This window comes from Kogia breviceps, chromosome X, assembly GCF_026419965.1.
Source record: "Kogia breviceps isolate mKogBre1 chromosome X, mKogBre1 haplotype 1, whole genome shotgun sequence".
Taxonomy (NCBI): domain Eukaryota; kingdom Metazoa; phylum Chordata; class Mammalia; order Artiodactyla; family Physeteridae; genus Kogia; species Kogia breviceps.
Genome location: NC_081330.1, coordinates 80,344,566 through 80,921,281, shown reverse-complemented (window position 1 = coordinate 80,921,281; position 576,716 = coordinate 80,344,566). Strand labels below are relative to the sequence as shown.

Sequence of the window (576,716 nt, the reverse complement as noted above, 5' to 3'; positions counted from 1 at the left end):
TTTTATCTTTTGCCCTACCCAGGTACGTGGGGAGTTTCTTGCCTTTTGGGAGGTCTGAGGTCTTCTGCCAGCGTTCAGTGGGTGTTCTATAGGAGCAGTTCCACATGTAGATGTATTTCTGATGTATCTGTGAGGAGGAAGGTGATCTCTGCATCTTACTCTTCTGCCATCTTCTCTTTTCCCCTATTAATTTCTTCTATGTTGTCCATTTATTGCCATATAATTGTAGCAATCCTTTGTTGTGATCCTTTATATTTCTGGGGTGTTTGTTGTAACTTCTCCCTTTCATTTCTGATTTTATTTATTTTGGTCCTCTTTCTTTTTCTTTCAATGAGTCTGGCTAAAATTTTTTCACTTTTCTTTATCTTTTCAAAGAACCAGCTCTTAGCTTCTTTGATCCTTTCTGTTGGGTTTTATTTTGCCTCTATTTTATTTATTTCTACTCTGATCTTTATTATTTCTTTCTTGCTACTAACTTTGTGTTTTGTTTGTGCTTCTTTTTCTAGTTCCATTAGGTATAAGCTTAGGTTGTTAAATTGGAAATTTTTTCCGGTTTCCTGAGATAGGCTTGTATCACTATAAACTTCCCTCTTAGTTTGGCTTTTGGTGCATCCCATAGAGTTTAGATCATTGTCTTTTTGTTTTCATTTGTCTCTAGGTATTTTTTGATTTCCTCTTTAATAACTTCAGTGACTCATTGGTTTTTTTGGTATCATATTGTTTACCCTCCATGTATTTGTGTTCTTTGCAGTTTTCCTCTTGTAGTTGAATTCTAGTCTCATAGCATTGTGGTCAAAAAGATTTTCTCTCTTTAGGTCTGTCAGTATTTGCTTTATGTATTTAGGTGCTCCTATGTTGACTCCATATATATTTACAATAGTTATATCTACTGCTTGGATTGATCCTTTATTATTATATAATGTTCACCTATGTCTCTTGTTTCAGTCTTTTTTGTAAAAGTTATTTGGTCTGAGTATTGCTACTCCAGCTTTCTTTTCATTTTCATTTGCATGTAATACCTTTTGTCATTTCCTCACTTTCACTCTGTGTGTGTTTATAGCTGAAGTGAAACTCTTGTGGGTAGCTTATATATGGTATTGCTGTTATATCCACACAGTCAATCTGTCTTTTGATTGGAGCATTTAGTCCATTTACATTTAAAGTAATTATTGATAAGTATGAACTTATTGACATTTTGTTGTTTCCTCATTTTTATGGAGTCTTTCTTTATTCTTTTCTTCTTTTGCCCTCTTGTGATTTGATGACTATCTTTAATATTATGTCTGAACTGCTTTCTCTTTTGTGTGTTGGATCCATTGTAGATTTTTGTTTGTGGTTAATATTAGGTTGTTTTATATAGCAATCAACATATATGTGATTATTTTAAGTTGCTGATCTCTTAATTTTGAACTCATTTTAACGACTGTACTCCCCACACCAAACGTTTACTGTTTTTGGCATCATAGTTTACATCATTTTGTTTTGTGTAGCCCTTTACTTATTTCAAATATAGACGATTTTACTACTTTTGTCTTCTAAGCTTCCTAATTGCTTATAATTGGTCAATTTACTAACTTTACTGTGTATTTGCCTTTATCCATGAGATTTTTCCTTTTGTCATTTTCATATTTCTGGTTTGGGCCTTTTCTGCTTAGAAAGGTCCCTTTAACATTTCTTGTAAAGCTGTATTCACGGTGCTGAATTCTTTTCGCTTTTTCTTGTCTGTAAAAATTTTGATCCTTCCTTCAAATCCTAATGATAGTCTTGCTGGTAGAGTACTCTTGATGTAAGCTTTTCTCTTTCATTACTTTAAATATATTATGCCACTCCCATCTGCCCTGCAGGGTTTCTGCTAAAAAGTCAGTTAATTGTTTTATGGGAGTTCCCTTATACATAACATGCTGCTTTTCCTTTGTTGCTTTTAATATTCTCTATCTTTAATTTTGCCTTTTTAATTTCAGTGTGTCTTGGCATGGTCCTCTTTACATTGATCCTGTTTAAAACTCTATGCTTCCTTGGATATGTTTCCTTTCCCAGCTTAGGGAGGTTTTCAGCTATTATCTCTTCAAATATGTTCTCTGGCCCTTTATCTCTCCCTTCTTCTGAGACCCCTATAATGTGAATATTAATACATTTGATATAGTGTAAGAGGTTTCTTAAACTTTTCTTATATTTTAATACTTTTTATTTCTGTTCAGCTTCAGTGATATCCACTACTCTGTCTTCCAGTTCACTGATTCATTCCTCTGTATCATCTAATCTACTATTCATTCCTTCTAGTATATTTTTATTTCAGTTATTGCATTCTTCAGTTCTGTTTGGTTCATCTTTATATTTTCTTTTTGTTAAACTTCTCATCATATTTATCTATTCTTCTCTCAAGTTCTTCAAGCATCTTTTTGATCATTACCTTGAACTCTTTATTGGGTACGTTGTTTATCTTCATTTCACTTAGCTCTTCTTCTGGGGTTTTATCTTGTTCCTTTGTTTGGAACATATTCTTTTGTCACCTCATTTTGCCTAATTCCCTGTTTTTATGTCTATATATATGGTTGGATATTTACTTTTTTTGATTTTGGAGAAGTGGTCTTATTCAGGAGGCATCATATCCATCCCATAAGCTCACTAGCCTCACAACATCAGAGCTATATGCTCTAGAGGTACCGTATATGGGCTGTGTGGGTCTTTCTCTCATGACAAGCTAATATAGGTGATCTAGTATTTGTGGCTGTCCAGTTGGTTGCCAGACCCTGCTTTGTGTAGAGACTGCTGGCAAGTAGTGGGTGCAATGGCTGACAAAGCAAGTAGCTGCACAGACCTGAGAGATCCTTGGTCTAGTGCTGGCCCATTTGGGGGCGGGTCCAAGTCTTGGGGTGGCTGATTGTGGGCCTATGTGTCCTGGATCTAGTTGACTTGTTGGTGGGTGGGACTTGTTCCTGAAATGACTGTCTGTGGGGTTTGCAGTGTTCCAGAGTTGGTTTTGGACTGCTGATGAGTGGGACCAGAGGCCTGGGTGGCTGGATGAAGGGCCAAAGGTGTCTCAGAGCTATTGTTGACCTGCTAGTGGACAAGGCTACGTCTTGGGGCTCTCTGGGGCTAGTGACAGCTCACTGGTAAAGCCAAGTCCTGAAGTCTATAGCTGCAGGGCCCTGGGAGTTCTGGAGTTGGTGTCTGCCTGCTGGTGGGCAGAGCCAAGTCTCAGGGTTTCTGGCTGCACGGCTCTGGGTGTCCCAGAACCCGTTTCAGCCCACTGGTGATTGAGGCCTAGGCTCAGAGGGTCCTAGGGCTATTTTCTGTCCACTGTTTGGCAGAGCTAGGTCCTGGGGTCTCTGGCTATAGTGGTCCAGGTGTCCTGGGGCTAGTGCTGATGCATTGTTTGTCTGGGCCTGGGCCTGGTCACTCTGGTGGGTGCAACCAAGTTGTGGGGCAACTGGGGGCTCAGGGGATCCTAAGGCATCTGACCTGCTGGTGGGTGGGTTTGTGTCCACACTTGGTTAGCTCCTTGATCTGAGGCGTCCCATTACTGGTTCTGACAGGTTGGTGAGCAGGGGAAGTGACTGACTCTAATAAGCTAGAGAGGTGATTTCAAAATGGCGCTTGCCAACCCCAGAATCCTCATGGTAGAATGAGCTCCCCAAAATGGCACTGCCAGAATTTATGTCCCCAGAGTGAACTCCAGTTGCTTCCTGCCACTCTGGGAGGCCCTCCAAGATCAGCAGGTGGATCTGATCCAGGCGCTTTCAAATGACTGCCACTGGCCTGTGTCTTGGAACATGTGAGATTTTGTGGGGGCCTTTTAGTGTGGAGTTTCTATTTTCTACAGCCCTTTGGCTCTCCCAAAAGTAAGCTGCACTGGCCTTCAAAGCCAATGTTCTGGAGGCTTGTCTTCCCAGTGCAGGACCACTGGGGTGGGGAGCCTGATGTAGCAGGGGACAACTTGCTCCTTGGGGAGAATCTCTACAGTTGTAATTATCCTCCAGTTTGTGGGTCTTGAGTATACTACATCTCCACCCCTCATTGCTGTCTCACTGTGGTTCCTTCTTCATATTTTTAGTTTTAGAAGATCTTTCTTGTTTGTTTTCAGGTCTTTCTCATCAATAGTTAATGATGTAACTATTATTGTAGTAAATGGCTGTAAATGGTTGTAATTTTGGTGTGCCCTTGGGAAGAGGTGAGCTCAGGGTCTTCGTACTCTATCATCTTTGCCACTCCAAGCTTACTTATTCTTTTCCTGGCTGCATTGAGTCTACTGATAAGCCCATCTAAGGCATTCTTCATTTCTATTAAAGCATTTTATTATATGTAGCATTAAATTTTTATTCTTTCTCAGCGGTTCCATCTCTGTGCTTACATTACCCATCTATTCTTATTGTTCTCCACTTTTTCCTTTGAAGTCTTTAACGTATTAATCATGATGATTTTAAATTCCCCATCTGATAATTCCAATATCTGTGTCATATGTGATTGGTTTGAAGCTTGCTTTGCCTCTAAAACAAGCTTCAAACCAGTGTTTTATCATGTGTTTTGGGCTTCCCTGGTGGCGCAATGGTTGAAGAGTCCGCCTGCCGATGCAGGGGACGCGGGTTTGTGACCCAGTCCGTGAAGATCCCACATGCCGCGGAGCGGCTGGGCCCGTGAGCCATGGCCGTTGAGCCTGCGCGTCCAGAGCCTGTGCTCCACAACGGGAGAGGCCACAACAGTGAGAGGCCCGCATACCACAAAAAAAAAAAAAAAAAAAATCATGCGTTTTAACATGCCTTGAAATTTTTTCTAGAAAGATGCGCATGGTGTATCAGGCCCTTAGCATGAGGATTTATGTTAATCTGGATATCAGTTTTACTGTGTTTAATATCTGTTGTAGCTATAAGGTACAAACAAGCTTCAAATTCTTTTAGTGACCTTGTTTTTATCTACCCTCTTAGCTTTGGGGCTTCCCTATGAAGAGGTAAAAAAGAATCTGGATTTTATAGGTATTCAGCAGTAAGCCACTGTAACTACAAGTTTTGCGAGCCACCATGGTATGGTGGTAGGTTTTGGAGGAGAGGGAGTTTTGTTAATCTTCCAATAATTCTCAGTTTTTTAGTGGATCTGTGTCTCAGGGCTGAGACCTTCACAAATATTTCTGTTCCTCCTCCAGTGGTATAGATTTCCCCTCCAGCCCTCTACTCCCTTTCCTGTCTGCAGCATTCTCAATCTATTTCCTTGAAGCCTTGTCACTATGCTGATTATGCCCTCCCCCCACCTTTTGTGAGACAGAAAGGCTCATAGAGTTCCTTACTTCACCTGGGATAGGATTGCAGAATTGTGCTATGACAAGTAAGCTTTTGTATGGAGATGGCTCTGAGCATGTTTTGTAATAGTTATTTTCCCCTCCTCCTTCCAGTGGAAGAGGAAATATTTCTGGGATCCTCAGAATGAGAACCTATGGAGTTTCTGGAAGGAATTCTCACAAAAGTGTAGAGCCACACCTAAGACAGTAGTCCCCAGGAGTTTCTCTCTCTCTCAAGCTAGTCTGTACTCAGCCTTTAGCAATTTATCAAAATTAGCATTTAATGTTCCAACCAGTTATGGTTCCAGTTGTTTCTTCTCCAGGTAAACAGATATCACTTGGTCTCTGTATCTCTCTGGATATTTTAAGCTGGCAGTTTTTCTGTGACCTCAGTTCTCTGATGAGTCCAACAGAAGTTGATGATTTTCTGTTTGCCCCGTTTTATCTTGTTTTAAGAATGAGAGTGATGGTTTCAAGTTCTTTACACATCAAACATGAAACCAGAAGCCCCTATTTTAATTTTTTTAAGTAAAAAACTTAATGTAGGATTTTGGGAGGAAAATAGATATAGAAAAGTCTAAAGAAGAATTTAAAAATCACCCAGAATCTTAATATTGACCATGTTAATACTTTGGGTTTTTTTCCTTTTACTCTTCTTTCCTTGTATACACATGTGTATATGCATACACAAATACAAATATGTGTGTGTGTGTTTGAGCTAACACTAATTAGTTCAGCTTATGCCTTCATCAATTTGATTGCCAATAATTAACCTCTCTTAGATGTGGACCCCAGATTTTTTGAGTGTTTCCCAGGGTGACTTGCTACATAAGAGGGACAGGCCAGTTTGGTTCTACCCCATGGTTTTATCTTATTTCCACATTGCTGTCTCTGCTCTCAAGAACTCTCATGATACTACAGCTCCATGGGCCCACCTGTCTTCTATTCTGTCCTTTGAGGGAATGCACCTTGTCCTCTCCTTATCTGATTGAGCTTCAGCATGAAGCAAACCTTTTCCTGATTCACCACAGTATGAATTGAGACCAAGTTCTAATTTTTAAAGAAATTTAGAATACTGAAATTTGGGAGATCATTGAAAGGAAGTTGAACCTAAAGAATAAACAATGTCTTCATTGCCTGCCCCAGGATTGACCCCTTCTCAGGACTGCCAATAGAAATGCTTGTTTCCTTTAGAGAAAGCTTCCTTCCATCCACAGAGGTGTGATCTGATTTTATGATCCAAAGCAGATAATCACACTATAGACAACATTTCAGTTCTCAAAGTCTTAAATAAAATCCGTAAGACACAAACAGGCAAGTCCAAGTGTAGTAGAGCTGATATCAGTTCAAGTCTATTTCAATCTCTTTATATTAATAACTCCTCCCACCCAGGGATTTCCCTAGCCATCCAGTGGCTGGGACTCCACACTCCCAATGTAGGGGGCATGGGTTTGATCCTTGGGAGGGGAGCTAGTATCCTGCATGCCACACAGCACGACCAAAAAAAAAAAAAAAACTCCCCCATAAAACTCTTTGGGTCCAGTCTCACCCAGACTCAACTTTCGGAACGTGTGTGTATACATACACACACATATATTTGCAATAAAGTAAGGGAAGGGGGTATGCCACCAAGCTTACCATTAAGACTCTTGTAGTTGCTATGACAGCACTTTTTAAAAGAGGTTCTATGCTTCCTGGCAGCCAGGGTAAAAGAGAATCCAGGGTGTGTTAGAGAAATATCACTATCAGTAAGAAGAAAAATTCCAGCTCTTCTGGGGAAACACTTTTTTGGGGGCTCTGAATAATATAAGACATTGTTCACATGTGACTTGATAGATGATGTCAAGTTTTTCTGTTTTTTTAAATCTGTAATCACTTCATCCCACTTGATTTCACACTGTATGCTAGGCACAAACAAGACTGGTCTTCTGTCAGTCCAGAGACTAATGGAAGGAAAAAGAAACACTGGAAGTTACTTTCAACATTTCTAAAACTAAAATAAATTTGTATACTTATACATGATAAGATCACACAAAGTAAAATATCAAGTTTATTTGCTTTTGTCTAGTTGGTAGCACTGTGACCAGTACTTGAACAATTGTCTATTATTTAATAAAATGGGAAAATTAACTATACTTAATAAATTCCCTTTGTGTAGTAGTCATTTGGACATAGGGCACAGAGGGGGAAATAAAAACTACAAGAATATCCTTGATGTGGAAAATGTTAGGAATTACTAGGCTGGCCCATACATCTTGAGAATGTGACAGGATCTATAATTATCTCCTTCTATCTTAACACTTTCTACCCTGTCCTACTTCTTTAACTAGGCCTTCTTTGAAGGGCCCATTTCATGGGACTTGAGAAGGCTGCAGATTCCTCTAATTCATTTTAGTGGGTGTCCATTGGAGGCCAGAGTAGTCAAGGTTTCACTGGCAGTGACTCCAAATTCTCTTCACTTTCTCTTGGAAATTCCCATACGAATCCTCTCCTGGAGTTGTCTGTCTCTAGTCAGTCTTCAAAATGTTCTGGGACCCTTAACCAGGACCCCACATTTTAGCTACCTGTCATTTGAGGTTCTTTGGATGGTGAATGGTAACTCCAATTCATGGGAAAAAGTGTGCCTGCAGCACTGATAAAGATGGCTTCTAAGGCAGAATCTGGACTTGGAGAGAAAAGAAAATCATGTTTACTGATGATACCTGGAGGGAAGTATGCCGCAGCTTTCCCACACAGATTCAGAGCCCTTGAAAGTCTGACCCCAGCCTACCCTCTGACCTCTTCTCTTGCTATTTTCTTTCCCTGAAATACTCTGTGTAAGCTCCTGACCTCATGCATCCTACATTCCTACCCCATCAAGCATCTTTGCCCCTACCCCATACACTAATCTCCTTGCCTGGAATTCCTGCCCACTCTTCTCTTGCCAAACTGCTTCTGCTCATTCTTCAATATTTAGCTCAAATTTCTCCTTCAGGAAGCCTTCCCTGACTTTTGCAGGCATCAGAGTATAATGATTAAGAACAGAGATTCCAGAGCCCAACTTCCTGGGCTTCCTACCACTTACTAGTTATGTGACAATGGATAATCTATTTAAATTATCTGTGCCTCAGTTTTCTTAACTGTAAAATGAGAAAAAATGAGAACGGTGATAATTAGATTACTATTCTTACAGAAATCTTGTGAAGTTTAAATGAACAGTTCATATCAAGTGCTCAATAAATATTAACTGATTATTCCTTGTTCTCTGCTCTACTGCAGTACCAAGCTCTGGCATCTGTGACTTCTCAGAGTTCATTGCAATGAAGAGATGAATGGAATGACTCTTGGCCTAACAAATAGATTTCATCTTGAATTGTAACTACCACAAATCTTTAGTGTCTTTCCAAAGTGGTATATTGAGGACCGGGCAGTAAAGTCTGGGCTTGGGAAGAAAATATGATTGATTACTGATGTCTGCCATGAGGTATAGAACTGGGGAGTATCAATGGGTATGTTCCTAAGAAATTGAATCCTGCCATTGAATTTAATCCAAACTAATTAAAAGTGTAATCTGTGCCCCATGACCCTTCTAATTAGAAAATGTAATTATCTCAAGTGGGTAAAAGTTAAGACTGGGTCTAACAGGATCACACTCTAAGATAACCAGGGGGTGTTTGTTGTATCCTTACACATTTTACAGTTTTATCATTCTAAGAAGTAGTTTGACAGCAGAAATGATTCCTAACCAAGCAGCTATCTACCCAGGTTCTGTTGCTAACTTGCTATGTGACCTTGAAAAACCGCCTCATCTATTTCTGTAAATCAGACTTCTTATATGCACAATGCATAGATTAGGTGATAATCATCTCTCTAAGGGCCTCCATTTCTCCATCTTCAAATATCATATAGTGCTTCTAAAGTTCTAATATTTATTCTGAGCTTGTCATTTTGGTTTGCTGCCACTAACCACTAGGTGGCAGTGGTATCACAATCATCAGTGCACCTTAGTGTTATCCTTGCTGACTCCTTGCTGTTCCTTATTGATGCTGAGGAGCTTGCCATTTTTGGTAGCATTATTTTAAAATGCATGGGTTCCCACAATAGAGGTACACTAATTCTCAGTTTTCTTTCGATATGTTTGGGCTGATTTCAATAGTTATATTGGCAGAACCTCTACAGGTAAAATGTGGGCTTGTTGCCCGAAACACTGAGAGGAGGGAGTCCTCAGCACATTTCCATAGACAACAAACTCAATTCTGCCAAAAGCCATGCACTTTAACCACAACTACATTCTTCCAAATGGGACACTGACATCCTCTGAGTGCATATCATCTAGGGGCCCTGATACTCATCTGAATCCAATAGACATGAACCAGTGGCAGCAGGAACTCTGGCTTAAGAATTAGGCAACCAATGAGTGGTATATTTGTGGGGCCAAGCAGGTATCTTATCTTCAACCCACCCAAGTAGCAGAATCAGGGAGCAGTATACTAATTCCCCTATCAGAATGATATAGGTAGGCTGAGCAGGGAGCTCATCTTCTATGCTCAATCCAGAGAAAGCAGACAGAGCTCCAATTCCCTGGCCTGGGTGGGCTGAACCTCCACCCCTACCCAGCAGAAATAAGACTTACCACGGTGGTATGGAACAGTCTACGTGGTTCTAGATTCCTCCCCTCCCCTGAGTAAGTGGACCCAGCAGAGAACTGAGTGTCCCCCACCACCTGCAGCAATGAAAGTAGAGAAACGGTTTGAGTCAGGGTTAATAAGCACTCCATTCCCACTACTACATTTTCCCCTAGAGGAAGGCCTTGTGGGGATTTGGAATATTTATCATCACTGGCAGCAATACTGAACAAGATTGCCTGTATTGGGTTTAACCAGAAATCCACTCCCCACTGTTGGGTGAGAGTAAAGCCTAGTAAGGAGTATAATTGCCACCCTCATCCAGGGGCAATGAGACTAAATAATGTGACACAAAGCAGGGCTAGTTGGCACTCCAGTTACCCTGCACACTTAGGAATGATTAGAGTTCAACAGGGAGTTGAGTCTCCACCCCCATTTAGCATCAAAGAGGTGAAATAAGGTGGAGGGAGGCAAGGCTAGTGGGCCCTATGCTTCTCTCCCAATTCCTGGGATCATTGGACCTCAGTGGAGAGCTGAGCTAATGACCCCAACCTGCAGCAATACGGTGGTACTAGTTGGTCTTCTGCTTCCCACCTCCCTGATGTCAGTGGGCCTCAGTAGGAAAACTTCCAAACCAATTGGAGGCAATGAGGCAATTCAAGTCAGTGCTCTGCTTTCATTGACAGGTATCAGCAGGGCCAAAAAATCGAAGAACTCTAAACCCGCCCATCTTTGGCAAGGCAGTGTGAGTCAGCAGTCTCCATTTGCTGAGATAGTGTCAGTAGGGGCCAAAAGGGAGTTGACCATACACTTCCACACAAAACTGTGCATTACTCAACAGGAAAAATGATTGCTTAAAAAAAGATTAAATAAGATGCAGAGTCTTATAACATAATACGCAAAATATCTAGAATACAGAAAAGAAATTACTCAATATACCAAGAATCAGTTTTCTCACAACTGAATGAATAAGTACATTCAGTACACACCAATACTGAGATAACTGAGATATTGGAGTATCTGAAAGACATTTTAAAGTAACAATCATAAAAATAGTTCAGCAAGGGATTACAATCTTGAAACTAATGAAGCTATAGAAACTATCTCCCCCAAATGGAGGACTTAAAAAAAACCAAAACGATATTATAGACCTGAAAAATTTAATAAGCAAAAAACAACACACTAGGTAGACTCTAACATTTATGTCATCAGAGTCCCAGAAGAACAGAAGAAAGGATGGGGCTAGAAAGTTTATAAAATAATAATGGCTGATATTTTTTCTAAATTTGGTGAAAGGTGTAATACTACAGATGAAAGTACTTGAATGAAAGAACTTGAATGAACCTCAAACAATTCAAAGCTATCCATGCCAAGATACATCATAATCACACTTCAGAAAACTAAAGACAGGAATAATATCAGCAAGATGTCACAGTAGGAAGCCCTGGACCCTTCTTCTACCCATGGACACACAAATTCAACAATACATGGACTAATTCCCTTTGTGAGAAATTCAGACACTGGATAAAAGGCTCTTGCATCCAAGATGATCATAAAACCAGCTGCATCAACAATTTGTGGTACTTTTTCACTATCTTCCTTCCCTGTGACACAGTGCCACATGATTGGGAGGAAAATTCCAGCTCTCAGCTCCTTCCTGGGGAGAGAAGAAGACTGAACCATGTGTCCAATATTCTGACTTTCTAAGGGGCTACCTGAGGGACTGGTTTCTGTCTTGCCTGCACCTGAGCACTGAAAGAAAGGGCCACACGTTGGGAGCCAATGAAAACAAAAGTGACAGTTTAAACTAGTATACACTCACTGGCCAGAGCCACTCCCTCTCCTTAGCAGAAAACAAGTGGGCACAAACATTTAAATACAAGCTTTCCCTGGGGAAGAACAAAGATGAAGGGTCCGTTCACTGTTCTGATTTTTTTTTTTTTTTTGGCAGGGATGCCTAAGAGACTGTTTCTGTATCACCTGTCTCAGAGTGTTGATGAGACCTGGCATACTCTAAATTCCTGGGGACCACTAAAAACAGAGACAATGGTTTTAACTAGTACACACTGCCAGAGCCTTTCATCTGACTCAGTGCAACATAACAGAAAATTCATAGCCCCCAGCTTCTCCCTGAGAAGATAAAGAGAAGACTGAAACGTATGTCCAATGTTCACACTTTTTGAGGAACTGCTCAGGTTCCTGTTTTGTATGTCTCAGAGCAAATGTGTCTCACAGCATATCACTTGCATTCTAGGGAAAAATCCCACTTGATTGTGGTTTATGTTCCTTTCAATGTGCTGTTGAATTTGGTTTGTCTAGTATTTTATGATGCTTTTTGCATCTACCGTAATAAGAAATATTGGCCTGCTGTTTACTTGTGGAGACTGTGGATTTGGTAATGAAGTAAAGTTGGTTTTATCAAATTAGTTTGGAAGTATTCCTTTCTCTTCAATTTTTTTAAGGGTTCTAGAAGTGTTGGTGTTAATTCTTCATTAAATAGTAGAATTCATCAGTGAAGCCATGTGGATCTGGGCTTTTCTTTGTTGGGAGGTTATTGATCACTAATTTAATCCCCTTACTCACTAAATGGCTGCTAAGATTTTCTGTTACTTCATGATTCAGTCTTGCTAAGTTGTAAGTTGGTTCTCCAAAGTAGACATACAGATTGCCAACAAACACATGAAAGAATGCTCAACATCATTAATCATTAGAGAAATGCAAATCAAAACTACAATTAGATATCATCTCACACTTGTCAGAATGGCCATAATCAAAAAATCTAGAAACAATAAATGCTGGAGAGGGTGAGGAGAAAAGGGAAAACTCTTGTACTGCTGGTGGGAATGTAAATTGATACAGCCACTATGGAGAACAGTATGGAGGCTCCTTAAAAAATTACAGGGCTTCCCTGGTGGCGCAGTGGTTGAGAGTCCACCTGCCAATGCAGGGGACATGGGTTCGTGCCCTGGTGCGGGAAGATCCCACATGCTGTGGAGTGGCTGGGCCCATGAGCCATGGCCGCTGAGCCTGCGCATCCGGAGCCTGTGTTCCACAATGGGAGAGGCCACAACAGTGAGAGGCCCATGTACCATAAAACAAACAAATGAACAAACAAACAAACAACTACAAATAGAACTACCATACGACCCAGCAATCCCACTACTGGGAATATACCTTGAGAGAACCATAATTCAAGTAGAGTCATGTACCAAAATTTTCACTGCAGCTCTATTTGCAATAGCCAGGACATTGAATCAACCTAAGTGTCCATCATCAGATGAATGGATAAAGAAGATGTGGCACATATATACAATGGAATATTACTCAGCCATAAAAAGAAACGAAACTGAGTTATTTGTAGTGAGGTGGATGGACTTAGAGTCTGTCATACAGAGTGAAGTAAGTCAGAAAGAGAAAAACAAATACTGTATGCTAACATATATATATGAAATCTAAGGGGAAAAAAAGGTCATGAAGAACCTAGGGATAAGACAGGAATGGAGATGCAGACCTACTAGTGAATGGACTTGAGGATGTGAGGAGGGGGAAGGGTAGGCTGTGACAAAGTGAGAGAGTGGCTTGGACATATATACACTACCAAACGTAGAATAGATAGCTAGATAGCAGCCGCATAGCATGGGGAGATCAGCTTGGTGCTTTGTGACCACGTAGAGGAGTGGGATGGGGGGGTGGAAGGGAGGGAAACGCAAGAGGGAAGACATATGGGAACATGTGTATATGTGTAACTGATTCACTTTGTTATAAAGCAGAAACTAACACACAATTGTAAAACAATTATACTCCAATAAAGATGTTAAAAAGGAAAAAAAAAGAAAATCAATCAATATGATACACCCCAATAAAATATAAAATATAAAAATTACATGATAATCTCAATATATGCAGAAAAAGCATTTGAAAAAATTAAAACCTTTCATGACAGAAGCATTCAACAAACTAAGAATAGTAGTTTACTCAATATGATAAAGGACATATATAAAAAGCACATAATTGACATCAGACTCAACAAAGAAAAAGTGAAAGATTCTCCTCTAAGATCAAAAACAACTCAAGGGTGCCCATCCTCTCAACTTCTATTCGATACCTACACTGGATCATGATGTCATTATTATATACATAGAAAACTCTAAAGACTACACACACACACACACACACACACACACACACACACACACTGAAACTGTTAGAACTAATACAGGAACTCAGTAAAGCTGCAGGTTCTAAAACAATATATAAAAATCAGGTGTGCTTGTATACAGTAATAACAAAAAATCCCAAAAGGAAATTAATTAAAAAATTACACTTAGGGCTTTCCTCATGGTGCAGTGGTTGGGAATCCGCCTGCCAATGCAGGGGATGCGGGTTCATGCCCCAGTCTGGGAAGATCCCACATGCTGTGGAGCGGCTGGGCCTGTGGGCTATGGCCTCTGAGCCTGCGCATCCAGAGCCTGTGCTCTGCAACAGGAGAGGCCACAGCAGTGAGAGGCCCACGTACCACACACACACACACACAAAATACACTTATAAAAACATCAAAAAGAATAAAAAACTTAAGAGTAAACTTAACCAAAGAGGCAAGAAACTTGTATACTGAAAACTACAAAATGTTGATGAAAGAAATTAAAGAAGACATAAATAAATGGAAAGACATCCCACGTTTATGAATACATAAATTGTATTGTTATGGAATACATAATAATATTGTTAAAATATCCATACTACTGAAAGCATTCTACAGATTCAATGTCATCTGTTATAAAAATCCCAAAGGTATTTTTTTTACAAAAAGAGAAAAACTAATTCTAAAATTAATATGGAACCTAAAAGTACCCCAAATAGTCAAAACAATCTTAAGAAACAAACAAAGAAAGAGTAATGTCACAAAAATGGCAACATAGGTTGTTCCTGACTTTGCCCCCATCCTCACAAGAACACTGACTAACAACTATTAATGGACAAGACACCACTATGAAAATCTTAGAACATTGGGGTGAGGCTAAATCACAACCCCACATCACAAAGATGAAGACAGACTCCATTAGAAGGGTGAGAGGGATGGCTACACAGTGATCACAGCACCCCTCACCCAGGTTGTTACAGCACAACACTGAGAACCCCCCACCAGCCCATGATTTCTCTAATTGGAAAAATAGCAAGATGGGCATACAGTTCCAATAACATTGTGTATTGCTTCTCAGAAGATCTTCTCTGGTCTCACCTAATGGGCATCACAGGGGAATCTGCAGGGTTTATTACTGGGAATCAGATTATGATGGAGAAGGGGGGTGGGGCTTACAGCAATCAGTGCTTGGATCTTGGCAGACCGAGTTACCACTTGCAGCAGTGCCCAGGTAGAAATCCCAAACAGTGGCTGAGTTCATCTACAGAGCCAATATGGTAGTGCAGTGTGATCAGGGAACTCAGCAGAGCATAGATCTGAGATCCCAAAGAAATTTGCTAGTATTGGAGCCTAGTCTCCACTCTGCACAGGCAGGGGAGCTAACTTATAACTCTTCCCACTGCTGCGTGTGGCTCCTGGTCCTGTCAGACTAGGAAGCCTGGTCAGAACACCTGGGGAGCTACTTAACCCAGGAGCACTCAAGCAGAGAGCTAAGTCAGTAGTGCTGCCTGTTTCTGGAGCAAAGCCAGTGGCCTTGCTACTGAGTTTTGCTAGCCTTGTAGCTGAGTTTTGCTAGCCTTGTAGCTGATCCTGCTGCTTTGTTCAGGCAGGGAACCTAAGTGTAACTTAGGTTACACTAAGTGTAACCTAAGTTACACTGTAAGTGTAACTCCTGGCGTCTACCAACAAGGAAGCATGGCCTAAGCATGTGAGAAGTTGCTTGGCTCAGCAACACTTGAGTGAAGAGCCTTGGCAGTGGCTCTGCCCATTGTCAGAACAAAGCCAGTGACCTCAACTAGCCAGGGAGCTTAGCATGCCCTTCTCCCTGATTTGGTACCCAAACAAAAAGACTTCCTAGCACTGGAACTTATTTTCCAGGGTCAAATGGACAGGGAAACTAATTTATAGTTTCACTCAAAGCTGCATACATCCTCCAGTCCAATCTGACCAGGAAATGCAACCAGAGTTCCCAGGAATCTGCATAGCCTGTCTTGTTACAGTGGCACTTAAGCATAGAACCCAGCTTGTGACCCTGACCTTTGCATATCTAGGACAGTAGCCCATCAGTCCAAGGAATTTATGCATACTGTCTAATTTGATCCCCAAACAAGACCCTAGTTGGACTTGGGGCCTGTATGTTGGCCCCACCCCAGCTGAGAAACTAATTCATAGTCCTGCCCACTGTTGAATACAGCCTTCAACCCTCCTGACCAGGTAACCTAATCAGAGCATATAGGAAGCTGCATTGCCCATCCAATAGCCCCACATATAGTGGCACTTTGGCAGAGAGCACAACTCTCTGCTCTCTGCATCTGCAGAGCAAGACCAGTGACCCCGTCTGGTCAGAGAATTCAGTGATCAGTCCTGCCTGATTCAGGTTCCCAAACAATTGGCTGTGGTGACCTTGGGTTTGTTCTGCTGCCCCACCTAGGCAGGGAAGTTAATTCATAGCCCCATCTACTGATAAGTATACTACCTAGTCCACCCATCTAGAAAGCCTGACCAGAGAATCCAGGAAACCATGCAGCTCATTCTACAGTTTCACTTGGGAAGGAAACCAAGCCACCAGCCCTATCCAACTGTTCTCAGTAAGCAGCACCCACTCAACTCAGAGCTCAGGCAGTGGCCTAGCCTAAAATTAGGCACTGACACCAAGCTACACCTGCTCAAGGACACTATCACTTGACAGGTCCAGAATCCCAAACTGTGCTGACAGGTAAAAAACTGTTTCTGTCAAAGTGAACTTCTAAAGTCTGTAAGTGGAGACCACTTTCTCAAATGCATGTACTCCAATGTAAAAAATCAAGAATAAAAAAAATCAGGCAAACATGACATCACCAAAGGAAACTAATAAATATCCAATAACTGACCCAAAAGAAAGGGAGATCTGTCACACAAAGAATTCAAAATAATCTTCTTAAATAAGTTTAGAAAACTACAAGAACATGCAGACAATGACACAAAATTAGGGAAACACTGCATGACAAGCCAGATGTCAGACAAATAAATAGAAACAATCAAAAAGAACCAAACAGAAATCCAAGAGCTGAAGAGACAATGACTGAAATGAAGAATTCAATAGAGAACTTCAACAGCAGATTTGACTGTGAGAAAGAAAGAATCAGTGATCTAGAAAATAGAGTATCTGAAATTATCCTAAGGAGCAAAGAGAAAAGAATGAAAAAGAGTGAAGATAGCCTACAGGACTTAGAGAACAATATCAAAATAAACAATATCCATATTATGGGAATACCAAAAGGAAAAGAGAAAGGGACAGAAAGTATATTTAAAGAAATAATGAGTGAAACTTTCCCAAGCCTTGGGAAAGAAATGGATGTCCAGATCCATGAAGCCCAATGGGCCAAAAATAGGTTGAACACAAATAGGGCTGCAGCAAGACATATCATAATTCAATTGTCAAAGGTCAAAGACAAAGAAAGAATTTGAAAACAGCAAGAGAAAAACACCATATCACATACAAGAGAAACTCACAGGACTATGAGTAGCTTTCTCAACAGAAATATTTCAGGCCAGGAAAAAATGGGATGATATATTCAAAATATTAAAGGCAAAGACTCAATCAAGAGTACTGTGCCCTGCAAAGATACCTTCAGAAATGAAGGAAAAACTAATTTTTTAACAAACAAAAGCTGAGAGAATTCCTCACCACTAGGCCTGCTTTATAAGAAATGCTAAAGGAATTCTTCAAGTGAAAGTAAAAGGACACTAATCAACATTGTAAAAATATATGAAGGTAATGTAAAACTCACAGATGATGGGAGATATATATATATATATATATATATATATATATATATATATATATATATATATATATATTCAAAGTCAGATTATCTAATGTGGTAATGGTGCATTATTCACTTCCAACTCTAGTTTAAAATGAAAAAAAGTATTAAAAATACCATGACTACCATGACTACAATGATTTGTTACATGATAATCCTTATAAAGTATATGTAAATTGTAACATAACTGACCTAAAAAGTGTGAGAGAGGAGAAGAAAAATTGTAAAGTCTAGGAATGCTATCAAAGTTAAGTTGTTCTCACTTTAAAATTGGGTGTTATTACTTTAAGATATCTTATGTGAGCCTCATGTTAACCACAAAGGAAAAACTGGTAGTGGTTACACAAAGGAACATGATAAAGAAGTCAAAGCATACTGATACAAAAGCTCATAAAATCATAGAAAATGACAGCAGGATAAGAAGCAAAGAACAATGGATCTACAAAACAGTCAGAAAATAAATATTATAAAGACCCTACTAAGTCCTTACCTATCAAGAACTATTTTAAGGGGACATGGAGTAAATTCTCCAACAAAAAAATAAAGTGACTGAATGAATAAAAACATCAGACAATATCCTGCCTAAAAGATTAAATTTAGTTTTAAAGACACACTGCTGACTGAGAGTAAAGGAGCAGAAAAATATATTTCAAGCAAATGGTAACCCCCCAAAAAGCGTAGGTAACTATTTTTGTATTAGACAAACTAAAGTTTAAGATAAAAATGGTAAAAAGAGGCAAATAAGATCATTACATAATGATACAAGGATCAATTCATCAAGAAGGTATAACAATTGTAAGTATTTATGCACCCAACATCAGAACATCTAAATAAATATAGCAGAAACTAACAGAGCTTAAAGGAGAAATTCAAAGCAATACGATAACAGTTGGAGAATTTAATATCCCACTATTAACAATGGGTAGACGGGTAGATCATCCATACAGAGAATCAGTAAGGAAAAATTAGATTTAAACAAAGATATAGAGCAAATGGCTCTAACAGACATATAGAGAACATTCTATCCAACAAAAACAGATTACACATTTTTCTCAAGTGTATACGGACCATTTTCTGGGATAGATATTATTTTATTTATTTATTTATTTATTTATTTATTTATTTATTTATTTATTTATTTATTTTTGCACAACACATATTCGGGTGAACTTTATTTATAACCAACCAACTTCTTTGAGAGATATTAAAATTACCAATTACTGCATTGACTTATTGCTTTGACTCCCCTCTACCTGTCTAATATTCCAGCTATTAGTTGGTTTAAGGCAAAGGATGGATATACATTACATTTTCCAATGCTGATTTTAATTGAATAGTGGTTTTATTTATTTATTTATTTAAACATCTTTATTGGAGTATAACTGTTTTACAATAGTGTGTTAGTTTTTCCTTTACAACAAAGTGACTCAGTTATACATATACATATGTTCCCATATCTCTTCCTTCTTGCATCACCCTCTCTCCCACCCTCCCTATCCCAACCCTCTAGGTGGTCACAAAGCACAGAGGAGATCTCCCTGTGCTATGTGGCAGCTTCCCACTAGCTATTTAATTTACATTTGATAGTGTATATATGTCCCTGCCACTCTCTCACTTTGTCACAGCTTACCCTTCCCCCTCCCCTTATCCTCAAGTCAATGCTCTAGTAAGTCTGTGTTTTCTTCTCGTCCTACCACTAATCTCTTCATGACATTTTTTCCCCCTTAGAGTCCATATATATGTGTTAGCATACGATATTTGTTTTTCTCCTTCTGACTTACTTCACTCTGTATGACAGACTCCAGATCCATCCACCTCATTATAAATAACTCAGTTTCATTTCTTTTTATGGTTGAGTAATAGTCCATTGTATATATGTGCCACATCTTCTTTATCCATTCATCTGTTGATGGACACTTAGGTTGCTTCCATGTCCTGGCTATCGTAAATAGAGCTGCAATGAACATTTTGGTACATAACTCTTTTTGAATTATGGTTTTCTCAGGGTATATACCCACTAGTGGGATTGCTGGGTCGTATGGTAGTTCTATTTGTAGTTTTTTAAGGAACCCCCATACTGTTCTCCATAGTGGCTGTATCAATTTACATTCCCACCAGCAGTGCAAGAGGGTTCCATTTTCTCCACACCCTCTCCAGGATTTATTGCTTCTAGAGTTTTTGATGATGGCCAATCTGACCGGTGTGAGATGATATCTCATTGTAGTTTTGATTTGCATTTCTCTAATGATTAATGATGTTGAGCATTCTTTCATGTGTTTGTTAGCAATCTGTATATCTTCTTTGGAGAAATGTCTATTTAGGTCTTCTGCCCATTTTTGGATTGGGTTGTTTGTTTTTTTGTTATTGAGCTGCATGAGTTGCTTATAAATTTTGGAGATTAATCCTTTGTCAGTTGCTTCATTTGCAAATATTTTCTCCCATTCTGAGGGTTGTCTTTTGGTCTTGTTTATGGTATCCTTTGCTGTGCAAAAGCTTTTAAGTTTCATTAGGTCCTATTTGTTTATTTTTGTTTTTATTTCCATTTCTCTAGGAGAGGGGTCAAAAAGGATCTTGCTGTGATTTATGTCATAGAGTGTTCTGCCTATGTTTTCCTCTAAGAGGTTGAGAGTGTCTGGCCTTACATTTAGGTCTTTAATCCATTTTGAGTTTATTTTTGTGTATGGTGTTAGGGAGTGTTCTAGTTTCATACTTGTACAGGTAGCTGTCCAGTTTTCCCAGCACCACTTATTGAAGAGGCTGTCTTTTCTCCACTGTATATCCTTCCCTCCTTTATCAAAGATAAGGTGACCATATGTGTGTGGGTTTATATCTGGGCTTTCTATCCTGTTCCATTGATCTATATTTCTGTTTTTGTGCCAGTACCATACTGTCTTGATTATTGCGGCCTCGTAGTATAGTCTGAAGTCAGGGAGCCTGATTCCTCCAGCTCCATTTTTCGTTCTCAAGATTGCTTTGGCTATTCGGGGTCTTTTATGTTTCCATACAAATTGTGAAATTTTTTGTTCTAGGTCTGTAAAAAATGCCAGTGGTAATTTGATCGGGATAGCATTGAATCTGTAGATTGCTTTGGGTAGTAGAGTCATTTTCACAGTGTTGATTCTTCTAATCAAAAAACATGGTATATTTCTCCACCTATATGTATAATCTTTAATTTCTCTCATCACTGTCTTATAGTTTTCTGCATACAAGTCTTTTGTCTCCTTAGGTAGGATTATTCCTAGATATTTTATTCTTTTTGTTGCAATGGTAAATGGGAGTGTTTTCTTAATTTCACTCTCAGATTTTTCATCATTAGTGTATAAGAATGCCAGAGATTTCTGTGCATTAATTTTGTATCCTGCAACTTTACCAAATTCATTGATTAGCTCAAGTAGTTTTCTGGTAGCATCCTTAGGATTCTCTATGTATAGTATCATGTCATCTGCAAACAGTGACAGTTTTACTTCTTCTTTTCCTATTTGCATTCCTTTTATTTCTTTTTCTTCTCTGATGACTGTGGCTAGAACTTCCAAAACTATGTTGAATAAGAGTGGTGAGAGTGGGCAACCTTGTCTTGTTCCTGATCTTAGTGGAAATGGTTTCAGTTTTTCCCCATTGAGAATGATGCTAGCTGTGGGTTTGTCATATATGGCCTTTATTATGTTGCAGAAAGTTTCCTGTATGCCTACTTTCTGTAGGGTTTTTGTCATAAATGGGTGTTGAATTTTGTCAAAAGATTTCTCTGCATCTATTGAGATGATCATATGGATTTTCTCCTTCAGTTTGTTGATATGGTGTATCACGTTGATTGATTTGCATATATTGAAGAATCCTTGCATTCCTGGAATAAACCCCACTTGATCATGGTGTATGATGCTTTTAATGTGCTGTTGGATTCTGTTTGCTAGTATTTTATTGAGGATTTTTGCGTCTATGTTCATCAGTGATATTGGCCTGTAGTTTTCTTTCTTTGTGATGTCTTTGACTGGTTTTTGTATCAGGGTTATGGTGGCCTCGTAGAATGATTTTGGGAGTGCTCCTCCCTCTGCTATCTTTTGGAAGACTTTGAGAAGGATAGGTGTAGCTCTTCTCTAAATGTTTGATAGAATTCGCCTGTGAAGCCATCTTGTCCTGGGCTTTTGTTTGTTGGAAGATTTTGAATCACAGTTTCAATTTCAGTGCTTGTGATTGGTCTGTTCATATTTTCTATTTCTTCCTGGTTCAGTCTCGGCATCTTGTGCATTTCTAAGAATTTTTCCATTTCTTCCAGGTTGTCCATTTTATTGGCATAGAGTTGCTTGTAGTTATCTCTAATAATCTTTTGTATTTCTGCAGAGTCAGTTGTTACATCTCCTTTTTCATTTCTAATTCTATTGATTTGAGTCTTTTCCCTTTTATTCTTGATGAGTCTGGCTAATGGTTTATCAATTTTATTTATCTTCTCAAAAAACCAGCTTTTAGTTTTATTGATCTTTGCTATTGTTTCCTTCATTTCTTTTTCATTTATTTCTGATCTGATCTTTATGATTTCTTTCCTTCTGCTAAATTTGAGGTTTTTTTGTTCTTCTTTCTCTAATTGCTTTAAGTGCAAAGTTAGGTTGTTTATTCAAGATGTTTCCTGTTTCTTAAGGTATGATTGTATTTCTATAAACTTGCCTCTTAGAACTGCTTTCGCTGTATCCCATAGGTTTTGGGTCGTCTTGTCTCCATTGTCATTTGTTTCTAAATATTTTTTGATTTCCTCTTTGATTTCTTCAGTGATCACTTCGTTATTAAGTAGTGTATGGTTTAGCCTCCATGTGTTTGTATTTTTTACAGATCTTTTCCTGTAATTGATATCTAGTCTCATAGCATTGTGGTCAGAAAAGGTACTTGATAAGATTTCAATTTTCTTAAATTTTCCAAAGCGAGATTTGTGACCCAATATATGATCGATCCTGGAGAATGTTCCATGAGCACTTGAGAAAAATGTGTATTCTGTTGTTTTTGGATGGAATGTCCTATAAATATCAAGTAAATCCATCTTGTATTATGTATCATTTAAAGCATGTGTTTCCTTATTTATTTTCATTTTGGATGATCTGTCCATTGGTGAAAGTTGGGTGTTAAATTCCCCTACTATAATTGTGTTACTGTTGATTTCCCCTTTTAAGGCTGTTAGTATTTGCCTTATGTATTGAGGTGCTCCTATGTTGGGTGCATAAATATTTACAATTGTTATATCTTCTTCATGGATCGATCCGTTGATCATTAGGTAGTGTCCTTTGTCTCTTGTAATAGTTTTTATTTTAAAGTCTATTTTGTCTGATATGAGAATTACCTCTCCAGCTTTCTTCTGATTTTCATTTGCATGGAATATCTTTTTCCATCCCCTCACTTTCAGTCTGTATGTGTCCCTAGGTCTGAAGTGAGTCTCTTGTAGACTGCATATATATGGGTCTTGTTTTTGTATCCATTCAGCCAGTCTGTGTCTTTTGGTGGGAGCATTTAATCCATTTACATTTGAGGTAATTATCCATATGTATGTTCCTATTACCATTTACTTAATTGTTTTGGGTTGTTCTTGTAGGTCTTTTCCTTCTCTTGTATTTCTTGCCTAGAGAAGTTCCTTTAGGATTTGTTGTAGAGCTGGTTTGGTGGTGCTGAACTCTCTCATCTTTTGCCTGTCTGTAAAGGTTTTAATTTCTCCATCAAATCTGAATGAGATCCTTGCTGGGTAGAGTAATCTTGGTTGTAGGTTTTTTTCCTTCATCACTTTCAACATGTCCTGCCACTCCCTTCTGGCTTGTAGAGTTTCTGCTCAAAGATCAGATGTTAACCTTATGGGAATTCCCTTGTGTGTTATTTGTTGTTTTTCCCTTGCTGCTTTTAATATATTTTCTTTGTATTTAATTTTTGACAGTTTGATTATTATGTGTCTTGGCGTGTTTCTCTTTGGGTTTATCCTGTATGGGCCTCTCTGTGCTTCCTGGACTTGATTGACTATTTCCTTTCCTATATTAGGGACGTTTTCAATTATAATCTCTTCCAATATTTTCACAGTCCCTTTCTTTTTCTCTTCTTCTTCTGGGACCCCTAGAATTCGAATGTTGGTGCGTTTAATGTTGTCCCAGATGTCTCTGTGACTGTTCTCAGTTCTTTTCATTATTTTTTCTTTCTTCTGCTCTGTGGTAGTTATTTCCACTATTTTATTTCCCATGTCACTTATCCGTCCTTCTGCCTCAGTTATTCTGCTATTGATCCCATCTAGAGTATTTTTCCTTTCATTTATTGTGTTGCTCATCATTGCTTACTTCCTCTTTATTTCTTCTAGATCCTTGTTAACTGTTTCTTGCAATTTGTCTATTCTATTTCCAAGATTTTGAATCATCTTTACTATCATTATTCTGAATTCTTTTTTCAGGTAGACTGCCTATTTCCTCTTCATTTGTTATGTCTGGTGTGTTTTTATCTTGCTCGTTCATCTGCTATTTGGTTTTCTGTCTTCTCATTTCGCTTCTCTTACTGTGTTTGGGGTCTCCTTTTTTGCAGGCTGCAGGTTCGTAGTTCCCTTTGTTTTTGGTGACTGTCCCCAGTGGCTAAGTTTGGTTCAGTGGTTTGAGTAGGTTCCCTGATTGGGGCGAGTAGTGCCTCTGTTCTGGTGGATGAGGCTGGATCTTGTCTTTCTTGTGGGCAGGTCCACATCTGGTGGTGTGTATCGGGATGTTGGTAACCTTATTATGATTTTAGGCAGCCTCTCTGCTAATGGATGTGGCTGTAGATCTCTCTTGCTCTTTTTTGGGGATAGGGTGTCCAGCACTGTTCGTTGCTGGTCCTTGAGTGAAGCTGTGTCTTGGTGTTGATATGGAGATCTCTGGGAGATTTTCACCGTTTGATATTGCGAGGAGCTGGGAGGTGTCTTGTGGACTAGTGTCTTGAGGTTGGTTCTCCCACCTCGGAGACACAGCCCTGGTGCCTGGCTGGGGTGCCAAGAGCCTTTAATCCACATGGCTCAAAGTAAAAGGGAGAAAAAATAGAAAGGAAAGAAAAGGAAGGAAGGAAGGAAGGAGGGTAGGAGGTAAGGAAGGAAGAAATGAAGGAAGGAAGAAAGGAAGGAAGGAAGGTGGAGAGGAAGAAAGGGAGGAAGGAGGAGAGGCAGGGAGGAAGGAAGGGAGGAAAGGGAGGAAGGAAGGAAGAAAGGAGGGAAGGAGGGAATAAAGGAAGGAAGAAAGAAAGGGAGAAGACAAAATAAAGTAACATAAATTATAGTTATTAAAATAAAAAATAATTATTAAGTAGAAAAATTTCTATTAAAGAAAAATTGGTCTGTCTAACCCTAGGACAAATGGTGAAAGCAAAGCTATACAGACAAAATCTCACACAGCAGCACACACATACACACTCACAAAAAGAAAAAAAGGGAAAAATAATAGTATATCTTGCTCCCAAAGTCCACCTCCTCAACTTGGGATAATTCGTTGTCTATTCAGGTTTTGCACAGATGCAGGGCACTTCAAGTTGATTGTGGAGCTTTAATCCACCGCTTCTGAGGCTGCTGGGAGAGACCTCCCCCTCTCCTCTTTATTCGCACAGCTCCTGGTGTTCAGCTTTGGACTTGGCCCTGCCTCTGCGTGTAGGTCGTCTGAGGGCATCTGCCCTTCACTCAGACAGGACGGGGCTAAAGGAGCAGTTGATTCAGGGGCTCCGGCTCACTCAGGCTGGGGGGAGGGAGTGGAACAGGTGCGGGTCGAGTCTGCGGCGGCAGAGGCTGACGTGACGCTGCACAGGCCCAAGGTGCACCACGTGTTCTCCCAGGGAAGCTGTCCCTGAATCATGGGACCCCGGCAGTGGCGGGCTGCATGGGCTCCCAGGAGGGTCGGTGTGGAGAGTGACCTGTGCTCACACACAGGCCTCTTGGTGGTGGCAGCAACAACCTTAGCGTCCCACACCCATCTCTACTGTCCGTGCCGACAGCCATGGCTCGTGCCCTTTTCTGGAGCTCCTTTTTGCGGTGCTCTTAATCCCCTCTGCTTGCGCCCGAGGAAGCAAAGTGGCAAGAAAAAGTCTCTTGTCTCTTTGGCAGCTCCGCGCCCATTTCTGGGACTCCTTTAAGCGGTGCGCTTAATCCCCTCTCCTTGTGCCCAGGAAGCAAAGAGGGAAGAAAAGTTCTCTTGCCTCTTTGGCAGCTCCAGACTTCAACCAGACTCCCTCCCGGCCAGCCGTGGCACACTACACCTTCAGGCTGTTTTCACTCTGCCAACTCCAGACCTTTCCCTGGGATCCGACTGAAGCCCAAGCCTCAGCTCCCGGCCCCTGCCCACTCCGGCGGGGCAGCAGACAAGCCTCTCGGGCTGGTGAGTGCGGGTTGGCACCGATCCTCTGCGGGAATCTCTCCACTTTGCCCTCCGCACCCTGTGGCTGAGCTGTCCTCCATGGCTTCGGAGCTTCCCCCTCCGCCACCCGCAGTCTCTGCCCTTGAAGGGGCTTCTAGTGTGTGGGAGTCTTTCCTCCTTCACAGCTCCCTCTCCCTGGTGTAGGTCCCGTCCCTATTCTTTTTCTCTGTTTATTCTTTTTTCTTTTGCCCTACCCAGGTATGTGGGGAGTTTCTTGCCTTTTGGGAGGTCTGAGGTCTTCTGCCAGCGTTCGGTGGATGTTCTATAGGAGAAATTCCACATGTAGATGTATTTCTGATGTCTCTGTGAGGAGGAAGGAGATCTCCACGTCTTACTCTTCCACCATCTTTAAGCCATCTTGATAGGTATTATTTTAGGCCAGAAAACAAGTCTTAGCAAATTCAAGAGGACGAAAATTATAGCAGGTATCTTTTCTGACCACAATCGTATGACGCTAGAAATCAATAACAGGAAGAAAACAAAAACTCCTGGATATGTGGAAATTGAAAGACACTCTTCTGAACAACCAATGGGTTAAGGACGAAATTAAAGGGGAGATTTCAAAAGCATCTGAGACAAATAAAAATGGAAAGAAAACATACCAAGACTTATTTGATGCATTAAAAGCAGTTTTAAGAGGAAAATTGTAACATCAATAAGATGTTATGGAAAAACCCAAAAAATTTTTGGCCAACCCAATATAAACACATACACCAAGAAAACAGAAAGATCTAAAATAAAAATCCTAACTGTACATATTAATAAACTAAACTAAACAAAACAAGCTAAGCCCAAATTTACCAGAAGAAAGAAAATAATAAAGATTAGATCAAAATAAAGGAAATAGAGAACAGGAAAAAAAAAGATAAGATTAACCAAACAAAGAATTTACCTTTTCTCCAAAGAAGATATACAGATTGCCAACAAACACATGAAAGAATGCTCAACATCATTAATCATTAGAGAAATGCAAATCAAAACTACAATGAGATATCATCTCACGCCAGTCAGAATGGCCATCATCAAAAAAGGTACAAACAATAAATGCTGGAGAGGGCGTGGAGAAAAGGGAACACTCTTGCACTGTTGGTGGGAATGTAAATTGATACAGCCACTATGGAGAACAGTATGGAGGTTCCTTAAAAGACTAAAAATAGAACTACCATACGACCCAGCAATCCCACTACTGGGCATATATCCTGAGAAAGCCGTAATTCAAATGGAGTCATGTAGCAAAATGTTCATTGCAACTCTATTTACAATAGCCAGGACATGGAAGCAACCTAAGTGTCAATTGACAGATGAATGGATAAAGATGTGGCACATATATACAATGGAATATTACTCAGTCATAAAAGGAAACGAAATTGAGTTATTTGTAGTGAGGTGGATGGAACTGGAGTCTGTCATACAGGGTGAAGTAAGTCAGAAGGAGAAAAACAAATAACATATGCTAACACATATATATGGAATCTAAGAAAAAAAATGTCATGAAGAGGCCTAGGGGTAGAATGGGAATAAAACACAGACTTACTAGAGCATGGAGTTGAGGATATGGGGAGCGGGAATGGTAAGCTGTGATGAAGTGAGACAGTGGCATGGACATATATACACTACTACCTAGGGTGGATAGCTAGTGGGAAACAGCCACATGGCAGAGGGAGATCAGCTGGGTGGTTTGTGACCGCCTGGAGGGGTGGGATAGGGAGGGTGGGAGGGAGGGAGACATAAGAGGGAAGAGGCATGAGAACATATGTATATGTATAGCTGATTCACTTTGTTGTAAAGCAGAAACTAACACACCATTGTAAAGCAATTATACTCCAATAAATATGTTTTAAAAAGTTTACCTTTGAAATGGTAAAAAGAGGCAAACCTTGAGCTAGACTAATGAAAGAAAAAAGAGAGCCCAAAATAACAAAATTATAAATAAAAGATGAGCTATTAAACTGATACCACAGAAATACAAAATATCAAAAATGGCTACTGTGAACAACTTTACACCAAGGAACTAGACAGCCTAGAAGAAATGGAAACTTCTTAAAAATATACACACTATCCAGATTTGATCAGGAAGAAACAGAAAAACCAAAATGATCATTAATAGTAAGGAAATTAAATCAGTAATCAAAAACATCTTAACAAAGAAACTTTACTACCAGGTGGTTTCCCTCTTTAATTTTATCAAAACTTTAAAGAATTAACACTATCCTTCTCAAACACTTCCAAAAAATCGTGGAGGAGCGAACACTTCCAAACTCACTTTATAAGGCCAGCATTACCCTGATACCAAAGTCAGATAAGGACACTATAAGAAAAGAAAACTATAGGCCAACATCCCTGATGAATATAGATGCAAAAATTCTCAAATATCAGCTAGCAAATCAAATTCAGCAGCACATTCAATGGATCATTCACCAAGATCAAGTGGCATTCACCCCTGGGATGCAATGATGGCTAATATATAGGTAATCAATACATAATACATAGGGTAGTCATAATTACAATACATCACATTGATAGAATAAAATAAAAATCATATGATCATCTCAAAAGACACATAAAAACCATTACCAACATTTAACATCATTTCATGATAAAATTGCTAACAAATTATGTCTAGAAGAAACATTCCTCAACATAATAAATGCTATATAGGAGAAGCCCACAGCTAACAGATTTAATGGTGAAAAGTTGAAAGATTTTCCTCTAATATTAGAGACAAGACAATGGTACCCATTATCACCAGTCTTATGTAACATAGTGCTGAAAGTCCTAGCCAGAGAAATCAGGTAAGAAAAACAAATTGTATCCAAATTGGAAGAGAAGAGGTAAAACTGTCACTGTTTGCAGATGACATTATTTTATGTACTGCATAAAAAATCCTGAAGAGGCTGCCTCTGCCGTCTCCAGCCCACCTCCTCCCAGGGTCCCAGAGATGATTGTCCTTGAGTTCCCTCTTCCTCTATTCCCCCTCGCCTGCATCTGGCCCCCACCATGTGCCCTGTGCACCTGCTCACCTTTCACATGGGGTGGGGTGCTGCAGGCCACTCCAGGAGGCTCTGCTGCTGTGGCTGCTCTCTGCCCCTTCCAGGGCACTGGATCAGGTGGCCACCATTGCAGGAAGCTGGACAGTGGGGTGGAGGTACTTCCAGGTGGGTCCCTGCCTCCCATTCCTGCCACTATGGGTGGGAGGTGGCTGCAGCTGCACTCACTACACTGCCTGCTGGTAAGCGTGGCCATTGCAACACCTGAGGGCTGGGTGGGTTGGGAGCAGTTGAGGTCTGTCCCCACAGACCACCCCACCCCTGGGAGAAGGTTGGTCTTCAGAGGGCAGAACCCAGCCCATCCCTTGTGATTGTCGAACTTGGCTCTACCCACTGAGGAAAGGCATCCCTCTAGCAATGTGGTTGGAAGTCTGCTTCATCCTGAACTTTGCAGCCTCTTGAGGGATTTGTACACACTCCCTTCTTAGCAGGGTGGTCTCAGGTAGAAAAATTTCTCTATGTGTATATTGTATATGCTCCTGCCTACCTCATCTCCAACTACATAACCCCCTCGCTCACCTCTCTGTCTTTCTCTCTGTTCCTACAACACGGAGGCTCAATCCACTTCAGGACTTTGAGTTGGTGTTCCCTCGGGCTGGAACACTTCCTCCAGATTTCTTTTAACTCATAGATGTTCAATGCATATTTCAGGTCCCTTCTCAAAGGTTGACATCTGAGGCTTCATAGATCACTCTATCCAAAGGTGCACCCTTGTACCACCCTCTGTCTTTTCCTGCTTACATTTCTTCATGACATTTATCACTTCCATACTTTATTTGTCTGTCCTCTGCCACCAAGAATGTTTGATCCTTAAAGGCAGATACCATAACTTTTGATCTTGCTCTATCCAAAGAACCTGTGCCTGGCACAAAGCAGTGCTTGATACTCTATTAAATCATATCAAGGAACTATAGTGAGCATGCAGGAAAATAAAGGCCCAACAGCAATTGATGGAGATAAGTACTTACTTTGGGTTGATAGTTTCATTGACAACCTCACCATTTATCAGCTGTGAAAAAGCTGAGCTAAATGTCCTTCCTTCTCTATAATTTGAAGATTATATTCCAAGAATACCAAATACAGTGGTAGGAGCCATTTTAACTGGAGCTCTTCTGCAATCGTCCAGTAGTGCTTCATTGTCTTTTTTTTTTTTTTACCTTGTGTTTGAATCTTTTTTTCAGGCAAATGGATATGTACCTCCTTTTATTTTGCTAATAAAAGTTATTAAATGGTTAAAAAATGCTGAAGGATGCACCAAAAATGTTAGATCTAATCAATGAATTCAGTAACGTTGCAAGAGCAGCACACAAAAGTCAGTAGCATTTTTACAAACTAACAACAAAGGATCTGCAAAAGAAATAAAGAAAATGATCCTATTTGTAATGGCATCAAAACAATAAGTACTTAGGAATAAATTTAACCAAGATCTCTACCCTTAAAATTAGAAGATATTGATGAAAGAAATTTACAAAGACAGAAATAATTGGAAAGATATCTCATGTTCATAGATTGGATGAACTGATATTGTCAAAATGTCCAAACTGGGCTTCCCTGGTGGCGCAGTGGTTGAGAATCCGCCTGCCGATGCAGGGGATACGGGTTCGTGCCCCGGTCCGGGAAGATCCCACATGCGGCAGAGCGGCTGGGCCCGTGAGCCGTGGCCGCTGAGCCTGTGCGTCCGGAGCCTGCGCTCTGCAACGGGAGAGGCCACAACAGTGAGAGGCCCGCGTACCACAAAAAAAAAAAAAAAAAAAAAAAAAAGTCCAAACTATTCAAATGTAACCCTTATCAAGATTCCAATGACATTTTTATAGAAGTAGAAAAACATTCTGAAATTTGCATGGAACTACAAAAGTTCACATATAGCCAAAGCAATTCTTAGAAATATTAGAAAGAGGAAATAGGCATCTGCTGTTAAATGGGTATAAATTTTCAGTTATGCAAGATGTTATAACAAAAATACCTTAGACTGGGTGGCTTAAACAAAAAACATTTATTCCTCATAGTTCTGGAGGCTGGGAAGTCTAAGATGAAAATGGCAGCAGATGCCTGATGAGCCTGCTTTCTGATTCATAGATGGCCTTCTTCTCTCTGTTTCCTCACATGGTGGAAAAGGAGAGAGACATCTCTGGGGTATTGTATAAGAGCACTAATCGCATTCTTGAGGGCTCCACTCTCATGATCTCCACTCTCAAAGCCCACTTCCAAATATCATGGTATTGGGAGTTAAGATTTTAACATATAAATTATGGGGGGACAGAAATATTCAGTCCATAATATTCTGTCACTATTCGGACATCAAAATAATGTCTTTATCACCTGCAAAATATATTCATTGTATTCCAGCAGTTCCAAAAGTCTTCACTCAATCCAACATTAACTCTAAAATATAAGTCCAAAATCTCATCTAAATATCATCTAAATAAGAAATGGGTGAGACTCAAGGTATGATTTATCCTGAAGCAAATTCTCTCTAGCTGTGAACCTGTGAAACCAAACAACTTATGTCTTTCCAAAATACAATGTTGGGACATGAAAGAGAACAGGAGAGAAGAAAAGGTACCAAGTAAGTCCAAAACTTAACAGGAAAAACAACCTTAAACATTCAGGTTCAACAATAATTCTAGTTGGGCTCTACTGCATTAAGTAAAAAAGAAGAGCAAAATAAAAAGAAAGTAAAAGGAAGAAAGGAAATAAGGATAAGAGCAGAAATCAATAAAATGGGAAATAGGAAAACAATAGAGTAAAAGCAATTAAACAAAAAGGTGTTTTAAAAAATATGTTTTATTGAAGCATTGTTGATTTACAGTATTATATTAGTTTCAGGTGTACAACATAGTGATTCAATATTTTTATAGATTATACTTCATTTTAAGTTATAAAATATTGGCTATATTCCCTGGGCTGTACAATATATCCTTGTAGTTTATTTCTTTTATACATAGTATTCTACCTCTTAATCCCTTACCCCTATTTTGCCCCTCCTCCTTCATTCTCCCCACTGTTAAGCACTAGTTGATTCTATCTCTAAGACTGTTTCTGTTTTCTTATATTCATTCATTTTAGTTTTTAGATTCCATGTATAAGTGACAACATGAAGTATATGTCTTCTCTGACTTATTTCACTAATCCTAATAATATCCAGGTCCATCCATGTTGTTGCAAATGACACAATTTTATTCTTTTATATGATTGAATAATAATCCATTGTATATGTATATATATATATATATACATATATGTAAAACTACAAATATACATATATGTACATGCAGAGGTGTGCATGTAAAATGGGTGAAATCTGAATAAGGTCTGAATTGTACCAATGTCCATTTCCTGACTTTGAATCTGTCCTATAGTTATGCAAGATGTTAACATTGTGGGGTGCTGAGTGAAGGGTGCATGGGATCTTTTTTATTTTTATTTTTTAAACATCTTTATTTGAGTATAACTGTTTTACAATAGTGTGTTAGTTTCTCCTTTACAACAAAGTGAATCAGCTATACATACAAATATGTTCCCACATCTCCTCCCTCTTGCATCACCCTCCCTCCCACCCTCCCTATCCCACCCCTCCAGGTGGTCACAAAGCACAGAGGTGAACTCCCTGTGCTATGCAGCAGCTTCCCACTAGCTATCTAATTTACATTTGGTAGTGTGTATATGTCTGCATGGGATCTTCCTGTAAATTTTTAGCAACTTCTTGTTAACCTATAATTATTTCACAATAAACTGCTAAAATACACAAATGTATAATATAGAGATATATATATTTTTTTACAAAATTCAACATTTATTCACTATAAAAACTTGCAAAAATTAACAATAGAATGGAAGTTTCTCAACCTGATAAAAGGCAGTTACAAGTGATCAGGCTACAGCTAACACCATATTTAAAGATAAAAGACTGAATGATTTCCCCCATTGATGGGTAATAGGGTAAGGACACTTTCTTTCACCATATCTATGCAATGTTCTGCTAAAGCATAAACAGGCAAGAAAAAGAGACAAAAGTTGTCGGTCATCAACCTAGACAATTCTAAATAATCTACCAAAATAACGGGAATTAAGAATTGATTTTAGCAAGGACATAGGATACAAGGTAAATATACACAACTGTATTTCTATATATTAGCAATAAACAACTGGAAGTTGAAATTTTATTTATTTTTTAATGTTTTATTGTATTGGAGTATAGTTGATTTACAATGTTGTGTTAGTTTCAGTTGTACAGCAAAGTGATTCAGTTATACATGTACATATATTAATTCTTTTTTGGATTCTTTTCTTATATAGGTTATCACAGAATATTGAGTAGAGTTCCCTGTGCTATACAGTAAGATCTTATTGTTTATCTATCATATATAGTAATGTATGTGTGTTAATCCCAGGCTTCTGATTTATCCCACCCCCTCACATTTCTGCTTTGGTAACCATAAGTTTGTTTTCAATAACTGTAATACCATTTCTGTTTTGTAAATAAGTTTATCTATTTCTTTTATTTTTCTTTTTTAAATTGGATTCCACATATGGGTGATATCATATGATATTTGTTTTTCTCTGTCTGACTTACTTCACCTAGTATGATAATTTCCAGGTCCATCCATGTGGCTGCAAATGGTATTATTTAGTTCTTATTAATGGCATGAGGAACATTCCATTGTATATATGTACCACATCTTTTTTTATTCAATACCTCTATTGGAGTATAATTGCTCTACAATGGTGTGTTAGCTTCTGTTGTATAACAAAATGAATCAGGCATACATATATTCATATCCCCATATCCCTTCCCTCTTGTGTCTCCCTCCCACACTCCCTATCCCACCCCTCTAGGTGGTCACAAAGCACCGAGCTGATCTCCCTGTGCTATGCAGCTGCTTCCCACCAGCCATCCATTCTACATTTGGTAGTGTATATATGTTCTTTATCCATTCCTCTGTCAAAGGACATGTAGGTTGCTTCCATGTCTTGGCTACAGTAAATAGTGCTGCAATGAACATTGGGGTGCATGTATCTTTAAAAACCTGTATTTTTCCCTGACCATATGCCCAGTAGTGGGATTTATGGATCATATGGTAGTTCTATTTTTAGTTTTTTAAATGAACCTCCATACTGTTCTCCATAGTGGTTGTACTAATTTACATTCCTACCAACAGTGTAGGAGGGTTCCCTTTTCTCCAAACTCTCTCCAGCGTTTATTGTTTGTAGAATTTTTGACGATGGCCATTCTGACTGGTGTGAGGTGATATCTCCTTGTAGTTTTCATTTGTATTTCACTAATAATTAACAATGTTGAGCATCATTTCGTGTGCCTCTTGGCGATTTTTGTCTTCTCTGGAGAAAAGTCTATTTAGACTTTTGGCCCATTTTTTGATTGGGTAGTTTGTTGCATGAAATGTTTGTATATTTTAGAGATTAATCCCTTGTTGGTCACTTCACTTGCAAATATTTTCTCCCATTCTGTGGGTTGTCTTTTCATTTTGTTTATGGTTTCTTTGATGTGCAGAAGCTTTTAAATTTAATTAGGTTCCATTTGTTGATTTAGTTTTTATTTTCATTATTCTAGGAGGTAGATCAAAAAGATCTTTCTGTGATTTATGTCAGAGAGTGTTCTGCATATGTTTTGCTCTAAGAATTTTATAGTGTCGGGCCTTACATTTGAGACTTTGATCCATATCGAGTTTATATTTTGTATGGTGTTGGAGAGTGTTCTAAATTAATTCTTTTAAATATAGCTGTCCAGTTTTGCCAGGAACACTTATTGAACAGACTGTCTTTCTCCATTGAATATTCTTGCCTCCTTTGTCATAGATTAATTGACCACAGTGTGAGAATTTATTTCTGGGAGGTCTATCCTGTTCCATTGATCTATTTTTCTATTTTTGTTTCAGTACCATACTGTTTTGATGATTGTAGCTTTGTAGTACAGTCTGAAGTCAGGGAGTCTGATTCTTCCACCTTCTTTTTCCTTTCTCAGAATTGTCTGACTATTCGAGGTCTTTGTGTTTCCATATAAATTTGGGAATTTGTGTTCTATTTCTGTGAACAATGCCACTGGTAATTTGACAGGGGTTGCATTGAATCTGTAGATTTCCTTGAGTAGTATAGTCATTTTGACAATATTGATTCTTCCAATCCAAGAACATGGTATATCTTTCCATCTGTTTGTGTCACCTCCGATTTCTTTCATCAGCATCTTACAGTTTTCAGAATAGAGATCTTTTGTCGCCTTAGGTAGGTTTATTTCTATTTTATTCTTTTTGATGTGATGGTAAATTGGATTGTTTCCTTAATTTCTCTTTCTTATCTTTCATTGTTAGTGTTTAAGAATGAAAGATATTTCTGTGTGTTAATTTTGTATACTACAACCACAACTTTACTGAATTAATTGATGAATTCTAGTAATTTTCTGCAGCATCTTCAGGATTTTCTATGTATAGTATCATGTCATCTGAAAACAGTGACAGTTTTACTTCTTCTCCAATCTGAATTCTTTCCACCTCTTTTTCTTCTCTGAATGCATAGCTAGAACATGCAAAACTATGTTGAATAAAAATGTTGACAATGGACATCCTTGCCTTGTTCCTGATATTAGAGAGAATGCTTTCAGCTTTTCACCATTGAGAATGATGTTAGTTGTGGGTTTGTAATATGTGACCTTTATTATGTTGAGATAAGTTACCTCTATTCCCACTTTCTGGAGAGCTTTTCTCATAAATCACTGTTGAATACTCTCATGTGCTTTTTCTGCATCTACTGAGATGATCATATGGTATTTATTCTTCAGTTTGTTAATGTGGTGTATCACAATGATTGATTTGTAGATATTGAAGAAATCTTGCATCACTGGGATAAATCCCACCTGATCATGGTGTAAGATCCTATCAATATATTGTTGGATTTGGATTCCTTTTATTTTGTTGAGGATTTTTGTGTCTAGGTTTGTTGGTGATATTGGCCTCTAATTGTATTTTTTTGTGGTACATTTGTCTGGTTTTGGTGTAGGGGTGGTGGTGGCCTGATAGAATGTGCTTGGGAGTGTTCCCAACTCTGCAATTTTTAGGAAGAGTTTGAAATGGATAGGTGTTAACTCTTCTGTGAATGTTTGATAGAATTTGCCTATAAAGCCATCTGGTCCTGTACTTGTTTGTTGGAAGTATTTTAATCACAGTTTCAACTTCAGTACTTGTGATTTGTCTGCTCATATTTTCTATTTCTTCCTGTTTAAGCCTTGGAAGGTTGTGCTTTTCTAAGAATTTGTCCATTTCTTCTAGTTTGTCCACTTAAAGCATAGAGTTGCTTGTAATAATCTCTTATGTTCCTTTGTATTTCTGTGGTATCAGTTCTAACTTCTTTCTCATATCTAATTTTATTAATTTGAGCCTTCTCCCTTTTTTTCTTGGTGAGTCTGGCTAAAGGTTTATCAACTTTGTTTATCTTTTCAAAGAACCCAGGTTTAGTTTCATTAATCTTTTATTTTGTTTTCTTCATCTTCATTTCATTTATTTATACTCTGATCTTTATGATTTCCTTCTTTCTACTAACTTTGGGTTTTGTTTGTTCTTCTTTCTCTAGTTGCTTTAGGTGTAAGGTTAGGTTGTTTATTTGAGATTCTTCTTGTTTCCTGAGGTAAGATTGTATTGCTATAAACTTCCCTCTTAGAACTGCTTTTGCTGCATCACATAGGTTTTGGATCATCATTTTTTCATTGTCATTTGTCTCTAGGTAGTTTTTGATTTTCTCTTTGATTTCTTCAGTGATCCATTGGCTGTTTATAGACATATTGTTTAGTGTCTACGTGTTTGTGTTTATTACAGTTTTTTTTTTCTCCTGAAATTGATTTCTGTTCTTATAGTGTTGTGATTGGAAAAGAAGTTTGATATAATGTCAATTTTGTAAAATTTACTGAGATTGTTGTGACCTATCCTGGAGAATGTTCCATGTGCACTCAAAAAGAAAATGTATTCTGCTTTTTTCTAATGGAAAGTTTTATACATATCAATTAAGTCTACCTAGTCTGATGTGCCATCTAAGGCCTGTGTTTCCTTATTGACTTTTTGTCTGGGTGATGTGTCCATTGATGTAAGTGAAGTGTTAAAGTTCCCCAGTATTATTTTGTTACTGTGGATTTCTGCCTTTGTGGTTATTAGCATTTGGCTTATATAATGAGGTGCTCTTATGGTGGGTTAAATATATTTACAATTGTTATATCTTCTTCTTGGATTGATTCTGTGATCATTATATTGTGTCCTTTGTCTCTTGTAGCAGTCTTTACTTTAAAGTTTATTTTGTCTGATATGAGTACTGCTACTTTAGCTTTCTTATAATTTCTATTTTCATGGAATAGCTTTTTCCATCCCCTCATTTTCAGTCTGTATGTGTCCCTAGATCTAAAGTGGATCTCTTGTTGACAGCATACATATGGGTCTCGTTTTTGCATCCATTCAGCTAGTCTGTGTGTTTTGGTTGGAGCATTTAATTCTCTTACTTTTAAGGTAATTATTGATATATATGTCCTTATTGCCATGTTGTTAATTGTTTTGGATTTGTTTTTGTAGGTCTTTTTTCTTCCCTTCCTCTTTTGTTCACTTCTCTTTTGATTTGATGACTATCATTAGTGTTGTGTTTGTTTGGATTACTTTTTCTTTTTTGTGTGTGTATCTATTGTAGGTTTTTTGGTTTTTGGTTCCCATGAGGTTTTGTATAGCAGTCTATATATATACAAGGTAGTTTCAAGTTGCTGATCTCAATTTCCGAGGCATTTACAATATCCTTCATTTGTACTCTCCTCACAATTGCTTGTTTTTGTATCATAATTTTGTGTGCATGATTTACTATCTTTACTTTATGTTTGCCTTTACTGGTGAGCTTTCCCATTCATATTTTCTTCTTTATAATTGAGTCCTTTTCTTGTCAGCCTAGAGAATTTCCTTTAGCATTTGCTGTAAAGCTGGTTTCATGGTGCTAAATTACCCTAGGTTTTGCTCATCTGTATAGCCTTTGATTTTTCCATCAAATCTAAAGGAGAGCCTTGCTGAGTACAGTATTCTTGGTTGTAGGTATTTTCCTTTATCACTTTAAAAATATTGTGCTACTCCTTGCTGACCTGCAGAATATCTGCTGAGAAACCAGATGATAACATTATGGGGATTCCCTTGTATGTTATTTGTTGCTTTTCCCTTTTTACCTTTAATATTTTCTTTGTTTTTAATTTTTGTCAGTTTGGCTAATATGAGTCTTGGCATGTTCCTCCTTGGCTTTATCTTATATGGGATTCTCTGTGCTTCCTGGACTTTAGTGAGTGTTTCCTTTCCCATGTAAGGGAATTTTGCAACTCTCTAATCTAACAAATTTCTAATCTCTTCAAATATTTTCTCAGGCCTTTTCCCTCTCTCTTATGCTTCTGGGACTCCTATAATATGAATGTTGGTGTGTTTAATGTTGTACCATATGTCTCTGAGACTGTCATTACTTTTCATTCTTTTTTTCTTTATTCTGTTTTGTGGCAGAGATTTCCACCATGCTTTCAACTCACTTATCCGTTCTTCTGCCTCATTTATTCTGCTCTTGATTCCTTCTAGTTTTTCATTTCAGTTATTGTATTGTTCATTTATCTTTTTTGTTCTTTAAATCTTTTAGCTCCTTGTAAAATATGTCTTGTATCTTCTCAATCTGTGCCTCCATTCTTATTCCAAAACCTTGGCTCACCTTTACTTTAGAATTTATAATAAATTCTCTTTCAGGGAGATTGCCTGTCACCTCTACACTTAGTTGTTGTTGTGTGTTTTTATCCTGTTGTTTCATTTGGAATGTATTTCTCTGCCTTCTCATTTTGCCTTAGTTTCTGCATTTGTGGTCACCTTTTAGCAGGCTGCAGCATCTTAGCTCCTCTTGTTTCTGGTGTCTGCCTCCTGGTGGGTGAGGTTGGTCCAGGGGCTTTTGTAGGCTTCCTGGTGGGAGTGACTGGTGCTCGCCCTATGGAGGGTTGAGCTACGTTTTGTCCCTCTGCTAGGCAGGGCCGTGTCAAGGGGTACGTTTTGCAGTGTACATGAACTTATTATGACTTAAGGCAGACTGTCTGCTGATGGGTGGCACTGTGTTCCTGCCTTGCTGGTTGCATGTCCTAAGGCATTCCTGCATTGGAGCTTTCAGGCCGTTTGGTTGTCCTGGGTCTTGGTGCCAAGTTTGGGATCTGGGAGAGCTAATGCCATTTAATATTCCTGGGGCTGGGAATTCCCTAGCAGTCCAGCAGCCAGGATTCAGTGTTCCCATTGCAGGGGCCCAGATTCAACCCACAGCTGGGTAACCAAGATCCCACAAGCCATACAGCACAGCAAGAGAAAAGAAGAAAAAAGGAAGGAAAAAAGAAAAAAAAAAAACCAAAAACCAAATCAAACAGTAAAAACAAAACAAAGAAAAAAAAAAAAACAACCTAAAAACCAAAACAAACCACAAAAACCAAACGAACAGTCCTTCCTCCTCAAAGAGACATCAGAAATACATCTACATGTGGAACTTCTCCTATAGAACACTCACCGAATGCTGGCAGAAGACCTCAGACCTCCCAAAAGGCAAGAAACTCCCCACATACCTGGGTAGGGCAAAAGGAAAAAGAATAAGCAGAGACAAAGAATAGGGATGGGACCTACACCAGTGGGAGGGAGCTGTGAAGGAGGAAAGACTCCCACACACTAGAAGACCCTTCACGGGTGGAGACTGTGGGTGGCGGAGGGGGAAGCTCTGGAGCCGTGGAGGACAGTGCAGCCACAGGGTGCAGAGGGCAAAGCCCAGAGATTCCCACAGAGGATAGGTGCCGACCGGCACTCACCAGCCCGAGAGGCTTGTATGCTCCCCCGCCGGAGTGGGCAGGGGCTGGGAGCTGAGGCTTGGGCTTCAGTCGGATCCCAGGGAAAGGTCTGGAGTTGGCAGAGTGAAAACAGTCTGAAGGTGTAGTGTGCCACGGCTGGCCAGGAGGGAGTCCGGTTGAAGTCTGGAGCTGCCGAAGAGGCAAGAGAACTTTTCTTCCCTCTTTGCTTCCTGGGCACAAGGAGAGGGGATTAAGCGCGCCGCTTAAAGGAGCCCCAGAAATGGGCGTGGAGCTGCCAAAGAGACAAGAGACTTTTTCTTGCCTCTTTGCTTACTCTGGCGCGAGGAGAGGGGATTAAGAGCACAGCGTAAAGGAGCTCCAGAAACGGGCACCAGCTGCGGCTGTCGGCACGGACAGTAGAGACGGGTGTGGGATGCTAAGGTTGATTCTGCCGCCACCAAGAGGCCTATGTGTGAGCACAGGTCACTCTCCACACCAGCCCTTCCGGGAGCCTGTGCAGCCCTCCACTGCTGGGGTCCCGGGATTCAGGGACAGCTTCCCCAGGAGAACGCGTGGCGCACCTTGGGCCTGTGCAGCATCCCGTCGGCCTCGGCCACCGTGGACTTGCCCCGCACCCGTGCCACTACTTCCCCCAGCCTGAGTGAGCCGGAGCCCCCGAATCAACTGCTCCTTTAACCTCGTCCTGTCTGAGCGAAGGGCAGACGCCCTTGGATGACCTACACACAGAGGCGGGGCCAAGTCCAAAGCTAAACCCCAGGAGCTGTGCGAAAAAAGAGGAGAGAGGCAGGTCTCTCCCAGCAGCCTCCGAAGCACGGATTAAAGCTACACAATCAAGTTGAAGTCCCCTGCATCTGTGAAAAACCTGAATAGACAACGAATCATCCCAAGTTGAGGAGGTGGACTTTGGGAGCAAGATATACTATTATTTTCCCCTTTTTTTCTTTTTGTGAGGGTGTATGTGTGTGCTGCTGTGTGAGATTTTGTCTGTATAGCTTTGCTTTCACCATTTGTCCTAGGGTTAGACCAGCCCATTTTTCTGTGTTTTATAAATAGAAATTTTTCTTCTTAATAATTATTTTTTAATAACTATACTTTATCCTACATTATTTTGTCTTCTCCCTTTCTTTCTTCCTTTCTTCCCTCCGTCCCTCCTTTCTTCCTGCCTTCCTCGCTTCTTTCCTCCCTTCCTTCCTCCCTTCCTCTCTTTCTTCCTCTCGACCTGCCTTCCTTCCTTTCTTCCTTCCTTCATTTCTTCCCTCCTTTCTTCCTTCCCTCCCTCCCTCCTTCCTTCCTTCCTTCCTTTTCTTTCCTTTCTATTTTTTCTCCCTTTTATTTTGAGCTGTGTGGATTAAAGGCTCTTGGCGCCCCAGCCAGGCACCAGGGCTGTGTCTCTGAGGTGGGAGAACCAACCTCAAGACACTAGTCCACAAGACACCTCCCAGACCTCCCAGAGATCTCCATCACAACACCAAGACCCATCTTCACTCAAGGACCAGCAACGAACAGTGCTGGACACCCTATGCCCAACAAAGAGCAAGACCGGTCTACAGCACCGTCCATTAGCAGAGAGGCTGCCGAAAATCATAATAAGGCGACCAACATCCCGATACACACCACCAGATGTGGACCTGCCCACAAGAAAGACAAGATCCAGTCTCATCCACCAGAACAGAGGCACTAGTCCCCACAACCAGGAAACCTACTCAACCCACTGAACCAACGTTAGCCAATGGGGACAGCCACCAAAAACAAAGGGAACTACGAACCTGCAGCCTGCAAAAAGGAGACCCCAAACACAGTAAGATAAGCAAAATGAGAAGAAAGAAAAACACACAGCAGATGAAGGAGCAAGATAAAAACACACCAGACCTAACAAATGAAGAGGAAATAGGCAGTCTACCTGAAAAGAATTCAAAATAATGATAGTAAAGATGATTCAAAATCTTGGAAATAGAACAAACAAATTGCAAGAAACAGTTAACAAGGACCTAGAGGAAATAAATAGGAAGCAAGCAGCGATGAGCAACACAATAAATGAAATGAAAAATACTCTAGATGGGATCAATAGCAGAATAACTGAGGCCGAAGGACGGATAAGTGACCTGGAAGATAAAAGAGTGGAAATAACTACCACAGAGCAGAAGAAAGAAAAAAGAATGAAAAGAACTGAGGACAGTCCCAGAGACCTCTGGGACAACATTAAACGTACTAACATTCGAATTATAGGGGTCCCAGAAGAAGAAGAGAAAAAGAAAGGGACTGAGAAAATATTTGAAGAGATTATAGTTGAAAACTTCCCTAATATAGGAAAGGAAATAGTCAATCAAGTCCAGGAAGCACAGAGAGTCCCATACAGGATAAACCCAAGGAGAAACATGCCAAGACACTTAATAATCAAACTGTCAAAAATTAAATACAAATAAAACATATTAAAAGCAGCAAGGGAAAAATAACAAATAACACACAAGGGAATTCCCATAAGGTTAACATCTGATCTTTCAGCAGAAACTCTACAAGCCAGAAGGGAGTGGCAGGACATGTTTAAAGTGATGAAGGAAAAAAACCTACAACCAAGATTACTCTATCCAGCAAGGATCTCATTCAGATTTGATGGAGAAATTAAAACCTTTACAGACAAGCAAAAGCTGAGAGAGTTCAGCACCACCAAACCAGCTTTACAGGAAATGCTAAAGGAACTTCTCTAGGCAAGAAACACAAGAGAAGGAAAAGACCTAGAAGAACAACCCAAAACAATTAAGTAAATGGTAATAGGAACATACATATGGATAATTACCTCAAATGTAAATGGATTAAATGCTCCCACCAAAAGACACAGACTGGCTGAATGGATGCAAAAACAAGACCTATATATATGCTCTCAACAAGAGACCCACTTCACACCTAGGGACACATACAGACTGAAAGTGAGGGGATGGAAAAAGATATTCCATGCAAATGGAAATCAGAAGAAAGCTGGAGTAGCAATTCTCATATCAGACAAAATAGACTTTAAAATAAAGTATATTTCAAGAGACAAAGAAGGACACTACATAATGATCAAGAGATCGATCCAGGAAGAAGATATAACAATTGTAAATATTTATGCATCCAACATAGGAGCACCTCAATATATAAGGCAAATACTAACAGCCTTAAAAGGGGAAATCGACAATAACACAATTATAGTAGGGGATGTTAACACCCCACTTTCACCAATGGACAGATCATCCAAAATGAAAATAAATAAGAAAACACAAGCTTTAAATGATACATCACACAACATGGATTTACTTCATATTTATAGGACATTCCATCCAAAAATAACAGAATACACACTTTCCTCAAGTGCTCTTTGGACATTCTCCAGGATGGATCATATATTGGGTCACAAATCTAGCCTTGGCAAATTTAAGAAAGTTGAAATCGTATCAAGTGTATTTTCTGACCACAACACTATGAGACTAGATATCAAGTACAGGAAAAGATCTGTAAAAAATACAAACACATGGAGGCTAAAGAATACACTACTTAATAACGAAGTAATCACTGAAGAAATCAAAGAGGAAACTTAAAAATACTTAGAAACAAATGATAATGGAGACACGACGACCCAAAACCTATGGGATGCAGCAAAAGCAGTCCTAAGAGGCAAGTTTATAGCAATACAATCATACCTTAAGAAACAGGAAACACCTTGAATAAACAACCTACCTTTGCACTTAAAGCAATTAGAGAAAGAAGAACAAAAAACCCCCCAAATTTAGCAGAAGGAAAGAAATCATAAAGATCAGATCAGAAATAAATGAAAAAGAAATGAAGGAAACAATAGCAAAGATCAATAAAACTAAAAACTGGTTCTTTGAGAAGATAAATAAAATTGATAAACCATTAACCAGACTCATCAAGGAAAAAAGGGAGAAGACTCAAATCAATAGAATTAGAAATGAAAAAGGAGAAGTAACAACTGACACTGCAGAAATACAAGAGATTATTAGAGATTACTACAAGCAACTATATGCCAATAAAAAGGATAACCTGGAAGAAATGGACAAGTTCTTAGAAATGCACAACCTGCCAAGAGTGAACCAAGAAGAAACAGAAAATATGAACAGACCAATCACAAGCACTGAAATTGAAACTGTGATTCAAAATCTTCCAACAAACAAAAGCCCAGGACCAGATGGCATCACAGGCGAATTCTATCAAACATTTAGAGAAGAGCTAACACCTACCTTCTCAAACTCTTCCAAAAGATAGCAGAGGGAGGAACACTCCCAAACTCATTCTATGAGGCCACCATCACCCTGATACCAAAACCAGACAAAGACGTCACAAAGAAAGAAAACTACAGGCCAATATCACTGATGAACATAGATGTAAAAATCTTCAACAAAATACTAGCAAAAAGAATCCAACAGCACATTAAAAGGATCATAAACCATGATCAAGTGGTGTTTATTCCAGGAATGCAAGGATTCTTCAATATACGCAAATTAATCAAAGTGATACACCATATCAACAAACTGAAGGAAAAAAATCCATGTGATCATCTCAATAGATGCAGAGAAAGCTTTTGACAAAATTCAACACCCATTTATGACAAAAACCCTACAGAAAGTAGGCATACAGGGAACTTTCCTCAACATAAAAAAGGCCATGTATGACAAACCCACAGCTAGCATCGTTCTCAATGGTGAAAAACTGAAACCATTTCCACTAAGACTAGTAACAAGACAAGCTTGCCCACTCTCACCAATCTTATTCAACATAGTTTTGGAAGTTCTAGCCACAGCAATCAGAGAAGAAAAAGAAATAGAAGGAATGCAAATAGGAAAAGAAGAAGTAAAACTGTCACTGTTTGCAGATGACATGATACTATACATAGAGAATCCTAAGGATGCTATCAGAAAACTACTAGAGCTAATCAATGAATTTGGTAAAGTTGCAGGATACAAAATTAATGCACAGAAATCTCTGCCATTCTTATACACTAATGATGAAAAATCTGAGAGTGAAATTAAGAAAGCACTCCCATTTACCATTGCAACAAAAAGAATAAAATATCTAGGAATAAACCTACCTAAGGAGACAAAAGACTTGTATGCAGAAAACTATAAGACACTGATGAAAGAAATTAAAGATGATACAAATAGGTGGAGAAATATACCATGTTCTTTGATTGGAATAATCAATATTGTGAAAATGACTCTACTACCCAAAGCAATCTACAGATTCAATGCTATCCCTATCAAATTACCACTGGCATTTTTTACAGAACTAGAACAAAAAATTTCACAATTCGTATGGAAACACAAAAGACCCCGAATAGCCAAAGCAATCTTGAGAACGAAAAATGGAGTTGGGGGAATCAGGCTCCCTGAATTCAGACTATACTACAAGGCTACAGTAATCAAGACAGCATGGTACTGGCACAAAAACAGAAATATAGATCAATGGAACAGGATAGAAAGCCCAGAGATAAACCCACACACATATGGTCACCTTATCTTTGATAAAGGAGGGAAGGATATACAGTGGAGAAAAGACAGCCTCTTCAATAAGTGGTGCTGGGAAAACTGGACAGCTACATGTACAAGTATGAAATTAGAACACTCTCTAACACCACACACGAAAATAAACTGAAAATGGGTTAAAGACCTAAATGTAAGGCCAGACACTCTCAAACTCTTAGAGGAAAACATAGGCAGAACACTCTATGACATAAATCACAGCAAGATCCTTTTTGACCCCTCTCCTAGAGAAATGGAAATAAAAACAACAATAAACAAATGGGACCTAATGAAACTTAAAACCTTTTGCACAGCAAAGGATACCATAAACAAGACCAAAAGACAACCCTCAGAATGGGAGAAAATATTTGCAAATGAAGCAACTGACAAAGGATTAATCTCCAAAATTTATAAGCAACTCATGCAGCTCAATAACAAAAAAACAAACAACCCAATCCAAAAACGGGCAGAAGAACTAAATAGACATTTTTCCAAAGAAGATATACAGATCGCCAGATTACCAACAAACATATGAAAGAATGCTCAACATCACTAATCATTAGAGAAATACAAATCAAAACTACAATGAGGTATCACCTCACACCAGTCAGAATGGCCATCATCAAAGAATCCCCAAACAAAAAATGCTGGAGAGAGTGTGGAGAAAAGGGAACCCTCTTGCACTGTTGGTGGGAATGTAAATTGATACTGCCACTATGGAGAACAGTATGGAGGTTCCTTAAAAAACTACAAGTAGAACTACCATACGACCCTGCAATCCCACTACTGGGCATATACCCTGAGAAAACCATAATTCAGAAAGACTCATGTACCAAAATGTTCATTGCAGCTCTATTTACGATAGCCAGGACATGGAAGCAACCTAAGTGTCCATCAACAGATGAATGGATAAAGAAGATGTGGCACATATATACAATGGAATATTACTCAGCCATAAAATGCAATGGAACTGAGTTATTTATAATGAGTTGGATAGACCTGGAGTCTGTCATACAGAGTGAAGTAAGTCAGAAGGAGAAAAACAAATACCGTATGCTAACACATATATATGGACTCTAAGGAAAAAATAAATGTCATGAAGAGATTCGTGGTAGGACGGGAATAAAACACAGACTTACTAGAGCATAGACTTGAGGATATTGGGAGGGGGAATGGTAAGCTGTGACGAAGTGAGAGAGTGGCAGGGACATATATACACTATCAAATGTAAAATAGATAGCTAGTGGGAAGCTACTGCATAGCACAGGGAGATCACCTCTGTGCTTTGTGTCCACATAGAGGGGTGGGATAGGGAGAGTGGGAGAGAGGGTGATGCAAGAAGGAAGAGATATGGGAACATATGTATATGTATAACTGATTCACTTTGTTGTAAAGGAAAAACTAATACACTATTGTAAAACAGTTATACTCCAATAAAGATGTTTAAAAATAAAACCAAACTAACAAAACAAGAAATAAAACAAAAAACAAACAAAAAATCATATAAAAAATAAAATAAATAAAAATTAAAAATATATAAAGAAAAAAATTTTAATAAAAAATAACGTAATAAAACAACAGTAACAACAATGAAAATTCCCTGGGGTCTCTTCTATCTGTGTTCCTGCCTCCATGGTAAGCTACAGCCAATCCCTGTCTCCCTGGGAGACCCTCCAATAACTCTAACTAGGTCTCTGGACCTTCTGTGGGCACTCTGGGGGCAGCTCAGACTCTGATCTGGCCCAACTCCTCTATGTACATGCCTGAAAAGTCCACTGCTGCTAAAGCTAGACCTGTGTCAGTTGCTGGAGCACTCATTTCCCATTCAAAAGTTCTACAGGCGATGAGTTTACCAAGACAGTCGTGGGAGTTTATTCTATGGTTGTGCAGCTGCAAGGCAAAGTTTCAGTTGTTTTTTAGTTGTACAGTCCCTGTTGCTCAGCTTTGGTTTCATCCTCACCTCTGCATGTTTGCCCCCTGCCCAGGTAAGGGAAGGCAAAGTGACTGACTGGGGCATGCATGCTCACTTATATGGGAGGGGCAGGAGGCAGCAATGACTGTGGTGCAAGCTAGCTCCAGTGGGAGCCCCTCCTAGTGCCTGTGGAGTCAAGGGATTGTGTGTGGGAAGAGGCTGTGATGGCAGCCCTGGCCTTCACTTGTCACTCAACAATGGTGCCTCTCTTCTATGGTAGTCCGAGCTTCTTCCAGGAGCATTCCCAGTTGTGGAGCTCCTCACACCATCCCCTTGGTCTGTCTCTGCACAGCCAACAGCAGTCTTCCCCGTGGATCTGCTCTCCAAATCACACGTTCCAGCACCCAGCCCCTGTCAGAACTGGAAGACACCCATCTCAGGCTGCGAAGTGCAGGGTTGTGGCTCAAAGCATCTAAGTCTCATTCTGTCCTGCCTGTCACAGACCAGTTGCTGCACTTTCCTCTCATAGACCTCCAGGCTCCCCTTCTATCTCAGCTGATCTCCACACCAGTGAGGGGCTTAGTCAGGTACAGGAACCTCTTCTCTCCTTCAACTTCACCTCCCAGGGGTGTGAGCCCCATCCCATTTCCTCTTTTCTTTTTCTTTCTTTTGTCTCTTTCATCCTACCCAGTTATGTGGGAAGTTTTCTTGTCCTTTTAGGTGTCCTCTGCTAGCTTTCAGCAGGTGCTCTGTGCAAATTGTTCCACTTGCATATCTATTCTTTATGTACTTGTGGGGAGAGTTTAAACTCCAGGTCCTCATAGTCTGCATCTTGACCCCTCCTTCCAGTCAACTAATTCTTAACAAGGGTGCCAAACAAGGGAAAAACTCTCTCTTCAATAAATGGTGTTGGTAAAACTGGATATCCATATGCAAAAAAATTGAAATTGGGGCTCTATTATTTTACAACTCACAAATATTAACTAAAATGGATAAAATACTTAAATATAAGATCTAAAATCATAAAACTCCTAGAAGAAAACTTATGAAAATATATCTTTTTTGTATATCTTGACAATGATTTCCTTTTTTAATAAACAAACAAACAGAAAAATAAATAAATAAATTAGATTTTGGCTGCATTGGGTCTTCTTTGCTGTGTGCATTCTTTCTCTAGTTGTGGCAAATGGGGGCTACTCTTTGTTGTGGTGCATGGACTCCCATTGCAGAAGCTTCTCTTGTTGTGGAGCACAGGCTCTAGGTGCCTGGGCTTCAGTAGTTGTACTCACAGCCTCTAGAGCACAGGCTCAGTGTTGTGGCACACAGTCCCATGGTATGTGGGATCTTCCTTGGTCAGGGATATAACCTGTGTTCCCTGGATTGGCAGGCAGATTCTTAACCACTGCACCACCAGGGTAATCCCGGCAATGATTTCTTGATAACACATCAGAAGCACAGGCAAAACAACAACAACAACAAAAAATTAAAAGATGAAACTACATGAAGCTAAAGTGCCTCTGAGCAGCAAAGGAAACACCCAAATAAATTGAAAATGCAACCTACAGAATGGGAGAAAATATTCACAAACTACATATCTAATAAAGGATTAATATTTAAATATATAAATAATTCTACAACTCAATAGAACAGAAGCAAAAATCCCATTAAAAATGAGCAAAAACAAAAATGATCAAATGACCTGAATAGACACTTTTCCAAAGAAGACATTAAAATGACCAATAAGTATATGAAGATTTTCAACATCTCTAGTCATCAGGGAAATGAAAATCAAAACCAAAATGTAATATCTGTTAGGATGGTTATTATCAAAAATACAAGATATAACAAATGTTGGTGAGAATATGGAGGAAATGAAACCCATATACACTGTTGTTGAGAATGTAAAATGGTACACCATTATGGAAAACAATATGGTAGTTCCTCAAAAAATTATTAATCGAATTACCTTATGATCCAGCAATCCCACTCCTGAGTATATGTCCAAAGAAATTGAAATCAGTATCTCAAACAGATATCTGAACACACATCTTCATTGCAGGATTATTCACAGTATCTAAAATATGGAAACAACCTAACTGTTCTTCAACAGATGAATGCATAAAGAAAATGAGATACACAAATCCACACACAGAGGAATATTAATCAGTCATGGAAAGGAAGGAAATATGGAAATACTGCTCTTTGCAACAACATGAATGAATCTGGTGGGCATTATGCTAAATAAAGTAAACCAGAAAGAGAAAGACAAATACTGTATGCTTTCACTTACATATGGAATCTAAAAAGAAAAACAAAAACAAAAAAACAAGAAACAATCTTGGTCTGTAATTTTCTTTTCTTGCTTTCATAGAAACAGAGAATAATATGGTGGTTGCCAGATGCTGGGGAGAGGGAATCATGTGGTTGTGTAAGGAAAAGAGAGCAAATTTTAATTTACAAAAGAATATATTCTGAAGATCTAATATACAACATAGTTGATAATACAATATTGATACCTGAAAATGGTTGAGAGTAGAACTTGAATTCCCTCTCTTTCTCTTTGTCTCTCTCTCTCTCACACACACACACAGACACACACACACACAAGTTACCAATGTTAACAATGTGATGTAATGGATGTGTTAATTATCTTGATCTTGGTAATTATTGTACAATGTATATGCATTTGATTTCTATTCAATCATCACATTGTACACTTTAAATATACACAATGATATTTGCCAATTATTCCTAAATAAAGTTAAAAATAAATAAATAAAAAACAGAGAATAACAAGTGTTGGTGAGAATGTGGAGAAATAAAAACATTTGTGTACTCTTGGTGAGAATGTAAAATGGTACAGTCACTGTTGAAAACAATATGTAACTTTCTCAAAAAATTAAAAAGAGAATTATTATATAATCCAACAATTTCACTTCTGAGTATAAACTCAAAAGAATTGAAAGCAGGGTCTCAAAGTGTTATTTCTGCATTTATGTTCTTAACAGCATTATTTACAATAGCTAAAATGTAGAAGCATCCCAACTGTACACTGACAGATGAATGCATAAGGAAAATGTGGTATATTATTCAGCCTTAAAAGGAAGGAAAGTCTGCAATATGCTACAACATGGTGAAATGTTGCAGTTGTTATGCTAAGTGAAATAAGTCAATCACAGAAAAACAAAGACTATATGATTCCAATCTAAGAGGTACTTAGAGTAGTTGATATTATAGAGATAAAGTAGAATGTTGGTTGACAGAAAATGGGGGAAAGAGGTAATGGGGAGTTATTTTTTATTGGGGAGTTATTTAATGGGTATTGAATTTTACAAAATTAAAAGAGTTATGACTGTGGATGGTTGTGATGTCTGCACAATATGATGAATGTACTGACTACCACTGAAATATACACTTAAAAATGGTTGAAGTGGCAAATTTTATGTTATGTTTATCTTACCACAGTTAAAAAATATTTTTAGAAAGTAATACATAGTAATCAAGGGAAACATTAAATGTACAAAAGTATATACTTATACTGTTGTGAATTAGAAGAACTATTTCAGTGATATCATGTGTTTGTGCTCTTTTCTGTGAAGAACTGGCACAAACTACATGCATACAAGCCAGGACCTGAGGCTTAGTGTTACTTGACTTAACTTAATGTAACTAACCTGAGGCTTAGTGTTCCAACCTTTCCATCCAGGGACATACTGGAGACAAACTGTTTTCCTAGTGATCAGAATTCGGCCTTTCCAACCCTGATCCATCTGGCCTTCTGTAAAGTTAAATCATTCCTTATGATTTTTTCTTGTTTTCTCTCCAGGGATCCTTCCATTATAATCATTGAATAATACAAGTCCCCTCTTTGTGAAAGGAAAATATGGAGTCAGTAATGTGTTCCTATAAAATGGAAATCAATGTATTAATCAGAACCTATGAAGCAAATCACATAGAAGCAAATGTACATTGTTTATTCAGCTACTGTGTGTAAAATCTTCAAGGAAAGCCAATAAGGAAGCTGAGGGTTGTTGGTGGTGGGATGAAATTGGGATATTGGGATTGACACATATACACTAATATGTATAAAATAGATAACTAATAAGAACTTGCTGTATAAAAAAATAAAATAAAATTCAAAAAAAAAAAAGCTGAAATTACAACTGAGTGCTAAACAGAAAATAAAACCAGTAAGGGATAAAAAGTTATGTTGTGGAACATGGTATTTATAGAATGATCAAGAAAGCCCTATGAGAAGTTGAGGTATTTCTGTGTAACTCTTAAAGTGTAATACTTTGTGTCAGACACTGCCTAGCTGTTTCCAAATCAGTTTTTTTCCTTAGGCACAGAACTACACTGCATTTTCCATCCTCCTTTGATGTTGGGTGTGGCTGCATACTGAGTTCTCATAAATGCACTACTAGAGGCAAGATTCACCAGACTATTAACATGTAAACGTCGATGTTCTTTAAAACTCCTGGTTAGCTGGAAAGATGAGGTCCAAGTACAATTTTGAAAGTTAATAATTCAAAAAGAGTCATGTACCACAAAGTTCATTACAGCTTTATTTATAATAGCCAGGATATGGAAGCAATCTAAGTGTCCATCAACAGATGAATGGATACAGAAGATGTGGCACATATATACAATGGAATATTACTCAGCCATAAAGAGAAACGAAACTGAGTTATTTGTAGTGAAGTGCATGGACCTAGAGTCTGTCAAACAGAGTGAAGTAAGTCAGAAAGAGAAAAACAAATACCATATGTTAACACATATATTTGAAATCTAAAAAAGAAAGGTCATGAAGAACCTAGGGGCAAGACGGGAATAAAGGCACAGACCTACTAGAGAATGGACTTTAGGATATGGGGAGGGGGAAGGGTAAGCTGGGAAAAAGTGAGAGAGTGGCATGGACAATATACACTACCAAGCATAAAATAGATACCTAGTGGGAAGCAGCTACATAGCAAAGGGAGACCAGCTCGGTGCTTTGTGACCACTTACAAGGGTGGGATAGGGAGGGTGGGAGGGAGGGATATGCAAGAGGGAAGGGATATGGGGGTATATGTATATGTATAACTGATTCACTTTGTTATACACAAGAAACTAACATACCATTGTAAAGCAATTATACTCCAATAAAGATGTAAAAAAAAAGTTGGGAGACGTGGACTGGAGGGACACGGAGCAGGGCTGTGCTTCCTGAACCCTCTCGACCCCTTCCTGCCTCCCCACCCTCCTTGCAGGCAATGAGAGTGACTACGAGCCTAACGGGGCAGAGTGGTACAGCTGCATGGGGCTGAGCTGCAGGGAGTGCCAGGGTACAGTGCCACCCATAGTGAGGGGCTACAACACCAGTGACCGTTACTACAAAGGACGTTTCGATGGCAACATCACCTTGATGGCAGGTAATGTTCCAAGAGTTTCACGAAGACTACCTCATTTCACACAAACAAAAACAACCACACCACAAGTTGTGTGGATTAAAGGCTCTTGGTACTCCAGCCAGGCGTCAGGGCTGTGTCTCTGAGGTGGGAGAAACAACTTCAGGACACTGGTCCACAAGAGACCTCCCAGCTCCACGTAATATCAAAGGGCAAAAGTCTCCCAGAGATTTGAATCTCAACACTAAGACCCAGCTTCTTTCAACGACCAGCAAGCTACAGTGCTGGACACCCTATGCCAACAAATAGCAAGACAGGACGACAGCCTCATCCATTAGCAGAGAGGATGCCTAAAATCATAATAAGACTACAGACACCCCAAAACACAGCACCAGACATGGACCTGCCCACCGGAAAGACAAGATCCAGCCTCATCTACCAGAACACAGGCACTAGTCCCATCAAGCAGGAAACCTACTCAACCCACTGAACCAAACTTAGCCACTGCAGACAGACACAAAAAACAATGGGAACTACGAACCTGCAACCTGCAAAAAGGAGACCCCACACACAGTAAGATAAGCAAAATGAAAAGACAGAAAAACACACAGCAGATGAAAGAGCAAGGAAATAGGCAGTCTACCTGAAAAAGAATTCAGAATGATGATAGTAAAGATGCAAGAAACTTTTTACAAGTACCTAGAAGAACTACAGAGGAAGCAAGCAACAATGAACAACACAAAAAATGAAATTAAAAATACTCTAGATGGGATCAATAGCAGAATAACTGAGGCAGAAGAACATATAAGTGACCTGGAAAATAAAACAGTGGAAATAACTACTGCAGAGCAGAATAAAGAAAAAAGAATGAAAAGAAATGAGGACAGTCTCAGAGACATCTGGGACAACATTAAATGCAACAACACTCGAATTCTAGGGGTCCCAGAGGAAGAAGAGAAAAAGAAAGGGTCTGAGAAAATATTTGAAGAGATTATAGTTGAAAACTACCCTAATATGGGAAAGGAAATAGTTAATCAAGTCCAGAAAGCACAGAGAGTCCCATACAGGATAAATCCAAGGAGAAATGCGCCAAGACACATAGTAGTCAAACTATCAAAAATTAAATATAAAGAAAACATATTAAAAGCAGCAAGGGAAAAACAACAAATAGCACCCAAGGGAATCCCCATAAGGTTAACATCTGACCTTTGAGCAGAAACTCTGCAAACCAGAAGGGAGTGGTAAGACATATTTAAAGTGATGAAGGAGAAAAACCTACAACCAAGATTACACTACACAGCAAGGATTTCATTCAGATTTCATGGAGAAATTAAAACCTTTACAGACAAGCAAAAGCTGAGAGAGTTCAGCACCACCAAACCAGCTTTACAACAAATGCTAAAGGAACTTCTCTAGGCAAGAAACACAAGAGAAGGAAAAGACATACAAGAACAAACTCAAACAATCAAGTAAATGGTAATAGTAACATCCATATCAGTAATTACCTTAAATGTAAATGGATTAAATGCTCCCACCAAAAGACACAGACTGGCTGAATGGATACAAAAACAAGACCCATATATATGCTGTCTACAAGAGACCCACTTCAGACTTTGGGACATATACAGACTGAAAGTGAGGGGATGGAAAAAGATATCGCATGAAAATGGAATTCAGAAGAAAGCCAGAGTAACAATTCTCATATCAGACAAAATGGAGTTTAAAATAAAGACTATTACAACATACAAAGAAGGACACTACATAATGATCAAGGGATTGATCCATGAAGAAGATATAACAATTTTAAATATTTATGCACCTAATATAGGAGCACCTCAATACACAAGACAAATACTAACAGCCATAAAAAGAGAAATCGACAGTAACTCAATCATAGTAGGGGACTTTAACACCCCACTGTCACCAATGGACAGATCATCCAAAATGAAGATAAATAGGGAAACACAAGTTTTAAATGATACATTAAACAAGATGGACTTAATTGATATTTATCAGACATTCCATCCAAAAACAACAGAATACACATTTTTCTCAAGCACTCATGGAACATTCTCCAGGATAGATCATATATTGGGTCACAAATCTAGTCTTGGTAAATTTTTAAAAAACGAAATCATATCAAGTACCTTTTCCGACCACAACACTATGAGACTAGATATCAATTACAGGAAAATATCTTTAAAAAGTACAAACACATGGAGGCTAAACAATACACTACTTAATAACGAAGTGAACACTGAAGAAATCAAAGAGGAAATCAAAAAATATGAGAAACAAATGACAATGGAAACACGATGACCCAAAACCTATGAGATACATCCAAAGCAGTTCTAAGAGGGCGGTTTATAGCAATGCAATCCTACCTCAAGAAACAGGAAACATCTCTAATAAACAATCTAAACTTGAACCAAAAGCAATTAGAGAAAGAAGAACCAAACAAAACCAAAATTAGTAGAAGGAAAGAAATCATAATGATCAGATCAGAAATAAATGAAAAAAAATGAAGGAAACGATAGCACAGAACAATAAAACTAAAAGCTTTTTTTTGAGAAGATAAACAAAATTGATTAACCATTAGCCAGACTCTTTCAGAAAAAAAGGGAAAAGACTCAAATCGATACAATTAGAAATGAAAAAGGAGAAGTAACAATGGATACTGCAGAAATACAAAAGATTATTAGAGATTACTACAAGCAACTCTATGCCAATAACATGGACAACCTGGAAGAAATGGACAAATTCTTAGAAATGCACAACCTGCCGAGACTGAACCAGGAAGAAATAGAAAATATGAACAGACCAATCACAAGCACTGAAATTGAAACTGTGAATAAAAATCTTCCAACAAACAAAGGCCCAGGGCCATATGGCCTCACAGGTGAATTCTATCAAACATTGAAAGAAGAGCTCACACCTATCCTTCTCAAACTCTTCCAAAAGATAGCAGAGGGAGGAACACACCCAAACTCACTCTATGAGGCCACCATCGCCCTGATACCAAAACCAGACAAAGATGTCACAAAGAAAGAAAACTACAGGCCAGTATCTCTGATGAACATAGATGCAAAAATCCTCAACAAAATACTAGCAAACAGAATCCAAGATCACATTAATGGGATCATACAACATGACCAAGTGGGGTTTAATCCAGGAATGCAAGGATTCTTCGATATATGTAAATCAATCAACGTGATACACCATATCAACAAACTGAAGGAGAAAAACAATAGGATCATCTCAATAGATGCAGAGAAAGCTTTTGACAAATTTCAACATCCATTTTTGATAAAAACCTTGCAGAAAGTAGGCATAGAGGGAACTTTCCTCAACATAATAAAGGCCATATATGACAAAGCCACAGCCAACATCATCCTCAATGGTGAAAAACTGAAACCATTTCCACTAAGATCAGGAACAAGACAAGGTTTCCCAACTCTCACCACTCTTATTCAACATAGTTTTGGAAGTTCTACACACAGAAATCAGAGAAGAAAAAGAAATAAAAGGAATCCAAATCAGAAAAGAAAAAGTAAAGCTGTCACTGTTTGCAGATGACATGATACTATACATAGAGAATCCTATAGATGCTATCAGAATAGTACTAGAGCTAATCAATGAATTTGGTAAACTAGCAGGATACAAAATTAATGCACAGAAATCTTGGCATTCTTATACACTAATGATGAAAAATCTGAGAGTGAAATTAAGAAAACACTCCCATCTACCACTGGAACAAAAAGAATAAAATACCTAGGAATAAACCTCCCTATGGAGACAAAAGACCTGTATGCAGAAAATTATGACACTCATGAAAGAAATTAAAGATAATACAACTAGATGGAGAGATATACCATGTTCTTGGATTGGAAGAATCAACATTGTGAATATGACTTTACTACCTAAAGCAATCTAAGATTCAATGCAATCCTTATCAAACTACCACTGGCATTTTTTACAGAAATAGAAGAAAAATTTTCACAATTTGTATGGAAACATAAAAGACCCTGAATAGCCAAAGCAATCTTGAGAATGAAAACTTGAGCTGGAAGAAACAGGCTCCCTGTCTTGAGAGTATACTACAAAGATACAGTAATCAAGGCAGTATGGTACTGGCAGAAAAACAGAAATATAGATCAATGGAACAGGATAGAAAGCCCAGAGATAAACCCACACACATATGGTCACCTTATCTTTGATAAAGGAGGCAAGAATATACAGTGGAGAAAATACAGCCTCTTCAGTAGGTGGTGCTGAGAAAACTAAACAGGTACATATAAAATTATGAAATTAGAACACTCTGTAACACCATACACAAAAAATAAACTCAAAATGGGTTAAAGACCTAAATGTAAGGCCAGAAACTATCAAACTCTATAGGAAATCATAGGCAGAACACTCTATGAAATAAATCAGAGGAAGATCCTTTTTGACCCACTTCCTACAGAAATGGAATTGAAAAAAAAATAAACAAATGGGACCTAATGAAACTTAAACGCTTTTGCACAGCAAAGGATACCATAATCAAGACCAAAAGAGAACCCTCAGAATGGGAGAAAATAGTTGCAAATGAAGCAACTGACAAAGGATTAATCTCCAAATTTTATAAGCAACTCATGCAGCTCAATAACAAAAATACAAACAACCCAATACAAAAATGGGCAGAAGACCTAAACAGACATTTCTCCAAAGAAGGTATACACATTGCCAATAAATACATGAAAGGATGCTCAACATCACTAATAATTTGAGAAATGCAAATCAAAATTACAGTGAGGTATCAACTCATACCAGTCAGAATGGCCATCATCAAAAAATCTAGAAACAATAAATGCTGCAGAGAGTGTGGCAAATAGGGAACCTTCTTGTACTGTTGGTGGGAATATAAACTGATACAGCCACTATGTAGAACAGCATGGAGGTTCCTTAAAAAACTAAAAATAGAAATACCATATGACCCTGCAATCCCACTACTGGGCATATACCCTGAGGAAACCATAATTCAAAAAGAGTCATGTCCCAGTATGTTCATAGCAGCTCTATTTACTATAGCCAGCACATGGAAGCAACCTTAGTGTCCATCAACAGATGAATGGATAAAGAAGATGTGGCACATATATACAATGTAATAATACTTAGTCATAAAAAGGAAGGAAATTGAGTTATTTGTAGTACAGTGGGTGGACCTGGAGTCTGTCATACAGAGTGAAGGAAGTCAAAAGGAGAAAATCAAATAGTGTATGCTTACACATATGTATGGAGTATAAGAAAAAAATGTCATGAAGAGCCTTGGGGTAGGAGGCAAATAAAACACAGACCTACTAGTGCATGGACTTGAGGATATGGTGAGGGGGAATGGTAAGTTGTGATGAAGTGAGAGAGTGGCATGGACATTTATACACTTCCAAACGTAGGGTGGATAGCTAGTGGGGAGCAGCTGCAGGGAGATCTGCTGGGTTGTTTGTGACCACCTAGAGTGGTGGTATAGAGAGTGTACGAGGGAGGGAGACACAAGAGGGAAGAGATATGGCAACATATGTATATGTATAACTGATTCACTTTGTTGTAAAGCAGAAACTAACACACCATTGTAAAGCAATTATACTCCAATAAAGATGTTAAAAAATAGAGGGAAAAAAGTCATTCATTGAATATAATAGAGCTTCTGAGAGAGTTTTTTAGTAAATGTTGTGTGGATCAAAGCCACCCACTACTGACAATGAAGAACATCTGCATTTGGCTCTACCATGAATGAGAAATAAACATTTATGGTAGTAATCCATAGAAATGTTAAGGTTTATTTGTGACAGCCCTATCAAGGAAATCAAGATTTATGAGGAAAGTTTTAGAAGATTGTGAAAGAACGTATGTAGTGTCAGAAGTAGAGGTTGTTCAAAAATTGTACTTATTTTTAATCACTTCATACACTACCAAATATAAAATAGATAGCTAGTGGGAAGCAGCTGCATATCACAGGGAGATCAGCTAGGTGCTTAGTGACCACCTAGAGAGGCGGGATAGGGATGGTGGGAGGGAGGGAGACCAAAGAGCAAAGACATATGGAACATATGTATATGTATAACTGATTCACTTTGTTATAAAGCAGAAATTAACACATCATTTTAAAGCAGTTATATTCCAATAAGGAAGTTTAAAAAAAGACATAGACTGGTTGAATTGTTATAAAAATAAGACCTGTATATATGCTGTCTACGAGAGACCCACTTCATACCAAGGGACACATACAGAATGAAAATGAAGGGACCAAAAAAGCTATTTTGTGGAAATGGAAATCAAAAGAAAGCTGGAGTATCAATGACAATATCAGACCAAATAAATTTTCAAATAAAGACTGTTCAAGAGAGAAAGAAGGACACTACATAATGATCAAGAGATCCATCCAAGAAGGAGATGTAACAATTGTAAATATACATGACCCCAATATAGGAGCACCTCAATACATAAGGGAAGAACTAGCAGTCATAAAGGGAGAAACTGATAGTAACACAATAATACTGGGGGATTTAATACCCAACTTTCATCAATGAACAGATCATCCAGACAGAAAATTGACAATGAAACATAGGCCTTAAAAGACACATTAGATCAGATGAACTTTATTGATGTTTATAGAACATTGCATCTGAAAAGCAGCAGTAAACACATTCTTCTCAAGTGCAGATGGAACATTCTCCAGGCTTGATCACCTGCTGGGAAACAATGTGAACCTTGGTAACTTTAAAAAATTTGAAATCATATGAAGTATCTTTTCTAACCACAAGACTATGAGATTAGAAATCAACTACAAGAAAAATTTTTTTTTAAAACTTGGAGGCTAAACAATGTGCTACTAACCAACCAGTGGATCACTGAAGAAATCAAAAAGGAAATTAAAAAAATACCTAGAGAGAAATGACAAGGAAACTGTGATGATCCAAAACCTATGGGACCTGGCAACAGTAGTTCTAAGAGGGAAGTTTGTAGCAATACAATCTTACCTCAGGAAAAAAGAAAAATCACAAATAAACACCTTAACCTTAAACTTAGAGCAACTAAAGAAAGAAGAACAAACAAAACCCAAAGTTAACAGAAGGAAAGAAATCATAAATGTCAGAGCAGAAATAAATGAAATAGAAATGAAGAAAACAATAGAAAAGATCAATGAAACTAAAAGCTGATTCTTTGAAAAGATAAACAAAATTGACGAACTTTTAGGAGACACATCAAAAAAAGAGCAAGAAGGCTCAGATTAATAAAATTATAAGTGAAATAAGAGAAGTTACAACAGACACCACAGAAATACAAAGGATCATAAAAGGCTTATACAAGCAATTATATGGCAATAAAAAGGACAACCTGGAAGAAATGGACAAGTTCTTAAAAAGGTACAACCTTCCAAGACTGCACCAAGAGGAAATAGAAAGTAAGAAAAGACTGATCACTAATCACTGAAATTGAAACTGATTTCAAAACTCCCAACAAACAAAAGTCCAGAAGCTGATGGATTCACAGGCGAATTCTATCAAACACTTAGAATTAACACTTATCCTTCTGAAACTACACCAAACAACTGCAGAGTAGGGAATACTCCCAAACTCATTCTATGAGTCCACCTTCATGCTGACACCAAAACCAGACAGAGATACAAAAAAGAAAAGAAAAGAAAAGAAAATTACAGGTCAGTTTCACTCATAAGTATAGATGCAAAAATCCTCAACAAAATACCAGCAATCCAAATCCAACAATACATTAACAGGATCATACACCATGATCAAGTGAGATTTATCCCAGGGATGCAAGGATTCTTCAATATCTTCAAATCAATTGTTTTGATTCACCAGATCTGCAAATTGAAGAATAAACACTATATGGTCATCTCAATAGACACAGAAAAAGCTTCTGACAGAATTCAACACCCATTTATGATAAAAAATTATCCAGAATGTGGGCAGAGATAGAATATAACTCAAAACAATAAAGGCCATATATGACAAACCTACAGCTAACTTCATACTCAATGGTGAAAAGCTGAAAGCATTTCCTCTAAGATCAAGAACAAGACAAGGATGTCCAATCTCACCACTTTTATTCAACATAGTTTTGAAACTCCTAGCCACAGCAACCAGAGAAGAAAAAGAAATAAAATAAATCCAAAATGGAAAAGATGAAATAAAACTGTCACTGTTTGCAGATGACATGATACTATGTATAGAAAATCCTAAAGATGCTACTAGAAAACTACTAGAGCTCATCATTGAATTTGGTAAATTTGCAGGATACAAAATTAATACACAGAAATCTATTGCATTTCTATACACTAAAAACAAAAGATCATAAATAGAAATTAAAGATACAATCTCATTTACCATTGCATCAAAAAGAATATAATACCTAGGAATATACCTACCTACGGAGACAAAAGCCTGTACTCTGAAAACTATAGTACTTTGATGAAAGTAATCAAAGATGACTCAAACAGATGAAAAGATATACCATGTTCTTGGATTGGAAGAATCAATATTGTCAAAATGGCTATACTACCCAAGACAATCTACAGATTCAATGGAATCTCTATCAAATTACCAATGTCATTTTTCACAGAACAAGAACAAACAATCTTAAAATCTGTAGGGTGACATGAAACAGCCTGAATAGCCAAAGCAATCTTGAGAAAGAAAAACAGAGCTGGAAGAATCAGCCTCCCTGACTTCAGACTATACAACAAAGCTACAGTCATCAAAACAGTATGTACTGGTACAACATGATAGAAAGCCCAGAAATAAACGCATGCACCTGTGGCTAATTAATCTATGACAAAGGATGCAAGACTAATAAATGGAGGAAAGACAGTCTCTTCAATAAATGGTGCTGAGAAAACTGGACAGCTACATGGGAAAAAATGAAATTAGAACATTCTTTAACACCATACACAAAAATAAACTGAAAATGGATTAAAGACCTAAATACAAGATCAGATAGTATAAAAAACTTAGAGGAAAACATAGGAAGAACACTATTTGACATAAATCACCGCAATATCTTTTTGATCTGTCTCCCAGAGTAATGGAAATATAAATAAAAATAAAAATAATCAAATTGGACCTAAATAAACTCGAAAGCTTTTGCACAGCCAAGGAAACCATAAACAAAATGAAAAAACAATTCACAGAATGGGAGAAACTATTTGCAAATGATGTGACTGACAAAGCATTGTTCTCCAAAATTTACAAATAGCTCATGCACCTCAATTCAAAAAAACAAACAATGAAATCATAAAATGGGCAGAAGACCTAAAGAGGCATTTCTCCAAAGAAGACATACAGATGGCTAAGAGGCACATGATAAGATGCTAGACATCACTAATTATTAGAAAAATGCAAATCAAAAGTACAAGATGTAACCTCACACAGGTCAGAATGGCCATCAACAAAAAATCTACGTACAATAAATTCTGGAGAGTGTGTGTAGAATTTACATTCCACTGCTGGTGGGAAGGTAAATTGGTACAACCATTACAGAAGACAGGATGAAGGTTCCTTAAAAAAACAAAAATAGAGCTACCATGTGATCCAGCAATTCCACTCTTGGGCATATATCTGGAGAAAAATATGTTTTGAAAGGATACATACACCCCAACGTTCACTGAAGCACTGTTTACAATAGCAAAGACAGTGGTAGGAACCTAAATGTCCATTGACAGATAAATGGATCAAAAAGATGTGGTACATATATACAATGGAATATTACTTAGCCATTAAAAAGAATGAAAGTATGTCATTTTCAGCAACATGAATGGACCTGAAGATTATCATACTAAGTGAAATAAGTCAGACAGAGAAAGACAAATATATGATATCACTTATATGTGGAATCTAAAAAAATGATACAAATGAACTTATTTACAAAATAGAAACAGACTCACAGACTTAAGAGAATGAACTTATGACTACCAGGGGGAAGGGTGGGAGTGAGAGATAGATTGGGAGCTTGGGATTGACATGTACACACTGCTATATTTAAAATAAAATTCCTTTTCCTGAAAAAAATTACCCCCCAAAATGAATAAAGTAATTATCAATAGGTATGTACTTATTGCCATTTTAATCCTTATTTTTCAGTTGTAGTTTGTAGCTCTTTGTTCATTTCTTCTTTCTTTTTTTCCTTCTGTGGTTTTATGATTTTATTTTGTAGTATGCTTGTGTTCTTTTCTTTTTGTTTTTTGTGAATCTATTGTATGTTTTAGATTTGTTGTTACCATGGAGTTCATGTATGTTGACCTGTAATCTACTTGCTTTAGATTGATAGTCATTTAACTTTAAACTCATTCTGAAATATCTATATTTTATACTTCCTTCCCCCATATTTTGTGATTTTGATGTCCTCTTTTACATCTTCATGTCTATTATTTTATTATTTATTGTTTTAATCACTTTTATAACTTTTTAATCTACATACTGGTTTATTTAAGTGATCTTCAATTATATATTTGCATTAAGACTATACTTTCAGGGATAATTTCTATAGCTTGTTACTATATATTTGACTTTTCTATTGTGATTTTTCCCTTTCCTATAGATTCTTGCTTCTTTTCTATTTAGAGAAGGCTCTTCAATATTTCTTTTAGGGTAGGTTTAGTATTGCTGAATTATTTTAAATGTTGCTTGTCTGAGAAATTATTTATCTTTTCCTCTATTCTAAATGATAATCTTGCTGGATAGAGTACCCCAGGTTGCAGATTTTTCCCTTTCAGGACTTTGGATATATCACGTCATTCCCTTCTGGTATGCAAAGTTTCTGCAGAGAAATCAGCTGATAGCCTTATGAGGGTTCCCTTGTAAATGATTCTTTTTGTTTCTTTCTTGCTGCCTTTATCATCCTCTCTTTATCTTTAATTTTTGCCATTTTAATTATATGTCTTCACATCAGTCTGTTTGGGTTTATCTTGTTTGGGACACTGTGCTTCCTGTACCAGGATATTTGTTTCCTTCTTTAGGTTTGGGATGTTTTCAGCCAAAATGTCTTCAAATACATTTCCTATCCCCTTCTCTCTCTCTTCTCCTTCTGGGTCCCCTATTATACATAGATTACAACCTTTTATATTATCCTATAGATCTCATATGTTGCCTTCATTTGTTTTCATTTGTCTTTCTTCCTGTTGTTCAGTTTGGGTAATTTTTATTATTCTATCTGCAAGATGACTTATTTGTTCTTCTGTGTCATTTACTTGACTATTCATTTCTTCTAGATTGCTTTTTTTCTCAGAAATTGAATTATCTATTTTTGATTGGTTCTTCTTTATATTTTCTAGTTCCTTGTTACAATGATCTGTGTTTATTTTCATAATATTTTTTAATTCAGTTAGTAATCTTACTAATTCTTTTTTATACTCAAGGTCTGATAAACTGGTGAGCTCAATTTTATTATTTGTTTTTTCAAATGTTTCCTCTTGCTCTTTTAATTGGGAGTAATTCCCATGCCTTTTCCTCTTACTTAACTTTCTCTGTCTCAATGAATTTAGGAGACAGTTATCTATTGTAGTCTTGAAGGCATGTTTTTATGTGGTAGCACCACTGTGTAGACTCTGTGTGTCCAATGTCTTTGATGTGAAGGATGATTTTGAAACGGATGCCAGCCTCAGCTTTGATCAGGGTGAACTAGCATTTATCACCTTGTATAGGGGCTGTCATTGGTGTTGGGGGGTCTAAAGCCTGGGTAGGGTGTGAAGGGGAATTTTTTTCTCTGTTCCAGCTGTCTGTTGCCACCCTGTCAAGGGTGGGGTCGTCTCCTCAGTTGTTAGAGTTGAAGCCCAGAGGGTCAGGCTTGACCAGGGTCCATTCCCTTTGTGTGTGTTACCTTCCCCAAAATGGGTATTGCTGAAGAAAGTAAGGCCCATGTGCTCTCAGAGGGCTGATGTGTCATCTATATAGGCATCTGTGGCTCTCCTGAGACATAGTCCAAGTTCACGACCCTTTCCCTGTTGTATTTGTTCCAGATTTAGTGAAAGGCTTTGGCATGGAGTGGGCAGGACTAGAGCACTTGCTAGACTGGGGCTGGGGATAAGAGTGTTGTAAGTAAAGCAATTGAAGTGGCTACACAACTGTCAGAAATCTGGGTTTCCTCTGTGGCATTCTTCTCCCAGGACCTGTTGGCCCCATACCCATGCTAAGCTGTGGTGTGGAGTGGGCAGGGCCAAGGTGGGAGAGGAACCTCAGCATGCTCCTGCAGGGCTGCCTGAGTGAGCGCTGAAAATGTCCACTGTTGCCCTACCTGGGCCACACCTTAGAACCCCAGGACTGTCTCTGCTTAGCCAGATCAAGTCTTCTCCTGTGGCCTGTATACCCCAGATCCAGCAGTAAGCTGCTGTGTGGAGTTAGTGGGGCTGGAGTCTTCACTGTCTTTGGAATGTGGAGTGTGGCTAGGCAGCAGCCACCAATGCCAAGCTCTCTCTGCCCTGTTTATGTCAAGCCAACAAGCACCAACTCCTAGTGAGTTGAGTAGAATCTAGTCTTTTCCAGACCTTTTCTCTGTCCCAGCAGTTCCCCAAGTAGCTAATGGGGTTTGTTTCCTCTGTGCAGGAACCCAGGACAGAGATACCCATCCTGCGATTCAACCTGCTCACTCCCCAGGATGAGGGCTTACCTGTGCAGACTTTCTCTTCCTTTCAGTTCCTCTCAAAGTTTGGGGTCCCAAACTTATGCCTTTTTTCTATCATATCTCCTTATGTTGACATATTCCTTGCAGCTTTTGTTGTATAGGAGTTCTTCTGCCAGTTTCCAATTAGTTTTCCATGAGAATTGTTCCACATGTAGATGTGTTTTTGATATGTTTGATGGGGGAGGTGAGCTCTACATCCTCCTACTCTGCTATCTTTATTTCCCCTCCTTCTTGTTATTTCTAAGCCACCAAACTGTTCATGGCCACTAAATCTGAGGAATTCACAACCTCATTGGTAGAAATGTGCATTTCTCTTTCCAGTCAAAGCTTAATATCTTTTTGCAAGCCCAGGGAGATAAAGGAGTTGTTTCTATTTGACTTGGGAAGATATTTTGTTTTTCTATGTTTAACATTGACATGCTTTTCCTACTTTGATCTACACTTGGGTATGTCAGCTACTCTGGGACTCCAACTCCCAGTACACAAGATACTATCCAGGCACTTGAATGCATGAAGATCTGTAACTCTGGGATTTTTCTAAAGGTTGAATCATTATGACCCCTCTGGAAGACTCCTTTCTGTTCTACACACCCTCCTGAAGCCCGTCATACTTCAGCTATTTTAACACAGGTATTCCAAAACGAATTGAGATGGAGTAAAATGCACAGGGATTTTATTTGGGGCAATGCACATGTGAGGAAAAATGAGGAAGAGCTGTGTAAAGCCTGAAAAGCTGTCATACTACAATATGTCTGACTGCAGGTAAAGGAGAAAACTAGAAAAGATTGGTTGAAAGCATCTTCAATTGCTTGACTAAGAAAAGTTCAGCAAATCTGTTGGTGAGTCCTCAATTCAATTACTATACTAGGTTACAATGCAGTAACAAACAACCACAAAACTTCAATGAATTTTGTTAAATATTTTAATTTTAGAGTAAATTTAGGCCTACAACAAAGTTGAGAGGAAGGTAGAGAGATTTTCCACGTACACCCAGGCCTCACACATGCTTAATCTCTCCCATTATCAATGTAACTCACAAGAATGGTACATTTCTTTTACCTAGGATGAGCTAAAATTGACACAACATGACCCTAACTCCATAGTTTACTTTAGGGTTAATTCTTGATGTTGTATTTTCTATGGGTTTGATAAATGTACAGTGACATCCATCCATCCTTATTATATCATTCACAGTATTGTCCCTGCGTTAAAAATCCTCTCTGCTATGACTACTAATTTCTCCACACCCATCCACCCTTGGAAAACACTGATATTTTTTCCTCTATAATTTTGCCTATTAAACTGTATCATACATTTGGAATATTACTGTATATAGCCTTTGTAGATTGGCTTTTTCTACTTATTAACATGAATGTAAGGTCTCTCCACGTCTCTTCATGACTTCATATCTCATTTCTTTTTAGTTTTGAATAACATTTCATTGTCTAGATCAACCACAATTTATTTATCCATTTACCTACTGAAGGACATCTTGGATACTTCCAAGTTTTAGCAATTATAAAAGAAGCTGCCATGAACATCTGTGTGGAGGTTTTTGTGTGGACATAAGTTTTCAATTCCTGTGAGTAAATACCAAGGAGCACATTGTTGGATTGTATGGGAAGAGTGTTTTTAGTTTTGTAAGAAACTGTCACACTCTTTCAAAGAGGCTGTACCATTTTTCTATTACCACCAGCAATGTGCAAGAGTTCCTGTTGCACCACAAACTGACCAGAAATGGATGTTGTTAGTGTTCCAGATTTTGACCATTTTAATAAGTGTGTAGTCGTATCTCACTGTTGTTGTTTTTTTTTTTTTTTTGCGGTACGCAGGCCTCTCACTGTTGTGGCCTCTCCCGTTGCGGAGCACAGGCTCCGGACGCGCAGGCTCAGCGGCCATGGCTCACGGGCTTAGTTGCTCCGCGGCATGTGGGATCTTCCCGGACCAGGGCACGAACCCGTGTCTCCTGCATCGGCAGGCGGATTCTCAACCACTGCGCCACCAGGGAAGCCCTCACTGTTGTTTTAATTTGCATTTTCCTGATAACACATGATGTGGACTATTTTTTAATATGGTTACTTGTCATCTTTATATCTTCTGTGGTGAGGTTTCAGGAACTTTTGCTTTTTTGTGAATTAGGTAGTTTGTTTCATTATTGTTGAATTTTAAAAGTTCTTTGTATAATTTAAATAACAGTCAATTATCAAATGTGTCTTTGGCCAATGTTTTCTCAGGATCTATGGCTTCTTTTCTAATCTCTTGATGTTATATTTCACATAACAGAGGATTTTAATTTTAAGAATGTCCAGATTAACACATTTCTTTCAAGGTGTATGGTGTTTTATCTAAAAAGATATTACCAGAGGAGTTTCAAAATGGTGGAAGAGTAAGACGTATAAATCACCTTCCTCCCCATAAATACATCAGAAATACATCTACATGTGGAACAACTGCTACAGAACACCTACTAAAGGCTGGCAGAAGACCTCAGACCTCCCAAAAGGCAAGAAACTCCCCACATAACTGGGTAGGGCAAAAGAGAAAAGAAAAAACAGAGACAAAATAATAGGGATGGGACCTGCACCAGTGGGAGGGAGCTATGAAGGAGGAAAGGTTTCCACACACTAGGAAGGCCATTTGCAAGTGGAGACTGCAGTGGGGGAGAAGCTTTGGAGCCATGGGGGAGAGTGCAGGAACAAGGGTGTGGAGGGGAAAGCAGAGAGATTCCTGCACAGAGAATTGGTGCCAACCTGCACTCACCAGCCTGAGATACTTGTCTGTTCACCTGCCAGGACAAACGGGGGCGGGGAGCTGAGGATTTGGCTTCAGACTTCAGATCCCAGGGAGATGACTGGGGTTGGCTGCATGAACACAGCCTGAAGGGGGTTAGTGCACCACAGCTATTGGGGAGGGAGTCCAGAAAAATGTCTGGAGCTGCTGAAGAGGCAAGAGACATTTTCTTGCCTATTTGTTTCCTGGTGTGTGAAGAGAGGGGAATAAGAGCACCCCTTAAAGGAGCTCCAGAGATGGGCACAAAGCACGGTTATAAATGTGGACACCAGAGATGGGCATGGACTGCTAAGGCTGCTGCTGTAGCCACCAAGAAGCCTGTGTGCAAGCACATGTCACTATCCACATCTCCCTTCCTAGGAACCTGTGCAGCCCGCCACTGCCAGCGTCCCGTGATCCAGGGACAACTATCCTGGGAGAACACATACTACTGTGCCTCAGGCTGGTGCAACGTCACATTGCCCTCTGCCACCACAGGCTAACCCCGCAATCCACACCCCTCCCACTCCCTGACCTGAGTGAGTCAGAGCACCCAAATCAGCCACTCCTTTACTCCCGTCCTGTCTGAGTTAAGAACAGGCATGCTCAGGTGATCTACATGCAGAGGCAGGGCCAAATCCAAAGGTGAACCACAAGAGCTGTGTGAACAGGAAGAGAAAGGGAAATTTCCCCAAGCAGCCTCAGGAGCAGTGGAGTAAATGTCCACGATTAACTTGATGTACACTACATCTGTGGAATACATGAATAGACAATGATTCATCCCAAATTGAGGAGGTGGACTTTGGGAGCAATGATATATATATATTTTTTTCTCCTTTTCTCTTCTTGTAAGTGTGTATATATATGCTTCTGTGTATGATTTTGTCTTTATAGCTTGGCTTTTACCATTTTTTCTAGAGTTCTCTCTGTCAGGTGTTTTTTTGTTTGTAATTTTTATATAGTTTTTAGGGCTTGTTATGACTGGTGGATTGGTTTTTTTCATTTGCTTTCTCACTTTCTTTATTTTCCTTTTTAGTGCCTTAAAATTATTTTAATAATTATTTTTAATGTTTTATTTTATTAACTTTATTTAACTTTATTTTATCTTCATCTTTCTTTCTTTCATTTTTTCTGCCTTTTATTCTGAGCTGTGAGGATGACAGGCTCTTGGTGTTACAGCCAAGTTCAGGACATTGGTTCACAAGAGACCTCTCAGCTCCATGTAATATCAAACAGTGAAAATCTCAGAGACATCTCCATCTCAACATCAAGGTCCAGCTCCATTCAACAATCAGCAGGCTACAGTGCTGGACACCATACGCCAAACAACTAGTAAGACAGGAACACAACAGCACCCATTAGCAGAGAGGCTGTCCAAAATTATAATAAGGCCACAGACACCAAAAAAAAACACCACCGGATGTGGACATGCCAACAGAGAGAAATGACCCATCCTTATCGACCAGAACACAGAAACTAGTCCCCTCCACCAAGAAGCCTAGACCACCCACTGAGCTAACTTCAGCGACTGGGGACATGCACCAAAACAACGAGAACTACGAACCTGCAACTGGTGGAAAGGAGACCCCAAACACAATAAGTTAAGCAAAATAAGAAGAGAGAGAAACATGCAGCAGATGAAAGAACCAGGCAAAAACCCACCAGACCTAACAAATGAAGAGGAAAAAAGCAGTGTACCTGAAAAAGAATTCAGAATAATGATAGTAAAGATGATTCAAAATCTTGGAAATAGAATGGAGAAAATACAAGAAACTTTTAACAAGGACCTAGAAGAACTAAAGAGCAAACAACGAGTAATGAACAAGACAATAAATGAAATTAAAAATTCTTTAGAAGGGATCAATAGCAGAATAACTGAGGCAGAAGAATGGATAAGTGACCTGGAAGACAAAATAGTGGAAATAACTAGTGCAGAGCAGAATAAAGAAAAAAGAATGAAAAGAATTGAGGACACTCTCAGAGATGACTGGAACAATATTAAATGCACCAACATTCGAATTATAGGGGTACAAGAAGAAGAGAAAAAGAAAGGGACTGAAAAATATTTGAAGAGATTATAGGTGAAAACTTCTCTAATTTGGGAAAGGAAATAGTTAATCAAGTCCAGGAAGCACAGAGAGTCCCATACAGGATAAATCCAAGGAGAAACATGCCAAAACACATATTAATCAATTTATCAAAAAATAAATACAAAGAAAAAATATTAAAAGTAGCAAGGTAGGAAAAACAAATAACACACAAAGGAATCCCCATAAGGTTAACATCTGATCTTTCAGCAGAAACTCTGCAAGCCAGAAGTTAGTGGCAGGACATATTTAAAGTGATGAAGGAGGAAAAACCTACAACCAAGATTACTCTACCCACTAAGGATCTCATTCAGATTAGATGGAGAAATTAAAACCTTTACAGACAAGCAAAAGCTAGGAGAATTCAGCAACACGAAACCAGCGTTACAACAAATGCTAAAGGAACTTCTCTAGGCAGGAAACACAGAAGAGGAAAAGACCTACAATAACAAACCAAAAACAACTAAGAAAATGGTAATAGGAACATACATATCAATAATTACCTTAAATGTAAATGGATAGAATGCTCCAACCAAAAGACATAGACTGGCTGAATTTACATGGAAGAAAACCCATATACATGCTGTCTACAAGAGACCCACTTCAGACCTAGGGACACATAAAGACTGAAAGTGAGGGGGTGGAAAAAGTGATTCCATGCAAAAGGAAATCAGAAGAAAGCTGGAGTAGCAATTCTCATATCAGACAAAATAGACTTTAAATCAAAGACTATTACAAGAGACAAAGAAGGACACTAAATGATGATCAATGGATCAATCCAAGAAGAAGATATAACAATTGAAAATATTTATGCACCCAACATAGAACACCTCAATACATAATGTAATTAATAACACCCATAAAAGGGGAAATGGACAGTAACACAATCATAGTAGGGGACGTTGACACCCCATGTTCACCAATGGACAGATCATCAAAAATGAAAATAAATAAGGAAACACAAGCTTTAAATGATACATTAAATGAGATGGACTTAATTGATAGCTATAGGACATTCCGTCCAAAAACAACAGAATACAAATCCTTCTCAAGTGCTCATGGAACATTCTCCAGGATAGACCATATCTTGGTTCACAAATCAAGGCTTGGAAATTTGACAAAATTGAAATTGTATCAAGTATCTTTTCCAATTACAATGCTATGAGGCCAGATATCAATTACAGAAGAAAGTCTGGAAAAAATACAAACACATGGAGGGTAAACAATACACTACTTAATAACCAAGAGATCACTGAATAAATCAAGGAGGAAATAAAAAATAGCTAGAAACAAAAGATAATGGAAATATGACAACCCAAAATCTATGGGATGCAGCAAAAGCAGTTCTAAGAGGGAAGTTTTTAACAATACAACCCTACCTTAAGAAACAAGAAACATCTCAAATTAACAACCTAACCTTACACGTAAAGCAATTAGAGAAAGAAGAACAAATGAAAACCCAAAGTTAGCAGAAGGAAAGAAATCATAAAGATCAGATCAGAAAAAAAGGAAAAATAAATGAAGGAAATGATAGCAAAGATCAATAGAACTAAAAGCTGGTTTTTGAGAAGATAAACAAAATTGATAAACCATTAACCAGACTCATCAATATAAAGAGAAGACTCAAATCAATAGAATTCAAAATGAAAAAGGAGAAGTAACAACTGACACTGCAGAAATACACAGGATCATGAGAGATTACTACAAGCAACTGTATGCTAATAAAATGGACAAACTGGAATAAATGGACAAATTCTTAGAAATGCACAACTTTCTGAGACTGAACCAGGAAGAAAGAGACAATATGAACAGACCAATCACAAGCACTGAAATTGAAACTGTGTTTAAAAATCTTCCAACAAACAATAGCACAGGGCCAGATGGCTTCACAGGTGAATTCTTTCAAACATTTAGAGAAGAGGTAACACCTATACTTCTGAAAAACTTCCAAAATATAGCAGAGGGAGGAACACTCCCAAACTCATTCTATGGGGCCACTACCATTCTGATACCAAAGCCAGACAAAGATGTCACAAAGAAAGAAAACTATAGGCAAATATCACTGATGATATAGATGCAAAAATCCTCAACAAAATACTAGCAAACAGAATCCAACAGCACATTAAAAGGACCATACACCATGATCAAGTGGGTTTTATCCCAGGAATGCAAGGATTCTTCAATATACTGAAATAATCAATATGATAGATCATATTAAGAAATTGAAGGAGAAAAACCATATGATCCTCTCAATAGATGCAGAGAAACTTTCAACAAAATTCATAACACAAAATTATGAAAAAAAAAAACCCTTCAGAAAGTAGGCAAAGAGGGAATTTACCTCAACATAGTAAAGGGCATTTATGACAAACCCACACCTAACATCATCCTCAATGGTGAAAAATTGAAACCATTTCCACTAAGATCAGGAAAAAGACAAGGTTGCCCACTCTCACCACTATTATTCAACATCATTTTGGAAGTTTTAGCTACAGCAATCAGAGAAGAAAAAGAAATAAAAGGTATCAATATTGGAAAAGAATTAAAGCTGTCACTGTTTGCAGATGACATGATACTATATATAGAGAATCCTAAAGATGCTATCAGAAAACTGCTAGAGCTAGTCAATGAATTTGGTAAAGTAGCAGGATGCAAAATTAATGCACAGAAATCTTTTGCATTCCTATACTCTAGTAACAAAAAATCTGAAAGTGAAATTAAGAAAACACTCTATTTACATTGCAACAAAAAGAATAAAGTATCTAGGAATAAACCTACCTAAGGAGACAAAAGACCTGTATGCAGAAAATTATAAGACACTGATGAAAGAAATTAAAGATTATACAAACAGATGGAGAGATAAACCATATTCTTGGATTGGAAGAATTAACATTGTGAAAATGACTATACTACCCAAAGCAATCTACAGATTCAATGAATCCCTATCAAACTACCACTGGCATTTTTCATAGAACTTCAACCAATAATTTCACAATTTGTATGGAAACACAAAAGACCCCGAATAGCCAAAGGAATCTTGAGAAAGAAAAACAGAGCTGGAGGATTCAGGCTCCCTGACTTCAGTCTATACTACAAAACTACAGTAATCAAGACAGTATTGTACTGGCACAAATACAGAAATATAGATCAATGGAAGAGGATAGAAAGCTCAGAGATAAACCCACGTACATATGGCACCTTACCTTTGATAAAGGAGGCAAGAATACACAGTGCAGAAAAGACAGCCTCTTCAATAAGTGGTGTTGGGAAAACTTGAGAGTTACATGTAAAAGAGTGAAATTGGAACACTCCCTAACACCATACATAAAAATAAACTCAACACGGATTAGAGACCTTAATATAAGGCCAGACACTCTTAAACTCTTAGAGGAAACATAGGCAGATTATTCTATGACATAAATCACAGCAAGATCCTTTTGGACCCACCGCCTAGAGAAATGGAAATAAAAACAAAAAGAAACAAATGGGACATAATGAAATTTAAAAACTTTTGCACATCAAGGAAACCATAAAGAAGACGAAAATACAACCTTCAGAATGAGAGAAAATATTTGCAAATGAAGAAACTGACAAAAGATTAATCTCCAAAATTTACAAGCAGCTCATGCAGCTCAATAAGAAAAGAACAAACAACTCAATCCAAAAATGGGCAGAAGACCTAAATAGACATTTCTTCAAAGAAGATATACAGTTTGCCAACAAACACATGAAAGAATGCTCAACATCATTAATCATTAGAGAAATGCAAACCAAAACTACAATGAGATATCATCTCACCCCCGTCAGAATGACCATCATCAAAAAATCTAGAAACAATAAATCCTGGAGAGGGTGTGGAGAAAATAAATAGTCTTGCACTGTTCGTGAGAATATAAGTTGATACAGCCACTATGGATAACTGTATGAAGGTGTCTTAGTAAAGTAAAAATAGACCTACCACATGACCCAGCAATCCCACTACCGGGCATATATCCTAAGAAAACCATAATTCAAAAAGAGTCTTGTACCACAATGTTCATTGCAGCTCTATTTACAATAGCCAGCACATGGAAACCACCTACGTGTCCATCAACAGATGAATGGATAAAGAAGATGTGGCACATATGTACAATGGAATGTTACTCAGCCGTAAAAAAAACGAAATTGAGTTACTTGTAATGAGGTAGATTGACCTATCGTCTGTCATACAGAGTGATGTAAGTCAAAAAGAGAAAATCAAATACCATATGCTAACATATATATATGGAATCTAAGAAACAAAGAAAAAAAATGGTTATGAAGTACCTAGGGGTAAGTTGGGAGTAAAGATGCAGACCTACTAGAGAATGGACTTGAGGATACTGGGAGGGGGAAAGTTAAGCTGGGACATAGTGAGAGACTAGCATGGACATATATACACTACCAAATGTAAAATAGATAGCTAGTGGGAAGCAGCCACATAGCACAGGGAGATTAGCTCGGTGCTTTGTGACCACCTAGAGGGGTGGGGTAGGGAGGGTGGGAGGGAGGTAGATGCCAGAGGGAAGGTATATGGGAACATATGTATATGTATAACTGATTCACTTTTTTCTAAAGCAGAAACTAACACACCATTGTAAGCAATTATTCTCCAATAAAGATGTTAAAAATAATTAAGTTAAAAAGATATTACCATACCCAAAGTTATCTAGGTTTTTCCTTATATTATTTTCCATGGCTTTTATATTTTGTATTTTACATTTAAGCCTGTGATCCATATTTAGTTAGTTTTTGTGAAGTGTATAATGACTTTGTCTACATTCATTTTTTTTTGCATGTGGATGTCCAGGTTTTCCAGCACCATTTGTTGAAAAGGCTATCTTCACTCTATTGTATTCCCTTTGCTCCTTTGTTAAGATCAGTTGGCTATATTTATTACAATCTATTTCTGGACTCTCTGTTCTATTCCATTGATCTATTTGTTTGGGGTTTTTTTGTTTGTTTGTTTTGTTTTTTGCCAATATCACACAGTGTTGGTTACTATAAATTTAAGATAACATTTGAAGTTGGGAGTGTCAGTCGTTCAGCTTTGTTCTTCTCAATATTATTTTGAATATTCTGGGGCTTTTGCTTCTCCATATAAATTTTAGTGTGAGTTTGTTGATATCCACAAACTAACGAGCTGGGGTTTTGTTAGAATTGTGTTGAATCTACAGGTCAAGTTGGGAAGAACTCACATCTTAACATTATTGAGTCTTCCTATTCATGAATAAAAAATATGTCAATATATTATGCCTTGATATCATTCATCAGAGTTTTATAGTAGTCCTCATATCTATATGATAAATATTTATTAAATTTTTATATAAGTATTTTAATTTTTGTGGTGATATTGTTTTTAATTTCAAATTCCACTTGTTGGTGGAGTTATGTAAACTTCATGGTGGCAGAAGACAAGGCACGATTTTGTACCTCTCCTCAGTAACAAGAATTTGACATTCAACTTTGAAAGAAACTGTCTTTGTGGAAGCTGTTTAATCCAGAACTATATGCCAATTCACCCAGCAGGAATACACAGGCATGTACTGGGTAATAAGAAGACAGACCTCAGATCTGGCTGTGGATCCTCCCATGTCCTGTGAACCAGCTCCTGCCCAACTTGGCTGTGGCCTAGTAGCTCCTGTATAACACTTTCACAATCACTCACAGTTGAGAGAGCTTTTGTGGAAGTCCAGATTTCCAGAGAAGATGTTCAACACACCATTGGAGTAAAAAATTAGTTTGGAAGCAAGGGAGTGCATAAACAGAAGAGCTTGACATTACATGCATAACTTCTCACTCAAGGTTGCAAAGCTTTGTGCCAAGAGAGTTTTCTCAGTACACGATATCTCCCATAGGTTAATGGGAGAACATATGAGTGAGCAATCAGCTTCCCCAGTTTTACTGGATGATTCTGAAGGGGCTCATTTCTCTCTTTCCCCATGCAGAGTACTAAATCATGAGCTACATGATTGGGGGAATTGGAAAAGAATGGAAGAGAAGCTGAAAGGACTCTCAGAAGACAGTAAAGGGATACAGATACTAATAACTATATTGCAGCCTCCAATAAGTAGCTCATACACAAGCTGCTGGGAATGCATCAACTTTGGATTTCCCTAACTGGAACATGGGCTTGCCCAGCACTACGTATCTCCATATGTCTTTCTCTCTCTGTCTGTCTCTCCATCTCTCTTACTCTCTCTCTCTCACACAAACACAAACACAGCGACCTGCTCTTTGTTCAGGCTTCACAGAAGGTAGTGAGCTGCACAGGAAGGTGACACAAATCTATGAGCCAGAAAGAGATCACAACTTGAACCTTAGTGTCATCTTTGGAAAAATAATGACAGACTATTTGTACTGGCCTGGTGTGTTGCAGCATTGAGAGAAGGCATGCAAGCTTAAGAATTCTACCACAAGAAGTAGAAAGAAGCGTAGAACAGGTGTACCCATAGAAGGTCTGACATAGACTCAAAATTCCTGGAATGGCTGAAAGAAGGTATTTATCTCCCAAAAGCAGTAAGTAAAGGTTGGAAGAGGTGACTGCTACTTTAAATGTAAGCACAACACAAAACTTCAAGGAACATGAATAATCAAGGAAATATGACCACCAGAGGAACACAATGATCTTCCAGTAAGTGAACACTAAATATGGAGATCTGTGATATACCCAATAAAGAATTCAAAGTAATTGTTTAAAGAAGTTCAGAGAACTAGAAGAAAACAAAGAAATACAGTTCAATTAAATCAGGAAAAAATGCACAAACAATGAGAATTTTAACAGAAAGATGGATCTTAAAAGAATCAAGAATAAATTCCAGAGATGAAAAATTAAATTAATAAAATGAAAAACATAATACAGAGTATCAACAGCAGAATTAATCAAGAAGTAGAAAGACTCTGTAAGATGGAAGACAAAAACTTTCAAATTATCCAGATGAGAATGAAAAAAAAATGAATGAAAACAAGTAATAAAAGCCTATGTGATTTATGGGATACTATTTACCAAAAAAAATACATATTAATGGAGTTTTAGAATTAGAAAAGAATAATGGGACAGAAAGCTTATTTAAGGAACTGCTGACTGAGAATTTTCCAAATCTAAGGAGAGATTTTATTATCCAAGTTCATGAAGCTCAGCGGTCATAAAACAAAATCAACTTAAAAGATTCTCTCCAAGACACATTATAATTAAACTGTCAAAAATCAAAGACAGAATTTTAAGATCAGCACAAGAAAAAAAAAGCTTATAACTTACAAGGGAACTCCCACAAATCTGTCAAAAGATATCTCAGTGGAAAGATTACAGGCTAAGAGAGAGATGTTGTATTTAAAGAGCTAAAAGAAGAAAACTGTCAACCAAGAATATTTTCCCTAGCAAAGATACTGTATAGAAATAAAGGAGAGATAAATACTTTCAAGACAAAGAAAAGATGAGCGAATTCATCATCACCAGTCTGGCCTCACAAGAAATGCTGGAAGGAGTTCTTCAATCTGAAATGAAAGGATGCAAGTTATTAACATGAAAACATATGAAACTATGCAACACACTGCTAAAGTAAGTATATAATCAAATTCAGAATACTTTAATCCTGTAATATAGTTATTGGTTAATAACTTAATTATAGCATAAAGGTCAAATAATAAGAGTATTGAAAATAACTATAGCTATAATAATTTGATAACAAATACACGATATAAAAATATGTAATATCTTTTTGAAGAAACATCACCAAAATGGTGATATAGTTTATCCTTAACTTCTTTCTCCCTCACCAAAAGAATAAATAACAATTATTCGAGAACAAGGTACCATTGAGAGGGTCCTGGAACATGGGAGTGAGGCTGAAGGACCACCTTTACACCACAGAGACCATGACAGACTGTATTAGAAGCGTAAAAGCAGCAGCTACACATTGATCACATTGTTGTCCCCCAGGCCAGTGTAGCATCACACAAAGAGGTCTCCCTGAGCCTCCAGTGCCTCCAATAAGAAAAGAAAATCCAGGAGGGTCAACCAGCCCCCAGCCCAACACTGTGGGTCAGTTTCTGGGAGCTGCTACTCAGATCTTGTAATCTCTTGCCATGGGGATTGCAAGGGAATCTGCAGGGCTCAACCACTTAGAATATGACTATGACATAGAAGGGGGGGAGCTTGAAACAACCAACACATGGATCTTGGCAGACCAAGTTCATACCTGCAATGCCTAAGTAGAAATCACAACCAGCAGTTTGCTCATCTGTATAATCAAGTTGGGGAGCACTCTGACCAGGGAATCCAGGACTGAGCAGATCTGCCTAATTTAGATCCTCAAATAAAGAGTTTTGCAGACCTAGGGCCTGAATTGCATACACCTAAGCAAGGAGCTGAATCACAGCCCCACCTGCTTTAGAGAGTGTCTTTCCACCCCATCTGACCATAAGAGATGATGAAAACTCCAGGAAACAGTGCAGCCCAAGGGCACTCATCCTAAAAGTTGGGTAGGCAGAGCTGATCACCCCCAGGGCAAAGCCAGTACCAGGTGTGGAACATTCTTGTGCTAGGCACAGTCAAGGTGATTAATTCATAACCAAGGCTGAGAGCAGCCCCTGTCCCCTTCCAACTGTGGAGCCTGTTTGAGAAATTGAGAGTAGCGTGGAGTAGTACCTCCCACTCCTGCCCAGGCAAGGGAGCAGAGGCATGGCCCCATCACTGTGAAGAGTATTTTCTGACCCCATCTTTACAAAAGGGCTGGAGGTGACTCCTGGAAGCTCTGCAACCCAGTGACAATCAAGCCTAGAGGCAAGTAGGCAGAGCCAGTAGTTTCCAGAACAAAGCCAGGGCCCTGATTGGTCATGAAACCTTGGTTGTGGATCAGCTTGAGTTAAAACAATGATAAAACAACAACATCAAACAAACAAAAAAACCTTTAACAGCTTTAGAGTTCCTTCTCCCACTGAGCCTGGGCAGGGAATCTAATTTTTAGCCCTGCTTATTGTTGATTAAAGCCTTCAGCCACTCTAACCAGGTAACCTAACCAGAGCACACAGGAAACTCCATAACTCATTCAACAGCCCTTCACGGAGAATCACTTTAACAGAGAGTTTAGGTCATGGCTTCCCACATCTGCAGAGCAAAAACAGTGGTCTCACCTGACCAGGAAATTCACTGCACACTATGGTCTGAATTAGGGTCCCAAACAATGAGCTGGGCAGGCCTTTGGTCCCATCCTGATGCCCTGCAAGGACAAGGAAGCCAATTCATAGACCCATCAACTACAGAATATAGTACCCAGACCCACCTCATTTTAAGCCTGACCAGAGAATAAAGGCAATTGCAGAGCCTACCCTGCAGCCTCACTTGGATAGGGAAGAAAGTGAGCAGTTTTATCTCACTGTACTAAGCCATTGGCACACCCCAATCCCCATCCTCAGAGCTTGAGCTCTTGCCTCTCCCCAAAATAAACCATAATAACAGGTCCCACTTGTCCAACAGACACACCCAGAAATTTAAACTGAGCTGAATGTTGAAGAAATGTTTCTACAAAGCAAACCTGCAAAGTCTGGAAGGGGAGTCAATTACTCAAATGCACAGAAAACAAGGTAAAAAATCAAAGATCATAAAAAATCAGGTAAATATTCAACAAACAAAACTAATAAGGCTCCAATAACTAATCCTAAAGGAATGGAGATCTATGACTTGTCAGACAAAGATTTCATAATAATCCTCTTAAGGAAGTTTTATGAACTACAAGAAAATATAGGACACGCTAGCTAAAATTAGGAAAACGATGCATGAAAGAAATGCACAGTTCAACAGGAAATAGCAACTATCAAATAAGAAAAAAGAATCCTAAAGCTGAAAAACAACATAAATAAACTGAAGAATAAACTCTCAATAGAGAGTTTCAAAGTAGAGATGATCATGCAAAAGAAAGAATCAGTGACCTGGAGGATAAGATATTGAAAATAAGCCAGTCAGAGGAACAAAGAGAAAAAAGATTGAAAAGAGTGAAATAAAACCTACAGGAATTATAGAAAAAGTAAAATAAATAATATTTACATTATGGGATTTCCAGAAGGAAAAGAGAAGAAGAAAAAGTATATTTGAATCAATAATGGCTGAAACTTTTTAAACCCGGGAGAAAAATGTACTTATTGATACATGAGTCCAAAATATCCCCAAATAGGTTGTACCTGAATAGTACTAAACTGAGATACATTATAATTAAATTGTGAAAAGTAAAAGACAAAGAAAGCATTTTTTTGCAGTACGTGGGCCTCTCACTGTTGTGGTCTCTCCCATTGCAGAGCACAGGCTCCGGACATGCAGGCTCAGCAGCCATGACTCACTGGCCTAGCCGCTCCATGGCATGTGGGATCTTCCTGGACTGGGACACAAACCTGTGTCCCCTGCATCAGCAGGTGGACTCCCAACCACTCTGCCACCAGGGAAGCCCCAAGGAAGAATTTTAATAGCAGCAAGATAAAAGAGAGATTGCAAACAAGGGAATGCCAATTAAACAATTGGCGCATTTTTCAACAGAAACATTTCAGGCTAGGAGAGAATAAGATTACATACTAAAAATATTGAAAGAAAATAACTTTCAACCAAGAATTATATACCCAGGGAAGCTGTTCTTCAGAAATAAAGGAGGAATAAAGACTTTCCTAAACAAAGGCTTAAGGGGTTCATTACCACCAGACCTGCCTTATATGAAATATTAAAGGGAGTTATTTGAGTGGGAGGAAAGAACACTAATTAATATCATAAAAATGTAGTGTAAATCTCACTGGTAAAGGTAAATATATAGTCATAGTTAGATTCTGCAATATGGTAATAGCAGTGCATAACTCACTTACAACTCTAGTTTAAAAGTTTAAAAATGAGTGTAGTAAAAATAACCATTAAAAACAATAATTTATTATTAGTTATCCAATTTAAAAAACATGTAAATTTTAACATCAATAACATAAAACATGGGAAGGAGGAGAAGTAAAAGTGTAAATTATACATATTTTATTGAAATTAAGTTGTTTTCAGCTTAAAATAGGACGTTACTATTGTAAGATATTTTATGTAAGTCTCATGGTAACCACAAGGGAAAATCCTGTAGTAATTATGCAAAAGAATTTGACAGAGAAGTCAAAGCATATTGATATCAAAATGGCATCAAAACACATCAAAAAAGGCAGCAGGATATGAAACAAGGAACAAAAGATCTACAACACAACCAGAAGAAAATTAACAACATGGTAATAGTAGTCCTTAACTGTCAGTAATTGCTTTAAATGTAAACAGATTAACTTTTTAATTAAACACAAAGAATGGCTAAATGGATTAAAAGAATATCCAACAGCTTATAAGAAACTGATTTTCACCTTAAAGACACACATGGACTGAGAGTACAGAGATGAAAAGACAAATGTCAGGCAAAAAGTAACCAAAAAAAGCAACAGTAGCTATACTTATATCAGACAAAATAGTCTTTAAATTAAAAATGATAAAAGAGACAAAGTCATTACATAATGATAAAGAGGTCAATATATCCAGAAAAAATGATTGTAAATATTTATGTGCCCAATATTGAAGCACCTAAATATATAAAGCAAAAACTGACAGACAAAAACAAGAAATAAACAGTTATACAATAATGGAGATTTTAATACCCTACTATCAGCAATGGATAGATCATCCAGAGAATCAATAAGTAAAAAGTAGATTTCAACAATGATATAGACCAAATAGACCTAAAACACATTAACAGGACAACCTATTCAAAAACATCAGAATACACATTTTTCTCAAGAGAACAAAGAACATTTTCAAGAATAGACTATATGTTAGATCCCAGAACAAGTCTTAGAAAATGCAAGAAGACTGAAATCATTTCAAGTGTCTTCTCAAACCACAGTGGCATGAAACAAGGAATTAATAACAAGAGGAAAACTGAAAAATTCACAGAAAATGGAAATTAAAGAAAACTCTCCTGAACAACCAATGGATCAAAGAAGAAATTAAAGGGGGAATTTAAATTTGGGGAGACAAATAAGAATAGGAAAAGAACATAACAGAACTTGTGGCATGCAGCAAAAGCAGTTCTAAGAAGGAAGTTCATAGCAATAAACACCTACACTAAGAAGCTAGAAAGTTCCCAGATAAAAAATGTAGCACTATCCTTTAAGTAACTGGAAAAAGAAGAACACACTGAATGCAAAGTTAGCAGAATAAAGAAAATAAATGTTAGAGCAGAAATGAAAGAAACAGAGAACAGAAAAACAATAGAAAAGATTAACAAAACAGATTTTGTTCTTTGAAAAGATAAAATTAACAAGACTTTAGCTAGAATACCAAGGAAAAAATAGAAAATGAATCAAATAAACATAATTATAAATGAAAAAGGATACTTTGTAACTAATAACACAGAAATTCAAAAGCTACATTACAACTAATACCACAGAAATTCAAAGGCTCACAAACAGCTACTATCAATAACTATATGCAGACAAACTGGACAACCTAGAAGAAATGGAAAAACTCTTAAAAACATACAACTTGCCAAGAATGAATCAGGAAGAAATACAGAAGCTGAATAGATCAATTACTAGTTAAGAGATAGAACCAGTAATTAGGATTTTCCAATAAAATCATCCCAGAACCAGATGGCTTCACTGGTGAATTTACCAAACACTTAAAGAAGAATTAACTTCAATCCTTCACAAACTCTTCCCAAAAAAAGTTCAAGAGGAAAAGAAACTTCCAAACTCATTTTACAAGGTCAGCATTATTCTATTACCAAAACCAGACAAGGACACTAATAGAAAAGAAAACTACTAGTCAATATCCCTGATGAATATAAATGTAAACAATTTCAATAAAATACTAGCAAACCAAATTCAACAGTGCAGTAAAAGAATCATACACTATGATCAAATGGGATTTATCCCTACAATGCAAGGATAGTTCAACATAGGCAAATCAATGTGATGTATTGATGTGATGCATCATATTAATAAAATGAAAGAGAAAATTGCATGATCATCTCAGTAGATGGAGAAAAAAAGCATTTGACAAAATTCAACACCCATTCATAAAAAAAAAAAAAAAACTCTTAGCAAATTAGGCATAGAAGGAGCATCTCAACACAGTAAAGGGTGTTTATGACAAGGCAACAGCTAACATTATACCCAATGGTAAAAGGTTGAAACCTTTTCCTCTAAGATCGGGAACAATAAAAAGATGCCCACTCTTACCACTCCTACTTAACAGAATATTATAAGTCTTAGGTAGGGCAATTAGGCAAGAAAAAAAATAATAAAAGATATCAAAATTAAAAAGGGGAAAATTCTTCAATAAGTACTGCTGGGAAAACTGAACAGCTACATGTAAAACAATGAAATTAGAACACTTCCTAACATCGTAAACAAAAATAAATGGAAAACGGATTAAAGACCTAAATGTAAGGCCAGCCACTATAAAACTCTTAGAGGAAAACATAGGTAGAACATTCTATGACATAAATCACAGCAAGATCCTTTTTGACCCACCTCCTAGAGTAATGGAAATAAAAACAAAAATAAACAAATGGGACCTAATGAAAATTAAAAGATTTTGCCCAGCAAAGAAAACCATGAACAAGACGAAAAGACAACCCTCAGAATGGTAGAAAATATTTGCTAGCTAAGCAACTGACAAAGAATTAATCTCTTAAATATGCAAGCAGCTCAATATCAAAAAAAGAAGAAAAAACCCAAACAGTCCCAAAATGGGTGGAAGACCTAAATAGACATTTCTACAAAGAAGACATATGGATTGCCAACAAACACATATTCTCAACATCACTAATCATTAGAGAACTGCAAATCAAACCACAATGAGGTATCACTTCACACCAGTCAGAATGGCCATAATAAAAAAAATATAGAAATAATAAATGCTGGAAAGGGTTTGAAGTAAAGGGAACCCTCTTGCACTGTTGATGGGAATGTAAATTGATGCAGCCACTATGGGGAACAGTATGGAGGTTCCTTAAAAATCTAAAAATAGAACTACCATATGACCCAGTAATCCCACTACTGTGCATATACCCTGAGAAACCCATAATTCAAAAAGATACATGTATCACAATGTTTATTGCTGCACTATTTACAATAGCCCGGACATGGAAGCAACCTAAATGTCCATTGACAGATAAATGGATAAAGAATATGTGGCAGATATATACAATGGAATACTACTCAGCCATAAAAAGAAACGAAATTGAGTTATTTGTAGTGAGGTGGATGGACCTAGAGTCTCATACAAAGTGAAGTAAGTCAGAAAGAGAAAAACAAATACCATATGCTAACACATATATATGGAATCTAAAAAGGTTCTGATGAACCTAGGGGCAGGACAGGAATAAAGCCGCAGATGTAGAATATGGACATGAGGGAAGAGGGAGGGGGAAGGGTAAGCTGAGACAAAGTGAGAGAGTAGCATAGACATATATACACTACCAAATGTAAATTGGATGGCTAGTGGGAAGTGGATGCAAAGCACAGGGAGATCACCTTTATGCTTTTGGGTGACATAGAGGGGTGGGATGGGGAGAATGGCAGGACAACTCAAATGGAGGGCACATGAGGATACTTGTATAAATATAGCTGATTCACTTTGATATACAGCAGAAACTAACACAACATTGTAAAGCAATTTTACTCCAATGAAGATGTTAAAAAATAAAGAAAGAAAAAGGAGGAATTAAAATAATCTCTTTTCAGAGTACATGATTTTACATACAGAAAATTCTAAAGACTGAAACAGAACACTGTTACATTTAATCAATGAGTTCAGTAATTTGCAGGACATAAAATTAACATACAAAAATGAGTATCATTTCTATACAATAACAAAGAATTTTCTAAAAAAGAAGTAAATAAATTGATCCCATTTACAGTAGCATCATAAACAATAAAATGCTTATGAATAAATTTAACCAAAGAGGTCAAAAATCTGTACTATGAAAACTGTAAGACATTGATTTAAAAAATTCAAAGACCAAAAAAATGGAAAGGTATCACATGTTAATGGATTGGAAAATTGATATTATTAAATGTCAGTAATTCCAAAAGTCATCCACAGATTCAATGTAATCCCTATCAAGTTTCCAATGGTACTTTTTATAGAAGTAGAAATAGCACTCTTAAAATTCATATAAAAGAGATCAATCAAGATGGTGGAGTAGGAGGACATGCACATCACCTCCCTCACAAACATTTCAAAAATACATCTACGTGTGGAACAATTCTCACTGACAACTAACTGGAGTCTGGCAGAAAGACTCATGTACAACCAGTGCTGTAAGAGAGATTCAAACAGAATTGTGTAGGAATTAAAAAGAAGTGATTAGGTTGTTACTTGTGACACTAGGGGTGGACTCAGAGGAAAAGGGAGATTACATGGGTTTAGATAAGCCTTGGGGAGTGAGCAGTTTGAGTCACATATTGGGTTCCGCAAGTCCTGGAGTCAGACACAAGGAAGACAAGATCCCTTGGTTGGTTGGAGGGCTGCTGAGACTAACAGGAGGGCTGTAGGTAGCCTGGAATCCGCTCGTGAAGAGTGAGCATGTGCTGCTTTGCTCCTGAGGCAAGGCAGTTAGGGCAAACTGAGGACTGCTCCAGTGGTTGCCAGATTTCCTGCAACCACCCCAGTGAACACCCCAGCCCGAGCCAAGCAAGCACACTTGCCCCACTTACTTCAGGTCACAGATCCACACTTGACCAAGGACTACCATCACAAGGGAGACACCTTGGCTGTAGGATGCAGAACAGGGGCAACTTGGATCCAGTTTAGCATCTGTGTAGGATGGGACAGCTGTTGATGGTGTTTACTCAGGCAGCAGATCAGAAGCATCCCCAGTCCTTGACAAGAGATGTTCTACCACAGCCCATGTACCAGTACATGTCAAGAACCCACACAGGCCCTGCCTGTCCTGTGGAATTGCACCACAACAGGGCAGTGCCTGAAAAGAATTGGTCTTCTGTGAGGGACAAAAGAGAGTTGGACCCAAGGGTGCAACAGAGCAAGGTGAGGGTAGCCATTGCTGGTCTTGCACCAGCAGTGCATCAGGGGAAGCTAGACCTCTGAATGCAACTGGCCTGCAGCAGCTCACACACTGTCATGAACCAATAGGTCATGGAAGGCCCTCTTGCCCCAGCTCTGCTTCCCTCTGGAGCAAAGGTCCTGGTGCTGGGAGAGAGGAGAGCACTAACTTAAAGGGAACAGAGAGAGCTCAGACTGAAGCCAGAAGTTTTCTACTTCAGTAACTTGGGATTCAAACAATGCCCCAATAGGCAGTGATGGCCACTGGTGCTAGACCTAGCCGCTCCATCTCTGACCCTAAATCCTACCAAACTGAGCTAGAAAATACAAAAAGAATCCAGTAAGAAATGAAGAATACAATACCTGAAATAAAAAACCTAATAGAAATAATTAAGAGCAGACTAAGTGATACAGAAGAATGCATAAGTGATCTGGAAGATAGAATAATGGAATTCACTAATCATAACAGGAAAAAAGTGAGAACAGTTTAAGAGATGTCTGGGAGAACATCAAGTGTACTAACATTCACCCTGTAGGGGTCCCAGAAGGAGAAGAGAGAGAGAGAAAGCAGTCAAAACTGTATTTGATAAAATTATGGCTGAAAATTTCCCCAAACTGATGGAGGAAACAGATATCCAGGCACAGGAAGAAAAGACAGTCCCAAATGAGAAGAAACCAAAGAGATTCACACCAACACATATCATAATTAAAATGGCAAAGGGTAAGGATAAGAGAGAATTTTAAAGGCAAGAAGAGAAAAGCAAAGAGTTATATACAAGGAATCTTCATAAAGCTATCAAAGGATATTTCTGCAAAAATGTTGCAGGTCAGATGGGAGCAGCATGATATATTCAATGTGGTGAACGGTAAAAACTGGCAACCAGGGTGCTGTACTCCTTGAAACTAACACACTATTGTAAAACAGTTATACTCAAATAAAGATGTTAAAAAAATATCTTTTAGAAGTAAAGGACTAATAACTTCTCAGAAAAGCAAAAACTAAGAGTTAATTAATACTAAACATAACCTACTGATCATTGAAACAGAAAATCAAAAAGGCAACAGTGGTCTTAAATGACACAAAAAAAGTAGTTGGATTTAATAAATATCTATAAGATATTCCATCCCGAGAAGATGACAGAAGAGTAAGACATGGAGATCACCTTCCTCCCCACAGATACATCAGAAATACATCTACACGTGGAAATGCTCCGATACAACACCCACTGAACACCGGCAGAAGACCTCAGACCTCCCAAAAGGCACGAAACTCCCCACGTACCTGGGTAGGGCAAAAGAAAAAAGAATAAAAAGAGACAAAAGATTAGGGACGGGACCTGCACCAGTGGGAGGGAGCTGTGAAGGAGGAAAGGTTTCCACACACTAGAAGCTGCTTCACAGGTGAAGACTGTGGGTGGCAGAGGGTGAAGCTTCAGAGCCATGGAGGAGAGTGCAGTAACAGGGTGCAGAGGGCAAAGTGGAGAGATTCCCACAGAGGATCCGTGCCGACCAGCACTCACCAGCCCAAGAGGCTTGTCTGCTCACCTGCCGGGACGGGCGGGGGCTGGGAGCTGAGGCTAGGACTTCAGGTCGACGGGAGAGGACTGAGGTTGGCTGCGTGAACACAGACTGAAGGGGTTAGTGCACCACGGCTAGTCAGGAGGGAGTCCTGGAGAAGTCTGGAGCTGCTAAAAAGGCAAGAGACTTTTTCTTCTCTCTTTGCTTCCTGGTGCATGAGGAGAGGGGATTAAGCGCGCCCCTTAAAGGAGCTCAAAGATGGACGCAGAGCTGCCAAAGAGACAAGAGACTTTTTCTTGCCTCTTTGTTTCCTGGTGCATGAGGAGAGGAGATTAAATGTGCCACTTAAAGGAGCTCCAGAAACGGATGAGAGCAATGGCTAACAGCGTGGACACCAGAGACGGGAATGAGACGCTAAGGCTGCTGCTGCTGCCACCAAGAAGCCTGTATGCGAGCGCAGGTCATTCTCCACACCTCCTCTTCTGGGAGCCTGTGCAGCCCGCCACTGCCACGGTCCTGGGATCCAGTGACAACTTCCATGGGAGAACGCACAGTGCACCTCAGGCTGGTGCAACGTCACGCTGGACTCGGCTGCCTCAGGCTCACCCTGCACCCATACCCCTCCCTCCCGTAGGACTCAGTGAGCCAGAGCCCCAAATCAGCTGTTCCTTTAACCCCATCCTGTCTGAGCAAAGAACCGATGCCTTCAGGTGACCTACATCCAAAGGCGGGGCCAAATACAAAGCTGAACACCGGGAGCTGTGCGAAAAAGAAGAGAAAGGGAAATTTCTCCCCGCAGCATCAGAAGCAGCGGGTTAAAGCTCCACAATCAACTTGATGTACACTGCATCTGTGGAATACCTGAATAAACAATGAATCATCCCAAATTGAGGAGGTGGACTTTGGGGGAAATATATATTATTTCCCCCCTTTATCTCTTTCTGTGTGTGTGTATGTTTCTGTATGAGACTTTGTCTGTAGAGCTTTGCTTTCACCATTTGTCCTAGAGTTCTCAATGTCCTTTTATTTTTTTTACTTTAAAAATTTTTCTTCTTAATAGTTATTTTTTATTTTAATAACTTTATTTTATTTTATCCTACTTTATTTTATTCTTTCCTTTTTTCTATTTATTCTCCCTTTCATTTTGAGCCGTGTGGATTAAAGGCTCTTGGTGCTCCAGCCAGGCAGCAGGGCAGTGCCTCTGAGGTGGGAAAAACATTTACAGGACACTGGTCCACAAGAGACCTCCCAGCTACACGTAATATCAAATGGCGAAAATCTCCCAGAGATCTCCATCTCAAAACCAAGACCCAGCTTCACTCAACGATGAGCAAGCTACAGTGCTAGACACCCTATGCCAAACAATTAGCAAGACAGGAACACAACTCTATCAATTAGCAGAGAGGCTGCCGAAAATCATAATAAAGTAACAGACACTCCAAAACACACCACCAGACGTGGACCTACCTACCAGAAAGACAAGATCGAGCCTCATCCACCAGAACACAGGCACTAGTCCCCTCAACAAGGAAACCTACCAACCAACTGAAGCAAACTTAGCCACTGGGGACAGACACCAAAAAAAAACGGGAACTACGAACCTGCAGCCTGCAAAAAGGAGACCCCAAACACAGTGAGATAAGCAAAATGAAAAGACAGAAAAACACACAGCAGATGAAGGAGCTAGGTAAAAACCCACCAGACCTAACAAATGAAGAGGAAATAGTCAGTTTACCTGAAAAATAATTCAAAATAATGATAGTAAAAATGATCCAAATTCTTGGAAATAGAAGAGACAAAATGCAAGGAACATTTAACAAGGACCTAGAAGAACTAAAGAGGAAGGAAGCAATGACAAACAACACAATAAATATAATTTAAAATACTGTAGATGAGATCAATAGCAGAATAACTGAGGCAGAAGAATGGATAAGTAACCTGGAAGATAAAATAGTGGCAATAACTACTGCAGAGCAGAATAAAGAAAGAAGAATGAAAAGAAGTGAGGACAGTTTCAGAGACCTATGGGACAACACTAAATGCACCAACATTCAAATTATAGGGATCCCAGAAGAAGAACGGAAAAAGAAAGGGACTGAGAAAATATTTGAAGAGATTATAGTTGAAAATTTCCCTAATATGGGAAAGGAGATAGACAAGTCCACAAAGCACAGAGAGTCACATACAGGATAAATCCAAGGAGAAACATGCCAAGAAACATATTAATCAAATTATCAGAAATTAAATACAAAGAAAACATATTAAAAGCAGCAAGGGAAAAACAACAAATAACTCACAAGGGAATCCCACTACAGTAAACAGATAATCTTTCAACAGAATCTTTGCAAGTCAGAAGGGAGTGGCAGGACATATTTAAAGTGATGAAGGAGAACAACGTACAACCAAGATTACTCTACACAGCAAGGATTTCATTCAAAGTTGATGGAGAAATTAAAATTTTTATAGACAAGCAAAAGCTGAGAGAGTTCAGCACCACCAAACCAGCTTTAAAACAAATGCTAAAGGAACTTTTCTAGGAAAGAAATACAAGAGAAGGAAAAGACCTACAAGAAGAAACCCAAAATAAGTAAATGGTAATAGGAACATACATATCAGTAATTATCTTAAATGTAAATGGATTAAATGCTCACACTAAAAGACACAGACTGGCTGAATGGATACAAAAACAAGACCCATATATATGGAGTCTACAAGAGACCAACTTCTGACCTAAGCACATACAGACTGAAAGTGAGGGGATGGAAAAAGATATTCCATGCAAATGGAAATCAGAAGAAAGCTGGAGTAGCAATTTTCATATCAGACAAAATAGACCTTAAAATCAAGACTATTATAAGAGACAAAGAAGGACACTGCATAATGATCAAGGGATCGATCAATGAAGAAGATATAACAATTGTAAATATTTATGCACCCAACAAAGGAGCACCTCAATATATAAGGCAAATACTAACAGCCATAAAAGGGGAAATCGACAGTAACACAATCATAGGGGACTTTAACACCCCACTGTCCCCAATGGACAGATCATCCAAAATGAAAATAAATAAGGAAACACAAGCTTTAAATGATACATTATACAAGATGGATTTACTTGATATTTATAGGACATTCCACCCCAGAACAACAGAATACACATTTTTCTCAAGTGCTCATGGAACATTCTCCAGGATAGATCATATCTTGGGTCACAAATCTAGCCTTGGCAAATTTAAGAAAATTGAAATCGTATCAAGTATCTTTTCTGACCACAATGCTATGAGACTAGATATCAATTACAAGAAAAGATCTGTACAAAATACAAACACATGGAGGCTAAACAATACACTACTTAATAATGAAGTGATCACTGAAGAAATCAAAGACAAAATCAAAAAGTACTTAGAAACAAATGACAATGGAGACACTATGACCCAAAACCTATGGGATACAGCAAAAGCAGTTCTAAGAGGGAAGTTTATAGCAATACAATCATACCTTAAGAAACAGGAAACATCTTGAAAAAACAACCTAAGTTTGCACTTAAATCAATTAGAGAAGGAAGAACAAAAAAACCCCAAATTTAGCAGAAGGAAAGAAATCATAAAGATCAGATCAGAAATAAGGGGAAAAGAAATGAGGGAAAAAATAGCAAAGATCAATAAAAGTAAAAGCTGGTTCTTTGAGAAGATAAATGAAATTGATAAACCACTAGCCAGACTAATCAAGAAAAAAAGGGAGAAGACTCAAATCAATAGAATTAGAAATGAAAAAGGAGATGTAACAACAGACACTGCAGAAATACAAAAGATTATTAGAGATAACTACAAGCAACTCTATGCCAATAAAATGGACAACCTGGAAGAAATGGACAAACAGTTAGAAATGCACAAGCTGCTGAGACTGCACCAGGAAGAAATAGAAAATATGAACAGACAAATCACAAGCACAGAAATTGAAACTGTGACTAAAAATCTTCCAAAAAGAAAAGCCCAGGACCAGATGGCTTCACAGGTGAATTCTATAAAACATTTAGAGAAGTGCTAACACCGATCCTTCTCAAAGTCTTCCAAAAGATAGTAGAGGGAGGAACACTCCCAAACTCATTCTATGAGGTCACCATCACCCTGATACCAAAACCAGACAAAGAAGTCAAAAAGAAAGAAAACTACAGGCCAATATCACTGATGAACAGAGATGCAAAAATCCTCAACAAACCACTAGCAAACAGAATCCTACAGCACATTAAGAGGATCATACACCATGATCAAGTTGGGTTTATTCAAGGAATGCAAGGATTCTTCAATATATGCAAATCAATCAACGTGATACACCATATCAACAAACTGAAGGAGAAAAACCATATGATCATCTCAATAGATGCAGAGAAAGCTTTTGACAAAATTCAACACTCATTTATGATAAAAATCCTGCAGAAAGTAGGCATAGAGGGAACTTTCCTCAACATAATAAAGGCCATATATGACAAACCCACAGCCAGCATTGTTCTCAATGGTGAAAAACTGAAACCATTTCCACTAAGATCAGGAACAAGACAAGGTTGCCCACTCTCACCAATCTTATTCAACATAGTCTTGGAAGTTCTAGCCACAGCAATCAGAGAAAATAAAGAAATAAAAGGAATCCAAATAGGAAAAGAAGAAGTAAAGCTGTCACTGTTTGCAGATGACATGATACTATACATAGAGAATCCTAAAGGCTCTACCAGAAATCTCCTAGAGCTAATCAATGAATTTGGTAAAGTAGCATGATACAAAATTAATGCACAGAAATCTCTGGCATTCTTATACACTAATGATGAAAAATCTGAGAGTGAAATTAAGAAAACACTCCCATTTACCATTGCAACAAAAAGAATAAAATATCTAGGAATAAACCTACCTAAGGAGACAAAAGACTTGTATGCAGAAAACTATAAGACACTGATGAAAGAACTTAAAGATGATACAAATAGGTGGAGAGATATACCATGTTCTTGGATTGGAAGAATCAACATTGTGAAAATGACTCTACTACCCAAAGCAATCTACAGATTGAATGCAGTCCCTATCAAATTACCACTGGCATTTTTTTACAGAACTAGAACAAAAAATTTCACAATTTGTATGGAAACATAAAAGACCCCGAATAGCCAAAGCAATCTTGAGAACAAAAAATGGAGTTGGAGGAATCAGGCTCGCTGACTTCAGACTATACTACAAGGCCACAGTAATCAAGACAGTATGGTAGTGGCACAAAAGCAGAAATATAGATCAATGGAACAGGATAGAAAGCCCAGAGATAAACCCACACACATATGGTCACCTTATCTTTGATAAAGGAGGGAAGGATATACAGTGGAGAAATGACAGCCTCTTCAATAAGTGGTGCTGGGAAAACTGGACAGCTACCTGTAAAAGTATGAAATTAGAACACTCCATAACACCACACACAAAAATAAACTCAAAATGTTTGAAAGACCTAAATGTAAGGCCCGACACTATCAAACTCTTAGAGGAAAACATAGGCAGAACACTTTATGATATAAATCACAGCAAGATCCTTTTTGACCCATCTCCTAGAGAAATGGAAATAAAAACAAAAATAAACAAATGGTGTCTAATGAAACTAAAAATCTTTTGCACAGCAAAGGATACCATAAACAAGACCAAAAGACAACCCTCAGAATGGGAGAAAATATTTGCAAATGCAGCAACTGAGAAAGGATTAATCTCCAAAATTTATAAGCAACTCATGCAGCTCAATAACAAAAAAACAAACAACCCAATCCAAAAATGGGCAGAAGAACTAAATAGACATTTCTCCAAAGAAGATGTACAGATTGCCAACAAACACATGAAAGAATGCTCAACATCATTAATCATTAGAGAAATGCAAATCAAAACTACAATGATATATCATCTCACACCAGTCAGATTGGCCATCATCATAAACTCTAGAAACAATAAATGCTGGAGAGGGTGTGGAGAAAAGGGAACACTCTTGCACTGCTGGTGGGAATGTAAGTTGATACAGCCACTATGGAGAACAGTATGGAGGTTCCTTGAAAAACTGCAAATAGAACTACCATATGACCCCACAATCCCACTACTAGGCATATACCCTGAGAAAACCATAATTCAAAACGAGTCATGTACCAAAATGTTTATTGTAGCTCTATTTATGATAGCCAGGACATGGAAGCAACCTAGGTGTCCATCAACAGATGAATGGATAAAGAAGATGTGGCACATATATACAATGGAATATTACTCAGTCATAAAAAAAATGAAACTGGGTTATTTGTAATGAGTTGGATAGACCTGGAGTCTGTTATACAGAGTGAAGTGAGTCAGAAGGAGAAAAACAAATACTGTATGCTAACACATATATATGGAATCTAAGAAAAAAAAAATGTCATGAAGAGATTAGTGGTAGGACAGGAATAAAACACAGACCTACTAGAGCATGGACTTGAGGATATGGGGAGGGGGAAGGGTAAGCTGTGACGATGTGAGAGAGTGGCAGGGACATATACACACTACCAAATGTAAATTAGATAGCTAGTGGGAAGCTGCCGAATAGCACAGGGAGTTCACCTCTGTGCTTTGTGACCACCTAGAGGGGTGGGATAGGGAGGGTGGGAGGGAAGGTCATGCAAGAGGGAAGAGATATGGGAACATATGTATATGTATAACTGATTCACTTTGTTTTAGAGGAGAAACTAACACACTATTGTAAAGCAGTTATACTCAAATAAACATGTTTAAAAAATAAAAAAAGAAAAAAGAAAATAAAACTATTACAAGAGATAAAGAAGGACACTACATAATGATCAAGGGATAGATCACTGAAAAAGATATAACAATTGTAAATATTTATGCACCCAGAATAGGAGCACCTCAATACATAAGGCAAGTACTAACAGCCGTAGAAGGGGAAATTGACAGTAACATAATCATAGTAGGGTACTTTAACACACCACTTTCACCAATGGAAATATCATCCAAAATGAAAATAAATAAGGAAACACAAGTTTAAATTGATACATTAAAGAAGATGGACTTAATTAATATTTATAGGACATTCCATCCAAAAACAACAGCATACACATTTTTCTCAAGGGCTCATAGAACATTCTCCAGGATAAATCATAGTTTGAGTCACAAATCTACCCTTGGTAAGTTTAAGAAAATTGTAATTGTATCAAGTATCTTTTCGACCACAACACTATGAGACTAGATATCAATTACAGGAAAAGATCAGTAAAAAATACAAACACATGGAGGCTAAACAATACTCTACATAATAACGAAGTGATCACTGAAGGAATGAAAGAGGAATTCAGAAAATACCTAGAAACAAATGACAATGGAGACATGATTACCCAAAACCTATGGGATGCAGCAAAAGCCATTCTAAGAGGGAAGATTATACCAATACAATCCTACCTTAAGGAACAGGAAACATCTCGAATAAACAACCTAACATTGTACCTAAAGCAATTATAGAAAGAAGAACAAAAAAATCCCAAATTTAGCAGAAGGAAAGAAATCATAAAGACCAGATCAGAAATAAATGAAAAATAAATGAAGGAAATGATAGCAAAGATCAATAAAACTAAAAGGTGTTTCCTTGAGAAGACAAACAAAATTGATACACGATGAGCCAGACTCATCAAAAAAAAAAGGGAGAAGACTCAAATCAATAGAATTAGAAAGGAAAAAGGAGAGGTATAACCACAGACACTGCAGAAATACAAAAGATTATGAGAGATTACTACTAGCAACTCTATGCCAATAAAATGGACAATCTGGAAGAAATGGACAAATTTTTAGAAAATCACAACCTGCTGAGACTGAACCAGGAAGAAATAGAAAATATGAACAGACCAATCACAAGCACTGAAATTGAAACTGTGATTAAAAATCTTCCAACAAACAAAAACCCAGAACCAGAAGCCTTCACAGGCAAATTCTTTCAAACATTTAGAGAAGTACTAACACCTATCTTTCTCAAACTTTTCCAAAAAATAGCAGAGGGAGGAACACTCCCAAACTCATTCTATGCGGCCACCATCACCCTGATATGCAAAGCAGACGTAGACGTCACAAAGAAGGAAAACTACAGGCCAATATCACTGATGAAAACAGATGCAAAAAGCCTCAACAAAATACTTGCAAACAGAATCCAACAGCACATTAAGAGGATCATACACCATGATCAAGTGGGGTTTATTCCAGGAATGCAAGGATTGTTCAATATATGCAAATCAATCAACGTGATATACCATATCAACAAACTGAAGGAGAAAAACCATATGGTCATCTCACTGGATGCAGAGAAAGCTTTTGACAAAATTCAAACCCATTTATGATAAAAAAACCTTGCAGAATGTAGGCATAGAGGGAACTTTCCTCAACATAATAAAGGCCATATATGACAAACACATAGCCAACATTGTCCTCAACGGTGAAAAACTGAAACCATTTCCACTAAGATCAGGAACAAGACAAGGTTGCCTACTCTCACCACTATTATTCAACATCATTTTGGAAGTTCTAACCAGAGTATTAAGAGATAAAAAAGAAATAAAAAAATCCAAATCAGAAAAGAAGAAGTAAAGCTGTCAGTGTTTGGAGATGACATGATACTATACTAGAAAATCCTAAAGGTGCTACCAGAAATCTCCAAGAGCTAATCAATGAATTGGGTAAAGTAGCAGGATACACAATTAATTCACAGAAATCTCTGGCATTCTTATACAATAAAGATGAAAAATCTGAGAGTGAAATTAAGAAAACACTCCCATTTACCATTGCAACAAATAAAGTAAAATATCAAGGAATAAACCTACCTAAGGAGATAAAAGACCTGTATGCAGAAAACTATAAGACACTGATGAAAGAAATTAAAGATGATACAAATACTTTGAGAGATATACCATGTTCTTAGATTGGAGCAATCAACATTGTGAAAATGACTCTAGTACCCAAAGCAATCTACAGATTCAGTGCAATCCCTATTAAACTACCACTGGCATTTTTTACAGAACTACAGCAAAAAATTTCAATTTGTATGGAAACACAAAAGACCCTGAATAGCTAAAGCAATCTTCAGAATGAAAAATGGAGCTGGAGCAATCCAGCTCCCTGACTTCAGACTATTCTACAAAGCTACAATAATCAAGACAGTATGTTACTGGCACAAAAAGAGAAATATAGATCACTGGAACAGGTTAGAAAGCCCAGCGATAAACCCACACACATGGTCACCTTATCTTTGATAAAGGAGGCAATAATATACAGTGTAGAAAGACAACCTCTTCAATAAGAGGTGATGGGAAAACTGGTCAGGTAAATGTAAAAGTATGAAATTAGAGCACTCCCTATCACCATACTCAAAAATAAACTCAAAATGGGTTAAAGACCTAAATGTAAGGCCAGACACTCTCAAGCTCTTAGAGGAAAACATAGGCAGAACACTCTATGACAGAAATCACAGCAAGATCCTTTTTGACCCACCTCCTAGACAAATGGAAATAAAAACAAAAATAAACAAATAGGACCTAATGAAACTTAAAAGATTTTGCACAGCAAAAGACACCATAACAAGATGAAAAGACAATCCTCACAATGGGAGAAAATATTTGCAAATGAAGCAACTGACAAAGGATTAATCTCCAAAATTTATAAGCAACACATGAAGTTCAATAACAAAAAAAACAAACAACCCAATCCAAAAATGGTCAGAAGACCTAAATAGACATTTCCCCAAAGAAGATATACAGATTGTCAACAAACACATGAAAGAATACTCAACATCATTAATCATGAGAGAAATGCAAATCAAAACTACAATGAGATATCATCTCACACTGGTCAGAATGGCCATCATCAAAAAAGCTAGAAACAATAAATGCTGGAGAGGGTGTGGGGAAAAGGGAACACTCTTTCACTGTTGGTAGGAGTTTAAATTGATACAGATGCTGTGGAGAACAGCATGGAGTTTCCTTAAGAAACTACAAATTGAACTACCATATGACCCAGCAATCCCACTACTGGGCATATACCCTGAGAAAACCATAATTCAAAAAGAGTCATGTACCAAAATGTTCATTGCAGCTCTATTTTCCATAGCCAGGACATGGAATCAACCTAAGTGTCCATCAACAGATGAATGGATAAACAAGATGTGACACATATATACAATGGAATATTACTCAGCCATAAAAAGAAACAAAACTGAGTTATTTGTGATGAGGTGCATGGACTTTGTCCTACAGAGTGACATAAGTCAGAAGGAGAAAAACAAATACCATATACTAACACATATATATGGAGTCTATGAAAAAAGTGTCATGAAGAGAGTAGGGGTAGGATGGCAATAAAACACAGACCTACTAGAGCATGGCCTTGAGGATATGGAGAAGGGGAAGTGTATACTGCTATGAAGTGAGAGGGTGGCATGGACATATATACACTATGAAACATAGGGTGGATAGTTAGTGGGAAGCAGTCGCATGGCACAGGGAGATCAGCTAGGTGGTTTGTGACCACCTAGAGGGGTGGGATAAGGAGGGTGGGAGGGAGGGAGATGCAAGAGATATGGGAACATATGTATATGTATAACTGATTCAGTTTGTTGTAAAGCAGAAACTAACACACCATTGTAAAGCAATTATACTCCAATAAAGATGTTAAAAAAAAAGACCTTCTCCAAAGTTAATTATATTAAAACTCTCAAAAGTCAATGACAAAGAAAAAATTTTACAGGAAACTGGGGTGAAATGGTAGGCTACAAAGAATCCTCATTAGGCTATAAGTTGATTTCTTGAGCATCGGCAGGGGTGACTCTTCCTGCAGCAATGTGATTTTGAGAAGGCAGCTTGCGTGGGTGAGGCATTTAGGTTCGTGACGTTCCCACTCTCGTTGGGTGTGGTAACCAGTCCTTGAAGGCAAATTTGTTCAGGTTGTACCCCGTTCCGAACAACTAAGCACTCTATGGCTTTGGGCAACTCAGGTAGCATGAATCTCATCAGCACAGAGAGAAAAAGTGTGTACTTTGCAAACTATTAAATATTCTTGAAAGAAATTGAAGAAGACACGTAAAAATGGAAAGATATGTTGTGCTAAAGGATTGGAAGAATTTACACTTTCAAAATGCCCATATTACCTAAAGCAATTTACAGCTTCAATGTAATCCCTATGAAATTCCAAATGACATTTTTTTACAACATAGAACAAAAAATCCTAAAATTTGTATGGAATTTCAAAAGATCCCAAATAGCCAAAACAATCCTGAGGGGGAAAAAGAACAAAATTGGAGATATCACAGGTGCTGATTTCAAACTATACTACAATGTTATAGTAATCAAAACCACACTGTAATGTCAGAAAAACAGACAGGTATATCAATGTTAAAAATTCGAGAACCGAGAAATAAACCTACACCTATATGGACAATTAAATCTAGACAAAGGAGCAAAGAATATACAATGGAGAAAGAATGGTCTCTTTTATAAATGGTGTCTGGAAAACTGGGGAGACTCATGAAAAATGATGAAACTAGACAACTATCTCACATCATACAAACAAATCAACTCAAAATTGTTTGAAGACTTGAATGTAATGCCTTTAACTATAAAACTCCTAGAAGAAAACATAGGTGGTATGCTCTTTGACATTTACTTTAGCAATGTCTTTCTGTATATGTCTCCTCAGGCAAGGGAAACAGAATCAAAATTTTAAAATAGGACTACATCAAACTAAAATCATCCAGTGCAACAAAGGGAACTATTAAGAAAGTGAAAAGACAACCTACTGAATAAGAAAATATATTTGCAAATTATATATATGATAAGAGGTTAATATCCAAACTATATAAAGAACTCATAACTCAACAACAAAAAATAAACAGCCTGGTTTAAAAATGGGCAAAGGAGATGAATAAACATTTTTTTCAAAGAAAACATACAGCATATTTCATGTGCTAAAAGGCACATGAAATATAACACCAATTAGAGAAATGCAAATCAAAATAACAGTGAGATATCTTGTTAAGCATGTTAGATTTGTGATTACCAAAAAGACAAGAAATAACAGGTGTGGAGAAATTGGATTCCTCAAAAATTATTAGTGGGAATGTAAATTGTGCAGCTGCTGTGTAAAACAGTATAGAAGTTCCACAAAAATTCAGAAAAGAACTACCACATGATTCAGCTATTCTACTTCTAGGTATTTATCTGAAGAATACATAAACAATCATTTGAAAAGACATATTCGGGCTTCCCTGGTGGCGCAGTGGTTGAGAATCCACCTGCCGATGCAGGGGACATGGGTTCATGCCCCGGTCTGGGAAGATCCCACATGCCGCGGAGCAGCTGGGCGCATGAGCCATGGCCACTGGGCCTGTGCATCTGGAGCCTGTGCTCCGCAATGGGAGAGGCCACAACAGTGAGAGGCCCATGTACCACAAAAGAAAAAAAAAAAAAAAGAAGACATATTCATTTATATATTCATTGCAGCATTATTTACAATAGCCAAGATATGGAAACAACCTTAGAACAATAGCAGCCATTTTCAGATGAATAGATGAAGAAGATGTGGTATGTATATCTATCTATCCATCTATCTATCTATCTATCTATCTATCTATCTATCTATCTATCTATCCACATATTCACATACAATGTGATACTACTCAGCCATTAAAAGATGAAATCTTGCCATTTGCAACCATGTGGATGGACCTTGAGGGTATTAAGCTAAGTGAAATAAGTCAGACAAAGATAAATACGGTTTGATTTCCCTGATATGTGAAATATAAAAAACAAGAAAACAAAGAAACAAAATAAGTGAACAAACCAAACCAAGGAAAAACACACATGTAGCTATACATAACCACATAGTGGTTACCAGAAGGGATGAGGGGAGTGAAAAACAGGTAAAGACAGTCAACCGTATGTTCACAGATAAAAACTAAATACTGGGGGTGACCACACTGCAGCATATACAGAAGTTGAAATATAATGTTGTACACAGAAAACTTATATAATGTTATAAATCAATATTACCTCATAAGGCAAAGTCAAGAGAATGAGACAATAAGACAGACTAGGAGAAGATATTTGAAAAAGATATATCTGATAATAGACTGTTACCCCAATTCTCAAAATTCAACAGTAAGAAAACAAACAATCCAATATAAATGGGCCAAAATCCTTATCAGACCCTCACTAAAGAAGATATACAGATGGCCAATAAGAATATAAAGGATGTTTGACATAACATCATCATTAAAATGCAAATTAAAATGGGAATGGGATAGCACTAAACACATATTAGAATGGCCAAAATCTGGAACACTGACATCAAACGTTTTGAGGATGTGGAGAAACAGGAAATTTCATTCATAGCTGCTGAAATACAAAATTGTATATTCATATTGGAATACAGTTTGGAAATTTCTTACAAAAGTAAAAATATGCTTAACATACAATACAGACTAACAAATGCTAAGCAGCATAACATTTTTTAGTTGATTTACAATATTGTGTTAGTTTCAGGTGGAAAGCAAAGTGATTCAGTTATACACATGCATATATCCATCCTTTTTCAGATTATTTTCCCATATAGCTTATTACAGAATACTGAGTAGAGTTCCCTGTGCTATACAGTAGGTCCATGTTGATTATTTATTTTATATATAGTACTGCATATATGTTAATCCAAAACTCCTAATTTATCCCTCTCCCCAAGTTTATCTTTTGTAAAGACAAGATTGTTTTCTAAGTATATGAGTATATTACAGTTTTGTAAATGGATTGATTTGTATCATTTTTTCACATTACACATATAAATGATATCATTAAGATATTTGTCTTTCTCTCTCTGAATTACTTCACTTACTATAATAATCTCCAGGCCCATCCATGTTGCTGCAAATGGCATTATTTCATTCTTTATTATGTCTGAGTAACATTCCACTGTATATATATGTATATACCATATCTTCGTTACCCATTCTTCTGTCAATGGACATTTAAGTTGCTTCCATGCCCTGGCTATAGTAAACAGTGCTGCAATGAACATCGGGGTGCATGTATCTCTTTGAGTTATGGTTTTTTTATGAATATATGCCCAGAAGTGGGTGTGCTGGACCATATGGTAGTTTTATTTTTAGGTTTTGAAGGAACCTCCATACTGTTCTCCATAGTGGCTGTACCAATTTACATTTTCACCAACAGTGTAGGAGAGTTTCCTCTTCTCCACACCCTCTCCAGCATTCATGTCTGTAGACTTTTTCAAAATGCACTTTATTTAACATCTTTATTGGAGTATAATTGCTTTAAAATGGTGTGTTAGTTTTTGCTTTATAACAAAGTGAATCAGTTATACATATACATATGTTCCCATATCTCTTCCCTCTTGTGTCACCCTCCCTCCCACCCTCCCTATCCCACCCTCCCTATCTCACCCCTCTAGGTAGTCACAAAGCACATGGACATATATACACTACCAAATATAAAATAGATAGCTAGTATGTTTGTAGACTTTGATAATCGCCATTCCAACCTGCATGAGGTATTACCTAAATGCAGTTTTGGTTTGCATTTCTCTAATAATTAATGTTATTGAGCATAATTTCATGTGCATATTGGCTATCTGTATGTCTTCCTTGGAGAAATGTGTATTTTATTTTATTGTATTATTTTTTTAACAATTTTACTGGAGTTTAATTGCTTTACAATGTTGTGTTAGTTTCTGCTGTATAACAAAGTGTACCTATATGAATACATGTAACCTCATATCCCCTCCCTGTTGCAACTCCCTCCCACCCTCCCTATCCCACCCCTCTGTGTGGTCAAAAACCACTGAGCTGATCTCCCTGTGCTATGCAGCTGATTCCCACTAGCTTTCTATTTTACGTTTGGTACTGTATATATGTCCATGCTACTCTCTTACTTCATGTCAGCTTCCCTTTTCCCGATACCTCAATTCCAATCTCTACATCTGCATCTTTATTCCTGTCCTGCACCTAGGTTCATCAGAACCATTTTTTGAGATTACACACACACACACACACACACACACACACACACACACACACACACACACACACACATATGTATATATATATATATATATATATATATATATATATATATATATGTTAGCATATGGTATTTGTGTTTTTCTTTCTGACTTACTTCACTCTGTATGACAGATTCTGGGTCCATCCACCTCCCTACAAATAATTCAATTTCATTTCCTTTATGGCTGGGTAATATTCCACTATACATATGTGCCACATCTTCTTTATCCATTCATCTGTCGATGGGCATTTATGTTGCTTCCATATCCTGGTTACTGTAAATAGTGTTGCAATGAAGATTATGGTACATGTTTGGTTTTGAATTATGGTTTTCTCAGGGTGCATGCCCAGGAGATGGATTCCTGGGTCAGATGGTAGTTCTACTTTTTTATTTTTTGGTACGCGGGCCTTTCACTGTTGTGGCCTCTCCCATTGTGGAGCACAGGCTCCAGATGCACACGCTCAGCTGCCATGGCTCGCAGGACTAGCAGCTCCACGGCATGTGGGATCTTCCTAGACTAGGACACAAACCCGTGTACCCTGCATCAGCAGGAAGACTCTGAACCACTGTGCCATCAGGGAAACACGGTAGTTCTATTTTTAGAGTTTTAAGGAACCTCCATACTGTTCTCCATAGTGGCTGTATCAATTTACATTCCCACCAAGAGTGCCAGAGGGTATCCTTTTTTACACATGCTCTCCAGCATTTATTTTAGTAGATTTTTAGATGATGGCCATTCTGACTGCTGTGAGGTGACACCTCATTGTGGTTTTGATTTGCATTTCTCTAATGATGAGTGATGTTGAGCATTCTTTCATGCGTTTGTTGGCAATCCATATATATTGTCAGGACCAATGTCTATGAGGCCCTCTGCCCATTTTTTGGATTGGGATTTTTTTTGCTTTGGAGCTGCATGAGTTGTTTGAATATTTTGGAGATTAATCCTTTGTCAGTTGCTTCGTTTGCAAATATTTTCTCCCATTCTGAACGTTGTCTTTTGGTCTTGTTTATGGTATCCTTTGCTGTGCAAAAGCTTTTTAGTTTTATTAGGTCCCATTTGTTTATTTTTGGTTTTATTTCCATTTCTATAGGAGGTGGGTCAGAAAGGAACTTGTGGTGATTTATGTCATAGAGAGCTCTGCCTATGTTTTCCTCTAAGAGTTTTATAGTCTCTGGCCTTACATTTATGTCTTTAATCCATTTTGAGTTTTTTTAACGTTTTTATTGGTGTATAATTTTTTACAATGATGTGTTAGTTTCTGCTTTATAACAGTGAATCAGTTATACATATACATATATCCCCATATCTCTTCCCTTTATCATCATCCACCCTCCCACTCTCCCTATCCAACCCTTCTAGCTGGTCACAAAGGACCGAGCTGATCTCCCTATACTATATGACTGCTTCCCACTCGCTATCTAGTTTATATCTGAGAGTGTCTATATGTCCATATATACATGACCACTCTCTCATGTTGTCTCAGCTTACCCTTCCCTCTCCCCATGTCCTCAAGTCCACTCTCTAGTAGGTCTGCATCTTTATTCCCATCCTGCCCCTAGGTTTTTCATGACCATTTTTTTTTCTTTTTTAAATTCCATATAAATGTGTTAGCATATGGTATTTGTTTTTCTCTTTCTTACTTACTTAACTCTATTACAGACTCTAGGTCCATCCACCTCACTACAAATAACTCAATTTTGTTTCTTTTTATGGCTCAGTAATATTCCATTGTATATATGTGCTGCATCTTCCTTATTCATTCCTCTGTTGATAGACAATTAGGTTGCTTCCATGTACTGGCTATAGTAAATAGAGCTGCAATGAACATTTTGGTACATGACTCTTTTTGAATTATGGTTTTCTCAGGGTATATGCCCAGTAGTGGGATGGCTGGGTCATATGGTAGTTCTATTTTTAGATTTATAAGGAACCTCCATACTGTTTTCCATAGTAGCAGTATCAATTTACATTCCCACCAACAGTGTATGAGTGTTCCCTTTTTTCCGCACCCTCTCTAGCATTTATTATTTGTAGATTTTTTTCATGATGGCCATTCTGACTGGTGTGAGGTGATATCTCATTGTACTTTTGATTTGCATTTCTCTAATCATTAATCATACTGACCATTCTTTCATGTGTTTGTTTGAAATCTGGATATCTTTTTTGGAGAAATGTCTATTTAGGTCTTCTGCCCATTTTTGGATTGGGTTGTTTGTTTTCTTGATATGGAGCTGCATGAGCTGCTTGTAAATTTTGGAGATTAATCCTTTGCAGTTGCTTCATTTGCAAATATTTTCTCCCATTCTGAGGGTTGTATTTTCGTCTTGTTAATAGTTTCCTTTGCTGTGCAAAAGCTTTGAAGTTTCATTAGGTCTCATTTGTTTATTTTTGGTTTTATTTCCATTTCTCTAGGAGGTGGGTAAAAAAGGATCTTGCTGTGATTTATATCATAGAGTGTTCTGACTATGTTTTCCTCTAAGAGTTTGATAGTGTCTGGCCATACATTTAGGTCTCTTATCCATTTTGAGTTTATTTTTGTGTATGGTGTTAGGGAGTGTTTTATTTCATTCTTTTACAAGTAGCTGTCCAGTTTTCCCAGCACCACTTATTGAACAGGCTGTCTTTTCTCCATTGTACAGTCTTGCCTCCTTTATCAAAGATACGGTGACCATATATGTGTGGGCTTATCTCTGGGCATTCTATCCTTTTCCATTGATCTATATTTCTGTTTTTGTGCCAGTACCATACTGTCTTGATTACTGTAGCTTTGTAGTATAGTCTGAGGTCCAGGAGCCTGATTCCTCCAACTCCATTTTTCGTTCTCAAGATTGCTTTGGCTATTCGGGGTCATTTGTGTTTCCATACGAATTGTGAAATTTTTTGTTCTATTACTGTGCAAAATGCCAGTGATAGTTTGACAAGGATTGCACTGAATCTTTAGTTACCTTTGGATAGTATAGTCGTGTTCACTATGTTGATTCTTCCAGTCCAAGAACATGGCATATCTCTCTAACCTTTTGTATCATATTTAATTTCTTTCATCAATGTCTTATAATTTTCTGCATACAGGTCTTTTGTCTCCTTAGGTAGATTTATTCCTAGGTATTTTATTACTTTTGTTGCAATGATAACTGTGAGAGTTTTCTTACCTTCACTTTCAGATTTTCACCATTAGTGTATAGGGATGTAAGAGGTTTCTGTGCATTAGTGTTGTGTCCTGCTACTTTACCAGATTCATTGATTAGCTCCAGCAGTTTTCTGTTAGCATTTTTAGGATTCTCTATGTATAATATCATGTCACCTGCAAACAGTGACAGCTTTACTTCTTCTTTTCTAATTTCAGTTCCTTTAATTACCTTTTCTTCTGTGATTGTTGTGGCTAAAATTTCCAAAGCTATGTTGAATAATAGTGATGAGAGTGGGCAACATTGTCTTGTTCCTGATCTTAGTGGAAATGGTTTCAGTTTTTCATGATTGAGGATGATGTTGGCTGTGGGTTTGCCATATATGGCCATTATATGTTGAGGTAAGTTTCCTCTGTGCCTGCTCTCTGGAGGGTTTTTATCATAAATGGGTGTTGAATTTTGTCAAAAGTTTTCTCTGCATCTATTTCAATGAACATATGTTTTTTCTCCTTCAATTTGATAATATAGTGTATTTCATTGATTGATTTGCATATATTGAAGAATCCTTGCATTCCTGGGATAAACCCCAATTGATCATGGTGTATGATCCTTTTAATGTGCTGTCGGATTCTGTTTGCTAGCATTTTATTGAGGATTTTTGCATCTATGTTTATCAGTGATATTGGTCTGTAGTTTTCCTTTTTTGTGACATCTTTGTCTGGTTTTGGTATCAGGGTGATGGTGGCCTATAGAATGAGTTTTGGAGTGTTCCTTCCTCTGCTATATTTTGGAAGAATTTGAGAAGACTAGGTGTTAGCTCTTCTCTGAATGTTTGATAGAATTCACCTGTGCAGCCTTCTGGTCCTGGGCTTTTGTTTGTTGGAAGAATTGTAATCACAGTTTCAGTTTCAGTGCCTATGATTGGTCTGTTCATATTTTCTATATCCCTCGTGCAGCCTCAGAATGTTGTGTATTTCTAAGAATTTTTCCATTTCATCCAGGTTGTCCATTTTATTGGCATAGAGTTCCTTGTATTAATCTCTCCTGATCCTTTGTATTTCTGCAGTGCCAGTTGTTACTTCCCCTTTTTCATTTGTAATTCTGTTGATTTGAGTCATTTCCCTTTTTTCTTGATGAGTCTGGCTAATGGTTTATAAATTTTATCTTCTCCAAGAACCAGCATTTAGTTTTATTGATGTTTGCTATTGCTTCCTTCATTTTTTTTTCATTTATTTCTGATGTGATCTTTATGATTTTTTTCCCTCTGCTAACTTTGGGTTTTTTTGTCTTTCTTTCTCTAATTGCTTTAGGTGTAAGTTTTGTTTGTTTATTTGAGATGTTTCTTGTTTCTTAAGGTAGGATTTTATTGCTGTAAACTTCTCTCTTAGAACTGCTTTTGCTGCAACCCATAGGTTTTGGGGCATAGTGTTTTCATTGTCATTTGTTTCTACGTATTTTTTATTTCCTGTTTGATTTCTTCAGTGATCTCTTGGTTATTAAGTAGTGTATTGTTTAGCCTCCGTGTGTTTGTATTTTTTACAGATTTATTCCTGTATTTGACACCTAATCTCAAAGTGTTGTAGTCTGAAAAGATACTTGATATGATTTCAATTTTCTTAAATTTTCCAAGGCTTCACTAGTGACCCACGATAGGATCTATCCAGGACAACATTCCGTGAGCAGTTTAGAAGAAAGTGTATTCTGCTGTTTTTGCATGGAATTTCCTTTAAACATCAATTAAGTCCAGCTTGTTTAATGTATTTTTTAAAGCTTGTGTTCCTTATTTATTTTCATTTTGGGTGATCTGTCTATTGGTGAAAGTGGGGTGTTAAAGTCCCCTACTATGTTTGTGTTACTGTTGATTTCCCCTTTTAAAGCTCTTAGTATTTGCATTATGTGTTGATGTGATCCTATGTTGGGTGCATAAATATTTACAATTGCTATACCTTCTTCATGGATTGATCCTTTAATCATGATTTAGTGTCCTTCTTTGTCTCTTGTTATAGTCTTTGCTTTAAACTCTATTTTGTCTGATATGAGAATTGCTACTCCAGCTTTCTTTTGATTTCCATTTGCATGGAATATCATTTATATCCCCTCACTTTCAGTCTATATATGTCCATCGGTCTGAAGTGAGTCTCTTGTAGACAGCATATATGCGGGTCTTGTTTCGGTATCCCTTCAGCCAGTGTGTCTTTTGGTTGGAGCATTTAATCCATTTGCATTTAAGGGAATTATCGTTATATATGTTCCTATTACCATTTTCTTAGTTGTTTTGGGTTTATTATTGTAGGCCTTTTCTTTCTCTTGTGTTTCCTGCACAGAGAAGTTCCTTTAGCATTTGTTGTAAATCTGGTGTGGTGATGCTGAACTCTCTCAGCTTTTGCTTGTCTGTAAAGGTTTTAATTTCTCCATCAAATCTGAATGAGATCCTTGCTGGCTTGAGTAATCTTGGTTGTAGGTTTTTCTTCTTCATCGCTTTAAATATGTCCTGCTACTGCCTTCTGGCTTGCCAAGTTTCTGCTAATAAATCAGCTGTTAACCTTATGGGGATTCCCTTATTTGTTATTTGGGTTTTTTTCCCATGCTGCTTTTAATATTTTTTCTTTTTATTTAATTTTTGATAGTTTGACTAATATGTGTCTTGGAGTATTTCTCCTTTGATTTATCCTGTATGGGACACTCTGTGCTTCCTGCACTTGGTAAACTATTTCGTTACCAATATTAGGGAAGTTTTCAGCTATAATCTCTTCAAATATTTTCTCAGTCCCTCTCTTTTTCTCTTCTTCTTCTGTGACCCCCATGATTTGAATGTCAGTGCGTTCAACATTGTCCCAGTTTTCTCTGAATCAGTCCTCAATTCTTTTCATTCTTTTTTCTTTATTCTGCTCTGCAGTAATTATTTCCACTATTTTATCTTCCAGGTCACTTATCCGTTCTTCTTCCCCAGTATTCTGCTATTGATCCCTTCTAGAGAATATTTAATTTCATTTATTGTGTTGTTCATGATTGTTTTGTTTGCTGTTTAGTTCTTCTAGGTCTTTGTTAAACGTTTCTTGTATTTTCTGTATTCTATTTCCAAGATTTTGGATCATGTTTATTATCATTATTTTGAATTCTTTTTCATGTAGACTGCCTATTTCCCCTTCATTTGTTAAGTCTGGTGGGTTTTTACCTTGCTCCTTCAACTGCTGTGTGTTTTTCTGTCTTCTCCTTTTGCTTAACTTACTGTGTTTGTGGTTTCCCCTTTGCAGGCTACAAGTTCATAATTCTCATTGTTTTTTGTGTCTGCCCCCTGTGGCTAAAGTTGGTTCAGTGGATCATGTATGTTTCCTGGTGGAGGGGAGTAGTTCCTGTGTTCTGGTGTATGAGGCTGGACTTTGTCTTTCTGGTTGGCAGGTCCACATATGGTGGTGTGTTTTGGGGTGTCTGTGACCTTTTTATGATTTTAGGCAGCCTCTATGCTAATGGGTGGTGTTGCGTTCCTGTCTTGCTAGTGGTTTGGCATAGGTTGTCCAGCATTGTAAATTGCTGCTCATTCAGTGGAGCTGGGTCTTGGCATTGAGATGGAGATCTATGGGAGATATTCACCATTTGTTATTACGTGGAACTCTGAGGTCTCTGGTGGACCAATATCCTGAACTTGGCTCTCCCACCACAGAGGAACAGCACTGATGTCTGCCTGGAGCACCAAGAGCCTGTCATCCACACTGCTCAGAATAAAAGGGACAAAAAGAAAGAAGGAAAGATTAAGATAAAATTAAATTAAAAATTTCTTAAAATAAAAAATGAAAAAAACTTTATTGCAAAAAAGTTTATTGAAAAAGAGTTTAAAGTTTAATAGTTTATTGAAAGAAACTTTTAAAGTAATTAAAAAGAAAGAATGAAGGAATGAACAACCAAACCAAAAATGAAATCCACCAATCATAACAAGCCATAAAAACTATACTAAACAGCAAACAAACAGAAAAGATAACACAAAAACAGACAGACAGAACCCTAAGACAAATGGTAAAAGCAAAGCCATACAGATGAAATCTCACACAGAATCATACACATACAAAATCACAAAAAGAGAAAAGGGGACAAAATATATATATATATTGTTGCTCCCAAAGTCCACTTCCTCAATTTGGGATGATTCATTGTCTATTCATGTATTCCACAGATGCAGGGTACATCAAGTTGACTGTGGAGATTTAATTCACTGCTCCTGAGCCCTCTGGGAGAGATTTCCCGTTCTCTTCTTTTTTCACACAGTTCCTAGGATTCAGCTTTGTCTTTGGTCCTGCATCTGTGTGTAGGTCTCTTGAGGGCATGTGTTCTCCACTTAGACAGAAAGGGGTTAAAGGAGAAGCTGCTTTGGGGGCTGTGGTTCACTCAGGCCAGGGGGAGTGAGGGGTATGGAGTGCAGGGCGAGTCTGTCACTGCAGAGGCTGGCGTGACATTACACCAGCCTGAGGCATGCCCTGTGTTATCCTGGGGAAGTTGTCCCTGGATCACGTGACTCTGGCAGTGGTACGCTGCACAGGCTCCTGGGAGGGGAAGTATGAATAGTGACCTGTGTTTACACACAGGCTTCTTGGTGGCTGCAGCAGCAGCCTTAGCATCTCATGCCCATCTCTGGGGTCCACACTGATAGCCGTGTCATGCACCCATCTCTGGAGTTCCTTTACGCAGCACTCTTAATCCCCTCTCCTCACACACCAGGAATCAAAGAGGCAAGGAAAAGTCTCTTGCCTCTTCAGCAGTTCCGGACCTTTTCCTGGACTCCCTCCCAGCTAGCTGTGGAGCACTAACCCTATTCAGACTGTGTTCACACAACTAAATACAGTCCTCTCCTTTGAATCTGACTGAAGGCAGAATCTCAGCTCCCAGCCTCCACCCGTCCAGGTGGGTGGGCAGACAAACCTCTTAGGCTGGTGAGTGCTCGTTTTTACCCATCCTCTGTGCAGGAATCTCTCTACTTTGCCCACTGCACTTCTGTTGCTGAACTCTCTTCCATGGCTCCGAAGCTTCCCCCCTTTGCCTCCCGCAGTCTGTATCCTTGAAGGGGTTTCCTAGCGTGTGGAAAGCTTTCCTCCTTCACAGCTCCCTCCTGTTGATGCATGTCCCTTCCCTATTCTGTTATCTCTGTTTTTTTCTATTTTCTTTTGCCCTACAAATGTACATGGGGAGTTTCTTGCCTTTGGGGAGGTGTGAGGTTTTCTGCCAGCATTCAGTAGGTGTTCTGTAGGAGTTGTTCCACATGTAGATGTATTTCTGATGTATTTGTGCAGAGGAAGGTGATCTCCATGTCTTACTGTTCCACCATCTTGAAGCTACTTTCCTGAGTTTATTTTTGTGTGTGGTGTTAGGGAGTGTTCTAATTTCATTCTTTTACATGTAGCTGTTCAGTTTTCCCGGCACCATTATTGAAGAGGCTGTCTTTTTTCCATTGTATATTTTGGCCTCCTTTATCAAACATAAGGTGTGTGGGTTTATCTCTGGGCTTTCTGTCCTGTTCCATTGATCTATATTTCTGTTTTTGTAAAAGTACAATACTGTTGTGATTACTGTAGCTTTGTAGTATAGTCTGAAGTCAGGGAGCCTGATTCCTCATTCTCCATTTTTCTTTCTCAAGATTGCTTTGGTTATTTGGGGTCTTTTGTGGTTCCATAGAAATTGCAAAATTTTTTGTTCTATTTCTGTGAAATATGTCATTGGTAGTTTGATAGGTATTGCACTGAATCTTTAGATTGCTTTGAGTAGTATTGTAATTTTCACAATGTTGGTTTTTTTTTTCAGTCTAAGAACATGGTATATCTCTCCATCTGTTTGTGTCATCTTTAATTGCTATTGTCAGTGTCTTATAGTTTTCTGCATACAGGGCTTTTTTCTCCTTAGGTAGGATTATTCCTTGGTGTTTTATTCTTTTCATTGCAATGGTAAATGGGAGTGTTTCCTTAATTTCTCTTTCAGGATTTTCATCATTGTTGTATAGGAATGCAGGTGATTTCTGTGCATTAATTTTGTATCCTCAACTTTACCAATTCAATGATTAGCTCTAGTAGTTTTCTGGTGACATCTTTAGGATTCTCTATGCATAGTATAATGCCATCTGCAACCAGTGACAGTTTTACTTCTTCTTTTGTGATTTGGATTCATTTTATTTCTTTTTCTTCTCTGATGGCCATGCCAAAAACTTCTAAAACTATGTTGAATAATAGTGGTGAGAGTGGGCAACCTTGTCTTGCTACTGATCTTAGAGGAAATGGTTTCAGTTTTTCACCTTTGAGAATGATGTTGGCTTAGGGTTTTTCATATATGGTCTTTATTATGTTGAGTTAGGTTCCCTCTATGTATACTTTCTGAAGTGTTTTTAATTATAAGTTGGTGTTGAATTTTGAGAAAAGCTTTTTCTGCATCTGTTAAGATTATCATATGGTTTTTACCCTTAAATTTGTTCATATGGTGTATCACTTTATTTGGTAGAATCCTTACATTCCTGGGATAAACCACACTTGATCATGGTGTATTATCCTTTCAATGTGCCATTGGATTCTGTTTTCTAGTATTTTGTTGAGGATTTTTGCATCTATGTTCATCAGTGATATTGACCTGTAATTTTCTTTCTTTGCAACAACTTTGTCTGGTTTTCGTGTCAGGGTCATGGTGGCTTCCTAGAATGAGTTTGGGAGTGTTCCTCCCTCTGCTATATTTTGGAAGAGTTTGAGAAGGAGAGGTGTTAACTCTTCTCTAAATGATTGATAGAATTCACCTGAGAAGCAATATGGTCCTGGGTTTTTGTTTGTTGGAAGATTTAAAACCACAGTTTCATTTTCAGTGCTTGCGATTGTTCTGTTCTCATTTTCTATTTCTTCCTGGTTCAATCTTGGAAGGTTTTACTTTTCTAAGAATTTGTCCATTTCTTCCAGGTTGTCCATTTTATTGGCATATAGTTGCTTGTAGTTATCTCTCATAATCCAGTGTATTTCTGCAGTGTGAGTTGTTACTTCTTTTTCATTTCTGATTCTGTTGATATGAGTCTTCTCCCTGTTTTTCTTATGAATCTGGCTAATGGTTTATCAATTTAGTTTATCTTCTCAAAGAACAAGCTTTTAGTTTTATTGATATTTGCTATTGTTTCCTTCATTTCTTTTTTCATTTATTTTTATCTGATCTTTATGATTTCTTTTGTTTTGCTAACTTTGGGTATTTTTTTTCTTCTTTCTCTAATTTTCTAGGTGTAAGGTTAGGTTGTTTATTTGAAATTTCTTTTGTTTCTTGAGGTAGGATTGTATTGGTATAAACGTCCCTATTAGAAATGCTTTTGCTGCATACCATAGGTTTTGGGTTGTCATGTTTTCTTTGTCATTTTTTTCTAGGTATTTTTTTATTTCTTCAGTGATGTCTTGGTTAATTAGGAATGTATTGTTTAGCCTCTATGTGTTTGTATTTTTATAGTTTTTTTTTCCTTATAACTGATATCTAGTTTCATATCACTATAGTCAGAAAATATACTTGATATTGCTTCAATTTATTAAATTTACCGAGGTTTGACTTGTGACAAAAGACATGATCTATCCTAGAGAATATTCCATGAGCACTTGAGAAGAAAGTGTATTTTGTTATTTTTGGGTGGAATGTCCTATTTTTTTAATAAGTGTATCTATTTCATTTACATATTTTTGGCTGCAATGGGTCTTCATTGTTGCATGTGGTCTTTGTCTAGTTGTGGCTAGTGGGGGCAACTCTTCTTTGTGGTGTACCAGCTTCTCATTGTGTTGGTTTCTCTTGTTGCAAAGCAAAGCCTCTAGGCACACAAGCTTCAGTAGTTTTGGTACATGGGCTCAGTAGCTGTGGCTCATGGGCTCTAGAATGCTGGCTCAGTAGTTGTTGCTCAAGGGATTAGTTGGTCCATGGCATGTGGGATCTTGCTGGACAAGGGCCTGAACCTGTTTCCCCTGCATAAGCATGTGGATTCTTAACCACTGTTCACCAGTGAAGCCTGGAATGTCCTATAAATATCAATTAAGGTCATCTGGTCTAAGGTGTCATTTAAAGTTTGTGTTTCCTTATTTATTTTCAATTTGCATGATCTGTCCATTGGTGAAAGTAGGTGTTAAAATCTGCTACAATTATTGTCTTACTGTTGATTTCCCCTTTTATGGCTGTTAGCATTAGCCTTATGTTTTGAGTTGTTCCTATGTTGGGTTCATAAATATTTACAATTACTGTATCTTCTTCTTGGATTTATCCCTTAATTTTTATGTAGTTTCCTTCCTTGTCTCTTGTGATAGTTTTTTTTTTTTGTATAACAACTTTATTGGAGTGTACTTGCTTTACTACAGTGTGTTAGTTTCTGCTTTATAACAAAGTGAATTAGCTACACATATACATATACCCCCATATCTCCTTCGTCTTGCATTTCCTTCCCTCCTCCCTATCCCACCTCTCTCAGTGGTCACAAAGCACGGAGCTGATCTCCCTGTGCTATGTGGCTGCTTCCCAATAGCTATCTATTTTACATTTGGTAGTGTATATATGTCCATGCCACTCTCTCACTTAGTCTCAGCTTATACTTTCCCCTCTCCATGTCCTCAAGTCCATTCTCTATGTCAGTGTCTTCATTCCTGTACTGCCCCTAGGTTCTTCAGAAACTTTTCTTTTCTTTTAGATTCCATATATATTTGTTAGCATATGGTATTTGTTTTTCTCTCTCTGACTTACTTCACTATGTATGAGAGACTCTAGGTCCATCCTGTAATAGTCTTTATTTTAAAGACTTTTTTTTCTGATATGAGTATTCCTACTCCAGGTTTCTTTTGATTTCCATTTGCACGGAATATGTTTTTCCATCCCCTCCCTTTCAGTCTTGCTAGGTCTGAAGTTGGTCTCCTTTAGACAGCATATATACAGGTCTTGCTTTTGTACCCATTCAGCAAGTCTGTGTCATTTTGTTGGAGCATTTAATCCATTTACATTTAAGGTAATTATTGATATGTATGTTACTATTTCCATTTTCTTAATTGTTTTTGGTTTGTTATTGTAGGTGTTTTCCTTCTCTTGTGTTTCCCACCTAGAGAAGTTAGTTTAGCATTTGTTGTAAAGATGGTTTGGTGGGGCTGAATTTTCTTAAATTTTGCTTGTCTGTAAAGGTTTTAATTTGACTGTAAAATCTGAATGAGATCCTTGCTGTGTAGAGTAATCTTGGTTGTAAGTTTTTCCCTTTCATCACTTTAAATATGTCCTGTCACTCCCTCTGGCTTGCAGAGTTTCTGCTGAAAGATCAGCTGTTAACCTTATGGGGATTCCCTTGTATGTTATTTGTTGATTTACCCTTGTTGCTTTTAATATTTTTTCTGTGCATTTAATTTTAGATAGTTTGATTAATATGTGTCTTGGTGTTTTTCTCCTTGGGTTTATCCTGCATGGGACTCTCTGCACTTCTTGGACTTGATTGACTATTTCCTTTGCCCTGTTGGGGAAGTTTTCAAGTATAATCTCTTCAGATATTTTATCAGACCATTTCTTTTTCTCTTCTTCTGGGATGCCTATAATTTGAATGTTGGTCCACTTAATGTTGTCTCAGAGGTCTCTGAACTGTCTTCATTTTTTTTCATTCTTTTTTCTTTAGTCTGCTATGCTGCATTTTCCAACATTATATCTTACAGCTCTCCTGTCTGGTCTTCTGCTTCAGTTATTCTGCTGTTGAGTCCTTCTAGTGTATCTTTCATTGAAGTTATTTTGTTTTTCATCTCTGATATCTGTCCTTTACTTCTTCTAGGTCCTTTTAAAACATTTCTTGTATCTTCTCAGTCCATGCCTCCATTGTGTTTCCTACATATTGTATCATCTTTACTATCATTACTCTTAATTCTTTTTTAGGTAATTTACCTATATCTTCTTCATTTATTTGGTCTTGTGAGTTTTTATCTTGCTACTTTGTCTGGAAGATATTTCTCCGTCTCTAATTTTGTCTAATTTCCAGTATTTGTGGTCTCCTTTCCCTAGAATGCAGAATATTAGTTCCTCTTGCTTCTGTTCTCTGCCACCAGTGGTGAGGTCGGTCCAGTGGCTTGCATTGCCTTCTTGATGGGAGGGACTTGTTCCTGTGTTCTGATGGGTGGAGCTGAGCCTTTTCCCTCTGATGAGTAGGCTCATGTCAGCTGTTGTGTTTTAGGCTGTGTGTGAACTTAGTATGACTGTAGGTAGTCTGTGTGCTATTGGGTGGGTTTGTGTTCCTGTCTTCTTTGTTGTTTGGTGTGAGCTGTCCTGTGCTGGGAGCTGCAGGTAGTTGGGTGGAGCTTGGTCTTGAATTCAGATAGAGGTCTCTGTGAGAGCTCTCAGCAATTAATATTCTCTGGGATTTCTCTAGTGTTTCAACATGCTGGAAGCAGTGCTCCCACCCCTGTGGCTCAGGCCTGACTTCTGGTCAGGGAGCCAAGATACCACAAGTTGTTCATCATGTCAGTAAGGTGGATTAAGAAAAATTAAAACTTAAGACTAACAAAACCCCAGACAAACTAAAATCAAATAAACAATAACAGAAACAAGGAAACACATACATACACAAAAGAAACAAAAACAGAAACAAATAAAACACAAAGCTAGAGAACAACCAGACAAACAAAAGAAGTCATGAATGAAATCTAATAATTAAAAAGAAAACTAAGAAAAACACAAAATGAAAAAACAATACCAAAGCAGAGTGCCAACTGAAGGATGAAGCAAAGAAACAAAAAACAACTGACAAAAATGATTTAGAAAAAGAAAAAGGGGAAAGAATACAGAAGAATGGAAAAGCATCGTAGAAATAGAAATATAAAAAATATAAATAATAACAAATATATTAAAGAAAAAGAAAAAAAACAAAACCCTAGACAAATGGTAAAAACAAAATCAAAGCAACTATAACAGAAACCAGGAAACACACATACACACAGAAAAGAAACAAATACAGAACCAAATAAAACAAAAAGCAAGAGAACAACCAAACAGAAGAACCCCAAAACAAAATCAAGCAATTAGAGTCAAAACTAAGGAAAACACAAAACCTAAAACCAAATGCGAAGCAGTGTGCCAACTGAAGAATAAAGTAAAGAAACCGATAAAAATTATTTTTAAAAAAGGGGGGAGGAAAGCACAGAACAACAGAAAAGAAAAGTAGAAATGGAAATATTAAAAAATATATTAAAATATATTAAAGAAAATGAAGAAGAAAAATAAGGGAATGGAGCACAGAACAATGCAGAAGCAAAGTAAAAATAGAAATACATAATAAAAATTTAAAAATACAAAATGTGTTATAAAACAAGAAGATACCAAAAAACTAAAAAGAAAATACTAAAACAGCAAAAAAACCCCCAAAAACCTGAACCAACAACAGAATGAATCAAAACATAATAAAAATAATAGTAATAATTGTTTCCTTGTGGTCTCAGCTGTAAGTGTCCTTGCACACACCATGAGCCACACCACCACTCTGCCTCTCCAAGAGGCCCTCCTCTGCCTCTGGCTTGTTGTCTGGTCCTGCTGTGGGCTCTGTGGGGACCACTCAGACTCTTGCATATGCTTGCCCCCAAAGTCCACGGCTGCCAGAGCTAGACCATTTTCATTTTCATTTGTGAGAGCACTCATTGTCTACTCAGATATTCCATAGATGCAAGGTCTAACTAGCTCACTGCAGGGATTTAATCTGAAGCTGTGCAGGTGTTGGAAAGCTTTTCAATCCTTTTCCTTAGTCACCCCATCCTTGGGGTGCTTTCTCCCAAAGTCCAATACCTGCATGTGCTTACCCCCAAAGACCACAGCTACCAGAGCTAGATCTTTTTCATTTGTGAGAACACTCACTGTCTACTCAGATATTCCATAGATGCAGGGTCTACATAGCTGATTGCAGGGACATAATCTGCAACTTGTGCAGATGATGGAAATATTTTTGATCCTCTTCCTTAGTCTCCCCATCCCTGGGGCTCAACTTTGATTTTGTCCCCACCTCTGTGTGTGGTCCATCCATATGAGTCTTGTCCTGAGGCTGACTGGAACTTTTGGGTATGTCCCAGTGAAGAAAGGATGCAGAGCTGGTATGACTTCTTGGATTGCAGGACCCTCAGTGGTACCACATGCACAAGGAAGCCAGGGCCACAAGCACAAGAGATATGGCCCTAGTGAGGACCTTTTCTGTTGCCTGAAGTAAGGTGTATGAGGGCCAGCCCTGAGAACACTTTTTCTATTGTCAGTCAGCAGGTGCTGACGTGTGGGAAGAGAAAGGCTAAAACAGTGGCTCCTCTCCCTGTGTGTGACTCAGCAGTAGTGCCCTGCTTCCATGGCAGTCTGGTCTTCCTCTGTAGGCATTCCCTGCTGCAGATTTCCTCCTTCCAGCCCCTTCATTCCATCTCCCCACAGCCTCCAGCAGTTCTCACCCTGGGCCTGTTCTCCAGTCCCCACTCTCCAGCTCCCAGCCCCCTTGCACAGCTGTGAACACATGTCCCAGTCCAGGGCATGTAGGACCACAGTATGGACCATCTGTGTAGTTCTCACTCTGTCCCGTCTGTCACAGATCGATTTCTTCACCCTCTACTGACAGCTTCAAATGTATCCCTTCTGTCCCAATCGATTTCCCCATTGGAGAGGGGCTTTCCCCATCAGAGAGGTGGTTTCCCCTGATTCAGGAATTTCTCCTCTGCTTCAGCTCCCTGGCCCTGAGGTGCATGTCCCATCCCACCACCTCTCTTCCTCCCTTTCCCTTCTTTCCTTCATCCTACCTAGTTATGCAGGGATCTTTATAGTCCTTTCCAGTGTCCAAGGTCTTCTGCCAGTGTTCACCTGGTGTTCAGTGAGAATTGTTGCATCTATAGATGTATGTCTGATGCATCCATGGAGAGAGATGAACTCCACATCCTTCTACTTCTCCACCATCTTGGGATGTCTATCTTTCATTTTAGCTTGAAGCATTCCTTTTAGCATTCCTTATAAGGCAATTTTAGTGATGATGAACTCCCTCATATTATTTTTTTCCTCTAAAAATTTCTGTATTTTTTCTTTGTTTCTATAGGACAGCTTTGTCAGGTAAAGTATTCTTTGTTGGGATCTTTTTTTTTTCTTTCAGCACTTTGAATATATCATGTAAGTATCTCCTGGCTTGTAGGTTTCTAGTGAGAAATTCCTTGATCCTTATGGGGATTCCCTTGTAAATTACAAGATTTTTTCCCCTGATCCTTTTAAGATTCTCTTCATTTCTTTGATTTTTGATAGTTTTATTATAGTTTGTCTTGGAGAGAATCTCCTTAAGTTTTATTGTTTGGAGACCTATGAGCCTCATGAACTTGGATAACCAAATATCTTCCCATACTTGGGAAATTCTCAGCCATTATTTATTTAAATAATCTTTCTTGAGATGATTTAAAGATGGCAGAAGAGTAAGACACGGAGATCTCCTTCCTCATCACAGAGACATCAGATATACATCTACACGTGGAACTTCTCATATAGAACACCCACCGAACGCTGGCAGAAGACCTCAGATCTCCCAAAAGGCAAGAAACTCTCCACGTACCTGGGTAGGGCAAAAGAAAAAAGAATAAACAGAGACAAAGAATAGGGATGGGACCTACACCAGTGGGAGGGAGTTGTGAAGGAGGAAAGATTCCCACACACTAGAAACCCCTTCGCGGGCAGAGACTGCGGGTGGCGGAGGAGGAAGCTCCAGAGCCATGGAGGAGAGTGCAGCCACAGGGTGCGGAGGGCAAAGAGGAGATATTCCCGCAGAGGATCAGTGCCAACCGGCACTCACCAGCCCGAGATGCTTGTCTGCTCCCCCGCCGGAGTGGGCGGGGGCCGGGAGCTGAGGCTCGGGCTTCAGTCGGATCCCAGGGAAAGGTCTGGAGTTGGCAGAGTGAAAACAACCTGAAGGGGTTAGTGCACCACAGCTAGCCGGGAGGGAGTCCAGGAGAAGTCTGGAGCTGCTGCAGAGGGAAGAGACCTTTTCTTCCCTCTTTGCCTCCTGGTGCGTGAGGAGAGGGGTTTAATCGCACTGCTTAAAGTAGCTCCAGAAACGGGTGCAGAGCTACCAAAGAGACAAGAGACTTTTTCTTACCTCTTTGCTTCCTGGGCGTGAGGAGAGGGGATTAAGAGCACCACATAAAGGAGCTCCAGAAATGGGCGCTAGCTGCAGCTGTCAGCATGGACAGTAGAGACGGGTGTGGGATGCTAAGGTTGCTGCTGCTGCCACCAAGAGGCCTGTGTGTGAACACAGGTCACTCGCCACACCGGCCCACCTGGGAGTCCATGCAGCCCGCCACTGCCAGGGACCCAGGATCCAGGACAACTTTCCCAGGAGAATGCACAGCACGCCTTGGGCCAGTGCAGCGTCACGTTGGCCTCTGCCACTGTGGACTCTCCCCACACCCATGGCACTCTGTCCCCCCAGCCTGAGTGAGCCAGACCCCCAAATCAACTGCTCCTTTAACCCCGTCATGTCTGAGTGAAGGGCAGATGTCCTTGGACGACCTACATGCAGAGGCGGGGCCAAGTCCATAGCTGAACCCCAGGAGCTGTGTGAACAAAGAGGAGGGGGGTATCTCCCAGCAGCCTCAGAAGCGGCAGATTAAAGCTCCGCAATCAACTTGAAGTGCCCTGCATCTGTGGAAAACCTGAATAGACAACGAATCATCCCAAGTTGAGGAGATGTACTTTGGGAGCAAGATATACTATTATTTCCCCCTTTTTTTTCTTTTTGTGAGCGTGTATGTGTGTGCTGCTGTGTGAGATTTTGTCTGTATAGCTTTGCTTTCACCATTTGTTCTAGGGTTAGACCAACCCGTTTTTCTGTTTTTTTTAATAGAAATTTTTCTTCTTAATAATTATTTTTTAATAACTATACTTTATGCTACTTTATTTTGTCTTCTCCTTTTCTTTCTTTCTTTTTCTTCCTTCCTATCTTCCCTCCTTTCTTCCTTCCTTCCTCCCTTCTTTCCTCCTTCCTTCCTCCCTTCCTCTCTTCCTTCTGCCTTTTCTTCCTCTCCTCCTTCCTTCCTTCCTTTCTTGCTTTCTTGCTTTCTTCCTTCCTTCATTTCTTACTTCCTTCATTTCTTCAGAATAACTGAGGCAGAAGGACGGACAAGTGACCTGAAAGATAAAATAGTGGAAATAACTACTGCAGAGCAGAAGAAAGAAAAAAGAATGAAAAGAACTGAGGACAGTCTCAGAGACCTCTGGGACAACATTAAATGCACCAACATTCGAATTATAGGGGTCCCAGAAAAAGAAGAGGAAAAGAAAGGGACTGAGAAAATATTTGAAGAGATTATAGTTGAAAACTTCCCTAATATAGGAAAGGAAATAGTCAATCAAGTCCAGGAAGCACAGAGAGTCCCATACAGGATACACTCAAGGATAAACATGCCAAGACACATAAAAAGAAAACTGTCAAAAATTAAATACAAAGAAAACGTATTAAAAGCAGCAAGGGAAAAACAACAAATAACACACAAGGGAATCCCCATAAGATTAACATCTGATCTTTCAGCAGAAACTCTACAAGCCAGAAGGGAGTGGCAGGACATATTTAAAGTGATGAAGGAAAAAACCTACAACCAAGATTACTCTATCCAGCAAGGATCTCATTCAGATTTTATGGAGAAATTAAAATCTTTACAGACAAGCAAAAGCTGAGAGAGTTCAGCACCACCAAACCAGCTCTACAACAAATGCTAAAGGAACTTCTCTAAACAAGAAACACAACAGAAGGAAAACACCTAGAAGAACAACCCGAAACAATTAAGTAAATGGTAATAGGAACATACATATCAATAATTACCTTAAATGTAAATGGATTAAATGCTCCCACCAAAAGACACAGACTGGCTGAATGGATACAAAAACAAGATCCATATATATGCTGTCTACAAGAGACCCACTTCAAACCTAGGGATACATAGAGACTGAAAGTAAGGGGATGGAAAAAGATATTCCATGCAAATGGAAATCAGAAGAAAGCTGGAGTAGCAATTCTCATGTCAGACAAAATGGACTTTAAAATAAAAACTATTATAAGACACAAAGGACACTACATAATGATCAAGGGATCGATCCATGAAGAAGATAACAATTGTAAATATTTATGTACCCAACATAGGAGCACCTCAATACATAAGACAAATACTAACAGCCTTAAAAGGGGAAATCGACAGTAACACAATCATAGTAGGGGACTTTAACTACCCCCTTTCACCAATGGACAGATCATCCAAAATGAAAATAAATAAGGAAACACAAGCTTCAAATGATACATTACACAAGATGGACTTAATTGATATTTATAGGACATTCCATCCAAAAACAACAGAATACACATTTTTCTCAAGTGCTCATGAAATATTCTCCAGGATAGATCATATATGGGGTCACAAATCTAGCCTTGGCAAATTTAAGAAAATTGAAATCGTATCAAGTATCTTTTCTGACCACAACGCTATGAGACTAGATATCAATTACAGGAAAAGATCTGTAAAAAATACAAACACATGGTGCCTAAACAATACACTACTTAATAACAAAGTGATCACTGAAGAAATTAAAGAAGAAATCAAAAAATACTTAGAAACAAATGACAATGGAGACATGATGACTCAAAACCTATGGGATACAGCAAAAGCAGTTCTAAGAGTCAAGTTTATAGAAATACAATCATACCTTAAGAAACAGGAAACATCTCGAATAAACAACCTAACTTTGCACTTAAAGCAATTAGAGAAAGAAGAACAAAAAACCCCCCAAATTTAGCAGAAGGAAAGAAATCATAAAGATCAGATCAGAAATAAATGAAAAAGAAATGAAGGAAACAATAGCAAAGATCAATAAAACTAAAAGCTGGTTCTTTGAGAAGATAAATAAAATTGATAAACCATTAGCCAGACTCATCAAGAATAAAAGGGAGAAGACTCAAATCAATAGAATTAGAAAACGAAAAAGGAGAAATAACAACTGACACTGCAGAAATACAAAAGATTATTAGAGATTACTACAAGCAACTCTATGCCAATAAAATGGACAACCTGGAAGAAATGGACAAATTCTTAGAAATGCACAACTGCCGAGACTGAACCAGGAAGAAATAGAAAATATGAACAGACCAATCACAAGCACTGAAATTGAAACTGTGATTCAAAATCTTCCAACAAACAAAAGCACTGGACCAGATGGCATCACAGGCGAATTCTATCAAACATTTAGAAAAGAGCTAACACCGATCCTTCTCAAACTCTTCCAAAAGATAGCAGAGGGAGGAACACTGCCAAACTCATTCTATGAGGCCAACATCACCCTGATACCAAAACCAGACAAAGACGTCACAAAGAAAGAAAACTACAGGCCAATATCACTGATGAACATAGATGTAAAAATCTTCAACAAAATACTAGCAAACAGAATCCCATAGCACATTAAAAGGATCATACACCATGATCAAATGGGGTTTATTCAAGGAATGCAAGGATTCTTCAATATATGCAAATCAATCAAAGTGATACACCATATCAACAAACTGAAGGAGAAAAACCATATGATCTTCTCAATAGATGCAGAGAAAGCTTTTGACAAAATTCAACACTCATTTATGATAAAAAACCCTACAGAAAGTAGGCATACAAGGAACTTTCCTCAGCATAATAAAGGCCATATATGACAAACACAAAGCCAGCATCGTTCTCAATGGTGAAAAACTGAAACCATTTCCACTGAGATGAGGAACAAGACAGGGTTGCCCACTCTCACCACTCTTATTCAACATAGTTTTGGAAGTTCTAGCCACAGCAATCAGAGAAGAAAAAGAAATAAAAGGAATCCAAATAGGAAAAGAAGAAGTAAAGCTGTCACTGTTTGCAGATGACATGATACTATACATAGAGAATCCTAAGGATGCTACCAGAAAACTACTAGAGCTAATCAATGAATTTGATAAAGTTGCAGGATACGAAATTAATGCACAGAAATCTCTGGCATTCTTATACACTAATGATGAAAAATCTGAGAGTGAAATTAAGAAAACACTCCCATTTACCATTGCAACAAAAAGAATAAAATATCTAGGAATAAACCTACCTAAGGAGACCAAAGACTTGTATGCAGAAAACTGTAAGACGCTGATGAAAGAAATTAAAGATGATACAAATAGGTGGAGAAATATACTATGTTCTTGGATTGGAAGAATCAACATTGTGAAAATGCCTCTAGTACCCAAAGCAATCTACAGATTCAATGCTATCCCTATCAAATTACCGCTGGCATTTTTTACAGAACTAGAAGAAAACATTTCACAATTTTTATGGAAACAAAAAAGACCCCAAATAGCCAAAGCAATCTTGAGAACGAAAAATGGAGCTGTAGGAATCAGGCTCCCTGACTTCAGACTATACTACAAGGCCACAGTAATCAAGACAGTATGGTACTGGAACAAAAATAGAAATATAGATCAATGGAACAGGATAGAAAGCCCAGAGATAAACCTACACACATATGGTCACCTTATCTTTGATAAAGGAGGGAAGGATAAATTATGAGCCAAGGAAGATCTCTCTTGGCCCTAATCTGTGTCACCATGTGGGAGAGGTGATGCAAGTAGTGAATCTGTTTCTCTCACCTATTTCAATGCATCAAAACTCATATTTTTCTGGTCCAGATGTGTTCTGGAACTTCTTGGAAACATGTACTTTCACAAAGTTTCTCTCATCTGTGGGTGACTAAGTCAGTATTTTCCACGGGCACCTGAACTTTGGGTGAGAGGAGCTGTAGCAATTTCACATGCCACTGCAGGCTCCACAGCCAGAACCAAGTTTTGTCTGCCCATTACTCTACATGTGGGTGGGCAAGATTCCTCCTTGATCACTTGGTATGTGGTGGTGGGCTCCACAGATCCTTCAAAGGCACATATATCTGTGGATGGATACCAAATTTTTGTTGTTGAGAGGAGGGACAAAAATGAGGGACATCTTATACTACAATGATTCTGACATCACTTAAGGTGTGTCTTATGGCCAAGAATGTGATCTATTTTAGCAAATGTTCCATGTGAACTTGAGAATAATGTGTATGCTGTTATTTTTAGATGAAGTAGTCTATAGATGTCCATTATATATAGTTGAGTGATGATGTCATTGAGTACAACTATGCCCTTATTGATATTATGCCTGATGGATGTGTAGTATGCTATTAAATTCTCTAAGTATGATAGTGGATTCATCTAGGTCTCCTTACAGTTCTATCAATTATTGCATCATGCATTTTGATGCTCTCCTTTGGGGTGCATACATAATAAGGATTGATATGTCTTTTTGAAGAATTTATCCCATATTATTATGATATGTCCTTCTTTATCCTTGATACATTTCCTTGCATTGAAGTTGGTTCTGTCTAAAATTAATAATGCTAATTTTGCTAGCATCTGATTAGTGTTAGCATAATATACTTATTGCTATTTATTTATTTTTAATCTATATGTGTCTTTACATTTAAAGTAAGTTTATTGTAGAAAATATATACTTGGAACTAGATTTTTGACCCACCTGGACAATCTCTGTCATTTAATTGGTGTATTTATTTATTTATTTTTAATTTTTATTGAGATATAATTGTCATATAACATTATATTAATTTCAGTTATACAACATAATGATAACTAGATAATACATCTAACTAACAGCAATCACCAGGAGAACTTTCAAGATGGTGGAGGAGTAAGACATGTAGATCACCTTCTCCCCACAGATACATCAGAAATATATTTACTTGTGGAACAACTCCTACAGAACACCTACTGAACGCTGGCAGGAGACCTCAGACTTCCTAGAAGGAAAGGAAATCTCAACATAACTGGAAAGGGTAAAAGAAAAAAGGAAAAAAAAGAGAGACAAAGGAATTGAGATGGGATGTGTGCCTCTGGGATAGAGCTGTCAAGGAGGAAAATTATCCACACAGTAAGTAACCCTCTTACTGGTGGGGACAGGGCAGACTCATAAGAGAGCACAGCAGCAGGGGTGTGGAGGGAAAAGCAGAGAGAATCCCACACAGAGGATTGGAACGATGTCAATCAACACTCCCCAGCCTGAGTCGCTTGTCTGCCCACTGGAGCAGGTGGGGCTGGGTGCTGAGGCTCGGGCTTCAGAGGTCATCCCACAGAGAGAGGACTGGGGTTGGCTGTGTGAAGAAGGCCTGGGCGAAGGGGTGGTGTGCCATAGCTGACAGAGTCTGGGAAGAGGCCTGGGCCTGCTGGAGTGTCAAGGGACCATTGTTGAGGGATGCACGAGGTAAAGGGCAAGTCTGCCATAGAAGCCTCTTTCTCTGTGTGCTCACAGGTAGCAGGGTGATACCTGCACAAGCTCTGGGGATAGGCACGAGACATGGCTGCTATCTTGAACATGAGAGGTGGGCACAGATGGCTACCACTTCTGCCACTGCAACCAAGGGAGTGGCTCACTGCCTCCAGTGAGCAAATGCAGGTCACTGCACACAACTTCCCAGGAGCCTGTGCAGCCCACCACTGCCAAGGGTCACACCACACGATCTGGGGCCAACTTCCCCAGGAGAGCACCTGGTGCACCTCAGAAAGTTGCAAATTCCTGCTGGCCTCTGTCACTGCAAGCATTCCTTGCACATCCCAGTTGTGACTGCAGTATCCCTTCCTCTCCCCAGCGTGAGTGAGCAAGTGAGCCCTAATCAGCTGTTACTTTCTGCCCCTCTTTCCTGGGTTGGAAACAGATGCCTGAAGGTAGCCCAATCACAAAGTTGGGGCCAAAATCAAAGCTGAACTCCAGTGGTGGTGCTACCAAAGAAGAGGAAGGGACATCTTTCCATGCAGCGACAGGAACAGCAGATTAAACCCCGACAATCAACTTCGTAAACACTGCATCTGTAGAAAATCTGAATAGACAATGTGTTCTCACAATTGAGGCTGTGAACTTTGGGGACTGTGGACTGTGTGGACTTTGGAGGAAAGTACACACAGGAATAAGGCCAGGTCACAGAAGGAGCTGGCCATACAGTGCCACAGCAGGTCCAGGGACCTACCTAGAAGTGTTGGAGGACTTCTGGGGTTGGCAGAGATTGGCTGTGGCTCACTGTGTGGGCAAGGACACGGACAGCTGAGGCCCAAGGAAAATATTAGTAGTAGTATTTTTGGTTTCATTTTGTTCTATTGTTCATTTTTTCATTATTCTTTTAATTTTTATTTATTTTTATTTAATTTTTATACTTATTTTAACATAATTTTTATTTTTTTCTATTTCTTATTTTTAAACATCTTTATTGGAGTATAATTGCTTTACAATGTTTTGTTAATTGCTGGTATATGACAAAGTGAACCAGATATACATATACATATATCCACCCCCATGCCACCCCATGCCACCTCTCTCTTGTGCCTCCTTCCCACCCTCCTTATCCCACCCCTCTAGGTGGTCACAAAGCACAGACCTGATCTCTCTGTGCTATGCAGCTGTTTCCCACTAGCTATCTATTTTATATTTGGCAGTGTATATATGTCCATGCTACTCTCTTTTGTCCCAGCTTATACTTCCCCTCTCCTGGGTCCTCAAGTCCATTCTCTACATCTGCATCTTTATTCCTGTCCGGCTCCGGGCTCATCAGAACCATATTTTTTAGTTTCCATATATATGTGTTAGTATATGGTTTTGTTTTTCTCTTTCTGACTTACTTCACTCTGTATGACAGATTCTAGGTCCATCGACTTCAATACAAATAACTCAATTTCATTTCTTTTTACAGCTGAGTAATATTCCATTGTATATATGTGCCATATTTTCTTTATGCATTGCTCTGGCAATGGACATTTAGGTTGTTTCCATGTCCTGGCTATTGTAAAGAGTGCTGCCTTGAAAATTATAGTACATGTCTTATTGAATTTTGGTTTTCTCAAGGTATATGCCCAGTAATGGGATTGCTGGATCATATGGTAGTTCTATTTTTAGGTTTTTAAAGAACCTCCATACTGTTCTTCATAGGGGCTATATTAATTTACATTCCCACCAACAGTGCCAGAGGGTTCCCTTTCTCCACATCCTCTCCAGCATTTATTGTTTGTAGATTTTTTGATGAAGATCATTCTGACCAGAGTGAGGTGATACCTCATTGTGGTTTTGATTTGCATTTCTCTAATGATTAGTGATGTTGAGCATCCTTTCATGTTTTTGTTGGCAATCTGTATATATTCTTTGGCAAAATGTCTATTTAGGTCTACATTTTTGTTGTATTGTGTTTTTTCCTTGTTTTAGTTTTTTTCTCCTTAGTTTTACTTTTTAAAATCTTCTTAAACTATATTTTCTATTTTTACTTTACTTTTCTGGTATTTTGTGTTTTCCTCTTTCTTTTGTTTTTATCTTTTGTTTGATCATTATTGTGTGTTTGTTTTATGCTTTCTTTGCCTTTTTTTAGTTTGCTTTCTGCCTTTGTTTTGGGGGATTTTTTTGTTGTTAGTTTAGTTTTCAGTGTTTGTTTTCATTTTGGGGTATGTTTATTTGTTTGCTCTCTTTTTTGTCGTTTCTCTTTGTGTGTGTGTTACTTTTTTGTTTTTTTCTCTTTGGTTTTGCTTTTACTATTCATCTTGGGGCTTTGCTTGTCTGTTCGTTTCCTTTTATTTCTCCCTTTTTCTTCTGTGCCATGTGGCTTGCAGGGTCTTGGTGCTCTGGCCAGGGGTTGAATCTGAGCCTCTGAGGTGGGAGAGCCAATTACAGGACGTTTGACCTCCAGAGAATTCCCAGCCTCAGAGAATATTAATCAGTGAGACCACTCACAGAGGTCTCCAACTCAATACCAAGTCCTGGCTCCATCAAATGGCCAGCAAGCCCCAGTTCTGGACATCTCATAGCAAACAAATAGCAAGACAGGAAAACAACCCCACCCATTAGCAGACAGGTTGCCTCAAGTGATAATAAGCTCACAGAAACCTCAAAACACACCATCAGATGCCCTGCCCATCAGAGGGAGAAGATCCAGGTCCACCCACGGCAAAACAGGAGCCAGCACCCCCATCAGGAAGCATAAACAAGTCACAGGACCAACCTCACCCACTGGGGGCAGACACCAGTAGTAAGAGGAACTATGATTCTGCAGCCTATGGAAATGAGACCCCAAACACAGTAGGTTAAAAAAAAGAGAAAACAGTGAAATATGCTGCAGATGAAGGAACAAAGTAAAAACCCACAAGGTGAAGTAAATGAAGAGGAAATATGCTGTCTACCTGAAAAAGAATTCACAGTAATGATAGTAAAGATAAACCAAAATCTTGGAAAAAGAATGGAGGAAATACAAGACACGTTTAACAAGGACATAGAAGAACTAAAAACAAACAGTGATGAACAACACAATAACTCAAATTACAAATACTCTAGAAGGACTCAATAATAGCAGAATAACTGAAGCAGATGAATGGATAAGTGAGCTGGAAGATAGAAATAACTAAATAACTACCACAAAGCAGAATAAAGAAAAAAAGAATAAAAGAATTGAGAACAGTCTCAGAGACCTCTGGGACAACATTAAACCCACCAACATTCGAATTATGGGGTCCCAGAAGAAGAAGAGAAAGAGAAAGGGTCTGAGAAAATACATGAAGAGATTGTAGTTGGAAACTTCCCTAACAAGGGAAAGGAAATAGTCAGTTAAGAACAGGAAGCACAGAGAGTCCCATTCAGGATAAATCCAAGGAAAAACATGCCAAGACACATATTAATCAAACTATCAAAAATTTAATTCACAGGAAAAATATTAAAACAGCAAGGGAAAATCAACAAATAACATACAAGGGAATACCCATAAGGTTATCAGCTGATTTTTCAGCAGAAATTCTGCAGGACAGAAGCTAGTGGCAGGATATATTTAAAGTGATGAAAGGGAAAATCTACAAACAAGATTGCTGTACCGAACAAAGATCTCATTCAGATCAGACAGATAAATCAAAAGCTTTACAGACAAGCAAAAGTTAAGAGAATTCAGCACCAACAAACAAGCTCTACAACAAGTGCTAAAGGAACTTCTCTACATATTAAACACAAGAGAAGAAAAAGTACTACAAAAACAAACCCAAAACAATTAAAAAAATGGTAATAGGAACACATATATTGATAATTACATTAAATGTGAATGGATTAAATGCTACAACCAAATGACACAGACTGGCTGAATGGATACAAAAGCCAGACCCATATATATGCTGTCTACAAGAGACCCACTTCAGACCTAGGGACACATACAGACTGAAAGTGAAGGGATGGAAAAAGATATTCCATGCAAATGGAAATCTGAAGAAAGCTGGAGTAGCAATACTCATAAGAGATGAAATAGGCTTTAAGACTATTGCAAGAAAATAAATAAATAAATAAAATAAATAAAAAAGAAAAAAGAAAAAAAAGACTATTGCAAGAGACAAGGAAGGACACTACATAATGATCAAGGGATCAATCAAAGAAGAAGCTATCACAAATATAAATATATATGCACCCAACATAGGAGCACCACAATACATAAGGCAAATGCTAACAGTTATAAAAAGGGGAAATAGACAGAAACACAGTAATTTCTGGGGAGTTTAACACCTCACTTACACCAATGGACTGACCATCCAGACAGAAAATTAATAAGGAAACACAGCTTTAAATGACACAATAGACCAGATAGATTTAATTGATATTTATAGAACATTCCATCTGAAAACAGCAGCATACACTTTCTTATCAAATGCAAACATAATGCTCTCCAGGACAGATCACATCTTGGCTCACAAATCAAGACTTGGTAAGTTTAAGAAAATTGAAAAGTATCAAGCATCTATTCTTCCCACAATGCTATGGGGTTAGAAATAAATTACAGAAAAAACTGTAAAAAACAAACACTTGGAGGCTAAACAATATGTTTTTAAACAACCAATGCATAACTGAAGATATAAAAGAGGAAATCAAAAAATACCTAGGGACAAATGTCGATGAATACACGATGACCCAAAACCTATGGGATGTAGCAAAAGCAGTTCTAAGAGGGAAATTTATATAATAAACTCTTACCTCATGAAATGAGAGGTACCTCAAATAAACTACTTAATCTTACACCTAAAGCAACTAGAGAAAGAAGAATAGAGAATCCTAAAGTTAGTAGAATAAAGAAATTATAAAGATCATAGCAGAAATAAATGAAATAGAAACAAAGAAAACAATAGCAAGGATCAACAAAACTGAAAGATGGTTCTTTGAAAAGATAAACAAAATTGATAAAATTTTAGCCAGACTCATTATAAAAAAGAGGGAGAGTACTCAAATTAATGACATTAGAAATGAAAAAAGAGAAGTTAAATGGTCACTGCAGAAATGCAAATGTCCTAAGAGACTACAAAAGCAACTATATGCCAATAAAATGGAAAATCTGGAAGAAATTGACAAATTCTTAGAAAGGTATAACATTCCAAGACTGAACCATGAAGATATAGAATATATGAACAGACCAATCACAAGTACTGGAATTGAAACGGTGTTGAAAAAATCTTCCAACAGACAAAAGTCCAGGACCTGATGGTTTCAGTGATGAATTCTATCAAACATTTAGAGAAGAGCTGACCTATCCTTCTCAAACTCTTCCAAAAAATTGCAGGGGAAGGAGCACGCCCATACTCATTCTATGTGGCCACCATCACCCTGATACCAAAAGCAGATAAAGATATCACAAAAAAGATTTACATACCAATATGAATGATGAATATAAATGTAACTATCCTAAACAGAATAATAGCAAACTGAATCCAGCAACAAGTTAAAAGGATCATATACAATGATCAAGTGTGATTTATCCCAGTGATGCAAGGATTCTTCAATATATGAAAATCAATCAATGTGATACACCACATTCACAAACTGAGGATTTAAAACAATATGATTGTGTCAATAGATGCCAAAAATCTTTTGACAAAATCCAACACCCATTTATGATAAAAATGCTCCAGAATGTGGGCATAGAGGGAAACTACCTCAACATAATAAAGGCCATATATGACAAACTTGCAGCAAACATCATTCTCAATGGTGAAAAAGTAAAAGCATTTCCTCTAAGATCAGAAACAAGAAAAGGATGTCCACTCTCACCACTATTATTTAATATAGTTTTGGAAGTCCTAACTGTGGCAATCAGAGAAGAAAAAGAGATCAAAGGAATCCAAATTGGAAAAGAAGAAGTAAAACTGTGACTCTTTGCAGATGACAAGTTACCATACATAGAAAATCCTAAAGATACCACCAGAAAACGAGTAGAGCTAATCAATGAATTTGGTAAAGTTGCAGGATACAAAATTAATAAACAGAAATCTCTTGCATTCCTATACACGAACAATGAAAGATCAGAAAGAGCAATTAAGGTAACAATCCCATTCACCATTGCAACAAAAAGAATAAAATACTTAGGAATAAACCTACCTGAGTAGGTAAAAGTCCTGTACTCAGAAAACTATAAAACACTGTTGAAATAAATCAAACATGACACAAACAGATGGACAGATATTACCATGTTGTTGGATTGGAAGAATCAATATTGCAAAAATTACTTTACTACCCAAAGTAATCTACATATTCAGTGCCATCTCTATCAAATTACCAACGGCATTTTTCATAGAACTAGAACAAAAAATCTTAAAATTTGTATTGAGACACCAAAGACCCAGAATAGCCTAAGCAATCTTGAGAATATAAAACAGAGCTGGAGAAATCAGGCTCTGTGACTTCAGAGTATATTCCAAAGCTACAGTAAACAAGTCAGTATGGTAATGGAATAAAAACAGAAATATAGATCAATGGAACAGGATAGAAAGATCAGAGATAAACCTACACACCTATGGTCAACTAATCTATGACAAAGAGGCAATAGTAAACAATGGAGAAAAGACTGCATCTTCAATAAGTGGTGCTGGGAAAACTGGACAGCTACATGTAAAAGAATGAAATTAGAACACTCACTAACTCTGTTCACAAAATCAACTCAAAATGGATTAAAGACCTAAATGTAAGAACAGACTTTATAAAACTCTTAGAGGAAAACATAGGAAGAACACTCTTTGACATAAATCACAGCAAGATCTTTTTTGACCCACCTCCTAGAGAAACGGAAATAAAAAAACAAATTAAAAAAATGGAACATAATGAAACTTAAAACTTAAAACTTGAAACTTTTGAACAGCAAAGGAAACCATAAACAAGATGAAAAGAAAACCAAATGGGAGAAAATATTTGCAAATGAAGCAACTGACAAAGAATTAATCTCCAAAATATACAAACAGCTCATGCAGCTCAGTATCAAAAAAAGTAACAACACAATCCAAAAATGGGCAGAAGACCTAAATAGACACTTCTGCAAAGAAGACATACAGATGTCCAAGAGGCACATGAAAAGATGGCGGAAGAGTAAGATGCGGAGATCAACTTCCTCCTCACAGACACATCAGAAATACATCTACACGTGGAACTGCTCCTATAGAACACCCACTGAACGCTGGCAGAAGCCCTCAGAACTACCAAAAGGCAAGAAACACCCCACGTACCTGGGTAGGGCAAAAGAAAAAAGAAAAACAGAGACAAAAGAATAGGGACGGGACCTGCACCAGTGGGAGGGAGCTGTGAAGGAGTGTGTTCCCACACACTAGAAGCCCCTTCATGGGTGGAGACTGCGGGTGGCAGAGGGGGGAGGCTTTGGAGCCATGGAGGAGAGTGCAGCAACAGGGAGCGGAGGGCAGAGCAGAGAGATTCCCGCAAAGGGTCAGTGCCAACCGGCACTCACCAGCCCGAGAGGTTTGTCTGCTCACCTGCAGGGAAGGGCGGGGGTAGGGAGCTGAGGCTGGGCTTCCGGTTGGATCCCAAGGAGAGGACAGGTGTTGGCAGCGTGAAAACAGCATGAAGGGGTTAGTGCACCACGGCTAGCTGGGAGGGAGTCCCGGAGAAGTCTGGAGCTGCCAAAGAGGCAAGAGACCTTTTCTTGTCTCTTTGTTTCCTGGTACACGAAGAGAGGGGTTTAAGCGTGCCTCTTAAATGAGCTCCAGAAATGGGCATGGAGCTGCCAAAGAGACAAGAGACTTTTTCTTGCCTCTTTGTTTCCTGGTGCAAGAGGAGAGGGGATTAAGCACACCATGTAAAGGAGCTCCAGAAATGGGTGTGAGCTGTGGCTGTTGGTGCAGATACCAGAGACAGGCGTGGGACATTGGGCTGCTGCTGCCGCCACCAAGAGGCCTGTGTGTGGGAGCCTGTGCAGCCCGCCATTGCCGGGGTCCCAGGATCCGGGGACAGCTTCCCTGAGAGAACGCGCGACATGCCTGGGGCTGGTGCAACATCATGCCGGCCTCTGCCGCCACAGGCTCACCCTGCATCCGTGCCCCTCCATTCACCCAGCCTGAGCCAGAGCCCCTGAATCAGCTGCTCCTTTAACCCCATCCTGTCTGAGCAAAGAGCAGACACCCTCAGACGACCTACATGCAGAGGCGGGGCCAAGTCCAAAGCTGAACCCCAGGAGCTGTGCAAACAAAGAGGAGAGGGGGAGATCTCTCCCAGCAGCCTCAGAAGCAGCGGATTAAAGCTCCACAATCAAGTTGAAGGGCCCTGCATCTGTGGAATACCTGAATAGACAGTGAATCATCCCATGTTGAGGAGGTGGACTTTGGGAACAAGATATATTACTATTTTCCCCCTTTTCTCTTTTTGTGAGTGTGCATGTGTGTGCTGCTGTGTGAGATTTTGTCTGCATAGCTTTGCTTTCATCATTTGTCCTAGGGTTCTGACCGACCCTTTTTTTAAATAAAATTTTTCTTCTTAATAAGTAATTTTCTTTTAAAAACGTTATTTTATCCTACTTTATTTTATCTTCTTCCTTCCTTCCTTCCCTTCTTCCTCCCTTTCTTCCCTCCTTCCTTCTTCCTTTTCTTCCTCCCTTCCTTCCTCCCTTTCTTCCTTCCTTTCTTCTCCCTTCCTTCCTCCCTTCTGTCATCCCTTTCTTCCTCCCTCCCTTCCTTCCTTCTTTCCTTCCTTCCTCTCTTCCTTCCTTTCTTCCTCCCTTTCTTACCTCTTTCCTTCCTCCTTTTCTTCCTTCCTTCCTTCCTCCCTTTCTTCCTCCCTTCCTTCCTTTCTTCTTTCCTCCCTTTCTTCCTCTCTTCCTTCCTTTCTTTCCTTTCTATTTTTTCTCCCTTTTATTTTGAGCCATGTGGATTAAAGGCTCTTGGCACTCTACCCAGGCATCAGGGTTGTCTCTCTGAGGTGGGAGAACTAGCTTCAGGACACTGGTCCACAAGAGACCTCACAGCTCAATGTAATATCAAATGGAGAAAATTTCCCAGAGATCTCCATCTCAACACCAAGACCCAGCTTCACTCACCGACAAGCAACGTATAGTGCTGGACACCCTATGCTGAACAAATAGCAAGACAAGACTACTGCCCCATCCATTAGCAGACAGCCTGCCTAAAATCATAATAAGGCTACTGACATCCCCAAACACACCACCAGATGTGGAGCTGCAAACCAGAAAGACAAGATCCAGGTTCATCCACCAGAACATAGGCACTAGTTCCCCCAACCAGGAAACCTACACAACACACTGAACCAACCTTAGCCACTGGGGATAGTCACCAAAAACAAAGGGAACTACGAACCTGCAGCCTGCACAAAGGAGACCCCAAACACAGTAAGCAAAATGAAAAGACAGAAAAACACACAGCAGATGAAGGAGCAAGGTAAAACCACACCAGACCTAACAAATGAAGAGGAAATAGGCAGTCTACCTGAAAAACAATTCAGAATAATGACAGTAAAGATGATCCAAAATCTTGGAAATACAACAGACAAATTGCAAGAAACAGTTAAGAAGGACCTAGAAGAAATAAAGAGGAAGCAAGCAATGATGAGCAACACAAAAAATGAAATTAAAAATACTCTAGATGGGATCAATAGCAGAATAACTGAGGCAGAAGAATGGATAATAGACCTGAAAGATAAAATAGTAGAAATACCTACTGCAGAGCAGAAGAAAGAAAAAAGAATGAAAAGAATGGAGGACAGTGTCAGAGACATCTGGGACAACATTAAACACACCAACATTTGACTTATAGGTGTCCCAGAAGAAGAAGAGGAAAAGAAAGGGACTGAGAAAATATTTGAAGAGATTACAGTTGAAAAGTTCCCTAATATAGGAAAGGAAATAGTCAATCAAGTCCAGGAAGCACAGAGAGTCCCATAGAGGATAAATCCAAGGAGAAACATGCCAAGACACATATTAATCAAACTGTCAAAAATTAAATACAAAGAAAACATATTACAAGCAGCAAGGGAAAAACAACAAATAACACACAAGGGAATCCCCATAAGGTTAACATCTGATCTTTCAGCAGAAACTCTGCAAGCCAGAAGGGAGTGACACGACATATTGAAAGTGATGCAGGAGAAAAACCTACAACCAAGATTAATCTATCCAGCAAGGATCTCATTCAGATTTGATGGAGAAATTAAAGCATTTACAGACAAGCAAAAGTGAGAGAGTTCAGCACCACCAAACCAGCTTTACAACAAATACTAAAGGAACTTCTCTAGGCAAGAAACACAAGAGAAGGAAAAGGCCTACAAGAACAAACACAAAACAATTAAGTAAATGGTAATAGGAACATACATATCAATAATTACCTCAAATGTAAATGGATTAAATGCTCCCACCAAAAGACACAGACTGGCTGAATGGATACAAAAACAAGACCCATATATATGCTGACTATAAGAGAACCACTTCAAACCTAGGGATACATACAGACTGAAAGTAAAGGGATGGAAAAAGATATTCCATTCAAATGGAAATCAGAAGAAAGCTGGAGTAGCAATTCTCATGTCAGACAAAATGGACTTTAAAATAAAAACTATTACAAGAGACAAAGGCCACTACATAATGATCAAGGGATTGATCCATGAAGAAGATATAACAATTGTAAATATTTATGTACCCAACATAGGAGCACCTCAATACATAAGACAAATACTAACAGCCTTAAAAGGGGAAATCGACAGTAACACAATCATAGTAGGGGACTTTAACTCCCCCCTTTCACCAATGGACAGATCATCCCAAATGAAAATAAATAAGGAAACATAAGGTTTAAATAATATATTACACAAGATGGACTTAATTTATATTTTAAGACATTCCATCCAAAAACAACAGAATACACATTTTTCTCACGTGCTCATGGAACATTCTCCAGGATAGATCATATCTTGGGTCACAAATCTAGCATTGGCAAATTTAAGAAAATTGAAATCATATCAAGTATCTTTTCTGACCACAACGCTATGAGACTAGATATCAATTACAGGAAAAGATCTGTAAAAATACACACACAAGGAGGCTAAAGAGTACACTACTTAATAACGAAACAATCACTGAAGAAATCAAAGAGGAAATCAAAAAATACTTAGAAACAAATGACATTGGAGACACGATGATCCAAAACCTATGGGATGCAGCAAAAGCCATTCTAAGGGGGAAGTTTATAGCAAAACAATCCTACCTTAAGAAACAGGAAACATCTTGAACAAACAACCTAACTTTGCACCTAAAGCAATTAGAGAAAGAAGATCAAAAAAACCCCATATTTAGCAGAAGGAAAGAAATCATAAAGATCAGATCAGAAATAAATGAAAAAGAAATGAAGGAAACAATAGCAAAGATCAATACAACTAAAAGCTGATTATTTGAGAAAACAAATAAAATTGATAAATCATTACCCAGACTCATCAAGAAAAAAAGGGAGAAGACTCAAATCAATAGAATTAGAAATGAAAAAGGAGATGTAACAAGAGACACTGCAGAAATACAAAACATTATTAGAGATTACTAGAAGCAACTCTATGCCAATAAAATGGACAACCTGGAAGAAGTGGAAAAATTCTTAGAAAAGCACAAGCTGCCGAGACTGAACCAGGAAGAAATAGAAAATATGAACAGACCAATCACAAGCACTGAAATTGAAACTGTGATTCAAAATCTTCCAACAAACAAAAGCCCAGGGCTAGATGGCTTCACAGGTGAATTCTATCAAACATTGAGAGAAGAGCTAACACCTATCCTTCTCAAACTCTTCCAAAAGATAGCAGAGGGAGGAACACTCCCAAACTCATTCTATGAGGCCATCATCACCCTGATACCAAAACCAGACAAAGATGTCACCAAGAAAGAAAACTACAGGGCAGTATCGCTGATGAACATAGTTGCAAAAATCCTCAACAAAATACTAGCAAACAGAATCCAACAGCACATTTAAAGGATCATACACCACAATCAAGTGGGGATTATCCCAGGAATGCAAGGATTCTTCAATATACGGAAATCAATCAGTGTGAAACACCATAACAACAAACTGAAGGAGAAAAACCATATGATCATCTCAATAGATGCAGAGAAATCTTTTGAAAATATTCAACACCCATTTATGATAAAAACTCTGCAGAAAGTAGGCCTAGAGGGAACTTTCCTCAAAATAATAAAGACCATATATAAAAAACCCACGGCCAGCATCGTTCTCAAAGATGAAAAACTGAAACCATTTCCACTAAGATCAGGAACAAGACAATGTTGCCCACTCTCACCACTCTTATTCAACATAGTTTTGGAAGTTCTAGCCACAGCAACCAGAGAAGAAAAAAAGTATAATGAATTCAAATCAGAAAAGAAGACGTAAAGCTGTCACTGTTTGCAGATGACATCATACTATACATAGAGAATCCTAAGCATGCTACCAGAAAACTACTAGAGCTAATCAATGAATTTGGTTAAGTAGCAGGATACTAAATTAATGCACAGAAGTCTCTGGCATTCTTATATACTAATGATGACAAATCTGAGAGTGAAATTAAGAAAACACCCCCATTTACCATAGCAACAAAAAGAATAAAATATCTAGGAATAAACCTCCCTAAGGAGAGAAAAGACCTGTATGCAGAAAATTATAAACACTGATGAAAGAAATTAAAGATCATACAACTAGATGGAGAGATATACCATGTTCTTGGATTGGAAGAATCAACATTGTGAAAATGACTCTACTACTCTAAGAAATCTATACAGATTCAATGCAATCTGTATCAAACTACCCCTGGCATTTTTACGGAACTATACAAAAAAATTTCACAATTTGTATTAAAACACAGAAGACCCCGAATAGCCAAAGCAATCTTGAGAATGAAAAAAGGAACTGGAGGAATCAGGCTCCCTGACTTCAGATTATACTGCAAAGCTACAGTAATCAAGACAGTATGGTACTATTACAAAAACAGAAATATAGATCAATGGAACAGGATAGAAAGCCCAGAGACAAACCAACACACATATGGTCACCTTATCTTTGATAAAAGAGGGAAGAATATACAGTGGGAAAAAGACAGCCTCTTCAATAAGTGGTGCTGGGAAAACTGGACAGGTACATGTAAAAGTATGAAATTAGAACACTCCCTAGCACCATACACAAAAATAAAGTCAAAATGCGTTAAAGACCTACATGTAAGGCCAGACACTATCAAACTCTTAGTGGAAAGCATAGGCAGAACACTCTATGACATAAATCACAGCAAGATGCTTTTTGACCCACCTTCTAGAAAAATGGAAATAAAAATAAACAAATGGGACCTAATGAAACTTAAAAGCTTTTGCACAGCAAAGGATACCTTAAACAAGACCAAAAGACAACCCTCAGAATGGGAGAAAATAGTTGCCAATGAAGCAACTGACAAAGGATTAATATCCAAAATTTATAAGCAACTCATGCAGCTCAATAACAAAAAACAAAAAACCCAACCCAGAATTGGGCAGAAGAACTAAATAGACATTTCTCCAAGGAAGATATACAGATTGCCAACAAACAAATGAAAGGATGCTCAACATCATTAATCATTAGAGAAATGCAAATCAAAACTGCAATGAGATATCATCTCACACCGATCAGAGTGGCCATCATCAAAAACTCTAGAAACAGTGAATGCTGGAGAGGGTATGGTGAAAAGGGAACCCTCTTGCACTGCTGGTGGGAATGTAAATTGATACAGCCACTATGGAGAACAGAATGGAGGTTCCTTAAAAAACTACAAATAGAACTACCATACGACCCCTCAATCCCACTACTGGGCATATACCCCGAGAAAACCATAATTCAAAAAGAGTCATGTACCGGGCTTCCCTGGTGGCGTAGTGGTTGAGAATCCGCCTGCCGATGCAGGAGACACAGGTTCGTGCCCCGGTCTGGGAAGATCCCACATGCCGTGGAGCAGCTGGGCCCATGAGCCATGGCTGCTGAGCCTGCGCATCCGGAGCCCGTGCTCTGCAATGGGAGAGGCCACAGCAGTGAGAGGCCCGCGTACCACAAAAAAATATATATAAATTAATTAAAAAAATAAAGAGTCATGTACCAAAAAGTTCATTGCAGCTCTATTTACAATAGCCAGGACATGGAATCGACCTAAGTGTCCATCAACAGATGAATGGATAAAGAAGATGTAGCACATATATACAATGAAATATTACTCAGCCATAAAGAGAAATGAAACTGAGTTATTTGTAATGAGTTGGATAGACCTGGAGTCTGTCATACAGAGTGAAGTAAGTCAGAAGGAGAAAAACAAATACCATATGCTAACACATATATATAGAATCTAAGAAAAAAATGTCATGAAGAGACTAGGGGTAGTATGGGAATAAAACACAGACCTACTAGAGCATGGACTTGAGGATATCGGGAGGGGGAAGGGTAAGCTGTGACGAACTGAGAGAGTGGCATGGACATATATACACTACCAAATGTAAAATAGATAGCTAGTGTGAAGCAGCTGCATAGTACATGGAGATCAGCTCAGTGCTTTCTGACCACCTAGAGTGGTAGCATAGGGAGGGTGGGAGGGAGGGATATGCAAGAGGGAAGAGATATGGGAACATATTTATATGTATAATTGATTCAGTTTGTTGTAAAACAGAAAATAACACACCACTATAAAACAGTTATAGTCCAATAAAGATGTTAAAAAAAGAATAGATGCACAACATTATTAATTATTAGAGAAATGCAAATTCAAACTACAGTGAGGTATCATTTCATACCAGTCAAAATGGCCATCATCAAAAAAATCTAGATAAATGCTGGAGGGGGTGTGGAGAAAATGGAACCCTGTTGCACTGTTGGTAGGAATGCAAATTGATACAGTCACTATGGAGAACAGTATGGAAATTCCTTAAAAACTAAAAATAGAATTACCACATAATCCAGCAACCCCACTCCTCAGCATATACCAAGAAATCCATAATTCGAAAAGACACATGGATCCCTATGTTCATCGCAGCCATATTTACAATAGATGGGTCATGGAAGCAATCTAAATGCCCATTGACACATGAATGGATAAAGAAGATGTGGTACGTGTATGCTATGGAATATTACTCAGCCAGAAAAAGCGGATTAAATTTGGTTATTTGTAGAGACATGGATGGACCTAGAGGCTGTCATACAGAGTAAAGTAAGTCAGAAAGAGAAAAACCAATACCGTATATTAACGCATATGTGTGGAATCTAGATTAATGGTACAGATGAACTGCTTTTCAAGGCAGAAATAGAGACATAGTTGTAGAGAACAAAAGTATGGACACCAAGGTGGGAAAAGGAGGTGGGTTGAACTGGGAGATTGGAATTGATGTATATACACTAATATGTATAAAGTAGATATCTAATGTGAACCTGCTGTATAGCACAGGGAACTGTACTTTGCTATACAGCAGAAACTAACACAACCTTGTAAAACAATTATATCCAATTTAAAAAAAAACATACTTAGTAAAAAATTTTGCCATGTGTTTTAAAACTGATCAAACTTGTGCACCTACTTATGAAACTATAGAGTCAAAATAAAAAAGGTAATGTATATTGAATACATCTGTTAAATATTTGGTGTAATAATTTTATGGATGTATTTTTTAAACTCTCTCTGGAGAAATTTATGTTTTTATATTTCATTTTTCTATTGGAGAATAGTTATTTATAATGTTATATTAATTTCAGGTGTATAGTTTAGTAATTCAATATTTTTATGGATTATACTCCATTTAAAGTTGTTCTAAAATATTGGTTATATTTTCTGTGCTTTACATTACATACTTGTTTCTTACTTCTTTTATACCTAGTGGTTTTTATCTCTTAATCACCTTCCCTTTTCTTGCAATTCTCCCCACCCCATTCTCCACTGGTAACCACTAGTTTGTTTTCTGTATGTATGAGTCTGTTTCTGTTTTGTTATATTTATTCTTTTGTTTTATTTTTTAGATTCCACATATAAGTGAAAACATACAGTATTTGACTTTCTCTGTCTGAATTACTTAACAAGCATAAAAACTCCCAGGTCCATCCATGTTGTTGCAAATAACAAAAGTTCATTCATTTTTATGGCTGAGTAAATTTCCATTATATATATATCACATCTTATTTATCCATTTATCTGTTGAGGGACACAGGGTGCTTTCATAACTTGACTATTGCAAATAATGCTACTATGGACATTGGAGTACATATATCTTGTCAAATTAGTGTTTTTGTTTTCTTTGGATATATATGCAGGAATGAAATTGTGGTATCATATGGTAGTTATGTTTTTCACTTTTTGAGGAATATCCACACCATTTCTATGGTGTCTGTACGAATTTTCAACCCACCACCACTGAACTAGGGTTCCCTTTTCTCTACATCATTTCCAACATTTCTTATCTGTGATCTTTTTGAAAATAGCCATTGTGACCAATGTGAGGTGATATCTCATTGTGGTTTTGATTTTCATTACCCTGGTAATTAAAGATGTTGAACATATTTTAATATGGCTGTTAGCCATCTGTATGTGTTCTTTGGAAAATATCTATTCAGGTCTCCTGTCCCTTTTTTAACTGGGTTTTTCAGTTTTTTGATATTGAGCTGTATGAGCTGTTTAAATATCTTTGTTATTAAGCAATTATTGTTCACATAATTTGCAAATATTTTCTTCTATTCCATAGGTTGGCTTTTTGTTTGCTCAGTGATTTCCTTTGCTGTGAAAAACCTTTTAAGTTTAATTAGGTCCCATTTGATTAATTTTCCTTTTGTTTCTCTTGCCTGAGGAGAAAGATCCAAAAAAATATTGCTAAGACATGTCAAAAAGTGTACTGACTGTATTTTATTCTAGGAGTATTATGGTTTCTGGTCTTACATTTAGGTCTTTAATCCATTTTGAATTTATTTTTGTATATGGTGAGAGAAATTTTTCTAATGTTATTATTTTACATGTAGTTGTTCAGTTTTTCCAGCACAACTTATTGAAGAAACTGTCTTTGCCCATTGTATATTCCTGTCTCCTTTGTTGTAGATTAATTGACCATATGCACGTGGGTTTTTTTTTTTTTCTGGGCTGTCTATCCTGTTCCATTGATCCGTATGTCTTTTTTTTGCAAGTAACATAGTGTTTTGATTACTGCAGATTTATGGTATAGTATGAAGTCAGGGACTGTGATGCCTCCAGCTTCGTTTTTTTCCTCTAGACTGCTTGGCTATTCATGATCTTTTGTAGTTCCATATAAATTTTAGGATTATTTGTTCTAGTTCTATGAAAAATGTCATGGGTGTTTTGATAGGGATTTATTAATATGTAAATTGTTTTGCAAGTATGTACATTTTAACAATATTAACTCTTCCAATCCATGAACACAAAATATCTTTCCATTTTTCTGTATCATCAGTTTCTTTCATCAGTGTCTTATAGATTTGAGAATATAGGTCTTACACCTCTTTTGTTAAGTTTATTCCTAGGTATAATATTCTTATTGATATGATTGTAAATGGGATTTTTTCCTGTGCTTTCTCTTTATGATAGTTCATTATTAATGCACAGAAAAGCAACAGAGTTCTGTATATTAATCTTCTATCCTTCCACTTTAGTGAATTCATGGACCAGTTCTATTAGAGTTTTGGTGGAAACTCTAAGGTTTTCTATATATAGGATCATGTCATCTGTAAACATAACAGTTAACATATTCCATCCAATTCTGATACTTTTCATTTTTTTTCTTGTATGAATGCTGTAGCTAGGACTTCCAATACTATATTAAATGGAAGTGGCGAGAGTGGGCATCTTTGTCTTGTTTCTGATTTTAGAGGAATAGTTTTCAGGTTTTCACCATTGAGTATGATGTTAGTTGTGGTTTGGGATAAGTGACCTTTATTATGCTGAGATATAGTCTCTATACTAACTTTGTTGAGAGTTTTATCATGAACAGGTGTTTGATTTTGTTAAAAGCTCTTTCTGCATCTACTGAGATGAGCATGTGATTCTTATCCTTTATTTTGTTAATGTGATATATCACAATTATTGAATTGTAGGTATTGAGCAATCCTTGCATCCCTGGAATAAATCTCACTTGGTCATGGTGTATGATCCTTTTTATATATTATTGAATTTGGTTTGCTAATATTTTGTTTAAGATGTTTGCATCTATATTCATCAGGGATATTGGCCTGTAATTTTCTTGCTTTGTAGTGTCTGTCTGATTTTGGTATCAGAGTAAGTGTGGACTCATAGGATGAATTTGGGAGTGTTCCCTCCTCTTCAATTTCTTGGAATATTTTGAGAAGTATAGAAATCTGCTCTTCTTAATATGTTTGGTAGAATTCACCTGTGAATCTATCTAGTCTTGGACTTTTGTTTTTTGGGAGTTTTTATATTGCTGATTCAATTGCAGTAGCAGTAATTGGTCTGCCCAGACTGTCTATTACTTCCTTATTCACTATTGGAAGATTGTTTGTTTCTAGATGTGCATCCATTTCTCCTAGGTTGTCCAATTTGTCAGCATTTAACTGTTCATAGTATTCTCTTGTGATTGTTTGTATTTCTGTGATATTGTCTATAATTTCTCTTATTTCATTTCTTATTTTGTTTATTTCAGCCCTTTCTCTTATTTTCTTAATGACCACAGTTAAAGCTTATCAATAATGTTTATTTTTTTAAAGATACTGATCTTTGGTTTCATTGATCTTTTCTATTTTTGTAAGGTCTCTATTTTGTTTATTTTCCCTCTCATATTTATTAATTCTATCCTTCTGCTGAACATGATCTTTGTTTGTTTTTCCTTTTCTCATTCCTTTAATTGGTAGTTTTGGTTGCTTGAGATTTTTCTTGTTTCTTGAGGTAGGCCTGCCTCACTACAAACTTCCCTCTTAGAAGTATTTTTGCTATGTCACATAGATTTTGGAAAGTTGCACTTTTATTTTCATTGGCCCCAAGTTATTTTCTGATTTCCTCTATGATTTCTTTGTTGACCTATTGGTTGGTTAGTAGCATGCTGTTTGTTCTCCACGTTTATTTTTTTTCCCCATTTTTCTTCCTGTAATTTATTTCTAGTTTTATTCCATTGTGGTTGGAAAAAATGCTTGATATAATTTTTATGCCCTTAAATTTGTTGAGACTTGTTCTTTTTGGACTAGCATATAATCTGTCCTGGAAAATGTTCCATTTTAACTTGAAAAGAGTGTGTTTTCTGCTGTTTTTGAATGCAATGTCCTGTAGCTATCTATTACGTCCAACTGGTTGATTGTGTCATTTAAGACCATTGTTGCCTTATTCATTTTCTGTCTGGATGATCTGTCCTTTGATGTCAGTGAGGTGTTAAAGTTTCCTACTATTATTGTATTATTGTCAATTTCTCCCTTTATGTCTGTTAATATTTTCTTCATATATTTCTGTTCTCCTATAGTAGGCACATACATGTTGATGAATGTTATAGCCACTTCTTGTATTGAATCCTTTATTATTACATAATGTCCTTTGTTTTTTGTTATAGGCTTTCTTTTCAATGCTACTTTGCACTTTTTCAGCTCCATTTGCATTGAATATCATTTTCTGTTCCCTCACTTTCAGTCTGTCTGTATCTTTAGATCTGAATTACATCTCTTGTAGACAACATATGGATGGATCATCCATCCATATGTTGCCTACAAGAGACATATGGTCATCCACCCTAGGTGGTTGGGCATTTTGTTCATTCATATTTAATGCAGTTATTGATATGTATGTACTTATTGCCCTTTTGTTATTTGTTTTCTGGGTGTTTTTGTAGTTCTTTTCTTCTTTTAATCTATCCCTTTGTGGTTTGATTATTTTCTTTAGTGTTATGTTTGTGTTCCTTTCTCTCTAGTATTTGTATATCTGTTGTAGGTTTTTGATTTGTGGTTACCATAAAGTTCATATATGTTGACCTAAAGCTATATCTACTCTTTTAAATTTATAGTCATTTAAGTTCAAACACATTCTAAAAGTTCTATGTTTTTTACTGCCCCCTAACTTTTGTGGGTTTTATGTTATACTTTACATCTTTATGTCTACCCGTTAAGTGTTTATTTTAGTTATAGTTGCTTTTACAATTTTTGTCTTTTAACCTTCATATGATCTTATTTAAGTGGTTGATTCACAACCTTTTCTATGTATTTGCTTTCACCTGTGGGATTTTTGCTACAATTTTGCCTGTAATTTCTTATTGTTTGTTGTAGCACTTTTCACTTAAAGAAGACCCTTTAACACTTCCTGTAAGGTTGCTTTAGTATGGATGAACTCTTAAGTTTTTCTAGACTGAGTTTTTTTTTTTTTTTTTAATGTCTCCTTCAATTCTGAATGATAATCTTGCTGGATAGAGTATCTTAAGTTTTAGTTTTTTCCCTTTCAGTGCTTTAAATAAAACACGCCAGTTCCTCTTGGCTTGCAAATCTTCTGCTGAAAAATCAGCTGATAACCTTATGGGTTTTTTTCTTGTATGTGAGTTTTTTTTTTCTCTTGCTGTCTTTAAAATTCTCTGTTTAACTTTTGCCATTTTTTAATGATATATCTTGGTGTGGGTCTCTTTGGGTTCATCTTGTTTACAACTTTCTGTGCTTCCTATTTCTGGATATCTGTTTCCTTCTTCAGGTTCAGGAAGTTTTTAGCCATAATTTCTTCAAACACATTTTCTACTCTTTTCTCCTTCTCTTCTCCTTCTGGGACCCCTATAGTGCAATGTTAGTATGCTTGATATTGTCCCAGTTTTCCTAAAACTATTCTATTTTTTTTAAAAAGAATATTTGTTTTCTTTTTTTTGCTGTTCAGATTGTGTGATTTACTTCATTGTACCTTCCAGATCACTTATGCTTTCTTGTTTATCACCTAATCTGCTGCTATCAATCTGGGGTATTTTTTCTTTTCAGTTATTGTATTCTTCAGCTCTGACTAGTTCTTTTTTATATTTTCTAGATCTTTGTTAAAATTCTCACTGAGATTATCTATTATTTTCCCTAGTTCAGTTGGCATTCTTACTACTATTGCTTTGAACTCTTTATCAGTCAACTTATTTATTTCTGTTTTATTAGGGTTTTTTTCTTTTTCAGTTCTTTTCTTGTCCCTTAACTTGAAACATATTTCTTTGTCTTCTCATTTTGTTTAATTTTCTCTATCTCTATGAAGTTAAGTGAAACAGTTACCTATCCATCCCACTCTTGAATATGTCCTTGTGTAGAAGCATCACTATGCAGTCTGCATGTAAGCATGGGCCATGTCTTCCTCAAGGGTGTGTTGGCAGACACTGTCTTAGTAGGAAGAAGCACTGGAGATGCAGGTGCTAGTGCCAGAGCCAGATGCAAACCAATCTTTTTTCTATGCTAATTAGCCATCATCCCCACCCCCCATCAGGAGTGTGGTCTTGTTCCATGGGGCTGGAGTAAGAGCCTTAAGGCATTTTGGTTTCTCCTGGATGAATGGCAATCTTCTCTTTATTTTGTGATATTGCTGAGGCCAGAGGGCTTGCAGCTGCACCTGTGCTGGTTTCACTTTTTTCCAGGTGTTTGCACCTTGGTTAGAGACTGGGTCAGGGCTGGAGAGGTTGTTGTTATTTCACTGAGCTGACCCCTCCTTCTCCCATATGTACACAGGGATGTGTGCTCTTAATATGGAAGTCCCCAACCTGGATCTAGTCTCACTCCTTTCTGAGAGTGTGCAGGGTTGTGTGATCTGGCAGTTGTGGTCTCCTCCCTTTAGCTAGCCTCACTCCCTTCCAAGTGTGTGCACCAATGTAAGTGCTGGCAATGGTTGCTTCCACCCTAGTCAGGGTCCAAGCCAGCTACATTTCATCCATATGTGCACTGTCTCATTGGCAATGGAAGCCACTGCCTTAGTGGGGAGCAGCACCAGAGCAAGAGGGCCTGGAGCAGGAGGCTGGTGCAATCAGAGGGGCTGTGCTGGGTGGTCCTGGCAGGCTAGCCAGAGCCTCAGGCAGTTTTCAATTTGCTGCCCCCATGTTATGGCTGAGAGTAAGCAAGTCTGTGTGTTAATTCTTTCAGGGTGGAAGTTAACTTTCTTACAGACCTCTGGTAAGCCCCATTGGTTTTCACACCAGCTAAGGGGGCTCATCTTTCTCATCAACACATCTCAGGGCTGAGGTGCCTGATATGTGGCTTGAACCTCTTGCTCTCCAGGGAGAATCCCTAAGCCTGTGATATCCTCCTCCTCTTCTGTGTCCTCTGTGAGGAGTGTAGGTCCTGACAAGAATGCTTCTTCACCCTTCCCATCAGACTCCATGTGGATCTTTCATTATAGCCTTGGTTGTAGAAGAGCTGGTCTGCTAGTTCCCAGGTTGACTTCAGTGAGAGTTGTTCTACATCTAGTTGCATTTTTGATGTATTCATGAGGGAGGTGAGCCCAGCATTATCCTACTCTGCCATCTTGATCTCTTCATTGGTGTACTTAAATGATTGATGTTCAAAAAGGTTATTGATATAGTTTGATTAATTCTTTAATATTCTTTACTGTTTTCTAATTGTTGCTTTTATAGTTTGAACCTATGTTGGTTTTCCCCTCTTTTTCTTCATCTTATTGTTTTAAACTGATCATTTTATATGATTCCATTTTTCTACTTTCTTAGTGAATAAGTCATACTTATTTTTTAACTTTTCTTAGTGATTGCCATAGAGTTTGCATTATACATTACACCTAATCCAAGTTTAATTTCAAATAACACTATTACCACCTCATGGGTAGTATGTGTACCTTACAACATCAAAATAAATCTAATTCCTCCCTCTTATTCCTTGTATCATTGCTGTCATTTGTTTCAGTTATTATAAACATGCACAAGAACACATAATCAAATATAGTTATTTTTTTCAACAAACTGCTTCTGTTAGATCAATTAAGAGTAAGAAAAGTAAAATTTTTATTTTACCTTCACTTATTCCTTCTTTCATTCCTTTCTCTACTTCATGTAGATCCAAGTTTCTGACCTATATATATTTTTTCTTCTCTCTAAAGAACTTATTTTAACATTATTTTGCAAGTCATCTCTACTGGCAACAAATTCCCTCAATTTTTTATAGTCTGAAAAAGTCTTTATTTCTCCTTCACTTTTGAAGGATAATGCCTCAGTGTAGAGAATTCTAGGCTGACAGTTTCTTATTTTGTCTCTCTCAAGACTAAATATTTCTCTTCATTCTCTTTTTGCTTCTATAGACTCAGAATTTGGATGTGATTCTGACCTTTTTCATTTATAGTTGAAGTGTTTTTCCTGTAGCTTCTTTCAGGATTTTTCTTTTTCTTGATTTTCTGTGATTTCAAAATGGTATGGCTCGGTGCAGTTTTGTGGCATTTATCCTAATTGGTGTCCTCTGAGCTTCCTGAGTCTGTAATTTGGTGTCTGATTTTAAGGAATTTTTCAGTCATTATTGTTTCAAATATTTCTTCTGTTTCTTCTCTTTCTGATATTCCCATTACACGAATGTTACAATTTTTTTTAGTTTTCCCATAGTCCTAAATGTTCTTTTCTTTTCAGTCTTTGTTCTCTTTGCTTTTCAGTTTTTGAGGATTCTATTGCATTATCTTCTACCTCAGAGATCCTTTCTTCAGTTGTATCCAGTCTACTAGTGATCTCATCAAAGTCATTCTTCATTATTGTTCCAGTGTTTTATTTATTTATTTTTAAACTCTAGCATGTCTGTTTTGGTTCTGTCTTAGGATTTTCATCTCTCTGCTTACATTTACTATCTACTCTTACATGCAGTATACTTTACCACTAGCACTGAGCATATTTATCATTGTTTTAAATTCCCAGACTAATTCCAACATTCCTACTATGTCCTGTCCTGATGCTTTTGCGTGTGTGTTTGTGGGGGAGAGATGTTTGCCTTGGTACATCTTATAATTTTTTCATTAATAGCCAGACTTGTTGTACTGGGTAAAAATAATGGGTAAAATGTAAATAGGCCTTTAGTAAAGTGGTGTGCGGTGTGGGGATAGGGAAAATATTCTGTAGTCCTAAAATTACATATTAGTTTTTTAGTGAGCCTATGCCTATGCTTTTAGAATGTTAAATTCACAAATGTTTCTCAGGTTTTTAATTTCCCCTTAGTTGGGTGAGAATGGCTTAGAATGGGCTGGAATTGGGCATTTTCCTTCTTTCATGTGGAAAGCTAGATTCAGCTATAGTTGGGTATTTCCCTTCTCCCAGGTCAGTTAGGTTCTGATATTACCCCAGCAGGTTAGGTTCTCATTAACTAATTTGCTCTGGTGGCAGGCTTTTTTTTAGAAGAACAGATTGTTCTGGCATATTTCAAAATGATTCATTTTCCCTGTCCCCTACTATAAGCAAGATTATATTTTTCTCAAATATTTACTGTTAGAACTTTGTTGAGTTCCTGGAGTTAAATCTCACAGTATTATAAAGGACCCCATCTGATTTTGTCCCAATTGAGTTTTCAATTTTCAGAGTTTTCCACACTGAGCTTCCATCAATTCATCAATTACAGTTCAGGTAATTTGTTCCCAAGTGGATTCTGCTCATGAGTCTCTGCTCAGGCAAATCAGGACTCCCTGTATTTGCCTCCAGTGTTGGGTACAGCAGTCTGCCCAGTGCTCTCCCATTCTAATAGATCCAAGAAGAGCTGTTGATTTTTCAGTGTGTTCAGCTTTTTACTTGTTGATAGGATAGAGTGGTGATCTCTAAGCTACTTATATGAGGAACTGGGATCAGAAGTTTGATATGTTGACTCCCCCCCCAGCTTTCTGTACAAATAAAATTTGTACAGATCAAGATGGTGACATAGTTTCCCTCATGGGAAGATCAACTAGCAACTATCCATAGAAAAGGCACCAGAGTGAAAAGCCTGGAACCCAGGGGTGAGGCTAAAGCAACCCCTGGACCACAGAGACTGAGAAGGACTGCTTTGGAAGGGTAAGAGTGGTGGCTACACTCTGACCACATCACCTCTCCCCAACCCTAGGCCAGCACAGAGTCATACCAAGAGGGCCCTACTGAGCCTATGATTTCTCCAGTGGGAAATAAAGAGCCCAAAGTGGACATAGAGCTTTCCCAGCATTGTGGGTCACTTCCTAGGAAGCCCACTCATGTCTAACCTTATGGGGTGGCAGTAAAAATTTCAGGGCTTGACCACTGTAGATCAGATTGTGACAGAGAAGTGAGTGGAGCTAACAGCAACCACCCTTTGCATGTTGGCAGCCATGTCCCGTGGATACTGCTGGTTACACAGTCAGGTCTGCATTTGGTAGGTCTGTTACCAAGGGTGTTTATGGGTTTGGCTTCCACTGGGTCCCTGATTGTCCCCCTGGTGTGTCTCTAGGTAGTCAGGCCTTCCTTAGGACTACAGTAGAGCATGGCTAGAGATGAGTCACAGGATTACTTCAGGAATGACAGTCAGTCCAAGGTCAGAGGGATGTGTTACCAGGGACACAGAAGAACATCTATTCTCATGGGTCCTTTAGCAGAAGGGGCTGATGGCAGGTCCAATGGAAAAAGCAGACTGGAGCCAAGTCTACAGGAGGATAGAGAATTTCACATTTGTAATGACCCATTGTTTTTCCACCTCTGCACTTGTTGAGATGGCCAAAAGTTACCCAGAGCAGTGCTCAACTTTAACATTCACATGAATCTCCTGAGTGAGATTCATGTTAATATGCAGGTTCTGATTCAGTAGGTCTTGAGATGATCCTTGAGATTCTGCATTTCTAACAATCTTCCAGATGATACTGATGCTGCTGGTCCAGAGATCACCCTTTTATTAACAAGATTCTAGGACAATGACCTTGGGACCTGACCCTGATATTTAGAGGCTTCTCTATTAAATGCCCCCAAAGAGGTCCTTAGTAGCTACAACCTGGAGGTGGCTACAGGAACCACTCATTATTCACCCAATGGGGCATTGGCACACCAACAGCCTTATAGCCCCTTATTGTGCCTAGATCCTGTTGGAATTTGAGAGAAAGGTGAGCTCTGTAGGGCAGATCAGTCTAACCATTTTCCAGGAAGGTCTCACTTCACCCACATTGGTTTCCCCATATCTCAGCTTTGTATGTTTTGTCCATCAATCCAATCCCATATGCCTACTATCTTCCAAAAATTCCTCAAACTTCCTGGTTTGTTCTTTGTACCCTTCCTGGTTGTCCAGCACTGCTTATAGACTATTTTAAATTTTACACTGTTTTTGTCATTTCAGTGAGATCTGTGGAGGGTAGGCGAGAAGAATGTATGGGCTCAGTTTGTCATCTCAGAGCAGAAGTCCTAATTTTGATTTCATAGTAATTGAAGCCTCTTCTCCCACCTGCTATTTGAGGCCTGATTTCTTCCAATAGAATTTCATTCCTTTGTTAAAATGTGACTAGTTCCCGTTCTGAGCCATTTTCAGGAAAAAACAAAAACAAAAAAAAACCTGAGAGCAGATACAAATGGAGAAGGTTAAAGGAGAAAGCCAATTCCCTTCAGAAAAATCAACTCAGAATCTTTAATTACAGGCCTTGTCAAGGAAATGGCTGCTTACGAAGTGGCCCTAATCTACCCCCCGCCCCCATTTTACTTTACTTTCAGGGCATGTTTATTTCAATTCCCATTGTCATCACCATACCTGACCTCTGGGTGACATTGATTCTCCTTGGAAGCTCTGATCCAAGCGTAGACAAATTCCTATGCCTTGGTTTCCTCAGTAAGTAGTAGTATCAATAACAATAACAGTAATGATAACAACAGTTGCTCTTCTTTACCCTTCTTATATGCCAGGTACTGTGCTAGGAACTTCGGTTGAATTCTCTAATTAATTCCTCTTAGTTATCCTGGAAGGTGGCTAAGATTATTATCTCAATTTTGATGAAACTAAGGTACCAAGAAGTTAAGTAACCTACTCAGGTAGGAACAGGCACAGCCAGAGTTAGAACCCAGGTCTCTGTGACCCCAGAGTCACAAACGTAATCATTTTGCTAAACTGAATATTAATATATCCCAGCTCAACTGCATGTAAATGTATTACCATTAGCTCTTGGATTCCCACTTGACGGGCTGACATCCTCCCCAGTGACTGAGGGCAACCAAACCCTCTACCTCCAGGAATAGAGGATCTGTGACTCTAAGATAAATAGTGGAAGGACCCAATTTTCCAAATGGTTTCAACACAAATACTAGACATACCTGATAAAAATGTATCAACCTAAAAAATATAGACATGATGTGGGACTTTGTGGATAACAATCCTCTATTTTACATTCAATCAGCAGATTTATATACTTTGTTATTCTTAAAAGTCCATCTTTTGCTTCCAAACAAGTAAAAAGCATATTAAAGAAACCCATAGTTCACAGGTTACTAACTCAGCACTCAATCTGTTGTGTTCACTGCTTTGTAAATTAACCATGACACTAAAATCTCTTTATGCACTGGTTGAATCACTTTTATTTAATATGAGAGCAGTAGGTTCTTCAGAAAAAAATACCTCCACTTATCAAAATGTGGTATTCTTCCAAAGGAAGTGAATATCATGTTCAAGGCATCTGTTTTCTTCACAAAACAAAACATTTTGAGGGAACTGTTTTTCCCATAGTGACAACATGAAATTTGAATAACTTCATCAAAGCAGGACTTCTCCTGATCAGCTAACCTCAAACCACTCAGAGAAGGCCATGATGAGTTTTCACAATGGACCCACATTTCCATATATTTGACTTTGCCTTGTGTGAACAATCAGAGCATCTGAGGTGAATGCATAGATCACATGAACCAGTAAACAAACTTTGCAACGTGAATGTTATTCTCACACTGAAAAACTTAGCACTTTTTTGGTTTTTGTTTTGTTCTTGCAGTTTTGCAAGGAAATGAGATGAAGTAACTGTAATAGGAAAATAATTCATGATATATAACTGCCATATTTTTGACAGAAATCTGCCAAATATTCTTTACCTTAAAAGGATACTGTAAAATGCCATAATCATTTTTTACATTGACTTAATTAGAAAAGACCAAATGTATACATAAAGGATAATGCATGGATGCATCAATTTGTTTTCTGAACAGAAAGTTTAGGCAGCCCTTTATCCACCCTTACATCTCTCCAGGGGACAAACCTAGTGAGGTGGTACTATGGACACCTGCTGGCAAGGAAGACAACAGAGGGTTGATGGAGAGAAGGCTGGAAGCCAGGCAGAGGAAAGAGGATGGTCACTGTCATTTATTTGAGAAAATTCTTTCATATAGGCATGGGGTTGGGGGCAGTGGAATGGGTTTCTCCTTGAGGCAAATTTGGAGAGCTTTGTTGTGGAATTCTTGAATAGCATGGGAGAAGGAAAGTGTTGCATTAAGGCCCCCTTCCTTTTATCTGTAACAGCTTTATTGTGATATAATTCACATAACATAAATTTCAACCTTTAAAAAGTATACAATTCAGTGCTTTTTAGTATATTCACAGAATTATGTAATCACTAACACAATCAGTTTTAGATAATTTTTATTACCCCAAAAGAAATCCATTAGCAGTCACTCCTGTCTACTTCCCAGCCCTTGGCAACCAGTAATTCACTCTCTGTCTCTATGGGTTTGCTTATTTTTGACATTTCATATAAATGGAACCATAAAAAAGCCTTTTGAGTCTGGCTTCTTTCACATAGCATAATGTTTCATCCACTGTAGTATCAGTATCAGTATCATCAGTATTTCATTTCTTTTTATGGTAGAATAATATTCTGTTATAGAAATATAACACATTTTGTTTATATACCCATCAACTGATGGACATTTGGTTATTTCCACCTTTGGCAATTATGGATAAAGCTGCTATGAATATTTATGTACAAGTTTTTTTTATGTACAAGTTTTTGGGTAGACATGTTTTCATTTCTTTTGGGTATATTGCTAGGAATGGAATTGATGTTGATATGGTAACTGCATGTCAAATTTTTGAGAAACTGTAAGGCCCCACTTTTAACAATTTGAGTGTTTACTATGTCTTAGGCATTGTGGTAAGTAATTTCCATTTAGCTGTAAACTGATTTACTCCTAATAACAATTCTGCAAAGTAATTATTAGCTACTCTTATTCCCATATGACAGGTGAGGAAAATGAGGCTCAGAGAGGGCATGTCATCTGCTTATGGTCTCACAGCTAGGAAGTGGATGATGGAGCTGGGATTCAAACTCAGGCAGTTTGGCTCCAGAGTTTTTGGAGGAGGAGATGGCCAGACAGAAAAAAAACAATTCTTGCTCTGAAAAAAACCGATGATTTCAGATTAGCATATTTGTTTTATAGCAGAGGTTTGGAATTTGGCTTTCACTGACGAATCTTTTTAGTTTAACCAAGTGGCTAAAAGTGCAAACCCTACAGCCAGATGGCTTGGACTTGAGTCCAAACTCTGTCACTCACTACTTGTATGACTTTGGACAATTTACTTAACCAATATGTGTCTCAGTTACCTCATATGCAAAATGGTTAAATAATAGTATTTTTCTTATAGGGCTATTGTGAAGATTAAATTGATTTAATATATGTAATACACTTAGAATAGGGCTTGTGTATATGGTAAGTGCTCAGTAAATCTTAATGAAATATGGACCAGCATTTCCAAACTTTTTTGATCCTGTACACCATCAGTAAAACATTTCTGAGCACAACTTCCCAATATTGGTATATTTATTATAAGCATGTGCTACTGACAATCCATTTTAATTATTGGGACAGATTAAGTTCCTTCTTATTTTTTAAATAATAGAGAAGTTTTAATAATTTTCTTCTATCTTCCTCATGGATGATATTGTGTCCTTTACTCTGACCATGTGCCCTGTCCCAGATGGGGTACCCAGGTCTGGAGTGAGAGAAGAACTGACTTATCCCAGGTTTTTTTTTAAATATTGCTATGATACAGGTTTTCTGGACCTGTGTCTCTACCTATGTGGGTAAGGGAAGGGATAGGAGCAGGCAAGATGAAGAAGGAACTTCTAAGGGTTACAAGAATGAGCTCTTTCTATTAGGAGTTTCCTCAGGGGGAAGGGGAGTGTCTGGTTACCTATAAAGCAATGAGTGGTTTCCATTTTATGGACAAGTACACCCTACCAAGTAAACGGAATGACCTCAATCTCTCTGGGAAGGTATAAAATTCAGGTGAGTACTTGCTGTGTTGGACTCCTTTTAGTCCTCAGAACTGAGGACAGCAGAAGAGGCCACTAAAGACACCCTGTCTCAGCTATGTTGGGCTTCTGGTCTCAGTGAGTGCAGAGGACATGCTGAACCCAAAAAGAACAGAGTGAAACTTTCAAGATTCCTCTGGACCATTCTGCCTCTCCTTTCAGGGAAAAGGGAGCTGGACAGGGATTTAGCAGAATTTGAGTCACACCCCTCTTTCAGTTTAGAGAAGTGGAAACTATGATCCTGGAAAACCTCCTTCCCTCTTTCCCTTCTCTGAACCTCACAGTGATTTAGTGTAATAATAATAATAATAATAATAATAATAATAATAATAAACAGCCTTCATTTTATTGAGCTACTACTGTTGTATTTGCTTTACATGTATTAACTTATTTTATCATCATAACAAATTCCTATGGGCATCAGACATGCTTTGGCCTCAAGTGACATCAAACTTATCTAACTGTAATCTAATTCAATTGGCGTTTCTTTTCTTCACATAATAACAATCCAGAGGTAGGTGGTTGCTGAATATTTCTGTAATTTACTAATGTCATCAGGGACCCAGTCTCTTATCTTTTTTTGCTGCCATCCTTAGTATGTATAGATCTTTAGCCTCATGCTTGTTACTTACTTCATGGTCACAGATGGCCACCCTATCTCAAGGTATCACATCTGCATTCAAAATAGGGAAAAAAGAGGTGTTGGTGCCAGCTGTATATCATCTCTTTATCAGGAGACAAAAGATTTATCAGAAACCAGCCCCCTACCGGCAGACTTTCTCTAACATTTCCTTAGTTAGGTGTTGGTCACATGGCTACCTTTTGCTGCAGGAGAAGCTGGAAAAATAAATATTTAACTGAGCACATTGTTACCTCAAAATTGGGGTTTGAGTTGCAAATAAGAAAGGATAAATGGATACTAGAAAGGCAATCAACAATTTTTCAGTAATATATAAGTACTATTAGAATCCCTATTTTACAGATAGGGAAACTAAGGCATGGAGTAGTTAAGTAACTACCCAAGGTCACACAGCCAACGAACAGTAGAGCTATGATTTGAACGCAGGCAGTCTGGCTCCATACCGGTGTTTCTGGAACATTCTTTGTGACAACCTACCTTTAATATTGACAACCTACCTTTAATATTTAATACCTTTAATATTGCATCCCAGTATACATACCTTTCAAATTCAAAACACTTACATACATTTTCTATCTACAATACTCCTATTCTATTCTATTCTATTCTATTCTATTCTATTCTATTCTATTCTATTCTATTCCATTCTATTATTTCATTTTTTAAAATGCTGGTCATGTTCAACTAAACTGATTTCTTGACCTGCAATTTGAAAATAATTTTACTTCATTGCTCTTCCAACACCACCATTTCCCTAATGGGATTTCTGGGGTACCAAGAAAAACTTCCTCATGCTATGTCACTCTCTCAAGTCCTGCCTGAAGTGCCACCATTTCTTTTTTTCCCCTAGATATTTGTCTCTTACTGAGTCTGATGCAAGAAGGAGATGCTTTGAGGGTTCCTGTTTTATACAGCCAGACACAATTCCTAACTCATAAAATCACCAATGCTTCAGTGAGAATGGTAGCACTTCACATGATACACAGTGCGCACTAATTCATGTGTATTAGCTGAATCTCCCCAAGAAGCATATCCCCTGATATGAGGAGATTAGGGAAGTGATGCAGGGAGGTGAAGGCAGCAAATATGGGGTGTGTTATTAAACCAGCTGCTACAGTGGGCAACTGAAGCTTAATCCCAGGGGAAACTCTGGGGAAAAGTGTCAAATAAAATTTTCAATTATCATCCCTGAGGAGCAAGGGAACCAAGACATTTATACCCTTCCCCCATCAGTCATTGGTTAAGGGCTATTCCCAGGGCAGGGAAGACAGTAATTCCCAGGTAATTCTGGCCTTCTATATTCTGGACAAAGTGGGCTCCATCAGCCTGAGGGCAGCCTTCCAACAAAGACACAGGTGCTGGATATTGAAAGTCAGGTTGATGTGTAAGGAAATGGTAAGGGACATGGATGGAACACCAACAGCATCTGCTACAACATGTTAGCTTGCATCCTTATCAATATTATCCTCAGTTCTAATATATTCAACAGTTCTTGAGTGTCTGATCTATTGCCATGTTGCTGCAGTAATGGATGACACGGCGCTGTAAGAACCTCAGGTGGGGCAAGTCTGAGTTTTAAGCCCAGCTCATGTGCTAACTCTGTGACCCTGATCAATAAAATAGGGAAAATATTTATACCTACCCCTTAGGATTATGGTGAGAACCTATCACAAAGCTTAGCATATTAGCAAGTGCTCTATAAGTGCTAGCTAGTATTTATTAATAATGAAAAGGATTTTCAGTTGATCATGTTGTTTAACCTATGAAATGGGGACAGTACATATACCTATAGGTATGGGGTTGGAAATAAGTGTGGACTGCCTTAGCTAAGGCTGAACAGGAGACACAGAGCATGGAATCTGGTGACCAGGAAGCTGGACTGCTAGGAGGTGTCTCGCTGAAGCTATACTTGTGGTTGGTTTGCTACCAGAGCTTGGAAGCTCTCATCTCCCTCCCTAGGAATACATACTTACAAAGGAATCTGTACTTGAGTATGATTTACCACTCCATAAGTACCATGCAGATAGGAACACTATGTAATTTGTTCACCTCTGGCATGCAAGTAAATATTTGTTGGATTAATAAACAAATGAATACAATGTTATATACAGAGACTCTGACCTCATCTACCAGGATTTTAGTTGTGCTATTCCCTCCACTTGGCATACCCTCTATTCCTCTTCCAGTCCCTGCCCCATGCCTTTTGCACGTGTGTGTAGTAAAGAATTTATCCTAGCCCAAAGACAGGTCTGACCTTTGCCCTCAGCTTCTGGGATGTAAGCTCTTAGCCCTTGAAATGTCATGTCTGATAGGAGTATTGTTGTTTGCCTGGGGGCCTTGCGTCAACTGATAGTCTAACAATGTTATTTAGGCTAGGATTTTTGGCCACATCAACAATGTGATTTAGGGTGGGGGCTCTGAGTTACCTGGTATCAGCTCATCTTCTGAGAAGACTGGAGACAGGGATCAGCCAGAGGGGCAGTGATGGAGCCCCAACAAAATCTTTAGAAGCTTGGTGTGCTGTCCTGGTTGGCAATACTCCATGAATATTGTCACATATTTATGCTGAAAAGTAACATTGTCTTGACTCCACAGGGATAGGAAAACTGAAGCTCCCTGTTTGGTACTTTCTTATACTCTGCCCTGTGAGTCTTGCTGGTGGATTATCGAAGCTAAGTGTGTTATTTGGGAACCCTGGACTTTCAGTTGGTGTCAGAAGGGAGGGTTGTCTTGTGTGAACTGTTCCCCTTAACTTCACAATTGCTCTAACCTTAACATGGTAGAAATTTCCCTGTCTTTCTGAGACTTAGTTCAAACATTTCCTTCTTTGGTAGAGATTTCTAATGTTCATCCATCTAGTTATCCTGCCCTCTGAGTTCATAGGACTTTTAGTTTTGTTCCCTTGAAGTTGGATGAAGCCATGTGATCAGTTCTGGCTAGAGAATTTAACTGTGAGAAACAACCTAGGGCTCTCTTTCCAGCTGTGGTGATTATGGAAATATGTCTTGAGATGGAGGTGTAGTAAGGCAGAAGCAGCCCAGATCGTGTACTATCACATGGGTGATAGCTGCCCCAGAGAGTCACCTGGACTCGCAGCAGGATTTGTATGAGCAAGAAATAAACTCTTGTATGTTAAGGCCATTAAGATTTGGGGAAATATCTGTTACTGTTGCACAACTAAACTTATCCTGACTGCAAAGATCTTCCTCAATCACATGTAACCACTCCACTTTTTGCATGCTTCCAGGCCCATATCCATCCTTATTATGGTCCATGCTTATATGCTCTCACTAAATTCTGAGTGACTGTAGATATTTTATTTTAGTCATCTTGATAATTCTTGTGTACCTGGCCCAGATTACATATTCAGGATATGCAAGTTGAATCTAATTCAGCTGGTTGACAGCATGGTTGTTGTGGAGATGGACATAAACTTGCCTAAAAATCTGCTTTAAATGATGCACTGGTGAGCTAAACAGAAGTAATAGAGGCTTCTGAAGAACACAGGGCCACTCTATGGCCATGTACCATTCCTTTTTTCCTCTTCCCCAACTATATGAGAAAACAGTGTCCATGTGACACTCATGGCCTACTGGATAAGTAAGTCACAGTTCACGAGAGAAATGAGAGAGATGGAATCAGAATAGAGTGCTTCCAGGGAACATGAATTTTACCTCCCAACACCCCCTCTAACTGTGTTACAAACCCAGATGGTCTAATCTACCTATGGCCAGGCTGAACTGTTGCCCTACAGGTGGTTGGACTTGGTGGAATGCTGAGGTGTCATTTTGTTATCTTGGGCCTGGTAGGTAAAGGCCCATGCAAGCAAGATCTACCTTACCAGTCCCGTATCCTATTCAGGACAGAAGTCTCTGGGAGCCAGGGGTAAGCAGGTCATCATAAATAAGGAAATCACAAAGCTCCAAAAATTAAGTGGGCCAAGCAGCAGAGTGGTGGTTTCTGTGACTGAAACACTGAAGTAAGCCAAATCTCACAGCAGAGACCTTAGGCCTCCTCCTCCTTGCTCCTGGTACTAGAGACAAAAGGACCTATGGTTGTAGTCACCTGTTGGAAGCCTAGATTAGAAAACTTAAGATACAGGGCTCTCAAGGAGATTATAGAGTGACACATTCATGTGCTAGTACCAACCCATTCCATATTCTTGCTCCAAAACCCCCTCAACCCATGCTGCACCCAGGAACTCTCTGAGAGAAAGCAACTCTGAGATCAATTTGAAGGAGATTGGGAGACAGTTGAAGAATAAGCATTTTATTAGGGTCAGTGTTTATTTCTTCTGGAGAAAGGCAGGTTAAGTAGTATCAGAACATACAAACTATTGTGTCTCTAATGGGCAGCATAAGACACCACATGGGAGCCTGTGGGCAGCAAGGAGCATGTATGTGCAGGAGACACCATGATGAAAGAAACAGTATGGTCACTCCATCCACTTTGGGGGACGGATAAATAATATGTCTACCTCTGAGGAGACAGGATGGAAACATTAGGAAAGAACTGGAGGTGGGGGATTCCTAAATGATATGGATTCTGGTTAGGTCCAAATAGCAGCTTTTAATCTCATGTGAGAATACACAGGGCAGGTACTGGACTTATAGCTGCAAGGAAAAGGAGCAAGGTCAGGAATGGGCCTTCAAGTCCTGTGAAAGAGCCAAGTGACATAAAGGACAGTCCCATCCATGAAGACATTTGAAGCACCCCTGATTACATGATCAAACTTGATTCTTGTGACCCACTCTTCCAGAAAAGACATGGAAGGCCACAGACAGACCATGGCAAGCCTGGTAATAGAACAGCAGGGCTGGCAGGCCAAGACTAGGCTGGTGTAAGCTGCCCCTGCCAGGCAAATTCCCTTTATTTCGCAATTGGCAAAACACACACACAAACACACACACAAAATGGCATGAGAGCTATGCCTGGAGGTGTCTTTTTACTTCTTTTATTGAACTCCATAAATATTTTCATAAGGCTTTGTGTCATTACAACATCATATTTTTGTTAAACATTTTTTTAAACACACAACTTTGACACTTGTTTGACAGGGTCAAACAATCAGATAGAAGAAATGAAATAATAAATTGGCAAGTGCAGAGCAGCAGGGGTAATCAAAATCACTGTTGCCCATCCATCCACCCCAGCCCACCCCATCCCCAAAGCACTAAAAGATCACTACTTGGCTTCACACTAGAATTGTTAGAACTCTCTTGTTGCTGTCCTTATAAATCCTTTAGAGATATACACATATAAGGGATGAGAGGGAGAGAGAGAAAGAGGAGGTGGATTTCTGGGTTAGGACCATCCCACAAGAGGGCCCATAGAATATATTACCAAAGCATTTTTGAGCAAATCCAGGCCTCATTGAGTTGAGGAAAGGGGATCTCTGGGCCATGCAGAAACAGAGATTTACAGAGTTCTTGGGGATAGCATTACTGTGGGAACACAGAATAGGCTTGGATCCTGAGCCCAGGTAATGGGGTTCCCCTTGGGGCTCTTGGCCACTGGTCTGCTTTTCTAACATAGACTGGGGGAATATTCCAAGCAATGGTGAACAGATTTCTTGTCGTTTTCATAAGTTATTGGCATCTGATGAGGCCAGTGGGTTGGATGGATGAGAGGTGGGTGGAAAGAGGTGATAATCCCTGATCCTGGAGCTCTGGGCACAGTCCCAGGGGAGTAGGAAGTGGGAGTGTGGGGCAACTTATCCAAGAGAAGTTGTAGGTCCAGGGACCTGTCCATGCAGCCCCTCTTGGTGTGCCCCAAGGCCCTGGAGAAACAAGTCAAGGCCAAGCCTAGTGGGAAGGAATTGAAAGTAGGAAAATAATGTACACTCAAGGGAGGCCTACACAGCCAGACATTGTTTGCCAGGAAAGCCATTTTAGCTTAGGCACTGGATACCAGGTTCCTTGTCAAGTGGGCTTAAGTAGCTGGGTCAGGTGCTGAGCAGTTGTGGCCAGTCCCGAGCCCTGGCCCTCTGCCCAGCTCACACTTATCCTTGGCTTACTCCTCAAGTCTCATTTGGGTTTGGTGGAATGGGAGCTTAAACAGCTTGTAATTTAATTCCCATAGAGGAAAAATTCCAAGGCTTGGCAGGGCCTGGTCTGGGTCAGGAGGCATAAGAGCAGCAATCAAGTCAGCTATGCTGTGTCCCATGCAGCCATGGCTGCTGCTCATTAAGCTGATGTCCTTTCATGATGAAGTCTTCTCCCACAGGGTCCAGGATAGACTCACAATCTCCAGATTCCTCACTAGGATGGCTCTCCATAGTAGGGCCCATCCTTACTCCTTTGTACTACTCCATTCTCCTTGCTGTTCAAGGCCTATCTACCTGAGGGGCTATGTGGAGAGGAGGAATAGGGAGTACCCATTGGGAGTCTGTCTCTTTGTGTGGAAAGTTAGTTTTTCCTAAGTGTAAAGCCTACCAAATATGAGCCTGAGGGTAGCATCTCTGCCTCAGATCCTTTCTCCACAGGGAAAAGTCCCCTAGGCTCCTCACTTGCTTACTTCACATGTTGTGGGATGGGAGAATGTTGGATACAGGGCAGTCTTTGAGTGCCAGAAGTGCTTTAACTATGCTCATACCAGCAACCCTCCTGTGCAGGGGAGAGCAGGAGAAAGAAGGAAGACAGGAAGAGGGGAAGGAAGGAGCCATGGAATATTATCCATGCAATCGGCTAACAATGGGGGAAGTTTCACATACGTTAGGTACTGTAAGTACATATCTTGGGCTGAGGTTGTCTCTTTCCATGCCCATCTTTGTTCTTTCCTATAAGAGGTTACTATCAGCCTTTGATTCTGTCCATGTCAATAATTTGAATACAGTTGATGATCTTGGTCAGGTGGGCTCTGTCTTGATCTCTCACAGACTCCAGCAATGCTGCCTAAACAATCTGCCAATGGGAAGCAGGTACAACCAGGCCCCTGATTGCAGTGGGGAGTCCTACTCTAAACCTACTTGGTATTGGAGGCAGTTGAATCCCTCCTCCAGGAGGCAGAGTCTCAGCCTCTTCTAGTTCAGATTTTTTAGGTTAGGGGAGGGACAAGCCAAGAAGAAACACCATAACCAAAGTGGCATGAAGAAGAGAAAAACTGACCCAAACTAAACCCCAGATACAAAACTGGCATGACCCAGCAGTGCTGCAACATGGAAACCCCCAGTGCTAGCAGAAGAAATAGCCCAAATGCAGAATGCTCCCTGAACAGAAGTCCTCTCCAGCATCATTACTCTGACATTCCCTTGCTTCTGTTTAGTTTCGAACCCTCTACAACACCTAAAACACAGTGAAAGCAATAGAAATATTGAGCAGTTATGTCACAGGGCACAACAGAGCATGTCCAGACTGGCATGACTGAGGACAGAAGATGCAGGGAAAAGGCTATTTGGGGCAACTGCAGGGCTGCAGAAACATTCGCAGATGATCAGTTGAGGGAGCGGAGGAAGGGGATCCTCCCTTTACCCAGTGAAAAGTAAAAGGAAAAAAGGAAATTCAAAACTCCCAAACTCCACCACATCAAATTAAATTCAAAAGTCATCAGCATCAGTATCATCAGGAAACTAAAAAACAATACAAACACATCTATGTTAATAATGACAAGTCAATGAATCAATCACAGGAGAGCAAAAAGATTATCTCAACAAGAAAAGGAACAAATAGAAATGTCATTTTCTGAAAGTAAAGGGGAGGGGGACAGGGTAAGAATGGAAAACTTTTTAAGAAGGGATCATGTGGTTGGAATTCATTGGTACTTCTTCCTACCAATTACAGATTTTACTTTCCCCAAACAACAGAAAACATTTTTGGTCCTTCTGCGTGTGTGTGTGTGTGTGTGTGTGTGTGTGTGTGTGTGTGTACACTCAAGGTCCTGTGTGCGTGTGTGCATGTGTGTGTGTATGCCTGTGTGTGTGTATGTATATATATATATATATATGTATATATATATATATATATATATATATATATATATAAATTTCAACAGTGCTTCTCCGAAAAAAGGTCCATCTATAAATATAATTATATTTACTTTATTTTAAAATTATCTGCCTCCCTGTTGGTATTATTTTTTGAAGGGGGTTAACCTGCTGAAGTTTTGCCAGAATGGTGACTGGCTGCGCTTGGGTTCGGTGAACTCAAAGACCTGCGACTGAGCGATGCCATCAGGGACCAGGTACTGGCCCTGGTTTAACGGGTCCTGCGGTGGTGGGTAGGAAGGAGGAACTGAGCGAGCAGAGGTGACACCTAGAGTAGATGGAAGATCAAAGGGAAATGGTATAAATTAAGTAGCAAGGGGCTTCTCAAAGCACCTAGTGCCCACTTTTAATCCTTATCTCCATTCAGAACAGAATAGGCTGAGGCACACAGCATATGATTCAGAATGCAAGGATGATCTCTCTGCTGCTCCCAAATACTTTTCTCATCTGTTGGTCAGTGTCTGAAATTTCAACATTATAGCTTCTCTGTTTGCCTTTGTTTGACGACTTGACCCCATTACCCTGTAAGTAGTATCATATTAAGCCATCATATAACATGTTAAGACATTCACACTTAGGTGGGAAGGAACCACTTCTTTTCTAACAGCCAGTATTTTGTTGTTTTGTTTTCGTTCTTCTTATTGTTTTCCAGTTTTATTGAGATGTAACTGACAATATTGTGTAAGTGTAAGGTATGCAATGTGATGATTCATTATACATATATATTGTGAAATAATTACAATATGGTTAGTTAGCACATCCATCACCTCACACAATTACCTTAAGTATACAATATTGTTAACTATATTAACCATACTGTAAATTATATTTCCAAAACTATTTCATCATATAACTAGGAGTTTGTGCCCTTTGACCAACATCACCCCACTTTCCCCAACCCCAACCCCTGGCAACCAGCAATCTCCTTTCTGTTTCTATAATTTTGTCTTTTTCAGATTGCATATATAAATGACATATTGTATTTATATTTTTTGTCTGACATTTCACACAGCATAACTCCCTAAAGACCATCCATATATCCATAAATGGCATGATTTCCTTTTTAATGGTTGAATAGTATTCCACAGTGGGTATATGTGTGTGTGTGTGTGTGTGTGTGTGTGTGTGTGTGTGTGTGTGTGTATCTTTATTGGGTGTCTGGTTTATAAAAAGGTTCTCCCATTGCATAGGTAGCCTTTTCATTTTGTTGATTGTCTTTTGCTGTGCAGAAGCTTTCTAGTTTGATGTAGTCCCACTTGCTTATTTTTGTTTCTCTGGCTTGTGCTTTAGGTGTCATATTAAAAAACTCATTGCCAAGATGAATGTTGAGGAGTATTTTCCCTGTTTTCTTCTAGGAGTTTTATAGGTGTGGGTCTTACATTTAAGTCTTTAATCCGTTTTGAGTTAATTTTTGTGAGTGGTGTAATATAGGGGTCCAATACAGTCCTTTGCATGTAAACATCCAATTTTCCCAATACCATTAATAAAAGAGACTATCTTTCACCCACTGAATATTCTTGGCCTCCTGACAAATATTACTTGATCATAAGTGTGGGTTTATAATTGGGCTCTTGATTCTGTTCCATTGATCTATATGCTGTTTTTTATGCTAGCACCATACTTTTTTGATTACTATAGCTTTGTAATATAGTTTGAAATTGGGATGTATAATTGCCCCAGCTTTGTTCTTCTTTAACAGAATTGCTTTGGTAAATTGGGATCTTATGTAGTTCCATATGAATTTTAGGAGTGTTTTCTCTCCTTCTATCAAACATGCCATGGAATTTGAGATAAGGATTACAGCAAATATACAGATGGTTTTGTATAGTAAGGACATTTTCACAATATTAATTCTTATCATCCATGAATATGGGATATCTTTCCATTTATTTGTGTCTTCTTCAATTTCTTTCATAAATGTCTAATAGATTTCAATGCGCAGATCTTTAACCTTCTTGGCTAAACCTATTCCAAAGTATTTTACTATTTTGTGCTATTGCAAAGGGGATTGTGTCCTTAATTTATCTTTTGGATGTTTGTTGTTAGTGAAACACAACTGATTTCTGTACAGTGATTTTGTATCCTGAAACATTACTGAATTCCTTTATTATTCTAATATTATTTCTTGGGATAGTCTTTAGAGTTTTCTATGTATGAAATCATATCATCTGTAAACAGAGACAGTTTGACTTCTCCCTTTCTGACTTTAATTGATTTTATTGCCTGACTGCTCTGGCTAGGACTTCAAGAGCTATGCTGAATAGGAGTGGTGAGGTTTGGAATCCTTGTCTTATTCCTGAACTTAGAGAAAAAGCTTTCAAACATTCACCTCTGAGTATTATGTTATTAGTGGTGAGCTTGTCATAAAAGGCATTGATTATATTGATATATGTTCTTTGTATACTCAATTTATTGAGTATTCTTTGTATACCCAATTGATTGAGAATTTTTATCATGAAAGATGTTGAATTTTGTAAAATGTTTTTCTGCATCTATTGAGGTGATCAAGTGATTTTTATCTTTCATTCTATAAATGTGGTGTGTCACATTTATTGATTTGCATATGTAGACCATGCTTGCATCCTAGAGATGAATCTCACTTGATGATGATGCATGATCCTTTTATGTGCTGTTGAATTTGGTTTGCTATTATTTTGTTGAGAATTTTTTACATCTATATTCATCAAGGATATCTAGTAGCATCTTTATCCAGCTTTGGTATTGGGGTAATGCTAGCCTCATAGAATGAGTTTGAGAGTGTTCCTTTTAGGTTTTTGACTAGTTTGAGAAGGACTGGTGTTAATTGTTTTATAAATGTTTCATGGAATTCACCAGTGAAACCATCTATCTGTTCCTGGGCTTTTCTTTGTTGGGAGGTTTGACTACTGATTCAACCTTCTGACTTGTTATTTGTCTGCTCAGATTTTGTATTTTCCCTAATTTGAGACATAATAGACATACTACATTGTATAAGATTAAGGTGTACAAGATAATGATTTGATATATGTATATACTGCAAAAAGATAAGCACATTAAGATCACTTAACATCCATTACTTCACATAGTTACACGTTTTTTCTTTTGATGAGAATTTTTACGATCTACTCTCTTAGCAACTTTCAAATATACAATACAGTTTTGCTAACTTTAGTCTTCATGCTGTAGGTTACTTCCTCAACCTAATTTATTTTATAACTGAAAGTTTGTACCTTTTGACCACATTCACCTAATTTCCCCTACCCAACACCCCTCGTGGGTGGCAAACACCAATCTCTTCTGTTTCTACAAGTTCAATTTTATTAGATTCCCCATGTACATGATATCATACAGTATTTGTCTTTCTTTGTCTGAATTATTTCATTTAGCATAATGCCTTCCAGGTTAGTCCATGATGTGGAAAAGACAAGATTTCCTTCTTTCTACAGCTGAATAATATTCCATTGTGTGTGTGTGTGTGTGTGTGTGTGTGTGTGTGTGTGTGTGTTTGTATATATTTATTTTATCCATTTATCTGTCAAAGGACACTTAGGTTGTTTCTATGTCTTGGCTATTATGAATAATGCAGTAACAAATATGGGGTACAAATATCTCTTCAAGATAGTTATTTCTTTTCTTTAGATATATACCCAGAACTGGAATTGAATTATATGGTAGCTCTATTTTTAATTTTTTTATGAACCTCCATACTGTTTTCCATAGCAGCTATACCAACATACATTCCCACCAACAGTATAAAAGGGTCTCTTTTCTCTACATCCTTCCCAGCACTTGCCAGAACTTGTCTTTTGATAACAGCCTTTCTGAAAGGTGTGAGGTAATATCTCACTGTGATTATGATTTGCATTTCCTGATGATTAATGATGCTGAGGTACTTTTCGTGTACCTGTTGGCTGTTGGAATATTTTCTTTGGAAAATGTCTACTTAGGTCTTTTGCTTATTTTTAAAATTTTTTATTGGAATATAGTTGATTTACAATATTGTGTTAGTTTCTGCTGTATAGCAAAGTGAATCAGTTAAACATATACATATATCTGCTCTTTTCCCATAAAGGTCATTACAGAGTATTGAGCAGAGTTCCCTGTACTATACAGTAGATTCTTATTAGTTATTTTATATATAGTAGTGTGTATATGTCAATCCCAATCTCCCAATTTATCCCTCTCTCCCTTTCCACTTTGGTAACCATACGTTTGTTTTCCATATCTGTGACTCTATTTTTGTTTTGTAAATAAGTTCATTTGTACCATTTTTTAAATTACACATATAAGCAATACCATATGATATATGACTTACTCTGTCTGACTTACTTCACTCAGTATGACAATCACTAGGTCCATCCATGTAGCTGCAAATAGCATTATTTTGTTCTTTTTTATGGCTGAGTAATATCCCATTGTATATATGTACCACATCTTCTTTATCCATTCATCCATTGATGAACATTTAGGTTACTTCCATGTCCTGGCTATTGTAAATAGCACTGCGATGAACATTGGGGTGAATGTTTCTTTTTTTTAACATCTTTATTGGAGTATAACTGCTTTACAATGGTGTGTTAGTTTCAGCTTTATAACAAAGTGAATCAGCTATATGTAAACATATATCCCCATATCTCCTCCCTCTTTCATCTCCCCCCCACCTCCCTACTAACAAATGTAAAATAGATAGCTAGTGGGAAGCAGCTGAATAGCACAGGGAGATCAGCTCGGTGCTTCATGTACCTTTTTTTGTGTGTGGTATGCGGGCCTCTCACCGTTGCGGCCTCTCCTGTTGCAGAACACAGGCTCTGGACACGCAGGCCCAGTGGCCATGGCTCATGGGCCCAGCCGCTCCATGGCATGTGGGATCCTCCCAGACCAGGGCACGACCCCACGTCCCCTGCATCAGCAGGCGGACTCTCAACAACTGCACCACCAGGGAAGCCCCTGCTTCATGTATCTTTTTGATTTATGGTTTTCTCTGGATATATGCCAAGGAGAGGGATTGCTGGATCATATGGTAGCTCTATTTTTAGTTTTTTAAAGAACATCCATACTGTTCTCCATAGTGGCTGTACCAATTTACATTCCTATCAACAGTGTGGGAGGGTTCCCTTTACTCCACACCCTCTCCAGCATTTGTTTTTAGACTTTATGATGATGGCCATTCTGACTGGTCTGTGTTGATACCTCATTGTAGTTCTGATTTGCATTTTTCTAATAATTAGCAATGTTGAGCATCTTTTCATGTGATTTTGGCCATCTATATGTCTTCTTTGGAGGAATATCTATTAGATCTTCTGCCCACTTTTTGATTGGGTTGTTTGTTTATTTTTATTTGTTTGATATTGAGCTGCATGAGCTGTTTGTATATTTGGAGATTAATCCCTTGTCAGTTGCTTCGTTTGCAAATATTTTCTCCCATTCTGTGGGTTGTCTTTTTTTATGGTTTCCCTTGCTGTGCAAAAGCTTTTAAGTTTAATTAGGCCCCATTTGTTTATTTTTGTTTTTATTTTTAGTACTCTAGGAGGTGGATCCAAAAAGATATTGCTGGAACTTATGTCAAAGAATGTTGTGCCTATGTTTTCCTCAAAGAGTTTTATAGTATCTGTTCTTACATTTAGGTCATCAATCCACTTTGAGTTTATTTTTGTGTGTGGTGTTAGAGAATGTCCTAGTTTCATTCTTGTACATGTAGCTGTCCAGTTTTCCCAGCACCATTCATTGAAGAGACTGTCTTTTGTCCACTGTATTTCCTTGCCTCCTTTGTCATAGATTAATTGACCATAGGTGCATGGGTTTATTACTGGGTTTTCTATTCTCTTCCACTGACCTATATTTCTGGTTTTGTGCCACTACCATACATTTTTGGAAATGATTTTTTAAATTTTTGTTTTATATTGGAGTTGATTAACATTTTTGTGTTAGTTTCGGGTGTACAGCAGAGTGATTCAGTTATACACACAGATGTATCTATTTTTTTTCAGATTCATTTCCCATTTAGGTTATTGCAGAGTATTGATCAGATTTCTCTGAGCTATATAGTAGGTCTTTTTGATAACTGTAGCTTTGTAGTATAGTCTGAAGTCAGGAAGCCTGATACATCCAGCTCCATTTTTCTTTCTCAGGATTACTTTGGCTATACAGAGTCTTTTGTTTCCATATAAATTAAAAATATATATTGTTCTAGTTCTGTGAAAAATGCTATTGGTAATTTAATAGGGATTGCATTGAATCTGTAGATTGCCTTGGGTAGTATAGTCATTTTGACGGTATTGATTCTTCCAAACCAAGAACATGGTATATCTTTCCATCTGTGTCACCTTCAATTTCTTTCATCAGAGTCTTATAGTTTTCAGAGTACAGGTCTTTTGCCTCATTAGGTAGGTTTATTCCTAGGTATTTTATTCTTTTTGATGTGATGGTAAATGGGATTGTTTCCTTATTTTCTTTCTGATTTTTGCTGTTAGTGTATACAAATACAAGTGATTTCTGAGTGTTAATTTTGTATCCTGCAATTTTACCAAATTCATTGATATGCTCTAGTAGTTCTCTGGTAAAATCTTCAGGATCATCAATTTATAGTACCATGTCATCTGCAAACAGTGACAGTTTTACCTCTTTTCTAGTTTGGATCCTGCTCATTTATTCTTCTTCTCTGGTTGCTGTGGCTAGGACTTCCAGAACTTGAATAAAAGTGGCAAGAGTGGACATCCTTTTCTTCTTCCTGATCTTAGAGGAAATGCTTTCAGCTTTTTACCACTGAGTGTGATGTTAGCTGTGGGTTTGTTGTATATGGCCTTTACTATGTTGAGGTAGGTTCCATCTATGCCCACCTTCTGGACAGCTTTTATCATAAATGGGTGTTGGAATTGTAAAAAGCCTTTTCTGCATCTATTGAGATAATCATATATTTTTATACTTTTTAATTTGTTAATGTGGTATAGCACAGTGACTAATTTGGGGATGAAAAATCCTTGTATCCCTGGGATAAACCCCACTTGATTGTAGTGTTTGATCCTTTTAATGTATTGTTGGATTTGGTTTGTTAGTATTTTGTTGAGGATTTTTCCATCTATGTTCTTTAGTGATATTGGCCGGTAATTTTCTTTTTTTGTGGTATCTGTGTCTGGTTTTGGTATTAGGGTGATGGTGGCCTCATAGAATGAGTTAGGGAGTGTCCCCCCTGCTATATTTTGGATGAGTTTGAGAAGGATAGGGGTTAACTCTTCTCTAAATGTTTGAAAGAATTTGCCTGTGAAGCCATCTGATGCTGGACTTTTGTTTGTGTGAAGTTTTTAAAATAAGTTTCAATTTCAGTACTTGTGATTTCTCTATTCATATTTTCTATTTCTTCCTGGTTCAGTCTTGGGAGATTTTACCTTTCTAAGGATTTGTCCATTTCTTCTAGGTTGTCCATTTTATTGGCATATAGTTGCTTGTAGTAGTCTCTTATGATCCTTTGTATTTCTGTGTTGTCTGATGTAACTTCTTTTTCATTTCTAATTTTAGTGATCTGAGCCCTAACTCTTTTTATCTTGATGGGGCTGGCTTAAAGTTTATCAATGTTGTTTATCTTTTCAAAGAACCAGCTCTTAGTTTCACTGTCTTTTCCCTTGTTTTCGTCATGTCTATTTCATTTGTTTCTGTTCTGATGTTTATTATTTCTTTCCTTGTACTAAGTTTGGGTTTTGTTTGTTCTTATTTCTCTAGTTGCCTATGGTGTAAGTTTTTGTTGTTTATGTGTGATTTTTCTTGGTTCCTGAGGTAAGACTGCATTGCTACAAACTTCACTCTTAGAACTGCTTTTGCTGTGTCCCATAAGTTCTGGATCATCGTGTTTTCATTTTCATCTGTCTCTAGGTATTTTTGAATTTCCTCTTTGATTTCTTCAGTGATCCATTTGTTGTTCAGTAACATATTGTTAGCCTCCACATGTTTGTGTTTTTTGCAGTTTTTTTTTTCATGTAGTTGATTCCTAATCTCAACATTGCAGTTGGAGTGCTGGCTTGATATAGTGTCAATTTTCTTAAATATAATGAGGCTTACTGTATTGTAAACCATGTTATCTGTCCTGGAAAATGTTCTATGTGCACTTGAGAAGAATGTGCATCTTCTCCTTCCAAATGGAATATTCTATATATATCAATTAAGTCCATTTGTCTAATGTGTCATTTAAGCTTTTGTTTCCTTATTGATTTTCTGTCTGAATGATCTGACAATTGATGAAAATGGGGTGTTAAAGTGCCCCAATATTATTGTGTTACTGTCAATTTCTCATTTTATGGCTGTAAGAATTTGCCTTATATATTTAGGTGCTCCTATTTGGGTGCAAAAATATTTACAATTGTTATATCTTCTTCTTGGATTGATGCTTTGCTCATTATGTGGTGTCCTTCTTTGTCTCTTGTAACAATCATTATTTCAAAGTCTAATTTGTCTGATATGAGTATCACTACTGCAGCTTTCTTTGTTTTTTTTTTTTTTTTCCGTGGTACGCGGGCCTCTCAGCACTGTGGCCTCTCCCGTCGCGGAGCACAGGCTCTGGACGCGCAGGCTCAGCGGCCACGGCTCACGGGCCCAGCTGCTCCGCGGCACGTGGGATGCTCCTGGACCGGGGCACGAACCCGTGTCCCCTGCATTGGCAGGCGGACTCTCAACCACTGCGCCAACAGGGAAGCCCAACTGCAGCTTTCTTTTGACTTCCATTTGCATGGAATAACTTTTTCCATCCCCTCAATTTCAGTCTGTGTGTGTCTCTAGATTTGATGTGGGTCTCTTGTAGACAGCATATATGTGTCTTTTTATTTTAATTCAGATATTGTTGTTTTACAGTGTCATGTTAGTGTCTACTGCAGAGCGAAGTGAAGTAGAGTTCCCTTTGCTATACAGCAGGTACTTGAGAGCTTTCTATTTTATACATATTAGTGTATATATGTCAATCCTATTCTCCAAATCATGCAACCCCCATCCCCGCTTGGTGTGCATACATTTGTTCTCTACATCTGTGTCTCTATTTCTTCCTTGCAAACTGGTTCATCTGTACTATTTTTCTAGATTCCACATATATGTCTTAAGATACGATATTTGTTTTCCTCTTTCTGATGTACTTCACTCTGTATGACAGTCTCTAGGTCCATCCATGTCTCTACAAATGACCCAATTTTGTTCCTTTTTATGGCTGAGTAATATTCCATTGTATGTATATATGTGTATATATGTATATATATATATATATATATATATATATACCACATCTTCTTCATTTTTGAATCAATTCAGCCAGTCTATGGCTTTTTGTTTGAGCATTTAATCCATTTACATTTAAGATAATTATTGATCTGTATGTTCTTATTGCTATTTTGTTCATTGTTAGTTGTTTGTTAGTTGGATTAGTTTCTGTAGTTCTTTTTTATTCCCTTTCCTTTTTGTTCTCTTCTCTTGTGATTTGATGACTATCTCTAGTGTTGTGTTTGGATCACTTTTTCATTTTTTGTGTGTTTGTATCTGTTCTAGATTTTTGCTTTCCGCTTACCATGAGGTTTTGATATAGCAGACTACATATATACAAGGTTTTCTAAAGTTGCTGGTATCTTAATTTCAAATGGATTTCCAATATACTGCATTTGTATGCTCCTCTTCTCACTATTGCTGTTTTTGTTATCATATTTTGTGTGGATGCTTGCCTACCTTTACTGTGTGTTTGCCTTTACTGTTGCACTTTCCCATTCATAATTTTCTTGTTTCTAGTTGTGGTCTTTTCTTTTCCATCTAGAGAATTTCCCTTAGCATTCGTTGTACAGCTGGTTCAGTGGTGGTGAATTTTCTTAGCTTTTGTTTGTAAAGCATTTGCTTTTTCCATGGAATCTGTATGAGAGCCTTGCTGGGTAGAGTATTCTTGGTTGTGTTTTTTCCCTTTAATGGCTTTAGATATATCGTGCCATTCCCTTTGGGGCTGCAGAGCTACTGCTGAGCAATCAGCTGATAACTTTATGGAAATTCCTTGTGTGTTATTTGTTGCTTTCCTTTGTTGCTTTTAATATTTTCTCTGCCTAATTTTTTGTCAGTTTGCTTAATATGTACCTCAGTATGTTCCTCCTTGGGTTTATCCTGCATGGGACTCTCTGCACTTCCTGGTCTTGAGTGGGTATTTCCTTTCCCATGTTAGGGAAGTTTTTGGCTATTACCTCTTTAAATATTTTCTCAAGCCCTTTCTCTCTCTCTTCTCCTTCTGGTACCCCTATAATGCAAATTCTGTGCATTTAATGTTGTCCCAGAAGTCTCTGAGACTGTCCTCATTTCTTTTCATTCTTTGTTCTTTATTCTGTTTTGCAGCAGCAATTTCCCCCAATCTGTCTTCCAGTTCACTTATTCGTTCTTCTGTCTCACTTTTTCTCTTGATTCCTTCTAATGCATTTTTCATTGCAGTTATTGTATTGTTTAATCTTTGTTTGTTCTTTAAAGCTTCTAGTGCTTTATTAAACATGTCTTGTATCCTATTGGTCTGTGTTCCATTCTTTTTCTGACATCTTGAATCATCTTTACTGTCATTACTCTGGATTCTTTTTCAGATAGGTTGCATATCTCCACTTCACTTAGCTTTTCTTCTGGGGTTTTATCTTGTTCTTTCATCTGGAACATATTTCTCTGCCATCTCATTTTGTCTAGATTTCTGTCTTTGTGGTCTCCGTTCCTCACATTGCAGGATTGTAGTTTTTCTTGCTTCTGGTGTCTGTACCTTGCTGGGTGAGGTGGGTCCAGTGGCTTATACAGGCTTCCTGGTGGGAGAGACTGGTGTCTGCCCACTGGTGGGTGGAGCTAGATCTTGCCCCTCTGGGGGTAAGGCCACGGCAAGAGGTGTGTTTATAGGTGGTTGTTGGCTCAGGATGACCTTAGGCAGCCTGTCTGCTGATGGGTGGGGCTGTGTTCCCACCATGTTCATTGTTTGGTCTGAAGCATCTAAGTGCTGGATCCTACAGGCTGTTGTCCAGGTCTTGGTGTCAATATGATGACCTCTGGGAGAGCTCATGCTGATAAATATTCCTTGGAGCCCCCACCACCAGTGTCCTTGTCCCCACAGTGACCCACAGCCGACCCCTGCCTCCATAGGATACTCTCCAAGACCTGCAGATAGGTCTGGCCCAGGATCCTATGGGGTCACTGCTTTGCCCTGGGTCCCAGTGCACGTGAAACCTTGTGTGCTCCCTCCAAGGGTGTAGTCTGTTTTCCCCAGTCCTGTGGAACTCCTAGACTCAAGCCCACTGGCCTTCAAAGCCAAATGCTTTGTGGGCTCCTCTTCCCATTGTCAGACCCCCAGGCTGGGGAGACTGACGTGGGGCTCAGAACTCTCACTCCTGTAGGAGAACCTCTGTGATATAATTTTCCAGTTTGTGGGCTGCCCACTTGGTGGGTATAGGATTTGATTATATTGCAGAAGCACCCCTCCTACCATCTCATTGTGGCTTCCTCTTTGTCTTTGGGTGTAGAGTACATATTTTGGTAGGTTGGGGTCTTTTTTGTCAATGGTTGTTCAGCAGTTAGTCTTGATTTTGTTGTTTTGGTGAGAGGAGATAAGCTCAAGTCCTTCTACTCTGCCATCTTGTCTCCTGTCCCTGTCACACTTTCTTCTTCATGTTTTCGTGTTACTAATTAGCATCCTTTCATTTCAGCTTGAAGAACTTTCAGCATTTATTGTAAGACAAGTCTAGTGGTGATTAACTCTTTCAGCATTGTTTTTTTTTTTTGGTCTGGGAAATACTTTTTCTCTCCTTTATTTCTGAAGACAACTTTTCTGGGTACAGCATTCTTGGTTGGGTGTTATTTTCTTTCAGTACTTTGAATATATCATTCCACTCTCTCCTTGCCTACTAGGTTTCTGTTGAGAAATCTGCTGATAGCCTTATGCAGGTTCCCATGCATATGAGAATCATTTTTCTCTTGCTGCTTTTAACCTTCTCTTTTTGTCTTTGATTTTAGACAGCTTTATTATAATGTATCTTAGAGAAGACCATTTTGGGTTGAATTGTTTGGATACCAGTGAGCCACATGAACTTAGATATCCAAATATGTACCCAGAATCAGGAAGTTCTAGTCATTATTTGTTTAAATGATCTTTCTTCCCCTTTCTCCCTCTCTTCTCCTTCTGGGACTCCAATATTTTGTAGATTGTTAATCTTAATTTTATCCTACAAGTCACACAGGCATACTTCACTCTTTTTCATTCCATTTTTTTCCCTACTCTGACTAGTCAATTTCAAATGACCTTTCTTTGACTTCACAGATACTTTCTGCTGGCTTATCAGGTCTGCTATTGAAGCTCTCTATTGCATTTTTCATTTCATACATTGTATTCTTCAGCTCTATAATTTGTTTGGTTCTTTTTATGATTTCTACTCTGTTAAATTTCTTATTTTGTTCATGGTGTTTTCCTGATTTTGTTGAATTGTTTCTCTTGTAGCTCATTGAGCTTCCTTAAAACAATGATTTTCAATTGTTTATCATGCAAATCACAGATCTCCTGGTCTTTGTGTGCCAGCTTCTGGAAATTATTGCGTCACATTGGTGATGTCATGTTTCCTGGATTTTTCATATTCCTTCTAGTCTTGTGTTGCTGTCACCTCCTCCAGTTTTTATTGACTGGCCTCTTCTATACATCCAATCATAGATTATTTGGTCTGGAACTTCTCCACTGGACTCCCAGACTTTTACAAAAACACTCTCATCTATTGGTGAAAATCTGTGTTCTTTAGGAAGATGACAGTATAAAAATATTTTGTCATTTTGATGATGTTGTCAGTTTTCAAAGGTGGTAAGTGTCAAAAATACAAGGGTTCCAGAGGCCAAACAATTATATGTAGATATTAAGGAGGGAGTTTGGGGAGTGCTCATTTTAATTTTTTAATTAAGCTTTTTATTTTGAGATCATTGTAGATTCACATGCAGTTGTAAGAGAATATATAGAGATAAAACTTGCACCCTTTACTCAATTTCTCCAATGATAACATTTTGCAAAACTATATTACAGTATTACAGCTAGGATATTAACATTGTTACAGGATACAGTCAAGAGACAGAACATTTCTATCATCACAAGGATTACTCGTGTTACTCTTTTATAACCATACTCACTTCTTTCCTTTCCCTACTCCCTCCTTAACCCCTGGCAACCACTAATATGTTCCCTATTTCCAAATTATATCATCTGAAGAATGTTATATAAATGGAGTTATGCCAAATGTAACCTTTGGGTATTGGCTTTTCTCAATCAGCATGAATCCTTAGAAATTCTCCCAAGTTGGTTATGTACCAATAGTTGGATCCTTTTTATTGATGTGTTATATTCCATGGTATAGATGTACCAGAATCTGCTTAATTATACCCATTGAAAGACGTCTGTTGTTTCTAAGTTTGGGCTATTATGAAAAAGCTGCTATGGGTATTTGTTTAGAAGCTTGTAAGTGACAATAAGTTTTTGTTTCTCTGGGATAAATGCCCAGATGTGTCACTGCTGGGGCATTTGGTAGTTGTATGTTTTATGTCTTAAGAAACTACCAAACTATTACATAAAATAGTGGCTGTACTGTTTTACATTCTCACCAGCAAGGAACGAATGATTCTGTTTCCATGCACCATAGCCAACATTTGGTATTTTCACAATGTTTTTCCATTTTAGCCTTTGTAATAGATATGTAATTATATCTCATTGTGGTTTTAATTTGCATATTTCCAATGATTAATGATGTTAAACATCTTTTCATGTGTGTAACTGATATCCATATATCCTCTTCAGTGAATTATCTATCTTTTGCCCATTTTTTAATTGGACCATGTAGTTTAGTTTGTTTGTTTGTTTTTACTATTGAGTTTTTAAAAATATTTATTTACTTATTTATTTTTGGCTGTGTTTGGTCTTCGCTTCTGTGAGAGGGCTTTCTCTAGTTGCGGTGAGTGGGGGCCACTTTTCATCATGGTGCACGGGCCTCTCACTGTCATGGTCTCTCTTGTTGTGGAGCACAAGCTCCAGACGCGCAGGCTCAGTAGTTGTGGCTCACGGGCCTAGTTGATCCGTGACATGTGGGATCTTCCCAGACCAGGGCTCAAACCCGTGTTCTCTGCACTGGCATACAGATTCTCAACCACTGCACCACCAGGGAAGCCCTCACTGTTGAGTTTTGAGAGTTCTTTATATATTCTAGATACCAATGTTTTTTCAGATGCATGGTTTGCAAATATCTTCCCTAGCCTGTAGCTTGTTTTTTCATCCTCTTTACATGGTCTTTCATGGGGAAAATTTTTCTATTTTGATGAGGTTAATTTTATCAATTTTTTATTTTATAATTCAAGCTTTTGGTGTCAGTTCTATGAACTTCTTTGCCTAGACTTAAATCCTGATGATTTTCTCCTACTGTTTTCTAAAAGTTTTGCAGCTTTAAATTTAAGCTCATTATCTATTTTGAGTTAATTTTTATAGGGTGTGAAATTAGGTTGAGATTATTTTTACTTTTGGCCTGTGGAAGCCCAATTGCTTCAGTGCCATTTGTTTAAAAGGTATTCTTCTTCCACTGAATTGCTTTTGTACCTTTGTGAAAAATCAGTTGGGCATATTTGTGTAGGTCTGTTTTTGGTTTCTCTATTCTGTTCCATTGATCTAACATGTCTATCCCTCTACCAACACCAAACTGTCTTGGTTATTGTAGCTATATAATTAGTTTTGAAATCAGGGTACACTTATTATTCAAACTTTATTCTATTTCAAGTTTATTTTAGTTATTCTGGGGTACTCATTTGATTTTGAGCTGGCCCTAAAGCCTCTGGAGATGGGGACTGTACTCATGGCTCTAGGGAGCTCCATGATGACAAACTGAAATGGGTTGATGGACCAGGAATTAGCAACCAATTCCCAAGAAGTTATATATCAATTCTTAAAAACAATGCAGTGTAAAAAGGCAAATGTAAAGTGAAAAGGCCTCCCTTGGAGCTAGGCTCTGTCCTCTTTGCTTTGCTTCCAGCCAGGCTTCCCCTCCTCCAGAAGAGTAGACTGAGTTAATAAGGTCCCATGACATTACAGATTGTGTTGGAATCTGTATTAAATCTGAATTAGAGAAATCCTAACAACAATGCTCCCCATCACTTCCAGCAAGGGGTTATTGGAAGGATTAATAAATCTGGCTTTCTCAGGTCTCTGAGAGAACTCCCTTCTTGCTCTTCCTATGTATATGATAAAACTATTGAACTACTAAGCTGTACAATCACTTCTACATGTGTAGTGCCCTTGAGTCTCAAAATATATCAGTCACCACAGCCCTGGACTACAAGAGCCTTGAAAACTCAAAATAGAAATAAGGGAATCAATTTTTAGGAATTCTGTAACATTTGAGACTAGATAAGTTTCTTTGAAGACTTCAGGATTGCTATTAAACATGGAAAGCTGTTTAGGTGAACCATTGTTTAAATATTGGGAGACAAGAGAGGACCTGCAAGGGATAGCCTTAAGACAAGGCAGAGAAGGAACCTGACAAAAAGGTTTGGTATGAGTGAGTAGGACTGTTTTTTAGTTCGTTGCTTTGTGCATGTTCCTCTGCTTTATGGTTTCTCAGTGAAAAGATAAGTCAGTCTCAGATAGACTTGAGGGAACTTGGGCTGAGGTAAAGGAACACCATCCCATCATGAAGGTCAGTGTGGTAGGGACAGTGGAGGAATTCAGAGTGAGAGAAGCTCAGGAGGTGAGAGCCTCCAGGAGGTGGAGGTGAGAGCCTCCAGGAGGCAGAGGTGGGCCACTAGGACAGTAACCCCTGTGTAGCATGAGGACTGTCCAGGTGGCTGGGGCTCATATCTCTAAGGAAGAGGCACATTCTCTCAAAGGATTATCTTATTCATACAGATCACAGACTTATTGTTATTAACTCCAGATTACTTTCTAACTTTCTAAACTGTCAGGTTTTCATCCCTAAGAAGTTAGAAGTGGTTGCCTTTAATTCCCTATCTAAAGCAAATTATATTTTCATGATGAGGGAAAGTGCCAATGAGGGCTTCCCAAGAGTAAGAAACAACAAACAGTTAGAAGGAAGGCCATGTCTAGCCAGAGGCCCAAGCTAGGTGCACTCCTCAATTGGAAATCAGATCTTCACAGGCACTCAGCCTCCTCAATGAAAAGGAATCTCATTAGGAATAATTAAGGGTGCTTTATGTAGCTGCTAGAATTTCAGGCAACTTGAATCTGATCATTTTATATGGTGACTCATTCTGAACCAAAGAGCCTTTTAAAAGAGCACAAGGAGGACCTAGGGAAAGTGAAGTCTCATTAAGACTGCCTACCCTGGGGACAATGATAGTGGCTGTCAGTAATAGAAAGAGCTGTCAGTAACTGAGGCAAGACAAAAAAGTAAACTGCTCTTTCCCATCATGGAGGATCATCAGAACCCTGAGATGGAGAGGAGAGAGCAGAGGACTTGGAGTCAAGCTGACTTAAATTCAGAGTCACTTTATCCCAAAGATCCTCAATTTCTTCATCTGGAAAATGGGGCTAATAATGCCTACCTTTTCAGGGGTACCATAAAAATGAAATGAAGGAACTTATATAAAATGACTGGTACTGAATAGGTTCTCAAAAAAAAGAAGGGAAAGTTCCTACCTTTTGTTCATTTAAGCACTTTAATGTTTTCTAGTTCAGGAAAACAAGAAAATAAAGCTTCATTTCATATTCAAATTGATCCCCAAGGTATTTTTCTGTTTTTAAATACCTTATGGTTCAAAAAGAGAATAACTATCTGAATCTTCTGTCTAGGTTCAGTTTGAAGTTGTTCATTCTGATTTGGGGTTCCTGATTTTGCAAATGCTCCCAAACCAATGAAAGAATTGTTATGCACATATCCCTAATATATTTATACATATTAATAAATTCTACAAATTTACTATTGTCCAACTGTTTCTAAATTGTTAGTAAAGTTTAGTTTCTCTCTTTTATTTAAGTGAAAATAAAGGAAACAGAGGTTCTATTTTTTACCTGTACCCAATACGCTATCTTTGGACATGACTGCCTTAAATTATTCACTCCTAAGCCTTAAGTCTTTTAAGACCATTTGCCAACTGTCATCAGGGACACCTGGGTATCTGGACATTTCCCACCACCCCAAGTGAACTTCAGCATGGAAACAAGCCTAGGAATATGCAAGCATATAGCCTATGTCTTCACAGTCTCACAACGAGAGTGGGTGAGGTCAGGGAAGTTGTAGTTAAAGGCAGTTTTACCTTTTTGTTTCGGGACTTTTCTCACAGTCATTGCAGCCTGCCTCTTCTGATTTTCAGAAATTTCAAAGCCTATAACATAAAAATACATGACTTTGTTATTAGAAACATAGACCTTTCTTAAATGTGTAAATTAGTGCAACTTTTCTGGAAGAGTAATTTTGCCAAGATATATCAAAAGTCTTGGAAAGCAAATAAAGGAAAGTGGTCAGAAACTTGGACAAAGACTTACAACAATGCATTCAATGTATAGAGGGGCAAAAAAGTGAGATCATGAGTTAAGAGGCTGTTAAATGGAGAATGGTTGAATAAAATATGGTGTAAAGTGAAAAATTATTTCACAACCAAAAGCAAAAACACAAAGGAAAGAAAAAAAATGAGTCAAAGATAAGTGATCACAACAGAAAATGTATATAGACTTAACGAAACTTTCAGAAGGAGAAAAAAAATTGAATGGCAAAAAGTAATTAATGAAATAACCAAAATGTCTGTGCAAGTTCTTTGCGAATTTTTTCATTGAGTTACTTAGTTTTTGGCTAATTGAGTTGTAGAAGTTCCTTATATATTATAGAAATTATCAGATATATGGTTTGCAAATATTTTCTCCCTTTTAATAGCTTGCCTTTTTGTTCTGTTGTTTCTTTCTTTTGCTGTGCATAAGCTTTTTCATTGTATGTAGTCCCACTTGCCTATTTTTTCTTTGCTGTCCATGTTTTTGGTGTCATATCCAAGAAATAATTACCAAAGACCAATGTCAAGAATTATTTCTCCAATGTTTTCTTCTAGGATTTTTACAGTCTCCAGTCATATGTTTAAGTCTTCAGTTCACTTTGAACTAATGTTCATGTATGGTATAAGGTAGGAGTTCAATTTCATTTTTTTTTGCATGTGGATATCCAGTTTTCACAACACCATCCATTGAAGAAACTATCCTTTCCCAATTGTGTATTCTTGGGACCCTTGTTGAAGATATGTTGAATATATATGTGTAGGTTTAATTCTGAGTTCCCTATCCTATTCCATTGGTGTATATATCTGTCTTTATGCCAGCACCATACTGTTTTAATTACTGTAGCTTTGTAATATATTTAGAATCAGGAATTGTGATGTCTCCAGCTTTGTTCTTCTCTCTCATGGGTGTATTGTGGATCCCCGTGAATTTTAGGATTGCCCTTTTTTTTTTCTGTTTCTGTATAAACTGTCATTGGAGTTTTAATAGGATCACATTGAGTCTATAGATGGCTTTCAGTAAAATGGATATTTAATCAATGTTGTCTTCTGTTCCATGAACACAGAATGTCTATTGTGTCTTCTTTAATTTCTTTCAGCAATATTTTGTAGTTTTCCGTGTACCAGTCTTTTACCTCCTTGGTTAAGTTTATTCCCTAAGTATTGTATTATTTCTGATGCAATTGTAAACGGGATTGTTTGCCTAATTTCCTTTTCAGAGAGTTTGTCATTAGTGTATAGAAACACAACTTCTTTTTTTGTGTTGACTTTGTATCCTACTAATTTACTGAATTCATTTATTAGATGTAAGAGATTTTTGTGGAGTCTTTAGGGCTTTCTATACATAAGATGATGTCATCTGCAAACAGGAATAATTTTATTTCTTCCTTCCTGATTTGGAGGCATTAATTAATTAATTAAGCCTAACTGCTCTAGCTAGGACTTCCACTACTATGTTGACTAGAAGTGTTGAAAGTGGGCATCCTTCTTGTTCCTGATCTTAGAGAAAAAGCTCTCAGTTTTCCCCCCTTAACTATGATGTTAGCTGTGAGCCTTCCATACATGGCCTTTATTATGTTGAGGTAAATTCTTTCTATACCTTGATAGTTTTTATCATAAAAGGGTGTTGAATTTTGTCAAATGATTTTTCTGCATCTATAAAGATGATCGTGTGATTTTTTTCCTTCATTTTGTTAGTGTGGTGTATCACATTAATTGATTTACATACGTTGAACAATCCTTGTATCCCAGGGATAAATCCCACTTGGTCATGGTGTATGATCCTTTTATTGTACTGTTGAATTTTTTTACTAGTGTTTTATTGAGGATTTTCCCATGTATTTCGTTAGGGATATTGGCCTGCAGTTTACTTTTCTTGTAGTGGAAGGCTTAATGTTTTTAAATGCTCATTTGGACCCAAAGTAATCTACAGATTTAATGCAATCCAATCAAAACCCCAATGGTATGTTTTAAAGAAACAGAAAAATCAATTCTAGAATTCATGTGAAAACACAAAAGACCCATAATAGCTAAAGCAATCTTGAGGGAGAAGAACAAAGCTGGAAGCATCACACGTCTTATTTCAAAATATACTATGAAGCCATAGTAATTAAAACAGTATGGTGCTGGCATAAAGACAGACATATTGACCAATTGAACAGGAGAGAGAGCCCAGAAGAAACCCACACATATACAGTCAACATATCTTTGACAAGGCTGCCAAGAGTACACAATGGGGAAAAGATAGTTTCCTCAACAAATGGTTCTGTGGAAACTGGATATTCACATGCAAAGGAATGAAATTGAACTTCTACCTTACACCATACATGAAAAGCAATGCAAAGTGGACTGAAGACTTAAATGTATGACTTGAAACTGTAAAACTCCTAGAAGAAAAGAGGGAAAAATCTTCTTGACAATGATGTCTTGGATATGACACCAAAAGCATAGGCAACAAAGAAAAAGTAGACAAATAGGACTACATCAAACTAAAATGTTTCAGCACAGCAAAGGAAAGAAACAACAGATTAAAAAGGCAATCTGGAATGGAAGAAAATATTTGCAAACCATATATCCAATAAGGGGTTAATTTCCAAAATATATAAGAAACTTCTATACTCAATAGCAAAAAAACCAAATAACTTGATTAAAAATAAGGGGCAAAGGACTTGCATAGACATGTCCTCAAAGAAGTCATATAAATGGCCAACAGGTATATAAAAGGACATCACTAATCATCAGGGAAATGTAAATCTAAACCATAATAAAATATCACCTCACTCCTGTTTAGAGAGCTATTATCAAAGAAACAAAAGATAATAAGTATTGGTAGGAATATGGAAAAACTGGAACCACAGTAAACTGTTGGGAATTAAAATGATTTAGTCATTATGGAAAACATTATGAAGGTTCCTCATAAAATTAAAAATAGAACTACCATATGATCCAGTAATCCCACTTCTTGGTATATATCCAAAATAACTGAAATCAGGATCTTGAAGAGATATCAGTACTCTTAGCTTCACTGCAGCATTATTCCCAATAGCCATGATATGGAAACAATCTAAATGTCTGAGGATGGATAAAAGGATAAAGAAAATGTGGTATATATTTTTGTACACACACACACACACACAGGAATATTATTCAGCCCTAAAAAGGAAGGGAATTCTGCCATATGTGACAGCATGGATGAATCTGGAGGACATTTGCTAATTAAAATAATGCTGTCACAGAAGGACAAACCTTGTATTTGTATGAATATGAGGTATCTAAACTAGTCAAACTCATAGATACAGAGAGCAGGATGGTGATTCTAGAGGCTGGAAGGAGGGAAAAATAGGGAGCTGCTTTTCTATAGCTATAAAGTTCCATTTACACAAGATATGAATAAGTCCTAGAGACTTGTTGTACAATAATGACCCTATGGCTAACATTACTATATAGTGCCCTTAAAAATTTGTGAAAAGTATAGAGCTCATGGTAAGTGTTTTTGCCACTTAAAATAAACAAGAAAGGCTGAGGTCTCCCCCAAGAGAAGAAATTTTGCCTCACAGCTTCAGACTTACAAGCCCTATAGATGACAGCTTTGGCTTATGCCCATGAGTTCAAGCCTGCCCATGATCTTTGATTCCTGACTGTGCCTGGAGTTGCTTAGCCAGGCTTCATAATCACATAAGGCAATTCCTTATAATAAATCTCTTAATAATAATACATCTCCTATTGGTTATGCTTCTCTTGTTGAACCCTGACTGATACAAGGAGTTATACGAGATTCTGTATTCTTCAACTGGAGAGTTACTTATGATAAATTATGTTTGAAAAAGCAAGTTACAGAGTAATATGTATAGTATAATATAATTTTTCTAAATAAAAATAGTCTTATATGTATATATGTTTATATGAGCTTAAGATTAGTACAGAAAGAGGCACACCTAATTAATATTGATTATCTCACACAGCTTAGGAGCAACAGAGAAGGGAAAAGAATGCTAAATTTTATTACATTTCCATATGTGTTTAAACATTTATTATCTCCATGTATTTATTTTTTAATTAAAAAATAATAAAAAACATAAAAATTATGATAAATCCATATGACAGCCATAAAATAATGATTAAAATAGTAAATGATTTAGAGAAATGCTAATGACATAATTTTTAGTGAAAAATAAGGACATAAAATTATATCTATCCATCAAGAAGTGGCAGAAGTTGAAGGAGCCAGATATAAAGATTCAGCCACCCTAGGTTTTTTTTTTTTTAGACACATAGAAAAAAATGATGGGAAGGAAATATATCAAAATGTTTACAAAAGTTTTCTCTGGGTAGTATGTTCATGTGTGATTTTTAGTTTCTTTCTTGTATTTTTTGTGTTTCTTTCCCCAAAATTGCTTATAATGAAAATGATTTACTGTTATAATCAGACCAAAAAACTTAATATTTTTAAAAAGATGGGGCTTCCCTGGTGGCACAGTAGTTGAGAGTCCACCTGCCTATGCAGGAGACGCGGGTTCGTGTCCCGGTCCAGGAAGATCCCACATGCCGTGGAGCGGCTGGGCCTGTGAGCCATGGCCACTGAGCCTGCGCGTCCGGAGCCTATGCTCCACAACAGGAGAAGCCACAAGAGTGAGAGGCCCGTGTATAAAAAAAAAAAAAAAAAAAAAAAAAAAAAAAAAAAAAAAGAAAAGAAAAGTATTTTGGTCTCTAACATGTGCTAACTCTCGTGGTAAGTGCTGGTAAGTGCTGGGAGGTATAATGAACAACACAAACATATTCTATGTTCTATTTAGGAATGGGTGCAGAGAACATTGCACAGGTAACTGAAAAACTACAAGTCTAATAAGTGCTATGTGTGGACATACACTTAGTCTCAGTAGTGGGTGTGGATTAAAAAGAAGATGAACATAAGCTGTCAGGAAGTAATTTCTGGAAGCTTTTCTATTGTGTGGGAACGAGAGGGAATGGTATGAATCTTCAAGTTGATCTAGGGTTTGCAAAAAGCACACTAAGGCAATTCCTCTAATAGCACTAACAACCTAGGCAAGGTGAGAGGTTGCTGGTGCCTGCCATTGGGAGAAGCAGCCAGTAGCATTTCTGTAGTGATTCCATATTATGTCCCAAAGCAGTGCCCATAGGCTGAAAGCAAATTGACTCCAATGGGACTTAAAGTGAATTATCAATATGCACTCTACCCTAAACCTGAGAAAACTAGGATAAGACTAAGCAGTGTCTTTCTGATTATCCTTCCTTGCCTCTGGACCATTTCAATCATTAACACTTCAGATAGGAGAATACATTTGCACCAGGACTCAAATGGTAGGTCCATTTTTCTAGAAGCAGTTTCTACCAACTTGAATATACAGGTGTTTTAAGGTATAATTCTCCACCCTTATAAGTGAGTCAAAAACAGAAACTCTTGTGTCTTCTCATGAAATTTCAAAGCCTGGCTGTTTGGTGTTTTTATGCCAGAAAGGCAGGACCATGAGTAAGAGACCAGATAGTACTTTGTAAACCACAAAGCTAAAGCCTAAATCCCACAGTTGGAAAGCAGCGTAAAAAGTATCTCTACCAGCTATATTCCCTTTGGAAAGGAAAACAACTTATTTCAAGCCAAAGAGTATAGTTTAGTATGATTCCAAATCATGCAAGTGGTCATGGTTTTAGACACTGTTATATTTTCTATAATTTACTTTAAAATACTTTCATAAAGAGTACATGATATATACATGCACATTAATTTTAATCTATACTCTAGGGGCATTTAGTTAACATCTAAAATGCCCTAATCAGGAATATACACTCAGGAGGAGCAGTTCAGTCACCTTAATGCAGGAGGCCTAATTAGCCTAATACATGTTAAAAATGAATTTTCACTGATAAAAAATGAATGTTGTGCAAGATGTGCCCTGGTCACAAAAGTCTTACAGGCACTTTAGCCCTCACAAGAACTAGGTATAAAAATCCAGTGAACCCTACAGCCTATACATACACTTCAGAAGGAAGCCTGAAGTTTAAGATTGAAAATGGGTACTATATTTTGGCCCTTGTCAGAGGATTTTTTCACTAGACTCTGACTAGGAACTTAGCTGAATCCTATATGTTACCAAATCTTCCTCGACTAACCTAACCTTTTCACAGAAGATGCTGTTATGTATCTAAGGACAGAGTTGGGACTTCATTGAAATTACAGAACAGGCTCTATGACTGCTTTTGTGTTTGTTTGCTAATAAATTTTTGTATATTTGGGAGAATCGAGTCTGAGGTTTTATTTCAGTGTAATAATAGTATCTAGTAATGAGAAAGTAGGGGAGACTAACCTCTATCACTTAACTCTGACTAATAGAAACTATTGGTATCTACCAAAAATAACCTAATAATAGTGGACCACCAATGTGGATTAGGTTAGTTTGCAATAAACATCTCTCTGCCTCTGAAAAAATGAAAACTAATTTAACTCACTATGTTCTTCATAGCCATATTCTTCTTTCTCCTCTCAGGTCACTTACCGATTTTTTCATCTTCCTGTACCATTTTCCTCTCTTCTCTGAAAGCCCTGAGCCAGCGTATCTTCTCCTCCAACTTCTTGGCAAAGAATAGGTGTATCTCCTCAGTTTCCTTGTTATGAAGCTTGAAGGCATTTTTCATGCTGACATTGAAGTCATCATCTCTGCCATCTTCAATGTCAACTACCTCATATTTATCCATATCAATGCGGCCTTTGTAGTACAGGATGTCTCTCCGGATCAGGTCCTAGGTAGGAAGAAAGAGAAGGCTTTTTGTTGAAGTTATGTGGAGAGTGGGTATCAGGAGACTTGGCACATGGGCATAGCAGGATGCTAACATTGCCATTGTTCTGGAGTATCAATGAGGGGTGGTTTGGTCTAAATTTGGGCAGGTTAGTTTAGTGTATGACACTAATAGTTGGTTAACTAGATGCTCTTAGAGAAATTCTCTGGCCTACATCCATAGACTTTTTCTCAGACCTCAGCCTCAATCCAAGTATGTGTTTGCAAGACTGCTGATGGGAAGTAGGAAGCAGTAAGCAACACAAGCACAGTTAGCAAGGGATTTTCCTCTTCCAAAATATTTGCAAGCCTTCCATAAGTATGAAATGAACTAGTTGGTTGCCTGCAGTATACTCAGGAATTCAAGCAAGCCAATGAGACTTGCATATCAGAGGGGAGATGAGTGATAATAGTAGCTAGGTGGCCACAGGCTGCTGGCCAGGAAAGATTACTTAGGGAAGGTTGAACATTTAGCACTCTGGGGAGTTTTGGAGAATGCCTAGTCTAGCAGGAGAAATGGGGGAAAAGTGAATAAAGAGTTTCATATATTGACATGGATAAATCTCACAAATCTTATTCTGTGAGAAAAATAAAAGTTGTACTTGGATACAAATAGTATATTTCCTATCTGTTATGATTTTGTTTTGTTCTTGGGTACACAGAATTGAATCCCAATTCTCATTCCATGAGACACTCATCATTACTCAATGCATAGTGCTCTTATTTCTCTATTTGTTTACTTACTTACTTACTTTTAATGATGTATTAAGTTTTGGTGAACCTACTGCTCATTCCAAAAGCTACGATGCCAAGGCAACCTCCATATTGAATCACATGCTCATCATTCCCCTGGTTTCTTTTCTATATAGTTTTATCTCATCTATATCTATTCCATTTATATAAGGTTTAAAAACATACAAAACAAGGCCATCTAATATTTAGTGATACATACATATGTACAATAATTATGTAAAAATATACAACAATGATACATGCCAAATTCAAGAGAGTACAGAGAGGAGAATGGGGACAAGCGAGAAAGAAGGGAAAGGAAGGGAAGAAAAGAGGGAGAGGAGAAAGACTGTATTTGTAATGATTTATTTCTTAAGTTGGATAGTAAGTGCTCATTATATTGTTTTTATATCTTTTTGAATATCAAGAATTTCATAAGTTAAAAAAAGAAAAACAGAGGGGTGGATGAAATGACCTGTGGGTCTGTGGAATGTAAGGTCTGATAATAACTGTTTCACAATGGTCTTTCAGCCCCTCCTCTCAGCACTGCCCTCAGCCTCCCTTGAGAGCACACCAACTGCTGCATGTGATGTGCCTGAGTCTGTCTAAGGAGGGCCCCAGTGAGCCCTGCTCTGACAGATATCTTCTACTAGTAGCAGGGGCCCTTTCTGGCCAACTCTCCCTCCTCTCTGCTTATATTTGGCCTTCTAGACTATCTGATAGAGTCAGAAATGTTCATTAATTTTTATTACCATTACATGGTCTGGTTAAACTATTCCCATTTTACTGAATTGTCTGACATGCCTCACAGTTCGCAGCTGCAGGCTACCTGCAAAGGATTTGCCTTTGGCCACTCACATTCCCAGTCCTAACTCTTCACACTGCATGGTAAACTGGGCTTTTCTGTAGGGCTGGGGAAGGCTGTCTTTAAGGATTCCCAGAATAGCTCTATCAATCTCAAAGCCCCAGGCTGAGAAATACAGGTGTTGATAAATTGCTTTGCAAAAAATAACAATCATGGTGTTCTTCTTCCTTCCATAGTGATTATGCATATAAATAGGCTTTCGAGTACAGATGGGTTCTGATGTGTTGGGTAACCTTGGCATCAAGTTTATAGGAGAGAGATAGGTCTGCTGTACGGAGTGGGACAATGTAGCTCCAAGCTTGTTTCAGAGCCTGGATTCCTTTCACCATGCTCAAAGTGGAAAAGCTCAGTCCTGCCAAAAGGATGTGGTGGTGCCCATGCACTGACTTCCATAATCCCCAGGAACACTTTGTGAAACATATGCATAAAAAGTAGGCCCTGTCAGGCTAATCTAACTACAAAAACAGAACAAGCTGAGGAGAATGGATCAATGTAATCTACTTTGTTCTTATAAAGTCTTGAAACCTGCCTTACAATACATAATACAAATACACACAGACCTGGACCACACTGCTAATAGATGGGTGTCCACCTGGCTAGAACATGGGCAGGCTCAACCTCCCTCTATTTCTAACTTCAGCCTGCAGCTTCCTTTCCCTCTGAGTTGGTATATCACAATCATCGTTAACCTTCAAAATCTTTACTAGTTTCCAAAAATGGAAAGAATGTATATGATCTTGGAGCTAAATTTAAAGCATCAACTGAACCTCCTATTGTTTCTTTAGGTATTTATCAATAATAAGGAAAGAGAGAGAATTCTGTCTTTGTGGCACGGGAGCAGGGCTAGAGAGATGTGTCATTAAAATTCTCCATTTGCCTGCTCTTTCTGGCTCCCCAGAGCATTGAATGTGAGTTTTCAGGCAACAGATTACTCATAAAGCCAAGTGTAGGAATGTGATAGGAATGATTAAGAATGACCCACTGTTCAGAAAATCCAACCAGAAAGGGTAGCTAAGGCCACCAAGCAGCATGGAATGGTGGAAATAACATGAGTTAGAGCCTAAAGTTCTGAGTTTGAATCCTAGCTGCTTAACCTACTAGCTATGTTGTACTGGGCAAATGAATTAACCTCACTGAGCCTCGATTTCCTCAACTATAAAACTAGGAGAGTCATTCTCACCTTGTGAAATTGTTGTAAAGCTCAAATCTAAACTTGCAGTTTCCAGGTCATGAGGCCAGCCTTGTCTGATAAACATGGTGCTGAGCTTTCTTTCTTCTAGATCAGTGTTTCATAGCTCTTTAAAACTCCTTTTGATAAATCTAAAAATCCCACTGCCTCCTTTAATTCATTTAAACTTTCAAAATAAGTTAAATATTGTGACTGAAAAAAAACAAAGCAAAAGTAATTCTGAATATTTTAAATTTACATAGCTACCCCACTGTCTCTGGAAATTCCATATACCCTTTCAGGATAGGGGTGGTGGTAGTGGTGGGTGGCAAATACTGTTTGCCACTCACTCACCAAAATCACAGATCTATACTTAGGTTTACACTAATATCCCCTCCCTGCCCCCAAAGAAGCCTCCTATTCCAATCCTTCCAGACTTCAAGATCAAAATCATACATTCTTCTTCCTCAAAGCAGCCTTCCCTGATTGCACCATCCAGCTCAAGTTACTATGGTTTTCCTTTTCTGAATGCTAGCACTGACTATGAAGACCCTTATACAATTGGCACTCAGTTACCACACTAGTGAATTTGCATTAGTTCTGTTTTAAAGCTTTTAATTTTGTCTGTCCATTCAGGCTGTGCCCAGCACTGAGCCTTCCTTGGTCTTTCCTCACTTAGGAGTTATCCAGGGAAGGACAGCTGATAAAGCCTCGGAGGTTTTTCTGCTCAGCTTCTACACATAACAAGGGGGCAAAGCCCTCCTGTGCCCTAGTTAGCTGTGGTACTATTGGGACCGGAATACCCACATGCCAATTGTTAATGGTGGCCTGAGTGCTTTCAAAGGGACATGGTGAATAGGTGCTCACCACAGATGCTATTTGGGTCATCACAAGTTCTCTGCCTAAATGGGATTGTTTCTAATAGGATGGCAGACTTCCTCCTATTCCTTTCCACTCATCCAAGTTGGAGGACATTAAGGGAGCTAGTGCTTCTCTAGTAGGGCCCTGGAAGTCTGCAGCCAAGCACTCTTGCCCTGGCCCTGGCCCTAGCCATAGCCCCAGCAAGGAGCCCACCCCCATCCCTCACATTACATGACTGAAACAGCTGAGAGCTGTTTGAATTTGGCCTCACTGGGTATTCATGGGGTTTAATAAAACACTGCAGGACATTTTGTACAAATGACAGATGCTACAATCTGGAGAATGCAACTCTTCAGGATTACAGCCTGCCTCACTTGCTTGTCAGTAAGGTTCTCCTTAGCTCTTTAGAGGGGGCTCTGGCTACTCATCCCTAGCCTGACAACCTGTTTTTATCTCAGATACTAGGGAAGGCAAATGGTGCTGGGACTGGATTTGTCTTTATCATTATTGTATTCCAGCATTTATAGTACATATTTAATAATAACAAAATAATAACAACAACAATGAACACTTAACCAACATACATTATGCGCCAGACACTATTCTAAATGCTTTGCATTTCCCCCCAGCTTTACTGAGGTATAATTGACAAAATTGTATATATTTAAGGAGTAATATGTGATGTTTTGATATATGTATGCATTATGAAATTATCACCACAATCAAGCTAATTAACATATCTATCATCTCACATAGTTACCTTTTTTGTGTGATGAGAACACTTCAGATCTATTTTCTTAGGAAATTTCAATTATACAATACAGTGTTGCTAACTATAGTCACCATTTGTACATTAGCTCTCCATAAGTTATTTGTCCTACATAACTGAATGTTTTTACCCTTTGACCAACATCTCCCCATTTCTCCCACCCCCATGAGTCCCTGAAAACCACCATTCTACTCTCTACCTTTATGAGTTGCCCTGTTTTAGATTCCATACATAAGTGAGATAATATGGTATTTGTCTTTCTCTGTCTTATTTTACTTAGCATAGTGTCCTCCAGGTTCATCCATGTTGTTGGATATGGCAGGCTTCCCTTAGTTTTTAATGCTGAATAGTATTACACTATGTGTGTGTGTGTATGACGTTTTCTTTATGTGTTCATCCCTTGGCAGCTACACTTTGCATTTATTAATTTAAATCATCCTGACAACAATCTTACAAGTTAGGTACTAGTATAACCCCATTTTATGAGGAACTGTGGACATAGAGCAGTTAAGAAACTTGCCAAGGAATAAAAGCTGCCATTTATGGCACTGTTGGGCTTTGAGACTAGGCTATCTGACTCTAAAAATCTGCTTGTTTTAACCACCGCATATACTGCCTCCCAATAAAAATGTGCTGAATGAATGATTAGTAACACTGCATATACAGTAATCAATGGCTAATATTTATTAAGCATTTACTGTGTGCCAGGCACTGCAACTGTATTGTCTCATTTACCCCTCACAACCTCCCTTCCATGTAGATACTATTATGGTTCCCATTTTGCAAATGAGGGGATAATAAAAGGCACAGAGAATTTGTCCAAGGTCACACAACTGATGGGAAAAAGGAAATTGGTGGCCTCTTGTCTGGCCCTAGAACCCATGTTCTTGACATTATATTTTACTGCTTCCCACTACTTCAGGTGATTCTCCTCAAAGCCTCCTGAGATGAATTCTGTCATCAGCCTGATTCGTCACTGATAAAAATAAGGAGTTAAAGAACTGGTCCAAGGTTAGACAAATTAGTAAGAGACAGTAGAGTCTAGGACTCAGGTGTTCTGGTTTTAAACCCACTGGTTTTAAAGCAGAAATCTTCTTTCTGCTCTATTCTGTCTCTGATGCTACTGTTGCATTCCTGAGTTGTCCCAAATGGCTCATTCTCCAAGTCTGGCCCTTTAGTGCATGAAGAAATGGTCCAAATGCATAAAGTTCCATGAATAGAAGAAATCCTCTCTCCAGCATCTTTATACTCTGTTTAGTTCTGATTCTCCCAGAATATGGTGAAAGTGACATAAATACTGAGCAGTTATGACACAGAGAACAACAGAGCATGTCCAGACTGGCACAATTGATGATAAATGGGGAAAAGGCTGTTAGGGGCAACTTCAGGGTTGTAGGAATATTGGCGGATGATTGATTGAAGAGAGGTAAAGGGGGCTCTCCTCTCTTCCCCAGTAAAAAGTGAAAGGGAAGAAATGAAAAAAAAATAAATTCTCCAAAGCAACAAAGTAATTTTCAATATAATCATCTCAGGAGGAAAATAACAAAATATATTATTAACCAAAATAGCAGGGCAATAAGATGCAGGGGCGCAGAGACATTAAGGACACCATAAAGGACAAGAATAAAGAGAAAAAAGAGTCTTATCATATTTTTCAAAAGAAAAGTGACAAACAAAGAGGAAAACAGCAAAAATTAAAGAAGGGATCACATAATTAGAAGCTACTGGTGTCATTTCACACCTACTATAATGGCCACTTAAAAAGTATCTTCATATATATATTCACACACATACATGCACACTCTGAAACAAGCTACAAGTTCTTCAAGCTGTTCTAAGTGGTGCATGCAATCCCAACTTCCAATGTGCCAAATGGGGAAGTTTTTGCTTAACTTACTGGGAATTAAAAGAATCTTAAGACTGGATGAGAACTTAGTAACTAGGCCAAGTGATCCCAGGGATCAGATGGGTCTATCAATCTCTCTTATATTATTTCTGGCAGGAAATCATCTAGTACATTTAGGGGTAATCTAGTGACAGAGACCTCACTATCCTACAAGGCTGCTTAGTTCTTTATCGGGGTGGGAGAAGACTAAGTTTAACAAGTACCCACTAGGTGTCAGGCCCTCTGTAAGTCATTTTACATGCATTGACTTCATTTAATCTTCACGAAAATACTGTAGAGTAGTTATTATCTTCATTTTACAGATGATAAAGTTAAGGTGGAGAAAGTGAAGTCATTTGCTTGAAATCACGTAGTTAGTGAGCACTGGAACTAATGGGCCCAAAAGTGTCTGAACATAAATTTTATGCTTTTTCTACCATTCCACATTGCATCTATCTGCAAGGAAACAGGGAAAATCTGAAGTGCCAGGCTGCTGAAATCCTGATATCCTCTGTCTAGTGCAACCCTCTCATCAACTAGTCTAGTTACTGGCAAGATAGAAGCTGAATTTTATGCGACATGACCTGCTCTTAGGAAACCAATGGAGACTCCCTGTCACTGTACCTCCTTTTAAATGTTCACAACTCTTTAATAATCTATTATAGGAGGGACTGTCAAGATGGCAGAGGAGTAAGACGTGGAGATCACCTTCCTTCCCACAAATACATCAAAAATACATCTACATGTGGAACAATTCCTACAGAACACCTACTGAATGCTGGCAAAAGATCTCAGACTTCCCCAAAGGCAAGGAACTCCCAAAGTACCAGGGAAGGGCAAAAGAAAAAAACAGATACAAAATAATAGGGATGGGACCTGCACCTCTGGGAAGGAGCTTGAAGGAGGAAAAGTTTCCACACACTAGGAAGTCTCTTCACTGGCTGATATGGGAGGTGAGTGGGGGAAACTTCAGAGCCATGAAGGAGAGTGCAGCAACAGGGGTGCAGAGGGCAAAGCGGAGAGATTCCCGCACGGAAGATCGATGCTGACCAGCACTCACCAGCCTGAGAGGCTTGTCTACTCACCAGCCAGGGTGGGTGGGGGCTGGGAGCTGAGGCTTGGGCTTCAGAGGTCAGACCCCAGAGAGAGGACTGGGGTTGCTGCGTGAACACAACCTGAAGGGGGCTGGTGCTCCACAACTAGCCAGGAGGGAGTCTGGGAAAAAGTCTGGAACTGCCTAAGATGCAAGGGAACATTGTTTCAGGGTGAGCAAAGAGAGGGGATTCAGAGCACCGCCTAAACCAGCTCCAGAGATGGGTGCAAGCCATGGCTATCAGCTAGGACACCAGAGATGGGCATGAAATGCTAAGGCTGCTGCTGCAGCCACCAAGAAACCTGTGTGCAAGCACAGATCACTATCCACACTTCCCCTCCAGGGAGCCTGGGCAGCCCACTACTGCCAGGGTTCCGGGATCCAGAGAAAACTTCCCTGGGGTAACAAACAGTGTACATCAGGCTGTTGCCATGTCACACCAACCTCTGATGCCGCAGGCTTGCCCTGCATTACGTACCCCTCCCTCCCCTGGCCTGAGTGAGCCACAGCTCCCTAATAAGCTGCTACTTTAACCCCGTCCTGGCTGGGTGGGGAACAGACGCCCTCAGGTGACCTATGTGCAGAGGTGGGGCCAAATCCAGAGCTGAACGCCAGGAGCTGTGCAAACAAAGAAGAGAAAGGGAAATCTACCCCAGCAGCCTCAGGAGCAGCAGATTAAATCTCCACAATCACCTTCATGTACCCTGCAACTGTGGAATACCTGAATAGACAATGAATCATCCAAAAATTGAGGTGGTGGACTTTGGGAGCAACTGTAGAATTGGGGTTTGCTTTCTGCATCTAATTTGTTTCTGGTTTTATGTTTATTTTAGGTTAGTATTTAGATCTAATTATCATTGGTAGATTTGTTTATTGATTTGGTTGCTCTCTTCCTTTTTTTGTATATATATATTTTCCTTTTTCTCTTTTTCTGAGTGTGTATGTGGATGCTTCTTTGTGTGATTTGTCTGTATAGCTTTGCTTTTACCATTTGTCCTAGGGTTCTGTCTGTTGGTTTAAAAATTTTTTTGAATAGTTTTTAGTGCTTGTTATCATTGATAGATTTGTTTTTTGGTTTGCTTGTTCTCTTCTTTCTTCTTTTATATTACTTTTTTAAAATAATATTTTTATTTTAATGACTATATTTTATTTTCTTTCTTTCTTTCTTTCTTCTTTTTTCTCCCTTTCCTTCTGAGCCGAGTGGCTGACAGGGTCTTGGTGCTCGGGCTGGGTGTCAGGCCTGAGCCTCTGAGGTGGGAGAGCTGGGTTCAGGACATTGGCCCACCAGAGAACTTCCAGCCCCATGTAATATTAAAAAGTGAAAGTTTTCACAGAGATCTCCATCTTAACACTAAGACCCAGCTCCACTCAACAACCAGCAATTTGCAGTGCTGGACACTCTATGCCAAACAACTAGCAAGACAGGAACACAACCCCACTCATTAGCAGAGGGGATGCCTAAAATCATAATAAGGTCACAGACATCAAAAAACACACCACCGGACATGGTCCTGCCCACCAAAAAGACAAGATCAAGTCTCACCCACCACAAGACAGGAGCCAGTCCCCTCCACCAGGAATCCTACACAACCCACTCAACCAACCTTACTCACTGAGGGCAGACACCAAAAACAACAGGAACTACGAAACTGCAGCCTGCCAAAAAGAGACCCCAAACACAGTAAGTTAAGCAAAATGAGAAGACAGAGAAATACACAGCAGACGAGGGAGCAAGGTAAAAACCCACCAGACCAAAAAAATGAAGAGGAAATAGGCAGTCTACCTGAAAAAAATTCAGAGTAATGATAGTAAAGATGACCCAAAAGTTTGAAAATAGAATGGAGAAAATACAAGAAACGTTTAACAAGAACCTAGAAGAACTAAAGAGCAAACAAAAAATGATGAACAACACAATAAATGAAATTAAAAATCCTCTAGAAGGAATGAATAGCAGAATAATTGAGGTAGAAGAAAGGATAAGTGACCTGGAAGATAAAAGAGTGGAAATAACTACTGCAGAGCAGAATAAAGAAAAAAGAATGAAAACAATTGAGGACAGTTTCAGAGACCTCTGGGACAACATTATCACACCAACTTTTGTATTACAGGGGTCTCAGAAGAAGAAGAGAAAAAGAACAGGATTGAGAAAATATTTGAAGAGATTATAGTTGAAAACTTCCCTAATATAGGAAAGAAAATAGTCAATCAAGTCCAGAAAGTGCATAGAGTCCCATACAGGATAAATCCAAAAAGAAACACGGCAAGACACATATTAATCAAACTATCAAAAATTAAATACAAAGAAAATATATTAAAAGCAGCAAGGGAAAAACAACAAATAACATACAAGGAAACCCCCATAATGTTAACAGCTGATCATTCAGCAGAAACTCTGCAAGCCAGAAGGGAGTGGCAGGACATATTTAATAAAGTGATGAAATGGAAAAACTTACAATCAAGATTACTCTACCCACCAAGGATCTCATTCAGATTTGATGGAGAAATTAAAAACTTTACAGAGAGGCAAAAGGGAAGACAATTCTGCACCACCAAACCAGCTTTCCAAAAATGCTAAAGGAACTTCTCTAGGAAGGAAACACAAGAGAAGGAAGAGACCTACAATAACAAAACCAAAACAATTAAGGAAATGGTAATAAGAAGATACATATCGATAACTACCTTAAATGTAAAAGGAGTAAATGTTCCAAGGAAAAGACAGAAAGTGGATGAATGGATACAAAAATAAGAACTGTATATATGCTGTCTACAAGACACTCATTTCATACCTAGGGACACATACAGACTGAAAGTGAGGGGATGGAAAAAATATTCCATGCAAATGCAAATCAAAACAAAGCTGAAGTAGCAATTCTCATATAAGACAAAATAGACTTTAAAATGAAGGCTATTAAAAGAAACAAAGGACACTACATAATGATCAAGAGATTAATCCAAGAAGATATAACAATTGTAAATACCTATGCAGCAAACATAGGAGCACCTCAATGCATAAGGCAAATGCTAACAGCCTTTAAAACAGAAACCGACAGTAACACAATTATAGTGGGGGACTTTAACACCCCACTTTCACCAATGGACAGATCATCCAAAAGGAAAATAAATAAGGAAACACAGCTTTAAATGATACATTAAAGAAGATGGACTTAATTGATATTTATAGGACATTCCATCCAAAAACAACAAAATAAACTTAATTCTCAAGTGCTCATGGAACATTCTCCTGGATACATCATATCGTGGGTCACAAATCAAGCCTTGATAAATTTCAGAATATTGAAATCATATCAAGTATCTTTTCCAACCACAACACTATGAGACTAGATATCAATTACAGGAAAAAAATCTGTAAAAAATACAAAGACATGGAGGCTAAACAATACACTACTAAATAACCAAGAGATCACTGAAGAAAGCAAAAAATACTTAGAAAGAAATGAAATGACAATGATAACATGATGCCCCAAAACCTTTGGGATGCAGCAAAAGCAGTTCGAAGAGGGAAGTTTATAGCAATATAATCCTATAACAAGGAACAAGAAAAAAATCCTCAACAAAACACAAGCAAACAGAATCCAACAGCACATTAAAGGGACCATACGCCATGATCAATGGGGTTCATCACAGGAATGCAAGGATTCTTCAATATATGCAAAGCAATCAGTGTTATACACAATACTTTAAAAACTGAAGGATAAAAACCATATGATCATCTCAATAGATGCAGAAAAAAGCTTTTCAGAAAATTCTTCTGCCCATTTATGATAAAAGCCCTCCAGAAAGTAGGCATAAAGGGAACTTACCTCAAAATAATAAAGGCCATATATGACAAACCCACAGCCAGCATCAATCTCAATGGTAAAAAACTGAAACCATTTCCACTAAGATCAGGAACAAGACAAGGTTGCCCACTCTTACCATTATTATGCAACATAGTATTGGAAGTTTTAGCCACAGCAATCAGTGAAAAAAAAAGAAATAAAAGGAATCCAAATCAGAAAAGAAGAACTAAAACTGTCACTGTTTGCAGATGACATGATACTATACATAGAGAAGCCTAAAGATGCTACCAGAAAACTACTAGAGCTAGCCAGTGAATTTGGTAAAGTAGCAGGATATAATACAAATGTACAGTAATCACTTGCATTCCTATACACTAATGATGAAAAATCTGAAAGGGAAATTAAGGAAACACTCTCATTTCCCACTGCAACAAAAAGAATAAAATACCTAGGAATAAGCCTACCTAAGGAGATAAAAGACCTGTATGCAGAAAACTATAAGACACTGATGAAATAAATTAAAAATGATACAAACAGATGGAGAGATATACCGTGTTCTTGGATTTGAAGAATCAAAATTGTGAAAACAACTATACTACCCAAAGCAATCTACAGCTTCAATGCAATCCCTATCAAACTACCACTGGCATATTTTACAGAAGTAGAACAAAAAATTTCACAATTTGTATGGAAACATAAAAGACCCCGAATAGCCAAAGCAATCTTGAGAAAGGAAAACAGTGCTGGAAGAATCAGCCTCCTTTGTTTCAGACTATATTATAAAGCTACACTAATTAAGATAGTATGGTACTGGCACAAATACAGAAATATAGATCAATGGAACATGATAGAAAGCCCAGAGATAAACCCACACACATATGGTCACCTTATCTTTGATAAAGAAGGCAAGAATATACAATTGAGAAAAGACAGCCTCTACAATAAGGTGTTCTGGGAAAACTGGACAGCTACATGTAAAATAATGGAATTCAAACACTCCCTAACAACATACACAAAAATAAACACTAAATGGATTAAAGACCCAAATGTAAGAGCAGACACTATAAAACTCTTAGAGGAAAACATAGGCAGAACACTCTATGACATAAATCACAGCAACATCCTTTTTGACCCACTTCCTTAAGAAATATAAATAAAAATAAACAAATGGGACCTAATGAATCTTAAAAGCTTTTGCACAGCAAAGAAAACCATAAACAAGACCAAAAGACAACCCTCAGAATGGGAGAAAATACTTGCAAATAAGCAACTGACAAAGGATTAACCTCCAAAATATACAAGCTGCTCATGCATCTCAATATCAAAAAACAACCCAATTCAAAAATGGGCAGAAGACCTAAATAGACATTTCTCCGAAGAAGATATACACGTTGCCAACAAACATATGAAAGGATGCTCAACATCGCTAATCGTTAGAGAAATGCAAATCAAACATACAGTGAGATACCACCTCACAGCAGTCAGAATGGCCATCATCAAAAAATCTACAAAGAATAAATGCTAGAGAGGGTGTGGAGAAAAGGCAACCCTCTTGCACTGTTGGTAGGAATGTAAATTGATACAACCACTATGGAGAACAGTATGGAGGTTCCTTAAAAAACTGAAAATACTATTACCATATGACTCAGCTATCCCACTACTGGGCATATACCCTGAGAAAACCATAATTCAAAAACAGTCATGTAGTACAATGCTCATTTCAGCACTATTTACAATAGTCAGGACATGGAAGCAACATAAGTGTCCATCGACAGATGAATGGATAAAGAAGATGTGGCCCATATATACAATGGCATATTACTCACCAATAGAAAGAAACAAAATTGAGTTATTTGCAGTGAGGTGGATGGACTTAGAGACTGTCACACAGAGTGAAGTAACTCAGAAAGAGGCAAACAAATACCATAGGCTAACACATATATGTGGAATAAAAACAATTTGGTTCTGAAGAACCTAGGGGCAGGACAGGAATAAAGATGCAGACATAGAGAATGGAATTAAGGACACAGGGAGTGGGAAGGGTAAGTTGGGATGAAGTGAGAGAGTAGCATTGACATATATACACTACCAAATGTAAAATAGATAGCTAGTGGGAAGCGGCTGCATTGCACAGGGAGATCAGCTCGGTGTTTTGTGTCCCCCTAGAAGGGTGGGATAGGGAGGGTGGGAGGGAGACACAAGAAGGAGGGCATATGGGGAGATATGTGTACATATAGCTGATTCACTTTGTTATACAGCAGAAACTAACACACCATTGTAAAGCAATTATACTCCAATAAAGATGTTAAAAGAATCTATTATAGAATTCTGACAAGCTCAATTGCAATAATGACATAGAGGTTACTAATGAAGAATTTGGAGTCAGCTTGCCTGGATGAAATTCCTGGCTCTATCATTCACTGGATATAATATCACCTTGGGCAAGTTATATAACTTCTCTGTACCTCACTTTACATATATTTAAAATGGGAAAAATAATAGTACCTACGTCATGGGTTTGTTGTGAGGATTAAATTGAGTTAATGAATGTAAAGTCCTTAGAACAGAATCATAGAGGTGCACAATAAGTGTTGATTCATTATTATTTTATTGTCAATCTGTATTTTCTAGAACCTTTTATATTTTGAAAACTGGTACATTTTCCCATCTATAGTGTTGTCATAGATCTCCTGTAACTCATGACTCTGTTGAGTTTACCTACAGCAATTCTGCTGGGGACATCTGAGTATTATTTCATTGCCCAGTGATGTATATATTTTTAAATTACATTACACCTAAATTTCATTAGTCTACAAGCTCTAAGAAGGCAGAGCTGGCTGGCACAGAGCAGGGGTTCAATAATTATAGCATGAAAGACTGAATTCAGAGCACTGAAGTGCTTTCTTACAACCTCAGATACCTTAGTTTTAAATTCCCCCTCAACAGGTTTATGCTTTTTCCCTTGACAGAGAAGTTTTAAGTTCCTGTGTTAATAGTAAATTATTTGTCCCTAGAAGGGAGTTGTCAGACTATCACTTCTTCTTTCTTCTTTTTTTGAAAAGATATTTTTAAATCATTGATATTGTCTTAGAATCTTTAAAAACTAACTTTGACTCATTGTAAGATTCATGAAACTAATCTTTGTCACCCCTATTAAATATCGTATACATATAAAATATTACATATGAATACCTATCCACTTGCTACAAGCCCATGTTTCCTTCTCCTTTTTAAATATGAACTCATCAGAAAGCTTTATGTAGCCACACTTGATTACGTAGCTTTCTTGTCCCCTTTCTTCCCTGTAAAAAGGATTACTGTGCTTTGGGGCCTCCTTTTTTTTTGCGGTACGCAGGCCTCTCACTGTTGTGGCCTCTCTCGTTGCGAAGCACAGGCTCCGGATGCACAGGCTCAGCAGCCATGGCTCACGGGCCTAGCCACTCCGTGGCACGTGGGATCTTCCCGGACCGGGGCACGAACCCGTGTCCCCTGCATCGGCAGGCGGACTCTCAACCACTGCACCACCAGGGAAGCCCTGGGGCCTCTTTTATAACTCTGTGCCTGAGGTGAGTGCCTTACTTGCCCAGCTCTAATCCTGGCCCTTTTCCTTTGTAGATTTCCTTTGCCAAAGATTCTTCATCTCCAGGAAGCTTTCTCCATTTCTTCCAGATCTACCTCAAGAGGAAAGGCTTTTATAGCAATGGCAAGAGGTCCCTCGACCACCCAGCAGACCAAAGACCTTGTCTCTTTCTATACCTTATTTTGGCGCCATGGTCATTTCTCAAAAGTTTACTCCCTATTGCTGAATAGAAAGGCCTATTGCAGGTACCAAAAAGAAATCCTCAACCATAGCCTCAACACAAACACCAGATATAGTTTTAATAGGCTTTGAAAAATCAAACTGTAGCTGCTCATGCTCTGAGAAACCAGAGTCAAGAAGGCCCAGGTATGTGGATAGCTTTTTTTTCTGGAAGGGGGGGCCATGGTTCTTGCTAGAATAAGAAGGCTCCCATTGGAAGAAAGCTATGCTAGCTTCAAGGTTTCTCTTGTTTTTGTCATCCTTGTTGCCTGCTACCCCCATCCTGCCAGCTTGGCTGACTTGGCTTCTGGTTTCTCATTAATCACTGGCTTCTACTAGCCTGGAGCTGACTCTCATTCCATTTTAGCTTTCTGCTGTACCCTGGCTCCTAAACTTGGCTCACTGTCCATGTTGTTTCTTCCCTTTATTTCTAGCCTTTGCCTCACTATTGTGTGTTCTGGCTCCTGGCCCTGTCTCCTATAGCTACTGCTTTGCAAAGCTGAGTTTCACATTTTCCTTAAAGTAATCTCAGCCTTGGCTGACAGATGCTTAAATTAACAGGGTGTGAGTGGTGGGCAACGCTAAAATAAACCAGCTTCCTAATCTCTTTTCTGTGTCTCTCTACAACTGGTTGTTCTGAGTGTAAACATGGCTCAGTGGGAAGAATGAGCACATGCCTGTTGGTGACATGACTGATATGCTGAGAATTCCCTTGGCTACGTAAGTTAACCCTCAAAAATCCTGCCTCCTGATTTGATGGAAGTCTAAGGAAGAGTTGGGGGTAGATAATAAGAGGGCTGGTTGTTTGTCCAAGTTCCAGATTCATAAAAGTTCTCTCTTCCTTGGTCTGGGCCAGGTCCAAACCAAGGCAGTAATTTTCTCCATTAACTAGCCAGCTATCAGTTCCAGAGCTGGCACTTAAAAGCTTATTCCCAAACATTGAGGCAATTTGACTTGAAACTCAATTTGTTCCCTCAATCCACTGTAAAAGGCAAATAGCCAGAGATTTAATGCAAGATGTGGCATACACAGAGAACAAGGGGCTTAAAAACAAATGTGTGGTTCCTGTTCCGGGCTGGAAAAGATGACAGTGTTTAACCTGGTGCTTTATGATTTAGTATTCCCTTTCAGAAGTATTTGCTACTTGGTGAGGAAGAAAACAAAGGGACTGGATTATGGAGAAAGAACCAAGGGTAGGATGGTGAATTTTAAAAGTCACTTTAAGCATTCTTTTGTTTTCCCCTCCTCTTTTACTTTCCCTGGTCCCAAATTCTTCCCAGCCAGTCCCTGGAGCTAAAAGTGATCTGAACTCCCTATCCTAAGGGAGGAGGTGGAGGAAACAGTATCCCATCAGGAGGAATCGGGCTGAGAACATATGCCATCCTCCTACCTGCCAAGGAGAAGATACCAAGAAACAAACACTCATGCTGAGTTAATCACAAGAGCAAGACCTTTTCTCAAATGGATTACAGAGAAGGGAGGGTAAAGAAGAGCACAGTTGAGAGTTATAGGGATGTGACACAACTTGTATAGGAAATGGGTAGGGGAACAGGGAAAATTCCTGTATTACAAAGGTAAGGTACCTTACCTGTAAGAGTAAAGTAGGAGGTCCCTTGTTGGTTCCTAGGGCAGTAAGGGGCCAGATGGTCAAAGCCATTAGAGTAGAAATGGGGGGAGATGCTCAGGGAAGCCACTTACTCACCAACTGGGATAGAAATATTTCAATATTTTTCGCAACTGGTGCAAATCAGCAGGCTATCAGCTCTGGGTCGAAAAGAGTGAGAAAGATCGCCATGAAGGGCAGGAGGGAAAAGTGTATAAAAGATACCAACACAAACTTTACCAATTTCAGAATTTCACTGCCCATAAACCAGCCCTGCTTGTGATATTCATGCCATACCAGTGATCCTGATATGGAATTTCTGCCAATATCTTATCTTGTTTATGCCCAGCAGGGTTAGCCCACTTGGTTGGGAACTGGGGATGATGGAGAGGAAGGGTCTGGTGCCCCCTGGGGTGCCCATCTCCCTCAGGAAAGAAAGGGGTGGGGTTACCTTCTTGCAGAGGACCATCTGGTGGTCAAACAGGAAGAAGACCCGCTGCTGGTTGCGGCCATAGGGCTGGTAGATCCACGCCATCTCCCCAGTGTAGATCAGCTCCGAGCTCCTGTCTAGGATGTCCTCGCCCTGAGAAGGACATGTGATAGTGAGAGGCAGCCAGGCAGGAGGTATGGCCCCTTCACTTGCCTGGAGGCACCTAGAGCTGGGCATAGACTGGGACATGAGGAGGACAGAAAGGGCCTGGTGAGGAAGAAAGGATGGAGGGAGGGACCTCTGGGAATCCCTGAAAGGCTCCATGAGCTATTAAAGACACATACTCTTGTTTACTCTGAGGCCAAATGAGCCCCACCACCCAGGACTGCTATAGTCTTTTGCCAGTAGCTCTCTGGCCCTAGAGGCACCAGCTGCCATGAGGTGTCTGTCTGTCTCTCTCTTATTTTCCCTCTCTCTTTTTCTCTAAATCTCCCTTTCTGCCCCAATCTTTCATCCTAGTTCTAGACTTTTAGTCTCTTTCCTGTACCTGAAGAGTAAAGCCTGAGCAGGTACTAGAAGTCTCTGCTTCCCAAACAAGTAAAACAAGACAGGGAAGGACAAGAAGGAGATGATGTTTAAAGGAGAGAAAGAGAATCCATTCACCCTCTTAAAATTGTTTTTCCTTCCTTTCTCAGTTCATTAAAATCTACTGATTAAACAGGAAATTTCATCACCTTGGTCTGTTATCCAGAAAGCTTGAATAACTTGCTTATCTTTCTTGCTATGTAGAATCAGACATACACCAAAAACACCTAACACCTAGCTAATTCTATTCTACAGAGTTTCCAAGGGCTTTTTATTTATGGGAACTCTGATATGTGGGGGTGTATGTCAGATGTCAAGCCAGAGTTGGCCCTGTTCTTGAGGAGCTTACATCTCAGCAGAGGAGTCTAAAATATGTGTGCTCAGAACTCATGGAATGCAAGGCAAACAATGGGGACAAAAAGAGGTGGCCCCCTGACTCAGGAGAATTAATACTTATTGAGCACCTACAGGGATCAGACATTGTGCTACATACTTTCACTCTGTCTCTTCTGAGCATCACAGAAGCCCAGGGAGGTAGATAGTCTTGCTGTCATCTTTATAGTCTGAGGTACAAAGAGGTCAAGTGATCAGCCACAGTCACCCAGCTAGTTAGATCCACAATCCAACCACAAGTCTGCAGCTCCAGAGAGCGTGCTCACTTTTGCCACTATGTTATACTGACTCTAGGCCAAAAAGTCACTGGAGGGTCAGTCGTTTCCTCTCTCTGGGTCTCAGTTTTCCAGCTGTTAAGTGAGGTATGTGAGGATGATCTCTAAGGTCTTATCCCTGATACTCTAATGCTAAGATCTCAGCCTTGTAATGAAAAGCTTCAAGTCAAATTTAGAGATGGGGTTTCCCGCATCTCCCCAGAAACAATCAGAGGTAAACAGTCTAGGCAGGGCAGTGGCCCAAAGAGAAGGGTAGCAGGAAATCGTATTCTTGAGCATATCACCTTTTTTTTTTTTTCAGTCTAAGGGATGGGAAGAAAAAGGGTAGCACAATGGAAATATTTTCTAATAATACAAACTCAAAAGGAAAGCTCAACTTGAGGACACAGGGAGGGGGAAGGGTAAGCTGGTATGAAGTGAGAGAGTGGCATGGACATATATACACCACCAAATGTAAAATAGCTAGAGGGAAGCAGTCACATAGCACAGGGAGATAAGCTCGGTGCGTTGTGACCACCTAGAGGGGAGGGATAGGGAGGGTGGAGGGAGACGCAAGAGGGAGGAGATATGGGGATATATGTATATGTATAGCTGATTCACTTTGTTATAAAGCAGAAACTAACACACCACTGTAAAGCAATTACACTCCAATAAAGATGTTTTTTTTTTTTAAAAAAAAAGAAAGCTCAGAGATACTAGTGTGACTCCAGACTACACCTCAGGGGTTCCCTGGAACTTTGGTAAACACTCCTCCTTGAGGGGCCCATATACTAGCACAGAACCTCTGGAGGCCCAGGACTAGGAGAAGAATCCCTCAGAGTGAGGGTCATGCAGGGTTTTCCTGTTGGAGGGATGGGAAGCTGAACGTGGTACCAGTCAGTCATGCCCCACCTTGAGGCAGGCCAGGAAGATGTACTACAGTCCATTTTGAATATGCATGAAGTGAAAGAACACTATAAAAGGGGCCAATGCTATACAGAGATGGCCAGGATGACTTTTAAAGGCACAACTTGCCAAGCTGAGAATGATCAGACCAGGAGGACTACTCAGTGGCATCTGGTCTACACACTGTACCAGCTAGGAGCAATGCAATTCTATTAATTCTGTTTTAAGTACTTGCCATAAATACCACATGGTGCCACTCTACCAAGAAAAAAAACTTGAAAAAATACACCTCTAGGGCTTCCCTGGTGGTGCAGTGGTTGAGAGTGCACCTGCCGATGCAAGGGACACGGGTTCATGCCCTGGTCTGGGAAGATCCCACATGCCGCGTAGTGGTTAAGCCTGTGAGCCATGGCCGCTGAGCTTGCGTGTCTGGAGCCTGTGCTCCACAAGGGGAGAGGCCACAACAGTGACAGGCCCGTGTACCACAAAACAACAACAACAACAACAACAAAACACCTCTATGCTCACCAAGCTGATTGTTGTCAGTTAACTCATCTTCTCTGTTCCTCAGTTTCCTCATCTTTAAAATGATGATAATAACATTAACAACCTCATTTGGCTGTTGTAAGGATTATATAAGTTAACATATATAAAGTGTTTTCAAAAGTACACATCACACTATAAGCTCCATATAGTGGTAGTTATTACCTTGATTATTACTGTGTACCCTAAATCCTGTGCCACACATTCCTATTAATACTCACAACCCAATAAGGGATGTAGTGTTATTTGTTCCCAAACCAGTGTCAGAGAAATTGGAAGTAATATGCCACAAGTGCCAGAATCCAGGAGAGAGTTGCTCAAAAGTCCATGCTCTAAACCATCAAACCACAGCAAAATAATGATCCCTTAATGGAACAAGCAGCTGCCTTGGAAGATTTCTAAGGTAAGAACCTGAAAGACTTCAGTTCTGGGCCCAGTGCTGCCGCCAACTCACTTCCTTCAGAAGTAGCTTAATCACAATCTGTTTCCTCATTTAGACAATGGGGTTAATACAAAGGTTCCTATTTGGCTCAAATCACATGGCTGCTTGAGAACACCAAATAAGCTCATGTAAGGGAGAGGGACCTCTCAGAGTTTAGAGCAATCAGACTTTGCTCTCTCTGCCCCACTGCACTACACAGTCCTTTGCCTTGACCCCTCAAGTGCAATATCTTCCCACATGCCTCTCCTCCACATGCCTTCTGTTCTGTTCCATTCTTCCAGAATATTGCTCACACTGTTTCCTCTGCCTGGAACATATTTGCACTCACTGGATAGCCAAGGCTACACCTCATTCATTTCAATATCCCAATGCCCAGCACATCATTCTAATTATAGGCTGATTATCTGATGTGGGGTTGTGCCCTGAGCACATCAAGGGAGAGGACAAGGGAAATGCTATCCCTCTCAGAGTTTATATTCAATTCTGCCTGCTAGGAGGAAAGCAGGGAAATAAAAAATCCATCCCTCCACATTTGATCTCCTGGTCCAAAGAATATGCCTCATCAAGCCATTTAGCTTTAAAAAGATGTTTTTGCTGCCGCCATCACATTGGGCTTTTGTGTTTCTTCCAACTTCTTTGGATTCAAACGTCCAATGGTAAACTGAAACATGCTATTGAGTATTATACAACCAGGCTATGGGGGAGGGGTGCTATGAGGAGGAAATCACAACCACACACAACCAACTTCTCAAATATGAGCTGCAAACTTGGGATCCTGGAAAAATCTCCAAAAAAAAAAAAGATATAAAAGAAGCTGTCAGTGATACAGCTACATGTAAAAGAATGAAATTAGAACACTTCCTAACACCATACACAAAAATAAACTCAAAATGGATTAAAGACCTAAATGTAAGGCCAGACCCTATAAAACTCTTAGAGGAAAACATAGGCAGAACACTCTATGACATAAATCACAGCAAGACCCTTTTTGACCCACCTCCTACAGAAATGGAAATAAAACCAAAAATAAACAAATGGGATCTAATGAAATTTAAAAGCTTTTGCACAGCAAAGGATACCATAAACAAGACGAAAAGACAACCCTCAGAATGGGAGAAAATACTTGCAAATGAAGCAACTGACAAAGGATCATTCTCCAAAACTTACAAGCAGCTCATGCAATACAATATCAAAAAAACAAACAACCCAATCCAAAAATGGGCAGAAGACCTAAAGAGACGTCTCTCCAAAGAAGATATACAGATTGCCAACAAACACATGAAAGAATGCTCAACATCACTAATCATTACAGAAATGCAAATCAAAAATACAATGAGGTATCACCTCACATCAGTCAGAATGGCCATCATCAAAAAATCTACAAACAATAAATGCTGGAAAGGGTGTGGAGAAAAGGGAACCCTCTTGCACTGTTGGTGGGAATGTAAATTGATACAGCCACTATGGAGAACAGTATGGAGGTTCCTTAAAAAACTAAAAATAGGGGCTTCCCTGGTGGCGCAGTGGTTGAGCGTCCACCTGCCGATCCAGGGGATGCGGGTTCGTGTCCCAGTTGGGGAAGATCCCACATGCCGTGGAGCGGCTGGGCTCGTGAGCCATGGCTGCTGAGCCTGCGCATCCGGAACCTGTGCCCCGCAATGGGAGAGGCCACAACAGTGAGAGGCCCACATACCGCAAAAAAAAAAAAAAATGTAAAAACTAAAAAGAGAACTACCATATGACACAGCAATCCCCCGACTCGGCATATATCCTGAGAAAACCATAATTCCAAAAGAGTCACGTACCACAATGTTCACTGCAGCACTATTTACAATAGCCAAGACATGGAAGCAACCTAAGTGTCCATCAACAGATGAATGGATGAAGAAGATGTGGCACATGTATACAATGGAATATTAATCAGCCATAAGAAGAAATGAAATTGAGATATTTGTAGTGAGGTGGATGGATCTAGAGTCTGTCATACAGAGTGAAGTAAGTCATAAAGAGAAAAATAAATTCCATATGCTAACACATATATATGAAATCTAAAAAAAAAAAAAAAAAAACCAAAATAGTTCTGATGAACCTAGGGGCAGGACAGAAATAAAGAAGCAGATGTAGAGAATGGACTTGAGGACATAGGGAGGGTGAAGAGTAAGCTGGGACAAAGTGAGACAGTAGCACTAACATATATACACTACCAAATATAAAATAGATAGCTAGTTGGAAGCAGCTGCAACACACAGGGAGATCAGCTCGGTGCTTTGTGACCACCTAGAAGGGAGGTATAGAGAGTGTGGGAGGGAGGTACAAGAGGCTGAGGATATGTGGATATACATATTCATATAGCTGATTCACTTTGTTATAAACAGAAACTAACACACCATTGTAAAGCAATTATACTCCAATAAATTTGTTAAAAAAATCTTGCAAAAATAAAAAATAAAGAAAAATTAAAGAATGGGGAAAAAAAAGAAGCTGTCAGGGATATGTTCCTTCCCCTTCCCTTCAAGTGGATCTAATGCATGTGAAGGGTAGAAAAGTGATAGCATAACCAAACATCAGCATCAAAGAAATTAGAAATTTCCTAGAAACTGCAATTTGTGAGAACAGGTTCTTCTTCCTCATGCTCCCCTAAGCTGATTGAAGGTACTTATTATTATTTAGAGGTATAGGTGATACTTTCACTCATCCACTGATTTTTTAGAAGCCCTAGTGGGTAGAGCAGAGCAGGGGGGACTCCATAAACTCTACTACACATAGGCTGGCAGGGAGCAAGGATGGAAACTGGAGGTGGGCAAATAAGTCCAAAATGTTCACTGAATAAGCTAAGGGCCGGTCAGGTGTGAATATAATACAAGATCTCCTGCTCTCTAGCAAAATGCTCTGATTTACTGAGCAGGCACCAATTGCTGGTGTGCTACCAACTCTCCACCCTCTTTCTTAATTCCTCTTCAAGGGAGATTAAGTTCTGAAGGTTTCTTCTATGATACTTGTTTTCATTTTAACGTAATTTATATTTTAAAACATCTTTATTGGAGTATAATTCCTTTACAATGGTGTGTTAGCTTCTGCTGTATAACAAAGTGAATCAGCTATATATATATATCCCCATATCTCCTCCCTCTTGCATCTGGCTCCTGCCCTCCCTATCCTACCCCTCTAGGTGTTCACAAAGCACCGAACTCATCTCCCTGTGCTGCTTCCCACTACCTATCTACTTTACATTTGGTAGTGTATATATGTCAATGCCACTCTCTCACTTCATCCCAGCTTACCTGTCCCCCTCCCCGTGTCCTCAGTCCATTTTTTACGTCTGCATCTTTATTCCTGCCCTGTCTCTAGGTTTCTCAGAACAACCGTTCTTCTTTTCTTTTGGTTTCCATACATATGTGTTAGCATACGGTATTTGTTTTTCTCTTTCTGACTTACTTCACTCTGTATGACAGACTCTAGGTCCATCCACCTCACTACAAATATCTCAATTTCGTTACTTTTTATGGCTGAGTAATATTCCATTGTATATATGTCCCATATCTTCTTTATCCATTCATCTATTGATGGACACTTAGGTTGCTTCCATGTCCTAACTATTGTAAATAGAGCTGCAATAAACATTGTGGTACATGACTTTTCTGGAATTATGATTTTCTTAGGGTATATGTCAAGTAGTGGGATTCCTGTGTCATAAGGTAGTTCTCTTTATAGTTTTTTAAGGAACCTCCATACTGTTCTCCATAGTGGCTGTATCAATTTACATTCCCACCAACAGTGCAAGAGGGTTCCCTTTTCTCCACACCCTCTCCAGCATTTATTGTTTGTAGATTTTTTGATGATGGCCATTCTGACTGATGTGAGGTGATACCTCATTGTAGTTTTGATTTGTATTTCTGTAATGATTAGTGATGTTGAGCATTCTTTCATGTGTTTGTTGGCAATCTGTATATCTACTTTGCAGAAATGTCTATTTAGGTCTTCTGCCCATTCTTGGATTGGGTTGTTTGTTTTTTTTGATATTGAGCTGCATGTAAAATTTGGAGGTTAATTCTTTGTCAGTTACTTCATTTGCAAATATTTTCTCCCATTCTGAGGGTTGTCTTTTTGTTTTGTTTACCACTTCCTTTGATGTGAAAAAGCTTTTAAGTTTCATTAGGTCCCATTAGTTTATTTTTCTTTTTATTCCCATTTCTCTAGGAGGTGGGTCAAAAAGGGTCTTGCTGTGGTTTATGTCATAGAGTGTTCTGCCTATGTTTTCCTCTAAGAGTTTTATAGTGTCTGCTCTTACATTTAGGTCTTTAATCTATTTTGAATTTATTTTTGTGTATGGGGTTAGGGAGTGTTGTAATTTCATTCTTTTAAATGTAGCTGTCCAGTTTTCCCAGCACCATTTATTTAAGAGGCTGTCTTTTCTCCACTGTACATTCTTGCCTCCCTTATCAAAAATAAGTTGACCATAGGTGCATGGGCTTACCTCTGGCTTTCTATCCTGTTCTATTGATCTATATTTCTCTTTTTGTGCCAGAACTGTGCTGTCTTGATTAGTGTAGCTTTGTAGTATTGTCTGAAGTCAGGGAGCCTGATCCCTCCAGATCTGTTTTTCTTTCTCAAGATTGCTTTGGCTATTCAGGGTCTTTTGTGTTTCCAAACAAAATCAGAATTTTTTGTCCTACTTCTGTGAAAAGTTCCACTGGTAGTTTCATAGGGATTGTATTGAATCTGTAGATTTCTTTGGATAGTATAGTCATTTTCACAATATTGATTATTCCAATCCAAGAATATGGTGTATCTCTCCATCTGTTTGTATCATCTTTAATTTATTTCATTATTGTCTTATAGTTTTCTGCATACAAGTCTTCCATCTCCTTAGGTAGGTTTATACTTGGGTATTTATTACTTTTGATACTATGGTAATTGGGAGTGTTTCATCAATTTTTCTTTCAGATTTTTCATCATTAGTGTATAGGAATGCAAGAGATTTTTGTGCATTAATTTTGTATCCTGCTACTTTACCAAATTCATTGATTAGCTCTAGTAGTTTTCTGGTAGTATCTTTAGGATTCTGTATGTATAGTATCATGTCATCTGCAAACAGTGACAGCTTTACTTCTTTTCCAATTTGAATTCCTTTTATTTGTTTTTCTTCTGATTGCTGTGGCTAGAACTTCCAAAACTATGTTGAAAAACAGTGGTGAGTGTGGAAAAGCTTGTCTTGTTCCTGATCTTAGAGAAAATGGTTTCAGTGTTTCACCACTGAGAATGATGTTGGCTGTGGGTTTGTCATATATGGCCTTTATTATGTTGAGGTAAGTTCCCTATATGCCTACTTTCTGGAAGGTTTTATCATAAATAGGTGTTGAATTTTGTGAAAAGCTTTTTCTGCATCTATTGAGATGATAATATGGTTTTTCTCCTTCAAATTGTTAATAAGGTTTATCACATTGATTGATTAGAGTATATTGAAGAATCCTTGCATTCCTGGGATAATCCCCACTTGATCATGGTGTATGATCTTTTTAATATGCTGTTGGATTCCGTTTGCTAGTATTTTGTTGAGAATTTTTGCATATATATTCATCAGTGATATTGGCGTGAATTTTTTTTTTCTTTTTGACATTTTTGTCTCATTTTGGTATCTGTGACTTTGGGAGTGTTCCTCCGTCTGCTATATTTTGGAAGAATTGACAAGGATAGGTGTTACCTGTTCTCTAAATGTGTGATAGAATTTGCCTGTGAAGCCCTCTGGTCCTGGGCTTTTGTTTGTTGGAAATTTTTAAATCACCACCTCAACTTCAGTGCTCGTGATTGGTCTGTTCATATTTTCTTTGTCTTCCTGGTTCAGTCTCAGAAGGTTGTGTGTTTCTAAGAATTTGTCCATTTGTCCATTTCTTCCAGGTTGTCCATTTTATTGGCATTTAGTGGCCTGTAGTAATCTCTCATGATCCTTTGTATTTCTGCAGTGTCAGTTGTTACTTCTATTTTTTCATTTGTAATTCTGTTGAATTGAGTCTTCTACCTTTTTTTCTTGATGAGTCTGGCTAATGGATTATCAATTTTGTTTATTTTCTCAAAGAACCAGCTTTTAGTTTTACTGATATTTGCTATCATTTCCTTCATTTCTTCATTTATTTCTGACCTGATCTTTATTATTTCTTTCCTTCTGGTATCTTTGGTTTTTTGTTTGTTTGTTTTTTCCTCTATTTGCTTTATGTGTAAGGTTAGGTTGTTTATTTGAGATGTTTCTTGTTTCTTGAGGTCGGACTGTATTGCTATAAACTTCCCTCTTAGAACTGCTTTTGCTGCATCCCAAAAGTTCTGAGTTATTGTGTTTTCATTGTCATTTGTTTCTAGGTATTTTTTGATATCGTCTTTGATTTCTTCAGTGATCTCTTGGTTATTTAGTAGTGTATTGTTTAGCCTCCATGTGTTTGTATTTTTATAGGTTTTTTTCCCCTGTAATTGATATCTAGTCTCATCGCATTGTGGTTGGAAAAGATATGTGATACAATTTCAGTTTTCTTAACTTATCAAGGCTTGATTTGTGACCCATGATATGATCTATCCTGGAGAATGTTCCATGGGCTCTTGATAAGAAAGTGTATTCTGTTGTTTTTCATTGGAATGTCCTATAAATATCAGTTAAGTTCATCTTGTTTAGTGTATTATTTAAAGTTTATGTTTCCCTATTAATTTTCATTTTGGATTATATGTCCATTGGTGAAAGTGGGGTGTTAAAGTCCCCTACTATGATTGTGTTACTGTCGATTTCTGGTTTTATGGCTGTTAGCATTTGCCTTATGTATTGAGGTGCTCCTATGTTGGGTGCATCAATATTTACAGTTGTTATATCTTCTTTTTGGAATGATCCCTTGATCATTATGTAGTGTCCTTCTTTGTTTCTTGTAATAGTCTTTATTTTAAAGTCTATTTTGTCTGATATGAGAATTGCTACTCCAGCTTTCTTTTGATTTCCATTTACATGGAATATTTTTTTCCATTCTCTCACTTATTGTCTGTATGGGTCCCTAGGTCTGACATGGGTCTCCTGTAGACAGTGTATATATTGGTCTTATTTTTGTACCCATTCAGCCAGTCTATGTCTTTTGTTTGGAGCATTTAATGCATTTACATTTAAGGTAGTTATCGATATATATGTTCCTAATAACATTTTCTTAATTGTTTGGGGTTTTTTATTGTATTTTTTCCCTTCTCTTGTGTTTCCTGCCTAGAGAATTTCCTTCAGCATTTGTTGTACATCTGGTTTGCTGATTCTGAATTCTCTTGAGTTTTGCTTGTCTGTAAAGTTTTTACTTTCTCCTTCAAATCTGAGTGATATCCTTGCTGTGTAATCTTGGTTGTAGGTATTTCCCTTTCATCACTTTAAATATGTCCTGCCACTCCCTTCTGGCTTGCAGAGTTTCTGCTGAAAGATCAGCTGTTAACTTTATGGGGATTCCCTTGTATGTTATTTGTTGCTTTTGCCTTGCTGCTTTTAATATTTTTCCCTGTATTTAATTTTTGATAGTTTGATTAATATGTGTGTTGGCATGTTTCTCCTTGAATTTATCCTGTATCAGACTCTATGTGCTTCCTGGACATGATTATTTCCTTTCCCATATTAGGGAAGTTTTCAACTATAATCTCTTCAAAATTTTTCTTAGTCCTGTTCTTTTTCTCTTCTTCTGTGACTCCTATAATTCGAATGTTGGTGTGGTAATGTTGTCCTAGAAGTCTCTGAGACTGTCCTCAATTCTTTCCATTCTTTTTTCTTTATTCTGCTCTGCAGTAGTTATTTCCACTCTTTCACCTTCCAGGTCACTTATCCATTCTTCTGCCTCAGTTATTCTGCTACTGATTCCTTCTAGAGAATTTTTTATTTTATTTATTGTGTTGCTCATCATTGTTTGCTCTTCAGTTCTTCTAGGTTCTTGTAAAACATTTCTTGTATTTTCTCCATTCTTTTTCCAAGATTTTGGATCACCTTTACTATCATTATTCTGAATTCTTTTTCAGGTAGACTGCCTATTTCCTCTTCATTTGTTTGGTCTGGTGGGTTATTACCTTGTTCCTTCATCTGCTGTGTTTTACCCTGTCTTTTCATTTTGCTTAACTTACTGTGTTTGGGGTCTACTTTTCACAGGCTGCAGGTTCGTAGTTCCCACTGTTTTTGTTGTCTGTGCCCAGTGCCTAAGGTTGGTTCAGTGGATTTTTTTTTTTTTTTTTTTTTTTTTGCGATATGCGGGCCTCTCACTGTTGTGTCCTCTCCCATTGCGGAGCACAGGCTCTGGACACACAGGCTCAGTGGCCATGGCTCACGGGCCCAGCCACTCCACGGCATGTGGGATCTTCCCAGACTGGGGCACAAACCCTTGTCCCCTGCATCGGCAGGTGGACTCTCAACCACTACGCCACCAGGGATGCCCGGTTCAGTGGATTGTTTAGGCTTTCTGGTAAGGGTCTGGTGCCTGTGTTCTGGTGGATGAGATTGGATCTTGTCTTTTGGTGGGCGGGACAATGTCCAGTGGTGTGTTTTGGGGTGTTTTTACCTTATCATGATTTTAGGCAGCCTCTTTGCTATTGGGGGTTGTGTTCCTGTCTTGCTAGTAGTTTGGCATAGGTTGTCCAGCACTGTAGCTTGCTGGTCTTTGAGTAGTGCTGGGTCTTAGCACTGGATGGAGATCTCTGGGAGAGCTTTCACTGTTTGATATTATGTGGAGCTAGGAGGTCTCTGGTGGACCATTGTCCTGAACTCAGCTCTCCCTCCTCAGAGGCACGGGAATGACATGTGGCCAGAGTACCTAGACTCTTTCAGCCACATGGATAGAAGAAAAGGGAGAAAGAAAGAAAGAAAGAAAGAAAGAAAGAAAGAAAGAAAGAAAGAAAGAAAGAAAGAAAGAAAGAAGAAAGAAAGAAAGAAAGAAAGAAAGAAAGAAAGGAAGGAAGGAACGAAGGAACGAAGGAACGAAGGAAGAAACTAAAAAGAAAGAGAGAGAGAGAGGGAGGGAGGGAGGGAGGGAGGAAGGAAGGAAGGAGAGAAAGAAAGAGAGAAAGAAAGAAAGAAAGAAAGAAAGAGAAAAATAAAATAAAGTTACTAAAATAAAAAGTTTTAAAAATTATTAAAACATAACAAAATTGAAAAGTAATTTAAAAAAATGGACAGACAGAACCCTGGGGAAAATGGTAAAAGCAAAGCTATACAGACAAATCACACAAAGAAGCATACACATACACACTCACAAAAAGAGAAAAAGAAAAAATATAGATATTTATATATATTAAAAAAAAGAGAGCAACCAAATCAATAAAAAAATCTACCAGTGGTAATAAACTTTTAATACTAAACTAAGATAAACATAAAACCAGACACAAATTAGATGTAGAAAGCAAACCCCAAGTTTGAAGTTGCTTCCAAAGTCCACCGCTTCAATTTTGGGCTGATTTGTTGTCTATTCAGGTATTCCAGATATGCAGGGTATATCAAGATGATTGTCAATATTTAATCCACTGCTCCTGAGGCTGCTGGGAGAAATTGCCCTTTCTCTTATTTGTTTGCACTGCTCCTGGGGTTCAGCTAAGGATTTGGCCCTGACTCTGTGTGTATGTTGCCTGAGGGCATCTGTTCTTCACTCAGACAGGAAGGGGTTAAAGTAGCAGTTGATAAGGGGGCTCTGGCTCACTCAGCCCAGCGGGGGAGGGAGGGGTATGGAATTCAGGGCAACTCTGCAGCAGCAGAGGCTGGTGTGATGTTGCAACAGCCTGAGGCACACCATGTGTTCTCCCGTGGATGTTGTCCCTGGATCACGGGACACAGGCAGTGGTGGGCTGCACAGTCTCCTGGGAGGGGTTGTGTGGATAGTGACCTGTGCTTGCACACAGGTTTCTTGGTGGTTGCAGCAGCAGCCTTAGCATTTCATGCCCATCTCTGGTGTCCATGCTGATAGGTGTGGCTCACACCCAGCTCTGGAGTTCGATTAGGCAGTGCTCTGAATCCTCTCTCCTCGTGCACCCTGAAACAATGGTCTCTTGCCTCTTAGGCAGTCCCATACTTTTTCCTGGACTCCCTCCTTACTAGCTGTGCTGCACTAGCCCCCTTCAGGCTGTGTTCATGCAGCCAACCCCAGTCCTCTCCCTGGATCTGACCTCTGAATCTGGAGCCTCAGCTCCCAGCCCCCACCCGCCCTGGCCAGTGATCAGACAAGCCTCTCAGGCTGGTGCGTGCTGGTTGGCACTGATCCTCTGTGTGGGAATCTCTCCACTTTGCTCTCTGTACCCTTGTTTCCGTGTTCTCCTTCATGGCTCCAAAGCTTCCCCCACCACCCCCCGTCTCTGCCAGTGAAGGGGTTTCCTAGTTTGTGGAAACATTTCCTCCTTCACTCCTCTGTCCCAGAGGTGCAGGTCCCATCCCTATTCTATTGTCTCTGTTTTTTTCTTTTATCTTCTGCCCTACCCAGGTACGTGGGGAATTTCTTGACTTTTGGTAAGTCTGAGGTCTTCTGCTAACGTTCAGTAGGTGTTCTGTAGGAGTTGTTTCACATGTAGACGTATTTCAGATGTATTTGTGGGGAGGAAGATGATCTCCATGTCTTACTCCTCTGCCATCTTGAAGGTCTCCTGACTCTTCTTTTTCATTTGACAAATCAAACTGAAATTATTATGTAGATGCTTTTGATACCCACCCTGTTTATTCAAACATGTGGAGGAGGCAAGGGAGTGGCAGAGAGAGCAAAGCACTGCTTCATTGTGTTGATTTGCAAGGCTTGTTCACAGCAGCACCCACCAAGCTGGCAGGACTTCTTTCTGCATGTTCAACTGCTTGGGTAGGTGATACATAGAAAAAACCTATACCAGGGAACCAGTGAGGTTGAGCTACCCAAGCCAATAGCCAACCAGCCATGGAATGGACATATCCTATTGCTTTCTGCAGGAGGCTTCCCAGCACTCATCTACCTTTAGCCTTACCGGGATTTGGACTTCCCCCCAAGGCTGCCTTACTCTCTTGCTTAAATATGGACACTTTACTGCAGAAACAAGTCCCTGCAACATCATAAAGGGAAGAAACTGGGCTGCAGGAAGCAGAAGGCTGGAAGAGTATGTGTCGCAGCAGTGAAAAGAACACCCTCCCCAGGGAATCTGGAGACTAGATTCAAGTTTTAGTTTTGTCATTGACTTGCTGTTTGGCCTCAGTCAGGAATAGGCTTCTCAGACTTCCACCATCATTATAAGGTTTGCATGTGTGCACGTGTGTGTGTGCACACACATGTGCATAAGCATGGCCAGAGTTGTTCTTTGGGGAGTTCCCTAAGAGATCTAGTGACTCTGACATTTTAGAAATATTTAAGACTAGATATGGCACACTTGATTGAAACTTTGGTCCTGGCCTCCGAAATGTACCCATCAGGCCTTGCTAAAGAAAATGCTTCATAGAGGGCAAACCCTCTGAATCTGGTAAGTTCCACAGTGACCTCAGAGTCTGAAAAGTTAACCACAAGGAATTTTTCTTCTTACTAACTTAAATAAAGAAGGACTTTGTCAAGCAGGGTTGTGTGGGCTTTGATGAGATTAGAGGACCAGTCAATCATGCTAACAAAGGAGGCAGAGAGTAACTGCCTCCTATCTGACAGACTTTCCTTTGTTTCCCACCCCCCAACTATAGACAAAAACAAATAAAATTCCTTCTGAGATGCTGAGTCTTTAAATCATAGTTCAGTGCTTTCAAGTTTGGTGTTAGTGAAGCTCCCTGAACAGGCCAAAGAAATTCAAGCTATTCTTGGTCTCCCATGGCCCCAGCTGCAGACACTGGAGGCCCAGAGCTCATGGAGGAATTAGAAGGTCTTCCAGGTATTGGGAAGGGGAAAAATGTTTCAGGAAATAGAAAGACAATTGCTGCTGTGAACGCCCTATTATAGAGAATCCCAGCAGGGGTAGAGAAAGAGGTCTGCTAACCAGCCACAGTTTCAGAGTGCCTGAGAATTAGTGATCTTGGTAGAGGTCATTTGATCCAGCCCTCTGATCAGGAAATTAGCCAAAGCAAACCAGACACAGGGGAAGGAGAATCCGTGATTTCCTAATAAGTCTGGGCCAATGCTGGCTTCTTATTATGAGCAAGAAGATCTCTTTATATAGATTCCTTCCTCTCCTTGCATCTCAAAGAATCACTGCTCTTTTCTACTCTGTATGGGGACATTATCCTTCAAATGAGACTCAAAAATATGCCAGCTGCTCAGAACTGTGGACATTTCCAGCCATGTACATTAAAGAGGAACAGAAGTAGCAGCAGAATAAAGGAAAGATGACTTTTTCTGGACATTGGTTAAGTAACTGTAAGGCTGTTTAATTCCCTTGGAATGTGCTGAACTGTATGAGAAGTTAGAGGGCTACTAGCCCTCAAATTACAAGAAATTATACCTGTGTGGAGGCCAGAGGAATGGGGAGCTGACTCAACTTCTACACTATGATCATGAAGTGTAAGATTGCCACCTCCTCCCTGGTAGCATGTCCTGCCTCTCCTATATTGGTTACATTAGCTGTTGACTGTCAGATTTCATAACTTGGGTCTGAAAGATAAATGTGAAATGTCATTACTCCTGGTTCTCTTGATGGGCACAAGAGAGAAACAATAAATAGTGTACTTAACACACAGGTACCTGTGAGGCCTTAAAGTTCACAGCTCTGTTTCTGTTTAACAGACACCTCAGGAACTTCAACAGGACAGTGGCATAAGAGGTAAAATCTCCATTTATTTGTTAGGCTGTGTATATCCTCTGCAAGTTAGCATCTCAGAAGACAAGGCTTTAGTGAAGGTTTTCTGAGTTCAGAGAAGTCGTGGCCATTTCCAATAGAATGGAAGGCTCAGGGATTATTTTTATAAGCAGATAATTAAAAAACAGAATTTGGCCTGTCATTGGGCAGGGATGATGGTTGTGGCCTGAAGAGTGCAGGCTTGGATAGAACTAGTAGATATGTCAGGGTGAGGTGATCTCACCAAGAGGAAAAGAAGAAGTATGTTGGCTGGCCTGCATCAGAGAATCAACCTTGCACTCTGTGTCTAGGAGTGAATTAGTACCTATTACTCCTTATCCAAGTGTTCATCTGGTGGTGATAAAATTCCAGGACTTGAAAGAGCTTTGAAAGGCTACTGAGTCAACCCAATTATTTCTTAGCAACACCCAAATAGATGAATCTTTCCTTTCCTAATGAAATATTGCAACCGAGATTTCTCCAACCTTCTTAGAAAGCTATTCAAGTACACAACACCTCTCATTAGCAGGAAGTTTTGCCTTGGCTCTAATCTAAATCCTTTCTGATGCTCTTCAAATAGAATTACTCTTTGCTCATCTTTGGCTAAGATGTGAGGTTCTGGCTAAGGTATTCAGACTCTCCAATGTCCCTGTTAGTAAGGGTCCTACCTCCCAGTCTAGGACAGAGGCCTGCCACTGGGCAATCTTGTCAATATTCTCCAAGCGCCGCTTGCGTTCATTGATCTGCTGAGTCACATTTCTCATGACAGCCAGAGCAGCTGCCACATACCTGTAGTCACTGTGAAGACATAAAATTACAAGTTGGATGAGTCAATGTGCCATTGAACCAATGTGCTGGGTGCCAACACTAACATCCATTCTCCTCTTCCTACTTAGCAAGAGAGCCCTGATTTTAGATGGAATCCATGCCACATGGTGCAAAAGACTACATTTTCTGTCCTTCGTTACAGTAAGAGGTGACTGATATCATCAAGTTCTGTCCAGTGATATGTAAATAGAAATGTTGGGTAGAACTTTTGAAAAACCACCTTTAAGGAAAACAGCATGGCCTTCTTTGGTCCTTACTTAATCCTGTTGCTTAAGAATATTTAGATGTGATGGCTGAAGTTCTAGCAACCATCTTAGACCATAAGGACAAGGTCCATACTCCTAAGGATAGGATAAGAGAAAACTGGAAGCAGTCTCTGATAATCATGGAGCCAGCAAGGCAGCCATAGACTGCTTACCTGCAGGCTTTTATTCCATGAAAGAGAAACAGACTAATCTTCGTTATGCCATTATTTTTGTACCTATGATACAACCAGCCAAGGACGAAGAAGGGAGCTTCACATATGGCATGGTCCAGAGAATTTCACCATCTCTTCTAGCACCTATTTCTAGGGAACTCTGTCCAAAGTCACTGTAAAATAACATCTAAACTTTCCTCCTATACAATATAGAGATAGGATGTAGCATTGTGGTTAAGAACAGAGACTGGAGCCAGACTCCTTGGACACAACCCCTAGTTTAGTCACTGACTAGTGGTGTGGCCTTTGACAAGTCTCATTCACTCTCTCAATGACTTGGTTTCCTCATCTGTAAAATGGGGAGAATTACAGTAGAATTTGCTGAAGTTTTAATAATCCATGAAAACTGTTTTATTCTTGGTTCACAGCAAATGTTAGCAGTATTATTAATACAAAACAAACATTCCTCTAGTATAGACATTATATGGGTTGTCTCTCAAAACCTCTAACTCCAGAAGTACAATCCTAGGCTCCATTTTCCTGGTACTTTGGATGGCCCACTTGTTGAAGGTTATACCACCCTGCCCAGTTTTCTCTGTTTGTCTGATCTAATTTCCAGTCATATGGCTCCTGTGAAAAGAAGATTGAAAGTTAGATCCCAGACATTTGGTGGAATTACAATAAGTTGAGAAGGCAGGAGGATGAGTTACAGTTCAGTCTTAACAAACTTTTCCTTAGAGAAGCTGAACATGCTTTGTGGTCACTAACCTGCTCACTGTCCCAGCACCAATTTGAAAGAAGAGAAGAGAAAAAGAAGAGCTGGGCAACTGTCTTTTTCTTCCCTAATACACTGAGGTGTGGGGTGGTGCACCAAATATAGGAAGAGAAGAAAGGGATTTCTAACTGCTAGGGCAGATGAGACACAGCACCTCCTCTTAGCTGGCCTCCCTTGCTCCAGTCTGTTCTCTGCACACCTGCCAGATCATAGTCTTCAAATGTTACTACATTTTATCACCTACAGTGACAGGATACTCACTACAAATCCTAACTAGTCTATTCTGTCTCAAGACAACTCTGTTAACACACACACACACACACCAAAACCTCTTTATCCTGAGCCTTAATGAATGTTAGCTGTTTTCAGTTTTTCTTGTGGATCTCACTTCTGACTCATACTGAACTTATGATCAACTAATACTTCTTACATTTCTTTAAAATATGCTGTCTAGAAGCTGTATGTCTCTCAGTCTGTCCTTGAATTGTTGATTTCTTAGACCCAACTACAGAATATTACATTTGTTTCTGTTACATTTCATCCTTTTTCAGTTACTTGCTCCAACCTGTGGGGGAGTTATTGTGCTCTGTAAAACTGTCAAAGTTTTTCCCTGGCAAGACTATATGAGCTTGCCATTTAGAAGCAAGGTAGGGTAATGACAGAAGGGGTGGTTGCAGTGCAGAAGTTGCTGATGTAAATAAGCACCCCTGTTCTTTAGGTCCTTTTTCTGTCTCCCATGCTATTCCTCCCTGATTTGAGAGCATCAGGAAAATGACTTAAGCCACTTTCTAGGAGGTAAAGCATAGAGTTACACTGTCCAATATGGTAGCCACTAGCCACATTTAATTAAAATTAAATAAAAATTTAAAATTTAGTTCTTTAGTTGCATCAGCTACATTTCTCAGTACTCAATAGCCATATGTGGCCAGTGTCTACTATATTAAACCACACAGATATGGAACATTTACATCACTGTACAAAGTCCTATTGGACAGTGCTGGCATGAGAATGCTTATTACCTCTGTCTGACCCCATGTACTACTTAGCCATGAATTTATCACTACCACTGTGCCATACTGTCAGTCAACCTTTGCCATTTTTAGCTGGCTGCCTTTATCACGATGGTTAGAGGGGGGTATGTCACCATCTCTAACCTTCCCCACTAGCTTTAGGAGTGGGTGAGAGAAAAAATTAAATAGCTGTGGTCCAGCCTGAACCCTGCTCAGAGCCCTCAGGCTTCCAGATGAGGTCTGAGCCCAGCACCCTAGTGAGGAGACTGACTGAATCAAGATTATCTTGTTCCAGACAGGTCAGCTAACCTCCATCTTGTACAGAGTCTTTCTTCTTATCAGCTTAAACAAGGTTGGGTGGGGGGGGTGGGGACTTGTCACCCGTCTGTAAACAAAAGTAGTATTATTCTCCATTTACCACTCTCTATCCACCTAATCTTCTCCCTCGGGAACTACTCTGCCTGCCTGCATTTCAGACCTACCTATCTGAACACCTATCGACCTAAGTCTTCAACCTGGCAGTAGCCTCTAATTGCCTTCAAACCCAAGCTACTTTAACATGCATCACAGGATCTATCACCTTGATACAGCTTCCTGATGCCTGCAAGAAGGAGTGGCCTATGTCCTGGGGATAGTGCTAGGCCCAATGGGTCACCCCAAATGAGGACAGGGATTGATGTAGCCCACCACTGCCTGAGCCATTCTCTCATCACCCCTGAGCCTGGGGGTGGAAGGAGAGGGGACCAGAGACCCAGAGGGTAAGAAGGACTTGAGGCAGGGGTTCCACTCACAAGGTGAAGGTGCACAGGAATGGGATATCCCAGGGAGATATGCTATCTTGTTGGCTCCCACTAAACCCAAAAGGCCCTGGGGTTGCTTTGGTCTAAAAGATAAACATAGTTTTTGGCTGTGCTTTAAAATTGGTCCTTGCAGGGCTCTTAAAAGCATTTACGCAAATACATAATTTACCTAGTTAATATCATCAGTCCACAAGTATGATTTTTAGAGCAGACACTCAGGAGTAGGTGGGAGATGAGCTGTGATAGAAAAACATTTGAGAATCACTCTTTAAATATACTGGTTGTAAAACCACTGGTCTGAAAGCAGCTCCACTGAGATTTAGGTACAATAGTGGCTGCTTCTGGTCACTTAGCACCTTGAAATATTCCCGTGGAGGTCATTTAGATTCATTACAACATGGGATGGCAGAACTAGAAAAGGCCTTCCAGACTGGCTAGTACAATGGCTCACAAATCTTCCTCGGCATGAAAATCACCTGGAGGGCTCTTTAAAAAGTTAGGTCCCCAGACCACTGTCCATACTTTGTGTCCCTGCTTTGCCACAGACTTGCTGTTTGTCATTTTCCCTTTCTGGGACTCAGTCTGTCTATCCATAGAATGAGTAAGTCTGACTAGAAGACCTTCCTCTAAGGCCCTTTCCATTTTAGGTGCCATAAATGTTTTCCATTTTTATTTTTAAAATATTAAGATATTTTAGTTGGGGTTCTTTAATATCCTATTAGCTCTCACAAATTTTCTCCTTAGAAAACTTGGGACTCAGTTTTGGCAATGGGCTATATTAAATCTTTTAAGTGAGATTTAGTCACCTCCAAATTTCTTGTCTAATTAGTACTCCCACTATCCCCCAGCTAGTAAACAGACTCAGGGAGAAGGGAACAGAGTCCTCCTTTGCAAGGTCCTTCTATACCTGCCTCGCTCACAGCCAACAGAGCAAGGAAGGCAGTTACCACTGGTGGTGTTACTCACACAAAGGGAGAGTCCACTGCTACAACATTTGGTTTCAAATCTGAAATCTGTCCAGGGCTTCAGACCACTGAAGCACATAACCCATGATATGCTAAAGAACAACATCAGGGCTTCCCTGGTGGTGCAGTGGTTGAGAATCCGCCTGCCGATGCAGGGGACACGGGTTCGTGCCCCAGTCCAGGAAGATCCCACATGCCGCGGAGCGGCTTGGCCCGTGAGCCATGGCTGCTGAGCCTGCGCATCTAGAGCCTGTGCTCCACAACGGGAGAGGCCACAACAGTGAGAGGTCCACGTACCACACACACACAAAAAACACAACAACATCAACTTAAAAATGAACCTAGGGATTGGCCTAGAAGCTTGACATAAACAAAACCAACCAACGTATACCGATGGCCTTATGCAACTAGGTCTGGAAGTCAGCTCCAAAGAAACCAGGCAGCAGAGCCAAATGAAAGTAGGAAGCAGGCCTGATTAAAATCAGGCAGAAACTAAGGGAAATTGGGCAAAGGCCTTCTTTATTCTTATAGTGATCAATCAGGAAGAGAGCTGAGAGCTTGGCCAATAAACCTACGGTCACAGATTTAATATCAATTAAAAGCAGGCTATAAATAGGCTTGGGGCTCTAGGTCATGAAGCAAAGCACATGAAAAAATAGGGGATGGTTCACTGTAGACCATTCCCATTGTTGGAGATGACTCCCAGCATATATCTTACTAATAGAGGGTTAGGAGTATCATTTCCATTCAGAGAAAGATAAGCTCCTTGGTCCTTTTTCGGTTGGTTTTCTTGAAAATACTGAAACACTTTGAAAAAACTTCTGGGGAAGTCTCAAGACTATTTTCCCCCAGTAACGCTGTGTGTCTAAGGGGAAGGTACAGTTGGGATGAGGCAGAGGAGGGTGTAAAAGACTAAAGAAGACCAGGGGTGTAGCCTTTCAGAAGAAATCTAAGGTCAGTGCAAGTTGGGCAGTCTATTACCAGGATATTTGAGTCTACTGAGTGGAGTAGAATAAACAGTTGATTCACTTGGCTGAACTCAGGACTATAAGCTCCCTGAAGGCAGTGTCTAAGTGGTACAATAACAATGAACACTGATTTTGTGTATATATTGATTTATAAGTTTATAAACAACTCATAAGCATTGTCTCACTTTATATACACAACAGTCTTCAGAGGTAAGCAAGAATATGTCATCATCCCATTGTGTATGCAAGCTAACAGAAACTCAGAAAAGGCAAAAGGACATACATTCTCAATAAGGATTAACATGTAGAGGAGGCTCTCTCCTTCACTCCTGCCTCCCTCAATCCCTTACCTATGGTCCTGGGCAGTATACTTGAGGAGCTCAGCCAACTGTAAGGGATACTTGCAGATCTTCTGCACTGGTGTCAAAAGGAAACCATCAATAGCAATGTCGATCATCTGCTGCAAGAGGCGACAGGCCTCAAAAAAGTGCTGGTAGCGGCTGTCCTTCATCAGTTTGGAGAGCTCCATACAGGCGTCCAGGTGGTTGTTACAGTACTCAGAGTATATCCAGAATCCATCTTGCTGTGAGCAGAGGAAAGATAGAGAGAAAGGGAAAGGCTACTGAGGACTCCAAAAGAAGTTCTGGAGAAATGGGAAAACAGACCCTCTAATTATGTAGAAATATAAAAATGATAATGTCAATCTTTCCTACATTGATTCATAATTTAATAATAAAAAATTCTTTGGGAATTAGACAAACTGTAAAAATTCATATATAAAAGTAAATAAAAGAGACCTTCAAGATGGTGGAGGGGTAAGACATGGAGATCGCCTTCCTCCACACAAATACATCAAAAATACATCTACATGTGGAACAACTCCTACAGAACACCTACTGAATGCTGGCAGAAGAGCTCAGACACTTTCCAAAATGCAAAAAAAATCCCCATGTACTTGGGCAGGGCAAAAGAAAAAAATTTTAAAAAAAACAGAGACAAGAGAATAAGGATGGGACCTGCACCTCTGGGAGGGAGTTGTGAAGGAGGATAAGTTTGCACACATTAGGAAGCCCCTTCACTAGTGGGAACAGGTGGGGGAGAAGCTTCAGAGCCATGGAGGAGAGTGCAGGAACAGGGGTGCAGAGGGGAAAGTGGAGAGATTCCCGCACAGAGGATCGGTGCCAACCAGCACTCACCAGCCTAAGATGCTTGTCTGCTCACTCATTGGGGTGGGTGGGAGCTGAGAGCTGAGGCTCAGGCTTCATAGGTCAGACCTCAGGGAAAGGACTGGGGTTGGCTGTGTGAAGACAGACTAAAGTGGACTAGTGCACCACAGCTAGCCAGGAGGGAGTCTGGGAAAATGTCTGGACTGGCTGGAGAGGCAAGAGACCATTGTTTTGGGGTGCACGAAGAGAGGGGATTCCTGCTCCTTGTTCCCACAGAGGGCAGAGCACCACCTAAATGAGCTCCAGAGACAGGAGTGAGACATAGCTACCATATCAGACCACAGAGATGGGCATGGACTGTTAATGCTGCCACCACTGCCACCAAGAATCCTGTGTACAAGTGCAGGTCACTACCCACACCCCCGTGGAAGCCTGTGCAGCAAACCATGGCAAGGGTACCATGATCCAGGGACAACTTCCCCAGTAGAACACACAGTGCACCTCAGGCTGTTGTAATGTCATGTCAGCCTCTGGTGCTGCAGGCTCACACCACATTCTAATTCTGACTACTGTATTCTTCCCTCTCCCTGGCTGGAGTGAGCAACAGAGCCCTAATCAGCTGCTGCTTGAACCGACTCCTGTCTGAGTGGGGAACAGACACCTGAGGGTGGCCTACATGCAGAGGCAGGGCCAAAACCAAAGCTGAACCCTAGGAGCTGTGTGAACAAAGAAGAGAAAGGGAAATTTCTCCATGCAGCCTCAGGAGCAGTAGATTATATCCCCACAATCAACTTGATAAAACCCTGCATCTGTGGAGTACCTGAATAGATAACAAATGTTCCCAAAATTGAGGTGGTAGACTTTGGGAGAAACAGTAGACTTGGGGTTTGCTTTCTAAGTCTGATTTGTTTTTGATTTTATGTTTCTCTTAGTTTAGTTTTAAGTGCTTGTTATCACTGGTGGATTTGTTTATTGGTTTGGTTGCTCCCTTCCTTTATTTTAAAATTTTGAAATATTTTTATTTTTAATGGTTTTTTCCTTTTTTCTCTTTTTGTGAATGCATGTGTGTATGGATCTTTGTATGATTTGGTATCTTTAGATTTGATATAATTTGTGCTAGGATTCTGTCTGGTAGTTTTGTTTTTTCTGTTTTTGTTGTTTTTGTTTCTTTGGTTGTTTGTTTTTTATGAGTGTGTGTGTGTGTGTGTGTGTGTGTGTGTGTGTGTGCACGTGGGTATGTTTCTTTATCTGATTTTGTCTGTTTAGTTTTGTTTTTACCATTTGGTTTGGGGTTCTATCTGTTCATTGTTTTTTTTTCCTTCCTTTCCTTCCAAGCTGTGTGGCTGGCATGATTTTGGTGCTCCAGCCAGGTGTTGGACATGAGCCTCTGAGGTGGGAGAGCCAAGTCCAGGACATTGGACCACCAGAGACCTTGTGGCCCCATGTAATATCAATCAGCAAGAGCTCTCCCAGAAACTTCATCTCAACACTAAGATCCGTTCCACCCAATGGCCAGAAGCTCTGGTGCTGGATGCCCCATGGCAAACAACTTGCAAGACAGGAACAGAAACCCACCAATTAGCAGAGAGGCTGCCTAAAGTCATACTAAGTTAACAGACACCACAAAACACCCCACCAGATATGGCCCTGCACACCAGAAGAACAAGATTGATCACCACCAACCAGAACAAATGCACCAGTCCCATCCACCAGGAAGCCTACATAAGCAAATAAACCAATCTCACACACTGGGGGCATAAAACAAAAATAATGGGAACTACAAATCTGAGGAAAAGGAGACCCAGAACACAGTAAGTTAAACAAAATGAGAAGACAGAGAAATATGAAGCAGATGAAGGAGCAAGGCAAAAACCCAGCAGAACAAACAAATGAAGAGGAAATAGGCAGTCTACCTGAAAAACAATTCAGAGTAATGATAGTAAAGATGATCCAAAATCTCAGAAATAGAATAGAGAAAATATAAGAAATGTTTAACAAGAATCTAGAAGAACTCAAGAGCAAACAAACAGTGATGAAGAACACAATAAATGAAATGAAAAATAGAAGGAAACAACAGCAGAATAACTGAGGCAGAAGAATGGATAAGTGAGCTGGAAGACAGAATAGTGCAAATACCTGTGGCAGAGCAGAATAAAGAAAAAAGAATGAAAAGACACTTCTGGGTCAACATTAAATGCAACAAAATTCAAATTATAGGGGTCCCAGAAGAAGAACACAAAAAGAAAGTGTCTGAGAAAATATCTAAAGAGACTATAGTCGAAACTTCCCTAACATGGGAAAGGAAATTGTCAATCAAGTCCAGGAAGAGCAGAGAGTCCCATACAGGATAAATCCAAGAAAAATGGCAAGACACATATTAAGGAAACAATCAAAAATTAAATACAAACCAAAACTATTAAAAGCAGCAAGGGAAAAGCAAAAAATAACATACAAGGAAATCCCCATAAACATAACAGCTGATCTTTCAGCAGAAATTCTGCAAGCCAGAAGGGAGTGGCAGGACATATTAAAAGTGATGAAAGGGAAAAACCTACAAGCAAGATTACTCTACCCAGCAAGGATCTCATTCAGATTTGACGGTGAAATTAAAACCTTTACAGACTAGCAAAACTTAAGAGAATTCAGCACAATCAAACCAGCTTTACAAAAGATGCTAAAGCAACTTCTCTAGGAAGGAAACACAAGAGAAGGAAAAGACCTACAAAAAATAATTAAGAAAGTGGTAATAGGAACATACATATTGATAATTACCTTAAATGTAAGTGGATTAAATGCTCCAACCAAAGGACACAAAATGGCTGAATGGATACAAAAACAAGACCCATGTATATGCTGTCTACAAGCAACCCACTTCAGACCTAGGGACACATACAGACTGAAAGTGAGGGGATGGAAAGAGGTATTCCATGCAAATGGAAATCAAAGGAAATCTGGAGCACCAAAACTCGTATCAGACAAAATAGACTTTAAAATAAAGACTATGGGCTTCCCTGGTGGCGCAGTGGTTGAGAGTCCGCCTGCCAGTGCAGGGGATGAGGGTTTGTGCCCTGGTCTAGGAAGATCCCACATGCCATGGAGAGGCTGGAGCCATGGCCGCTGAGCCTGCGCATCTGGAGCCTGTGCTCCACAACAGTGAGAGGACCACATAGCGCAAATAAATAAATAAATAAATAAAATAAAGACTATTACATGAGACAAAGATGGACACTACATAATGATCAAGGGATCAATACAAGAGAAGATATAACAAGTGTAAATATTTATGCACCCAACATAGGAGCATCTCAATAATTAAGTCAAATGATAACAGCCATAAAAGGGGAAATCAACAGTAACACAATCATAGTGGGGACTTTAACACCCCACTTTCACAAATGGACAGATCATCCAAAATTAAAAGAAATAAGGAAACACAAGCTTTATATGATACATTAAACAAGATGGAATTAATTGATATTTAGAGAACATTCCACCCAAAAAGAACAGAATACACTTTCTTTTCAAGTGCTCATGGAACATTCTCCAGGATAGATCATATCTTGGGACACAAATAAAGCCTTGGTAAATTTAAGAAAATTGAAATTGTATCAAGTATCTTTTCCAACCACAGTGCTATGAGACTAGATATCAATTACAGTGAAAACACTATGAAAAATACAAATACAGGAAATAACCAAAATAACCAAGAGATCACTGAAGAAATCAAAGAAGAAATCAAAAAATACCTAGAAACAAATGACAATGAAAACACATTGACCCAAAAGTTACAGGATGCAGCAAAAGCAGTTTTAAGAGGGAAGTTTACAGCAATAAAATCTTACCTGAAGAAAAAAGAAAAATCTCAAATAAACAACCTAACTTTACACCTAAAGCAATTAGAGAAAGAAGAAGAACAATGAAAAAAAGTTAGCAGAAGGAAAGAAATCATATAGATCACATGAGAAATAAATGAAAAGGAAATGAAGAAAACTACTGTTTCAATATATGCAAATCAATCAATGTGATACACCATATTAACAAATTAAAGGATAAAAATCAAATATCAATAAAACTAAAAGCTGGTTCTGTGAGAAAATAAAATTGACATACCATTAGCCAGACTCATCAAGAAAAAAAGAAAGGACAAGACTCAAAGCACCAAATTAGAAATGAAAAAGAAGTAACAACTGACACTGTAGAAATAAAAATGATCATGAGAGACTACTACAAACAACTATATGCAAATAAAATACACAACCTGGAAGAAATGGAAAAATTCTTAGAAAAGTACAACCTTCCAAGACTGAACTAGGAAGAAATAAAAAACATGAAAAGACTAATCACAAGCACTACAAATCAATTTGTGATTAATAATCTATCAACAAACAAAAGCATAGGGCCAAATGGCTTCACAGGTGAATTCTATCAAACATATAGAGAAGAATTAACATCTATTCTTCTCAAACTCTCCCAAAATATAGCAGAGGGAAGAACACTCCCACACCCATTCAATAGGGCACCATCACTCTGATACCAAAACTGGAAAAAGATGTCACAAAAAAAGAAAACTACAGGCCAATATCACTGATGAACATAGATGCAAAAATACACCACAAAATACTAGCAAACAGAATCCAACAGCACATTGAAAGGATCATACACCAGGATCAAGTAGGGTTTATCCCAGGAATGCATGGATTCTTCAATATATGCAAATGAATCAATGTTATACACCATATTAACAAATTGAAAATAAAAACCATGTGATAATCTCAGTAGATGCAGAAAAGTCTTTGACAAATATCAACACCCATTTATGATAAAAATTCTCCAGAAAGTAAGCATAGAGGGAACCTACCTCAAAATAATAAAGCCATATATGACAAAACCACAGCAAACATCGTTCTCAATGGTGAAAAACTGAAAACATTTCCTCTAAGATCGGAACAAGACAAGGTTGCCCACTCTCACCACTATTATTCAACATAGGTTTGGAAGTTTGAGGCATGGCAATCAGAGAAGAAAAAGAAATAAAAGGAACCCAAAATGGAAAAGAAGAAGTAAAACTGTCACTGTCTGCAGATGCCACAATACTATACATAGAGCATCTTAAAGATGCTACTAGAAAACTACTAGAGCTAATCAATGAATTTGGTAAAGCAGCATAATACAAAATTAATTCCCAGAAGTCTCTTGCATTCCTATATACTATGATGAAAAAATTGAAAGAGAAATTGAGGAAACACTCCCATTTACCATTGCATCAAAAAGAATAAAATACTTAGCAATAAACCTAAGGAGACAAAAGACCTGTATGCAGAAAAGTATAAGACACTGGTGAAAGAAATTGAAGATGATACAAACAGATGGAGAGATATACCATGTTCTTGGATTAGAAGAATCCACATTGTGAAAATGACTGTACAACACAAAGCAATCTACAGAGTCAATGTAATCCTTAAACTACCAATGGCATTTTTCACAAAAGTAGAACAAAAACATTCTCAATTTGTATGGAAAAACAAAAGATCCTGAATAGCCAAAGGAATCTTGAGAAAGAACAATGAAGCTGGAGGAATCAGGCTCCCTGACTTCAGACTATACTACAAGGCTATAGTAATCAAGACAGTATAGTACTGGCACAAATACAGAAATATAGATCAAAGGAACAGGATAGAAAGCCAGAGATAAACCCATGCACCTATGGTCATCCTATTTTTGATAAAGGAGGCAAGAATATACAGTGGAGAAAAGACAGCCTCTTCAGTAAGTGGTGCTGGGAAAACTGGACAGCTACATGTAAAACAATGAAATTAGAGCACTCCCCAACACCAGACACAAAAATAAATTCAAAATGTATTAAAGATCTATATGTAAGGCCAGACACTATAAAACTCTTAGAGGAAAACATAAGCAGAACACTCTATGACACAAATCACAGCAAGATCTTTTTGACCCACCTCCTAGAGAAATGTAAATAACAACAAAAATAAACAAATGGGAACTAATGAAACTTAGAAGCTTTTGCACAGCAAAGGAAAACATAAACAAGACGAAAAGACATCCCTCAGAATGGGAGAAAATATTTACAAATGAAGCAACTGACAAAGGATTAATCTCCAAAATTTACAAGCAGCTCATGCAGCTCAATATCAAAAAAACAAACAACCCAATCACAAAATGGGCAGAAGAGCTAAATAGACATTTCTCCAAAGAAATATACAGATTGCCAACAAACACATGAATGAATGCTCAACATCACTAATCATCACAGAAATGGAAATCAAAACTACAATGAGGTATCACCTCACAGCAGTCAGAATGGCCATGATCAAAAAATCTACAAACAATAAATGCTGGAGAGGATGTGGAGAAAAGGAAGTCTCTTGTACTGTTGGTGGGAATGTGAATTGATACAGCCAGTATGGAGAACTGTATGGAAGTTCCATAAGAAACTAAAAATAGAACTACCATGTGACCCAGCAATCCCATTACTGGGCATATACCCTGAGAAAAACATAATTCAAAAAGATTCATGCAGCACAATGTGCATTGCAGCTCTATTTACAATACCCAGGACATGGAAGCAACCTAAGTGTCCATCAACAGATGAATGGATACAGAAGATGTGGCACATATATACAATGGAATATTACTCAGCCATAAAAAGAAAGAAAATTGTGTTATTTGTAGTGAGGTGGATGGACCTGGAGTCTGTCATACAGTTAAGTAAGTCAGAAAGAGAAAAACAAATGCCATATGTTAACACATATATTTGGAATCTAAAAGAAAACAAAAACAATGGTCATGAAGAACCTAGGGACAGAACGGGAATAAAGACGCAGACCTACTAGATAATGGACTTGAGGATACGGGTAGGGGATGGGTAAGCTGGGACAATGTGAGAGGATGGCATGGACATACATACACTAACAAATGTAAAACTGATAGGTATTGGGACGCAGCCGCATAGCATAAGAAGATCTGCTTGGTACTTTGTGATCACCTAGTGGAGTGGGATAGGGAGGGAGGGAGACAGAAGAGGGAAGAGATATGGGGTTATATGTATATGTATAGCTGATTCACTTTGTTATACAGCAGAAACTAACACAACATTGTAAAGCAATTATACTCCAATAAAGATGTTTTTAAAAAATTTCTACAAACCACAAATGCTGGAGAGGGGGTGGAGAAAAGGGAACCCTACTGAACTATTGGTGGGAATGTAAATTGATACAGGTCCTATGGAAACCAGTATGGAGGTTCCTTAAAAAACTTAAAATAGACCTACCATATGACCCAGCAATCCTACTACTGGACATATACCCTGAGAAAACCATAATTCAAAAAGAGACATGTAACACAATGTTTATTGCAGCATTATTTACAACTGCCAGGACATGAAAGCAACCTAAGTGTCCATCAACAGATGAATAGATAAAGAAGATGAGGCACATATACACAATGGAATATTAGCCATTAAAAGAAACAAAATTTAATTATTTGTAGTGAGGTGGATGGACCTAAGGTCTGTCATACAGAGTGAAGTATGTCAGAAAGTGAAAAACAAATACTGTGCTCTAACACATATATATGGAATCTAAAGGAAAAAAAAAATGGTTCTAATGAACCTAGGGGCAGGACAGGAATAAAGATGCCGACATAGAGAATGAACTTGATGATACATGGTGGGGAATGTTCATCTGGGACGAAGTGAGAGTGTAGCAATGACATATATACACTACCAAAAGCAAAACAGATAGCTAGTGGGAAGCAGCTGCATAGCACAGGGAGATCAGCTCAGTGCTTTGTGACCATCTAGAAGGGTGGGATAGGGAGGGTGGGAGGGAGGCTCAAGAAGGAGGTGATATGGTGATATATGTATACATATAACTGATTAACTTTGTTATACAGCAGAAACTAACACACCATTGTAAAGCAATTATACTCCAATAAAGATGTTTTAAAAAATAAATATATAAGTAGGAATAGCTGGTAAATTCTCTAAAAGAAGGGTAATGAGAGGAGACTGGCCCTGAAAATAGTAAAACACACAGTGGCAAAAAAATTCTGGCACTGGATCATAAAAAGTGATAGGTCAGTGATTCTATTTCTGGTAGCAGCAGACTAAATAGTTTTAGATAAATCTTACCACTGAGAATAGTTAGAAAAGATTGAAAAATATAATAAATTTCTGTTTGAATCACATCATACAGAGCCTAAAACTGTCTCCATAGAATATTCCTTAGGAAATACACTTTGGACTATTCAGGGGTAAAGATTAGTGATGTATGCAAGTTAAACACAAATGGCTGAGGAAAAAACATATACGTGTATGTATGTGTATGTGTGTGTGTGTGTGTGTGTGTGTGTGAGTGTGTGTGTACATGTAGAGAGATGGGAGGAGGGGTTAGGAGAGGGTGAGCACATTCAAATGATCCATCAAAATCAGTAGAATGTTTTTGTTTTTTTAATTGGGGTATAGTTGTTTCACAATGTTCTGTTAGTTTCTACTGCACAGCAAAGTGGAGTTTCCTGTGCTATACAGAAAGTTCTCATTAGTTATCTATTTTATACATATCAGTATATATATGTTAATCCCAATTTCCCAATTCATCCCACCACCACCTTTCCCCCGCTTTCTCCCCTTGGTATCCATATGTTCGTTCTCTACATTTGTGTCTCTATTTCTGCCTTGCTAACCGGTTCATATGTACCATTTTTCTAGATTCCACATATATGTGTTAATATACGGTATTTGTTTTTCCGTTTCTGACTTACTTCACTCTGTATGACAGTCTCTAGGTCCATCCACGTCTCTACAAATGACCCAATTTCCTTCCTTTTTATGGCGAGTAATATTCCGTTGTATATATGTACCACATCTTCTTTATCCGTTTGTCTGTTGATGGTCATTTAGGTTGCTTCCATGACCTGGCTATTGTAAATAGTGCTGCAAGGAACATTGGGGTGCATGTGTCTTTTTGAATTATTTTCTCAGGGTATATGCCCAGTTGTGGGATTGCTGGGTCATATGGTATCAAAAAAACAAACAATCCAATCAAAAGATGGGCAGAAGACTTAAATAGACATTTCTCCAAAGAAGACATACATATGGCTAAGAGGCACATGAAAGGATGCTCAATATCACTAATTATTAGAGAAATGCAAATCAAAACTACAATAAGTTATCACCTCACACCGTTTAGAATGGGCATCATCAGAAAATCTACCATAAATGCTGGAGAGTGTATGGAGAAAAGGGAACCCTCTTGCACTGTTGGTGGGAATGTAAATTGATACAGCCACTATGGAGAACAGTACGGAGGTTCTTTAAAAAACTAAAAAATAGAATGTTAATATTAGGTGAATCTGGGTAAATGGTATACAGACATCCTTCATTTAATTGCACTTCACTTTACTGCACTTCACAGACACTGTGTTTTTTACAAGTTGAAGGTTGGGACTATCCTGGTTGAGCAAGTCTATTGGCGCCATTCTTCCAACAGCATTTGCTCACGTCATGTCTCTGTGCCACATTTTGGTAATTCTTGGAATGTTTCAAACTTTTTCACTATTACTATATTTGTTATGGTAATCTGTGATCAATGATCTTTGATGTTAATGTTGTAATTGTTTGAGGGTGATACAAAACTCACCCAGCTAAGAAGGTGAATGCAATGTATAAATGTTGTGTATTCTGATGGCTCCACTGTTCCTCCATCTCTCTCCTACTCCTTGGGGCTCACTATTACCTGAGACACAACAATATTGAAGTTAAGCCAATTAATAACATTACAATGGCCTTGTGTTCAAGTGAGAGGAAGCGACACGTCTCACACTTTAAATCAAAAGCTAGAATAATTAAACTTAGTGAGGAAGGTATGACAAAAGCTGAGATAGGCTGAAAGCTAGGCCTCTTGTGCCAAACAGCCAAGCTGTGAAGGCAAGGGAAAAGTTCTTGAAGGAAATTAAAAGTGCTACTCCAGTGAACACACGAATGATAAGAAAGCGAAACAGCCTTATTGTTGATATGGAGAAAGTTTTAGTTGTCTGGATTTAAGATCAAACCAGCCACAATATTCCCCTAAGCCAAAGCCAAATCCAGAACAAGAATCTAACTCTCTTCAATTCTACAAAGGCTGAAAGAGGTGAGGAAGCTGCAGAGAAAAGAATGAAGCTAGCAGAGGTTGGTTCATGAAGTCTAAGGAATGAAGCCATCTCCATAACATAAAAGTGCAAGGTGAAGCAGCAAGTCCTAATGTAGAAGCTGCAGCAAGTTATCTAGAAGATCTAGCTAAGATAGTAAAGGAAGGTGGCTACACTAAACAACAGATTTTCAGTGTAGACAAAACAGCCTTCTATAGAAAGAAGATGCCCTCTAGGATGTCCACAGCTAGAGAGGAAAAGTCAGTGACTGGCTTCAAAGCTTAAAGGGGCAGGCTAACTCTTTTGTTAGGAGCTAATGCAGCTGGTTGATTTTAAGTTGAAGCTAGTGCTCATTTACCATTCCGAAAATCCTGAGGCCTTTGAGAAATATGTTAAATCTACTCTGCCTGTGTTCTATAGATGGAGGTCCCCTGTTGAGACTTACTGCTCAGAAAAAAATTCTTTGCAAAATATTACTGCTCACTGACAATTCACCTGGTCACCCAATAGCTCTGATGGAGATGTACAATGAGATTAATGTTGTTTTCATGCCTGCTAACACAGCCTATGGATCAAAGAGTAATTTTGACCTTTAAGTCTTATGGTTAAGAAATACATTTTTAAGGCTATAGCTTCCATAGACAGTGATTCCTCTGATGGATCTAGACAAAGCAAATTGAAAACCTTCTGGGAAGGATTCACCATTCTAGGTGCCATTAAAAACATTTGTGACTCATGGGAAGAGGTCAAAATACCAATGTTAAACAGGAGTTCAGAAGAATTTGATTCCAACCCTAATGGATGACTTTGAAAAGTTCAAGATTTCAGTGGAGGAAGTAATTGCAGATGTAGTGGAAATAGCAAGAGAAATAGAATTAGGAATGGAGGCTGAAGATGTGACTGAATTGCTGTAATCTCATGATAAAACTTTAATGGATGAGAAGTTGCTTCCTACAGACGAGCAAAGAAAGTGGTTTCTGAAGATGGAATCAACTTCTGGTGAAGATGCTGTGAAGATAGTTGAAATGACAACAAAAAATTTAGAATATTACATAAACAGTTGCTAAAACAGTGGCAGGGTTTGAGAGAATTTCCATTTTGAAAGAAATTCTGCTGTGGGTAAAGTACTGTCAAACAGCAGTGCATGCTACAGAGAAATCATTCATGAAAGGAAAAATCAATTGACAGCAAACTTCATTGTTTTATTTTAAGAAATTTCCACAGCTACTCCAACCTTCAGCAACCAACACCCTGATCAGCAGCTATCAACATCGAGGCAAGACCCTCCACCAGCAAAAATATTATGACTTGCTGAAGGCTCAGAAGGTGGTTAGCATTTTTCAGCAACAAAGTATTTTTAAGTAAGGCATATATATTGTTTTTTTAGACATAATGCCTTGCACACTTAATAGAAAACAGCATAATGTAAACACAACTTTTATATGCACTGGGAAACCAAAAATTTGCGTGGTTCACTTTATTGTGGTGGTCTGGAACCAAACCTACATGTCTGAGGTATGCCTGTATTGGTACCCTTTTTACTGTACTTATTTTTTTAGCTTTTCTGTAAGTTTGAAATTATTTCCAAGTTCTACAAAAGTCTCTACAATTTTTGTATACATTGTTCAGTACTCATTCAAAAATAACCTGGTGCATGAGAATATAAGACATGAGCAAAACCTAAGAGAAATAATAGAAAATAGAAATTGGTAGACCACAAATATCAAGATGGAGTTATTACACATGGATTTTTAAAAAGCTATTATTAAAATAAAACTAAATAGGCAAGCCATACACATCAAAAGAAATCAGAAAAACACATACCTAATAAAGAACTTGCATCAATGTATAAAAAATACTATAACTTAATAATAAAAAGACAAGTAACCTAATTTTTAAAATCACGCAAAATAGTACACTAAAAGGGTGATACACCATGATTAGGAGGGACTTATCCCAATCCAATTCACCATGTTAACAGATTAAAGGAGAAAAACCATATGATTATTTCAATAATTTCAATAAGCATTTGAAAAAATACATTTATGATAAAAGCCATCAGCAAACCAGGATTAGAAAGAAACGTTCCCAATGCAATAGAGTGATTATGAAAAACTTAAAGTTAATATCATTCTTAATAGTAAATGCTGAATTTTTGTCCCTAAAAATCAGGTACAAAACAAAAGATGCCTGCTCTTACCACTTCTAGTTAACACTGTACTGAAGGTCTTGACTAGTCCAATAAGACAAGAAAAGTAAATAGGAGTCATACAGATTGAAAAAGAAGAAATAAAACTGCCTTTATTTAGAAATGACATGATTGTATATGTATACAATCCTAAGGAATCTAAAAAAAAAAAAACTAGACCCAATTAGTGAATTCAATAATATGTCAGGATTCAAAGTCAATACAGTTGGCCCTCCATATTGCCAGGTTCTGCATCTGTGGATTCAACCAACTGCAGATGGAAAATATTCAGAAAAAAAATCTAAAAAATTCCAAAAGGCAAAACTTTGTTTTGCATGCTAGTAACAATTTATAAAGCATTTACATTTTATTTACATTGTATTAAGTATAATAAGTAATCTAGAGATGATTTAAAGTATATGGGATGGGCTTCCCTGGTGGCGCAGTGGTTGAGAGTCCGCCTGCCAATGCAGGGGACACGGGTTCGTGCCCCGGTCTGGGAAGATCCCACATGCTGCGGAGCGGCTGGGCCCGTGAGCCTTGGCCGCTGAGCCTGTGTGTCCGGAGCCTGTGCTCCACAACGGGAGAGGCCACAACAGTGAGAGGCCCGCATACCGCAAAAAAAAAAAAGAGTTGCATTTCTATATCATAGCAACAAACTATAGGAAATTGAAATAAAAATACAATTTATAAAGCAGCAAAAAATTAATTACTTAGAAATTAATTTTTAAAAATAAGATCAAGACCTATACAAGTGAAAACTAGAAACAATGCCAGGAGATTTAATGTAATCCTAATCAAAATGCTGGAAGAGTTCTTTTGTTGTTGTTGTTGTCCTTGCGTTTTGGTAGAATTAAGCAAGCTGATTCTTCCCACCCTCCCAGTTTTATCCAGAAATAATTCACAAACATCACTGTATAAGTTTAAGTTGTACAGCAAGATGGCTTGCTTTACATATATTGTGAAATGATTACCACAATGTTTATTTAACTTCCATCATCTCATATAGATAAAATAAAGAGAACAAAATTGTCCTTGTGATAAATTTATATAGAAATACAAATCACCTAAAATAGCCAAAATTGTTTTGAAAAAGAATGAATTTGAAGGACTTTACCTGCTTTCAAGACTTGCTATGAAGCTACATTATTCAAGACAGTGAGACAAAAAAATTGTAACTATGTATGGTAATAGATGTTAACTAGATTTACTGTGGTGATCATTTCACAATAGATATAAATATTAAATTATTATGTTGTACACCTGAAACTGATATAATACTATATGACAATTATATCTCAAAACAAGAAGAAAACACAGTGTGTTATTACTATATAAATAGTCACATACATCACTGGAACAGAATAGTGCTCTCAAGAATAGAACTACACATACATGATCAATTGATTTTTGACAAAGATGCCCAGGTAACTCAATGGGGGAAATTAATAGTTTTTTCAACAAAGGTGCTGGAACAACTGAATATCCATATGGAAGCAAATTAACATTGAACCTTATTTTGCAACATATATAAAAAGTACCTCAAAAATGATCATAGCCTAAATATAAGAAATAAAACTACATAATTTCTATAAGAAAACAGGAGAAAAGCTTTGTGACTTTGACTTAGGCAAAGATTTCTTAAATAAGAAACAAAAAACATGAACCATGAAAAAGTAATAAATTGAATTTCAACAAAATTAAAAGTTTATGCTTTTCAAAGACAATGTTAAGAAAATGAAAGACTAAGCCACGACTGAGAAAACTTTTGAAAATCACATATATGACCAAGGACTTGCAAACAGAATACAGAAATAACGCTTGGAACTAAATAGTAAGAAAACAGACAACCCACATGGGCAAAAGACAAGGACACTTCACCAAAGGTTTTATACAGATGGCAAATAAGCACATGAAAAAATGCTCAATACCATTAGCCATTAGGGAAATGCAAATTAAAACCACAATGAAATGCCACTACACATCTATTAGAATGCCTAAAATTAAAAATACTGATAATACCACATGCTGATAACCATGTGGAACAACTGCAACCCTTATATGTTAGAAGTGAGAATGCAAAATGATACAGTCACTATGGAAAACAGTTTGGCAGTATCTTATAAAATTAAACAAATACGTACAATGCAAGCCAGTAATCCCACATATGGAAACAACCTAGTAAACAACCCAAATGTCCTGGAATGAACTGGTGAATGAGTGGTATATCCACACAATGGAATTATCGCTAAGCAATAAAAAGAACCAACTACTAATACATGTAAAAATATGGATGGATATCAAATAAATTAAGTGAAAGAAGCTAAACAAAATATCACTATTGCATTATTCCATTTATATGACATTCTAGAAAAAGCAAAATTATGGTGACAGAATGCAGATTGGTGTTTGCCAAGGGCGAGGGTGAGAGCAAAGACTGACAACAAAGGGAGAATATTAGAACTTGATGAAGTGATAGAGATGCTCCATATCTTGATTACGGTGGTAGTTACACAACTATATGCACTTGTTAAAACCCATAGAAGTAGACATTTGGTGAATTTTATTGTTTGTAAAATATATCTAAACAAAGATGATAAAGAATGAAATCCTAAAAAAAAATAAGTCCTAGAACTGAATTAAAAGAGGGTAAACAATCTAATATTTTTTAAAAGGCCAACTAATACATAAAGAAGGATAATACACCATGATTAGGTAGGGTTTATCCCAGCAATACAATGTTCATTTAACATATGAAAATTATTCAAACCAAATTCACCACATTAACAGATTACAGTGTAAAAGCATATGATCATTTCAATAGATTAGTGGTTCTTTTTTGTCCCTCGGTACAGTTGACAATGTCTGGAGACATTTTTGGTTGTCACAACTAGGAGGGTACTACTGGCCTCCAGTAGATAGAGACTAGGAATGCTGTTAAATACCCTACAATGCACACGGTAGACTCCAATATAGAATCACTATTCTATATTCTACTTTTCCAGCTCAAGACTATATTTATGATATTTACACACAATGCTATCAGGTACATACAACTAGTCTCTTGTTCCTTGCTATATAATACCTTACAGTAAGCATCCCCCATATGTTTCTCATTCATACCCTGGTGATAAATACCTAAGTTGCTTCTAACTGCACTCCACACACACAACACTGTCATGCAATCAACAGCCTTGTAAATGTTTCCTCATGGACCTCTATGAGAATTTCTCTGGGATATAGATTCATGAATGGAACCCAAGATCATACACATGCTTAACTTTGATAAATACTACCCAGGTGCTTTCTGGAATGGCCGAACCAGTTTAATACTGTGCAAAAAAGAGTTAACATATCAGGCCTGAGACTGCTATCCCTAAAAAGTCCTGCTTGAAAGGTTGGCCCTTGGCTGGTGTCTTGGAACTTGGATCTCAAGAGATTTTTCACCATTCCCTGACAATAGTGACTCACTGTGCCTAAACTATTTGTATGAACAATGTGGTTTATGAAGAATACTTGCTTTCCTTCTGGGCATCTGGAATTTTGGTACATGCTAGGCAGAGGGAGCCTTCATGACCAGCCACCCATAGAAATCTTGGGCACTGAGTCCCTAATAATTTTCCCTGGTAGACAACATTTCAAAAGTGTTGTCACAACTCATTGCAAAGGGAATTAAGTGCATCCTTTGTGACTCCACTGGGAGAGGACTCTTGGAAACTTACACTTGGTTTCCTTCACACATTGCCCCATGTGCCTTTTCCTTTTGTTGATTTTGTTTTGTATCCTTTAGTTGTATTAAATCACAACCATGAGTATGACTATATGCTGAGTCCCAGGACTTATAGCAAATCACTGAACATACGGGTGGCCTTAGGGCTATTCCCCCACTACACATTCCCATAGTCAAAGCAGGAGAATTTGCAAGAAAACGTACTCTTAGTTGCACACTTTCATGTGTCATTTGAATTTTATACCATGTGCATGTATTATCTCTTTAAAAATAAATACTTTATAAAACAGGGGAGAAGAGTTGTCAAAACAACTAGGTCACCTGTGAATAAGACACAAAGGATATTAGAGAACCACAGAGGTATAAAGTGGGACCTTCTTAAATCCATGTGAGGAAGCCCAAAGATGATAAGGAACTTACCCAAAGTTACCCAGACAATCATTACAGACAGGACTCACATCCTCACTTCCCTGTTTCCTAGTGTTCCTTCCTCTAAATCATGTGGCCCCTTTTCCTAAACTTGTCACTTCCCCTACCCTAGTGTCCTCCCTTAAATGCCTTGCAGGGGTCCAGTTTCATGCTGACCATGGTCTCTCCTATTTCTCAGATTCCTGGAATATATGAATATGTTCAGAGTCCCTCCCAAAACACTCCATCCCATGGAAACTGAGCCCCATAGAAACAGAGAAGAGAAGTTGAAGAAAAATCCTACTGATAATTATCTAGAAGGAGAGAAAAAAGGCGGGGGGAACAGTAAAGGAGAGTCCTTGGACAAATCACAGTACCTTCCTAAGTCCTCATACTCTAGCAAGGGGATGAACATCAGGGTCAGAGAGGAATTCATCCCCTACCATGGGACAAAGCAACTGAGCAGAACCAAATAGCTCAGAGACTCCTTCCATGGCTTCCAAACATCTCTCAACAACTCCCCCCCAAAGGGGAAGATGCTTACGTGCTCCAGGAAGCAGGGTCCTATCTCGCTGAGGTGGGGGTCATCATTGTTGTACTGTTTCTCCAGGTCTCTTACGAAGCCCATCTGAAACCTGTAGATGTCTTCAATGTTCCCAAAGATCACCTTCAGTTGCTCATCACTGAACATGTCCCTTCTCTTCCGGCATTGCTTCAGGTAGCCCTGCAGACAAAGCAAAAGCCAAGGTTGAGGATGCCCTTCACTCCCTGAGGGCTTTACCACTTCCTGAGCATTTGGGAGCCTTATTTCAGTTCCATGAAGTAGACAGGGAATAACCATTTCCACTTTTCATACAAGAAAATAGGGGTTTAAAGAAGGAAGTCACACCACCAGTGAATAATTAGGAAAGATGGATCTCAAGCAAAGGTCTTCAGAATGCAGACTCCAGAGCATAGAGCCTTTTATGATAAGGATCCGCAAAAGTCATAGGACCCTTTCTCAGCATCTGGTTAAGCACAAACACTTTCACTTGCTTTAGTAGTGAGTTATTGGTTTAGCTGGATTGATTCACAACTCTAATGTTCTATTTCTTATAGGACCAACCCAAAAGGTCTGGTAGGAAAACTTCCCCAAAGGGAACAGGAATTGACAAAACCAAACCATTTTTTAAAGTGGGTGTCTTAGCCATCTAAGGTAGCTGGCTAGGAGAGATAGTTTGGATGAGCTTAGCCAGCAAGCTCACAAGTGGCCAGGCATGGTGTTTTTAACAGGGTAAGTATTTAGGACACATTTGTGAATAAATGGATGAATTAATACAGCTAGCCATTGATGAAGGAAGAATCAATGAAAGAGATTCTTGGTCTGATAAGAGAGCACCAAGATAACACAATCAGACTCAGGACACATTGTAAGTCAGGGCAAAAGAAACCAAACACAGTTTTCCATTCTAAAACTACTGGTGTAGATTTTTAACTAATGGCCACTGTCCTCATTAGAAATCATTAGCATGTGAAAATGTTCTGGTGAGAATGAATTATGGTTACTTGCTTTCATCTAAAAGCTAAATGTGATTATTATAACACTTGTTGAGCCCCTAATGAGGAGCATTTATGGTGAATGACTTATCACTTTTGGCCCTAACTCCATTTTGTCTCCTCTAACACAGCTTGCAGTTAAGTCATTTAGGTATACTACAGGAAGATCCTCATCCCTGGCTTCAATGCCCTTTACCAACACCTACCAAAATCTCACTTACCTTAGCTCTTCTTACCCTCCAATTCAGCCATTAATGAGTGTATTTGAAACAGTTTGCAAATTAATAATTTGTGCCAATAATGTGTTGACATTTATTTACACTACTATTTATTGTAGTTTTGATTCGCATCTCTCTAATGATTAGTGATGTTGAGCATTATTTCATGTGTTTGTTGGCAATCTGTATATCTTCTTTGGAGAAATCTCTATTTAGGACTTCTGCCCATTTTTGGATTGGGTTGTTTTGTTTTGTTTTGTTTTGATATTGAGTTGCATGAGCTGCCTGTAAATTTTGGAGGTTAATCTTTTGTCAGTTGTTTCATTTGCAAATATCTTCTCCCATTCTGAGGGTTGTATTTTCATCTTGTTTCTGGTTTCCTTTGTTGTGCAAATCTTTTAAGTTTCATTAGGTCCCATTTGTTTATTTTTGTTTTTATTTCCGTTTCTCTAGCAGGTGGGTCAAAAAGGTTCTTGCTGTGATTTATGTCATAAAGTGTTCCACCTATGTTTTGCTCTAAGACTTTTATAGTGTCTGGCCTTACATTCAGGTCTTTAATCCATTTTGAGTTCATTTTTCTGTATGGTGTTAGGGAGTGTTCGAATTTCATTCTGTTACATGTAGCTGTCCAGTTTTCTAAGCACCACTTACTGAAGAGGCTGTCTTTTCTCCACTGTATATTCTTGAATCCTTTATCAAAAATAAGGTGACCATAGTTGCATGAGTTAATCTCTGGGCTTTCTATCCTGTTCCACTGATCTATGTAGCTGTTTTTTTCTGCCAACACCATACTGTCTTGTTTACTGTATCTTTGTAGTCCAGGAGCCTGATTCCTCCAGCTCCATTTGTCTTTCTCAAGATTGCTTTGGCTATGTGGGGTCTTCTGTGTTTCCATATAAATTGTGAAATTTTTTGTTCTAGTTCTGTGAGAAATGTCATTGGTACTTTGATAGAGATTGCACTGAATCTGTAGATTGCTTTGCATAGTATAGTCATTTTCACAAGGTTGATTCTTCCAATCCAAGAACATGGTATATCTCTCCATCTGTTGGTGTCATCTGTCATTTCTTGCATCAGTGTCTTATATTTTTCTGCATACAGGTGTTTTGTCTCCTTAGGTAGGTTTATTCCTAGGTATTTTATTATTTTTGTTGCAATGATATATGGGATTGTTTCCTTAACTTCTCTTTCAGATTTTTAATCATTAGTGTATAGGAATGCAAGGGATTTCTGTGCATTAATTTTGTATCCTGCTACATTACCAAGTTCATTGATTAACTCTAGTAGTTTTCTGATAGCATCTTCAGGATTCTCTCTATATAGTATCATGTCATCTGCAAAGAGTGACAGCTTTACTTCTTCTTTTCTGATTTGGATTCCTTTTATTTCTTATTCTTCTCTAACTGCTGTGGGTAAAACTTCCAGAACTATGTTGAATAATAGTGGTGAGAGTGGACAACCTTGTCTTGTTCCTAATTTTAGTGGAAATGGTTTCAGTTTTCACCATTGAGAATTAAGTTGGCTGTGGGTTTGTCATATACAGCCTTTATTAGGTTGAGATAAGTTCCCTCTATGCCTACTTTCTGGAGAATTTTTATCATAAATCGGTGTTGAATTTTGTTGAAATCTTTTTCTGCATCTATTAAGATGACCATATGGTTTTCCTCCTTCAGTTTGTTAATATGGTTTGTCACACTGATTGATTTGCATATATTGAAGAATCCTTGCATGCCTGGGATAAACCCAACTTGATCATATTGTATGATCCTTTTAATGTGCTGTTGGATTCGGTTTGCTAGTATTTTGTTGAGGATTTTTGAATCTATGTTCATCACTGATATTAGACTGTAGTTTTCTTTCTTTGTGACATCTTTCTCTGGTTTTGGTATTAGGGTGATGCTGGCCTCATAGAATTAGTTTGGGAGTGGTCCTCCCTCTGTTTTACTTTGGAAGAGTTTGAGAAGGATACGTATTAGCTCTTCTCTAAATGTTTGAATAGATTTTGCCTGTGAAGCCATCTGGTCCTGGGCTTTTGTATGTTGGAAGATTTTTAATCACAGTCTAAATTTCAGTGCTTGTGATATGTCTGTTTATATTTTCGATTTCTTCCTTGTTCAGTCTCAGAAGGTTGTGCTTTTCTACAAAATTGTCCATTTCTTTCAGGTTGTCCATTTTATTGGCATATGGTTGCTTGTAGTAGTCTCTCATGATCCTTTGTATTTCTGCAGTGTCAGTTGTTACTTCTCCATTTTCATTTCTAATTCTATTGATTTGCATCTTTTTCCTTTTTTTCTTGATGACTCTGGATAATGGTTTATCAATTTTGTTTATCTTCTCAAAGAACCATCTTTGGGTTTTATTGATCTTTGCTACTGTTTCCTTCATTTCTTTTTCATTTATTTCTGATCGGATCTTTATGATTTCTTTCCTTCTGCTAACTTTGGGGTGTTTTTTTTTTGTTCTTCTTTCTCTAATTGCTTTAGGTATAATGGTAGGTTGTTTATTTGAGATACTTCTTGTTTCTTGAGGTAGGATTGTATGGCTATAAACTTCCCTCTTAGAACTTCTTTTGCTGCATCCCGTAGGTTTAGGGGCCTCGTGTTTTCATTGCCATTTGTTTTTAGGTATTTTTAAATTTCCTCTTTAATTTCTTCAGTGATCTCTTGGTTATTCAGTAGTGTATTGTTTAGCCTCCATGTATTTGCAGATTTTTTTTCCTGTAATTGATATCTAGTCTCATAGTGTTGTGCTCTAAATAGATACTTGATATGATTTCAATTTTTGTAAATGTACCAAGGCTTAATTTGTGAACCAAGATATGATCTATCCTGCAGAATGTTCCATGAGCACGTGAGAAGAAAGTGTATTCTGTTGTTGTTGGATGGAATGTCCTATAAATTTCAATTAAGTCCATCTTGTTTAATGAATCATTTATAGTTTGTGTTTCCTTATTTGTTTTCACTTGTATCATCTGTCCATTGGTGAAAGTCTGGTGTTAAAGTCCCCTACTATGATTGTGTTACTGTTGATTTCCCCTTTTATGGTTGTTAGCATTTGCCATATGTATTGAGGTGCTCCTATTTTGGGGTCCATCAATATTTACAGTTGTTATATCTTCCTCTTGGATTCATCCCTTGATAATTATGTAGTGTTCTTCTTAGTCTCTTGTAATAGTATTTATTTTAAAGCCTATTTTGTCTGATATGAGTATTGCTACACCAGCTTTCTTTTGATTTCCATTTGCATGGAATATATTTTTCCATCCCCTCACTTTCAGTATGTATGTGTCCCTAGGTCTGAAGTGGCTCTCTTGTAGACAGTATATATACAGCTCTTGTTTTTGTATTCATTCAGCCAGTCTATATCTTTTGGTTGGAAAATTTAATCCATTTACATTTAAGGTAGCTGTTGATATGTATGTTCCTATTACCATTTTCTTAACTGCTTTGGGTTTGTTATTGTAGGCCTTTTCTTTCTCTTGTGTTTCCTGCCTAGAGAAGTTCCTTTAGCATTTGTTGTAAACTGGTTTGGTGGTGTTGAATTCTCTTAGTCTTTAAAGGTTTTAATTTCTTTGTCAAATCTGAATGAGATCCTTGGTGGGTAGAGTAATCTTGTTCGTAGCTTTTTCCCTTTCATCATTTTAAATATGTCCTGCCACTCCCTTCTGGCTTGCAGAGTTTCTGCTGAAAGGTCATCTCTTAGCCTTATGGGGATTCCCTTGTATGTTATTTGTTTTTTTCCCTTGCTGCTTTTAATATGTTTTCTTTGTATTTAATTTTTGACAGTTTGATTAATATGTGTCTTGGTGTGTTTCTCCTTGGATTTATCCTGTATGGGACTCTCTGTGCTTCCTGGACTTGATTAACTATTTCCTTTCCCATATTAAGGAAGTTTTCAACCATAATCTCTTCAGATATTTTCTCAGTCCATTTCTCTTTCTCTTCTTCTTCTGGGACCACTGTAATACGAATGTTGTTGTATTTAATGTTGTCCCAGAGGTCTCTAAGCCTGTCAATTCATTTCATTCATTTTTCTTTATTTTGCTCTGCAGTAGTTATTTCCACTATTTTATCTTCCAAGTCACTTATCCATTCTTCTGCCTCAGTTATTCTACTATTGCTTCCTTAGAGAATTTTTAATTTCATTTATTGTGTTGTTCATCATTGTTTGTTTGCTGTTTAGTTCTTCTAGGTCCTTGTTAAACATTTCTTGTAGTTCTTCCATTCTATTTCCAAGATTTTGGATATCTTTACTGTCACTATTCTGAATTCTTTTTCAGGCAGACTGTCTATTTCATTTTCATTAGTTTGGTCTGATGGGTTTTTACCTTGCTGCTTCATCTGCTGTGTGTTTGTCTGTCTTCTCATTTTGCTTAACTTACTGTGTTTGGTGTCTCCTTTTCACAGGCTGCATGTTCGCAGTTCCTGTTGTTTTGGTGTCTGCCCCCAGTGGCTATGGTTGGTTCAGTGGGTAGTGTAGGCTTACTGGTGGAGGGCACTAGTGTCTGTGTTCTGGTGGATGAGGCTGGATCTTGTCTTTCTGTTGGGCAGGTCCACTTCTGGTGGTGTGTTTTGGGGTATCTGTCACCTTTTATGATTTTAGGCAGCCTCTCTGCTAATGGGTGGGGTTGTGTTCCTGTCTTGCTAGTTGTGTGGCATAGGGTGTGCAGCAGTGTAGCTTGCTGGTTGTTGAGTGGAGCTGTGTCTTAGCATTGAGATGGATATCTCTGGGAGAGCTTTCACCATTTGATATTACATGTATCTGTGAGGTCTCTGGTAGACCAATGTCCTGAACTCAGCTCTCTCACCTCAGAGGTACAGGCCTGACACCTGGCCGGAGCACTAAGACCCTGTCAACCACACAGCTCAGAAGAAAAGGGAGAAAAAAGAAAGAAAGAAAAAAATAAAATGAAATGTTACCACAATAAAAAATAAAAAGTAATTAAAAAAGAAGGAAAGAGAGCAACAAAACCAAAAATCACATCCAGTAATGATAATAAGTGCTAAAAACTATACTAAAAAAAGCAGACAGACAGAAACCTAGGCCAAAGGTTAAAAGCAAAGCTATACAGACAAAATCACATAAAGAAGCATATACATACATACTCACAAAAAGAGAAAAAGGAACTATATATATATATATATATATATATTTAAAAAAGGAGGAAGAGAACAACCAAATCAATAAAGAAATCTACCAATGATAATAAGTATAAATACTAAACTAAGATAAACCTAAAGTCAGGAACAAATTAGATGCAGAAAGCAATCCCCAAGTCTACAGTTGCTCCCAAAGGCTACTGCCTCAATTTTAGATTTATTCATTGTGTATTCAGGTATTCCAGAGATGCAGGGTACATCAAGTTGATTGTAGAGATTTAAACCACTGCTCCTGAGGCTGCTGCGAGAAATATCCCTTTCTGTTCTTTGTTCACACAGCTCCTGGGGTGCAGCTTTGGATTTGGCCCTGCCTCTGCATGTAGGTTGCCTGAGGATATCTGTTCTTTGCTCAGACAGGAAGGGGTTAAAGTAGTAGCTTATTAGGGAGCTGTGGCTCACTCAAGCTGGGCAGAGGGAGGGGTACATAATGTGGGGCTAGCCTGCAGCAGCAGAGGCCTGTGTGACATTGCAACAGCTTGAGGTGTGCCGTGTGTTATCCATGGGAAGTTGTCCCTGGATCACAGGACCCTGGCAATGGTGGGCTGCACATGTTCCTTCCTGGGAGGGGAGTTGTGGATAGTGACCTTTGCTGGCACACAGGCTTTTTGGTGGCTGCAGCAGCAGCCTCAGCATTTCATGCCCATCTCTGGTGTCTGTACTGATAGCCGTGGCTTGCACCCATCTTTGGGAGCTCATTTAGGTAGTGCTCTGAATCCCCTCTCCTTGTGCTTCCCAAAACAATGTTCTCTTGCCTCTTAGGCAGTTCCAGACCTTTTCCTGTACTCCCATCAGTCTAGCTGTGGTGCACTAGCCCCCTTCAGGCTGTGTTCATGCAGCCAACCCCAGTCCTCTCCCTGGCATCTGACCTCAGAAGCCTGAGCCTCAGCTCCCAGCCCCCACCAGCTCCAGTGCGTGAGCAGACAAGCCTCTTTGGTTGGTGAGTGCTGGTCAGCACCCATCCTCTTTTCGGGAATCTCTCCGCTTTGCCCTCTGCACCCTTGTTGCTGCTCTCTCCTCTGTGGCTCTAAAACTTCCCCCCAGCACCCCCTGTCTCCACCAGTGAAGGGGCTTCCTAGTGTGTGGAAATTGTTCCTCCTTCACAGCTCCCTCCAACAGGTGCAGGTCCTGTCCTATTCTTTTGTCTCTGTTTTTTCTTTTGCCCTACCCAGGTACGTGGGGAGTTTCTTGCCTTTTGGGAAGTCTGAGGTCTTCTGCCAGCATTCAGTAGGTGTTCTGTAGGAGTTGTTCCACATGTGGATGTATTTCTGATGTATTTGTGGGGAGGAAGGTGATCTCCATGTGTTATTCCTCCATATGAAGGTCTCCCCCAAAGGGCATATAAGTTAAGATGAGTTGGCAGTGGAATATGACTGCCAAAAAATATCTAATGCCATTTTAAGTTAGGGATGAAAAAGAAGCAGATTGAGAAGGTGGAATGAGAGAAGTCATAGGAAGGTAATCACACCACTGCAGGAGAGCACCATTCAATTCTGAGCCCTGTTTTCAGAGCAACATGGAGTAAAGGATACAGAGACAGTGGGAAGTAGGCAGGGTAAAGAGATCCCTGAAAAGCAATACCATGAAGAATGGTAGAAGGAACCAGGGCTGTTTGTCCTTGAGAAGAGAAGACTCAGAAGACCTCTGAAGGCCCGTCACAGGGCAGAGGGAGCAGAAGGGGTCTATAGATCTTACTGTTAAGCATGCTTAAAATGCCCTTTAACTCCATCTGCAAGGTAAAAGAGAATAGGGTGATATGGCAGTGGGTGTGAACTGATTGAACAGAGGTAGTTTCTCAGAGCCTCACCTCTCCTAGGAGTAAAGTGGGCATGAATGTGAAGGCATTACAGTGGGCGTTATCAAATCAATCACAAACGGCATGAATTAGCCCTGGTCTTGCCATGGTAATAGGCAAAGAAGGTTGACTATTTATTTCACTGTGTTTTGAAACCCACAAGGGTTGATTTAAGTCTAGATCTAATGCATTGGCCAAAATGTGCCTTCGGTTTTTAAGTAAAAATAAAAGACACATTTTTCATTTTCCCCAAGAACTTTATTGAACAATGTATTCACCCTTTTTGTTCCACTACCATCTGCCATTTTTCAGCAACCTCATAATTCTATCTTCCCAAATCTTTTTATCTTTTTGAGCAAAGAACTGTTCCAGGTGCCTCTTACAGTCTTCCAGGGAATTGAAATTTTTTCCATTAAGAGAATTTTGTAAAGACCAAAACAAATGGAAATCCAAAGGTGTAATGTCTGGTGAATTTGGCAGATGAATCAGAACTTCCCAGCCAAGCAGTAACAGGTTTTTGCCTGGTCATCAAAGAAACAAGAGGTCTTGCATTATCCTGATAGAAGATTATGAGTTTTCTGTTGACTAATTCTGGATGCTTTTTGTCGAGTGCTGCTTTCAGTTGGTCTAACGAGGAGCAGTCCTTGTTGGAATTAATCGTTTGGCTTTCTGGAAGGAGCTCATAATAGAGAACTCCCTTTTAATCCCACCATATACACAACATCACCTTCTTTGGATGAAGACCAACCTTTGGTGTGGTTGGTGGTGGTTCATTTCACTTGCCCCACAATCTCTTCCATTCCACATTATTGTACAGTATCCACTTTTCATTGCCTGTCACAATTTGTTTTAAAAATGGAACGTTTTCATTATGTTTAAGTAGAGAATCACAAGCAGAAATACGGTCAAGAAGTTTTTTTTCACTTAACTTATGTGGAACCCAAACATCAAAGCGATTAACATAACCAAGCTGGTACAAATGATTTTCAACGCTTGATTTGTATATTTTGAGTATGTCGGCTATCTCCCACGTGGTATAACATTGATTATTCTCAATTAATGTCTCAATTTGATCACTATTAACTTCAACTGGTCCACCTGACCATGGAGCATCATCCAGCAAGAAATCTCCAGCACAAAATTTCGCAAACCATTTTTGACACATTCGATCTGTCACAGCACCTTTTTCATACACTGCAAAACTATTTTTTGTGTGTTTCAGTTGCGTTTTTACCTTTCTTGGAATAAAAAAGCATACTATGTCGAAAATGTTGCTTTTTTTCTTCCATCTTCAATATTAAAATGGCCACACAAAAATTCACCAGTTTTGATCTCTTTTTTAAAATGCACACTGCATTTGAAACAAAATTGTTTCAAATGATGTTAAAGACAACTAAGTGCTACTAGAGCCATCTTATGGATAAAACGAGCTAACCTTTTGCCCAAACCAATAGAATTAGTGCCTTGATATGGGATACAAATTGACCCCATGACCTCCAGGGAAGATTCCAAAGACCACGAGGAAATAAGATGGATCAAAGAACCTCTGGATCACCTAGGGTTTGAAAAACACTTTAGGGAAAGGCCCTTGCCCTTGCAAGTCTGGACCTCAGTGTCTCCATCTCTAAAATGCATATAGAAGAAAAGACTTCCAGGGCCCCATTCAGCTTTGACTATCTACAGATATCATGTACTGTTTTGCCTGGAAGCCTAAGACCTGACAGGAGACCTGATAAATGTCTTGAAAATAATTTTAATAAAATTAGGGAATGATGACCATCATTGTCCTGTTCACAGCTGTATCTCTAGAGTTTAACATAGTACCTGGCATATAGTTGCTGCTAAATAGATATATGTTGAATAACTGCAAAATGACTAGCTCTTCTCATGCTAATGATGACAAAAGGTAAGTTAGAAGCAGAATGCTTAAATTGTTAGTTTTCTTTTCTTCTTCTGTTCAGGATGTCTTTTTCTCAAATTAAACAAAACCATTAAAAAATAAGAGGATAGGGGCTTCCTTGGTGGCGCAGTGGTTGGGAGTCTGCCTGCCGATGCAGGGGACAAGGGTTCAAGCCCTGGTCTGGGAGGATCCCACATGCTGCGGAGCAACTGGGCCCGTGAGTCACAACTACTGAGCCTGCGCATCTGGAGCCTATGCTCCGCAACAAGAGAGGCCGCAACAGTGAGAGGCCTGCGCACTGCAATGAAGAGTAGCCCCCGCTCACCACAACTAGAGAAAGCCCGCACACAGCAATGAAGACCCAACGCAGCCAAAAATAAATAAATAAAATAAAAGAAATTTATTTAAAAAATAAGAGGATGACAGGAAGAAGACTATTTGCAACTTGGAAAACTGACAAGGGATTAATATCTGGAATATACAAGGAACTCCTATAAGTCAGCAAGAAAAATATGAGAAACTATGGGAAAATGGGCAAAGGATGGCAACAGGGCCTTGAGTGTCCAGGTGGTATGGATAGGTAGGGCCTAGAGCAGCCAGAAATCCCTTGGCTGGTCACTTCAGGCCAATGAGTTGCCTCATCCTTTTACTTTAGTATGCTATACAAATATTACTGTTTTATACAATGTATTATTTTCTATGTATACAACAAGATGTAAAGACCATTGGAAATCATCAGGATAGGCAATTAACAGAAAGAAAAAAAACAGTAAGTTTGAAAACTCCAGGCTTAAACACATCAAATGCAAATGTCTTGAAGCTATAGCATGATAAACTCTATTAGACATAGGAAGAATTTCTTGATGGTGAAGGGTATAAGACACTAATATGAATGACTGAGGAAAGCGAGTTCCAGCTTTTCTGGAGGCATTTGAGGACAGAATTTATTTCACAGATATGAGACGACTGAGATGATCTTCCTCAGAGAGGCAGATGAGGCAACTTTATAAGGAATATTTAGCTTTGCTTGCCCTGTGTCTCAGTCTCCCTGATCATAATATGATTTCTAAGATTACAAGAAGTAATACCACCAATCATTGGTCAAGGTGACCTAGAACTAAGCCAATACTCTTTTATCCCACTGTCTGGATTTAGAAAGAAGAATGTCATCTTTTCAGAGAACTCATTAAAAATATATTTTCTTTTACTGGTTTCACTGAATAACTTTGATAAAAATAACTCTATTTCCTACTTCCTCATTTGTAAAATGAAGGTATTGTAACTTAAATGTGAGGCACTTTCTGCTCCCAGGAGTAATTAATAAATGAATGAATGAATAAATAAATAAATATTTTCTAATAGATAGTGACTTTTTTCTATACTAAATTCAGTATTAAGTGATCTCCCTTAACCTACAGAAAGAGTAGATTATGCCTTGTTAACACATTCATGCCTGAGTAAGACATGCCTCCATGGATATCAAGGAGGAAATGGCAAAACATGCAGAAGTAACATGGATCACTACCACAGCATTCTCTAGTGAGAGCATACCTAGACCTCACAGAATCAGAGAAAGTAAGAGCGAGACAACACTTAAAGAGCAACTCTACCAACCTGCTAATTTTAGAGTTGGGGAACAAGGTCCAGGATGGAAAAGATTCACCTGATGTTCCTCAGTCAGTTGTGACTAAGGTGGGACCTGAACCTGGGACTCTCAATTCTGGTTTTGATATTCTTCTTGTAAATCATATTGTTCCTCATAGCTTTTGGTTTAGGTGACACAACCCTGAGCTAAAATACTGTCTTCTGGCCCATTTAGACACAGCTTTCTCTACCCTTCTTTTGCTCTAGCTAAACGTTCCTTTGACAGCTGTGGTTGAAGGATGACAAAGAGATACTTCCCATTCCAATTTAAACCCTTAGCTTCAGCATCAAGAATAATAAAGAGATATGGAACTCACAGATCACCAGCAAAAGCTTTGCTTAGGTTGGCTGGATTAGGCAATTCCTCAAAGCAGGGTCATAGCACTCCCTCTTTTGGAAGGATAAATACTTGCATTGCTGTTCTGAGCCCATGCCCTGTAGGAACATGCCAAGATGTTTGGGAGTTGGGAACAAAATCCTTCTAACATTAAGACTCCCACTGGACCAGTGCCTGAGAACTCTGGGAAAGTAATTTTGCCTCTTAGACACTCAGTCTTTTGATCTAGAAAATAGGAATAACAATTAACAACCTATTTCCTGTCTGAAAATCAAATGGCATAAGATGTGAATGTACTTTGCCAAAATAGTTCATGCACGTGAGCACTTATATTTAATTCCAACTTTCAAAAGTACTTATTGAGCATCTACCATCTGCCAAACACTGTGCTAGATGTTCAGGATGTATCAGTAAATCAATAAAAAAAACGCTTTCCCTCATGGAATTTACTTTCTAGTAGGGGAGAAGGGCAATAAACAAAACATAGAAGCAAAATATATAATAAGTCAGAAAGCAGTAAGTGTAATGGAGAAAAATAAAACGAGATAGTACATGGTTACAATTTTAAATAGAATAGTCAGGGAAGGTCTCAAGGAGATGATATTTGAGTGAAGCCTTGAAGGAGGTGAGAAATGGAGCCACATAGACATCTGAAGGAAGAGTGCTTTAGGCAGAAGGGAAAGCCAGTGGAAAGCCTATGAGGGGAGAGTATGTCAGGCCTTTTTAAGGAACAGCAATTAGGCCATTGTGGCTAAAGTAGTGAGAGCATGTGGGAAAAGAGCAAGAGATGAAGTCACAGAGGTAAGGAAGGGTTGATCACACAGGGCTTTGTAAGTAATAATGAGAAAATTGGCTTTTACTCAGGAATGAAAGGTGAATCATTGGAAAGTTTTAAGCAGAGGAGTGATATGAACGACTTAGGTATTGACATCATCCCTTGGCTACCGGGTAAAGAACAGACTGTACTAACTTGTATTATAGACCCTATGACATTATAAGATAGCTGTCATTTAAAAAAAAATTTATTGGGGTATAGTTGATTTACAATGTTTTGTTAGTTTCAGGTGTACAGCAAAGTGAATCTGTTATACATATACATATATCCACTCTTTTTCAGCTTCTTTTCCCATATAGGCCATTACAGAGTATTGAGTAGAGTTTCCTGTGCTATACAGTAGGTCCTCATTAGTTACCTATTCTATTAGTAGTGTGTATGTGTCAATCCCAATCTTCCAATTTATCCATCCCCTGACTTACCCTGCAGTAACCATAAATGTATTTTATACACCTGTAATTCTATTTCTATTTTGTAGATAAGTTCATTTGTGGCGTTTTTTAAGATTCCACATACAAGTGATATCATATGATGTTTGTCTTTATCTGTCTGGTTTACTTCACTCAGTATGACAATCTCTAGGTCCATCCATTTTGCTGTGAATGGCATTATTTCTTTTTTTATGGCTGAGTAATATTCCATTTATATATGTACCACATCTTCTTTATCCATTCCTCTGTTGATGGACATTTAGGTTGCTTCCATGTCCTGCTATTATAAATAGTGTAAGATAGCTATCATTTTACAGCAGTGCTCCTCAAACTTTAATATGTATTGTAAGTCAAATGTGAACCTTGTTAAAATGTAGATTTGAACTCAGGTCTGGAGTGGAATTAAAGATTCTGCATTTCTAACCAGCTCCCAGGTGATTCAGATGCTGTTGATCTAGGATAGAACAGTTTGAGGGTAGGAGCTATGTCTAAGGCCTAGCATGGAGCAGAACTCCACTAAATGTTTGCAGAATGAATGACACATCAGTGGTTTGATGTCCAATGCCATGTAACACATTCAAGAGGGTAATTTAAAAATATATCAACCATTTGTATGAAGGTAGGAGGAAGAGAAAAGATAAAAGAGAGACAATGATGGATAGGTAAATAGATGAAAAGGGAAGGAAGGAAAGGAAAACTACATTTTCCCAAATACTTACAATATCAGATTTACTTCATTTCCTCAATAAAGTTAAGAGGTTGGTAAAATGAAGCCTACTGGACAAATCATAAAATCAAAGGTTAGAGGAGTTAAGAGGCACCTTCAAGGCCACAGGGTTAATTAGTGACTAAGTTAAGATGTGAAAGCCAGCACTCCATTTCCACAGAGCCCTTGTTCTTTCTACCCTACCTTATTGCCTTGAGGAAGGGGGAGAAGATAACCTTTAACCTTCCTGGAAGGGGTGAAAAAATGAATTTAGGTGAAGAAAGTTAAGGTCCAAATCCTTGGTCTTGATCTTTTCAGAGCTGCACTGTCCGATGTGGCTGCTATTAGTCACATGTGGCTATTTAAATTAAAATGAAATAAAATTTAAAATTCCATTTCTCAGTCATACTAGCCACATCTCAAGTGCTCAACAGCTGCAGATATCTGCCCAGTGGCTACTGTAATGGAGACTGTAGATACAGAACATTTTCATCACCGCAGGAAGTCCTATTAGGCAGCACTGCTCTAAAGAAACAAGAACTTTGAAAAATGCCAGAGCTATACCATTGATTACAGAGTGGGCCCTGGACCTAATAAGTAGGGCTGGAGGACAGAAAGTAGGACCTGATCTCTCATCTGGAAGAAAGGGGTTAAAAATATTCAAGGTAGAGTTTTCACTGGGTCAAGCATAACACTATAGAATGTGTGTGTGTGTGTGTGTGTGTGTGTGTGTGTGTGTGTGTGTGTGTGTGTGTGTGAGGAGAGAGAGAGAGAGAGAGAGAGAGAGAGATAAATCCTTCTAAAAACATTCTTTTCTCTATCTCTCATTGGTTTTCTCATACTGTTTAGTAAAAGGTCCTTTGAAAATGCCAACTTGTCTCTGCTGGACTCAAGGCAGTGTGAGAAAAAAAAGGTTCTCATCCTCACTCAGGTCAGAAAAATGGCAGGGATGGAGTTAGACAATGTGGAGCCACAGTCCCTGGAGGGCAGAGTGGCATAGTGGAAGACAAGTATTACCAGGGATACTTGCAAAACATAGAGATTTCCATGTTTTATCCCAGGCTGAGAATTCACAACTTTGCGTGGGGGATCGGTTCAAAGAGGGCTGGAATCTGCATGTTTACCAAGCTATTCCAGGGACTTTGGTGCACATTCAAATTTATAAACCACTGGCTTGGCAGGAAATGTGTTTTGCTGTAATGAAGTCAGGCCCTTACATGGGGTGGCAACAAGTGGATCAGAAAACAAGAGGATAGGGATAGAGATTCCAGCAGAGGGGACAGAGGGAGGCAGAGAGAGAGAAGGTGGGGGAGAGCGAATATGAATATGAAAGTTAGACAGACAGGTAGATAGCAAAAAGGGGAGAGATAAACAGAGAGACTGAGAAACCCCAAGGGAGGAGTCTAACCCACTGAACAGAATCTAGGAGGTCAATCAAGCCGTGTTTCCTAATATCTTGGTATTTTCACAGGTATGGCCCAGGAAGGTTGTCATTTCTTCATGGAAGTGCCCTCTACCCCACCCTGAGTGCCCTCACATGCACCATCATAGCTGGGCCTACCTCACAAATGTCCTTTAGGTGCTTGATGTAATGACGCTCAGTGCTCATGATCTCATTGATTACGTTGGCTCGCATCTGGTCCCGGTTTTGGAGTGGCCGGCCCAGACAAAGGCAGTCTGAGTTGGGGTCCAGGTGCCCATTCTGAACGTCACTGGGCCCTTCCTCCACCCCATCCTCCTGGTTCACCCAGAGCTGTAGAGGCAGGCAGAAGAAGAATAACAGGTCAGCTTCCTTCTTTGAGACGTTTTCAGCCAAATAGAAAAAGGACAATCTAAATTCTTCAGGTATTCAGAGAACCTTCAATCAGAGCTCTCTTAAACTGAATGCCTGGCCTGGCTCTAGGGTGACTTGCTGGTCCTAGGCATGAGTCTATTCCTCTCTAGGCCTATGGTGACCTACCCATAAAATGGACAGTGGGGAAGAGTAGGACTAAATCATCTCTAAGAGTCTTCCTGGCTAGGAAGGTTTCAGAGGAGAAAAGAGTTATGGCAAGCAGAACTCATTCATGCTGGAGCATATCTAGGCAACATAGCTGTGTCAAAAAATATATATTAAATTATACATCTTGGGAGGAGAGGCATCCAAGATAGTGACATAGGAAGATCCTTAGCTCACCTCCTACCATAGACACACCAAATCTACACCTATATAGAGAGCAATTATTGAGGGCTGATCGAACAGCCATTGCACATAAAAGGACCAGATAGAAATGGATAGTAAAGATGGAGACATGGTACATGTGGGAACCACACCTCTGTAGTAGCAATTTGCAGTAGGGATAGATATTGCTGAGGGGCATAGGCACAGACTCACCTACCTTGGGAAACAGGAAAAACACAAAAACCAGCAGGTTAAAGAGCAGACTCACAGACTTAGAAAACAAACTTATGGTTACCGGGGGCAAGCGTTGGGGAGAGGGATAGATTGGGAGTTTGGGATTGACATGTACACAATGCTATAATTAAAATAGATAACCAACAAGGACCTACTGTATAGCACAGGGAACTCTGCTCAATATTCTGTAATAACTTAAATGGGAAAAGAATTTGATAAAGAATAGATACATGTTTATGTATAACTCAATCACTTTGCTGTATACCCAAAACTAATGCAACATTGTTAATCAACTATACTCTAACATAAAATAAAAATTAAATAAAAATTAAATAAAGAGCACCTAGACTGTACAGTAATGAAAATCCATTTACTAACACTAGAACTTCTGCCAAATGGGAAAATAACTGCTGGAACCTCAAGGGGCAGTGCAACTAAGGAACACAAACAGAAATCTTTCTGTGCAGCTGCACAAGCTGCAGATTAAATCCCCGACATCAGCTTGGTAAATCCTGTGTCTGTGGAATAACTGAATGGATGAGTGGTCCCACAACAGAGACTGGTCTAGCCTTCCTAGGAGTGGACTATGGGGGCAAGTAAATGTGGGAGTCGGGCCAGGTCAGAGTGTGAGCTGGCCCCATGGTGCCCACAGCAGGTCCAGAGACCCAACGATAGGTATTGGAGGGCCTCCAGGGGAGGTGGAGATTGGCTCTGGCTCACTGTGGGAGCAAGGACACTGACAAAGGAGGGTCCAGGAAAATATGCTTATTACTATTATTATTTTTTGTTTGTTTCATTTTATTCAGTTGGTGGTGGTGGTCTTGCATTTATTATTTTTTCTTTTATTTTTAATTTTAATTAAATTTTTAAAGATATATACTTAATTTTCTATTTTTAATTTACTTTTTTGTTGTGTTAGTTTTTTTCTTGTGTTCTTTGTTTTTTATTTTATTTATTTATTTTTTTGATTGTTTTATGTGTATATTTTGTTTTTTTGCATTATTTGTTTGCTCTATATTTTTGTTTTATTTTTAATTTTTTGTTTATGTTAGTCTAGTCCTTACTGACTGTTCTCATATTTAAATTCTTTTGTTTCTTTGTTCTATTGGTATTTCTTTTCCTTGTTTTCTTTATCTGTGTGTGTGTTGTGCTGTTGTTGCTCTGCTGTAGGTTCGTGGTAGTTTTAGCTATTTTTTTAAACATCTTCATTGGAGTATAATTGCCTTACAATGTTGTATTAGTTTCTACTGTATAACAAAGTGAATCAGCTATATGCATACATATATCCCCATATACCCTCCCTCTTGCATCTCTCTCTGATACTCCCTATCCCACCACTCTAGGTGGTCACAAATCACAGAGTGAATCTCCCTGTGCTATGTGGCAGCTTCCCAATAGCTATCAATTTTACATTTCGTAGCATGTATATGTCAGTGCTACCCTCTCACTTCATCCCAGCTTACCCTTCCGACTCCCTGTGTCCTCAAATCCATTCTCTGTGTCTGCGTCTTTATTCCTGTCTTGCCCTAAGTTCATCAGAATCATATTTTTATATCCATATATATGTGTTAGCATATGGTATTTGTCTTTCTCTTTCTGACTTACTTCACTCTGTATGACAGACTCTAGGTCCATCCACCTCACTGCAAATAACTAAATTTCATTTCTTTTTATGGCACAGTAATATTCCATTGTATATATGTGCCATATCTTCTTTATCCATTCATCTGTTGATGGACACTTAGGTTGCTTCCATGTCCTGGCTACAGTAGATAGAGCTACAGTGAACATTGTGGTACATGACTCTTTTGAATTATGTTTTTCTCAGGATATATGCCCAGTACTGGGATTGCTGGGTCGTATGGTAGTTCTATTTTTAGTTTTTAAAGGAACCTCCATACTGTTCTCCATAGTCACTGTATCAATTTACATTCCCACCAACAGTGCAAGAGGGTTCCCTTTTCTCCACACTCTCTCCAGCATTTTTTGTTTGGGGATTCTTTGATGATGGTCATTCTGACTGGTGTGAGGTGATACCTCATTGTAGTTTTGATTTGCATTTCTCTAATGATTAGTGATGTTGACCATTCTTTCATATGTTTGTTGGTAATCTGGCAATCTGTATATCTTCTTTGGAGAAATGTCTATTTAGTTCTTCTGCCAATTTTTGGATTGGGTTGTTTGTTTTTTTGTTATTGAGCTGCATGAGTTGCTTATAAATTTTGGAGATTAATCCTTTGTCTGTTGCTTCATTTGCAAATATTTTCTCCCATTCTGAGGGTTGTCTTTTGGTCTTGTTTATGGTATCCTTTGCTGTGCAAAAGCTTTTAAGTTTCATTAGATCCCATTTGTTTATTTTTGTTTTTATTTCCATTTTTCTAGGAGATGGGTCAAAAAGGATCTTGCTGTGATTTATGTCATAGAGTGTTCTGCCTATGTTTTCCTCTAAGAGTTTGATAGTGTCTAGCCTTACATTTAGCTCTTTAATCTACTTTGAGTTTATTTTTGTGTATGGTGTTATGAAGTGTTCTAATTTCATTCTTTGTTTATTTTAACATCTTTATTGGAGTATAATTGCTTTACAATGGTGTGTTAGTTTCTGCTTTATAAAAAAGTGAATCAGTTATACATATACATGTGTTCCCATATCTCTTCCCTCTTGTGTGTCCCTCCCTCCCACCCTCCCTTACATGTAGTTCTCCAGTTTTCCCAGGGCCACTTAATGAAGGGGCTGTCTTTTTTACATCGTAGATTCTTTCCTCCTTTATCAAAGATAAGGTGACCATATATTTGTGGGTTTACCTCTGGGCTTTCTACCCTGTTCCATTGATCTATATTTCTATTTTTTGTGCCAGTACCATACTGTCTTGATTACCGTAGCTTTGTAGTATAGTCTGAAGTCAGGGAGCCTGATTCCTCCAGCTCCATTTTTCTTTCTCAAGATCGCTTTGGTTATTCGGAGTCTTTTGTGTTTCCATACAAATTGTAAAATTTTGGGTCCTAGTTCTGTGAAAAATATCCCTCGTAGTTTGATAGGGATTGCATTGAATCTGTAGATTGCTTTAGGTAGTATAGTCATTTTCACAATGTTGATTCTTCCAATGCAACAATATGGTATATCTCTCCATCTGTTTGTATCATCTTTAATATCTTTCATCTGTTTCTTACAGTTTTCTTCATATAGGTCATTTGTTTACTTAGGTAGGTTTATTCCTAGGTATTTTATTCTTTTTGTTGCAGTGGTAAATTGGAGTGTTTTCTTAATTTCTCTTTCAGATTTTTTGTCGTTACTGTATAGGAATGCAAGAGACTTCTGTGCATTAATTTTGTATCCTGCTACTTTAACAAATTCATTGATTAGTTCTAGTAGTTTTCTGGTAGCATCCTTAATATTCTCTAGGTATAGTATCATGTCATCTGCAAACAGTGACAGTTTTACTTCTTTTACAATTTGGATTCATTTTATTCCTTTTTCTTCTCTGATGGTGGTGTCTAAAACGTCAAAAACTATGGTGAATAATAGAGGTGAGAGTGGGCAACCTTGTCTTGTTCCTGATCTTAGGGGAAATTCTTTCAATTTTTCACCATTGAGAAAGATGTTTGCTGTGGGTTTGTCATATATAGCCTTTATTATGTTGAGGAGGTTCCCTCTATGCCCACATTCTGGAGAGTTTTTATCATAAGTGGGTGTTGAATATTGTTGGAAGCTATTTCTACATTTATTGATATTATCACATGAATTTATCTTTCAATTTGTTAATGTGCTGAATCACAATGATTGATTTGCTTATATTGAAGAATCCTTCTATTCCTGGGATAAACGTCACTTGATCCTGCTTTGTGATCATTTTAATGTGCTGTTGGATTCTGTTTGCTAGTATTGTGTTGAGGATTTCTGAATCTATGTTCATCAGTGATATTGGCCTATAGTTTTCTTTTTTTGTGACATATTTGTCTGGTTTTGGTATCAGGGTGATGACAGCCTCATAAAATGAGGTTGGGAGGGTTCCTCCCTCTTCTATATTTTACAAGAGTTTGAGAAGCATAGGTGTTGGCTCTTCTCTAAATATTCGATAGAATTCACCTGTGAGGCCATCTGGCCTTGGGCTTCTGTTTTTTGGAATATTTTTACTCAGTTTCAATTTCAGTGCTTGTGATTGGTGTGTTCATATTTTCCAATTTTCCTGGTTCAGTCTTGGAAGGTATTAGTTTTCTAAGAATTTTTCCATTTATTCCAGGTTTTTCATTTTATTGCATATAGTTGCTTGCAATAATCTCATGATCCTTTGTATTTCTGCAGTGTCAGTTGTTCCTTGATTTTCATTTCTAATTCTGTTGATTTGAGTCTTCTTTTTTTGTGTGTGATGAGTCTGGCTATAGGTTTATGAATTCTCTTTTCCCAAAGAATCAGCTTTACTTTTATTGATTTTTGCTATTCTTCCCTTCATTTCTTTTTATTTCTGATCTGATCTTTATGATTTCTTTCCTTCTGCAAACTTTGTTTTTGCATTTTTGTTCCTCTTTCTCTAATTGCTTTAGGTGTAAGGTTAGGTTGTTTATTTGAGATTTTTCTTGTTTCTTGAGCTGAGATTTTATTTCTATAAACTTCCCTATAGAACTGTTTTGCTATATCCTGCAGGTTTTCAGTCATCGTGTTTTCATTGTCATTTGTTTCTGGGCATGTGTTGATTTCCTCTTTGATTTCCTCAATGATCTCTTGGTTATTTAGTAGTGTATTTTTAGCCTCCATGTGTTTGTAATTTTTACAGTTTTTTTTTCCTGCAGTTAATATCTAGTCTCATAGCATTGTGGTCCGTAAACATACTTGATACAAATTCAAATTTTCTTAAATATACCAAGACTTGATTTGTGACCCAAGATATGATCTATCCTGGAGAATATTCCATGAGCACTTGACACGAAAGTGTATTCTGTAGTTTTTGGATGGAATGTCCTATAAATATCAACTAAGTCCATCTGGTCTAACGTGTCATTTAAAGTTTTTGTTTCCTTATTTATTTTCATTGTGGATGATCTGTCCATTGGTGAAAGTGGGGTTAAACTGCACCACTATTTTTCAGTTAATGTTGATTTCCCCTTTTTTGGCTGTTAGCATTTGCCCTATGTATTGAAGTACTCCTATGTTGAGTGCATAAATATTTACAATAGTTATATCTTCTTCTTGGATTGACCCCTTGATCATTATGCAGTGTCCTTCTTTGTCTATTTAATAGTATTTATTTTAAAGTCTATTTTGTCTGATATGAGTATTGGTACCCCAGCTTTGTTTTGATTTCTATTTGCATGGAATAACTTTTTCCATCCCCTCACTCTCAGTCTCTATATTTCCCTAGGTCTGAAGTTGGTCTCTTGTAGACAGCATATATATGGGTCTTGTTTTTGTATCCATTCAGCCAGTCTAAATCTTTTCATTGGAGCATTTAATCCATTCACATTAAAGGTAATTATCAATATGTATGCTTCTATTACCATTTTCTTAATTGGTTTGGGTTTGTTTCTGTAGGTCTTTTCCTTCTCTTGTGTTTCCTGCCTAGAAAAGTTCCTTGAGCATTTGTTGTAAAGTTGGTTTGGTGATGATGAATTATCTTAGCTTTTGCTTGTCTGTAAAGGTTTTAATTTCTCCATCGAATATGAATGCAATCCTTGCTGGGTAATCTTGGTTGTGGGTTTTTCACTTTCACCACTTTAAATATGTCTTGCCACTCCCCTATGGCTTGCGGAGTTTCTCCTGAAAGATCAGCTGTTTCCCTTAAGGGGATCCTCTTGTATGTTATTTGTTGCTTTTCCCTTTCCACTTTTAATATGTTTTCTTTGTATTTAAATTTTGATAGTTTGATTAATATGTGTCTTGGCATGTTTCTTCATTGATTTATCATGTATGGGACTCTGTGCTTCCTGGGCGTGACTGATTATTTCCTTTCCCATGTTAGGGAAGTTTTTGACTATAATCCCTCCAAATATTTTCTCAGACCCTTTTTTTTTCTCTTTGTCTTCTGAGACCCCTATCATTTGAATGTTGGTGCATTTAATGTTGTCCCAGCCATCTCTGAGACTGTCCTCAATTCTTTTATCTTTATTCTTCTCTGTGGCAGTATTTCCATTATTTTATCTTCCTGGTCTCTCATCCATTCTTCTGCTCAATTATTCTGCTATTGATTCCCTCTAGAATATGTTTAATTTCATTTATTCTGTTGTTCATCATTGTTTTCTCTTCAGTTCTTCTAGGTCCTTCTTAAACATTTCTTGTATTTTCTTAATTCTATTTCTGAGATTTTGGATCATTTTTACTATCATTACTGTGAATACTTTTTTAGGTAGACTGCTTATTTCCTCTTCATTTGTTTGTTTTCATGGGTTTTTACCTTGGTGCTTCAACTGCTGCATATTTCTCATTTTATTTAACTCACTGTGTTTGGTGACTCCACTCCACAGGCTGTAGGTTCGTACCTCCTGTAATTTTTGCTGTCTGCCCTAGTGGGTGAGAGTGGTTCAGTGGCTTGTGTAGGCTTTCTCATTAAGGGGACTTTTGCCTGTTTTCTCATGGTTTGGGCTGGATTTCTTTCTTCTGGTAGGCCGGGCTGCATCCAGGGGTGTGTCTTTGGGTGTCTGTGAACTTAGTATGACTCTAGGCAGCCTCTCTGCTAATGGGTGGGGTTGTGTTCCTGTCTTGCTAGTTGTCTGACATGGGGTGTCCAGCACTGGAGCTTATTGGCCATTGGGTGGAGCTGGATCTTAGTATTGAGACAGAGAACTCTGAGAGAGCCCTCGCCAAGTGGTATTACATGGGGCCAGGAGGTTTCTGGTAGTCCAATGACCTGGACTCTGCTCCCCACCTCGCAGGTTCAGGCCCGACACCCAGCTGGGGCACCAAGACCCTGCCAGCCACAGGGCTCAGGAGAAAAGGAAGAAAAACAAACAGAGATATAACCCCAAACCACATAATAATAGCCATACTAAACAGAAAAAATTCACACAAAGAAACATAAACCCATGGAATAGCTTCAAGATTGTGGAAGACTAAGACGTGGAAATCACCTTCCTCCCCACAAATACATCAGAAATAAATTTCCATGTGGAATAACTCCTACAGAACACCTACTGAACACTGGCACAAGTCCTCAGACTTTGAAAATGCAAGAAACTCCTCACGTACCTGGGTAGGGGAAAAGAAAAAAGAAAAAAACAGACACAAAAGAATATGGATGGGACCAGCAACTCTGGGAAGGAGCTTGAAGGAGGAAAGGTTTCCACACACTAGGAAGCCCCTTCACTGGCTGAGAATGGGGGTGGGCGGTGGGAGGGGAACATTGGTGCCACGGAGGAGAGCTCAGCAACAGGGGTGAAGAGGGTAAATTGGAAAGATTCCTGAACAAAGGATACCTGGCGACCTGCACTCACAAGCCTAAGAGGCTTCTCTGCTCACCTGCCAGGGTGGGTGGGGGATGGGAGCTGAGGCTTAGGCCTTGGAGGTCAGACCCCTGGGAGAGGACTGGGGTTGGCTGCGTGAATACAGCCTGAAGGGGGCTGGTGCACCACAGTAGGCCAGGAGGTTGTCTGGGGAAAACTACTGAACTGCCAAAGATGCAAGGGACCATTGTTTTGGAGGGTGTGAGGAGAGGATTCAGAGCACCACCTAAACCAGCTACAGAGTCAGGCACATACCACAGCTATAAGTGTGTACACCAGAGATGCGCATGAAATGATAAGGCTGCTGCTGCAGCCACCAAGAAGCCTGTGTGCAAGCACAGGTCACTATCAACAGTTCCCCTTCCAGGAGCCTGTGCAGCCCACCACTGCCAGAGTCCCATGATCCAGGGACGATTTTCCCAGAAGAGCACAGAGTGTGCATCATCCTGAGAGCCTCTGATGCCACAGGCTTCTACCGAATTTCGTACCCCTCCATCCCATGGCCTGAGAGAGCCAGACCCCCTAATCAGCTACTATTTTAAACCCGTCCAATCTGTGTGGGTAACAGGTGCCTCAGTTGACCTGCGTGCAGAGGTTGGACCAAATCCAAAGCTGAAACCCAGGAGCTGTGCTAACAAAGAAGAGAAAGGGAAATCTACCCCAGCAGCTGTTGGATCAGTGGATTAAAACTCCACAATCACCTTGATGTACCCTGCATCTGTGAAATAACTGAACAGATGACGAATCATCCAAAATTGAGGCGGTGGACATTGGAAGCAACTGTAGACTTGAGGTTTGCTTTCTCCATCTAATTTGTTTCTGGCTTTATGTTTATTTTAGTTTAGTATTTGGAGTTTATTATCACTGGTAGACTGGTTTATTTATTTGCTTTCTCAATTCCTTTTTTAAAAAATATATATTTTTTTCTTTTTTCTATTTTGGGAGTGTGTAGGTGTATGCTTCTTCATGTGATTTTTTCTGTATAGCTTTGCTTTTACTACTTCTCCTAGGTTCTGTCTGAAGTTTTCTTTACTTTTTTACATATTTTAGCACTTGTTATCATTGGTGGATTTGTTTCTTCATTTCGTTGTTGTCTTCTTTCTTTCTTTTTAAAAATATTTTTTATTTTAATAAGTATTTTACTTGTTTCTTTCTTTCTTTCCTTTTCTTTCCTTTTTTCTCACTTTACCTCTGAGCCATGTGGCTGACAGGGTATTGGTGATCTGGCCGGGTATCAGGCCTGTGCCTCTGAGGTGGGACAGCCGAGTTCAGGACACTGGTCCACCAGAGACCTCCCAGTTCCACATAATACCAAACAGTGAAAGCTCTCCCAGAGATATCCATCTCAATGCTAAGACCCCACTCCACTCAATAACCAGCAAGCTACAGGGCTGGACACCCTATGCCACACAACTACCAAGCAGGTACACAACCCCACCCATTAGCACAGAAGCTACCTAAAATCATAATAAGGTCAGAGACACCAAAACACAACACCGGATGTCCTACCCACGAGAAAGACAAGATCCAGCCTCATCTACCAGAACACAGGCACCAGGCCCCTCCAACAGGAAGCCTACTTAACACACTGAAGCAACCTTAGCAACTTCAGGAAGACACCAAAAACAACGGTGATTATGAACCTGCAGCCTGCAAAAAGGAGACCCCAAAAACAGTAAGTTAAGGAAAATGAGAAGCCAGAGGAACACATAGCAGATGAAGGACCAAAGTAAAAACCCATCAGACAAAACAAATGAAGGGAAAATAGTCAGTCTACCTGAAAAATAATTCAGGGTAATCATCATAAAAATTGTCCAAAATCTTGGAAATAGAATGGTGAAAAGACAAGAAATGTTTAATGAGAATCTAGAAGAAATAAAGACCAAATAAGTCTGTAAAACACAATACAAGAAAATTAAAATACACTAGAAAGAATCAATAGCAGAATAACTGAGGCAGAAGAATGGATAAGTGACACTGAAGATAAATAGTAGAAATATATATGGCAGAGAAGAATTTAAAAAAAGAATGAAAAGAATTGAGGACAGTCTCAGAGACCCCGGGACAACATAAAATGCACCAACCAGCGAATTATAGGGGTCCCAGAGGAAGAAGAGGAAAAGAAAGGGACTGAGAAAATATTGGAAGATATTATAGTTGAAAACTTCCCTAATATTGGAAGAAAATAATTAATCAAGTGCAGGAAGCATAAAGAGTCCCATACAGGATAAATTCAAGAAGAAACACGCCAAGACACATATTAATTAAAGTATCAAAAATTAAATACAAAGAAAAAATATGAAAAGCAGCAAGGGAAAAACAACAAATAACATACAAGGGAATTCCCATAAGGTTAACAGCTGACCTGTCAGCAAAATCTCTGCAAGCCAGAAGGGAGTGGCAGGACATATTTAAAGTGATGAAATGGAAAAACATACAACAATGATTACTCTATCCACCAAGTATCTCATTCAGATTCGATGGAGAAATTAAAATATTTACAAACAAGCAAAAGCTAAGAGAACCCAGCATCACCAAACCAGCTTTACAATAATTGCTAAAGGAACTTCTGTAGGCAGGAAACACAAGAGAAAGAAAAGACCTACAATAACAAACCCAAAACAGTTAAGAAAATGGTAACAGGAACAATCATATTGATGACTACCTTAAATGTAAATAGCTGAAATGCTCCAACAAAAAGACACAGACTGGCTGAATGGATACAAAAACAACACCTGTATATATGCTGTCTATAAGAGACCCTCTTCCGACCTAGGGACACATACATACTGAAACTGAGTGGATGGAAAAAGATATTCCATGCAAATGGAAATCAGAAGAAAGCTGGAGTAGCAACTCTCATATCAGACAAAGTAGACTTTAAAATAAAGTATATTTCAAGAGACAAAGAAGGACACTACATAATGATCAAGAGATCAATCCAAGAAGAAGATATAACAATTGTAAATATACATGCACCCAATATAGGAACACCTGAATACATAAGGCAATTGTTAACAACCAAAGAGGGGAAATGGACAGTAACACAATCATAGTAGGGGATTTTAACACCCCACTTTCACCAATGGACAGATCATCCATAATGAAAATAAATAAGGAAATACAAGCTTTAAATGTTACATTAAACATGATGGAATTAAGTGATATTTATAGGGCATTCCTTCCACAAAAACCAGAATACACTTTCTCCTCAAGTGCTCATGGAACATTCTGCAGGATAGATCATATCTTGGGTCACAAAACAAGCCGTGGTAAATTTTTAAAATACTGAAATCTTATCCAGTATCTTTTCTGACCACAATGCTACGAAACTCTATATCAATTACAGGAAAAAAAACCCTGTAAAACATACAAATACATGGAGGCTAAACAATACACTACTTAATACCCAAGAGATCACTGAAGAAATCAAAGAGGAAATAAAAAAAAATACATAGAAACAAATGACAATGAAAAGACAATGACCCAAAACCTATGGGACACAGCAAAAGAAGTTCTAAGAGGGATGTTTATAGCAATACAATCCTAACTCAGGAAACAAGAAACATCTCAAATAAATAAACTAAATGTCACCTAAAGCAATTAGAGAAAGCAGAACAAGAAAACCCCAAAGTTAGCAGAAGGAAAGAAATCATAAAGATCAGATGAGAAAGAAATGAAGGGAACAATAGCTAAGATCAATAAAACAAAAACCTTGTTCTTTGAGAAGATAAACAAAATTAATAAACCATTGCCCAGATTCAAGAAAAAAGGTAAAAGACTCAAATCAACAGATTTACAAATGAAAAAGGAGAAGTAACAACTGACACTGCAGAAATACGAAAGATCATGAGGGATTACAGCAAGCAACCATGTGCTAATAAAATGGACAAGTTGGAAGAAATGAACAATTTCTTAGAAAAGCACAACCTTCTGAGACTGAATCAGGAAGAAATAGAAAATATAAACAGACCAATCAGAAGCACTGAAATTGAGACTTTGATTAAAAATCTTCCAGCAAATAAAAGTCCAGGACAAGATGGCATCACAGGCAAATTCTATCAAACATTTAGAGAAGAGCTAACACCTATCCTTCTCAAACTCTTGCAAAATATAGCAGAGGGAGGAACACTCCCAAACTCATTCTGCAAGGCCGTCATCACCCTGATGCCAAAACCAAAGATGTCACAAAGAAAGAAAACTACAGGCCAGTATTACTGATGAAAACAGATGCAAAAATCGTCAAAAAAATATTAGCAAAAAGAATTCAACAGCATATTAAAAGGATCATTATACCATGATCAAGTGGGGTTTATTCCAGGAATGCAAGGATTCTTCAATATACGCAAATCAATCAACGTGATACACCATATCAACAAACTGAAGGAGAAAAACCATATGATCATCTCAATAGATGCAGAGAAAACTTTTGACAAAATTCAACACCCATTTATGATTAAAACCCTGCAGAAAGTAGGCATAGAGGGAACTTTCCTCAACATAATAAAGGCCATATATGAAAAACCCACAGCCAGCATTGTTCTCAGTGGTGAAAAACTGAAACCACTTCCACTAAGATCAGGAACAATACAAGGCTGCCTACACTCACCACTCTTATTCAACATAGTTTTGGAATTTCTAGCCACAGCAATCAGAGAAGAAAAAGAAATAAAAGGAATCCAAATTGGAAAAGAAAAATAAAGCTGTCACTGTTTGCAGATGACATGATACTATACATAGAGAATCCTAAAGATGCTACCAGAAAACTACTAGAGCTAATCAATGAATTTCATAAAGTAGCAAGATACAAAATTAATGCATAGAAATCTCTTGCATTCCTATACACTAAGGATGAAAAATCTGAAATTGAAATTAAGAAAACACTCCCATTTACCATCACAACAAAAAGAATAAAATATCCAGGAATAAACCTACCAAAGGAGACAAATGACCTGTATGCAGAAAACTATAAGACAGTGTTGAAAGAACTTAAAGAAGATACAAAAGATAGGGAGATATACCATGTTCTTGGATTGGAATAATCAACATTGTGACATGACTATACTACTTAAAGCAACCTACAGATTCAATGTAATCCATATGAAACGACTAATGGCATTTTTCACAGAACTAGAACAAAAAAATTTACAATTTGCATGGAAACACTAAACACCCCAAACAGCCAAAACACTCTTGAGAATGATAAATGGAGCTGGAGGAATCAGGCTCCCTGACTTCAGACTATACAACAAAGCTACAGTAATCAAGACAGTATGGTACTGGCACAAAAACAGAAATATAGATCAATGGAACATGATAGAAATCCCAGAGATAAGCCCACGCACATATGGTCATCTTATCTTTGATAAAGGAGGCAAGAATATACAGTGAAGAAAAGACAGCCTCTTCAATAAGTTGTGCTTGGACAACTGGATAGCTACATGTAAAAGAATGAAAATAGTACACTCCCTAACACAATACAGAAAAATAAACTCAAAATGGATTAAAGACATAAATGTAAGGCGAGAAACTATAAACCTCTTAGAGGAAAACATAGGCAGAACACTCTATGACACAAATCACAGCAAGATCCTTTTTGATCCACCTCCTACAGTAATGGAAATAAAAACAAAAATAAACAAATTGGACCTAATGAAACTTAAAAGCTTCTGCACAGCAAAGGAAACCATAAAGAAGATGAAAGGACAGCCCTCTGAATGGGAGAAATATTTGCAAATGAAACAACTGACAAAGGATTAATCTCCAAAATTTATAAGCAGCACATGCAGCTCAATATTAAAAAAACAAAAAACCCAATTCAAAAATGGGAAGAAGACTTAAATAGGCATTTCTTCAAAGAAGACATACAGATTGCCAACAAACATATGAAATGATGCTCAACATCACTAATCATTAGAGAAATGCAGATCAAAATTATAATGAGGTATCACCTCACACTAGTCAGAATGGCCATCATCAATAAATCTACAAACAATAAATTCTGGAGAGTGTGTGGAGAAAAGGGAACTCTCTTGCACTGTTGGTGGGAATGTAAATTGATACAGCCACTCTGGAGAACAGTAGGGAGGTTCCTTAAAAAACTAAAAATAGAACTACCATATGACCCAGCAATTCAACTACTGAGCATATACACCGAGAAAACCATAATTCAAGAGTCATGTACCAAAATGTTCATTGCAGCTGTATTTACAATAACGAGGATATGGAAGTAACCTAAGTGTCCATTGACAGATGAATGGTAAAACAAGATGTGGCACATATATACAATGGAATATTTCTCAGCCATGAAAAGAAAAGAAATTGAGTTATTTGTAGTGAGGTGTATGCACCTAGAGTCTTTCATACAGAGTGAAGTAAGACAGAAACAGAAAAATAAATACTGTATGCTAACACATATACATGGAATCTAAAAACAAGTGTTTATGAAGAACCTAGGGGCAGGACAAGAATAAAGACACAGGTGTAGAGAATGAACTTGATTACACGGGGAGGGGGAAGTGTAAGATGGGACGAAGTGAGAGAGTGGCATGGACTTATATATACTACCGAATGTAAAATAGATAGCTAATGGGAAGCAGCTGCATAGCACAGGGAGATTAGCTCAGTGCTTTGTGACCACCTAGAGGGAAGGGATAGGGAGGGTGGGTCAGAGATGCAAGAGGGAGGAGATTTGGGGATATATGTTTATATAAAGCTGATTCACTTTGTTATAAAGCAGAAAGTAACACACCAATGTTAAGCAATTATACTTCAATAAAGATTAAGAAAAGAAATATACACACACACTCATAAAGAGAAAAAAAACAAACAACTAAAAAATAAAAAACTAACAGACAGAACCCTAGGATAAATGGTAAAAGCAAACCTAAACAGAGGAGATCACACAAAGAGACATACACATACACACTCACAAAAAGAGAATAAAGGTAAAAAAATAAAAATATATTTAAAAGCTAATAAATTTAAAAAGTAAAATTAAATTTAAAAAAGGAATAGAGCAGCCAAACCAATAAACAAATTCACAAATGATAACAAGCACTAAAGTCTAAACTGTGATCAATGTAAAGCCAGAAACCAATCAGATGCAGAAAGCAAATGCAAAGGCTAAAGTTGCTCCCAAAGTCAACCGCCTCAATTTTGGGAACATTCTTTGTCTATTCAGGTATTGTTCAAATGCAGCATCTTTCAAGTTGATTGTGGGGATTTAATCTGCTTGTCCTCAGGCTGCATGGAGTAATTCCCCTTTCTTTTCTTTGTTCGCACAGCTCCTGGGCTTCAGCTTTGGTTTTGGCCCTGCCTCTGCATTTAGGCTGCCCTCAGGTATCTATTTCCCTCCCAGACTGGAGGGGTTAAAGCAGCAGCTGATTAGGGCTCTATTGCTTACTCACGCTGTGTTGAGGGAGGGGTACAGTAGTTATAATTGGAATGCAGGGAGAACCTGTGGTGGTAGAAGCCAGCATAATATCATCACAGCCTGAGGCACACAGTGTGTTCTCCCAGGGAAAGTTGTCCCTGGATCACGGGACCCTGGCAGTGGCATGCTGCACAGGTTACCGGGGTGGTGTGGGTAGTGACCTGTGCTTTCATACATGATTCTTGGTGGCAGCAGTGGTGGTGTTACCGTCCATGCCCATCTCTGCAGTCGGAGATGTTAGCCACAGCTTGCACCCATCTCTGGAGCTCACTTAGGTGGTACTTTGCCTTCTGTGGGCACACAGAGTGGGAATGCCCTCCCCTCTCTGACCCCTAAACAATGGTCTCTTGCTCCTCCAGCAGGTCCAGACTTTTTCCTGGACTCCCTCCTGGCTAGCTGTGGCACCCTAGCCCCCTTCAGGCCATCTTCATGCAGCTAACCCTAGTCCTCTCCCTGGGATTTGACCTACAAAACTTGAACGTCAGGTCCCAGCCCCCACCTGTGAAGGTTGGTCAGCAGATAAGCATCTCAGGTTCGTGAGTGCTAGTTATCACTGATCCTCTGTGAGGGAATCTCTCTGCTTTGCCCTCTGCACCCCTGTTGCTGCACTCTCCTCCATGGCTCCGAAGCTCCCCCCCAGCCACTCTTCATCCCCACCACTGAAGGGGCTCCCTAGTGTGTGGAAACTTATCCTCTTTCACAGCTCCTTCACAGATAGTCAGGTCCCGTCCCTATTCTTTTTTCTCTGTTTATTTCTTCTTTCTTTTGCCCTGCCCAGGAACGTGGGGATTTTCCTGCCTTTTTGGAAGTCTAAGATATTCTGCCAGCTTTCAGTAGGTGTTCTGTAGGAGTTGTTCCACATGTAGATGTATTTTTGATGTATTTGTGGGGAGGAAGGTGATCTCCACGTCTTAACCCTACACCATCTTGAAGGTCTTCTCTGTTTTTGGTATTTGTCTTTGGTTTTATTTGTCTTTTTCATTTTGTTTAATTTTCATTTTTTTCTTTTTTCTATGGCCACACTGTGCAGCTTATGGGCTCTTGGGTGTATAGCCTGGGATCAGGCCTGGGCCTCCATGGCAGGAGCAGTGAATCCAGGATAGTGTACCACCAAAGCATTCATGGGCACAGGGAATATTAATCAGTGTGTATGCTCCCCAGAGGTATCCATATCATCACCAAGACCTGCCCCCAGGCACCTGCTTGCAGGTTCCAGTTTTGGACACCTAATGCCAAACAACCAGCAAGACAGGAACACAGCCCCACACATCAGCAGACAGGCTGCATGAAGTGGTATTAAACTCACAGACACCCCAAAACACTCCACCTGATGTGGCCCTGGCCTTCAGAGGGTAAAGACTCAGCACCATCCACCAGAGCACAGATAACAATCCCTCCCACCAAGAAGCCTAAACAAGCCCTTGAACCAACCTCACCCACCAAGGGGCAGACACCAGAAGCAAGAAGAGCTATGACCCTGCAGCCTGATGAAAGGAGTCAATAAACACAGTACCTTAGACAAAATGAGATGACAGAGAAATATGTTGCAAATGAAGGGGCAAGGTAAAATCCCAAAAGACCAAATAAATAAAGAAGAAACAGGCAATCTACCTGAAAAAGAATTCAGGGTAATGATAGGAAAGATGATCCAAGATATCAGAAGTAGAATGGAGGTACGGATTGAGAAGATACAAGAAATGTTTAACAAGTGCCTAGAAGAACTAAAGAACAATCAGTGGTGAACAGCACAATAACTGAAATGAAAAATAAAATAGAGGAAATCAATAGCAGAAAAACTGAGGTAAAAGAATGGATAAGTGTGCTAGAAGATAGAATGGTGGAAATCATTCCCACAGAACAGAGAAAAAAGAATGAAAAGAAATGAGGACAGTCTTAGAGGCCTCTGGGACAACATTAAATGCACCAACATTCGAATTATCGGGGTCCCAGAAGAAGAGAAAAACAGGATCTGAGAAAATATTTGAAGAGATTATAGTCGAAAACTTCCCTAACATGGGAAAGGAAATAATCAACTCCAGGAAGAACAGAGAGTCCCATACAGGATAAACTTAAGGAGAAACATACTGAGACATATATTAGTCAAACTAAAAAAAATTAAATACAAAGAAAAAACATTAAAAGCAGCAAGGGAAAAGCAACAAATAAAACACAAGGGAATCCCCATAAGGTTAACAGCTGATCTTTCAGCAGAAACTCTACAAGCCAGAAGAGAGTGGTAGGACACATTTAAAGTGATGAAAGGGAAAAACCTACAACCAAGATTACTCTACCCAGCAAGGATCTCATTCAGATTTGATGGAGAAATTAAAAACTTTACCAACAAACAAAAGCTGAGAGAGTTCAGCACCACCAAACCAACTTTACAACAAATACTAAAGGAACTTCTGTAGGCAAGAAACACAAGAGAAGGAAAAGACCTACAAGAACAAACCTGAAACAATTAAGTAAATGGTAATAGGAACATACATATTGATAATTACCTTAAATGTAAATGGATTAAATGTTCCCACCAAAAGACACAGACTGGCTGAATGGATACAAAAACAAGACCCATATATATGCTATCTACAAGAGACACACTTCAGACCTAGGGGCACATACAGACTGGAAGTGAGGGGATGGAAAAAGCTATTCCATGCAAATGGAAATCAGAAGAAAGCTGGAGTAGCAATACTCATATCAGATAAAATAGACATTAAAATAAAGATTATTACAAGAGACAAAGAAGGACACTACATAATGATCAAGGGGTCGATCCAAGAAGGAGATATAACAATTGTAAATATTTATGTACCCAACATAGGAGCACCTCAATACATAAAGCAAATGCTAACATCCATAAAAGGGGAAATCGACAGTAACACAATCATAGTAGGGGACTTTAACACCCCACTTTCACCAATGGACAGATCATTCAAAATTAAAAGAAATAGGGAAACACAAGCTTTAAATGACGTATTGAACACAGAGTCCCACATGGGACGAACCCAAGGATGAACACACTGAGACACATATTAATCAAACTGACAAAAATTAAAGACAAAGAAAAAATATTAAAAGCAACCAAGGAAAAGCAACAAATAACATACAAGGGAATATCCATAAGGTTATCAGCTCATTTTTCAGCAAAACCTCTGCAGGGCAGAAGAAAGTTACATAATATTCTTAAAGTGATGTAAGGGAAAAACCTACAACCAAGGTAAATCTACCCAGCAAGGATTTCATTCAGATTTGACAGAGAAATCACAAGATATACAGAAAAGCAAAAGCTAAGAGAATTCAGCACCATCATACCAGCTTTACAACAACTGCTAAAGGAAGTTCCTTTAGCTCTCCAAGAGCTAAAGGACCTTCTCCAGGAGGGAAACACAAAAGAATTAAAAGTTCTACAAAAATAAAGCCACAATTAAGAAAATGACAATAGGAACATACATATCAATAAGTACCATAAATGTAATTGGATAAAATGCTCCAACCAAAAGACACAGACTGGATGAATGGATACAAAAACAAGACCCATATATATGCTGTCTATAAGAAACCCACTTCAGACCTAGGTACACATACAGACTGAAAGTGAGGGGATGGAAAAAGCTATTCTATGCAATTGGGAATCAAAAGAAAGCTGGAGGAGCAATACACATATCAGTCAAGATAGACTTTAAAATAAAGACTATCATAAGAGACAAGGAAGGACACTACATAATGATCATGGGATCAAGCCAAGAAGAAGATATAACAATTTTAAACATTCATGCACCCAAACTAGGAGCACCTCTATACATGAAGCAAATGCTAACACTTGTAAAGAGGAAATCGACAGTAACACAATAATAGTGGGGGACATTAACACCCCACTTACACCAATGGACAGATCAGCAAGACAGAAAATGAATAAGGAAACCCAAGTTTTAAATGACACAAGAGACCAAATAGACATAATTGATATTTATAGGACATTCAAACCAAAAGTGGCAGAATATACCTTATTCTCAAGTGCTCACAGATCATTCTCCAGGATAGATCACATCCTGGATCACAAATCAAGCCTCAGTAAATTTAAGAAAATTTAAATTGTATCAATCATCTTTTCCTACCACAATGCTATGGGATTATAAATCAATTACAGGAAAAAAGAACTATAAAAAATACAAACATATGGAGGCTAAACATTATGCTATGAAAGAACCAAGAGATCACTGATGAAATCAAAGAGGAAATGAAAATATACATAGAGATAAATAACAATGAATACATGATGACCTAAAATGTACAGGATGCAGCAAAAGCAATTCTAATAGGGAAATTTATAGCAATACAATCCTACCTCAAGAAACAAGAAAAATCTCAAATATACAACCTAAACGTACACCTAAAGCAATGAGAGAAAGAAGAACAAACAAAACCCAAACTTAGTAGAAGGAAAGAAATCATTAATATTAGAGCAGAAACAAATGAAATAGAAATGAATAAAACAATAGCAAAGATCAATGAAACTAAAAGCTGGTTTTTTGAGATGATAAATGAAACTGATAAACCTTTAGCTAGACAGACTCATGAGAAAAAAGATGGAGAGAACTCAAATCAATAAAATTAGAAATGAAAAAGGAGAAGTTACAATTGACACCACAGAAATGCAAAAGATCATAAGAGACTACTACAAGCAATTATATGGCAGTAAAATGGACAACCTGGAAGAAATGGACAGTCTTAGAAAAGTACAACCTTCCAAGGCTGAGCCAGGAAGAAATAGAAAATATGCAGAGACCAATCACAAATAATGAAATTGAAACTGTGATTAAAAATCTTCAAACAAACAAAAGTCCAGGACCAGATGGCTTCATAGGTGAATTCTATCAATCATTTAGAGAAGAGCTAACACAGATCCTTTTCAAACTATTTGAAAAATCTGCAGTGGGCAGAACACCCCCAATACATTCTATGAGTCTGCCATCACCCTGATACCAAAACCAGCCAAGGATATAACAAAAAGAGAAAATTACATGCCAATATCACTGATGAACATAGATGGAAAAATCCTTAACAAAATACTACCAAACCAAATCCAACAACATATTATAAGGGTCATCCACCATGATCAAGTGGGATTTATCCCAGGGATGCAAGGATTCTTCAATATATGAAAATCAATCAATGTGATACACCACATTAACAAACTGACAAATAAAAACCATATGATCACCTCAATAGATGGAGAAAAAGATTTTGACAAAATTCAACACCAATTTATGATAAAAACTCTCCAGAAAGTGAGCCCAGAGGGAAACTATCTCAACATAATAAAGGCCATACATGACAAGCCCATAGCACACATCATTCCTATAGGTGAAAAACTGAAAGCCCTTCTTCTAAGATCAGGAAAAAGACAAGGGTGTCCACTCTCACCACTATTATTCAACATAGTTTTGGAAGTTCTATCCATGGCAATCAGAAAATGAAAAGAAATAAAAGGAATCCAAATTGGAAAAAAAGAAGTAAAACTGTCACTGTTTGCAGATGACATGATACTATACATACAGAATCCTACAGAGGCCACCAGAAAACTACTAGAGCTAATCAATGAATTTATTTAAATTCACAGGATACAACTTAATACACAGAAATCTATTGCATTCCTATACACTAACGATGAATGATTAGAAAGAGTAATTAAGGAAATAATCCCATTTACCACTGCAACAAAAATTATAAAATATCTAGGAATAAACCCACGTAAGGAGGCAAAAGACCTGTATGCAGAAAACTATAAGATACTGATGAAAGAAATGAAAGACAGTACAAACAGATGGAGAGATATACCATGTTCTTGAACTGGATGAATCGATACTGTGAAAATGACTGTAATTCCCAAAGCAGTCTACAGATTCAATGCAATCCCTATGCAATTACCAATGGAATTTTTCACAGAACTAGAGCAAAAAAAAATTACATTTTGTATGGTTACACAAAAGAACCCGAATAGAAAAAGCAATCTTGAGAATGTAAAATGGAGCTGGAGGAACCAGGCTACCTGCCTTCAGACTATATTACAAAACTACAGTAATCAAGACAGTATGGTACTAGCACAAAAACAGAAATATAGATCAATGTAACAGGATAGAAAGCCCAGAGATAAATACACACACCTAATAATCTTTGACAAAGGAGTCAAGAATATACCATGGAGAACAGACAGTCTCTTTAATAAGTGGTTCTGGGAACTCTGGACAGTTACATGTAAAAGAATGGAATTAGAACACTCCATAACACCATATACAAAAATGAAAACAAAATGGATTAAAGACCTAGATGTGAGACCAGACAGTATTAAACTCTTAGAGGACAACATTGGCAGAACACTTTATGACATAAAGTGCAGCAATATCTTTTTTGACCTACTTCCTAGAGTAATGAAAATAAAAATAATAAACAAATGAAACCTAATTAAACTTAAAAGCTTTTGCACAGCAAAGAAAACCATAAACAAGACGAAAAGACAAGCCTCAGAATGGGAGAAAATAGTTGCAAATGAAGCAACTGACAAAGGATTAATCTTCAAAATATACCAGTGGCTCATGCAGCTCAATATCAAAAAAACATACACCCCTATCAAAAAATGGGCACATGACCAAATAGACATTTCTCCAAAGAAAACATGCAGATGACCATAAAACACATAACAATATGCTCCACTTCACTCATTATTAGAGAAATGCAAATCAAAACTACAATGAGGTGCCACCTCCCACTGGTCAGAACAGCCATTATCAAAACATCTACAAACAATAAATGTTGCAGAGGGTGTGGAGAAATGGGAACCCTCATGTACTATTGATGGGAAAGTAGATTGATAGAGCCAAAATGGAAAACAGTATGGAGGTTCCTAAAAATCTAAAAATAGAACTACCATATGACCCAGCAATCCCACTACTGGGCATATACACAGAGAAAACCATAAATCAAAAAGACACATGCATGCCAAATTTCACTGCAACTCTATTTACAATAGCCAGGACATGGAAACAACCTAAATGTCCATCAACAGAGGAATCAATAAAGAAGATGTGGTACGTCTATACAATGGAATATTACTCAGACATAAAAAGGAACAAAATTTGGTCATTTGTAGACACCTGGATGGACCTAGAGAGTGTCATACAGAGTGAAGTAATTCAGAAAGAGAAAAACAAATATTGTATATTAACGCATATATGTGGAATCTAGAAAAAATGGTATAGATGATCCTCTTCACAAAGTAGAAATAGAGACACAGACGTAGAGAGCAAATGTATGGATACTGAGGTGGAAAGGGGGGGTGGGAGGAATTGAGAGATTGGGATTGACACATATACACTATTGATATTATGTATAGAATTGATAACTAATGAGAACATACTGTATAGAACAGGGAACTCTATTTAATGTACAGTGGTGACACAAATGGAAAGGAAATTCAAAAAAGAGCAGATATATGTATATGTATAGCTGATTCATTTTTCTGTACAGTAGAAACTAACTCAACATTCTAAAGCAACTATACTCCAAAAAAAATAATTAAAAAAAGAACCAATGGGCCAATGAAAAAATCAAAGATAAAATTTTAAAAATACCTTGAAACAAATAAAAATGGAAACACAACTGTACAAAATGTATGGGATGAAGCAAAAAAGAGTTCTAAGAGGGAAGTTCATACTGATACAAGCAATAAATTCTCAAATAAACAACCTAACCTACCAGCTAAAGGAATTAGAAAAATAAGAACAAACAAAGCCCCAAGTCAGCAGAAGGAAGAAAAGAATAAAGATCAAGCAGAAATAAATGAAATAGAGATTTTAAAAATAGAAAACATCAATGGAACTTAAAGCTGTTTTTTTGAAAAAATAGACAAACCTTTAGCCAGAGTGATCAAGAAAAAAAGAGAAGGCCCAAATAAATAAAATCATAAATAAAAGAAGAGAAAATACAACTGACATCACAGAAATACAAAGAATCATATGATTATATGCCAACAAATTAGACAACCTGGAAGAAATAGATAAATTTCTAGAAACATACAACCTCTCAAGAGAGAATCATAAAGCAGTAGAGAATCTGAATAGACTGATTACTAGTAACAAAATTGATTCACTAATTTTTAAAACTCACAAAAAACAACTCCAAATCCAGATGGCTTCACAGGTGATTTCTACCAAACATTTAAAGAAGAGTTAATACATATCCTTCTCAGATTATTCCAAAAAATTAAAGAGGAAGGATCACATCCAAGCTAATTTTATGAGGCCAGCATTATCCTGATAGCAAAACCAGACAAAGATACCACACAAACACACATATGTGAATGTGAGCACCCACATCCACACACAAATTACTTGCCCAAATCCCTGATGAACATAGATGTAAAAATCCTCTACAAAATATTACAAAATGAATTCAACTTTACATTAGAAGGATTATACACCATGATTAAGTGGAATTCATTCCAGGGATGCAAGAATGTTTTGAAATTTGTAAACCAATGTGATACACCATATAAACAAAAAGAAAAAGAAAAATCATATGATCATCTCAGTGGATACAGAAAATCATTTTGGGTACACCTGAAACTACTACAACATTGTTAATCAACTATACTTCAACATAAAATAAAAATTACAAAAAAATTTGGTTTTGATGTTGACAAAATTCACTATCATTTTAACATAAAAACTCTCAACAATGTGGGTATAGAGGGAACATACCTCAACATAATAAAGGCAATATATGACAAACGAACAGCTCACATAATATTCAATGGTTAAAAGCTGAAAACTTTCCCTTTAAGATCAGGAACACGACAAAGAACAAAACACTTGATGCTTTATTCAACATAGTATTGGAAGTCCTAGCTACAGCAGTTAAGCAAGAAAAAGGAATGAAAATTATCCAAACTGGAAAGAAAGAAGTAAAAATATCATTATTTGCAGATGACATGATACTATATATAGAAAACCCCAATGACTTCAGTAAAAATCTCTTAGAACTAATAAATGAATTCAGTAAAGTTTTAAGATACAAAATTAACACACAGAAATCTGTTGCATTTCTATAAACTAATAACAAATTTTCAGAAAGAGAAATGCAGGAAACAATCCCATGAACAATTCCATCTAAAAGAATAAAATACCTAGGAATAAATGTATCAAAGGAGATGAAAGACCGCCTGTACTCTAAACACTATAAGCCATTGAGGAAACTGAAGACAACACAAATAAACGGAAAGATATACTATGCTCATGCATTGATAGAATCATTATCATTAAAATGCCATATTATCCTAAGCAATCTACAGAGTCAATGCAATCTTTAACACATACCAATGACATTTATCACAGAACTAGAACAAATAATCATAAATATTGTATGTAACAACAAAAGACCCAAAATAGCCAAAGCAATCTTGAGAAAGAAGAACCAAGCTCAATGTATCAAGCTCCCAGACTTGAAATTATACTACAAAGCTATAGTAAACAAAACAGTATGATACAGGCATGAAAACAGGCACAAAGATCAATAGAACAGAAGAGAGTCCAGAAATAAACCCATGCTCACATGGTCCACTAATCTATGACACAAAGTCAAGAATATACAATAAGGAAAAGACAATCTTTTCAATAAATGGTGTTTGGAAAACTGGATGGCTTCATGCAAAAGAATGAAACTGGACCACTTTTTTATAGCATATACAAAAATAAACTCAAAATGGATTAAAGCCTTAAACATTAGACCTAAAACCATAAAACTTCTAGAAGAAAATAGGCAGTACATTCCTTGCATTGGACTTAGATTTTTTTGGATATGTCTCCTCAGTAAAGGGAAACAAAAATAAACAAATCAGACTACATCAAACTAAAAAGCTTTTGCACAGCAAAGGAAACTACCAACAAAATGAAAAAGGAGAAGATATCTTCAAATAGTATATCTTATAAGGGGCCAATTTCCAAAATATATAAAGAACTCATATAAATAAGCAGAATTCAAAGATGGCTGCCCTTCAAGATTTCCGACATCCATGGTGTACATGCCCTGAACAAACCTTGTGACTTTGAATAGAATAGATTTTGTCCTCATGATTAGGTTATGTTATATTACATGGTTGGCTCTAAGAAAGTAAGATTATCCAGTTGGGCCTGACATAATCATATGAGCCTTTAATGGAAGACAGTTTTCCAGCAAGAAGTTTCCTCAAACAATTAAAACTAGAACTACCATACAATTCAGCAACTGTGCTTCTGGGTATTTACTGGAAGAAAACAAAAACACTAGTTCAAAAACATATATGCATCTCTATGTTCACTGCAGCATTATTTACAATAGCCAAGATGTAGAAGCAACCTAAATGGCTGGGTAAACCTTGTCTCTGCAGAACATCTGAAATGACAATTAATCTTCCCACAACTGAGACCACTCTAGTTTTAGCAACTGTGGACTTTGGGGGCACATACATGTGGGAGTTGGGACAGGTCAGAGTCTCAGATGCCCCACAGTGCCTAAAGCGTCCAGAGACCTAACAAGTGGTCTTGGAGGACCTCCTAGGGAGTCTGGGGTTCGCTGTGACTCAACGTAGGAGCAAGGACACTGAGAGCGGAGGTCTCAGGGAAGTTTTGTTTTTTAATTTATTTATTAAAAGTTTTAAATATAATTTTTATTTTTTAAATTTTATTTTATATTGTTCTTTTTCTTTCTGTTTTTTAGATTTTTTTACATTTTTGCTATATTATTTTTCTCTTTTTTAATATTTTTTTGTCATTTTTGTTTGTTGCTTTCCGTTTTCTTTGCTTCTTTTAATTTGTTTTTGTTTTTTGTTTTCTTTTTTTCATTTCACATCTTTATTGCAGTATAATTGCTTTAAAATGGTGTGTTAGTTTCTGCTTTACAACAAAGTGAATCAGTTATACATATACATATGTTCCCATATCTCTTCCCTCTTGTGTCTCCCTCCCTCCCACCCTCCCTATCCTACCCCTCTAGGTGGTCACAAACCACCTAGCTGATCTCCCTGTGCCATGCGGCTGCTTCCCACTAGCTATGCACCCTACGTTTGGCAGTGTATATATGTCCATGCCATTCTCTAACTTCATCACAACTTACACTTCCCCCTCCCCATATCCTCAAGTCCATGCTCTATTAGATCTGGGTTTAATTCCCATCATACCCCTAGTCTCTACATGACATTTTTCTTTTTTCTTAGATTCCATATATATGTGTTAGCATACAGCATTTGTTTTTCTGCTTCTGACTTACTTCACTTTGTATGACAGACTCCAGGTGCATCCACCTAATTAAAAATAACTCAGTTTCATTTCTTTTTATGGCTGCGTAATATTCCATTGTATATATGTGCAACATCTTCTTTATCCATTCATCTGTTGATGGACTCTTAGGTTGCTTCCATGTCCTGGCTATTGTAAATAGAGCTGCAATGAAAATTTTGGAACATGACTCCTTTTGAATTATGGTTTTCTCAGGGTATATGCACAGTAGTAGGTTTGCTGAGTCGTATGGTAGTTCTACTTGTAGTTTTTTGGGGAACCTCCATACAGTTCTCCATAGTGACTGTATCAATTTACATTTCCACCAACAGTGCAAGAGTGTTCCCCTTTCCCCACACACTCTCCAGCATTTATTGTTCCTAGATTTTTTGATGATGGCCATTCTGATTGGTGTGAGATGATATCTCATTGTAGTTTTGATTTGCATTTCTCTAATGATTAATGATGTTGAGCATTCTTTCACATGTTTGTTGGCAATCTGTATATCTTCTTTGGAGAAATGTCTATTTAGGTCTTCTGCCCATTTTTGGATTGGGTTGTTTGTTTTTTTGTTATTGAGCTGAATGAGATGCTTGTAAATTTTGGAGATTAATCCTTTGTCAGTTGCTTCATTTGCAAACATTTTCTCCCATTCTGAGGGTTGTCTTTTGGTCTTGTCTATGGTTTCCTTTGCTGTGCAAAAGCTTTTAAGTTTGATTAGGTCCCATTTGTTTATTTTTGTTTTTATTCCCATTTCTCTAGGAGGTGGGTCAGAAAGGAACTTGTGGTGATTTATGTCATAGAGAGCTCTGCCTATGTTTTCCTCTAAGAGTTTAAGAGTGTCTGGCCTTACATTTAGGACTTTCACACATTTTGAGTTTATTTTTGTGTATGGTGATAGGGAGTTTTCTAATTTCATACTTTTATATGTAGCTGTCCTGTTTTCCCAGCACCACTTATTGAAGAGGCTGTCTTTTCTCCACTGTATATTCTTCAATGCTTTATGAAAGATAAGGTGATGATATGTTTGTTCATTTATCTCTGGGCTTTCTATCCTGTTCCATTGAACTGTATTTCTGCTTTTGTGTCAGTACCATACTGTCTTGATGGCTGTAGCTTTGTAGAATAGTCTGAAGTCAGGGAGCCTGATTCCTCCAGCTCCATTTTTCGTTCTCAAGGTTGCTTTGGCTATTCGGGGTCTTTTGTGTTTCCATACAAACTGTGAAGCTTTTTGTTCTAGTTCTGTAAAAAAATACCATTGGTAGTTTCATAGGGATTGCAATGAATCTGTAGATTGCTTTGTGTAGTAGAGCCATTTTCACAATGTTGCTTCTTCCAATCCAAGAACATGGTATATCTCTCCATCTATTTGTATCATCTTTAATTTCTTTCATCAGTGCCTTATAATTTTCTGCATACAGGTCTTTTGTCTCCTTAGGGAGGTTTATTCATGGATATTTTATTCTTTTTGTTGAAATGATAAATGCGAGTGTTTTCTTAATCTCACTCTCAGATTTTTCATCATTAGTGTATAAGAATGCCAGAGATTTCTGTGCATTAATTTTGTATCATGCTACATTACCAACTTCACTGATTAGCTCTAGTAGTTTTCTGATAGCATTTTTGGACTCTCTATGTATAGTATCATGTCATCAGCAAACAATGACAGCTTTACTTCTTCTTTTCTGATTTGGATTCCTTTTATTTCTTCTTCTCTGACTGCTGTGGCTAGAACTTCCAAAACTATGTTGAATAAGTGTGGTGAGAGTGGGCAACCTTGTCTTGTTCCTGATCTTAGTGCAAATGGTTTCAGTTGTTCACCATTGAGGACGAGGTTGACTGTGAGTTTGTCATATATGGCCTTTATTATGTTGAGGAAAGTTCCCTCTATGCCTACATTCTGCAAGGTTTTTATCATAAATGGGTGTTGAATTTTGTCAAAAGCTTTCTCTGCATCTATTGAGATGATCATATGGTTTTTCTCCTTCAGTTTGTTGATATGCTGTATCATATTGATTGATTTGAATATATTGAAGAATCCTTGCATTCCTGGAATAAACCCCACTTGATCATGGTGGATGATCCTTTTAATATGCTGTTGGATTCTGTTTGCTAGTATTTTGTTGAGAATATTTTCATGTACGTTCATCAGTGATATTGGCCTGTAGTTTTCTTTCTTTGTAATGTCTTTGTCTGGTTTTGGTATCAGGGTGATGGTGGCCTCATAGAATGAGTTTGGGCGTGTTCCTCTGCTATCTTTTGGAAGAGTTTGAGAAGGATAGGTGTTAGCTCTTCTCTAAATGTTTGATAGAATTCACCTCTGAAGCCATCTGGTCCTGGGCTTTTGTTTGCTGAAATAATTTTAATCACAGTGTCAATTTCAGTGCTTGTGATTGTTCTCTTCATATTTTCTATTTCTTCCTGGTTCAGTCTCGGCAGGTTGTGCATTTCTAAGAATTTTCCCATTTCTTCCAGGTTGTCCATTTTATTGGCTTACAGTGGTTGTAGTAATCTCTCATAATCTTTTGTATGTCTGCCGTGTCCATTGTTACTTCTCCTTTTTAATTACTAATTCTATTGATTTGAGTCTTCTCCCTTTTTTTCTTAATGAGTCTGGGTAATGGTCTATCAATTTTGTTTATCTTCTCAAAGAACCAGCTTTTAGTTTTATTGATTTTGCTATCATTTCCTTCCTTTCTTTTTCATTTATTTCTGATCTGATATTTATGATTTATATCGTTTTGCTAAATTTGGGGTTTTTTGTTCTTTTTTCTCTAATTGCTTTAGGTGCAAGTTTAGGTTTTTTATTGGATATTTTTCCTGTTTCTTAAGGTAGGATTATATTGCTATAAACTTCCCTCGTAGAACTCCTTTTGTTGCATCCCATGGGTTTTGCGACGTGTTTACATTGTCATTTGTTTCTAAGTTTTTTTTTTTTTTTTTTTTTTTTTTGCAGTACGTGGACCTCTCACCACTGTGGTCTCTCCTGTTGCGGAGCACAGCCTCCGGATGCACAGGCCCAGTAGCCATGGCCCACGGGGCCCAGCTGCTCCGCGGCACATGGGACCCTCCCAGACCGGGGCACAAACCCGTGTCCCCTGCATCAGCAGGCGGACTCCCAACCACTGTGTCACCAAGGAAGCACTCTACATATTTTTTTATTTCCTCTTTGAATTCTTCTGTGATCACTTCGTTATTACGTAGTGTATTGTTTAGTCTCCATGTATTTGTATTTTTTACAGATCTGTTCCTGTAATTGATATCTAGTTTCATAGCATTGTTGTTGGAAAAGATACTTGATACGATTTCAATTTTCTTAAATTTCCCAAGGCTAGATTTGTGACCCAATATATGACCTGTCCTACAGAATGTTCCATGACCACTTGAGAAAAATGTGTATTCTGTTGTTTTTGGATGGAATGTCCTATAAATATCAGTTAAGTCCATCCTGCTTAATGTATCATTTAAAACTTGTGTTTCCTTATTTATTTTCATTTTGGATGATCTGCCCATTGGTGAAAGTGGGGTGTTAAAGTCCCTACTATGATTGTGTTACTGTCAATTTCCCCTTTTATGGCTGATAGTATTTGCCTTATGTATTGAGGTGCTCCTATGTTGACTGCATAAATATTTACAATTGTTGCATCTTCTTCATGGATCAATCCCTTGATCATCATGTAGTGTCCTTCTTTGTCTCTAGTAATACTCTTTATTTTAAAGTCTGTATTTTCTGATAAGAGGATTGCTACTCCAGCTTTCTTCTGATTTCCATTTGCATGGAATATCTTTTTCCATCCCCTCACTTTCAGTCTGTATGTGTCCTAGGTCTGAATTGGGTCTTTTGTAAACAGCATATATATGGGTCTTGTTTTTGTATCCATGCATGCAACCAGTCTGTGTCTTTTGGTGGGAGCATTTAATCTATTTACATTTAAGGTAATTATTGATATGTATGTTCCTATTACCATTTACTTAATTGTTTTGCATTTGTTCTTGTAGATCTTTTCCTTCGCTTGTGTTTCTTGCCTAGAGAAGTTCCTTTAGCATTTGTTGTAAAGCTGGTTTGATGGTGCTGAACTGTCTCAGCTTTTGCTTATCTGTAAAGATTTTAATTTATCCATCAAATCTGAATGTGATCCTTGCAGGGTAGAATAATCTTGCTTGTAGGTTTTTCTACTTTATCACTTTAAATATGTCCTGCCACTCCCTTCTGTCTTACAGAGTTTCTTCTGAAAGAGCAGCTGTTAACCTTATGGGGATTCCCTTGTGTGTTATTTGTTGTTTTCCCTTGCTGCTTTTAATATGTTTTCTTTGTATTTAATTTTTTAAAGTTTGATTATTATGTGTCTTGACATGTTTATCCTTTGGTTTATCTTGTATGGGACTCTCTGTGCTTCCTGGACTTGATTGACTATTTCCTTTCCTATATTAGGGAACTTTTCAACTATAATCTCTTCAAATATTTTCTCAGTCCCTTTCTTTTTCTCTTCTTCTTCTGGGACCCCTATAATTCTAATGTTGCTAAGTTTAATGTTGTCCCACAGGTCTCTGAGACTGTCCTCAGTTCTTTTCATTCTTTTTTCTTTCTTCTGCTCTGCAGTAGTTATTTTATCTTCCAGGTCACTTATCCGTTCTTCTCCCTCAGTTATTCTTCTATTGATCCCATCTAGAATATTTTTAATTTCATTTATTGTGTTGTTCATCGTTGCTTGCTTCCTCTTTAGTTCTTCTAGGTCCTTGTTAAATGTTTCTTGCATTTTGTCTATTCTATTTCCAAGATTGTGGATCATCTTTACTATCATTATTCTGAATTCTTTTTCAGGTGGACTGCCTATTTCCTCTTCATGTGTTAGGTCTGTTGGGGTTTTACCTTGCTCCTTCATCAGCTGTGTGTTTTTCTGTCTTTTCCTTCTGCTTATCTTACCGTGTTTGGGGTCTCCATTTTGCAGGCTGCAGGTTCATAGTTCCCATTGTTTTTGGTGTCTGTCCCCAGTGGCTAATGTTGGTTCAGTGGGTTGAGTAGGTTTCCTGGTTGAGTGGACTAGTGTCTGTGTTCTTGTGGATGAGGCTGGATCTTGTCTTTCTAGCGGGCAGGTTCACATCTGGTGGTGTGTTTTGGGGTGTCTGTAGCCTTATTATGACTTTAGGCAGCCTCTCTCCTAATGGATGGGGCTGTGGTCCTATCTTCTAGTTGTTGGGCACAGGGGGTCCATCACTGTAGCTTGCTGGTCATTGAGTAAAGCTGGGTCTTGGTGTTGAAATGGAGATCTTTCGGAGATATTTCCCATTTGATATTTTGTGGTGCTGGGAGGTCTCTTGTGGACCAGTGTCCTGAAGTTGGTTTTCCCACCTCAGAGACACAGCCTGGCTGGAGCACCAAGAGCCTTTAATCCACACAGCTCAGAATTAAATGGAGAAAATATAGAAAGGAAAGAAAGAAAGGAAGGAAGGAAGGAGGGAAGGAAGGAAGGAAGGAAGGGAGAAAGAAAGAAGGAAGGAATGAATAAAGGAAGGAAGAAAGGAAATAGGAAGAAAAGAAGGAAGAAAGAATGAATGAAAGAAAGAAAGAAGATAAAATAAAGTAGGATAAAATAAAGTTATTAAAATAAAAAAATAATTAAGAAGAAAAATAGTAAAAAGTAAAAAAAAAAAAAAACAACAAAAGTGGAACGTTCAGAACCCTAGGACAAATGGTGAAAGCAAAGCTATACAGACAAAATCTCACACAGCAGCACACACATACACACTCACAAAAAGAGAAAAAGAGGAAAAAAATAATATATCTTGCTCCCAACGTCCTCCTCCTCAACTTGGGATTATTCACTGTCTATTCAGGTATTCCACAGGTGCAGGGCACTTTAAGTTGATTGTGGAGCTGTACTCCGCTGCTTCTGGAGCTGCTGGGAGAGACCTCCCCTGTCCTCTTTGTTCACACAGCTCCTGGGCTTCAGCATTGGACTTGGCCCCGCCTCTGTGTGTAGGTCACCTGAGGGCATCTGCTCCTCGCTCCGACAGGATGAGGTTAAAGCGGCAGCTGATTCCGGGTCTCTGGCTCACTCAGGCCATGGGGAGGGAGGGGTATGGATGCAGGGCGAGCCTGTGGCGGCAGAGGCCAGCATGACGCTGCACCAGCCTGAGGCTTGCTTTGTGTTCTCCCAGGGAAGTTGTCCCTGCATCCGGGGTCCCTGGCAGTGGTGGGCTGCACAGGCTCCTGGGAGGGGAGGTGTGGAGAGTGACCTGTGTTCACACACAGGCCCCTTGGTGGTGGCAGCAGCAGCCTTATCATCTCATGCCCATCTCTGGGGTCCGTGCTGATAGCCACGGTTCATGCCCTTTTCTGGAGCTCCTTTGACCAGCATGCTTAATCCCCTCTCTTCTCGCACTAGGAAAGAAAGATGCAAGAAAAATCTTGTCTCTTCATCAGGTCAGTGCCCATCTCTGGAGCTCCTTTAAGCAGTGTGCTTAATCCCCTCTCCTCATGCACCAGGAAACAAATAGGCAAGAAAAAGTCTCTTGTCTCTTAGGCAGCTCTGCACCCATCTCTGGAGCTCCTTTAAGCGGTGCGCTTAATCCCCTCTCCTCATGCACCAGGAAGCAAAGAGGGAAGAAAAAGTCTCTTGTCTCTTCGGCAGCTCCAGACTTCTCGTGGACTCCCTCCTGGCTAGCTGTGGTGCACTATAACCTTCAGGCTGTGTTCACACAGCCAACCCCAGTCCTCTCCTGGCTTGCAACCGAAGCCCAAGCCTCAGCTCCCAGCCCCCACCTGTCCTGGCAGGTGAACAGACAAGCCCCTCGGGCTGGTGAGTGATGATTGGCACCAATGCTCTGTGGGAATCTCTCCACTTTGCCCTCTGCACCCTGTTACTGAGCTCTCCTCCATGGCTCTGAAGCTTCCCCCCTGCCACCCACAGTCTCCGCCCATGAAGGGGCTTCTAGTGTGTGGAAACCTTTCCTCCTTCACCGCTCCCTCCCTCTGGTGCAGGTCCCATCCCTATTCTTTTGTCTCTGTTTATTCTTTTTTCTTTTGCCCTACCCAGGTACGTGGGGAGTTTCTTGCCTTTAGGAAGTCTGAGGTCTTCTGCCAGTGTTCAGTGGGTGTTCTATAGGAGCAATTCCACATGTAGATGTATTTCTGATGTATCTGTGGGGAGGAAGGTGATCTCTGCCATCTTACTCTTCCGCCATCTTCCCTCTGTCCTGTTTTCTTTTTTGCCTTTTGTTTTAGTTAGTTTTGTTTTTATTCTTTGTTTTGTTTTTTGGATTTTTTGTTTGATTGTTTTCTTGATTTTTGGTTGTCACTTTTTCTTTTTCTTTGTTTTTATTTGTTGTTTTTGTTTTTGTTTGCTTGTTTTGTTTTCTTACCTTTTCTTTATTGGCCATGTCACACAACTTGCAGGGTCTTGGTTTCCTGGCTGGGGGTCAAGCCTGGGCCCCTGTTGTGGTAGGGCCAAGTCCAGGCTGCTGGACCACCAGAGAATTCCCACTCCAGGGAATATTCATCTGCATGAGCTCTCGCAGACATACCCATCTTGGCACCAAGAACCAGCTCCACCTACAGCCTTCAAGCTCCACTGCTGGATGCCTTGGCCCAAACAACCAGCAAGATAGAAACACAACCCTACCCATCAGCAGACATGCTGTCTAAAGTCATACTAAGCTTAAAGACACCCAAAACACACCCCGTGACATGGCCCTGCCTGCTGGAGGGACAAGAACCAGCTCCACCCACCAGAGCACAGGCACCAATCCCTCCCACTAGGAAACCTACATAAGCCCCTGGACAAACCTCACCCACCAAGGTGCAGACACCAGAAGCAAGAGGAACTATGACCATGCAGCCTTCAGAAAGGAGACCATAAACAGTAAGTTAGACAAAATGAAACAACAGATAAATATGTTGCAGATGAAAGAGCAATGTAAATAACTATAAGACCAAATAAATAAAGAGGATATAGGCAACCTACCTGAAAAAGAGTTCAGAGTAATGATAGTAAAGATGATCTAAGATCTTAGAAACAGAATGGAGGCATGGATCAAGAAGATACAAGAAATGTTTAATAAGGTCCTAGAACAACTAAAGAAAAAACTATGTGATGAATAATAAAATAAGTGAAATGAAAAATACACTAGAAGGAATCAATAACAGAATAACTGAGGCAGAAGAACAGATAAGTGAGGTGGAAATCACTGTTACAGAACAGAAAAAAAGAATGAAAAGAAATGAGGACAGTATCAGAGACTTCTAGGACATTAAAGGCACCAACATTCAAATTATAGGGGTCCCAGAAGATGAGGAGAAAGAGAAAGGTTCTGAGAAAATATCTGAAGAGATTACAGTTGAAAACTTCCCCAACATAGAAAAGGAAATAGTCACCCAAGTCCAGTAAGTGCAGAGTCCCATACAGGATAAACCCAAGGAGAAACACATGAACACACATATTAATCAAACTACCAAAAATTAAATACAAAGAAAAATATTAAAAGAAGAAAGGGAAAAGCAACAAATAACATATAAGGGAATCCCCATAAGTTAACAGCTGATTTTTCAGCAGAAACTGCACACCAGAAGGGGGTGGCATGCAATATTTAAAGTGATGAAAGGGAAAAACCTACAACAAAGAATACTCTCCTCAACAATGTTCTCATTCAGATTCGATAGAGAAATCAAAAGCTTTACAGGCAGGTAAAGCCAAGAGAATTCAGCACCACCAAATCAACTTTGCAACAAATGCTAAGGGAACTTCTCTAGGTGGGAAACACAAGAGAAGAAAAACAGCTACAGAAACAAACCCAAAACAATTAAGAAAATGGCAGTAGGAACATATATATTAATAATTACCTTAAATGTAAATGGATTAAATGCTCCAACCAAAAGACACAGACTGGCCACATGGATACAAAAACAAGACTTGTATATATATGGTCTACAAAAGACCCACTTCAGACCTAGGGACACATACAGACTGAACGTGAAGGGATGGAAAAATTTATTCCATGGAAATAGAAATCAAAAGAAAGCTGGAGTAGCAATAATCATATCAGACAAAATAGACTTTAAAATAAAGTATATTTCAAGAGACAAAGAAGGACACTACATATTGATCAAGGGATCAATCCAAGAAGAAGACATAATAATTGTAAATATATATTCACCCAAAATAGGTGCACCTCAATATATAAAGCAAACACTAACAGCCATAAAAGGGAAAATCAACAGTAACACAACAACAGTGGGGGATGTTAATGCCCTATTACACCAATGGATAGATCATCCAGAGGGAAAATTAATAAGTAAACACAAGCCTTAAATGACACATTAGACCACACAGACTTAACTGATATTTATAGGAAATTCCATCCAAAAGCAGCAGAATACACTTTCTTCTCAAGTGCACACAAAACATTCACCAGGATAAATCACATCTTGGGTCATAAATCAAGCCTTGGTAAATTTAAGAAAATTAAAATCATATAAAGCATCTTTTCTGACCAGAACACTATGAGATTATAAACACATGGAGGCTGCACAATACGTTACAAAATAATCAATGGATCACTGAAGAAATCAAAAAGGAAAGAAACACCTAGAGAAAGAGAAAAACAAATATTATATACTAATGCATATATGTGGAATCTAGAAAAATGGTACAGATGAAACAGTTTGCAAGGCAGAAAGAAAGACAGATGTAGAGAACAAATGTATGGACACCAAAGGGGGGAAAGGAGGGTGGGAAGATTTGGGAGATTGGGATTGACATATATACACTAATACATACAAAATAGACAAATAAAGAGTATCTGCTGTATATCACAGGGAACTCTACTTCACTGTACAGTAGAAACTAACACAACATTATAAAACAACTATACCCCAATAAAAATAAATAAAATCTCAAATAAACAACCTATCCTTTCACCTAAAGAAACTAGAGAAAGAAGAACAAGCAAACCCCAGAGTTAGAGGAAGGAAAGAAATCATAAAGATTAGCGCAGAAATAAATGAAATAGAGATGAAGAAAACAATAGCGAAGATCAATGAAACTAAATGCTGGTTCTTTGAGAAGATAAACAAAATTGATAAACCTTTAGCCAGACTCATCAAGAAAAAAGGGGAGAGGATTCAAATCAATAAAATTAAAAATGAAAAAGGAGAAGTTACAATGGACACCACAGAAATATAAAGGATCATAAAAGATTACTACAAGCAACTATATGCCAATAATTGGACAACCTGGAAGAAATTGACAAATTCTTAGAAAAGTACAACCTTCCAAGACTGAACTAGGAAGGAATAGAAAATATGAACAGACCAATCACGAGTACTGAAATTGAACCTGTGATTTAAAAACTCCCAACAAACAAAAGTCCAGGACCAGATGGCTTCAGAGGTGAATTCTATGAAACATTTTAGAGAAGAGTTAACACCTACCTTTCTGAAACTCTTCCAAAAATTGCAGAGGAAGGAACACTCCTAAGCTCATTCTATGAAGCCACCATCACCCTGATACCAAAACCAGACAAAGATATCACAAAAAAATTACAGGCCAATATCACTGATGAACATTGATGGAAAAATCCTCAACAAAATACTAGCAAACAAAATTGAACAACACATTGAAAGGATCATACACCCTGATCAAGTGGGATTTATCCCAGGGATGGAAGGATTCTTCAGTATTCACAAATCATTCAGTGTGATACACCACATTATCAAATTGAAAAATGAAAACCATATGATCATCTCAGTAGATGCAGAAAAAGCTTTTGACAAAGTTCAACAACCAGTTCTAATAAAACCTCTCCAGAAAGTGGGCATAGAGGGAACATATCTCAACATAATAAAGGCCATATATGACAAAACCAGAGCTAACATCATACTCAACTGTGAAAAGCTGAAACCGTTCCTTCTAAGATCAGGAACAAGAGAAGGATGTCCAGTCTCACCACTTTTAGTCAATGTAGTTTTGAAAGTCCTAGCCATGGCAATCAGAGAAGACAAGAAATAAAAGTAATCCAAATTGGAAAAGAAGTAAAACTGTCCCTGTTTTTAGATGACATGGTACTATTCAGAGAAAATCCTAAAGGTGCCACCAGAAAACTACTAGAGCACATCAGTGAATTCAGTAAAGTTGTAGTATACAAAATTAATACACAGAAATATCTTGCATTCCTATACACTAACAATGAAAGATCAGAAAGAGAAATTAATGAAACAATCCCATTTACCATCCTATCAAAAAAATAATACCTAGGAATAAACTTACCTAAGGAAGCAAAATACCTGTATTCTGAAAACTATAAGATACTGGTGAAAGAAATCAAAGATAACACAAAGAGATGGAAAGACATACCATGTTCTTGTATTGGAAGAATCAATATTGTCAAAATTACCCTACTACCCAAGGCAATATACAGATTCAATGCCATCCCTATCAAATTATCAAAGACATTTTTCACAGAACTGGAACAAAATATTTTAAAATTTGTATGGAATCACAGAAGACCCTGAATAGCCAAAGCAATCTTGAGAAAGAACAGAGTAGGAGTAATGAGGCTTCCTTACTTTGGACTATAGTAGAAAACTACAGTCATCAAAACAGTCTGTTACTGGCACAAAGATAGGCTTATAGATCAATAGAACAGGATACAAACAAACACATGCCCCTATGGTCAATTAATCTATGACAAAGGGGGCAAATATATATGATAGAGAAAAGACAATATCTTCAATAAGTTGTGATGAGAAAACTGGACAGTTCCCTGTAAAGGAATGAAATTAGCACATTCTCTAACACCATACACAAAATAAACTCAAAATGGATTAAAGACTGGATACCATAAATCTCTTAGAGGAAAGCCTAGGTAGAACAGTCTCTGACATAAATCAAAGCAAGATCGTTTTTGATCCAGCTCCTAGAGTAATGAAAATAAAAATAAAAATAAACAAACGGGATGTAATTAAACTTAAAACCTTCTTCACAGAAAAGGAGACCATAAACAAAATGAAAAAACAACTCTCAGAATGGGAAAATAATATTTGCAAATGAATCAACTAGACAAGGGATTAATCTCCAAAATATACAAACATTTCATGCAGCTCAATATCAAAAAAAAACAAAAACAAAAAACCAAACCAAACCAAACAAGCCAATCCCAAAATGAGCAAAAGACCTAAAGAGACATTTCTCCAAAGAAGATATAGAGATTGCCAACAAACACATGAAAGGATGCTCAACATCACTAATTATTAGAGAAATGCAAATCAAAACTAAAATGAGTATCACCTCACACTGGTCAGAATGGCCATCATCAAAGAACCTACAAACAATAAATGCTGGAGAGGGTGTGGAGAAAAGGGAACCCTCCTACTCTGTTGGTGGGGATGCAAACTGGTGCAGCCACTGTGGAGAACAGTATGAAGATTTCTTTAAAAACTGAAAATAGAGCTACCATATGATCCAGCAATCCCACTCCTAGGCATATATCTGAAGAAAACCATAATTCAAAAAGATACATGCACCTCAATGCTCATTGCAGCACTATTTACAATAGCCAGGACATGGAAGCAACCTAAATGTCCAATAACAGAAGAATAGATAAAGAAGATATGGTACATATATACAGTACATTATTACTCAGCCATTAAAAAGAACAAAATAATGCCATTTGTAGTCACATGTATGGACCTAGAGATTCTCATACTGAGTGAAGTAAGTCAGACAGAGAAAGACACATATCATATGATATCACTTATATATGGAATATAAAAATGGGATACAAATGAAGTTATCTGCAAAACAGAAATAGAGTTACTGATGTAAAAAACAAACTTATGGTTACTAGGGGGTAAGTGGGGGAGGGATAAATTGGAAGATTGGGATTGACACATATACACTACTATATGTAGAATAGATAACTAATAAAGATCTACTGTATAGCATAGGGAACTCTACTTAATATTCTGTAATGGCCTATATGGGAAAAAAAGCTGAAAAAGAGTGGATATATGTATATGTATAATGGATTCACTTCACAGTACACCTGAAACTAACACAACATTGTAAATCAATTATACCGCAATAATTTTTTTTCAAGTCTTGCCATTTGCAACAACATTGATGAACCTAGAAGTTATTATGCTATGTGAAATAAGTCAGAGAAAAACAAATACTATATGATTTTACTTATATGTGGAATCTAAAAAACAAAACAAATGAACAGACAAAACAAAATAGAAATTGACTCATAAATACATAGAACATACTGGTGGTTGCCAGAGGGGAGACAGGTTGGGGGACAGACAAAATTAGTAAATAGTATTAAGAAGTACAAATTTCCAACTATAAAGTAAGTAAGTCATGGGGATATAATGTACACATAGGGAATATGTGTACATTACAGTCAATAATAATGTAACAACTTTGTATAGTGACGACTGTAACTGGTCTTAATGCAGGGATCATTTCATAATGTATAAAAATATAGAATCACTATACTGTACATCTGAAAATAATGTATATTAATTATAATTCAATTTTCGAAAAACTATACATCTTGGGTTCCAAATCTAGACTATTGTCAAACACACCTACATGCTTGGAGACCAAAGTTAGATACCAGAGTGAGGATCTTGATACAGGGCCTTTGGTGTAGATTTCCATCAAATGTAAAAATAATCTTTATATTTTGACTGTAAAACTCCTTGGTTATGTAAAGATCTTTACTTCCTCAAAGTTGGAGTGGAGATGGCAGAATGTTCCCACACTACATAACAGCAACAGCTTTTGACTGAGCACTTACTATATATCAGTCACTATGCTAAGAGCTTTCAATGAACTATATGATTTAGTCCTGCAGACAGGCACGTTAGTACCACCATTTCACAGAAGAGGAGACTGGGGCTCAGAAAAGTGACAGAATTTGTCCCAAGCCACACAGGAAGCAGAGGACCTGGAATAGAAGCCAGGCAGTCTGACTCCAGAGCCTGTGTTCTTAACCACTGTGCTAGCACCATTGTGTTTCTAGTTCTAAGGGAGACAGAATTCAGCCCAAAGTGAACTGAGAATTGTTAGAATTACCAGAAATGGGTATAGTTGATAGAGATTGAGACTATTCATTCCAAATCATGAAGGTAAAGGGATGCAGGAAAAATCTCCTTTGGGGAGGGTGGTTGAGATTTCTCTGGATTTAGGATGATGACTTCACTTAAATCTGGGAGATGGCTCATTTCATCCCAGGCTTAGGAAGGAGGAAAACCAGATGCAGGGAGAAAAGGAAGGGTGGGACCCTAGGAAGAATGGTTAAAATCTGCCAGGGGAATTAGCCAAAGAGCTTGTCAGTTGTGTCAATAGCCTTAATCAACAATCCATCTATCCCCTCCATACCCCACCCAGCTTTTCCCACACTCCTGCCTCAAGAAGCTGATATTAAGCAATTTAGATGCATCCCTATTTCTGCCATTAGAAAAGCCTGTTGGTGGGTGGTCTTAGGGGACAGAGGCATTGGATGAAGCTAGAGAGACAGTAGTTACTTCTCAATTCTGTGTATTCTCCCCTCTACCTCTGCCTCAGAGTAGGGAGCATGGTTACCACCTAGTAAACTATGAATGTCACTAGCATATATTCTACTTATTTGCCACAGGCCACAACAAGTAGGGCTCACTCGACTTTAATACATTTTGCATACACAGCTAAGTGTTCAAAAATATATCTACACCCAGAACCTATCAACTTCTGCAAATGCTCTATTGAAAATCTTTCCAGCTTCCAAAGGTCAGCTTTATATCTTTGAGATGCTAATAGCTTCCATTTAATACAATTAATAGTCAATAATGTGGGAGGATTACTTAAGGAACAGGTCTGTTCAAAAGTAATCCTTTTTTGGCATTGAAGCAAACATATTATATACATGCTAACTACTTATGACAATAAAAACCTCATCCTCTAATAATCCATTAGCTTTTCCCAGCTTCTCACAAAGCAAGCTAAGTCGTGCTATGAAAAGGGCACCATAGGTAGGCGTTTAAGAGATAAGAATCATTTCTTTTCTTCTCAGAAGTTTAAGAAAAGTCACATCAAAATGTTGGATTTTGGATGGCTTGAATGAGGTGACTCTTTGGAACAGTTCAAGTGGGAAGGAGCAGAGGATATTAGCAGGGGAGGGCATGGGGGGAAGTCAAGGCAAGATAAAAATCATATTTAGGTTCAAGCCATACTCCAAATAACAATGTGAGGGCAGGAAGGCAACTGCAACCCAGTAGATGTAGATTCCTTACACAGAACTTGGTGGAGGAACCCATTGTGGCTAGACCATTCATAATGAGCTTCTCAGAAGGCAAAACCTTTATTTACCACACTGTAACAACCCCAGAAGCCCACTACTTGGGTTAAGATGCTGCCTTAATCCAAAAGGACAACTGGCAGATTCATTCATTCATTAAGTCTGTTAAGTGCTTACTGTGTACCAGATACTGGAGATACAGCAGCAACAGAAAAAAATTTCTGCCTTTTATGGAGCTGACATTCGAGGGAAGATGTTTCTTAGCCTGGAAAAATGTGTCAGGTAGGACCCAATTATTGTGTCCCCTTCAAGGACCATGGTCTCATTAAAGATCCCTTGAGTGGGAGGCTATGGCTTTCTGGTCTAACCTCTAAGTCCCCTGCTCTTGAAAGCATCCCTGTTCTATGTAGATAAAGGCTCTTTTCTGCTTGCACATCAAAGTGCATTGATGAAGGTCAGCCCATGAGCTCATCTTCCCTGGGTGTGATGAGTACCCAGAGTACCATATCAATGCGCTGCCCAACAACTTGTGCAGGCTGTTCATAAATGTGACATCAATTCACTATTCATTGACACTGCAATGAGCACGCATGGGCTCCTGGATGACAACTAAGAAGATAGTAAGTAAGAAGACAGACAATTCCCTGAACCTGGCAAATTGGAAGGCTTTCTTGGAAGTCCTTTCAGAGTACTTGAAGCCTGTTTCCGTCAGCCTTCATTGAACTCTAAGCAAGCCTGTGTGAATGTAATTCAATTTAAGAAATATCTATTTTGGACCTATTCTGTGCCTAACCACTGAGTGACATGGGGTAAGAAAGAGAACTGACTCTTCCCTCTTCCCTCAGTTCTAGAGAGTGCTTTCCAAATCAGAAAATATCTCTGATCCTCATCGCTTCCTTTTCCATTTCCACTGATGTGGCCCTCACTTCCTGGGTGATTTCCCTGGGTGATCTCCTAGCTCTAATCCCTCCCCACACACCACTATAAGGCCAGATTCCTTGACCAACACTTTGATTGACTACTCTCACACCACCAAATTCTCAATAGCTCCCCATTGCAAAGTCCAAATCTCTCACCCTGGAATTCAAACATTACAATAATCTGGCTTCAGTCTACATTTCCATCCTTACCTTCTACTATGCCCCTTCAGAAATACTGGGCTCTTCTCAAACTGTTCTTTCTGTCCAGAAATATTCCAAACTATGATTTTAATCCCATACTTGAACATGGAAATAATATAGTCCAGAGTCTTTCAACTGCTTCAGCAACTATATACCAACATCTCAACTTCCTAATAAAGAAACTGGAGCCCAAAGAGAAGAAATGACTATCAGGGCGTTAGCAACATACCTAGATTGCCATTTTGATATGTCTTTTTATTTTTTTATGTATCTTCCATCTTTTCTGTTTTTTTTAAGTTATACAGTTGGTAGAGGAATACATTTGTTCTGTAAAACGTTAAAATAGAAAAAGGGGAGAAGACTCCAATTATTAAAATCAGGAATAAAAGAGGAAATATTAATACCAATCTAGCAGAAATACAAAAATTCATGGAAATACTATGAACATACCAACAAATTAGATAACCTGATAAAATGGACAAATTCCTAGAAAGACACAAACGACACAAACTACAGAAACTGACTCAAGAAGAAATAGAAAATCTGAATAGACCTATGACAAGTGAAGAGGTTGCATTAGTAATCAAAAACTTCCCACATGGGAAAAACTCAGGACCAGATGGCATCACTAGTGAATTTTACCAAACATTTATAGAATAATTAACATTAAAATTTCACAAGCCCTTCCAAAAAAATAGAAATGTAGAAATTTTCAAGAAAATACTTTGCAAATCAAATCCATTAGCACTTGAAAAAAATCCTTCACCTTACCAGATGGGATTGATCCCAGAAATGCAAGGTTGGTTCAACATAAAAATCAGTCACTATAATATAACATATTAATGAAGTAAATGTTAAAAATACCACATGATCATCTCAATAGACCAGAAAAAGCATTTGACAAAATCCAACGCACTTTCATGGTAAAAAAAAAAAAAAAAAAAACACACAAAACACTCAGCAAATTAGGAATAGAAAGGAACTTCCTCAAACTGATGATGGAAATTTATTTAAAAAAAACATAGTTAATATCATACTTAATGGTGAAAGACTGAATGCTTTCATCTTACAATCAAGAACAAACATCACTTCCATGTAACATTTGTACTGAAGATTCTGACTAGAGCAATTGGGATAAAAGAAACAAAAAAGGCATTCAGATTAGAAAGCAAAAGTAAAACTATTCACACATGACATGTTGGTATATAAAAATTCTTAAGTAATCCACACACAAAACAACCCCTTTTATAACGAATAAATGAGTTCAGCAATGTTGCAGGATACAAGATCAGTATACAAAAGTCAATTGTATTTCAATACACTGGTAATAAACCATCTGAAAATGAAATTAAGAAAACAATCACATTTAAGTAGCATCAGAAAGAACAAAATACTTAGGAATACATTTAACAAAAGAACAGCAGGACTTGTACACTGAAAACTGCAAAACATTATTGAAAGAAAGTAAAGGAGACCTAACTAAATAGAAAGATACTTCATATTCATGGATTGAGAGATTTCACATTGTTAAGATTGTAATACTCTGCAAAATGATTTAGATTCAATACAATCCCTATCAAGTCTCAGCTTGCTTCTTTGCAGAAATTGACAAGCTGATTCCAAATTTCATGTGGAAATTCAGGAGATCCAGAGTAACCAAAACATTTTGAAAAAGAAGAAAAAAGTTGGAAGACTCATACTTCCTGATTTCAAAATTTACTACAAACCCTTAACAACCAAAGAGTGTGGTACTGTCACAAGAACAGACATAAAGATTAATGGAATAGATGAAAGTTCAGAAATATACCATACATTTATACTGAATTAAGATTTTTCAAAGTTGTCAAGACAATTCAAGGGGGAGAGTATAATCTTTTCAACAAATGGTGCTGGGAAAACGGTATATCCACATGCAAAAGAATAAATTTGTACTTATACCTCATGCTATATATAAAAATTAATGCAAAATGGATCAAAGAACTAAATATCAGAGGTATAATTTATAAAACAATTCAAAGAAAACCCAGAAGCAAATTTTTGTGACCTTGGATTGGACTACTTTCTTATACATGACAAAGCACAAGTAGCCACAGGGAAAAAATATAAATTAGGCTTCATCAAAATTAAAAACTTTTGCATTATAAATAAGAGCATCAAGAAAGTGAGACATGTGATTCCCTGGTGGCGCAGTGGTTAAGAAACCTGCCTGTACATGGAAGCAACCTAAGTGTCCATCAACAGATGAATGGATAAAGAAGATGTGGCACATATATACAATGGAATATTACTCAGCCATAAAAAGAAATGAAACTGAGTTATTTGTAATGAGGTGGATAGACCTGGAGTCTGTCATACAGAGTGAAGTAAGTCAAAAGGGGAAAAACAAATATCGTATGCTAACACATATATATGGAATCTAAGAAAAAAAAGAAATGTCATGAAGAGATTAGTGGTAGGACGGGAATAAAACACAGACCTACTAGAGCATGGACTTGAGGATATGGGAGGGGGAAGGGTAAGCTGTGATGAAGTGAGAGAGTGGTAGGGACATATATACACTACCAAATGTAAATTAGATAGCTAGTGGGAAGCTGCCGCATAGCACAGGGAGTTCACCTCTGTGCTTTGTGACCACCTAGAGGGGTGGGATAGGGAGGGTGGGAGAGAGGGTGATGCAAGAGGGAAGAGATATGGGAACATATGTATATGTATAACTGATTCACTTTGTTGTAAAGAGAAACTAACACACTATTGTAAAACAGTTATACTCCAATAAATATGTTAAAAAAGATGTTTAAATAAATAAATACATAATGGATTGTGGGATTGGAAAAAAAAAGAAAGAGTTCCAGCCTAAGCCTCACAATTTGAAACTTGCCTCACCAGCCCCATACTCACATAAGTCAACTCTTTGCAGTAAATAACTTAATTTGCAAAAAAAAAAAAAAGAAAAAAAGAAAAAAAAAAGAAACCCGCCTGTCAACACAGGGGACAACAGGTTTGAGCCCTGATCTGGGAATATCCCACATGCTGCAGAGCAACTAAGCCCATGTGCCACAGCTACTGAGCCTGCACTCTAGAGCCTGTGAGCTACAACTACCGAGCCCATGTGCCACAACTACTGAAGCCCGTGTGCCCAGAGCCCGTGCTTCACAACAAGATAATCCACTGCAATGAGAAGCCCCTGCAATGAGAAGCCTGTGCACCACAAGGAAAAGTAGCCCCCACTCGCTGCAACTCAAGAAAGCCCGCACACAGCAATGAAGACCCAATGCAGCCAAAAATAAATAAATAAAACACTTTTTTTAAAAAAGAGAGAAAGTGAAACTACCCACAGAATAGGAGAAAATATTTGCATATCTTATATCTGGTAAGGATCTAGTATCCAGAATATCTAGAACTCAACAATAAAAAGGCAAATAACCCACTTAAAAATGGGCAAAGCATCTGAATAGACATTTCTCCAAAGAAGATATATAAATGGCAATAAACACATAAAAAGATACTCAACACCATTAGCCATCAGGGAAATACAAATCAAAATCTCAATGAGATACCAATTCACACCCACTAGGATGGCTGTAATAAAAAAGAAAGGACAATAATATGTATTGATGGGAATGTGGAGAAATTAGAACCCTCATATATTGCTGGTAGGAATATAAAATGGTATAGCCACTGTGGAAAACATTTTGGCAGTTCCTCAAAAAGTTAAACACATAGTTACCACATAATCTAGCAATTCTATTCCTAGGTACATACTCAAGAGAACTGCAGACATATGTTCACACAGAAACTTATATGCAAATGTTCATAGTAGCATTATTCATAATAGCCAAAAAGTGAAAACAATCTAAATGTTCATTAACTGATAAATGGATAAGCCAAAACATGGTGTACATATATATATATATATATATATATATATATATATATACACATACACACATATATATATACACATTTATGTGTATATATATTAAATTGTACACTTTAAAATGCTAACTTTTTGCATTTTTATAAAATAAATAAAAAGTTAAGACAGTCTAGATAAGGTGAAATTTCCCCTTTGACTACTCCCCATCCTAGTTATTTTCCACCTTTCCTGAGGAAACCATGGTTATGTTTTTTATGTGTAATCCTTGCTGATCTTTTTTAATGCCTTTATATAAATATATACACACTACAGTGGATTCATCATTGTTCCATATGTTAAACTGATGTTCACTCATCCCTTGGTACACATTCTTCAGCATCTTTGGTAGCCCTTCCCTCAAAATGGATTAGAAGTTCTTAAAGAAGAGGTGCTATCACATCCATTCCATAGTTCTCTCAGTTCCTGGCATGATGTCTTAGCACCTGTGAATAGGTCTATAAAGGTTTGAGCAGTGTCATAGGAAGCCAGCCTACCCCTGGATCTAGCAGTGTGATATTTCCAAGAAGAAGATGGGTAAGCAATATTGTCGAAATGTCACCTCAATATTTCCAAAGCCCAAATTTAGCCAGCCAGAGAGGGATGAAAAGTGAGCCATCCTCTGAGAAAGTGAAGGGTTACTGCCAGTCACATTAAATAATAGAATCTCAGAGCAGTCAAATCAGAGGAGTTACAAAGGAAGTGGAAGGTTGGCCAGTCCATACCACCCCCTGACCCCTAATCAATACATAAACTCCCTTGACAACATCTGCTGCCAGCAATTTCCCAGCCCATCTGCTTAAACACAACCAGTGAGGAGGAGATCACTATCTCCCAAGGCAGCCCTTTCCTTTTTCAGATAACTCTAATCATGAGCAGAACCCTCTAATCTGCCTCTGTTTTATGAAGGCACTAGTCAAAAAGCTCAGCAAACACTGCAAAAAAAGGCAAAACATAGACAAGGGAACTCGATTGGAGGAAATAAAGTCTCCTATAATAACAAAGTCCTCCTATAATAACAAAACATCCTTCTCTACCACTATAGTTAAGCAATGGAAATGTGTGGTTGCAAAGGTGGATGTAGAGATCTAAAAGAAACCTGGTTTGCTGCAGGCACAGCTCCCACTTTTTGCACACACATTCCCATTTCTGTTATGAATTCTCAGACCCAGCTTCCAGGAAAATCAAGTATGCTTAGAGCTTCCTGAGCATGCATGCCAAGAAGCATTTAGCACTCCTACCTGGCACAAAGCCAGTGAGCATGGCATGTACAGTCAAGCACAGAAACCATTCCTTTGTCTCTCAGGGGAAAGAGATTTAATAACTGTCACAAATTACATGAAAGATCATTATAAGAAGGCTGCTAACAAATTGTTTTCCTTTTCCAGCATAGACACATTGAACAATAATAAGCTTCAACCAGAGCAATGAAGATTCTGGCTACACATCAGACAAAAAGAAGGAAGGAGGAGGAGGGGGAGAGAAGGAGAAAGGAAAGGAAAAGATATGAGACAAGACCTGTGTAGATATCCTGTATCAGCATTCAAGGCCAACTATCATGTTAGAATGGGCCTGGCCCTCTGAGTTCCATTCCTCCCCAACACAGAACCATCATATCAGTCAGGCCACTCTTTCCAGTCATTCCAACACATCCTACTTATTCTCACCTCTACCTCTGTATCCTTCTAATGGCTGCCCTCTAGCATCTGTTCAAGAAGGTTTCCCCTACTCTTTTCTATCGTTCCTCTCTTGTCCCTGGCTTCCCTGAAAGAACAGTGCCTTCCCACAAACTCTCTTATTTAGGCTTCAAAACAGCCCTGTAAGGCAGACAAAGCAGCCTTTATTATTCCCACATTGTACTTCAGAAATCCAAGGCCATACTGTACAACACAGGGAACTCTACTCAATACTCTGTAATAACCTATATGGGAAAAGAATCTGAAAAAGGAATGGATATATATATCCATATATATATATATATATGATTGACTTTGGTGTACACCTGAAACTAATACAACACTGTAAATCTACTATACTCCAATAAAAATTAAAAGAAAAAAAAGAAATGCAAGGCCAGAGAGGGTGATGCCTCACAGTGAACCGGTGGCAGTCAGGACTGAAGCAAGGTCTCAAGACTCTTAGGTCAAAATTAGGAGAGACAATCTATGACAGTACTGAAGGGTACAGATGTGGGAATCTGGGTTGAAGTTCTGGCTCTACAACTGCCTTGACGAGTAATTGTAGAATAAGTTACTTAAACCTCTCTGATTCTCTGTTTCCTCATCTATAAAATACAAAGAATAATATCAATCTACCTCATGGGACTGTTGTGAAGATTAAATAAGGTAATGCACGTAAAACGTTTAGAACAGCTCCTGGCAAGGTGTCAAGTATTAGCTGTTATTATTATTATCCTCTAAGTTGGTACCATTTTCTCCTAGAAACACGAGGCAATCCGGCATCTGAGAAAAATTTTTCTTTCTAGTGAGGAAAGGGATTTCAGATGTGTTTTTGTAATTGCCCTCAAAAATTCCACAAATCTCTCACATTCCAAATGCCAGTTCCTTGACAGCCAGACTCTAAACAGTCCTCACCAAAGGGAGATTTAATCTGGGTTGAAAATGTTGATGCCCCTTGCTTCCTAAGGTGAAAGCTCAAGCCAGAATGGGGGTGGCGTGGGGTGGAGGGAAGTCCTTTATAGATGACATAGTTTCCCTGCCAATCAAGAAAACCAGATGCCTTTGGCAAAGTTGGTAGATGCCAAATCAATATGTAAAAGTTAACTGCATTTCTGTAAATTAGCAAATATCATATAGGAAAAAAAGATGATTTTACAAAGATATCATTTATAATCTTAAATAACATATAATTCCTAAAAGTAAATCTAAGAAAATATACATAGGCCCTTTATGATGAAGACTATTAAGTTTTTTGAAAAATATTACAACTGAAATAGAGAGTAAAACCATGTTTTTGGATAGTCTCAATATTGTAAAAATGTCAATTCTCCTTATCGTGACCTAGTGACTGAATTTATCCAAACAAAAATCTTAATAGGGATTTTGGAACACCAAGAAGCTCATTATAAAATGTATAAATAAATAAAGGAAGAAGAATAGCTAATACATACCTGAAAAAAATCAAGGTGAGATGAATTACAAACATATAATAAAACTATAGTAATATAGATAAGCTAACTAGAAAGTACCAGAAACTCAAATATATATGAGAACATGACTCATGAAAGATCTGGCTTTTTGAATTATTGAGAAAATAAAGATGTGTCCAACAAAAGGAATAAAATAAAATCAGATCTTTTCTTCGCACCATACATAATAAATTCCCAAGACATTAAATATTTATAATTTAAAAAAACTATAAAAACTTTCAGAAAACAATTTAGAGGAATGGCTATATAGACTTGGAGTAGAAAAAATGTTTTAAATAAGAAACAGAAAACCATAAACAAGAAAGAAATTAATAATATGACCACTTTTAGTAAGAACTTCTCTCCAAAAGATTATCATAAATAAAGTGAAAAGACAAGCTATAAACTAGGAGGAGATGTTTACACAAATGATTATTCTCCAAAATGTGCAAAAAAAGGCCTTTAAAAATAATTAAAGACCAACAACTCCAAAGGAAAAAGTAGAAAAAACTTAACACTCATTTCACTAATGAGGAATTATGAATGGCTCACAAACAAATGAAAATATGTCCATCTGTTTAGAAATATGAAAAATGAGATATGAGATGATATTTTATAGCCATCAGATTTGCATTAATTAACATTTGACAATAAGAGTGTGAAAGATGTGGGGGAAGAAAAGAAAATTAGATGTCTCTGGCAGAAATCTTATTTAAATAAATAGCTGAAAACTTTCTAAATCTGGGGAAAGATATGGACATCCAGGTACATGAAAGCTCAAAGGTCCCCAAACAGGTTGAACCCAAGGAAGACTTCACTGAGACACATTATAATAAATATGTCAAAAATCAAAGACAAAGAAATTATCTTGAAAGAGCAAAAGAAGCCCATCACAAAAAAAAGCAAAAAACAATAAGTTTAAGGATAAGTGGATTTCTCAGCAGAAACTTTGCAGATTAGGAAAGTAAGTTGATGTTCTCAAAACACTGAAAGAAAAATACTGCCAACCAAGAATACTTTACCTGGCAAAGCTATCAAAAACATTTGAAGGAGAGATAAAGACATTCCCAGACAAAAAAAAAAAGTAGAAGGAGTTCATCACCACAACAGCTGTCTTATAAGAAATGCTAAAGGAAGTTATTCAAGTCAAAAAGAGAGAATGCTGACTAGTAACATGAAATCATGTGAACGTATAAAACTCACAGGTAAAGGTAAATACATAGTTAAACTAAGTATTCAAATATTGTAATACAGTGCTGTGTAAATCATTTAACTCTAGTATAAAGGCTAAACAACAAAATAATTATAAGTAACTATAGCTACAATATTTTGTTAATGGATTCACAGTATAAGAAGATGTAAAGCATGACATCAAAAACATAAAAGGTATGTGCTAAGCTATTGTAGGTGGACAAATTTAAGTTGATATCAGCTTAAAATAGACTGTTATAACAATAAGATGTTTTGTTTAAGTCTCATGATAACCACAAAGCAACACCTATAGTAGATAACCAAAATATAAAGAGAAAAGAATCTAAGCATATCAGTATAGAAAATCATCAAATAATTAAGGAAGAGAGCAAAGAGGAAGAAAGGAAAAAAATCTATAAAACATGAAGAAAGCAATTAACAAGTTGTCAATAGTAAGTACTATCAATAACTACTTTAAATGAAAATGGACTAAAGTCTCAAATTGAAAGTCATAGAGTGGCTGCATGAATACAATACAATACCTCACTGTATGCTGCCTACAAGAGGTTCACTTCAGCTTTAAAGATATACAAAAGCCGAAAGTGAAGATATGGAAAAAGATATTTCATGCAAATGGAAACCAAAGAGAGAAGGAGTAGATATACCTATATCAAACAATTTGATATTAAGTCAAATTGTAATAAGAGATAAAGAAGGTCATCATCTAATCATAAATGGGTTAAATAATGAAGAGGAATAACAATGGTACATATATATGCACCCACATCAGAGCACCTAAGTATATGAAGCAAACATTAACAAATCTGAAGGAAGCAATAGCAATACAATAATAGTAAGGGACTTTAATATCGAAGTTTCAACAATTTATAGATCATGTGGACACAAAACCAATAAGAAAACATTGGACCTGAATGACACTTTGGACCAAATGTATCTAACAGACATATACAGAACATTCTATCCAACAGCAGCAGAAAACAAATACTTCTCAAGTGCTCATGGAACATTCTCCAGGATAGACCATATGTTAGGCCACAAAAGAAGTCTTAACCAATTTAAGTAGACTGAAGTCATATAAAGTATATTTTCCAACCACAATGGTATGAAACTAGAAATCAGTAGCAGGGAAACCTGGAAAATTCACAAGAATGTGGAGATTGAACATCATGCTACTGAATAATCAATGGAGCAAGGAAGAAGTCAAAAGAGAAATAATTTTTAAAAAAACTTGAAACAAACAAAAATTGGCATACAACATACTAAAACATATGGTGTGGTGAGCATTGCCCTCTGAGGAATGTGCCATTAAGACCCTCATAAGCCTCAGGGCCCGATTGTACTCTCCTTGGTATGCATCCTGGACTTTATGGTATGAACGTAAAAAAGGAGATGGCCTTTGGCCAGATCGCTCCAGGGACCTGCTCAGTTAGTGAGAGTCCCTGGTTGTTCCCTAAAGCTAGGAAAAGCAACACTGGAGGGGAAATTGGTGCCTTTGTGGAACAAGCGATAGACCCGCTGATGCAGATATGGTGGTGACTAAGCCTAAGATGAAAGACTGGTTCTATAGAACAATGCTTATACAAAGTTTCTGCTTTACAATGACTATGCAAAGTCCCTGCTTTAGGGGTATATATATGACTATGCTTTGTTATTAAATTTGCCTTGCAACCATCAGTTGTTTGTTCCCTTCTGATCCCATACCTTGGTGCTTTCCGTTCCCTACCCCCTCTCGTCGATTGTTGCTGCACTTTGAGGACCCGCCACGGCTGGTGGCAAGTGGCGCCCAAACAGGGACCTGACGAGAGGGACATCTGAATCTCGGTAGGTGAATCCCTGGAGTTAAGAATGAAAGTGTGGCCACATAGTAAAATTGATAGTAACTCGGGGCAGTAGTCAGAAGTAAAAGAATATGGAACAAAAAGGATCTAAGGAGCGACAATTGTTCGCTCAAGTTTTACTTTCGATGTTAAAAGCTCATGGCACTACTGTGACCGCTTCTCAAGTTTCTGATTTTCTACAACATGTTTATGAAGTCTCTCCTTGGTTTCCAGAAGGGAGCTCTGTGGATGCCGCTATATGGAGCAGGGTTGGAAAGGATCTAAAAAGGCATTATGATGGGGTACCCATTATTATGTTTAGTCTATGGAATTTGATTAAAGACTGTTTTGAGCCCATATATGATTCAGTACCTAACTTGTGTGATATTTCCCCTCCGGTCCCGACTGCTCCCCCCTTGATGGCTAAAATGGCTCTTGAAACCTCCTCTGATAAGGACGTCTCTTTCAATTTGGCTGATGTGGAAGCTAAATATGAAGCTGAAAAATACCCCAATAAACGTATTCTGGCTCAGGTGGAATAGTCTTTTAAAAATTTAACTTTATCTTTCTCTGCTCCTTTAAAACTGAGCCCCTTACAGCAGGCTGTTAGAGGGGCATTATCTAGGGGCGAGGATCCTTTATTTTGTTGCCCTGTGGTTGAATAGCTGGATCCCCAGAATCCCCAACAAAATCTTCGAGAGTATCAGCCCTTATCTTTTAAGATACTTAAGGACTTGAAATCTGCCTGTGCCCAGTACGGGCCCATTGCACCATTTACTATAACTATGCTTGACACCATTGCTGCTGAAGCATTGCCCCCTGCTGATTGGAAGCCGATAGCTTGTGCTTGTTTGAATGGAGGGGATTATTTGCTATGGAAGTCAGATTATTATGAAAAGGCTGCCAAGCAGGCTGATCGCAACGGGGCTCATAATTTGCCAGTTACTTAAGAAATGTTAGTAGGTGAAGGACAATATCTTGCATTATAGGATCAGTTAGTTTTTCCTTTTGTAGCCTATGCCCCAATTAATCACATTGCTCTTATAGCCTGGAAAAAGCTTCCCGCTTCTAGTCGAACGGAAGATCTTTCTAAGATACGTCAGGGGGCTGATGAACCTTATGCTGATTTTGTTGATAGACTACTACACACTGTTAGTCGTATTATTGCTGATGGCCCATCTGGTATATTATAGTGAAACAATTAGCTTATGAGAATGCAAACAGTACTTGTCAAGCAGCTATTTGTCCTTGGAAGAAAAAAGGAACTTTGGAAGACTACATTAGAATTTGTGCTGATATTGGCCCATCATATTTACAGGGAGCTGCCATTGCTGCTACTCTCACTAAAGCTGGATTTGGTCCCCAAACTAAAAAGGTGCAAACATGCTTTAAATGCGGCAAGCCAGGTCATTTTGCCCGAGTATGCCACCAGGCTATATCAGAACCTGGAGCGGTGAAACCAGAAAATAATAATAACCCAACTAAACCTATGGAAAATGCTCCCTCAAGGTATGGCCAATAGTCCAACCTTATGCCAACAGTTCGTAGCTCGAGTACTTAAGCCTATAAGGATAAAGTTTCCTTCTTTATATTTAATTCATTATATGGATGACATTTTTATCGCTCATAAACATTCAGATGTCCTAAAACAAGCATATAAGGAATTACAGTTACAACTTCAACAGCATGGGCTTATAATTGCCCCTGAAAAAATTCAAATGCATCCACCCTATTCATATTTGGGGAGATACATTTACAATCAAAAGATTGTTCCTCAAAAAATTGAAATAAGAACTGATTGTTTGCAAACATTAAATGATTTTCAAAAATTATTAGGAGATATTAATTGGCTTCGCCCTAGTTTAAAACTAACCACATTTCAATTACAACCACTTTTTGATATTTTAAAAGGGAATTCCAATCCTAATTCCCCCCGAGTTTTGACTGAGCCAGCGCAAAAGGCCCTTGCTATTGTTAATCAAGCAATTCAAGCTGCACAATTAACTTGGATAGATTATCATTTACCAGTTTCTTTTATTGTTTGTCCTACACCTCATGTGCCCACTGCATTATTTTGGCAAGAATATGGAGTGCTAGAATGGGTTCATATGAAAAATACTTCTTCTAAAGTAATAACTCCATATTATGAATTAGTTGCACAATTAATACAAATGGGACGAAAGAGGGCTATTCAGTTAATGGGATCAGAGCCAGCCAACATTACAATACCTTATACTGCTCAGCAACATTCCTGGTTATTGTTTACTTCCAATCACTGGGGACTCACCTTTTGCGATTTTCCTGGGAAAGTTGATAATCATTACCCATCTGATAAACTGGTACATTTTGCCCTACAGCATTCTTTTATTTATCCGAAAATCATTACCTCCAAGACAATCACTGGAGCTCGGAATGTATTCACTGATGGCTCTGCTAATGGTGTAGCAGCACTCGTGTCTAATGATGTGGTTATAAAGGAAAAAACGTCATTTACCTCTGCACAAAGAGTAGAATTATATGCTATTGTTTTAGCCTTTAGAACATTTACCTCAGAATCTTTTCATCTTTATACTGATAGTCATTATTTGATGACAGTTTTAAGGAATATAGAAACAGCTACAATCAGTCATACTAATGATTTACAGTTGTTTAATATTTTTATACTATTACAGTCATATATTCAACAACATTCTTATCCCGTTGTGGTTTTGCACATTCGTTCACACTCTGGCTTGCCTGGCCCTTTAAGTCAGGGTAATCAATTGGCGGATACTGCTACTAGACAAGTGTTTGCTGTGAATTACCTTACCAATGTACAACAAGCTGAACAATCGCATCACTTACCTCATCAATCATCTAGTATGTTACAAAAGCAATTTAAAATTTCAAAGGAAAGTGCTAGACAAATTGTTAAAAATTGTGGAACTTGTGTTACTCATTTACCTGTTCCCCATTTTGGAGTTAATCCTCGAGGTTTACTTCCTGGACAACTTTGGCAGATAGATGTAACCCATGTGCCCTTTTTGGAAAATTACAATATGTTCATGTCACTATTGATACTTATTCTGGATTTATTTTTGCTACCCCCCTAGTCGGAGAGTCTACTAAATATGTTATTACACTGTTTTACCTGTATGGGTATTCCAAAACAATTGAAAACAGATAATGCCCCAGGATATACTAGTGCTAGTTTTGCTCACTTTTGTTCTATTTTTTCTATCCATCATATAACTGGAATTCCATATAACCCACAAGGACAAGGTATAATTGAGAGCATGAATCAACAATTAAAACTTGTATTACAAAAAATAAAAAGGGGGACTATAATAGGACTCCACAGAATATGTTATGGCATGCAGTATTTATTTTAAATTTTTTAACAGTGAACAGATTTGGTCATACTCCTTATGAACGCCTTTTTTCCTCTACTTTGCGGAATTATGCTGAGGTTAAATGGCATGATCCCTTAACCAATGAATGGAAAGGTCCTGATCCTGTATTGATGTGGGGTCGAGGTTATGTTTGTGTTTTTCCAAAGGATTCTGAAGCTCCCCGTTGGCTCCCTGAACGACTGGTACGACATTATCATGCCTCCCACAATGGCCAATCTGACCCGAAGGATGCGACATCTCCGCCTCAGTCAACCAGTGAGTGTCCCTCGAGCCCCATGAATACCTTGCAGGATGACACGGAATCGAAGGCAGAGGAAGCGCCTAATACAGGAGGCAGGAAATGATTAAATAACTTGGTTTCACTAACAATGTTTCATTTTGCAGGCACGGAGGTTGATGGACGAAGGGCCAACACCCCGTACCCCACTTACGATATTTTTGGCTATGATTGCAGTGCTTGGAGCTCCACCAGTTGAAGGCCTTTCTTATTGGGCCTACATACCCGATCCACCGTTATTACAACCAGTTACTTGGGCAGAGGCTGATTTTCCTGTGTTTTATAATGATTCTACTTTTGGGAGAGTATTGGGGAATCTTCCCATCATGAATATGTCCATAAATTACACTAATTGGTTTAATTCTTTTCCTGTTTATTTAAGCCCTTTGAATATAGAGTCAGGATGTGTTAAAACTATAGCTTTGGAACATGCAATGGCTTATGAAACAACTATACAATCGTAATTTTATCCCAAGATTAATTCTGAATATAAGAAAGTAGGATCATCTGTACTTCTTCCTTATAAACAAACTGTTTCTAAACGTGGGGATTTGACTACCGATGTGTTTTGGTATAAAGATCATAAGCCTGTTCATTTTCAAGGTCGTATTTCCAGACTTAAAGTTAGTGATCCCTTAGATCATTCTATTTTTATTGATCAGCTTCAGATGTCTGATATAGGATACTATTTGTGTGTTGAAGTATATGTAGGAGGACAAGGGACTTTACTGGACGGCCATAGTTTAAAGGTAGTTAAAGCTGTTACAAGTTTGAAGTTTCCCTCCTTTTTTCCTTCTGATTTTCCCCAATCTGATTTTGCAGTATGTTATGATACACGGAGTAATTCTCAAATCTGGTGCACCTTAAATTATAATAATGGTACCATTTTAATTTCTTCAGTTCCTGTTACTAATAATAGTTTGGTTTTTTATAAGCATTGGGATTTTTGGAAGTTTGCATTGTCTTATTCTTATCAACTGGTTATTACTTGTGTTGCACCCCCATATGCCTTGCTAATAGGAGATTTACAGATTGAGTTTACTTCTGGTTCCATAGGATATAATATAAATTGTCAGAATTGTATTTTTAGTACTTGCATTCTGCCTATGAAAGGAACTTTTTCTGTTATGATGTTAAAACAACCTTTCTATGTAATGCTGCCTGTAAATATTTCTGAACCATGGTATCATAGTACTAGCATGCAAGCTTGGCTAGAATTATCTGAAGCTTTAAAAAGACCTAAATGATTCATTGGAATATTAATATGTAGCATATTAGCCTTAGCCACTTTAACAGCCACTGGGATTGGAACAAAGTAAAACTGCACATATTAAGTGTATGGACTGATGGACACATTAGTTTGGACATACAAAAACTTAATGCAGAAATACAAGCAATTCAAGAAGCTCATCTACAAGAAGACGGGCCCCAACAATTAATTCAAGGACTCTTGGATCAGCTTCAATGGTTAAACCCAATGCATTGGTTTCAAAATGGACTCACAGGGTTGATTACCATGGGGTCATGTGTATTGTTGATTTTAATTGCATTACCTTGTTTATTACGCTTTATTGTTGGCCATCTCGCTGCTCTTCGTCAGGATATGTATGTGTTGAAACTGCATTATCAAGCTTTAAAAAATAAAAGAGGGGGAAATGTGGCGAGCATTGCCCTCTGAGGAATGCACCATTAAGACCCTCATAAGCCTCAGGGCCCGATTGTACTCTCCTTGGTATGCATCCTGGACTTTATGGTATGAACGTAAAAAAGGAGATGGCCTTTGGCCAGATCGCTCCAGTGACCTGCTCAGTTAGTGAGAGTCCCTGGTTGTTCCCTAAAGCTAGGAAAAGCAACCCTGGAGGGGAAATTGGTGCCTTTGTAGAACAAGCAATACACCCGCTGATGCAGATAAGGTGGCAACTAAACTGAGAGACGATAAACCTGCTGATGCAGATATGGTGGCGACTAAGCCTAAGATGAAAAACTAGTTCTATAGAACAATGCTTATACAAAGTTTCTGCTTTACAATGATTATGCAAAGTCCCTGCTTTAGGGGTATATATATGGCTATGCTTTGTTATTAAATTTGCCTTGCAACCATCAGTTGTTTGTTCCCTTCTGATCCCATACCTTGGTGCTTTCCGTTCCCTACCCCTCTCGTCGATTGTTGCTGCACTTTGAGGACCCGCCACGGCTGGCGGCAATATGGGATACAACAAAAGCAGTTCCAATAAGGATTTTATAGAAATAAATGTCTACATTAAGAAAAAAGAAAGATCTCAAATAAATAATCTTACTTACACCACAAGGAACTAGGAAAAGAAGAACAATCTCAGCCCAAAGTTAGTAGAAGGAAGAAAATAACAAAGATCAGAGTAGAAATAAGTGAAATAGAAACTAGAAAGAAAAAAGAAAAGATCAATAAAACTAAGAATTGGTTTCCTAAAAGATAAATAAAATTGACAAACCTTCAGCTCTAGCTAAAGAAAAAAAGAGAAAACTCATATAAATAAAATCAGAAATGAAACAGGGGACATTACAACAGATACCACAGAAACACAAAGAATCATTGAGTACACTGTGGACAATTATAAACCAACAAACTGGACAAACTAGAGAAAATGGATAAATTCCTAGAAACATAAAATCTACCAAGACTGAATCATGGAGAAATAGAATATTTGAACAAACCAGTAGTGAGTAAGGAGACTGAATCAGTAATCAAAAATCTCCCAACAAAGAAAAGTCAAGGATGAGAAAGCTTCTCTGGTGAATTCTACTGAACATTAAAAGAATAAATACCAACTCTTCTGAAAATCTCCCAAAAAAATTGAAGAGAGGGAACACTTCCAAACACATTTTACAAAGCCAGCATTACTCTGCTACCAAAATCAGCCAAGGACACTATAACAAATGAAATTTACAGGTCAATATCCACAATGAACACAGATGGAAAAATCTTCAACAAAATACTAAAAAAAAAAAAAAAAAAAAAAAAAAAAGAATTCCACGGTACATTAAAAGGATTATACACCATGAAAAAGTCATATTTATCCCTGAGATGCAGGGGTGATTCAATATACCTAAATCAATACATGTGATATACCACATTAACAAAATGAAGGATAAAAAATGGATCATTTCAATAGATGCAGAAACAAGCATTTGACAAATAAAAGTTATACATGGCAAATCCATAGCTAACCTCATACTCAGTGGTGAAAATCTGAAAGCTTTTTTTCTGTGATCAGAGAGAAGATAAAGGTGTCCACCCTAACCATTTTTATTCAATATAGTACTGGAAGCTCCAGCCGGGGCAATTAGGCAAGAAAAGGAAATTAAAGACATCCAAATTGGAAAGGAAGAAGTAAACCTAGAGGGGTGGGATGGGAGGGTGGGAGAGAGGGAAATGCAAGAGGGAAGAGATATGGGGACCTATGCATATGTATAACTGATTCACTTTGTTATAAAGCAGAAACTGACACAGTTTACTTTATACAGTGTAAAGCAATTATGCTCTAATAGAGATGTTAAAAAAAAGTAAGCCAGTCTCTATTTGGGGATGACATGATCTTATACATAGAAAACCCTAAAGACACTGTCAAAAATACTGTTAAAACTAAAAAAGGAATTCAGTAAAGATGTAGGATACAAAATCAACAAACAAAAATTATATGCATTTCTATACACTAACAGTAACCCAGCTAAAAATGACATTAAGAAAACAATTCCATTTACAGTAGCATCAGTAAGAATAAAATACTCAGGAAAAAATGTAACTGAAGCTAAAGATCTGTACACTGAAAACTATAAAACATGGATGAAAGAAGTCAAAGAAGACACAGATAAATGGTAAGATACCTCATGCTCCCTCATGGATTACAGGAATTAATATTGTTAAAATGTCCAGTTTACCCAAAGCAATCTACAGATTCAATGAAATTCCTATAAAAATTCTAATGACTTTTTTTTACAGAAATAGAAAATCCTAAAATTTGCATATAACCACAAAAGACCCCCAAATAGCTAAAGTAATCTTGAGTAGGAAAAAAAAAGCTGAAGTCATCACACTCCCTGACGTTGAACTGTAACACAAAGCTATATTAATCAAAAGAGTACAGTGTTGGCAATAAAGAACAGACACATGGATTAATGGAACAGGAAGGTTCAGAGATCAACCATGCATATATTGTCAGCTAATTTTCAACAAAGGTACAAAGAATATACAACAGGGAAAGGATAGTCTCTTAAATAAAAGGTGCTGGTAAAACTGAATATGCAATGTGAAAGAAAGAAACTGGAGAGTTCAAGAGAAGATGGCGGAAGAGTACGATGCGGAGATCAACTTCTTCCCCACATATACATCAGAAATACATCTACACGTGGAACTGCTCTTATAGAACACCCACTGATGGCTGGCAGAAGACCTCAGACCACCCAAAAGGCAAGCAACTCCCCCAAGTACCTGGGTAGGTCAAAAGAAAAAAGAAAAAACAGAGACAAAAGAATAGGGATGGGACCTGCACCAGTGGGAGGGAGCTGTGAAGGAGGAAAGGTTCCCACACACTAGAAGCCCCATTCACAGGCAGAGACAGTGGGTGGCAGATGAGGAAGCTTCAGAGCCATGGAGGAGAGTGTAGCAACAGGGGTGCAGAGGGCAAAGCGGAGATATTCTCGCACAGAGTATCGGTGCTGATCAGAACTCACCAGCCCGAGAGGATTGTCTGCTCACACGCCAGGACAGGCAGGGGCTGTGAACTGAGGCTCGCGCTTCAGTCAGATCACAGGGAGAGGACTGGTGGCGTGAACACACCCTGAAGGGGACAGTGTACCATGGCTAGCTGGGAGGGAGTCCAGGAGAAGTCTGGAGCTGCCAAAGAAGCAAGAGACTTTTTCTTCCCTCTTTGTTTCCTGGTGCATGAGGAGAGGGGATTAAGCGTGCCACTTAAAGGAGCTGCAGAGACGGGCACAAGCCACTGCTATCAGTGTGGACCCCAGAGATGGGCATGACTTGCTAAGGCTGCTGCTGCAGCCACCAAGAAGTCTGTGTTCAAGCACAGGTCACTGTCCACACCTCCTCTCCCCCGGGAGCTTGTGCAGCCCGCCACTGCCAGGGTCCCATGATCCAGGGAGAACTTCCCCGGGAGAACACACAGTGTGCCTCAGGCTGGTGCTATGTCATGCCGACCTCTGCCACCGCAGACTCGCCGCGCATCTGTACCCCTCCCAGTGAGTGAGCCAGAGCCACCGTATCAGCTGCTCCTTTAACCTCCTCCTGTCTAAGTGAAAAGCAGATGCCCTCAGGTGACCTACACACAGAGGCACAGCGAAATCCAAAGCTGAACCCCAGGAGTTGTGCAAACAAAGGAGAGAAAGGGAAATTTCTCACAGCAGCCTCAGAAGCAGCGTTATAAGCTCCACAATCAATTTGATGTACGCTGCATCTGTGGAAAACCTGAATAAATAACGAATCATCCCAAATTGAGGAGGTGGACTTTGGGAGCAAGATACATTATTTTTTTTCTCCTTTTTCACTTTGTGTGTGTGTGTATGTGTATGCTTCTGTGTGAGGTTTTGTCTGTAGAGCTTTGAGTTCACCATTTGTCCAAGGGTTCTGAACGTCTGGGTTTTTTTTTTTCCTTTAAAAATTTGTTTCCGGGGCTTCCCTGGTGGCGCAGTGGTTGAGAGTCCGCCTGCCGATGCAGAGGACACGGGTTCGTGCCCCGGTCCGGGAAGATCCCACATGCCGTGGAGCAGCTGTGCCCGTGAGCCATGGCCGCTGAGCCTGCGCGTCCGGAGCCTGTGCTCCGCAAAGGGAGAGGCCACAGCAGTGAGAGGCCCACGTACCACCAAAAAAAAAAAAAAAAAAAAAAAAAAAATTTGTTTCCTTAATAATTATTTTTTATTTTAATAACTTTATTTTATCCTACTTTATTTTCCTTCTTTCTTTCTTTCTTTCTCTCTCTCTCTCTCTCTCTCTCTCTCTTTTTCTTTCTTTCTTTTGTATTTTTTTCTCCCTTTTATTCTGTGCTGTGTGGATGAAAGGCACTTGGTGCTCCAGCCAGGAGTCAGTGCTGTGCCTCTGAGATGGGAGAGCAAACTTCAGGTCACTGGTCCACAAGAGACATCCCACCTCCATGTAATATCAAACGTCAAAAATCTCCCAGAGATCTCCATGTCAACGCCAAGACCCAGCATCACTCAATGACCAGCAATATACAGTGTTGGACACCCTATGCCAAAGAAATAGCAAAACAGGAAAACGGCCATATCTATTAGCAGAGAGGCTGCCTAAAATCATAATAAGGCTACAGAAACCCCAAAACACACCACCAGACGTGGACCTGCCCACCAGAAAGACAATATCCAGCCTCATACACCAGAACACAGGCAACAGTACCCTCAACCATGAAACCTACACAACACACTGAACCAACGTTAGCCACTAGGGACAGTCACAAAAACAACGGGAACTATGAACGTGCAGCCTGCGAAAAAGAGACCACAAACACAGTAAGATAAGCAAAATGAAAAGACAGAAAAACACACAGCAGATGAAGAAAAAATGTAAAAACACACCAGATCTAACAAATGAAGAGGAAATAGGCAGTCTACCTGAAAAAGAATTCAGAAAAATAAGTAAAGATGATACAAAATCTTGGAAATAGAATAGAGAAAATGCAAGAAACATTTAACAAGGACCTAGAAGAATTAAAGAGGAAACAAGCACCGATGCAAAAACAAAACAAATGAAATTAAAAATACTCTAGAAGGGATCAATAGCAGAATAACAGAGGCAGAAAAACGGATAAGTGACCTGGAAGATAAAATAGTGGAAATAACTACTGCAGAGCCGAATAAAGAATAAAGAACGAAAAGAATTGAGGACAGTCTCAGAGACTTCTAGGACAACATTTAATACAATAACATTCGAACTATAGGGGTCCCAGAAGAAAAAGAGAAAAAGAAAGAGACAGGGAAAATATTTGAAGAGGTTATAGATGAAAACTTCCCAAATATGGGAAAGGAAATACTTAATCAAGTCCAGGAAGCACAGAGTCCCATACAGGATAAATCCAAGGAGAAACACACCAAGACACATATTAATCAAACTATCAAAAATTATAAACAATGAAAACATATTAAAAGCAGCAAGGAAAAACAACAAATAACACACAAGGGAATCACCAGAAGGTTAGCTGATCTTTCAGCAGAAACTCTGCAAGCCAGAAAGAAGTGGCAGGACATAATTAAAGTGATGAAGGAGAAAACCATACAACCAAGATTACTCTACCCAGCAAGGATTTCATTCAGATTTGATGGAGAAATTAAAACCTTTACAGACAAGCAAACACTGAGAGTTCAGCACCATCAAACCAGCTTTACAACAAATGTTAAAGGAACTTCTCTAGGCAGGAAACACAAGAGAAGGAAAAGACCTACAATAACAAACTCAAAACAATTAAGAAAATGGGAATAGGAACATACATATCGATAATTACCTTAAATGTAAATGGATTAAATGCTCCCACCAAAAGACACAGGCTGGCCGACTGGATACAAAAACAAGACCCATACACATGCTGTCTACAAGAGACCAACTTCAGACCTAGGAACACATACAGACTGAAAGTGTGGGTATGGAAAAAGATATTCCATGCAAATGGAAATCAGAAGAAAGCTGGAGTAGCAATTCTCATATCAGTAAAAATAGACTTTAAAATAAAGATGATTGCAAGAGACAAAGAAAGACACTACATAATGATAAAGGGATCGATCAAAGAAGAATATATAACAATTGTAAACATTTATGCACTCAACATAGGAGCACCTCAATACATAAGGCAAATACTAACAGCCATAAAAGGGGAAATCAACAGTAACACAATCATAGTAGTGGATTTAACACCCCACTTTCACCAATGGACAGATCATCCAAAATGAAAATAAATAAGGAAACACAAGCTTTAAATGATATCTTAAACAAGATACACTTAATTCATATTTATAGGACAATCCATCCAAAAACAACAGAATGGGGGGCAGCGAAAATATGGCAGAAGAGTAAGATGCGGGGATCACCTTCCTCCTCACAGATACATCAGAAATACATCTACACGTGAAACTTCTCCTATAGAACACCCACCAAATGCTGGCAGAAGACCTCAGACCTCCCAAAAGGCAAGAAACTCCCCACGTACCTGGGAAGGGCAAAAGAAAAAGAATAAACAGAGACAAAAGAATATGGATGGGACCTGCACCAGTGGGAGGGAGCCATGAAGGAGGAAAGGTTCCCACACACTAGGAGCCCCTTCACGGGCGGATACTGCGGGTGGAGGAGGGGGGAGCTCCGGAGCCGCGGAGGAGAGTGCAGCAACAGGGTGTGGAGGGCAAAGCGGAGAGATTCCACAGAGGATCAGTGCACACCAGCACTCACCAGCCCAAGAGGCTCATCTGCTCAGCCGCAGGGGAGGGTGGGGCTGGGAGCTGAGCCTCAGGCTTCAGTCGGATCCCAGGGAAAGGTCTGGAGTTGGCAGAGTGAAAACAGCCTGAAGGGGTTAGTGCACCACAACTAGCTGGGAGGGAGTCCAGTTGAAGTCTGGAGCTGCCGAAGAGGCAAGAGACCTTTTCTTCCCTCTTTGCCTCCTGGTGCGCGAGGAAAGGAGTTTAATCGCACTGCTTAAAGGAGCTCCAGAAACGGGCGTGGAGCTACCTAAGAGACAAGAGACTTTTTCTTGCCTCTTCGCTTCCTGGGGCGCGAGGAGAGGGGATTAAGGGCACCGCGTAAAGGAGCTCCAGAAACGGGCGCGAGCCACGGCTGTTGGCATGGAGAGTAGAGACGGGTGGGGGACGCTAAGGTTGCTGCTGCCGCCACCAAGAGGCCTGTGTGCAAGCACAGGTCACTCGCCACACCAGCCCTCCTGGGAGCCCGTGCAGCCCACCACTGCCGGGGTCCCGGGATCCAGGGACAGCTTCCCCGAGAGAACGCGCAGCACGCCTCGGGCTGGTGCAGCATCACGCCAGCCTCTGACGTCACGAACTCGCCCCGCCTCCGTGCCCCTCCTCCCCCTGGCCTGAGTGAGCCAGAGCCACCGAATCAACTGCTCCTTTAACCCCGTCCTGTCTGAGCGAAGGGCAGATGCCCTCGGACGACCTACACGCAGAGGCGGGGCCAAGGCCAAAGTTGAACCCCAGTAGCTGTGCGAACAAAGAGAGGGGGAGGTCTCTCCCAGCAGACTCAGAAGCAGCGGGTTAAAGCTCCACAGTCAACTTGAAGTGCCCTGCATGTGTGGAAAACCTGAATAGACAGTGAAATATCCCAAGTTGAGGAGGTGGACTTTGGGAGCAAGATATACTATTATTTTACCCTTTTTTCTTTTTGTGAGTGTGTATGTGTGTGCTGTGGTGTGAGATTTTGTCTGTATAGCTTTGTTTTCACCACTTGTCCTAGGATTAGACTGACCCGGGGTTTTTTTTTTTTTTTTTTTTCTTTAATAGAAATTTTTCTTCTTAATAATTATTTTTTATTTTAATAACTGTATTTTACCCTACTTTATTTTGTCTTCTCCCTTTCTTTCTTCCTTTCTTCCCTCCTTTCCTTCCTACTTCCCTCCTTCCTTCCTTCCTCCCTTCCTTCCTTTATTCCCTCCTTCATTCCTCCATTCCTTTCTTCCTCCCTCCCTTCCTTTCTACCTTCCTTCCCTCCCTTCCTGTTTCCTTCCTTCCTTCCTTTCTTGCCTTTCTACTTTTTTCTCACTTTTATTTTGAGCCGTGTGGATTAAAGGCTCTTGGCACTCCAGCCAGGTGTCAAGGCTGTGTCTCTGAGGTGGGAGAACCAACCTCAGGACACTGGTCCACAAGAGACCTCTCAGGTCCACGTAATATCAAATGGCGAGAATCTCCCAGAGATCTACATCTCAACACCAAGACCCAGCTACACTCAAGGACCAGCAACGAACAGTGCTGAACACCCTATACCCAACAAAGCGCAAGACAGATATACAGCACCATCCATTAGCAGAGAGGATGCCTAAAATCATAATAAGGCTACCAACATAAACAAACACACCACCAGACGAGGACCTGCCCACCAGCAAGACAAGATCCAGCCTCATCCACCAGAAAAGAGGCACTAGGCCCCCCAACCAGGAAACCTGCTGAACCCACTGAACCAACCTCAGCAACTGGGGACAGCTACCAAAAACAGAGAGAACTACAAACCTGCAGCCTGCAAAAAGTAGACCCCAAACACAGTAAGATAAGCAAAATGAGAAGACAGAAAAACACACAGCAGATGAAGGAGCAAGGTAAAAACACATCAGACCTAACAAATGAAGAGGTAATAGACAGTCTACCTGAAAAGGAATTCAGAATAATGATAGTAAAGATGATTCAAAATCGTGGAAATAGAATAGACAAATTGCAAGAAACAGTTAACAAGGACCTAGAGGAAATAAAGAGGAAGCAAGTAACAATGAGCAACACAATAAATGAAATGAAAAATTCTCTAGATGGGATCAATAGCAGAATAACTGACGCAGAAGGACGGATAAGTGACCTGGAAGATAAAATAGTGGAAATAACTACTGCAGAGCAGAAGAAAGAAAAAATAATGAAAAGAACTGAGGACAGTCTCAGAGACATCTGGGACAACATTAAACGCACCAACATTCGAATCATAGGGGTCCCAGAAGAAGAAGAGAAAAAGAAAGGGACTGAGAAAATATTTGAAGAGATCATAGTTGAAATCTTCCCTAATATGGGAAAGGAAATAGTCAATCAAGTCCAGGAAGCACAGAGAGTCCCATACAGGATAAACCCAAGGATAAACACGCCAAGACACATAATAATCAAACTTTCAAAAATTAAATACAAAGAAAACATATTAAAAGCAGCAAGGGAAAAACAACAAATAACACAAGGGAATCCCTATAAGGTTAACATCTGATCTTTGAGCAGAAACTCTACAAGCCAGAAGGGAGTGGCAGGACATATTTAAAGTGATGAAGGAAAAAAACCTACAACCAAGATTACTCTACACAGCAAGGATCTCATTCAGATTTGATGGAGAAATTAAAACCTTTACAGACAAGCAAAAGCTGAGAGAGTTCAACACCACCAAACCAGCTTTACAACAAATGCTAAAGGAACTTCTCTAAGCAAGAAACAGAAGAGAACGAAAAGACCTACAAGAACAACCTGAAACCATTAAGTAAATGGTAATAGGAACACACATATCAATAATTACCTTAAATGTAAATGGATTAAATGCTCCCACCAAAAGACATAGACTGGCTGAATGGATACTAAAACAGGACCCATATATATGCTATCTACAAGAGACCCACTTCAGACCTAGGGACACTTACAGACTGAAAGTGAGGGGATGGAAAAAGATATTCCATGCAAATGGAAATCAGAAGAAAGCTGGAGTAGTAATTCTCATATCAGACAAAATAGACTTTAAAATAATAACTATAACAAGAGAGAAAGAAGGACACTACATAATGATCAAGGGATCGATCCATGAAGAAGATATAACAATTATAAATATTTATGCACCCAACATAGGAGCACCTCAATACATAAGGCAAATACTAACAGCCATAAAAGGGGAAATCGACAGTAACACAATCAAAGTAGGGGACTTTAACACCCCACTGTCACCAATGGACAGATCGTCCAAAATGAAAATAAGTAAGGAAACACAAGCTTTAAATGATACATTATACAAGATGGATTTACTTGATATTTATAGGACATTCCATCCAAAAACAACAGAATACATATTTTTCTCAAGTGCCCATGGAACATTCCCCAGGATAGATCATATCTTGGGTCACAAATCTAGCCTTGGCAAGTTTAAGAAAATTGAAATCATATGAAGTATCTTTTCTGACCACAATGCTATGAGACTAGACATCAATTACAGGAAGAGATCTACAAAAAATATAAACACATGGAGGCTAAACAATACACTACTTAATAACGAAGTGATCACTGAAGAAATCAAAGAGGAAATCAAAAAGTACTTAGAAACAAATGACAATGGAGACACGACGACCCAAAACCTATGGGATACAGCAAAAGCAGTTCTAAGAGGGAAGTTTATAGCAATACAATCATACCTTAAGAAGCAGGAAACATGTCGGATAAACAACCTAACTTTGCACCTAAAACAATTAGAGAAGGAAGAACAAAAAAACCCCAAATTTAGCAGAAGGAAAGAAATCATAAAGGTCTGATCAGAAATAAATGAAAAAGAAATGAAGGAAACGATAGCAAAGATCAATGAAAGTAAAAGCTGGTTCTTTGAGAAGATAAATAAAATTGATAAACCATTAGCCAGACTCATCAAGAATAAAAGGGAGAAGACTCAAATCAATAGAATTAGAAATGAAAAAGGAGATGTAACAACTGACACTGCAGAAATACAAAAGATTATTAGAGATTACTACAAGCAACTCTATGCCAATAAAATGGACAACCTGGAAGAAATGGACAAATTCTTAGAAATGCACAACCTGCCAAGACTGAACCAGGAAGAAATAGAAAATATGAACAGACCAATCACAAGCACTGAAATTGACACTGTGATTAAAAATCTTCCAACAAACAAAAGCCCAGGACCAGATGGCTCCACAGGCGAATTCTATCAAACATTGAGAGAAGAGTGAACATCTAAACTTCTCAAACACTTCCAAAACATAGCAGAGGGAGGAACACTCCCAAACTCATTCTATGAGGCCACCATCACCCTGATACCAAAACCTGACAAAGACGTCACAAAGAAAGAAAACTACAGGCAATATCACTGATGAACATAGATGCAAAAATCCTCAACAGAATACTAGCAAACAGAATCTAACAGCACATTAAAAGGATCATACACCATGATCAAGTGGGGTTTATTCCAAGAATGCAAGGATTCTTCAATATACGCAAATCAATCAACGTGATACACCATATCAACAAACTGAAGGAGAAAACCCGTATGATCATCTCAATAGATGCAGAGAAAGCTTTTGACAAAATTCAACACCCATTTATGATAAAAACCCTACAGAAAGTAGGCATACATGGAACTTTCCTTAACGTAATAAAGGCCATATATGACAAACCCAGAGCCAGCATTGTTCTCAATGGTGAAAAACTGAAACCATTTCCACTAAGATCAGGAACAAGACAAGGTTGCCCACTCTCACCACTCTTATTCAACATAGTTTTGGGAGTTCTAGCCACAGCAACCAGAGAAAATAAAGAAATAAAAGAAATCCAAATAGGAAAAGAAGAAGTAAAGCTGTCACTGTTTGCAGATGACATGATACTATACATAGAGAATACTAAGGATGCTACCAGTAAACTACTAGAACTAATCAATGAATTTGGTAAAGTAGCAGGATACAAAATTAATGCACAGAAATCTCTGGCATTCTTATACACTAATGATGAAAAATCCAAGAGGGAAATTAAGAAAACACTCCCATTTACCATTGCAACAAAAAGAATAAAATATCTAGGAATAAACCTACCTAAGGAGACAAAAGACTTGTATGCAGAAAACTATAAGACACTGATGAAAGAAATTAAAGATGATATAAATAGGTGGAGAAACATACCACGTACTTGGACTGGAAGAATCAACATTGTGAAAATGACTCTATTACCCAAAGCAATCTACAGATTCAATGCAATTCCTATCAAATTACCACTGGCAAGTTTTACAGAACTAGAATAAAGAATTTCAAAATTTGTATGGAAACACAAAAGACCCCGAATAGCCAAAGCAATCTTGAGAAGGAAAAATGGAGCTGGAGGAATCAGGCTCCCTGACTTCAGACTATACTACAAGGCCACAGTAATCAAGACAGTATGGTACTTGCACAAAAACAGAAATATAGATCAATGGAACAGGATAGAAAGCCCAGAGATAAACCCACGCACATATGGTGACCTTATCTTTGATAAAGGAGGCAAGAATACACAGTGGAGAAAAAACAGCCTCTTCAATAAGTGGTGCTGGGAAAACTGGACAGCTACCTGTAGAAGTATGAAATTAGAACACTCCCTAACACCACACACAAAACTAAACTCAAAATGTGTGAAAGACCTAAATGTAAGGCCAGACACTACCAAACTCTTAGAGGAAAACATAGGCAGAACACTCTATGACATAAATCACAGCAAGATCCTTTTTGACCCATCTGCTAGAGAAATGGAAATAAAGACAAAAATAAACAAATCGGACCTAATGAAACTTAAAAGCTTTTGCACAGCAAAGGATACCATAAATAAGACCAAAAGACAACCCTCAGAATGGGAGAAAATAGTTGCAAATGAAGCAACTGACAAAGGATTAATATCCAAAATTTATAAGCAACTCAGGCAGCTCAATAACAAAAAAAAAAATCAACCCAATCCAAAAATGGCCAGAAGAACTAAATAGACATTTCTCCAAATAAGATATACAGATTGCCAAAAAACACATGAAAGAATGCTCAACCTCATTAATCATTAGAGAAATGCAAATCAAAACTACAATGAGATATCACCTCACACCGGTCAGATGGGACATCATCAAAAACTCTAGAAACAATAAATGCTGGAGAGGGTGTGGAGAAAAGGGAACCCTCTTGCACTGCAGGTGGGAATGTAAATTGATACAGCCATTATGGAGAACAGTATGGAGGTTCCTTAAAAAACTACAAATAGAACTACCATATGATGCCACAATCCCACTACTAGGCATATACCCTAAGAAAACCATAATTCAAAAAGAGTCATGTACCAAAAGGTTTATTGCAGCTCTATTTACGATAGCCAGGACATGGAAGCAACCTAGGTGTCCATCAACAGATGAATGGATAAAGAAGATGTGGCACATATATACAATGGAATATTACTCAGCCATAAAAAGAAATGAAACTGAGTTATTTGTAATGAGATGGATAGACCTGGAGTCTGTCATACAGAGTGAAGTAAGTCAGAAGGAGAAAAACAAATACCGTATTCTAACACATATATATGGAATCTAAGAAAAAAAATGTCATGAAGAGATTAGTGGTAGGACTGGAATAAAACACAGACCTACTAGAACATGGACTTGAGGATATGGGGAGGAGGAAGGGTAAGTGGTGACGATGTGAGAGAGTGGCAGGGACATATACACACTACCAAAAGTAAATTAGATAGCTAGTGGGAAGCTGCCGCATAGCACAGGGAGATCACCTCTGTGCTTTGTGACCACCTAGAGGGGTGGGATAGGGAGGGTGGGAGGGTGACGCAAGAGGGAAGAGATATGGGAACATATGTATATGTATAACTGATTCAGTTTGTTGTAAAGGAGAAACTAACACACTATTGTAAAACAGTTATACTCAAATAAAGATGTTTAAAAAAAAACAAAAAAAAATCCACAACAGAATACACATTTTTCTCACGTGCTAATGGATCATTCTCCAGGATAAATCATATGTTGAGTCACAAATGTAGCCTTGGTAAATTTAAGAAAATTGAAATTGTATAAAGTATCTTTTCTGACCACAACACTATAAGACTAGGAATCAATTACAGGAAAAAATCTGTAAAAATTACAAACACATGGAAGCTAAACAATACACTACTTAATAACGAAGGGATAACTGAAGAAATCAAAGAGGAAATCAAAAAATAACTAGAAAAAAATGATAATGGAGACACGATGACCCAAAACCTATGGGATACAGCAAAAGCAGTTCTAAGAGGGAAGTTTTTAGCAATACAATCCTACCTTAAGAAACAGGAAACATTTTAAATAAACAACCTAAACTTGCACATAAAGCAATTAGAGAAAGAAGAACAAAAGAAACCCATATTTAGCAGAAGGTAAGAAAACATAAATATCAGATCAGAAATAAATGAAAAAGAAATGAAGGAAACAGTAGCAAAGATCAATAAAACTAAAAGCTGGTTCTTTGAGAAGATAAACAAAATTGATAAACCATTAGCCACACTCATCAGGAAAAAAAAGGGAGAAGACTCAAATCAATAGAATTAGAAATGAAAAAGGAGAAGTAACAACTGACACTGCAGAAATACAAAAGATCATGAGAGATTACTACAAGCAACTCTATGCCAATAAAATGGACAACCTGGAAGAAATGCACAAATCCTTAGAAAGGTAAAGTCTCCCAAGACTGAACCAGGAAGAAATAGAAAATATGAACAGACCAATAACAAGCACTGAAATTGAAACTGTGATTCAAAATCTTCCAACAAACAAAAGCCCAGGACCAGATGGCTTCACAGGTGAATTCTAACAAACATTTAGAGAAGAGCTAACACCTATCCTTCTCAAACTCTTCCAAAAGATAGCAGAAGGAGGAACACTCCCAAACTCATTCTGCGAGGCCACCATCACACTGATACCAAAACCAGACAAAGATGTCATAAAGAAAGAAAACTACAGGCCAATATCACTGATGAAAATAGATGCAAAAATCCTCAACAAAATACTAGCAAACAGAATCCAACAGCACATTAAAAGGATCATACAACATGATCAAGTGGGGTTTATTCCAGGAATGCAAGGATTCTTCAATATACGCAAATCAATCAACGTGATACACCATATTAACAAATTTAAGGAGAAAAACGATATGATCATCTCAACAGATGCAGAGAAAGCTTTCAACAAAATTCAACACCCATTTATGATAAAAACCCTGCAGAAAGTAGGCATACAGGGAACTTTCCTCAACATAATACAGGCCATATATGACAAAAACACAGCTAACATCATCCTCAATGGTGAAAAACTGAAACCATTTCCACTAAGATCAGGAACAAGACAAGGTTGCCCACTCTCACCACTCTTATTCAACATAGTTTTGGGAGTTCTAGCCACAGCAACCAGAGAAAATAAAGAAATAAAAGGAATCCAAATAGGAAAAGAAGAAGTAAAGCTGTCACTGTTTGCAGATGACATGATACTATACATAGAGAATCCTAAAGATGCTACCAGTAAACTACTAGAATTAATCAATGAATTTGGTAAAGTAGCAGGATACAAAATTAATGCACAGAAATCCCTGGCATTCTTATACACTAGTGATGAAAAATCTGAGAGAGAAATTAAGAAAACACTCTCATTTACCATTGCAACAAAAAGAATAAAATATCTAGGAATAAACCTACCTAAGGAGACAAAAGACCTGTATGCAGAAAATTATAAGACACTGATGAAAGAAATTAAAGATGATACAAATAGATGGAGAGATATATCATGTTCTTGGATTGGAAGAATCAACATTGTGAAAATGACTCTACTACCCAAAGCAATCTACAGATTCAATGCAATCCCTATCAAACTACCACTGGCATTTTTTAGAGAACTAGAACAAAAAATTTCACAATTTGTATGGAAACACAAAAGACCCCGAACAGCCAAAGCAATCTTGAGAACGAAAAAGGGAGCAGGAGGAATCAGGCTCCCTGATTTCAGTCTATACTACAGAGCTACAGTAATCAAGACAGTATGGTACTGGCACAAAAACAGAAATATACATCAATGGAACAGGATAGAAAGCCCAGAGATAAACCCACACACATATGGTGACCTTATCTTTGATAAAGGAGGCAAGAATATACAGTGGAGAAAAGACAACCTCTTCAATAAGTGGTGCTGGGAAAACTGGACAGCTACATATAAAAGTATGAAATTAGAACAGTCCCTAACACCATACACAAAAATAAATTCAAAATGGATTATAGCCCTAAATGTAAGGCTAGAGAATATAAAACTCATAGAGAAAAACATAGGCAGAACACTCTGACATAAATCACAGCAAGATCCTTTTTTACCCACCTCCCACAGAAATGGAAATAAAAACAAAAATAAACAAATGGGACCTAATGAAACTTAAAATCTTTTGCACAGCAAAGGAAACCATAAACAAGACCAAAAGACATCCCTCAGAACAGGAGAAAATGTTTGCAAATGAAGCAACTGACAAAGGATTAATCTCCAAAATTTACAAGCAGCTCATGCAGCTCAATAACAAAAGAACAAACAACCCAATCCAAAAATGGGCAGAACTAAATAGACATTTCTCCAAAGAAGATATACAGATTGCCAACAAACACATGAAAGAATGCTCAACATCATTAATTATTAGAGAAATGCAAATCAAACTACAATGAGATATCATCTCACACCAATCAGAATGGTCATCATCAAAAAATCTAGAAACAATAAATGCTGGAGAGGGTGTGAAGAAAAGGGAAGCCTCTTGCACTGCTGGTGGGATTGTAAATTGATACATCCACTATGGAGAACAGTATCGAGGTTGCTTAAAAAACTACAAATAGAACTAGCCTATGATCCAGCAATCCCACTACTGGGCATATACCCTGAGAAAACCATAATTCATAAAGAGTCATGTAGCAAAATATTCATTGCAGCTCTGTCTACAAAAGCCAGGACATGGAAGCAACCTGAGTGTCCATCAACGATGGACCTGGAGTCTGTCATACAGAGTGAAGTAAGTCAGAAAGAGAAAAACAAATACCATATGCTAACACATATATATGGATTCTAAGAAAAAAAATGTCATGAAGAGCCTAGGTGTAGGATGGGAATAAAGACACAGACCTACTAGAGCATGGAGTTGAGGATATGGGGAGGGGGAATGGTAAGCTGATAAAGTGAGAGAGTGGCATGGACATATATACACTACCAAACGTCGGGTTGATAGCTAGTGGGAAGCAGCTGCATGGCACAGGGAGATCAGCTAGGTGGTCTGTGACCACCTAGAGGGTGCGAGGGAGGGAAACACAAGAGGGAAGAGATATGGGAACATGTGTATATGTATCACTGATTCACTTTGTTGTAAAGCAGAAACTAACACACCATTGTAAAGCAATTATACTCCAATAAAATGTTAAAAAAATTTAGATTTATATACTGTATATCTCATATTACCTTAGATATTAGGTTTCCTTAGATTTTTTGCATCCAAATTATTAATATTTTAATTATTATTTTTAATGCAGGATGGGAGCTTTGATAGATATCTACTACCTTCTAAAATGCATACAAAACCCCAGAACAGCCATTAGAAGTTTTATGAATAAAATTATTGAAGATATCTTTGTAAGGTTCTATTAATATTTAATATATTAATATATTTAAAATTTGTCCCTCAGTAATATAACAAGTCACCTACCTGGTGTTCAGTAATTTTCCAAACATATATTGTAGATATCCAGACAAAGTATATGGAGTATGAACAAGAAAACTTTTGAAGAGTCATAACTCATGTCACACAATATATGAAAAAAGGCTCAAGCACTAAATATACTCAGGTTCTTATTTGCAGCTATGGAATCTTGTTTTCCATGAATTCCTAACAGCTTTTTCTGGGTTTCCAGTAGAATAGAAGCAGAGTAAAATTAAATTAAATTTTTAAACTGTAAGAAAACGTAAAACTTGATTGAATTAAATTAAATTGAAATACAGAGTAACAGTTTCAGGGAGAGCAGTAAAATATGCCAGCCAGGTATCAGAGGAAAATACAAAAAAATATCCACAAAATCAAAACATAAGAACTACAAATACAGTACAGTGTAAGGTGATTTAACATAATGGCAAACAGTCTTACATAACTCAGTATGCCCTGGGGGCATTACTGTATTAGATCACAAGACAATAATTTAAATTCTGACTGAATCATCAATGACAGTTTAAATGGTTTTCAATGTGCTCTCTTTATACATACAGGAAGGTATATAATAAATTTCAAAATATATGACAAAAATGCCTATGATTTTTAAGTGCCTTTGTTTTAAGAGTTAGAAAAAAATCATAAAACAAATTATTCAAAATGACTCATTCGCAGAAGGTTTGCATTTTGTTTCAGAGACTGCCACAAGCTAGTGAAGTTCTGTGCCTTCACTGGTTCTCATAGACAAACTGACTTGGGGAAGTGAACAAGAGAAGGGAAGACTGAACAGGGCAATTGTTACAATGAACCAGGAGCCTCAGCAACGTGTCCTCTGTCCTACCCTAGAGTGTAATGAGATAAGTTAATCTTTGAAAATTAAACACATTGTATTCTCCATGTTCTATTTTTTACATCATTTTATAATTAATGGTACAGTTGGTATAATATATTTCTTTCTGCCACTTATTTTAAATAAATATACTAACATTGTAAAAAAAAAAGAAAGAAAGAAACTGGACTCTTATCTTACATTGTATACAAAAATCATCTCAAAATAGATTAAAGAATTAAACATAAGACCTAAACCATGAAACTCCTAGGTGAAAACATAGGGGGACATCTCCTTGAAACTGGTCTTGGTGATGATATTTTGGAATTTTTTTTCTAATTATTTTATTTTATTTATTTTTTAAACATGTTTACTGGAGTATAATTGCTTTACAATGGTGTGTTAGTTTCTGCTTTATAACAAAGTGAATCAGCTATACATATACATATATCCCCAATATCTCCTCCCTCTTGCTTCTCCCTTCTACCCTCCCTATCCCACCCCTCCAGGTGGTCACAAAGCACCTGTGTTTTTAGTGTCAGTTTCTTTGAGCTGATCTCCCTGTGCTGTGTGGCTGCTTCCCACTAGCTATCTATTTTACATTTGGTAGTGTCCATACCACTCTCTCACTTCATCCCAGCTTGGAATTGACACTAAAGACACAGGTAACAAAAGCAAAAATAAACAAGTGGGACTAAATCAAACTAAAGATTTTCTATACAGCAAAGGAAACAATCAATAAAATAAAAAGGTAACCTCTGTAATGGGAGAAAATATATCTCATAATGGGTTAATATCCAACATACATAAGTAACTCAATTCAACTCAAAGGCAAAACCACAAATAGCCTGATTTTAAAATGGGCATAGAATGTGAATAGATATTTTCCAAAGAAAACATACAAATGATCAACAGGTATAAGAAAAGATGCTCAACATCACTAATCATCAGGGAAGTGAAAATGTATACCACGACAAGATATCACTTCCCACATGTTGGGAAAGCTATTACCAAAAAGTCAAAAGATAACAAGTGTTGGTAAGGATGTGTAGAAAAGGGAGCCCTTTTGGTGGGAATGTAAATTGCCACAGTCATTATGGAAAACAGGTTCGCAGTAACTCAGAAAATTAAGAATAGAACTTCTGGGTATATTTCCAAGGGATACAAAATCCCTATCTCAAAGAGGAATCTGCAATTCCATGTTCAATACAGCTTTAGTCAAAGTAACCAAGATATGGAAACAATATAAATGCCAGTCGATTGATGAATGGATAAAGAAAATGTGATATATATATACTCTCACAGATTTTCTGAGAGTAGATCTCAAGTGTTCTTACCAGAAAAAAAAAAGAGTTAACTATAGGTAATAGTCACTTCACAATGTCTACATATATCAGAACATCATGTTGTACACCTTAAATATATACAATTTTTATTTGTCAAAAATAATTTTTAAAAAAATGTTTAAAATTTTCAAGTCAAATTAAGTAGATACTCTTAAATGTTTTAAATAATTTAAATAGTATAGTATTCAATATGTATATATTCAAATCTGTATTTAATAGTATAACTGTTACCAGAAAAACCTAGATGCCTCTGACACCAACTATACTTCCACTCTACCCCTAAGTCTTCTCCTTGTGTTTATTTTCATGGGCTCATCACCTGCTTAAACCTTGACAGAAATTAGGTTTGTATTAGTCAAATAGCCACAAAAGGAATACTTGGATCAGTTAAATCAAATCACCCAGAATTTACTTCTAAACTATTGTGTGCAGGGCCCTGTGCCCTGGGGATGGGGAGGGAGGCAGATGAATAACCAACAAGTAATGTGTAGATGTATAGATGTTAACTGCCTCTGCCAGAACCTTTAGAAGTTCACTTTTCTCTGAAATATACTCATCTCCCAGAAAGGTCACAATATTTGATAGACATTCAGAAAAGCTATTTCAGGGTGGTGACCTGGCAAAATACTAGCTTTGGAGTCAGACGTGTTATGTTGTCTAGGCTATACCACTTGCAACTTTACCAGTAGGGTCTCACTCACTATCTGATCCTGTAGAACTGTACCAGTGCCCCAAACCTGGCCTGCTCCTTGTTAGGGTTCTCCTGCAATATCTGCCTTGTATTTCTAACCTCTTCTAGTTCCTATCCAGGCTGAAGTATTCTCCTGTGGCTACTCATATGCTTCTTCCTTCCTACTACTGAACTACTGAACCACATCCCTTCCTTAACAATCCTCTGCCTTTCACTGGCTGACCTGTGTAGAAATGTTATAGAGTCCAGGGACTGTGGCAAGGGAGGAATGGGGAATGACTGCTAATGGGTATGGGTTTCTTTTGGGGGTGATGAAAAATTTCTGGAACTAGATAGTGGTGATGGTTTTACAACATCCTAAATGCACTGAGCTGTACACTTTAAAATGGTATTTTATGTACACTTTAAAATGGTTATGTGTATTTTACGTCAATATTAAAAAATATAGAGTATTGATTAGAAGGGTTCTTGGAGTTTATCTAGTCTAACCTCTCCATCTTCTAGGGGAGAAAACTGAGACCTGGGAAAGAGAAAGGACTTGACTAAGGTCAAAGAACTTAAGCAAGTCATTTTCCTCCTGTATAAGTTTTCATATCTACTATCACACTCTTGTAGGATGGGCTCCAGGTCTAAAGTACTTCTGTACCTCCTCAGTAGCTACCTGATGATCATCTGTTGGAGGAATCAATTTATAACTAAGCACTTCATTCTACAGATGAGAAAACCATTATTAGTTCATTGCACACTGCCTGCCTCTGGATTCCCAGTCACCTTATTGGAGCACAGCAAACAACTCTATGCTGGACCCACTAATACCAACCACTTGCCATGGCAACAAAGCCACCCTCTGTCTGCAGCCTACTGACACTGTACTCTCCCTACTGGGCTGTACTTTCCCCTAGTGTGTACAGTTGGAAGGGTCCTCACTCATCTCACACCCTCAGCCAATCCCAACACACATGAGAAGGTGAACTTCTAGGACCTGGCCTCAGTTTAAGTTTATCTGACTGTACTGCAACTTCAGGGATACTGCCGGCCCTGTCTCAAATGTAACACCATTATTAACTGTGCTCATAACAGTAAGTTATGCTTACCTAATATGTAACTGAACATGGGCATGATTCTACTTCACACATGGGCCTCAGGCCCAAGCTCCACTACCTTAATAAGGTTATAAAAACAACTAAAGAGCTGGACTAATGGGAAGAATTTACAGGTCTAATATTATGGTTCTTTTCTGTAATACATCGTACAAGATGTATAGCAAAGTATTCCACTATTTATTCTCTAATAAATGAGGTGTAACTGCTGATGTACAGCCCCAGTAACATTACTATGCCTATTGGTAGAAGGCAGAGCAGCCAAGAAAGTATAGTTACATATTTGGTAGGCTCATTAGTCAGCTTTGAGAGTCTGGCAGTATCAGCATGTCCAGGCTTCCATGTAGCCCATGTCCTCACACAAGTGGCTGAATGGGGTGGAACAGAGCCCTGAGTTCCCAAATGGTCTCAGTGTAGCTAGATACACTTAGGAGTATCAGGAAGCTGATGCAGGGGACAGGATGAAAGCCCAGAGGCCTGGAGAACAATAGAGGCTTAGCAGACCTCATCTCATGCTTCAGAACTCTGAAAGGCTGCAGATAGAGTAGAGGGTCAGTGTATTCCCAGGGGATGGGGGGTTTAACAAGGACAATACTTCTACTATTAATACTGAAAGTTTGCTACTAATATAATGAATATTATTACTGAGTACTTCCTAATGTGTCAGAACCTACTATCAGTACTTTTCTTACATAATTCTGTTTAGTTCTCACAACAACTTAATGAGGTAGGTACTATTATATCATCAAATTACAGATGAGGTCACTGAAACACAGAAAGTACATGTGACTTGCCCATAACTACATTATTGTTAATAAATGAGAAGGCTATGATTTTAATCCAAAACGATTATCTGCAGAGCTAGTGTTCTTAGCCACTTATACCTTCTTATGAGTAGGAGTTTTAGCAAGACAGATTTCAGTTCAACCTAAGGACAAACTCTCTCAGAACTGTTCTGAACTACAACCAGTGGTCTGAAGATGTAGGAAGCCACCTAACAGTGGAGGTATAAAAGCAGAGACCGAATGACCACTTGGGAAGCAGGGATATTTTAGGCACATTCAAACATCAGCAAGGAGGCTGAACTAGATGACTTTTTAAATCTCCCCAAGACCTAAAATTTCCTGGCTATGTGAGTCAACAACAACTGCTCACAGGTCTTTTTAAGAAGAATCAACAAATCCAGGCCTTTTGGCTGGATCCAATCCAACAAAGTCCAATCAAACACAAACTTAAGCCAGAATGACCTTCCTTATGCAGGGCTCAGGGCCAATGACTAAGGGTCACAGAGAATGACTCTTAGAGCCTTAATAAGAACAATACACTGACAACATACTGATGCTAAAGGCTTTTCATTGATGATCCATGTTAGCAAATAAAAGGCTCATAAGACATATTATTAGTACAAGTGAGATTCAGGGAGAATATTTATGCTGTTTAAAAGAAAATCCTGTTTACAAGCATCGTCAAACAGCAAAAATTCCTAGTAGGCAATGTGGTGTCACAGAAACAACATTGAGCTAACAACCTGAAGGGCTAATTTAGAGATCTGGTTCTGCTCTGAGACTTTAACTTGCTACAGAACCTTAGATAGGTCATGTCCCATCTTGGAGCCTCAGTTCCCTCATCTCCTGTCTGCATTGGGGATGAGAAGGGCTAATGATGAGAGGTTTTTGTGAGACAGGATATGTCAAGTGATTTCATAAAGGTTTAAAGAAATTCCTTAACTAATGAAAGGAATTATCATAAAAAACAGGTTTCTTCATTATGACATCTGTTTAGCTAGTAAAAGTAATGAGAGGATACGATTCTAGGCTGGGGAAATATTATTTTTAATTGAGCTTTGATAGAACTGTGGAGAGTCTGGTAGTAAGGAGGGGCTCGAAAAACACTTGGTTGTAATAGCAGTAATGCCGAGAGTGATGAAAATACTTCCAGATTTTCTTTCCCTCTTTCCATGTCCATCCTTTCCCTCTCCTTCCCTCCTCTTCCCTCCCCTGTGGGCTCACTCTACTCCTCCATCCCTCACCCTCTGTCCCTGTCATTATTCAGTTCCTATCTTGTATTTAGCATAGAAAGCTGATGAAGTTATTTTACTGTTTAGGGGCAATTTCATCTTCTAGGTCTTCTGCTGCTGGGCAGGGGGCAGTGGGTGGGTGGTGGGGTGGGTGGTTGTGAAGTGGTGGTGGTGGAAGGAAAGGAGAGGTAGGAAAGTTAGTTACCCCAAATCTCTTCTTCAACTATTTTTTACAAAAAACTCCAGGGTCCCACCACCTCAAATGGATTTTTCCTTGTATAATTGCATCTTCTACCAGCAAAGAGGGGAAAAAAGCAAAGTGAAACAAGAAAACTCGTCATTTATGAGGTAGAAAAGGCCTTCCTTTCACCTTTAAGGAAGTCACCTGAAATTATGATAGGCTTTGGTTTTGCCTTCTCCAGCACCATCCCTACAGAAGGATCAAGGGGAAAGCACCTTAGATGTGCCACTTTAGATGTTCTGTTATATAAAAAATCCTACCTTCAGCTTTCCTCTCAATGCCTTAATACTTCACCCAGAGACAGCCATGTCAGTCCAATGTCTTATGTGAGGAAACAGAAATTAATCTAAGTGAATCTGCCTGTCAGCTCTAGTTGTTTCTGTTCCAAAGCTGGAGGGTTGTATTTGTGGATGGGGTAGGGGAATGAGGCAGGGAATAGTCTCCAATCTGCCCCAATCAAGAAAGAGAAATGGAGGCTAGAAGTGAAGCTCCTGGAAAAATAAAGTCCAAAGGGAAGAGAATGGTTTGCTCAGTTGTCCCTATGTTATATAACTCCATTGGATGGCATCTCATGACTACTGAGTGTTCTGGGTTCAGTCAGTCAATGCAAGGACCTAAGGCAGGCAGCCCCATCTTGAACCAGTAAGTGCTGCCCAGGAGTTAGAATTCTAGCTCTTTGAGGCTGGCAGAGATTCAGTGCTCACCCTTGTCCTGGCATATTGTGGTCCCAGCCCAGCCTGCACCTGAGTTTGGTACTTACTTGGGACAGCAGCTCACCTGACCAGATGCACTGCTCTGGAGAACAAGTTGTTTCAATAACTGAAGACTGGTAAGACCAAGTAAGAGAAGGGAAGATAAGAGAGAAACAGGTACACTCTAAAGCCAAACTTGGTATACTTGGAGGTTTCACAGCTACTCTAAGATGTTTCCAGATCCCTCTGAGGAGGTCAAGTAAGGGAGAGTCTGGCCCTTGCAGAGTCATAAAGAGGTCTGGAGACTAGCAGCCTAGATAATATTGCCAACAAACCTGGTTCTTAGCCGGGGGTACTTTGGCCCTAGGCCAGTCCAGAAACTTGCCATCAGTAAGTAGGATCTAAGAATCCTGTCATCTTGGAACTGGAGGACAAATAAGAACCAAAAGAGAACTGCTAGGGCCAAGCTATCATGAGCAGGTGGGCTTGACAGTACCAGGGGCATTCCTTTGCTCAGTAGCTTTCTTCTTCACTGATCTGACCCCTCTGCCTTACTTGTGGTCTCTCTCCTTCAAGAAAGCCAACCCAATCTTCAAGCTTCCCTCAGGGTAAAAGCAAGTCTAATCTCTCATGGGGGCATAGACTTCAGAGTTGATAAAGTCCTTTCACATGAACTAGCTCTTTTGAGCCCCACAATGGTCATGGGGAATGCAGAAGGCACTGGATTGTGAGCCCAAGAAGCTCAGGCTTTAGGTACTACTCTGAGTGACCTGGGTCTCTGGAGAAGACAGTCTCTCTTTGCTCTGGTTATCAGCTATAACCTCTCTGCCCTGCTCTACTAGCCTTAGAACTCTCTATATGAGAGACGGCAAACTGTGCCATATCAAACTGTAGCATGCTATTCAAATATCAGGGTCCGATATTTAAGGAATATCAGGGCTCACTGCCCCGTTTTACAGGTAAGAAAAATAAAAGGTACGAAGATATGAAGAAATTATTTTAAAGATCACACTGCTCACAAGTACTTGGATATAAGATGTGAAGTCAGTTCTATCTGATTCTCAGGCCAGTACCCTAGAATTCAAAATACTTCCTAAGGGGCATGAAGTCCCTGTGGAGGACCAGCTAGCTCCAAGCAAATGGAGGTGCTAAGTACATGTGTTTGCAGCTCTCCCTTTCCATGGTAGTTTGTGTTTCTTTCCACCTTTTTCCCCCATCTACCGTTTTTTGTTTGTTTGTTTGATTTTGGTTTTTGGTTTCGCTTACTTCATTTCCTTGCTTCCTTCATGGTCCCTTCTCTCCTCCAAATCATTCTCAGGCAAAAGTTTGATATCAATCATTAACACTTCAGTATGAATAGGCTGAGGCCTTCTCCTCTCTTCTCTGGAGTCTGGATCCTAAAGCAAAGTTGTAATTATAAAATGAAAGGTGATTAATCGGGTTATTTGTCTTTTGATATTAGATTAATCTCCTAAGTATACAAACAGCTCATGCAGCTCAATATCAAAAAACAAATAACCCAGTCAAAAAATGGGTGGAAGATCTAAATAGACATTTCTCTAAAGAAGACAAACAGATGGTCAAAAAGCATATGAAAAGATGCTCAACATCGCTAATTATTAGAGAAATGCAAATCAAAACTACAATGAGGTACTACCTCACACCAGTAAGAATGGCCATCATCCAAAAATCTACAAACAATAAATGCTGGAGAGGGTGTGGAGAAAAGGGAACCTTCTTGCACTGTTGGTGGGAATGTAAATTGATACAGCCACTCTGGAGAACAGTAGGGAGGTTCCTTAAAAAACTAAAAATAGAACTACTATATGACCCAGAAATCCCACTCCTGGGCATATACCATAATTCAAAAAGATTTATGCACCCCAGTGTTCATTGCAGCACTATTTACACTAGCCAGGATACAGAAACAACCTAAATGTCCACCAATAGACGAATGGATAAAGAAGATGTGGTGTATATATATACAGTGCAATACTACTCAGCCATAAAAAAGAACAAAATAATGCCATTTGCAGCCACATGGATTGACCTAGAGATTCTCATACTGAGTGAAGTAAGTCAGACAGAAAAAGACAAATATCATATGATATTGCTTATATGTGGAATCTTAAAAAAAGGGGTACAAGTGAACTTATTTACAAAACAGAAGTAGAGTCATGGATGTAGAAAACTTATGGTTACCAGGGGATGAGAGGAGAGGGATAAATTGGGAGATTGGGATTGACATATACACACTACTATATATAAAATAGAAGAACCTGCAGTATAGCACAGGGAACTATATTCAGTAATCTGTAATGGCCTATATGGGAAAATAATCTTAAAAAAAGAGTAGATATATGTATATATATAACTGATTCACTTTGCTGTACACCTGAAACTAACACAACATCATAAATCAACTATACTCCAATAAAAATTTTAAAAATTAAAAAAAATAAAATAAAATGAAAGGCTTTGATTCCTAATAAAGGGCATCCTGGCTTCAGAGAAATAGTGGGAGAGACATATTTAAGGAGATGAGCCTGGGGCCTGGATATTTACACCTCAGGAATCTCCCTACTCAATTGACACAGGTAGCTCTGTAGAGATCGAAAACAAGCTGTCTCTTAATTTAGACTGTAGCTGCTCAAAGGACAGGAAGACACAGCTTCTGAGCTGAACTGCTTCTTCACACAACCTTGTGTCCTCTTCTGGTGGTATCCACTGGCTTGTGCCTCACAGAAACTGCCTTACCTCCTGGGGATGGGGTGTTACCACCCTCTACTCAATAGCTGTAGTGCAAAGCCAAATCCTTTCTTCTCCACTGGAAAGCTCCATCAAACCAATTTGATATACTATTCTAACTCGATGCAGGCATTTAAACACAGATGATCTTGGTTATAGAATCATGGAAGAAACTCAAACTGGTGCAGACAGGGCCTTTAGAAACTACCTGGTCCAACTCCCTGAATTGTTAGTTGAGACCGAGGCCCAGAAAAGAAAGGCCCTTGCCTGACATCCCCGAGAGAATAAGCAGCAGAGCTGGCCCTTAAACTCAGATCTCTGACTTCCCAGACCAATGCTCCTGCTACCTTCACTGTGTTCTTCTTGTGTGGTAATCTCTCAAGTGTTTCCTCTCTCTATCCCCAAAGAGCCCTATCATTCCCTATTCCTCCACAGAGAATTCCTCCTGTTCAACACACACAAACTGATCTTTGATACACCTACATAGCACATTTCCAATAGAAAAAGGTCACCCAATCTTAAAAGGCTAGAAAAATTTCTTGCCAAAGCTCCCTATTCATATGCCTCTCCTGCCCTCTTAGCATCATTCACCTACTCTTTCACTCCTCTAAGGCAAAAGGCTCAACAAATGTCACCTTGCAACTCAGATCTCACTGGATCTGAGTTCTAATCCTAGTCAAGGCAAGGGCAGGATAGTTTTAGGTCCCCTAACCTAAGTACTGACATGCTCAACTGATCAGTCCAGTCCACCATACTCAGAGAATACCATTCTCAGTGAGGGAGTCTGGTTTCTTGCTTAAGGCCCTGGCCTACTTTGCTTTGTCCCTGTCCTATTGTAGAAGAGAAAATGTCTCTGAAAGGCAATGGTACCTATTTGTATTTAGGCCAGGAGGTATCAGACTCCATTGCTGGCTGGATCTCTAACAGGAATGGTACACACAAGGCCTGAGCCCTCAGACCCTTTGCCTTGTGGCTCATATCCTAGAGATTGGCAACCAGTCTTCATGTCCTCCAGAAATGACCACCCTGAGTTAATCTGAGGGACCAAACCCATTCTGGGAACAGAATTAAAGCAAAAAATGTCAATTCTCTCATTCAGCACTAAGGCATTCTCAAATCGAGTTCTTCAGAGAAGACTCACTTCTGAAAACCAAAAAAGAGACCCATGGGCATCTGAGTATGGTTTTTATGGTGACTCTCTAATAAGCAGGCCAAGGTTCCTGGGAGGAGGCCTCTCGAGATGCCAGATACCCTCAGCCCTTGTCTACCTGGCTCAAGGATGTAGTTTTGCTGAGTGCTGGACAGTCACTTTTGTTCAAAGATTAGTAAATACTGGTAAGGAGATAGTAACAGCAGTAGTAATAATAAGAAGAAAAAGATAAGAGGTTTACCCTGACTCATAATTACATCTATAATGACAGAAAAAAATATATATACATATACAAATATATATATACACTATTATCATGATTTTCCAAAATTTCATACTTCCCAAAGAGCCTCAGAAACAGACCTTATCTCCAAGCACTCAATCAGTCATGGTCTTCCTCTCCTCAGGTCATCAAGATCACCAAGATAGTGTAGACATGGTACCAGGGAGGCCCATACTGATCCCTAAATGAACCTAGTGGTTAGCTACACAGAGAAAAACAGACCCTAGGCCTCAGATCATAGTCTTAAACTCAGGCAGCCAACCAAATTTCCAATTCATGTTATGGATCAACAACAAGGCCTTGGAAGGAAAGCTCCATCATGAAAGGAACAATTCAGAGTGACCTCTACTGGTTCCAGCTCTTAAATATCATCTGCTTAGTGCAAAAAGCAACATGTTTCAAGAAATTGGCGTAGACTACAACATAAGGGCTCACAGCTTTAAAGAAGGAAGTAGTTTAGGCTTTGCTGACAGATGCCCGCCAGGTTCACCAAAGTCCAGGATAATTTAATTATAATCCTGCATGGAGGCTGGGGGATAGACTATATGACCCTCATGGCTGTTTTCAATTTGGGGATTCTAAGAGAGACCTACAGGTGACCTACTTGAATATGGAGGAAATCACCTGGGTCAGGCACCAGCCAGATTTAAGGTTATCTCTGAGCTGGGTGATTCCATATTAAAAAAAAAAAATTCCCCACCAATTAGACAAAGGATAATGTCATCCAAAGTGTGTACATAGTGAGAAGCCATTAAGATGGATCATGTGAATGCAAATGAGTGCTAATAATGCCACTTGAAACTCTAGTATGAAGGAGAGAAATTTCTGTAATCCAGGGAGAAAGGTCCTCCCTGCTAATGTCATCCTCAATTCACAGATCCTGTAATGAGTCAACTCTAGCGTCACAAATAAGACTTTCTGCATAGATGGTTAAGGCTAGAGGTCTTTGTCCACCTGAAGCTTGAATGGATAAACAAGGGCTGGCATGTCTGAACTCATCTCAAGAAATCAAAACACAGTTGCCATTAACCTGAAATGGGAGGTGGGTCCTCAAGTGTTAACAGTCTTGTTAGCAGCCCATGCATACCTTTTCCTGACTGTTCTGTAGACCAGAAAGCACAGGATTAAGATTCAGGAGGGGGTAACATCACTAAAAGTGGCAGATTAGAATGCACAAAGAATCAGGACCTCTACTGAAACAAGCTTTAGCTGGCAAAGACTGACAGACCAACTTTTTCATAATTCTGGAATCTAATCCAAAACTTACAGGAACCAAGGAACCCTTTTATAAAACAATTTTATTGGAGTAGAGTTGATTTACAATGTTGTGTTAGTTTTAGGTGTGCAGCAAAGTTCATCAGTTATACATATACATGCATCCACTCTTTTTTTAGATTCTTTTCCCATATAGGTCATTACAGAGTATTGAGTAGAGTTCCCTGTGCTATACAGTAGGTCCTTATTAGTCTTCTATTTTATATATAGCAGTGTGTATATGTCAATCCCAATCTTCCAATTTATCCCTCTTGATGCAGAAAAGAATGGCTAAAATTTGGTAAGAGAATTTTGAAGCATTTTTGCTAATTTGTCTACCATTCCTGATTCCCCAGCAGCTAAGAGAAAGGTGGCCCACATTCTTCCTGCAGGTTGCTGATGCCAAGGGACTAAAGATCTTGTTCTTAAAATGTTGTGGCTGTGTGTTTTGATCTGTTTGGTCCTTGAGGGCTAGGCACAGAGACTGGCCTTTGTCTTGTACCCCTACCCCCTAAGGCTAAAGTGGCTTTAGAGGTTGTGACTGCCTCTGTTGAAAGACTTAAAGACATACACTGCCCATGTCCACCCAGGGCAAGGGATGGTAGAAGGGGCAAGCAGCAAATGAATCCAATACCACAGGAAGGAAGAGACTGAGGAAAAAGTTTCTTGGGAGAATACTTAGAAGGGCCACTGTGCATACTGAGGAAGTCAGAGTGCAACACACATGCCCTGGACCAGATGCATGCTCAGAAAAAGCCTGAGCGGATTGTAGGCTTGCACTTCTAGAAGATCTGCAGGTTCCATGAAATCAGGAGAGTAGGAGAAGAAGACTAAGGCAGAGTTGTGGGCAGCCTGGGTTAGTGTTGAAGGAATGCCCCAGCTCTGAGCCAAGTTGTAAAGACCAGGATAGTAGTTTGTTTGTTTTGGCTCCAAGTATTTAAAAGCAATCTCTGTCAGGTCACTGGCTGACCAATGACATAATGGAACAGAGATTTCCATGACCACACATGACAAAGAATGCAGTCTTTGCAAAAAAAAAAAAACCCAAAAGATTTGGAAAAGTCACTGAACAAATGGACAATTGTATCCCTCAACAAACAACAGCAACAAACTCTGGGGAAGGAGGAAAATCTTATTTCCAGAGTTATCACACTATAATATTCAAAATACCCAGTTTTCAACAAAAAATTACAAGGCATACAAAGAAACAGGAAATTATGGACCATTCATAGGAAAACAGTAAACTGACAGAAATCATACCTGAGGAAGTCCAGACATTGTACTTACTAGACAAAGACTTTAAATCACCTGTCTCAAGTAAGATTCAGGAGGCCTGGGTTCAAGTCCTAGCTTTGTCACTAATTCCCTACATGAGTGAGAAAGTCACTTGCATTCTCTGAGCCTATGTTTCCTCAGGATTTATAAAATGAAGAAATTAGGATGAGCAGTGGTCACAAGCTGGGGTTACAATTTAGCCTGCTGATATGTTCAGTTTATTCTTCATAGTGTTCCTTTTAAAAATGTGAATTACTGGTCAACATTTTAAAAATATGAATAAAATCCAATTCCTGGCTTTTCTTGAAAAATCTGGAAGATCTGAGTTCGCTGGACTTCCCTACTTCCTATAACCTATTCCACCAATGAGAACCATCCAAGTCACCTTTGCTCCCTTTATATAGGGAATAGATTTCCCACTTGGACACAGGCTCCCACTTAACCCTAGTACAAGACTGCTTTACTCTTGTAAGTTACCTGCCTAGCCCTGTAAATATCTAAGTCAGCTACTCCTGGCCAAGATGGGTCTTTCCAGCTGTAAATCTACTGTGAGTCTAGGGTTTCATACAAGTGAAAAACTTTCCCCAACTGCAACCAAAAAGAGACACTATATAATTAAAAGCCAAGTAACACTCTGGAGCAGTGGGCTTCTCTATGAACAGTAGGGGTTTAATTTCTATTACATCTAATCTGTACAACTGTAAGGAATGATGGTAATGACCTGATTAGCTCATCCTTTCATCTCCTGCATCTATGTAGTCCAGAAACCAGGGAAATCTAGAATTTGAAGAAACAAGGAAAATACGTTCTGACGGCATCTGAGTAGGCTCTTTATTTTCTGAACAAACTCAGGCCTTGTCCCTCAGGCCTCACCTACCACCAACAATAGCAGGTTGTCATGTATTCTGTACAGAGCCTGCCCTCAAGTGGGCAGTAAGCTGTCCCCAGGCCATGGCCCAAAGTCAGAACAAAGTCCAAGTTTTACATGGTGATAAAAGAAATGGACCTGAATGATTTGGAGTTAGGGCCCAGCATGCGAAAGGAGGGCCACCACAGGGATGGGATTTTCTACTTAGAAACACAATCATATCCCAGCAGTCTACTCTCAGCTCCCAGAGGGGAAACTGGCCCAGTAAAGCAGCTGAAGATGTCAACAGTTAGATGTGAGGACTAATGTTCAGCAAGCTGTAAGTCACTTAACCTGACCAATTGCTGGGAAGGTAAATCAACTCCTGCATTGCTCTTGTGAAGTCATATTCCCAGTACAGAAGAGACTTTGAGAACACACACACATACATGTATATACATACAGAATGAAATTCTGAACAACAGGAGAGGCAGATATTTGACTGAATAGAAGATACATAAGCCCAGCAATTTCTTGTATAGTAGCCAAAGTGGTATCACACTTCCTATTTACAGGTATCCAGCATACCTCAGGTTTCAAAGGATTTTTACAAGACTTAATTATCCCCAATTTCAAGGAGGAAAACTGGGCTTCAAAGATGTACAGGAAGCTGCTCAAGCTGCAAACCCAGCAGACTGAGGCAAGAATCTGGGTTTCTCAGATTCCACATTGTTTTTAAACCTGATTAACAACAGGTATGGCTAGCTTGGATAGAACAGCATTAAGCACCATAGATTATCCATCCTAGGGCTGGGATGTTCACACAGCAATGAGTCTTCCAGATAGGAAATGGAGATGCTCCAATATGTCAGTGACCAATTTGGTCCAGTGATCCACAAAGGTATCCGGTTGGTATAGAGTTAGGAGGAAAGTCTTTTCTTTGCCATTATACTTTCATGTTATATGCCAAATAACCTAAGGATGATATTCTCAAGGAGCTACTAAATCTTAGCTCAGGATGAGTCTGGATAAACAAACGAACTATACAACATAGAGGTACAGCATCTCAGGAAACCACCTATCTACGTACCAATAACATCAGTACTAATGAAGATTCAATAGTTCAGTGTGACTCAATGCTACATCCTACCTAGACATTGTCAGAGCTTGAATAGATTCTAGAGAATGTTTCAGAGGTGAAGGAGAAACTAAAAGCCAATGACCATATGTCAAATGTTTGAGAGAGCCAAATTAGAACGCAGGTCTCTCATTTTCTAATATACCTAGCACTGCTTGCACAATACCATTCTACCCTCAACCAATATCAGTGTAGAAGAATGGAAATAGCAATTCTACTTTAAAATACCTACTAGAAAAGAGCCTACATAACTTCCATCATTCAGTTCCTTGAGGAACACACAATCTTACCAGAAATGTAAACCTACACATAAATGCTCATTCATGAGAAATGAAAGGTCTAACTTGGAGTCAATTTTCACATCATTCATACAACAGTCTAACCCCATTTCTTTTTACTGGTGACACCACAACAGCTGGCCACTAAGGTTGCATGGTACTCTCCTTCAGAGATCTGAAGACCATTCAACTATTACTTAAAAAAAAGGTTTGCAATGATCAAATGCTCATTCTGAATACAATCTGAGGCAACATGGAATGCTATCTTAGTTTCTCAAAGAATAAACACTGGTAAAATAGAATAGAATAGAATAGAATATTGGAGCTCATACAATAGAATATTGGAGCTCTAACTTATGATTTAGGCTCTGTCATTAATGCTCCTGGTCTATTGTCACATTCCTCAGTCTCGATATGTGCTATCTGATACAGTAGCAACTAGCCACATATGGCTAATAAACACTTGAAATGTGACCAGTGTGAATTGAGATGTGTATAGAATACACATCAGATTTCAAAGACTTACTAAAATATATCATTAAAAAATTTATAGTGATAATATATGGTATTGTATCATAAAATTTTAGATATATTAGGTTAAGTAAAATATATTAAATTAATTTCACTGTATCTTTTAAACTTTTTTAGTGTGGCTACTAGACATTTTAAAATTATATTTGAGGTTTGTATTTGTAGCTCACATTATATTTCTTTTTAAAAAAATATTTATTTATTTTATTTGGCTGTGTGGGTCTTAGTTCCAGCATGCAGGATCTTCATTGTGGCATGTGGGATCTGTAGTTGCAGCATGAGGGATCTAATTCCCTGACCAGAGATCGAACCCAGGACCCTGAATTGGTAGCACAGAGTCTTAACCACTGGACCACCAGGGAAGTCCCTCACATTATATTTCTATTGGACTGTACTGGCCTAGGCCAAATCGTTCTCAACATCAAAGACTCTGATTTAACTAGCCTAAAGCCTGGGTTTTAGTGTTTGGGTTTTTTTTTTTTTTTTAAGATACCCAAGTGAATTATTTCATTGTGCAGACAGGATTGAGAACCACTAGGCTAGACTCTACACTATGCATGCCTGGCCCAGCCAGTGGTCTTCTCAAAGGTCAGCTTCAGCCCATCCAACAGGCTGCTGGGGGGCTGTGTGCTTGGAGAAACACTCCTCCTGGACTTGGATGTAGGAAAATCAATGCCAGTTCATTGATATTCTGAAGCTTGATTCTGTCATTCACCTCCTGGGGTCATTCTGCCTTGCTCAATATTTTGTCCCACCCCTCGAATTACAGTTTATTATAAAAATGGCATTTCACTGTAGGTGAAATACATGCAGATTTGGGTGCTTTTGTCACTGGGTGCAGTTTAATCCTTCTTTTAAAGGGGGGGGGGGGTTGTCAGCCTAAGACACACAAGCTGTCTGTGTACAGGATCTCATGTTAGTTCCAAAGGCCCATGGTTATTGAAGTGTTCTTTCTAACTACCCCTGGGACCAGTTCATCAACCAACAAAGCTGAGCTGGGACACATAGCATGTGGAAACTCTGATGGAAGACTCCATATAGGTAGAGGAAAAAGGACTGGATATTTAATTAAGAAATTCTCAGGATAGAGGGGATGAGAGGCTATGTTGTCTACCTCCTTGCTTCTGAGCAGTGCCCTCACCTAAATTGCTCTAACTGGATAACAGTGCTTCCTGTATTTGCAGCCCTCCAAGGAAGGAGGCCTCTTTCAACCACTATGACCAGCCTTGATACATAGACCTTATTGGAGTTAATAAGGTGGAGATGGTGGTGGTGATGATGAGGATAATGATGATGATAAAGCAAGTTACCATTTGCTAAGTTCTCACTATGTGCCAAGCACTGTGTCGCATTCTTTACTCACATAGTGATCTCATTTAATCCTCATAAAAAGTCTGCTATTCCTATTTTTCAGATGAGGAAATAAGGCTCAGGAAAGATAAAAGTCTTGCCAAAAGCCATAGAGCTAGGAGGTAGTAAAGCTGAAACTGCATCAGCATCTCAGATTATCTGATTCCAAATGCCCTGCTCCTTCCTTCATGTCACACTTCTATCCTTCTTATCCTGAGACCCACTCTGATCTTTTGCTTGGGGTCAGGACTTCAGTCTTATATTACAAAAGAAACTAACAAAAGATGATAGGCTGTGGTAAGGATGGTCATAAGACATCCTGATGTGGCTTTGGTACTTGTATTGCCACAAATCTGTTTTAGTGTACATTATTTAATTCACTGTGATATCCCCTGTCATGAAATAATTGCCAACACCATTTTGCATATGGGGAAAATCAGAGCTCACAATTACCAAACAGCTGATTCTAGCTCATAACTCCAAGGACGGCCAAGAGCTAGAACACCAGGCCAATGTTCTTTCCCCATTAGCATCCTGCTAATGGGTGACCCAGAGGAAGTGGAAACTGCTAAGAAGCCCCTTCCCAAGAACACCTTCTTTTAATGGCCAGGTTTTTCATGGTACAATGTCAAAGGGGCCAAGGCCTTGCCAGCACTATCAAGCTGCCTGCTTCCCACCCTGGACACATCTTAGTTCCCAGCCACCTTGCAAAACGTAAGATTTGCAATGAGTAAACTCCAAACCCTGGGAGGGTAGGGAGCCCAGACTCTTACATTCACAGCTGTAGACAATCATAAGACAACACGCAGGGGTGTTCACACTTCCCTAAATGAGAGAAAGGAGGCAAAGGAAGCAGAGAGGAGTGGGGAGGGGAGAAAGAGGGTGGGAAGAGATCTATAAAAAGAAAGGATAAAAAAAGAGGAGGCAAGGAAAAGAAAGAAAGCAGAAAAGAGAGAGAAGAAAGGTAAAATTTCATAGCAATATAGAGTTAAAAGCATCTTCAAAACCATCAAGGCAAAAAGGGAAGTGATTTGTGCAAAGTCACAGTGGGTAGAAGGTGGGAGGCAGGAGGTGGGGATTGTTAAACAAGAGAAAAAAAGTCTCAAAACTAGAAGGGCAAAGATTAAAGGAAGCCCGGGCCCTGGGTAGGTGACCAAACACACGGGGAAAAATGTGAGGAGCCACAAGAAGGGGAAGGAGGAGAACAAGGGCTGGTGAGGGGGAGGTCAGGGGCAAGTAACCAAGGAGACAGGAGAGGAGAGTGAAGGCTGACACTCACCCTCACAAAGCTGGCAGGAAACCATCCCTCCTCATCGTCGATCTGGCCCCACCACCAATCCTTGTTGGAAGCATCCAAGACTTTGATGACGTCGCCAGCCTTAAATGCCAACTCCCGGTTGGCCATGGTGACGTGATCCCATACTGCCTCAGCACTAACGATGGAATCTCCAGTGATCAGCTTAGGAGACAAAATAAGAATGTGTTCAGTCCACACATCTAGCTACCTTACTTTCCCCCCTCCCCAAATCTCTACTACTTATGGAAAAACTCACATATTAGTGATGAAGGGTAGGGTAATGAAGATGACATTGGGAGAGCAAGTTCCACTGGACTACAAGACAAATAATGCTATTAACTCTCCATTAGCCAGTGGGTAGAATGACCCAGAATGTGTATATGGACTACACAGGCCTCATGATTTTATCCCTACTCAAGATCTCCTTCCCTAGAGAAGAAAAAGCTCCAATCCATTTCTCCTTGGTACTTCAAGGCAGCCCTGGATCTGGAATAGGTGGAGAGTCTGAAACCAATGGCTAAAATTAGGCTCGAGCATATTTGTTATAAATTCTCTGTGCTCCTCCCCCTTTCTTCTTCTTCTTTGGAACTGTCCAATTGAGAGTTGGTGATACATTATTTAATCCTACTGTACCCCACCCTCAGGAGTTACAGACCACAGCATTCCTTACATATAATGGACCCCAGTCCTGCAGGCTCCTGTTCTCACCCACACATGATGCTATCCAGAGAGGTCATGTGTTCACAGGTATGAAAGAATATGGCATTCTGTGATGCCTTGCTCCCAAGAAACTCGACACTGTCACAGATTCACTCAGTGATTTAAACAACCACCCTGTAATATACACAGGGAATCTAGGTTGACTTCTGCATCTGATAGATGGCAAAACTGAGCCATAAGCAAGTTAAGGGGTAAGCTCAGTTTCACTCAGCAACGCAGGGGCTATGCACAGAGCCTAACCTTGGTCATTAGAATTTGTGGCCAGAGGACTTGGCTCCACGTAGCGTCAGGCAGACATCTATGCCACTGTCACATAAACACACACCCACATATGTTCATGAACTTGTCTACACACAGTGATGAGGATGGGTGTGGGGGAATAGTTAGTTTCTCTCTGGCTACCATCCTGACCACTGTGTTATGTATTCTTCTTTTTCCCCCAACTGGTTCCAGCCTGTATGGGTCATCAATCTTTCTGGCATTTGGAGGAACAATTTCCAGAATAGAGAACATATGTCTTGTCAGGCAAAGGACTCAAACATTCCTTCCCCAGAACTGAATTGCTGAACATGTCATCTAGAAGTCATCTTTTCCATCAGCCTACTTTAAGGAAGGACCCCAAGGCAATTATGGCTCCACAAGACCCAAGTCAAAACAATTTGAAGATAACAGAGACAGAATATGGAACATGCATCCTCTCACACAGGTCTGCCTTCCAACATACCATCCAGAGAATAACCCTATGGTCATGATATTAATGCATAACACATCACACATAGGAAAAACACACACACTGATCTTTTGACTTAGTTAGGGTATTCTGTTGGTTAGCTCCTGCATGAGGCATCCTTCATGGCTCAGGGGTCTAGCCATAGAGGGAGGTCCTCAGCTTGGATGTAAAAGAGATTTCAAATAGGACCTTTTATAATGTCACCTTTAAAGTACCTCATGCTTTACTGTTCACAAAGTGTTTTCACATCTACTGCATCACTTTATCCTTACTGAATGAGCTGGATCTTACTATTACCCATATTTTAAAGATAAAGAAACTGAGGCTCAGAGTGGTGACCTGGTCCTCTGGCCAATCACACATGTAATAAATTATGCAGCTCAGTCTTCTGACTGTATATGCACAAATACCTATCATGCCATACTACCAATGTTTACTAATAAGCTAAAATGAACTCACAGAACTCCATTCATAATATCATAAACCAGATGGCTCCATTCTTCAACCCCAAAGAAAGACTTGGACAGCCACCTTCAGTCACTGGTGCCCCTAAGAGGAGATTCATTTGTATGTTGAACTTGCTTTCTTCCAATTACACTAAAAGTCAATATCTTCTTGTTCTGGCCTCAGTGGAGAAGAAGAATTGCTGGTCACTGGCCTCAATAAAATAAGTTTTCACAAAGAAGTCTCCCCTCTCCTGCCAAAGATGGGTACCAACAGGGTGCCGCTAGAGCTTGATAAGCACATACAGCTCCAACTCAGAGCACCATGAGGGCTTATAGTCTAAAGATATATCATTGACTTTTTTTCTTCCTATATTTATACTCAGTTTTCCTTTTTTAATTTAATTTAATTTTTTAACATCTTTATTTGAGTATAACTGTTTTACAATAGTGTGTTAGTTTCTCCTTTACAACAAAGTGAATCATTTATACATATACATATGTTCCCATATCTCTTCCCTCTTGCGTCACCCTCTCTCCCACCCTCCCTATCCCACCCCTCTAGGTGGTCACAAAGCACAGAGGTGAACTCCCTGTGCTATGCGGCAGCTTCCCACTAGCTATCTAATTTACATTTGGTAGTGTGTATATGTCCCTGTCACTCTCTCACTTCGTCACAGCTTACCCTTCCCCATCCCCATATTCTCAAGTCCATGCTCTAGTAGGTCTGTGTTTTATTCCAGTCCTACCACTAATCTCTTCATGACATTTCTTTTTCTTAGATTCCATATATATGTGTTAGCATACGATATTTGTTTTTCTCCTTCTGACTTATTTCACTCTGTATGACAGACTCCAGGTCTATCCACCTCATTACAAATAACTCAGTTTCATTTCTTTTTATGGCTGAGTAATATTCCATTATTTTATCAAGGGTCAAAGAGCATCTTGGCATCACTTACCAATGCTCTGCTCAGGACTCTATCTGTGATGCTGTTTGAATTACCCTAGTCCCATATCTGGCTGATTCCACTGCCTGTACTTTTTCTACAGTGCAGTCTTCTTTTGAGGGACTCATGCTTGGATTCTCCCAGCAGCACTTGGCTCATTCTTGTCCCCATTTCATCCAGTTGACCTGCCTAGGCAAAGTCACAAAGTCCAGCTATGCCCTGGACAAGGCCAATCCCTGGATAGGACCCAGTGGCCACAAACCAACTGGCAAGCTTGTTGGCACTGCCTACTTGGAATCAACAACAGAACTAGGCAGCACTTCAAAGATCATCACCCTTAATCCCTCATTTTATAGATCAGGTGTAATATAGCAGGAGTGACTTGCCTAAGGTCACCAGATGACCAGTCTAGTGAACCATTTTTTCCCAAACATAACACTATAGATAGAGAATGTGGAAAAAGAACACTTGTATTTAAGACCTGCTAAAGAAGGGATGATAAAGATGATAATATTAGCTAATATAGAGCACTAAATATATGTAAGGCACTATTCTAAGCACTTTACACATATCAACTCATTTAATCCTCACAGCAACCCTTTGAGGAAATACTATTATTATCCCTATCCTACAGACGAGGAAACTGAAGCTCCGAGAGATTAAATAATTTGCCCAAATTCAAACAGCCAATAAGTACTTAAGTCATAATTCAAATGCAGGCACAGTCTGGCTCTTATAGAGCCTCTGCTCTTATAAACTATGCTGCCTCTGAGTCTCACTTTCTTCATCTGTTAAGTGAGGATAATTCTACACCTCCACCTGATTCACAAGCTGTAAGAAACTGAACCAAGAGTTGACAGATGTGTGTGCAGATAATGAGAGAAGGGCAATCCAGAAGGGGCTGGTAGCTGTATAGGGCTCCTGTGTTCTCTAGTCACAAATGCAAGCAGGAATAAGGGAATGTTCTTCCCCTATCCTCTGAGATGTTTTAAGTTTGGGCTGCTGGAAATTAGTTTTAAATCTCCCCTTTGTATACAGGATTGACTTTTAACTTGCTACAATTTTTCATAAATATGACTTTGCTCATCCATTTTCCACCCAACAGTCATTGAGTGCATTCCCACTATGTGCAGGGATCTGCTTACTGTGATTCAGCCATAGTCCTTACCTGAAGATCAAGGGCCCTTTGGGTACCAACAGTGAATGCCCTTCAAGCAGTATGCAAAGGTGGTTAAGGGCAAGCAAACCTAGCTTCAATTCTGGGTTTTGCTACTTTAGAAAGTAGCAGTGACAATGGGAGGTGAGGAGTACAAGAGGAGCCACATAAATAAACCAAAATGGAACTGTCAGCATGTAAGGAGTACAATATCACAAAAGCCATGGATGAGACTTTCAAGCTATACAACCCTTGGTTTCAGTTTCTTCATATGCAAAATGGGGATATTAATACATGCCTCACAGGCAGAATTGTAGAGAAGGTGAACTGAGTTCTGGATGTAGAGTGCCTCATACAGTGCCTGGTATACTCTGGCCTAGTACAAGACTTCAGAGGAAGGATCATGTGTGGCTATTGGACTCTAAAACAGTTTTATGGGGCACTGAAATAGGCCTTAAAGAATGGGTAGGATTGTTACAGAGTAGGGAACAAGAAAGGCATGTGAGGCAGAGTAAAGTCTCAAAGGTGAAGGCTATGGGAAATTTGATGGTAAATAGGTAGTGGAGTTTGGAAAGGGCTGGGAAGAGTGGGATTGAAGGGCAGCTAGAAGGGTGGACTGGAGACCTGTTTGAAGGTATTTAGATCTTCTTTGAGGAAAAGGAGGAGGTCAAAGTTGATTTGGTAGAGGGAGTTCAATCCTAAGTGTGATCATTAAAGCATGAGGTAAGTTATGAGGAAATGGTTTTGGAGGAGAAGAGATGACAAGTTTTCTCTTTGATATGCTGAATGTTGGGGGCCAGCAGGACATGCAGGTAGATTTGAAGTTCAAGAGAGATCAGGGGAGATAGTTATACAGGTTTGGGAGAAAAGGTCCCAGAAGAAACTGTAGAAACCAAGGAAGTTTGCCCTGGAAGAAAGTGCTAAGAAAGAAGGCCAGAAACAGGAAAACAATAATGGGAGGCAAGGAAGAGAAGAGGAGCCAGAGAAACAAACCAAAATGGAGCTGTCAGAACATAGTTAGGATACCAAGGGGTGCAATCTCATAAAAATCAAGGACAAGAGTTTCAAGTAGTAGGAGCTGATCAAATTATCAAATAGTACAGAGCTACCTATAAGAGGAAGAAAGCCAAGAAAAGTCCATTTAGGAGTGGCTATATCAAGGCTTAAGTTCTTTATTTCTTGTTTATAACTGGTTTATCCCACCCCAAAATCCCTAATTTCCCAACTATCCCAACTTCTTCATCTTGCAAGCCCAACATAAAGCCAGAAGGTGGTACTGGGTTACTCCAGCAAGGTACCCAAATAGCTCTTGGCCTTGGGACAGTGCTGATGTGACTTCTAAAATAATTCCCAATCATCAGGGCATTTCGAGTACAGGACTAAATATAGGTTGGTTCTTGCTCAGACTTACCAGTGAGTGGGACATACAGTGTTCTGCATCCCCAAACCAAAGACACTTTTGGACATGAATAAGAAAATAAAGGGGGGAAGAGTCATAATATTGATATAATTCTTAAAGAAGGAATGATATCCAATTCCTTTTTATCTATATTTCCCAGGAATTCTAATTTCAAATATTCTATCCCATTGTCCTACAAATAGACACATCTGTTATCAGACCCATGTGCCCTGACTTTTAACCTGGAAATATGATCATTATACCCTGTAGGCATTGGGAGTTTGATCTCTCAGGCTGGTCTCTGATCAACAAAGAGGAATGTGCCTACAGCTAACTTGGAGTGTCCAGTGGGCCCTTTCAGGAGGAAGGAAAGAAGGCAAGGAAGAAGGGAGGAAGAAACTAAAACAGGGAGAAAGAAAGGGAAGGGGGGAGGAAGAGAAACTTACACTTGTTGAAAACATATGCCAGGCATTGGGTAAGAGAGTTTCTTTTGTGATCTTAGTCTCTATGGCTCTCCAAGGTAAGCATTAACATCCCCATTTTTACTGAAGATAACCTGTGATATTACCAAATAGCCCACAGTTACCCAGTTAGTAGGTGGTAGAGCAGATTTGAATCTCTAGTTGAGCTTATTGTATAGCTTTGCTTTTGCCAATTCCCAATGCTACCTGCCAAGATAGCAGGGAGAGAGGTCTCCCAGCTGGTTTCTCTCTCCAGGGAGACCAGCCCACCCTGTGAATGATCTAAAGCAGTAGTTCTCAATCCTCTAGAAAGCTTGTTAAAACACAGACTGCTAGGCCCCATGAGTCTCTTATTCAGTAGGTCTGAAGTGGGGCTTGAGAATTTGCATTTCAGACAAGTTCCCAAGGGATGCCTACAATGCTGGTTCAGGGATCACACTTGGTGAACCACTGCCCTAGAGAATCTTTCCAGCCTAGGCTTTACCCATGCCTCTCCTGATGCCTTATTCTCCCAAGGATCCCCATGCCACCCCCACAGGTCGGGCTCCCTGCCTGTCTAGGAGGCATTCTTCAGTGGTTGATATGTCTGAGAATGGGTATTTTGGGTCATGTAAGGAGCATTCCCAATGCCAGGCCTTGCCAACACAGAAATAAAGCCCTCACCAGTTTTCCAGAGCTGTACCACTTGCCTTCCCCTTCATATTCTTGCCCTCTAGCTGAGCAATACCACCCCCAAAAGAGTTGTTTAATTAGCCTGGGTGGCTGCCAGAAATACTAGAATTTTAATGGCAAGAAGCAGAAGAGGGAAAGGTTAAAAAAAGTGTTGTTCAGAATAGCATATGTTCCAGTTGCCATGAAAGTAGCTGAGCCAGGCCTGCCTTTTGAGAAGCTTCACAAGGGGACAAGGAGGGGTATGAAGGAGTTTTGCCTTTCTATAAGGTTTTCTCAGTTGGTACCTGCCCCCATCCTCTCAGAAGGTCCCCTCCCTCTACAGCTAGGCATGGACAAAAACAAGATTCCTTCCTTTGTTCCGTTTAAGCACATCTAAAATAGGCTGGGATTTTATTCTCTCTCCTGAATAAACTAGATGTCCCTTTCATATGGCCTTATAAACAGACTCTGGTTATCTTGCCTAAAGTGTTCAAGGACAACAATCTCACCCACTTCTGGAAAGATGTAAACCAGACTGTTCCAACAACAGCGGGGAGGTACCAAAAGACTGGCTACTGGAGGAAGCTCTGCCAGTAACTCATTGGATCATCTTGGATAGGTCCATTTACCTGTCTCAGTTTCTTTATCCATCAAGTTACAGACTTTAATCAAATAGATGACTTCTCAAGTCCTTTCCAGCCCTGGCTTTCTATTGAGGGTAACACTTGAGCTTTGCAGAGGACAGGAATTTCATTATTGCAGCTTATTTCTTCTCACCCATCTTTGTGCTTGACAGTATGTTTTCTTTGCTCTCTACTCAGGAAAATGAGAACTTGGCACTGACTAGTCCCTTTTTGAATATAACTCACTCAGGCATTGTTAGTGACACATTAAAGCACAGGCCAGTCAGACTGGCTGGGAAAACTGAGGAATGGGTTTCCCACTTTAGCCCTTGACTGCCCTATTCAAAAGTCAATGGGGACATTTACTCTTTGTTCTCTCCATGTAGCTCCTCAGATAAATCATCTTTCTCATGACATCGGCTCTTAGTACCTCCAGTTCCTATTTCCCACTACCTGTTCCACATTTCCCTGGGGGCCTGCTACTGCCTCCAATAAAACATATGTAAAACTCATAATAAGGCCTCATTCCCCTCCTTCCTCATTTTTCCCATTTCTGATAACTTTTCTGGGTGTGCTGTTTCTTTCTTCTACATGTATCTCTCTCAGATATAACCCTTTATCCTCTTTTTCAATGTCTTATCCTAGGTCTGGCCCTTATCACCTCAAGTTGCCTCCCAACTGGCCTTCCTGCTACTCACAGGTGTCTTTCCTCCTCAAGCTACTCAATAATTGTACTTCTCAAAACTTATTTGCTGGTGCCACTATCCATGCTCAAGAAGCTTCAATAATTCTCTACTGTCAATCTCTCAAAGTTCTCCTTAATCTAGCCCCATCTATGGATCCAATCCTTGTCTTGAACCTGGCAGGGATCTTCCACTCTAGTCAAACTGAGTCTCTTGCAGGCAGATAACTCCTACCTCTGTGCCTCTGATTCAGCCATTCCCTTGGCCATGGTTAAGTGTAGGGACACTGGAGCTATGCTGCCTCTTCCTTGCCATAGGATCTTGGCCCACCTGCTCCTTAACCCTGTCCCTGATGACTCCAGCCTGTATTTTCTCTCCCTTGACTCTTTCACTAATTTCTACCTAGGATAAGAAGAAGATATTAGACAATGTGGAATTATTCAAGTTATCAACCAGGGTGTTATTCTCCAGAGTGTACACTTGTGAACAGTAAATCTAAAACATCTGCTTAATCTATAATGAACAACATTGTTTTTAGCCTCTAAAGTTCTATGACCAGAGCCCTAAAACCAGGCAAGCCCAGAGGAAGAACACAGCAACAGACTGAGTATTTCTGTTCAGGTTGCAGAATATTCTATGGGGCCAAAGAAATTGTTTGTATAACATGTACCAGGTGGCCTATAGGCCAATCCATTGCTGGTAGGATTTATGACCAGGTGGCTTCTGGGGTGGGCTGGTTTTTGCTGAAGATCTTTGCAGATGCTCAGTGATTATCAGGGAAAGAAGAGATGTCAGGTAAGAAAAAACAACATGAATTTTTTTAAAAAAACATAAGGATTACTTTTTTTCCCCTATGACTTAATAGTTCACACTTAGCTAGTTTCAGCTTTAATCAGGGTATTGCTATCACCCATAACTAAATAATTTCATTTCTGAGCAGAATAATTAATGCATTTAAGTGATGATGGCTCTAAATGTACTAAAAGGAAGTATGCAAATACTGTCACTTTTCATGATATGATCATCTTTTTCCTGGTTTGGGCATGTGATTTTTGAGTCATTAGGCATTGGCTTTCTTCAATATCCTATTGTACCATCCATTTTTCATTTTAATAAAATGAAGGTTGGCTTCAGCCACAACTGGGAGACACGAACCCCAGCTAGGCTGGCTTGATTTGAAAGGTGATCGTAGATGCAGGTCACTCAGCAAGAGCAAGACAGACCACCTCACCCAGAGACCAAAATGTCACAAGCCAACTCACACCTGTCAGCCCCTAAAAGCTTGGGAAACCCAGGCAAGCGTCTTAAGATATGAAGCCATCCAGGACATTTTCTCATTCATCACAGACTAATAACAAAGGATAACACCTCTTTCTAAACCTCTTCCAAAAGAAGTTAAAAAGTGATCTCAGCTATAACGGTGATCAAACATATGAGGTAAGGGAAGTTGCTTGTTTGCTGTAGACCTTAGCAATGGACTTTTCTGGTATGAAACTTCAGCCACTAGCTCAACCTAATGGGCCCAGGAGTTTCTGAAGTAAGACCCAGATGCTGCCCCAAAGTTTATGATGTTAAGGGTTTGGTCTTGTTGAAGGAATAAGTCCTTTAGAGAAAATGCAGCCAACTGGGCCAAGTATTGCACAGGTCAGAGAGAAGAAATGTTTCCAGACCACCAACCATGATACTGTTGGCTGGAGAAGTCTCCCATACCAGAATAGTTCCCAACTTGATAAGCATCAGCTTGCACCTTCAAAGCATCTTGGGAATAAAAGTTACTGTCAAGCTGTTTTGGATTTTTTGGCACTATTCAGGTGCCTCTGATTCATTACACCAGTTTCTCGATTTGTGGTCCCCAGACCCTCTGCTCAGAATCACCCCAGCACTTTTAACAAGCAGACCAAGTGATTCTAAATCATATACCATACTGAGACCAAGAGTCTTTTAAACTTTCTAGAGCCAGAGTTTGAAGTACAAGAATTTCCTGTTACTGCCCTGGACCATTCAGAAGAAACCAGAATCTCTGAAACTCTGTCTCCTGGCTTCTCCTTCTTGTGTCAGCTTCCAGGCAGGCTAAGGAATTATAAGTTTGTCTAGGAGGATTTTCCCAGTCTGCTTGAAGAGACTATTTGCACCTGCACACCCACTCCCACCCCCATCCTGACCTTCAACACTGAGGCCCCCAATGGCCCTAATGGAAAATGCTTGCAGCATCTCTCTACACTACAATCTAGAAACAGTTTCTTAGAGCTGTGTTCAATCTACCCAAGTCAGCTCCCAATACTTTAAGAGACAAATTATTAGAAAAAATTTGACTCAGCAATGCTCTCTCCATGAGTTGAGTCAGAAGCAATTCATCCCAAGCTGGAGGTTACTCTGACCCCAGTCTGTCTCTGCCTTGAACCAGACTGGGCCTTATCTCCAAAATATTCCTGCTCTGGGCATCATGCCCTTCTTGGACGTGCTGTGGGTACTAAGTTCCAGCCACCCATTTGGGTCTCTTCTTTCCTTCATACCTTAAAAGATGGCCAGGGCAAGCCTAGGGGATAGGCAGAGGGCTAAAAATGCCCCAAATGCCTGAGGTGACCTAGACCCATCTTGGGCCCTGCACCTGGGTTCTTGAATTTCTTTATGTGGTTCAATGGGGACCAACCCTGGAAGCCTTAAATTTTTCTGGACTGTGACTTGAAGGCCAGCCTTGGCATTCCTCCAAGGGGTGGGGGTGGGGCTCCTCTAGGTTTACAGAAGGGTAGGAGGAGGGGGCTAGAACTACATGAGGAATCTGTCCTCTGTGCCTCCCACATGTATAGTTCTATACTCATCAACACCATAGCCAGAGGGTGGGTGGGCAAGGCAGAGAGAAGAAGGGAAAGTAATTTTTTATCCATCTGACAGATGTCGTGTTAAAATCTTGTAGGGGAAGGAGGACTGTAGGTGGGGGGAGGAGCAGAGGAGGAGATAGGTTGGAACTAATAGTTCTAATGTATTAAATGTGGCCATCTGGTCTAAGGTGGTGAGAACAGGAACAGCATTTAGTAAGGTGCACTGTGACATGCTCCTATATCTAGAGAAGAGAGAGGAAAAATAAATATATTTCAATCAACATAAACCACCTTGAAGTCTACTGAGCATGCCCACCCAGGACACAGGCTTGCAAAGGCTCTAGCCTTGGCAGGCATTCCAAGGAGAATGTAATTGTCTCCTGGGGAGTCCTTATGGCCCAAAAGAGAAATCTGCATTTAAACAGTCCATCAGAAAGTGAAAGATGGTTTCCCGTAGCTTATTGATTTCCCTCTTCTCCTTTGCTCCCTGCAAGAGAAAAGACATTGGCCAAGGCATTTAGCAGTGTTTCTGGTCCTTATCAGGAGCATTTCCTGTTCAGGGGTGGGTCATGTTTCTCCTGACAAAGTCTAGCACAGTCCTGGGTTCCCAGCAGACATGACAAATGGTGGATGAGCAGGAGTGGTCAGTGAGCATTCACTAGATCAGGCCGCAGGGGACTCAAATTAGCTGAGCTGGCTCCCCTTCAGACTGTGTCCTTAAAGACTATGGAAAGAGGGATGCAACATCTAAACCTAGGCTGCCAAAGAGGACACATGAGAAGCACAATCAGACCCACCCTCAGGGCCTAGGAAGGATAGCAACCGGTCTGTGTCTGCAGGAAAAGTGATTGTGCTTATAACAAAAGAACTTCAAGTAGGTCAGGTAGGCTTATATAAGAGATCCTCTGCTTGTCTGGGCTAGGTGGAGGAGGTGGGGGTGAAGAAGGGAAGGGACACAGGGAAGCTGACTGAGGGATAAAGCATCCAGTAAGATGCTAAGGCTTGAAGATGCTAGGGCTTGAACCAACTCTTCTTGACTCTGTCTCGGGCTCAAAAGCCTGAAAGAGTAGATTATTATACTCAGAGAAGGCCAGGATTGGAGACTCCCAAGAGGTAGGACACCTAGTTCAGTCCAACATTTTACAGATAAGAAAACTGAGGCTCTAGTAAGAGGAAGTTACCTAATGTGTCAAGTTAGTCAGCAGCAGAGCCAAGATTAGAAACCAAGCCTACAGTCTTTTAGAAGGACAGTTGTCAATTGTTTTGATTAAAAATTGTCAATAGGTTAAAAAAAAATAAACACCTACCCCAGTATCTAAATGCTACTAATGCAGTATGTGTTTTATAAAAAATCTCCACAAAAATAGAAATTAAATGATGAGATTAACTATTTAATATATAAAGAACTTCTAATATTTTCTCCATGAGCTTCATTTTGGAAATCAGTTTTAGACATTTTCTGGTGCTCTTTCCTCCCTCTGCTCTACAGATGTCACCCCTTGAATACTACATCCAGCACCTGCCTCACCCTCTTCTCAGGGCCCCAAACAAATCTGACCCTCCCTGGAAATGAAGGGGTAAGAACACCTCAGTATGAAGGTTAGGTGGAGACACTTCCAGTATCTCCTTTATCACCAAATGTCTTTGCTAAGGAATCTGAATTTCAAATTTATACTAAAATGAAAATGCTAGTGAAAAAAGTGGGATGGGAAGAATGGGCTCCAGGCTTGGCTTGATTGCTGACTTGCAGTGTTGAACTTAAGCAGATATAACTCCTCCCTGAGCTAGTTGGACTAGGTTATCTCAAATGGAAAGTTGTGGTTGTCTTTGACAGATGCTGCTGCCTTGCTTCTAAAAGCAGGTTTTGTCAAGAGACAGAGGGGAGTTGAAGGAGACATGGAAACAAGGAAGGCAGAAGAGGGAGGGGGTGGGATAAGAAAGGTCAGAAGACAAAACTCGACTATTTCAAATTTTTGCCATGGGCTACCTCTACCCAGAATAGAACTCTAGTACAGGAATGGCCTTTGGGTTCCACTGCCAGAAGGAAGAATACTGCTTTCTCCACACAGTTCAGGCCACTGGGTTCAAGCCACCTAAAGCAGCTTCCAGAAAAGAGTAAGCAGCACCCCTACCATGTGCTAAACACATTATAGTTCTAGGTTGCTTTCATATTCAATTCACATTCATGAGCTCACTAGATCCTCCCAGCAACTCTGGGAGGTAAGAAGAGTAGGGATGAGACCTCATTTTAAAGATGAAGAAACAGGATTGGACAAAGGAAGTCCCTCAGGTAATGCAGGAGCAGAGGCAATAAGAGAACCCAAATCTTCTGACTCACAGTCCAATATTTTTCTAATAATAAAAAATGGCTATCATTTATTGAGTACTTAGTGTGTGTCAGAGACGAATCTAAGTTTTTACATATACTAACTTGTTTGATCCCCATTTTAAAAATGAGAAAACCATGGTTCAGAAAGATGAAGTGATTGCTGAAGGTCATACAGGGCCAGAAGCAAAACCCAAGTAGTTTTGCTCTAGAACCAGGGCTCTTAACCTCTGTTCTCCACAGCGTATCCTCATGCTCCTACAGGATCACAGAACCTTCAGGGTATAGCAAGGTACAGAACAGTGTGTATATTACCATAAAAAAGAGAAAAAATAATATATATGTTTATATATCCATAGAACATTTCTCTGGAATGACTCACTGATGGCCTCTGCAGAAGGAGCCAAGTGGCTGGAGGGCAGCGCTAGAGTGAGATTTTTCACTGTGCACCCTCTTGTACATTTTGAACCATGTGAATGTATTTCCTTGTCAAAAATAAAGTAATTTTTAAATGAGGTATCTAGGGTCAAGAGAGCTGAAGAAACTGTGTGGCTGCTTCTTGGCAGGGCTTTAGCGACTAACAGTTCCCTATTCACCTCTCTGGTTTCTCAAATTTGAAGAACAGAAGGCATCTCTCTCCTTTTTTCTTCCAGTTTCCTAACCCTTGACATTGCTTGTCCAATCCCCCAGAAAGGCCAATACTGTAGTCATTACACAGATTTTAGCAGCACAAGTGAAAATAGCAACAGTTTGGGTTAGGCTCCCACAGCCAATCTGTGAGCTACAGGAAAATAATGTATTAGCGGCAGGACAGATGATAAAAGACACAAAAGGCCTTCTTCCCCAAGGCCTGAGCTCCACAGACTCTTCCATCTCCTTCCTCTCACCACTGTGTCTCATTGTACCTACCCACCCTTCTCCTGGGCTGAGAAAGCAAAAATAAACAAGCTAGAAAGGCTCTGGGAAATATGGCCTAGCTTGCGAGTCTCTGGTGTACAAGGAAGAGCACACTAAGGGAGAAAAAGTCAGCATAGCTGGGTTTTAATGTACACATCAAGGCCAGGTGAGAGTCAGCCCAGATGGTCTCAAAGGACCCTCCCAGCTTTGGTTTTTGGATTTCCACTATCATCTCTCAAGAGTTGGCAAAATACTCCACAGACCAAGGCCCTTAAACATTATTTCTTCAGATACCTTTAGGGCCAACCCCTTAGGCAGGTCAGTCACACAGGGTTTCTGTGCCCAGGAAGCTGTGAGGAGGTGGGGGTGGCCAAGGTATATCAAGTGCCTTCAGGGATCCTCCTGAAGTGAATTAAATGGGCAGCACAATTCCCTCTCACAACAGCTTAGAATCTTCTCCAATGCTTCACTGCTTCCAATATGCAAGAGACAAGTAGGACATGAGCTGCTGTGGAAGGGATGACAGGTCAGTCAGTGTGCCACTCGTGGGCAAGCAGGACACTTCTGGGGAAGGCTGGGCCTCAGAGAGCCCCTCTTCCTTGCTATGTGTCAGAGACAAAGCTAAATTTTTAACATATGTTAAGTTGCCACCAGCAGCTTCCTTTTAGCTCTGGAATTCATTGGGTGGTAGCTTGGGGCCATAGAAAGAACACTGAATATACTCTGAAGGCATGGCTTCTAGACCTGAATCCACCACTACCTAATCCTGTATCTTCAGGCTGGTCCCTCCTTCTCTGAGACTCAGTATCCCCATCTGAAAAATGGAGACAATACTACTTTTAAAAGGGTAGGGGTAAGGAGTTGAGAAATAGATTGAAGATAAGCTCCTAGATTACCTCCAAAGTACCTGTAATCACACCCTGGATGAACTCTTAATAATAGTAAAACATGTTCAACATTTTACAAGGCACTTTTCACATACTTTGTCACCATGAATTCTTACACCCCACAATCCTGAAACTTAACAGTTAAGCCCATTTTACAGACCAGAAAACAGACTCAGAAGGAATTTGCCCACAATTTATGGGATGAGGAGAAAACTGAACTTGTGCTACATAGTCTAGTTCCCAACCCACCCCCTTCAACAAAGCAGGTGAAGTGGCCCTGGGCACAGAAATTTGACTAAGACACTTTATCAGAGCCAGTACTGGCACTCGAGGCTACTTACTCTGGCAGGTGGCAGGTACAGGACATCTGAGATTGCCTTTTCTAGTTTAGGAAGGAGACCCTATTTCTGATGCTCCCCACTTTCCCTACATAGAGTTCCTGAGGAGCCAAAGCTATATGATCACCTATATGTTGCCAACCGGTGTTCTGGGAAAGGATTGACGTGGCACTGAAAAGCATCTGTATGAGTGAGGGTGATCCAAGAATGACTCTGACCAACCTGACATCATGAGGTTGCCTCTCCCTGGCCCCCTTTCTGGCCTTTTTTTTTCTACTGCTACTCTGTAAGTCAGGCTCAGTAGTTGGCACGCATCGAGACCAGCTTAGGGATAGGGTAAGTACAGATCTGTTGGTGAAGAACAAATACATCTGCAAAGCATTTTCTCAACTCTGAGCCTTGCCGGCGTCTGAGAGACAATACTGACGATTTTACCTATAGACCAAATAAGACTCAGACAGAGGAAGGGGACCTGACTGAGACATACCCTAAGTGGCAGAATAGCAACTGAAATTTGTGTTTCTTGATCCCAAGTCCAAAGTTCAGAAACAGATATGAGGCTGTCACAGTCAACAGTAATCCACTGGGGCTCTGAGGCTGCTGCTCCAGGGCAGACCTGGCATACTCTGGCCACCGGTCTCACTGCTTCCCACCTTTCACCCAGACCCAGTCCAGGGACCCCTCTTCCAGCTCCAGCCTTTGGTACTAAGGGCCAGAAAGGCCTTCCTAGGACACCCCGACCTGGTTTCTAGCTTGAGAAACTCTAAAAATAGCCCCCATTAGTGGGGCCAGATGGCCTAAGCTGGTGTGCCTAGGGGCAGGGCTGTGGTCATTAAGCATGTGGCTGTTCTCTCCTACCACCACTGACCAAGGAGAGGCTGAGCCTCTGCCCCCCTTTATGCATCTTACTACTTCCCCTCACACCCTCCCACCCACAATTTATACTTACTCTGGTCCAAGTTGTTACTTCATTCCCAAGGAAAAAAAAACTTTAATATTCAGTTACTTTAGGTTTTCTAGGATATTACTTCACAATCATATCATTCCCTAATGGTTTGTAACTACATTGAGGGATAGAGGAGCAGGCTCAAGCTTTCTGCATTGATCAGTGCCAATTTATCTTCTCCATCTGCCTGTCAGCATCTCAGGGCTCAGTTCTAAGTTTTGTTTGACTGGTGGAACCTGCTATGACACATGCCACCTTGAGTATCCATTTTATTCCTGAGCTCACTACCCCCTGAAGCCTGATTTCAGGGATAAAGGTGCAGAGAAAAGTGATAGAGGCCCACCAGATGGGGCCAGTGCCCTGTTTTGCCCCCTTGGATGACTGAGACAGCTGGCTGGCCTTAGGGGTAGAATGTGTTCTGCCTCAGAGGGTGTCCCATAGGTGTGTTCAAACATGTCTCAAGGTGGGAGAGTTGTTTGTCCACGTAAGTCCTTAGGAATGTGTCCTTGGGGGTAGAAGTATATCTGAGTATGCATCTTAGTGTGCCCTACATGTGAATATACAGTTATGTTTTATATGTATCCATGTGTGTCCACACACAAATGCATAAGCATGCCTCATATGTGTCTGTATATATGTACCCTACCTGTGCCAAGTGTGTGCAAGTGAGTGTGCCCTATGGTTAACTGAATGTGTGTGCTCCAAGTGTGTCAATGTGAAAGCATACCCCACATGTGTGTCCCGTGTGTATCCCAAATATAATTGACATATGTCTGAGTGTGTGCATCACATGTGACCTATATAGTGTGTGTGTGTACATGTGGGTATGGGTAGAGGGCATGGATAGAAAGCAAGACTGAACTAATTTTCCTCCTGCACAATTTGTTTCTAACAGGTGTCCTCTAAGACACTTGGATTAATCTGCTTCTAAGCAGGTCAGAGGACATGGGTTTGAATTTCATCTGTCATTTTCTGAATATGGTGTTCATAGGTGCTTTCCCCAAGAGGATTAGCCACCACTCCATTTATGAAGAGGCCTCAAAAATATGAGGTCTAGCAGCCAAGAGTTGAACAGAGAGACAAGACAAGGATCAAGGAGCAACTATGAGACTTTGGGCAAGTCCTTGACTCTCCCCAGACAGCAGGTTCCCAAGAAGTACTGTAAGGGAGTGAGCTTATGGGTTCTTCCTCATTCTCATCCAGTGACTTTCTCAGTTTAAGCACCATGGACTAACACTGGTCCCTCCCACCACCACTACCACCACTACAGAAAGACAGTGCACAGATATGTGCATATGGATTAGCACCTACAGCTGTCTCATTCTAGCTAAGCCCCCTCTAGCCCTGGACAAGCTACTGGTTGTCTCTCTACATTTGTCATTCCACACTCATTTTTCCAGTGTCCTGAGCCACCTGGAGTAAAAGGGATAAAGTCCTAAAGGCATACAATTTTCACTAAAGCTCAGGCAAAATGAGATGGGGTTTACCCAAAGCATTCCTTCCCCATCCTTTGGGATGACTGTGGGAACTAGTGATGGTACTAAGCCAGCTTTTAGGCTCAAGGCACGACCAGATAAATCTACAAAGAGAAAACCTCCAAACAGGGCACGAAGGGCCACAGGATCTAGGCCCATTCTTCTGCATTTGGCAAGGCCTCTCATGCATCACTGGATGATGCGTGGGTGGACTTATCATAGGTCAAATAGATGTACCTAAGCTGCCCATTAGTGGTTCAGTGCCAACCTAGCCAGAGTTATCTAGTGACATCTGCCTAGTTTTCTCTGCTATCTTGATTAACTTTTATAATAAGACATAGATAGAAACAAAGTGCAGAAGGCATCTTTAGAATGAACTCCTTCCGCAAGGCCATTTGGTATGGGTGGGTTGATAACAGCTAACTATATATGCTATGCTCTTTCTAGTACACCACTGCTTTTAAGAGGAAACACTAATAGTTTCAATTTACTTTGCCATAAAATGGGAAGAATCCTGGCCTTGCTCACCTCATAGAATTGTGAGAAAAGACAAATGTGGCAGGAACAAAAAACTATACAATAGTCTTTATCTTCTTGCCCTGTCCCCGGGGCAATGAGAATTTTCTAAACAAAACGATACAGATAAATGTGAAAAGTGCAGATTTGTCCAGAGCCTGCGATTTCTAACATAACTCTTAATCATATCATGAAATCCAGTAATGCTCATCACAAATTCTAGCTAAGGACCTGGGAGCAAAGAATTGGTTTTTAATTTCCAAGTGCCTAGGTGATTCTGGCTTGATGGACTTGAGAAGGCACTAAATAAAAACACAATTAACTTTGGCTTTCTTCCACAGTCCTCTTTTATCTTTGCAGGAGATAGGGAGAGAGAAAACTAGTCTGGTATTCATAGCACCATGTGTGGCCAGGTTGCCAGGTGGGTGGAGCTGGGGGTAAATAAAAGAAAGCTTCTTATAAAGAAAAAAAAAAATCCCAGCTTCCCACCAATGACCCAAGACATGGGCTGGGACATAGGGATTCTATCCTTACAAGGGAGGAAAGTAAAAGAGGCCTCCACGTTGTAACAGAGAGAAATGAGGCACAAAGACAATGGGATTTGTTCAAGGTCACCCAGCAACTAAGTTCATATTTGCGGCCCCTCTTTATTCATGTGTAAGCCTTTCACTAACAAATCCTTTCCAGAGAGACTACCAAGTGTCAGGCCCCTCCACTACAGCAGTCACCCAGAGATTTCAGCCTCAGAAAGTTCTCAGGGATTATCAGCCTCAATTAACAGAAAATAAAACCAACTCAGAGAGGCTAAGTGACTTGCCCAAGGTGACAGAGCTAAACGACAGACAACTAGTTCAGTGATCCTTTGCTTTCTATCATACCATATAGATTTATTTCCCTTACCATTCCTGAAAGACAAGAGCCGCTTGCAAGTCTCATGAGTCCAGGATCTCACATCCTTGCAAGGCAATGTTCTAGCTCCAGTACTGCTTCAAACATACTGTGTGTTTCCTTGGGTGAGCCCTTTCTCATTCTGGGCCTAGTTCCCTAGCCTCCAAAATGAGGGAATTGGACTCAAGACAGCTTAAACGCCCCTTTTCTAGAAGATACAGCTGTCTGGAATGACTTTAAATGGCACTGTAACTTCCAGAGCTTAAGCCCAGATCAGGCAATATATGATGATACATCCTTGAGCCTCATTTTTCTCATCTGTAAAATGCAGGTAATCCCAGTTTTACCTACTTCACAGGGCCACAGAGAAGATCAAGTGAGACAATGTGCACAACCCACTGAAAAGTTTAAGACAATGTGTGTGTGTGTGTGTGAGAGAGAGAGAGAGAGAGTCAAGAATCAAGCGAGCATCCACTAGCCCCAGTTGCTTTTCTCTAAATCCAAGTAGAGAAAGTGTCTATGCATGTTTTATCCAATAAATCTTCCTGAGCCCTCCTATGCAGTTCAATCTGGATTCTCAAGACAAGCACCTCAGGTGGTTGCAAGGACCAAAGGAAATTAATAAATCCCTCCACTCCCTTTAGGCCCTAAACACGAAGGAGTCTCATCATTTTGCCTGTTCTGAGACTTCCCACCGTGCCAGCTCTATCAAAGCCTCTCCTAGGGATGCCTGGCTCCACCATGCCTCTTTCCCAGTGCTAAAGCACCCACTGCCCAGCCCTCCTGTCAACCAGCAGGGTTCACAGAGGGAGGAGGAAGGAAGAGAGTGGGCAGAGGAGAGGCTGAGGGAGGTACAGCTAAAAGTAGATGCTGCCTTTAGGCACCACACTCTGAGGGGGTGGGGGTGGGCTCTTAGCACATCCTTCCTGCAGCCAGCTAGGCACAGAGGTGCATCCTTTCTCTCCTCTAATGGAGGCAGGCAGACAGAAAGATCAGAGCTGCCAGAACTATTCCCAGAGCTGACTATGGACGCACAGTGCTAGCCTCCTCTGGACCCCGAGGGTAGATGGCTGAGCAACACGGTGTTGCATCCGGGGCTCCCTGCCTCAGAAGAACTGATATAGTCTGCAGGAGATTCTGTGCTCCCCCCGCATCTGACTGCCTGGCACCCTAAGGGCTCTGACAGGCCTGTTCCCCTTTAGGAGGTTACATAATACTCTTGTTCTCCCAGCCTCTCCGTCAGCTCTCTCTCCAACCAAACCTGAGAGAGCATTCAGGTCTCTGATACAGCTAAGAGAGCATAGAGTCCGAACCCTATAGCAGAGGTAGCAGGTTATAGGGGGCAAGGGCCTGATTTGATGACTCAGGAACCCAGACCCATCACTGCAACCTTGGATAAGTCCCTTTCCCCTTCAGTGCCTTAATTTTCTCGCTTGTAAAACAGGAAGGGGAGAGGCAAGCAGATCTCCAAGGTACTCTAATCTCTGCCCCTATGTGATTCTCTATGTGAATCCTGGCCACATAAATGAAAGACAACCCCCCCACCCCGCCTCCTACATCCAAGGTTGTCCTATCTTCCAAGCAATCTGGCTGAGCTGGGCAGATCCTTCCCCACTCTTCTAATTCTAATTCCCCTAATGAATAAGGTCTGCACTTGCAAGTCTGGAACTCTAGACTCTGTCCGCCACTTCTGTCCCAGGCCCATTTCAACCAAACAGTTCTGCTTTTTCAGGTTTTACAGAGAAGTTTCTGGCTCAAATTTCATTTGAGAACATGATTCTTCTACTAAATCTACTCCTCATTTTAGTGACATGGAAACAGAGGCCTAGTGGGGAAGGGTTTTGATCAAGTTCTGGGAGCAAGGTAGGTACAGAGCCACAGCTTGCTCTTAGGTGGCCCAAGGCCATTTTTTCTCCTACTAAAGATCTGCCTTCCATATGCTGTCTCTCTGTCATGCATGCATAATTTCCCCTGTTCACTACTACTAACTCTCAACCTTGATGCTCAAAGACCAAACGCTCAGTTCTTGTCAGAGGCCTGAAACTAGCATAGAAGACTGATAAGAACAAGAAAGAACTGGCCTCAGACAAATCCCTCCCTTAATGTCTCATTTTCCACCAGGTTGTCCCTTTGTTCCTTTCTTCAAAGTTTCCTCTTGAATTCTGCTCTATGTCAGTGGTGGCTCTTCAATTCTCAGAGTCATGACCACATTCTGACCGCAGAGTCCACTATGCAGGCTACACTGGAGGAACTGCAAAGATCTGCTGTCAAGAGGCCTGGGTTCTAGGCCAGGAATTACCACTTTCTGAATTTGTGACCTTGAGTAAGTCACTTAATCTCACTATGCATCAGTTTCCTCAACTACTTCCAGATTTGAGAGAAAAGCCAATGAAATAACTAGGAAACTTTATTCATTTAAATTCTTATTAACAGTAGTAGTAGTATTAATTAAATGAATGGCTACTTAAAATTCTGCAGGAAGGGGTTCTGTGGTGTCAAAGCAGCCTGCCCCTTGCCTCCTAGGCTTTCCCAGAACTATGAGGCTGGTATTTTATCTATAAGAGGTAATTCTCAATTATCCATGCAACATGTCTCTTTAACAACAAATACTAAATCTCATAGTAGCATGCCCCTGACACTCAGTTCACTGTAGGGCTCCCTTCCTTGTGGGCAACCAGCGTGTGCTCAATGAATACAACCTACACAGTTCAGTTGTCCTAGAAGAAACCTAAGCTAAATATAATTAGGAAGGCAAGTCTATTACCCCCTAAAATCACGCTGTGCATTCCAAACCTGCTATAAGAGATATTTGGATTACCTACTGGTTTTGAATAATATGCTTAATCATTTTGATCCTTAGTATTAATCAGAAAGTAAGCACAGATCATTAAAGCTGGAAGAAATCTTTGAAGCTATCTAATCCACCTGACCTTATTTTACAGATAAGGAAACCAAATTTCAGAGGGGAGACGTAATTTGACCAAGGTCACCCAGCAAATGAACAGAATCTTCTGCACTATTATAGAAAATGCATAGGGACTAACTATTTTCCTGAAAGGTTCAAACCATCTCACAGCTGATAATTTAAAATCTAAATAGGTCCTCAGACTATTCACTCTCTAGGGTTGAGTCCTCCTTTTGAAGGTGGGCACAAGCCCCTAGAATTCATCAAGGCCCCCACAATCCTAGAATAAAATCTCACCATCTGTGAAGCCTGCCTATTCACGTGTGTGATAAGCCAGATTCAGGCTGAGCTGACATTTCCTTTGAAAATAGCAGTCATTCTCATCCCTGGCTGAACATTCCTGTCACCTCAGGGAGCTTTTAAAAAAATATTGATGCCAGGGCCTCACCATGACCAACTCAATCAGATCTCCCCCAGAGATTATAGGAATTGTTGTTAGTCTTGTTAACTCCCCAAGTGCTCCCAATGTACAACCAGGGCTGAGAACCACTGTGTAAATGGAAACAATTCAGCCAACCAAGAGAAACACACACAGAGTTTCCTAAACTGTTTGAAAACCAAATATATTCCTTTTTTAACATCTTTATTGGAGTATAATTGCTTTACAATCATGTGTTAGTTTCTGCTTTATAAAAAAGTGAATCAGCTATACATATAACCAAATATATTCTTTTAAAGCTAAATCTATGATGTCCCGCTTTTTCAAAGAGGGGAAAAGAAAGTGGTACACAAAACCTACAGTTGTGGCACTGACCCTCAGGCAAATTCTGGACTCAATTAGGAAACATATGGTTTGGGGTACTGAAAAAAATTAGGGAACCCTAGAGCCTGCAACAGGATTTACCAGGGGTAAGATGCCAAGAGACTCATATTCCTTTTTTTGATAGGGTCATTGCCTTGGTAGATGATTGCTATGAAACTAGCATACATCTTGATGTCCACAAAGCATACAACAAATCCATCATGCCACATTATCCTCATTAACATGTTGACAGGATAGATTATGTTAGCACCCAGTGGATTCTGCACTGGCTGACCAGATATACAAAAAACTTAACCAGCTCCAACTCCAAGAGGCAGCTCTGATGAGTTGCCAGAGGAGCTAGCATTAACCCCATTATATTAAACATTTCTTTGAATCAACAACTTGGATGATACTTATTCAGTTTTCAAATGATGCAATGCTAGAAGAGACTGCTAATCTGTTTCATGGCATTAAGGGGGAAAAATTTTAAATGCCAAAAGCTAGAATAGACCAACCAAAAAAATAAGTTTAACTGATGCAATGCTAGAAGGAACTGCTAAGTTTTGGCACAATGAAGCAAAATTTTTAAAAATCATGAAAGGCTAGAGTAATGGATCAACCAAACAAAGTTCAGTGAGTTTGGTTCAAAAAGCCTGAAGTTTGGTTCAAAAGGCCAATTTCACAACAGCACAGAGGACTGGACTAGACAGCAAAGGCTTTGTGCCTACAGCCCAAAAGGCTCTTAACCCTGGCTGCATGTTTGAATCACCTTGGGAGCCTTAAATTTAATTAAAAAAAAAAAAGCTGCCTGGGACCAATCCCGTGATAATTAAATCAGAATCTCCCAGAGTGGAAACTTGGCATGGGTACTTAAAAACTCTCCAGCTGATCTGTATGTTCACCGAGGATTGAGAACCAGTAGAAGACTGCAATATTAAATATTTCACAGACAGATCAAAGTCCCTTTGTACTTGATCCTGATCAGGTGGCACCTGGAGTAGCATGATCAGCTCTGGGCAGCACATTTAAAATATATATATAGAAAAATTAGAATTCTTTAAAAGGAAGGACAATTGTATGAAAACTGTAGTTCCTTCAAAACATTCTGTATTTTAGACTTCACCAATTCACACTGCCTTTCTCCTTGAAGATCCAAAACAGTGAGTTTTCATAAGACTAAAGGGAACTCTCTGACGTATATTCAAGATTAAATGGCAACATTTTTATTGAATAAACAATTCTGTGCAAAATTGCTATATAAATGAAAGGTATGAAAAAGCACTAAAAATGAAAGCAAGTAGCTGAGGAAGCTAGTATGACTTCAGGGGTGACTCACACTCTTCCCCTTCCACCTGACTCCATTCAGCTTCACACTAGCTGGGAATGATCAACTCTGACTCTCTCCCACTCTCCATTTGAAAGGCAGACCCACTCTCCCATCCCACCAATCTCTCTTTTACTTCTCTCATCTGTAAAACCAGGAATAACAATTATCCCTATTCACTTCACAAGGCTGATGTGATGCTCAAAATTAGAAAAGATACGGAATTGCTCTGTAAACCCTATAGGCCCATGAATTGACAATGGATTATTAGTATTGTCATTACTGGATTGTTTCCTGAGTCTTCTCTCTCCACTAGGCCCTGCCCCCTTCTAGTTTTTCCACTCAGTACTTTGGTGCCAGGGCAAAGCACCATACCAAATACTCTTGAGTATCTATACCCACCTAATGACAGGAAATACTCTGGGTAGACATGAGAAGAGCTAAGCTTTGATCAAGGATTCCAGGAAAGCCAGAGACTCAGTTGGCCTAAACAAGTTGCAGAGCTAGAAATAAGAGCTCGAGAGTCTAAGATTCCCCACCTCCATCCCACTTCTTGGGGCAAAGCCACTGGGACTGAATCCAGATGGTCTGTGGGAGGTCTTCTGAGGAGGCAGTTATTTTTGGAGAACAGGCTCAATTCCCAATCATGTCTCTGTCCAGAGCAAGTACTCCACAGGCCAAGGAAAGCAGAGGCCAAAATGGCAAACAGAGGCAAGGAGGACATGCTTTGGTAGCATCCCTGCAACTGCCAGAGTGTTTCCTCTGATCACAGCCAAGCGCTCTCAGTCTGGGCCTCACCATAGGGCAGAAGAGCACCTCACCCAAAGGCTCACTGGGATCCCTTGGGTTCCTAGCAACTTAATCACACACACACACACACACACACACACATACAAGTGGATGAGAAAAATCTGAGTCGGGGCCCAAGCCCTGTTCACCAAACCAATAATCAAACTGGCCTCTCCAATTGCCCAACCATCTCAGCTAGAAACTATTCAGAGACCAACAACATAGAAACAACAACAAAAATGTTTTTTAAAAAAAGCAAATTCCACACTGCAGCTGGGCTGGGCAGGGCAGGGTTCTCTAGCCACAAACAAAACTGGGGCACAGTGCAGAGGCAGATGTTACAGGTTCTGACAGATAGAGGCTGTCTCAGTGGGGGAAGCACTGCTCAGTTTGTTCCCACCATGTTATCCCTTCACCGCCTCCCTGTGTCACCAAAAGGCATGGTAGACAAAAATATTTTTCAGGGCCTGCAGTCCTCCTTACACTAAAGCTAGACTGTGAAATGGCTCATTTAATCCTAAGAAGAAGGCGGTGACTATAGAGGGATTTGAACCCAGGAGCCTTCCAATAAACAGTCCCATGGCTGGGATGCAGCTAAACTCTGTATGCCTTCTGTGGATAGGTTTTCTAGGCATTTGCAGGCAATGAGGATCTTGTTCTCTATTTTTCCTCTCCCCCAAAGCACCTCTTCAAGTCCTGCTTGCTAGCTCCCCCCTTGCTCCAGAGGCGTTGGTGCATGGACATTTAAAGTGTGGGCTCTGGAGCTCAGCAGGAGCTGAGTGATGCAGGAGTTGCTAGGATACTGGTTGAGGACATTTTCTTGAATCCCCTAGTGGGGAGCTGGGAGCCAAAATTCCTGAGCTGGTAGCAAAAAGTTATCCTCTACAAAGGAGTCAGAGAGGAGGAAAGGGAACAAGGAACTTTGTCAGGAATAGTTGGGACACATCAGAGAGGAAAAGCCCTCTTCCTTCTAACCCACTTACAGCAGGGATAGTGGGGGAGAGTAGAGGAGGCTATATCAGGGGAGGCAGGAAAGTCTTAGAAGGGGGAAGATGAAGAGGCAGGAAAGGAAAAAAAAGTCAAAATGCAGAGGGTTCCACTCCTCTCAGCTGCATTTTTCATTTTCTCCCACTCTTTTCTCTTTTTGCATACCCTCACAAGTCTAAAGGAGAAATGCCAAACCTTTAGGATTCACACAAGTAAAAAGTCACCCTGCTCTCTACTCCCTAAACTCCCTTTTAGCTGCTCTAGGGTGGCCTGCCATCTGGCTAGCAACATCCCCTTATTTGCCTAGAGATAAGCTAATTTGAAAAATATTTACCCATTTCACAAACTAAATTACTGATGAAAGGGCTCTTTCAAGCCTCCCCTTTAGTCTGAAGCTGTGTGTGGAAGGGGGAAAGCTGGTAGGAGGGACACTCATCCATCCTAGCACCAGTCAAATCCTTATAGGCCATAGCACAAGGAGGCCTTTCAGAACTGTGAAACTGCTGTTTTTCCTCATTCCTAGCACAACCAACCTCCATCCACATTCAGAAATGTGCACCCTTCTCCCCACCACACACACACACAGAGTAGGGTGTGCACACACACCCACGTACATACTGTCACACACCCTACACACATACACTCCCAAAGGCTTTCTGCCAAGGGTCTGTCAGGCACCAGAGGTGAAGGCTGTGGCATTTCATGACACATAATTTGTCATAAACCTGGCTCAAAGACCAGCCTTGGAGAACCCTTTCCCCCTTGGGGGAAAGAAATCAAAAAACATTCTATTGCTGTAGTCCAGTTTTCTTCCCACATAACTAGGTAAAAAATCTCTTAGGTAAAACTTAAGTTTCTCCAGATACCAGCAAACAGATATTTCCTCCCTCTCCACTCCCATCACCCCTTTGATTAACATTTCATTTGCCTTTTCACTTGTCTTTCCAGTTCACCAGCCTCTGATTTCAACTGCCTATGGACACCCAAAATCACAGAAGGCAAGAACATAGTCCAACCATCCCCAAATGCCAGTGTTATAGAGAATCTCAAACTTACTGAGGAGGAAAAAATTGCTCAATGTCAAACAGTCACTTAACAGAGAGGACCAAGGTCTGCAGCTGCCCATCCTACAGCCTTTCCTCACTCTCCAACACTGTCTCAAAACAAAGTGCCCAGCTAAAATATCAGTTTACTTTAGATAATACTGTTGGAGCAAATGCAGGGAGGGATGGGGAAAGGGACTAACTAGATTCTCTTTGCAAAAAACAAGTTCTTAGTTCAACCCAGGGGCTCCCACAAAGGGACTAAAGAGTAAATAATAAGAGTCAATGCCAGCAGGCTTCCCAGATCATGCTTACACCATAGTACCAACTCAATTAAAAAATCAGTTGCTCACCCACACAGAACCATTGAGAGCACACCCTGAGGCTCAAAACCTCTTCTAAAGCCATAAAATAATATTCTTTGGGTCCTGAGGTCAGGACAATTTCAAGAGCCCCCTCACAGCCTTCAAAATCATTTCCAAAAAGTCTGAACAACAGTACATGGAACTTGAGAGAACAATGCCAGCAGATGTGCATATCACTCATGAACAGTCGCCCACATGAGTGTAGAGGGAACATGCGTGTGGATGTGTATGTGCCCTGATTCATTGCTATATGAAACATAACTGGCACTCTTTCAAGTCAGGTAAGAAACAGAATGAAGAAGACCTGCCTACATCAGTGGGTGGGGGGTGGGGGGTATTATGCACACTGGCATCAGAGACAATTTTTTTCCTGGCTTTGCCAAGAGCTTTCTTAGGGGAAACAGAAATATACAAATAATAACAATAGCAATATTAACAGCAACCACCACCACTACCACCAGATACAGACATGCAAATAAGTGTCAAATTGGAATGCTGCTTCTAGCTCATGTTTTCCAGGGCTTTCATCCCATTCCATCCAGACTTTTTTTTGGGGGGGGTGCTCAAAACTCTCAATTTAGCATGATACATACTTTCATTTTGTCATGGAAACCTTCTAATTAGAAAGTCTTCTGATTTTAAAAGAAAAAACAAGGAAGCAAACAAAACCACTTTCTCATTAGCACTAGCAAGTTCTATTTAAAATGTAGTTCAAGAACATCTTTGCAAATGAGATTACCCCAAAGAGGCATATCTAAATACATTATTCCCAAGGTAGGTAGAGAGCTGGCTTTTGTTGTTTTTTGGGGGACATACAGAGAAAATCCCCAAACTCAAATTCACAGGTACAATCTTTGGGAAAAAGAACCAGTTACTGTCAATGTCTTCTCCTGCTAATTCATAAAGATCAGAGAACGCTTTTAACACCCCATTCCATGATTCCAACGAAATTGACATTTAATTATTTTAAAAATGGTTTAAAGGTGGCTTCTTTCCAAATTGGAAATTGTAAACCCTGTACAGCAAATTAAGATTCAGAGAACACAGTCACCAACTGCCAGCACAACGCACCCCACCACATCACTTTCCAAATTCTCGCTTCTCATTAGAGACTGAAGAATCATTTTCCCTAAATTCATTCCTTGCATCAATTTTTCCCTCTAAACATCTAGTGCAATACTGTTTTCCCTAAGGTGCCAGAAATTCATCATACTCTTCCCACAACCCCCCTTGCCCCAAACAAACCCAAATGCGCTTCTGATGGCAAGAGATACATTTTGACTGAAATTCTGTGATGGAATTTAAAGGTAGTTTTAAAGAAAACGAATTGACAAGACACCACAATCAGCAAAGCCATTGTATAAGGACACAGAGCTTGCTTCATGAACGTCACATAGGTGGAGAATGCACACACACACATGCACACATATATAGAAAGCATTTCTTTATCAACAGTTTTACTCAAGCAATAAGCAACTACACTCACAGGCATACTTAAAAGATAAGACATAACAAAAGATTTAGGGAGAGATAATATACCAACGTCATACATATCACAGCGAGGCCATGTTGAAGCTCAAAACGCTTTCCCCCCTGAGTAAGAAAGCTTGCTCTTTCTCTCCCTCTCTTTCCCTGTCTCTGTCTCTCTCTCTCTTTCTTTTTTTTTTTTTTTTCTTGGAGGTTCTCGGGATGAAATCAAAACGAGAGTTTGAAACAGCTCAGGTGGCTGGACTCCATTCAGCGCGTTCCCAGGAAAAACATGAGTATGACATTTACAAGCAGGAGGACTACAATCACGGCAAAAACGACTACAGTTTGCACATCCAGGGTCATGGTGCAATGCAGAACACTGTAGTGTTCCAGATGGGGGGCCGGCAGATTGGGAGATGTCAGTCTCTGTTCTGTCAGACTGTCCATACAGCCACCATGCTAGAAAGGAGAGGAGGAAGTCGGGTGGTTGGGGAAGGGCTGGGTTTGGTGCCCGAGTTTGATATGGGAGGGGGGGAAGGGGGAATGGGGACAGGGGTGCTTGCTTCCCCCCTTCTCAGAACTGAGCTGATCTTTCTTCCCTAGCTGAGAAATCTTAACTTGCGCTGAAGTCGGCAGAGTCCAGCATTCTCTCTCGGGCGCCACGGAAAAGGCAAAATCCTGGCTTTCAAAGGGAAAGGCGGGAGGAACCAGAGCGAGGTTCTCCGGCGCCTGCTCAGTCTGTCGGTCCGGGAGTGCGTCCGTCCACCTGCCTGGCTGGCTACCGGTCAGTCTCGGTCTCCCCTACTCCTTCTAATTCGCTCGCTTTCCTACACTCTCTCTGCTCGCAGAGCTCCCGGCTGCCAGCCACTCTTTCGATCCCTGCCTCGCTGGCTCTCTTCCTCTCCTCTCCCCACCCCCCAATCCGAAGACTACGTTTTTATTCTCCGAGCTACTCCCGCGCCTGCGTGAGGCACAACCCAGACTGCTGACAGGCCCGCCGGCCAATAGCAGGTGCCGCAGAAGCGCGTTTACTCGCCGGGGGGCGATACTTGAGCTGGTGTGCTACCGGTGGCAGCCAATCGGAGAACCCACGGTTCCCCTAGCAGGCCCGCTTCATCCAGCCCAGCTGGAGGCCCTGGCTGCCAGTTCTGGCGTGGGGGTGGGGAGCATGTTGTGGATGGGTTGATGCAGATGAGGGGAGAGAGGAGGGAAAGGATTGGGAAGGAGGGAGGGATCGGACATAAGGGGCCAAAGGGGAGAGAGCATGGCAGGGAGGGAGGAGGGAATGAGGAGAAATCAATGAGAAGCAGGAGGAAAAGAAAAGGAAAGATGGGAAGGAGAAAGAAGAAATAGGGGGATACGACAATGAAGAAAGAAGGGTGGAGGAAAGGAAGGAAAAAGGTGGGGAGGAGGGAAAAGGAATGGGGAAAAAGGGATCCTTTGCAGCCACTTTGTTTGGAGCCTGGGCCAAGGAGGAAGCAAAGATGCCTTTAGGCCACTGTCTAAGTATTTATAGGCGACTCACAATTAGCTATATAAGTTCAGCAAATCAGTGCTGTGTACAGAACCGCAAGGACACTCAACAAATTATCCAAAATCCAATTCTGTTCGTCTTTCTCTGATATCTTTGCACTTGCAGGTCAGATTTCCTTTCCTACTTATGGTTTCTTTACACTATGACAGCTTGCACTCTTCCAGCATACTGGGTACTAGGAAGAGAAGACAGATTTGCAGTGGAAAACCCTCTACAAAATTTGCAGTCTGGTTGAAATCACTGCCCTGTTCTGTGTTGGTGACCTGGTGTTCGAAACTTGGGGAAAAGCCCTGGACTAGAGACAGGAAGTTTTCAGATTTACTCCTAGCCCTACCTCAAGCTTGCTGTATGACTTTTGGGCAACTCCATTCCCCTCTATGGACCTCCATCTCCTTTCTGCCACATGAGGACTTAGACCTATCTGAGAATTCAGTGAAACCTCTGAACCCTCACCTCAGAAAAAAAAAAATACAGCAGGCTCCTGGGCCCTCAAAAATCCAGGACTAACTTATACAAAAGATCTCTAAGGGCCCTTCTTACTCTTGCATTCTAGGACTGTAAACATGAACACATAGATATTGGTGGAGAGGGGCAAGAAACTAGATTAGCCAGGGATAGAAAAAATTAATTTCTAGCATACTATGGACTCGAAGAGGAATAAGAATTGCTCTCTATTCTCTAGAAATCTTTGAGTCTAGGACAGTCACCCATTTTAACTATGTGACTGGAAATTCTGAGTGAATGCAGGTAATAAGCAAAATGGCCCCTAGCCTTACAAGATAGAATAAAACCTAAAGAAATGTTCACTTTAAAATTTTGACTCATCACATCACCTATGAATGATTTGTGCCAAAACAACAAAACATCCTGAATCAGATCAAGCTTCTAGATCCAGCTATCAATTTATAGGCTACACAGGAGACAGAAAAACATGTTAAATTGCAATACGGGGATACAGACTGTAAAAAACTACAGGACGAACAACCTGGTTCTTTAGCAAGTAAATAGGGAGAAAAAAGTGTGATTGATTCAGGTGGAACTTGTGTATGTGTGCATACATACACATTTGTGACATTTATGAGACAAATGGGAATTTGAACAGCCTGTTAATATTAAGGAATCACTATTAACTGTAAATGATATTGTGGCTAAGTTTAACAAAAGGGGAGAATGGGGTATATCTTTGTGACCTTGGATTTGGTAATGGTTTCTTAAATATGACATGAAAAGCACAAGCAACAAAAGAAAAAAAATAGATAAATTGGACTTGATCAACATTAAAAAACTTTTGTGCTTTGAAGGACACTATCAAGAGTATGAAAAGAGAATCCACAAAATGGAAGAAAATACTTGCAAATTATATATCTGATAAGGGACTTGTATCTAGAATACATAAAGAGCTCTTACAACTCAATTATATGAAGAAAAATAACTCAATTTAAAAATTGGCAAAGGATCTGAATAACATTTCTCCAAAGAAACGGTCAATAAGCACATGGAAAGATGCTCAATATATTAGTCACAGGAAAATGCAAATCAAATGCAAGAAATGCAAATGAAGGATATTTACTATAGCGTATTTGTAATGGGACACCACTTTACACATGCTAGGATGGCTATAATAAAAAAGCTAGATAATAAGTGTTGGGAAGGATGTGGAAAAATTGGAACTTTCATAACACTGCTGTGGGAATGTAAAATGATGAAGCCACTTTGGTAAACAGTCTGGCAGTTCCTCAAAAACTTAAACATGGAGTTACCATTTGACCCAACAATTCCACCCTTAGGTATATACCTAAGGGAAATGAAAACATGCCCACACAACAACTTGTACATGAACATGAATAACAGCACTGTTCACAATTGTCAAAAGATAGAAAGAGCTCAAATGTCCATCACCTGGTGAATGGATAAACAAAATATGGTATATGCACACAATGGAATATTATTCAGCCATAAAAAAGCAAAATACTGTTACATGCTAAAACATAGGTGAACTTTAAAAATATGCTAAGTGAAAGAAGCTAGACACAAAAGGCTTTTATATGATTTCATTTATATGAAATACCCATATAGTTAGGATAAATACTGTTTAATGAAGCTTTTGTTTTATTTACATATAAATATAAATGTTCTAGGTTGTGATGTAAAATATATTTCTTACAGCAGGCAATGGTCAACATAGTTTGAAAGCCACTCTTCTAGATTATGTTGAGACAGATACTGGTGATCAGGACAGTACCATAATGTAAACAACTAGAATCTTTCTCCTTGCCTTTGAAAGTGCAATCTTATCCTTTCTCCACATCACCATCTATTGACCCTTCAACCCACTGCAGCCTGACTTTCACTCCCATCATCCCATAAGAAACTGTAACTTCTTGTGAAGTTACAAATATATAAACGAATGACCAACTTGTTGCTAAATCTCATGGCCAATTTTCCATCTTTATCTTCCCTGATTTTTCTCCCTCTTGACTCCATTGATGCCTTCCTCCTTCCCGAAATGCTCCATTTGCCTTGGGGACACCATCCACATGACCTGTCTGGTTATATTGACTTTACTTCCTGCTTGGGTTCTTCTTCATTTAGTCATTAAGGGCATGATTTCTCAAGGTTCTTCTAATCTCAGCCCCCTTTTCTTCTCATTCCATACTTGCACTGAATGATGGACCTATCCATTCCCAAGGCTTTAACTACCTACCACCTACATTACACACTGATGTACCTCCTTTCAATAAAGTTACAGGACACCAGTGGGGGAATAAAACAGATATAGGTCCTTTCCTGCAGGGAGCTTACAACTCTCTGCTGATAACCCCTAGGTAGCTCTCCTGAACTCCAGAGATGAATCTCCAACTGCCTTCTGGACATCTCCTCCTGAATATCTCACAAGAATCTCAGACTTGATAAGTCCAAAAGTGAAGTCATCTTCTCCCACCCCTGCCAGCTTCCTCCTTCCCCTGAGATCCCTGTCCCTTAGGAAGATTATACACAGAACTAGCCTAAAACCAAGGAGATATCCATAAGTCTGGCTTCTCCCTCACCTTGCTACTAGTCAACCAGTCTCTAAGTCTTGATGATTCTCTTTCTCCTTAAGGAATGTGTCCTCCCTCTCTCTCCCTGCTGCCAGCACTGTGGTCTCTTGTGCAGCTCTCTCTCCCCAATTCAGCTTCTACTCTCCTGAACAAATTATCTATTTCAAAAGCAGTTCTGCCCTTATCAGTTCTATGGTGGATACTATATATTGGTCGCTGCGGATCCATGAGACACCCCTTCAAGCCTGCCTTCCTATATTGCTGAAAAGCTAAAAACCAAAACCTCCAACAACAACAACAACCTGTCATTTCTCAGACTCCTTTGCATCCAGTGTTCTGGATGTGATTTATTTCTGCCAATCATATGCATATGCACAATATTTGGAAGAAAAGTGATAATGCAGAAACCATACTTCTGCTGTTTCTGGTAGCAAGTAGAGTGGTGAGGGTTTAGGGTTTTCTTCAGCCGTGCTACACTTCCATAGGTCCCAGTGTCTAGACACTGGCTTTGTGTCTTTGTACAAGCAGAGAATGAAGACTTTTTAACAATTTTATTTATTTATTTATTTATTTATTTATTTATTTATTTATTTTGCTACTGAGGATTTGGAAAGCATAATGTTACTCTAGTCAATAGTTAAGGCAGTGGCAGATTCCTAATTCCTAGATTGCAAATCAGGTGGAGTGTTCCCAAAGCTCCTGATGCCTCACCTTCCTGCTCATGGCAGAGAAAACAGCTCCTCTGGTGTTGTTCTGGGAGTCATTCCTGGAGGCCCAGTCTAAACCTTGCCCCTTCGGCTCTTCAACAAATTTTGTAAGCACCCAATTTTCTATATTAAAACTCTGCTGCAAAAACTAGGCCAATTTAATTTCTGCAGCTGAACCCTGGGTTATACAGCTCCTCTGCTCAAAGGCCTTCCATGGCTCCCCACTGCCTTTAAGGGAAATTCTGCAGCATAGCATACAATGCTTTGCCAATCTGGTGTCCTATGCCTGACACTTAGCAGGTGCTTCATAAACATCTGTTGAATGCACGAATGTCTCCTTCATCAACTTGTTTCTTCTCAGAGAATTATATCTTCCAACCACAGAAAGCAAGACATGATGAGACCTCAGAGAAAATGTACTCTAAACCTTCATGTTCTAGGTTAAGAAACTGAAGCCCAGAGAATGAAAGTAAGGTACACAAGATTACACAACTAATTGCTGGCAGAGAAGAAACCAAAACTCTTATTTCTTGAATCTCAAAAGTACTTCTGAGAGATTTCAGACTTTGGAACATGACATTTGATCCCAGCCTATTTGCGGTTCGCTTTCTGCATAAGGTGACCATTCAACTCTGTTCACAATTTCAAAAAATTAGATGAGGCTCCCACATTTCAAGAAGCACTGCCCCACCAACAGGTGCACCCAGAGAGAGCTGACCATCTGAACACAAAGCAAGAAGGCAGCCATCTGCAAGCCAAGGAGAGAGGCCTCAAAAGAAACCAACCCTGCCAACACCTTGATCTCAGGCTTAGAACTGTGAGAATATACATTTCTGTTGTTTAATCTCCCAGTCTGTGGTACTTTGTTGTGGCTGCCTTAGCAAACTAATGTAGAAAAGCTATCAACATCTTAGTGATCAGTTTGGCATATGCTGGAATAACATTAATAGTCACTTTAATAGTTTTATTAAAATTTATTCTGGATGTCTAAAAAACAAAGGATAACCAACAAGGACCTACCGTATAGCACAGGGAACTCTGCTCAATATTCTGTAACAACCTAATTGGGAAAATAATTTGAAAAAGAATAGATACATGTATATGTATAACTGAATCACTTTGCTGTACACGTGAAACTAACACAACGTTGTTAATCAACTATACTTCAATATAAAATAAAAAGTTAAAAAATAAAAAAGCACTGCCCCAACCTCAAAGGCAGCCCTTCTGCTAAGTGTCAAGGAATCACAGAATCTCTTGGTATAGCAAAACCCCAATTCCATCCTTCAATCTTTTCTGCAACATCCTCATCCAGTTTTAGCTCCAACACACACAACGATAGTGAGGTTCCTCTCTCCTAAGACAACCTGTTAGTCTTTGGGACAATCTCAGTTGGTGGAAAGTTCTTTCATCTCTTTGAGCCAGATGCTATCACTATTTCTATCACAGCCACTGCTGAGGAGCTAATCACTCCATGAGATAGTCTGGAATATAAATGTTCCCAAACTCACATTGAAATTACTATAAGCACCCAGTATATTTCTCAGGATCCAAAGGGCCCTCATTAGATAATAATAATAATAGTTAACACTTATAGAGTGCTTACTCTGAACACTGTTCTAAGCCCTTTACATATATTAATTATTTTAATTCTCACAACAACACTATGAGGAAGATACTATTATTGTCCTTATTTTACAAGTGAGGGGACTGAGGCATAGTGTTTAAATAACTTGCCCAAGGTTACATGGTTAGTCAATGGTAGTGCCCAGATGCAAACCCAACCCAGTCTGGCTCTAGAGCCTATGCTTTTCAACACTATGCTGTATAAATGCCACTAGGTGACACATGTTCCACCTTCCAATAGCATCTGACATGATGTCTCCTGGGTCACAGGAATAAACTGTTTCAATGTCCTGACTGGAGTCCCAATGGTCTACCATCCAGGTATAAGATATCTAGGTCTTAAATATTTGCCTTCTCTCAGGGAAAAGCCAATACCTGGTTGTCCTTTGCCCCTCATGGTTCAAACAGCTCCCAAAGCCCCACTTCTGTCAGGAAGCACACCCACAGAATGTTCCACATTTTGTCCTGACCCCTACTGCTACTTGCTTATTTGCCATCCAACTCCCACCTCAGCCACCTGATAATCCCCGATATTTGCCACAGGCAGCCTGAAGATATTGAATCCTTTCTGTTCATGTTCTTTGTTACCTATATGACTAGATGCTCTTGCACATTCATGAATGTCAGCTCTATTTGGGAGAATCAGTTCCTTGAGTACAGGAACTCTTGGTTAGTTCAGTTATTCAGCACAGAAATCACCACACCCCCCACATCAGTTAAATCCAATAAGCAGTTATTTTGACAGCTAAGGGGTACAGAGAGGCTCTCAGGAAACTTACAATCTAGTAGGGAAAAGAGTCACAAACACACATAATTTCTATGTCATACAGTAAAATATCCTAAGCACAATCAGATAATGAATAAAGTTGTTGTTGATGATTATAGAACAAATCATAGAATTTCATACTTGAAATGGGAAAAAAGGTTATTTCCTTCCAACCTCCCTTTGTAGGAATTCTCTCTACAGTATATGTGATGGGGTAGGGGGAGTGGAGAGGGAGGAGGAAACATCTACTTTGGGCAAGCATGGTGCTAGGCTTTTCAACATGTCATTTTATTTAATTATTCCCAGAAGCCCGAAAAGAAGTAATTGTTATTGCTATTTTAAAGAGTAGAAAACTAAGGTTAAGAATGTTTACATCATTTGCTCATAGCTGTACAAGTAGGATGTAGCAATTGCAAGGTTTAAACTGAGATCTATTTCCAAAGCCCACCTTTTTTTCTCCACTCTCTCTGATGAGTTTTGTTCAGCAGCCACTGGAATATTTTCAGTAACAAAAAAGAACTCACCCTGAAGCTTCCAAAGCCATTATTCATTTTGAGCTAAAATTCACTATACTATGGTTTCTGTCCACTTGTTAGAGTGCTATCCTCTGGGCGATGCAAAAAAGGTCTATCCTTCTAAGCAATAGTCTTCTTAAGTGTTTGAAGACATCTATCATGGGTTCAAACTCTTATTCCTCCTGAACGCCCACCTTATACACACACACACACACACACACACACACACACACACACACTTGTTTTCCAAGATAAACATGACCATTTCTTTAAGCTCTTCCACTTGTGGCATGGCTTACAGTCCCCTCCCTAGGCTGGTTGCTTGTCAGTTTGTCCACACATCCCTCAGAACACATATCCAGGTGAGAGTGACAATGGGGAATATGGTGAAACTGCCACCTCCCTTATTCTAAACACTGGAACTTAGGAAGAGCTACCTGCGAACTCATGTTCACCTAAAATGGCTGATACTTGCATGTGCTGCTGTGCTCCCATAATGCCTTGAGAATCTCATGGCAAAGTGAAATAAGCAGTGGAAAAAAAGCTAAAACATTTGGATGTAAATCCAGCCTCTGCTTCTTGGTAATCGTATGACCTCAAACAAGCCCTTAAACTTCCTTAAAACTCAAATGGCTATGACTTGTTTTCAGTTGTAACTTAAAATAAAGCATTGGTTGTTTTAAAATTTCAACAGCCTTGCCAAAGTTGTGGCAGGCATGGAGCTGGTCCCAAGTGGGGTACTCTGAGGAAAGGGTGATGAGTGATTAGCTTAAGTTAAAGAATAAAGTTGCATATAATTGTGTGGTTGTGGGGGTGGCATTTTATGGGGAAAATCAGACATAGGATTAAGAATTTGACTTTGCCTGAGACCTTTTCTCCTAGCTATCTAGAAGTTTAGCTTTAGTTACATCTCTTCAAAAGGAGTCCATCCTTGACCACCCTCTCTAAAACTGAACCACGCCATCATTCTCTATTCCATTATCCTGCTTTTCTTTCTAGCCCTGAAATGTTATATAATTATTGGTTTATTGGTTTATTTTCTCCTTTTATAAAGTGTAAGCTCCATGAAGGTAGAGACTGTTTTGTTCATTGCTGTATCTCTAGCACCTAGAACAGTGCTTGGAATTCAATAAATATTTTTAATGATTAAATAACTAAATGGTAAATGAATGAATGAATGAATGAATGAATGAAGACCAAAGCATAGGTCTGCTGATTCACAATGTAGGATGTAGAGGAAATGTATCATGGAATTATTCTCTGCTGTGGTCTGTGAATACCAACCTTTGCACTGCCTCCCATCCCCTAAGGGCCTTCGTTAGTCAGAACTTCTCCAAAAGAGACTAAAAGTTCCAGATTACAGGCTGAGAATTTCAGGACCTCTTTGGTTTTCTGTTGCTTGTTGGCAGAAGCCATTCTAGACCGCCACTAAGAAGGAAGCCCTTCCCTCAAGAAAAATTGCCTATAACACCCTCCTGTGGCCAAAGACTGAATATATCTCTGAATAAATACCCAGGAACAGCAATTTCCTCCAGTTCCTTTGCATGCATCTATTCCAGGCCTATATCTTTCTCTCTTTTTGGGGTGTGGGGGGTGGTGCTTATTGCAGTTCTATTTCAAGCAAGCTAGTGGGTCAAACAACCTGCCTCTACTCAGGTTAGAAAAGACTGGTTGGAAAAGAGCAGTGAGTCTAAAAGCCCCTTCAGAGGAAGTACAATGCTTTCATATTAGGCTCAGTATCCTTCTGGGAAAGCCAAACCCAATAATGCATCAATTCAAGGTTCGAATGGGCAGTGAATGCTTCCCTGAGGACTAGTGTTTAGTTTTGGAGCCTAATCTCCTGGACAGTTCCATTTTGGGGCCTCATGTCTCATTCAACCACCTACCCTTCTGACTCCTATGTCCAAGTTTATTTATTTACAGGCTTCATTTAAACTGAAAACTGCTGAGCAGTAAGCATTCGTCATCAAATTAAACATGGAGTTTTGCTCAGAATAGATGCCTGACAAGCATTACATAGATAAGCAGGTAGATTGGTAGGTAGGTTGGTAGGTAGGTAGATGATAGGAATAAGTTGAAACTGCAGTAGGAGAGGAGGGGTTAGTTCAACTAGGGAATTTGTAAGATGCTGGATTATGTGTCAGAGGGAGTCTAAGGATTTGACTTAGGAACTGTATTTTCTAGAGAAGTCCAAGGTAGTCTAGTAGTGAGGCTCTGAGTGAATATGTAAAGAGAGTTGGACACTACCAAAGATTGGTAAAGAAAAGATGCGTGCAGGACACACAGATGGATAGAGGCTTGTAGAGATTTGTGAGGGCCAAGATGAGACTTCTGAAGCTCTCTGTGGACTGATATGGAGATATCTCAAAGATACATTATGTGCAAAAAAGAAATATGCAGCATTAATATTGTTACTATTATCCAAGGCAATCTACAGATTCAATTCAATCCCTATCAAAATACCAATGGCATTTTTCACAGAACTAGAACAAATAATTCTAAAATTTGTATGGAAACACAAAAGACTCTAAATACCCAAAACAATCTTGAGAAAAAAAGAACAAAGCTGGAGGTATCACACGCCCTGATTTCAAACTATACTACAAAGCCACGGTCATCAAAACAGTATGGTGCTGGCATAAAAACAGACACATACATCAATAGAATATATTGGAGAACCCAGAAATAAGCCGACTCTTATATAGTTAATTCATCTACAACAAAGGAGGCAAGAATATACAATGGGGAAAACAACAGCCTCTTCAAAAATGTTGCTGGGAAAACTAGACATTTACATGTAAAAGAACCAAACTGGACTATTTCTCACACCATATACCAAAATAAACTCAAAATGGATTAAAGACTTTAATGTAAGACCTAAAACCATAAAAATCTTAGAAGAAAATATAGGTGGTATGCTCTTTGGCATCAGTCTCAGCAATATTTTCTTGGAGATGTCTCCTCAGGCAAGGGAAACAAATGCAAAAATAAACAAATGAGGCTACATGAAACTGAAAAGCTTTTGTGCAGTGAAGGAACTATCAACAAAATGAAAAGGCAGCCTACTGAATGGGAGAAGATATTTGTAAATTATATATCTGATAAGGGGTTAATATAAAAATATACAAAGTACTCACAAGACTCAATATCAAAAAAAAAAAAAAAAACCAAAACAACTTGATTGAAAAATGGGCAGAGGACCTGAATGGACATTTTTCCAAAGAACACATACAGATGGCTCACAGATACATGAAAAGATGCTCAACATCACTAATCATCAGGGAAATGCAAATCAAAACCACAGTGAGATATCACCTCACAGTTGTCAGAATGACTGTCATCAAAAAGACAACAACTGACACTGTTGGCAAGGATGTGGAGAAGAGGGAATCCTTGTGCACTGTTGGTGGGAATGTAAATTGGTAAAGCCACTATAGAAAACAGTTCCTCAAAAAATGAAAAATAGAACTTCTACATGGCGCAGCAATTTCACTTCTGGGTATATACTCAAAGGAAAAAAAAAAAACACTGATTTGAAGAGATATATGCACCCCTATATTCATTGCAGCATTATTTAGAAGAGCCAAGATATGGAATCAACCTAAAGTGTCCATCAATAGATGGACTGATAAAGAAAATAGGGAATATTACTCAGCCATGAAAAAATGGAATCTTGCCATTTGTGACAACATGGATAGACCTAGAGGGTATTATGCTAAGTGAAATAAGTCAGACAGAGAAAGAAGAATACTGTATGATTTCACTTGTATGTGGAATCTAAAAAACAAACAAATGAGCAAACAAAACAGAAACAGACTCATAGATACAGAGAAAAAAACTGGTGATTGTTGGGGGGGGATGAGTGAAATAGGTGAGGGAGATTAAGAGGGACAAACTTTCAGTTATAACATAAATGTCATGGTGATGTACAGCATAGTGAATATAGTCAATAATATTGTAACATTATTAACATTGTATGGTGGCAGATGGTAACTAGACTTACCATTGTGATCACTTTGTAATGTATAAGAATATTGGATCACTATGTTGTACACCTGAAACTAATATAATATTGTAACTTAATTACACTTCAATAAAGGAAGTAAAAAGAAATGCTGAATAGTATTAAAATGTGTGATTACGGGTGTGAAAAAGAAAGAAAATAAGAAAATATTTTTGTATCTTCTTATATCTGCATAAAGAAATTCTGGTGACCTCTAATGGGAGAACCTGGGTGGATAGGGGTCATCCGTTGTATACATATTAATAGTTTGATTTTTTAACCATGTGACTGTTATATTCATTAAAAATTAAATTTAAAAAATGTTAAATATGCTTTGTGATCTTAGTAAGCTCTCTCCCCCTTTCTCTTTCTCTCTGCTTCAATTAACCCAATTACAAACAGCCCCACACTTAGAAGAAAGCAGTATAGCTTGAGAGTTCAGAACACAGGGATTAGAGTCAGCTTGCTGAGCTTCAACCTTAGTTCTGACAATTGCTGGTTGTATGACCTTGAGCAAGTTACTTAATGTTTTTGAGCCTCACTTTTCTCATCTTTAAAATGGGGAGAATGGTATAATGCCCTGGTACTCATTCTGCCCTTCACTTTAAGCAAGCCCCAGACTCTCAGTACTATAGTTTCCTCACATGAAAAACAGGGAGATTCTTACGGTTCTTGGTGAGGGTTTAATGAGTGAATACATGGAAAGTGCTTAGAACAATGCCTGGCACATAGTAATGCTCAGTAAATGCTAACAATTACTATTACTTGAGAGTTTGAATATTATCTTTGCCCCCAACTTTAGGCAAAAAATATATTTTCTGAGCCTCAGTTTCCTCATCTATAAATAAAAGAAACAAATAAGCCTACCAAAAAGATGATGAAATCATGAATTTGAAAGTGCTCTATGGATTAAAACATTTGGTTAAGAAAAGAAGAATTGTTATAGTAGAAAAAGGTGAGGGGGATACTAAATGAAGATTCTACTTATTCAATGCTCCCCATCTCACCTCCAGCATTCTTAATGAGATCATATCTAAGCAGCAAGTGGAGGTCTTTAATGGTCATGAGTCATTTCTGTATTAAATGTCAGAAGATTAGTCCTGGTTCCCACTTCTCTAAAGCAGAGTGGCGAAAAGGGGCTGCACACCAGTGGTTGCCACTCCATCATGAGATGCTAAATATTTCTGTATAACTGTTCTTATTTCTAGGAGGTGCTGAGGTTCATTGATTCCTCTGCTATCCTTAGCAGCTTCTGTGAAAGGAAAGAAAGTTGCACTCAGTCCTGAAGTCTCACTCTCCCCCCTCCATACATATATCCAGTTTATGAAGTACAAAATAAGTCACTTAAGCAGGAGTACCAATTCTCCAGATCCCAGAAAACAGCCCTTGCAGGCTCATTTTATGATATTATCTGGTTTGCAGCTCACAACAGCCCAAGAAGGCTGGCAAGGAGTGAGGGATAATAGTTCCCACTTTACATAAGGGGAACACTCTGCTTCTCAGAAGGAAAGTGACTTAGCTCTCACCACTTCGTGGGAGAATGGAAAGAACAAAGAATTAAAAGCCAGAAAACCCAGCTCTGGGAAAAGTACTTTAGAATCTGTAAAGTTCTATACATTTGGAAATTTTAATAAATTGTCATGCCAGGGCCAGGACTATAACCCTAGTTTCTTGTCCTCTAGACCAGAACTCTTACTGTACTGATGATGGAAAAGAGAACAGCAAATAAGGATCAAGAAAAATTATCCCCCAAGAATAACTGCAGCTTACATTTAAATAGAACTTCACAGCTTCTTAAATAGGCCTTTTATCACATTTCAACCTCATTGCAACCTTGTGAGGGAAGTGCAGCTAGAAACAGGAAACTAAAATTTTAACCCCCCACACACATACTTCTTATCCCTCTTCCCTGCTGTATTTTTTCTCCTTAGCACTTAGAACATAGTATATGCTTTATGGAATCATTTGCTTAGCATGTATCTGCCCTAGTAGAAAATCCATTCCACAAGGACAGAATTTTTGTCCCTTTTGTTCACCATTCAGTGCCTAGGACAGTGCCTGGTACATAGCAGATGCTCAATAAATATTATTAAGTAAGTGACTAAAGTGTCTATGTGGCTGTGTGCATGTGTGCAGGGGAGAGAGAGAGAGGGAGGAAGGGAGGGAGAGAGAGAGAGAGAGAGAATGGCCCCATTTTGTGTATTAGTAACCTGATATACAGAAGACTTAAGCAATTTTCCCAGGAAGGACTTCTGAAGCTTCCCATTTCAGTCTGTTCCCTTCACCTAACTGCCTGGCTGGTTCAGGGACATCTTACCTCTGCAAAAAGGAACATTTACTGCAAATGCCTCTGCCTTTTCTATGGCCAGCTTCAGGCATGGTTGGCTACAGGCAGCCTGAGGGTCTTCTCCTTCATCAGTTCACTCATCCATTCCACAAATATTCACAGGAATGCCTGCTATGTACACAAAACACATTCTGCCAGGCTTCACTGACCTTTACACACCCAAATACATTTGTCTCACAAACACTCAAATGGCTTCCCTGAGTTTTCACAATCTCTGGTATTTATAATGGTGAGGGAGGAAGGGGCAAAAGTCATTTGAGTTCTCAGCATGTGGCCTGAGGGTCCTGCTCTCTTCCACAACCTACCTGGCAGTTTCATGCCTACCTCATAGGATTGTTGGGAAGATTAAACTAGATACACATGCAAAAGACTTAGAGCAGTGAAGTGCTTGGCACAAGGTGAACGCTGGCTTGGTAAATGTTAGCTATTATCCTCAAGCCCTACTGCATTCATGATCTTATTGCTGATACCCCTTACCTCTGGAATGAAGGAAGCCAAGCAAACATCCACTCCTGGCAAGCAGGGAGAGTAACGCTCAAGGAACTACTATAGAATTACAGATCTATTTCTCATCCTGGCTCTGTTTGAAGACAGATGTGTGGAAAAGATACCTCATCTCTCCCAGTCTTAGTTTCCCCAACTTTTAAGTATAAAAAGTGTTGTGATGCCTACATAAATTCACATATGTGAAGGTGCTTTGAAAATGAAAAATACCAAAAAAAGTGAGGGATTATTATTGTATTAAAATAATAAAGATGATCATTAATTGAACCCTTGCTATGTGAAATACACTGTACCAAGTGCTTTACATAGATTAATTTCATATTTACAATAGTACTAATGACCAGGTACTACTATTATTTCAGTTTCACTGATAAGTTGTGTTAGTTAATTGTATGTGTCAATTTGTCTGGGCTACAATGCCCAGATATTTGGTCAACATTATTCTAGATAGTTCTGTGAAGGTATTATTTTGGGTGACATCAACATTTAAATCAGTGGACTGTGGGTAAAGCAGATTATACTTCACAATGTGGGTGGGCCTCTTCTAATCAGTTGAAGACCTTAATAAAACAGAGACTGACCTCCCTCTAGCAAGAAGGAATTCTGCCAGCAAACTGCCTTTGGACTCAGACTGCAACTCTTCCCAGGTTTCTGGCCTACCCTACAGATTTGGGATTTGCATCTCCACAATCAAGTGAGCCAATTATTTAAAATAACTCTCTCTCTCTCCCTCTCCCTGTGTGTGTGTGTGTGTGTGTGTGTGTGTGTGTGAGTGTGTGTGTGTTTATTTATTTATAAAGTTGACTCTTGAACAATGCAGGAGTTAAGGGTGCTGAGCAAGAGCACAATTGAAAATCCACGTATAACTTTACAGACAGCCCTCCTCCATATCCACAGTTCCACATCCATGGATCATATAGTACTGCAGTCCGTATTTTTGGAAGAAAAAAAATTCACATATAAGTGGACACACGCATTTCAAACCTGTGTTGTTCAAGCATCAACAGTGTGTGTACACACACACACACACACACATATTCTGCTGGTTCTGTTTCTCTGGAGAACCTTGACTAATATATAAGGAAACTAAAGCTTAGAATGGTTAAATCCCTTGCCCCAAATCACACAGCTAGTCAGTGGTAGAGCCAGAAACCTAGGGGTCATCTTCCATATTTCCTCCCTGTTCTATACCTCTCTCACTCAATCCAGCACCAGCTTCCACTGATTCTATCTCCAAAATTGTTGTCCAATCTGCCCTCCTCTCCTCAGCTCCAGTGACTTCATTTCTGCAGCAGTATCTCAACTGGGCTTGCCATCTCCATTTTCACCCTCCTCAATCCATTCTCTATAGCCTGCAAAAGTCAAATTCTCAGATCATAGAGCATATCCCACCATTCTACTGCTTCAAATGCTTCCTATTGTACTTAGAATAAATAGCACTTGTCATTGCCCAGCACCATCACGCACATTGTGAGCATAACTCAGTTTTCACAATAACACTATGGATAGTGCCATTATTATCCCCATTTTTCAGAGGGCATAACTGAGGCACAGAAAGGTTAGGTAACATGTCCAAGGTCACTAAACTAGTAAGTGGCAGAGTCAGAGTTTGAATCTAGGCAGTCTGGTTGAGAGTGTGCTATTAAACACAGAACTATACTGTCTTTGAGTATAGCTGATGCACACCTTCCCTGGGCCTGCAAGCTCCCTGGGCCTACAAGGTCCTGTGTGAGCTGGTCCCTGTCTGACCTTCTGCCTTTCTATCATGCCACTTGCCTCCTTTTCTGCCTGTGCTCCAGCCATACTGGCCTTCTTTCTATCCCTCAAGCATACCAAACTATCTCAACCTTAAGGACTTTGCACATGCAATTCCTATTGCCTCTCTCAAACTCCCCACAAACTTCACTATCTTATCCTTTATTTTTTATTATAATCCAAATTTGTTGGGATTTTGCCCCTACATAGCTGACTCAACTTAAATGTCACTACCCTGGTATATCACACAGGCCCTTTGACAAAATGTTTCCTCATGGCAATAGGACTTCTTAGAGCTAGCTGAATGCATTTATTTCCCCCCACTGCCTGGTTTCCGTTACTGAACAGTTTAATCACTTGCAGAACTAGTCATATTCTAACACACACACACATAAAATGCCCCCCCACACACCAAAAACAGCACAATGAGCAAACTTCACAAAACAATGGGCTAAGAAGAAGCTCCTCTCATCATGTCATGGGGCTGTTTGGGGGCCTTTTTCAGTCCCTCCTCAAGCAGAGAATTCAGGAAGCCTTGGGCTGGGGTGGGAGGGATATTTCCTTGTGAATGAAATTCCTGTTGGATCTCTTGACACTCAGAGAAGAGTAAAGTTGGGTCTCATCTTCTGAGGGCTGAATTCAGGGCAGTAGAAAAGATGATATTCTACCCACCCAAGTGTATATACCCTCTGTACTGTTAGGAATAATAATTCTTCCCCATATGGGTAGAGAACAGCAAAGTTCACACAGCCCCTTCCTGTCTACTCACACATATGATTCTCACAGCAAACTGGAAAGATAAGTGAGACTATGTGATGGTTAATTTTATGTATCAACTTGACTGGGCCACAGGGTACCCATACATTTGGTAAAAAATTATTCTGGGGCTTCCCTGGTGGCGCAGTGGTTGAGAATCTGCCTGCTAATGCAGGAGACATGGGTTCGAGCCCTGGTCTGGGGAGATCTCACATGCCGCGGAGCAACTAGGCCCGTGAGCCACAACTACTGAGCTCGCGCGTCTGGAGCCTGTGCTCCGCAACAAGAGAGGCCGCGATAGTGAGAGGCCCGCACACCATGATGAAGAGTGGCCCCCACTTGCCACAACTAGAGAAAGCCCTCACACAGAAACGAAGACCCAACACAGCAAAAATAAATAAATTAATTAATAAACTCCTACCCCCAACATCTTCTTAAAAAATTATTCTGGGTGTTTCTTTTCTTTTTTATTTTTAATTGAAGTATAGTTGGATATGGGGATTCTTTGCCCAGTTATACTCACTTTGTGGTCTTGGATAAAGCACCCTCCCTATCTGAGACTCACTTTTCACAATCTATAAAATGAGTGTTATTAAAACATTTTGTGTGGGAGGTAGGGAGAACACAGAGAAAGCAAACCCCTTTTCCAAAATAGTAAGCAACAACCTAACATATGAAGCAAAAACCCAGGTGCTCTGGATAAATCAAAAGTAGGAGACCCAAATTTCTGCCTGCCTCTGCCCCCCTCCCTGAGGCACTGCCATGGTAACCCTAGGGCTCTGAGGCAGGGGACCTTCAAACCTTTTGTGTAAAGGGCTAAATGATATTTTAGGCTTTGCAGGCCATATGGTCTCTGTCACAACTACTCAAATCTGCCTTTGTATCATGAAGGCATAATGAGCATGGCTGTGTTCTAATAAAACTTTATTTATGGACACTGAAACTTGAATTTCATATAAATTTCCATGTAATTTCATATACGTGTATCACAAAATATTGTTCTTCTTTCAATTTTTCCCAACTATTTAGAAATGTAAAAACCATTCTTAGTTTGTGGGCTGGATTTGGCCATCAGGCTATAGTTTGCTGACCCCTGATCTAAGGAGTTAGGCTAAATTATACCCAACGTCATCCAGCTTGAACATTACCGCTGAGGCAGCCCAGAAGCAACATGAGCACTGTAGAAAGTAAAGCCTGAAATTATACTGTTGCCATGGAAATTCCAGAAAGTAGATAACAGAGTGGACTGGGTCTGCTCAAGGGTAGGAGACCACCACAAAAAGGAGAAGGCTCAAATTCTGATCTAACCCCTCACTTCCCCAGGCTGATCTGCATTTTAAACTACTTGGTAGTTCATCTACTGTCAGAACTTCAGCTATGACCAATGCCTCCCAATCTTCCTCTGAACTCAATATGTAGATCACCAACTGGCCTATTGGATATCTCCCATTTGAGGCTGTTCAAACATCTCAGACTCAACTTGGCTCAGACTGTACTTGTCATCTCCCCTCTATAAATGCTCCTCCTCGTTTTGCATTCCCCATCTCTGTGAAGGATATCAGCATCCACTTGGTCTCACAAGAAGACTGTCACTGGGGGGAAGTAAAGGAAGACTAGGGCACATCAAGTTTTGATTGATACCTCACCAGATTGATGGCAGTAGTTTTACTATTGGCCACATCTGTCAGGCTGTGGCTCATAGTCCAAAGCTGAGTTCAAGCCCTAAGTTTCTGCATTTCTACACTGGCACACATACATGTGGATTAACTGTGACAATAACTGCAGGTTGTCTTCCAATGGCCCCTTCTTCCTTTGAATCAGAAACCTTGCCTCTGATTGTTAGCTTGCACATAACCAGGCAGTTTACATAACTACATTTCCAAGTTTCCCTTGTAGCTGGGAGCATCCATGTGACTCAGTTCCTACCAATTAGATTTAAGGAGAAATATTAAATAGAACTTCCTGGAAGGCTTCTTTCAAAAGGAGGGTCAAGCCCTTTTCCTCCTCTTTTACCCTCCCTTCATGCTACCTAGAATGTGGATGTTAATAAATGTTCTGGAGCTTCAACACCCATCTTGGATCATGGAGCAACCTCAAGAATAAAAGCCAAATGCTAAGGATGGTGGAACAGAGAAGTCCCTAAAGACTTTCTGAAGGTACTATATTGGCCCAGATATGCCTATATTCTGACCTATTTTATGTGAAAGAATAAAACCTGTGTGTTTTAAGCCAGTGTGAATAGATTTCTGTCATTCACACCAGAATTAAATCAACCATTAAACTTAGCAGTTGTCATTGAATCTTACTTATGCAGAGATTTCCACCAACTCAAATGTTGTGGCTTTTATATAGGTAACATGAAATTTGGCATGGAATTAGTTCAAGATTCCATATTCTCCAAAGCGATGCCATACCAAGGGTGGAGCAATAGGATTAGGAAACCCTTAGTGCAGGCAATGAAAGAGTGTACTAGCTATAGAATTTTATTTTATTTTATTTTTTTGCGGTACGCGGGCCTCTCACCGCTGTGGCCTCTCCCGTTGCGGAGCACAGGCTCTGGACGCGCAGGCTCAGCGGCCATGGCTCACAGGCCCAGCCGCTCCGCGGCATGTGGGATCTTCCTGGACCGGGGCATGAACCCACCTCCCCGGCATAGGCAGGCAGACTCTCAACCACTGCGCCACCAGGGAAGCCCTATAGAATTTTTTAAAGACTAAAAGTCAAAGTGTACTTTTATTATCACTATGTGCCAGCAATTTTAAATAATGCCAGTAACAAAATACTCCTCCTTGAAAAATATCTTTTGTTGGTCAAAGCTCTAAACAATTGTTATTACTGAGTTTTAGTAATATATTCAATACATAAAGTTTCAAATTAGTACCTTTGATTACTTATCCTTTAATAATATTGTATTCTACATGGAAGTTGATTCAGAGTCAATTCAGCTGATTCCAGTTATACATTTGCCACCCTCCCACATACACACAAATTTTACATGTGTTCCCTCAGTTCATTTTATTTTGGAAAGGTTTAAGACCATTCAAGGTAGCTTTGGGTGCATTTCATATCTGCAAATCCTTCTGGCACTATATGTTCCAGAATTTAAATAGTAGATTTGAAGTAAACAATAATAGCATGACAATTGTAAAGTCAAAGAGACAATGTAATTTATTTCAATTCTGTCATCTATGTGACCAATTGGAGTTTTTATTTGTGCTTAAAATATAAAACAGAGAAGACAATATGAACTGTAAAGTGTAGTATTTTTGTTCAGTAAGTACACATTTTAGATCATATATGAGATGTTACTGAATTTGAATATCTTTAAAATTGAAGTTTATTCTTCTTTTTCATTGTTAATTATTTGAAAATTAAAAAACAAATCAATAAAGTAATTATTAGTACTGATTAGTACATGATTATTACTGAAAATAATTTTGTCACATAGAGGAGAGAGTATTAAAAATGAGCCATTCCAGATGTCACATATGTTAAGTGTATCATATCTTCAAAGTACTAATAATATAATTAATATTCTCCAGAATCCCAGAAAGCAAGAGACTGGTTCATTGGTAATCCACACAGAAATCAACCCTCAATTAGCCTCACTAGAGGCCAGGAGCCCAAAGCAGATCATTGGATCATTGACATAGACACAAAATTCCCTTGCATGCATCCACCCACTCTGTGTTCATTCTAGCTCCACACTCAGCCATTCGAGCTTTGGATGGGTGGTCAGAAAGGAGAAAGACACAGACCATCTACAATGCTGAGTACAGCCCTTTCATACAGATTATCATCACCCTGGTCCAAGCCACCATCACCTCTAGCCTGGACTATTCTAAGACCCTCCTCACAGGTCTTTCCTTTGCCCCACTACAATCTATTATCCTCTTAAAATTTAAGTCAGATTATGTTCCTATCTGTTCAAAACTACCCATCTCACTCAGATTAAATGTCCCCAGGACATTGGCCTCCTTGTGTTTCTTAAACAAACCAGCTGTGCTCTCTCTCTCTCTGGCTGTTTCTTATGGCTAGCACTCTCTTCACCTAAACATCCCCAGAGACCTTGTTCCTTCACTTCCTTCACATCTCTGCTCAAATGTTCCTTAGTCAGAGAGGCTCTGACTGATTTATCTAATATATCATCCCAGCCCTATCTCTCTCTATTCTCTTACCAGGTTTTCTTTTTCTTCTTAGAGCTTAGCATCTCCTGACATATTGTGTAGTCATTTGTATAATTGTTTAGTGAGCTCCCTTGACCCTCAGAATGTAAGATCCATGAGAGCAGATAATTTCTTTTTGTTCACTGCTGCCCCCAGCAGTGTCAATTAATAGTAGACTCTAGGTTTTTGTTGAATTAATTAATAAGCTCAATAGATCCTATGAGATAAGTTACTTTGTCCCCATTTTATGGGTGAGAATACTGAGAATGGAAGAGGTTTGACAATTGTCAAGTGTTTCAGAGCTGAGAAGTATAAAAGCCAGGCCCCTCAATGTCAGACTTGTGATTCTGAGACCAGCTTTCTTTCCACTCTAGGCATACTGCCTAACCCAGCACAAACTGCCATTGCAGACACAAGCTATGAATAAATACACTGAACAATTTACCATCAAAAGTGAGGTCACAGTTTTTTTTAACACTATCTACTGAGATGGAGTTTATTCTGTAAAATGCCAACTGATGTTTTACTGTTCAAGGACCTTTGTGTAACATGTGACACTTGCAATCAGTTACAACAGTCAAATGTTCAAAGAAATCTCACTGTTATGAAGAGTTTGATCTGGATTTCAAGGGCTTTGCAAATGAAAGAACAACGAGCAATGACCTTTTGACTAGCCATATTATAAAATGGTGGCTAAATATATACTCCTATTTTTTCATAACAAACCACTAGTTAAATTTTACCCAACATTTACTTCTAGGAAACTGAGAATCTCAGACCTGGAAGGAATTTTGGTAATCATTAATAGCCCCATTTAATAGGTGAGAAAACTGAGGCTCAAAGCACTCCTGTTAAACAGCAGGGCCAAGGTTAGAAGTTTCCTGCCTTCCAGGCTATAACAGAATTTACTACTCTTATCTCTTGAATTCTGGCAAATAGTTAAATAAATGCTTTCATCATATAATATTCACTACTTCAGTCTCCTAAAAATATTATGAGATTTCTCCATCAATCAATATTTAATTACATAGTCTCCACAAGTTTTCTGTTACTCTCTCCTTTCTCACACACAATCGGCAAAACTTCAGATTTCTCCATTAACTTAATCTGTTGTCAATGGGTGGCTCTGGACCCTTATACTACAATATATTTAGGAGACGAAGGAGGTCTCACCTAGACTCTGTTGCTAGAAATACTAGGACTGTCATGGGTTTTATTCAGGCAAAATTCATGGTATTAGTTCATCATGAAGGAAGTCCTTTACCAAGATCATGACTCTTTGTTCCTTTCTGCCTTTATCAGCACCATTTGATGATTCTGTGTAGCAGTGGAGAGGGACAGTGACAGTCAGGAGACTCCTTTGCTGGACTGAGTTTTGCCTTCATGGAGCTGTGTGGCCCTGGGCAAGTCTCTCCCACTCTCTGGGTCTCAACTTTCCTGGATGGACAACAAGGATTTAAAGGTCTTTTCCTGCTCTATGGTTGTCTGGTTCTACAAACATTTGAAATAGCCTTATGGGACCCCAGGGAAAGAGGGAGATCAGAGAAGAGTCTCTTGAAGCCCTGGCAAATACAAACTGAATGACTTGAAGAACCACTGAAACAGAGGTCTAAGGAAACTGCAAGGAAGGGAAGAGGACAGCTCCTCTGAATACAGTCCTAGCCCACACCAGAGTCCCTCCTCCTTTCCAGAACGGGAGCAGAAAAAAGGAGTTAAAGATCAATTTTTGCCCAACAGCTTCAGGCTATTTTCCTTCAGCTGTAAGTTATGGGTGGCAGTGCAGAGGTGTGGGCTGGCATTGCCATCAGTGCCTGCTGACCCAACCCAACTGCCCTCTAAGACCCTCTTGCCCATGCCTCCCAGCTGAGGACAAAGGCATGGTGGCCTCCCATGCCCCAGAGTCCCTGACCAGACTTGAGCTACCCCTGGCTGAGTCAGAGAGGCATCAAGATGCAGCCACCACTTCCTCTCTGCAAAGGAAGTCATTCCAAGGTCTCCAGGTGGAGAACAGAGCATCATAGCATACAATGAACTGTTGGAGGATGATACTAAACACACACACAAGCACACACTCCTTGGATGGGGGTGGGGGGGAGAGCTCTCCTAACTGAATGAGGCCCAGATCCATTTCCAGGATGGCAGTTTCTGTAGCTGTCTCTCCTTGACAAAGCCCCAAGTGTGGACAGGGTGACCCGAGCCCAGGCAAGGAAGGGCTTCAGGACTCCCCCAAGCAGCTTCCCTGAGAATAGCTCTCTGGCTCGTCCCAGGAAGGGGATACATGCAGCTCTCCCATACTGCCCCCTCCAAAATCCCAGGCTTTGTGACTACCCCCTCCCTCCCAACGCCGTGCCATATCCCCCAATCCTCCCACCCTCCTACGAGACTAACTGCTCCCAGAAAGCCCCTCTACCAGCCCCCTTGCCTCTCTGGTCTTCCAGGTGACCCCCGCACTCGGGGTTGGTAAGAACGGGGATGGAGAAGGGAGGGGGCTTTCCTCGCAGGCAGGCAAGCAAGGGCTCCTAAAATGGCCACAGCAAGCTTGCTGGTATCTCAAGGACAGCGGAGAGGGCGGTGGGCAGAGACTAGGGGGCTCACTGCCTGGCGGCTGGTGAAGGAGCTGGGGGTGGGGCTAGGGGACTGAAGCTCAAGCTGGGGAAGCTGCGGTTATGTGCACTCACCATTCCCGATCCACCCCTTATCCACTGCATGGTGCTAATGAAGTCCGGCTTCTCCAAGGCCCCGGTGGCTGGCGCGGGTTGTCTCGGGCTGGCTGGGCTGGCAGAGCTGGAGCAAGCGAAAGCCCCAGCGCCCCCTCCCCCTCGCCTCCTTCACAGCCCTACAGCACAATCCCCTCCGCTGCGGACCTCGCCTTCATTCAGGTTGTTCCATCCCTGCAGGCAGGCTCTGCCTTTCTGCCCCGCAGCTCCCGAGGTGCTTGGCCTGGGGAAACGTGGGAGGGGGTTCCCCAACGACTGCCTTTGTCCCCTGCTGAGTCTTGAGATCTGGGAGGTGGGGTGCAGGGAAAGGATGTGGGTGAATAACCTCCGCCCAGGAGAAGGTAGCTGCCACCTCTGCCTGCCTCCGGCTGCGCTGGAGTTAGACGCTGTTTATTGTGGGGCTCCCCAATTGTGTCGAGTCAGCAAAAAGTCCTTTCCAAAGTTGCCAGAGGTGTTGGGCCAGCTTTTTAAATAATAAGATCCTGCCCCAGTGGAGCTATGCCAACACTCTCCCGCTTCCCTCCCTCCAGCACTCCCTCTACATAGTCCCCTGGGGTCTTCTCTCCTAGTGCTACTCTCTTGGGGATTTCATCCTCATTATCACTTTCACTTCTCAGAACAACCTTGTGGAGGCAGGCATTAGTATCTCCATCTTACAGATAAATAAATAAATAAATGATGGAGGAGACCTATCTAAGGTCACATAAAAAAGATAGTCTCAACTTTACCCTCTGCTGCTTTCCAGGCTTCTTTTTGCTATCATTCATACACACACACACACACACACACACACACACACACACACATCCTCAGGATTCTTCCTCACACCCTCAGGAATATAAAAGGTAGCTTGTTGATGAACAAATTTTCCATTTGCTTATTTTGCTGAGAATAAGTCAAATGAACATGAGCAAAACAGGCAAATGGAGAAACCACCCACCTCTTCATGATGCCTCTTACTCTGGGCAATTCAACCCAGTCTGGCTTCTTTGCGTCTGCTGGGAGTAGATGCTGTTGGTCACATTCACACCCATTATTATTGCATAGGAAGACATGACAGGGATTGTTAATTAATTAGTCCCCTATTACAGACATGAACATTGAAGCCCTGAGATTGAAAGATATTTGTCCATGGTAGCACAACCAAACAGGACAAGAATCCAATGCTCCTGACCCACAGGGAAGTTCAGGAAAGAAAGGGATTACAGAAACAGAGGTTGCAGCTACAGCAAGAAGGAATTAAAATATGACATCAGAAAGAGTGCCTGAAGGTGAATCGTATGAAGACATCACTGGCCCCACTCACCACCTTATTGTCCTCTACTTCCTAGCAACCTCTCCCCTCTTCATCCAAGCCATTGTTTTGGCCAAACAGCTGGCCAAATGTCGAAGCAGCTGCCTTAATGAGCACCCTGTCCTCGGAGGGGTATAAGCAGAAGCTGAATCCCTTTGGCAAGGGATTCCTGAATCAAATGGGAATTTAGCCTGGGTGACCTTTCAACTTCCTCCCAAGTCTGATGTTTCAGTAATCAGAAATTCTACAATGTCTCCTCACTTTCTCACCTTGGGGCCTTCATTCACACTGAGCCTCTTGGATGCACCTCCCCTGCCAACCAGCCCATTCAAGCTGTCATGACTCTTTAAGATCTCTTTAAGACCTGGCACTAAGCACACAGCCTCTAGAAAGCTTTCCCAGAATACTCTAAAACATCATTTTATCATCTTTCATCTAACTTCTGTAGCACCACCATTTAGCTTTCTCAACTGAAAATGATCTTTTACTTGTTGTTATAGGCTGAATTGTGACTCCTCACAAATTTGTATGTTGAAGTTCAAACCCCAATGCCTCAGGATGTGACTATATTTGGAGACATGGTCTTTAAAGGGGTAATTAAGTAAAAATAAGGTCATTAAGGTAGGCTCTAATCCAATATGTCTGGTGTCCTTATATGAAGAGAAAATTTGGACACAGGTTGGTATAGAGGGAAGACCATGTGAAGACAAAGGAGAAGACAGCCATTTACAAGACAAGGAAAGAGGCCTTGGAAGAGACCACCTTGATCTTGAACTTTCTAGCCTTCAGCGTTGTGAGAAAATAAATTTATGTTGTTTAAGCCACCCAGTCTGTGGTACTTTGTTATGGCAACCCTGACAAATTAATACACTGGTCATGTATACACTTTTCTATTTATTGTCACTTAAGTGGAAATATAAGTTGTTTTTTTTTTAAACTGGGAGCAATGAATTACTAACCTTGCTGTCTCCTACAACAGTGACTGGCACATAGGTGATATCCAATAAAACCTGGATTGTCTTTTAATGGATACATTCATTCAACAATATTATTGAGCTCCTATGTGCCAGGCATTGGGATAGCTACTCAAGATACAAGACAAAGTTTCTCATGGGCTTTAAAATGTACTTAAAGTGGAGAAGAGATAAACAAAAAATAAGTATACAAACAAGATAATTAAAGGTTGTGATATATGCTCTGAAGGATATAAACCAATTTATGTGAGAGTGAGAAGCCCTGGGATTATAGAAGTTGTCTATATCAATCATGATCCAGTCAGGAAAACAGAAGCCACTCTACATCTTTTAAAGAGAGAGCATTTAATACAGGGAACATATCACACTGTCAAAACAAAGAAGCCAAACAGGGTATGGTGAGGCAAGCCAGCGTTTAGCAACCACAGAAAACTGCTACCACTCTTAGAGCTAGATGGTTAATGGTAAAAGGTAATGTTGCCAGACCCCAGAAACTAGTGCTAAATTGAAGCTAAAAGCAGGGAGTGGTTGGCCTGATAGTGCAGATGCCATGATTGGAGGAATTGTCCAACAGAAGCTAGAGTCATTGAGGAGAAACAGGCACTTCCAGAATATACCTCTCTGAAGCTGGAGGTGAAGGAAACACCCTGGCTTCTTCCCTCCTCCTGACCACTAATCTCCCACAGGTGTCTCCCATTGGACAAAATAAGTGAAACAACAAGGGAGCATAAGAAATTTAGTTTGCAGGAGGAAAATGGAGAATGGATCTGAAGGCAAACATTCCAGTGTTAATGTATGTGCCTATAGACTCTTGTAGAAGAACAGATGTTGATCCCATAGGCATAGACACTATTGAATCCATTATGTCTGGAGTACCTATTTGCCTAAAACATATGAGCAGTTAGAGGTGTTATAATGTAGAAGGTAAAAGATCTGGGGCCAGAACTGCTTGAACTTTATTGACTTTGGTACTTACTCAGGCAGGTATTTAATATTCTGCATCTTGGTAGTTTTCTTATCTGTGAAATAGGGATAATAATATTGTCTACTTCACAAGATTGTTTTGAAGATTTGATAAATGTGTCCATGGAAAGAAAGCACTTAGCACAAGGCATAGCAACCAGTAAGCATTCAGAACAGGTTAATAGAAATATGCATAAAGAGTTTCCACAATCCCTGTGCCCCAGACCTCTCCCTTGAAGCCTTGTGATCTCTCAGAAGCCTAACTGGTATTTAGCCTGGCATCAGCTCTCAGTGGACAAGTGCCAAATGCTGTCCTCTTTTCAGCCATGAGCAGCATGAGGAGAGAGACAATTTTAGGTATGTCTCCAGCCTAGTACATTCCCTTTACTTGAGTCCATTGTGATTCAAGGAGCCCAGAAGCAGGCTTCTGAGGGCAGAGGCACCAGCCCAAGCTTGTCTCCACCTGCTGTGGCTGTGGCTTTGGGCAGAGTTGAGTAAAGAACTGAATTCACTACAGTTGGGTAACCTGGGGCAAGGGCCCAGCTTCTCTGTATCTCAGGTTTCCCAATTATTCAATGAATACACTAATTGTCATTTACCTAATAGTGTTAAACAATCACTTATCAATGGATATCAAAGTTGGCAAAGATCTTCAAGATTATCTCCTCTAACATTCTCATTTTACAGACAATAACATAGCCCCCAGGAGTAAATGGGATTCCCAAAGTCACAGAGTAATTCATCAGCTGAGCTGGAATGAGACTCAGACCTTTGATTCTCAAGAGTGAGTAGAATGTAGCAGTGAAAAAGGATAAAAATTAAAAGTATACAACTACTAAAATGCTAGTATTGAGAGCCTAATGCTAATATCCACATTATAACCTGTGTTGTCTTGACAAAATATTAGGTACATATATCACTACCTATTCTTATTTACTCATTTGTAAATTCAGTAAACATGTGTGTGTACTATGTGCCAGGCATAGTATGTTAAGCACTGATTATATAATAACGAACAAGACAGACACGATCCATGCCTTCACTTCTATCCAATAAACAAGTAAATGAGGTAAATAAATATGCTAATACAGATGGTGATAAATGCTATGAAAGAAAGAAAGTGAAAGAATAGAGAGTAACTGTGGGGGAAGGGAGAATTTAGATAAAGAAGGCCTCTTCAAGGAGATGATGTTTAAGTTGAGGCCTATAGGCTTAAAGTGAGCCAACCAAGTAAAGAGGTAGGGGGGAAGTATTCCAGGCACAGAAAACAGAAAGTCCAAAAGTCTGAAGGATTGAATAGGCTTAGAGTGTCCCAGGAATTGGAAGCCCAGTGAGGCTGAAATGGTAGAGAGAAGGTAGAAGAGTTGTAGGAGACATATTTGGTAGAAACATGTCATATAAAGCCTTGCAAGTTATAGTAGAGTGTTCGTATTTTATTTTTAGAACAACAGGGAGAGAGCAGAGGGAGTTGAGGGGTTTTAAGCAAGAGAATGAGTTGGTCTGATTTACATTTGTAAAAGAGCACTCAGGTTGTTATATGATAAACAAATTGAAAGAGGGACAAGAGGTTGAAGCTGTTGTAGTCATCCAGGAGAGAAATGATATAACTTGGGATGGAATTATGACTTAATTGAAATGAGGTATACGACTTCAGGGATTACGACTTAATTGAAATGAGGTATATCCTGGGCATCAGTATATTTATAAGATCCCTAGATGATTCTAACATGCAACGAAAGTTGAAAGCCACTCTCTCTAAGACAAGAAAGTGAAAAAGCAAACATATTAGGGACATGTAGTAGTGTTTTCAGGAAATGTTGAGTGCCCAATTGAGGCTTGTGGTAAAGCGAAGTCAATCAGCTCAACTGTGGGACTTTTCCTCAGTCTATTTTGCTGCTCAAGCACAGGTATAGAAAAGATAGCTAGTTGGGTGAAACCTGGGGTAGATTTTCCAGGAACGCACAATGGGAAAAGAAATGGGAAGTAACGTTGAAAGCATTTTCAAGGGAGTGGTCACAATAATGGACCAGGGAATCTAAGCTGGACAGAAGGGGAAAAGAGGACATGAGAAGGGGTGATGAGTATGGGGTAAGGTTAATGGGATGGTGGGGTCAGTGAATTGGAGATCTTGATGATGTGGAAGAATTGCTGGAGTAGAGGCCCCAGAGTAAGTGAGCTGGAATAACAGGACAGTGATCAGAGGGGAGATGCCTGAAATTGAGATTCTGGAGGCAATTTATTTAGTTACTTGCTATAACAAGATGCAGGATGTTATCACAGGAGTTTTCTGACTGAGGTGGGGTGAAAGTGAGGCCAGGGTTGAATAGGCCATCTACAGGAATGTTGCGGTTAGACAGACCAGAGAACGATGAAGACAAGTGATGGTTCAGGAGCTCAAGTCTTCAATGATTGAGGAGGAAAGTCCAGAAAGACACTCTGTCAGCCAAGAATTATGCTTAAAGCACAAACTACGTGGCAAGTTCTGTTCTAGATACTGGGGATACAGCAGTTAACAACACAAACTGGGTCTCTATTCTCAAGAAGCTTATATTATAATGGAGATATTTAGACATTGAACCCCCAAAACAATAAAGTAATATTACGTACTGAATAGTTATTTTGAAAGTAATAAACAGGGTGATATAATAGAAGGTAACTGAGGAAGGAGGACACTGTTTTAGCTAGGTGGCCAAGAAAGGCCTTTCTGGGGAGGTGACATCTGAGTTGACACCAGAATGATGAGAAGAAACCAGCCATGCAAAGATCTGGGGGAAGAGCATTCCAAACAGGAAGGGACAATGAAAGCAAAGGCCCAGAATTGGAAATGAGACTGATATGTGTGAGGGGCAGAAAAAGGTCAGCATGGCAGAATGTAGTGAAGCATAAGACAGTGGTGAGAGATGATGTCAGAGAAGCAGGCAGGGCCAGAATATGAAGAGATGAAATTAAGAAGGAAGGGACAGTCAGTAGCAGAGGCAGATGGCTTGTGCTTCTAAGGAGCTGAGAGTTGTGAAGTCAGGAGAGGAAGAAATGATAAACATGATAGATGTCATGCCAAATAAGCTAACACTGGGAAGAATTTAAAGCAAGATGTTAGTGAAATAGGAAAGGTGTATATAGGTATATACCTAAATATAATCTGGCCTAGACTTTGAGAAGAAAAATCCAACTGGATAAATTTTTAAGCTCGTCTATACCCTTGATACTACTCAAAGTGTGGACCTCAGACCAGTGGCATCAGCATCACCTAGGAGTTTATTAGAAATGCAGAATCCCAGGTCTACCCCAGACCTACTGACTTAGCACCAGCATTTTTACAAAATTCTTAGTGATTCACATGCACATTAAAGTGTGGAAAGACCAGCTCTAGACCAAACTCTTGTCACTATGTTGGAGTCGTTGAGGTAATTTTCCTTGCTAAAAAAGGATAGGAAACTTCTTCATCTGTATTTGGATGCATAATTAATAGTCAGAGATGTTGAGAACAGTTAGGGTTCCTGATTTGGGGAAGAAGGTTTGCTGAACATGTGGACTCCTATTTCTTCTGTGGGAACATCATATAAGATAGTCACTTGCCTAGGAATGTAATTCATCATCCTTAATGTCCCCAAAGCAGCTCCCTGACCTTGCAGACCTGAGCCAGAGAAGAGACCCAGTGGATCCCAGAGACACTTGAAGTAACCTCTTAAAGTAGCTTCAAGCAGCCCAGGGAAGAGTGGGAAGGAAGTGGCCACACTTGCCTTTCTTCAGGTCTCAAGAGGCAGAGCCCAGAGACAGGATTCAATGAGCTGCTACAAAAAGCACTGCCCTGGAATGTAAGAGTACTTGGCCCACTGCCTTTCCCTAAGGACACTTTAGCTTGATTACAGGGACCAGCCAGATGAAAAGCCCTTTCCTTCCTCTGTGGTAAAGACCCATTAGTTACTCTCCTCATCTAAGCTCTCCATGGGCTCTTTACTCTCAAATTTGGATAAATGAAGTGACTTCAAGTTCATCTCATCCATCCCCTTTTCCTAGCACTCACCTCTTTCCTCTTTGTCTCCCTCTTCTCTTTCTCCCATGCCATGCCTTTCATCCTCAAACAACTTCCTATTTATCTAAGGAATTTGCTTTCCACTCCACTATTCATTTTTAGTACAAAGGCAGGAACTGAAATAACTGCATGAGGAGTTACAATTGGATGAGTAGAATTAATCCCCATCTGAACAGAGGTATTTCTTAAACAACTTGGGTGGATTCAGGACCTTGCAAAGCTCATGAACAATATGTATCTGCTCAAAGATTCTCTGGCAAGCCAAACTCACATGTTAATGTCCAAACTTATGAAGTGATGAACTTCCAATGATTGAAGGCATACAAGTAGAGTCTGGAAGAGTACCTGCCAGAAATGCTGTAGAATGACTCTTCCATCCATGGAAGGCTGTGTTAGAGAACCATGCAAAGAAGTCAGTGAGCCAAGATGAAAAAAGCACTGGACTGGGAGTCGGATGAGTGCTGACTTACTGTGTGACCTTGGGCAAGCCACTCAGTCTTTTCATCTGTCAAATGGTGTTGTTAGAGTCTCTTAATGCTTTTTGACCTGCACTTTTATAGAGTGTAGAGAGGGTCCTTCAGAGGCCTGCCCTTTAGAGCTCTCTGACCTTTAGCTTCTCTACCTCTCCATAGTTCCAGACATTCATATTGGTATGCTGTAGGAATGGCTGTGTCTGTGGAGGGATGTAGTCCATGCAGAGCAGTGCTTTTCAAATTTTAATATTCATGGATGTTCTAAATGAATATTCTGTTTCAATTAGGTCTGGGGTGTGACATGAGGTTCTGCATTTCTAACAGACTACTAGGTGATACAGATACTGTTGGCCCATCGACCACACTTATAGAAGTGAGAGGCCAATAGAAAGAGCAAAGAAGCAAGAGCCATGGCCTCCAGCCCCAGTTCCCACTGAGAGCTTCTTTGAGGAAGTTCTCTTCAACAGGCCTGATAAACCATTCTCCACAGGGGTGATAAAAGGGCAAGAAGAGACTCTTCCAGCCAGAGGAGTGCTTCACCAGGAAAAACATTACAAAGAAAGCCAGCCAGGTGTCCATTTAATGGAAGGTAAGGTTCCTTCAATAGGACCTACTCCCCCACCCCCATCAACCTGGATGACTTGAGTCATCTCTCAGGTTCCAAGTTCTGACTCCTGAACTCCAAGGGAAACTTGTTTTGTTAGTGAAGGTGCTGAGGAGGGTCAGGGGTAGAAGAAAAGGAGGGAGAAATAAGGGGAGAAAAAGAAGAGGAAGATGAAGAGGATAAGTAGGAAATGAAGAGAATGAAGAGGAGAGGTAAAAGGAGGAAGTGATGGAGGGAGAACAAGAAGGGTAAAGAAGGAAGAGGAGGAAGCAGTGGTGGATGGGGAGGAAGGAGAAAAGGGGAAGAAGAAGAGGGAGGAGGAGGAGGGGGAGAAAGAATATGAGGAGGAAGGGAAAAGAGGTGAGCTTAAAAGGTCAGGGTTAAGACTTTTCCTAAATTCTTCTTCCTTGCTATACTCCATCCTCATCTGTATCCTCCTCATAGCAGGACATCCTCACAGCAGGATTCTAAGGTCCCTTTCTCGCTCTAAAATTCTATGATATTCTGAAATGCTATGGCAACACTATGAGGTGACTCCATCCAGCCTGGCCTCCTGGCTTGCCTATGATGAACTGTCTCTTTTCCTCACCTGTTGCCCAGCAGGAGCCATCCACCCATACCCATGCTTCCTTTTTCTGGTACGGGTGGATTCACAGAGTTCATCAGGCTTCTGTGGAAGCCCTGGGGTGAAGGGCAAACCAGGAAAGAAGAGAGAAGGTATCACCTCTACATACATACATATAATTAGTTGCCAAGTCCTGTTGCCTCTACCCTTATGGCACTTCCTCTGTATCCCCTCCTTCCCATACTTATAACAGCTGCTTCAGGTCAGGCCTTCGTTTATTTCTCTCCTGACCATCATATCAGCTGCCTAAGTGCCAACATATCTCCATTTTTGCTGCCCTCCAAACCATTCTCACACTGCTGCCAGAGTTAGAACCCTAGAGCATTACTGCTCCTCCTCTCATGAAACATTTTTAAGATGAAGTTCAAACTATTTAGCAAGATATTAACAATTCTCTATAACTTGGCCCTAAATCTTCTTCTAAATACTCTTTAGTCTCTTTACATATCTACATTTTCCAGCTCACATGCTTTTAAAAAAATATATCATCTGAGAAATCTTTCCCCTACTTCTGCTTGTCTAAGTCTTAGCCATCTTTCCAGGCCTGGTCCAAAAGCCATCTCTTCTATGAAGCTTAAACCAAAGTTGAAATCCATCTCTCTTTCTCTGCATGCTCACAACGTTTTACTGGCACCCTTTTTCTGTCACTTGCTACTGTTTGTTTTATGTAGTTAGATGTTTATTAGTTTGTCTCCTCCACATAATTTTGCTTCCCCACAGCCTCTGGCAGAGCACTTAGTGTTGAGGGCTCAGAAAATGTTTGTTGAATGAATTGATGTTCAGATAAGTGATAAAAAAAAAAAAGTGCATGGGTTCAGAGAAGGGCAGATTCTGAACCCATGCGGGGTCCAACTTTCACTGGGCACTCTAAGGCATACTAGGGGTGTCTCCATCTCCCCCTGACCAATGCTACTCTTGATTCTTCACACTCCATGATTAGAATGACACCCCTTTGGAACTGGAGACATTTTGGAGGTCTCTGAGAAATGCAAATAGCCTTGAAAGGAGATACCCACCATAAAGTACTGATTTTCAAAGGGTAGATTGCAAGGCTTTAATGAACTAAAGTGGACCATTTGGGTAACAAAATCCATTAGGAGTGTCCCGAATAGCCTTTTTTTTTAAACTGAAGAGAAAATATCAGACTACATGGCAAATAATAAGGGTATTATTCTATGAAAAGTTTGTTTCAATTTTGTATGTTAGTTGTGATGTTGAATATATGTATTTTTAATGTGGGTCCCAGTCAGAACAGTTTGAAATATGTTTTCCTAAACCAACATTGGCTGGAAGCAAGATATACACTTGAGCTAGTTACTTTATCTCTTTAGATCTCAGTTTCCTCATCTGGAGAACAAGAATACTAATAGTACCTATATCAGAAAGTTGCTGTGAGGAGTCAACTAGTGATTACACATGAAGTCTTTAGCACAGATCCTGGCACATGTTAGCTCTGATGATGGTGATTAACTGTGGAGTGGAGTTAGAGGGTAGGGTTGAAAAGATTGTAGTAAGGATCTCTAAGGATGGTGAAAGACCTTGACAGATCTATTGTAGACCACATGAACTGACACTCACACATAGTGTGTACAGATATGATGCAGACTATATGTAGTCAGACACATACAAATACACACACACACACATACACACACACACTTGTACACTGAATAGCCCCACACAAACTTTAGTCTCTACCAATAGCCAGGTGTGCCTGTAACTTTGCTCCTGTGAGGAATCTGAGCCTGTCACTAAGCAAGGTGTTTGGGGTCTAATGTCCAGGATAGACAGGAGGAAAAGGGGGCCTAGGATGGGGGGAAAGTTGTGTTAGGAGCAATGAAAATATCCTAGTCCCCCAAGCCCAGATCATACATTGAAAGAGCCTCATGAAACCTTGGCAGCCAGACAAATGAAATACAGGTAGGCATAAGACCACTTTCTTATTTTCCATCACTCTTTCTCTCCTTTTGGGGTGTGATTCTTCTGTGAGCCTGCTGCTTTGTCTTCTCAGGACGTTTAGGTCTGGATTATATTCTTGGGGAGAGGGAAAGCAATATAAGGAGGCAGTGGGGGAGAGGAATTCTTATCACTTATTTATTCAAATAATATTTATTTGGTACCCTCTATGTGCTAGGCACTTCCTGTTCCTGGCATTGGGGATATTTTGGTCAATTAAGCAGTCAAAAATCCTTGCTTTCATGGAACTTATATTCTAGCAGGAGAGATAGATAACAAGGATAAATAAATAAATAAAATTTATGGTATGTCAGATGGTTAAAACTGCTGTTGGGGAAAAAAAACAAAGAGGAGGATGGGAGTAGCAAGTATGCACTTTTTAAAGGATAGCCAGTGACAATCTCACTAAGAAGACATGTGAACCAGACCTGATTGGAGTGAGAAAGCAATGCAGACCTCTGAGGTCAGAGTGTTCCTGGTGAAAGGAACATCAAGCAAGGCCTAAGACTGGAGTATGCCTGGTGGTTCTGAATAGGAGAGGGAAGGGCAGTGTAACTGGAGTGGAGAAAGCAATGGGAGCCTGTGGTGGGAAATGAGGTCCTGGGGATAATGGGGGCCTGATCATGTAAGGTCTAATAGATTATTGTGAGAATTAGCCTTTTACTCTAATTGAGATGGGAGACAAATGAAGAATGTTGAACAGAGGAGTGACATGTGACATGATTTGACTTAAGTTTTAACAAGCTCACACTGGCTGCTGTATAGAGAATTGACTGTAGGGGGTTAAGGGAGGAAACAGAGAGAACAGTAAGAAGAATAATGTAGTAATAGTGAGAGACGATGGTGGTTTAAACTAGCATGGTAACATGGGAAATTGAGAGAAGTAATCAATTCTACATGAATTTTGAAGGTAGAACTAACAGGATTTCCTGAAAAATTGGATGTGGGATGTGAGAGAAAATGAGTCATCAAGGATTTTGGTCTGAGCATCTAGAGGAAAGTAGTTGGTAGTTACTATTAACTGAGGTGGAGAAGAGTGCAAGAGAAGCAGATATGGGGTCTTATATCAAGAGATCAATTTGGGACATATTAAGTTTGAAATGCCTATTAGATATCCAAGTGGAAACATTGAATAGGCAGTTAGATATGTCCAGGGAGGCCAGGATGGACATATAAAATTGGAGTTATTAATATACAAATGTTATTTAAATCCATGAGGCTAGATGAGGAATCACCAAAGAAGGGAATACAAATGGAGAAGAGAAGAGGTCCAAGGACTGAGCCTTCCAAAATTTAGAGCCTCAGGAATTGAGGAGTAAAGAGCAGAGGAGTCTGAGAAGGAGCAGTCAGTGAGGTAGGAGTGAAACCAGAAGAGTGTGGTGTCCTGGAAACCAAGGAAGACAGAGTTTCAAAGATGAAAGAATATTAAACTTTGTCAAGTGCTGCTGAGAAGGGTTCTTTTAGGGATTAATAAGGGGGCTAGCCTCATGGCAAGCTGATGTAATGGTGGTACATGTTTTCAGGGAAGGGGGAAGATTTGCTCCCTAGTTAACAGCTCCCTGAGTGATCTCAGGGGCAGTGTGACATTAAGTTTCTGGTCCAACAGGCACATGGAACTGCTCTGGATTGGCCAGCAATCCTGTGTGTTTGGTGTGTCATATGAGACATTTAATACAGAGAGCAGAGCAGCTCTAGTAGTTAGCCATGTAACTTACCAACCAAGCTCCTATATGTACCTGTGATTTACCTCTCCCTTCTTAAACCTCACTGCATTCTCCCAAACAAGAGATAGAAGCTCCCTTCCCAGGGTTCCCAGAAGGAAGATGGTCTGAGGAGGCAGAGCCATGGACTACTGTAAAAGACTTGTTTCTCACTCTTAACAGTTGTGGTATAGAGACAAGTTACCTACCAAAAACCCATTTTCCCTTCTTTTTGAGTATGAATGTGTCTATCTTCCTTTGCTAAAATTTGTCAAATTAGAGGACAGTGGAAGCTCTTGGATGGGAGATTCCAGGAAAGCTCCTTAAAAAACTGGCAGGGGGTAGGCCTTCAAAATGGCAGATGACTAAGACGTGCAGATCACCTTCCTCCCCACAAATACATCAGAAATACATCTACATGTGGGACAACTCCTACAGAACACCTACTGAATGCTGGCATAAGACCTCAGACTTCCCCAAAGGCAAGAAACTCCCCACGTATCTGGGTATGGCAAAAGAAAAAAGAAACACTAGAGACAAAAGAATAGGGATGGGACCTGCACCTCTGGGAGGGAGCTGTGAAGGAGGAAACGTCTCCACACACTAGGAAGCCCCTTTGCTGGCAGAGATGGGGGTGGTGGGGGGAAACTTCAGAGCCACAAAGGAGAGAGCAACAACAGGGGTGCAGAGGGCAAAGGAGAGAGATTCCCACACAGAGGATCGATGCTGACCAGCACTCAGCATCCTGAGAGGCTTGTCTGCTCACCCAACCAGGGCAGGTCGGGGCTGGGAGGTGAGGCTCCAGCTTTGGAGGTCAGATCACAGGGAGAGGACTGGGGTTGGCTGTGTGAACACAGCATAAAGGGTGCTAGTATGTCACAGCTATCCAAGAGGGAGTTTTGGAAAAAGTCTGGAACTGCCTAAGAGGCAAGAGACCATTGTTTCAGAGTGTGCGAGGAGAGGGGATCAAGAACACCACCTAAACAAGTGCCAGAGATGAGTGTGAGCCACTGCAATCAGCACGAAAACAAGAGGCAGACATGAAATGCTAAGGCTGCTGCTGCAGCTACCAAAAACCTGTGTGCAAGCACAGGTCACTATACACACCTCCCCTCCCAAAAGTATGTGTAGCCTATCACTGCCAGGGTCCTGTGATCCAGGTACAACTTCCCCAGGAGAAAACACATTGCACCTCAGGCTGTTGCAACATCATGCCAGCCTTTGCCAGCACAGGCTCGCCCAACATTATGTACCCCTCCCTCCCGCCGGCCTGAGTGAGCCAGAGCCCCCTAATCAGCTGCTACTTTAACCCCGTCCTGTCTGAGCAAAGAACAAACTCCCTCAGGTGACCTACACACAGAGGTGGGGTGAATTCCAAAGCTGAACCCCAGGAGCTGTGAGAACACAGAAGAGAAAGGGAAATTTCTCCCAGGAGCCTCAGGAGAACTGGACTGAATCTCCACAATCAAGTTGATGTACGCTGCATCTGTGGAATACCTGAATAGACAACAAATCATCCCAAAATTGAGGCCGAGGACTTTGGTGGCAACTATGGACTTGAGGTTTGCTTTCTGTATCTAATTTGTTTCCGGTTTTATGTTTACCTTAATTTAGTATTTAGAGTTTCTTATCATTGGTAGATTTCTTTATTGATTTGGTTGTTCTCTTCCTTTTATTATATACATATATATATATATATATATATATATATGTATCCTTTTTCTCTTTATGTGAGTGTGTATGTGTATGCTTCTTTGTGTGATTTTTGTCTGTATAGCTTTGCTTTTATCATTTTTCCTAGGGTTCTATCTGTCTGTTTTTTGGTTTTTTTGCTTTTTTAGTATAGTTTTTAGTGCTTGTTATCATTGGTGGATTTCTTTTTTGGTTTGGTTGCTCTCTTCTTTCTTTCTTTTTTTTTCATCTTTTCTTTAATACTTTCAATTTTTTATTTTTAATAATTTTTTATTCTTTATTTTAATAACTTTATTTTATTTTATTTTTTCTTTCTTTTCTCCCTTTTATTCTGAGCCATGTGGCTGAAAGGGTATTGGTGCTCCAGGCAGGTGTCAGGTCTGTGCCTCTGAGGTGGGAGAGCCGAGTTCAGGACATGGATCCACCAGAGACATCCTGGCTCCAAGTAATATCAAATGGTGAAAGCTCTCCCAGAGATCTCCATCTCAACATTAAGATCCAGATCCACTCAATGACCAGCAAGCTACAGTGCTGGACACCCTATGCCAAACAACTAGCAAGACAGGAAAACAACCCCACCCATTAGAGGAGAGGCTACCTAAAATCATAGTAAGGTCACAGACACCTCAAAACACACCACCGGACATGGTCGTGGACAACAGAAAGACAAGATCCAGCCTCATTCGCCAGAACACAGGCACCAGTACCCTCCACCAGGAAGCCTATGGAACACCACTGGGGGAAGACACCAAAAACAATGGGAACAAATAACCTGCAGGCTGTGAAAAGGAGACCCCAAACACAGTAAGTTATGCAAAATGAGAAGACAGAGAAACACACAGCAGATGAAGGAGCAAGGTAAAAACACACCAGACCTAACAAATGAAGAGGAAATAAGCAGTCTACCTAAAAAAGAATTCAGAGTAATGATAGTAAAGACGATCCAAAATCTTGGAAAAAGAATGGAAAAATAAAAGAAACATTTAACAAGCACCTAAAAGAACTAAAGAGGAAACAAACAATGATGAACAACACAGTAAATGAAATTTAAAATTCTCTAGAAGGAATCAATAGCAGAATAACTGAGGCAGAAGAACGGATAAGTGACCTGGAAGATAAAATAGTGGAAATACCTAACATAGAGCAGAATAAAGAAAAAAGAATGAAAAGAATTGAGGACAGTCTCAGAGACTTCTGGGATAATATTAAACACACCAACATTCGAATTATAGGGGTCCCAGAAGAAGAAGAGAAAAATAAAGGGACTGAGAAAATATGTGAAGAGATTATAGTTAAAAACATCCCTAATATGGGAAAAGAAATAATCAAGTCTACGAAGTGCAGAATCCCATACAGGATAAATCCAAGGAGAAACATGCAAAGACACATATTAATCAAACTATCAAAAATTAAATACAATGAAAAAATATTAAAAGCAGAGAAGGAAAAACAACAAATAACATACAAGGGAATCCCCATAAGGTTAACAGCTGATCTTTCAGCAGAAACTCTGCAAGCCAGAAGAGAGTGGCAGAACATATTTAAAGTGATGAAAGGGAAAAGCCTACAAACAAGATTACCCAGCAATAATCTTATTCAGATTTGATGGAGAAAGTAAAAACTTTACAGATTAACAAAAGATAAGAGAATTCAGTACAACCAAACCAACTTTACAACAAATGCTAAAGGAACTTCTCTAGGCAACAAACACAAGAGAAGGAAAAGACCTACAAGAACAGACCCAAAACAATTAAGAAAATGGTAAAAGGAACATATCGATAATTACCTTAAATGTAAATGGAGTAAATACTCCAACCAAAAGACACAGACTAGCTGAATGGATACAAAACCAAGATCTATATATTTTGTCTACAAGAGACCCACTCTGACATAGGGAAAGGTACAGATGGAAAGTGGGGGGATGGAAAAAGCTATTCCATGCAAATTGAAAACAAAAGAAAGCTGGAGTACCAATACTCATATAAGACAAAATAGACTTTAAAATAAAGACTATTACAAGAGACAAAGAATGACACTACATAATGATCAAGGGATCAATCCAAGAAGTAGATATAACAATTGTAAACATTTATGCACCATCATAGGCGCACCTCAATACATAAAGCAAATGCTAACAGCGATAAAAGGGGAAATCGACGGTAACACAATAATAGTGTGGGAGTTTATCACACACTTTCACCAATGGGCAGATCATCCAAAATGAAAATAAATAAGGAAACAAAAGCTTTAAATGACACATTAGACCAGATGGATTTAACTGATATTTATAGGATATTCCATCCAAAAATAACAGAATACACTTTCTCCTCAAGTGCTCATGGAACATTCTTCAGGATAGATCATACCTTGGGTCACAAATCAAGGCTTGGCAAACTTAAGAAAACTGAAATTATATCAAATGTCTTTTCCAACCACAAGACTATAAGACTAGATATCAATTACAAGAAAAACTCTGAAAAAATACAAACACATGGAGGCTAAACAATACACTACTAAATAACCAAGAGATCACTGAAGAAATCAAAGGAGAAATCAAAAAGTACCTAGAAATAAATGGCAATGAAAACATGATGACCTAAAACCTATGGGATTCAGCAAAAGCAGTTCTAAGAGGGAAGTTTATAGCAATAGAATCCTACCTCACGAAACAAGAAAAATCTCAAACAACTTAACCTTACAACCAAAGCAATTAGAGAAAGAAGAATAACAACAAAAATCACAAAATTAGCAGAAGGAAGTAAATCATAAAAATCAGATCAGAAATAAATGGATAAAATGAAGGAAATAATAGCAAAGTACAATAAATCTAAAAGCTGGATCTTTGACAAGATAAACAAAATTGATAAACCATTACCCAGACCCAAAAGAAAGAAAGGGAGAAGACTCAAATCAACAGAATTAGAAATGAAAAAGGAGAAGTAACCACTGACACTGCAGAAATACAAAGCATCATGAGAGATTACTACAAGCAACTATATGCCAATAAAATGGACAACCTGGAGGAAATGGACAAATTCTTAGAAAAGCACAACCTTCTGAGACTGAACCAGGAAGAAATAGAAAATATAAACAGACCAATCACAAGCACTGAAATTGAAACTGTGATTCAAAATCTTCCAACAAACAAAAGTCCAGGACCAGTTGGCATCACAGGCAAATTCTATCAAACATTTAGAGATGAGCTAACACCTATCCTTCACAAACTCTTCCAAAATATAGCAGAGGGATGAACACTCCCAAACTCATTCTACAAGGCCACCATCACCCTGATATGAAAACAAGACAAAGATGTGACAAAAAAAGAAAACTACAGGCCAATATCACTGATGAACATAGATGTAAAAATCCTCAACAAAAGACTAGCAAACTGAATCCAATAATACATTAAAAGGAGCAAACACCATGATCAATCAGATTTAACTCATGATTTTTCAATATATGCTAATCAATCAGAGTTATACACCATATTAACAAATTGAAGGATAAAAACAATATGATAATCTCAATAGACAGAAAAAGCTTTTGACAAAACTCAACACCCATTTATGATAAAACTCTCCAGAACGTGGGCAAGTGGCAACCTACCTCAACATAATAAAGGCCATATATGACAAACCCATAGCCAACATCATTCGCAATGGTGAAAAACAGAAAGCATTTCCTCCAAGATCAGGAACAAGAGATGGGGTTCCCAGTCTCACCACTATTATTCAACGTAGTTTTGTAAGTTTTAGCCATGGCCATTAGAGAAGAAAAAGAAATAAAAGGAATCCAGATTGGAATAGAAGAAGTAAAACTGTCACTGTTTGCAGGTGACATGATACTATACATAGAAAATCCTAAACATGCTACTAGAAAACTACTAGAGCTAATCAATGAATTTGGTGAAGTAGCAGGATACAAAATTAATGCACACAAGTCTTGCCTTCCTATACACTAACAATGAAAAATCTGAAAGAGAAATTAAGGAAACAGTCCCATTTACCACTGCAACCAAAAGAATAAAATATCCAGTAATAAACCTACCTAATGAGGTAAAAGGCCTGTATGCAGAAAACTATAAGACACTGATGAAATAAATCAAAGATGACACAAACAGATAAAGAAATATACTATGTTTTTGGATTGGAAGAATCAATATTGTGAAGTGTGACTATTTACCCAAAGCAATCTACATTGTGAAATGTGATTATTTACCATTGTGACTATACTACCCAAAGCAATCAACAGATTCATTGCAATCCCCATAAAACTACCAAGGGCATTTTTCACAGAACTAGAATTTAGAAATTTACAATTTGAATGGAAACAGAAAGACCTGAATAGCCAACGCAATTTTGAGAAAGAAAAACAGAGCTGGGGGATCCAGGCTTCCTGACTTCAGACTATACTACAAAGTTACAGTAATTAAGACAGTATGGTAGTGGCACAAAAACAGAAATATAGATCAGTGGAACAGGGTAGAAAGCCCAGAGATAAACACATGCACATATGGTCACCTTATGTTTGACAAAGGAGGCAAGAATATACATTGGAGAAAAGATATCCTCTTCAATAAGTGGTTCTGTGGACTTCCCTGGTGGTGCAGTGGCTAAGAATCTGCCTGCCAATTCAGGGGACATTGATTGGAGCCCTGGTCTAGAAGGATCCCACATGCTGTGGAGCAACTAAGCCCCTATGCCACAACTACTGAGCTTGAGCTCTAGAGCCCATGAGCCACAGGTACTGAGCCCACAAGCTGCAACTACTGAAGCCTGCTTACCTAGAGCCCATGCTCCATCCACAATAAGAGAAGCCACTGCAATGAGAACGTCATGCACCACAATGAAGAGTAACCCCAACTTGCCACAACTGGAGAAAGCCCATGGGCAGCAACAAAGACCCAATGAAGCCAAAAATAAATTTTAAAATAAATAAAATAAAATAATGAAAAAAATGTGGTACTGGGAAAACTGGACAGGTACATGTAAAAGAATGAAATTAGAACACTTCCTAACACCGTACACAAAAACAAACTCAAAATGGTTAGAGATCTAAATGTAAGGCCAGACACTATAAAACTCTTAGAGGAAGACATATGACACAGATCACAGCAAGATTCTTTTTGATCTACCACCTAGAGTAATGGAAATAAAACCAAAATTAAACAAATGGGACCTAATGAAACTTAAAATCTTTTACACAACAAAAGAAAGCATAAACAAGGCAAAAAGACAACCCTCAGAATAGGAGAAAATATTTGCAAATGAAGCAACTGACAAAGGATTAACCTCCAAAATATACAAGCACCTCATGCAGGTCATTATCAAAAAAAAACCAACAACCCAATCCAAAAATGGACAGAAGATCTAAATAGACATTTGTCCAAAGAAGATACACAGATTGCCAACAACACATGAAAGGATGCTCAACGTCACTAATCATTAGAGAAATGCAAATCAAAACCACAGTGAGGTATTACCTGACACTCATCAGAAGGTCTATCATCAAAAAATCTACAAACCATAATGCTGGAGGGGGTGTGGGGAAATGGGAACCTTCTTGCACTGTTGCTGGGAATGTAAATTGATACAGCCACTATGGAGAGCAGTATGGAGGTTCCTTAAAATCTAAAAATAGAACTATCATATGACCCAGCAACCCCACTTCTGGGAGTATACCCTGAGAAAACCATAATTCAAAAACTGACATGTACCAAAATGCTCATTGCAGCAATATTTACGATAGCCATGACATGGAAGTAACCTAAGTGTCCATTGACAGAGGAATGGATAAAGAAGATGTGGCACATAAACAATGGAATATTAGCCACAAGAAAATACGAAACTGAGTTATTTGTTGTGAGGTGGATGGACCTAGAGTCTGTCATACAGAGTGAAGTAAGTCAGAAAGAGAAAACCAAATACCATATGATAACACATATATATGAAATCTAGACTTCCCTGGTGGTCCAGTGGTTAAGACTTTGCCTTCCAATGCAGAGGGTGCAGGTTCAATCCTGGTGGGGGAGCAAAGATCCTACCTGCCTCCTTGCCAAAAAACCAAAACATAAAACAGAAGCAGTATTGTAACATATATATGGAATCTAAAAAAGAAATTTCTGAAGAACCTAGGGGCAGGACAGGAATAAAGACGCAGATGTAGAGAATGGACTTGAGGACACAGGGAGGGGGAAGTGTAAGCTGGGACAAAGTGAAATAGTGGCATGGATATATATTCATTACCATATGTAAAATAGGTAGGTAGTGGAAAGCAGCTGCATGTCACAGGGAGATCAGCTTGGTGCTTTGTGTTCAGCTGGAGGGGTGGGATAGGGAGGAAAGTGCAAGAGGGAGGAGAAATGGGGATGTATGTATATGTATAGCTTATTCACTTTGTTATACAGCAGAAACTAACGCACCATTGTAAAGCAATTATATTCCAATACAGATGTTAAAAAAAAAAGAGAACCAAGTGAGGAAAATTAAGTCTCTGTGAAGGAAAAAGTTTCAGATATCTTATCATTAATATCGGTCCCTAGAAGACTGGGGAAGCATTGCAGAACCTTGGAAGCATCAATGATTTTGTAGCCATATTCAAGATCTACCCAAAGTATCAATCTTTCATGAGGCCAAAATAATATTTGTACATGAAAGGACTTACAAAGTTTAATACTCACAGACTCCTGAAATTGATTTTTATCAGAAAACAAAAACTAGAGTATTAAATATCGATTAAATGCATTAATATGTAAAGTATTTTATCTAGCATTTGTAGACTGTGCCCCAAGATGCGAGTATTGTACATTCTGATAGCAATAAAATATAATTTTGTTAAAAAAGTAAAATGATGCAGACATAGAGAATGGACTTGAGGATGGGGGTGGGGGAAGGGCAAGCTGGTATGAAGTGAGAGAGTAGCATGGATATATATACACTACCAAATGTAAAATAGATAGCTAGTGGGAAACAGTCGCATAGCAAAGGGAGATCAGCTCGGTGCTTTGTGACCACCTAGAGGGCTGGGATAGGGAGGGTAGGAGGGAGGCTCAAGGGGTAGGGGATATGGGGATATATGTATACATATAGCTGATTCACTTTGTTATACAGCAGAAACTAACACAACATTGTAAAGCAAGTAAACTCCAATAAAGATGTAAAAAAAAATTAAAGAATTCTAACGGATACCCTGATGTTTTCATAAAACTGTTAACAACATATCAAGACTGAGTGAACTGGTGAATATGTTCATAAATGGTATCATTTCTCTCTCAAAGATTGCTGGCTTTTTTTTATTTTTGAAACTTTATCTTATATATTGAACAGTTGTAGAATTACAAGGATAAATTAACAGAGACAATATATTAGAGATCTTTAATGACTTCTCTTGACTTCCTGGTCAAATAAGTAAAATATAAGTAAGTATATAGGAAGATAGGAAAATATAGTTTATTTATAGATTTACATACCAAACAATTGAACTTGTAAACAGAAAATACTCATTCTTTCCCAGTGCCCACTGAGGATTTACAACTAAGCACACATTTGACTACAAAGAAACTCTCAAATTATTCCAAAAAGCAGGAAAAGAAACTAAGTACACTGCATTTAAACTAGAAATTAATAAGAAAAGTATAAAGAAACAAGAATCTAACCATTTGAGTTAAAAAGCTTTTAAAATTCTATTGTTTACTTCCCCAGTGTTTCACATGAATACGTGCCTCTCAGGTTCCCTACTCTAAAGAGCATATTATGGCCAAGGGCCCTGATTGTTGTGCTCAAAACCCATCACCACGCCTTTCCCACCAAATCATCAAGCTCAGACACTTTCAGAAGTAAAGCTACCAAATCCTTAATGAAGAGATAATTATAATGCTCTTTAAACTGTTTCAGAGCATAGAAAAAGCAATTTCCAAAATATTTTAATCAAGTCAGTTCAACATTGATTACAAAATCTGAAAAAGATCGCACAAAAAAAAGGATTCCAAAGTCTGAGAAAGATTGTCCCTGGAGACTAATCTCATTTATAAACATTGAGAAATATTGCTGGCTTTTAATCTATGTTTTCCAGATATAAAGAAATACTTCCCCTCAAGCTAATTATGACATAGAAATTTGGTAAATTATACATTTGTAAGCAGAATTGAAACATTTATCTTTTCTCTCTACCTGATCCCTCCAGAGACTGGAAACTCTTAGGTTCCCAGCAGGCTTATCAGGTGAATAAAGAAGGTCATATCCTGACAGGTACAGGAATCTCAAGGTATTTGGGGAATCTCAAGAAGAGAGGAATTCACCCAAATCTATAGATATTGCATGTGGAATCTGATGGCAAGCCCTTAGTGTGTCTTTCCTGGCTTTGAGAACTCTGCTAAAAATTCAATCTGAGATTCCCTATAAAAAGTTCCAGCAAAGCCAATTTTTAAAGACCTTGTATGATCAATTATATGTATATAAATAATCAGGCCAAGTTTATTGAAACCAGACATATTTTGCAAACAAATTAGTCTTAATTTGGCTACACTTAGTGGAAATGAGGGTAATTTTAGAGAGAAAAAATATATTTCAGCAATATACCTTTGTGGATATTAAATTGTATTTAATATGGTTGTTTAACTATTTAAAACTCACTTCCTGGATGGCTCCTCATCACTGTTACATTATTGTTAAGTTTAATTGAATTATTAAAAGGATATTCTAAGCTTGTTTCTGAAGCTTATCACAGTAATCTATCTTTAGATGAAGATCAGATGCCCCATGACTTGCAACAAAGAGATTACACTTACTGGAAAAGACATCATTTAAGGAACTATCTCCAACCAAGATGGAAGGACCCTTATCAGGTACTTTTAACTAGCTAATGCACAGCAAAACTGAATGGAATTGGCTCTTGGATTCATATTTCCCAGTTAGAAAAGGCCTCTGCACCAGACTGGTCTATAAAGAGGATAGCTGACCTCAAAATCACCTTAAAACAATGCTCAAACAGAGGAGAAATTACACCCATAGCACGACGAGAAGATGACATCAAAAGTAGACAGCTACCCCAAGATGCCCAACCTGACCCATATAATTATTTATAGTGTTTCCTTAATTTTTTGGACTTTTTCATAGGAATCAATTTTTTTTCTATCAAGAGCCCAATCTTATGCAGAGATTTTAAATCAACCCAATTGTTGGGTTTATGGTTAGTTACCTATATCCAGTATTTCTGGGTTATCTTAGAGGACTTTTCCAAGGCCCTAATTGGATGGCCCTTAGGAAATTTATTCTAAAAGAAAGAAGTTATAGCTCTATTGGGGCCACTATTGTTATTACTAGATGAGACTCCCTCAGTTGGCCAATCAATCATACTTGCTCTGACCATGGTGACAAATATGAATTTTCTTTTAAAGTTACTCAAGCTCAATCAGAGCAATGAGCAAAATTCCTGTCAAAGAATATACCCTCCCTCCATTATGAGGTGGATTTATATGGCTAACACCAGGCTATGTTTATTTAAGTTTAAGGGTCCCCCTTATGATGGGAACAATTAAACCATTATAAGGATAATCAGCCTAATAACACTAGGAAATTGGGCTGGGTGCTTTAGGAAAAATGACAAAATATCATTTCCCTTAAAGATAAGGATTGATATGGAAGAGACTAAGTCAGATGACCTGGGGGTATACTGGGTCACAGGTAATGACAGTTCTTGGCTTAAATTCTTACTTATGACTTTACTAATGCAACTAGCTATATTACTTGTGTGCTGCCTATTTCTTGTTTTTTGCATTACCAAATGTATGACTGAGCCTCTGATAAAATGATGACTAGATGACCTGAAATGATTTACCAAATATATAGTTGTATATAAGGTCAATAACTGTCATAGTGTAACTCTAGATATGGAATAAGCTACAAGAGGGAATCATTTCCTGGACCATAACAGACTACTAAGACAGGTGGTACAGAGACTTTTGGCTACTGTTAATAGGGTCCAGTCCAGTATTATCACATTGAGTGGCCTGTCAACAAAATCCTGGCCTGATCTAGGAATAAGCATTCCTAGCACAGTAGGACAAAATGGTCATGACATGCCTCCCAAACTTACCATTTATGACTATGAGGGGGCACTGACAACAAAAATATGTCATTTGCCATCTAGTTCTACAAGAAATAAGTCACTAGCCACTGAAGTTGCTAACCTTTAACACACCCTTGAAGGAGTCCACGGTGGATTTCAGAATGAGGCACTCTGTGATCTGGCAAAACTGGCAGAACAGGCCTTCATATAGTTAGATATTTTCAGGAGAAAAAAATTCATGAACCCAAACTCTTACATCTTCCCATACTTAGAAAAGCATTAACACCATTAATATCTTATGACTAGAAACAAACTTCTATTGAGCTGTGTGCTTGGTTGCAAATACCCCCTTCACCAAAATCACATAGATACTGATCTCCCCCCTTACCTCTTCAGAGCAGCTCCTCAGAGCTATCTGAAAGGCTGTCTCCTGTGCTATAGTCTCCAAATAAAACTGAAACTCACAACTTTCACATTGTGTGCTTTTTTTCAGTTGACACTTATCAGTGACTTTAAAATTGGGAGATTATCCTGGATTATCCTTAAATGTGAAAGATGGAGGCACAAGAGCAGGTGTCAGAGTTATGTGATGTGAAAAACACTTGACCAGCTATTGCTGGCTTTGAAGATAGACTGTAGCCTTGAGCTAAAGAATGCCAGCAGTCTCTGGAACCTGGAAAAAGCAGGAAATGCATTCTCCCCTAAATCCTCCAAAAAGGAATACAGTATCACTGACACCATAATTTCCACAGCTTTTAAGAAAATTAATGTTTGTTGTGTTAAGCCATCAAATTTGTGGTAATTTGTCCAGCAGCAATAGGAAATGAATACACATGGTAAGTGCTCTATAAGTGATAAATACAAAACTAAATAACTCTTAATCCAAGTTTTTATTTGCTAAAAAAGCAAAGACATTTTTAATTTGATCCATGCAGTCTATCCCTATTTTACAGTTGGGAAACTGAGTGAAAAATACGTGACCAGTGAGTTAGTGGCAACGTGCTTTTCCCTTATTTGCTACTGGCAGCTGCTGCATGACTAGTTTGTGACTTGTCTAGCAAGCTCCAGCAGTGGCAATTTTGCAGACAGACTCCCACATCTGCTGTAACTAAAGTGTGGAAATTAGCTGCTAAGCCATGCAATTGGTTGCTAAGCTTCCTTCCCCCTCTCAGGCCCCAACACACTTCAGCAACTGGAAGTTAATAATCTGCCAGCAAATTAAATTTGGTGAAAAGGTCAGACACCATGTTAATTGGGAACCAGGTGATCCAAGCTCATCTTGGAGGACTGTGTGACCTTCTACCAAGTACAACCCCAGTGTGAGTTGCTGCTTCCCCACTAGATGCATGAACTCCTGGACCTCTGTGAATCTAAAGGAGGCCACATGCATTTCTTTGAACTGCTAATGAACATCTTCAGGCTTTTGTCTGAGTGCTTTTCTCTTCCTCAAATGCCCTAAGCTCATGTTTCCCAGAGTGTTGTAGTTAAGGGGTGATTATGCATGGTGGAGGCCTTATTGCATAGGGCAGATGTTCTCACCCCTGGCTATATATGAGAATTGTCCAGGAGCTTTCCAAAGACATGATGCTGAAGCCCCACTCCAGAGATTCTGATTGAATTGTTCCAGGTGGGGTCTAAATATATTTTTTAAAAACCTCCCCATGTGATTCTCATGGCTAGCCAAGGGTGAGGACCAGTAGGGTAGTGGTTCAGAATATGGACCTGGAGCTCAAAGCCCAGCTCTGCTATTCATTATTTGTGCAGCTCTGGGCAAGTTGCCTAATGTCTCTGGGCTATGGCTTCCCCATCTGTGAAACAGGGAAGACAGTACTCTTAGAGCATAAAAATGTCACAAGTGTTAAGTGAGTTAGTACATATAAAGCAATTAGAACAGGATTTTATAAGCAATTAGTGTCAAAGCAAAACAAAAGTATTGATTTGCATCACAGAATTGCTTCTAGCATGTAGTAAGTACTCAACAAATGCTAGTTATTATTACATCAACAAGATATTTAATAGATGCTTATTTTAAATGTGTATTTAGGAACAGATAACTAAAATCAATTTAAAGCACCAGTATAAAGCTCTTTTTTTTTTAGTATCAAACTTCTCAAAAATGGGTCACTGTAAGGTAAAATAGTAAGTAAAATGGTGACTGTAAAAGGGAAAAATTCTGAAGTTTAAGAAACACTGCCCTAACCTCTTCCCAGGGCCTCTCCCTCCACTAATTCGCTATACCCAATCCTACCTCTTCTTCCAAGCCCAGCATAACATATATGCCACCTTTGTCAGAAAGTCTCCCCTGATCTCCTCATCTGAAAATGTTTTCCTCCTGTTCTGAATTCCCACAGCTTCTTTCTTTTACATGCATTTCAAACATAGCCAGCAAAAAACTCTCAATTTTTATTGATTCCCTTCCCCTGCGCCCATTTTCCCCATTTCGTTAACCGGCAGTGCCACCAATCACCTAACTGATGGGGCCAAAAAATTAGCAGTGATATTTGTTCACTTTCCCTCACACCCCTATCCAATCTGTCAGCAAAGCCTGTCAGTTTTACCTTCTAAATATATCCAGACTCTTACCACTTGGCCAAAACCAACACCCTCTCCTGCCTAGATATTGCAGCAGTCTGCTCACTGGGCTCCCAGCTCCCATGGGCCCTGGAAACCATTCTCCTCCTAGAAACCAGAGAGCCATTTAAATCATGGTTCATTGCCCAGCTCAAACCCCTCCAGTGGCTTCTGACAAAACAAAATCCAAACTCCTTAACATGGCCTCCAAGGCCCTACAGGAGTTATTACCACCCTCTCAGAAGCCATTCACGTACCACTCTTCCCTGCCTCCAGATGTAGCCACTTGGGCCTCCTAGAGGCCTCCTAGAGGCCTCCTTCTTCTCCCCTTTATCCAAAAACCAAAGGGGATCAATTAAAGGAATTTGCTTGGATTTACATCTCAAAAAATTTACTCTGGCTGTAGTGCAGCGAGCAGATCTAGAGGGACTATGAAGGTGTACACATTGAGAAGGTATTGTTGTGATAGGCTTGGGTAGGGGAAAGACAAGAGTTCAAATGCCAACTCCAATACTTACTAGCTTTATGATTTTGGGTCACTACTCTTGACACTCCTTATGGGCCAGGCAGAGTTCTAAGGGTTTTGTCTGTATAGTAACTCATATAATCCTCTTTAATTGCTTCCTTTTGTCAAATGGGGATTAAAAAATAGTCCCCATTTTAAAATTAGATATAAAAAATTAGATTAAAATATAGATTATCAGGACTATTGTGAAGATTAAATAAATTTGTTTGTAATTGGTCTTGTCACAGTGCTTGACACACAGTCAGCACTCAATAAATGTTAATCACTATACTTAACAACCCAGGATTTAGCCTCAGAAAAGAATATAAGTGAATGTATTTAGGGAGTAATGTATGAGGGATGAGCGCAAAGGATTCTGGAGCTAGACTACCTGGGTTGTAAATCCTTGCTCTACCATTTATTAGCCTTAGAACCTTGGACATAATATGTAACCTCCTTATGCCTCAATTTATCTCATGTGTAAAATGGGGATGATAATGATTATATCTACCTGATAGGGTAGTTGTGAGGATTAAATGAGCTAATATGTGTAAATTATCTAGAAGAGTCCTTGGCCCACAGTAAATGATCTAATAAACTCAATAAACATTAAACTCAATAAATGTTAGCTATTATCACTATTATTTCTGTCTGAGGCATATCTGCCCGATTCTACTGAGTCAGTGATTTTATTTGTTCTTGTTTAGCATGCTCATAGATTCAAGACTCTTATGGACTCAACTCATTTCATTTAGCCATCATGCTTTGTTTATGTGTATATGTTTTTGCTTTTTTAAAAAATTTGTCACTACTTGGCAACTGGGAGAGCTTTTCAAGCCGGATTAACTGTCATTAAAAAACAATACTACCCAATGTAACTCTGAAAAGACTCTAAAGGTATGTAGTATAGTGGTTATAAGCATATATTCCACAATCAAACTACCTGGGTTTAAATCCCAGATCAGCCACTTATCAGCTATGTGGCCTAGAACAAATGATTTCACCGATTTGTACATCAGTGTCATCCCTGTACCACAGGGATGATGATGATGATGCCAGTAATTACTCACAAGGGCTCTTGTGACAATTAATTCATGTAAATTTTGTAAAATAGCAACTGGCATGGAGTAACACTACAATTAGTATTGTCTAACATTATTTTCACTTTGTTTTTGTTTTTAGTTTTAACACATTTATTAAATCTAATAACTTTCATAAAGAGCCTGGCACACCTTACGGAATCATAAGCTTATTAAATATTAGCTAACTTCATTTTATGACCAAATCTCTCTTTTCCTGTTGTGCTAATATTTATTTCATCAATTGTTATTATCTTTAATATTTTAGACATCTTTATTGGAGTATAATTGCTTTAAAATGGTGTGTTACTTTCTGCTTTATAACAAAGTGAATCAGCTGTCCATAAACATATATCCTAATATCTCCTCTCTTGCGTCACCCTCCAACCCTCCAATTCCAAACCCTCTATGGGGACACAGAGCAACCAACTGATCTCCCTGTGCTATGCAGCTGCTTCCCACTAGCTATCTATTTTACATTTGGTAGTGTATATATGTCCATGCCATTCTCTCACTTCATCCCAGCTTGCCCTTTCCACTGCCCATGTCCTCAAGTCCATTCTCTATGTCTGCATCTTCATTCCTGTCCTGCCCCAGGTTCTTCAGAACCATATTTTTTCTTTTTTAGATTCTATATATATATATGTTAGCATACAGTATTTGTTTTTCTCCTTCTGACTTACTTCACTCTGTATGACAGACTCCAGGTCCATCCACCTCACTGCAAATAACTCAAGTTCATTTATTTTATGGTTGAGTAATATTTCATTGTATATATGTGTCACATCTTCTTTATCCATTCATCTGTCGATGGTCACTTAGGTTGCTTCCATGTCCTGGCTATTGTAAATAGAGCTGCAATGAACATTGTGGTTCATGACTCTTTGAATTACGGTTTCCTCAGGGTATATGCCCAGTACTGAAATGGCTGGTTCATATGGTAGTTCTATTTTTAGGTTTTTAAGGAACCTCCATACTGTTCTCCATAGTGGCTGTATCAATTTACATTCCCACCAACAGTGCAAGAGTGTTCCTTTTACTTCACAACCTATCTGCACGTATTGATACTAGATTTTTTGTGTGTGTGTGGTATGCGGGCCTCTCACTGCTGTGGCCTCCCCCGTTGAGGAGCACAGGCTTCAGACGCGCAGGCTCAGCAGCCGTGGCTCACGGGCCCAGCTGCTCCACGGCATGTGGGATCCTCCCGGACCGGGGCACGAACCCGTGTCCCCTGCATCGGCAGGCAGACTCTCAACCACTACGCCACCAGGGAAGCCCCGATACTAGATTTTTGATGATGGCCATGCTGATCGGTGTGAGGTGATACCTAATTGTAGTTTTGATTTGCATTTCTCTAATAATTAGTGATGTTGAGCATCCTTTCATTTGTTTGTTGGCAATCTGTATATCTTCTTAGGAGAAATCCCTATTTAAGTCTTCTGCCCATTTTGGGATTGGGTTGTTTGTTTTTTTGATATTGAGCTGCATGAGCTGCTTGTAAATTTTGGAGATTAATCCTTTGCCAGTTGCTCCATTTGCAATTATTTTCTCCCATTATGAGGGTTGTCTTTTCATCTTGTTTATGGTTTCCTTTGCTGCACAAAAGCTTTGAAGTTTCATTAGGTCCCATTTGTTTATTTTTGTTATTATTTGCATTTCTCTAGGAGGTGGGGTAAAAAAGGAGGTTGCAGTGATTAATGTCATAGAGTGTTCTGCCTGTGTTTTCCTCTAAGAGTTGTAAAGTGTCTCACCTAACATTTAGGTCATTTATACATTTTGAGTTTATTTTTGTGTATAGTGTTAGGAAGTGTTCCGATTTCATTCTTTTACATGTAGCTGTCCAGTTGTCCAAGCACCACTTATTGAAGTGGCTGTCTTGCCTCCATTGTATATACTTGCCTCCTTTATCAAAGAGAAGGAGAGCATATGTTCGTGGGTTTATCTCTCAGTTTCTATCCTATTCCATTGATCTGTATTTCTGTTTTTGTGCCAGTACTATACTGTCTTGATTACTGTAGCTTTGTAGTATAATCTGAAGTCAGGGAGCCTGAGTCCTCTAGCTCCATTTTTCTTTCTCAAGATTGCTTTGCTTATTCGGATCTTTTGTGTTTCCATACAAATTGTACAATATTTTGTTCTAGTTCTGTGAAAAATGCCATTGTTAAGTTGATAGGAATTGCAATGAAACTGTAGATTGCTTTGGGTAGTATAGTCATTTTCACAATGTTGATACTTCCAATCCAAGACGTGGTATGTCTCTCAATCTATTTGTATCATCTTTAATTACTTTCATCAGTATCTTATAGTTTTCTTTATACAGGTCTTTGGTCTCTAGGTAGGTTTATTCCTCAGTATTTTATTCTTTTCATTGCAATGGTAAATGGGAGTGTTTCCTTAAATTCTCTTTCAGATTTTTCATTATTAGTGTATAGGAATGCAAGAGATTTGTGTGTATTTATTTTGTATCCTGTTATTTTACCAAATTCATTGATTAGCTCTAGTAGTTTTCTGGTAGCATCTTTAGGATTCTCTATGTATAGTATCATGTCATCTGCAAAGAGTGACGGTTTTACTTCTTTTCTGATGTGAATTCCTTTTATTTCTTGTTCTTCTCTGATTGCTGTGGCTAAAACTTCCAAAACTATATTGAATAACAGTGCTGAGAGGGGGCAACCTTGTCTTCTTCCTGATCTTAGTGGAAATGGTTTCAGTTTTTCACCTTTGAGAATGATGATGGCTGTGGGTCTGTCATATATGGCCTTTATTATGTTGAGGTAAGTACCCTCTGTGCTTACTTTCTGGAGGGTTTTTATCATAAATGGGTGTTGACTTTTGTCAAAAGCTTTTTCTGCATCTATTGAGATGTTAAGGTTTCTATCCTTCAAAATGTTAATATGGTGTTTCAAACTGATTTTCTTGTGTATACTGAAGCATCCTTGCATTCCTGGGATAAACCCCACTTGATAATGGTGTATGATCCTTTTAATATGCTGTTGGATTCTGTTTCCTAGTATCTTGTTGAGGATTTTTGCATCTATGTTCATCAGTGATTTTGGCCTGTAGTTTTCTTTTTTGTCACATCTTTGTCTCGTTTTTGTATCAGGGTGATGCTGGCCTTGTAGAATGTGTTTGGGAATTTTCCTCCTTTGTTATATTTTGGAAGAGTTTGAGAAGGATAGGTATTAGCTCTTCTCTAGATGTTTGATAGAATTCGCTGGTGCAGCCACCTGGTCCTGGACTTTTGTTTGTTGGAAGATTTTTAATCACAGTTTCCATTTCAGTGCATGTGATTGGTCTGTTTATATTTTCTATTTCTTCCTGGTTCCATCTCGGAATGTTGTGCATTTCTAAGAATTTGTCTGTTTTTTCCAGGTTGTCCATTTTACTGGCATATCGTTGCTTGTAGTAATCCCTCATGATCCTGTGTATTTCTGCAGTGCCAGTTGTTACTTCTCCATTTTCATTTCTAATTCTATTGATTTGAGTCTTCTCCCTTTTTTTCTTGATGAGTCTGGCTAATGGTTTATCAATTTTGTTTATCTTCTGAGAAAACTACCTTTTAATTTTATTGATCTTTGCTATTGTTTCCTTCATTTTTTTAATTCATTTCTGATCTGTTCTTTATGATTTCTTTCCTTCTACTAACATTGGGAATTTTTTGTTCTTCTTTCTCTAATTTTTTTAAGTGTATGGTTATGTTATTTATTTTAGATGTTTCTTGTTTTTTGAAGTAGGATTGTATTGTTATAAAGTACCCTCTTAGAACTGCTTTTGTTGTGTCCCATGGGTTTTGGGTCGTCGTGTTTTTATTGTCACTTGTTTCTAGGTATTTTTTGATTTCCTCTTTGATTTCTTCAATGATCTTTTGGTTATTAAGTAGTGTATTGTTTAGCCTCCATGTGTTTGTATTTTTTACAGAATTTTTCCTGTAATTGATAACTAGTCTCAGTGTTGTTGTCGGCAAAGGTACTTGATACGATTTCAATTTTCTTAAATTTACCAAGCCTTGATTTGTAACCCAAGATATGATCTATCCTGGAGAATGTTCCATGAGTGCTTGAGAAGAAGTGTATTCTGTTGTTTTTGGATGGAATGTCCTATAAATATCAATTAAGTCCATCTTGTTTAATGTATTATTTAAAGCTTGTGTTTCCTTTCTAATTTTCATTTTAAATGATCTGTCCATTGGTGAAAGTTTGGTGTTAAATTCCCCTACTGTGATTGTGTTACTGTTAATTTACTGTTTTATGTCTGTTAATATTTGCCTTATGTATTGAGGTGCTCCTATGTTGAGTGCATAAATATTTACAATTGTTATATCTTCTTCTTGGTTTGATCCCTTGATTCTTATGTAGTGTTCTTTGTCTCTTGTAATACTCTTTGTTTTTAAGTTTATTTTGTCTGATATGAGAATTGCTACTCCAGCTTTCTTTTGATTTCCATTTGCATGGAATATCTTTTTCCATCCCCTCACTTTCAGTCTGTACGTTTCCCTAGGGCTGAAGTGGGTCTCTTGTAGACAGCATATATATGGGTCATGTTTCTGTATCCACTCAGCCAGTCTATGTCTTTTGGTTGGAGCATTTAAGCCATTTACATTTAAGGTAATAATTGATATGTGTGTTCCTATTACCATTTTCTTAATTGTTTTGTGTTTGTTATTGTACATCTTTTCCTTCTCTTGTGATTCTTGCCTAGAGAAGTTCCTTTAGCACTTGTTGTAAATTGGTTTTGTGGTGCTGAATTCTCTCAGCTTTTGCTGGTCTGTAAAGTTTTTAATTTCTCCGTTCAATCTGAATGAGATCCTTGCTGGGTTGAGTAAACTTGATTGTAGGTTTTTCCCTTCATCACTTTAAAAAATCACTTTAACCTTATGTGGATTCTCTTTTATGGTATATGTTGTTTTTTTCCCTGCTGCTTTTAATAATTTTTTTTTGTTTTTAATTTTTGATAGTTTGATTAATATGTGTATTGGCCTGTTGTTCTTCTTGGATTTATCCTGCAATGGACTCTCTGGTCTTTCTGGACTTGATTGACTATTTCCTTTTCCATATTAAGGAAGTTCTCAACTATAATTTCTCAGTCCATTTCTTTTTCTCTTCTGGGATCACTATAATTCATATGTTGGTGCATTTAAAGTTGTCCCAGAGGTCTTTGAAACTGTCCTCAATTCTTTTTATTCTTTTTTCTTTATTCTGCTCTGTGGTAATTTTTTCCACTATTTTATCTTCCAGGTCACTTATCTGTTCTTCTGCCTCAGTTATTCTCCTATTGATTACTTCTAGAGAAATTTAATTTCATTTATTGTGCTGTTCATCATTGTTTGTTTGCTCTTTAGTTTCTTTTTGGTGTCTGCCCCCAGTGGGTAAGGTTTCTACAGTCGGTTGTGTAGGCTTTCTGGTGGTTGGGACTGTTGCCTGTGTTCTGATGGGTGAGGTTTGATGTTGTCTTTCTTGTGGGCTGGACCCCATCTGGTGGTGTGTTTTGGTGTGTATGTGAACTTCGTATGTTTAGTTAGCCTCTCTGCTAATCATTTGGGTTGTGTTCCTGTCTAGCTAGGTGTTTGGCCTAGTTTGTCCAGCACTGTAGCTTGCTCGTTGTTGAGTGGAGCTAAGTCTTATTTTGAGATACAGATCTCTGGGAGATCTCTTGCCATTTGATATTACATGGAGCCAGGAGGTCTCTCATGGACCAATGTCCTGAAGTTGGCTCTCCCATCTTAGAGGCTCAGGCTTGACTCCCAGCCAGAGCATCAAGACCCTGTCAGCAACACAGCACTGAAGGAAAGGGAGAAAAAAAGATGGAAAGAAAGATGGAAAGAAAGAAAACAGTAAAATGAAATAAAATTATTAAAATAAAACATAAAAATATTATTAAAATAAAAAAATTTAAAAGTAATTTTAAAAAAGAAAGAAGAGAGCAGCTAAACATACAAACAAATCCACCATTGATAACAAACCCTAAAATCTATCCAAAAAAAAATGGGCAGACTGAACCCTAGGACAAATGGTACAAGCAAAGCTATTCAGACAAAGTTTTTGTAACACAGTTACAAAAACTTAAAAAGGAAAAAAAATATATATATATACATATATATATAAATGAAGAGAGTAACCAAATCACTAAACAAATCTATCAATGAGAATAATAAACAATAAACTAAAATAAACATAAAACCAGAAACAAATTACATGCAGAAAGCAAACCCCAAGCCTACAGTTGCTCCCAAAGTCCACCACCTCAATTTTGGGATGATTCATTGTCTATTCAGGTATTCCACAGATGCAGGATACATCAAGTTTTTGTGGGGATTTAATCCACTGCTCCTGAGGCTGCTGGGAGAAACTTCTCTTTCTCTTCTGTGTTCACACAGCTCATGTGGTTCAGCTTTGGGTTTTGTCCCACCTCTGCATGTAGGTTGCCTGAGGGCATCTATTTCTCGCCCAGACAAGATGGGGTTAAAGTAACAGCTGATTAGGGTGCTCTGGCTCACTCAGGCCGGGGGGCGGGGGGAGGGGTACTGAATGTGAGCCGAGCCTGCAGTGGCAGAGCTCAGAGTGATGTTGCAACAGTCTGAGGTACACCATGTGTTTTCCCGGGGAAGTTGTCCCTGGATCACAGGACCCTGGCAGTGGTGGGCTGCACAGACTCCTGGGAGGGGAAGTGTGGTTAGTGACCTGTGTTTGCACACAGGCTTCTTGGTGGCTACAGCAGCAGCCTTAGCATTTCATGCCCGTCTCTGGTGCCCATGCTGATAGCCGTGGCTCACACCCATGTCTGGCACTTGTTTAGGCGGTGCTCTGAATCCCCTCTCTTTGCACACCCCAATACAGTCGTCTCTTGCCTCATAGACTGTTCCAAGCTTTTCCCAGACTCCCTCCTGGCTAGCTGTGACACACTAGCCCCCTTCAGGCTGTTTTCACACAGCCAACCCCAGTCTTCTCTCTGGAATCTGACCTCCGATGCCTGAGCCTCAGCTCCTGGCCCCCACCTGCCCTGGTGGGTGAACAGACAAGCCTCTCAGATTGGTGAGTGCTGGTAGGCACCTATTCTCTGTGTGGGAATCTCTCTGCTTTGCCCACTGCACCCCTGTTGCCGTGCTCTCCTCCGTGGCTCTGAAGCTTCCCCCTCCCATGGCCACCCCCAATCCCTGCCAGTGAAGGGGCTTCCTAGTGTGTGGAAACTTTTCCTCTTTCACAGCTCCCTCCTCGAGGTATAAGTCCCATCCCTATTCTTTTGTCTCTTTTTTCTTTTGCCCTACACAGGTACGTGGGGAGTTTCTTATCTTTTGGGAAGTCTGAAGTCTTCTGCCAGCATTCAGTAGATGTTCTGTAGGAGTTGTTCCACATGTAGATGTATTTCTGATGTATTTGTGGAGAGGAAGGTGATCTCCATGCCTTACTCCTCTGCCATCTTGAAGGTCTCCGAACCCCCATCCATTTTTATTAAAAGCACCTAGCCCAAGGTAGATACTCAATAGATGATCATTACTATTAATATTACTGTTTTTATAACTCACATGTATATATTACTTTATAATTTTTACTCTCTTTGACATTCATTATTACATTTGAGTTATACCGTTGTCCTGCCAGCCAACCAGGGAAGGGATTATCAGTTCCAGGTTACAGATGAAGAAACTGACCTGACTGGACTCCATTCACATTCCTGATATTTTACATGGCCATTTTTTGATTTTGCATGGAAATCCCAAAACTAACATAAGATTAAAGATTAATTATCACAATATTATTTTTTAAATCAGTAAATTATGTATCATTCATTTAAGAAGACTGACTGAATTAAATTATCTATGATGTTATTAAATATTAGCTATAATCTAACTACATGTAAGTGTTAAGTTGTAATAGTCAAAAGTAACATGGAACTGTGAAATATTTCACTGTCTAGAAAATTAAAGGTGTGTGTATGAGAGAGATCACCTAATGTCAATCAGAATACAGGTTGGTGTCACCTTCCAGAAATAATCTTGGCTATCTAAGTTACTACATGAAGGTCACAATCATATCCACACATTAATTTCCACAATTTGCATTACAGTTATAGCCAAAACTCTGTTGAAACATATCCCAGATATTATACCCCCCTGCCAGTACACTGCATCCTGTATTACTTCTCTTAGTAAAATGCTTTCTCATCCATTTTGTCCCTGACTTCAGGATCTATACAGGGCAAGCATTATTGTATTGCACACATGAGGAAACAGAGCCTCCCACAAAGGGTCAGTGACTAGAGCAAGATATTAGTTTATAACTTAAATAACACTTCCTATGAGCTAGGCAAAATTCTAGTAGCTTTACCTAAAGGAAGTTACTGAATCCTCACAGCAATCCCGTGAGGTAAGTATTATCATCCCCAATTTACAAAAAGGGATACTGAGGCTCAGAGAAGTTAACTATATTGCCCAAGATCACACTGCTTGGAAGTAACAGAAACAGGCTTCAAACAAAAGCAGTTTGATTCCAGATCTCACACACTTTACTGTTATGTTTCATAGCAGGGTGAAAACCAGCAATCTTGTCACAGAAAGAAAAAAAGTCAGTCTTATATGGGGACCATATCAATACTATAGCAAATGATAAGCTCAGGCTTAGGGTACCAAATGTACTGTCCTTTAACTACCCTCCACAAAGGGGCAAAAGATCTGGAAATTATGCCTGATTCTATTCCACTGAAATGAGGGCTGGAGAACCTGATGCAGTCAGGGCTCTTGCTGGCTTTCAGGGGGGAAAATGGTTCTACGAGTCCAGAGGGAAGGGAGTTGGGGGATAGTGGACTTGAACTCAAGCTACTGAATCACCTTAGCCAGCATAGTTCTTGGCCAGCGTTGTCCTTGGTCCAGTTGCCCTTCCACTTGGCTGGACCTCCCCTTCCTCTATATTTTGTTGGCTTGACTGCAGCCTCAGTAGGCCTTTGTAAACTCCACCTCAGAACAATAAGACCTTTCGTGTAATTTGCCAAGATTAACACTGTATTTTTCCCCTCAAAGGGACTTTCTGAAGTTCTGGTTAATTTGTACACACACACGCACGTGCACACAGACCACCACCATATCATAGAACTGAAGCTCTGTCACCCATCTCCAATCTCAAAGAGTTAAAGATCAAGACCTCTTACCCTTCACCCAGTCAAAGTTTCCCTAGCCTGTGGTCATTTTTACTCCTAAACTGTCAGTGTCTCCACACTTTTACCAAAGTCCAAAGACCTTGGCCTGGCCTCTGATGGCCTTTCCACCTCTTTATTCTCCCACTCATTTTAAAGGTCAATTTGAAATACCACCTCCTCTACCTTGCTCTGATCTTGGATATCTGTCAGGACAGTATTCCATTCTGAATAGGGCTGGAGCTAAATGGAGGGGCAGTCAGGCAGGTAGGCAACATTTTCATTACTCTAATACATCTAATCTCTCCCTTTTGCCAAGACATAGTTTAACTTGAAACATTTGTTAGGTACAAGCTCTGTGCCTAGCATTTTTTGTGCATTCTCTCATTTACCCCTCCCTGCAACCCTAGGAAGTGAGGACTCCCGTTTGTAACTATCCCCCTAACTAGAATGTCAGCTCCACAAGGTCAGGGATTTCTATTTGTTGTTTTCATTGCTATATCTCAAGCACCTAAAATAGTGCCTGACTAGTATATGTTCAATAAACATTTGTGAATAATGGATGCCATTTTCTAAGTGAGGAAACTAAAGAAACTAAGGTTTAAGTTTTCTGGCTTGGAGAACTTAAGTGAAATCAGTTAAGTGGTCAGAAGGTTAATATGTAGTAAAATCAAGTGGTAGAATCAAGATTTGAATGAAGCAGACTGGCCTGGCATCCACACTCTTACCCATTACCTAAGAAGTGAAGAACTACTGCAGTCCTTATAATCACATCATTCATTTATTCAACAAAATACTTCCCTCTCTGTGGCCCTAAGACTAAATAGCAACATGCATTTGGTCATTTTTTTATGTCATTCATACTCCAGGGCCCGTGCTTTTAAGCTGTGGGCAATTCCTTTCCCTTGGCATTTGCTGCAATGGTGTTCTTAGGTATTCTAGGCCTCAGATTCTGCTTATGGGCACCTGCCCCCTCTAGTCCTTTAGAGAGCTCATTTCCAGTGGTGCATCACTCCATCCTTGGACTCTTGCACGGAGAAAAGATGGCAAAGACAGCTTCTGATTTTAAGCCTGAGCCACTCCTTGTCACATGACCTTGTGTAAGTCAGTTCTCATTTCTGATGTCTTCAGCTTTACCGCTGGGAAGTGGGCAGAAGAAAAGTCTTTGTGTACAGGTTTAGCAACATAGGATGTAAAACTGATTACTTTTGTATACCAAGTAACAGCTTAGAACATATATATATATATATATATATATATATATATATATATATATATATATTTCATTTCAAAGGAACGTCAAAAGAAGATTCAAGATTAACACTGGAGAGCCTCTGGACTCTCTGCCACTGTAGGTTTCAGATGATAAGCCTCCTTGCCATTAAAGTCACCACACATTATTCTTCCTGTATAAATCAGGTTTTGACCTGTATATTTGGCCTTGTTGCTCTCTGAGCCACCCTCAACCTACTGCCGAGCAGCTGCTGTTAGGTGGGCAGAGCTCATCCAATCCCTCTTTGTCCCTGCTTCCTTATCAGCTCATTGGAAGGTGCTTGCTGAAGAGGTTTGTTGGTAAGCTCTAAGCAGCTGATATTCCTAGTCTATAAACTGACCCAATTTACGAGATTTTTTTAACCTGAGAGGGCTGGGTTTTATGCTGCAATATACAGCAGTGCACAAAGAGACAAGGGCAGCAAGCTTCAAGGTTTTTCAAATCACTCAACCAATTGTGCACCTGCTGTGAGCCAGACATGTAGAATACCATGATGAGGAAGACTCATATCTTGCCATAACATAATTACATTGTACTAGTGTATGGGGGGGAGAGTAATAATGGAGATAATACATTAACTATATAGCTCTGCGACAGGGTAGAATATGTTAAGTGTTTTTGGAGAATTAAGAGCCCAAGGGAAAGAGGTCACATGTGATGCCTTTGTGGAAAGTGTGTGGCCTTTCAGGCAAAAGTCTAAATAGGTGAATGTAAGGGGAGGGCATTTCATGGAGCAGGTTCAGTAGAGAAAAGGCTCAGAAATGGGAAAGCAGCTGTTGCTGATGAATGAAGCCACTGGAATAACTGTGCTTAAAGACAGTGACTCATATGCCAGAGAGGATGGACCAGAGGGAGGTGAGATGGGAGGCAGGGAGAACAGCTGGGAGGCTGTCCTGGTGAAAAGAAATACCAGCCTTCAATTAGGACAAAGAAGAAGCAGGGAAATAAATAATTAAGATATTATAAAACTAGAATCAAGACCTGGCAAATGATTACAGAGGGAGGGGAAGAAAGAGGGAGGAGTCAGAGAAGGCTGAGATTTTACAGCTACACGACTGGAAGGATGGTAGAGCTAAAAGCAGAAATAACTCAGGAGGAGAACCAAGTTTAGGTGAGATCCTAGTGGTGGTAGCAGGGAAAGCATCATGATTGAGTTGGAGATGCCCAAGGGACATGTAGATGGACTAGTACATCAGGCAGCTGATATACAGATCTGAATATCAGTAGACACAGTTGTACTGATGCTCTTTGGGGGAACTCATCAGATGATGGGTGCCATGAGTTGAATTGTGTCCCCCCAAAATTGATATATCAAAGTCCTAAACCACAATACCTAAGAATATACACTTATTTGGAAACAGGGTCATTGTACATTTAATTAATTAACATTAGGTCATACTGGAGTAAGGTAGGCCCCTACACCAATATGACTGGTGTCCTTATATTAAAGGGAAAATTTGGACTTACACATACACGGGGAGAATGCCATATACAGATGAAGGCTAAGATTGGGGTAATATAGCAAAAACCGAGGAATGCCAAATATTTATAGTAAACAACCAAAAGCTAGGAAAAAAGCATGAAACAGATTTTCCCTATAGCTCTCAGAAGGAACCAAGCCTGTTGACACCTTGATTTCAGACTTCTAGGTTCCAGAAAATTAAGCTACCAAATCGTGATGCTTTTTTATGGCAGCCCTAGAAAACTAGGCAACTAGGAGTTAAATTCCTAGGAGTGGCTGTGAATGGCCAAAGAGAGCACTTGGTCTGAGAAGCCAACCCTGGATGGAAGGCTTAAGAACCCCTATAGGTAATGGCTAGACAAAGTGAGGAGAGTCAGCAAAGGAACCTATGATAGAGCACTCCAAGGGGTAGGAGGAAAGCAGGAGAGTGGCTCTCAATGAAGTGACTTTTGGTTCCAATTAAATCTCTTGAAGCATTTATTAGGTTCCCAGGAAACAAAATAGCTAGGAAATACTGAGGAAAGAACAAATTGGGCATGAGGAGTGTGGATGCCCAGCGTCAAGGGAAACAAGATCTCCTTGCCAAGGTCTGGCTAGAAAAATACTAAGATCAGTAAGGTTTGTCTTTGAGGGCTTTGTATCTCCTTTTTGGAGCATTTGCTCCACTAGCTGCTGAGAAGTCCTCAAGCATCCCTGCCACCTTTTAAAAAGAAGCCCACAGGACAGACATGTTAATTGTAAGATTCTGGAACTCAGTGATAACAGGTATTGGATATCCACTATGTGCCAAGTGTTTTATCACTGTGAATTTTCATGACCATCCTGATTTCCCTATTTCACAGATAAGGAAACTGAGGCTCTGAGAAGAGAAATGACCTGTCAAAGGCTACAGAGCTTGTAAGTGGCAGAAGTGGAAGGAGAACACAGGCATTTATGATTCTAAAGCCTTACCCTTTCCCTCACTTTGAGGAAAGCAAATGGGTTTCTTGTCTGATATAGTCTCGTATCAGTTGGATGACAGCTGCCTAGAGCACTTGCTAAGGAAGACTGCATTAATGCTCATTGGGAAAGAGGGGCCATAACTGATTACTGCTGTCTGGTTTGTGCATAGACTGAGCATGGGTGGCATATTTACCATACCTGTACTAGACCATACAATCACCGTTGGGTAAGGGAGATAGGAAAAGGGAGTCCTGTTCCTTGTATTATATATAGATGGGCTTTGTCATTCTTGGTATAGTCACTTTGCTTCTGAGAAAATTAGATACAGGAAATTAATACATAACATTCCATGCTTTATGAACTTGCCATGGGTGGGCACTCACCAACACACGCTCGTGACATGCAACTTGAAATTGCTTTTCAAGTAGAAAGCCATCACCTCCCATCTCTCTTCACCATGTGGAGGCCTGATGGATCTATCTATCTTTCTGGATCTATCCAGAAAGCAGGCCAATGGTTGAGAAATTCACATACAAAGGATGAAAGGATGGCAATGTATATATGTGCATGTGTGCATGTGTGTGTGTTATTCAGGTGTTCAAATCAGTCAGGCCTTGGGAACTAAAAGGAATTAGGCTAAAATCAAAAATAATCAAACTGATAATCACCACCCTGTATTCAATTGAAGCTGACCATGTACAGGGCTGAAGCAGAGAGCGTCCTACAAGGGGTGATAGATGAGACCTATTCTCCTAAACTTCACCCACACCACAAACAACTTGTTATGGTGTCCAAAATTCTCCTATTAGAATCTCTCCAAAGGATGGTTACTCTCTCAAAATGACCCCAGGGAATGAAAGTATATGCCCAGGTATAGAAAAGCCTGATGCTTGGGATATGGCTCCTTAGAAAAAAATGTGAAAAATGTCTCTGTCATTCTCCCCATTCTGCTGGTACATTTAAGGGGTGATCTCTCTGAGGGAGCATTTACATTTTCTTAGGGTAGTAAAGACCTAAAAAGTGCCTTCAAGGCACCCCACAGGAAACTATAATGGTTGATTCTAAGACCAAGTGAAATGGAGGGGATTGGAGGGCTCTTTGAGTCTAGTGGTTTAACAAAAGAGGGATGGGATTGAGAAGCAGGAAATGGGAGTTCTAGTCCCCGCTGAGCAACAAACTCACTTTGTGACTTCATAGAAGTCACTTAACCTCACAGTGCCTGTAAAGTAGCTAAGAATACTTACCCTTTCCATCTTATTGAGGCTTCTTGGTGAACTAGGAAGAAAAGAAATTGGATGGTGGTAAGGGTTATCTTCATCAAGCTTTGGTACAGTTAAGTTTCTATTCATACTGTGAGAAGAACCAAGCATTCCAAGATTGCTGTATCAATCCCCTTCCCAGGACTACTTTTGTCTTTTGCCCCTCCCCCCCACTCCCCCCATCCCCTCTTTCCCTGGCCTCACCTCTCCTCTTCACTCTATCTCTCCTATGCATTTGCCCTACTAACCTGGGATGATAACATATATACTCTTTGCTGTGCACAGAGAGCCTATGCTCTTCCTGTACCCTGATTTCCACTTTCTCTTCAGTTCCAACATCCCTTGACCATTTTCCTCTTTTCCTTTTTCATTCCCCATCTATAGTTTCAGTCTTTTGTGGATATAGGCAAGTTATTTCAACTTGCAATGATTTCCTAGCTTATACTTACAGTTTTTTCCAGGTACTAGAGGGCCCACAGCCTCTCCAGTCTAGATCTCCTTCAATGAAGACTCTGCTGAAGTAAGGCCTGGCTGACCTGTTGAGAGCAATCTCCAATGTGAGGGACATTGTCAAGTATCCTTTTTTTCCTTATCAATATATTATGGTTCTGTCACTTAAGCATTAGTTCAATCTATCTTTCTTTCTTCCTTCCTTTCTTTCCCTCTCTCTCTTTCTTTTCTTCTTATAAAGAGCACTGGGTTGGGAGCCAGAAGACTGCTAATACCCACCTCCCTGCCTTTCTTTAAAATGTCTGCCTCACCATCCCTCACATATGACAACCTACCCTAACTCCTCCCTTCTTCCTTGTCATATGAGTGATTGGAGCATTCCATTCTTCACCTTTCCCAATGCAAGGTAAGGATCCATACCAAAGCTTAGAGTACTCAGGAGAATAAAACACAAACTCTGACCTTGAGGATATGCTTCTGTCCTTGAAGAAATATTTTTGACCTTAAAGACACAGTTCCTGACCATGAGGAGCAACCAATGTGGTCTGAAGGACACAGAACTGGATTTTGAGTTAGAAAATTTGTCTGCACTTCTCCACTCTGACATTTAAGGTCTCTGCATTCTTTGACTACTAATTTTAACTTCTTTGAGCCTCAGTTTATTCATTTAGATAAGAGTATTAACAATGGCCTAGGGGGACCTTCAAGGTGGCAGAGAAGTAAGACGCGGAGATCACCTTCCTCCCCACAAATACATTAGAAATACATCTACATGTGGAACGACTCCTACAGAACGTCTATTGAACACAGACAGAAGACCTCAGACTTCCCAAAAGGCAAGAAACTCCCCAAATACCTGGGTAGGGCAAAAGAAAAAAAGAAAAAACAGAGACAAAAGAATAAGGATGGGACCTGCACTTCTGGGAAGGAGCAGTGAAGGAGGAAAAGTTTCCACACACTAGGATGCCCCTTCACTGGTGGAGATGGGGGGTGGGGGGTGGGGAGCTTTGGAGCCATGGAGGAGAGCACAACAACAGGGGTGCAGAGGGCAAAGTGGAGAGATTCCCACACAGAGGATCAGTGTCGACCAGCACTCACTAGCCTGAGAGGCTTGTCTGCTTACCTGCCAGGGCAGGTGGCAGCTGGGAGTTGAGGTTCAGAGGTCACATCCAGGGAGAGGGCTGGGGTTGGCTGCATGAACACAGCCTGAAGGGGGCTAGTGCATCACAACTAGCCAGAAGGGAGTCTGGGAAAAAGTCTGGACCTGCCTAAGAGGCAAGAGACCATTGTTTCAGGGTGCATGAGAAGAGGGGATTCCTTCCCTGTCTGCATACAGAAGGCAGAGCACCACTTAAACAAGCTGCAGAGACAGGCATGAGCTGCAGCTATCAGCTTAGACCCCAGGGATGGGCATGAAATGCTAAAGCTGCTGCAGCAGCCACCAGGAATCTGGTGTGAAAGCATAGGACACTATCCACACACACCCCAGGAGCCTGTGCATCCCACCACTGCCAGGATCCTGTGATACAGGGACAACTTCCCTGGGAGAACACAGTGTGCCTCAGGCTGTTGCAATGCACGACAGAATCTGCCACCACAGACCCAACCTGCATTCCAATTATAACTACCGTACCCCTTCCCTCCCCCTGGCCTGCAGGAGCAAGAAATCCTAATCAGTTGCTCCTTTAACCCCATCCTGTCTGGGCAGGAACAGATGCCTGAGGGCAACCTACACGCAGACATGGGGCCAAAACCAAAGCTGAACCCCACAAGCTGTACAAACAAAGAAGGGAAATGGAAATTTCTCCATGCAGCCTCAGGAGCAGTGGATTAAATCCCCACAATCAACTTGATGTACCCTGCATCTGTGGAATACCTGAATAGAAAACAAATCATCCCAAAATTTTGGTGGTGGACTTTGGGAGCAACTGTAGACTAGGGATTTGCTGTCTGCAACTGACTCATTTCTGATTTTTATGCTTATTTTAGTATAGTTTTCAGTGCTTGCTATCACTGGTGGATTTGTATATTGGTTTGGTTTCTCTCTTCTTTTATATATTGTTATTTTAAACATTTTTTATTTTAATAAGTTTTAAATTTTATTATTATTATTTTTTCCTTTCTTTTTTTCTCCCTTTTATTCTGAGCTATGTGGCTGACAGGGTCTTGGTGCTCTGGCCTGGTGTTAGGCCAGAGCCTCTGATATGGGAGAGCTGAGTTCAGGACATTGGACCACCAGAGACCTCTTGGCCTCACGTAATATCAGTTGGTGAGAGGTCTCCCAGAGATCTCCATCTCAACGCTAAACCCCAGCTCCACTCACAACCAGCAAGCATAGTGCTGGAGGCGCCATGACAAACAACTAGCAAGACAGGAACACAACCCCGCCTATTAGCAGAGAGGCTGCCTAAAATCATACTAAGTTCACACACCAAAACACACCAACAGATGCGACACTGCCCACCAGAAAGAAAAGATCCAGCCCCAACAACCAGAACACAGGCACCAGTTCCATCCATAGGAAGCCTACACAAGCCACTGAATCAACCTCATCCACTGGGGACAGATACCAAAAACAACAGGAATTACGAACGTGCAGCCTGCAAAAAGGTGACCCTCAAACACAGTAAGTTTAAAAAAATGAGAAATATGCAGCAGATGAAGGAGCAAGGTAAAAACCCACCAGACCAAACACATGAAGAGGAAATAGGCAGTCTACCTGAAAAAAAATCAGAATAATGATAGTAAAGATGATTCAAAATGTTGGAAATAGAATGAAGAAAATACAAGAAACGTTTAACAAGGACCTAGAAGAACTAAAGAGCAAACAAACAATCAAGAACAACACAATAAATGAAATTAAAAATTCTCTAGAAGGCATCAATAGCAGAGTAACTGAGGCAGAAGAATGGATAAGTGACCTGGAAGATAGAATAGTGAAAATAACTACTACAGAGCAGAAAAAGAAAAAAGTATGAAAATAATTCAGGACAGTCTCAAAGACCTCTGGGACAAAATTAAATGCACCAACATTCAAATTTTAGGAGTCCCAGAAAAAGAAGAGAAAAGGATAGGGACTTATAAATTATTTGAAGAGATTATAGTTGAAAACTTCCCTAACATGGGAAAGGAAATAGTCAATCAAGTCCAGGAAGCACTGAGAGTCCTATACAGGGTAAATCCAAGGAGAAACATGCCAATACACATATTAATAAAACTATCAAGAAATAAAAACAAAGAAAAAATATTAGAAGCAGCAAAGATAAAGCAACAAATAATATACAAGGGGATCCCCATAAGGTTAAGAGCTGATATTTCAACAGAAACTCTGCAAGCCAGAAAAAAGTGTCAGGACATATTTAAAGTGATGAAAGGGCAAAACCTACACCCAAGATTATTCCACCCAGCAAGGATCTTATTCAGATATGATGGAGAAATTAAAAACTTTACAGACAAAAGTTAGGAGACTTCAGTACCACCAAACCAGCTTTACAACAAATGCTAAAGGAACTTCTCTAGGAAGTACACACAAGAGAAGGAAAAGACCTACAATAATAAACCCAAAACAGTTAAGAAAATGGTAATAGGAACATACATATCGATAATAACCTTAAATGTAAATGGATTAAAAGCTCCAACCAAAAGACAGACTGGCTGAGTGGACACCAAAGCAAGATTCATATATATGCTGTGTACAAGAGACACACTTCAGACCTAGGGACACATACACACTGAAAAAGAGGGGATGGAAAAAGATGTTCCATGCAAATGGAAATCAAAAGCAAGCTGGAGTAGCAATTCTCATATCAGACAAAAAGACTTTAAAATAAAGACTATTTATTACAAGGGACAAGGAAGGACACTGCATAATGATCAAGGGATCAATCCAACAAGAAGATATAGCAATTGTAAATACTTATGCACCTAACATAGGAGCACCTCAATACATAAGGCAAATGCTAACAGCCATAAAAGGGGAAATCGACAGTAACACAATCATAGTAGGGGACTTTAACATCCCACTTTCACCAGTGGACAGATCATCCAAAATGAAAATAATAAGGAAACAGAACCTTTAAATGAAATATGAGACCAAATGGACTTAATTGATACTTATAGGACATTCCATCCAAAAACAACAGATACACTTTCTTCTCATTTGCTCATGGAACATTCTCCAGGATTGATCATATCCTGGATCACAAATCAAGCCTTGGTAAATTTAAGAAACTGGAAATCTTATCAAGTATCTTTTCCGACCACAATGCTATGAGACTTGACATCAATCATAGGAAAAAAACTGAAAAAATACAAACACATAGAGGCTAAACAATACACTACTAAATAACCAAGAGATCACTGAGGAAATCAAAGAGGAAATAAAAAAATACCTAGAAACAGATGACAGTGAAAACATGATGACACAAAACCTATGGGATGAAGCAAAAGCAGATCTAAGAGGGAAGTTTATAATAATACAATCCTACCTCAAGAAACAAGAAACATCTCAAATAAACAACCTAAACTTACACCTCAAGCAATTAGAGAAAGAAGAAGAAAAAGAACTCAAAGTTAGCAGAAGGTAGGAAATCATAAAGATCAGATCAGGAATAAATGAAAAAGAAATGATGGAAACAATGACAACGATCAATAAAACTAAAAGCTGGTTCTTTCAGAAGATAAACAAAATTGATAAACCATTAGTCAGATTCATCAAGAAAACAAGGGAGAAGACTCAAATCAACAGAATTAGAAACAAAAAAGCAGAAGTAATAACTGACACTGCAGAAATACAAAGAATCATGAGAGATTACTACAAGCAACTATAGGCCAAAAATTGGACAATCTGGAAGAAATGGACAAATTCTTAGAAGAGCACAACCTTCTGAGACTGAACCAGGAAGAAATAGAAAGTATAAACAGACCAATCACAAGTACTAAAATTGAGACTGTGATTAAAACTATTCCAACAAACAAAAGCCCAGGACAAGGTAGCTTCACAGGTGAATTCTATGAGACATTTAGAGAAGAGCTAACACCTATCCTTTTCAAATTCTTCCAAAATATGGGAAAGGAAATAGTCAATCAAGTCCAGGAAGCACTGAGAGTCCTATACAGGACTCAAGCAGAAGGAGGAACACTCCCAAACACTTTCTACGAGGAGACCACCACTCTGATACCAAAATCAGACAAAATGTCATAAAAAAGAAAACTACAGGCCAATACCATTGAAGAAAGTGGATGTAAGTCCTCAAAAAACTACTAGCAAACAGAATCCAACAGCACACTAAAAGGATCATGAACCATGATCAAGTGTGGTTTATTCCAGGAATGCAAGGATTCTTCAATATACACAAGTCAATCAGTTTGATACACCATATTAACAAATTGAAGAATAAAACTTTATCATCTCAATAGATGCAGAAAAAGCTTTCGACAAAATTCAATGCCCATTTATGATAAAAACCCTCCAGAAAGTAGGCATAGAGGGAACTTACCTCAACATAATAAAGGCCATATATGACAAAACCTCAGTCATCATCATTCTCAGTGGTGAAAAACTTAAAGCATTTCCTCTAAGATCAGGAACAAGACAAGGTTACCCACTCTCACAACTATTAATCAACATAGTTTTGGAAGTTTTAGCCATGGCAATCAGAGAAGAAAAAGAAATAAAAGGAATCAAAATCAGAAAAGAAGATGTAAAACTGTCACTGTTTGCACATGACATGATACTATACATAGAGAATACTAAAGATGCCACCAGAAAACTACTAGAGCTAATCAATGAATTTGGTAAAGTTGCAGGATACAAAATTAATGCACAGAAATCTCTTGCATTCCTATACAATAATGATGAAAAATCTGAAAGAGAAATTAAGGAAACACTCCCATTTACCATTGCAACAAAAAGAATAAAATACCTAGGAATAAACCTACCTAGGGAGACAAAAGACCTATAGATAGAAAACTATAAGACACTGATGAAAGAAATGAAAGATGATACAAACAGATGGAGAGATATACCATGCTCTTGGTTTGGAAGAATCAACATTGGGAAAATGACTATACTGCCCAAATCAATCTAGGGATTCATTGCAATCCCTATGAAACTACCAATGGTATTTTTTTTACAGAACTAGAACAAAAAACTTCACAATTTGTATGGAAACACAAAAGACCCTGAATAGCCAAAGCAATCTTGAGAAAGAAAAACAGAGCTGGTGGAATTAGGTTCTGAGACTTCAGATTATACTACAAAGCTACAGTAATCAAGACAGTATGGTACTGGCACAAAAACAGAAATATAGATCAATGGAACAGGATAGAAAGCCCAGAGATAAACCCACACACATATGGTCACCTTAATTTTTCCAAAGGAGTCAAGAATATACAATGGAGAAAAGACAGACTCTTCAAAAGTGGTGCTGGGAAAACTGGACAGCTACATGTAAAAGTATGAAATTAGAACACTCCCTGACACAATACAGAAGAATAAACTCAAAATGGATTAAAGACCTAAATGGAAGAGTAGACACTATAAAACTCTTAGAGGAAAACAGGCAGAACACTCTATGACATAAATCACCGCAAGATCCTTTTTGACCCACCTCCTAGAGAAATGGAAATAAAAACAAAAATAAACACATGGGACCTAATGAAACTTAAAAACTTTTGCACAGGAAAGGAAACCATAAATAAGATAGAAAGACAACCCTCAGAATGGAAGAAAATATTTGCAAATGAAGCAGCTGACAAAGGATTAATCTCCAAAATTTACAAGCACCTCATCTAACTCAATATCAACAAAACAAACAACCCAATCCAAAAATGGGCAGAAGACCTAAATAGACATTTTTCCAAAGATATACAGATTTCCAACAAACACATGAAAGAATGCTCAGCATCAGTAATCATTAGGGAAATGCAAATCAAAACTACAATGAGGTATCACTTCACACCAGTCAGAATGGCCATCATCCAAAAATCTACAAGCAATAAATGATGGAGTGGTTGAGGAGAAAAGGGAACCCTCTTACACCATTGGTGGGAAAGTAATTTGTTGCAGCCACTATGGAGAGCAGTATGGAGGTTCCTTAAAAACCTAAAAATAGCACTTCCATATTACCCAGCAATCCCACTACTGGTCATATACCCTGAGTAAACCATAATTCAAAACGGGTCATATACCACAGTGTTCATTGCAACACTATTTACAATAGCCAGGACATGGAAGCAGCCTAAGTGTCCATCTGTAGATGAATGGATAAAGAAGTGGCACATATATACAATGGAATATTACTCAGCCATAAAAATAAATGAAATTGAGTTATTTGTAGTGAGTTGGATGGACCTAGAGTCTGTCATACAGAGCGAAGTAAGTCAGAAAGAGAAAAGCAAATATCGTATGCTAACACATATACATGGAATCTAAAAAAATATGGTTCTGATGAATTTAGGGGCAGGACAGTAATAAAGATGCAGATGTAGATAATGGACTTGTGTCCTCACACAGGGTGGGGGAATGGTAAGCTGTGATGAAGTGACAGAGTAGCATTGATATATATATACTATCAAATGTAAAACAGATAGCTAGTGGGAAGAAGCTGCATAGCACAGGGAGATCAGCTCAGTGCTTTTTGACCACCTAGAGAAGTGGGATAGTCAGGGTGGGAGGGAGATGCAAGAGGGAGGGGATATGGTGATATATGTACACATGTAGCTCATTCACTTTGTTATATAGGAGAAATTAACACTACATTGTAACGCAATTATACTCCAATAAAGATGTTAAAAAAAATAAAACTATGGTCTTCGGTCTACAGCATAAGCCACCAACGTTGTTGTAAGGCTTGCATGAGATCAATCCTGTTGCTAAACCATTTAAACCAGGGATTCTCAGCTCAGGCTCTACATCAGTATCACCTGAGAAGATTTTAAAAATCCAAATGCCCAGGGCCAACCCCAGACCAGTGACATCAAATCCCTAGTTGTGGGAACCAGACATCAGGAATTTATAAATATTCTTAGTTGATTCCAATGTGCAGCCAGGACTGAACCACTGGGTTAAACACCAAACACATAGGAATAATACCATCATCATTGATTGAGCACTGTACTAAGTGACAGTTGTGTGTGATGCAATTTCTCTTAAGGACATACCATTAAGATATCACATGTAAGCAATGACAACATGTGGAGATGTCATGAGAGCTATACAAACAAAAATTCTCTAGAACATGTAGAAGGAAGCAGTTGTTTGAGGAGCTCAAGAAAGTGTTCAGGGACGAAGTAGCATTTGAGCTGGGCTTAGAAGCATGGTTGAATTTCGAGAAACAGAAATGGAAGACTATAGGGAATGGTTTGTTCAGGCAGAAAAAATGTCATAAAACAAAGCCTAAACTATGTGCCAGATATTGTTTTAAGTGCCTGACATGCAGCAATTCATTTAACCCTCACAACAATATAATATATCCTTTTACGTTTGAGGAAACTGAGTGCGAGAGAAGTTAAGGTCACACAGGCAGGAAGTAGCCAAACCAGGATAGTTGCTTAAGCAGGCAGTCTGGCTTCCAGAGTCCACACTCTGACCATAATGTTCTACAGCTTCTCTAACGTGAGCAATGCTGTGCCTTGTGAAGGTTAATCTGGCCTAGGACTAGATGATGATGATGTGAGGGATGAGAGATGAGGCAGAGAGATAGGTAGGTACAATCATTCGCCTGGGACATAAGTGAGGTCTGAACTAGAAGACTAAGTCTTTGGGTTATTTATTACAGCTTGGAGGTGTTCTTCCTCTCTACAAAGGAAAGGAAAAGAGAAAATGGGTTTATACTTCATTAGGAAGGGTTTGAGTTAACTCTAAGAAAGATTGCCCAGTAGTGAAGGTTAGTTAAAAAGGGAAACAGAACTGGAGGGGAATAAATTGAGGGAGTCTCCTAGGAAGGGTGAGGGGATGAAGATGACCTCCTAAGGTCTGTCAAAGACTTTCTGGATCACCTATGCTCAATTAGTAGCCCACTTTGGTCCTTGAAACCGGATGGCAATCTAAAATTGACAGAAATAAATAGATAAGCCAATCTTTGCATTAAGAGTCTGAACTTACCAGTGAGTCACTAGGTAACCTCCAGTCAGAAAGGGTGTGTTTTTTAGCAAGGCTGAGAATGCTGTCCTTCCCTTCTACAAAGAGCAGCAGCACCAGAGGCCAACCTTTTCCTTCAAGGTGGTTTCCCAGAATTCTCACTCCATACTTTCTCCTGCCTCTCCCCTCTCCTTCTTCTGGACTCCACTGGCAGTGAGCCCAGGATGTTCCACCTAGGAGATATGGCAGTCTGCTCACCCTTCCAGTTCCACCAGTTCATATATATACCCCACCCTCCTGTTCTGAGCCAAATAATACCTTTCCTCTCCCATCTTGAAGGGGCCATCTTGCCCTATTCTATTTGAAATTTGCCAAAACAAGTGAGGAAACTCAACCCTGCCTTCTCTGTTATGGGAATACTGGGCTGGAGCTGGAGCCAGAGAGCCCTAGGTCACTATGGTGAAGTTCTGCTTGAAACAGAAAAAGTAGACAGTTCTTTCCAGTGGTCTTCCTGACCTGTTCATTAAATAATTCCTCTAAGGACCTGGTTGGATGTGGTATAGAGCAAAGAGTACTGGCTAGGGAGTCAGAAGCCCTGACATTGATACATTTCCCAGCTCTGGTCAGCATCACCGTTGCCGGAACCTGCATTCCTCATCTGTAAAGAAATAAGACTATAACATCAAAATAGAGAGCCACTGACCATTATGTGCTACTGAATGGAATGACACATAGCTGCTTGTGAAACAATTTTGCCAAAAAAATGAATCTGAATCGATCAAGCCTCTAGATCTCTCTAATTTGCAGGAAATAGAGCAGTGGGAAACACTGAAGTCTACTACAAAGATGCGGTCAGTAAAACGCAGACCAGGGAGTGGAAAACACTATAGGACAAAACAACTAATTCAGTTTTGTTCAATAAATATGTTGAGAGAGAGCGAGAGAAGAATGGGGGGGGGGGGAGAAAGAGAACCTAAACTTAACAGAGACTTAAAGAGACATATCAGTCATTTTTAATGTATGGATCTTATCAGGATCTATATGGAAATACAACTGTTTAAAAATAACATTTGTGAGACATCAGTGAAATCTGGATGCTGATTGAATACTAGATGATATTAAGGAATTATTCTTAGCATATTTTTACGTTTGATAATGGTATTGTAGTTATAATGTTTAGAATCCTTGTAATTTAGAGATACATACTATTTTTGGACAAAATAATATGATGTCAGGGATTTACTTCAAAATAATCCAGAAAAGTTTGGTGAAGGAGTAGATGGAAGAATAGATAAATTACTAATTGTTGAAGCCAGATAAGGGGTATATGGGGGTTTTCTCTACATTTATATATGTTTCAAAGTTCCAATAATATACAAAAATGTTTAAAAAGAGGAAATATAGATTGGTGCAGTCATTTCAAGGAGCCCCAGAGTTCTGAGGGCACACCTTGGAGAATACCATGAGGTGAAAGTATGCATGTATGGGGGTGGAGGCATTTAAAGCCCTTCCATGCTTCATGCTCAGCAATGTCATTTTGGTATGTTTTTTGTATAGCTTAGACATTCTATCTTTGGTAACCCAGGACTACTTGGGTTTGGCTTAATGATAGACCAATCCACTTACATTTTAGACTGAGGAAGCTCTACTTTCGAACATTTGAACACATACAGAAGCAGAGAAAACAGTACCAACAGTGGATTTCCCAGCCCCTAGCCCTAGACTGCTTCATGGCTTTGGGGCCTCTGGAGTTGTTGTCTCCTGAATAATTGGTCTCCAGGACTTCTGCTCTAGTACTAGGAACAGATTGTGAGTGTAAGAAAATCATTTTTAGTTTGCCTCAGAGAACTCTCCCTCTTTGTCAGGGCTTCCTCTCTACCCCACTAAATAATGCCCACCAAGCAAATAAGGCCCACACCTCCAACCCAAATGACTCATCCCACAGAGACCTACCTGCCCCCACCTCCCACCCATATTAGTTTTCCAGATCCAGTCATCACAGTGGTGTTTACAATGGCTTTTACATACAGTGAAATAAAAAGTCATAATTTCTAGGAATAGGAGAGCTGGAAAAACTTTGGGGAAGTTCAGGGGTCACAGTTTTATAAAAGCCCTTCCCTGACTGGAGAGTAAAGGACTGGGAGACTTGGAGTGCACTCTTCTGTGAACCTTACCAAATGAACATACTACAAGCACGCATATTGTTAAATGTGGGTCTCTTGGCCTCAAGGATACAGCTATAGATCCTAAGTTGGGAGAACCTTTAGGAGATTGGGTGGGGCAAAAGTCTCTCAGTTAGAGAGAAAGACCCTGTTATACTGTCCCTCTCATTCTCCAACTTCATAGTCCTCTCCTATTCTATTACAGCCCTAAAACAGAAATGGAAACAACTCTGAGAGACAATTCTAGAACTCCTAAAGGAGCAATTTCAGTGATTTTCCAGTTCCTGAGAGCCAGGAAGTCAGAAGGGAGACAGGATGCTGGTGATTCCTGTCCACCAGATGCTGTCTCTGAACTATACTCCAATTCTTGCCTGCCCACAGAGATATGTGGCCCTCATCGCTGCTTTCAGCCCTAGACTTGGGCATCAGCCCTCTGCAAAATCCAGCAAACACAGTGTCATCTTTAGAACTAACAGCTTCCACCTTTTCCCCAAATTTACTTTTGCTGAATGTCTAGTTGGAAGTTATATTTCCCTATCCATTCCTGTCTCATTCTCTCTTTACTCCCAGGAATAGATGTTTTCTGGACAGTTTGGGTTGGGAGAGCTTGACAGGGCAATGTCTCAGTGTGTCAGGACCTAATGAGATGAGAGGCTCTGCTTTTCAGTGTTTGGGACTCCTCTTCAAGCCCTCTCCTATCTCATCTGGTAGAGGCAAAGGAGTGCTAATTATGCAAATCCAGCCCAGCTCCAAATGTCACATACTTAGGCTCCTGGAGAGAAGGAATGTCTTTTGCTGGGGTTGAAACTCATCTTCCCTCCTACATGGGCCCCATGCAGCTGCTGGGACTTTCTGCATACAGAGGCCACTTCGTGGGTAAGTGAAATCCACAAATAATCCAAAAGCTTCACTTCAGCTACTACCATATTATCAGAACCTTCTCTCCAACTATACTTTTTTTGATTATGGAAATGTTCAAACATACACACAAATAGAGTCATATAATGAATCCCTATGTATCCATCCCCAGCTTCAATAGTTAGCAAACCATGACCACTCTTATTTCACCCAAGTTCCTTCCCACACACAAACTTTCTTTCCAGAATATTGTAAAGCAAAATCCAAATATACCATCATATAATTTTACCCATATATACTTCAGACTATATTTTTATATATATTTTGTGTAACCAGAGATGAATGAAGGATACAGAAGGCCCCTTTACAGGCTCAGCAGTTTTGCTTTCAGCTCTGCCGCCGATACACACTGTAATTTTGGAAAAGTCTCTTTCTCTCTCTAGACCTCAATTTTCTCCCTGCATAATGGGATAAGAGAAGTATGAGAGGTGCAGAGGTGTGTATGTGTTAGGAATAGTGGTGCACCAAACTAGTGTTTTTCAAGCTTGAAGGTACACAGGACTTCCCTGTTAAAGTGGAAATTCTGATTTAGTAGGTCTGAAGTGGAGTCTGGGGCTCTATATTGCTAACAAATTCCCAGGTCCACACATTGAGTAACATTGAGTAACAAGGTTAAATTATCTCAGGCGCCTTCCCAGTTCTGCAATTCCACAAGTCCAAAATTCCTAATAATTTTGTTTATCTCTCTATCTCCAGGTGGGAGGCATGCTTTAATACATCCTAGACAAAGTGTCCCAGTTTTAAAATCCTCAAGGGAAGTTTTGTGTGTATCCCCAATCATTGGTTCCAAGCAGTGGTATCCTGTAGTCAGCTGGTACCAGCTCTCAAGAGTTGATTGTCAAATTTTCAGGAACTTCTTTGCAAGTTGTTAAACATAGCCATCATTAAAAATTAAATTAACAGCCATGTTCATAGCAGCATTATTCACAATAGCAAAGAGGTGGAAGCAACCCAAGTGTTTACTGATGAATGAATGGATAAACAAATTTGGTATATACACACAATGGAATATTATTAAGCCTTAAAAAAGTAGAAAGAAATTCTAACACATGCTATAACATGTCCTTGAGGATATTATGCCAAGTAAAATAAGCCAGTCACAAAAGGATAAATACTGTATGTATAATTTTACCTACATGAGTTATCTAAAGTAATCAAATTCATAGAAACAAAAAGTTGAATGGTGGTTGCTAGGTACTGGGGGAGGAGGAAATAGAGAGTTGTTTAATGGGCATAAAGTTTCAGTTTTGCAAGATGAAAAAGTCCTGGAGATCTGTTTTGCAACAATGTGAATATACTTAAACCTAATGTGTTTTTTATAATGATTAAAAATGGATAGTAAAATTTAATTAAATTGTATAAACTTACAATTAAATAAATGATATCAAAAACAGGGTAATAACAATGTTCATTGCAGCTCTATTTACAGTAGCCAGGACATGGAAGCAACCTAAGTGTCCATCAACAGATGAATGGATAAAGAAGATGTTGCATATATATACAATGGAATATTACTCAGCCATAAAAAGAAATGAAATTGAGTTATTTGTAGTGAGGTGGATGGACCTAGAGTCTGTCATACAGAGTGAAGTAAGTCAGAAAGAGAAAAACAAATACTGTATGCTAACACATATATATGGAATTTAAAAAAAGTGGTTATGAAGAACCTAGGGGCAGGACAGGAATAAAGATGCAGATGTAGAGAATGGACTTGAGCACACGGGGCGGGGAAGGGTAAGCTGGGATGAAGTGAGAGAGTAGCATGGATTTATATATACTACCAAATGTAAGGTAGATAGCTAGTGGGAAGCAGCCACATAGCACAGGGAGATCAGCTCGGTGCTTTGTGACTACATAGAGGGGTGGGATAGGGAGGGTGGGAGGGAGGTGCAAGAAGGAGGAAATATGGGGATATATGTATATGTATAGCTGATTCACTTTGTTATAAAGCAGAAACTAATACACAATTGTAAAGCAATTATACTCCAATAAAGATGTTAAAAAAAACCAGGGTAATAAATACTCAAAACTCATCACTTCTAAAAAATTTTACTACATTTCACTATTTATCTGTAATATAATTTTTATATTATACACATATATATATTATATATGTAATATATCATTAATATCTGTATCTGCATGGTGGAAATACTACATAATAGTATGCTACTGCACATCTCTTCCCAGCTCTGCATTTAGTGACATGAAGTTGGTAGTCTGAAATTGCTGAATGCTACAAATTAGGACTTACCTCTCCTACCCCCCATACCAATGGAGGGCTGGTTGGTAAACATCTACCAACACACCACTGGTTCCAGGGCCTAGCAAACTTTTGCTGTCAGTAAATACTTCCACTAGAACTACCCCAAATACCTACTGATGTATTTCAATTTTTCTTTTCCAGAATGGAGGTAGAAATCATCTCAATTAAAGTATTGCATTAAATTGGCCTCCCAGCTACTGTACAGTCAGGAAGTAGGGAAGAAATTTAGAACAGCTCATTATTCAATGAATATTAATAATAGAATACCTCTATGTGCTAGACTCTGACATACTTGCTAAGAATTTAGATAATCCAAGCATGACATAATTCACCTCTGACCAATAATCTGGAATTGGCCAAAACTGGTTCTGAGAATTCTATGAAACCATTTTCTGCATGGGTGGTTTCATCTTGGCTTAGAAGAAAGGGCACTGGGTCAAGAGACCTGGGCTCAATTTTTGGGTTTAGTAGAACTGTGGGACCTTAAGCAAATGCTTTCACGTCTCTGTGCTTCAGTTTCCTCAGTTGTAACATGGAGGCGGCAGGGTAATCATCATCATCACCATGGTAGTAGCTGACACTTACATATGCTCACTGTGTGCCAGGCACTTTCTAAATTCTTATTTTTTGACATCTTTATTGGAATATAATAGCTTTACATTGTTGTGTTAGTTTCTGATGTATAACAAAGTGAATCAACTATATGTATACTGATATCCCCATATCCCTTCCCTCTTGCATCTCCCTCCCTCCCACTCTCCCTATCCCACCCCTCTAGGTGGTCACAAAGCACCAAGCTGATCTCCCTGTGCTATGTGGCTGCTTCCCACTAGCTATCTATTTTACATTTGGTAGTTAAATTCTTTACATATATTCATTCATTTAATTCTCACAACCCTAGGAAGTAGCTTCTATTCATTTCATCTCCATTTTACTGATGAGGAAACTGAGGTATGGACAGATGAATTAGCATGTCCAAGGTTACAACAGTCAGTTAGTAAGTGAAGGGAATTTACTAGATGACCTCCCAGTTCAAAGAGTCATTTAATTCTATTCTGTAGAAACCATTTCCAACTTGGAGCAGGGAGCCCTGGTTAGGCCTCAAGGCCATACCGTGCTGTTTAAACCTGAGTCAAGGGTGGAGCCTCAGAGTTCTGAGAAGCAGCGAAGGTAGATTTGAGTCTCCTGGAACCTGGGAAATGCAACCAAGGCTCCTCAGTCCAAATTAAAGCAAGGAATCCACAGGGCATAACAGTTGGTGGTAAGTCTTCCTCTACAGCTACAGTCTAGGGACAGAAAAAATAAAGGCAACCCAGGTTCTGGTAGGCTGTACCAAATGTTTTATGTGAGATGTTCTCAAGGCTGATGTTTGAAACTGGGTGGGTTTGGAGGACTGGTTCTATATTTTTTCTTGATAGAATTCATTTGTTCTCTGGTTTTAAGTTATTTGCGTGCATTTCCCTCAGCCCTTGAGGCCCCAAGGGACAAAGTGATAGGTGTGCCTAATCCAAATCTGCAGTGGATTCACCTTTTTACTGAAGGAAAAAAATGATACAAAATTACATGCCAGGAACTTTGGGTATTACTTGGCTAAATGAGCCACTGCTTAGCCTTCTCTCATGAGGACAACTTCTTCATTTGATCTCTTGCTTTTTTGCCTCTGATCTGAAAGCTATTTCCAGGCACACTACTATAGCCTAGAGAGCCACTCTAATGTTCATTTAAAAGACTTTTCTCATTAGTTCTTCTGCCAAAATGACCCAGGGAAAGGTATTAGGCCTACATGTAATAATAACAAAATACAAAAGTTTAAAGATAGGCTTGTTCCTACAGGCACCACTGCCATTTCACCCAAGGTGAAACTGTGAGAAGACAAAATATTAACTACCAATAGCAACTCCAGTATCCTACAGTCCAGAAAACAAGAAGCTATCAAGGACCTTGAAGGGTCATCTGGTTAAGCCTCCTGAGTCCAGATTAGTGAATATACAATATACTAGCAGTCAACTCCATTATAGGAGTGGCTTCTGTGGTATTGATGACCAATATGTTTTGACTACAAATAGACTTATCTACTATCTTCCTAAAGTATGCCATGGGTTAAGCTCATTCTACCGAGGAGACTCTTTCATGTTTCAAATCTCCTTTGGTTCCCTGGTCTATTGTGAGCATCACTTTATCTCCCAAATTTCTAATGTCATTTGGAAAATGACTACTCTGTGGAGAGAATCAAGCAGGGGCTGGTCCATATGGTGGTGTATAGCATTGAGATTATTCTTCTTTATTTTAATTTTTCATTGACACCAAAGAAAAAAACTGGAAACCTGATACCTGTCCTTGGGAGCTTATAATTCTTCCTTTTACATTTCTAACTCTAAGCTAGTTAAGGACCCCCACAAGGCATGTGGAAACATGTGCCTGCCCCAAGTGGGAGGCAGTGTGATGGAGTGCAATGAGCACAGGCTTCAGAATTAGGCTTTTGGAGCCTCAATTTCCTCATCAATGAAATGAAAGTAGTATATATAAAGGAGCTGGTATGGAATAGACATTTAATAAATGTATCAATTCTTCTCAGCAAATGATGATCCAGTACAGGAGTATTAATTTCCCCTTTTCCTTTAACAAGGCTCCCCAATGTAATCCCACCCCCAAGGCTGGGTGGATACTGGAGGCATTCTAGCCTGCTGTACCCATCTCTTGCTCTTTATCTTTCTCTTTTTCTTATTCTTCCCTAACCCTTCCTTCTTCTTCCTTCATTTCCCACAATCCCTTTCTTACTTCTCTTTCCTTCATCACTAACTAGCACAGTGAGTTCTGTTTGCACACAGCAGGTGAGAAAACGTAATTCAGCCAGATGGCGAATGTCTTGCCAAGTGGATCTGATGGATTGAAAGCCTCCTTCCTGCTGTGGTGTGTGATTATTATTTTGATTAAGCCTTTGGAGGAAACAGTGACAACTAAGACAGGACCACCAATATATGCCCATCCCACAAGTCTTTGCTGTAGGCCCAGCAGTTAGCTTGACCTTCTCTAGCACTCAGGTCACTCCCCAGCCCCCAGCTCAGGGAGTCAGAAAAATTGGTTCCTGATATTATAGCACTCTGTATTTGGAGGGAAGAAGAGAGAGGAGGGAAGAATAGAGTCTACAGCTTAAAAGGTTATGGAAATTGACTAGCTAGGAGATCATCTCTAGGCAGAAAATGATAATTAAAATAATCTCTCATAGCTGAAATGAAGCTACACCCTGGTGGCTTCAAGTCATTTGGTTCTTTCTTTTTTTGACACAAGCAAGTTTCTGCTATAGTTAGCACTACACAGGCAATTGGACAAAGATAGGTCAGTGCCAAGCCAGATCCTAGTGTGTCTACAAAGGGACTGCCAGCATCAGCTGCTGTATTTCTGGGATTGATGGCAGAATCAGAGGAAGCAGCTGAATTCCCGGGACACAGTGAGGATACCTGGACTTAGGTGGAGTTTGTTAGACTATGTATTAGTTTGCTAGAGCTGCCATAACAAAGTACCAAAAAGTTGCTTAAACAACAGAAATTTATTTTCTCACAGTTCTGGAGACGACAAGTCTGAAATCAAGGTGACAGCATGGTTGGTTCCTTCTGAGGGCTGTGAGGGAGAATCTGGTCCACGCCTCTCTCCTAACTCTGGTAACTACTTCTGGCAATCTTTGATGTTTCTTGGTTTGTAGATCATGCCTTCATCTTTATGTGACATTGTCCCTGTGTGCACGTCTGTGTCCAAATTCCCCCTTCTTATAAGGTTACCAGTCATATTGGATTAGGGGTCCACCCTACTACAGTATGACTTCATCTTAACTAATTACATATGCAATGACCTTATTTCCAAAAAAAGGTCACATTCTGAGGTCCCGGTGGTGGGAACTCCAACATATGAATTTGAAGGGGATGTAGCTCAACTCATAACAAGCTATAAAGTACCAGGGACAGGAGTGGTAAAGCCTAGCATAGAAGACATAAAAAGTACCCTTTGTTGTTTTTGTTAATGATAAGAACAGGCAGTATCATCTACTGAGTTATGTTCTAGACACTGGGCTGGGTACTTTACATGCATTATTTCATTAATTCCCACCACAAATCCATAAGGTATGAACTTAACTCTTATTATCGCAATGTTTCAGTGGATAAAACTAAGGCCCCAGAAAGGGAAATGACTTACCCCATAGAGGGAACTTGACTTGGCCAAAGTCTTGTGTCCAGTAAATAGCAGAGTGACATTTAAACTCAGGTCCATATGACACCAAAGAATCTCCCAAATGCTCTTTACACTATACTCTCTTGCTAATTGGGATGCCCCCAATTGTCCCATTTCAGGACATGAAACACTAGAGCCTGCAGAGAAGTTCTGATTTTAGTACTTGTGGGGTCAGGTTAGGGCTCCTGGGATGGCTGCAGCATCTTCCTTGGAGATCTTTAAGAGTAAGAGAGCTCTGTGCCAGAGTCTGCTGTCTGCTGACGTGATGGAAGACTATCTAAAGGTAAGGGTATGGGTGAGATGATCTCCAGAGTACCCTGTCAAGAGTGGCAGGGGTAGGAGTGGGAGGAGGAGAAGTTAGAAAGAAAGGAAGTAGAGAGGGTAGAGTTCTAAGGGACCAGTACAATCAGTGAAACATAATAGCTCATATTCACATAGCACTTACCATGTGTTAGGAACGTTCTAAGCACTTTATATGTATTTATTCATTTAATCATCAAAACCAACCTATAAGGTAGGGTCCATCTCTTTCCCTGGTTTATAAAAAAGGAAGCTGAGGCACAAAACAGTTAAATAATTTGTCTAAGTTTTCACAACAAATACATATTAAGACTGAGATTTGAACCAAAGCAGTTTGGTTCCAGCCAGCCCCAAGAAATTTGCTTTTCTCTGATTAAAAAATTCAATAAAATCCACTGCCCATACTGTGAACTTCATGTTATCCAGTGCAACTTATGTTAAGATGCATTAAATTGTCTCCTTTAATCTTCACAAAAGCCACATGAGGTATCACATGTGCTGTTACATCAGTGCCATGGAGTAACAGAGGAAATCAAGGCTCAGAGAGGTGGGGTAAAATGTCTCAATTCACAGGCAGAGCTGAGATTCAAACCCAGGTATGGCTTACCCCAACACTAAGCAGCTCTGTGTCTCACTGCCTCAAGGTTTGCTGGGCTGATGGATAAATCAATTGCTTCCAAGATGAGAAAGCTGATGAGGTGTTATTATTCTCAGGATGTGTATGTATTTTAACACGGATTCTTGGAAACACAAACCCTTTCCCAGAGTAAAGTTTCTCTTTGTTACATACTTCATCTCTTCCAGCAAGTTAGACTGCTTAATGGTACACACCTTTTACGTGCAAACACTAAGAACCCTCGAGATTCAGTGTGTACTGGTGTGTGAGGTAGAGGAGATTTCTATATATATTGACATTAGTTCAAGAGATATTACAAATAGATTAAATGAATGTGCATATTGTATGCAAACACATTTAACAACATTCTCTCAGGAAAGGGATGCCAGCAAGCCAACAAAGTGTAGAGTGTTTTTTGTCCCATTAATCACTAAGTTGGGAAGCTGTGTAGGCCAGAGCTGGCCAAAATACCCTCTATAAGCAAATGGAGATGAGTTTGTCATCTTGGCTGCCAAGAATCTGTATAAATCACCATAAAATTCTAAGGCCTAATGTTTTACCTGCATGGTCACCTGCCCCATGGGTCACTGATTCTGTCCTACACTCAAGGATGCCATGTTTTAGTGGAAAGAACATGATATATGGGGAATCAGAAGACCTGGGTTCTAGTTGAGTTCCTGCTTTGGACTATATGTGTGTCCTTGGGCAAATTACTTGACTTCTCTGAGTATCACTTACCCCTATCTATAAAAGAAGGGATCAGATGTGATTATCTCTGAATTCCTTTCCATTTAAATATTCTGTGATTTCATGATTAACATACCTCTACATTCTTAGTCTTTGAGTCATTAATGGATTGGGTGAGAAAGGCATCATCTCCTAAAAGCCTATTAAAATGCACTTGTAGGAAACAACTACCGGAGAGCATTTGTAAGCAGACAATCTAGATTAGTCTATTTTGACCTGACCTCTTGCTTACAAGTACAAGAAATACCAATGCCTGACTTGTAGATTCACATCTCACTTTCTCAGCCAGAACACTGTCTCTCAAAATGGACTTTGCTCCTCAGTTCTCTAGGTTTTCCAATGCCTCTCTGAGTTACTCAGGTTCAGGACCTAAGATAAACCTTAGGAGAATTTCTATGAAGAAGGCTTTGAGTACTACATTTGGACAGATGGTTGGAGGTACCAATTTCAAACTCAGTTCTGTAGCCCAGGGCCTTGGGCTAGGACTACTTTGGCATCTGGCATTGCATCCATCCATCCATCCATCCAACCATCCATCCATCTATCTAAACTATTTATCAAGCAGCTATTATGTACCAGATGCTGTTTTAGGGGCTGGGGTTTCAGTGATATCAATGAATAAAGGTAGCTTAGTGTAGTGAAAGACAGCTGAACTGAGAGCTAGAGTGCCTGAGCTCACTACGATTTAATATCTGTGCAATACTGGAAATTCACCAAACCTGAGCCTCAGGTTTATCAGCTGTAAAATGGGTTAGAAGGGATTTAATATAGATGATACTAAGGAAGAGTCCTTCTGGCTCTAACTCCCTATTAACAATATGAATAGATAGTAGAATGGAATGAGGAAGGACATGGACTCTGGAGTCAGGCGGTGGGGCCAAAATTCTTGGTGTACAACTTACTAGCTATATGACCTGGGACAAACTGCTTAACCTATGTATGTCTGCTTCTTCTATGTATGGAATGTTAATAATAGTAATACTTACTTCAAAGTGGTATTGTGAGATTAATGAGTTTATATGCGTAAAGTGCTTTCAACAGTATCCAGAATGTAGTAAGTGCTCTGTTAGCTATTTTTAAGAGCCTGACAGTGATTTTGGCTAACTGAGCTTGAACCACTAGCCCTTATGTGGTATGGGGGGAAAAAAAAGATCAAACCTCTAAGATCTAGCAAATGAAGTGGAAGCTCAATATAATTTACTTTTCCAAATGGTTAATGCTGTTTGATTATGAAGTGGCCTGAGTCTTCCATCTCAAAGAGATCCCTCTCTCCTTCCTAAAGGGTATCAATAATATGCCAACTGAATTTAGGTAATTATCAAACCCCCTGTCAGGGCCAAAGCTAATTTTGGAGGTGTCTGTAGGTAGCAACTGAGCCTCTGTTGTCTTCTAGAAGATTTTGGGGAAGCTGAGCCTAAAATTCAGGACCTTTGATTTCCCTCACAACTGGAATCACTTCTTAGAGTTGCTGCCTTAGCTTGTGTGACTACTAAATCCTTTTACCTACCCATGCAAACCCACTCCTCAGAATTAACAGGGAGAAGGGAACTACATTTATTGAGGGCCTACTATCTGCTTTGTGCTTCACATTCATTAACTCATTTAATCTTCACAACAACCCAAAAAGGTATTACCTCCTTTTTTTGTAGGTGAAAAACCTTGAGGATCAAAGAGGTCAAGTAACTCTTCCAGGTTACACAGCTCATAAGTATCAGAGCTGGAAGTTGAACACAGGTCTGCCTGGCCACTAAATCCCTGTTCTTTAGACCATACCACACTGCTTTTCATGGACTGCTTATAGGCTGCTTTCAGTGATGAACTACCAAAGAATAGATGTCCAGTTTCCATTAAGTATCATGAACAGATTGGGAGTTAGTGTCCAAGTTAAGAGTTTACATTACCATATTATCAGAATTAGTCTCACAAGAGACAAGCCCTAAGACCCCATTTTGTTTGAGAGCCCAGGTTCAAGAAAGGCACAACAAACTCCAGCACCTCAGAGAGCTCCTGCCTGTTCCCTACCACAAGAAGTCCACTGGTATAGGACCTACTTGTGTTTCTCAATAGAGCACAGAGGAGAGTATTTAGAAATAAGGAGAGGGCATTTTTCATTGTCACAAAGTCTGGTGATCTCTACTGGAATTTAGTGAGAGGGGGTCAGGGATACAAAACTTCCTGAGATGCAAAGGACCAACCCACAAAATAAAAATTTATCTCACCCAAAATGACAATGGTGTCTCCATTGAAAAACTATTAATGACTGTTATATGTGAATCTTAAAAGGCAAGAGGATATTTTGAAGACTGATCAGTTGCTAAATTCCCCCAAGTTCCACTTCTATAATAATACTAAGAATGATCAGAAAGTGATTCTGGCTGGTGCTGAATGGATGCTGAAGTTTTGGGTGGCTGAGTACAGAATGAGGGAAGGGGGGGATAGAGAGCCTGCTGTAAGAATGAAACTAAGGCTCAATGGGAACAAAATCAAGGAAGATGCTAGGATTAGCAAGAGTGTCAAGGAAAAATTTAGAAAAAACATGGACTCAATTCCCAGTCAACATCTGGAGTTGCTGTATAACCTTGAGAGGTATTTCTCTTACCTTGAGAGGTATTTCTCTTCTTTTCACCTTTGATTGACCAGCTCTCCAAAGAGGGAAATAAGCCCTGTTTCCCTCCCTCCCTGGACTAGTGAGAGGATTTATGAGATAGCAGATGTGTGCATGTAAATGTAAGTGCTGTGGAAATGAGGGCTTACTGATGCTCCTGAGGAAGAAAGAAACAGCCAGTGCCTCTTGTTATTCAAAGCCTAGATAATGTTCTGAGACCTAGTAAGGTTCACCAGCTTAGGCCAGCTAGTTTGAAACTAATATCTTACACAGTACCTCACCAAAACCCTCCACTTTAGAAATTCCAGTCTGAAACCACAACAATATGACCTCCCTATACTTTCAAATTAGATGGGAGTACTTTAACTTTCTCTAATGAATGCTATATCCCTTTTCCTGTGGGTAATTAGCAGGTAGCAGGGAAATAGAGAGTAGAGGACAATGTTTTTCATTAACCAAAAATTTATTTTGTGAAAGTTAGAGCTACAGAAATTATTCCCCTCCCAATAGTATTCCAGAAATATTTTCTCTGATCACGTTTACTTCCACTATTCCCTCCTTGTGGATTATTGAATTGCACTATTTCTATTCTTTCTTGAAGTTAACCTTTTAACTCAATGCATCACACACAGTAGGCTCTCAGCAAACGTTTTCTTATGGATTAACTCATGTAACTAGAAACTGAACTTCTAGTAGCAAAGTAAAAGAGTGGCCAGGGAGCTACAAGAGAACAGAGTCCAAGAACTTGGCTTCTCACACAAGGTAACTTGACATTACATGGATACTGATATACTTATTTTTTATTTAAAAACATTGTATATTAGATCATGTCTTCTTATTGGGGAGGAAAGTTCTTGTCTCCTGCAGGAAGAGAAACCATTATCAGAGAAACCATCTTTCAGATCCCAATACTTCCTCAAAGATGGGAGTAAAATTATTTTGCTAGTTTTTAGCAGAGGCACAAGGAAACTTTCAGCGTGGCAAAAAGTTACTAACCCAAGATGACTCTCAATCATGTGCTATGCGGAGAGAAGAATGCCTTTTTTCCCCCAGCGATGCTGCTCTCAGTGTAATCCCTGAAGTGATTAAAAACTATGGGAAATTACAGCTGGCTGGTAGTTTGGGAGGAATTTAGTGGCAAAGCTCATCTTCTCCTCAAATGTATAAATGAAATATTCATTTCTGACAGCAAGTTCACCTTCCCAGTAGTTGGTACACCAGCTGCTGCCAATTTGAGGCTTTGAGCTGGCACTGAACATTTTGGGGCTTATGTCATGGCCACTTGCAGCCATTCTTTCCTGGGAAGACATTGGAACAGGCTGTCTCAGGCCCTTTGAATTGACCAGTCTACCTGTTGGGCTTGCTTCTTGCTGAGAACAGACTTTGGCCAGCTTTCTCTGCCTAAACTTGCACAACTGGGGCATTTACCTCATTCTGTTCACTGCCCACTGCTATCCAAGCAAGGCTTGCCTTCTGATTAACCACTGCAGAAAAATTAAAGGAACTGTGATTAGTTGGCTAAAGGAGACAAAGGAGAAGGGGGAGTAGGACAATTAATACTTTACAGAATCGAATGTCATTTTTATTTATTACAGAAAACTGTTCTCAGTGAGAACAGAAAAAGATAAACTGAACTAGGACTACAACTTCAAATATTTAAGTTATATTTAAAGAATCATCTCAGAAATTTAACCAGATGATGAGCAAGAGAGGAACATTTCCCATGAACTTGGTAGGGAAAGAAGGGACCTTAAAGAGGCAAATCAGCCACTGTATAATTTCAAATGCGTTCTGACACTCTCCCAGATAGTCAGAAATCTATCCCATGTAAAAGAGCTCTAGAGAAAAAAGTACCAAGGCCTTTCTATCATTCATCTTAAAGTTTAACAGCTCTCAATGTCAAGAAATGTTGCTTTATATTTATCCCAAACCCTTCATATTAAAGATAATCCATTTTCTCTTGTTCCAGTGTCTGGAGACAAAGAATAATCCATAATGCATTTGCAGACCATTCTTTCAGTCACCCCACAGTCTCCTCCAAGTTAAACAATCTCATCTTCTTTAATCTTTCTTTGAAGGTCTTATTTTCCATTGCCCTTTGTGACTCTTCTCAGGGTCCTTTCACTCTCTCTTCATTCGTCTTTAAATATGGAGCCTAGAACTAGATAAAGTCCTCTAGTAAGTATTGAGTACAATGGTAAGCTTCCTTTCTGGTGATCAGACTGTTTTGCATATTCAGGTTTTTTCAACGTTTGTGATAATGGCCACATTCCTGTTATTGGTCATCGAGGTTGTTTTCCATTATTTTTGTTAAGTAAATTATGGCATATTAACTCCATAAAATATTAGGCAGCCACTGAAAAGGATCATAATTATCAGGAGTGTATGGCAACAGAGAGATAAAATGTATAGTTAAGTCAAAAAAGGCAAAATACAAAATTATGCGGCCCCTCATCTATGGCTCCAAGGTACTTCATACACCACTTTATTATAGCACTTAGCATTTTATATTCCTGTCATTTGTTTCTGTGCTTATCTGCTCCTCCAACCCAGTGGAGGCCCTAGGCAGTGTTTGAATTATCTCTGTTGCACCAGCACTGGGTATTTGTCCTGGCAGGGAGTAGGTACTCAGAAGTGTTTGTTAAATGAATGGATAAATGGGAGCCATAAAAAATGCCTAAACATGGAAACAATAGCTTAGACATAATAGGAGGAAATAGAGATAGTTGTGCTACAATGGTGAAATTACAAGTGTTTTATCCTTCTCAAATTTTTTTCACCTATTTTTCTTACCTGGCAAAAAAGGAGGGGACAAAAGTCAGTGTTTATTCCTGGTCAGCTTATAATCAACAGGTCCCTCAATATCTTATTTTCTATCCATGTAGCTTGTTTCACTGTTACTGCGATGTTCTATCTTGGTTTCTGGGTAGGTCCTTTGGAAAAGATTGCTCTAAAATTCTTAGCTCACTTTCAGAGGCACTGCTTAACAATATCCCTCTTCCCTTACACCTGGGAACATCTTTCAAATCACACCTGGGTGTAACCATAATAAGTATGTTTCAGGGACATCTCCTCATCTGAACTTCCTAACAATCCTGGAAGGTAGTTAAGGTAGGGAGAAATTTCTGAAACATGAAAAAACAAAGGTTTAAAGAGTCTAATGGTGATAGAGACAGAGAATGCAAGATTAGGTCCAGAACCCAGGTCTTCTGACTTCAAAGTCCATGAATATTCCATCACACCATCCACTGCTGGGCTGTATGATCTCAGATATAATGACCCTAAGATTCCCTATGCTCCGAAGTCTGTCCCTACTTGATCCTTTCAGTTGCTAGATAAAAAGGCAAGCTGGGATAGAAATGAAAAGTTAGCATTTACTGCATGCCTACTATGTGTCAATCAATCTACCTATGATGAATACAATTATTATCCATACTTTTTAGAGAGAAGACAACAGACTCAGGGGGGTAAGGTGATTTCCGAAGGTCACACAGCTAATAAATGGCAAAGCTGACATTCAAACTCAGGTCTGTTTGATTCTAAAACCCAGGCCCTTGGCACCGTATTAGAAAGGATGAGAACTTTCCCTCAAGTTAGTGTTCTGGCCTAGGCTCCAAGATCAACTATTGACCAGCTCTTTCTTTGGCCCCATCTCCTTAAAGGGAGGAGGCAGACTCAGAATAAAAAGCTACAATGGGCAGGTGACAACTGTTGCTTGACTTCCTGTTGTATGACAATGATTAAAGTCAACTACATGCAACTCCCTAGGCTGTGGGAGTCACTATGAAAGTGTTTGACCTCTATTCCAGGCCCATAATTGTGCTATCTCATCTCTTAATCCTATGTCAAATCATATCTCCCCTCTCACCATACCATCCTCTTTGCTAACCTGTGTTAATCTGGGTAGAACAGTGGAGGGAACATAAACCACCGCATTCTCAAAGTGCTGCCCTGGATATTAACAACTATCACTTATATAGACTTTACTCTGTGCCAGTCATGTTCTAAATGCCTAACACATTTAATCCTCACTGGTATGAATTAGACACTATTATATTCCAGATTTTACTAGTGGAAAAAATGAGGTACAGAAAGGTTAATTACTTGCCCAATGTCATGCAGGTAGTGAGTGGCAGAGCGAGGTTTGAAGTTGGGTAAATCTGCAAGACTTCATGTTCTTAACCACAATACTGTACTGCCCCTCCAGTTGTGATGTGAGAGCACAATAACAAAGCACAATGGAAATGCCTTAATTGATGTGAAAGCTGGTAATAACAACAACATGTCTACCATCTAGACAATACTTTACAGTTTACATAGCACTTTCTACATCTTTGGAATCAGTTGGTCATCACAAGAATGGTGTGAAGGAGGCAGCACTGACATTATTATCCTCAGTTTTCAAGAAGGCAGTATAGAATAGAGGTTGAACATCCAGGTTATGGAATTTGACTTGGGTTCAAATCCTGGCTCTGTTCTTTCTCAGCCATGTAACATTGAACATATCCTTGTTGGGCCTTAAGATCCTCATATGTAAAAATACCTTAATAGTGTTACAGGAAGGAATTAATGAAATAATGTATGTACAGTGTTTCACACAGTTTCTGACCCAAAGGAAGCCAGCAATAAATGTTGGCTATTATAAGATGAGGGAACTGAGGCTCCAAGAGAAGGGTGCATATACAGCACTCAGGGAGGCATGGGCAGAACAGGGCTTAGATTCTAGGCCCCTACCTCCAGTCCAGTGTTCTTCTAAGGTTCCTCACCCTGAAGCCATCATTTTATATTTTGACAGGTAAACCTGCTGCAGGACTACTAAGAATCAGCATGGCATCAGAATGTTCATTTTGTCTGTCAACCCTGACCCCCAACACTGACAATGGAAATTTAGCACCTAGCACAAGGCTGGCATGTAGCAGGCCCTCAGTAGGTATCTACTGAATGAATGAAATACCTAAGCCATCAAAGTGCTCTCAATGGACCCTGGGGAGAAAGAGACTAATAAGACCACAGTCTTTGCCTTCAAGAAACCAACAGTCCAACAAGAGATATGGACTTCCAGATAAATGATTGACCAACAGTGTGATAAGTAATGTCCCAGAGGACTGAACAAAGAGCTATATTTTGGAGAGGAAAAATACCCTTTCCATTAATTTGTTACTAATTCCACTATACCCTGAAAGCAAGGAGAAGATGACAAAATCCTTTAAAAGAAAATGGAGACTTAGAGGTGAAATGACTTGCCTGGGATCATCCACAAGCAGATATCAAATCCTGAATTCAAATCCAAAGTTTTTTCAGTAATACATTCTGCATTTCTAGATGAGAGCCAGCATTCTGATTCAAGTGGGAATGGATTTGTATCAATTCATCCAAATGGACTAAGGTTAGCTTTCTGATTAAGAATTCCTCAACTAAGGGGTTGGGATATATTGGATGGCACCAATCCAAGCAGGTTTTGAAACTTCTTGATCTGAAGATGGCTGTGTCAAAGGCTAGAAAATGATCTGTCCAAGATGATTGGGGTGCGATCTGGAGGCAAGGGGAAATCCTTCATGTTTTGATAGGGCCCTGCTCCAATAATGACTTGGGGTGTCAAAATGTATTTCAGCTTTGCCAATTAAATGGACTTCTCAAATGAAGGCTATAAATCAGGCTGTCTGAGCCCACTGAGCGTTGAGCATGATGAACTACTTCTTACTATTATGGTCAGGGATAACAAGGAATTTGGTAACTCTACTCCATGGTTATTTGGCATCACTGCAGAGTAATATGAACCCATCAATATGCTTCAGGAAGGAAACATGAAAATGATTATTGTGATGATTAGTTAGCAATAGTATATTACTAAAGTCTTCTACAGAAATCACCACACACACAGCATTAAAACCCAAGCAAGAGAACTTTGTTATGTGTCCTCCTAGACAAAGCAGTTTTTGGCATCTCTTTCTCCACTCTTACATCCAACACATCCTCTCTCTTTTCCCTGTCTGTCGCTCTGTCTCTGACTCTGTCTCTGTCTGTCACACACACACACACACACACACACACACACACACACACACACACACATTCTCTCTCTCTCTCTCTCTCTCTCTCTCTCTCTCTCTCTCTCTCAGATATCCCCTTCAGCTCAGATTATATATACCAATTCAAGGAATATTATCTCAACCATTTACCAGCTTTGTGACCTTGAACAATTTACTAAACTACTCAGAGTTTTGGGTTTTGCATCTGTAAAATGTAGATACCAATAACTACCTCCTAGAGAGTGCCTGGAATATAGTAGGTGTTCAGTAACTGGTAGCTGAGTCAGAGGTGGTGGTACCATCTGGATGGCAGGGAAGGAGTGTCTCAGGATGGAGGTATGTATGTTAGAATGTAGCGGTTTTTCTACAGGTTTGGGTGACTGAGATGGACTGGCTAATGCCGCTTGCATCAGGCAGTACCAGCAATCTTGATGAAGACTATTATATAAGTTACAATACAAAGTAACTCTCCTTTGGTATTAGAACTTACTTGGACATCAAGACTGCTGCAAAAGCATGATTTCCAATCTTCATCTATTTTCTGCCTACCTCAGACTGCCTCCAATTCCAAAACATTTTTCTCACTGGCTTATGCCCATCACCCCTTGTAAAACTCTGAACCCACTTTTATCACTCATTCCCCATCCCGACTCTCCCAATTACAACAATACAATATTTTCCTCAACTACCCTCCTCCTGCTGACAGATGACAAGTGTGGGCTGCTGTAATGATGGATTCCCAGGCAGTGATTCAAAAGAAAACAGGGGATTGAAGATGATGTATAGAGACTTTTGAAACAGTTTAATTAACTAAAAATGTATAAAAGTGAACTGTTATGCTCCAGACAGTGGTGCTGCTTGATGAGTCTTGTCATTGCAATATTCATCTTCTGTCCATGTGATAAGAAGACTCATGTTCCCCTCTAACTTACAGGTCAATAAGTCTCTGCTGCATTATCTCTCCCCTGGGGTATGTATAGAAGTTTCACCAGGGTCAGCTCCTTGAGTAGCCTATAGAAAACAGCCTGGGAGACCATGAGCAGCAGTGATGAAAAGGCCCCTCAAACCCACTGCTCCATAGTCTCAGCTGGCCATTGCAGACAGAAGAGAGACAGTGACAGAATAGACTCCAGGGGAGGAATCAGAGACTCAGAGAAAGACTCAAAAGAGGATCCACGAGCTACAGGAGGAGTGGAAGAAAAAATAAAGCAGGAGGGAAGGGACAAATAGGAGAGAGACAGACCAACACAGTAAGCAAGTGGGTCTAAGGAAGAAGGACAAAAGAAGACTGGCCAGGAGAATGAGAGAACAAGAGAAAGAATAGAGCACAATAAAGGAAAAGGAGAAAAAGACAAAAGTAGATAAAAGGGCTTTGAAGAGAGGGAAAATCAAAGACAGGAGAAACAAAAAAGAGACAGCTAAATGGAATGGGGGGGCAGAAATTACCAGGGACCTAACCAATATATTTTTTGTTTCACATTAAACAACCCTTGCTATTTTCATAATAGGATTGCACTTGACACATGTCAAAGTATCACCTTGACAAGCAAATGTGAAAGATACTTGTTTTGATATTGATCACACATTTAAAAGCTGTGGTAACTAGGGCAAATTAGGGAGGGAGATAAAGAAAGAGAAGCCAGGAAGAGGCTTAAGAAGCCAGAATTTTTTTCCAAAGTAGGGAGAGATAAAGATTGAGGAGAAGGTGGAGGAGGTAGTGGAGGCATTGGTGGATGTGGAGGATGGGAAGGAGGGAGGGAGGGGGGTTTGAGATAGAAAACTACACATATGCATAATCTAAAACTAATTTTTGTTTTTTGATCAGTAGCCTTACCATTCACTCTTTCAGCAAATGAAGGTGGTTACTTTTTCTGCACCTCCATCTCTCAAGCCTGCATCCTTCTCCCCATCCCTACAACCCCAGCCTCTACCCAGGCCCTCCTAAATCAACACTAGGGGGATTGGGATTCCATCTATCCTAGCCTCTCTTCCTTCCACCCTGCCTTTCCCTCTAAACTCCCAATCTCTTCCTGGGCCATCCCTGAACTCTGGGAGTTTTATCCTATTATGCTGGAGTTTGGGTTGCCAGGCTAGAGACTGGAGGCTGTCTTTCTGTCCAGACATCATGGCAACAGTGTGGGATTCTGCCCTGTGTTGGACAGTGGTGTCTGGGCTATGGTCTGAAGAGGCTAATTTCCCCCAGGTAAAGATTCCTGTAAAGAGAGAAAGACAAAGAGAGGAAAAGGGAGAGGAAGAGAAAAGAGATAGAAAATTTTGCCCATTTCCTACCCAATTAGTTTTCTATTAAGCTAATTTATCATTATTGTTCTATTAAAAATATAACTCATTATTAAATTAGTTTGTCCCCAACAGTCTCCAGTTACATATTTATTTTCTTAGCAATCAGACAATTAACATGTTCAGAAGTTATCTAAGTATAGCTATGGTCTAATTGAATAAAGCAAAATGTAGGATCAGACAGACCCTCCAATCTTCCCTCTCTCCATGCTCCCAAATGCTTGGTTCCTACCTTGCTTGTGACATGTATAACATTCCCATAATTATAAGTTGACTTTCCTGCCTCCTCAGCTGGACTTTGAGTTTCTTAAAGGTAACCATGAGTTTTCATCTCTGGGTTGCCTAAGAAATACATAAGAGTTGGCCTAAACAAATATTTGTTTTGAAATTAGAGATCTTTCCTGCCTAGTTAAATCCTGTGGGTTCAATCACCATTTGGGTGAGCAGTGAAACCTTTCTTTTGTCAGGGGGGAGGAAAAGGAGACAAACAGGGAAATTAACATGTACTGGACACATATTTATCAGGCAATGTGCTAGTCCTTTTCATGTGTACTGTTTCCTCCAATACTCAAAATAATCCTAGGCAGTAGATATTACTACCTTTATTTGGCTTATAGAATAGTGAGGCCCTAAGAGGTTGAGTAACTTGCCCATTGTCACACAGCTCATCACTACCAGGGCCTAGAATTGGACACAGGTCTATTCAGTTGCAAAACCCATGTTCTCATCTCTACACTACCTTAGCTCCTAAGGTTATTAAAGCCTCAATGTCCAAAGCCACTGTCTTTTCTTTTTTTTTGATATACTGGTCTTATTCAACTCCTCTAAACACTGATTCCAGTAAGCACCCTCTACTTCTCAAAACTTTCTCTTCCCTTGGCTTCTGCGGCACTATTCTGCCCTAGTTTTGTTCCCATGCTTCTGACGACTACTTCTCAGTCTCCTCTGCTTGCTGGTCTCTGACTCTTTGTTCTAGGTATTCACACTCTCCTTGGGCAATATTATTAGTCTCAAAGGTTTTCTGAGCATCTGGAAGTGGTAGGCTCCTAAGATTGTATTTTCAACTCTATGCTTTTTCCCAAAGTTTAGAACCAAGTCACTACTACCTCCTGAGCCTCTCAAACCCAATATGTCTAAAATTCAACTCATCAGTCTGACCTCCACATCCTAACTTCTCCCAATCTTGCTCCTACTCTCATCTCCAGCATAAGATGTCAGCTTCACTAGTAATCAGGAAAATGCAAATCAAAGCAACCATAAAATAACATTTTAGCCCCATCAGAGTGGCAGAAATGTAAATCTCTGATAATATTAAATGTTAATGGAAGTACAGGAATACTTTTCCTCTTTTTTTTTCTTTTTTTGCGGTATGCGGACCTCTCACTGTTGTGGCCTCTCCCGTTGCGGAGCACAGGCTCCGGACGCACAGGCTCAGAGGCCATTGCTCACGGGCCCAGCCTCTCCGCGGCATGTGGGATCTCCCGTGTCCCCTGCATCGGCAGGCGGATTCTCAACCACTGCGCCACCGAAGCCCTACTTTTCCTCTTATATGTTGCTGGGTTGTGGAGATGGGGTCAGAAAAGCCTTTTTGAAGGTGATTTGGCAGTACCTATTCAAGTTTTAAATGTGACTAACCTAAAAAACAAACAATTCTACTTATTAGTATTCACTCTAGAAAAATATTGTCACATTGTACACAAAAAGGAATATATTACTAAAAACCATTAAACTGTACATTTAAATGGATGAATTGTGTGGTATGTGAATTATAGCTCAATAAATCCCTTATCTAAACAAACAAAAAAGGAATATATAAGGAGTTTCATTGAAGCACTATCTTTTTTTAGTGTGGTAAAATGTATATAAGATCAAATCAACCATTTTAAGTGTACAGTTCAGGGCATTAACACAATGTTCATTCTGCAATGTTGTGCACAGTATTGTACAACCATTCATCACTATCCATTTCCAGACTTTTTCATATTCATAAACAGAAACTCTGTACCCATTAAATAAGAATTCCCTATTCTCCCCTCCCTCCAGCCCCTGGACCTCTATTCTACTTTCTGTCTCTATGAATTTGCCTATTCTAGGTACCTAATATAAGTGGAATCATAAAATATTTGTCTTAATGTGTCTGACTCACTTCACTTAGCATAAATTTTTCAAGTTTCATCCATTTTGGAGTATATATCAGAATTTCATAATATCATCCCTTTGTATGTCTTAATAATACTCCATTGTATGTATATTCCACATTTTTTTATCCAATCATCTGTTGATGGTCATTGAGTTGTTTCTTTTAGCTATTGCAAATAGTGCTGCAATGAACATTAGTGTACAACTATTTGTTTGCATCCCTGATTTCAATATTTTGGGGTATATACCTAGAAGAGAATTGTTAAATCATATGGTAATTTTATATTTAACTTTTTGAGGGGTCCTCAAACTGTTTTCCACAGCAGCTGCATCATTTTACACTTCTGACAGCAATGCAAGAGGGTTCCAATTTCTCCACATCCTAGCCAATACTTGTTATTTTCTGTTTTTTTTTTTTAATAGCCATCCTTATAGGTGTGAAGTGGTATCTCATGGTAAGATTTGCATTTCCTTAATGACTAACAATGTTGAATATCTTTTCATTTGGTTTACTGGCCATTTGTATATCTTCTTAGAGAGAAATGTCTATTCAAGTACTTTGCTCATTTTTGAATTAGGTTGTTTGTTTTTTATTTTTGAGTTGTAGGGGTTTTTATATATTCTGGATATCAATCCCTTACCAATATATAATCTTCAAATATTATCTCCCATTCTGTGGGTTGCCTTTTCACTCTATTGATAGTGTCTTTTGATGCACAAAGTATTTTAAATTTGATGAAGCCCAGATTATCTATTTTTATTTTCTTTTGTTGCCTGTGCTTTTGGTAAAAAAGTAAAACAGCCATCAATGGAGTCTGGGAAAATGAATCATACATCCATATTACAGGACTCTGTATGGTAGTTAAAAAGAATGAGTTAGGTCTATACATGGGAAGATGATCAAGACAAAGTGTTAGGTGAAAAATGCAAGTTGTAGCCCATTCACACAATGCACACACACACACACATATGGCATCCAGTGGCTTAGAGACTGAATGAATGTGCTCATATATGCCCTCATCCCAGGTCTCTACTTCCTTCTTCAGTGAAATCAGTATGAACCAAGGCTCCTTAAAATGCAAAGAATATTAATTACAATATTTTGTTTCCAGCTACAAAGTAAATACAAAATCTAACACAATATCCAATCCCCAATCCTGTTCATACGAGGTCTCCCTGACCCCTGAGTTCTTGGAGATAAAGAGCTGGACCAAGATTTGTAGAGAAAATGCAGAGGCCACTACGCTTGTCTGTATGTCTCCTTACATGATTATTCTCCATGATTCTATGATTTCCTTACATGATTTTTCTCTGTAAGTGTATGAGGACTCTACTTATGATACCATGGTCCTACTACTTCACATTTCCTGGCATTGCCCTGAGGGATGGTTAAGAATTCTTTCTCTATTCAGGCAGTGAGTGTGTTCCTCAAATAATGCTGAGCAGCAAGAATATTTGATCCTGTACACTTTGGAGCCAATTCCAGTTGGCTTGGTTGAAGGATCAGAAAGAATAAACAGATGCCAGTCTAATGAAACAAAACAGACCAAAACAAATAAAGAAAGAAAAGACAAGGTTTCTAAATCTTCAGGCAATATTGCATTTTAGACACGTGGTTTAATATGACGGTACATAGTAAAGCCTATCAAGGATGCTCCTATGTTACTAAGAAGGAGAGACCTAAATAGATCAAGAAAATAATAGAACATTAGAGAGAGGTAAGAATGGATGTAAGGAAGTTAGAATTAAATTAGAAAAATCAACATAAGCTCATGACTTTGAAAGGTTTCTTCCATATATTCCAGAAGCTGGCCACATTAGTTAGGTATGAGCAAGAGAACTGGGCTGCAATGTTGTCAGGGGAGGAGGGAGAGGGGATCAACCTTTCCCTATACACACTTCTGTGCCATTTTCACTTTTTACCATGTGCATGTTTTACCTATTAAAAATGAATCAACAACACTAATGTTAAAGGCCCAAGCTATGCAATAAAAATGGCTTGAGCAGCCTCTAGTGACCTCTTAACTGCTATGAACTCTCATGAAAAATAACCTAATGTGCATCCCTAGCTAGCACCAAGACTCTGGACCATCACTCTGCTCTCAGCTGAACTATACGAATAATTTTCAAAGGGTAGCATGTACCAAATTTGGAGGGAAAAACATCAGGATGTGTCTAGGACCTCTTGCTTTTTCAAAAAGCAAGCAAGAGTAATCCTAATAATCATCCTTTCATTAAATACTTACTATGGTCTAAGACACTGTTCCAAGTGTTGTACATGAATTAATTGGTTTAGTCCTCATACCAACCCTATAAAGTAGGTACTATTATTAACAACCCTATTTTACAGAAAAGGAAACTGAAGCAAAGAGAGGTTAAAGCCACTTACCCAACGTCAGAATCCCTGCAGAGATGTCAGGGATAGATTTTGTGTGTGTGTGTGTGTGTGTGTGTGTGTGTGTGTGTGTGTGTGTGTGTGGTACGTGGGCCTCTCACTGTTGTGGCCTCTCCCGTTGCAGAGCACAGGCTCCGGACGTACAGGTTCAGAGGCCATGGCTCACGGGCCCAGCTGCTCCACGGCATGTGGGATCTTCCCGGGACGGGGCACAAACCCGCGTCCCCTGCATCAGCAGGCGAACCCTCAACCACTGCGCCACCAGGGAAGCCCAGGGATAGTTTTTTAAGAACAATGAAGTCAAGAAATGAAAAGTAAAAAAGTTAATAGCTAAATAAAATAAGTCTCTGAGAAGAGTTTTCTATCCACAATAATATTTTTAAGTGGTGAGTAATACAAAGTGTTTGGTATTATTTTGCATGTTTTATTGGTAGAAATAATTACTGACTTATTGGTTCTATTAGTAGAACCAAGTAGACATCCTCAGAAAACAACACTGATAATGATTATAATCAAAATAGTTAAATATCATTAAATGTTTACATGCTCCAAGCACTGTTTTAAGCAATTTGTATTATTTCATTTAATCCTTAAATAACCCTATGAGAGAGGGATAGTATTATTATCCCCATTTTACAGTGGAAAAAACTGAGACATAATCAGGTTAAATAGCTGATCAAGAATCAAGCTATTGACAACTAGGAAGTGTTAAGTCAAGGTGTGAATGAATCCAAGCAGTGTAGCTTCAGATTCCACACTCTAAAACATTACCCTGTATTATCTCACCATGTGGTTCAGCAAGCTACCTGGAGATACAGGCATGATGAATTAGAAAATACTATACTATGTTGGCTTTCTTGCAACTAAAAGAAACAGGACAAAACTAAGAGGATACTATACAGAGGAAACCGACTGAGATCATGTGGGAAAAGTTTTGAATTGGGAGTAAAATGAGATCCACTGAGTTGCCACGGACCTGCTGTTTCTCCCACTGGCCAGGCCTTAATAAACCCAGTGTTCATTAATCCATGTACCTATCCTAGGTCACCCATGGACACTGCAAGATGGTCCTGGGCTCAGGACTGCAAAGTTCATTAACTCTTAATGGCTTTGGGGAATTAACACAGGTTACTAAGTTATTCTGGTCACTTACTAATAAGATTGTTCTCCCCACTCTTTAACACTCCCATGGGATCTACTTATTGCTCCCTGAACAAATCATGGATTTCCATTCTTCTGTACTTTTACTTAAGCTGTTTCCTCTGCCTATAATGCTTGTCACTACTTCTGCCCTACCAGCCCCTTTTCTATAGCTGGAAAACTTCTACCTATTCTTCAAAATCCCATTCGAATATCATTGCCTATGCCAGCTTACACAAATGAATTAGTGAGTTCCTCTACTGCTCTCTAATTCTTATTACTTCATATGCCTGTCCACCATCCCTACTCCTCATTAGACTGTGAACACTTTGAGGGAACAGATTGTGCTACATTTTATTCACCTTCCTTACCCCTGGTGCCTAGTGCAGTGCCAAGATGGGGAAAGTCAAAAGCAAATGTTAAATTTTTATCATCATCATCATTGTATCATCATCCCAAAGGCCCACATTTTTCCTGCATAGTCATGGGGCTGATGTGGGGTATCTACAGGTTAACAGCTCACCAAAGCATGGCCTTTGGAACCAGGTAGAAAGACATAAGTTTAAATCCCAATTTACCATTTACTAGCTATGGAACTTGAATAAGTCACTTCAATTCTCTGAGCTTCAGTTTCCTCATCTATAAAACAGAGGTGAATAATTGGGCCTTCTTCACAGAGTTGTAAGGATGCCATGTAAATGTGTGTAGATCACACAGTGTACAACAGGCTCTTAAATAGTAGTTCTTATTATTAGGACAGTGTACCTGTGGGTGCCAGTGGAGACCTGTGTCTGCATGGGCCCATCTATTTGTCCACATCACTCATTCTTCCAGCAACTCCACATCAGAAGTGTTGTGTCAAGCTGTCATTAGACTCGCAAACAGGCCCACAGACTGACAAAGGAGCCAGAGTATTAATCTCTGAAATGCTAAATCATGATATACTGCCATGGAGACAGTAGCCCATTTGTTCAGAAAGAGAAACACTTAGTCACTAATTTCTCAGAAGCCTCCAATATAACTGTTTTATTTGTTGTTGTTGTTGTTGTTTTTACCATCTTTATTGGAGTATAATTGCTTTACAATGGTGTATTGGTTTCTGCTTTATAACACAGTGAATCAGTTATACATAAACATATGTCCCCACATCTCTTACCTCTTGCATCTCCCTCCCTCCCACCCTCCCTATCCCACCCCTCTAGGTAGTCACAAAGCACTGAGCTGATCTCACTGTGCTATGCAGCTACTTCTCACTAGCTATCTATTTAACGTTTGGGAGTGTATATATGTCCATGCTACTCTCTCACTTTATCCCAGCTTACCTTTCCCCCTCGCCATATCCTCAAGTCCATTCTCTAGTAGGTCTGTGTCTTTATTCCCATCTTGTCCCTAGGTTCTTCATGACCATTTTTTTTTTTAGATTCCATATATATGTGTAAGCATACGGTATTTGTTTCTCTCTTTCTGACTTACTTCACTTTGTATGACAGATTCTAGGTCCATCCACCTCACTACAAAAAACTCAATTTTGTTTCCTTTTATGGCTGAGTAATATTCCATTGTATATATGTGCCACATCTTCTTTATCCATTCATCTGTTGATGGACACTTAGGTTGCTTCCATGTCCTGGCTATTGTAAATAGAGCTGCAATTAACATTTTGGTACATGACTCTTTTTGAATTATGGTTTCTCAGGGTATATGCCCAGTAGTGGGATTCTTCGGTTGTATGGTAGCTCTATTTTTAGTTTTTTAAAGAACCTCCATACTGTTCTCCATAGTGGTTGTATCAATTTACATTTCCACCAACAGTGCAAGAGGGTTCCCTTTTCTCCACACCCTCTCCAGCATTTATTGTTTGTAAATTTTTGGATGATGGCCATTCTGACTGGCGTGAGATGATATCTCATTGTAGTTTTGATTTGCATTTCTCTAATGATTAATGATGTTGAGCATTATTTCATGTGTTTGTTGGCAATCTGTATACCTTCTTTGGAGAAATGTCTATTTAGATCTTCTGCCCATGTTTGGATTGCATTGTTTGCTTTGTAAATATTGAGCTGCATGATCTGCTTGTAAATTTTCGAGATTTTTCCTTTGTCAGTTGCTTCATTTGCAAATATTTTCTCCAATTTTGAAGGGTTTTTTATTTTGTCTTGTTTATGGTTTCCTTTGCTGTGCAAAAGCTTTTAAGTTTCATTAGGTCCATTTTTGTTTATTTTGGTTTTTATTTCCATTTCTCTAGGAGGGGGGTCAAAAAGGAAATTGCTGTGATTTATGTCATAGAGTGTTCTGCTTATGTTTTCCACTAAGAGTTTGATAGTGTCTGGCCTTATATTTAGGTCTTTAATCCATTTTGAGTTTATTTTTGTGTATGGTGCTAGGGAGTGTTCTAATTTCATTCTTTTACATGTAGTTTTCCAGTTTTCCCAGCACCACTTTATTGAAGAGTCTATCTTTTCTCCACTGTATATTCTTGCTTCCTTTATCAAAGATAAGGTGACCCTATGTGCGTGGGTTTATCTCTGGGCTTTTCATCCTGTTCCATTGATCTATATTTCTGTTTTTGTGCCAGTACCATACTGTCTTGATTACGCTAGCTTTGTAGTATAGTCTGAAGTCAGGGAGCCTTATTCCTCCAGCTCCATTTTTCTTTCTCAAGATTGCTTTGGCTATTCGGGGTCTTTTGTGTTTCCATACAAATTGTGAAATTCTTTGTTCTAGTTCTGTAAAAAGTGCCATTGGTAGTTTGATAGGGATTGTATTGAATCTGTAGATTGCTTTAGGTAGTAAAGTCATTTTCACCATGTTGATTCTTCCAATCTAAGAACATGGTATATCTCTCCATCTATTTGTATCATCTTTAATTTCTTTCATCAGTGTCTTATAATTTTCTGCATACAGGTCTTTTGTCTCCTTAGGTAGGTTTATTCCTAGGTATTTTATTCTTTTTGTTGCAATGGTAAATGGGAGTGTTTTCTTAATTTCACATTCATATTTTTCATCATTAGTGTATAAGAATGCCAGAGATTTCTGTGCATTAATTTTGTATCCTGCTACTTTACAACATTCATTGATTAGCTCTGGTAGTTTTCTGGTAGCATCTTTAGGATTCTCTATGTATAGTATCATGTCATCTGCAAACAGTGATAGCTTTATTCTTCTTTTCCCAATATAGCTGTTAATGTTTCTCATGGCATCAACAAAAGCTCCATTTGGAAATGTGAGTCTGAGGGACCAAAGGGTATCTAAGGTGGACAAAGATGACTTTCTCCTTCCGCACTAACCTGACTTCTGAACTCAGCTGTATCACTAACTGGGCAAGTCTCCTCCCCTTTCTGGACCTCAGTTTCCCCAGGTGTGCAACAAAACTGTTGGGTCAGGTGGTCTGTCTAGGCCCTATCAGCTCTGAGACTCCACAGTTCTCTTTTCCCTCCTTTTCTGCATGTCTTTCTGCCTTTGATTAATTCTAAACTCGGAAGAGCCAAGGTGGGATCCAATGATCAAATGACAGAAAGAATGTAATCTCTACTACAGGAATTGGCTACCTCTAAAAGTGGAGCAGTAAGCCCCTGGTCCTTGACCTTCTAAGGCATGGCATGTGTGCCTACACATGCATGCCTAAGGTGATGGGGGAGAGGGTGTCACCTCCTAAGTGGGGAAGGAAGACAGAGAGAAACAAAGGGAAGGGGTTCTTCCAACAGTGCTGATAGTTTTGGCAGTCACTGTGCCACCAAAAAGTAGCCAGGCTTGGCCCAGGACTTTGACCTATCCAACTCACTCCACATTGCCCTATGAAAGAAAGGAATCCAAGGGAGACATGAATCCTGGCCTCCAGAACTACAGCTGGCATTGCTTCCACCTGACATCTAAAAGCCAATTGATAAGAAGGACTGTCCCATCCACTCCCAAAGGTTCAGGCAAAAACTTTAGGTACCATGGGCTGGAAGAAACTTGTCAAAGGAGGGAATAGAACTAGCATTTGTTGAACTCCTTGCTGTCTCCACATAAGCACATCATAACCCTGGAACAACCCAAAAAAAGCAAGGTGGAAAATACCTGCTTGGTTGTAAAAATGCAGAGGGGATTTGTATTTTAGGAGCTATGGATATCTTATTCTCTAAAGAGACAATTGTCAAGAAAATAGTTGTCTAAATATGACTCTTCTGGTAGATGATACTGGGACTAAATGTCTGATAGAGTGAAATGGCAGGGATGGGCTAACAGTAGATCTAGCTAAGTAGCAGGAATGGGAATTAAGTGTCCATGATGCAGTTCAGTGAAAGGAAAGAGAGAGAAGTTACTCTTCAGAAGCAAAATGGCAGAGAGAGAAGTTAAGTGCTAGAGAGAGGTATTTAGGGAGGAGATGGGGACACAGAAGGCATATGAGGGTTTAGAGAGAAGATGGGAGCTTGAAAGAGGAAGGGGGCCACAGCCAAAAGATGAGGAACTGGCATGGGGCCAGGGGCTAAGTGAGGAAAAGGAAGAGTTGGGAGTTATATAAGAGGGCCAGAAGGAGGTAACTGGGGCCAGAGAAAAAGGAGGGTTTTGTCCACAAAGTTGATGGTTCAGCAATGAGAAAGAAAAGAAAAGAAAAATGTGGGGCTGAGGAGAAGTGGCTTAGACGATAGTTAAAAACATGTGAGGGACTGGAGATTAAAGAAATGGATAGGCGCTGAGCAAGAGGGAATTGCTACATGAGGTGACTAGAGCTTTGTGAGAGGTAAGAAGCACTGTGGGTGCTCAGTCATGTGATGCTGTTAATTGATAGACAAGATTAAGTTAAGCCTGGAGGGCATGGGGGTGGATGGGATGGAAGGGAAGGGATGAAAGAGAAGGGAAAGGAAGATTTTAATGAGCAAATGTGAGCAATCCAGGGGATTAGAGTAAATGATGGAAAAATGGATTGGTATGCAAATGGGGTCTAAGAGAATGGCCAGTACCTCAGGGAAGAGGTGCAATTAACAGTAGAGAAGGGGGCTCATTGAGGAAAGAGAGTTCAATGATAAGGAGGACTCACTGGGAAAATGGGATCTCTGTTAGTGATTAGGGTTCAGTGATAAGGTACCTCAATAATGGGAGAGACTTCAGTGATGAAGAAAGTGGAAAAGGGAATTCACTGGGGCAGAGGCTTAGTGACAGAGGTGTGGACTATTTGCAGGTTTGAAAATATATGTGAGACAGACTTCCAGTCTGGACTGAATTATATAGACACATTTCTCCATGATCTGCCCTACTAAGGACAACTATAAATCCTGGGAATAATATAAGGAAACCAAAGGCGGACTTTGAAAGGTGGTAAGAAGAAGGTAACGTGGTTAAGGACTCAAGAACTAAAAGAACACCACCACAGCAGGGCATCTTATAATGCTACACCCAACAGAAGACAGACCAAACCCAGCATTTCACAACCTTCAATCTAGCAACAGAAGGAAGCCCAGGTACATTCACTCTTTCCCTGGATTGAAGCAGAATCCCACCAAAAACAATGGTACCAGCAAGTAGGATATAGATTGGGAGTCCCACTGACAATAAGCCGCCAAGTGAAGCATTCTTCTTCACTGAGGCTGACACTACCTACCACCCCAAGAGACTACCAGGGCAGACAGGCAGACAGAACCACAGCAAAGACAAGAGAGACTCAGCTACACCAAGTGACCTATTCAGGAAGCCTCTGTGTTCCCACAAATCTGAGAGTACCTTTTTCTCCCAGAGAGGAGGAGCCACCTCCCTAAATGGCTGAGGTTCATCCATAAGGAAATCCAGCTATGACCACTGAGCTGGAGAAGCTTTTTTGTCACCATGGGCCTCAGAATCCAGTCCCCCACCAGATATATTGAGCTGCCAGGAGGCACCAGCAAGTGAGGAGGTGGTCCACCAGAACAAGCAGCCCTGCCCAGGAAGCCTTGTTGTCCCCAAAGCACCAGATAAACCAAGCAGACCATTATAGCAACACAAAGGCTCTGAAAATCAAACTGTCATTGGAATCGCAGCCCACCCACAAAACTAGGCAAGGGCCTGTGCACTAAACCTAAACATGGTGAATCCTTATTAAAAGAAAACATTTAAATAAGACCCAGAATCACCAAGCATAATAGGCAACATGTCTAAGGTACACTGAAAACAACCTATCATACCAAAAACCAGGAAAATCACAACCTAAATGAGAAATGACAATCAACAGATGCTAACACAAAGATGAACCAGTTGTTGAAATTATCTGAGATTTTAAAACAATTGTCATAAAAATGCTCCAAACAGCAATTTAAAAATCTCTTGAAACAAATGAAAAAACATCTCAGAAAATAAATAGAATTTGTAAAAGAGAACCAATTAGAACTAAAAAATACATGAACTGAAATTTAAAAATAGCTGAATGGGCTCAATAGTAGAGTGGAAATGGAAGAGGATAGAATCAGTGAAAATTACAAAATGCTGATAAAAAATCAAAAAAAGACCTAAATTAATAGAGAGCCATAAAACATTCATGGATTGGAAAGTATATCACAGTAAAGATGTCAAATCTCCCCAAACTGATCTATCCCGACAAGGATTTTTGTAGACATAGACAAGCTTACTCTAAAATATGCATGGAAAGTCATAGGCCCTAGAATAGCTAAAACAATCTTGGGGGAAAAAACAGGAATGAAGAGGAAGAAACCACTGTACTTACTATTACTATATACCTACAGTAATCAAGAGAGTGCAGTATTGGTGGAGGGATAGACACATAGATCAATGAAACAGAATAGAGAAACCAGAAATAGACATACACAGATATACGCAACTGATTTTTTTTAAAAAAAGATGCAATAACAATGCAGTGAAAGAAGGATTGACTTTTAAACAAATGGCATTGGGATAACTGGATATCCATAAGTAAAAAACAAACAAAAAGAGCCTAAACCTTGCATTCTATAAATAAATTAACTCCAAGTGGATCATGGACATAAATGTAAATCTTAAAACTGTAAACATTTTAGAAAAAAATAGGAGAAAATCTTGGGGGTCTAGAGGTTGGCAAAGACTTCTTAGATGACACTGAAAGCATGAATCATAAAAGAAAAAATTCAACAAAGTGGACCTCATTAAAACTTAAAACTTTTGCTCTGTGAAAGGCTAGGTGAAGTAGATAAAAAGGCAGCTTACAATTGGGAATAAATACTTGCAAATCTCATATATGACAAAGGACTTGTATATATACCATGTAAAGAATGCCCAAAACTCAACAGTAAAACAAAAACACTCCAATAGGAAAACAGGCAAAAGACATAAACAGACATTTCACCAAAGAATATATATAGGTGGCCAATAGGCACATGAAAAGATATTCAATATAATCAGGCATTAGGAAAATTCAAATTAAAACCACAATGAGATATTACTATATGCCTATCAGAATGGCTAAAATAAAATAATAGTGACAACATCAAATATTGGTGAGGATGCTTAAAAATTGATAATTCATACAATGAAACAGGACACCTACACTGCCAATGGGAAAGTAAATGGCACAGCTACTCTGGGAAACAGTTTGGCAGTTTCTTAGAAAATTAAACCTGCAATTAACATACTACTTAACAACTGCATTATTGGACATTTACAGAAAAATTAAAACATATGTTGGCACAATACCTATATAACAATGTGTATAACAGATTTATTCACATAGCCCCAAACTGGAAATATCCCTGATATCTTCAAACAGGTGAATTGTTAACTGTTGTACCTCTATACCATGGAATAGTAATCAGAAATAAAAAGGAATGACATATTGACACATTCTGTAACTTGGATGGATCTGAAGGGAATTGTACTGAGTGAAAAAAGCCAATCTCAAAAGATCATAAAGCTGTATGATTCCAATATAATGTTCTTGAAATGACAAATTTTTATAAATGGAAAACAGATTAATTGTTGCCAAGCTTTGTAGGTAATGGTAGGAAGGAGGAGGGTACAGTTATAAACAGGCAACAGAGGGATCCTTGTGATGATACAACTGTTCAGTATCTTGACTGTGATTGAGGATATGTGAACCTACAAGTATGATAATATTGTATAGAACTAAATACACACACACACAAATTAGTATTAGTACAACTGGGGAAATCTAAATAAGATTGGTGGATTATATCAATGTCAGTATTCTGGTTGAAAATGTTGTCATTGGGAAAAAGTGGGTAAAGTGTACACAGGATCTCTCTATATTATTTCTTATATCTGCATGTGAATCTACAATTATCTCAAAATTTTCAACTAAAAAGAAAAAGGAAAAGAAAGAAAATATAAGTGGTATCACAGGACAAGAAGCAGTGGTTGAAGATAGCCATGCATGGCACTCATGGAGGAGTAGGGATTGCTGGGAGTGGAAGGTGAGACTAGGGGAATCCAAGAACTAGGAATGAGTTATTTCACACTGGGGTGGGGTGAGGAGTTTGTAATGTAAGGCATTAAGTGGGATTTCTCTCGGTGTCCTTACCCTCAGTGCCCACAGTCCTCAGGCCTGGCACTCAGGCCACACAGGCTACTATAGAATCAACCTCAATAAGGCCTCTGGGGCTGCTGAAACCAGGGACTGTGACAATATCCCCCAGTGATGAAACTAATAAAAATGTGATACTCTGGGCACACCAGTTAACAAAAATCATGCATGACAGCTGATGATGTTTTGCATATATAGTAATCGTTTGTCTGTCCCAGAATTCTAAAATAGCCTCTCTTCCTGCCTGCTGGCTGGATCCTGTAAGGCCAAACTTCAGAGCCTTGAACATTTCCTCACACTCTGAGGAAGGTTTGGACTCAAAGGGAAATGCTTGGAATGGGTATATTCATTTCCTATTGCTGCTGTAACAAATTACTGAAAATTTCATGGTTTAAAACAACACAACACGAATTTATTATCTTACATTTCTGGAGGTGAGAAGTCCAAAATTGCTCTTACAGAATGAAAATCAAGGCGTCATTCCTTCTGGAACACAGAGCTGCATTCCTTTGGAGGCTCTAGGGGAGAACATTTTTCCTTTGCCTTTTTCAGTTTCTGAAAGTCATCTGCATTCCTTGTCTCAAGGCCTTTTCTTCCATCTTCTAAACCAGCAGAGTAGCATCTTCCAGTCTCTCTCTGACTCTGACCCTCCTGCCTCCATCATGACATCTCTTTCTGTTTTCGTACCTCTGTTGTTCCTTTCTAAGGACCCTTGTGATTATGTTGTGCCCACTCAGATAATACAGGATTAACCCCCAATCTCAAGATCCAAAAATCAGTCACATCTCCAAAGTCCCTTTTGCCATAAAAGACAACATATTCATAGGTTCTGGGATTAGGATGAGGACATCTTTGTGTGGCCGTTATTTTGAGTACCACAGTGGAGAAAGGAGAATCAATGCTTCCACTTTCCCCTAAGTGCACTCTGAGAGACGGAGAGTAGATAGAGTTCAGGATACTGGGTTCTGGCAAGAGAAGAACATGAGTCCCACCTTCTCAAATTTCCCAGTTTAACTAAACATGGGTTTTAAGTACCTCTGCTAGGGCAGAGCACATAACAGAGGGAGCACATACAAGGAAGGCCTTGTATCCTTCCTTGGAGGGTCCTCCACAGCCTCTCTCATTTAAGTCAGCACTGGACTTCCAAAGGTACCTTCAAGGCCCAGCTCAAAATTGAACTGTCCATGAAATTTCACATGATCCTCTTCTGCCCCATCCCACATGAGTCAGATGTAACTCATCATCTGGATTTCATAGCACACACATAGGACTTCCACTTAGGTCCTCTAAATTTTGCCTCTAAATCAATAGGCAAATAAGGGGTTATTGTGCTGGCTGGGGTGATTGAGCCTGACTATCAAGGAGAAATTGGACTGCTACTTCACAGTGGAGGTAAGGAAGAGTATGTCTGGAGTACAGGAGATCCCTATGGCAGTGGTCCCCAACCTTTTTGGCACCAGGGACTAGTTTTGTGGGAGACAAATTTTCCACAGACGGGGGGAGTGGGGATGGTTCAGGTGGTAATGCCAGTGATGGTTCAGGTGGTAATGCGAGTGATGGGGAGCAATGGAGATCAGCAGGTGAAACTTTGCTTGTTTGACTGCTGCTCACCTCCTGCTGTGTGGCCAGGATGCTAACAGGTGGCAGACTGGTATTGGTCCACGGCCTGGGGGTTGGGGACCCCTGTCTTATGGCATCTCTTACTATTACCATGCCCTGTGATTAAAGTCAATGGAAAACTACCCAACCCAGGTAGGACTACTAATGGCCCAGACTCTTCAGAAATGAAAGTTTGGGAACTTTCTTGGTGGTCTAGTTGGTAAGGCTCCACCCTCCCAATGCAGGGGGTTTGGGTTCAATCCCTGGTCAGGGAACTAGATCCCACATGCATGCCACAACTAAGAATTTGCATGCCACAACTAGGAAGTCTTCATGCCACAGCTAAGAAGCCTGCATGCCACAACTGAGACCCAGCACAGCCAAAATAAATAAAATAATAAATACATATATATATATTTTTTTTAAATGAAGGTTTGGGTCATCCCATCAGGTAAAGAACTACAGCCAGCTGAGGTGTTTGTTGAGAGCAAAGTGAATACTGAATGGATAGTGGAAGAAGGTGGTTATGAATACCAGCTATGACTATGCGACCAGTTATAGAAATGAGTACTGTAATTATCATGAATATTTCAGTCTCATTTTGCTATAAATAGGTTTGTGTGTGTGTTTCTTCCTGGGTGTTTTCACTAAATTTACATTTTAATCAGTAGAGTAAAGCAGATTTTCCTCCATAATGTGGGTGGGCCTCATCTAATCAGTTAAAGGCCTGAATAGAAGGTCCAAAGTAAAAGACAATTTTTCCAGCAGACTGCTTTCAGATTTTGCCTGGAACTTCAGCTCTTTCTCCTTCATGGCATTCTAAATGGAACATTGACTCTCCTTGGGTCTTCAGCCCACTGGTGAACTCTGCAGATTGGATTTGCCAGCCTCCACAATTACATGAACCAATTCCTTATAATAAACCTCTTTATGTATGTGTATAAATACAAATATGAATTGGTTCTGTTTCTTTGGAGAACCCTGACTAATACAGACAGAGAAGGGGGAGAACGATTTTAAGTTAGAAGAGACCATGTCTTTCTCCACTACTGGAGTAGGAGACCCTTGAAGGCAAGGACTGGGTCTGTCTCTTCCCTATATTCTGAGGACTCAGCACAAGACCTGGGACAAAGGAGACACTTAAGTAATGTCTATCAAGAAGATGAGAATTAAATTAATTGATCAATAAATCCTAGGCTTAGTCAGTGGAGGATGGGACTATTCTAGCACCTTAAAGAAGTTCTACTGTCTAGGCTCCCTAGAGTGGTCATGAATCCACAGTGTAAGAAACAAGTTCATCAAAAATAGTTCAACACTTTCTGGATAGTTTGAATAGACCAACACAATGTAGTGGCTCTTAACCTAAATTTAAAGCTATTCTGTCACAAGCATCATAATAAATGGAAACAACTTTTAGAAGTAATGTACTTCATCTCTCTGCCTCAAGCAACACTGTACTCAAGTCCTTTCAGAAGCTTTTACATAGCAATAGGATGGATGATCCAACAATCAGCCTCAGTCCTCTAATACAGTATCACTAATAATCTTCAAGTTGTTCTAAACTAAAATCGTCCTAAATATAACAAGAACAAATGTTCACTGGGCACATATCATGTGCCAGATTTTTTGCTTAGATATTCACATATATTAATTACTTTTGCCCTCAGAACAGCCCTAAGAAGTAGGTACTATTCTTATTCCTAGTTTATAGAAGAGGAAACTGAGATACAGAATGGTTAAGCAATTTGTCTGAAGTCATACAGGTAATAAGTAGCAGACCTAGCAGAATAGTAGGCTGTCTAGCTCCAGAGGCCATACTCTGAACCATTATGCTCTAATTATATACTAGTCACATTTCTTAAATAGTAGGTCACAAACCCAATTGTCATAATGCAGAAATCCAGCTTCATCTTGGATCCCTAAGTGAGGTATATTTGTTTACTGGGAAGGAATGAAATGGAGTTGAGCAGTGGTCAATATGCCAAGCCATATTGGAACCCAAGGAAAAATCAGTAATATTGATCCTGTCCTTATTTAAAATTTTGATATTTTGTTAAATGTGGATTTTTACACTAATTTCAGTCTTTTAAAAATATTGTATTAAAATATTATTTATCCTTATCATTGAGGTTTTTTTTGGCATCCTTCTTAAATTGTGTGCCTTACTCACCTCACCCTAGTCCCAGCCCCTGAATTAAGTGGAGCAGAAGGAAACAAAGAACATCTCTGATCACTTTCCTCTGTTCAGTGCTGCTTTCTCTGTGGACCTGGAGCATCTATTTCCTGGGCGACCCAGACAATGGTGGGGCCTGGCTTTATGAAGACAGCTATGGAGACCTCCCTGGCTACCACAACATACATTTGGTTAGGCTAAAAGGACCTCTGAGGACATCCAATTTAATTTTCTTATTTCCAGAGGAAGAAACTAAGGCTCAGAGATGTGAGAGAAGAGAAAGGTCCCCAAGTTACCCAAGGCCAGGGCTACAGTCCAGTGCTTATCACTCCTCATTTAGTACTCTTTCAATGGATTGCCATCAGAAAGGATCTTTGGGTCCTGTGGTATAATAAAAGTTAAATATTTGGTCCATATCCCTTGTTCCTGGCACATGAGCTCCCAAATCCCTTGGAAACTCCAGTGACAAGAGTATCTTTTATATGCTAATGATATAACTGATGAATGGGAGCCCCTAGGTAGCTTCAGGATGGGGGCTGGTCACCAAAAAGACCAAACCATGTGATTAGAGAGTTAGAACTCCAACCTCCCAGGAGAGGAGAAGGGCCCAAGATTGAGTGCAGTCACCAAAGGCCAATGATTTAATCAACTGTGCCAGCAAAATGAAATTTCCATAACTCCCCCCTAAACAACAGAGTTTGGAGAGCTTCCTTCCAGGTTAGTGAACACATTGAGGTGTTGGGAGGGTAGTGTGCCTAGAGAGGGCATGGAAGCTCTACACCCCTCCCCCTCATACCTTGTCCTTTGTATGTCTTCCATTTGGCTGTTCCTAAGCAATATCCTTTATAATAAACCAGGAAAAGCAAGTGAGGCACTTTCCTGAATTCTGTAAGGTGTCCTAGTAAATTATAGAACCTTTGGGGTAGTGGGAACCCCCAAATTTGTAGCCAAGTAGGACAAAAGTGTAAGTAACCCAGGGACCTGATACTTAAGACTGTTGTCTAAACTGAGCACAGTCCTGTAGGACTGAGCTCTTAAACCTATGTAGTCTGATGTTAATTCTGTATAGTTAGTGTCAGAATTTAATTGAATTGTAGGAAACCATTTGGTGTCATAGAATCAGAGAATCAAAGAATTGGTTGGTATCAGGAGGGGAAGAAAACCTACCAGGTCCTTACCCCAGCCAGGTTGGAGATGGAAACCCCTACCTGTCTGACTCCAGAGCCCAATTTCTGGGTATATGCCAAGTGGTTGGGTAAGGAAAACTCCTTCAAGGAATGTTTTGGCTTCTGGGAGAGTGAGGTTCATCTGGTTCTAAAGTTCATAGTGAGCTACAGGAATGCTGGTGACATAACAATTTCATGACATATATATATAACTCCCAGCTCTGGGTTCCCCACAATCTGAAGCCCCCATAATATGCAGCCAAGGGTAGGGCTGAGAAGAACAGCCTCTACTGATCTTGTTCTCCTGGTAAAATGCAAATGGCAAGTTGCAAGCTCTTCCAGGTCCCTGAGATAACATATATTTGCGATATGAGTAAGGAAATCTGCTCTCAACACTGAGCTTTTCTCCAGTTCCAAACACTCTTGAAAACCCCAATACCTCAGGGCTTCAGAAGATAATTATCACTCTGGTACTCCCTGATGGTTGTCAACTTGATGTCATGGTTATCATCAGGCCCACTAGGACCCCTGCCTTTTAGCACTCTTTTGAACTTTTGCCAAGATGTCTATCTATTCATCTTGCAGTTCCCGAAGCCTGGTGTGCTGATTGTTGTCTTCACACCTTTGCCCTCTCTTGGTCTGGAAAGAGGTCTCCAATCCTATACCTCTCACTCACTCCAACACACACACCATTTTCAGAACTCCTGATTATTTTTCAAAGAGCACCTCCTCTGGGATTCAGGATCCAGTCTGTTACCATGATTTCTTCAAACAGAGTGAAGCACTTCTTCTACAGACCTGGGTTCAATCTTTTTTCTTAGGATGTATCACATTGATCTGATTCCTCATTTGTCTATGGTTCTCTCCTGATTAGACTGTGAACTGCTTGAGAGAACAGTTATCTTTTTAAATTCTGTATCCAAACACCCAGCTCAGTTCCTGGAACATAGTCTGTCTTCTGAATAAAGAAATTAATGAATAAACAAACGAATTTATTGAATGACTTAGAGAAAAACATTTCAGTTCCCTGTAAATTTTCAAGGTCCAGAATAGGGATCATTACTGTCTCACAACTTTTTGAGGACAAATTAATTATTACCAGTTTAAAAATTCTGGCAAAATTATAGAGATCAAAAGCAAATGAGTGGGGCTTCCCTGGTAGTGCAGTGGTTGAGAGTCTGCCTGCTGATACAGGGGACACGGGTTCGTGTCCTGGTCTGGGAAGATCCCACATGCTGCGGAGCAGCTAGGCCTGTGAGCCATGGCCACTGAGTCTGCACGTCCGGAGCCTGTGGTCCGCAACGGGAGAGGCCACAACAGTGAGAGGCCCGCGTACCGCAAAAAAAAAAGCAAATGAGTGGCTGCCAGGGGAGTGGGGGTGCAGCACTGACTAGAAAGGGACATGAGGGAACTTTTTGGGGTGATGAAAATGTTCTATATCATGATTGTGTTGGTGGTTACATGACTCTACATGTTTGTCAAAATGCATCAAATTGTATGCTTAAGTTTGGTGAGTTTTATTATGTGTAAATTATATATTATTGATAATAAAGCTGAACCAAAATGGTTTGGATTCTCAGGAAGAAAGGAGCTTTAAAACCCAAGGCTGTGAATGTAATACAGTTAGATGTAGTAAAATTAACACAGACTTGATAATCAAGACACCAATGTTCCAACGCTGGTTCTGCTAATGCTAGCTAATCTTAAGGTTGTTTAAGATCAACTTGAACTTATTCTTTGCCTCTGTTAAATAGAGACAACAATACCTGTCTTGCCCTCCCAGGACATGAGGCTCCAAAGAGATCATGGGTGTGGCTGCATTTAAAAAACTCAACACATATTATTGTGATCAGAATCTCTACTCTGTACAGAAAAATTTAACCAGATCCAGAGACTTTGCCTAGAACACAGAGTCAAGGGAAACACACTGGATCCTGAAACTCAAAGCTCATCCTCCCCAACTCCTCTAAACCAATTTCTCCTCATTGACTGATTAATAAATTTCCTTTGGAAAAAATTTTTCTCAGCCTAGCCTTGGGCGGAAGAGGCTGGCTAATTTTAACTTTGGCGAGAAAGTTTGGTTAGCATTTGACATGTGGGTTGCAGAAGAGAAAAGGAACCACTGAGGGGGAGCCAACATTTTTCTCTCAGAGTGTGGTGACCTGGGTACTGGTCTTGCCTGCAGTGTACCTCCACCAGAGCTTCCTGACTTGATGGCATTAGGCCACTGTCATAGTACATTTTCCTGTCAGAGATCATCAGCTTATGCTCAGTCTGCCAAGGCCAAGGCCAGCCAAGCTGGGGCCCTAGGGAAGGCAGCAGATGGTGGGGGTGATGGAGACAGAATGTGGGTAGACCCATATGCTTTAAGACCTACTGCAGATATCCTCAAGTGGGAGTGTAAAATAGGTATAAGGTCACTGGGCTTAGAGCCACAAGTAGGTCCACCTTGAGTCTGATATCAGCTTGCTTTTGGACCTTGGGAAAGTCTTTTCTTTATTTCTCAGCTTCATTTTTTCATCTGAAAAATGTAAATAATACAGTTTTCCCAGGTAATAAATGGTATTATATGTCAAAAGTGCTCTCTTAGCTATAAGGTATGCACACATGTAAAAAATGGCTCCCTTTGACTCCTGGCACTGTTAACAGGAGACAAGCTTGAACTGAGTATTCCCATGGGATAGGGACAGTGGTTCTCTCCTCGTCATAGCACCTACCATCTGACCAGACTACCTCCCTTTGCTCTGCCTATTTCATCCCTTCCCATCTTTCAGGGCCAAACTCAAATTCTACTCCCTTTAAGAAGTCTTGAATATTGTAGGCCACCAATAGACTCTTCTTTTTAAATTATCTTGGATTAGTCCCTTGAAAAAGTGTGTTGCTCCAAACTCTGGATTCTCCAGGGATGTGAAAGGCAGAGCAGAGTTCTAGGTCCTGCATTTTGATTTGGAGTCATACAGATGGATTGGGTCCTGGTTCTACCATTTACTAACAGAGTGACTTTAGATAAAGTCATGTTCCCACTTTGAGCCTCAGCATTTTCATGTACAAAAGGAGGATAATATTTATTGACAGGTCTGTTATGAGGTCAAATGAAATTTTGGATCTGAAAGCATTTTGTAAAATTTCACAGAGATTGAAGCCATTTTTATTACTATTATTACGATCATAAAAGGACCAAGGACTGACCAAGACTGCAAAAACAGTTGCCTAAGTATTTCAAGTACTGTGGATGCCATAGAGTTCCCCAAGTGGTTTTTTTTTTTTTTTTTTTGGTATGCTGGCCTCTCACTGTTGTTGCCTCTCCCGTTGCAGACCACAGGCTCCGGACATGCAGGCTCAGCGGCCGTGGCTCACGGGCCTAGCCACTTCGCGGCATGTGGGATCTTGCCGGACTGGGGCATGAACCCCTGTCCCCTGCATCGGCAGGTGGACTCTCAACCACTGCGCCACTAGGGAAGCCCTCCCCAAGTGTTCTTGGTGACTTCCATCATTCCCTTTAACCATTGAGCCTGGACACTTTACCCTGCTGGGACCACCTCCCTAGATTTCACCCCTTAAGGCCTTACAAAGTCTGGCTTCCCCAAAGAAAGGGCCTTCTCACAAATGACTAGTTGCTGCCTTTGAGCATATAGAAATTACTGATTAGGAGGATGCTGATCATTTGTTCTCTGAGTAAAAAGAGGACCAGCATGGATACTTGCAACTCACAAACTAAAACAAAACAAAACAAAAAATCTCTCAACTTCATGACACATTTCCCTGACCAAGAGTTTCTGTCATGAAACAGGCTTGAACTGCTGTGAGTAGAAGTCTATTTCTGAGCAAGAATATTTAAGTTGGAGGGTAGTGATAGTGAAAGCTAAGTCACTAGGCCAGATACCTCTGGGACTTGCATTCTCAGCTGTAATTTCTCACCAGGGTTTAACCACAGAGCTGTAGATACTTGCTCCCACATAGAGTGACTCATGCAGACACACAGACACACTAGAAGGCAGGCATCTGCACACACCTCAAGCAAAAAGATGCAAACGAAAAGACCCATAGGTCCAAACACATACAAAAAAGCACCAGACGTCAAAATACCCAAAGATAAACTCAAATAAAAGGCTATCTATATAGAGAGATATAGATATATAGATAGGGAGAGAGAGGAGGCACTTAGAAGCAGAGAGTTAAGAAAACACATTGTAGTCATGCTTGGGGACACCCATATGTGCATAAAGAAATATTTTAACAAGCATGTAGATGGACAAAGATGCATATATATGCATATGTGAACAGGCATGCATATCAGCAGAGATATAGCAAGAAAAAACTACACTTACTATACTCACTTAAGTACTCAGCAGACATGGATATAAAGACATGGTGGTATAGAGGCCTGCTAACACTGAACTCCTAAGCATCAGTTTTTATATCTGCATTTATAAAACATCTTCTCCAAGGAAATGCACATAAACATGCCACCAGTAACCACTGAAGTTGATCATGAACTTAAAGGATATAATAAAAGTAAATCAAATTACACATGCTTTAAAAATCTCACAGCCCACCCTCCAATCTGTCACAGGAAAGGCAGCCAAATACATCAGCAGCAGCAGATGTGTGGAAGCCATAAAATGTCCTCAATTTATCTCATAGAAAAATTAACCTCAGGGAGAAAAGGTTAATGTTCCCAACTTTTTTGTAGTCATAAAATAGCTCAGATACCCATTTTTAAAATTGCCTCCATTCCACATGCTGGAAGATCTAATACTTGCAATATGTCTAGTAAAAAGAAAGCTTAGAGGAAATAAATGTTCTTGGAGGCCCAGTGAGTTCCAAAGGGACTAAGAACGAGGTCTTACCTCATTAACATACTTGGTTCCTGGTCCCTGGGGATTCAAGTATCCATCAATTTCTTGCAGGTTTCTAGTGTCTTGGAACCCTGGTCCAAGTTACCTGTGGTAAGAGAATACCCTTTAGATTGAGTACAGACCTCAGCTTCTTTTAGAGAGGTTCTGGCTGCCAGTCCACCTGATACACCTCTCAGAGCCACCAGAATTGAGGTGGATGAGGGATGGGAGGGAAAGTTATGCTCCAGTGAGTCCAGTGATGGGGAGAAAGGGGGCTAAAATTAGTCAAGAAGGAATACAAAGCCAATATCTGAAGTACCCTGGACCTTCTTATACTGTTCAGAGAATATCTTGGAAAACGAAGAACCTCAGGATCCTGTCAGGCACTATGAAGCAAGAATTCCAGGTCTGAACAATTTTCTAGTACTTGAAATCTTAGGTGGTATGGGGAGCTTGGTTAATTAAAATATACAAATATTGTCAAAACCTTATTTCCGTTAATAGTTCTAATTTTTTTGCCCCTCAACAATTCCCCAGTTCTAACTTTTCATTCCTTTCTGTAACCCACCTGTTAAGAAGAAATATGAGTAGTGGATGTGTCCAGAAATCTGGGAGTAGGAAGAGAAACCAAGGACATATCTAATCAGACCCAATTAACAAGTGAAATCTGTGTTCTTAGAACAATCAAAGAGCACTGCCTCAATTTAAAAGATGAGGATACTGAGATTCAAAAAAGGGAAAAGATTGGAACAGGCCACACACAAGCACAGAAAGAAACCCAGCAACAATGAGTTTAAATCAAGTAGATAGAATTATGGGTCACATATATAAACCCCATGATAACCACAAATCAAAAACCTACAATAAATACAAAAAAAAAACCGAAAAGAAAGGAACCCAACAATACTACAAAGGAAAATCATCAAACCACAATAGGAAAAACAAAATGAAGAAATTAAGAGAGAAGAACTACAAAAAAACTGGAAAAAGGTAATAAAATGGCAATAAGTATATACCTATAAATAATTACTTTAAATGTCAATGGACTAAATGCATTGATCAAAAGACATAGGGTGGCTGATTGGGTAAAAAAAAAAACAAAACAAGACCCTTCAATAAGCTAAATACAAGAAATTCACTTCAGGGCTAAAGACACACACAGACTGAAAGTGAAGGGATTGAACAAGATATTTCATGCAAATGGAAAACACAAGAAATTGGGGATAGCAATACTCATATCAGACAAAATAGACTTTAAAACAAAGGCTATAGCAAAAGACAAAGAAGGGCATTATATAATGATAGAGGGATAAATACAAGAAGAGGCTATTACAGTAATTAACATATATACAGCCAATACAGGAGCACTTAAATATATAAAGCAAATACTAACAGATATAAAGGGAGAAGTTGATGATACAATAATAGTAGGAGACTTTAACATCCCACTGACATCCATAAACAGATCATACAGACAGATAATCATTAAAGCAACAGTGGTCTTAAATGACACAATAGACCAGTTGGAATTAATTGACATCTATAGGACGTTACATACATTAAAGAGCAGATTAAATATTCTTTTCAGTTACTCATGGAACGTACTCCAGAGTAGATCACATAATAGGTCACAAAACAAGCCTCAACAAATTTAATAGGATAGAAATTATGTCAAACATTTTTTCAGACCACAACAACCTAGAACCTAGAAATCAACTGTAGAAAGAACAATGAGAAAAGAAAAAACACAGGGAGACTAAAAAACAAAAGGTCAGCAATGAAATCAAAGAGGAAATCAGAAAATAACTCCAAGCCAAATGAAAATGGAAACACAACTTTCCAAAACCTACAGGAGGCAGCAAAAGCAATTCTAAGAGGGAATTTCATAGCAATACAGGCCTTCTGGATGAAACAAGAAAATCTCAAATAAACAACCTAACCTACCATCTAAAAGAATTTTTTAAAAAACTAACCAAACTAAAAATTAGCAAAAGGAAAAAAATAATAAAGATCATAGAGGAAATAAATAAAATACAAATTTAAAAATGTAGAAAAGTTCAAAGAAACAAACAGCTGTTTTTTTGAAAAGATAAACAAAACTGATAAATCTTTAGCCAGGCTCATCAAGAAGAGAGAGAGAATCCAAATAAATAAAATAAGAAGCAAAAGAGGAGAAATAATGGCTGATACCACAGAGATACAAAAAATTATGAGAGAATACTATGAACAGTTATATAGCAAAAAATTGGACACCTAGAAGAAATAAATAAATTTCTAGAACCATGCATTCTGCCAAGTCTGAGTCAAGAAGAAACAGACAATTTGAACAGACTGACCGCTAGAACTGAAATTGAATTTGTAATAAAAAAAAAACATACAGCAGATATCCTTCCTCCTCACAGAGACATCAGAAATACATCTACACGTGGAACTTCTCCTATAGAACATCCACCAAACACTGGCAGAAGACCTCAGACCTCCCAAAAGGCAAGAAACTCCCCACGTACCTGGGTAGGGCAAAAGAAAAAAGAATAAACAGAGACAAAGAATAGGGATGGAACCTACACCAGTGGGAGGGAGCCGTGAAGGAGGAAAGATTCCCACACACTAGAAGCCCCTTTGCGGGTGGAGACTGCGGGTGGTGGAGGAGAACGCAGCAACAGGGTGCGGAGGGCAAAGCGGAGAGATTCCGCAGAGGATCGGTGCCTATCAGCACTCACCAGCCCGAGAGGCTTGTCTGCTCCCCATCCGGAGAGGGCGGGGGCCAGAAGCTGAGGCTCGGGCTTCAATCGGATCCCAGGGAAAGGTCTGGAGTTGGCAGAGTGAAAACAGCCTGAAGGGGTTAGTGCACCAAGGCTGGCCGGGCGGGAGTACAGTTGAAGTCTGGAGCTGCCGAAGAGGCAAGAGACCTTTTCTTCCCTCTTTGCTTCCTGGGCATGAGGAGAGGGGATTAAGTGTGCCGCTTAAAGGAGCCCCAGAAACGGGCGCGGAGCTGCCGAAGAGACAAGAGACTTTTTCTTGCCTATTTGCTTCCTCGGGCACGAGGAGAGGGGATTAAGAGCACCGCATAAAGGAGCTCCAGAAACGGGCGCGAGCTGTGGCTGTCAGCACGGACAGTAGAGACGGGTGTGGGATGCTAAGGTTGCTGCTGCCGCCACCAAGAGGCCTGTGTGTGAGCACAGGTCACTCTCCACACCGGCCCTCCCGGGAGCCTGTGCAGCCCGCCACTGCCGGGGTCCCAGGATCCAGGGACAGCTTCCCCGGGAGAACGCATGGCACGCCTTGGGCTGGTGCAGTGTCACGTCAGCCACTGCTGCCGCAGACGTGCCCTGCACCAGTGCCACTCCCTCCCCCCAGCCTGAGTGAGCCACAGCCCCTGAATCAACTGCTCCCTTCACCCAGTCCTGTCTGAGAGAAGGGCAGACGCCCTCGGACGACCTACACGCAGAGGCAGGGCCAAGTCCAAAGCTGAACCCCAGGAGCTGTGCGAACAAACAGGAGAGGGGGAGGTCTCTCCCAGCAGCCTCAGAAGCAGTGGATTAAAGCTCCACAATCAACTTTAAGTGCCCTGTATCTGTGGAAAACCTGAATAGACAACGAATCATCCCAAGATGAGGAGGTGGACTTTAGGAACAAGATATACTAATATTTTCCCCTTTTTTTGTTTTTGTGAGTGTGTATGTGTGTGCTACTGTGTGAGATTTTGTCTGTATAGCTTTGCATTCACCATTTGTCCTAGGGTTAGACTGACCCATTTTTCTGTTTTTTTTTTAATAGAAATTTTTCTTCTTAATAATTATTTTTTATTTTAATAACTATGTTTTATCCTACTTTATATTGTCTTCACCCATTCTTTCCTCCTTTCTTCTTCCTTTCTTCCCTCCTTCCCTCCTTTCTTCCTTCCTTCCTCCCTTCTGTCCTCCCTTCCTTCCTCTCTTCCTTCCTCCCTCTCCTCCTTCCTTCCTTCCTTTCTTCCTTCTTCCTTCCCTCCCTCCCTCCTTCTTTCCTTCCTTCTTTCCTTCCTTCCTTTTCTTTCCTTTATATTTTTTCTCCCTTTTATTTTGAGCTGTGTGGATTAAAGCCTCTTGGCGCCCCAGCCAGGCACCAGGGCTGTGTCTCTGAGGTGGGAGAACCAACCTCAGGACACTTGTCCAGAAGAGACCTCCCAGCTCCATGCAATATCAAACAGTGAAAATCTACCAGAGATCTCCATCTCAACACCAAGACCCAGCTTCACTCAGGGACTAGCAACAAACAGTGCTGGACACGCTATCCCCAACAAAGAGCAAGAAAGGTCTACAGCCCCATCCATTAGCAGAGAGGCTGCCAAAAATCATAATAAGGCTACCAACATCGCCAAACACACCACCAGACGTGGACCTGCCCACCAGAAAGACAAAATCCAGCCTCATCCACCAGAACAGAGGCACCAATCCCCGCAACCGGGAAACCTACTCAACCCACTGAACCAACCTTAGCCACTGGGGACAGTCACCAAAAACAACGGGAACTATGAACCTGCAGCCTGCAGAAAGGAGACCCCAAACACAGTAAGATAAGCAAAATGAGAAGACAGAAAAACACACAGCAGATGAAGGAGCAAGATAAAAACACATCAGACCTAACAAATGAAGAGGAAATAGGCAGTCTACCTGAAAAACAATTCAGAATAATGATAGTAAAGATGATTCAAAATCTTGGAAATAGAATAGACAAATTGCAAGAAACAGTTAACAAGGACCTAGAAGAAATAAAGCGGAAGCAAGCAATGATGAGCGACACAATAAATGAAATGAAATATACTCTAGATGGCATCAATAGCAGAATAACTGAGGCAGAAAAACGGATAAGTGACCTGGAAATTAAAATAGTGGAAATAACTACTGCAGCACAGAATAAAGAAAAAAGAATGAAAAGAACTGAGGACAGTCTCGGAGACCTCTGGGACAACATTAAAAGCACCAACACTCGAATTATAGGGGTCCCAGAAGTAGAAGAGAAAAAGAAAGGGACTGAGAAAATATTTGAAGAGATTATAGTTGAAAACTTCCCTTATATAGGAAAGGAAATAGTCAATCAAGTCCAGGAAGCACAGAGAGTCCCATACAAGATAAACCCAAGGATAAACACATCAAGACACATAATAATCAAACTGTCAAAAATTAAATACAAAGAAAACATATTAAAAGCAGCAAGGGAAAAACAACAAATAACATACAGGGGAATCCCCATAAGGTTAACATCTGATCTTTCAGCAGAAACTCTACAAGCCAGAAGGGAGTGGCAGGACATATTTAAAGTGATGAAGGAAAAAAACCTACAACCAAGATTACTCTACCCAGCAAGGATCTCATTCAGATTTGATGGAGAAATTAAAACCTTTACAAACAAGCAAAAGCTGAGAGAGTTCAGCACCACAAAACCAGCTCTACAACAAATGCTAAAGGAATTTCTATAGGCAAGAAACACAAGAGAAGGAAAAGACCTACAAGAACAACCAGAAACAATTAAGTAAATGGTAATAGGAACACACATATCAATAATTACCTTAAATGTAAATGGATTAAATGCTCCCACCAAAAGACACAGACTGGCTGAATGGATACAAAAACAACACCCATATATATGCTGTCTACAAGAGATCCACTTCAAACCTAGGGACACGTATAGACTGAAAGTAAGGGGATGGACAAAGATATTCCATGCAAATGGAAATCAGAAGAAAGCTGGAGTAGCAATTCTCATATCAGACAAAATAGACTTTAAAATAAAAACTATTACAAGAGACAAAGAAGGACACTACATAATGATAAATGGATTGATCCAGGAAGAAGATATATCAATTGTAAATATTTATGCACCCAACATAGGAGCACTTCAATATATAAGGCAAATACTAACAGCCATAAAAGGGGAAATCGACAGTAACACAATCATAGTAGGGGACTTTAACACCCCACTGTCACCAATGGACAGATCATCCAAAATGAAAATAAATAAGGAAACACAAGCTTTAAATGATACATTAAACAAGATGGACTTAATTGATATTTATAGGACATTCCATCCAAAAACAACAGAATACACATTGTTCTCAAGTGCTCATGGAATATTTTGCAGGATCGATCATATATTGGGTCACAAATCTAGCCTTGGCAAATTTAAGAAAATTGAAATGGTATGAAGTATATTTTCCGACCACAATGCTATGAGACTAGATATCAATTACAGGAAAAGATCTGTAAGAAACACAAACACATGGAAGCTAAACAATACACTACTTAATAACGAAGTGAACACTGAAGAAATCAAAGAGGAAATCAAAAAATACTTAGAAACAAATGACAATGGAGACACAACAACCCAAAACCTATGGGATACAGCAAAAGCAGGTCTAAGAGGGAAGTTTATAGCAATACAATCATACCTTAAGAAACAGGAAACATCTCGAATAAACAACCTAACTTTGCACTTAAAGCAATTAGAGAAAGAAGAACAAAAAAACCACAAATTTAGCAGAAAGAAAGAAATCATAAAGGTCAGATCAGAAATAAATGAAAAAGAAATGAAGGAAACAATAGCAAAGAACAATAAAACTAGAAGCTGGTTCTTTGAGAAGATAAATAAAATTGATAAACCATTAGCCAGACTCTTCAAGAATAAAAGGGAGAAGACTCAAATCAATAGAATTAGAAATGAAAAAGGAGAAGTAACAACTGACACTGCAGAAATACAAAAGATTATTAGAGATTCCTACAAGCAACTCTATGCCAATAAAATGGAGAACCTGGAAGAAATGGACAAATTCTTAGAAATGCACAACCTGTCGAGACTGAACCAGGAAGAAATAGATAATATGAACAGACCAATGACAATCACTGAAATTGAAACTGTGATTCAAAATCTTCCAACAAACAAAAGCCCAGGACCAGATGGCTTCACAGGCGAATTCTATCAAACATTTAGACAAGAGCGAACACCAATCTTTCTCAAACTCTTCCAAAAGATTGCAGAGGGAAGAACACTCCCAAACTCATTCTATGAGGCCACCATCACCCTGATACCAAAACTAGACAAAGACATCACAAAGAAAGAAAATTACAGGCCAATATCACTGATGAACATAGATGCAAAAATCCTAAACAAAATACTAGCAAAGAGAATCCAACAGCACATTAAAAGGATCATACACCATGATCAAGTGGGGTTTATTCCAGGAATGCAAGGATTCTTCAATATACACAAATCAATCAATGTGATACACCATATCAACAAACTGAAGGAGAAAAACCATATGATCATCTCAATAGATACAGAGAAAGCTTTTGACAAAATTCAACACTCATTTATGATAAAAACCCTGCAGAAAGTAGGCATAGAGGGAACTTTCCTCAATATAATAAATGCCATATATGACAAACTGACAGCCAGCATCGTTCTCAATGGTGAAAAACTGAAACCATTTCCACTAAGATCAGCAACAAGACAAGGTTGCCCATTCTCACCACTCTTATTCAACATAGTTTTGTAAGTTCTAGCCACAGCAATCAGAGAAGAAAAAGAAATAAAAGGAATCCAAATAGGAAAAGAAGAAGTAAAGCTGTCACTGTTTGCAGATGATATAATACTATACATAGAGAATCCTAAGGATGCTACCAGAAAACTACTAGAGCTAATCAATGAATTTGGTAAAGTAGCAGGATACAAAATTAATGCACAGAAATCTCTGGCATTCTTATACACAAATGATGAAAAATCTGAGAGTGAAATTAAGAAAACACTCCCATTTACCATTGCAACAGAAAGAATAAAATATCTAGAAATAAACCTACCTAAGGAGACAAAAGACTTGTATGCAGAAAACTATAAGACACTGATGAAAGAATTAAAGGTGATACAAATATGTGGAGAAATATACCATGTTCTTGGATTGGAAGAATCAACATTGTGAAAATGACTCTATTACCCAAAGCAATCTACAGATTCAATGCAATCCCTATAAAATTACCACTGGCATTTTTTCCAGAACCAGAACAAGAAATTTCACAATTTGTATGGACACACAAAAGACCCCGAATAGCCAAAGCAATCTTGAGAGCGAGAAATGGAGCTGGAGGAATCAGGCTCCCTGACTTCAGACTATACTACAAGGCTACAGTAATCAAGACAGTATGGTACTGGCACAAAAACAGAAATATACATCAATGGAACAGGATAGAAAGCCCAGAGATAACCCCAAACACATATGGTCACCTTATCTTTGATAAAGGAGGGAAGGATATACAGTGGAGAAAAGTCAGCCTCTTCAATAAGTGGTGCTGGGAAAACTGGACAGCTACATGTAAAAATATGAAATTAGAACACTCCCTAACACCACACACAAAAATAAACTCAAAATGAGTTAAAGACCAAAATGTAAGGTCAGATACTATCAAATTCTAGAGGAAAACATAGGCAGAACACTCTATGACATAAATCACAGCAAGATCCTTTTTGACCCATCTCCTAGAGAAATGGAAATAAAAACAAAAATAAACAAATGGGACCTAATGAAACTTAAAACCTTTTACACAGCAAAGGATACCATAAACAAGACCAAAAGACAACCTTCAGAATGGGAGAAAATATTTGCAAATGAAGCAACTGACAAAGGATTAATCTCCAAAATTTATAAGCAACTCATGCAGCTCAATAACAAAAAAACAAACAACCCAATCCAAAAATGGGCAGAAGAACTAAATAGACATTTCTCCAAAGAAGATATACAGATTGCCAACAAACACATGAAAGAATGCTCAAAATCATTAATCATTAGAGAAATGCAAATCAAATCTACAATGAGATATCATCTCACACCAGTCAGAATGGCCATCATCAAAAACTCTAGAAACAATAAATGCTGGAGAGAGTGTGGAGAAAAGGGAACCCTCTTGCACTGCTGTTTGGAATGTAAATTGATACAGCCACTATGGAGAACAGTATGGAGGTTCCTTAAAAAACTAAAAATAGAACTACCATACGACCCAGCAATCCCACTACTGGGCATATACACTGAGAAAACCAAAATTCAAAAAGAGTCATGTACCAAAATATTCATTGCAGCTCTATTTTCAATAGCCAAGACATGGAAGAAACCTAAGTGTCCATCAACAGATGAATGGATAAAGAAGATGTGGCACATATATACAATGGAATATTACTCAGCCATAAAAAGAAATGAAACTGAGTTATTTGTAATGAGGTGGATAGACCTGGAGTCTGTCATACAGAGTGAAGTAAGTCAGAAGGAGAAAAACAAATACCATATGCTAATACATATATATGGAATCTAAGAAAAAAAATGTCATGAAGAGATTAGTGGTAGGACAGGAATAAAACACCGACTTACTAGAGCATGGACCTGATGATATGGGGAGGCGGAAGGGTAAGCTGTGATGAAGTGAGAGAGTGGCAGGGACATATATACACTACCAAATATAAATTAGATAGCAAGTGGGAAGCTGCCGCATAGCACAGGGAGATCACCTCTGTGCTTTGTGACCACCTAGAGGGGTGGGAAAGGGAGGGTGGGAGAGAGGGTGACTCAAGAGTGAAGAGACATGGGAACATATGTATATGTATAACTGATTCACTTTGTTGTAAAGGAAAAACTAACACACTATTGTGAAACAGTTATACTCCAATAAAGATGTTTTAAAAAAAATAAATAGGACTTCCTTGGTGGCACAGTGGTTGAGAGTCCACCTGCTGATGCAAGGGACACTGGTTCGTGCCTTGGTCCGGGAAGATCCCACATGCTGTGGAGCGGCTGGGCCCGTGAGCCATGGCTGCTGAGCCTGCATGTCCGGAGCCTGTGGTCCGCAACAGGAGAGGTCACAACAGTGAGCGGCCTGCATACCACACAAAAAAATAAATAATAAATAAATACATAAATACATAAAATACCACAAAAAAATGCAAAGGTAATAATGACTTCCCTTATTTGTAACCTTTAAATAAAATTTAAGCAACTTATCTTGGCTGTTAAATATATTAATTTAAAAATGCACAGCTATTTAAACTATTATAATTAGCTTTTAAAATCCTGTATTTATTTAGTCTCTTAATTAGGCGTAAGGTTTCAGAACTAGCCTCCCCAAAATGTGTCACTTTTGCATGAAGATTATTTTGAGCTAAAGACAAGGAAGACCCTTGTGCATTCAAGAGAAACTACTTCCCTTCCCTTAACTACGTAGAAGATTTAAATTGGGGATTTCTCTCAAGAAAAGAGTTATTACTGGAGCTAAATTTTATCTAAGTGGTCCCATCTATATGGCAGGGCAAACATCTAATTACCAAACATCTACTCTTTTACTTATACCTCTGTGAATGACCCTCCTGTCTTTGGAAGCTCCAAGCCCCTATCCCATTCCTTAGCAAAGGATGGCATATATATTCTTCATTTTACCTTTCTGTTTCTGACCCTTTCATGTATGTGGGGTTCCTGTATGAACGGAATTAAATTCTTTTTTCTCCTGTTAAAAAAATTTAAAAAAAAAACATACAGCAAACAGAAGTCCAGGACCAGACAGGTTCACATAAGAATTCTACCAAACATATAAAGTAAAACTAATACCTATCCTTCTCAAACTATTCCAAAAAATTGAAGAGGAGAAAACACTCCTAAATCCATCCTACAAGACCACCATTACCCTGATACCAAAACCAGAAAAAGATACTACAAAAAAGAAAATTAAAGGCCAATATATTTGATGAATATAGATGCAAAAATCATCAACAAAATATTAGCAAACTGAATCAAAAATATATAAAAAGTATCATACACCATGAACAAGTTGGATTTATTCCAGGGTCACAAGGGTGGCTCAACATTGACAAATCAATCAATGTGATACAACACATTAACAGAAGGAAGAATAAAAATCACATGATCATCTCAGTTGATGCAGAAAATGTATTTGACAAAATTCAACACCTATTCATGATAAAAGCGTTCATCAAAGTGTATATAGATGGAACATATATCAATAAAGAGCATTTATTACAAACCCACAGCTAATATAACACTTAATGGTGAAAGAGGAAAGCCTTATCACTAAATTCAGGGACAAACAAGGATGCCCATTCTCACCACTTCTGTTTAACACAGTATTAGAAGTCCTAGCTATAGCAATCAGACAATAAAGAGAAATAAAATATATGCAAATTGGAAAGGAAGAGGTAAAACTGTCACTATTTGCAGATGACATGATACTTTATATAAAGAACTGTAAACTCTCTGTGCAAAAACTATTAGAACTAACAAATTAATTAAGCAAGTTTCAGGTTACATGATTAATATGCAGAAATCTGCTGGTTTCTATACATTAATAATGAAATATTGGAAAGAGAAAGTTAAAAAAATACCTTTTAAAATCACATTAAAAATACCCAGGAGTTGACTTCAGACTATACTACAAAGCTACAGTAATCAAGACAGTATGGTACTGGCACAAAAACAGAAATATACATCAATGGAACAGGATAGAAAGCCCAGAGATAACCCCAAACACATATGGTCACCTTATCTTTGATAAAGGAGGGAAGGATATACAGTGGAGAAAAGACAGCCTCTCCAATAAGTGGTGCTGGGAAAACTGGACAGCTACATGTAAAAGTATGAAATTAGAACACTCCCTAACACCACACACAAAAATAAACTCAAAATGAGTTAAAGACCAAAATGTAAGGCCAGACACTATCAAACTCTTAGAGGAAAACATAGGCAGAACACTCTATGACATAAACCACAGCAAGATCCTTTTTGACCCACCTCCTAGAGAAATGGAAATAGAAACAAAAATAAACAAATGGGACCTAATGAAACTTAAAAGCTTTTGCACAGAAAGGAAACCATAAACAAGACCAAAAGACAACTCTCAGAATGGGAGAAAATATTTGCAAAGGAAGCAACTGACAAAGGATTAATCTCCAAGATTTATAGCAGCTCATGCATCTCAATTACAAAAAAAAAAAAAAAACAAAACCCAATCCAAAAATGGGCAGAAGAACTAAATAGACATTTCTCCAAAGAAGATATATAGATTGCCAACAAACCCATGAAAGAATGCTCAACATCATTAATCATTAGAGAAATGCAAATCAAAACTACAATGAGATATCATCTCACACCAGTCAGAATGGCCATCATCAAAAAATCTAGAAACAATAAATGCTGGAGAGTGTGTGGAGAAAAGGGAACACTCTTGTACTGTTGGTGGGAATGTAAATTGATACAACCACTATGGAGAACAGTATGGAGGTTCCTTAAAAAAACTAAAAATAGAACTACCATATGACCCCGCAATCCCACTACTGGACATATACCCTGAGCAAACATAATTCAAAAAGAGTCATGTACCAAAATGTTCATTGTAGCTCCATTTACAATAGCTAGGACTTGGAAGCAACCTAAATGTCCATCATCAGATGAATGGATAAAGAAGATGTGGCACATATATACAATGGAATATTACTCAGCCATAAAAAGAAAAGGAATTGAGATATTTGTAGTGAGGTGGATGGACCTAGAGTCTGTCATACAGAGTGAAGTAAGCCAGAAAGAGAAAAAAAAAATACCATATGCTGACACATACATATGGAATCTAAGAAAAAAAAAAAGGTCATGAAGAACCTAGGCGTAAGATGGGAATAAAGACACAGACCTACTAGAGAATGGACTTGAGGATATGGGGAAGGGGAAGGGAAAGCTGTGACAAAGTGAGAGAGTGGCATGGACATATATACACTACCAAACGTAGGGTGGATAGCTAGTGGGAAGCAGCTGCATGACACAGGGAGATCAGCTCGGTGGTTTGTGACCACCTAGAAGGGTGGGAGAGGGAGGGTCAGAGGGAGGGAGGTGCAAGAGGGAAGAGATATGGGAACATATGCATCTGTATAACTGATTTACTTTGTTATAAAGCAGAAACTAACACTCCATTGTAAAGCAATTATCCTCCAATAAAGATGTTAAAGAAAATACTCAGGAATAAATTTAACCAAGGAGTTGAAAGACCTATACTCTGAAAACTATAAAATATTAATGAATGAAATTGGAGATGATAAAAGGAATGGAAAAATATCCAGTGCTCTTGGATTGGAAGAATTAATATTGTTTAAATGGTCATAGCTCCCAAAGCTATCTACAGATTTAATTTAATCCTATCAAAATACCCATGACATTTTTCATAGAACTAGAACAAATTATCCTAAAATTTATATGGAACCACAATAGACACCAAAGACATAAAAAAGAATGAAATATTACCATTTGCAGCAACATGGATGGACCAGAGAGTATTATTCTTAGTCAAATAAGTCAGAGAAAGAAAAGTACTCTCTGCTACTACCACTTATATGTAAAATCCAGAAAATAATACAAGTAAGGGCTTCCCTGGTGGCGCAGTGGTTGAGAATCCGCCTGCCGATGCAGGGGATACGGGTTCGTGCCCCGGTCCGGGAAGATCCCACATGCCGCGGAGCGGCTGGGCCCGTGAGCCATGGCCGCTGAGCTTGCGTGTCTGGAGCCTGTGCTCCACAACGGGAGAGGCCACAACAGTGAGAGGCCCGCGTACCACGAAAAAAAAAAATACAAGTAAATCTATATGCAAAATGGAAATAGACTCACAGACATAGAAAACAAATTTGTGGTTACCTAAAGTGAGAGCAATAAATTAGGAGTATGAGATCAACAGATACAAACTATTATATATAAAATAGATAAGCAAGAAGGATATACTGTATAGCATAGGTAATTATACCCATTATCTTTAATAACCTATAATGGAATCTAATCTGCAAAAATACTAAATTGCTATACTGTACAACTGAAACTAACATAATACTATAAATCAACTATACTTCACTTAGAAAAAGGAAAACCAGTAACAGAACTTAAGTCTTCTGACTTCTGGCTCAGTTATCAAACATGGCTAAATGATACCATCACCACAGAAATACTCAAATAATGGGTAAAGATACCTCAATTTGTTCTTACCTTGTCAGAGCCAGTGTCTTGCTTAGGACTGCTTACAACCTGCCCCAGAGTGTTAGGTTCTTAGTGCTGTACCCTCCAACACCCTAGGTCAACACCAACCCAGTGCTACGCCTACTGAGAGTGATAGGTCCTCAGTGGGAAATGTCACTGCCAAAACAGACCTCTGAGTCAGCCAAACTTCAAGAGATTTGAACACAGCTCAGCAAATATGCGGGATGATATGATAAGGCTAATGCTTGCATGGAGTCTACTTCTGGGATTCTGGTCCTTTCAAGTAGGAACCCCTCCTACTTCATTTAGAAAGTAAATCTTACCATTGTAAAACTATTATACTCCAATAAAGATGTTAAAAAAAGAAAGTAAATCGTGACTTCTAATATTGCCATCAACAGATATATATGGATTATCAACTATGTTAGGGGCCTGGACAGGTACAAGACATAACTCATATTTCTAACTTATTATTGTTATTGCTATTACTATCATTCCCATCTAGTTGTGTAGCACCTCAGAGCTTATAAATCACTTTTATATTTGTTATTCCTTTTGAGACTTATAACATTGCCCATGAGGTTCAAATTATTATTCTAATATTATAGAAAAGAAAACTGTCTCAAAGTAGTAAAGTGATTTATTCCAGTTCACACAGCTAATAAGTGACAGGGTCAAGGGTCAAATCCTGATATGTGTGACTTCAAAATTTTTGCCCTTTCCAGCACACCAGGACATCAGAAGGCAAACTCCACTGACTTTCTAATTTTGCTCAATAAATGTTTGTTTCTTGAGTGAGTAAGTGAGTGAGTGAATGAATGAACGAATGAATGTATAATGAAAGGAAGTAGCTGGTGTACTAGGGAAAATTCAGGTTGGACCCCACAGTGATGTATGTGTGTGTGCATGTGGGGTAAGTTCTTGGGCATATGGAATTGGTAGAGGGCAGTGGGGAGAAGGAAACTGCCATCACTGTGCACCCTACAAGCCAGAAACTGTGGCAGGGACATTTATAGATTCTGTTTCACTCAATCCTCATAATGATCCTATGAGTCAGATGTTATCCAGCATCTCATTCCTCAGATGGTGAAACTGAGGTCCAGAGAGGTTATGCAACTTGCCCACAGTGGCAGAACAGAAATTTGAACCTGGGTCTGTTCAACTCCAAAGCTGATTCTCTTTCCACTATAGTAGTCTGCTTTGAGAACCTCCTGATTGCAAGCTGAGAGGAAGGAGATGGTAGGAGTGTTTATAGAGAAAGATGGAAGGACAGAGACTGAGCACTAAAAAGCAAACTGAAGTCCTTCAGGCCCTGAGCAATATGGAAGTAAAACAGGTACTAAACATAATGGGAATGGGATCCTTGGATCTCATTGCCATCAGGGTCAGGGTTATAAGAGTAGCTGAATGACAGTGGGCTTCCCAAATGAGATCCTGATGTCATCCTCCTCCCTAGGATATTTTTAACCCAAGTGTCTGTTTGGGACCTTGAGAAGCAGAACTGTAACGTGGGAGCCACTTATATCCCTGAGGTGAGAGTGGCTGCGGAGGTGATGGCAGGACCTGTGCCAAACTCAGGGGTATATTTTCCCACCCATGGCTTATGAATAAGCCCAGAGCAGTCCACAAGGTAGCTATTAACCTTGACTTTGGCAGGCCCTCCCCCAATGGGCTGTTATTTGGTGTTAACAGTCAAGAGTGTGGTGGGGGTGGGGCACTCTGATGCACTTGGCAGTGGAGTGGTAGCAGCTGTTAAAAAGCCTCTGAATTGCTAGGGGGTTGGGTTCATTTCCTAAAAGGGAGGGAGGAGGGAAACAGCTGTGACCAGATCCCCTGCTTTAGACCCCCTGGCCTGATCTCCCATGGGATTGCACGTGAGTGCCTTATTCTCAGGCAGAGGACGTAGAAAATATGGCAGGCTGCTGCCTTGATGACTTGATTTGTGCCCACCGCCTGCAGTCTTCTTAAAGGGGAAGGAAGTGGCTGGCAATTCCAGTACAGGTGAGCTTGAATGGAAACAAGACTTGGAATTCCAATGTTTAAGACTTTGCTCTAGAACTGGAGTAAAATCACATTCTGATATGGCTGAAACTCAGGAGGTTGAAGCCCCCAGTCATAACTCTGTTACTGACTTATGACTTTGAGCAGGTCCCTTCCCCTGTCTGAGCCTATTTCCCCATTCATAAAGCAAGAGGACTGAGCAACCTCTAAGGACCCTCCTAGCTTTGACAGTGAAGGATTATCTCCCTTCAGAATTCTTCACTCTTTCCTTTTACCATCTCCCTGGCTTCTGGGGATTTCTGAGAGAGATGATGCTACAAAAGACCCAAGCCTACAATTTATTTGGCTCCTACCTTCCTGGAATTCTGGCAAGGAATTGCAGGGTGGAAATAAGCCCCAAGTCAAAGCATCCCACATGTCCTCCACACATGGAGTAAGGAGAATAAAGAGAAAACTAGTGTCAGGTCCAGAGAAGCTACAGAAACTTTGGGGTTGAGGGAAACTTCGGGTCATGGGGAAGTGGGATCAAGGCTCCCAGAGCTTGTAGACACTATAGAAAACTTTGGAAAGGAATGTTGTGAGGTCTTGTGTGTCTTTAGCATTCTTGCAAATTATGTTGCTATATACAGGACTGGGGGGTGGGGCCTGTTAGGGGACTGTTGGTGTGTGGTCTAAGGTCCATGCATAAGAGAGCATCGATTCTCCCATTTGTAGCAGAAGATGAAGTTTTACTTGTGAGTGACAAGAGTCTGGCAGGCAGGGCCAGGGAACTGAGTTAGAAAGGATGTACCCTGAAGCTCTGGGAGGTCAACTGAGGTGTTGATTGGGGGAATTCTCTGCGTTTTCAGTGAGGTAAATGAAGCTGCCTTGAGCCTTGAAGGGCTTTCCATGGTCAGTGGTCAGTGAAGTGTGGAAGGACCTGGGACCCACAGAGAGTAAGTCTAAACAAGATGAAGAGAGAGGGGGCTAGAATGACCTCATGGGAGGTGGAAATAATGAGACTGGTCCATTTGAGGTCAGGAGGAAGGTGTATATCATTGTGAAAAGGGTGAAGAGGAGGAAGTAGAGTTTATGAGACCTGGAAAGTATTGGGTACACAGGGCCTGGGGGAAAAATGAGGCTTTGGGAAGATGGGATATTTGAGTGCATTGAGATAAAAGGCCCTCAAATAAGGATATTTGCATTTTACTGATAAAAGAAGAACGTGGAGAGGGAAAATCTACACCCAGGCATTGCTAACAGTGAACTTTCAAGTGCCAATAAGGAAGAGTACTAGGGAACTGGGAGGAAGGATTGTAGAGGAAGTAGGGTAAATGTCAACACAATCTGTCTATGCATGAGGCCTGCCTGGCATGTCCCACCTCAGAAACAAGGACATAAAAAGCATACCTGTGCAAAGCTTCCTGGGTCTCCTCCAGCCCACTTGATCCAGCTCCATGGGGATCCTCTGTGAAATGGGCAGAGAGTGGCATTTTTCCAGAAGGATTTTGAGTGGTGAAGTCCTTGGTGATGGTTCAGCTGGGGGAAAGAAAGCCTGCAAAGAAAACTAATCAGGATCAGTTACTCAATGGGGGCAGGGAGTGGGCCAACACTTGGCTTAAACAGAACTTCCAATTTGAAATATCTTCTAGTCCAGCCACCAAATTCAGGCAGGGTTACCATGTATCTTCAATAAATGCAAGCAAAGATCCAACTACCAAGAACCTAAAAGACATCAGGGAGTGGAGAAAAGGAAAATAAAGCAACTGATTTAAAGAAAATAGCATCTATTTGTTTTTTCTTTCTTGGGCATTTTTTGTGTGTTTGGTTAGTATTGGGATGGAGAAAGTGAGAATTCTGCATCTGCTATAGACTTTAACCTTTACTCAATGTGAGACCTGGGCAAGTTAATTCATCTCTCTGAGTCTCAGTTTCCTCTTCTGCATAAAAGGGATTGTGATAATACCTACCTTGCAGAGTTACTAGGATCAAGAAATGAGATAATGCACATAAAGCACATAACAAAGTACTTTAAAAAAGAGAATGTGTATGTGTGAAAAATAAGAATGAGAAAGAGAGAGAATGAGAGGGAGAGAGGGAGAGAGGGAGAGAGAGAGAGAGAGAGAGAGAGAGAGAGAGAGAGAGAGAGAGAGAGAGAGAGAGATTGAGAGACTGATTGAGAGGGAAACCTTTTCTTGCCAGAAGTACATCTCAGCTAAGACCAAGTCCAAGTCCTCTCCTTTGATATCAACATAACCAGCTGTTTTCATCCCCAATCCTTTATTTTCCAAAATCCTGACCTCCAAGTGGTAAAAGAGGGAAGTAACTAACATCTGTGAAATATCTGTATAGCATCTGTTATGTATCAGATATGCTGCTGAGTATATTTATGCATACTATCTCATTCAGTCTTCACAACTACTCTGTAAGGTAGATAGTAGCCCATTTTACAGTAAGGAAACCAAAGGTCAGAAAGAAAAAATTAGTTACCCAGGGTCACACAACTAGTAAATGGTAGGTCTATCTAACTACAGACCAGAAAAGATAAAAAATAATTCCTGGGCCTACATTCTTCAAGTTCCTCCTCAATACTCCTAAGTCACAATAGTACAGGTTTCTTCCACCTGTATTATTCATCCCTAAAGGGATTGGATGTGGAGAGAAGTTAACAGTTTGGATGGCACAGTGTAAAAAACTAATAAAACAAAACTTCAGTTAAATAGAGGCCAGAGATCAGAAAGGGGATCTCTTAGGACCTGTGATGATAGCAGAGCCCAACAGGAAGAGGAGTCCTTTCCTAGCAAGGACTAAGCCAATGAAAAGTCATGGACTCTTTGTTTACTAAAACCCTCCCAACTTCCTTTTTCATCTCTATGAAAGTATTCTCCTTCTCTTGCTGTGCAGGAACTTTTACTTGGCTCGCCATTTTTCTAGACCCCAAATTGCAATTCTCTGCTGATCCAGAATAAACCCATCTTTGATGGAGAATATCTGGCAGTATTTTTATTTCAGGACATTTTGGTGGCCTAAACAGGGACCAGAGAAGACCACTAACAGCAATAGGGTTGGTGAGCAAACAGGTGTGGTGCCCACCGTTGAGCCCACACTCATTCACTGCTTTCTCCCCAACCCTGGAGTTTGAAAGTTTGTCTTTCTCCTGGATCTGAGCTCTTTTCATTTGAGGCTTTCCAGGCTTCATTTAGGATCTATTTTAAGTTTTCATCTTTCTGATTAAGACCTGGTTCTGTATACAAGTATTTGGCAATTTGGTCTGATTTTAAGATCAGACTGTTTAAACAGAAACTGGTTAAAAAGGCCTTCAACTAAATTCCTCCAAAAAAAAGGAGCTGCTTTTCTGAAACTGTGATTTTTTATTTTTTAGCTTTCAGCCTATTACTTTGGAACAGGGACTGTTATCTGGAAACTGGATGAAAAAGCCTTTGGCCTGGCTCCTCTGGGACCAAGCTGTTTCCTTAGAATTGGCTGGTATTCAAGCTTGCAAGCTGTTTGGATTGAGCTGTTGGTGCTGTAAGCCATTTGAACTGTTTGAAAATTGTCCTTTACTCTAGAGAAAAACCTCTAATAAATGGGATCCTAAGTATTTTGAGGGCACCCTCCATTACAGGGACTCTGGCAATTTTATGTTTTAAAACTGCAGTCCTTCCTCATGTGCATTTCTAACTAAATGGGCCAACCTGACCAAAGGCAATTTAGAATACCAATGGCCATTATGGGAAATGTTTGAAATCCCCAAACTTAGTTTCCTTAAAACCAAATTGGACTACAATAGCCCAAAATTTTCCTGAACTGAGTGGAATGCTTATTTCAGTTGGTATTTTGAAGTTTCCCCACATTCTCAGGAATCTACAATTACCTCTGTGGAAAATAATAATTTAAGATGAACTGAGGCAAACAAATGATTAAAGAAAGATAAAATGGTTCCCAAAGCCTCAGATTCTTCTTCCTTGGCTTCTTTGTCTCAGGGTTGGCCTCTGATGCCATCTTGTCTCTGTCTCTCCCTCCACTTCTCATGGACAGACTCCATATCCAGCAACATCTTCCTCCTTCCCTTCTACACAGTCCACACCTCCTCTATACCTTCAATTCCCCCATAGTAATTCCCTCACCAAACTTCCATTTTTCTCTGAAACTTTCCCCACACCCTTTTCCTCTGAACTTGTCAGAACCTGTCTCTTTAAGATTAAACTTTCTGAGGATCCAGAAGCTAGACCTTTAATTTATTATATTGCCTGGACTAAAGGTGAACTGCAAGCCAGAGTCAAAGATTTTTCTCAAAGTAACTGAAGAACCTCACAGACTTGCTGAGGAATTTAATATAGTCATTTAAACTTATCAACCTGGTTTTCCTGATTTCCATCAGCTAGATTATATGCTTGTCAGTGAAGGTCAGCCTGGCCTTTGATGAAAACCACTAATTGGGAATATCCTGAAAGGTCTCTACAGTTACAACTGGTAGACAAGCTCACTAACTTATATGATCAGGCTTTAGCAATCACTAGGCAACCTCACTGGGCAATTCCTAGAGCTTTACCAAAGCCTATTGATTAGAACACAATTCAGGCTTGCACACAAACATCTGATGAACTTGTTCATGAGATTGTTTTTAAAGAAAATTCTGGTCTTCCTTGAGATGTTGAATTCACCAGGTAGCTCTTAACACCCTGTTTTTTAATAGACTGAACTGGGACCTTTCCCTTCTAGGAAAAAGGACCAGAATGGAATGGGAAACTATGTCCACTCCAGATTTAGTTAATCTGGCAAACCAGCTTTCTAATACTCTAGATGAGCCACATCCCAGGAAAACTGTCTAAATTCTTAATCATCAACTCCAACAAATGAAGAGTCCTAAATGAAACCTAAACCCTCCTAAACATTTTCTCCTTAGTTCCTCCACCTCTACCCATTTATTAGGCTGAGAGTTCTTAGAGAAGTATCATGTCAGAATTTCTTTCTCCCAAAAGGGGAAAATAATTCTAGAATTTGACAATAGTCATAAAGTAACAAACAAGGTGAATTAAATGACACTTTGACATCTTTCATTTGTTCCATTTTTTACAGTACTAGAGCTGATTCTGGAAACAGATTATTTGTCCCTCTTGAATCAGCCACTACATTCCTTACGGGCAAAATTTCCAACTGATTGGCAAAATTCACAGCACACCTCCCATCAAGCTTCACATAGATACCTCAAAACCTCTTCTCAGAATTAATCAATAACCTATAAATAAAGAAGTCCTTCAAAGCATAACACCCATAATGGAACATTATAAGTCTCAAGGCCTCATTATCCCTTGTACTAGCTCCTGTAACACTCCCATTATACTGGTGAGAAGACCTAAAGGCCAAGGGTGGAGGTTTGTCTGGCAATAAATAACATTGTTATTCTCTGACATCCTGTTGTTCCTAATCTTCATAGTTTACTAACATCCATTCCCACTGGAAGCTAATTCTTAACTGTAATTGATTTATACAGTACATTCTTTAGTATTCCAGTTGATGAAGCTAGTCAATGCCTTTTTGCCTTCATTTGGGAAGAAAAACAACTCACCTGGACAGTAATGCATCAGCGTTTTCTGAGAATGCTTATTTGTCACAAATCCTAAAGGCTGGTCTGGGTGATATAAAGTTCACTAGAGTTTCTACTTTGTTGCAATATGTAAATAATTTGCTTCTTTGGTCTCCTTCTCAAGCCTCCTCACAGGAAGACAACATCCACTTGCTAAAGCTTTTAGACTTAAAGGGACATAAGGCTGACAAAGAAAAACTGGAGTTTCCCAAACCCAGGTTCAATACTTAGGGCATCTGATACCAGAACAAGGGCTACAACTAGATCACAATACTTCATGGCATCCAAAGCTTCCCCAAACCCAAACCTAAGCACTGTAGGGCCTCAACTATACTTACACCCCTACTTCCCTATCGATACTTTTGAGCTTTAAGCTTTTTCGCTGGCAATAAGATAATGGAATGTCCCCGCCCTGGGCAGAAACCGCTCGAGCAAACAAGTATGGCGGGGGATGAAACCTCAGCAAACCAGTATGGCGGGTGATAAGAATGATTAAGCCAGAGTTTAAAGGTCGCCCTAGCCAACCATAACTCATGTGACTCAACCCCCACTCCGGTAAATGTAAAGTAGGCATCCAACAGCTAACCAATCAAGGAACTAGAGCCAAGTCCCCACTCCGGTCCAGGAACAAACAAACCAATGAGGAAAAAACCCTTGATATATCCACACTTTGCATAATGAAAACTATAAAATGTATGTAATTCCGCTTGGGGGGGTTCCTCTTCGGCCTCCTGCGTGAGGACCAAGGAACCCCGGTGCACCGGCTCCTAATAAACCTCTTGCGTGTTGCAGCGACTCTCGACTCTTGGCGGTTCTTGGGCGAGCTGGGACCCCTCAGAGACCGTTCAGGTCTAACAGCACAAACTGCAGTTTTCTCCAGTTTGTTGGTTATTGCCCAAATTGGATTCATATTTCTCTCTTATGGCAAAGCCTCTATATGTTTTACTCAACAATAACAACCCAGGACCCAGTTTTATAGGAAATGTGAGACCACATAGACTTCAAGGCTTTAAAGATGAGTTTGATGAATCCAACTGCCCTTGGCCATCCCAATGATCAGATTCCTTTTTTTTTTCTTTTTGCATATGAAAAGAAAGGGAATGCCCTTAGGGTGCTCATTCAAAAGCCTGGGGACCACCATTGACCCATAGGGTATTATAGCTAGCGACTGGACCCTGTGACATGGGGATAACCTCTTTGCCTTAGAGCCATTATGGCCCAAACCACTTTTGAATATGGCTACAGAGAAAATTGTTGTGAGATCCCCTTTAACCACTTTTGTACCTCATGAGTAGAAGCTCTCCTGAATGCTCATCACACTCAAATTTCTCAGTCAGCCCACCTCACCTCCTATGAAGGCCTTTTGTTAACCGCTCCTCACATAACTCTATTACATTGTGATAACTTTAACCCAGCTACTCTTCTGTCCTCTGTCACAGATGAAGTCCCTTACAACAGTTTAACTGACTCCTTGTGAGACTTTTTAGGAAATTCCCTTTGGGTAACAATGACTTCTCATGTTTCACTGATGACTCTTATTTAAAAGGTAACAATGGGTGTTCTATTACAATTCCTTTTGATGTTGATGAGGCAGCATTTTTCCCTTTGGCTACTTTGGCCCAACAGGCTGAATTATATTCTCTTACAAGGGGGATTGTACTTTAGCCAAGGACAAAAATGCCAATATTTATACTGATAGCAGATATGCTTTTGGAGTAGCTCATTATTTTGAAATGCTGTGGAAGCAGCTTGGCTTCCTTATTTCCAGTGGAAATAAAATTTAAAATATCCCCCACAAAAAATGAACCTTATGTTCAGGAATCATTGAATGCAATACCTTTACCGCCTCTTTAGCTATTATTAAGATTCTGGGGCATAGTTCTAAACTTGACTCTTTAGAAGCTAAGTGAAATTACCTTTTTGATATTTCCGCTGGGAATGTTGCCCTTAAAGGGACCAACAGCATCTGAACCACTGTCATTGTCCAAAGGGATATTTACCCAAACAATAACTTAGAAAAATTGGCTAGAGAAGCCTAACAATTGGCCAGAGAAAAAGAAAAACAAGTTTGGAGATTCAACAATTGTTGATTGTTAAAAAGAGAAAGCTCTGTTTTAGACCAAATAACAACCCAGTCCTACTGGACACTCTAAAATTCCCATCTCTCACCACTGTACATACATTAAACCACTGATCTACTGACAAAATGATAGCCATCATGAATCAATATTAGTGGGGAAACATTAACAAGGCCATAAAAAGTACCTACCTCACTTGTCTCACTTGTCCAAAATACAACAGTGAAGCCTGTTCATACCCTCCCAGACATTTTAAACTGCCTAATGGACAATTTGAGCTCTGGCAAATGGATTTCATACAACATCCTCCATCTCGTGGTATAAATATATTTTAGTCATGGCCTGTATGTTTTAACAATGGACTAAAGCTTTCCCTTGCAGACAGTCTACTGCCTCTCCTATGGCTGAAGTCCTTTTGGAAAAGATTATCCCTACCTGGGAAACGCCTCTCAAACATCATAGTGACTGATGAACCTATTTTATTAGCCAGTAACTTCGACAAGTCTGTGCTATTTGGCTGGTTTTACAACAGTTTCACTGTGCTTACCACCCTCAATCCTCTGTTTTAGTCAAAAGCATCAATAGCATTATTAAGACTCACTTGGCAAAATTTGTAGAGGCCTTCCAAATACCTTGGCCAAACGGGTTGCCCTTCGTCCTTCTAAATCTCAAATCCACCCCTTTAGGAACTCATAAATTCTTACCCTTTGAGACAATCACAGGACCCCAATGCATTTGGTTCCTGCATCATTTGAACTACAAGTGATAAAAAGAGACATACTCCAATATTGCAAAGGCTTAATTTCTTCCATTGAAAATATCCATGTTTCAGTAGAGCAATCTTTTCACAGTGCACTCTTGGGAGATGAAGACCTTAAGCATCACATCTTACAACCTGGAGATTTTGTCTATTGGAAAACCCACCTCCAGAAGAACTCTCTTTAGCCTCACTGGAGAGGCCCCTATCAGGTATAACCCTCATGCCACCAAACTCCAAGGTACAAACTCTTGACCGAAAAGTAAAGAATTCCCAGAATTGAAGCAAATGGCATCAGATGAGACAACTTTCCCAAGATATTCAGACCAGTACTGTTGGAAGTTTGTCGCCAAACCTTTGATGATAACATAAGGTTTCAGATGACCTGCAATGTCTATGATCTTCGTAACATATGGACTTTAGATAAACAGTGCCTGCAAGTTCTCCCTCCTACTCCTTTTTGTACTGGAATGTGACCATGATACGTTTCCACTTTGTACACTTTCCCTCCAACGTGAGAGACACTACACACAGGAAAGGTCCTTCCTGGCATTGAGGGACAAAAAGCCACTGAAACTAGAAAACCTGATTTCTTGATCAGTGATGCTTTCAGAGAAAGAGCTTGATCAAAAGGGAAAAATGTAAAAAAAAATTAGTAAACAGAAACCTCAGTTAGATAGAGTTGAGGGACCAGAAAGGGTAGCTCTCATGCCCTGTAATGATAGTGAAACTGAGCAGGCTGTGTAGGGCCCTAATCCTCTGTGTCCCTGCTTATTTATTTATTTTTTTTTTCGGTATGCGGGCCTCTCACTGCTGCGGCCTCTCCCGGACGCACAGGCCCAGCGGCCGCGGCTCACGGGCCCAGCCGCTCCGCGGCACGTGGGATCCTCCCGGACCAGGGCACGAACCCGTGTCCCCTGCATCGGCAGGCGGACTCCCAACCACTGCGCCACCAGGGAAGCCCCCCTGCTTATTTTTTATTTATTTATTTGGTTGCATAGCATGGCATGTGGGGTGTGGAATCTTAGTTCCTGATGAGGGATTGAACCCATGCCCTCTGCAGTGGAAGTGTGAAGTCTTAACTGGACCACCAGGGAACTCTTCCTCCCTGCTCATTTTTGATTGGGAAATGAGGCTTTGTAAATTCACTGTGACTTCCTAGGCCCTCCATATGGAACAAAGAACAGGTCCTAGCAGGTAAGTTTGGGGATAAAGAATGGAGAAACAAAGATAGGACAGTCAGCCAGAAAAGTAGCCATGACTTAATAAATCAGTCACAGGGCTTCCCTGGTGGCGCAGTGGTTGAGAATCCGCCTGCCAATGCAGGGGACACGGGTTCGTGCCCCGGTCCGGGAAGATCCCACATGCCGCGGAGCGGCTGGGCCCATGAACCATGGCCACTGGGCCTGAGCGTCCGGAGCCTGTGCTCCGCAACGGGAGAGGCCACAACAGTGAGAGGCCCGCGTACCACAAAAAATAAATAAATAAATAAATAAATAAATAAATAAATAAATAAATCAGTCACAAAGGAAAAGATAAGTCTGATGCACATATACAAGTTGCTTTGAGGAAGTTGACTGCATGCTGATCACAAGCACGTAGCCCACAGACCACTTGAAACCAGAAAGTTGATGATGTTGACTCCTGAAATACTACCTTGTTACCTCACCAACAACCAATCATAAGGATGTCCACAAGTTGATCAAGCACCCTGTGATCCCATCCCTCACATTGCTTTTGAAAACCCTTCCCTGAAAGCCAATAGGAGTTCAGGTCTTTTGAGCATGAGCTGCCAGTTCTCCTTGTTTGGCACCTGTAATAAATGCTATATTTCCTTCACCACAACCCACTGTCAGTAGATTGGCTTTGCTGCCTCTTAGACGAGTGGGCCCAAGTTTGGTTCGGTAACAATAGCAAAGCTCAAAAGGAAGAAGAAAGACTCCTCTTCTTTCCTGGCAAGGACTCAGCCAATGAAAAGCCATGGACTCTTTCTTTACTATAGCTCTCCCAACTTCCTTTTCTCCTGTACAAAAATGTTCTCCTTCCCTTTCCGTGAAGGGACCTGCACATGGCTTGCCAGGGTTGCAGACCACAAATTGCATTTCTCTGCTGATTGAAAATAAACCCATCTTTGCTGGAGAAATATCTGGCAGTCTATTTGTTTTAGGACAACTCAGGTAAGGTTCTCTGCCAAATTGGTAACCCAATTTCCAAGGGCTGAGACAAGTTACTGAAGTCAGTTCATTCTTATGCACAGCAAAATCACTGGGTAGTACTGAAAATAGAGCAGTAGAAGGTACAAGTGACTGTACTGAATCTGTATGAATAGTGAGACATGATATCAAGGTTGCTTTGTAAAATTCTCCTTAATCCTAACGTACTAACTCTGTCTCCTAGATCCATAAACTGTTAGAGCTAGAAGGCTTCTTATAGTCATATAATCTAACTCCCTCATTAAACAGATGGAAACAAAAACTGAGGCCCAGCAATGGAAGGGGCTGGATCATTGAATTATTTTGATTCTAGATAGAGGGAAGGGGAGATACCTACAGAGCATGCAGTCAAGCTCTACACTAAGATTTTGGGGATACTTGCCCCTAAATCCTCTTTTCTCTATATGACCTGAATATCTCTACATCATTGGTCACAATGGCTGACAGTCCACTAATTTCAACATCATTTTGGGGGTAGGGGATCACCATTTTTTGTGAGGATGAAAACAGACCTCCATATGAATTAGCCTAATCAGATTGCTTTTAGAATGTACCTGGGGCCAGAACTATAGTTTGAAGGACATAAGATTTATTAAGGCTGCCATAACAAATCACCACAAACTGGGTGGCTTAAAACAACCAGAATTTCTTCTCTCACAACTCTGATGGCTGGAAGTCTGAAATCAAGGTGTCATCAGGTACATGCTCTCTATGAAGTCTCTAGGGGAGAATATTTCCTTGTCTCTTAGCTCCAGGTAACTCCCAGCAATCCTTGGCATTCCTTGACTTGCAGGTACATCACTCCAACCTCTGCCTCCACCATCCCATGGCCTTCTTCCCTATGTCTTTGTGTTTGTGTTCAAATTTCTCTATTCTCATAAAGATATCAGTCATTGGATTAGGGCCCAAACTAATCCAGTATGACCTCATTTTAACTTGATTACATCTACAAACACCTTATGCCCAAATAAGATCACAGTCACAGGTATTGGGGGTTAGGACTTGAAGATTTTGTGGGACACAATTCTACCCAATACAGGAGGACACAGCCTTCTGGAAACTGAACTTGGGATGATACCAGAACTAAGCAGCTTTAAGCTTAGAAGACAGGGGTAAGGGCCCCCAGAACTGTAAGAGGGTAAGAAAAGCAAGGTGGAAGGCAGCCAATTGTACTTTGACAAAGGCATCCTGTATTAAGGTTACATTATCTATAGCCTATAATGTCTTTAAGGAAAATATACTACCTGGTTCCCAAATTGGGGCTCCTATAGAATCAACTTCACAGTTTGGTGTGTTCAGAAACACCTTGATATGGTACTAATTTTGGAATTTCCTCTTCTTTTATCAAGTGTCCTTGAGGGTCTGCATAGCAGAACCCACAAGCAGGTGGGCAGCCTTGCTCACTCAAGGAGTGCCCTGCCCACCCCTCCCTATCTATATATATATATATATGGCTAACCTAAGAGCTTCCTTAGTTTAAAACAAACAAAATAAACCAGCTTAGGAAGAGTCACCATAAAGGGTCTTACAGAGGTAAATAAAAACATTAGGATAATTAATGTTAATTAGGTTGATTAACAGGGATATAAGAAAAAACTGGGGAGAAAGGCTAGAGACTTCTTCCCAACAAGGTGGAAATATTAAAATGACTTATCCCCAAAAGCTGAAGAAATCTTTAGATGGTTATTAAGTAAAGGGATAAATAAAACAGATATTAATGGGATTAAAACAAAAGGTTCTGAAGTTCTGTTACAATGCTACATAAGGTTGAAACGGCTAAAGGGAACCCCCCCATTGGTTCCTAATATTAAAGGGCCTCAAACAAGTCTGCTCTATTTACTTCAGTTTTATATAAATATAAGTATAAATATAAATATAATTTTCTTCCAGCTTTTTAAACATATATATATGTTTAAAAAGCTGGAAGAAAATTATACTGAGTTACCTGACCAACAATTGCTTGGGGCAACAGACCAATTAATCAAGCTAAAAGACTGACAAAAGGGCCTGTGTCCCTTGGCTCAAACCCTCACTGGAGACCCCAGAGCCTTTTATACAAAAACAGATAAAATGGTTAGGAGTTAAGAAAGGTCTCTGGATTCCATGTAAAACCAAGGCTAGTTGATAGGATCCTAATGGCAACTAAAGTTAAAGCTACAGAAGTTGATAGAACTGAGATGAAAGTTTATATAAATTGGTATATTTAAATGGGCTTTATATAAGATGCTTACATTTCTTTTGCCTAACTATATTGTGGGATAGACGTTACGTCTCACTGGGGAATGCCTCCCCCACCAAGTATTATAATACACAGCATATAAATCTGCCCTTCAGACAATATTAATTAAACATACTGAAAGAAACTAACAGGCTTACCTGAGCCCACACAATATGAAATAAAAACTGGAAGCTAATATGCAGAGGCTAATAAAAATAATAACAGAGAAATACAGATTCTTGCTCTGGGTTTAACCTGTGCATTCAGAAAGAGGGCCTTGTTGAATGCCTTGTGCAAACTTTTGAAGGCATGATAAATTGAACCCTAAAGTTCTAGAATATAGATAGGATCCTTGATTTTCAGTTTAGTTGGAAATCTTCTCACTTATATAAAAAAGTAAATTAAAGAAAATATAGTTGGGAAAATCAATCTTTTTATATCAGTTAGGTGGCAGACCAGTTCTTTGGGGAATTAACAGCAACTGTCTTTGTCTTGCAAATCTCTAAAAATCAGAAATGTAAATACAGCCCACAATGACCTGAGACTGAGACTAATAAGTTCAATCAGGTAAAACCTGAAACCAAAGGGGGGGGGGAAAAAGGAAAAAAACACCTTTTAAAACTCAAACCACTGGAAAGGCTCCCTCACCCAAAATCTAATTCACAGCTTCCCTAAGGATTTATCAAGGACAAATACAAATCTTAATAGTCTTTTCCACAAATAGTAAAGCCTTAGTCATCTGAGCAAGCAAATTTAACTTATTCCAACTTTTATAAACTACTAAGTTTATATTCCAATACCTTATTAATAACTAAGTGTTAAAGTGAAGCTATGAGTTCACTAGTTTTGTCTGTTTATACGTCTGTGTGTATATTATACATATGATATGTCTTTACCGCCAGATGATATCATCAAAATTAAATTTACAAAAGAGCTCTATTTGACTTAAAAATAAGTGCTTACAAATTAAATATTTCTAAATATAAAGAAAACTGACGAGAATGAATTTCAGGTTCACTTAATGTAGGAAATATTCAATAATTAAATTAATATCTGGTATTAAAGCTAGCTTAAGCTTGTTGGTTTAATCAATACAGACATGTCTTACTTTTAGTGTACCTAGGTTTACTGAATGTCAATAAGTTCATGTTATTTCTATTGCAGAGTTTGTCAGTAAGAAAAAATATAACTTGGTATAATGATATTTTCCTAAGTTTTAAAATAAAGGTAAATGAGATATGAGTTTTCAGGTGAACTCTTTAGGAATAATTATGTTTTGGTTATGCCTATCTAAAACAGTTTTCTCCAGATTTTTGGTAACTTGAAACTTTTCAGTTTTGTTAGGTAAAATTATAGAATTCAATTAAATATCCAGGTCATTTCAAATAAGATAAAATACTGGAACATTTAGTGCTAAACAAATCTAAGTTTACCTATTTTTGTCTCCTTATGAGAGGGAAACTAGAGATATTTGGGTGTATTAGACATGTCTTGTACCACATTGAGGAAAGAAATTATGCTATGAGAAGATGGATGTTTCTAGAGGTTATGGAATGTTCTTAAGTTTGGCAATCAGAAAATGCTGGTGTGACAGAATCCACAATTACTTGCTTGTCAGTTTTCACTAAAGATTAAGACATTTAAGGGTTAAAATTGTAAAATATGTAATTAAAGCTACTGGGATAGCATGCAAGGAAAGTAAGATGTATATTTTCAGCAAAAGATGGTATGAAGAATAGAAATACATTTTGTTTAGGGGAAGAAAGTGATGTTTTCCTAAAGCTGGCTGTTTTTGGAATGGAAAGAAAACATGGGATAAACTAATATAGATACAAAAAGTTATGGGAGGGCTTCCCTGGTGGCGCAGTGGTTGAGAGTCCACCTGCCGATGCAGGGTTCGTTCCCCGGTCCGGGAAGATCCCACATGCCGCGGAGCAGCTGGGCCCGTGATCCATGGCCGCTGAGCCTGCACGTCCGGAGCTTGTGCTCCGCAACGGGAGAGGCCACAACAGTGAGAGGCCCGCGCACTGCAAAAAAAAAAAAAAAAAAAAAAAAGAAAAAAAAAAGTTATGGGAGGTTTGTAAAATGGGAGCACTGAGATAAGAGCTTTGTACAAAGTCAGGCTGGGATTAGATTAAGTTTAACTAGGTAAGTAAATTTTGTTATTGAAGGTGGGCTGGTGCAAGACTATAGAGTTTGGTTTTCTTTGTTAAGAGAACAAAGTTTTCTTGGAATGTTGAGCTACTTTTGATACAGATTGTGAGTTCCCTTGCCTTCTAAATGATCTACATCTGCATTAAAATCTTTTTCTTTTTTAAAATTTTTTATTGGAGTATAGTTGATTTACAATATTGTGTTAGTTTCAGGTGTACAGCAAAGTGAATCAGTTATACACATACATATGTCACTCTTTTTTAATTAAATAATTAATTAATTAATTAATTAATTTTTTTGCCATGCCACTGATCTTAGTTCCCCAACCAGGGATGGAACTTGCACCCCTGCAGTGGAAGTGCATAGTCTTAACCATTGGACTGCCAGGGAATTCGCTCCACTCTTTTTTAGATTCTTTTCCCCTATAGGCCATTACAGAGTACTGAGCAAAGTTCCCTGTGCTATAAGTAGGTTTTTACTAGTTATCTATTCTATGATCTTATTTGACCAAGTGTTTTGAAACCTTTTAATATCTTTGACAAACTTCCCCAAGTCAAATTCTAAATAAAGTTCTTTTGACCTCCAGCTAACTTTGGGATGCTTCAAAAGTCCCCTGAAATATCCCAAAGAGAGATACTAAACTAATTAGATTTGTTTGGTATGTTAAATTATGTAGGAAACATTGTCCAATAAGTGGTGATAAAATCTTCTTAGTTGTATTGTATGGGTAAATGTCATTAATATAGATATTTCAAAAGTTATATGGAATTCCTAAAAATCTGATATGTCCTGGTATAATGTTATCAGTTATAATTCTAGTTATCTTAAAATGTTGTATGTCACAGAACTATCCAAGTTTCTTGTAAATTGCATTATAATCATATCTTTAGCAATTTTAACTCTTTTGTCATTTATAGACAATCATTGTTTTACTCTGATGCTTTTACAAAATGAAGATCTTCAAGAAGACTCATAAAAAGGACTTTTTGAAAAATATAAGTTTCTGATGACTTTTACATGATATCATTAAGCTGGGTAAGAAATTACAAAACTCTAATGGAAAATCTGATGACTTCATCCAGATCAACACGAATTAATTACATGGGATTGAATGAACTGATAAATACGATTTATAATTTTATGACTTTTTTCTGAAATATACTGGTTTTATTTTAATAAGTAATAATAAGTAATAAGTAATAATAGTAATTTTGTCTCCAACTTCAAAATTTTTTTCTCATATATCATACCTCAAGTTCCTTGTCTGTCATATGAAAATAATGCTAATAATAATGATAATTATAATTAGTTTTGCAATCAATTTATATATGGGAAAGCACTCTGCAAAGTATAAAGTCCTGTACAAATCTAAAGAATGCTTATCTTTCTCCTGCTTCCTTCTTCAATTTGTAGTCCACTAATCTTCACTAAGGTGTTAGCTAATGACAAGCTTGAGGTACAGTCCCTTCCTGTTACATTTGTTTTTAATAACTAATGCAAATAGCTAACATTTATTGTGCAATGACTCTTGGCCAGACACTACTGTAAGTGCTTATGTGTATTTACTCATTTCATCTTCACAAAACCCCTATAAAGTAGGTATTATTATCATCCTCATTTTAAAGATAGTCCCTGACTCAGAGGGTAGCTGTGTGATGAAATGAATTCATACCTGTAAAGTGCTGAGAACAGTGCCTGGGCACGTAATAAGCAGTGTAAATGTTAGCTATAATTATTAATATTATTCTCCTCGTTTTCCTAATGCAAGGAGTGAGGCACAGAGAAGTTTTAGTCCCCTTGATAAACTCCCCAAATCAAGGAGTCTGAAGAGATCCCATCACTGCATTCTTTTATTTAAAAATTAATTAATTAATTAATTTTATTTTTGGCTGCGTTGGGTCTTCGTTGGTGCGCACAGGGTTTTCTCTAGTTGCGGCGAACGGGGGCTACTCTTTGTTGTGGTGCACGGGCTTCTTATTGCAGTGTCTTCTCTTGTTGCAGAGCACGGGCTCTAGGCACGTGGGCTTCAATAGTTGTGGCTTGCAGGCTCAGTAGTTGTAGCACACGGGCTTAGTTGCTCCATGGCATGTGGGATCTTCCTGGGCCAGGGATCAAACCTGTGTTCCTTGCATTGGTAGGTGGATTCTCAAGCACTGTGCCACCAGGGAAGCTTCCCATCCCTGCATTCTGACATCAACCCCTTGAAGCTGCACCTCGTCATCCTGGGGTACAAAAACAGCCCCAGCCTGACCACAGCCAAATCTGGGCCTGTTGGCAGGAGTCACTTAGCTCTGTAGGGTTGGGTGAATAGACCTCAAAAATAAAACACCCTGGAGGAAGCCAGCCAAAGTCCAATTTCCCTGGGAAACACAAAAGGACCTAAGCCATTCTGCAGGCGGTGTTTTTCACCTCTATTTGCATATAATGATCCACAGTAATCATGTGACCTTTGTTACCTAACAATGCATTGCTTTTATGTCCATTATCTCAATTTAGCCTTATAGTGGACCAGAAAGTTGCCTGAGGGAAGGATGAGGATTTGGCAGATGAGGCTGCTAAAACCCAGAGGGAGAAGGGAGTTTGTCAGTAGAATTTGTGGCAGATCCTAGACTAGAACTCTCAGATCCTACTTGCCTTCCAGTTTCTGTGAGTCAGGGGAAATCCTGTCCCTGTGGGACCCAGTGTCCCCATCATCTATAAAATAAAGTGATTGGATCAGATGGTCAACAAGACCCCTGACCTACATCAATGGTCCCTGGCATTCAGCTTTTCCACTCCACTTTCCTTATTCCTTGGAACCCAGTGTCTGTCCAGGCTGGTGTTTACCACCCCAAGGAAAGATAGGAAACATCTCTGAGCAAATAGCAGAAGGCACAGGAAGCCTGCCAAAGAGAGCTAATCCAGAACAAACCACTGGGCAGCAAGAAGTCTCCCACTGGACTCAGAGAAACAATAGCTTAGAGGAAAGAACTAGAGAAAGGCAAGGAGGAAAGAGCCTCAGGAATTTTCTGGTACAAATTCTCTGGGTCATATGGAAAAATTGAGGCCCAGAGAGGGGAAGGATCTGTCTCAAGGTCACAAGCAAGTTCAAGGGTATACATGACACTAGAAACCAGTTTCCTGACCTCAGTCACTTCCTTCAACTGCCTTAACCAGCTGCTGCTACAGTACTCTCTTAAATTGTTTTTCTGGCTGAAGCTTGTTTACAATTATAAATAATTTACCAAATTTTAATAATGACAACAGCTACCACTTTGTGGAAACCTACAATGTGTCACAAATCGTGCTAGGCTAGGTATTCTGGCCATACAACAACATCCCCCTTAGGTAGGGAGTGCTTTGTACCATTTTAAAGATGAGAGGGAAAATCCCACTCAAGCCTTTGTGACTCCAAAGCCTGTGCTTTTAAAGAACCTACAAGGCATCTCCATGCCCAGTCCACACAGCCACCTAGTGAGGTGCTGTACTCATCTGTGACCCTTTTCCTAGCGACTGGTAACATTGGACATGCAGTCCCCAACTGCAATTATAAGCTAATGGAATCATTAGGTATACTTGCTTGTTTGCTTGCTTGATTGTTGGTCTTAAAACCACTGCAATAAAATTTACTCCTAATTATATTACACCAATTTTTATATCCTTAAATCTTACCAAATATGATAAGTATAGAAAGAGAATATTTGTAAACATATTAATGTTCTTCTTGGAAAAAGCAAGCTTATTGCTTCTGTCCTGCTGGGACCCAAGTTCTCTCAAAGTAGGATGTGAGAGATGACAGGACAGGTTGTGAACTATCAAGCTAGACCACCCCCCATCACCACCACCAAGAAGAATTTTAATTAACTACCCTTAAAAACTACTTTGCCCTAAAATTATCTAGAGAAACTATAGCATATCCCCTTATGAAGACATTCTTAAGTCTCAAAGCCCTTCTAGTCCCTTCTAGTACTTATCCAACATTCCTCTTACCACTTTTAGCTCATTTCTTTTTGTCCATGAATGAGGGCATGTTGAGTACCTGCTTGTAATCATTCAAGTAAAATCCTCTGAATACTAGACAGCTACACAAAAGCACCAGACTTGGAGTCAAAAGTGAGATTTGAATCCAAATTCTGTCACAATCTGTATGATTCTGGGTAAGTCATTCAACCTCTCTCAGCTTGTTTATTCACTGGTAAAATGAGGATAATCACTCCTTCTTCACAAGGTTACATTAATAGTTAAATGAAAACAGTGTATGTGACAGCACCCTGACAGATGCTGGATATAAAGCTACCACTCAATGAATGCTGGGAGAAGAATGTTATTGGGCTGTCCTCTATGTATATTCTTCAGGTCAAACAACAGAATGTTGTTACCAGAAGGTGCCTAGAGATTTCTCAGACACCAAGAAAGCCCCCTCCCCTCCATAGGGAAACTGAGGTCCAACAAGATGAAAAGATTTATCTCAAAGTCATATAGACAACGAGGTGCAGCAATGAGACACAAATCCAGGTCTCCTGACACTCAGTCCCAGAGGCTTCTCTTGACACTAGTCTCTGAAATCAGCTCCTGCTGGTGAGGGAGAAGAGGGTGGCAAAACCAGGGAAATGTCCCACAGCTAAGGAAAATAGGAGACCATGGCTGTCTCAAGCATCATTAAATGTCCCTGGTAACTCTGCTGGCATTCCCAGAGCTTCGGTTTTTGTTCAAGGCTGAACTGAGGTGTGACTGCAGGCATTCAGCCCAAGGAAGAGATAAAAATTGCCTGAGGTTTTAGGATGAGTCAATTCCCAGACAGCTGACTGGTGGGAGCATTCCTTCTGGGACATTCCTGATGGAAGGTGGGGTAATGGGGAGCGCATGGGAGTTTAGCTGACTTCTGGGGTCCTGAATGTTTCAAATGGTGATTTGGAAACGTCAGCTCCCACCTTACCTGAGTACCCAGGAATCCAGTACAGATCTTGCTAGCTTCCCTCTCTGCATCTGCTGCTCTCATATCCAAGTCAGAATCCTAGGACTTCCATGCCTGCATGGATGCCTTGGGACCCTTGTGGGCCTCCGGCACCTCCATCTCATTGTGCTTCTCCATAATAGCTTTAGTGGTGACCTTCTTGGCACAAGTGCCCAGCTTGGGAGACCGTCCGGCACTGTCATCTTCCTTAAGGAAGCTGACTACAGTCTCAGTGTCTTTGTTGAGCTCCTCTGAGGAGGAGTACTCCCTGGTGAAAGTATGGCCATAATGGCAGCTGCAGCCATTCTGTGGAGTTGGGTCATCCTAGAGCTCAAAGACAGGTGAGGTCGAGGTTGAGACCAAGACAGCAACAGTGCAGGGACCTGCAAAGGCCTGGTCCAAAGTCTTCTTGCTCTCAATGCTCATTTCAAAGTTGCATGAGGCTTATGAGGCCTTGTGGTGACGGTGCTGGCGTCTCCCAATGACACTGCTCCATAGCACAGCCTCTGGGGGCTGGCAGGGCAAGTTGAGCTGGAAGGAGGCCCAGCGGGCAGCACCCTCCAGGATGAGGCCTTCACTGCCACCACTGATGAAGTAGGCCTCGCTGCGGCGGTGGCCCATCTGCAGGTCTTCCCTGGAGAATGCATGCCACTTGCAGGCCACCTCAGCCTCGTTTCTTCAGCAACTTGACAACACTACCAAAAGGCATGGCCTTGTCTCAACACAGGTTCCCAGAGTTCTCCTCATAGCCCCTTTCCACTTTCCCTTCCAAGGTGGAGACCTCGATGGCAGGCTCAAGCTCCTGGATTCTGGAGTCTCCAGTTGATGTGTATGGGGCCTCACAGTCTACAGGAAACATGCATTTCAGGTAGCTCCTGGCCCACCTACCCCTACCGGGCTGCTCAGGGGATTCTTCTTCACAGGGATCCTCTTCCACTTGGATGCCAAAGTCATCAAAGACCAGAACTTTCTGGTTCACCCTCTTAGGGGCATGTACCAGCCTTTGCACATCTGCAAGGAAGGGCTCCAGGCCTTCAGTATGTCCTGAGTAGGAATAACAAAAAGGCTTCAGGGCCTCCTGGGCCTTCTTGATCTGGTAGATAGCTGGAACCTCCTGGGGTTGCTGGGTCTTACTGCCCCTAGGAGTAGTATTCTTGGAGACCCCAGTCGAAGGCTTCAACCTCTTGAATGACTTCATTCGTTCCATTAATGTGAATTTGGGCTTCAACTCTGATGGTCTGGAAGTGTCTCACAGTAAAATCATGGACTGGGGTCGTTTCCTCTGACTGGAGGCCCCTTTTCTACGGTTCACAAAATTCCAGATCTTGTTGACTTTGGTTTTCTTCTTGTTCTGACCATTTTCTTCCCTGAGACTCAAGTCACCTTGGTCATACTTCTCAGACTTCTCCAGCACCACTTCCCCAGCCAGGCCTTCTACTTCAGGGTGGCCTGGGAAGACCTGAGCCAGGTAACCACTGGGCACCAGCTCAGAGAGGAAGGTAGTCCGACAGCTGCTAAGAATCTCCATGGTCACAGCAGGAGATGGGGCCACAAAGGCATAGAGGACTGGCCAGTTATTTCCAGCTGAAGCAGAGAGAGAGCGGGAGAGAGAGAGAGAGAGAGAGAGAGAGAGAGAGAGAGAGAGAGAGAGAGAGAGAGAGAGAGAAGCTAGATTAGGCAAAGCCACAGGCAGGGTTGTTTGTTTTTTTTTTTTTACAGATTTGTCACAATCAAATACATAAAATATACTTTGCCACCACTGGGCCACCAAATCTTTAGGACCTTTACAAAGCAAAAATGCATTAATTTGGACCCCACTAGTTTAGGATCTAGATTAGGGAAGATCACAGTTTATCCTGGGTACCAAAAAAAGCTTTGATTCTTATTTAAATGCAAATACACTTGAGAAGGACATAACTTAAAGCTATTATATTCAGATCTTGATAACTGAGTAAATACATTAAAAAAGCTCAAAATTTAAAAAAGCTAAAAGGTACTTCAAAGCCCATCACTTTGAGCCTCTCATTTTACAGAGAGGCTCTAGACATCAAGGGAAAATATTTATCTTGCCTAAGCTACAAAACCAAGGGAGCAGCAGGTAGAGATTCAGACCATGTTTCCCTCTCTCATTTGTTCATCCATTCACTCAGGAAACCAACAGGTAGTGAGTTCATCAGCCAAACACCCGCTCACCATTCACCCTTCTACTAAGTGCTGGATACCACTAAGATGACGGACACATACAGTTAGTCCTCTGAGCTCACAGGCTACTGGGAGAGGCTGATAGACATAAACAATTACAATACAGCCTGATAAGTGCTCTAATAGAGATATGTACAAGGGCAGCAGAAGCTTAGAGGGAAGGAGGGAGGGGACAGTAGAGGGGGTGGAGGCTGGGAAGAGGCAAAAATAGAGATTAGGGGTCCCAAGAATACTTCCTAGAACAGCTGGGACTAGAACTAGAAGCTCACTCATGATGCAGTCTTTCTCCATTTAGTGCTTTTTGTCCCTCTGCCCTGCACAACCTAGAGCAGGATTTGCCAAGAGGGAGAGAGGCAAGAACGTAGGTTAATATTCAGAGGCTGAAGGGAAAGGAAGGGAAGAGAGGAGAAAGTGAGCAGAGCCCAGAGCCCTAAAGACAGTTTCTGGCTTTTTGGTGGTTTTCCCAGGTGTCAGGTTACTAGCTCAGGGTCTGTTTGTTCCTCTTTCTCTGCTCTGGTCTTCAGGATTAACTTCACCTGACCTGGATCATACCTTTAATCTGTGTCCTTCCTATACTGTGTGCACAACCTGTACAGAATCTGTTTGACTCAGAAAATGTTCATTTGATCAGAAAGATTATCTATTTTGGGAAAAAGAGACCAAAAAGAGGAAGAGGTTTGACTTAGGTCACACACCAAGCCAGTGACAGGCCAAAAACAGAAGCCTAGTCCTCCTGCCTCCCAGGCCAGGAAGTGCCCTTACCTCTGTCCCACACTTCTACCCTCATCCATGAATTCTATTTCTCTAAGTAAGCTATCTGTACAACTAAGGATGATAATAATAGCTAACATTTATGAGGTGCTACATTAAATTCTTCTTTATTTACTTAGATCTCACAACAACCCTATGAGATGGGTACTATTGTCAACCACATTTTAAAGATAGTTCAATTGAGGTGCAGAAAGGTTAAGTGATTTACCTAGTTCTCCATAGCCACTACTAATAGATTTGGGATTTGAATTCAGGCAGTGTGACACCAGAGGCCATACCCTTAACCATTATACTATAGAACAGGGCTTTGCACACAGAGGATGATGGTTCATATACAAGTCTGCCTGCCTGTCTGCCTGCCTGCCTGTCTCCTGATTTCCTTTGTCAGTATCAGAACAGAATAAGCTTCTTAAAATGCATGTGGATACATGGCTCAGAGAGGGGCAAGTTTGGGGAGGGCAGTTGGTGGGAGATGACCACTACATCTGATAACCCTCCTACAGAAAGCCTTCACAAATTAGGCAGGTGAACTCAGGACTCTCACTTTCCCCAGTTTTCCATCTAGCCATAGCCCTTCCCCTTGGGATTTGCTCCAAGTGTATCCCAAAAGAGAATATGCCCAGAAAAGACTCAGTCTTAGCCTTTAAGTATAACTAAAATCAAAGAGAACTTTGAGATTCCCTAGTCCACCCACCCACCATTTCACAGGGTGAAACTGAGGCACAGAAAATTCAAGTGAAAATGTTCATTGCAGCACTATTTATAATAGCAGGACATGGAAGCAACCTAAATGTCCATCAACAGAGGAATGGGTAAAGAAGATGTGGTACATATATATAATGGAATATTACTCAACCATAAAAAGAATGAAATAATGCCATTTGCAGTGACACGGATGGACCAAGAGATTGTCATACTGAGTGAAGTAAGTTAGACAAAGACAAATATATGATATCATTTATATGTGTAATCTAAACAAATGGTACAAATGAACTTATTTACAAAACAGAAATAGAGTCACAGATGTAGAAAACAAACTTATGGTTACCAAGGGGGAAATGGGGGGAGAGATAAATTGGGAGATTGGTATTGACATGTACACACTACTATATATATAATAGATAATTAATAAGGACCTACTGTATAGCACAGAGAACTCTACTCAATACTCTGTAATGACCTATATGGGAAAAGAATCTAAAAAAGAGTGGATATATGTATATGAATAATACAACTGATTCACTATGCTGTACAGCAGAAGCTAACACAACGTTGCAAACCAACTATGCGCCAATAAAAATTAATTTAATTTGAAAAAGAAAAGCATGCTAGGTACACATTACATATTTATGCACCAACCACGACTGCAGAGCTGGAAGGGTTATTGGAAACCATTTAGCTGGGGCCCTCAGGCTGCAGCAGAGTAACTGAAAATGACAAAGGCCAGGGACCTACACTCAGCACGTAAGTAGTGAATGAAAGAGTAAGGTCAGGCTTCCCGGAATGCAGGCCAGGCCACTGTGCCTCTCTGCTTCTTTCATTGCTCTAGTGTTTGGAGGAAATCCACTGAAAAAAGTGAAGGCTACAAGGCTGTATTCTCCTATGGGGTGGGGGAGGACTTAAGACTGGACACAAGAAAAATGTATTTTAAAACAACCCCATTTGTTCTGGGCATTATTTTATGAGTCTCAGGATATAATTAACAAAAGGGATATATGAGGTGAAACCTTTATCAATGGATTTGATAAGATTCATTGGACCAAAATGACTCTTACTAAGGCAGCAGTAGAGCCATCATCATAGCACAATACAACAGGAGCCTCCTTTGTCACAAAGCAAAAATGCTCCATTCATGCCATTATGGAACATTTACCCTGCATTTTGATTATCTATTTATGTGCCTGATTACCTCATAAGATCCGGAAATTTCCAGGATAAGTACTGGGTCTTGTTAACCTTGCTATCCTGGGTACTTACTAGGTGCCTGGCATACTGCTGGTGCTCAATAATGAGGATCTAAATCAGGCTGTCAGCAAACCAAGTTCCACCACCTGCTCTTGTAAATAAAGTATTGTTGGAATACAGTCACACTCATTCATTTACATATTTTCTATGGAGGATTTTGTGCTACGAGAGCAGAATGAGTAGTTTCAATTGAGACTGTATGGCCCTTAAAAGCCTAAAATATTTAATATTGGACCCTTTACAAAGAAATGTTGTTGGTCCCTGCTGTAAGTAATATTTTATGTGTATAGTCTTCTATATAGTTCACTTTTACATTCCTCTGGAGTGGATATCTATGGCTCGATTTTCAGATAGTCACAGTGGGACTCAGGGGAGTGTACTGATTTATATCACTCAGAAGGATTCCACACATCTGGGTAAGATTTAGCAATAGAAACATTTTTTCATTTGCCTAGTCAAAGGCTCCTGGCCTCACAGGCAATGAGTAGCAGAGATAGGACAAGAACACTGGGCATCTGGTGTCAAGTCCAATGCCTACTCTCCTGCACCTGACTACTTCCTTAGAAGCCTTAATAGTATAATGAAAGATGATCCATCGCTAATTCTTATGTAGGTGCCATTGAACAGTTACTTGTTCCAAAGCTCACTTGGAATCTGAACACAGTTCTCCTAAATATCAAGCAATCTTATAATCAGCTTTCTGTACCATATAAGTTTTGTGAGTGTTAAATGAGATAACAGCTAACATAATGAGAGTGAAAATAACTGATGTCTTTAGCACTTACTCTGAATCAAGCACTGCTAAGCACTTTCTTTATATGTATCATCTCACCAGTCCTCATCACACAGCTAATAAGAATTATGAACCCCATTTTATTTTATTATTTTTTAAAATAAATAAATTTATTTATTTATTTTTGGCTGTGTTGGGTCTTCATTGCTGCCCATGGGCTTTCTCTACTTGTGGCAAGTGGGGGCTACTGTTCGTTGCAGTGCATGGGCTTCTCATTGTGGTAGCTTCTCTTGTTGCGGATCATGGGCTCTGGGCATGTGGGCTTCAGTAGTTGTGGCTTGCAGGCTCAGTAGTTGTGGTGCACAGGCTTTGCTGCTCCACGGCATGTGGGATCTTCCCGAACCAGGGCTCGAACCCGTGTCCCCTGCATTGGCAGGCGGATTCTTAACCACGGCACCACCAGGGAAGTCCCATGATCCCCAGTTTAAAGGCAGAAAAGAAGACTCAGAGTAGAGAGGTGGTTTGCCCAAGGTTACACTTAGAGTCAGGATTTGAACCAAGTCTGTTTGATGCCAGAGTCTGTGTTCTTTAATCATCACCCACTCTGCTCCTTTAAGTATAACACAGTGTCAGGCACATCATATCACTCAATTAGCAATTCCTAGGATTACGTTTTATATCAGCAGCTACCATTTATTGAATGCTGGCTATATAGCAGACATTGTACTATGCATTTTAAGTATTAACTAGTTAAACCTTCACAACCACACAGTGAGGTCGGTACTATTATTATTTCCACTTTGAAATTGAGAAAGCTGAGGTGCAGGGTGAATAAGAAGCTAACAGATAGTTGGAACTACCAATGTACTTTGTACTCTAGGGGAGGGAGGGATTGAGATTCAGGCCTGGAAGAAACCTGTAAAACCACCTAGTAGTTCATGACCATCCCCCTGCTGCCTGCCATTCCAGACAGAGTGGTATAAAGGCAAGTGAGTGGCCTTTGGGGTTAGTGAGACCTGAGGAAATAATGCCCACTTTACTCTAAATGGTTCTGATCAGGGATGAACTGCCTTCTAGATGTTTCACTATCTATAGAAAGACAAATAGGGCAGTTCACTACATGTGGATGAGCCACAGGTGCTTTAAAGTCTCGTTAAGAAGGAAATAAGAGTGGTGATGGATTTCTCCCTTGGGACTCAACTTACTCAGACCGCTCTTGCCCATGAGAAGGGAACAACAGATTCCTCTACTTCTTATATTTCATTTAAAATTTTTAGCATTACAGGCACAAGACAGGTTAGAACACAGCCCTGTCACTTCCTCACTGGGCATGACCTTGGGCATGTCACTTTCTCTCTCCAAGCCTCAGTTTCTACATCTGTAAAATGGGGAGAAAGGCATCCCCTCTCCTGAGGGTGGTATGAAGATTCAAGCTGATAACACACTGAAAGTCGCTAGCATAATGCCTTTTATTCAAAAGATATCAGGATGGAAACTCCACCTCTCATAAACTGGAAGTGAATGGAGAACATGGACCATTTTCAGAAATGCCAACAGCACTTTGATACACAATATCTGAGGTATTTCCTTGGTAAATGGCACCTTCAGCAGCTGAATTATCTTATCTTAAGGAGAAGAGACAAATGGAGCCTGAAACCATCGGAGCACAAACAGCCTGACACCTCAGTCTGAAGAATGGCTGAAAACATAGACCTACTGGGAAAACCAGGGGAAATATGGCCAAAGGTCTCCAACAGACTCATCCCTAGAAGGGAGGCAAAATTAAAATGTTTTAGTTGCAGATGGCTGGATTGCCCATCATTTTTCAAATTCACTTAATTTAAGCAAACAAACAAAAACCCCAAAACAGTTCATCTATTTCTCTCACTCACCACTCCCTACCTCTGGCAACCACCAATATGTTCCCTGTATATAGGAGGAGATATGTATAGATAGATAGATAGATAGATAGATAGATAGATAGATAGATAGATAGATATCTCAATGTTTTCTTCTAGTATTTTTATGATTTCAGGTTTTACAGTCAAGTCTTTAATCCATTTTGAATTAATTTTTCAATATGGCATAAGATAGTGGTGCAGTTTCATTCTTTTGCATGTGACTGTTCAATTTCCTCAACATCATTTCTTGAAGAGACTGTCCTTTCCCGATTGTATACTCTTGGGCCCTTTGTCAAAAATTAATTGACCATATATGCATGAGTTTATTTGTGGGCTCTCTATTCTGTTCCATTGATCTATGTATCTGTTTTTATACCAAACCATACTGTTTTAATTACTATATATTTGTAATGCAGATTGAAATCAGGGAGTGTGATGTCTCCAGCCATTTTCTTTTTTCTCAAGAATCCTTTGACTATGCAGTATCTTTTACAGTTTCAAACAAATTTTAGACTTTTTGTTCTATTTCTGTGAAATAGGACAATGTAATTTTTTATTGAAATATAATTTATTTACAATGTTGTTTCAGGTGTACAGCAAAGTGATTCAGATATATATATATAGATAAATATATATATAGATAAATATATATATGTATATATATATAGATAAATATATATATGTATATATATATATATATATATATATATACTCACACACATATATATTCTGCTTCAGATTCTTTTCCCTTATAGGTTATTGCAAAATATTAAGTGTAACTCTCTGTGCTATACAGTAGATCCTTGTTGGTTATCTATTTTATATATAATATTATGTATATGTTAATCTTAAATTCCTAATTTATTCCTCCTCCATTTCCCCTCTGGTAATCATAAGTTTGTTTTCTATGTCTGTGGATCTATTTCTATTTTGTATGTAAGTTCATTTGTGTCACTTCTTTTAGATTCCACATATAAGTAATAATGTATGATATTTGTCTTTGGCTTAGTTCACTTAGTATGGTAATCTCTAAATCTATCCATCTTGCTGCAAATGGCATCATTTCATTCTTTTTATAGCTGAGTAATATTCCAGTGTGTGTGTGTATATATATATATATATATATATATATATATACCATCTCTTCTTTATCAAGTCATCTGTAATGGAATTTTGATAAGGATTGCATTGAATTTGTATATTGCTTTGGATAGTATGGACTTTTTCACACTATTATTTCTTTGAATCCACAAGCATGAATTATCTGTCCATTTAATTCTGTCTTCTTCATTTTTCTCATTAATATCTTATAGTTTTCAATATACAGGTCTCTCATTTCGCTGGTTAAATTTATCACTAGGTGTTTTATTCTTTTTGATACAATTGTAAATGGAATTGTTTTCTTAATTTCTCTTTTTGATAGTTCATTAGTAGTGTGTGGAAACACACAAGATTTTTGTATATTGATATTGTATTCCTCAAATTTACTGAATTCATTTTCTAACAGCTTTTTGATGATGTCTTTAGGATTTTTTACATATATCATGTTACCTACAAATACTGACAGTTTTACTTCTTCCTTTCCAATCTGGATTCCTTTTATTTCTTTTTCTTGTCTAATTGCTCTGCTAGGGCTTTCAATACTATATTAAATAAAAGTGGTGAAAGCAGGCATACTTGCTCCTGATCATAAAGAAAAGATTACAGCTTTTCCATATTAGTATGACATTAGCTGTGGGCTTGTCACATATGAAAAATTATGTCACTGTCAAATTATGCTGAAGTACATTCCCTCTATATCTAGTTTGTTGAGAGTTTTTCTCAAAAATAGATGTTGAATTTTGTCAGATGCTTTTTCTGCATATATTGAGATGATCATAGGATTTTTATCATTACTTTTGTTAATATGGTATATCACATTATCTTATTTGTGGATGTTGAAACATCATTGATGGAGAGGTCAGACAAGATGGTAGGGTAGAAAGACCCTGAGCTCAATTCCTCTCATGAGCACACTAAAATCACAACAATCTGCAGAACAACTATTGATTGAAAAGACCAGAACCTACCAGAAAAGATCTTCTAGAATAAAAGACATTAAGAAGGAACCATCGTAAGATAGGTAGGAGGGGCAGACTCAGGATATAATCAAGACTGATACCCTCAAGTAGGTCATCCACAAACTGGAGAATATTGCAGAGGTTCTTGCTGAGGAGTGAGAGTTTTGATACCCACACCAGGTTCCTCAGCCTGGAGTCCTGCAGCAGGAAGGAACAAGATAAACCCCAGAACAAGAACTAAGTGAAGTGGAGATAGGTAATCTACCTGACAAGGAAGTCAGAGTAATGACTGTAAAGGTGATTTAAAATCTAGGGAGAAGGATGATGCCTAGAGCAAGAAATTAGAACTTTTATTTTTAACACCTTTATTGGAGTATAACTGCTTTACAATGGTTTGTTAGTTTCTGTTTTATAACAAAGTGAACCAGTTATACATAAACATATACCCCATATCTCTTCCCTCTTGTGTCTCTCTCCCTCCCACACTCCCTATCCCACCCTTCTAGGTGGTCAAAAAGCACCCAGCTGATTTCCCTGTGCCTTGCAGCTACTTCCCACTAGCTATCTATTTTATATTTGGTAGTTTATACATGTCCATGCCACTCTCTCACTTTGTCCCATCTTACCATTCACCCTCTCCATATCCTCAAGTCCATTCTCTAGTGGGTCTGTGTCTATTCCTGTCTTGCCCCTAAGTACTTCATGAACTTTTTTTTTGTTTTTTACACTCCATATATATGTGTTAGCATATGGTATTTGTTTTTCTCTTTCTGACTTACATCACTCTGTATGACAGACTCTAGGGCCATCCACATCACTACAAATAACTCAATCTCGTCTCTTTTTATGGCTGAGAAAAATTCTATTGTATATATGTGCCACATCTTCTTTATCCATTCATCTGTTGATGAACACTTAGGTTGCTTCCATGTCCTGGCTATTGTAAATAGAGCTGCAATGAACATTGTGGTACATAACTCTTTATTTTTTTTTATTTTTATTTTTTTTTTTGCGATACGCGGGCCTCTCACTGTTGTGGCCTCTCCCGCTGCGGAGCACAGGCTCCGGACGCGCAGGCTCAGCGGCCATGGCTCACGGGCCCAGCCGCTCCGCAGCATGTGGGATCTTCCCGGACCGGGGCACGAACCCGTGTCCCCTGCATCGGCAGGCGGACTCTCAACCACTGCGCCACCAGGGAAGCCCCATAACTCTTTTTGAATTATGGTTTTCTCAGGGTATATTCCCAGTAGCTGGATTGCTGGGTCATATGGTAATTCTATTTTTAGTTTTTAAGGAACCTCCATAATGTTCTCCATAGTGGTTGTATCAATTTACATTTCCACCAACTGTGCAAGAGGGTTCCCTTTTCTCCACATGCTCTCAATTTGTATGGAAACACAAAAGATCCCGAATAGCCAAAGTAATCTTGAGAAAGAAAAACGGAGCTGGAGGCTTCAGGCTCCCAGACTTCAGACTATACTACAAAGCTACAGTAATCAAGACAGTATGGTACTCACACAAAAACAGAAATATAGATCAATGGAACAAGATAGAAAGCCCAGAGATGAGCTCACGCACATATGGTCATCTTATCTTTGATAAAGGAGGCAAGAATATACAGTGGAGAAAAGACAGCCTCTTCAATAAGTGGTGCTGGGAAAACTGGACAGCTACATGTAAAAGAATGAATTTAGAGCACTCCCTAACTCCATACACAAAAATAAACTCAAAATGGATTAAAGACCTAAATGTAAGGACACACACTATAAAACTCTTAGAGGAAAACATAGGCAGAACATTCTATGACATAAAGCACAGCAAGATCCTTTTTGACCCACCTCCTAGAGAAATGGAAATAAAAACCAAAATAAACAAATGGGACCTAATGAAACTTAAAATCTTTTACACAGCAAAGAAAACCATAAACAAGATGAAAAGACAACCCTCAGAATGGGAGAAAATATTTTCAAATGAAGCAACTGACAAAAGATTAATCTCCAAAATGTACAAGCAGTTCATGCAACTCAGTACAAAAAATACCCAAACAACCCAATCCAAAAATGGACAGAAGACCTAAATAGACATTTCTGCAAAGAAGTTATACAGATTGCCAACAAACACATGAAAGAATGCTCAACATCATTAATCATTAGAGAAATGCAAATGAAAACTACAATGAGATATCATCTCACACTGGTCAGAATGGCCATCATCAAAAAATCTATGAAATTAGAACTTTTTAACAAAGAGTTAAGAAGTATAAAGAACAAACAAACAGAGATGAAGAATACAATAAGTGAAATCAAAAATGCACTAAAGTGAATCTATAGTAGACTACAGTCAACTAAATGGTAAAGAGGAATGGATCAGTGAGCTGGAAGACAGAGTAGTGGATATCAATGGTGCTGAACAGGAAAAAGAAAAAGAATGAAAAGGAATGAGGACAGTTTAAGAGACTTCTCAAACAACATCAAGCTCAATAATATTCACATTATATGGGTCCCAGAAGGAGGAGAAATAAATGTGCTGAGAACATATTTGAAGGCACAGTAGATGAAAATTTCCATAGCCTGGGAAAGGAAACAGTCAAGTCCAGGAAGTGCAGAGAGTCCCATACAGGGTTAACCCAAAGAGGAACACATCAAACTACAGTGTAATTAAAATGACAAATATTAAAGGTAGAGAATATTAAAAGCAACAAGGGAAAAGCAACAAATAACATACAAGGGCACTGTCATAAGTTTGTCAGCTGATTTTGCAGCAGTAACTCTGCAGGTCAGAAGGGAGTGGCACAACATATTTAAAGTAATGAAAGGGAAAAAACCTACAATGAAGAATTTTCTACCCAGTAAGGCTCTCCTTCAGATTTCATGGAGAAACCAAAAGCTTTACAAACAAAAGGTAAAAGCATATACACAATCAAACCAGCGTTACAACAAATGTTAAGGACATTTTCTAGGTGAAAAACAAAAGGCCACAACTAGAAACAAGAAAATTACAAAAAAAAAAGTTTAACTGTAAAACCAACATACAGTAAAGGTAGGAAATCATCCACACACAAAGCTAATAGGAAGTTTGAAAGACAAAAGTAGTAAAATATTCTATATCCATAATAAGCAGTTAAGGGATACAGAAAACAATTGTATGTAAAATATGGTATCAAAAACAGTAATCATGAAAGGAGGAGAGTACAAATGCAAGGGTTTTAAAATGCATTTGAAATTAAGAGATCTGCAACTGAAAATAATAATGTGTATATATATAGAGCTACATAATACCTCATGGTAAAAACAAACCAAAATTTTATAATAAATATACACACAAAAAAGAAAAAGGAAAAGGAATTCAAGCATACCACTAAAGATAGTCATCAAATCACAAGAGAAGAGAACAAAAGAAGAAAGAGAATAAAGGACCTACAAAAACAATTAACAAAATGGTAATAAGAATATACATATCAGTAATTACCTTAAATGAAATGTACTAAATACTCCAATCAAAGGACACATAATGGCTTAATGGATATACAAAAACAAGACCTGTATATACGCTGCCTGCAAGACACTCCAGTTCTAAAGACACAGACAGACCAAAAATGAGAGGATGGAAAAAGTTATTCCATGCAAATGAAATCAGAAGAAAGTTGGAGTAGTCACACTTATATTAGACAAAATAAACTTCAAGATAAAGACTGTCACGAGACAAAGGACACTATGCAATGATCAAGGGATCAATACAGGAAGATATAACAATTGGAAAAGTATATGCACAAAACATAGGAGCACCTAAATACATAAGGCACATATTAACAGACATAAAGGGAGAAATCAAAAGTAACACAATAAAGGGGACTTTAACACCCTATTTACATCAATGGACAGATCATTCCAGACAGAAAATTGAAGGGGAAACACTGGCCTTAAATGACACATTAGACCAGATGGACTTAATTGATATTAATAGAACATTCCATCTGAAAGTAGCAGAATACACATTCTTTTCAAGTTCACCTGGAACATTCTCCAGGATTGATCACATGCTGGGCCACAAAGCAAGCCTCGGTAAATTTAAGAAAACTGAAATCACATCAAGCATCTTTTCAAACCACAATGCTATGAGACTAAAAGTCAACTAAAGAAAAGAAACTGCAAAAAACACAAACACCCAGAGGCTAAACAATATGCTACTAAACAACCAATGGATCACTGAAGAAACCAAAGAGGAAGCCAAAAAATACCTAGAGACAAATGAAAAAGAAAACATGATGATCTAAAACGTACAAGACATAGCAAAAGTAGTTCTAAGAGGGGAGTATATGACAATAAAATCTTACCTCAAGAAACAAGAAAAATCTCAAATAAACAACGTAACTTATACTGAAAGGAACTATAGAAAGAAGAAACAAAACCCAAAGTTAGTAGGAGGAAAGAAATCATAAAGATCAGAGCAGAATTAAATGATGTAGAGAAATGAAAAACAATAGAAAATGTCAATGAAACTAAAAGCTAGTTCTTTGAAAAGATAAACAGCACTGAAACATTTAGCCAGATTCATCAGGGAAAAAAGGGAGAGGGCAAAAATCAATAAAATCAGAAATGAAAAAGGTAAGTTACAACAAACACCACAGAAATAAAAAGCATAAAAAGACTAATATGAGCAACTATATGCTAAAAAATGGACAACCTAGAAGAAATGGACAAATTCTCAGAAAGGTACAATCTCTCAAGACTGCACCAAGGAGAAATAGAAAATTTGGACAGACCAATTACCAGTAATGAAATTGAATCAGTAATTTAAAAACTCCCAACAAACAAAAGTAAGGACCAGATGGTTTCACAGTTGAATTCTACCAAAAATTTATAGTACAGTTAACACATACACTTATCAAACTATACCAAAAAATTTCAAAAGAATGAACTATTCCAAAATGATTCTTCAAGACCAGCATTATCTTAATACCAAAACCAGACAAAATTATTTTAAAAAAGAAAACTACAGTCCACTGTATTAGACTGTATCAGTTATCACTGCTAAACATAGATGCAAAAATCCTCAACAAATTATTAGGAAAACAAATCCAACAATACATTAAAAGGATAATACACCATGATCAAGTGGGATTTATCCCAAGGATGCAAGGATTTTTCAAATGCACAAATCAATCCATGTGATGCACCGTATTAACAAATTGAAAAATAAAAATATATGATCATCTCAATAGACATATAAAGGTTTTTGACAAAATCCAACACCCATTTATGATTAAAAAACTCTCTAGAAAGTGGGCTTAGAGGGAACATACCTCAACACAATAAAGGATATATATGACAAACTCACAGGTAACAACATAATCAATGATGAAAAGCTGAAAGCATTTCCTCTAAGATCAGGAACAAGACAAGGATGCTCACTCTTGACACTTTTACTCAACATAGTACTGGAAGTCTTAGTCACAGAAATCAGACAAGAGAAAGAGATGAATGGATTCCAGAATGGAAAGGAAGAAGTAAAACTGTCACTGCTTGCAGATGGCATGGTATGTAAACAAAAAATCTTCAACATATCACCAGAAAATTACTAGAGTTAATGAATGAATGTGGTAAAGTTGCAGGATACAAAATTAAAATACTGTTGCATTTGTAAGCACTGAAAACAAACTTTCAGAAAGACAATTTAAGGAAACAATCCCATTTACCATTGCATCAAAAAGAATAAAATATATAGGAATAAACCATAAGGGGGTAAAAGACCTGCATTCAGAAAACTATAAGACACTGATGAAAGAAATTGAAGATGACACAAACATATGGAAAGATATATCGTGCTCTTGGACTGGAAGAATTAATATTGTTAAAATGACCATACTACCCAAGGAAGTCTACTGATTCAATGCAATTCGTATCAAAATACCAAGGGCATTTTTCACAGAACTAGAACAAATAATTTTAAAAATTATATGGATACACAAAAGACCTCAAAGAGAAAAAGCAATCTTGAGAAAGAAAGAACAGACTTGGAGGAATCATGCTCCCTGACTTCAGACTACATTACAAGGCTACAGTAATCAAAACAGTATGGTACTGACACAAATACAGACATATAGATCAATGGAAGAGGATAGAAAGCCCAGAGATAAACCCACACACTAATGGTCAATTAATCTACACCAAAAGAGGCAAGAATACACAATGGAGAAAAGATAGTCCCATCAATAAGTGGTGCTGGGAAAATAGGACAGCTACATGTAAAAGAATGAAATTAGAACATTCTGTAACACCATATACAAAATAAACTCAAAATGTATTAAGGACCTAAGTGTAAGAGTGGAAACAATAAAATTACTAGATGGAAACAGGTAGAACACTCTGACATAAATCATCAATATTAGTTTTTTGGATGTCTCCTAAAGGATAGGAAAGGAAAGCAACAATAGAAAATTGGGACCTAATTAAACTTAAAAACTTTTGCACAGCAAAGGAAGCCACTGACAAGGTGAAAAGACAACCCACAGAATGGGAGACAATATTTGCAAATGGTATGACTGATAAGGGGATAATATCCAACACATATAAACAGTCCACATAAATCAATATGAAAAAACTAACCCAAGCAAAAAATGGGCAAAAGACCTGAATAGACATTTTTCCACAGAGGATATGCAGATGGCCAACAGGCACATAAAAATATGCTCAAAATCACTAATCATCAGGAAAATGCAAATCAAACCAGAAGGTACTGTCACTTCACACCTGTCAGAAAAGTTATCATCAGGGGATGAGCTTCAAGATGGCGGAAGAGTAAGACGTGGACGTCACCTTCCTCCCCACATATAAATCAGAAATACATCTACATGTGGAACAATTCCTATAGAACACCTACTGAATGCTGGCAGAATACATCAAACCTCCCAAAAGGCAAGAAACTTCCCCACATACCTGGGTAGAGCAAAAGAAAAAAGAAAAAACATAGACAAAAGAATAGGGATGGGACATGCACCAGTGGGAGGGAGCTGTGAAGGAGGAAAGTTTTCCACACACTAGGAAGCCCCTTCGTGGGCAGAGACTGTGGGGGGTGGAGAGGGGAAGCTTCGGATCCACCGAGGAGAGCAGAGCAACTGGGGTGCGGAGGGCAAAGCAGAGAGATTCCCACACAGAGGAACGGTGCTGACCAACACTCAGCTGCACGAGAGGCTTGTCTGCTCACCCGCAGGAAAGGGTGGGGGCTGGGAGCTGAGGCTCTGGCTTTGGTCAGATTCCAGGGAGAGGACTGGGGTTGGCTGCGTGAACAAAGCCTGAAGGGGGCTAGTGCACCATGGCTAGCTGGGAGGGAGTCCAGGAAAAGGTCTGGAACTGCTGAAGAGGCAAGACACATTTTCTTGCCTCTTTGATTCCTGGTGTCCGACGAGAAGGGATTAAGAGCACTGCTTAAAGGAGCTCCAGAGACGGATGCGAGCTGCAGCTATCAGGAAGGACTACAGAGATAGGCATGAGACATTAAGGCTGCTGCTGTAGTCACCAAGAAGCCTGTATGCAAGCATAGGTCACTATCCAAACCTCCCCTCCTAGGAGTGTGTGCAGCCCACCACTGCCAGGGTCCCGTGATCCAGGGACAAATTCCCCGGGAGAACACACTGCGTGCCTCAGACTGGTGCAAACTCACGCCATCCTCTACTGCCTCAGGCTTCCCCTACATCATATCCCTCCCTCCCCCTGCCCACCCCCCCAGGCCTGAGTGAGCCAGAGTCCCTGAATCAGCTGCTCCTTTAAGCCCATCCTGCCTGAGAGAAGAATAAATGCCCTCAGGCGACCTACACGCACAGGCACGGCCAAATCCAAAGCTGAATCCCTGGACCTGTGCAAACAAAAAAGAGAAAGGGAAATCTCTCCCAGCAGACTCAGAAACAGTGGATTAAATCTCCATAGTCAACTTGATGTACCCTGCATCTGTGGAACAAATGAATAGACAATGAACCATCCCAAAATGAGGATGTGAACTTTGGTAGCAGAGACATAAATATATATATTCCCTTTTTCTCTTTTTGTGAGTATGTATGTGTATGCTTCTGTGTGTGATTTTCTCTGTATAGCTTTGCATTTATAATTTGACCTAGGGTTCTCAGTGTCCATTTTATTTATTTATTTTTTTAGTATACTTTTCAGCACTTGTTATCATTGGGGGATTTGTTTTTTGCTTTGGTTGTTCTCTTCTGTTTCCTTTATTTTATAAATTACTTTAAATTTTTTTATTAATATTTATTTTTTTGTTTTTTATTGTAATACATTTTTATTTTATTTTATTTTATTATTTTATTTTACTTTATCTTTTTCTTTCTTTCTTTCTAGCTTTTTTTCTGAGCGGTGTGGAGGACAGGCTTTTGGTGCTCCAACCAGGCATTAGGGCTGTGCCTCTGAGGTGGGAGAGACAAGTTCAGAACACTGGTCCACTAGAGACCTCCCAAATCCATGTAATATCAAATGGGGAAAAACTCCCAGAGGTCTCCATCTCAATGCCAAGACTCAGCTCCATTCAACGACCAGCAAGCTACAGTGCAGGACACACTATGCCAAACAACTAGCAAGACAGGAACACAACCCCACCCATTAGCAGAGAGCCTGCCTAAAATCATAATAAGGTCATAGACTCCACAAAACACACCACCAGACGTAGGCCTGCACACCAGAAAGAAAAAATCCAGCCTCATCCACCAGAACAGTCAATAGTCCCCTCCACCAGGAAGCCAACACAACCAACTAAACTAACCTTCACCACAGGGGGCACAAACCAAAAACAATGGGAACTATGAACCTGCAGCCTGCAAAAAGGAGATCAGAAACACAGTAAGTTAAGCAAAATGAGAAGACAAAAAAAAAAAAAAAAAAAAAAACACAGCAGATGAAGAAGCAAGATAAAAACCCACCATACCTAACAAATGAAGAGAAAATAGGTAGTCTACCTAAAAAAAAAATATTAGAATAATGATAGTAAAGATCCAAAATCTAGGAAGTAGAATGAAGAAAATACAAGAAATATTTAACAAGGACCTAGGAGAACTAAACAGCAAACAAACAATAATGAACAACACAATAAATGAAATTAAAAATTCCCTAGAAGGGATCAATAGCAGAATAACTGAGGCAGAAGAATGGATAAGTGACCTGGAAGATAGAATAGTGGAAATAACTACTGCAAAGCAGAATAAAGAAAAAAGTATGAAAAGAACTGAGGACAGTCTCAGAGACCTCTGGGACAACATTAAACGCACCAACATTCGAATCATAGGGGTCCCAGAAGAAGAAGAGAAACAGAAAGGGACTGAGAAAATATTTGAAGAGATTATAGTTGAAAACTTCCCTAGTAGGGGAAATAAAATAGTTAATCAAGTCCAGAAAGCACAGAGAGTCCCATACAAGATAAATCCAAGGAGAAACACACCAAGACACATATTAATCAAACTGTCAAAAATTAAATGCATGAAAACGTATTAAAAGCAGCAAGGGATAAAAACAAATAGCATACAAGGGAATCCCCATAAGGTTAAAAGCTGACCTTTCGGGCTTCCCTGGTGGCGCAGTGGTTGAGAGTCCGCCTGCCGATGCAGGAGACACGGGTTCGTGCCCTGGTCCGGGAAGATCCCACATGCCGCGGAGCAGCTAAGCCCGTGAGCCATGGCCGCTGAGCCTGTGCGTCCGGAGCCTGTGCTCCGCAATGGGAGAGGCCACAACAGTGAGAGGCCCGCATACCGCAAAAAGAAAAGAAAAAAGAAAAAAAAAAAAAAAAAAAAAAAAAAAGCTGACCTTTCAGCAGAAACTCTGCAAGCCAGAAGGGAGTGGCAAGACATAATTAAAGTGATGAAAGGGAAAACGTACAACTTAGATTACTCTAACCAGCAAGGACCTCATTCAGATTTGATGGAGAAATTAAAACCTTTGCAGACAAGCAAAAGCTAAGAGAATTCAGCACAACCAAAGCAGCTTTACAACAAATACAAAAGAAACGTCTGTAGGCAGGAAACACAAGACAAGGAAAAGAGCTATAGTAACAAACACAAAACGATTCAGAAAAATGGTAATTGGTGCATAAATATTGATAATTACCTTAAATGTAAGTGGATTAAATGCTCCAACCAAAAGACATAGACTGGCTGGATGGCTACGAAAACAAGACCCATACATATGCTTTCTACAAGGGACCCACTTCAGACCTAGGGACACATACAGACTGAAAATGATGGCAGGGAAAAAGATATTCCAAGCAAACGGAAGTCAAAAGAAAGCTGAAGTAGAAATTCTCACATCAGACAAAATAAACTTTAAAACAAAGACTATTACAAGAGACAAAGAAGGATATTGCATAATAATCCAGGGATCAATCCATGAAGAATATATAACAATCGTAAATATTTATGCAACCAACATAGGAGAGCATCAATATATAAGGCAAATACTAACAGCCATAAAAGGGGAAGTCGACAGTAACATGATTATAGTAGGGGACTTTAACACCTCACTTTCACCAATGGACAGATCATCCAAAATGAAAATCAATAAGGAAACACAAGATTTAAATGATACATTAAACAAGATGGACTTAATTGATATCTATATGACATTCCATCCAAAAACAACACAATATACTTTCTGCTCAAGTGCTCATGGAACATTCTCCAGGATACGTCATATTTGGGTCACAAATCAAGCCTTGGTAATTTTAAGAAAATTGAAATCATATCAAGTATCTTCTCCATCCACAAAGCTATGAGACTACATATCCATTACAGGAAAAAGTCTGTACAAAATATAAACACATGGAGACTAAACAATACACTACTTAGTAACTGAGAGATGACTGAAGAAATCAAAAAGGAAATCAAAAATTACCTAGAAACAGATGACAATGAAAAAATGATGACCCAAAACCTATGGGATGCAACAAATGCAGTTCTAAGAGGGAAGTTTAGAGCAATAGAATCCAACCTTAAGAAACAAGAAATAACTCAAACAACAGAACCTTACACATAAAGTAATTAGAGAAAAAAGAACAACCCCCCCCTCAAAGTTAGACAATGGAAAGAAATCATAAAACTCAGATCAGAGATAAATTTAAAAGAGATGAAGGAAATGATAGTAAAGATCAATAAAATTATAAGCTGGTTCTTTGAGAAGATAGACAAAATTGATAAAACATTAGCCAGACTCATGAAGGAAAAAGGGAGAAGACACAAATCAATCGAATTAGAAATGAAAAAGGAGAAGTAACAACTAACACTGCAGAAATAAAAACGATCATGAGAGATTATTACAAGAAAATATATGCCAATAAAATAGACAACCTGGAAGAAATGGACAAATTCGTAGAAATTCACAACCTCACAAGACTGAACCAGGGAGACATAGAAAATATGAACAGACCAATCACAAGCATTGAACTTGAAACTGTGATTAAAAATCTTCCAACAAACAAAAGCCCAGGACCAGATAGCTTCACTGGTGAATTCTATCAAACATTCAGAGAAGAGTTAACAATTATCCATCTCAAACTCTTCCTAAGTATAGCACAGGGACGAACACTCCCAAACGCATTCTATGAGGCCACCATCACCCTGGTACCAAAACCAGACAAAGATATCACAAAAAAAGAAAACTACAGACCGATATCACTGATGAACACAGATGAAAAAATTCTCAGCAAAATACTAGCAAACCGAATCCAACAGCACATTAAAAGGATCATACACCATGATCAAGTGTGGTTTATCCCAGGAATGCAAGGATTTTTCAATATATGCAAATTAATCAACGTGATACACCATAGTAACAAATTGAAGGAGAAAAACCATATGATCATCTCAAAAGCAGCAGAGAAGCTTCAGATAAAATTCAACACCCATGTATGATAAAAAACCCTCCAGAAAGTAGGCATAGAGGGAACTTACTTCAACATCATAAAGGCCAAATACGACTAACTCACAGTCAACATTGTCCTCAATGCTGAAAAACTGAAACCGTTTCCACTAAGATCAGCAACAACACAAGGTTGCCCACTACTACCACTATTATTCAACATAGTTTTGGAAGTTTTAGCCACAGAAATCATAGAAGAAAAAGAAATAAAAGGAATAGAAATTGGAAAAGAAGAAGTAAAGCTGTCACTATTTGCAGAAGACATACTATACATAGAGAATCCTAAAGACACTTCCAGAAAACTACTAGAGCTAATCAATGAATTTTGTAATGTAGCAGGATACAAAATTGATGCACAGAAATCTCTTGGATTCCTATACACCAATGATGAAAAATCTGAAAGTGAAATTAAGCAAACACTCCCATTTACCATTGCAACAAGAAGAATAAAATACCTAGGAATAAACCTATCTAAGGAGAAAAAAGACCTGTATGCAGAAAACTATAAGACACTGATGAAAGAAACTAAAGATGATACAAATAGATGTACAGATTAACCATGTTCTTGGACAGGATGAATCAACATTGTGAATATGACTATACTATGCATAGCAATCTACAGATTTAATGCAATTCTTATCAAATTACCAATGGCATTTTTCACAGAATTATATAAAAACTTTCACAATTTGTATGGAAACACAAAAGAGTCTGAATAGACAAAGCAATCTTGAGAAAGAAAAACAGAGCTGGAGGAATCAGGCTCCCTGAGTTCAGACTATACTAAAAAGCTACAGTAATTAAGAGAGTATGGTACTGGCACAAAAACAGAAATATTGATCAATGGAACAGGATAGAAAGCCCAGAGATTACCCCATGCACATATGGTCATCTTATCTTTGATAAAGGAGGCAAGAATATACAGTGGAGAAAAGACAGCCTCTTCAATAAGTGGTGCTGGGAAAACTGGACAGCTACATGTAAAAGTATGAAACTAGTACACTCCCTAACACCATACACAAAAGTAAACTCAAAATGGGTTAAAGACCTAAATGTTAAGGCAAACCCTTATAGGAAAACATAGGCAGAACACTCTATGACATAAATCACAGCAATATCCTATCTGACTCACCTCCTAGAGAAATGGAAATCAAAACAAAAATATACAAATGAGACCTAATGAAACTTAAAAACTTTTGCAGAGCAAAGGATACCATAAACAAGACCAAAAGACAACCCTCAGAATGGGAGAAAATATTTGCAAATGAAGCAACTGAAAAAGGATTAATTTCCAAGATTTACAAGCAGCTCATGCAGCTCAACATAAAATAAACCAAACAACCCAATCAGAAAATGGACAGAAGGACTAAATAGACATTTCTCCAAAGAAGATATACAGATTGCCAACAAACACATGAAAGAGTGCTCAACATAATTAATCATTAGAGAAATGCAAATCAAAACTACAATGTGATATCATCTCACACCAGTCAGAAATGGTATCATCAAATAATCTACAAAGAATGAATGCTGGAGAGGGTGTGGAATAAGGGAACCCTCTTGCACAGTTGGTGAGAATGTAAGTTGATACAGCCAATATGGAGAAAATAATGGAAGTTCCTAAAAAAGTAAATATAGTACTACCATATGACCCAGCAATACCATTATTGGGCATATACACTGAGACAACCATAATTCAAAAAGAGTCATGTACCACAGTATTCATTGTAGCTCTATTTACAATAGTCAGGACAGGGAAGCAACCTAAGTGTTCATTGACAGATGAATGGATAAAGAAGATTTGGCACTAATATACAATGGAATATTACTCAGCCATAAAAGGAAACGAAATTGAGTTATTTGTAGTGAGATGGATGGAACTAGAGAATGTGATAGAGTGAAGTAAGTCAGAAAGGGAAACAGAAATACCATATGCTAACACATATATATGGAATCTAAAAATAAAAAAGGTCATGAAGAACCTATGGGAAAGATGGGAATAAAGACCCTGACCTACTGGAGAATGGACTTGAGGACATGGGGAGGGTGATTGGTAAGCTGGGACAAAGTGACAGAGTGGTAGTGTATATATGGATGTATATACACTACCAAATGTAAAATAGATAGCTAGTGGGAAGCAGTCTCATAGCACAGGGAGAACATCTCAGTGCTTTGTGACCAGCTAGAAGGTTGGGAAACGGAGGGTGGGAGGAAGGGAGATGCAAGAGGGAAGAGATAGGGGGATACATGCGTATGTATAACTGATTCACGTTGTTATAAAGCAGAAACTAACACACCATTATAAAGCAATTATACTCCAATAAAAATATTTTTTAAAAAACTGTTAGTGCAGAGTGAAATATTTCACTCACACTCTTTTCTTACACTATTCCTAAGTAAAATAAACATAAATGGCTTGGATTTTTAAAAATACTCAGGAGGCTGAATATAAAATAAATCATCAATTTCTTATTAACTTTTTTAAACATCATTATTGAAGTATAATTGCTTTATAATGGTGTTAGTTTCTGCTTTACAACAAAATGAATCAGTTATACGTATACATATGTTCCCATATCTCTTCCCTCTTGCGTCTCCTTCCCTCCAACCCTCCCTATCCCACCCCACTAGCTGGTCACAAACCATCTAGCTGATCTCCCTGTGCCATGCAGCTGCTTCCCACTAGCTATTCACCCTACGTTTGGTAGTGTATATATGTCCATGTCACCCTCTCACTTCGTTACAGCTTACCCTTCTCCCTCCCCATATCCTCAAGTCCATGCTCTAGTAGGTCTGTGTTTTATTCCTGTCCTACCCATAGTCACTTCATGACATTTGTTTTTCCTTAGATTCCATATATATGTTAGCATATGGTATTTGTTTTTCTCCTTCTCACATACTTCCCTCTGTATGAGAGACTCCAGGTCCATCCACCTCAGTACAAATAACTCGGTTTCATTTCATTTTATGGCTGAGTAATATTCCATTGTATATATGTGCCACGTCTTCTTTATCCATTCATCTGATGATGGACACATAGGTTGCTTCCATGTCCTGGTTATTGTGAATAGAGCTGCAATGAAAATTTTGGTACATGACTCCTTTTGAATTATGGTTTTCTCAGGGTATATGCCCAGTAGTGGGATTGCTGGGTTGTCTGGTAGTTATATTTGTAGTTTTTTAAGGAACCTCCATACTATTCTCCAAAGGGGCTGTATCAATTTACATTCTCACCAGTAGTGCAAGAGTGTTCCCTTTTCTCCACACCCTCTCCAGCATTTATTGTTTCTAGAATTCTTGATGATGACCATTCTGACCAGTGTGAGATGATATCTCATTGCAGTTTTGATTTGCATTTCTCTAATGATTAATGATGTTGAGCATTATTTCATGGGTTTGTTGGTAATCTGTATATCTTCTTTGGAGAAATGTCTATTTAGGTCTTCTGCCTATTTTTGGACTGGGTTGTTTGTTTTTTTGTTATTGAGGTACATGAGTTGTTTATAAAGTTTCGAGATTAATCCTTTGTCAGTTGCTTCATTTGCAACTATTTTCTCCCATTCTGAGGGTTGTCTTTTGGTCTTCTTTATGGTATCCCTTGCTGTGCAAAAGCTTTTAAGTTTCATTAGGTCCCATTTGTTTATTTTTGTTTTTATTTCCATTTCTCTAGGAGGGGGGTCAAAAAGGATCTTGCTGTGATTTATGTAATAGAGTGTTCTGCCTATGTTTTCCACTAAGAGTTTGATAGTGTCTGGCCTTACATTTAGGTCTTTAACACATTTTGAGTTTATTTTTGTGTATGGTGTTAGGGAGTGTTCTATTTTCATACTTTTACATGTAGGTGTCCAGTTTTCCCAGCACCATTTATTGAAGAGGCTGTCTTTTCTCCACTGTACATTCTTCCCTCCTTTATCAAAGATAAGGTGACCATATGTGTGTGGATTTATCTCTGGGCTTTCTATCCTGTTCCATTGATCTATATTTCTGTTTTTGTGCCAGTACCATACTGTCTTGATTACTGTAGCTTTGCAGTATAGTCTAAACTTAGGGAGCCTGATACCTCCAGCTCCATTTTTTCTCCTCAAGATTGCTTTGCCTATTCGGGGTCTTCTGTGTTTCCATACAAATTGTGAAATTTTTTGCTCTATTTCTGTAAGAAATGCCAGAAGTATTCTCATAGGGATTGCAATGAATCTGTAGATTGCTTTAGGTAGTAGAGTCATTTTCACAATGTTGATTCTTCCAATCCAAGAACATGGTATATCTCTCCATCTATTTGTATCATCTTTAATTTCTTTCATCAGTGTCTTATAATTTTCTGCATGCACGTCTTTTTTTTTTCCTTAGGTGGGTTTATTCCTAGATATATTATTCTTTTTGTTGCAATGGTAAATGGGAGGGTTTTCTTATTTCACTCTCAGATTTTTCATCATTAGTGTATAAAAAGGCCAGATTTCTGTGCATTAATTTTGTATCCTGCTACTTTTCCAAATTCATTGATTAGATCTAATAGTTTTCTGGTAGTGTCCTTAGGATTCTCTATGTATAGTGTCATGACATCTGCAAACAGTGACAGATTTATTTCTTCTTTTCTGATTTGGATTCCTTTTATTTCTTTTTATTCTCTGTTTGCTGTGGATTTAGCCTCCAAAACTATGCTGAATAAGAGTGGGGAGAGTGGGCAACCTTGTCTTGTTCCTGATCTTAGTGGAAGTGGTTTCAGTTTTTCACCATTGAAAATGACGTTGGCTGTGGGTTTGTCATATGTGGCCTTTATTATGTTGAGGAAAGTTCCCTCTAAGCCTACCTTCTGCAGGTTTTTTTTTTAACATATATGGCTGTTGAATTTTGTCAAAAGATTTCTCTGTGTCTATTGAGAGGATCATATGGTTTTTCTCCTTCAGTTTGTTGATATGGTATATCACGTTGATTGATTTGCATATATTGAAGAATCCTTGCATTCCTGGAATAAACCCCACTTGATCATGGTGTATGATCCTTTTAATGTGCTGTTGGATTCTCTTTGCTAGTATTTTGTTGAGGATTTTTGCATGTTCATCAGTGATATTGGCCTGTAGTTTTCTTTCTTTCTGAAGTCTTTGTCTCGTTTTGGTATCAGGGTTATGGTGGCCTTATAAGATGAGCTTGGTAGTGTTCCTCCCTCTGGTATCTTTTGGAAGAGTTTGAGAAGGATAGGTGTCAGCTCTTCTCTAAATGATTGATAGAATTCGCCTGTGAAGCCATCTGGTCCTGGGCTTTTGTTTGTTGGAAGATTTTTAATCACAGTTTCAATTTCAGTGCTTGTGATTGGTCTGTTCATATTTTCTATTTCTACCTGGTTCAGTTTTGGCAGGTTGTGTGTTTCTAAGAATTTGTCCATTTCTTCCAGGTTGTCCATTTTATTGGCATACAGTTGCTTGTAGTAATCTCTAATAATCTTTTGTATTTTTGCAGTGTTCAATGTTACTTCTCCTTTTTTATTTCTAGTTCTATTGATTTGAGTTTTCTCCCTTTTTTCCTTCATGAGTCTGGCTAATGGTTTATCAATATTGTTTATCTTCTCATAGAACTAACTTTTAGTTTTATTAATCTTTGCTATCATTTTCTTCATTACTTTTTCATTTATTTCTAATCTGATCTTTAAGATTTCTTTCCTTCTGCTAAATTTTTTTTTTGTTCTTCTGTCTCTAACTGCTTTAGGTGCAAGGTTAGGTTGTTTATTTGAGATGTTTCCTGTTTCTGAAGGTAGGATTCTATTGCTATAAACTTCCCTCTTAGACTGCTTTTGCTGCATCTCATAGGTTTTGGGTCGTCGTGTCTCTATTGTCATTTGTTTCTAAGTATCTTTTGATTTCCTCTTTGATTTCTTTAGTGATCACTTTGTTATTAAGTAGTGTGTTGTTTAGCCTCCATGTGTTTGTATTTTTTACAGATCTTTTCCTGTAATTGATATCTAGTCTCATAGCATTGTGGCCGGAAAAGGTACTTGATATGATTTCAATTTTCTTAGATGTGCCAAGGCTAGATTTGTAACACAAGATATGATATATCTTGGAGAATGTTCCATGGGCACTTGAGAAAAATGTGTATTCTGTTGTTTTGGGATGGAATGTCCTATAAATATCAATTAAGTCCATCTTGTTTAATGTATCATTTAAAACTTGTGTATCCTTATTTATTTTCATTTTGGATGATCTGTCCATTGATGATAGTGGGGTGTTAAAGTCCCCTACTATGATTGTCTTACTGTCCATTTCCCATTTTATGGCTGTTAGTATTTGCCTTATGTATTGAGGTGCTCCTATGTTGGGTGCTAAATATTTAAAATTGTTATGTCTTCTCCATGGATTGATCCCTTAATCATTAGGTAGTGTCCTTCTTTGTCTCTTGTAAAGAGTCTTTATCATAAAGTCTATTTTGTCTGATATGAGAATTGCTACTCCAGCTTTCTTTTGATTTCATTTTGCATGGAATATCTTTGTCCATCCCCTCACTTTCAGTCTGTATGTGTCCCTAGGTCTGACGTGGGTGTCTTGTAGACCGCCTATATATGGGTCTTGTTTTTGTATCCATTCAGTCAGTCTGTGTCTTTTGGTGGGAGAAGTTAATTCATTTAGATTTAAGGTAATTATTGATATGTATGTTCCTATTACCATTTAATAATTGTTTCAAGTTTGTTATTGTAGGTCTTTTCCTTCTCTTGTGTTTCTTGCCTAGAAAAGTTCCTCTTGTGAAGCTCGTTTGGTGGTGCTGAACTCTCTCAGATTTTGCTTGTCTGTAAAGGTTTTAATTTCTCCATCAAATCTGAATGAGATCCTTGCTGGGTAGAGTAATCTTGGTTGTAGGTTTTTCTCCTTCATCACTTTAACTATGTCCTGCCACTCCCTTCTGGCTTGCAGAGTTCCTGCTGAAAGATCAGATGTTAACCTTATGGGGATTCCCTTGTGTGTTATTTGTTGTTTTTCCCTTGCTGCTTTTAATATGTTTTATTTGTATTAAATTTTTGATAGTTTGATTAATATGTTTCTTGTTGTGTTTCTCCTTGGATTTATCCTGTATGGGACTCTCTGTGCTTCCTGGACTTGATTAACTATTTCCTTTTACATATTAGGGAAGTTTTCAACTATAATCTCTTCAAATATTTTCTCAGTCCCTTTCTTTTTCTCTTCTTCTTCTGGGAACCCTATAATTCAAATGTTGTTGTGTTTAATGTTGTCCCAGATGTCTCTGAGACTGTCCTCATTTCTTTTCATTCTTTTTTCTGTATTCTGCTCTGTAGTAGTTATTTCCACTATTTTATCTTCCAGTTCACTTATCTGTTCTTCTGTTTCAGTTATTCTGTGATTGATCCCATCTAGGGTATTTTTAATTTCATTTATTGTGTTGCTCATCGTTGCTTGCTTCCTCATTTTTTCTTCTAGCTTCCTGTTAAATGTTTCTTGTATTTTGTCTATTCTATATCCAAGATTTTGGATGATCTTTACTATCATTTTTCTGAATTATTTTCAGGTAGACTGCCTATTTCCTATTCATTTGTTAGATCTAGTGGGTTTTTATCTTGCTCCTTCATTTGCTGTGTATATTTCTGTCTTTTCATTTTGCTTATCTTTCTGTTTTGGGGTTCTCCTTTTTGCAGGCTGCATGTTCCTAGTTCCCATTGTTTTTGGTGTCTGTCCCCAGTGGCTAAGGTTGGTTCAGTAGGTTGAGTAGGTTACCTGGTTGGGGGGACTAGTGCCTATGTTCTGGTGGATGAGGTTGGATATTGTCTTTCTGGTGGGCAGATGTATATCTGGTGGTGTGTCTTGGGGTGTCTGCAGGCTTATTATGATTTTAGGCCACCTCTCTTCTAATGGATGTGACTGTAGTCCTGTCTTGGTAGTTGTTGGGTATAGGGTGTCAAGCACTGTATCTTGCTGGTCGTTGAGTGAAGTTGGGTCTTGGTTTTGAGATGGAGATCTCTGGGAGATTTTCGCCATTTGACATTACTTGGAGCTGGGAGGTCTCTTGTGGACCAATGTCCTGAAGTTGGTTCTCCCACTTCAGAGACACAGCCCTGACCCCTGGCTGGAGCACCAAGAGCCTTTAATACACACAACTCAGAATAAAAGGGGGAAAAAATAGAAAGGAAAGAAAGAAAGAAAGGAATGAATGAATGAAGGAAGGAAGGAAGGAAGGAAGGAAGGAAGGAAAAGAGGAAGGCAGGGAGGAAGAAAGGAAGGAAAGAAGGAAGAAAGAAAGGAAGCGAGGAAGGAAGGAAGGAAAGAGGGATGGAAGGAAGGAAGAACGGAAGGAAGGAAGGAAGAAGGGAAGGAATGAAGGAAGGAAGAGAGGAAGGAAGGGAGGAAGGAAGGGAGGAAGAAAGGGAGGAAGGAAGAAAGGAAGAAAGAAAGGAAGAAAGAAGGTAAAATAAAGTAAGTATAATAAAAATAATTATTAAGAAGAAAATTTTTTAAAGTAAAAAAAAATAAAAAACGGGATGGTCAGAACCCTAGGACAAATGGTGAAAGCAAAGTTATACAGACAAAGTCTCACACCGCAGCATACACATACACACTTACAAAAAGAGAAAAAGGGGAAAATAATAATATATCTTGCTCCCAAAGTTCACCTCCTGAACTTAGGATGATTCACTGTCCATTCAGGTGTTCCACAGCTGCAGGGCACTTCAAGTTGATTGTGGATATTTAATCCGCTGCTTCTGAGGCTGCTGGGAGAAACCTCCCCCTCTCCTCTTTGTTCACACAGCTCCTGGCATTCAGCTTTGGACTTGGCCCCGCCTCTGCACGTAGGTCATCCGAGGGTGTCTGCTCTTCGCTCAGACGGGATGGTGTTAAAGGAGCAGCTGGATTAGGGTGCTCTGGCTCAAGCAGGGGTGAGGGAGGGGTACGGATGCAGGATGAGCCTGAGGCTGCAGAGGCCAGTGTGACATTGTACCAGCATGAGGTTCGCCATGTGTTCTCCTGGGGAAGTTGTCCCTGGATCCTGGGACCCTGGCATTGGCAGGCTGCACAGGCTCCCAGAAGGGGAGGTGTGGAGAGTGACCTGTGCTCGCACACAAGCTTCTTGGTGGTGGCAGCAGCAGCCTTAATGTCTCATGCCCGTCTCTGATGTCCCTGTTGATAACCGCGGTTCGTGCTTCTTTCTGGAGCTCCTTTACGTGGTGTGCTTAGTCCCCTCTCCTCTTGCACCAGGAAACAAAGAAGCAAGAAAAAGTCTCTTGTCTTTTCAGCAGCTTGACGCCCACCTCTAGAGTTCCTTTAAGCAGTGTGCTTAAACCCCTCTCCTCGTGCACTAGGAAACAAAGAGGCCAGAAAAAGTCTCTTGTCTCTTCGGTGTCTCCGTGCCCATCTCTGGAGCTCTTTTAAGTGGCGTGTTTAATCCCCTCTCCTTGGGCACCAGAAAGCAAAGAGGGAAGAAAAGGTCTCTTGCCTCGTTGGCAGCTCCAGACTTCTGAACTCCCTCCTGGCTAGCCGTGGTACACTAACCTCTTCAGGCTGTGTTCACACAGCCAACCCCAGTGCTATCCCTGGGATCTGACCTCTGAACCCCGAGCCTCAGCTCCCAGCCCCTGCCTGTCCCAGCGGGTGAGCAGACAAGTCTCTCGGGCTGTTGAGTGCTGCTCGGCACCGATCCTCTGTGGGAATCTCTCCTCTTTGCCCTCCGCACCCTGTTACTGCACTCTCTTCCCTGGCTCTGAAGCTTCCCCCTCTGCCACCCACAGTCTCTGCCCTTGAAGGGGCTTCTAGTGTGTGTGAACCTTTCCTCCTTCACAGCTCCCTCCACTGGTGCAGGTCCTGTCCCTATTCTTTTGTCTCTGTTTATTCTTTTTTTCTTTTGCCCTACCCAGGTATGTGGGGAGTTTGTTGTCTTTTGGGAGGTCTGAGGTCTTCTGCCAGCGTTCAGTGGGTGTTCTATGGGAGCAGTTCCACGTGTAGATGTATTTCTGATGTATCTGTGGGGAGGAAGGTGATCTCTGCATCTTACTCTTCCACCATCTTCTCTCCAGCCTCTTATTAACTTTTGTTGGAAGATCTTGCAAATACATTTCTTCTGCCTCAACCCTCTCCTCATTCCCATATGGGAAAAATAAAAGTCAAGTATTTTTGTTTGAATTTTAAAAAGAAAAGCTATCATCAAAAATAATGCAAATAACAAATGTTGAAAAGAATGTGGAGAAAAGGGAACACTTGTACACTGTTGGTGGAAATATAATTTGTTGCAACCACAGTGGAAAACAGTAAGGAGGTTTCTCATAAAACTAGAACTGCCATATCACCCACCAATTCCACTCCTGGTTATATATCTGAAAATACCCACTAATTTGAAAGTATACATCACCCCAATATTCATAGCAACATTATTTACAATTGCCAAGAAATGAAAACAACTTAATTGTCCATCAAGATATGAATGAATAAAGAAGATGTGGTATGTGTATACACACACACACACATACACACAATGGAATACGACTCAGCCATAAGAAAGAATGAAATTTTGCCATTTGCAGCAACATGGATGTGACAGGTATTATGCTAAGTGAAATAAGTCAGACAAAGAAAGACA

At 39.2% G+C, this 576,716-nt stretch overlaps 2 protein-coding genes across 12 annotated transcripts; both read right to left on the bottom strand.

The window, feature by feature from the left end:
• Positions 1-162,311: 162,311 nt before the first annotated feature.
• ARHGEF9 (Cdc42 guanine nucleotide exchange factor 9) lies at positions 162,312-410,818 on the bottom strand. Of its 11 annotated transcripts, none has more exons than XM_059050989.2 (10): positions 410,409-410,818; positions 357,400-357,579; positions 261,984-262,175; positions 246,409-246,588; positions 228,574-228,806; positions 223,128-223,257; positions 206,620-206,751; positions 189,315-189,558; positions 182,581-182,649; positions 162,312-165,622 (listed from the first exon to the last, which is right to left on the bottom strand). In XM_059050989.2, exons 1-10 carry the CDS (start codon positions 410,436-410,438, stop codon positions 165,441-165,443), a joined length of 1,572 nt encoding a protein of 523 aa, XP_058906972.1. In that variant the 5' UTR covers positions 410,439-410,818; the 3' UTR covers positions 162,312-165,440. The 11 variants fall into 11 exon arrangements, with proteins under 11 accessions (XP_058906972.1, XP_058906976.1, XP_058906975.1 ...); XM_059050993.2 differs by lacking the exon at positions 410,409-410,818 and adding an exon at positions 386,094-386,182; XM_059050992.2 differs by lacking the exon at positions 410,409-410,818 and adding an exon at positions 386,087-386,176.
• Positions 386,281-386,460, bottom strand: LOC131748742 (uncharacterized). The gene has a single exon (XM_067023137.1). It carries the CDS (start codon positions 386,458-386,460, stop codon positions 386,281-386,283), a length of 180 nt encoding a protein of 59 aa, XP_066879238.1.
• Positions 410,819-576,716: the final 165,898 nt, after the last annotated feature.

What these genes read in the sequence shown, in the direction of transcription:
- LOC131748742 (XM_067023137.1), bottom strand. Translation starts at nt 386,460, where the DNA reads ATGGACAGTCTGACAGAACAGAGACTGACATCTCCCAATCTGCCGGCC.
- ARHGEF9 (XM_059050989.2), bottom strand. Translation starts at nt 410,438, where the DNA reads ATGCAGTGGATAAGGGGTGGATCGGGAATG. An exon ending in ACCTAAAGGACATTTGTGAG is followed by an intron (nt 246,589 to 261,983) that starts GTAGGCCCAGCT and finishes CTTTGTCTGCAG; the next exon opens with GGCTACCTGAAGCAATGCCG. An exon ending in CCTCTGTCCTAGACTGGGAG is followed by an intron (nt 206,752 to 223,127) that starts GTAGGACCCTTA and finishes TGTCCTTCTCAG; the next exon opens with GGCGAGGACATCCTAGACAG.